This window comes from Mobula birostris, chromosome 25 (genome assembly GCF_030028105.1).
Source record: "Mobula birostris isolate sMobBir1 chromosome 25, sMobBir1.hap1, whole genome shotgun sequence".
Taxonomy (NCBI): domain Eukaryota; kingdom Metazoa; phylum Chordata; class Chondrichthyes; order Myliobatiformes; family Myliobatidae; genus Mobula; species Mobula birostris.
The window spans coordinates 34,493,945-34,985,018 of NC_092394.1; the positions used below are offsets into that span (position 1 = coordinate 34,493,945).

Genomic DNA, 491,074 nt, shown 5'->3' on the forward strand with positions numbered 1-491,074 from the left:
AGCAACTCTTCTGGCCCTCTTCATGATTGCATCAATGGGTTGAGTCCAGGGTAGACCGTCTGAGATGCTGAGGCCTAGGAACTTGTAGCTGCTCTTTTCACCGCTAACTCCTCAATGAGGACTACTGTGTGTTCTCCTGATTTCCCCTTCCCAAAGTTCACAATCAAACCCCCTCTCCCATATCCCTTTGGTCTCTAACTCAATATCTTGGCCATTTTCAATTGAGAAGGAGGATCAAATTCATCAGGGAGGTGTCCTCCAGTGTGAGCTTCCTTTAATCGCTTAATCTCATTTCAGAGAAGTGCAATTTACGTCAGTTCTGACTACTTAATACTCAGATTTATTCAAAGGCATGTGCCATGAAATGTGCAGAGAATGAATTAACATAATGTCAGCTAATGCTATTTTAGCCCATTTGTTGATTTTTGTTAAAGTTTCTTTGACTTGCTGGTCAAAGTTTAAATTCTGTGTTGACATTCAAGGGCACTTCATTTCCCACCACTTTTGCTCTTGGTGGTGATCAGGTCCATTTTGTAGAAATGTATTTCCCTTTGTGTCCTAGGCCACAAATCCTACTTCAAAGACCTATACTGCGTGGTACTACATAAGTGTTCATCATGCAGCTGTAGTATGTTGTATGGCTCTATTCTGTTAGTCCATTTTAGATTTCAGTATGACAACATTTTCTTACCATGCAATCCATAGGAGTGCCTGTAGTGTGTTGCTATCAGTACAAAATATTGAAGGAATTGTAAGGTAATCTAAGAGCTTTAAAGGATGTGCAATACAAAGCATCAGGTTTTAGTGACATAGTGCAACACACAATGCTAACATCTCAGGTCTGCCAACATTTGCCCTTTTTTTTTAACAGAAGTTCCAATGGCTGTCGTGGAGGTGAGAGCAACATCTTAAATTATTCTGGATGATCGCTGGGGGATTAAACTCCAAGTACTAAGCACAATCCAGCATCCCTGTAATAAAACCAACAAATTCTGTCAGCATCTCAGCCATTAAGCCATGCAGTACAGTAACAGGCCCTTCCGGCCATCACATCCATACACCATCCATAAAGCTCTTACACACTAATCCCATTTGCCTGTGTTAGCAGTGTATCCCTCTATGCTTTGCCTATTTAAGTGTCTGAATCCCTTCTAAACATAGCTGTTACATCCAATTCCACTATGTCCTCTGGGACCAGATATATTTAGCCCTGTTGGATTGCACTGTTAAATAGTTTTTTCCCTTGTAGTTAAACGTTCTAATGTTTGTCTGTATTTTATATAACAAGTTATATATTTGTAATTGTGTTTTTTAGTGGCTGCAGTTGCGGGTAGCACATTACCTGAATAGAGGCTATATTATTAGCTAATACAAACAATGGAACTTGGATGCAATCTCTGTTATCATCAATTTGGAACAAGACTAAACAATACTGGTTCTGTCTCTTCATCTTTTTGTCTCTGTACCTCTCTCTCTCTCTCTCTTTCTCTCTCCTTCTCACCCTCATGCTCATCTTCTCTCTCCTCATTTCATTCCTGTGATGCTTAATAAACCATCATAAGCAACAAGTTTTAGGCCTCATTCTTGATTTCCAAAGAACCTCAGCTCAAAAACATCATGATCCAACAAACCTCAGATTCCTAGTTGAACTTTTTTCTCTCATTGTAAACATGTAGCCCTTATTTCACATCTCTACCATGGATAAAGAATGTTTAACTATCTAACCTATCCATGTCTCAGTACTTTGGTCAGGCTACCCCTCAGCCTCGCTCATTCTAGAGAAAACTAGCTCAATCTATTCAGTCTTTCCCCATAATTAAAGTTCATCAATCCAAGCACCATCTGTCTAATTGAGTGGTGATCGAAACCGCATACAATATACTCCATCAGATATGAAATGAGGACTGTCCTTTATTCCTTTACCTGACCTGCTGAGTTTTTATAGCATTTTTTGCTTTTAATTTCAGATTCTCAGCATGCGCAATTTTTTTGATATCTAGCATCCTTGAAGTTTCAGAAACTCTTTGCTGCATTCTCTTCTGTCTATTTATAAATTTCCTATATGGTTCATTCAATAAAGAAAGCAGAGGCCATTAGAGACTGCTAGGCATAAATACTCTCTCACTTTACTACTATTATCTGTTCTCCTATGCATAATGGAACTGAGAAAGTCAAAGAATGCAAAGGAAGAATAAAGAAGTATTCAAGGATTTTGCAAACAACAGGAATTCTGCAGATGCTGGAAATTCAAGCAACACACATAAAAGTTGCTGGTGAACGCAGCAGGCCAGGCAGCATCTCTAGGAAGAGGTACAGTCGACGTTTCAGGCGGAGACCCTTCGTCAGGACTAACTGAAGGAAGAGTGAGTAAGAGATTTGAAAGTTGGAGGGGGAGGGGGAGATCCAAAATGATAGGAGAAGACAGGAGGGGGAGGGATGGAGCCAAGAGCTGGAAAGCTGATTGGCAAAAGGGATACGAGAGGATCATGGGACAGGAGGTCCGGGAAGAAAGACAAGGGGGTGGGGACCCAGAGGATGGGCAAGGGGTATATTCAGAGGGACAGATGGAGAAAAAGGAGAGTGAGAGAAAGAATGTGTGTATAAAAATAAGTAACAGATGGGGTACGAGGGGGAGGTGGGGCATTAGTGGAAGTTAGAGAAGTCGATGTTCATGCCATCAGGTTGGAGGCTACCCAGACGGAATATAAGGTGTTGTTCCTCCAACCTGAGTGTGGTTTCATCTTTACAGTAGAGGAGGCCGTGGATAGACATGTCAGAATGGGAATTGGATGTGGAATTAAAATGTGTGGCCACTGGGAGATCCTGCTTTCTCTGGCGGACAGAATGTAGGTGTTCAGCAAAGCAGTCTCCCAGTCTGCGTCGGGTCTCGCCAATATATAGAAGGCCACAAGGATTTTGGGTTAATTTAGAACACAAGAGCATAGAAATTTGCACCACATTTCAGTCCCTTTGGCCACAATGTTGTGCTAACCATGTAACCTACTCTAGAAACTGCCTAGAATTACCCTACCACATAGCCCTTTATTTATCTAAGCTCCATGGACCTATTTAAGAGTCTATTGTATCCATCTCCACCACGGTCACCAGCTGTGCATTCCATGCACCCACCACCCCCTGTGTGAAAAACTTACCTCTGACTTCCCCTTTGTACTTACCTTAAAACTATGCCCCCTTGAATTAGTCATTTCAGCCCTGGGCAAAAGCCTCTGGCTATCCACACGATCAATGCCTTTCATCATTACGTTCACCTCTATCAGGCCACCTCACATCCTCAGTTGCTCCAAGGAGAAGAGGCCAAGTTGCAGTATGTGGCAAAAGAACAGACATAGTGAGCTGAATGAGTTCCATTTGAGCAATAATCTTATTAAATCTGATTTTATAACAAAGCAGCTGCAGTAGTGCATTGAAATTTCTGATGTGCGAGAGACTACAGATGCTACAAAAAAGCTGCAGGGAGGAGCTGAGCAGATTAGGCAGTGTCTGTGGTGGGAAATGGAAATGGAAATTCAACATTCAGGTCGAGACTCTTCATCTGGCTTGAAAGATAAAGGGTGATAGCCAGTGTAAATAGGTGAAGGGAGGGATAGAGCAACAACTGGCAAGTGATAGGTGGATAGAGGTGAGGAAGGGTGTAGATCAATGAAAGAGGAAAGAGTAGAAATAGCACAAAGGGCAACCGATGACGGAATACGAAGGCGGAGCATGGAGGGTTGAGTGAGTGATGGACAGACGGAATGGGTGGAGGAAGGGAAAGAAACGTGGCGACTGAGATGTGGGTTTTGGAGGAACTGGGCAGATCAAGAGGAGAGAGAAAAAGGACAGAGGTGGAGCAGGTTACCTGAAATCGGAGAGGTCAATGCTCCCGCCATCGGGTTGTAGACGTATGCGTAAGGGTGCGTCCAAGTCCGACAAGTAACTGATTGCAGTCTAGAGCTTGTTACAGCTTTTTATTCAGGTGAACATCAGGTAATACAATTTGGCAGATCCGCCTTTGCTCAGGTTTCTAACTTTGAACCATCTCACATGAAGATTTTATGTATTTTTAGACAATAAAGGCATCCGTTAGTCTCGTAAGACCATGGATCTGTGCCTGGAAAGTCTTCCCTCTCCAGGGCACAGGCCTGGGCAGGGTTGTATGAAAGACCGGCAGTTGCCCATGCTGCAAGTCTCCCCTCTCCATGACACCAATGTTGTCCAAGGGAAGGGGAAGGGCCGGTACAGCTTGGCACTAGTGTCGTCACAGAGCACTGTGTGATTAAGTGCCTTGCTTAAGGACACAACATGCTGCCTCGGCTGAGGCTCGAACTCACGACCTTCAGGTTACTAGTCGAATCCCTTAACCACTTGGCCACGTGGTCTTATTAGACAATAAGACCATAAGGTATTGGAGTAGATTTAGGCCATTTGGCCCATCGAGTCTGCTCCACCATTTCATTATGGCTGATCTATTTTCTCTCTCAGGCTAAATCTCCTGTCTTCTCCCCATATCCCTTCATGCCCTGATTAATCGAGAATCTATCAACCTCTGCCTTAAGTATACCCAATGACTTCACTTTCACAGCCACCCGTGGGAATGAATTCCTCAGTTTCACCACTCTGACTAAAGAAATTTCTCCTCATCTCCATTCTAAAAGGACCTCTCTCTATTCAGAGGTTGTGTCCTCTGGTCTTAGACTCTCCCACATGAAGAAACATCCTTTCCACATCTACTCTATTGAAGTCCTTTACTGGCTCTTTTCTGAGTGCATCTGACACTCATTTATCTTTCAGGCTGTTTAATTAGTATAAGAAAACCTATGTCATCAATAAACTGATCATTGCCATGTGGTCAGTTTAAGTAGATTTAAGGTAACAAGGAAAGGTTCTTCATCTTAGCCGGTCCCTTAGAATTGAAGATGGCTTGTTTCCATTTCAATTCTGTGGAGTTTAGAGGTGGCTGATGAAGTCAATATGATAACCACAGATTCCTCCACAGATGAAGCAACACGTCTTGGTGGAATGTGTGGAAGTTAGTTTGTGATGTGGTGCACTCTTACCGCTATTTACACTGAGCTTCTTGATACTCCCAATGCATGGACTTAAATCATTCAGGAACATGGATCATGGTTTTTAGGGATTCACAGAAGTCAGTGGGGTCTCTAGCATTTTTTAAAGAGGATTTGAGAATATCCTTGAATAATTTCCTTTTCCAACTGGTCATTTCTTGTTGTGACAAAGCTTTCAATAGAATATTGAACGTACACTCAGTGGCCAGTTTATTAGGTACACATGCACACTTGCTTGTTAATCAAATATCCAATCAGCCAATCATGTGGAAGCAACTTGATGCATTAAAACATGCAGATTTTGACCTTGGAATGATTATTGGTGCCAGTTAGGGTGGTTTGCGTGTCTCAAAAACCGCTGATCTCTTGGGATTTTCATGCAGAACGGTCTCTGGAGAGAAAGCTGCAAAAACAACAAAAAAAACTTCTTGTGAGCAGCAGTTCTGTGCTAATGAGAGAGGTCAGAGGAGAATGATTCAAACTGACAGTAAAGCAACTGTTACTCAAATAGCAACAGAGCTGCGTAGAAGAACATTTCTGAATGCACAGCACATTAAAACTTGAAGTGGCTGGACTACAGGAGCAGTAGAGCATAAACATATACTGAGTGAAGAACAGTACAGCAGAGTACAGATCCTTCCACCCACTATGCTGTGCCTACTTTTTAACCTACTCCAAGATCAGGCTAACACCTCCCTCCCATGTACCCTCCATTTTTCTTCCATCCACGTGCCTATATAAGAGCCTCTTAAATACCCCTAATGTAACGTGTACTCCTTTACCACCCCTGACACTTACCACTCCAATCTCCTTAAAATTACCCCATGAAATTGAAGGATTTTGGAGAATAAAAGATATTGGTATTACATTTCCAGTACTTTGAGGTGTCTCATTTAGTAGCTCACACAGATATCATGAATCAGTGTTGCTCACAGACCATTTGCAGTTTTAGTCTTTAAACACTTTTGCTTTTTCATCCAAAGGTAATGATGAATTTCCTCCTGGATATCTGTTTTCACTGAAGTATGGAAGTGGACCACGTTGCCCAGGGTCTTTATAATGGGAGGGTGTAGTTATATGGCAGAAGGGTATGGGGAGAGGAATGTTGGTACAGGGCCTTTGTTTTTAGTTAATGCCCATCGTTTCATTAACTCTGGTGAATAAATGAGCAATAACTCGATATTGTCCTTGTATATGCAAGTATCAGTAATGAGCTACTTTTTGATTCATTACTTTGGGCTGATATTGGGTCTGGAGCAAAGGTGCTGAATGTTGTGACTGTGAACAAAGTCACTGGGATACACTGAAGCTGATGATAAAGAAATATTTATTCAGCACAACAAGAAGGTATCATTGGAGATACTCTTGGTAGAGGCTCCCAAACCCAGTATTACATGATATTTTTAAAGGCCAAAGATCAAAGGTAGTGGCAGGACAATTCTATGGTTACAAAGTATTTACAATGCTTCCTTTGAACTACATATAATTTTCAAACATCTAGATCTTTTCACCAACATTCCAGACAGTCCAAATTCATGACTTTGGGCTGCATTCATGAATATGCAGACTTCTCAGTCAATGGGATGTTTCTTGGTTTGCAATTGACCCTAGTCTGCAGCTCCAAGAATACCATTATTCTGAGTTGCTTTTTAAACTCAATCTATAATTCACATTCAGGTCTGAAGACAGGTTGGCATTGAAATTAATATTTGCTGTATACCAGTATTCCAGAATATGCCCGAACACTGACATTGGTTCTGGAGTGAAGGCAACAAAGATTAAAGTTTCCTAGGCTCTATGGATTAGCTGTTTTCATGCAAAAATCTTGTTGGAGATGAGGTGCGGCACTGTGTTGAGAAAACCAAGAAACGTGTTTGGGGTGATGGCACAATGAGAGTGGGTATGCTGTCAATAACTTGGTTAAGATTGTGCTCTGCATGGCATTACAAAGGAGATGAAAAATTTCTATGAGTGTTATATTTGAGAAGGATGCTCCCCAGACCCTCTTGAATTATGGAGTAAAAGGGTTCAAAACAACCTAGAATAGTGGCTGGTGATATTTTCTCAGTTATTCTTGGGGTTGATGCACGATATTCTACATGTTGGGTCTCTGGATTGACAGAATCCGCTCTGAGGTTTGGGAGCAGCTCTTTGACCACCGAAAGAATCAGTTGAGGGATGTGATGACCAGTGACCTTCCTTGTGGCAGGCAGCAGGAAAGACCCAGCGAATAGCCGATCGGGCATTGTCTCCTTTCGAGTCATAGAAACACTGAGAGATATACAGCATGGAAGCAGGCCTTTTGGCGGAATGAATCCAGGCTGATCATCAACCTCAGATTTATACTATCCCTACATTAATGCTATTCTACCTACAGTATATTCTATCAACTCCCATCTCACATCCCAGTTTCTATCATTCAACAACACCACCTACACACTAGGGGGCAATTTGGCATGGTACTGACTTGCAATTATTTGGGATATTGGACAAAACTGAAGCACCTGGAGGAAACCTACGTGGACACAGTGACAATGTTCAAACTCCACACAGGCAGCTCTCGAGGTCAGGATTCAACCAGGGTCTCTGGCACAGCCTGGCATCAGCTTTAGTAACAATACCGAGGTGCAACATACTTTCTTGAAGCAGGTCAGTTACAGTGTCTCTGAGGCTACCATCTACTTTTCAGATGTGGGAAGTGATATTTGCAAATTTGTGACCAAAATTGCTCTCTTCTAAGTTTATGTCTTGAATGTTTACTATGAATACAGTCAGGGGGGCTAATGTCAAGGGCAGAGTCAGGGTTGAACATTTCTATGAAGTGTTTCTTCTGGTGACTGTCATTCAGACCTTTCCTCCATTTTTGGCTGTCTGTAAGGTGGCCCCTTTGTTTTTTTTGGGTCATATATGGTCCGGGTTGTACTGAAAGATATGTGGATGTCATGGTTGTCAGTGAGTTGCTGGACCTAAGGCCCTTGTTCCATTTATTATCTGTCTGTGTTTCACAAATGTTCTGTTGGATCTCGGTCTTTGAGCTGTTTGTTTTTCCTTGAGACATGGTGGAGTTTCCAATCCAATCATATTTGGAGAAAATTAGCTCCTGGATCTCCTGGCCATTCCCATCAATCCAGTTCAGATGTTTTCTGGTAGCAAAGCCAAGAATCTTTTTGGAGGGTCTTCGGGATAATTCAGAACCCATGTCCACTGTGACTCTTCTGAGGGGAAGAAAAGTTTGGCACAGAGGCAGTCCCTACAGAGTCTTTAGCAGGTTATTCATATTTTCATCATTAATTTTCTTGTGGTATAGGTTCTGTTTCTATGGTTTGTAACGCCTTTGGCAATAGACCAAAGTCAGTGTGGTACCTTGTGCAATGCAACAAATTAGGAATTAAAAGACAATGGAAATAACAGAAGGGAAAGATCAATTAGGTCGATGGCAGACGGCAAAAATTCAGAGTTTGAAGGGCGCTCACCAGTCGTCACAAAAAAAATTTGGTTATGACAAGACAATGCTTCAAATCTATTGTCCGGAGGAAGGCTTTTTTAGATTCTTCTGCCATTAGCCTTTCCTTGAGTTAAGCTGAGGTCTAGGAATTTCTCCTGAGTGTCCTGTTCAATATCTATGTTTTCTGTTCATTGCTCCTTGAGGAACCATGGCAAGTTGGCTTTTGCACGTTTTCCATTACAACTGTTGGCACCTTTGATGAGTTCAATCCGCCGTCAAACGCTTTTAAACGCTGTAGATGGCACGTTGATCAAAAACAGTCACTGTTCCTCCTTCCATGTATGGTAGTGGACTTGCTGAACGTTTCAAGTATTTTGCCCTTTGTTTCAAATTTCCAGGGCCTGCAGGGTTTTTTTTAAATTTAAAGTTCTATTTTTCCCTTTATGGTTCCACTCCGGATTTTATTTTACAGCCCGTTCAGAATCCGTTCCGTCTTTTCCTCCATACCATCCATACCTCGCAGCAGAATTCGCTGAGCTGGAGACGGAGCTTCAAACCAGCTGCATCCATCCTTCCCGTAGAACTGTCTCCACACTATGGGTGACAGATCCGCTTGCCTTCAAGGAGAGTACCATGACCTGCTTCCCTACCTCTCCCTCCCTTACTCTCAGATCTGAGACCGCCGAGGGGAAGAAGCGTATTGACACGCATTCTGGAACCAAGTCCTCACCCACCCGAGACTGATGTAGCCCAGAAGACACACATGCCGCGGATTTATTTTCTGGAAACTGAACGAGAGGGTATTTGAAAGTCGAGAGTGCCTCTGCTGCAGTACAGCCGGTATCTCGCCAGCTTGCGTAGGTCAAGTCAATTTCCTTCCATTTGTCATTTACAGTATCGATCCGGTCAACTTGGGAAATGTTCTAATCGGAAGCGGTCTAATATTTTTTTCTAGCCGAGATTCCTGGGACATTAACTAATAGTAACCTGTGCGGTTCTTGATCCCTCACTTTGCTGTTACCGAAATGTTCTTGAATGCACCAGCCGCTCTGCCAGCACTTGAAACAGTCTCTATTTTTTTTGATGGGCGGCAGTGTTAAACAAGACACGATCCCGTGTGGTAATATTAACCACCTGTAAATCTGTGTATAAAGTCACTTGCAGAAATTCCAGCTCACCGATTGCGATCTTCTGTTTAGCGGACCCTGCTCTTAGGCGGATGGACAGGTTGCCAAGTTGGGAGCCCAATGTCTACGACAAGCCATGAGATCTCACAGTCTTGCGATTCCTCGGGTTTAATCAACTGCCTTGCGCCCTTCAAACTCTGAATTTTTGCCAGCTGCCATCGACGTGATTGATTTCGCGGCAGTTCCCGGAGTTACTTCTCGTCCGCGCTCGGGAGTATTGATGGCTTCCCTTCGCAGGGTGAAGGGGCTCCTGATTCTCAACCTTGTGGCCGTGGTGGGCTTCTTGCTCTTCCTGGCGAGGTGCAGGGTTCCCTTGAAGGGGTGGGAGTCGGTGCAGGCAGCGCAGAGCCGAGCCGAGTCCAGCAACCTGACATACCGAGGCGCGCCTCCTGTCCAACAGGCAGTGCTGAAGAGGCTGTCACTCCTGGAGGACATCGTCTACCGTCAACTAAATGGTAAGGGACCCTCCGGCAAATGCTCACACCTTCCACAGCGGCTCCTCCGTCACGCATTCAATACCCAACACTTTAGTCCTTTTTGAAAACTCGCAGACGCAGCAAGGTGGCTACTGTGGCTCGGGGATAACACTTTTGTCTCTTTAAAGCCCAATTCCTAAACTGGGATACGATTGGTGATTTTTTTTCGTAGGCAGTACCTTGTAATGGAGGGAGTTCCAGGTCCGAAGAGTGGGAGGTGGGCGCACGGGAGTTCTTTTTATGGCATACTACCACAGATAGCTGGTTGACTCAGACCGAGGGCCATTGGTAAAGAGGTCCAATGGCAGCTGGAGACTACATTGCAATTCAAAGAGATGTACCGCTTTTCTGAAGAGATGTTAAGATCCAGCTCCCTCTTAGGTAGATGGGGATAATCCTCAAAGTCTATCGCTGGCTGGGAACGCTATATTGCCATGACTATGTTACTGTTTCGGGGAACTTGATGTACAATTTGTGGGTTGTGTTTTGGATCGAAGAGTTACCTGTAGGCAAATAAGCTTTCATTGATTCCAAGGGATCATTGTTCCTCACTTCAGGTAAAACTAACCCGATGCATTCTATTGAAGTCAGGGTCTCCCGAAATGGCACGGGATGCACCAGACTAAGCTTTTGGCAGGGTCTGCATACCAGACCTTAATCTCCTGAATGATGTTTAATTTGGACTCAGCCTTGTGGTAATTCCATGGCCAGATTATTTTATTGAAGAACCCATAGGATGGGTCATTCCAGAGGTTCAGTGTGTGCCATTTCTGTGAGCTGGAACATGAGGATATGAAGGAGTCAGGCATTCAGCCCCTCATGCCTGCTTCACCATTCATAAGGTCATGCCTGCTCTTTGATGCCAGGGACACTATGCTAACCGTTTATCGCTTTAGTCCCTTAATATCCAACAATTTATTATCTCCCTCTTTAATATACTCATCAGCAGAACCTTTGCAGTCCATTTGACCAAACCATTCCATAGACTCACTGCCTTCTAGTTGAAGAAATTTCATCTCTGCACTGATGGCTAGTCTGTTAATATGAGACTCTAACTCATGGTTCTCGACATTCCAGCAAAAGAAAACATCATTCCTCAAACTGCACTGTGAAGTCTCATAAGAGATTTGCATGTTACAGTGAGATCAGCTCTCATTCTTGTATAATCTTGATGGTACAGATTTAGATTCCTTGAAGGATGTTCATGGGACAAATGCTCCAACCTGGGATCATTATGATAAACCCTTTCTTGCACTTCCTCTATTCTAAGTATATTCTCCCTGAGGGAGGGAGACTAGACTTGCACACAGTATTCCAGATCAAATAGCCTTCAGGATATCTCGTATCCTCTTGCAATTAAGTATTTTTTCGTGTCTTCCATGAAGACAGACACAAATTATATATGTTTTCTTGTTCCACTACAGTATGTAATTTCCCCTGTCTCAGTCTATAAGGGATTTACATTAAATGGAGATAATCTATTTCATTTCTACGTGTATTCGTTCACTTTTATGTTACTTGCCAGCTTATTCTTGTATTTTACTTTTACTTTATTCATGTCTTGGTTATTCATTCATGAATGCTGATATTTTCCTAGTCTATAGGTTTACTACTCCATTTGGCAACAGTATAAGTCTTGTATTTATTTTCTCTTGAAAGCTGTGGTTATACCACTTTTCCTGTTGAGTTTTTGTGCTTTGAAGAAACAATGTTTTGATGTTCACTATGTATTAATTACTCATACTTGAGGTTTTGCTCATACACACTACCATACAATCTATCCTACTATCATAGCCAGTAACCACTCTAATTGCATTGTTCAAGTTTTTTAAATATTTTTTTCAGATTGTGCTAAATCACCCTCAGTCTTTATGTAAAACTCTGTCATATTATGATCACTCTTCTCTGCACTACCAGTTTACTAATTAACTCTTTCTGATGGCATAATAGAAAGTCTAAGGTAAATTGTTCCTGAGTAATTCTTCAATCCACCATCTCTTATACACTCCATACATTTACCATCTATGCTGTAATAACAAATTGTTTTGCAATTGTAGATTAAGGAGTTCCATAATTATTGTACTAGTTCTGTTACCTGTGCTTCTAATTTCCCAAGTTAAACTATGCTCAATTTGGCACTACCATTAGGAGCCTGCAGACAATGTCTACCAACTTTATCTGTCTCTTGCTGCATTTTAATGCTACTAAAAATGATTCTGCCTCTTCATTTTCCGAGGTCTTCCCCCTCCTTTGTATTTTTCTCCAGTCTTCATTATTGCGGCAACCATTTCTACTTGTAGTATTTCCTATCTGTTCTATATACTAAGTATCCCAACCTTGGTCTCTCTGCAAGTACAACCCTGCAATAGTTATTTGATCAAGGTCGTCCATCTATTTCTGTGATTAATTCATCTACAGTATATTGCTGAGAGTGCTGCATGCATTCTGATAAAGTACCTTCAATGTTGCCTTTTTGTCATTTTCCCTGTTCTGACTCCAATTGGAGCTAAATTTTGAGAGCCACAGAGGTATATAGCACAGAAACACTCTCTTCATCCCATCTCATCCACTCCAACCATAACGTCTGTCGACACTAATCCAATGTTCCTGCATTAGACCCATATTCTCCTACTCATTTTCTATCTAAATACCCTTCTCTGTTACGTTTGTTTGCGCCGTCTCTTCCTGACAGGTTTTGCTTATCATTCCCTATTTTGTTACCCTGTATAATTGCAATATATTTTCTCTTCAACTTTCTAACTTCACTGCACACTACCCATCCCTCCTTCCCCAACTCATGGGTCCTGAATGAAGACCAAGCCTCAGGGGGTGGAACCTGCTTCCAGAATCAGTGACAATGTCTACCAAAGTAGCAAGGCATTCAGAGGTATTAATGCATAGTTTAGGTTAATTTAAATAATTTTAACAAATCAAAAATACTTTGAATAAATAAAAACAAAACAAATTTAGTTAAATATACACTGAACCCTATGAAAATTATACAATGAAATAAAGAAAAATAAAGATAGGTAGCAGACACCAAAGGCCCCTTAACTACCAGATTTTTTGAATTACTCTTTTCCATTAAATAATCATCTTCTTCAGCATCCCCTCCAGATCAAGGATAACTTGCTTCTATTCTGGTATTACGGTTTCTGAGGTGGCTAATGAGCCAGTCTGGGAAGTGCAGAAGGCAGATGATGTGGACAAGATGAGTGAGTAGCTTTGGAAATGGTGTTATCCTTCTGCTGCTGCACAGGTCCCTGTGTACTCCCAATTCATGGCCTCAGTGTTCTCAATATCATTGTGAATGTGCTCGAGGGTCCCAGAAATCAGTGGGGATTTCAGCATATTTTTGAAATTTTATCTCTGCTGTGATCTCTTGTGATAGAGTTTGTAATAGCATGTCTGCTTTGGGAGTCTGGTTTTGGGCATGTGATTGATGTATCCAAGCCAACATAGGTGATCAAGAACTATTAGGGCCTTAATGTAGGCAATTCCGGCTTGGAAGAGGACACTGAAGTGAATTAGCATATCCTAATTGTGACTATTTTGCCGAAACAGTGAGAGTGGTATTTTACCTATTATTTAGAAGGTCTGCTGTAGTTTGCACAGGTCTAAGGAAGGTCCAGAAAGATATAGACCACTTCTAACTGACAGACATGAGCTCTGAGTTCATGTTCTTTAAATACCCATTTTCCTCAATTGATTAAAGCTTGTGCTGGTGGTGAATTTCACTTTCAAGTCTGCCTTTGCAGAAAGCTGGTTCTTAAAGATATATACTCAGTAGCTGCTTGCATTAGTTATCTCCTGGACCTAATAATGTGGCCGCAGACTCTATGTTCATGATCTTCTGCTGGTGTAGCCCATCACTTCAAGGTTTGATGTGCTGTGCTTTCAGAGATGCTCTTCTGCACACCACTGTTGTGATGCATGGTTACTTGAGCTACTGTCACCTTCCTGTCAGCTTGCACCAGTCTGCCAATTCTCATCTGACCTCTCTCATGAACAAGGTGTTTTTGCACATAGAACTGCCACTTACTGGATGTGCTTTTTTTCCTTCTTTTTTGCATCATTCTCTGTAAACTCCAGAGAGTGTTATGTGTGAAAATCCCCAATCAGCAGTTTCTTAGATACTCAAACTACCCTGTCTGGCATCAATAATCGTTCCACAGTCAAAGTCACTTAGATCACAGCCCTTTCCCATTCGGATGTTTGATCTGAACAACAAATGAACCTCTTGACCATGTCTGCATGCTTTTATGCATTGAGTTGCTGCCACGTGCTTGTCTGATTAGACAGTTGCGTTAATGAGCAGATGTACAGGTGTACCCAAAAAAAGTATCCACTGAGTTTATGAAGTGGTCTGTGTTTTTCAGGATTTCACTGTGCATCTTCCACTTGCTCTGCACTTAGATCCTTTATCTCATTCTCTAGGCCATATTCAGCTGATCACAGGGAGTGCCATTGTAAAATTGGAAGTTGAATGTTGGCAACTTATTTCAAAGTTCAAAGAAAAATTTATTATCAAAATACATATATGTCACTATATACAACCCTGATTCATTTTCTTGCAGGCATATGCAACAAATCCAATAACCATAGTAGAATCAATGAAGGACTGCACCAACAGAGTGGGCAACCAGAGTGCAGAATACAACAAACCTTGCAAATACACTGTTATGTACCCCGTAACTGGGTTGCCAAACCAGCAGAAATGAAACACCCATTGGAGTCTGGATTACTAGGAACTAATAAAGTTTTATTAAAGAAACAAATAATACAATGCTCTAATCGTAAGGATGTAAATGTAACAGGTTAGCAATGATAATACACACCTATACACAGAACTAGGGTAATAGGAATCAACCAAGCTCTATTGCAGTCTAGGAGTAAAGTGATCAGTCTTACAGTGACGCAGCGTTCATTTCAGCTTAGTGCAGTTCGCAGTAATTGCTGTTGTACCGTTGGAGAGATGGGGGGGGGATGCAATTTGGTTCAGGCAGACCTTTGATGTCTTCGCAGTTGGTTTCGGGCAGACCCTTTTTGATGTCTTCTATCCCGCTGTGGTCACCGACTGTGACCCCTCCATTCCGGATACGATCGTTCTTCCGCGGTGAACCCGGCACCCAGGCAAGGGCGGACACACACACCAGGTTCCCACCGATCGTACCTTTACACCCTGTGAGCCTATGGTCAGTTCCCGCGAACCGGACCTCCAAACTCCACACTTCTGGGGGCACACTGCTCTTTCCAGGGTCTCGTTGTCTCGTGGTGTCCCGTGCCTTAGCGAACCTACTGTTTTGATCCCCCTGCTGGGGTATCACCTGTCCATTAAACTTCAAACAGTTCAGGTTCAAAGCAATCGGTCTTTCAATATTCTGAATTGTGTTTCTTTCCTGTTAATCCCTCTCTCCTCTCTTATTAGCATTTTGAATGTTTCTCCATTGTCTCTCTTATCTCTCTCATTTAGCATCAATCGTCCAATAGCTTTGTTTGGTGTCACAACACAAAGAAAGAAAAAGAAGAAATTAAAATAATAATAATCATCCCCACAATCTGAGCAGACTAGATGTTGACAAGGAGCTTCGAATGCCTGGCTCACAGTTGGAGACCTTTTGAATTGAATTGACTTTATTTCTTACATCCTTCACATACACGAGGAGTAAAAATCTTTACATTACGTCTCTGTCTGAATGTGCAATTTATAGTAATTTGTAACAAATATTATGTACAACAGGACACCATATAGCATAGAAGTACAATTGTACTAGTGTGAATTAATCAGTCTGAAAGGCTGGTGGAGGAAGCTTTAATGCTGTGGTACCGTTTCCCGGATGGTATCAGCTGGAAACAGTTTGTGGTTGGCATGACTCGGGTCCCCAGTGATCCTTTGGACCCTTTTTACGCACCTGTCTCTGTAAACGTCCTGAATAGTGGGAAGTTCACATCTACAGATGCGCTGGGCTGTCCGCACCACTCTCTGCAGAGTCCTGCGATTGAGGGAAGTACAGTTCCCATACCAGGCAGTGATACAGCCAGTCAGGACTCTCTCAATTGTGCCCCTGTAGAAAGTCCTTAGGATTTGGGGACTCATGCCAAACTTCTTCAACCATCTGAGGTGAAAGAGGCGCTGTTGTGCTTTTTTCACCACACTGCTGGTATGTACAGACCACATGAGATCCTTGGTGATGTGTATGCTGAGGAACTTAAAGCTGTTCACCCTCTCAACCCCAGATCTATTGATGTCAATAGGGCCTGTCTCCATTCCTCGAGTCATCCACAACCAGCTCCTTTGTTTTTGCAACATTGAGGAGAGGTTGTTTTCTTGACACCACTGTGTCTGAGTGATGACTGCTTCTCTGAATCAGTGGCAATACAGGACAAGTTGGTTAATATAAAAATGATTTTAAAAAATGTAATAAAAGACCAACAAATTCAAGGCCATAAATGCAGAAGATACGAAGAGAAAATAGAAACTAGAATCCAACTCATTACAGCGTCCTGCAACAATTTAACTCAATTTGATTACTTACACAGGCACAATCAAGTGGCAAACATCATTCACCAAAATCTTGCTTTAAAATACAAACTCATGAAAGACATCATACCTTACTAAAAATGCAATCCTGATCCAGCTTTAGAATCAGAGTCCTACAAATAATACAGTATATTGACTGATCCATTATTATACATAAGACAATCTATAGTAACTCTCCAGATATAATGTTACAGGATAAACAAGCAAGAACAACTTACTTAATAGATATAGCTATTCCAAACACACATTACATACAGAAATCAGTGAGTGAAAACACCAGAAATACATTGAATTAAAAGAGGAAATTGAAAGATTATAGAACATGAACAGGGTTATACATTGTCCCAATAATAATACCTACAGAGTCACTACACAACACTACTTAGCAATATTTATGTAAATTTCCAGAAAGCCACAATACTAAATACTACTAGAATAATAAACTCTACTCAACATTTTGGTTAAAATCAATACCTGGAAGCCCAAGTAAAATTTATTTGTCATATACGCACAAGATCCCTTTTCACCACTAGAATAGTCTGAAAATTCCTAGGAATTGAGAAACGAGTGTTCTTGGCTATGCCTGTACCTCAGGCTTTACCAGCTTGAACTGAGAAAAAAAAATATTGAAAATAATAATAATAATAAATAAATAAGCAAAAATATCAATAACATAAGATGAAGAGTCCTTGAAAGATAGTGCATAGGTTCAGGAGCCTGTTGGTTGAGAGGCTGTACCTAAAACTGGTGGTGTGAGTCCTGAGACTCCTGTATCCAGTGAGAAGAGAGCATGACCTGGGTATTGAGCTTCCCTGATTATGGATGCTTTCCTGTGACAACACTCAGGGTAGATGTGCTCAATGGTGGACTGGGTTGTATCCACTAATTATGTAGGCTTTTCCACACTTGGACATTGGTTCCACACCAGGCTGTGATGCAGTCCGTCAATATATTCTCCACCTCACATCTATAGAGGTTAATCAAAGTTATAGATGTCATGCCAAATCTTTGCAAACTTCTAAGGAAGTAGATGTGTTGCCGAGTTTTCTCTGCAACTGCACTTATGTGCTGAGCACAGGACAGGTCTTCTGAAATGCTAACATTGAGGAATTTAAAAAGTTGCTCACCCTCTCTACCTTTGATACTCCAGTGAGGAGTTGCTCATGGACTTCCGGTTTCCTCCTCCTGAAGTCAATAATCATCTCCATGGTCTTGCTGACATTGACTAAGAGGTTGCTGATGTGGCACGACTCAGCCAGATTTTCAATCTCCCTCCTATAAACTGATTCATCCCCACCTTTGATTTGGCTTATGACAGTGGTGTCATCAGAAAACTTAAATATGGCACTGGAGCTCTGCTTAACTGCAGTCATAAGTGTTTATTTGAGGTGACAGACTGGCAGGCACTCTGAGCCACATGGAGAGGATATTGATGGGCTCACAGAGTGCATCACTGATTACATCAACTTCTGTGTGGACTGCAATGTTCGGACAAGAGCTGTCCTTTGTTATTCAAATAACAAGCCATGGGTAACAAAGGATATTAAGGACACCCTGAACGCTAAAAAGAGGGCGTTTAGAGATGGAAATAGGGAGGAGCTGAGGGCAATACAGAGGGACCTGAAAGCCAGGATCAGGGAGGCTAAAGACAGGTACAGGAGGAAGCTTGAGTGGAAACTCCAGCAGAACAACATGAGAGAGGTCTGGAGGGGGATAAGGACCATCACTGGGTTCCGGCAAACTAGCAACAGAGGACCTGAAGGCAGTGTGGACAGGGCCAATGAACTTAACCTGTTCTTTAACAGATTTGACATTGTGGCCCCTGCCCATCCCCCACATGAGTCATCTGTTGTCGCCCCCTAACCAGCACATATTTCACTCTCCCCTCCTACCCCTCCTCACAGTCCCCCACCCTGCTGTCATGACTATACCCCTTCCCCACACAAAACCACCACAGTGAGCTTCACAGCTGAACAGGTGAGAAGGCAGCTGAAACGTCTCAACCCAAGCAAGGCTGCAGGACCGGATGGTGTCAGTACCAGGGTGCTCAAAGCCTGTGCCCCTCAGCTACGTGGAGTACTTCGCCATGTATTCAACCTGAGCCTGAGGCTCTGGAGGGTTCCTGTACTGTGGAAGATGTCCTGCCTCGTCCCTGTGCCGAAGACGCTGCGCCCCAGCGGCCTCAATGACTACAGACCAGTAGCATTGACCTCCCACATCATGAAGGCCCTGGAGAGACTTGTTCTGGAGCTGCTCCGGCCTATGGTCAGGCCACACTTAGATCCCCTCCAGTTCGCCTACCAGCCCCGACTAGGAGTTGAGGATGCCACCGTCTACCTACTGAACCGTGTCTACACCCACCTGGACAAGCCAGCGAGCACCTTGAGGGTCATGTTTTTTGACTTCTCCAGTGCGTTCAACACCATCCGCTTTGCTCTGCTGGGGGAGAAACTGACAGTGATGCAGGTGGATGCTTTCCTGGTGTCATGGATTCTTGATTACCTGACTGGCAGACCACAGTATGTGTGCTTGCAACCCTGTGTGTCCGACAGAGTGATCAGCAGCACTGGGGCTCCACAGAGGACTGTCTTGTCTCCCTTTCTCTTCACCTTTACACCTTGGACTTCAACTACTGCACAGAGTCTTGTCATCTTCAGAAGTTTTCTGATGACTCTGCCATAGTTGGATGCATCAGCAAGGGAGATGAGGCTGAGTACAGGGCTATGGTAGGAAACTTTGTCACATGGTGTGAGCAGAATTATCTGCAGCTTAATGTGAAAAAGACTGAGGAGCTGGTGGTAGACCTGAGGAGAGCTAAAGTACCGGCGACCCCTGTTTCCATCCAGGGGGTCAGGATGAATATGGTGGAGGATTACAAATACCTGGGGATACGAATTGACAATAAACTGGACTGGTCAAAGAACACTGAGGCTGTCTACATGAAGGGTCAGAGCCGTCTCTATTTCCTGAGGAGACTGAGGTCATTTAACATCTGCCGGACGATGCTGAGGATGTTCTACGAGTCCGTGGTGGCCAGTGCTATCATGTTTGCTGTTGTGTGCTGGGTCAGCAGGCTGAGGGCAGCAGACACCAACAGAATCAACAAACTCATTCGTAAGGCCAGTGATGTTGTGGGGATGGAACTGGACTCTGACGGTGGTGCCTGAAAAGAGGATGCTATCCAAGTTGCATGCCATCTTGGACAATGTCTCCCATCCACTATATAACGTACTGGTTGGGCACAGGAGTACATTCAGCTAGAGACTCATTCCGAGATGCAACACAGAGCGTCATAGGAAGTCATTCCTGCCTGTGGCCATCAAACTTTACAACTCCTCCCTTGAAGGGTCAGACACCCTGAGCCAATAGGCTGGTCCTGGACTTATTTCCTGGCATAATTTACATACTACTATTTAACTATTTATTGTGTTATTACTATTTATTATTTATGGTGCAACTGTAACGAAAACCAATTTCCCCTGGGATCAATAAAGTATGACTATGACTATGAATTTTACTAAAGCAGATAGAGCAGGGGCTAAGCACACAGCCTTGTGATGCACCTATACTGATGGAAATTTTGGTGAAGATGTTGCCAATATGAACTAACTGGGTCTGCAGTTGAGGAAATCAAGGATCAAATTGCACAGTGAGTTATTGAGGCCAAGGTCTGGAAGTTTATTGATTAGCCTTGAGGGACGTTAGTATTGAATGCTGAGCTGTAGTCGATAAAGAGCATCCTGATGAATGCAATTTTTTATTTATGTGTGAGGCTGAATCCTGAGGTCATGAAGAATTGAGAGAGGCGGGATGGATTAGAGAAATGGAAGAGGACGCCAAGATGTTTTCAGTGGTTAATGATGTAGGACATATTTATTAATATCAGGTAGCATCTATAGTAATTCAGAGCCATTTAAAAATAATATAATTTCATTATATAATGTAATTATGGGGATAATACAGGGCAAGGAGAGCATTCTTTATGCATTTGCTTCAGGGTGAGGATACCATTGGCAGAGCTGGCATTTATTGTCCATCTCTAATTCCTTCTTATCTAAGTAGGGAGTTAAAAGTAAACCACTTCGGTGAGTCTGGCGTCACATGTCAACCAGTCTAGGTAAAAACAGCAGATTTCATCCCCGATGGTCATTATTTAACCAGAAGAGATTTCTCAACAATCCAGTAACCTTATAGTTGCAACCACTGGCACTAACTTTTATTTTAAACACCATATTTATTTAATTGCTACTGTTTAAATTCCCCAGCTGCTATGGTGGGATTGAGGTATGTTCAGTGCTTAAAAACTGAATTCAGATAATCTGAATGATTACCTCGAAGTGGAGGAGACAGCATCACCTTCAACAAAACAGGCATGTTCATGGAACTCCTGCAGTACTTTCCCATGGGAAAATAAACTGTGTGCAGCCTCACCAGGGAGCGACTGGCGTTGTTTTAATATTAGCAGTTATTCTGTGCCCACAGAAAGGATGTTGGTGGCATATCACTGGTGTTCACTTGGAAAGGATTTGTAACACAGTGCACTTGAATTCTTTTGAGTTAAACTGTTAGTTTTATAGAACTGTGAGCATAGATTCAGTAATAACGCTCTAGCAAGTGGGATTGTGTTATTAGAAATTCTACCTTCAGGTGAGTTACTAAACTGAAAGCCTAGTAACTGGAGATCCCTCCTGTAGGTAGATACAAAAGATTCCATAGCACTATTGTGGAAAATGCAGGACAGTTATCCTTGTGGCTTGATCAAATAGCATAATCTATAAAATTGGTTGCTTATTTTGTCTGTGCTGCCTTGTTCAAGGCAAATGGTTGCCTCTATTTCTGTGTTAACTTGCATCTTATAACCTGCAGAGCATTTTCAGAGATCCTAAGGTCTAAAGGGTTCTGCATAACTATTTTATTTTTTTGTCCAGAAGTAATTGGCATTGTATCATAGGAAAGTGAAAAGACTGTCAATCCTAAACTTTAAAAAAATCGTAGTTTTCCCTACCCTACCCTACCATATATGGGTTTGATTTTGTGTAAGTCAGTATTAAAATTAGATTTAAGGCTAATCAGGGGGGTAGGTCTTCAGTGGCTACAGCAATACCCAACACAAAAAGATGGTTTGTTGGACAGAATCATGTCAAACTTAGACTTCACAACTTGAGTTCCAGAATGCATCTTTCTTGAAAAAATATGTTTAGCTGTTTCAATAATGCTTTTTTGTTCCATAATAATGAGGAGAGGCTGCCAATAGGGCAAAATTGCAGTCAACAGGATGAGTTTAGATTAGATTAGATTAGATTAGTTTAGATTATGAGGACACTCAGTCCTCGTTTATTGTCATTTAGAAATGCATGCATTAAAAAATGATACATTGTTCCTCCAGAAAGATATCACAGGAACACAGGACAAACCAAGACTAAAACTGACAAAACCACATAATTATAACATATAGCTACAACAGTGCAAAGCAATACCGTAATTTGATAAAGAACAGACCACAGGCACAGTAAAAAAAAGTCTCAAGTCCAGATAGCCCCATCATCTCACGCAGATGGTAGAAGGGAGAAACTCTCCCTGCCATGAACCTCCAAGCGCTGCAAACTTGCCGATGCATTGGAAGCACTCGACCGCAGCCAACCCTGAGTCCGTCCGAAAACTTCGAGCCTCCGACCAGCCCTCTGACACCGAGCACCAAGCACCATCCTCTGCCGAGCGCTTCGACCCCGCTCCGGCCGCCGAGCAACAAGCAAAGCCGAGGACTCAGGGCCTTCCCCTCCGGAGATTCTGCATCACACAGTAGCAGCGGCAGTCAGGCATTTCAGAAGTTTCACCAGATGTTCCTCCGTGCTCTCACGTCTGTCTCCATCAAATCAGGATTGTGCACGACACCCGACTTGACAGGTAACAGATAACAGAGTTGCAATGTAAAGGGAGACAAAATCAAAAAGGGTGAATACAGGACTGAAGGTGTTATATTTGAATGCACACAGTATACAGAATAAGGTAGATGAACTTGTAACACAGTTACAGATTGGCATATATAATGTTGTAGACATTGAATCACGACTGAAAGAAGATTATAGTTGGGAGCTTAATGTCCAAGGATACATATCGGATCGAAGGACAGGCAAGAAGGCAAAGGGGACGGCGTGTCTCTGTTGGTAAAAAATGAAATCAAATAGTAATTAGAAAGAGGTGACATAGGGTCGAAAGGTGATGAATCATTGTGGATAGAGCTAAGGAACTGCAAGGGTAAAAAGACACTGATGGCAGATATATACAGACCCTCAAAATGTATTAAGGACGTGGCCTACAAATTACAATGGGAGACAGAAACTGCATGCCAGAAGGGTAATGTTACAGTAGTCATGGGGATTTCAGTATGCAGGTATATTGGGAAAATCAGGTTGGTGCTGGATTCCAAGGGGGTGGGGGTGGGATTTCGAGAATGCCTACAAGATGGCTTACAGTTGGGCCCACTAGCGGATCAGCTATTTTGCATTAGGTGTTGTGCAATGTACCAGAATTGATGAGAGTGCTTAAGGTAAAAGAAACCTTGCCCAAGTGATCATAATGTGATCGAATTCACCCTGAAATTTGAGAAGGAGGAGCTAAAGTCAGATGTATCAGTATTACAGTGGAGTAAAGGGAATTACAGAGGTATGAGGGAGGAGTTGGCCAGAATTGATTGGAAAAGAACACTGGCAGGGATGATGGCAGAGCAGCAATGGCTGGAATTTCTGGAGGCAATTCAGAAGGCACAGGATACATACATCCCAAAGAGAAAGAAGTATTTTAAAGGCAAGATTGCACAACCATGGCTAACTAGAGCAGTCAAAGCCAATATAAAAGCAATAAGACATAGGAGCAGAATTAGGTCATTCGGCCCATCAGTTCTACTCCACCATTCCATCATGACTGATCCCGGATCCCACTCAACCCCATACACCTGCTTTCTTGCCATATAATTTGATCCCCTGACTGAACAGGAAACTATCAACTTCTGCTTTAAATATACCCACAGAATTGGCCTCCACTGCAGTCTGTGGCAGGGCATTCCACAGATTCACTACTCTCTGGCTAAAAATATTCCTCCTTACCTCTGTTCCAAAAGGTCACCCTCAATTTTGAGGCCCTCTAGTTCTGGATACCACCCCCCCCCCATCTTCTCCACATCCACCCTATCTAGTCCTTTCAACATTTGGTAGGTTTCAATGAAATTCCCCCACATTCTTTTAAATTTCAGTGAGTACAGGCCGAAAGCTGCCAAACATGCCTCATATGTTAACCCCTTCATTCCCGGAATCATCATCATGAACCTCCTCTGGACTCCCTCCAATGACAACTCATCCTTTCTCAGATATGGGGCCCAAAACTTCTGACAATGCTCTAAATGTGGCCTGACTAATGTCTTATAAAGGCTCAGCATTGCCTCATTGCTTGTACGTTCTATTCCCCTTGAAATGTGTCATGGGTGCATTTGCCTTCTTTACCGCTGACTCAGCCTGTAATTAACCTTTTGGGATTTTTGCACAAGGACTCCTAAGACCCTCTGCACCTCTGGTGTTTGAACCTTCTCCCTATTTAGATAATTGTCTGCACTATTGTGTAGACTGTGATACAATAGCGTCTTTTAAGAGACTCTTAGATAGGGACATGGAGCTTAGAAAAATAGAGGGCTATGTGGTAGGGAAATTCTAGGCAGCTTCCAGAGTAGCTGGCATGGTTGGCATAACATTGTGGGCTGAAGGGCCTGTAATGAGCTCTAGATTTCAATGTTTCTATGTTTCTATTGTTCCTTTTACCAAAATGCATTATCGTACATCTTCCAACACTATATTCCATCTGCCACTTTTTTTGCTCATTCTTCCAATTTGTCTAAGTCCTGCTGCAATTCTATTGCTTCCTCAGCACAACCTACCCCTCCACTTACCTTCGTATTTTCTGCAAACTTTGCCACAAAGTCGTCAATTCCATTATCCAAATCATTGACAAACAATGTGAAAAGCAGCAGTCCCAATACTGATCCCTAAGGAACACCACTAGTCACTAGCAGCCAACCAGAAAAGGCTCCCTTTATTCCCACTTGCTTCCTCCTGCCTTGTCAGCCATTCCTCTATCAATGCTATGATCTTTTCTGTAACACCATAGGGTTTTATCTTGTTAAACAGGCTCTTGTGTCGCACCTTATCAAGTGTATTCCGAAAATCCAATAAATGACATCCACTGCCTCTCCTTTGTCCACCTTGCTTGTTACTTCCTCAAAGAACTCTAACAGATTTGTCAGGCAAGATTTCCTTTGACAGAAACCATGCTGACTTTAACTTATTTTATCATTAGTCTCCAAGTACCCCCAAAACCTCATCCTTAATAATGGACTCCAACACTTTCCCAACCACTGAGGTTAGGCTAACTGGCCTATAAGCTCCTTCTTTTGCCTTCCTCCCTTCTTAAAGAGTGAAGTGACATTTGCAATCTTCCAGTCCTCTGGGACCATGCCAGAATCAAGTGATTCTTGAAAGATCATGACCAATGCATCCATTAACTCTTCAGCAATCTCTCTCAAGACTCTGGAATGTAGACATTTGGTTCATGTGACTTATCCACCTTAAGACCTTTCAGTTTGCCTAGCATTTTTACCCTTGTAATAGCAATGGTCCTCGCGTCTGCTCCCTGACATTCATGGACCTCCGTCACACCACTAGTGTCTTGCACAGTAAAGTGAGCCAAAGAGAGGGCAAATTACAGTGAAGTTAGAGGATTGTGAAGCTTTAAAAAACCAACAGAAGGTAACTAGGAAAGTCATTAAGAAGGTAAAGATGGAATATAGAAGTAAGCCAGCCAATAATATTAAAGAGGATACCAAAAAGTTCTTCAGATACATAAAATGTAAAAAAGAAGTGAGAATGGATACCAGACCTCTGGAAAATGATGCAGGAGGGGTAGTAATGTGGGACAAGGAAATGGCAGAGAAACTGAAGAAGTATTTTGCATCAGTCTTCACTGTGGAAAACACTAGCAGTATGGTGGAAGTTCCAGGTGTCAGGGGTCATGCAGTGTGTGAGGTTACTATTACTAGAGAGCAGGTTCTTGGGAAGCTGAAAGCTCTGAAGGTAGATAAGTCACCTGGAAGAGATGGTGTTTACCCCAGGGTTCTGAAGGATGTGGCTGAAGATATTGTGAAGGCATTAGTAATGATCTTTCAAGAATCACTTGAAATAGTTCTGTAAGACTGCAACTGCAAATGTCACTCCAAGAAGGGAGAAAGTCAGATGAAAGGAAACTATAGGCCCGTTAGTTTGACCTCAGCAGCTGGAAAGACCTTGCAGTTGATTATTAAGGATGATAGCTCAGGGTACTTGGAGGCACATGATAAAATAGGGCATGGTTTCCTCAAGACAAAATCTTTTCTGACAAATCTGTTGGAATTCTTTGAAGAAAAAACAAGCAGGATGGACAAAGGAGCATCGGATGGTGTTGTGTACTTGGAAGGCCTTCCTCAGTCTACCTCTCTCTCTTATCGTTGTTTCTCTTCTCTTTATCCCCCCCCCTTTCTACTGGTTCTTTCCTTCCTCCACCTCAGTCCTGATATAAAGATTTTGAGTAGAAACATCAACAATTCCTTTCTTTCCACAGACGCTGCTTGACCTGAAGAGTCCCTCAAACAGATCATTTTTAATTTACACTTTGGGGATCATCAAAATCATTATTAATTAAAAGCTCAACCTTACTGGCCATATAAGTGCAATAATTATTACCATCAGAGGTTTAAATTCCAAAGCAACTAGTTCAATATCTGACTCCCCAAAAACTCCATTCTAGAGGGGGCTGTTGGTAAGCTGCAATGTTTAAGTCAGAACTGTAGCAGTGTACTTGTCTAGCTAAATATATCTGCAACAACATTCAGGAGCTTAACACCATCCAACTCAAATGCACAGCAACAACTCACCTAGACCTCTCCAGAAGTACTTCTTTAATCTATGACTCTGACTATCTGCACCTATAAGAGTATTGGGTGCAGCTGCACACCATCAAGTCACACACAAGATTTTGCAATTTCTGCAACATTGCCACATCAAAGTCTTATCACATTAAGCTAGGCACCATTTTACATGGACCTTCAAAGACCAGCTGTAGTGATTTGAAAAATCCGTGAACACCTTCTGAAGAACAGTTACAGACATTGCCCATTTTAACAATCACTATTTCCCATTAGGATAAATTTCAGATTTAGCTTTAATATTTGGATGTCTGGTAAATCTAAATTTGCAGTCAAATATTCTATCTATGAGTTCACCTTGAATTTATACTTAGAATGTTCCAATTATTATTTTCAAATATAAAACCTGAGATAAACAAAAAAATGCTCTGCACTTATCCAAGTGGATACATCGATTTTGTTTAGATTCAATTAGCGAATGAACCAGAAAATAGGCAGTGGTATACAGCTTTGCAAATTCAGCAGTCTATTTTCCAAGTTAATATAAATCATATTCGAGCATAACAATTCTAATAAATAAAGTTTATGTTTTATGTATCAAGTCACAATAATACTGTGCTAAAGTTGAAGTTATCATCAAAAACAATGAACTCGACTTTTTGGAGAAAAGACATCAGTCTTTTCTGGAGGCATATAGAAACACTTGCAGTTTTTGAAAGATTCAGGAGGCATATTCTACATGACTTTAGCGAGGTCTTTGACATGGTCCTGCATGGTAGACTGGTCCAGAAGTTTAAATCACATGGAATCCAGAATGAGCTACCCAATTAGATACAAAATTGGCTTTGTAGAAGGAGTTAGAGGATTGTAGTGGACTTTTTTTTTTCAGATTGGAGGTCAGTGACCAATGGTGTGTTTCAGGGATTGATGTTGGGTCTGCTGTTGTTTGTCATATACATTAACGATTTGGATAGAATGTACAATAGATGGCATACGAATCATACTAAAATTGGTGGTGCAGTGGAAAGTGAAGAACGTTATCTAAAATATAGCAGGATCTCTGAAAAAATAGATAAAGGAATGGTAGATGGAACTTAACTCAGATAAGTGTGAAGTGATGCATTTTGGGTAGTTAAGACAAGACATACACAAGGAATTAGAGGGCTTGCGGAGTGTTATAAAACAGAGAACTTAGTGTACAAGTACATAGTTTCCTGAAAATGGTGGCATCAACAGGATCGTTAAAACAAACATATGGCATGTTTGCCTTCATCATTTGGAATATTGAGAACAAGAGTTGGGATCCAATGAAGGAGAGAGCATACAACAAAACAAAAATTAGTAGGAAGATTGAGGATTGGGAAGCTTTTAAAAACCAACAGAGGGCAACTAAAAGAATCATTAGAAGGGAAAAGATGGAATATGAAAGCAAGCTAGCAAACAATATCGAAGTACATCGTAAAAGCCTTTTCAAGTGTGTAAAAAGTAAAAGAGAGAAGAGAGCGGATATAGGACCATTGGAAAATGAGGCAGGAGAAATAATGATGGGAGACAAAGAGGTAGCAGATGAATAAAGTGAGTATTTTGAATCTGACTTCGCTGTGGATATGCCACATGTTGTAGTGTGTGAAGGAAGAGAAGTGAATGCAGTTACCATTACAAGGGAGAAGGTGCTCAAAAAGCTGAAAGACCTAAGGACACTGAGTCACCCAGACCAGATGAATGGCACCCTAGGGCTCTGAAAGAAAGATTGTGGAAGGATTAGCAATGATCTTTCAAAAATCACTGGACTCTGACATGGTGCCAGAGGACTAGAAAATTGTGAATGTCAGTCCACTCTTTAAGAAAGGAGGAAGGCAGTAGAAAGGAATTTATAGTTAACCTGACATCAGTGGATGGGAAGATGTTGGAGTCAATTGTTAAGGATGAGGTTATGGTGACACAGGACAAGATAGGACAAAGTCAACATGGTTCCTTAAGGGAAAATCTTTCCTGACCGACCTGTTTGAATTCTTTAAGGAGATTACAAGTAGGATAGATAAAGGGGGTGTAGTAGATGTTTTATATTTGGCCATTCAGAAAGCCTTTGACAAGATGCCGCACATGAGGCTGCTTACCAAGTTAAGAGTACATGTTATTACAGGAAAGTTACTAACGTGGTTAGAGCATTGGCTGATTGGTAGCAGGCAGCAAGTGGGAACAAAAAGACCCTTGTCTGGTTGTCTGCCAGTGATTATTGGTGTTCTGCAGGGGTCAGTGTTGGGACTGCTTCTTTTTATGCTGTATGTCAACGATCTAGATGATGGAATAGACAGCTTTGTTGCCAAGATTGCAGATAATGTGAAGATTGGTGGGAGGGGGCAGGTAGTAATGAGGAAACAGGTAGGCTGCAGAACGACTTAGACAGATTAGGAGAATGGGCAAGAGAATGACAAATGAAAATACAATGTTCGAATATGCATGGTCATGGTATTTGGTAGTAGAAATAAATATGCAGACTATTTCCTAAACAGGAAGAAAATCCAAATATCTGAGATGAAAACGTACTTGGGAGTCCTTGTGCAGAACAGCCTAAAAGTTAACTTGCAGGTTGAGTCAGTGACAAGGAAGGAAAATGCAATGTTAGCATTCATTTCAAGAGGTCTTGAATACAAGAGCAGGGATGTGATGCTGAGTCTTTATAAGGCACTGGTGAGGCCTCACTTTGAGTATTCTGTACAGTTTTGGGCTTCTTATCAAAGATAAGATGTGCCGGTGTTGGCAAGGGTCCAGAGGAGGTTCACAAGGATGATTCTGGGAATGAAAAGGAATGGGTAATGTTTGATGGCTCTGGGTCTGTACTCACTGGAATTTAGAAGGATGAGGGGGGGATCTCATTAAAACCTTTCGAATTTTAAAAGGCCTAGACAGAGTAGATGTGGAAAGGCTATTTCCCATGGTGGAGGCGGGGGGGACTATGACAAAAGGTTCCAGTCTCAGGATAGAGGGGTGTCCACTTAAAACCAAGATGTGGTGAAGTTGCTTTAGCCAGAGGGTGGTGAATTTGTGGAATTTGTTACCACAGGCAGCAGTGGAGGCCAGGTTGTTGTGTTTATTTAAGGCAGAGGTTGACAGGTTCTTGATTGGACATGGCATCAAAGGCTACGTGGAGAAGGCTGTGGAATGGGGTTGAGGAGGGGAGAAAAGGATCAGCCATGATTGAATGATAGAGCAGACTCAATGGGCCAAATGGCCTAATTTTGCTCCTATACCTTATGATCTTATGGCTACAGATGGTAGCGAGTCAAAGGTTTTTGAGAAAAATTTGTTCTGACCCTGAAGAGTGACAGCATGCATACCTGAAAATCCTGTAGATCTGTATGGAGGAGCAGGTCATCTTCAGATTGGGAAAAGCTGTGGGAAAACTATACAGTCCCTGAAACATTAATAGAGAGTTAGGGGGCTGAGAATGGGAATGTGAATTTATCCTGTTCTATCTGAGAATCTGTTCACTTGATGCTCAAATGTAGAGACAGATGCTGCTGTAGATGTAAGAGAGGCTAACAGAACCCAGATCAACTGAAGTTTAAATTCAGCAGCCGTGTGTGCACTGTTACATCAGAAATCATAAACATTTTAACACAATTACCTTGCTCCACTAGCTGTGAAATTGTGGGCTATTCCATCTGCTGGGTGAATCTGGAACACAGTCATCTTGCTTAGGATTGGTCTGGGATTTGATCCCTGTAAATTGGGTGCCCAGATCAGAAATATTAGTAATGGTTGTGCTGTCCAACATTAGGCTGTTAGCTCTTTTGTCCTTCCCCTACTGCTGCCTTGGACAGTTGTTGAAACTGAATTGACTTAATCAGCTATCAAAGGCACTCTCAAAACTTGCTGAGACTGGGAATATTTTGTGGATGATATTGAAGATTTTCCAAACAGGTTTCTTCAGTGTATTTTTTATTGTTATCCTTGTTGGAAAAATCATCCCTGTGACATTCCCATTTATTTTCAGTTCTCTCCAGCGATTGATTTTTGTTTGGTCCAGGAGTTATGCACAGAATGTTATTTACCTATTCCAGAAATCTTCAGCAATCTCAAATGGGGCAATACATTTCACAGTACAATATGGGAAGTCTCTTACAAAATTGGATCATTGGAAGCCTTATATACAAACTCTTCAATCATAAAGCAACATTTCTTAATGAAGGGTCTTGGCCTGAAACATCAGCTATTTATTCCCCTTCAGAGATGCTGCCTGACTTGCTGCGTTTCTCCAGCATCTTGTGCATGTTGTTAAACATGTGGAGCTCCCCAGTCCTTCATATTTTAATTAATGTAGGAGAATTTACTGGTTGGGTGGGTGGGAGTAGAGGGGCGAGGTGTTAGCAGAATCCCTTCTGTCCCTTTTCTCTCTGTCATTTTCTCCATAGTTTGCACCCTCTCTTTATTTTGCTTTTACTGCCTGATACCGTTGAATTTAATATTTTCATTGATACTCCCTCATTCAGTCTTTGTCCTGGTCATTACAGAATGTTCAGAGTGATTTATTTAGCAACCAAATACAGTGGATTCTGGTTAATTGGGACCAGTATATTTTGGCTCAATTAATCAGCTGCCCCAATTAGCCAAAGTTTCATTGAAATAGTTAAAAAGATGTTTAACTGAGTAGCAATTAGTTCCTAATTGTTATCCATGGATGATTTCAATCCAGGTACCTGTATGCTGCCACGTTCTTTCGATTGACTGCAAAATGAACAAAATCAGTGCAGACCCTGAGTGTAGATAATGGACTGCCTTCATACAATACTGTTGATGATTGCATTCTCCAAATCTTCATTTTCATTGTAAGATTCACGATGATTGTTGATACCTTTAAATTCTTTGTAGGTCTTAACTTGTTGAAGTAGTGAAATCATTTCATTTTCACTCCTGGCCGTTTCTGGCATCTCTAAGCCTGAATGCTTGAAACTGCATTGAGCAAAACAGCTCGGAATGGTCTTACTGCTTATTTCTTGCCAACTATCAGTGACAAAAAAAAAATCACTGCTTCTTGAACACAAGCACATGCAACTGATACTATTTGAAAAATGTTTGCTCGAAGCACAGTGTAGTATCTAATGGCCACCCAAGTGCATGAGACTGACACTAGTTAGAAACTGCTCAGCAACGGTCTCCTGTCTCGATTAAGTGGCATAGTGTCCCAAATAAATTAAGGGAATCCCAGCTATTTTCTCAATTAATTTTTGTTCTTTCAGAGTGGCCCAAATAAGCGGCTGCCTGATAAACTGATGGCCCAATTAACCAGAACCAATTGTAGATTTTTCCCTGTTCAGTCAAGGACCTGTGGAGTGACCTGCACAAAATTCGTAGTTTCAGTCTAAAATCCCATAACAAGTCTTTGGAGAATTACAAATGTAATGAGAAGCACCATTCATCCTCAAGATCAAGCTACTGATGGTAATGTTGGCTTGTTCATGAGCTTCACAAAAAGTAGACCCATCTCCATTTGAAATTCCATGCACCCCCACTGGAATGAATCCAACACTTTAGGAGTTTTGACATTTAACAGGTTAAAAAGCTTTATTTTAGTTAAATCCCTTACAACAAGAACAAGTAGTAATTATTTCATGCTTTTTGTTTTTGTTTCCTGCACGTACTTGCTCCACAACTTTGCTTAATGACAAGCTCGACCAACATCATGAATGCCATTACTGGCTGATATAAATTATACAAAAAAAACTAAGGTCAAACTAGCAGAACGTTCTCTTTTGATACTTTTTTTATTATTGGGAGATACAGTACTTGGCATCTGTTCAGTTTCTCTTTTTTCCCCATGGCATTTGCAATTCAGCAAAGTGACTGTATTGAATTTGTGTCTCACTGCTTAGCCATAATGTGTATTGGAGCTTGAAGTTGCATCATTATTTGGCATCCACAGTCATAAAATTATGTTTTTAATTCTTTTTATTGTTTAGATGAGCAATTGCATTATTTTATAGCATTTTAGAAATACGAACTTAATTTCTATGGAACTAATTTACTTATTTTTGGAAATATTTAATGTTAATTTGTTTATAAAATAAATGATCATCTAAGATTTTTAATGTTATTTTGAAAGCTTACATTCTTGAAAGGTGGAGGAAATATTAGCATAATGACCATGTGTTCATACCTTTAATACAAAAAAGGTTGATTTTTGAATTAGACACTCTGATTCTGAGGAAATCAGTTGTTCAGTGCCACCAGAAAGATATGTTGATGCTGGTTAAAATTTTTCAAATGCATTTCATAGTTTGAAAATTAAATAGGGGTTAGGCAATTATGCAATATGTTGATTTATGAAATCAATCCGATCGCGATTAGAAGCCAATTGGAATTCACAAAACAGACTCATTTCCTGAGTGAGTCTGAGACGTATCACTCCTATTAATGACGAACTTGTAAAACCTGGAATTACATTGATTGGAATAGTCTGTGTGGGAGTACCATCCAACAAATGACTTTTTAAAAAAATCACTTTGTTTATTAAGAACGATTTTGTGTTGTGTAGTGTAAATTGAACCATAAACTCCATAGGGGATACTAAATTATTCAGTTGTTTAAAGCATGTGGTTTAGTTAATTTAAAATCATCATTATTGCCTATTCGATGTTGTTTTTGCTGTTGACCATGTGTCGTCTCTGACTAGGTTGGCACTTTATTTTAGTTATTCTCCCAGCATACCCTTGTGTGATGCTCTTTGAATGAGGATTGATTGTACTGACAGATCAACAGAATGACAGTGCATTTTTGGAAAGCCTTAATGCATTAAATGTTCTGGTTCAAATTCAGCTCTCTGTAGAAACTTTTAATTGATTACAGGAATAGTTTCTGGAAGTTAGCCAGATTATTTCACATCTACCCAGTGCTAATTGGATGTAATATTGATAGTTATTTGGAATGCTGGTTCTGTGGACATTACAAGTGGATACCAAAATGATATCTGACATCCTTGGCCAAATTGTTGTCAGAATCATATTGGATGCTCCCTTTATCAAAGACAAACATATGTTATCTCTATGGCTGAAGCATTTGCAATGGGTTGTGAGGTTAATTCAAACTGGCTGAACTCATTTTGACTTTAATATTTTTTGTCCATTGCTTCAGACAGTAACAGTGAGGCAGAGCTGGGAACTTGTCATCCAATGTCACCACTTAACCAATAAGAGTAGCACGCTGTGAAATGAAAAGAGGAAGCACGAAGGAGAGAATGAATCAGAGTGTGCAAATTCATCCAAGAACTGATGAAGATAGAGACTTAAAGGGAAAGAAAAATATTTCAATCAAAAAAGAATTAAGATACAAATCAAAAAGGAAACAAGACAGAGTTAAAATATTAACATTTAACAATCTCCTGAAGCAATTCATAGCCCAAAAGAATAGGCAGTGCACTTTTTTAAAGCTTTCTGGACAAAATGTTTGATTAAGTATGATTCATAATTATCACACTATATATTGACATTAAGTGATGAGTTTAAAGCACAATTCATAAGCAAATGCTCTGACATTCATGAATGTCAAGTTGGCAAGTGCTGTGGACAAGAACCGATGAGGATAAGGCTAGAGGCCCACCGGATCAGCGAATCCCCCAGATCAGTGTCTCCCGGGATCTGATGTCCAGATGAGCAGGAAAAACAAGGGCTAATGACCCCCTAGGTATGCGAGTTTGTGAGCCAGTGTTTGAAGCATGTTGCTTGGGGTCCTGACCTTGTCAAGTCCTGGGGTTGATACTGAAGATCGAAGCCCGAAGGTCAATCAGAAGTCCAGACATTGAAGCTCCGGGTCAACGAGTCTGAAGTCCACTGGGAAAGTCGGAGGTCTGTGAGTCTGTGAGAACAATGCAGGCTGGAGGCCCCGAGGCCTATCCTGAGGTGAAGGACTGTCTGTGTGTGTGTGTGTGTGTGTGTGTGTGTGTGTGTGTGTGTGTGTGTGTGTGTGTGTGTGTGTATGTGAATGGGTGTGTTGGTGGGAAAAAGTGAGGAAAAAGGCTTGTTTTGCTGTTGTTATGTTGTTTGATGTGCTCTATTTTGTTGTGTTCTGTGTTGTTCTGCCCTGTCTTGAGAGCATGTTATGTTGACAACGTATGTTTTAATATCTCAATTTACATGTGACAAATAAAGTTAATCTTTATTTCATAACATAATGAAATGGGTTCCATTAAAATTATCTTTTTAACATGCCTCCATGATAAAGAAAGTGAGGAAGTCTGAAGTATTAAGTTTTGTCACTTCAAAACATTAAACTTACTCAAAGGAAAATGAGAGCCGAGAGCTGTGAGTCTTAGATGGTTCTTTACATCAAGCGAGGTGTGCACATGTCACATTGTAGCATCATGACGTATGTAATTCATGTATTTTGCAAATAACTCAGAATTTCTCAATGCTTCGTTAAGCCCATCACTGAAGTAACAATGCTCACACAACTTCTTAAATTCAACCGTGTACACTGAAATGGATTGCCCTTCTTTTTGATTTCGCTTATCAAACCTAAAGCGTTCTGCAATCAACATTGGATTTTATTCTAAATGTTCCTGCATTACTTTCACAATATCAACAAAGCTCACTTTGGCTGGTTTGATTGGAGCAGTTAAACTTCGAAGCAAACTGTATGCCTTTAAACCCAATGTACTCAGCAAAATCAGTGCTCATTTCTCCTTGGCTACTTCTACAGATGTACCGTGGAGAGCATTCTAACTGGCTGCAGCACCGTCTGATATGGGGGTTGGGGGGTGGTGGTGTGTGAATTACATAAGATCAACATAAGCTGCAGAAAGTTGTAAACTCAGTCAGCTCATGGGCACTAGTTTTCCCAGCATCCAGGACATCTTCAAGGAGTGATGCCTCAAAAAGGTGGCATCCATCATTAAGGACCTCCATAATCCAGGGCATGCCCTCTTCTCATTGCTACCATTGGGGATGAGGTATGGGAGCTGAAGGCACACCCATTCAATGACTCAGGAGTAGTTTCTTCCTGTCTGCCATCAAATTTTGAATGGACATTAAATCTATGAACCACGTATGTTACATATAAACCATAATGAATTCTTTAAACAAAGAATACTTAATCAACAACATATTTACAATATTACTTATATTACTGAAATATTAAATACACCACATTAAGTATTAGGAAAGGAAGGGAAAATTCTTGTTATAGTTTCATAATTCTTGTTATGGTTTGATCCTTTAAAAAGCCAATACTGATGCTATAAACAATACTGCTGCCTAGATTATTCCTGAAGTACTTTTTTGAGTGATTGTTAAACATTTTCTGTATATTAACTTCTTTCAGAAAGACTTCAGCATAAGACTGATTTGAATCTTTCTGCAATATAGTAGACTTAAAACTGAAATGCTTAGTATGGTTCTGGTCTTCATTCAGTTAATGAGAAAAATAGAGGAGATTTTTGCTATTGGACCAACATCAGGATAACCTGTTTAAAATGATAATGAAGGTACTCGAATGAATTTCATTTTTGGTCCTCAATTAATGTTGACAGGTGACCTCCATTCTCCCTAATGAAGATTTCTCATTGATATTCACTGGAGAGAATAATGTGGAAACTGAAGAGTTAAGGGAATGGGACATTGATATTATGGAGAAATTCTGTATTAGGAAGGAGGAAGTGCTCAAAATACTGAAACAGATGAGGGTTGATAAGTCCTCAGAGTCAAATCGGATCTATTCTAGGTCGCTAAAGACCACAAAGGAAGCTCTGATGGAGGTTTTGTATTTTTTTTCACTCATGAGTGAGATACAAGAAGACTGAGGATAACTAATATTGACCTTGAACGCAACCAACAATCAGGATAAGTCTGGGTTTAATAAGTAAGGAGATTGCTGGAGAAGATTCTGAGAGATGAGATTTAAGTTCGCTTAAAAGACTGAGACTAATTAGAAGGAGTTAACATGTTTCTGTTTTGGGGAGATCATATCTCACAAATCTGTGTTTTTTCTTTGAGGAAGTAAGCAAAGAAATTGCTGAAGATGGGGTAGTAGCTGATGTCAATCTGGACTTTAGTTTGGTTTTTGTCAAAGGAAGACTGGTCCAGAAGGTTAAGGCATGAGGAATCCAAGGTGTGTGGGATCACAATCTGGCTGTGTGATAGAAAGAAGAGGGTAGTGGTGGAAGGATGATTTTCTGACTAGAAATATGTAGCAAGTCGTGTACCATAGTGATCAGTGCTGGAACCTTTGTTATTTATACTATATATATATTTAAATGATTTAGATGAGAACGCAGGGGGTAAGTTTGCAGACAGCATGAAAATTTGTGGAGACATAGATAGAGAAGAAGCTTGTTTAAAGATATGATGGAACATAGATCAGTTAGAAAGCTGGGTAGCGTGCTCACAGACTAAATTTAATCCAGACAAATACGAGGGGTGATTGATAAGTTAGTGGCCTAAGGTAGAAGGAGATGAGTTATTAACTTCAAACTTTCTGCATTATCGCTCAAAGAGTTGAACTGCATGTGCATGTAACCAGAGCGTCTTGGACCTCCAGGTGGTCTACAGCAGGGGTGATTGATAAGTTTGTGGCCTTAGGTAGAAGGAGATGTGTCATACGGCTATCGTTACATGCACGTGCAGATAAACTCATTGAGTGAAACTGCAGAAAGTTTGACGTTTCTCCTCATCTCCTTCTACTTTAGGCTATGAACTTATCAATGACCCCTGCTGTGGACTATTGCTGGAGGTCCAAGGCGCCGACTTCTACAAAGAAGGGATCCGTATGCTGCACGACTGCTGGACTAAGTGTGTAAATGTAGCAAAAAATAAATGTGCTATGTTTTCTAAAATTGACTACTTTGACCTTAGGCCATGATCTTATCAATCACCCCTCATATGAGGAAATGCACTTTTGGAAGTCAAACTCTGTTGGGACACAGAATAAATTATAGACACCTTACGAGTGTTGATTCTACTGTGAGATCTTGGAATGTAAGTCCATAGCTCCCGGAAAGTGGTGACACAGGTGGATGGTACACTTGACTTCGTTGATCGAGTTATTGAGTTAGGACATCATCTTTCAGTTGTACACAATATTGGTTAGGCCTTGCTTGGTATATTGTGTACAGTTCTAGTCTCTGAATACCAGGAAGGATGTGTCACCAATCGAGAATGCAGAAAAGACTCACCTGGATGTGGCCTAGAATGTAGGGCTGTTGTTATAATATTGGACAGGCTGAGTTATTTTCTCACTGGAAAATAAGAGGCTGACAGATGACCTTAGAGAGGTTTCAAGATTGTAAGGATCACAGATAGGATGAATAGTTGGAATTTTTATTCCTAGGGCAGCAGCATGGGTGGGGAAGGGGGATCTAAAATCTAATGGCACAGGTTTATATTGACAGAGGAGAAATTTGAAGGAGACCTAAAGGGTGATTTTTTCATGCAAAGGTGAATATTTGGAATGAGCTGCTGGTGGAGGCAGATACAATCACAGCATTTAAAAGACATTTGGGCAGGAAAGGAGAGGGAAACTGGCCTTTTGCGGGCAAATGGGATCAGTGCAGATGAGTATCCTGGCTGGCATAGAGAAGGAAGACTGTAAGGACCTATTTCTATGCTGCATGTTTCTATGATTCCAATATCTATTTGGGCACCACGGAAGAATATCTGAATTCTGACAAGAGATGGTCAGAATGCAAAGCATTTGGGCATTTGCCCTTGAGTCAACCAAGAACAGACCAGCAGGCAACTTGAAGAATTTTGCTCTTGAATCCAACAGACAGATGGTGTATTTTTTCCTGTAACGATTTGCAGTTTTATATTATCCAAATACAATTGAAGCTCTGTTTAAACATATCACAAGACCCTTAATGTGATCTAACAACTGCATTTTAAAGTTTGTACACATGACTACCACTTTGCTTTTAGCTTCCATTAAAATGAAACTCATCTTTATAGAGTACACTGTTGTGACAGGTCCAGTGTCTGACTATTTTTCTAAATCCTTTCAGCATTTTGCTGTTTGTAAATCTATTGTTCTTCAGACCTAAATTAAAATAAACTGTTCTGACAGTGAAGATTGAAGAACACGAAGTTCTTATTCTGAAAATCTAAATTTGAAATAGCTTGAAAGCAAAGTTAAATAACGAAATTGGTAGTGCATAAAATATTATTTCTCCCTGTTGTCACAATGGACCAGCCCACTCAGTATCAGGCAGATTAAAGAAATCAGTGTGGAACAAACCAGATAAAGAGACAGGTCATTTGGCCCACTCGATGTATACCTATTTCTAATCGTGCAACCATTCTTTTTCTTTTGTCCTTCCTCTGGATTCCCCAAAAACAATCACAGCAATATAATTTACTACTGTTTCCATGCCCAACATGCATTACCTATTGATGCTTGCTTGAAGTTTTAATGCAGTTATAGAGAAGGCATGTCAGCGGCTATATTTCTTCAGGAGTTTGAGGAGATTTGGTGTGTCGCCTAAAACACTTGAAAACTTCTACAGATGTACTGTGGAGAGCATTCTGACAGGATACATCACCATCTGGTATGGGGGTGGGGGCTACCGCACAGGATCGAAAGAAGCTACAGAAAGTTGTAAAATTAGTCAGTTCTATCACGGGTACTAACCTCTGTAGTATCCAACACATCTTCAAGGAGCGATGCCTCAGAAAGCTGGCATCCATTATTAAGGACCCCAATACCCAGGACATGCCCTCTTCTCATTGTTACCATCAGGAAGGAGATGCAGGAGCCTGAAGACACACACTCAGCTATTCAGGAACAGCTTCTTCCCCTCTGCCATCCGATTCCTAAATGGACATTGAACACATGAACACTACCTCATTTCTTAAAAATTATTTCTGCTTCTGTACTACTATTTTTAATTTAGCTTTTATATATATATTTACTGTAATTCTTTTTTTCTATATTATCATGTGTTGCATTTCACTGCTGCCACTAAGTTAACAAATTTCATGACACATGCCAATGACACTAAACCTGATTCTGATTCTGAATTGGAAGAAGTAATGAATATTATGACAATATATACCAGATATGACTAACATTGATAATCTGTAATAGCCCATGAATATAGTATTAATTATATGTTTTGGATTATTGATAGTCTTTTGTTACTATTAATGACACGTAAATATACAATAACTTTTGGGTACTAAAATAGACTGCTGGATACTTCAATTAACAAAATTATATCTCTGCATGATTTTATTTCTACAAAGCTTCAGTGCTTATTTCTATATTGTGTGTGAAAATCCGGCCAATTACACCTCTCTCCAGCAAATAAGTGATTCACTACGACTAAAAATTATCATTTCACAATGATTAACTGAAGCTTTATGCAACTGAATCTACATAGAGGTGTTTAAGAGGCTCTTAGATGGGCACATGAATATGGATGAAATGGAGAGATACGGACCATGTGCAGGCAGAAGGGATTAGTTTAAGTAGGTGCCATTAGCTTAATTAGTTTGACACATAATCATAGGCCGAAGGGCCTGTTCCTGTGTTCTCCTGTTTTATGTTCTTTTCTGTCAACTATGAACAAACCAAGATTCATTTTTAGTAAGAAACTATTTGTCAACTAAATGCACATTCAATTAAACATAGCATATTGAATTGAAATTATATTTTTGAGAGGAATGGGATATCTTAATGCCCCAGATGCTTGCAGCTGCACTACTTCAGAAGATTGGGTGCTTGATTATGGTAAGGAGGTAAATTTTAGCCATAGTGTCTTGCAGATACACAGCATGAGAATAGCTCATTGCTTTCCTAATCTGCACTGACCATCAACCACCGATTTACAGTAATCCTACACTAATCTCAGGCGGACGGACACCACATGTACATCAATCCTCCAGTTAGGGTTGGGGTTAAGCGTAAGGTTGGGGGATGATGTACATGTGGTGTCCGTCCACCTAGCTCAGGTGTGAGGTTGGATTGCTTGAATGGCAGAGCTGATTCGGTGAGATCAAGAACGGCTTCAAGTGTGGCGCTGTGCTGGGGCCCGGGTCCTAGAGTGAGGCGTTACCCGCTGCTTGGACAATTTCAATGCCGGCCCAGATAGACCAATAAGCTCGAGGGTCGGGCTGACTTTGCCCACTCTCCTGCCATGTTCGTTACTCTCTCCGGCGACTGTCGTCTCTGTGAGTTTTGCAGCGTTTTTGCCCTGCTAATATGTTGAACTGAGATGGCTAATATGAGTAGGCCTTGGCCATCTCTGGCTGCTCCAGGCAAATCTAAGAACACAATCTGGTACGGAAAAATGTCGTTGCTTCTATTGTTTGCATGATGCGTGTGTTTTTTCCCTCTTTTATAGTCTTTTTTTAAATGGGTTCTTTGGGTTTCTTGATTGGTGGCTGCCTGTAAACAAACAAATCTCAGGGAGTATAATTTAGACATTGCAACACTCACAACACGCTGGAGGATCTCAGCAGGTCGGGCAGCATCCATGGAAACGATGAGTCGACGTTTCGGGCCGGAACCCTATGTCAGGACTGAAGAGGGAAGGGGCAGAGGCCCTATAAAGAAGGTGGGGGGAGGGTGGGAAGGAGAAGGCTGGTAGGTTCCAGGTGAAAAACCAGTAAGGGGAAAGATAAAGGGGTGGGGGAGGGGAAGCAGGGAGGTGATAGGCAGGAAAGGTGAAGAAGGAATAGGGGAAAACACAATGGGTAGTAGAAGGAGGCGGACCCATGAGGGAGGTGATAGGCAGCTGGGGGAGGGGGCAGAGTGACATAGGGATAGAGGAAGGGAGAAGGAGGGAATTACCAGATGTTGGTAATGTTCATACCAAGGGGCTGGAGACTACCTAGACGGTATATGAGGTGTTGCTCCTCCAACCTGAGTTTAGCCTCATCATGACAGTAGAGGAGGCCATGTATGGACATATCTGAATGGGAATGGGAAAATTAGTCTTCTCCTTTCCACACTCCCCCTACCGTCCTGACGAAGGGTTCTGGCCCGAAACGTTGACTCATCGTTTCCACGGATGCTGCCCGGCCTGCTGAGTTCCTCCAGCTAGTTGTGAGTGTTGCTTTGACCCCAGCATCTGCAGAGTATTTTGTGTTTATAATTTAGACATTCTTTGACAATAAATAAATGTTCTTGAATCTCGTATTGCCCCCCAGACTGCAGTGCTTACGCATATACTAGGGGCAATTTACAGTGGCTGATTAGCCAGTAACAAGAGTGGATGGCGAGTGGGTGTTCAGTGCTATCTGCCTGTGCTTGACCAGTCTCCTTCCCCCTCCCTCTTGCTTGCTGCTGCCAGAAGAAGGTGCAGGAGTCTTGGGTCATGGGCAAGGTTTGACCAGCACAGTTTGTGGATTGGATTCATTTTTAAAAGACTCTGTGGTTCATGTTACATGCATTTCTGTTTTTTGGTTACACTTTTTAGTTGCTATTTTGCACAATTTTGATCGGGCCACTTCGACGCAGACTGTCTCTGCGGCCTACGGTCAACGAAGGGGCACAGCACTGAATTGAACTGAACTGAGCTGCACTGAACTGTCCTAGACTGTTTCAAGGACTCTGCGGTTTGATGTTTAATCTTCTGTGTCTTTTGATTGTTTTTTGCCATTTGTGCAATTTTTTTTTGCGCGTTGGATGTTTAATGTTTGCTTTGAACGGGTTCCATGGTGTTTCTTTGTTTTGTGGCTGCCTGTGGGAAGACAAACCTCAGAGTTGTAAACTGCACGCACACTTTAATAATAAATGTAATGTACTTTGAATCTTTGAATATCTTTGAAATTAGGAGGAAACCCATGCAGTCACCAGAAGAACTTATAAACTCCACAAAGACAACACCCAAGTGCAGGAATGGGCTTATGTCTCTGAGCTCTGAGTCAGTGGCTCCACCATGTACCACTGTGTGACCAATCCATTCTGGAGGGTGCTCATGGCCCCATGCACATCACAGCTGTATTGAGCAGAAAGCCAGCATCATTGTTAGATGACCCAATTTTCATGTGTTTCAGCTTTTCCAAAAAAAAACTGACCTGAGGAAGCTTGGTCCACCATATTGTGCAACCTCAGTATTACCTGCATTGGAATAAATGTCGATTGTGTATTTATTTCCCAGAAACTTCCCGAATTTGTTTTAATATTTTTTCAAATTAAACTACATCTTGAACGAGCATCATTGCCAGAGCTTTAAAGAGTCCCTGGAAAAACATTTGTTGCCTATTTTATAGCTCAAACTACAGATTCAATTTCTAAACTCCCAATACACCTACAGTGATCAAAGAAAACAAATCGACTATGTCTTGAATTTAAGTTTTATCTTCCTTTAATGTTATCTTTTGCTTAAAGGCTGCGCCCTTCCCTGAGTCAGAAGTTGGGGTTAAAATCTTACTTCAGATATTTGAGCAAATTATGTGAAATGGCACTATGTTGCAGTAAATTTTTTTTAATCAAAGTACATATATGTCATCATATACAACCCTGAGATTCATTTTATTGTAAGCATACTCAATAATTTTACAGAAAAAATAACAGAATCTGCAGAATCAATGAAAGACCACCCAGCTTGGGCGTTCAACCAGAATGCAGAAGACAACAGACTGTGCAAGTACAAACAGAATGAAATAATAAAAAAAAGCAAAAAATAATGAGAACATGAGATGAAGAGTCCTGAAAGTGAGTCCATTGTTTATGGGAACATTTCAATGGTGGGGTGAGTGAAGTTATCCCCTCTGGTTCAAGACCCTGCTGGTTGAGGGATATTAACTGTTCCTGAACCTATTGGTGAGATTCCAGAGGCTCCTGTACCTTATTCCTGATGGCATCAGTGAGAACAGAGCATGTCTTGGGTGGTGGGCATCCCTGATAATGGATGCTGCTTTCCTGCAACAGCGTTTCACTTAGATGTGCTTCAGAAGGGACATCAAAAATAAAATGCAGCCTCCTTCTAAGATGGACCACCATAGATACCTCCTGCATTGTTCCATCATTAACAATCAGAATTGTGAGGCCACACTTTAGCTACATTGAGACCAGGTCAAAGTTTGATTTTGGTTGGATTGAAAATGATTGGCCTGGAAAATAACTTAATTGTAACCAAACATTTCACTCCTTTGCACTTTTTAACATGTTGAACAGAATTTCAAGGTTTGTATTTCTGTTAAAGCAACAAGCAATGAAGAACTACTTCCCTCTTCTCACCAAGATATTGGGCATTATAGCAGACCTGCTGTGGTGTGTTACCAAGACAGTGAATTATATGATAAGTTGCAAGAGACTGGTACGATTTTTATTGCAGTTAATTTACTTTTGGAATTATTTTAAGAACATAAGTGAAATGAGCCATTTCAAATGAGAAACAACTGCACATCTTCAAAGCTTCCAATGATAGAGCATGCTACAGTGTTGTGGAACAGCAGAGGTGCTGGAATATGATAAAACTGAAGAATTCCCACTGCTCTGCCACTGTGAAATCATCATCTTTATTTTACTTTCTTCCCTTTAAAATTAGGTCATTTTGGACGTAAAGAAAAGAGCTAAGTTTGTGAGAAAGAAGCTTTCATTTTCAGTAACAATGTTATTTTCAATAGATTATCCATCAATTTGGCAAAAAAAAACCCATTTTTGTTAGAAATTCATCTTTGGTTGGCAATCATGTAAAGGTAAGTGGTAGACTTGGCTTTGAGAAGGATGCAGTGAGGGTTCAGGGGGACATCAACAGGCTAAGTACATGGCTGACAAGAAAGATGGAATATCACATCAAGAAGAAAAGGGAAATAATTTGGGGGAAATAAAATAGTGAGAGATTGAAAAATGTTCCTTGAGGTTCCTTGAGACACCTTGTGGTGTCCTTGTATACCAATCAATGAAAATTTTTAGAACATGGAGGAATACAGCACAGAACAAGTTATTTGGCCCAGAGTGTTGTGCCAAACCAGCTGAGAAGCAAGTCAAAAATACCCAAACACTAATCCCTCCCACCTACACCTAGTCCATAGCCTTCCATCTTCTCTATATCCATGTGCCTATCCAAACGTCTCTTAAAAGCCTCTAATGTATTTGCCTCTACCACCATACCAGACAGCGCATTCCAAGCATACATCACTCTCTGAGTAAAACACTTAACCCTCACAACCCCCTCACAGCCTTAGCAAGTAATTTGATAGGAGAGGTTGAGTAGACTGGTTTATAGTCTCTAGCCTTTGGAAGAATAAACAGAGATCTCACTGAAGTATGCAACAATTCTCGTGGGGCCTGTCAAGGTAGTTGCAGCTATTTCATCTTGGTGTCTTGGTCACAAACACAAAATAAGGAGTTTGCTGTTCAGAACAAGTGAGAAGAAATTTCTTCATCTGAAGGACAGTTTATGTTAAAATTTATCTGCCCAAAACACTGTGAACTTTCAATCAGTGGGCACATTCAAGAAAGAAATTGATATATTTTTGGATGTTCAGGTAAGCAAGGGATATCGAGACAGTACAGCAAAGGACCGAAGTAAATGATCAGAAACAATCTTATTCAATAACAGGGCAGCCCCAGGATCCACGTGGCTGCCTCCTGCCCCCACATCTTATGTCTTTATATTGCATTAAATAGTAAATTCAGCTATGTTGTTGCGTGAATGAAGTCACCAGAGAAAATTGCTGGTGGATTAAAAGCAGCTTCTTTGCTCGACAAAACAACGTACAGCAGGCTTCGTATGGAGACGCTTTCGGTTCAAAGGCCTCACCGGCCCAACATGGGACTCGGTATTTTATGTGCCAAACATCAAAATACAGCTCATTATTTAAAAAGTATGGACAATGCTTTCTTTGAAACCACATACAACCTTCACACCTCCCGATTTGCATCCAAACCACAGACATCCAAATGAATTTGAATCAGCATTATCTGAACTGGGCTTTTAGGACCCCATTGTTCAGATCTGCGCTCCAAATTAAATCCACAACACACTTTTAGATGTGAAAGCTGGTAGCCAAAGTCAGTTGCTAAATGTACATGTCCTAAACCCAAAAACCACTCTAACAAGCTAGTTCTACTCTCCCTCCAAATTTCATTCCATTGAAGTCAATAAAAGGTGTTGGCAGTTTTTTTTTACAACTAGCACAGCTGGTGTGTTATTGGGCCTGATCATGCAACCAATGAAATAACTATTTACATTAATTTCTGGTTGGAAGGCGGCTGGATTGATAGCTACAGTGTCTCTGACTGTCAGACCTCCTGCTTGCTGAGAGTTTAATTCCCAGTCTGCGGGACAACAGTCAGACTCCCCTTTGCAGCTGTCCCAGGTTGACAGAGATCGTTCAGCGCATCCAGCTCATTGGCTGGCAAGAAGCCTCTGACTGAGCGAAGCACCGTGACGAAATAGTGTTTGTGGCTTGGATTGAATTTGTTGAGGTGGGGTACGAGTGTCTGGAATGGGAGAGGATCTGGGTTGAAATCTGGGTCTAGATGGTTGAGGGATGACTATACCACTGAATCTTAGTCTCATAGGGTTAGAGGTGAATGGGTATTGATGCATTTTAAGAGGACGAAGTAGTCCGCAAGATCACTCTGTAAGTATTCTTTGATTATATTCTTTCTCCCAAGCGACTGGCATGGAAAGTTTTGATGACACTTCTCAGCTATATTTATCACGAGTGGGGGTGGTTGAATGATAAAAAAACACTGATATGAAATGTTACCAAGACTTTTGCTGACAGTCACCTGGGAGAATCAAGCATTACACATTGTCAGTTGAGAATGGCAAGATCTTTCTCTGATAGCAGTGGATATCTTAGGTTATGTGTGTTTTTCTCCTTTACATTTGAAGGAACTCTGTAATGTCATTTGGATTGTGATCCAAATAAACATTGAGCATTGGATGTGCACAGAAGTACCAAATACAGCTTTTAGCGTCTTCTATATTTTAAGTTTTGCATCAAGGACCACTGGTTGGCTGTATAGATCTTCATGAATATTTTGGTGCTGCAGTACTGGATGTGGGAGAAACGGAAAGCATTCTATATTATAAGCATGAAACTGCAGATGTTAGCAGTCTGGAGCAGCACACAAAGGAGATGGAAGAATTCTCCGGGTCAGGCAGTATCTGTGAAGGGAAATGAACTGTGAATGTTGCAGGACTAGATCCCTCATCAGTCCTCTATCAATAACGGGTCATTTCATGAACTCTCAGTGATTCAAGGAAATGACCTGGAGAAATAATAGCACTCTCCATCTTCAATGAAACCAAAGCAGGTTTTCTGTCCTCTTAGTTGCTGTTAATGAGATGAAGAGAATCTGCTTCATTTTATTTTCATTAAAAAGACCAATCTGATGTTTCAATGAGGGTTGAGTGATTGTTCCACTAGCTAAAGTTAATGAACACTTGTTAATGAATCAAATCTACTCCTTTCTCTTCAGAATTTAACACTTTTTGTGAAAGGGAAAACAATCATTTTATAAACCTCATTGATGACATATCAATAGATAATTTAGGATGTTAAGTATCGTGCACAGTCTCTGACCAAGTCAAAAGAGTAGTTAAGCTGCATTGAGAAATAAAGTTAGAAGATTATAACTTTTGCTTTGTGAATGTCTTCTGGGCATTTTTCCAGGCGAGATACAGATCACCCATCTCCACCCATGCTGTCCTTACGTTGCTCAAAAGTTCAAAATTATATCACTTTTCTTGGACGTCCATTGTCATTATCCATAGCTAAGAGTAAACCAGTGTAGGCTGGAAATAAGTGCCTGACACAATTGATACAAGTGGATTAAATTGACAACATTATCTGAAAAATAGTGACATTAAATGAGGTAATTCACATTCCAGGTTTTCTTCAGGATATTTATTTTGCTCTGTTGATCAGAATTTTTAAGAATGAACTGCAAGCTTCTAATACTTATAACTTAAGCTGTTTGGGCTTCCTGATCATGTGTGCAATTGAACAGCGATCGCATGACTGAGATTGAAATGAAGGAGTGAATGGAAAGTCAATTTTTGCTAAAGTGCAGATGGTTTCACCAGAAGAAATGTTGCAGTTATTGAAGAAATTGTCTTTCCATTTGCTCTTGTATTTGTCACAAACAGAGGTTAAATTTAGAACATAGAACATAGAACAGTACAGTACAGGAACAGGCTCTTTGCCCCACAATGTTTCGCAATATAATTAGTAATCAAATGGCTATCAAAACTAATCTTATTTATTCATTCATTCATTCATCTATCTATTTATTGAGATACATTGCAGAATAGGCCCTTCTGGCCTTTCAAGCCATATTGCCCAACAGTCCCCTGATTTAACCTGAGTCTAATCATGGGACAACTTAAAATGACCAATCAACCTACCAATCGGCACATCTCTGGACTGTGGGAGGAAATCAGAGTGCCTGGAGGAAATGCACACAGTCATGGGGAGGACATACGGACTCCTTACAGACAGTGGTGGGAATTGAACCTGGATCACTGTTACTGTAAAACATCGTGCTAACCACTATGCTACCGTGCTGCCCATTTCCTTCCATTTTCCTCACATTCATGTCCCTAGCTAAACATCACTTAAAAGCCTTTAATGTTTCTGTCTCTACCACCATCCCAGATAGTTTATTCCAGGCGCCCATGACTCTGTGTAAAAAAAACTTGTCCTTCACATCACCTTTTAAATTACCCAGTCTCGCCTTAAGTGCATGCCATCTGATATTTGGCATTTCCACTCTTGGAAAAAGATCCTGTCTGTTCACTCTGTCTCTGTCTCTCATAATCTTACAACTCTATCAGATTTCCTCTCGGCCTTTGCCGCTTCAGAGAAAACAACCCAAGTTTGTCCAGTCTCTCGTTATAGCACATGCCCTGTAATCCAGGCAGCATCCTGGTAAACCTCTTCTGCATCCTCTCCGAAGCCTCAACATCCTTCCTATAGTGGGGTGACCAGAACTGTATACAATACTCCAGATTCTTCCTAAGTAGAGTTTTATAAAGCTGCAACATAACCTCCTGCCTCTTGAACTCAATGCCTCGACTAATAAAGGCAAGAAGTGCCTTCTTAACTGCCCTATCAACCTGTGTCGTGACTTTTAGGGAGCTATAAACTTGGGCCTCAAGATCCCCCTCCTCATCAATGCTGTTAAGGATCTTGCCCTTAACAGTGTACTGTCTCTTTACATTTCTTTCCCCTGCAGATGCTGCCTGACCTGTTAAATTCCTCCAGCGGATTGTTTGTCAGCCCTTTATCGTCAGCCAGAGACTAGGTGCACAAGGCTGCCTGGGGGGGTGGGGGGATGCGAGGGAGACAAAGGTCTGTGCATTTTTGTGCCTTCTGTCCTAGAGCCAGCTTCTTTCTTGAGGTCACTTGCCACACCGTGCCCTGAGCCTGTGGAATAATCACTGAGCCAAACATTATTTTCGTAGTTTCATTCTCCGACTTACATTTACAAGTTTCAGAGCAGCGTATGCACCACGGAATATGTATAAACAGCTCCACTGGCTGCTGTGTTCCTTTCTTTTCTGTGATAGTTCAGTCCTGCTTTTGGATCCAAGAGCCCTCACTTAGGTTGCTTTGAGCTAAAATGAGAGTTGAAACCATTACCTTACACTGGCAAAATGGCAGATGCGTTGATGTGTATCAGAATTGGAAATGACTGGCCTCATGAAACAACTGGTACCTCAGCAATAAGCGATCAATGATGCAATTTACTCTGTGGTAAATTTAAATCAGAATCATGAAAAAAAGCATCACATGATCCGTTTTCTTGGAAATGTCATCTGAATGCTTTGTCCTTGGATGCATGAATTCATAACTATATAACATTTTTGCGAGCTTTGGTCATATTTTAAGACTTATGCCTTTATACTAAGTGGGAACCTTCAGAAGTGGCAAAATATCTGTCACACTTGGGTTTCAGATGAAGTGGCCTTGCAACAAATGCCAGTCCTTAGTCACATTCATGGTTAGAGTCATAGAGTCATAGAACAGTCCAGTGCAGAACCAGGCCCTTCAGCCCATCTAGTCTGTGCTGAACCATTTAAGCTGCCAACTCCCACTGACCTGCACAGGGACCATAGCCCTCCATACCCCTGCCATCCATGTACCTATCCAAACTTCTCTTAAACATTGAAATCAAGCTTGCATGCACCACTTGCGCTGGCAGCTCGTTCCACACTCTCACCACCCTCTCAGTGAAGATGTTTCCCCTCATGTTCCCCCTTAACCTGTCAACTTTCTAGTGTTAGTCCCATCCAACCTCAGTGGAAAAAATCTGCTTTTGCATTTATCCTTTCTTGGAGTTTTCATTGGAGCAAACACAAATATCTCGAGTTGAAATTAGTGAATGGGGATGTCAGTCTTCAGCAATGCAGCACATATCTTGACCATTTCCATATGACCTGTGTGAACCGAGAAAGACATGCCATTTGAGGAAAGTGGTCATACCAATGAGTAGGATAGATAGGAACAGCCCACAGAGAGAGAAGTCAAAACTAAAGGACACAGAATTGTGAAAAAAGGAAGCTGTTTGAAACACAATGAATATTTAGTATCTGACATGCATGACTTGACAGTGTGGTGAAGGCAATCAATTTTAGCAAGCGATACTTGACAGAAAAATTGGAAGGTGACAGGAAAGGCTGTAAGAATGGGACTGACTGCATTACTCATGCTTTGTGCCATTTTCCAGTTCTGTGATACTATCAGTGTAAGATAGGAAAATGAAAGATGTTGTAGCAGTAGGGTGTGGGAGAGCAGCAAATTACTGAACACTATGTAAAAATCACAACAATAATCATTGCACACAACCAGTTCCAGGGCCCAATATCACTAAATCATTTATTACAAAACCTGACCTTGACAATTTAGGGCTGTAAAATCATATTTTACAAGCCGCACATAGTTGAAACAGTTAACAAAAAGAGATCTGGGTGCAGTGATAATGACATAGTCTATTAATTTCAAGTTTAATAAGAAAGGTAATAATGCATTTTAAAGTATTTTAGTTCATATTAGATAATTGATGACAGGGTACTTCTGGTCAGTCCCTGTGGGGACTGAACTCCTGCTTTAAAGAGAAACCTCCCAGTGTAGTAGAAATGAAAGAGAATACAGATTTACAAGAAGCAAATGAATGCTTGTCAGATTTGCCGTTGCATGGGGAAGACACTCGTGCACCAGGAACTGAATTATAACAGAATAATTCACAAGGGAAGTGACTAACCTGCTTTTTAACAACTATAGCTCAAAAGTATTATGATTAGAGTCCTGCTGTTAGAAATTAGTTTCAGCATGTTTCTGGCATAGAATTATGTTATTATGGAAGCATGTTCAGAAAAATTAAGCCTTTCACATGACCGGCTTCTTCCCATGGAGGTATGGATGCTTTCCAGTGGGTCCATTTTCTTCTCTTCCCTGTTACGCCGCTGGCATTTAGGGCAGCTGTTTTTGCTGTTTCCATTACAATTTTTTTTGACCATTCAGGGTTGATAGCCTTGAAATTAATACTTGAACCTGGAGGACCGGTGCACCACTCTTAGTCTGACCTCTACTCTTTGACCTGTTTGGCATGGGTGACCCTACCAAGAGGCAAAGTACAAGGCCCTGACACCAGCCAATATAGCCCCTCTGGGTCATTGAGGCACGCAAGCCTCCAAACCCTATGACACGGTTGTGGTCCTCTTGGAGGAGTAGGACCATTCGGCCCAACCGTTTTCCCTCTAGCAGCAACTCTCAGAAGGGCAAGCTCAAGGAGGAAATGGGAGAGCAACCAGCAGCCTGGGTAGTGTTTAAAGCTAGGACAACATTCATGCTCCACATTGTACAGAGATGGATTTAAAGTTGTTTCTGGTGGATTCCTCCAGTGGTACTATCAATAACCTAACATATTTCTGGACAAGACTTCTGATAAACATGAAGTGAGGTCTTCGTGAGAGTTATGGTTCCCTCAGCCATGAATCCACTTTGTAATTATAAAATGGGACAGAAGGTTTTGATTCTCTCTCCTGGACAATCTAAATATGGTTGTCAAAGTAAATTTTGTTCAACTCCAGGTGGAAGAATTCCATGTTATTAACTCACGTACAGGTCAAATTAAATCGGAAATGACAGAAATCTTCTCGTGAGAATGCTCAAAATTAAAATCAAATGAGTAGCACAGGTGAAATCTGGATTCAGTGTCAATAAAGATGCTTTTATTTTATCAAACATACTAATGCCAGGAATATAGTTGCTCTAGCCACGAAATTGGGATGGGTTCAACTTGTAGTGAGCTTTCATCCATCATGTATGTATTTTTTATGCTTGTTTCATTTTTTTTTCTAAAGCGATATTAGAACGCCTGAAACATGCAAGAAGGAATGAATAGATTAGTTGTACTTAATGCACTATTTTCAAAATGGTCTCATGCTTCATTGATCCCACTTCAGGATTGTCGAAGTCCCTTGGGCTCATTGAAGGATTTGGCGGCCGAGGTCAGGGAGGATTGCCTGCTACACTTACAAGTGAAGAGGAAAGAGAAGCCGCAGGGGCATATGAAAAATATGGATACAATACTTACCTGAGTAATAAGATTTCCCTGGATCGATCCATTCCAGACTATCGACCTAGTAGGTAAGTGACTTCGCTTCAATCATGTGCAAAATGCTAATAATAATTTTGTCATTAACTCTTTTTGGCTTGAGTTGTTAACAATATTTAGCATGTTTTCTTAGTTATTAATAATATTCACAAATTTATTAATGGATATTCACAATTTAATCTTTGATGTGTCTTCCTGGGAAATATTCAGTGAAGGCATGGTGCACATTCTGTAGATTTTATTTTGATGTGGTTACTTTGTAGGCGTGGATCCCCTTGTTGATTTATAAATATATTCTATTTGGAGTTCTGCTTGTATTCTGATGTTTTACATTCTAGTGGCCTTTCCAAATATGAGTGTCAAATTAAATTTTGTTCAACTCCTGTGGAAGAATTTCATGTTATCAACTCACATTCAGTTCAAGTTAAATCGGAATTGACGGAAATCTTCTCATGAGAATGCTCAAAATTAAAATTAAATGAATATCTTCACTCCTTATGGGCTATAAGAGTCTTAATTGAAAATAAATGTGAGCCTCTTTTACTTGGTACTTACACACGTTTCCCTCGTATAGGTTGAAAATGATGTGGTGGTATGTTGTTACCTCAGTTCTAAGTATTGCATGTATTACTTATGAGTGAATATTTTTTATAATACTGTATTACTTATAATGCATCTTGGTGTTGGACTTGAGGAATATCTGCGTAGAAATTCTTCTGTATCCATTAGGAGATATTAAAATGACATGGATGAGAGTCACTAGCAACCATTTTAATTTTAGTGCACTGCACTTAGCTTCCAGTTGTGACCAAGTTTCAAATTCATTTTAACAGCGATGCAAGCTTTTTGCAGAAAGAAGTCAGAATGATGTTTCACCTTGCTGTGAGCTGTGGGAGCAAATTCATAGTGCCCTGAGAATGCCCAGTATGGGTACTCCCCCTAGGGCAAATGGGTTAAGCTCGATGCTTTAAAAGGGTGGGTGTCATGTCACATGGCTCTGAGGGACTTTGTTACTTTGGAATTGCAAGCGCAACTTATGACAAGAAATGTTTGATCAAATCTTGTGAATGAATTGAAATGACCTGGAAATGGTTCTAGTCATGCTTCAGTCTGGAATAAAAGAATACTGACAAAAAAAAAGTATTCAGGTAATTTTGGAATGGGATAAACAGTGCTAGGAAGTTCCCAGGAACAGAAGTGGAGTCATTAGCCAGTAGAAATATTTGGAGAATGCAAGGCCTTCACCTTTACTGATGGTAAGCTGGAAAGTTTATCTTGCTTATCCAGTGCTGAACTCTTGATGAAAAGGCTGACAGTTTCAAGGTGGCAAGGAGTCAAAAGAAGTTTATAGGGCAGTGCGGTGGCATGCTAGTGGAGCTCCTATCTCCCTCCACCAGAGACCCAGGTTCTATCCTGTCCTCCAGTGCTGTCAGCGTGGAGTTTGCATGTTCCCCCTGTGAGTATTCTTCTGCATCCAGAAACATCAGGTTAGTAAGTTAATTAGCCACTGTTAATTGGCCATTTCCCTCGAGTGGAGGTGAATGGTGGAATGGGGGATTTGAGTAGAATATGGAGAGAAAAAAAATATAAAACGGGGATTAACTTTGGATTAATGAACAAGGATGATTGTTGGTCACCAAGGACTCAGTGGGACAAACGGCCTGTTTCTATGTTGTATGTCTCTATGACTATGGCTCCAGATTGAGATTGTTACCCTCAGCAAATCTGTGAAAACGGACACAAGTGTCAATGAGCAACATATACCTGTAGATGGGAAATCAGAGGGGCTAAGGAGTAATCCTTTCACAGGCCAGAGGGAACAGAGGAGATGAGGAAGATTTGCCCTCCAGGATTCTTTGGCTATTGCTAGACAAGGAAGAATGGAATCAAGTTATTATAATCCCAGCTACTGGAGAAGCTGGAGAGATATTGAGGGAAAGTGACATGGTTAATTGGATCCAAAGCTGCAAATAGATTGAGGGGTGAAAGATGTACCTTTGTCTCAATCACATAAGATATCAATAGTGTCTTGTGTTAGAACCATTTTGATACCAGAGCAGAGAGCCTGATGTGAGATATTCAAATATGGAGTAACAGTAACATCTATAATTTTTATGCAATTTTTCCAGATTGTCAGTGATTTTTGTGAAGGATAATTTTGCTTATTGATGATGGTTGATGAGCTTCCTGTGGAACACATGAACGAAGACGGGATTGATCTCCACAAGGATGCCAGTTCATTAAGTAACTTGCAAACATTCCCTCAGCATTCACAAACAACTTATGGAGTACTGACTAAGGTGCTATAACCTGCCATTGATCCATAATCTAGAGCAGACTCATTGGGGTAAAACTAACGGTCATGTAAAAACAAGAGCCAAAATGTGGTTTTGCATGTTAACTGTGCACAATACTAGAATAGTACATGAATTAAAAAGGAATATGTACCAATTGCTGTTCAGTACAGATCAGAATCAGGTTTAATATCACTGGTATATGTCGTGAAATTTGTTGCCTTTGTAACAACAGTACCATGCAATATAAAATACTGTAATAGAAAAAATGTGAATTACATTAAGTATATATACTGCAAATATATATATATATATATATATATATATATAATAGTTAAATTAAATAATTAGTGCAAAAATAGGATCAAAAAGTAGTGAGGTAGTGTTCATGGGTTCAATGTCCAATGAGAAATCTGATGACAGAAGGGAAGAAGCTGTTTCTTTGTAGGATATAAAGCTCTTTAAACCGAAGTGTTTAACAATAACTATTGATGAAATTCATGAGATGGCTTGGGGTGAACTGATGTGAAAGGTATTGTGGATATTTAATAGGTACATCTAATATCATGAAATATATATATATCCTGAAGTTCTTTTACTTTACAAACATCCATGAAAACAGAGGAGTGCTGCAAAGAATGATTGACAGTTAAACGTTAGAAAGCCAAAGTGCCCCCACCCCCAGCTGCCCCCTCCCATGCACAAGCAGCAGCAAGGCAACATCGCTCCCCCGCAACCCCAACAGCAGAAAGGATCAGCGCCATCCACCGAGCACTCAAGCGGTGCGGCAAAGCATCAACAAAGACACAGGGTTGCAGTACCCCAAAGACTACTCATTCACCCGGCATTCAACATACCACAGGTTCTCTCTCTCCCGAATAAGGGAAAAAGAGGTGTCCCTGCTTAACAGCAAGAGGGGAGACATAACAAACAACTCGCCGATTTACAATGTTAAAAATCTATTGCTTCGTTTTTACCGAGCTCTGTGCCCAGAGAGTCGGCTCCAGAAGGGCGCAGATCTCTGGACAGACAATCCACGGCAGCTAACCCACTGCTCCCAATGTTCTGTGTTCTCCAGCGACTCCTCAGTCAGGGGCACCGGCCTGGAATCAGCATATCTCCAGAGCCTTGAAGATCCGGGACCTTGAAGGCATGCTAGTCTTCCAGGCTGCGTCCTTGGGTTATGAAAAAGCGACTGGTCATGAGGACCAGACAGCGGGTCCCATTCCCGCAAAGAACCGGTCAGAGTGTAAACCCAGGTCAGGGTCTTCAAAAGAACCTTGAAAAGGGAAAAAAGAAATATCAAAGATAGAAATAGAGCTACTTCCAAAGGTGCAAGCAAAGGAGTTGCCGTTTAGTGCCATCTTGACTTTGCTCTGCCCCTCCAAATTCTATTATTATGTGAATACTCCCGGACAATCTCTCCCCACAGCAACTTGTCTGTCAATACTTACATTTTCATTTAGTTTGATTTTAGTTTGAATGATTGTTTCCTGTTGCTTCCTGTCATTTTCTATAGTTATTCTAAACATGTTGATATTTATCTCTGCTTGGTATACTTCATTCCCTTCATTGAGATCCAGCATTCCTTTCTGGTGTCGAAATGGGAAGATGCGCGCACGTTTAAGTGATTTTCTTACTCTTTGCAATTATTATCCCAGTCTACATTGTTCCCCATTATCTCTGCTGAGCTATTGCATCTTTCTGTAATTTGCTTCTTCCCATTATCTGGGGTGCCATGGTTACGTCGCAGATAGCACAATGCTATTACAGCTCAGGGCACTGGAGTTTGCAGTTCAATTATCGTGCAGTCTGTAAGGAGTTTGTATATTCTCCCCTTAACCATGATGGTTTCTGCTGGGTGCTCTGGTTGCCTCCCACAATCGAAGATGTACTTTCTCGTCCATTAATTGGTCATTGTAAATTGTCCTGTGATCAGGGTACTGTGAAATAGGTGGATTGCTGAGCAGTGCGGCTTGTTGGGTTGGAAGGATTTGTTTCAACCGTATTGTTTAATAAATATTTCAGTATTTGTCTTTAATTTTCTGTCCTTTAAAGTAATATAACATCACAAGGTGCTTCTCAGGAGACAGAACACACAAAGCACATAAATGGATATTAGGAAAGAGAGATACATTAGAGAGAAGTGAGGCAGCAAAACTTAGGAAGGGACTTGCAAAGATTTGGTTTCTGAAGACAGAGCTGCCAGTGGTGAAGTAATGAAAATAGAGGATACACAAGGGGCCAGTATTACTAAAGTAGATAGATATCAGAAGCCTTCAGTGCTGGATGAAGTCACACATGCTCTTCTTTCATGATACAAAGGTTATAATGCTTATCTATAGGCCCTGAGATAGATCACTTCAGTTCAACCACTTCAGTGATACAGACGACTTATCTGATGTAACCTGGTTGTAATAAGTGTTTTTGATTAATAATTCGTTGTTTTTTTTCAAATCTAAGGAATTCTCACTTTTTCAGATTTAGCACACAACTACCTTCTGTCAGGCTGGGTTTAGCCTCCAAACTGCTGAATATCTGCTGTAATCATCACAGTTCCTGGTTGTGGACAAGAATGATAGTTGTTGTGTAAAGCTGTTAAGTTGCTTTTAAGAGCCAACAACACGATTTCCATTACTTCATGAAACCAATAGAAAATCAGCTGAATTAGAAGGACTGTGGTTGCTTTTACAGCCATCAACTTTGAAGGTACTAAGCCACTGAAAACACTCATAGTTTGGAACAAGTAGGGATGGATTATTATTGGGGGTTTTTTTTGCAGAATTTGGCAGTGTTCTTTTTTTGGCGCTAGCCTCAAATTTCCATCTTTATTGAATTCAGTGTATGGAATTTAAAGCTACACCTTTGGGGGTTGGTTTTCCAGGATCTGAACAATTCAGCTGGTTAACGCTTGGGGCCTGCTGTTGGCTGATCTTTGTTATACTGAGCAAACAGACCTCCTGATCCAAATGCTGATTCTGGTGCTAGAGATCAAGAAACCTGTACTGCTCAGGGCATAAACTGAACATCCCACAGTCAAGTCTTGATTATCAAGGGTAAGAAGGAAAAGTATCTCAAAGTATATTGCAAAAACACGAATAACATGGATGTATTGTAAATTGTTGCACAATGTTTTCATTATTGTTGATTATTTATATTTTAAAAAATGCGCAATGTTCATTTGATTCACCCATTGCCTTTCCTTTTGAAATAGTTCTTCATGAATACAACATCCTGCTGCTGTGTATAATTAAATGGTGGAACCACATCGGTGAGGGCCGCACTGCGAGAAACAGTGTGCTGCTGAATCTGGGCTTGTTCTTTTGCTCTGCAGTGAAGTGTGTCCACGTACAGGATCATTGCCAGAAAGCAGCTCGCATCTTGGGTCACGGCAATCACACACCTCCTCATTTTCCCCATCGATGCTTTCAACTCAATCTGTTTGTGACGCAGCTTTTATTATGAGAATCTCTTACTTTTTCCAAGCCCCAGCTAACATACATTTGTAGCAGTCCAGATCAATAATTCTATTCAATGCCCTGCAATCACTATCTGGTCTGTTATGCACCATTAGGACAGCAATTACAGGCAAACCTTTTGATCGTAGGACTCTTGGACATGAAGAACAGATTTGCCAAAATGGCTCTTTACTAATTACAATGTCTGTCCATGCTGATTTCTGTGGAAATAATCCACAGGCATATCTGCGGTTTCATTTCCTTCAGATGTCCATGATTATCTTGCATTACTTTCGCTCAAGACAAGTTTTATCCTCTCTTCACTACAATGGTGACCTGGAGCATGTTGGTCAGTCTCGAATGTCTAGGTCCTCACTCAGCAAGCATTTTCAACAAAATCCGGTTTCATTTGTGTTGTAAAACCATTTTGTTTATAGAATATAGTGTCACAGACATTACAGCACAGATATGGCCCTTTGGACAGTTATTTTGCCTAGTTCCATCTGGACTACAGCCACTGGAGCATAGCCCTCCACTTCCCTCCCATCCATGTACTCATCCAAACTTTTCTCAAATGTTGCGGTCGAACCCACATTCGCTACTTCTACTGGCAACTCGATCCACATTTGCACCACCTTCCGAGGGAAGAAATTCCCCCTCAGGTTCCATTTAAGTATTTCACCTTTCACTACTCTCTGGGAAAAGCAGTTTCTCCTCATCTCCATCCTAAATCAATTCTATCAAAACTTGAGGCTATGTCCCCTAGTTTGAGTCTCACCTACCAGAGGAAACAACTTTATTGCCTCAGTCTTAACTATGCCTTTCATAATTTTACATGTTTCGATAAGATCCCCTCCCTTTCTTCTGAATTCCACCGAGTCTAGTCCTAGGTGACACAATCTCTCCTCATAGCCTTAAATTCTTTACCTGTAGGATTTGGATGAGTATGCTGCAGTTGTTACTGACTTCATTAAAACCTGTGTGGATGAGTGTGTGCCTACAAGGACTTACTGTACATTTCCAAACCAGAAGCCGTGGATGAACCAGGAGGTACGTCACCTGCTGAAGGCTAGATCTGTGGCATTCAAGTCTGACGACTCAGGCCTGTACCAGAAATCCAGGTATGATTTGCGAAGGGCTATTTCAAGGGCGAAGAGGCAGTTTCAAATGATGTTGGAGGCGACATCAGATGCACAGCAACTCTAGCAGGGTTTGCAAGACATTACTTTCTACAAAGTGAAACCCAATAGCATGAATGGCAGTGATGCTTCACTACCAGATGAATTCAATGCCTTCTATGCCCACCGTGAAAGGGAGAACAGAACTACAGTTGTGAGGATCCCTGCTGCACCTGATGACCCTGTGATCTTTGTGTCAGAGGCCAACGTTAGCCTGTCTTTAAAGAGAGTGAACCCTCGCAAGGTGGAAGGTCCAGATAGAGTACCTGGTAAGGCTCTGAAAACCTGTGCCAACCAACTAGCAGGAGTACTCAAGGACATTTTCAAACTCTCACTGCTACGGGCGGAAGTTCCCACTTGCTTCAAAAAGGCAACAATTATACCGGTGTGTAAGAAGAATAATGTGAGCTGCCTTAATGACTATCATCCGGTAGCACTCACATCTACGGTGATGAAATGCTTTGAGAGGTTGGTCATGACTAGACTGAACTCCTGTCTCAGCAAGGACCTGGACCCATTGCAATTTGCCTGTCACCACAATAGGTCAATGGCAGACACAATCTCAATGGTTCTCCACACAGCTTTAGACCACCTGGGCAACACAAACACCTATGTCAGGATGCTGTTCATCGACTATAGCTCAGCATTTAATACCATCATTCCCACAATCCTGATTGAGAAGTTGCAGAGCCTGGGCCTCTGTACCTCCCTTTGCAATTGGATCCTCAACTTCCTAATCGAAAGACCACAATCTGTGCAGATTGGTGATAACATGTCCTCCTCAATGATGATCAACACTGGTGCACCTCAGGAGTGTGTGCTTAGCCCACTGCTCTACTATCTCTATACCCATGACTGTGTGGCTAGGCATAGCTCAAATACCATCTATAAATTTGCTGACGATACAACCATTGTTGGCAGAATCTCAGGTGGTAATGAGAGGTTGTACAGGATTGAGATATGCCAACTAGTGGAATGGTGCCTCAGCAACGACCCGGCACTCAACATCAGAAGGGTAAGACGAAGGAACATATACCAATCCTCATAGAGGGATCAGAAGTGGAGAGAGTGAGCAGCTTCAAGCTCCTGGGTGTCAGGATCTCTGAGGACCTAACCTGGTCCCAACATATCGATGTAGTTATAAAGGAGGCAAGACAGCGGCTATACTTCATTAAGAGTTTGAAGAGATTTGGCTTGTCAACAAATACACTCAAAAACTTTTATAAATGTACCATAGACAGCATTCTGACAGGCTGCATCACTGTCTGGTTTGGGTGGGGGTGGGGTGGGGTGGGGGGGGGGAGGTGGTGGGCTACTGCACAGGACCAAAAGAAGCTGCAGACGGTTGTAAATCCAGTCAGCTCCATCTTGGGTACTAGCCTGCAAAGTACCCAGGACATCTTCAGGATGTGGTATCTCAGAAAGGCAGTGTCCATTACTAAGGACCCCCAGCACCCAGGGTATACCGTTTCTCACTGTTATCATCAGGTAGGAGGTACAGAAGCCTGAAGGCACACACTCAGCGATTCAGGAACAGCTTCTTCCCCTCCGCCATCTGATTCCTAAATGGACATTGAACCCTTGGATACTACCTCACCTTTTTAAAATATACGTACAGTATTTCTGTTTTTTGCAAGATTTTTAATCTAGTCAATATATGTATACTGTAATTGATTTACTTATTTGTTATTATTGTATTAGGTTAATTTATTTTTTCTCTTCTATATTATGTATTGCATTGAACTGCTGCTTCTAAGTTAACAAATTTCACGTCACATACCGGTGATAATAAACCTGATTCTGATTCTGATGCACCTGGTGAGCCTCCTCTGCACCTTCTCCAAAGCCAATATATCTTTGGGTGTCCCACACAGAATTATATTTAGCTGAAGTTCGCCACCCATATCGCAGCCACCACCCTGCGACCAGACATTGTCCTAGCGTCTGAGTCTACTAAGCAAGTGGTGCTGCTGGAGCTGACAGTCCCATGGGAAGATAGCTTGGAGGAGGCCTTTGAAAGGAAGCTCTCCAAGTACGCAGGACTGGTCAGCAACTGTCAGCAGGCTGGATGGAGAGCGAGGTGTCTCCCAGTGGAGGTTGGTTGTAGGGGATTCGTAACCCGTTCCTTAGATAGAGCCTTCAGCATTTTGGGCATCGAAGGAGAGAGGAAGAGGAGAGCCATCCGCAGTACCACCAATGCGGCAGAGAGGGCCTCAAGATGGCTGTGGCTTAAAAGAGGGGAGCCATGGAGTCATAAGTAGCTAGCCATCTGGACACAATCTGGGGTCTGATCAGCCCCGGCTGGGTCACCTGGAGGAGGTTGTATGATGTTGAAAGACCCAAAACACCCGATGATTCCAGGAACATCACTGAAACATCATTGCAACTCTGATAAAGAAGAAGAGGGAGTTGTATGACGTGTATAGGAAGCAGAGAGTAAATAAGGTGCTTGAGGAGTATAAGAAGTGCAAGAAAATACTTAAGAAAGAAATCAGGAGGGCTAAAAGAAGACATGAGGTTGCCTTGGCAGTCAAAGTGAAGGATAATCCAAAGAGCTTTTACAGGTATATTAAGAGCAAAAGGATTGTAAGGGATAAAATTGGTCCTCATGAAGATCAGAGTGGTCGGCTATGTGCGGAACCAAAGGAAATGGGGGAGATCTTAAATAGGTTTTTTGCATCTGTGTTTACTAAGGAAACTGGCATGAAGTCTATGGAATTAAGGGAAACAAGTAGTGAGATCATGGAAACTGTACAGATCGAAAAGGAGGAGGTTCTTGCTGCCTTGAGGAAAATTAAAGTGGATAAATCCCCGGGACCTGACAGGGTGTTCCCTCGGACCTTGAAGGAGACTAGTGTTGAAATTGCAGGGGCCCTGGCAGAAATACTTAAAATGTCGCTGTCTACAGGTGAGGTGCCGGAGGATTGGAAAGTGACTCATGTTGTTCCGTTGTTTAAAAAAGGTTCGAAAAGTAATCCGGGAAATTATAGGCCAGTAAGTTTAATACTGATAGTAGGTAAGTTATTGGAGGGAGTACTAAGAGACAGAATCTACAAGCATTTGGATAGACTGGGACTTATTAGGGAGAGTCAACATGGCTTTGTGCGTGGTGGGTCATGTTTGACCAATCTATTGGAGTTTTTCGAGGAGGTTACCAGGAAAGTGGATGAAGCGAAGGCAGTGGATATTGTCTACATGGACTTCAGTAAGGCCTTTGACAAAGTCCCGCATGGGAGGTTAGTTAGGAAAATTCAGTCGCTAGGTATACATGGAGAGGTGGTAAATTGGATTAGACATTGGCTCGATGGAAGAAGCTAGAGAGTGGTGGTAGAGAATTGCTTCTCTGAGAGGAGGCCTGTGACTAGTGGTGTGCCACAGGGATCAGTGCTGGGTCCATTGTTATTTGTCATCTATATCAATGATCTTGATGATAATGTGGTAAATTGGATCAGCAAGTTTGCTGATGATACAAAGATTGGAGGTGTAGTAGACAGTGAGGAAGGTTTTCAGAGCCTGCAGAGGGACTTGGACCAGCTGGAAAAATGGGCTAAAAAATGGCAGATGGAGATTAATACTGACAAGTGTGAGGTATTGCACGTTGGAAGGACAAACCAACGTAGAACATACAGGGTTAATAGTAAGGCACTGAGGTGTGCAGTGGAACAGAGGGATCTGGGAATACAGATACAAAATTCCCTAAAAGTGTCGTCACAGGTAGATAGGGTCGTAAAGAGAGCTTTTGGTACATTGGCCTTTATTAATCAAAGTATTGAGTATAAGAGCTGGAATGTTATGATGAGGTTGTATAAGGCATTGGTGAGGCCGAATCTGGAGTATTGTGTTCAGTTTTGGTCACCAAATTACAAGAAGGATATAAATAAGGTTTAAAGAGTGCAGAGAAGGTTTACAAGGATGTTGCCGGGACTTGAGGAACTCAGTTACAGAGAAAGGTTGAATAGGTTGGGACTTTATTCCCTGGAGCGTAGAAGAATGAGGGGAGATTTGATAGAGGTATATAAAATTATGATGGGTATAGATAGAGTGAATGCAAGCAGGCTTTTTCCACTGAGGCAAGGGGAGAAAAAAACCAGAGGACATGGGTTTAGGGTGAGGGGGGAAAAGTTTAAAGGGAACATTAGGGGGGGCTCCTTCACACAGAGAGTGGTGGGAGTATGGAATGAGCTGCCAGACGAGGTGGTAAATGCGGGTTCTTTTTTAACATTTAAGAATAAATTGGACAGATACATGGATGGGAGGTGTATGGAGGGATATGGTCCGTGTGCAGGTCAGTGGGACTAGGCAGAAAATGGTTCGGCACAGCCAAGAAGGGCCACAAGGCCTGTTTCTGTGCTGTAGTTTCTATGGTTTCTATGAAGATGTGTCCAGAAGCATCAATAGATGTATGTACACAGCTCATCAGAGGCTACAGGTTGTCAATCTAAAAGATCGATGCAATTAAATATAAATAATTCACACACAAGATTAAACATTTTAGTGTAAAGATTAAATCTATTCAGCACATTTTTTCATATTAAAATTATTGCTGTGGGGTAATTTTACATATATTATATACAGCATGTCAACAATCATATTTGGGTGAAAGATGCCCCTGGCAATCTATCAAACATTTCACCTGAACAAAGCTGACACTTGCTGTGTGTCAATCACTCACCTCACAACATCACAAATCACATATTGTTTGTACCCATCCATATCACCATCCTGGACCCAGGATTTTCTGTATTCCTCTGCTGTAACATACAAGTGCAAGGGACTGTTTTTTTTGTTTTTGAGGATTGTCTGGCTGGACATCAGCAAAATCTAGTCCAACATACCTTTTTCCAAAATTCACATGCTTTTGGGTTAGATTCCCTTTGAGCATTACATCCATCGGCATGTTTAGTGCACCATACATAATATATAGAATCAGATTTATTGACATTGACATACTGTACATCATGAACTTTGTTGTTTTGCAGCAGCAGTATAGTGCAATACATAAAACATGCTATAAATTCTAAGAAATAATTAAGTAGTGCAAAAAGAGGACACATAGTGAGGAAGGGTTCATGGGTGCAATGTCCATTCAGAAATCTGCTGGTGGAGGAGAAAAAGCTATCCAAAATATTAAATGTGTGTCTTCAAGCTCATGGTACCTTTACTCTAATGGTAGTAATGAGAAGAGGGAATTTTATATAGAACTTCAACATGACTGCAATTAAAATCAATTATGAATGTCTTTGGGAGGATAATGGTTTATTTAAGTAATTGTTTTAATAAAATATGTAATATTTTTGAAGAGTCTTTGATCGTTCCAGCAGTTATTGCAGTGTGTTCTCCCAATGTGGTATTATTGACCCAAAAGCTTTCTAAGATGTAGTCAGAAGTAACCTTCAAGCCACAATAAAAAATGTCGAAAGCAGACGATTTTGCTCTAAACTTTTCATTCATTTGCACAAAGGGCAACCAATCAATGCCACAATGTTATTTTGACATAAAAGCACAAGATCCCTTTTTATCTGTGACGAGCAGAGCACAAAAGCATGAAGGTCAATGGAATACTAATGGGAAGGTAAATGCACATCATCCAGAACCCGAGCTAGCTTATGCTTCAGTATTTAATGACACAACCTTTGGAAACCTGCCACTAATTCCAACAAACCAACTCACTTAGATCAGGGACGCCACGGTAGCATAGTGGTTAGCGCGACACTGTTACAGCTCTGGGTGTCGGAGTTCGAACTTCAATTCTGACTTCGTCTATAAAAGCTTGTTCTCTCACAAAGTGCCTGGGTTTCCTCTGGGTGCTTCAGTTTTCTCCCACAGTCCAAAGACGTACTGGTTAGTAGGTTAATTGATCATTGTAAGTTGTCCTGTGATTAGGTTAGGGGTAAATCAGTGGGTTGCTGTGCAGTGCAGCCTACTGGGCCAGAAGGGCCTGTTCTGCACAGTATCTCCAAATAATTAAATAAATATTTCAGAAAAGACATAAGCATTCTCAGTAGCACCAATTTAAGAGTACTTCTAAACTTATCTGGGTAAAATTCAATGAGGCCACTTAGTCCAAAAAGTCTGTTCTGCTGATTACCCTCCATATTGGTAACTAGTTTGCCCATCTGGGCCCTACCTCGCTCAACCTATCGTCATAAGACATGTTATTTAAACCAGGCATCATCCTGGTAAATCTCCTCTGCACCCTCTGTAAAGCTTCCACATCCTACTTATAATGAGGTGACCAGAACTAAACACAATATTGCAAGTGTGGTCTAAGCAGAGTTTTATAGTACTGCAACTTTACCTCATGATTCCTGAACCCAGTCCCCCACTAATGAAGGCCAACACACCATGTGTTTTCTTAACCTTGTTATCAACTTGCATGGCAATTCTGAGGGATCTATGGATGTGTTCCTCCACACTGATATGAATCCTGCCATTACCTCTGTGCTCTGCCATCACATTTGATCTTCCAAAGTGATTCACCTCACTCTGTTTCAGGATTAAACTCCATCTGCCACTTCTCAGCCCAACAGTGTATCCTGTCAATGTTCCTTTCTAACCTGCAGCTACCTTCTACACTATACACAGCACCATCAACCTTTCTGTCATCTGCAAACTTACTAACCACCCTTCCACTTCCTCACTCAGGTCATTTTGAATAACCCCAGAGAACAGGGATCCCAGAACAGATCCCCATGGAATACTAGTAGTCACTAACCTTCATACAATGCATCTACTGCTACCTCAAGTGGGAAAGCCAATCCTGAATCTACACAGCCAAGTCTCTCTGGATCCCATGACTCCTGCCACGGTGAACCTGGTCAGACTAAAATCCATGTACACCACATCCACTGCTCTATTTGTTTTGTTACTTCTTTGGAGAATTCATTCAGGTTCATGAGGCGTGACTAACTCCTCACAAAACTATTCTGACTATCCCTAATCAGACTATGGTTTTCCAAATGTTGTAAATCCTGTCTTGAAAAATCCCCTCCACGAGTTTACCCCCACAGATGTAAGACTCACTGGTTTATAATTCCATGATTATCCCTATTACCTTTCTTGAACAAAGGAATAACATTTGCCACTCTCCAAACTTCTGATACTACTTCTGTGGCCAGTGAGGATACAAAGATCATTGCCAAAGGTGCATCAATCTCTTCCCTTTCTTCCCATAGTAACCTGGGGTCCTGGGGACTTATACCCTAACGTTTTTCAGAAGTTGCAGCATGTCTTCTTTCTTAGCCATTACTTGTTCCACTTCCATACCTTCTCCAACTCCAGGCACAGGTTTTCAGTTTTAATGCTGATTTGTCCTACACTTATTCTAGTCCTCCCCCGATATTCATGTACATAAAAAGTACCTTGAGGTTTTCCTTAATCTTACTTTGCAAAGCTGTCTCATTACCTCTTGTAGCTCTCTTAAGTCCTTTACTGGCTACCTTATAGCTCTTTAAAGACCTGCCAAAACCTTACTTCCTGAACCATAAATATGCTTCCTCCTTCCTCTTAACTAGATGTTCTACTTTTCTTGTCAACCATGGTACCTTCTCCCTACTATCCTTTCCCCACTTCAATGGGGCAAACATATCCAAAACCCTATACAAGTGCTCCCTTACCAACCTCCACATTTCCATTATAAATTTCTCTGAGTACATCTGTTCCCAATTAACCATAAGACCAGAAGACAAAGGAGCAGAAGTCGGCCATTCGGCCCATTGAGTCTGCTCCACCATTTTATCATGAGGTGATCCATTCTCCCATTTAGTCCCACTCCCCCACCTTCTCACCATAACCTTTGATGCCCTGGCTACTCAGATACTATCAATCTCTGCCTTACATGCACCCAATGACTTGGACTCCACTGCCGCCCGTGGCAACAAATTCCATAGATTCACCAGCTTCTGGTTAAAAAAGTTTCTTCGCATCTCTGTTCTGAATGGGCACCCTTCAATCCTTAAGTCAAGCCCTCTTGTACTAGACTCTCCCATCATGGGAAACAACTTTGCCACATCCACTCTGTCCATGCCTTTCAACATTCGAAATGTTTCTATGACGTTTCTATTTCTATTTCTATTAACATTCCCAAGTTCCTGCCCAATAGCATCATAATCACCCCTCTCCCACTTAAATACTTTCCCATACTCTTTGCCACTATCCTTGTCCAAGGCTATGCTGAAGTCAGGAAGTTATGGTCACTGTCTCCAAAATGCTCACCCCACTGACAGATCAGTTACCTGACCAGGTTCATTGCCTGGGTCCAGCATGACCTCTCCTCTAGTCGACCTGCCTACACCACGTGTCGGGTATCCTTTCTAACAATTTCTGCCATTTGCACTAAGGAGGTGCCAAGTAATATTTGGGAACTTGAAGTTACCTATGACATATTGTTTTAGCAAATTTACAAAATCTGCCTCCCAAAATATAGCACTATGATTTTAACATAAAATATATTTTGAACAGTTGTATTTTTATTTTTATACCAGCTAAGTTCAAGTGAGTATGCTCTGCAATTTCTTTTTAACTTTCCAGTCACATGGAGACCAGTACTGTGGACAGCACTTTAATTTAATTCCCGTTGATATATTATGATGGTTTATAATTGCATTTTGACTTTAATGTTGAATTTCATTTGTGAAAAAATCCAGAAATGCCTTTAGCTTTATATACAATCTCGTCAACTTGAGGGGATGACTTTAAAATCACTGAACATAGATCTCAATTTTGAAATCTGTGCTAGCTCCATCTAATTATTTGTTCTTTGCCCAGATACATAGTTGTTTCGTCTTCTTGAATACAGATAACAAAAAAAATTCTTGTATTTAGTATTCCAGACACCAGTTTGTTAGCTGCTGTGGGGTATGATTTACACATTGCTGTAGATATTTCATAAGTTTGAATGAAAATTAATTATATTCATTTGGATCAGCTCAAGGAAAATATTCACCCAAACTATTGAGGAATTCACAGGATTAGATACAATGCTGATTTTACACCACACACAATTTTATTCTGTTGAGGTAATTTTATAGTACAAGCATCATTCTGACAGATTCAATATGTTCTATTGATTGACTAGTTTGCTATTATGCTTTATATCTCTGATGAAGGGTATAAGATGAAAAACTCTATTGCTAAGGTTTAGCTAATGAAGTTCAGAGTTCAAAAGTTCAAAATACATTTATTAACAAAGTATGTATATAGATTAGATTAATGAGGACACGCAGTCCTCTTTTTATTGTCATTTAGTAATGCATGCATTAAGAAATGATACAATGTTCCTCCAGAATAATATCACAGAAACACAAGACAAACTGACTGAAAAACTGACTAAAACCGCATAATTATAACATATAGTTACAACAGTGCAAAGCAATACCGTAATTTGATGAAGAACAGACCATGGGCACGGTAAAAAAAAGTCTCAAAGTCTCTCGAAAGTCCCATCGTCTCATGCAGACGGTAGAAGGAAGAAAAAAAAACTCTTCCTGCCATGAGCTTCCAGCGCCGCAAACTTGCCGATGCAGCATCCTGGAAGCACTCAACCACAGCCGACTCTTGAGTCCGTCTGAAAACTTCAAGCCTCCGACTAGCCCTCCGACACCGAGCACCGAGCACCATCTCCGCCGAGCGCTTCGACTCCAGCCCCGGCAACAGGCAATAGGCAAGCCCAAGGATTTGGGGCCTTCGCCTCCGGAGATCTTCACTCGCACTGTAGCAGCGGCAGTGAAGCATATATAATACAATCTTGAGGTTGGTCTCCTCGCAGAGAGCCACAAAACAAAGAAATCCAAAGAAACCAATAAAAAAGAAGACCCAGAGAGAGGGAAAACAAACAAATGGTGCAAACAATAAAAATAAGCAAATAGCATTCAGAACAAATGTGAGTCTAACAACTAGGTGTTGTAGATCTGAAAGCCCCAATATCTATAACCCCTGGCAAGACAATGTCATATTCTTACCTTGGTATCTCTTGACAAAGGTTGGTTGAGTTTTCCTCTCAGAGTTGAACCACTGAACATTTGTTACATTGAATGATATATGCAGAATATAGTAAGCCCATTTATGATGTTGCCATAGTTGAATTGCCATTGACAAATGTGCTTTGCACATAGAGGATGGCCACAAAAGTGCCAGAATTAAAAAAAAAGTGCTGAAAAGGCTTAAAAGGTCAGGCAGAATTGATGGAAAAAGATACGGATAATGTTTCAGGCCAAGGAGTTTCCTTTGATGCTGCCTTAGCTGCTTATTTTTTCCCCAGCATTTTCTGTTATTCTTTTTGATTTCCAGCACCTACAGTTTTTGTTTTATTTTCACAGTACCAAAGGCCAGCCTACATCTATTAAACTTCACAATAACTTGTTAAGTGAAGTTTATAATGTGTGTTCGAATAATTAAAATTAAATTCATGTTCTATTAATTTGGGCTGAAGTCCAATGAGTTAAGAACAAGAAGAGATATATCAAAGTGTTAAAAAGATGTCAATAAAATAATTACAAAAAAAAGTCTTTTTCTGATGGAACAATAGTGAAGGAAGGGATATATAATGTGCAAAGTCAGCTATTCAGGAAGATCAGAAAATATATTTTCACATGAAGACAACTAGATGTCCAGAATTTATATCAACAGGTTCTGCTTAGGTACAGCTATTTTTTAAATATGTCACAATGTGGTTAATGACTGCTCTGTTCTTGGTGAGTAAGATTTGTTGATGAGGGAAGGTCTACAATATAGCTTTATATGTAAAGAATTAAGTAAATTGGATAATGGGATGTGCTACATCTGCAATATGTGGGAGCAGATGGAAACCTTGATAACCCTTGGTAACTATATTGCATTAAGCCTCTTAGCTTGTAGAACATAAATTTAGAATTGATAAACTGGAGTCTGAGAATTAGAGATTGTATTACACCGAGTTATCTCAATACTTTGTTCTGGGTGGATGTGATACTCCTTAGATTATGTGCTGGAGAACTGTCAAGGGATGTGACCAAAGATTAGACAGGTATGGAGTTTCAGAAAGTAGTTTTGGAAGAGCCTGATCCACTGCATTTGTCGACCAAGTCGACAAGTCTTGTGCCATATGAGTCTGTGTGGATGGTAGCAGAGCACTGAATACAGTAAGCCATTCAAAATGTGGAGTGAAAATGAATGTGAGAATGATAGGGGATAGTACTGTGATGGTGGCAGCATGTAAATAAGCATCAAGTTATAGGGTAGGAGGACAGACGAAAGATGGAGACTGGGCTGCATTTGAATTAGCCTAACAAATTGTACAGCAAGAATTATAAATTAAATAGAGATAGTGGGTAGGAAGGATCTGTTGAGGAGACACTGGGAAATTAAGAAGGCAAGAACGAGGCAAGAGTGCAAATTGGGTCAGCAGGGAAAACTGAAAAAACAGAAAATTGAAAGCTTGCTATCTAACTACCTTAGTAATGCATTAGTAATGACATCGATGGATTAATAGCATAATTAAAAATAAATATGTATGATCTAATAGCTATTACAGAGGCACAATTGCAAAATGACATGTTAGGAATTAAGTAACTAGGATAACTAATGTTCAGAAGGGATAGGTAAATTGATAGGGAAAAGAGATGGCTCTGATTAAATATATGGACTAGACTAGGAAAATGTGCAAAGGATCAAAAAGTTAGAATCAATAAGGATGAAGCTGAAAACATTGGTGGAGGTTGTGCATACACTGGTGACAGTCAGGATACAGTACAAGCAAAGGAATTTGAGATGCTTACAACAATGGTAGTGTAATAATTATGAAGGATTTTAATCTAGATATAGAATGGTAAACTAAATAAACCAAAATAGTGTGGAGATCCTTTAGATGGTTTCCTGGATCTGGATGTGGGACTGGGTTAATTAACAATCTAGTAACAATGAGCTTTTAAGGAAAATTAATAGTAATGTGCTAGCATTTTCCATAAAAATTGAAAGTAGTTTAATTATTTGGGAAACCAGGGTTTAGAATCCATTCCAAGATTGTAGGTGTGAGCTTTTTGTGGACAGTTAGAAAAAATATGGCAGTAGACAAGCAGGGATATTTATAATAAAGAAATAATCTCTTGTTTATAGAAGACACGTATTCCCCTTAAGGCTCAAAATCCAACAGGAAAAAGCAAAAGGTGGACAATGTTGCCAAGAAGTGAAGTGAGATTGAGGATTGGGGATATTTCAGAATTCAGTTAAAGAGAACCAAGATATTGATGAGGAATGGGAAAGCAGAATATTAGAGTCTTGTCATGAGTAATATAAAAACAGACTATAAACTTCTCCAGGTATGTAAAAGGGAAAACAACAGCAAAGATGACATAAGTCCCTAATAGACTGACACAGGAGATAATGTTTCAGAGAATAATTACATGGCAGGGAAATTAAACAAAAAAATGTCACCTACATGCAAGAAGGCATAGAAAAGTGGAATAATCTTATGGAAATGAGTAATTGAAATAAATGAATATTGGTGCAAATATTGTACTGGAGAAATTAATGGCACTAAAATACCCAAATTTTTTTGACCTACATCTGAAGGTCTTAAAGAGATGAGCATGGAAAAAGTGAATGAACTCATTAGCATCATCCTAAGTATAAATTTGAGAGTAGTTTCCGTGTGCTGGGAAGTTGAAATGAAGTTCCATTCTTTAAGAAAAGATGGGACAAAAAAAATCATGGACCTACAGACTTGTTAGCTTGACGCTAGTAGATGGGAAAATGTTAGAATCTGTCACAACCATGGACACTGCCACAAAATCTGGTCGCTCTTGCAGAAGGGCAGCTGAAAGAAGATGGCAATCATGTACATTAGAATGCCCACATTATGGTTTCTTTGCAATCAAATTTAACTCCCTTTTGTTTCTGCTTGTCAAGTCTTGATTGAAGCGCAGTGATGACAATGCTCCCTGCTTACCATATGTTCACGATCTGGGAAAGAATATTAGAGATTCAGATAAACAGTGTTAAGGAGTGGTATTTACAGTATTTAGTTCTAAGCTACTACTTTCAAGCCACAGTGACAGCGTTAGTTTTTAGTTTGTTTGAGAGTTTTTAGTTCGCGGCTCTGTGGGCCTGGCGTTTATTATTTTCCTTTGCTCTGTAGTTCCTATTAAAACTCAGTTCACTCCGTGTCTGTGCCTGTTCTTCTGCACTTGGGCTATCACTGAACTCCCGTCAGAATCTATTATAAAGAAAGTGTCGATGTGGCATTTCAGAACTAATATTTGGACAAGGCAGGGCGAACGAGGATTCGTAAAAAGAGATTTTCTTTAAGAAATCTGAGGTGTTAGCAGAATAGATGGGAGGTTGTTGTCTATGGTATATCTGGACTTCTGGAAGGTCTTTTCTAATGAGCCATAAGAGGTCATTTAGCATTAATTATTAGAATAGGGAGCAATTGAATGAGAAACTGGTCATTTTGGGGTTGTAAGGATCTAGTGGGTGCCGGAGTGATCAACTGTTCACAATCCATATCAGTGACCTGAATTTCATGATAACACAAATTTTAATTTTTAAATTTCCTGATAGCACCAAGTGTGGGCTTGAGGACAGGAATGAGAATCTTCAAGCAGATATGGGCAGGCAGGTAAAATACAGAACTATGGAGAATATTATAAATGGTGAGAAATAAGTTTCTTAAGCTTAAAAGTAAAGCAACTGTCAGACAATGTGTTGATTTGAGTGCAGGTAGTTCAGCTCACATTTTTCCATAACGTGATTTGGTTATGCATTATATGTGCTGCACTGTTTATATCAAATCATCATCAGGATAAATTGTCTAAGTCTGTATTTTGAAGGGAGCTGCAGTGAGTTCTGCTGCAACACAATTTTCTATAATGTGATGTTTCTCAGGAATGTAGCTTTCACGTTGTAGCTGAACTACCTGTACAGTATTAACTGTAGTTATACAAGGCCCATGTGAACCTAGAATATTGTGTACAGGTCTGGTCGTTCGGCTTCAGCTGAGAAATTCTTGCACAACTGGGAGTTTTTCAAATATTCATCAGATTGATTCCCGTGATGGGGCATTTGTTCAGCATACTGAGCCTGTATGCCCTTCGAGCATAGACGACTGAAGGGTGGTCTCATTGAAGCAGACAAAATTCTGTGGGGCTTGGCATGGTAAATACAGCAATAATGTTTGAGCTGGGAGGGACCTTTGGAACCACGGAGTCATGTTCTCAAACCAAAGGGTCAACAGGAATGAGAAGAGAAGAAAAACCACCACTTAAGTGGCAGTGAATCTTTGGACTTCTCTTCCCAAGAGAGTTATGGAGTCTCAGAATGATGATTTTAATGTATGCAGGGAATTGGTGCAAAGGCTGATCAACCATGTTCTTGTGAAGTTGGTACAAGAGGCTGTATAGATAACTCCTTTTTCTCTTTTCTATCTGCATTGGTTATTGCCTGCAGCTTTCTCTTTACTGGAGCTGTGCGCTTGATCTATGCTTTTACTTGGAGGTGACTCTTTGCAGATTGCTTTAAGTTTCTGAATCATGACTCCCATACCTTCATCCTCTGCTTTGAAGTCAGTCTTGGATCTGAATGAGACTTTCACTTCCTTTAAGCTACTTCTTTTTGTATTTACTGACACCTCCTCACAATTGAACAGTTATTACATGGGGATTTAGTGTTCTTAAAAGAGTATAGGATTCAGTCCAATTTTGCAGTTTTGAGTATCTTGTTTTCTGCCCCAATGAATTTATCCTGATCCATCATTCAGTGCTGGCTGGAAGCATTTTAATATTATTACTGTGTTGCTTCTACTCATTAATATAATTAGCTGGTGACAGCTAACATTAATTAGCAAGCTGCTTACTGTGAGGATTAAGATTTCCTTAATTATGCTCAGAAGAAGTTATTTATGGTTGAGTGTCAAAGTCATGTATCTTTCTGGGACCAATTATTCCCTGGCTACGAAACCCTTTTATTAGTTTAGTACTTTTCATGATTTTATCCTGTTCCAAATTGCATTCCAACCACAGGAATGCCTTTAAATTGCACATGCTGTTGTTCAGTCAGAAAACATCTTGCACGCAGTAAGATTCTTCAAGCACCAAGTTTCACTGAATGTCATAAGACCATAGGATATTGGAGCAGATTTAGGTCATTTGGTCCACTGAGTCTGCTCTGGCATTTTATCATGACTGATTTGTTATCTCTTTCAACCCCATCCTTCTGGTCCCTGTAAACTTTGACACCCTTATTAATCAAAAGACCTATCAGCCATCCGTGGCAATGAATCCCACAGGTTCTCCGCCTGCTGGCTAAAGAAACTCCTCCTCATCTCTGTTCTATAGGGGCACCCTTCTATTCTGAGGCTGTGCCCTCTGGTCCCGGACCCGCCAGTACAGGAAACACCCTCTCCACATCCACTGTATTTCAATATCTGATGGAACTGAGTTTCAGAGGTCTATTGCAATGTAAAGTTTGAATACATTGGGCATTTAGTGTTACCAAACATGAGCAGTTCTGCCTCAGCATTGTTGTTTACTCTTTCTCTTTATAAGCTTTTTCTCTTTTTCACCACTGTGTATAACCACTCCTTTATATGGTGTGAACTCCTGCTGCCAGCAGCAGTAAACAAAAGCTTTTATTGAATTAAGAATTTATCCTAAAAATGTATTCAAACAAATTTCATTTAGCAGGCATTTTCATCCCAATTAGAGCTGCTATGTGTTAGTTCATGGTTGCTATGCAATTTACTTTGAGTTTGATTCAATTTCTAACAATAATTTTTTAAAACTAGCTAGTTTTAAAAAAACACACAGAAACGAAGAGAGTTGATAAGATGGAGAAATTCACTGTGGCGTTCCTAGCAAGGCCAGAAGATATTGAAAAAATACAGGAGGTTAGTTGGCATCTGTGGAGAGAGCAAACAAGGTTTGTTTTGTCAATCTCAGTGCAGAACTTCATGCTTTAAAGAACTGAGTAGGAAATATGAGGGAATGAAGCATTTTAAAAGTCTTGAGGGCAGATTTATAAAATGAGTATTAAGCTAAAATCTGAAACTCCTAGGCCTAGAGTTCAGACAAAAGGGTGTCATGGAGTAAGATGAAACCTTTGTTATGCTTTGGTGCAACAGATCAGAGGCACAATTAGTGGTGAGCCACTGGTACTTAAGGGACGAGCCAGCAACCATTTTTCCCGAATGTCAGCAGAATTCAAAAGCTTCTCATGGAAGAATGGACACATGAAAACACACAGCTTAACAAAAGTTCACAGAAGCTTTTTAAAGACTGTAGAATGTGAAAGGAAAGGAAGATCCAGTCATTCTGAATTTCAATCATACCAGGAAATGGATCAAAGTCAGCCGTTGTCCCAGATAATAGATTATTTGCCATATTTTCCCTAAGGTTTAGCATAAATGTAAAATTCATATTCATAAACTTACGAGCACTTCTTGGACACTTTTCAAAGTGCTAAAGAAATAATTCAGCACTTGCCTATTTGCTTCAATCTTACTTGTCCTTCCTCAAAAAATGTGTGTGCAACAGAATGGAGAAGGCTGTATGGCTCTTAGTCGACTAGAAATTACTAGGGGAAAGCACAGATGCAAATTAAGTTCGTCTGATTATCTAAAATACCAGTGCTATTGTAATGCAAAATTATGGGATGCCTTGCCCATTTCTAAAGAGCAGTTCGTCTGTTAGTGCTCCCTGAAGCGGTATAGTAAGTGACATTTAACTGCATGTATTTGAACCAAAGGATCTTTTGAGTTTTCGGACTTCCAGGCAAACTTACAGTTTCCAGATCACTTCTTCCTGTGCTTTGCTTAAAGTATTTCTACTTATCCATTTCCAGTTTCAGAAATGAGGGAACAGTTGGAGGACAGAAAAGCAGTGTACTGTGCTGCATAGCGAGGGGAAGAGAGAGGATTTTATACTTAGTATTGGGGACAAGGGATCTAAGATGCACCGATGTGATGAATTGATTAATAGAAACAACACAAGAAAGAAAGCTATTATAAAACAGACAAAAATAAGAAGGGATAAAGAGCTAAAATCTATGGCTGGAGGTTACAGAAATAATAATCTCTTGATTCTCAGACCCTGTTCACTCGACCCCAAGGCCCCAGTCTCCTGAACTCAAGTGCCAAATCAGCTGACCCCCAAGCTCTTGACTGTCAAGGTATAAACTCTTGACAAAATGGAATTAATTAATGATTTTCTAGTGAAAGTACTTATTGATAGCAGCAATTAAAACATGATTAAGTTTTACACTCTTCGAGCAAGAGAAGAATGTCTCCAAGACTAGCATTTTAAACATAAGGGCAGTTGTGATATGGCATTTTGGATTATGTGATTGTTCAATTGAGATACAGTGGCAAGTATTTAAAAAGATCTTTCAGAATACACAAGATAAATACATTCCAAAGAGAAAAAATTCCAAGGGGAATTAGAGATAATATCAGTCAAGGATAGCATCCACTCCAAGATAAGTCTTTAATTGCAGAAAAATTGGTGACAGGTCAGAATAAACTGAAATAAAATACAGCAGTGATTGCTGAAAAGATTAATAGGGAAGGTGAAAAATAAAGTACAAGATAAAGCTAGCCAGAAATATAAAAAGAGACTGCGGGAGTTTAGGTATTTTTTAAAAAAGGAAAGTTATCAAGTTGAACATTGATCCTTGGGAAAATAAGTCTGGGGAATCAAAATTCCTTAGATTTGAGCAAGTTTTTAAATTAGAAAACAGTAAACATTATTTCTTCATTCAATGAGAGAAGGGGAGAGGGAGAGGAAACGAATGAACACAGGGAGTACAGCCCAGGTAGGTTTACATATGTTGCAGTACAATGTGGGGTAATCAGGAAAACAAACGTAGTTTTGAAAATGGAAACTAATTTTTGACTAATTAAGTGAGTTCTTTAAGGAGAAACAAGAGAAAAAACTGCAGATGCTGGAAGTCCAGGCAACGCACACAAAATGCTGGAGAAACTCTGCAGGCCAGGTAGCATCTATGGTTACCTGGTCCATTTCTGACACCTCCCTCCCCTTTCTGGATCTCTCTGTTTCTATCACTGGAGACAGCTTATTCACTGATGTCTATTATAAATCCATGGACTCTCACAGCTACCTGGCCTATACTTCTTACTACTCTGTTACTTGTAAAAAATGCCATCCACTTCTCCCAATTCCTTCGTCTCCTCTGCGTCTGCTCTCAGGATGAGGCCTTTCATTCCAGAATGAAGGAGATGTCCTCGTTCCTCAAAGAAAGGAGCTTTCCTTCCTCCACCATCAATGCTGCCCTCAACCACATCTCTTCCATTTTGCACACGTCTGCCCTCACCCCATCCTCCCACCACACCACCAGGGATAGGGTTCCTCTTGTCCTCACCTACCACCCCACCAGCCTCCATGTCCAGCAAATAATTCTCCAGAACTTCTGCCATCACCAGTGGGATCCCACCACCAAGCACACCTTTCCCTCCCCCCTCACTCTCTGCTTTCGGCAGGGATCACTCCCTAAGCGACTCCCTTGTCCTTTCGTTGCTCCCCACTGATCACCCTCCTGGCACTTAAAGTTGCAAGTGAAACAAGTGCTACACCTGCCCCTACTCCTCCTCCCTCACTACCATTCAGGGCTCCCAACAGTCCTTCCAGGTGAAGTAACACTTCATCAGTAAGTCTGTTTGGGTTATATACTGGTCCGGTGCTCCCGGTGTGGCCTCCTGTATATCGGTGAGACCTGATGTAGATTGGGAGACTGCTTCACTGAGCACTTGCTTTCCATCCACCAGAAAAAAGTGGGATCTCCTAGTAGCCACCCATTTTAATTCCACTCCCCATTCCCATTCCTATATGTCGGTCCATGGCCTTCTCTACTGTTGCGATGAGGCCACACTCAGGTTGGAGAAGCAGCGTCTTATATTCTGTCTGGGTAGCCTCTGACCTGATGGCATAAATATCAATTTTTCGAACTCTGGCAATGCTCCCCTCCCCCTACACCATTCCCATTTCCCTCTCTCACCTTATCTCTTTACCTGTCCATCACCTCCCTCTGGTTCTCCTCCCCCTTTTCTTCCTTCCATGGCATTCTATCCCCTTCTATCAGATTCCCCCTTCTCCCACCCTGTATTTCTTTCACCAATCAACTTCCCAGCTCTTTACTTCACCCCTCCACCCTTCCCAGTTTCACCAATCAACTTCCTGGCTCTCTACTTCACCCCTCCCCTCTCCCAGTTTCACCAATCAACTTCCTGGCTCTTTTCTTTATCCCTCCCCTCCCCCCACCTTCGTACTCTGATTCTTCACCTTTTTTTCTCCAGTCCAGTCCAGGAGAAGGGTGTCGGCCTGAACCGTTGACTATACTCTTTTCAACAGATACGTCTTTAAGGAGAAAACTGGTGTTAGGTTATTCCTTTATTCAAAAGAGAGAGACAGAGAAATTGAGTGAGGGAAAGAATGATCTCACCTGAAACTGCAATATCTCCTCTTTAGTCAAACAGGTACAACAGCGTGTACACTTTAGAGGAGATTGAGGTATGCAAAGCTCCCCGCCCCCATTCTTACGCACCATCGAGAACGTCCTGTCTGGTTACGTCATTGTGTGGTATAAAAGCTACAAGACATCTGACCGCAAGACCCTACAGAGCATAGTAAAATCCACTGTGAGCTTCAAGAGGGTCTCCCTCCCCAGTGTTCATGATACTTACCGTGAGCATTTTATATGAAGAGCCTGAAATGTTGTTGAGGATCCCTACCACCTATCCCACAATCTCACTGACCTACAACTATCAGGAAGGAGGCACAGGAGCAATAGGACTAGAACTGCCAGATAAGCTAATAGCTTCTTCCCCCGTGTTGTGAGACTAATGAATATACTGCCACCACCGAGGTCTCGTCACCAAGACAGCGAGCTGTTTACCATACTGTTTACTATTTACTGTTTACTTAAGCTGTGCATTACATGCAATTTAAATTATACTGTATTTTATTTACTTATTTGTGATAATGTTTAGTTTTTTTTTGTACTATGTGTAATATATGTCTTGTGGGTGCACTGTGGTCCAGAGGAACGTTGTTTCATTTGGTTGTATACATGTACAGGCAGATGACAATGAACTTGAACTTGAAAAGGCTATAATGTAGATGTAGAAGGTATTTAGGAAATCTAATAGAATTTTTTTTTGGTATTACAGGGGTAATTGAACAAAAAAGGATGGTCATTATGATTCAGTTATATGGACCATAGATGAGACTTCATCAGTAATAATTCACACATTTTTAGTCTCTCTGTTTTTATGAAGGATGTAAACACATTGGAAGAGGCTCAGAGGAGGTTTATTAGATTGACACCTGGAATGGGATGTTGTAATATGGAGAAAGGTTGGAAAGGTTAGTCTGGACTTTATACTTTATTGTCGCCAAACAATTGATACTAGAGCGTACAATCATCTCAGCGATATTTGATTCTGCTCTTCGTGCTCCCTGGGGTACAAATTGATAATAAATATTAAAGATTTAAATTATAAATCATAAATAGAAAATAGAAAAGGGAAAGTAAGGTAGTGCAAAAAAACTGAGAGGCAGGTCCGGATATTTGGAGGGGCAGGATAGTGAAGCAGGACTTGACTGAAAGCGCAAGATTCCAAGGGAATCAGATGGATGTGGAGTGGATGTTTCATTTTGTGGAAGAATTCAGATGTAGGATAGATTGCTACATCACTCATTTAGCAACTTGCATTCTCTTGAAGGGTTGCGAATCTTTGTAGCTCCCCTCCCTTAAGGGAATGGGAGCAGAAAGCTTGAATATTTTTAAGGCAGAAGTAAATAGATAGTTATAAGCAAGGTGAAGAGGGGACTAGGGAGGGAGGCGTGAAGAGTTACTATGGGCAAAGAGGAATGGGGAGATGTGTTTGAGCGTGAAGCACAGAATCAAATATCGCTATGATGATTGTATGTTCTAGTATCAATTGTCTGGCGACAATAAAGTAGGAAGTACAAAGTATTAGCCACTATGTTATTAAATAATGGAGAAGGCTTGAGAGGCTTAACTGGATTATCTCCTGCTCCTCATTCATTCATGTTTTCATTTCCTTGTGACCTATGGAAGTATTGGTAGCCAGCCACAGCAACAACTGGGCTGCACGAAAGAAAGCTGGTAAAGGATGAACTCTTGTCGGAGGCCACACCAGCGTTCCAGCTGTATGGACTGATAATTACATTCTTCAAGTTATTAGACCAGCATAAGAGGAAGCCATGATTTTTCAAGCAACCTATCACAGATAGTTTCAGTAGTGTGATCAGTTAGTCAGGGTCCATGAATTTGCCAATAGATCTGACAGTCTCTTCTTTATCAGGAATATCATTGTACTGGTGCATGATTGGAGATGTCTGACTCCCGGAAAGCATCTATGTTTTCTTGCAAAAATGTTTCTAAATCCATCACTCACACTAAATTCCAATCAGCTATTGATAACAAATACAGGAGCAAGGTACGCAAGGCTTTATGCCTATGCTCATCACTTGTGTGTAGGTGGACCCTGCCATTTGTACCTTGGGATGCTCTTCCTGATCTGGGGTTTACATGACAGGCTGCCTGACAGATCGACATCTGTTTTGAAAATAATCAAGTTCAGGTGCAAATATAGGGTATCTTAGGCTAAAGTTTTTGCACTGCTGGATTCTGCAGCACTTTCAACTCCTTCCTTTGTCTAAGGAGAGAATATGGAATCTTTGGCAGGAGGCAGCTTTATTACAATGCACATTTTTTTTGGATCGGGACTACAGAGCGTCGTGGGAGCTGAATTCTGAAGGAAGGCAGTTTTTAAAAAAACTTCTTCGAGTGCAAAAAGGACGAGACTGCGCAGGCGCGTGACATCAACAGGACCATGTAGAGAGTTTAAAAAGGCAGGTTGCTGCCAACGGCTCTCTTTTGGATTGGGACTACAGAGCGTCGTGGGAGCTGAATTCTGAAGGAAGGCAGTTTTTTAAAAAACTTCTTCGAGTGCAAGAAGGATGAGACTGTGCAGGCACGTGACGTCAACAGGACCGCGCGGAGAGTTTAAAAAGGAGACCACCCTATACAGTGGCAGCTGTCGGAGCAGGCAGCGGAATGAGTGGTAGCAGAGTGTAGGGCTTTGGCTTCAACGGGCTTCGGCGGTAAACAGGAAGAGGCGAGAGCAAAGCACCAACTCTTTTTTTTCTCCTCCCCCCCCCTTCGTTAATTGGCCCGGACAGACAGGAACAGCAGGTCTCACACAGCTAACGGTACGAGCTAACGGCTTAAAAAGTTCATTTGTTTGGTGAGGTAAGTGGGTGAGTAGACTTATTTTTCCTGTTTCGTTCCTGTAGAATTAGCTAGCATGCCTGCAGGGTTAGTACTTTGTTCAGGGTGTCAGTTGTGGGAATCCTGGGAGACCTCCAGCCTCCCTGATGGCCACATCTGCACCAGGTGCACCAAGCTGCAGCTCCTCAGAGACCGTGTTAGGGATCTGGAGCTGCATCTTGATGACCTACTGCTTATTAGGGAAAGTGAAGAGGCGATAGACAGGACCTACAGGGAGGTAGTCATCCCTAGGCTACAGGGGTCAGAAGACTGGGTCACTGTCAAGAGAGGGAAGGGAAATGCCCGGATAGTGGAGAGCACACCTGTGGCTGTCCCCCTCAGCAACAAATATCTTGTTCTGGATGCTGTTGAGGGGGATGGCCTGACAGGGGACACCCACAGTGACCGGGTCTCTGGCACTGATCCTGGCGCTGTTGTGCAGGAGAGAAGGAGGGAGAAGAGAAATGCGGTAATCGTAGGGGATTCCATAGTCAGGGGAACGGACAGGAGATTTTGTGAGTATGATAGAGATACCTGCATGGTGTGTTGCCTCCCAGGTGCCAGGGTACGGGATGTCTCGGATCGGGTCCTGAATATTCTGAAGGGGGAGGGTGAGCAGCCAGTTGTCTTGGTACATGTTGGTACCAATGACATAGATACGACAAAGGAGGAGGTCCTGAAGAGAGATTTCCAGGAGTTAGGAAGGAAACTGAGAAGCAGGACCTCCAGGGTAGTAATCTCGGGATTGCTACCTGTGCCACGTGCTAGTGAGGGCAAGAATAGTAGGATCAGGCAGATGAATGCATGGCTGAGAGACTGGTATAGGCGGCAGGGCTTCAGATTCTTGGATAATTGGGATCTCTTCTGGGGGAAGTATGACTTGTTCAAAATGGACAGGATACACCTGAACACGAAGGGGATCAATATCCTGGTGGGAAAGTTTAATAGAGCTGTTAGGGAGGGTTTAAACTAGTTTGGCAGGGGGATGGGAACCGGAATGACAGAGTGGAGGAAGGGGAAAACAGAAATAAATCTAAGATAGTGAGCAGTAAAGATGTCAGGAAAGACAGGCAGGTGATGGGGCAAATTTGTAGCCATTGGGATGAGTTGCAGTGCAATAAAGTTGCAGTGAAATCAAAGTGAAAAGTATCAAATACTGGTCTTAAGGTGTTATACTTAAATGCACACAGCATAAGGAATAAGGTGGGTGATCTTATTGTACAGCTAAACAGATTGGCAGGTATGATATTGTGGCCATCACTGAGACCTGGCTAAAGGATGCATGTCTCTGGGAGCTGAACGTCCAAGGATACACGGTGTATCGGAAGGATAGGAAGGTAGGCAGAGGGGGAGGTGTGGCTTTATTGGTAAGAAATGATATTAAATCATTAGAAAGAAGTGATATAGGATTGGAAGGTGCAGAATCTTTATGGGTTGAGCTAAGGAATAGCAGGGGTAAAAGGACCCTGATGGCAGTTATTTATAGGCCCCCAAACAGCTGCAGGGATGTGGACTACAAATTACAACTGGAAATAGAAAAGGCTTGTCAGAAGGGCAGTGTTATGATAATTATGGGGGATTTTAACGTGCGAGTGGATTGGGAAAATCAGGTCGGCACTGGATCTCAAGAGAGAGAATTTGTAGAATGTCTGCGAGATGGCTGTTTAGAACAACTTGTTGTTGAGCCCACTAGGGGATCGGCTGTACTGGATTGGGTATTATGTAATGAACCGGAGGTGATTAGAGAGATTGAGGTGAAGGAACCCTTAGGAGGCAGTGATCATAACATGATTGAGTTCACTGTCAAATTTGAAAAAGAGAAGCCGAAATCTGACGTGTCGGTATTTCAGTGGAGTAAAGGAAATTACAGTGGCATGCGAGAGGAACTGGCCAAAGTTGACTGGAAAGGGGCACTGGCGGGAAAGACAGCAGAGCAGCAGTGGCTGGAGTTTATGCGAGAAGTGAGGAAGGTGCAAGAGAGGTATATTCCAAAAAAGAAGAAATTTTCGAGTGGAAAAAGGATGCAACCGTGGTTGTCAAGGGAAGTCAAAGCCAAAGTTAAAGCAAAGGAGAGGGCATACAAGGAAGCAAAAATTAGTGGGAAGACAGAGGATTGGGAAGTTTTTAAAACCTTACAAAAGGAAACCAAGAAGGTCATTAAGAGGGAAAAGATTAACTATGAAAGGAAGCTAGCAAATAATATCAAAGAGGATACTAAAAGCTTTTTCAAGTATATAAAGAGTAAAAGTCGGGTGAGAGTAGATATAGGACTGATAGAAAATGATGCTGGAGAAATTGTAATGGGAGATAAGGAGATGGCAGAGGAACTGAATGAGTATTTTGCATCAGTCTTCACTGAGGAAGACATCAGCAGTATACCGGACACTCAAGGGTGGCAGGGGAGAGAAGTGTGCGCAGTCACAATTACGACAGAGCAAGTACTCAGGAAGCTGAATATTCTAAAGGTAGATAAATCTCCCGGACCAGATGGAATGCACCGGCTTGTTCTGAAGGAAGTAGCTGTGGAGATTGCGGAGGCATTAGCGATGATCTTTCAAAAGTCGATAGATTCTGGCATGGTTCCGGAAGACTGGAAGATTGCAAATGTCACTCTGCTATTTAAGAAGGGGGCAAGGAAGCGAAAAGGAAATTATAGACCTATTAACTTGACATCGGTGGTTGGGAAGTTGTTGGAGTCGATTGTCAAGGATGAGGTTACAGAGTACCTGGAGACATATGACAAGATTGGCAGAACTCAGCATGGATTCCTTAAAGGAAAATCCTGCCTGACAAACCTATTACAATTTTTTGAGGAAGTTATCAGTATGCTAGACAAGGGAGATGCAGTGGATGTTGTATATTTGGATTTTCAGAAGGCCTTTGACAAGGTGCCACACATGAGGCTACTTAACAAGATAAGAGCCCATGGAATTACGGGAAAGTTACATACGTGGATAGAGCATTGGCTGATTGGCAGGAAACAGAAAGTGGGAATAAAGGGATCCTATTCTGGTTGGCTGCCGGTTACCAGTGGTGTTCCACAGAGGTCCGTGTTGGGGCCGCTTCTTTTTACATTGTACATCAATGATTTGGATTATGGAATAGATGGCTTTGTGGCTAAGTTTGCTGACGATACGAAGATAGGTGGAGGGGCTGGTAGTGCTGAGGAAACGGAGAGTCTGCAGAGAGACTTGGATAGATTGGAAGAATGGGCAGAGAAGTGGCAAATGAAGTACAATGTTGGAAAGGGTATGGTTATGCATTTTGGCAGAAAAAATAAATGGGCAGACTATTATTTAAATGGGGAAAGAATTCAAAGTTCGGAGATGCAATGGGACTTGGGAGCCCTTGTACAGGATACCCTTAAAGTTAACCTCCAGGTTGAGTCAGTAGTGAAGAAGATGAATGCAATGTTGGCATTCATTTCTAGAGGAATAGAGTATAGGAGCAGGGATGTGATGTTGAGGCTCTATAAGGCGCTGGTGAGACCTCACTTGGAGTACTGTGGGCAGTTTTGGTCTCCTTATTTAAGAAAGGATGTGCTGATGTTGGAGAAGGTACAGAGAAGATTCACTAGAATGATTCCGGGATTGAGAGGGTTAACATATGAGGAACGTTTGTCCGCTCTTGGACTGTATTCCTTGGAGTTTAGAAGAATGAAGGGAGACCTCATAGAAACATTTCGAATGTTGAAGGGCATGGACAGAGTGGATGTGGCAAAGTTGTTTCCCATGATGGGGGAGTCTAGTACGAGAGGGCGTGACTTAAGGATTGAAGGGTGCCCATTCAGAACAGAAATGCGAAGAAATTTTTTTAGTCAGAGGGTGGTGAATCTATGGAACTTGTTGCCGTGGGCAGCAATGGAGGCCAAGTCATTAGGTGTATTTAAGGCAGAGATTGATAGGTATCTGAGTAGCCAGGGCATCAAAGGTTATGGTGAGAAGGCAGGGGTGTGGAATTAAATGGGAGAATGGATCAGCTCATGATAAAATGGCGGAGCAGACTCGATGGGCCGAATGGCCGACTTCTGCTCCTTTGTCTTATGGTCTAACTACAATGTCAATATGAATTCTGTCAACATGAAATATTTGGTACTGCTAATATCATTTAACATTATACAAGAAAGCAAAGTGCCATCAGTAAATGGACATATTTTAATGAGGAAAGAAAGAATGGTTCCCTTTTCTGTATGGCTAAACTTGTAAGTTGCATGTTTTCTGAGGGCCCGGTGGGAAGATGAGTATAGAGAGCCCATCTACTTGATACAAGGAAAATGGTAGCACCCTAACTGATAGCATGGACCCTTTTTACCATTTACACGCAGGGCATCAACAACTTGACCAGAAGTTTTCTACTATGGCCACCATTAGCTAAGTAGGACGTGTGGTCGTCCTGTAGGCAAGATACAAGCTTGTGATCCTTGCAGTATCCATCTGATTTGCTAGCCATACATTTTTCATTCACTACATTGCACATATCAAGCCCTTCTTTTAAAATGATGCTGCAGCCTCTTAGAGTTATCAATAAATAGTTCTCACTCTTTTAAGGGTCTCACCTTCATCGTTCAATTAGACCTTGATCTTATTGTTGATAACAGTCTAATAATCAGAGATGTTGTGATGTTGCTCCAGTTCTATATCAATGAGCATTGCACTCACTACAAATAAAACCAAATAAAACTCTCTCCACCAGCATGTTAGAGAGGGTGCAGCTTCAACGTGTTACCGTGAGAAAAAAAATACAACAAATAACCTAAGTTATAAAAGTTTAAAAAGTAAGAAACTAGATGGAGCAACTGTAACAGGCTGCATGCACGACCCGCGCATGCACACACGTGTTGACAACAGGGATTAGACCTGGGATCAGAGGGGACGGAGAGTTGGTAGCTTAAGAGGAGGTGGGAGGGTTGGGATATTCAGCGAAGGTAGGGTGGGGGGAAGATGGGGACTCTGATGACGCAATAGGTGATGGGGTAGCTAATAGTGACGACAGTGGAATTTTGTTGCCAAATTGTAGAAGACCTAAGTGTAAATTAAAAAAGGGTCCATGCCATTAGTTACGCTGCTGCCAGTTTCCCTGTACCAAGTAGGTAGGCTTTCTATGCTCATCTTCCCAGTAGGCCAGAAAAACCATCAACTTCCAAGTTTAGTCATACAGCAAAGGGGACTGTTCATTCTTTCCTCATTAAAATATGTCCACCGAACAGTGCCACTTACTGAGAGCACTTTTCTTTCTTGAGTAATGTTAAATGATATTTGTGGTACCAAATACTTCATGTCGACAGAGGGACCACGTGTGCAGTGGAATAAAGCTGTCTCTGACCAAAGATATGGAATAATAATCCTTTCATTCTCCTTTACACTTATGTACTGAAGAATGGCAATAAACAGCCTTGAATCTTCAATCTTGAATCTTGATGATGATGTTTTCCTGAGGGAAAACAAGGCAGAGATCTGTGATTCCAGTAACCTATTGGAGAAAAAAATTGCTTGCCTACTGTGCTACCTGAATGTCACAGCATACAGATGTGAAGGCCACAGCCCGACCTTCTAATGCAGAGAGTGTTAGATGCCTTTGTTACAGAAGAAGCTGTGATAGTTCTTGGTTGCCGCATAATGGCTGGGGACAAAAGTGCATGAATGGAGGTGGCCATCAGATTCTTGCTGAAAGAATGTTTTTCCAAATTGTACAAAACCTTGAGCCAATTTTGACATTTCACACTTTTCTAAGACAATCCACTCGTAGAACAAATACCAGCACTGTCTCTAGTCATAACGCACTCTGGTAAAAGGGTCAGATTAACTTTACAGTTGCCGTTATCCACCAATGGGTATAACTTAATGGGTACAACTAATCAACTGTGAACTTAGAATTCACTGATAGTTCAAATGAATAAGCGCATTCCCATTCTAATATATCTTTCCATTGCCTCCTCCACTATCATGATGAGACCACACTTAGGTTGGAGGAACAACACCTTATGTTCCGTCTGGGAAGTCTCCAATCTGATGGCATGAACATTAATTCCTCGAACTTCCGGTAATGCCCCACCCTTCAACATTCCCCATCCCCTTTTCTCTCTCTCATTTTATCTCCTTGCCTGCTCATTGCCTCCCTCTGGTGCTCCTCCCCCTTTTTTTTCTTCCATGGCCTTCTATCCTCTTCTATCAGACTCCCCCTTCTCCAGCTCTGTATCTCTTTCACCAATCAACTTCCTAGCTCTTTATTTCAACCCCCCCCCCCTCAGGTTTCACTTATCATCTTGTGGTTCTCTCTCCCCTCCTCCCACCTTTTATATCTATTCCTCATCCTTTTCTCTCCAGTCCTGCCGAAGGGTCTCGGCCTGAAATATCGACTGTACTTTTTTCCATAGATGCTGCCTGGCCTGCTAAGTTCCTCCAGCAGTTTATGTGTGATGCCTGGATTTCTAGCATCTGCAGATTTTCTCTTATTTGTGGCAAAATTGGTGTGCTGCCTTCACTGAAATGAATACATGTCAGTTAACTAGGCATTGAGATCCCAACATGCATTTTATGAGGCTATTATAATCTTAATGCTTGTACGATACAATGCATGGAATGTGACAGACCTAGGAATGTGCTGAAAACATCTTTCCCCTCAATGAGTAACTAGCAGCAAAATTGGTAGGAGATGGAGATTAGAAATTTTCCATTTCATTTGGAGCCATGAGACACAGTTTTTAAGCTGTGAGTTTCAGACACATTTTATAGTTCCACTTGATTCTCAACAGCAACAGCTGATGGAGTTAATAAGCAATGTACAAAAAAAATGCTTCGGAAACTCAGCAGGTCAGGCAACAATAAGAAGGGGATAAACAGTCAATGTTTTGGGCTGAGACTCTTCATTGGGATTGAAAAGAAAGAGAGCAGAAACCAGAATAGGAATGCCGGAGGGAGAGGGGGTAAATTTAAGCCGGCAGGTGATAGGTGAGATCAGATGAGAAGGAAGGTGGGTGAGTGGATGAAGAGGAATGAATTAAGAAACTAGGAGGTGATAAGTGGAAAAGCTAACGTGAAGGAGAAAGAAAACCAGAGGAAGGGTCTTGGCCCAAAACATTGACTGTTTATTGCCCTCATAGATACTGCCTGACTTGCTGAGTTCCCCTAGCGCGTTTGCTCAAGATTTTCAGCATCTGCAGAATCTCCCGTGTCTTGAAATTCATGAAGTCAATTTGAGTGACTACTGATAAAGGTGTCAAGACAGCTGAGAGCCCCCTTCTCCTGGCCAGATCTGAACTTTGTGGGCAGAGGTGGGCACCTGGGACAAGGATTAAATCAACTAGGGTCCCAGTAAAAAGATGGTAGAAGACTTGCAACACACATAAAAGTTGCTGGTGAACGCAGCAGGCCAGGCAGCATCTCTAGGAAGAGGTGCAGTCGACGTTTCAGGCTGAGGCCCTTCGTCTCAGGGGCGTCGTCACAGGACAGGTCTCAGAAGTGTGATCTGATGTGTTGGTGTGTGCAGAGGACACTATCACTGTAGATTGGATTATGGGATTGAACCTCTAGCAATTTTGCAAATAGGGTTGTACTTTCAATGTACGTTTGAAAAAACCTTCATCTTTGCATTTAGGTCAGATTTACCAATGAAAATTTGCTGGTTAGTTTCCCATTGATGCCTTCAGACTTTAGTGCTATGCAGAAGTGTCACTGTGTACAGCATGATTATTAACACCGTTGCTGCATGTTCATTTGCCTTCTGGAGCGTGTCATGTGTAGAGAAGTTTGTGATTCAAATTTTCTTGCTGCACGATAGGGAAGTGCTTTGCATTTGGCAATCAATTTCATGCTTTTATCTGTGGTACACAAAATACTTGTGTTAAATGGTTCTAGATCAAAGGCTTTACACCAAGGTCACTTTGACCTTAAGCCAGCAATTATTTCCTCCGGATGGTGTTGCGCTGTTTAAACACGGTGCAGTTGATGTTGATACGGCTGCCACCAGCTTCCTTTGAAAGTGTCTTCAATACCATCAGCCCTCTGCATTGTGGAGGTCAATAAAAAGCTTGATTGTGAACAATGAAAGTGCTCACTTTGCATAGATTAGCTTTTGTACACTGGCATTTTGATGAGCCATGTTTGATTCCTAACTTTAGTTAATGAACAAAGACTAGTTATTTTTACCATAGTATTTTTTCACTGCTTTGTTCACAGTGTCAATTTGGCACATCAGTGTCAGCTTATTAACATTAATTTTGTTAATTTTACATCATTTAGAATATTTTGTAGAATGCTGTATAAACAAATCATTGTTAAGGTTGAGGTTGTGATCGCTACCAGCATGGAGTTTCTTCTAAACATGGGGCACAGATATCCACAGACCACAATTCTACCCGTTCTTCACTTAGTCGTGGATGATTCAGGGTCATTGAGGTGCCATTAACTGAAGCAGGACCACCAGGTATCTGCACCGCTGTGTGTTCCTCGTGGCCAGCCCGCCAGCCTCGAGCAATTGTAACATTCAATATCTGAGGACCAAAGGGTGAGGAGATCTGGAATCCTTCTGCTGGGGTGGGAATCCTCCATCTGAACTTTGTAGTTTTGCACTATTTTTTCTTCTTTGAAATATCTGAAATCTCCCCACCGTCCTCACTTTCTCTTCATGTTTCTACTTCGATCTGCACTGCCCCACCATATTTCCAGATTGGTATCTACAGATATAAGCCTTTCTCTGTTTCTTATCTAGCCTCCCTGGAGTAAGGCACAGGATTATTTCATATTTAAAATTTGGAATAATTGTAATAAACCTTAAAGACAGACCAGCTGTACAAATTACCCAAGGGAGTTATACTGAATGCTGGGAGCTCTCTATGGTGCACATTCTCATATTTTAACATGTTGAGAATGTGTTGTTAAGTCGCTAGCTAGTTGAAGGATGATAAATAGCAGCTGAAAGCTCTTGACTGCCTTTGATTGATGAAATTTCTTTTAATCAGGAATTCCTTTTGCAGTGGTTACCCTGAATATTTCCTATCCTTCACTTTTTTTTAAAAAAGAAAGCTCTCAGTATATTGCAATGCCTAAACTGTAATGGATGGGAGAGCACATGGATATGATCTTTATTCAAACCTCCAATTAGAATCAGCTTTATCATGATGTGAAATCTGTTGTTTTACTGTAGCAGTACATTTCAGACATAAAATTAACATAAATTGCAAAATAAATATTGAAAATAGTTAAGACTAGAAGAGATAGGAGCAGAATTAGGCCATTTGGCCCTTAGAGTCTGCTCTGCCATTTCATCATGGCTGCTCAGTTTTCCTCTCAGCCCCAATCTCTTGCCTTCTCCCCATGTCCCTTCATGCCCTGACTAATCAAGAATCTATCACCCTCTGCCATGACCAGGCCTCCACAGCCACCTGTGGCTACGGATTCCACAGATTCGCCACTCTCTGGCTAAAGAAGTTCCTCCTCATCCCCATGTTAAATGGCCAGCCCTCTAATCTGAGGCTGTGTCCTCTGGGCATGTACTCCTGCACCATAGGAAATGTCCTTTCCACATCCACTCCATTGAGTGGGTTCGTGGGTTCATTGACCATTCAGACATTTGATGGCGGAGGGAAAGAAGCTGTTTCTGAGTGCTGGTCTTTAGGCCCAAAACATCAGTTTCAGGGAGGGGTCAAGGAGCCTGATGCTGAGTACCCTTTTAAGCTTATTCATAATAGGCTTATTCCCCTCCATCGATGCTACCTGACCTGCTGAGTAACTCCAGCATTTTTTGTGGGTTGCTCTAGATTTCCTGCATCTTCAGATTCTCTGTAGTATATTTTATATATATATATATATATATATATATTAAAAAAATAGATGAACATTCAACATTTCAACAATGAACCTATGGATCCCTGCTGATCTTATTGGTGAATTTATTACAAATATGATAAGAGGCGTTGTACGGAATCATGCTGTGAATAAGCCTACATTCAGATTTTAAGGAATTAAGGGCATTGTTAAGCTGTCTGATAACTTTTGCTTTCGGTGTTCTTGCTGCGTTGAAAACTCGTTATTTAGTTTATAGTACTTACTTTGTAATTATTTGAGAATTACTCTTGCCTTTTGCAGATGGATTGGTTCCTTTGTTGAACCTGCTTGTATTATTTCCAGACTAACCTTTAGAGACGTTGACAGAAGAGAATTAATATGAGTGATGGACAGATTTGATGAGGCCACTCACCACCTGTGGAGCCTTACGTTGCTGTATGTAGATTATATCATTTATTGCCTTAAATTATCTTTATGCAAGACCATGCTGAACATACGGAGCATCTGACTTCCTACCCTGCTGTTCCTAATGTCTCACAGGACTACACAACATAATTAAGTTTTGCATTTCATATTCACTCTTGCATAAATATTAGTTTTGTTTCAACTCCAGCAGAATTTTTCTTTGCTTAATCAACAACCGCAATTTACATTTATATATCACTATTAAAGAAGAGGAATATTCTATGGAGCTTCACATCATAAGCAAACACAAAGTGACAACAAACTCACCTGGAAAGAATGCTTGGTATGAGAAGATAATTCAATAGTATCTTACCTGAGTAGACTGAAGAGAAGAGAAAATTATAATAGCTCGTTAACCTATCATTTTTAGAGACAGTAAATCAGCCCATTCTTTCATTAATAGCTTTGTTGGGTTTTCTTTGATGCAACTAAAGTAAAAATATTTCAAGCTTGTTATAACTCTTCCTGTGTCAAGTCTTACACCATCTTTTGGTTCATCTATAGCACACCCTTCTTCTAGTTGATTCCCCACTATTCAAATCTCAGTGTTAAAATTCATACTCTTCTTTAGCTCCTACAAGGTCTTATCTTTCCAGCTTTTACAGCCTCTACATCTCTTCCAGCCTAAAGCCCTTCCTGCACTCTTCTTTGCCCCCTTAATCCACTGCACACATTATCTAACCAGGCACGTTATAGAAGCCCTTTATCATTTATTGTTATTAGGAATGCAAGTAGCCAATGTTATCTCTGTTGATCAGCAATTTCAGAAACTAATAGCATAAAATCAGAAAATGCTGGGATTGCTCAATGGGTCATAAAGAGAAGTCAATGGTTTTTTTTATCAAAGTGTCACAAATGGCAAATGACATTATCATGGTCACAGACATCAGAATGGAAACATTTAAACCATTATTATAGAAACGTGGGTGAATTTTTGTTTTGTTTTTCTGCTGGAGCTGCTCAAAATTAGGCCATATTTTCAATTGGTTGTTGGGATTTTATAATTATCCTTGCAAGGATGGTTTTATAATCACCTTTGCAAGCCTCCAGCTAGCCCTTGAGTGATCAATGCTGCTGCGGAGGACTGGACAAAGACTTCTGACAATGGCATCCTTCATTTACTGAAACAAAATGGGACCTGGTCAAAAACAGACTGCCATCCTACTAAGGTGTATTAGCCTTAACAAGGATACAAATGTACCCCATTAGGATGAATAAGTATCACAACCAGGTTGCATAGATTAAATGTTTTCCATTTCTGAATATTTCTTCTCTAGTTTAAGAGTTTAGGACAAGACACTTCTGTGAGTGTATTCCACTTTATCAAAGAGTATTTGAATGCATCCTGGAATCTTTTCTTCTGACCTCCAAGCAGAGCTTGGAATGAAGTGTCCGTTGCAGGAGTTTGGTGTTAGACATGTGAGTGACATGACCTTTCCAATTGAGCTGTCTGAGTGTACCTAGGGCCTTGCTCCTGGGGATGTTGGTTTGGGAGAGAGTACTGACATCAGTTTACTTACTCGTCCAATGAATTTGGATGATTTTTCAGAAACAGTTTTAGGGTACAGTACTGTGCAAAAGTCTTAGGCACATATGTATAGCTAGGGGGTACCTAAGACTTCTGCAACATGGAGTGGAGAGGTGGGGGTAAAGGATGTTGGGAATGGTGAGGGTGGACTGCCACAGGAGTGGTGTGGGACAAGTGGTAGGAAAACAGTGCCAGGGGTAGGGGTGACACGGGGGCAGACACACCCAGCCCCGAGACACCAGGCAAGGTCATTTGATTCCAAAGAACTGGTTTATTGATCATTACACAATGTTTCTCTGTGTTTCCTGCTCCCTCCCCTCTCCTTTCCTTTTCCTCAATCATGATTCCCCTGTTCCTACCCCCTTCCCATTCACAAAAGAGACCGATATATGAATCAGCTATAACGTCATTCACATATACAATGAAATATGCAGAAAAATTTCTTTCTTGGTGAAATTGTGGAATTTGTTGCCATGTGCAGCCGTGGAGGCCAGGTTGCTGGGTGTATTTAATACAGAGATTTATAGGTTCTGGATTGGACACAGCATCATAGGTTAGTGGAAGAAGGCTGGGAGTGGGGCTGAGAAGGGGAAAAAAGGATCAACCGTGATTGAATGGCAGAGTAGACTAAATGGGCCAAATGGCCTAATTCTGCTCCTATATCTTATGGCCTTATGGTCTAACAAAATAGAAGCAAAGTCTATTTGAATGCAAAGTGATCATTTCTCATGATGTTGATAAACTGTAGTGGGTATTAGGGTTTCGGTGTTGGCTTCAGTGAATGTGTTTATGATGACTTTGGGCTTGACCTATGAACATGTGCAAATGCCTGCACTACCTACTGTAACTTGACTAGTGAAGTTCAGATGGAGACAATATATATTGAACCGTTTCTCTTCAGTTCTGTAGAAGAGTTCCATTCCAGTGGGTAGCTTAATGGAGGCAAGAAGAAACATTGCTGCAAGATTGAAGAGAGTGCTGGGTTAATGATGCGGCCTTGCTGACACCAGTCTGCACTGACTCTATCATGGACTCATTAAAACAAGATTGCATCCTCCCTGCGGTCAAGAAGCAAATGTAAAATGAAAACACATATCTGCAGACAGCTAATCTCAAAGAAGGTGCTCCACAGTCCTTAATGTTTCCTGCTTTTAGATAAATAAATGAAAGCATTATACTTTAATGTGTTTGGAGTATAATATAAAATATCAATGATAAAGTGGACATACTTATACATTGAGAAAGTAAGTATTTGTTTGTTGGTATACCTTCAAATGTACAGGTAGGTGTTGTTAGGAGATATTCTGGAGATATGGAATATAGCAAGTATTAATTTCAACAGCAACCAGTCTTCAGATCTGAATGTGAATTGTAGATTGAATTTAAAATGCAGTTTAGAACAATGGTCTTCTTGGATCTACAGATTGGGGTAGATTGCAAACCAGGAACCACCCCATTGACTGGAGATGTCTGCATATGCATGAATGCAGCTCTGAGACAGTGATGATTAACACTCATTTTGGGTGTGTTGGTGTGAAGATCTAGGTGTTTGCAAATTATGTGTAACTCAAAGGAAACATTATGAATACAATGTAACTGTAGAAATCTGTCCTGCTGTTACTTCTGATCTTTAGCATATAAAAATGTGTAATGTTATGTTGGGGAACCTCTCTCCAGAGTGACTTTGAGTACTTGTGTGTGCCGAATAAAGACTGTTATACTACCAGCTGTGAGTTTCTCCAGTGGCTTTTGTTGGCAGTCACTACAGGTGCTATTAGAAAAATAAATTAAAAAGCAAGATTGGGAAAACTTAGCAAAGGAAACCAACAATATTGCGTTTCACTTGTTCCCAGATCACACATGAGAGGGCACAGTTATTATTTCATTGGCCTCCATTGCAAATTATCAATGGGTGAATTCCATTTATTCCAGAGAGGAGCACCATTGCCTTAAAAACCTCTGAAGCTACATTGTGGAAAGATGCAATTCTTTCTTGCTCAGGCTGTTTCTATTTAAGGATTTTCTTAAGGGTTGCTGATAGTCTTTTGAGAACTGCTGTGCCATATAAACCATTTTGCTCTTTTGTTCCCATTAGGCATACTGCATGGGAGCATAATAAATCAGGCAACTTCCCTTTTTAGAGAATTTCCTCTGATAGTTCTGCAGTTTTGCATAGCGGTTAAAGAGGAATCATATCATCAGCAGAGGCATTGCACCAATGTTAATTTGTTTCTTGAAAGTACATCATAATAAATGATTAGGAGCTATTGTAGAAACATGAAAGACAATCAAAAATAATTTGCTGGGGAATTTTTCTCTAGGCTGTAGGGAACTCAGGTAAATCCCTTCTGATTGTCAGTCTGTCGGTCATACAACTCTTTATTAGAATTGTCTCATTTCATGTATTTTTTTTCCATTGTAGTGAGCAGGCATTTCTATCTTTTCTTTATGACACAGAATGAAGGGTCCAGAGGAGGTTCACAAGGATGATTCCAGGAATGAAAGGGTTTTCATACGAGGAACGTTTGATGGCTCTGGATCTGTACTCACTGGAATTCAGGAGGATGGGGGGGGATCTCATTGAAACCTTTCGAATGTTGAAAGGCCTAGACAGAGGAGATGTGGAAAGGATGTTTCCCATGGTGGGAGAGTCTAGGACAAGAGGGCACAGTCTCGGGATAGACGGGCGCCCTTTCAAAACAGAGATATGGAAAAATATGAAAAAGGGTGGTGAATTTGTGGAATTTGTTGCCATATGCAGCTGTACAGGCCAGGTTTTTGGGTGTACTTAAGGCAGAGATTGATATGTTCTTGATTGGACATGGCATCAAAGGCTACAGGGAGAAGGCTGGGAACTGGGCTAGAGGAAGAGGAAAAAAAGGATCAGCCATGTTTGAATGGTGGAGCAGATTTAATGGGCCAGATGGCCAAATTCTGCTCCTATGTCTTATGCTCTTATGGTCTTACGGAAGCCATTTCAACCTTTTGAGTCAGTGCTGGGTCTAAGAGCAATCTCATTCCCACATGAATTTTCCCTGTAACCTAAATTCAGATGGATTGGGGCTACAATATAATCACAGAAAAAGAAAAAAAACACTTTATTTGCTTTATAACCTGCAGGACGTGCTGGTGTCATGCTGGCTTCTGCAAAATGTGGAGGCAAAACTTAAGCACTACTATAAGCATAATTCAATTTATACACAATTTAATTTAAGTGGTCAGATTTATGTATACCACCGAGTCCTACTGGCATTATTTCTCAGTTATAAGAAGAGTGATTGAGATGAAATGAATAGTCAGTTGGAAAACAGCTGAGAGAATGAACTGAAATACTTAGAATTTCCTGAAAGAGAGAAAAATGGGTTTAACATTTGCAAGAAGCACTTATTTTAATGTTGGTTCCCATTGTGGCAAGAAATTTAAGAATGAAATTTCAAAGGTTTTTCTCACTAAAAGTTTGGCTTGAAGGTACATATTAAAATTAATTTTCACTCATAGAATTTGATACTTGAAATATTTAATGATTTTATATATTTATTATTTTGTCTTCCATTAGGTTTATGTATTGGCTTAAATTCAAAATGTGATCTGAAAATGTGGTGCTTCAAGACTAGGAACAATGATATTGGGGATATAGGGCGCTACTAAGAATGATCTAATGCAAAAATTGTCAGGAGTAAGAAGATGGGAAATTACAGAAATGTTTAAGGCGTGATTTCTTGCTATTTCTAAGTCAGGTGCCTATTGCAAATCCATTATAAACTGCCAGCATTGTTACTCCACATTCCTAATTGAGTGGAAAAATTAGAATAACATGCATTATTGTGTCCAGAGTGACAATTTGGGTAAGGATGTCAGATTTCCTTCCCTGAAGACATCAATGAATCATATTGCTTTTAAGTGACAGCCAAAAGATTTTCACGGTGGTCATTACCAATACTAATTTGATTTTATGAATTCCAGACTCTCGTCACTGCATATTTAAATATTCCAGATGCCATGGTGCAGGCTCATATAACTGGATGTTCTTTAGATGTTACCCCAGTGTCAGTGGATGTCCTTTAGATGCTAGTCCAGTAATTTAATCACTACACTATTGGCAATTACCATTAGAACTTCCTGATGTTGATTTTACTTTCGGCAGAAATCTGTTTTCTGTTACCTTTCTCTTGTAGCAAACTATTTTTTACATGTTTCATAATAATACTTTGTCATTACTATGACTGAATATATTGGAGCAATGAGTTCAGTGGTAAATGTAAATTGGTGACACATTCCTGATCTTGAAGTCTCTGGAATTTGCAATGTTAATCCAATGTTATTAATGCATAAAAACTGAAGATGCTGAAAATGCTCGGTAGGTCAGGAAATATCAGCAGGGATAAAGTCAAGAGCTCTGATGAAGAAGAAATTGTAATGATCAGAAGCATTAGAACTCAAGTTAGTTCTAACCATCTTTAAAATTGGACATGTTTGAAATTATACACAGTTACAGTTTTTCTTTTGATTGCAGTGAATGAAAGAGCAAATTAGAAAATGCTTTAAGGGCCTTCAACCTGAAACATTAACTACAGTTCTTTTCCACACCTGTGGCTGACCTGTATCTCATATTTCCAGCTTTTGCTTTTCTAATTTTCATTGATAAGGTTGTGTCAGAAGTGAAATCTATATTGGATGTAATTTATTTTGTGCTTTCCTCGAGCTAAAGTTAGCCCCATTTAATTTGGGAGTAACCAGAACTGACCTACCAATGTGCTGGGTCCCAGGAAAGCATCTGTTGCATATTAATTTCTAATATGGATCAATTTTAATTTAAAACCTTTTATAAACCTGATTTGCAATACATGATATCCTCAGAGTTTTGTGCTACTGCTGATGTCATTGTACATAGTATAAGCAAGGGTGAAAGAAACATTTCCATGGCACAGGTTTTCAATTTGTAACCTTTTTGTAACTGATCATTATAGCTGTGCTTCATGGGGAGAAAGAAGTCATTAAACAGGGATTTAAAAAATTCCCAGAATAGTAAAGTGCATTGCTTGCAACGATGGGTTCAAATTTATGCTTGACACTTTTAGGTTTTCTAATTTGAAATTGGCTCTAAGATTAAACTGTGCTTGGAATTAGTATTTGACTGTTGTAAGTGTCAACTGTAGCTTGATATGTAATCCTTTTTATCTATAAATCATATGGTTGAGGGTTCAAATCTCATACTAGTGTTAGCAGACAATTTGAGCCCCACCCTTCAGTATACTCTTGAGTGAGTGCTGTACTCTCAGAGGTGATGTCATTTAGGTGAGATGCTAAATTGACACATCAAGGCTCCTCCCATGAGGATATTACTGTGAAGAAGCATTGACAATTTATCTTGGTCTACCAGCCAATATTTATTCATCAGCCAACATCACTAGAGCAGATGAGCAGTTCATTATCAGAGAGTAGGAATCTGTTGTGTGCAAAATGACTCTTGTACTTCCTATACTACAACAGTGACTATATTCAAGATGGCTAGAAAAAGTTTTGCAACAATCTGAAGCTGTGAAGTGTTCCACATAAGTGATCTCCTTTATTTTCTCTAACACAGTCTTCAAATAAAAAATGTGCATATATTGCGCTGGTGGAACGGGAATCTGAGAAGATAAACCTGCAATCCTTTACATCACAGAAATGGTTTACTCCTATAGTTTAGATGATTAAGCATTTACCAGAGTTAAAATGGGGACACATCCATTAATTGCACAGATAAGTGCAAATTTAAAAATGCCACCCCAATTTGACATGTTTTTACAAAGCTTAGCTCAAGTCTATCTTTTGTGACTTTTGTCAAATATTGGATGTTTACAATACTTCAGAAATACTTGCTGAACGTTTTGCACAGATTATTAAAGAAAGCATTCAATGTGCATGGTGTATTTGTGCCCGCATTGCTTGCTGCCTTTCACCTGTGAATCCAGTGAGAGCATATTAAAAGCAACTGCTAATCTGCACCAAACTGTCCATCACTTGGAATTATATTCAGAATTAAATGAAACATCCTGACTAATTAAAATATCACACTGCTCCTGGAATTTTAATATAAAGGGCTGAGTCAAGCTGGATGTCAGTGCTGAATGAAGTGACTTTCTGGACTCCAGAGGCCTTTGGTGAGGCTTAATGAGGCATCAATGATGACTACACCTCAAGTTGTGTATTTCTGAAAGCCTGTCTGCAGGATTCTCTGGCAGCTTTTGACAGGATTTAAAATTGAGAAAATTATTAAAATTTGGTACTTAGTTACATGAGAACAGAAAATGCAAGGAGGTCCTTCCAGAAATACATGCTACATCTAGCACGATATGTACCATTGGCAAAATTGACATCCTCTTTCAAGCGAAACCATCAGTCTCCTCTTCCTTGAAGGTGGGCTCCCAAAAGTAACCAAACAAAGATATCTAGAGGTCTGAAAACCGGCTCTACCACATATAAAAAAGACTGCGTATGCTGGAAATTTGGAGCAACACACAAGGCACTGGAGGGATTTAGTGGGTTGGCAGCTTCTATGAGTGAAATGGACAGTTGGCATCCTGATGAAGGGTTTTGACCCAAAATACCAACTGTCTAATTCCATCTATAGATGCTGCCTAACCTGCAGAGTTCCTTCACCGCTTTATGTGTTGTTACTACCGTATGGTGTACTGGTGAAGTCTTTGCCAATGTAAGTCTTCAACTATTTTTAAGTAGTTTCAATAATTCAAGTATTTCAATTACTTATGATCTATTCTGGCAATGAAAACCATGGAATATGCTCATCTTTATTGAATGTAATGAAACTATGTTTAAATATAATTAGTTCTCTCACCTGAGAACTGATTTCCACAATCATTGTAAATGGATATAGATATTTACTTTATACTTTATTGTCGCCAAACAATTGGTACTAGAACATACAATCATCATAGTGATATTTGATTCTGTGCTTCCTGCTCCCTAGATCACAAATCGATAGTAAATATTAAAAATTTAAATTATAAATCATAAATAGAAAATAGAAAAATGGAAAGTAAGGTAGTGCAAAAAACCGAGATGCAGGTCCGGATATCTGGAGGGTATGGCCCAGATCTGGGTCAGGATCCGTTCAGCAGTCTTATCACAGTTGGAAAGAAGCTGTTCCCAAATCTGGCCGTATGAGTCTTCAAGCTCCTGAGCCTTCTCCTGTAGGGAAAAGGGACGAAAAGTGTGTTGGCTGGGTGGGTCGTGTATTTAAGCTGGTTATGAGGATGGCTCTAGGAACAGACAAACCAATTCTCATAAATACTGGGGCATCAATGACATGATTGAAGCATTTGCAATCATCATCTGTCAAAAGAGCCAAAAAGATTATCCATCTGTCTTTTCCTGCCATTTGTTGCTTTCACAAAAGCTTTTTTTCAGCCAATGTGATTCATTGTATATCACATTATGGAAACATTGAAGGCAAAGTTATTGTTATCAATTGACAATTCTTGCTGGAAACTCACATTCTAAGCCAGTTATGTCTCTAGCCAAACTGTTCCAGAAAACTCAAGTACTCAGAACCAATTAACAAAATAGAAATTCAGGGATAGATTAAGATTTATGGGTGTCCTGCCCAAAAGTGAACTTGAGGAATCCCCACTGAAAATGTGAATGTACTGATAACTGTTAATATAAAGAGCATTATATTTTTACTCAGTCCCCTGATAAATAAAGTTCAAAAGTTTAAATTACCTGCTCAATTTTGCCACCAGAATTGAATAAAACAATTGCCATCGGAAAATGAGATGATTGATTTTCCTCTTCAGTGCTCTGTTCACATTGTACTTGCACAATGCAAATTATGATAAGTACAGGTTGTGCCCATATTGTTGGTAATTGTTGCAACCCTAGTGAAATAATAAGCCTATATGATACATGTCATTCTTTTTAAAACACCCATCGTCAAGCAAACCTGCTCCATGGTAAATCCTGTTTGTGATCTAGGGAGCAGGAAGCACAGAATCAAATATCACTATGATGATCAAAGTTGCTGGTGAACGCAGCAGGCCAGGCAGCATCTCTAGGAAGAGGTACGGTCGACGTTTCCGGCCGAGACCCTTCGTCAGGACTAACTGACGAAGTTAGTCCTGACGAAGGGTCTCGGCCTGAAACGTCGACTGCACCTCTCCCTAGAGATGCTGCCTGGCCTGCTGCGTTCACCAGAAACTTTTATGTGTGTTGCTTGAATTTCCAGCATCTGCAGAATTCCTGTTATTTCCATGGTAAATCTCTTTCATTTCTCCATAACTTTGCATAATGATATTCAAAGGATTCAAAGTACATTTATTATCAAAGTATGTATGCAGTAAACAATCCTGAGATTCGTCTTCTTCACAGACAGCCATGAAGAAAAGAAAACCATGGAACCTGTTCAAAAAAAAACCATTAATTTCACTCCCATGTGCAAAAAAACGGCAAATGGCAACAAGAACATCAAACTCCATTGCGCAAAAAAATCGCACAAATGATAACAAGAAAGAACGAGTGAAAACACAGAGAATAAAACACAAAATTGAAAGAGTCCATATTCAGTTCTGCTCAGTGTTCCTTATCTGCAGACCACTCCAATTCAATGTTGCCCAAAGTAGCAAAATAGCAACAAAGAAAGGAATGACCAGGAACTACAGTCCAATCCACAAACCGCAGACCCAGAATTCAATACTGAGGGGGAGAGAGAGACCATTTGAACGCAGGGGCCTTTCCTCAGGAGCAGCGAGCAAGAGGAAGTGAGAAACAGTCAGACGCAGACACCTTCCTCTGGCAGCAGTGAGTGAGAGGCTGGCAGATGGCGCTGAACACTCACTCATCTCAGTGTCTTCCTCAACACTCTAATCAGCGAGAAATGGATATAAGCAAAACATGAAACTGATTCAAGAAAAATCTCAGCAGAACATTTATTTTGTCTTTTCAATTAAAGTAAATTTATTATCAAAGTATATATGTCACCATGTACCGTACAATTCTGAGATTAATAATCAGTTTGTTCCAAGCTTGGAGAGTATTATGTGCTCTGACGTCAGTCTGTTTATTGCTTCACTCCTCATTCAGCTGCCATCAGAAACAAGATATTGAACAATGCCATAAAGTTGCTTTCCATTGTTTCATCTTGGAAGCAGAACTCACTATAGTGTCATGCATTTGCTTCATATCCTGGACGGATTTTGTACTGAACTGTATTGTAGTTTTGATACAGGGCTCTTTTTGTGGAATCTGCTCGACTGCTCCATCTTGTGTTTGATAGAATTTGAATATGAAGTATGACTTTTCTTTTGCTTACTATGGAAAGCTTCTTTGTGGCAAAATGTTCATATGGAGCAAAAAGTGTATCGTGACTGAAAGACACAAAAATGGTGGGATTTTTTTAAAGTGCAATTGTAAACAATAGCCAGATCAGAAATGCTGATCAAGTCAACTAGTTCCCAAAGAGAACTCTGGTAGGCCAATCAGGCGGTTCACTGCTGCTCAGAGAACAGGCACAAGGGTCGCTAGCCCCGGTACCCCAGAAACACACCTGAGCAGTGCGGCGGAGGTATGTGCTGAGCATGACCTGATCTGAAAGCATCATGTTGACTCATAACAGATCGTGTTCACGGTGGAGCAGCCTGGTCAAGGATGGGGTAATCAGCACTGATGGACAAATTATACCTCCACTACCCCAATTTGAACAGATATTAACGTTAGTGGCAACACAAGAAACAAAGCTAGTACTTCAGTCATGTCACTTTAGACTGTTGTGTTATCTGAACAAATTGGTGGTATTATCATAGGCTCTTGATTGGATCTTTTGTATGATAAGATGAAGAATTGACCACACAATCTAGCTCATTATGTAAGAGATGAGTCACAAATATTTGGCTACTGGATTGAAATAGAACTGGAAGAATATTATTGAGAAAGTCATAACTTAACCTTATATACAACTTGTACGGGAGATATTAAGGTGGAGTGATAGGACAGAGACCAAGAAAGACTGTGAAAGAGAAGACTAAATTAAAGACCACAGAAGAAAATAACATGTGCTTTACATCAGTTATCTCAGGCTTGAAGCATTAAAATTTTAAATATGGTTTCACAATATTTTCCAGTGTTTGTCTTACGATATTATAATTTTATATAATCTCATTTGTAATGTTCTAATCTATACTTCAATCTGAATGTTTTTGGAAATGAATAGTTTAAAATTAGTGCTTAGTACTTCCTGCTTTGAAGTCCATGAGAATTATTCAGTGTGACATTCAGGGTGCTTTTCTATTACCTTTCCCACTTAAAGAGTGCCATACCTAGCCTTCACACCAAACCCTGGTTAAGTGCATCATTCGGCTAATTGCCATGCCATCACACAAGCACCAATGCCTTTGAACAGAAAATCCTACAAAAGGTTGCGAATTTGAACCAGTACGTCACAGGTAATGCCCTCCCAACCACTGAGCACATCTACATGAAACGCTGTCATGGGAAAGCAGCATCCATCATCTGAGATTCCTGCCACCCAGGTCATGCTCTCTTCTTGCTGTTGCTATCAGATAGAAGGTACAAGAGACTCAGGAACTGCACCACCAGGTGCAAGAACAGTTACTACTCCTCAACCATCTGGCACTTGAATAAAAGTGGATAACTACACACATTTGCCCATTATTGAAATGTTCCTACAACCAATTATCTCATTTCAAGGACTCTTTATCTCATTATCTCATACTCTCATTATTTATTGCTATTTATTTTTATTTGCATTTGCACAGTTTGTTGCCTTCTGCACTCTGGTTGACCTTTCATTGATCCCGTTATAGTTACTATTCTATAGATTTGCTAAGTATGCCCACAGAAAAATGAATCTCAGGGTTGTATATGGTGAGATATATGTACTTTGATAATAAAATTTACTCTGTACTTTGAACTTTGTTACTTTGATATACCATATGGCACAATTCCATAAACATTCACCCCTATCCCTCCCATCTTTTGATTCATTCTACCTCTAGTTAGACAGCATCTATGTTACTGCATGGTAGGGATTTCCCTGAGAAGGGAAAATCCAAACCATGGAGATTGGTTTGGGGAAAATATGTATCATTCTTTCTTGAAGTATTTTGAAGCTTCAAAACATGTCACAAACTGATCTTTCGTTAAGTCTCTTTCCCTCCTTCAGCCTCACCATTGCTGTTTCCCACTCCACCTTAATATCTCCCATGCAAGAGTAAATTATAACTTTTTCTCAATAATATACTTCTAGTTCTATTTCAATCCAGTAACCTAAAGTTTATGACTCATCTCGTACATGGATTTATAATGAATTTGTATTCAGGTTCAACTTCAGCAAACCTGCTGTTAAGATTAACTATAAGAAATACCAAGAATGTGAATCATCTGTATTGAGTAATGATGCCCTTCAAAACCTGCAAATTGGAATACTACATTTTAGATAACAATGTTCTGCAGTAAAGATTTTGAGAAAGATTCCAGGTTATGAAATGCAAATTCCCCCTGCTTGTATGTAACACCTATAGAGACCTGGTATGCTAGTCACTGTGTGGGTGACACTATCAAAAAAATCAAGGGGCCTAATTTATATTACTTTTCTCCTCAGGTGCAAAGAATTAAGCTACCCCAAGAATCTTCCACAGATTTCCCTTATCTTCATCTTTGTGAATGAAGCTCTGTCAGTCATCCTCCGCTCTGTGCACAGTGCAGTGAATCACACTCCAGCTCATCTATTAAAAGAAATTATCCTTGTAGATGACAACAGTGATGATGGTAAGGTAATCATCAAAACATGTAGCAACAAGCTTCATTCATTATGGCCCTGACATTGTTTCTGCTTTTGATGTTATGTGAAAGCTTTTGTGGAACTGTTTGTCCATGTTTCATGTTCATTCCCACTTAGGGATAAAGTCTCTAATTGTTGAGATTCGGTGTGATGGCTTCCATGAAATTGCAGCTAAATTGCTCTCAACAGTGTGATTTAATAAGAGTAAGATGGCAGAGAAGAATTACAAATGAAGAGAATGATAGTGATAAAATGACAATTGGGGAAGTGGAGGTACAGTATATGTATTTGGCCTTGTGCAGTGTAGTGTATTAGGGAGGCAATGGTTTATGGCAGGCAGTTAGACTAGGTGTGACAATTTTGAGTGGGGAAGGTGGAATGGATAACATCTTGTTTTATTTGATGTTGTTGGCTGTGCTATTCTTGTGTTCCTACAAGTAAAATATATTATTGAGATTGTCTCCCTTCAAAGCCCATGTCAAATCCCTTCAAAGATTGCTTCCTTATGAGGGATCCTGTCTCTTCACCACAATCTTTACCCAATCTTTTCTTTTAACCTCTTATGGGATGTGATGATTGCTGGCAAGGTCAACATTGCTCGTCCAATCTTCATTACTCATTGAAATAATTAGCTTGCAAGACCATATCTGAATTAAATTCAGCCACATCTCATTTAAAGACAACCACATTAATGGGTCCAGAGACACGTATAGATCAGTCAGGGCGGAAGATTTACATCCTTAAAGGGTATTAGTGAATTGGGAGGTAATTACAACCGCCTAGTAGATTCTCTAAAGTCCACATTCATTTAGTTATCTAATTATTTGCCAACCAGCAACGATGAGATTGATGTATCAGCTCTGGATATTAGCACAGTGACTTAACCATTCTGTCAACTGCATCCATTGTACAATCCTTTCAGCCTGTATCCTGGTTAAGGGAGACTTCTGATTCTCCCTGAGTCTGGACTGGTCTATTGCGACACATGCAGCCTATTTCACCATCTAGAAAGGCAAGTCTGTCCACCTCCAAGTAGTTGAATGTTCTCCTCCCAATAAACCTGAATGTTAGCCCAACGGATACAGACACCACATCTGTTTGGCATTTTTGATACAGATTGTGCGTGCTGGGAAGAAATAGAATATAGCCAAGAAAGTAAACCTGACCAGGATTGTGCTGATTTATTGGACACAGGTTTCCTGTGAATTCCGCCGTTTCTATTGATTCTACATCTGAAGAATACCGGTATTAATGGCACTCAAGTAATGCTTACTTTCTCAAGAAATTTGTTGTTAAGGAGTGCAGTTTCTCAATACAATAAAAGTATCAGTTTTGATGCAGGGTCTCAACTCAAAATAACTCAAAATAAGGGCCAGATCCAAAGCATTTAAGTCTGGCAACCAATAAAATTACGAGAAATCCAGGTACAATCTCTGGAAAGCTATCTCACAGGCAAAGTGGCAATTCCAGACTAAACTTGAATCAATGAAGGGTGCTTGACAGCTGTGGCAGGGCCTGAATGCTATCACTTCTTACAGATGAGCTCAATGCCTTATTATGCTCACTTTGACCTTTAAACCATGGAGAACCATCACAATCTCCCAAAGGCCTCAACGACCCTGTGATTTCAGTCTCTGAGGCCAATGTGAGAGCATCCTTTCAGGAATGTGAACCCACAAAAAGCATCCAGCCCAGAAGGGGTACCTGGCCGGGTACTAAAGCCCTGTGCTGATCAATTGGCTGGGGTGTTCATTGAGATCTTTAACCTCTTGCTTTGGTAGTCTGAAGTACCAGCCTGCTTCAAGCAGGCTAAGTGCAGCTCCAGTGCTATTTTTAAATTTGATGACGATGCCACAGTCGCAGAAAAGGAGTATACATCTTCAGAAACTTCCACTACCCAAGTCAGGCTCTCTCCTCGCTGTTGCCATCAGGAGGAAGGTACAGGGGTCTCAGGACTCGCACCACCAGGTTCAGGAAGAGTTATTATCCCTGAACCATCAGGTTCCTGAACTACAAGGGATAACTTCAACTTCACTTGTCCCCATTACTGAATTGTTCCCACACCCTACGAACTCACTTTCAGTGACTCTTCATTTCATGTTCTCAATATTTATTGTTTATTTATTTTTTTATTATTCTTATTTCATTTTTTTTCTTTTTGTACTTGCACAGTTTGTTGTCTTTTGCAAACTGGTTGTCCACTCTGTTGGTCTGGCCTTTCATTGATTCTATTATGGTTATTGAATTCATTGAGTATGCCAGTAAGAAAATTAATCTCAGGGTTTATATGGTGACAAATATGTACTTTGATAATAAATTGAACTTGACTTTGAACTTTGAATATTGAACAACTATTTATCTGCCTCCACAGATGCTGTCTGACCTGTTAAGTTCCTCCACCACTTTATTTTTTGCATCAGATTCCAGCACCTGCAGTCCCTTATGTCTCCTGAATCATAATAATAATGAAATTGAGGAAATTCAAACATTTAAAACAATCCTTTTCTTGATAGCTACTGTTTCATACTATCTTTTTCTGTTTCTAATTACCCTGAACAGAAGAACTCAAGGCTCCACTAGAAGAGTACGTGCACAAGCGATACCCTGGTCTGGTGAAGGTGGTGCGGAATCAAAAACGGGAAGGCTTGATCCGAGCTCGAGTCCAGGGATGGAGAGCTGCAACAGCACACGTCACAGGCTTCTTTGATGCCCATGTGGAGTTTAGTGCGGGCTGGTGAGTGGTTACTAATCAGTGCAGAATTTTAATGAATTCACATCACCCTTTTGTTTACACAGAAACGATATGCTCCTATTTAAATTGATAACTAAAGTTGGGGGATTTTCTTATCACTTGGTGAGTCACATATTCCTGAATGTTAAAGGGTTCAGGGTTTATCATAGCTTATTGTTTCAGTGCCTCTTCCTCATTATAACCAAGGAACTGTGATGTGCAACAGATATCGAAAGTCTGCACTTCACATTGTTAATACTTTGTATCACATTTAACAATGTATGGAGAATAAAAAAATGATTTTGAACAGCATTGTTCATGAATTTGACATAAATTGAAGTTATAAAATGCAATACATAGACCTACACAGTATGGAAACAGGCCCTTCTGCCCGAAGAGTCCCTGCTGACCGGAGTGCCCACACAGCTAATTCAACTTCCTACTTTCAGTCAACATCACTCTTAGCTCCCTCCCTCCATGTACCAACTGCTGAGATACAGAAGCCTGAAGACACACACTCAACAATTCAGAAGCAGCTTCTGTTCCTCTGCCATCAGATTTCTGAATGGTCTATTAATCCACGAACACTACCTTGTTATTCCTTTGTTTTTGCACTATTTATTATTTGATAATCTATCATAATTTTATGTCTTTACACTATACTGCTACTGCAAAACAACAAACTTTGTGTCATAAATGACAGTGATAAAAAACTTCATTCTTACTCAGCCTGCAAAGGGCAGAGGAGACGGTCTGCACCTTTGACAGCAGAGGCTCAAGAGATCTTCACTGCAGATTCCTCTGGTCATCTTCACGTACTGTTACATACACCATCACACAGCAGCTACCCAGACTGTTGACTCCTTCTCCTTGACACCTTACGCAATAACAGTAGTAATGTCATATATTTGAACTTCACCCCTGTTGGAGGAGCCCATGATGGGCTAAAGGACCTGCCATCAACTCGATCAATACTTGGCAACCCTCAGCCGTTGGAGATAGAAACAAAGTCTTGCTTCTGCTTTTTCTTCAAGCTCCCTACTCTTGCAAACAAGCAATTCAGTCTCTGTTTATTCTCATTTTCAAAACTCCCCAGGTTAAATCCAGCTTACAGCTGCTTTGTTGGACTTCGAAGTAGGGATGTTTCATTCTTTTCCTTGTTCTGTTTCTACTGACCTTAATTCTATCTGTGTGTGTTTCGCAGTCCCCTTCACTTTCTTGCACAATAAAGGTATTGGAAAGTGGCTTGAATGGTCTGCTTGTTTTATGCACCGCCTGTTACTATAACTGTAGCAGATATCTTTACAGCAAAGATAAATTTAGAATCAGAATCAGATTTATTACCACTGATATATGATGTGGAATCTGTTTTGCAGCAGCAATATCATGCAAAGACAAAAATATTTATCAAATTTATAGATTAAAATTTATAAATTGTGAAAATATAAATAAATCGTGCAAAAAGAAAGGAATAACAAGGTAGTGCTTATGAGTTGATAGACCGTTTAGAAATATAATGATGGAGGGGAAGAAATTATTCCTGAAACACTGAGTATGGGTCTTCAGGCTCCTGTACCTCCTCCTTGATGGCAGTAATAGTCATAGTCATACCTTATTGATCCCGGGGGAAATTGGTTTTCATTACAGTTGCATCATAAATAATTAAATAGCAATAAAACCATAAATAGTTAAATAGTAATATGTGAATTATGCCAGGAGATAAGTCCAGGACCGGCCTATTGGCTCAGGGTGTCTGACCCTCCAAGGGAAGAGTTGTAAAGTTTGATGGCCACAGGCAGCAATGACTTCCTATGACGCTCTGTGTTGCATCTCGGTGGAATGAGTCTCTGGCTGAATGTACTCCTGTGCCCTACCAATACATTATGTAGTGGATGGGAGACATTGTCCAAGATGGCATGCAACTTAGACAGCATCCTCTTTTCAGACACCACCATCAGAGAGTCCAGTTCCATCCCCACAACATCACTGGCCTTACGAATGAGTTTGTTGATCCTGTTGGTGTTTGCTACCCTCAGCCTGCTGCCCCAGCACACAACAGCAAGCATGATCGCACTGGCCACCACAGACTTGTAGAACATCCTCAACATCGTCCGACAGATGCTAAAGGACCTCAGTCTCCTCAGGAAATAGAGACGGCTTTGACCCTTCTTGTAGACAGCCTCAGTGTTCTTTGACCAGTCCAGTTTATTGTCAATTCGTATCCTCAGGTATTTGTAATCCTCCACCATGTCCACATTGACCCCCTGGATGGAAACAAGGGTCACCGGTGCCTTAGCCCACAAAAATTTACAGAGGAGGGTATGTTCCAGATGGTGAATGTTCTTAATGATGGATGTCACCTTTTTGAGGGACCACCTCTTGAAGATGTCCTGATGGTGCAGAACATCGTGCCCAAAATGGAGATGGCTGAGCTTATAACCCTCTGCAGCTTCCTGCAATCCCGTGCATCAGAGCCCCATAACAGGCTGCGATGCTTCCAGCCAGAATGCACTTCATTGTGCATCTGTAGAAATTTGTAAGAGTCATTGGTGACAGAACACAGATGGTGATCAGTGAAATTAAATATGTAGCCTGTTTGTCAAAAGTAGTTATCCGCAGGGAGGAAAGGCAACTGAGGACACAAGAGCATGAGCAAAGAAATAAAGGCTGTGAATTATAACCAGGTAAGTCAGTGTGACTGTTTGGCAACCACCGATGACTCTGTGGGTAGTAAGTAACCATATACTGCATATATATATACACTTAATTGTAATTATGAAGAAATTGATCCTTACCACTATTGGGTCTAGGTGAATCTATCTACAACAGAATAAACAAGGGTACTGGATCAGAGCTTTGGCATTTTTAAAAATTGCAGCTGCCTGCCTAATGCTCAGAGCACCTTGTTCTCTTACATCAGAGCTCCCTTAGGAACTCATGGTAAAAATAGTTCCACTGCCCCAGCAGTAAATTGGGGTATTGTGCTCCTCTGATAATTGCTTATACAGTAGATATGTTGGCACTTCTATAAAGCATTGCAGTTACGTTTTGTCAAGAGCATCACAGATATCTGTAAATTTTTGTGAGCTATTGAATGTTACAATTGGTGAGTTACCAATGGGAGACATTCAGGTAGGGAGCTTATTACTAGAGTGATAACTTGTCCAGCTTTGAAAGCAAGCAAAGAATAAAGACAAGAAGCTGTCAGGATGCACAAACAGTGCCTTGCCTGCAAGGCAAAAGTCAAGAGTACGAGTGCAGGTACGGTGGGTTGAGTTGCCTCTTTCTGTGCCTTAAATTTCCATGAATCAATGGCTTGAAATTTGTTGAAAGCATGTTACCACCCAAATGCACCACCAGAGTTAAGCTTGGGTTGATGATGCAGGTACGATGAGGTTTTGTGAAGGCACGTGATGTTATGAGGTGAGGGTTGGCATGCGTGGCGATGGAGTGGAAACTCTGTCGTAGAATACAAAAGTTACTAAGGATCTAATCTGTAGCCAGAAGGCTGGATCCGTTGGATCTAAACTTTCATGATCTTTTGCAATTGCTTTCTCGGCAGCAGGATTTGTGTGACATAATTGGACCCCATGGGAAGTTGTGGGTGGTGAGAAGAAACAAGTCTCACAAATAAAATAGCTGGAAAGCAATCTGAAAAGTGGAAAGGACTCTTCCCCAGTGCTGACATGTGGGAAAGCTGATAAGAATTTGGTTCTGAGTGCCCCTCAGTATTGATTTGAATTGATATACTATTGAAATCAAATAAATATCTAAAAGTCAGAAGATTTAAAAAATCATAAATGCAAAAGAATCAACTGAAATCTACAATTTTGATTAATAAAAAGCATTTAGAGTCAACAAATAATTAAACACAATTCAGAAAATTATTTTCTTTCTTTCTCATATCTGTAAAACACTTGTTAAGTAAATGGACCCACAAATCCAATATTAGCAAACCCTGGCTCGGATCTAATGATAGATTCCATAGATTCTATGTGGAGTTCAGCAGCTGTTACGGAGAAATCATTGGCAGAACTTACCCAGCAAGTTTAAGAGTTCTGCATGCATGTTGGAATCCTGAACTGGCAGGAACTTAGCATAGGAAAGCAAATTCTTATAGTTTATTGTGCGATTTCCAATATTTCTAGCAGGTACCAACACTGTAATTCCATGAATGTCAGTTTTCAATAACATTGGTAATTGGTTCACTATTGTCACGTGGACTGCAATACAGAGGAAAGCTTTTGATCGCATGCCATCTGGTCAGATAAAGACATTGAGGTGAGGTCGTTCAGAAAGATAAAGAAGAACGGAATGCAGAATCAGGTCCAACAGTTACAGAGAAAATTCAATGCATGTAGATAAATAAAGTGCAATGGCCATGGCAACCAGAGCAACATACACAAAATGCTGGAGGAATTCAGCAGGTCAGGCAACATCCTCAGAAGTGAACAACCAGTCAATTTTTCACTTGAACCCTTCTTCAGGACTGTAAATTAATCTGCTGGGGTCATCTATTGTACCCGGTGCTCCCAATACCGCCTCCTCTACGTGGTGAGACACGTCGTAAACCGGGGTACGTCTTTATCGAGCACCACTGCTCCATGCGCCGAAAGCAGAACTTCCTGGTGCCCCAACATTTTAATTCAGATGACCATTCCTATTCCATCATGTCAGTCCATATCCTCCTCTTGTGTCATGATGAGACCACACTCAGGGTGGAGGAGCAACACTTCATATTCTGTCTTGGCAGCCTCTAACCTGATGGCATGAATGTCAATTTCTCGTTCTGGTAAAACAATTTTCCCACATCTCCCTCCAATAATTTCCCGTTCTGACCTTTTCACACTAGCTTATCACTTCCCCTTTGGTCCCTTCCTCCTTCCCTTTCTCCTGTGGTCCACTGTCCTCTCCTATCAGTTTCCTTCTTCTCCAGCCCTTGACCTTCCCACTACCTGGCCTCACCTTTCACCTTCCAGCTAGCTTCCTTCACCTTCTGCCACTTCTTTTATTCTGGCATCTTCCCCCTTCCTTCTCAGTCCTGAAGAAAGGTCTTGACCGGAAACGTTGACTGTTTATTCATTTCCATAGTTGCTACCTGAGCTGCTGAGTTCCTCCGCCATTTTGTGTGGGTTGCTTTGGATTTCCAGCATCGACAGAATTTCTTTTGCTTATCATTGGCAACTAGAATTTGACTCTTGAAATATCTGGAGAAGCTTAACCATAAAGATGGATTTAGAAGGGATTCCTAAGGTGGAAGAGGATTGAATGAAATGAAGAGCCTTTGGAGTTGAAACTTAATACCCGAATAGCTGAAATCACAGTCACCAGTAGTAAATCAGAAGTAATTAGTAGGATGAATGGCAGGGAAAGAAAAGTACACCTAAAAGCACATATTCGGATAAAAGTAGTCTTAGCTGAGTTTTTGCTTAGATAAAAGAGAAAAGAAATAGCTACAGTACAGCACAAAAGTCTTAGACACACACACTCACACACACTATATATATATCTATAGCTAGCTATATATATTTTAGCCAGGTACCTAAGACTATGTTGGTTAAAATAGGAAGGTAGTTGGGAAACAGAAGTATAAGTACATAGCTTTGTATTAACTCAGTGGTATTGTGTTATTTGGTAACTGGAAAGGCATAATATACAGTACTGTGCAAAAGTCTTAGGCATCCTAGCTATATAAATGTACCTAAGACTTTTGCACAATACTGTAGGTTGGGGAGGAACTTGAATACAAACGCTGAAACTTCAAATCTGAAGCATTGACGGAAAGGTCTGTGAGCTCAACAGTGAAGAAAGGTAGGGAACTGGTGAAGAAAAGTATACTGCCCAAATTTACAGGACGGATGGTGTGACAGGAAGAAAATAACAGGCAAGGGATCTGGATGAGCTGAGGTGGTGGTGGACACAGGTGTTGCTACAGAGTTGAGAGGTGTCAACCTTGGTGATGGCGATAGAGATGGAGATGGAGAAGATATACAGTCACAAATTCACTTCTTTGTCAATGTGTGCCAAAATTTTAAAGAGTCTTGTCAGTTTCAGATTCTGGTAAGGGAATGAGAATGGATAGAGTTACAAGGAGCAAAATAATACTGAGAACAGTAAAGAGTTCTTGAAAATGAATCTGTAGGTTGTAGAATCAGATCAGAGCAGTGTGGTGAATGAAGTTATCCACACTGGTTTTGGAGTCTGATGTTTGTAGGGTAATAAGTGCTCCTGAACTTGATGTTATGGATCCTAAGACGTCTGTATGTTTTAACCAATGGTAGGAGCGAGAAAAAGGCATAACCTTCAATGGTAGGGGTCTTTAATGACGATGCCGCTTTCTTGTGGCAGCACTCCATTTAAATGTACTCAATTGTGTGGAAGGCTTTGGATGTTCTAGATTAGGCTGTAACCACCATTCTGTAGCCCTTTCCTTTCCCGAGCATTGGTGCTTCCATACCAGGCCTTGATGAAACCATCTGGGATCATTTAGAGAATGTATCTGTAGGGCATCTTGACAGCATAGCTGTTAGTGCAACACCTTAAAGCACCAACTGTACGATCAAGCTTCTTTAAGAAGTTTGTATATTTTCCCCATGATGTGTGGGTTTCCTCCCACATTCCAAAACATACGAGTTAGGGTTAGTGAGTTGAGGGTATGCTATGTTGGTGCAATAAACATGGCAAATCTTGTGGGCTGCCCCCAGCACAACCTCGTCGCAAGCTGAATATTTTGCTGTACGTTTTGACGTTTCAATGTATGTACATGTAACAAATTAAGCTACCCTTCATCTTTGTTCATTTAATACTGGACCTCAGAGGAACATTAGGGAAAATCAGAGACTAGGGAGGTCATAAATGCGGTGCTAAACCAATGACAAAAGCTCATATGGGGAAGGAGACATTTTGTTTTTGCAGAAGTTAGAAATAGCAGAGGAATGAGGTAAGTCATTGTAGGTGTCCAGTGATAAACCAGAGTCAAAATTAAAGGCATTCCACGTGTACCACTTACATCCCTCACCTCAAGAAATACTAAATTTAGTTAACAACAAAGAAGCCATATTGGTTAAAATTATCTACCAGCACACAATGAAGATCTTAAGAGTTCAGAGGGATAGAGTGATACTTTTTCCTTCACAAGTGTGTGCTCTTTTCTTGTGAATGTGTCAGGGTCTGAACTGGTTCAAATCTGAGTGCTCACACTCATTAGAAATAGCTAAACTTTATTGTAGGGAATTCAATTTATTGACCATTCCTGAATAAATTTGCAAAAATCACTTGAAGTTTTTACTGTACTCATGTAGAAGATAGAAGGTACATTGTCAAACAAAGTAATTTCATACCAAGGCATTTGTAACTTGATTGTAGAGAAAGGCTTTTACCATGATTGATACACTTTGTAGGTTAATGGTCTGTGCTAAGAGCAATCAGGGTGGGTGCTTTTCAGAACCTTCATCTAAATTGGTCAATTTTGCTTTTCAGTTGACAACATAATACAGGAACTATGACATGATAATTGATGCTTTTCAAAGTATCAAGTTTGTGAATGCTTTGAGATTCAATTTTCACAGAATCTTAGTTTTTTTCCTCCTTGCAAATTTAAGTTCTCTTTATTTGCTGAAAACCACTTAGCAGCATTGGCGCAGATATGGTGTGCTAACAATGATGCTTCCCGGGATTAATTTAATTCCAACCTGAGCAAAGAGCAAAATGAGTGTCTGGTGTATTTTATTGTCTGGAAGACTGTGGTGAATACTTTCTCCTTCCTACAAATATCATTGAGAATTTCACAAATAATCTTTTCTGCTTTCCTGGAGCATAGACACAAAACATAAACATGTAACATCTTCTGAAAAAAAATCTTTGTAAAATCTTTAGAACTTGCTTCACAAAAAAAGGATTGGATTAAAAAAGGCAGAATTTAAATGTCATGTTTACCCAAAAACATACTCAAGCCAAGTAAAATTGTAGAATAACTAATGACTCCAAACTCAAGATAATCTTAAACAGTGCACTTTAGTTCTAATCCTCCTGTTTGATTAGTCTTTTAGAAATTTGGTCTTCTCCCTTTTGTCTTTGGAGACTGCCATGTCTTATTTATTAATCTTACTGGTGCTAGGTCCCATGTGAATCAAATGATGAAAACCTCAATTTCCAATACCTTGGTGGCAGACAAAGTTCTACACATTGAAACTTCCAGAATAGGCAACTGTACTGAAACTTATTATCCACCACTTCTTGTGCTATTTTGCTGGTCTCCTGCTGAAGTAGAACCAAACTTATTTTTGAGCCGTTTTATCTAATGGAACTTTGAACTTGTAATATAACCACAATAGATGGCTTGCCTTTCCATTTTTGCCCATAGGAATCAAATTACTTTAGGCATAAAGAGCTGGGTTGTCCAAAGGTTCAGTCAGAAATTTTATCTTTACCACTATGCTATAAAATGTATTCACCCTTCCTTGGAAGTTTTCACGTTTTATTGTTTTACAACATTGAATCACAATGGATTTAATTTGGCTTTTTTTTGACACTGATCAGCAGAAGAAAACTCTTTTGTGTCAAAGTGAAAACAGATCTCGACAAGGTGATTAAATTAATAACAAATATAAAACACAAAATAATGGATTGCATAAGTAGTCACCCCCCCCCCCCCCCCACAAGCCAGTATTTAATAGATGCACCTTTGGCAGCAATCACAGCCTTGAGTGTGTGTGGCTAGGTCTCTACCAGCTTTGCATATCTGGATACCGCAATTTTTCCCCATTCTTATTTACGAAACTGCTCAAGCTCTGTCAGATTTCATGGAGATCGTGAGTGAACAGGACTTTTCAAGTCCAGTCACAAATTCTCAATTGAATTGAGGAGTGGACTCTGACATGGCCACTCCAGGGCATTAACTTTGTTGTTTTTAAGCCATTTTTATGTAGCTTTGGCTTTATGCTTGGAGTCATGACTTGCTGGAAAACAAATCTTCTCTCAAGTTGCAGTTCTCTTGCAGACTGTATCAGGTTTCCCCGTATTTTGCTGCATTCATTTTATCCACTATGTTCAGCGGCCTTCCAGGACCTGCTGCCGTGAAGCATCCCCACAGCATGATGCAGCCATTACCATGCTTCACGATATGGATGGTGTGTTTTTGATGATGTGTGGTGTTTGGCTTATGCCAAACAGCATTTAGTCTGACGGCCAAAATGCTCAATTTTTGGTTTCATCAGACCATAGAGCCTTATTCCAGCTGATGCCAGAGCCTTCCACGTGACTTCTGGCAAAGTCTAGCTGAGATTTCATGTGAGATTTTTTCAACACTACCTTTTTTTCATTGCCATTCTCCCATAAAACTGTGACTGGTGAAGCACAGTACACACAGTCTCTCCCATCTCAGCCACTGAAGGTTGTGACTACTCCAGAGCTGTCATAGGTCTCTTGATGGCTTCCCTCACGAGTCCCCTTCTTGCACGGTCACTCAGTGGTTGAGGTTGGCCTGCTTTAGGTCATTAGAGCATTACATCTGTGCTCTATTATTTCCATTTCTTGATGATTGACCTATCTGTACTCCAAGGAATATTCAGTGACTTGGAAATTTTCTTGTATCCATCTCCTGATTTGTGCTTTTCAATAACCTTTTCAGGGAGATGCATGGAGTATTCTTTTGTCTTCTTTGTGTAGTTATTGCCAGGATACTGACTTATCAGCAGTTGGACCTCCCAGATACAGGTGTATTTTTATTACAGGTGTATTTTATTGAAACACCTTGACTGCACATGATGACCTCCATTTAACTAATTATGTGACTTCTAAAACCAATTGGCTGCACCAGTGATGATTTGGTGTGTCATATTAAAGGTGGTGAATACTTACACAATCAATTATTTTGTGTTTTATATTTGTAATTAATTTAGATCGCTTTGTTGAGATCTGCTTTCACTTTGACATGAAAGAGTCTTTTTCTGTTGATCAGTGTCAAAAACAAGCCAAATTAAATCTCAATGTTGTAAAAAAATAAAACATGAAAACTTCCCGGGGGGGGGGTGAATACTTTTTATGGGTGCTGTATATTGACTGGGATTGGCTTAGTGATGGGCTAGAAATTATTAACTGCATTCAATATAATTTTTTGAGACAATACATCCATCGACCTACCAGAGAAGATACTGTATGTGACCTTAGGAAATGAAACTGGGCAGGTGGGGGGTAGTGTCTGTGCAAGAACACTTGACTGTGCATGGTGAAACAGAAAACAGTGACCTTAATTCAGTAAGTTTCAGGGTTGTAATGGAAAGAGATATGATTGATCCACAAGTTACGATGCTAAATTAGGGGAAGCCTGATTTCTGTGCCACAGAGAGGACGTGGCAATTAGGAGAGGAAGTTTCTGGGCAAATCAATATCTTACAAGTGAGTCTTTCGAAAGAGAATTAGCAAAAATTCAGGTTAGCATTTACAACTAAGGGTGAAAGGTAAATAAGGCAAGATGAGCGAACCTTGGATAACAAAGTTATTAAAATTTGTGATGTGTGTAAGCAACTACAATGAAGTGTGTGCTTTGAGAAATATAGAGGGTGAAGAAGAGCAAATTAGGATGGCATATAGAGGCCATGAATTCTTCTTGCTCGGTGCAGTTAAAGGGAATCTTAAGTTATTCTATGAGTTTGACAAACTTCTACATTCTTCTATGACTATGAACTTCTATATTACTATATGACTTTGACAAACTTCTATCGATGCACAGTGGAGGATCGCCTAACTTGTTTCATTGAGGCCGGGTATGGCAACACCAATGCCCAGTAACAGAAAAAGGCTGCAGAAAGTAGTGGATGCAGCCCAGTCCAGAACATTCAAAGCCTACCCCATGGTTGGGTACATTTAAAAAGAGTGCTGCCACAAGAAAGTGGCAATGTCTATAAAGACCGCTACCACTGAAGTCCATGTCCTCTTCTCACTATTACCATTAGGTAGGTTCAGGAGCACATTACCCTACAACCCGTCAGGGTCAAGTTAGTCTCACTTTAGTCTCATAAGTCTCACGTTCTCAGTTTTATTTTATTTACATAGTTTGTCTTATTTTTGCTTATTTCACTTCAATGTTTGTCAGTCTTTATCTTTTTACAGTTTTTCATAAAATTCTATTTCTTTTTTCTTGTAAATGTCTGCAAGAAAGTGAATCTCAAGGGAATATATAGTAACATGCATGTAGTTTAATAATAAATTAAGTTTGAGATTTGAGCTTTGAACTTTGAGTATGTTGGAAGTACTGTTCCCTCTAAGCTGTGTACGAGCGAGACTACGCAGTAACTGAAATGTTCCTGCACACATAGCCTCTGTTTTCACGCGGCTGGAATGAAGAAAAACAGGAAAATTTTTATTAAATGCAAAAGGTTTTCTTTGTTGTATTGTATTTCATTATACCCTTCAATTAATAAATAAAATCAGAAGTATGTGAATAACACACACAAAATGCAGGAGGAACTCAGCAAGCCAGGCAGCGTCAATGGAAAAAAATACAGATGACATTTCGGGCTGAAACCCCTTCGGCAGGACCCAGTAAGTATGTGAATTTTCAATTTTCATTCTAAGTAATCATAGCATGCATATTACAAAAAAAATTTAAAGTGCTGAGCAGTTTTCAGGCCATGAAAACATTTCCTGCTCAGAGTAATGATTGGTCCGAGCAAACAAATTATACAGAACGTTGCTTAGAAACAAGAGGGGAGCTTGAGAAAGGATGAGTCCCCTATGATACCAAAGGGGTAGACTCTGTGTGGAGCCAAGGGATGTAGGTGAAGTTCTATGTTGGCAGCCTGGGGTGTGTCACTATTTAGAAGGTGGAGTTGTTAGGTTACAAAGTGTTTAAAGTTCAGGGTTGGTTGAGATCTATCGCCGAGTGCTGTGGGAAACAAGGGAGAAGATTGCTGAGCCATGACAGATTTTTAACTCTTTGATAGCCACGGTCACGGTACCAAGACTGGAGAATATTGAATGCTGGTCCTTTACTTCAGAAAAGAAGTGGGGACAAGCCATGCAACTACAGGTCGGTGAACTTTACATTGGTGGAAGAGAACTTATTGGAGAAAATTCGAAGGGACAGGATTTGTATTCATTTGAAAAGGCAGTAATAGATTAGGGATGATCAGGATGTGGAGAAACTCCCATCTCTTTAATTAAGATGTTTGAGAAGATAACAATGGATGGTGGGGTGGTGGCTCTACCAAAGGAGGTGTAAGGTGCTTCTTCCCTCCGCTAGCCTGCAGGTCACCCTTGGGCTAAGTGTAGCACCTGCTTAGCCTTCTGAATGGGGTTATGTGAAGCCATGGGCTCAGGTGGTGGATGGTCATATGAGCAGCTGCTGCATATCATGTCCTGATTACTAATGGCAGGCAGATAATCTCTGAAGAGTATTAATAATGACTGGAGTCATCTGTCTTGTAAAGACACTACCTAGAAGAAAGCAATAGCAAATCACTTCTGTGGAAAGAATTGCCAAGAATGATCAAGGTATTGGGACTATGATTGTTTATGTTATACAATATGGCACATAATGATAATGATGAAGAATGAAAATTAAAGCAGGGCAGTAAACTGTCAGGACATTAATGAAGCATTTGACAAGGAGTTGCCTGATACGCTGAACCAGAATGCTAAGGCACATGGGATCCAAGGTAGATTGGCTAATTGGATCCAAAATGGGCTGGGTGATGGTAGGCAGAGGATAGTTTTGAAAGGATGTTTTGGGTAATGCTATCTGGAACATTCTATCAGAGGAGCTGCTGGAATCAGATGCAGTCACCATGCTTAAGAGGGACTAAGGCAGACACAAATAAAGAAGACATAGAAGGGTATGGTCCTACTGCTGTTAAATGGGATTAATGTAGATGGGCAAATTGGTCTTCGATGAACATGGTGGACCGAAGAATGTTTTCTTTGTCTAGATTGCTCTATGGTTCCATGAGTCCAGTACTTAGCAGATTAAAGTGTATCAGTGAGAGAGAAACATAGTGAATGTCTTGGGCCAAGATCCCTTCATCAGAACACAAAAGTGAGAAATTATGCATGTTTTCAGTTGCAGCATGGGGGCAGAGGTGGAGACAACAAAGAGAATGTCAATGATGGACTGGAGATCTAAATTGGTATAGCAACATTTCCTTTAAAAGAATGGTTAATAAGCACAGAAGAGAGGGCAAAAAAGCAGCAATGAAACAGTAGGTGCAAATGCATAAATGGAGAAGTAGCTCCCTGAAATTAAATTAAATACAGGTGACGGATAACCCCAGCATTATGAGAGGGACCAGAGTGGATGGGGTTGTGTTCCTAGAAGAGTGATGTGTCATCTGCACAAGTATCAGGAAATACGAGTTTAAAAAATAAATAGTGCGTTTACTTATTTAGTTTTTTCGAGTAAATTCTATAAGAGTGAATTTTATTTATTCTGTATTTCAAATTCATTGTGAATTCTGTAAGGGCAAATTTCCAGTGCTTGAATGGCAGTGACATGGGAGCAATCTGTGTTGAGCCTTGAGGACTGCAATCTGCTCAGATGGAAGATAAGGTGCTATTCCTCATCTTTCACTGTGCTTCATTGAAACAGTATAGGAGATGGAAGCTAGAGAGGTCTGAATAGAAATGGAATAGAAAGTTAAAGTGATATGTATAGTGTTTGGATGGAACTGAAAAGTGATCATTCAATCTGCTATCCTCCAATGTAGATGGGACCAGTTAGTGAGCACCAAATACAATGTCATTACAAGAAAGTGTATGGAACATAGTTTACATAGTTTATTTATGTAACTGAAGAACAGACGAGGAGGAAGTAGCAAGCCATTGTTATAGAAGTAAAATAAAAAAAATGGCCTTGATAATTGGATGTCAGAAGTAAGAAGAGCCAAGCATATTATATGAGCAATTTTTTTTGTTTGCATTTTGTTGGGGAGGTGGTTAAAAAAAAACCATAACAGTTGTGGAAACAGAATTCAGTACCTGGATAATTTAAATTTTGGAAAACATTGATGAGAAGGAAAGAATCATTTGGCATTAAAGGGGAAATTAGACAGGTTTAGATGTCATAGAGATTTCATTTGAGATCAGGGCACGTATTAAAGATTGGAATGACAACTGATGAAAGATGTGATTGAAGCAGGCTAGAGATTCACAAAATAACTAGAGCAGTTCTGCAGGTGAAGATTTATTACATGAATGCACATATTATCTGTGTGATGTTATTCTTTGTTACATTTACCTCACAAATTCTTTCATCAGTTATCCACAAATGAAACCTGTCAGTTTACAGTATACCATGCATAACTGACAAGTACTCAATGCTTTATGTTTGGGTCTATACTTAGTTCACCATTTAACTGCAGTTTTCTGGTATAACATGATGTAGAACGATCAGAAGAAAAATGATTTCCAGTTCGCATGCCCTGCATTGAAATTAATTTGTTGGTGTCTCCAATGTGTACTATGCAATCATTTGACTTTAAAATATTTTACTTCAAGCAGATCTTCAATGGTCTAGTTGGCATCAAGCTGCCGATTTTCCCAAGTTAGCAGTCACAATAAATATGGTATAACCAATCCGATTAAAGTAAACATCAGGCTTGTGGCTGTCAGCCCAGGTAGTGCTGAGGAAGAAAGATTAGGAATATGGAGATGAGATTTGATGCCTAGCAAAATGGAGAAATGCACTGAACAAACATTGATGTTTTCTGACATGTATGAGGAGGGAGAGGGGTTCAGAGCTTCAGCAGAACTCAAGATAGAATTTCAATATAAGGGCAAGGGAGGGACGCCTACAGAATTGGGAGAAGGTTGTTGGACATGGCACTGGAACCTTTATGGAGAACGAACAAAGGGGAGGGATGCTTTATTCTCTCAGGAACACCAGGCATATGCGCAGAAAGTAGGGGGAGCAAAAATGGTAGGAGCCAAGTCCCAAAGTGCTTGATACAGTGCCACTAGGTCAATGATCTTACTTATGTGGTCAAGATCAGTAAATCCATCTTAAACTGCATCTCTGACCAAATGCATCACCAACCTCCATCACTCCTTAATTCCTCAACTGGATCACTCATTTACAAATAATCTCCATCAATCAGGATTCATATCTAATATTCATGAACATCATCTCACCACCATATACCTAACACTGCAAATCTTGCACCACGTCTCAGTATCCACAAGCTGCTAGCTATTCAATATTGCAGCCAGATCAGCAAGATTTCTTTGTGTACACAATCTTTATCGCACTCGCTAGAAGAAAAATTTTCCCGCCACCTTTATAGGAATGGACTTTCTCTTGTCCTCACCTATCACCTAATGAGCCTTCGTGTTCAACACATCATTTTCCACAACATCCGCCATCTTCAACGGGATTCTCCCACCAAACACATCTTTACCTTCCCCACCCACACTCACCACTTTCCACAAGGGTTGCTCCCTTGATGATTCCCATGTCCATTCATCCCTCCCCACATATCTGCCTCCTGACACATACTGCAGCAAGTAAGCAAAATGCTGTACCTGCCCATTTACCTCTTCCTTTACTTCCATTCAGAGCCCCAAACAGTCATTCCAAGTGAGGCAACACTTCATCTGTGAATCTGTTGGGATTGTCTACTGCATCCACTGCCCATGAAGCGGCCTCCTCTACATTGGTGAAACCCGGTGTAAATCAAGGACTGCTTTATCAAGCACCTCTGCTCCGTCCACAAAAAGCTGTACCTGCCCATTTGGCCAACAATTTAATTCCTTCCCCGTTCCCATTCTGACACGTTGGTCCATGGCCTCCTCTTTTGCCATGATGAGGCCACTCTCAAGATGGAGAAGCAACACCTCATATTCTGTCTGGGTAGCCTCCAACCTGATGGCATGGATATTGATTTCTCCTTCTGGAAAAAAAATCATCCCTCCCGCCTCTCTTCTTCTATTCCCCATTCTGTCTTCTTACTTCTTCTCACCTGTCTGTCACCTCAACCTGGTGTCCCTCCTTCTTCCCATTCTCTCATGGTCTTCTCTCCTCTCCTATCAGATTCCTTCTTCTCCAGCCCTTTACCATTCCCAACCACCTAGCTTCACCCATCATCTTCTTCCTCTCTTTCCCATTCCCCGTCTTTTTATTCTGGCACCTTCCCCCTTTCTTTCCGGTCCTGAAGAAGTTTCTCATCCCAAAACATTGTCTGTTTATTCATTTCCATAGATGCTGCCTGACCTGCTGAGTTCCTCCAGCATTTTGTGTGTTGCTCTGAAAAATATCTGATTTTCAAGGAACATGGAAGGTTTTGCACAAATCTTAAAACTTGCTCTTTCCAATATGATGTGGAGGTCAGCTCCATAAACAAATGCCATTTCTCAAGGACGTGTGCAGTCTTCTTCATCAAAGGCCAGCAGCCTTCTACTCATCTTGTGGCAGTCTCTGTGTCCCACTGCATAAAAACTCTAGGACAGTCATAGGGACTTGCATGGTTGATTGACTTCTGTATACAGTATGCCAAGATGTCACTTGTAAATTAATTTATTTTGTCATGTCATTTACTTGTTTACATTATGTCCAAATATAAACTGTGATAGTGAGAAAAGGAATAAGGGAGTGGGACTGTTAGTGATTTGGGAATTGTGTTTATACTTATTGGATTGCATTAGGTGATTTTTGTTTTAACAGACATCATGGGTAGGAGCTCCCTCATGCTCCCTCAACTACTTGCTGTTCTGTTGCTGCAAAAGGCAGTTTCCTTCTGATGGCATGGCAAGCTGCAGCACTTCTGAAACTTACCTTATGGAGTATGGTCTTTCTTTCAAGGGCCCTTCATCACATGCTCACAATACTTGTTGCTTATTTATTATTATTATTTCTTTTTTTCTTTCTTTTTGTATATTCCATTTGTTATATGCACACTGGTTGTTCGCCGCGTTAGTGTGCTCTTTAATTGATTCTATTATTGTATTTATTGAGTATGCCTGCAAGAAAATGAATCTCAGGATTGGATGCGGTGACATACAGTATATATACTTTGATAATAAATTTACTTTGAACTTTGTACACCAAAGCAGTCATGGCAGCCAAGATGTTAATCTGGAATGTCTGCAGGCTGTTCTTTTGACTGCGTTGGAGCCTGACGTTGGTTGTTTAAGGGGTTTGTGCACCAGAGTCATCACTCATCCAGCTGGCGCTTGTCACACACTACCCACATAATGGATCAAATCAAATCAAGTTTAATTATCATTCAAACTGTACATAGATACCGCTGAACGAGACAGTGTTTCTCTGGGGCCAAGGAGCAAAATTTTCCAACTAGCAAGCAAACATTCAAAAATAGCAAGTAACACAATTCAAAATAGTGAGCAAAGAAGTACTTTCACTCAAAAAACACCTAATTCTAGCCCAAGATGCTGAGTGACAATATCTGGCAATCAATGGTACAGTCCCCCAGTCGAACTCAGATGCCACGAAGTAAACACTTCCATGTCTCTTACCTGGTCTGCAGCAGCAGGAAAGCCGGAGGCTTGAGGCCTAGTTTCACTACCACCAAGACCACACAGCTCCCATGTCTCCTGTTCCTCAACAAGAGAAGGGCAATTTACAGTACCACTGTCCAACCGAGTTATGTGATTGCAAGTGAAATGTCGGAGACAATCTCCCACAGTTATACTGCACTGACTTCATTGCTTCTGAGTAGCGGGCAGCAACACAGTCAACAGCCAGGCCAGCTCCTCCATACTTAAACAGGCTCCTCTGATATCTCAACTGGCTCCTCCGATATACCAACCGGCTGGTTCGACACCTCGGCTAGCTCCTTCTCCACCAATATGGCCTCAGCCATCTCTGTCTCCAACATTATGGCTGGCCCTTTCCACACATCAGCTGGATCTGCCACCGACACCAGTCAGGCTAGTCCAATCAACGAGCAGCTCACTGATGGAGTATCCCTGCAGCATTATCTTCGGATCATTAAAAAAAACAAACTTTACAAAGTAAAAAGCACCTTTGTTGACTCCCCCGAGAAGCCATTGTGTTTGCACACGCTGCCATCTTACTGGAAGTGGATGGCAAAAGCAGTGGAATATTGCGGAATGGACGGATCCTGGCAGCTTTCATTGTTACTCATTGTTGTAGGCAAACCAAGTGCCTTATTGTTCCTGTACAGGGCAGAGCTGACATCAAGTGATTGCAGTTTCTGGCATCTGCAGCAAAAGGCAAGCTGCTGGAGGAACTCAGTGGGTCAGCCAATGAGTGTTGACATGCTGTTCCCTCAAAGCAATGGCACTCTGTTACTCGGGGACTCTTGCCATCTCAGTAAAGCTACATGCTCTCTTTGCCTACTTATCTCGATGACAAATAACTTGTCATTAGCTATCCTTGAAAAGAGAGGTTAGTAACCTCCTGAGGGCAGCAAGATATACTTTTCATAGCACTGCTCATACCTCTAGCTCTAACCTGAAAGATACCAGCTGTTTTTATAGTTCATTGCCTTGGTCAGCTTGACAGCCTTCCAGGTAATGGAGCCGTTTGCTGATTTAAGTTTGTTTTGGTTGTGGCAGGTTGCACATTTCAGTGAGGAGATTGATTCCTCAGAATCTTTCCTTTCTGTGGTTCAGGTAGATTTTGTTGAGAACTCTTTTCTCTTTTAAAATAAAAAGTTGCGAATACTAGATATCCAAAATGGAAGAGCCAAAAACACTCAGTGGATCATCAACATCTATGGAAAGAGAAAGTTCTCGAACACTGGAAGGGAGAAGAAGGTGTCCATGACTGAAATTGTTGAACTCAGTATCAGCATCTTCCCTTCCCTTCCCTTTCCTCCCCTCCCTTCATTCTACAGGATCTTCTGTGATTTCCTGGTTCATTTATTCAACTTTAAGACTAGAGGAGACAGCCACAGAGTAGAAGGGCATCCACTTAGAATGGAGGTGAGGAGGAATTTTTTAAGCCAGAGAGTGGTGAATCTGTGAAATTCGTTACCACAGGCAGCTGTGGAGTCCAAGTCACTGGGTGTATTTAAGGCTGAGGATGATAGATTATTGATTAGTCAGGGCATGAAGGGTTACGGGGAGAAGGCAGGAGACTGGAGTTGAGAGGGAAAATGGATTAGCCATAATGGAATGGCAGAGCAGAATTGATGCGCCAAGTGGCTTAATTCTGCTTCTATATCTTCTGGTCTTATGGCCTTTACATGGTACTTTCCCATACAACTGTGGAAGACACAGCACCTAACATTTTACTGTTACACTTCCCATTACCCAGTGACCCAAACAAACCTTTCAAGTGAAGCTGCAATTCACTCACATTTAGAGTCATGGAAACAAAGCATTATAGAGTGGAGAAGGAGACCCCTCAGCTCACTGTGTCCATGACAACCAAGGTGCCCTTCCGAGCTAGTGACATTGATCTACATTTTCCTCATAAATGTTTCAATCTGTGTATGTGTCCAAATGTCTTTTAAACATTGTAATTGTATCTAACTCAACCACTTCTCTGGCACCTTGTTCCATGTGCCCACTGTCCTCTGTGTGAAAAATTTGCCCATCATGTTGCCTTTTAAATCTTTCCCCTGCCTTCTAGTTCTGGATTTCCCTAATCCGGGGAAAAGACTGTGACTTTCCCATTGTGTTAGAACAGTCGATAGCCAGAACCTCAAGTCTGCAAGCCCACCAGGAAGTCAAAGGCCCAGTGTCTGCAAGGCCAGGTCCGCTGGAGGCTGATGACGGCCGGTCCTGGGGTTGGAGGACTGTGTATGTGTGTGGGTGGGTGGGAGGGATGAATGGGGCTTGTTTTACTGTTGTTGTTTTGTTCTACGTTGTTCTGCCAAGCATTGTGGGCATGCTGTTTTGACACCGGGATGTGTGGCAACACTTGTAGGCTGCCCCAGCTCTTCTTGGAGTGTATTGGTTGTTAATGCAAATGACACATTTCACTGTTTCAATGTACATGTGATAAATAAATCTGAATCTTAGATCTTGAACCATCCACCTTATCTATGCCCTTTGTGATTCTATAAACCTCAACAAAGTTACTCTGCGGATTATTTCACTCCATGGGAAGCATTCCTGGCCTATCCAGTCCCTCCTAATGACTCCAGTACCAACACTGTTCTCATGAATCTTTTCTGCATCCTCATTGTCTTAATGGCATCACGCCTATTGTTTGATGAGCTGCACTGCACGCAACACTCCAAACACAGCCACACCAATGTCTTGCACAACTGCAAAATGATATCACATTTCTTTTCAAGCAACACACATAAAAGTTGCTGGTGAATGCAGCAGGCCAGGCAGCATCTCTAGGAAGAGGTGCAGTCAACATTTCAGGCCGAGACCCTTCATCAGGACTAACTGAAGGAAGAGATTCCTAGAGATGCTGCCTGGCCTGCTGCGTTCACCAGCAACTTTTATGTGTGTTGCTTGAATTTCCAGCATCTGCAGAATTCCTGTTGATCGCATTTCTTTTACTCACCCAATCAACAAAGATACGCATGCCATATACCACCTTCACCAATCTGTCTACCTGTATTGCCAATTCCAGGGAACTGCTTATACATTCCCCACATTCTCTCTGTTCTACAACATTCCCTGGATTCTGCCATTCAGTTGGTAAATCTTGCCTTGGTTAAACTTCCCAAAATGCATCTCTTTGCACTCTTCTGAGTTAAACAGCATCTGCCATTCCTTTGCCCACTTTCCCATTTGATCTAGATCCTATTGTAACTTTAGGCAACTTTCTTCTCTATCCATTTTGTCACCAATTTTGATTTATTAATCTTGTCACCTACATTCTCATCCGACTTAGCATACCTCTTATTCTCAGTTCTTACAACTTAATGTATTGTATTCTCTCACCCTGAGCTGACAGTTGTCCATCACCTTAATCATCCATTTCACTCCAAACTCTGAGGACGCTCAAGGAAAAGCACCCCATCTTTTGTCTAGGTGCAATATAACCCTCGGGATTCAATACTCATTTTTAGATAATCAGCTCTTTCTGATTATTTCAGAATCAGCCTATTCTAATATAAAGATAATTAGAGGGAGAATAGTTCTTTTTTCTCCCCCTGGATGTGGTCTGATCTGCAGGATGTTTTCAGCATTCTCCTTTGTCTAAAGCTTCTAGCCTGTGCTATGATTTGAATCTCATAATTCCAATATATTCTTTTGCTTTGTTTTTCTCACTAACCACTTGCATCAAAGTCAGTTACATTCTCTAGGTGGTCAAGATCTCCACCCTATTACTTTCCACCCCTTACCACTGCTGTAACTTCCAGAGTGTTTATTTTCTCTCTTATGCAGTGCTAAATGATAACTCTGATTCTCTGTCGGGTGTGAATCGAATTGGTGAGGTTTTCTGTCACTTTATATATTTTTTTCTGCTTTCCCTATTCTCATTATGCCAGTTGTGCTGTCTACGCAGGGATTAGTCATGTCTCTCTGGATGGATAGGGTAGTGGGGTGGAGATACGTCTCTTCTAAAGGAGGTGTAAGGTGCTCCTTCCTTCAGCTAGCCTGAATGTCACTCTTGGGCAAGGTGTAGCACCTGCTTAGCCTGTGGATCAGGATGACGTGAAGCCAAGGGAGCACATGGTGCATATGACAAGTTTTAGTTATGCGACCACTGATGCCAGGCAGACAATCTTTGAAGGGTATTGATAATGGCTGGGGTCATCCGACTTGCAAAGACACTGCCCAGAAGCAGGCAGTGGCAAAGCACTTCTGCAGACAAATTCTCCAAGAACAATCTCGGCCATCGAAAGACCATGATCGCTCATGTCATACGATAGAGCACATAACAATCAGGAAAAACAATGGAGACAACAGATGTCATTCAGTAGCTGGTGTCCACTTCCTATATAATAAAATAAAACACAAATTGTTCATAGAATGCTTGCAAAACCTGGAACAAATTACTGTTTCAAAAAGTAAACATTGATTTATTTAAGTTGGGCTGTGGAACGGAGTTAGCCTTTCCTATTGTTGGAAAATCATTGACATTATGTTCTGCCTGCTTGGCATACTTAGTATGTGATGCAAATGTTCACATGTTTCAGGCACTATTTTGGAAATCAAAGAGAGTTTATAGCTGGGCACTACTGTTCTAAATCTTAGTGCCCCTCCCCCCCCATTCCCACAATGTCCCACTCCTCAACTCCTTCATTTTCAAACATGCATTTCCAGAAATGCAGATGCTGTGGTATTTTTGATTTACTTGCTTGTGGGAAGTAGATCACATTGAGAGCTGCTGTCCCACAGCACGAGTGACCCAGATTCAATCTCACCTTCTGATGTTGTCTATGTGGAGTCTTCATGTTCTTCTGATAACCACATGGATTTCCCCTGGGTGCTCTGTAGCTTCCTCCCACATCATAAAAGTGTTGGCTTCATAAATTAAGTGGCCACTGTAAATTGTCCCAAATGTGGAGGCATTTGATGGCAATGTGGAGGGAACAAAATAGGATTGGTATAATATCAATATAAATCTGCGAGTTATGATCAGTGCGGAGTGAAGGGCCTGATTCCATGCAGTATGTCTGACTGTAGCTGAAGTGTCAGCCACATTGGTGGGCAACAGAACATTTTCATAGCAAGGGCGAATTTCTGTTAACAAATAAAAATGATCTCATGAAATGTTAAGAACCCATTACTAATGCAGTTTACAAAAATATTTCTTTCGGCAAAATAAATAGCTCAGAAGACTAGTAGTAGCTTCTAATTGAACACCAATCAAAATGAAAGAAGGGAATGTTAAAAAGGAAACCTTGATAAACAGTCACTGATTTCTGTAATAAAGCAAACTAAACCACATAAGTGCTTAATCCAAGGTTATATGTATCAAGTAATCAAGAATAATAGCAGGTTTATGAATTCATAAGGAAATTCTGGTGGAAGCTCATTAAAAAATCGGCAGGCTAGGCAGCATGTTTGGCAAGGGAAACAAAGATGACAGATTAGCCAACTTCTCTTTCATCAGAATTTATAACTTATGTTTTTTGTAACCTGAAATGAACTCTTGAGAAGTAAATTGACTAGAAGATGTTTTTGTTTTGCAAAAATCAGGGCTGAGAATACTGGACGAGAATACTCTTTAGATCCTGCATATTATGTGCTTGGATTTGCTGAAATCACTTGCTGAGAAGATATAAAAGCTGTCTTTGTTTTTTCAGAAATTAATAGGGAATGCCAAACAATTGCATCAACTTCTATGTTTAATGCAATCGTGATTTTAGTGATTAGTTTATTTCATGGCCTTTATCAAAGTTGCCATGGAAACAGAACTGTATTTTTGGAAAAACAGAACTGGAATTTTAAAGCTTCACTTTTGAAAACTACAGAATTTATCCTTTGTATTTATAAGCTTCATAATTAATTCAGTTAAAGGACAATGATCAAGACTACTACTTACCAGCCTTGAATTCTAGGTGGCATAATGTACAGAAATAGGTTATAAAATGAAAAACAGGAAAAAAACTGTGGTGACTTGGGAGCACCATGATGCTGGGTGTTCGGAAAGCTGTCCCTCCAGATGGGAGTTCAGCCAGAGAGCGGTTGGGAAACACAAGAGACTGCAGCTGCTGGAATCTACAACAAAAAAAATCAGAACGTTGAAGGTTCTCAGTGGGCCAGATTGCATCTGTGGAAGGAAATGGACCGTCAACGTTTTGGGTCAAAACCCTACATCTTGAAACATTAACAACTCATTTCCCTTCATAGATGCAGTTTGATCTGCCAGATTCATCCAGTAGTTTGCTAGAAAGCAGCTAGGCTGGTTTGGGTGGGCCAGAGAGATTCATTGAGGCAAAGACATGCAGTGTCGCGCAAAAGTCTTCAGCACCCTAGATTTTTTTATATGGTTTCAGATTGTATGGCTTCCGCACAGCCCTGATCTCAATATCATTGAGGCTGTCTGGGATTACTTGGAGAGACAGAAGCAAATGAGACAGCCAGAGTCTGCAGAAGAAGAGTGGCAAGTTCTCCAAGATGCTTGGAACAAGCTATTGATTTTCTTACAAAACTGCATACAGTATACCTAAGAGAATTGATGCAGTTTTGAAGGCAAAGGATGGTCACACCAAATATTGATTTGATGTAGTTTTTTTAAAACTATTTATTGCTCTTTATGATAATTTTTCTGATATTTAGAAACTTTTAATTTCATTATCTTTGAAAGCATTCATGTTGCTGACTTTTGCAGAGTACTGTACTCTTAACAGAGGAATCGAGAAGTAGAAAATAGGGCAAGGAATTAATCAAATCAGTACCAGTCACAGTTAATGCAAATCTGATATTCTCCAGAAAGCATCTGAAAGCATCTCCCATCCATTGCATTTTCCCTCTCCCTATTTCCTTGTAGCTCCACAACTTAATTTCTCTTACATCTGCTCTCTGATTATTTTGCCACTATCCACAGCAAGAGCCAATTAAACTACCAGCACATTTTTAGGACAAAAGAGTAAACTCAGTGCAATTAGTGGACCCACAGAGACACAAGGAAAGCATGCAGGCTCCACACAGACAATAGTCGAAGTCAGGATCAAACCCAGATCTCTGGAGCTATGAGGTAATTGCACTAGGTACTTGTGGTAAACCATGTATATAGGTTGTAACTGGGTTACCTGTCTGGACATGCCTGGACATGCCCCTCTGCTGACTGCTCCTGTAGCTCCTCCCATAGACCCCTGAATAAAGGCAATTGTGTCACTGCTCCTCCCACAGTCCAGGACAGACATACAGCATGGGCGTGGATCTATTTTACTGTTAATAAAAGCCTTTCAGTATTTACTCCTAGTCTTTTGGAGTAATTGATAGAGCATTAGTACTGTATCGCTATGCTTGTTTATTGTCACTCTTAAATTGAGTTCCAACGTGACAAGAGCATAGAGTTAAAGAAACCAGTGTGGGGAATTTAGCCCAGCAATGCTGGATCACCAATGGATTATGGTTAGGTGCCCCATATCTTTAACCTCATTGAAGTGGTCTTCAGAACAAAGAACTCAATTCTGGTTTCTATTGCATAAATACAGATAATCATGTTGCTAATAAAACATACTTAAATGATATATATGCAGTAATTACATCAATAAAATACAAAATTAAGACCAAGATTAATTTAAGACTAGAATTCTTATTTGAGAGATCGATTGTGACCATGTTTTAATTATTTCACTGCCTCAAAAAATAAATATATATGTTTAGTTTTGCATAAAGCATCTTATACAATATTTCAATATTTGAAAGATGAAATAGTTGATAAAATGTTTACAGCAAGGTGTATTGTGTGATATCATTTATTGCTGACTAATGGCAACAGGAGTTAATGCAGATTTTTCATCCTAAAAGATTTAAAAAAAAAATTTGTTTTGTATTTCCATATATGGTCTTCTTTTGCACATTTGTTGTTTGCCAGTATTTGTATGTGAGTAGTTTTTCATTGATTCTATTGTATTTCTTGGTTCTACTCTGATTGCTTGCAAGAAAATAAGTTTCAAGGTAGTATATAGTGACATACAGTATATGTATTTTAATGATAAATTTACTTTGAACTTTGAGTATGGGATTTTTCCATAAATATTTATTGAGCCAAATTTAATCTGATCAATCTTATGTAGAAATAACAGAAGTTTCACATAGAACCACAGGTACTTTACATCATAACTTTGCCAATGTTCAGGACTCCTGCACAATCAGGATTTCGACAATCAAGTTATTGTATATTGTGCAGGGTGTTGACCAGAGATGATTTTCCATTTTGGTGTTGAATTTCTCACAGAGTCCAAAAAATGGCATTGTTTCTTATCAAGGGTAAGCTTCTGTTTATGTTCAACAGCAGCATATTTATATCCTTGATTTGAATGGAACCTAGATTATTGAATGAAGATGCGCATGTGCGGGGGAGAAGAGTAAGTATCAGCAAAAAGAAAAAGAATTGCACTGGAACTGTGAAATAAAAGCTGAAAATTCTCAAATCATTCATGAATCAATTCACAATAGTGGGCAGAGGAACAGAGCCAACTTTAGAGCTCAGAGACTTTTTAAATGAAAGTTCGTCAACTTGCATGGATGCTGCTGTACTTGCTGAGCATTTCAAACATTTTGTGTTATTGACAAACTTCTACAGAGTATCCTTACTGGTTGTATCACAAGCTGGCATGGAAACATCAATGCCCAAGAGTGGAAAAATCAACAGAAAGTAATAGATACTGCCCAGTCCGTCATAGACAAAGCACTCCCAACACTGAGCACATCTACAAGGAGCACTGCCAAAAGAGAGCAGTATCCATTGTCAAGGATGCCCACTATCCACCATGCTCTCTTCTTGTTGCTGTCATCAGGAAGGAAGTGCAGGAGACTTAGGTCCCACACCAGCAGGTTCAGGTACAGTTATTACCCTTCAACCATCAGGTTTCTGAACCTTAGTGGATAATCTCACTCACCTCAACTCTGGACTGACTCCACATCCCATGGACTAACTTTCAAGGTCTTTAATACCCATGTACTGAGTATCATCTATCGGTCTATCTATTTACTGTATTATAGTTTAATTTATTTTCAGACTTTGTCTTCTTTTGCACATTGGTTGTTTGCAGGTCTTCGTGTGTAATTTTTCATTGACTCTATAGCACTTCTTTGTTCTACTGTGAATGCCTGCAAGAAAATGAATCTCAAGGTAGTATATGCTGACATATACGCTCATTGGCAACTTTATTAGGTACAAGAGGTATCTAATGAAGTGGTCACTGCGTGTATTTCTGGATGTTCACTGTCTTTGCTACTGTAGCACATCCACTTCAAGGTTCAATATGTTGTACATTCAGAGATGCTCTTCTGCACATCACTGTTGTATTGCGTGGTTAATTAAGTCGCAATCACATTCCTGTCAGCTTGAACCAATTTGGCCATTCTCCTCTGACCTTAACAGGGCATTTTTGCCAACAGATCTGGCACTCACTGTTTATTTCTAATTTTTCGCACTATTCTCTGTAAACTCTGGAGTCTGTTGTGTGAAAATCCCAGGAGATCACCAGTTTCTATGATAGTGAAACCAGCCTGTTTGGCACCGACAAATATTCCATTGTCAAGGTCACTGAGATTACATTTCTCCCCCATTCTGATGTTTGGTCTGAACAACAACTGAACTACTTGACCATGCCTGCATGCTCTTGTGCATTGAATTTCTGCCATATGATTGGTTGATTGGTTGATTAGACATTTGCACTAAAGAGCAGGTGTACAGATGTACCTAATGAAGTGGCCACTGAGTGTATGAACTTTAATAAAAAATTTACTTCAGACTTTGAATTTTTATTTAACGGTAACTGTAAAGTTGTTTGCATTTTTCATTAACTTGATTGCCTTTTTGATTGTGTGATTTAATTGATTTGACAATTTTGGAATAGCTGAGCAAGGCCAATCAATGGGCGGCTGCCTTCTGTGTTTGGAACAAGCTCACCCGCCACATAAAAATCAGAATCAGCAGCAGGTTTAATATCACCAGCATATGTCATGAAATTTGTTGTTTTTGTGACAGCAGTACATTGCAATACATAATAATAAAAACTGTGAATTACAGTGAATAGGAGGGGTGATTGATAAGTTTGTGGCCTAATGTAGACGGAGTCAATTTTAGAAAACCTAGCACATTTATTTTTCGACATAGTCCCCTCCTACGTTTACGTCCTTAGTCCAGCGGGCGTGGAGCATACAGTATGGATCCTTTCTTTGAAGAAATTGGCATCTTGGACCTCCAGAAAGTGGTCCACAGCAGGAGTGATTGATAGGCTCGTGGCCTAAGGTAGAAGGAGATGAGTTATACAGCGCTTGTTACGTGCATGTGCCGTTCAACTCTTTGAGTAATTATGCAGAAAGTTTGAAGTTAATAACTCATCTCCTTCTGCCTTAGGCCATGAACCTATCAATTACCCCTGCTGTGGGCCACTTACTGGAGGTCCAAGACAACAACTTCTACAAAGAAGGGATCAGTATGCTCCATGACTGCTGGACTAAGTGTGTAAATGTAAGAGGGGACTATGTTGAAAAATAAGTGTGCTAGGTTTTCTAAAATTGACTCCTTCTACCCTAGGCCACGAACTTATCAATCACCCCCTGTGTGTGCATGTATGTATGTGTGTATGTGTGTCTATCTATCCATATATATATATACATATAAATAAATAGTTAAATTAAATCAATAGTGCAGAAAAAAAAGAGGCAGTGTTCATGGGTTCAATGTCCTTTCAAAACTCTGGTTGCAGAGAAGAAGAAGCTGTTCCTGAATCACGTGTGCCGTCAGGCTCACATACCTCCTTCCTGATGGCAGCAATAAGACAAGGGCATGTCCTCAGTTACTGGGGGGACCTTAATGATGGATGCTGTCTTTTTGAGTCATCGCTCCTTGAAGATGTCCTGGATTCTATAAAGGCTAGTGCCCATGCTGGAGCTGATGAAGAATAGATTTAGCAGATAGAAAGATAGTGAACTTGGGCATTCTGCCACCTAGCAGAAAATCCAGATCACACACAAAATGCTGGGGGAGCTCACCATGCCAGGCTGCGTCTATGGAAAAGACTTCCTGCTGAAGGGTCTCAAAATGTTGACTGTACACTTTTCCATAGGTGCTGCCTTGCCTGCTGACTTCCCAGAATTTTGTGCATGCTGCTTGGATTTCTAGCATCTCTTGTTTTCTCCTGTTTGTGAGAAAATCCAGGTCAATGTTCTTACCTTAAAAGTTTATGGAAAATTTATGATACAAAATAAATATAGTTGGTGTAAGCAGTTTAGACAGGCATTACAAGTCACTGATATAAAACTGTATATTAAATAGATGCTTTGCCCTTATTATTTTTTATGCAGTTTGCATCTGTAGGTCGTTTAAAGAAAATGGAAGAGCAATGGTGAAGTTTCTGAGCAGATCAGAATGACAAAGTATAATGGATACGCCTTTATGTAAAGGTCAAATTTAACACAGAATGAAATATAATACAAACAACTCCCGTGCCCTTTTGTATTCATTAAGATGATTTATTGTATTTTTGGAGAAAAAGCTGTCTTTGGGAGCATCATTGCCCAGTCTCCAGAGAGGTCTTTTACTGTAAGATGCCCTTTATTCTTGGAATGGCACAGTTTGCTTGTGTTGTGCTTTGATACGTTATCGACTTGTGCATTTAGGCGAGCAGGTGGATTTCTAGTGTGGTTAATCGTCATCCAGGGGACATGCTGCGTAAACTGTATTCCCTTCTGTGCATTGTGCACTGCTAAGCTGCACCAGACGACAATGTAAATTACTGTTTGCATTGTTTTTAAAATTGCCAATTCACTGCCGTTACTATTGCCAAGAATGGTGGTCTCAGGGTCTTCTGAAAGTCACTGCTGACTGATTGCATGCACTTTGAATATGATTAGAGTTTGATCTACAGTTCTAGTCCTTGTGATATGAGGTTTGGTTCTCCAACCCCTCCAACCCCTGCTAGGATCCTGTTCGCAGCTACGCTGTGTTGACTTCATGCTGGGTATCTCTGTACAAGGGATGTGAAGAAGACACATTTACAGCCTGTGGATACACATGGCTGGAGTCCAATCTGACATCACTGTGACACTGTTTTACTTGAAAATCCTCCTCTAAGTCACTCACCATCCTGACTTGAAAATCGTTTCTTTATTGTCACTGGGTCAAAATCATGGAATTTCCTCCCTAACAGTACTGCAGCTGCACCTACACCTCAAGAACTGCAGCAGTTCAAGAAGGCAGCTCATCACAACCTTCTCAAGGGCAACTTGGGATGGGCAAAAAATGCTGGCTTAGCTGGCGATCCTCACATCCTCATAAGTGAATAAATTAAAAAAAGATCCTGGAATACAGCAGTTTGTTCCCCTCTGGCAAGAAGTCTCACATTACTTGAACGTGGTGCAGTGTGGCAGAACCTTTGCACGATACGTGGGCCTAAACAGAACTATTTTTGGTGCTTTAAGAAAGTGGATGAAGGGTCTTGGCCCAAAATGTCTTTAGTCCTCTCTGTTTATGCTGCCTGACTTGCTGAAATCCTCTTGCATTTTGTGTGCGTTGCTCTGGTACCTATCCCAAAAAGATCAAGGCTGCAAAATTCCATGTATTTAATTGTATCAATGAGCCAGGATTAGTAATGCCAGTGCTTTCAGCATTGAACCAGTGGGTCCTACACATTTAAATGTCTTCTCATTCAAAAGAAGGATCCTGTATTTAAAATTCTTGGACAATTGAATACGGCCTTTGACGTCTCAACTGGAATAAAGATTGTAGAGTCCTGTAGTGAGGAGGAAGCCATTGGAACTGCTTTCTAGTGTATTGTTTGAGTTGAAGAAACAATCCTGATGCCATAATGTCATCTAAATGTTATTCTACATTTCTATCTTTCATTCTGTTCCTCCTTCAAAACATGTCACGAGAATATGCTGATCGTGGGAAGTTCACGTCTATCTCTGAGAAACTCTAAGCATCAATGGAAAGAAGGGGGCAGCTTTAGGGACATGAAGCAAGTCTGATGTAGTCCATGCTCAAAGCAAATTGGTGAAAGATACAAACTCTCAGCTGCATCTAATCAGTACTCAAAGTTTTAGCTGTCTCCAAGCCAAACTTATTTTTTCCACCGAATATCAAATGGTCTTGGCAGTGTACTCTTATGTTCCCCATTCCAACTTCTGCTTCTTGGAGCTGTTCTGACCAACTGCTGGAAATTTGGAATATCCAGAGCATTAGACCTAAATAAACTAGTTTTAAATAAAGGCATCAAGTGTGGCTCCTTTGTGCCATTGTCAAAGTTAGGCCTAATTGGAAGAGCAGTAGTTTTGGATGTGATTTTATACAGTGCCTCCAACACCCTTGCAAGATTTCCTTTTCACCATTCACAACAGAGAGGAGGGAATCCTTCCTGGTCAACCAGCACCACTAAAACAGTTTGCCTGCTCATTTGTCCCTTGCTGAATGTAAGATTAGCTAGACCCCACATTTTTCAATACATACATACAGCTCACTGTTTATGAAAGTCAAGCACTCTTATGATAAATTCCATTGCAAGATCTTGGAATAAAGCAGTATATTACCTCAATCCCATAACTCTACTGTACTGTATATTTCCAAAACAATAATCTTTCATCCAACTATTCTAGGGCCTTCTGAGAGTTCAAATTGAGTTAGCATTGCCTGGTTTCCCTTTTCTATTCTAAAAATTGGAATTTCAAAAGGATATCTACAGATTTGTCAAACAGATTGTTTATTTTGATGTCACTTGTTTGGTGATAGGATCCCTTTGGAGATGGTGGAAGCTACTGAGGATGATGTATTGGATGTGAAGGATCATGGGGTGGTAGGTAAGCACTAAAGGAACTCTATCACTATTAAGGTGGATGAAAGATGGGGTGAGGGTGGATGTTCAGGAAATGGAGGGAATGCAGTTGAGTGCAGCATCAATGATGGAGGAAGGGAAACCCATTCTTTTAGAAAGCAGGACATCTCTGATGTTGTGGAAAGGAAAGTCGCATCCTGGGTACAGATGGCCTTTTTGATGGGGGATTGAAGTATATAGGGACTGGACATCCATGATGAAAATGAGGCACTCAGAGCAGGGAATTGGAAGTTCCCTCCTGCCATCTGGAAAAAGGCACCGAAGCATTTGGGCTGTCACGACCAGACTATGTAACAGTTTCTTCCCCCAAGCCATCAGACTCCTCAATACCCAGAGCCTGGCTTGACACCAACCTACTATACCCTTTCCTGTGCCTACTGTCTTGTTTATTATTTATTGTAGTGCCTGCACTGTTTTGTGCACTTTATGTAGTCCTGGATAGGACTGTAGTCTAGTGCAGTTTTTGTGTTTTTTTTCTTACGTAGTTCAGTGTAGTTTTTGTATTGTTTCATGTAGCACCATGGTTCTGGAAAACGTTGTCTCATTTTTACTATGTTCTGTACCAGCAGTTATGGCTGAAATGACAAAAGTGACGACTTGACTTGACTTGACTTGACTTGAGATTGAGAGCATGAGAAGTATCTTGGATGTAGTTGGGGAGTGACTGAACCAAGGGGGATAGAATAGAGTCGAGATACAAGGGCATGAGTTCTATAGGGCAGGAGCAGGCGGAGGCAATGGGCCTACCTGGACAGACCAGTTTGTGGTACTTGGGTAGGAGGTATAAGCAAGTAGTGCAGGTTAAAGGAACTATGAATTTGGTAGCAGTGGATGGGAGTTCTCCAGAGTTGGTGAGGGGTTGATGATGGTGTCGGAGACAATTTTCTCATGGTCCAAAGTGGGGTCCTCTTCAAGGGGTAGGTATGAGGAGATACCTGAGAGTTTCATCAGTTGTCGGAAACCAAAGCTGTGCTATTTCACTTGCTCTGCTATATCTGTGAAAATGTATTCATATAACCAAACCTAATAAACTTGCTTGATGATATCCTGATGTCTCAAGTGTAATAAAATGCTTATTAAGGAGATTTGTTATACAGCCTTTTTCCTGAAATATTTTTAATAGATATTCCCACTTTCTTAGTCATGTTAATCTTTCAATGGAATTGGTGGTCCTGTCTTTTCTTTTTGTCTAGAATCAGCCAGTCTGGGTGAGAAAAGGAGGATGGTTCTTTGACAATAGATTATCTCCTTTTCTTCCTGGATATGGTCCCTGGTTTGAATAATCTCCACCCAGAACAGACAGGTACCACAGTCAGAGAAAGGATCGGGAATGAAGTGCTGTGCTTATTTAGCATAAAATATCTTGGGTGAAAGTTGGATTCAGCTGAGGATTAAAATATCAGGAGTCATAAATTAAATGCCATTCTCCCCTCACACTGTCCACCCCATCCACTTCCATATGAATTCCAGATTAAGCCAGAATCCGTGGTCATCACCAGTGTCTCATTAAGTTGAGACCTCCCACCACTCAGATGTTCTGGTGCACGAAACGTCACGAGATAACCTTGACTGCTGCCACTGGCGATCCCCATCAATGTAAAAACCTGGAGTTTCAAGCCCTTCAGCAGTACAGTGAGAGAGGGTTGAGGGACCACCAAATCAGAGCTCATGGACTCAATGACCAAGTAGCAACTTGGTCAGTATGGGCACCTGAGAAGATGATAGATGTTGACAGCCGCAGCAGTAACTACTGATCAGTGGGTTGGACAATCTGTAGCTTCCTCTTTTAAGATGTTGTATTTACGCTGAACATATGCAGTAGATTACAAGGCAATAAAGGAGCTGCATTTTGTTGGAGGGTGAGGTTATTCAGTGGGATTGGTTAGAAGCAGACTTTTGTGGATATTAGGTGTAAGGCCAATCCTCCTGTTCACCTTCAGTAATGGGTTAACAGTGACTTCAATTCAGTGTCCCATTGCAAGCATTGGTGCACTCTGCATCTCAGCAATGGTCATGATTTCAATGCCTCGTAGTCATTTGGCAAGTCTCGCCTTCCTGGATGTAGGAGATGAGGCTGTGGTTTATGACTGAAGTTCCTTACTACCAAGTTTTAGCATTCCACATGGGGTACTAACCACTACTGAGATCATGCTTTAGAGGTTACCTATATACCTTTTAACTACGAGACATAGGCTACTATACAGTAACAGTGGCCATAGTCTGCAATTGCCTGCAAAATCGATTCACTATTTAAAAGGGGCAGAATTAATGCTACACTTGGATATAAAGTTCAATTATAATTATTATCCACCCTGAATCTAACCTGACCATAGCCAATCCAAGCTCATCTGAGCCTAAGTGTCTCCTTTCTGACTTGTCAGAAGTTGTAGAGAGCACTTAGCTGATCTGTAAAATCACAGCTGTTTCCTTAATGTGATGTCTGTGAACAAGGGAAAGTTGACTGACAATTAACAGCAGAAAAAAAAAGAAATACTTGCATAAATATATAATAACTTTCATATCCTGTAAGGATTTAACAGGCAATGATGTAACTTGGAAGGAAGCTCTTGTTGGAATAAATTAAATGCGACATCCAATTTGAGCACCTTAAGTTCGTGGAGATGGTAATATGAAAATAATTGAGTAACCTGTTGTTTATGTTAACTGAGGGACAGATATTGGCCAGACAACTAGGGTTAAGACCTGCTGTTCTTCTGAGAAATCATCATTATTATGTGCCGTGTCATGATGTACGTGATCATGGCCTCATGACCATGATTGTTCTTGGCATAGTTTTCTACAGAAGTGGTTTGCCATTGTCATCTTCTGGGCAGTGTCTTTACAAGATGGGTGACACCAGCCATCATTAATGCACTTCAGATTGTCTGCCTGGCATCTGTGGTCACATAACCGGGATTTGTGATATGCACCAGCTGCTCACATGACCGTCAACCACCTGCTGCTATGGCTTCACGTGACCCTGATCAGGGACTAAGCACCTTGCCCACGAGTGACCTGGCATGCTAGTAGAGGAAGGGAACACCTTACACCTCCTTTGATAGAGATGTATCTCCAACCCACCACCCATCTTTGAAATAATGGAAAGGAACTTTTTATGGGAGTTCAAGCTAGGCATTGGTTTGAAATCTCATTTGAAAATCAACAGCTCTGACATTGCAGTACTCCCTTGAAATTGCCCTGAAAGGGCTTTGAGGCAAAAGTAAGTGTACATTCTCCTAAAATTGTTCAGGTTTGACTCTGTTATTCCACTCAGCGCAGCACTTTGAGTAACATGGCTTGTAAGTTTACCATATTGCCTGTGTTCATGATCAACAGTAATGTGTGTGCAGCATAGTAAGTTCATCTTTCTGCTACTTGGCAAATGGTTCTAGATTAGGTCAGGTATGGAAAAGGTCATAGACATTTAGGCTCAGGATGAGCTTGGATTGGCTATGGTCAGGTTGGATTCAGGGTGGATAATCGTTAGAATTAAATTTTATATCTAAGTGTAGCATTAATTCTGCCCCTTTTAAACAGAGAATCCATCTTGCCGGCAATTGCAGATTGTGGCCACTAACTGTTGTTTCAGGGCAGTCTATGTCTCTCTTTGTCCAAAGGTACATTGGTCACTTCTAAAGTTTTGTAGAATCTAACTTTAAAAATGTTTGTGACCTCCCCCTCCCTGCTGCCCCTCTGGACTTCTAAACTTCCCTCTTGTCTCTGGTCATCATGAAATAGTCCATTTCCTTCTGATGCCATTTATACCTCCAGTGCCCTCTGATAGTCTATAAACATCAAATACCTGCTCTGAAGTGGAAATAATCAAATTCTTCAATCTCCCTCACTTTGAACTTTTTTTTACCGTGCCCATGGCCTGTTCTTCAAGTTACGGTATTGTTTGCACTGTTGTAACTATATGTTATAATTATGTGGCTTTTGTCAGTTTTTCAGTCTTGGTCTGTCTTGTGTTTCTGTGATATCACACCAGAGGAACAGTGTATCATTTCTTAATGCACACATTACTAAATGACAATAAAAGAGGACTGCGTGTCCTCATAATCTAATCTAACGATCACCGTGAAGTGCGAGTGGTGAGAAGCACATTATGCAAAATCTTTAGTCCTGCCCGTGCACTCTTCCAAGTGACTCATACACAGTCCAAGGAGACCCATGCACCATCCAAGCATTACCCATACACAGTCCAAGCATTTCTTATAAACTGTCCAAGGGTGGTCTATGCACAGCCCAAAGATGGTCATACACTGTTTCAAGATGGCCTATGCATTGTTTGGGATTATTGGGACCAATGGAATGTCTGAGCCTCTAGTAGATAGGAATAGGAGGAAGAATAAGGGTCACTCGTCTCTCTCTCACTCCTCCAGATACACCAAATATGAATGAGACAATCATTGTTTCCATTTTTTCCTCCATCTCTCTCAATCCAGCTGTTCCTACCTCATTTTCACCACACCTCATTCTCCAGTCCTTAAGTCCAATCCTCTTCCAATCAGTTTTCTTTTCACGGTTTTATTTCTCCATCTTCTTATCACCCAGATATCTCACTCATCTTCCTCCTCATTCACCCATTAACATGTTCCTCTTCTTTTTTCCCTTATCACCTCACTAAACTCTTGTTCTCCTTATCTATTTCTCTTCCCCGCCTCCTCCTCTGCTCCTACCACATTCAGCCCCAGTTATTCCCACTCTTCTCTAAACATACTTAACCTGGATACTACATTCAGACAACGCCCAGTGTGCAGGATGTTGCAGGCAATTGATGAGTTAATTAAATGCATTACTGGCTGCTTTGTAGAAGTTAATTATGCAGAATATATAGCAAACAAAATTCCTATGAGTTTATTTATAATCAATTAGTTTTTAATTTTTGCGTGGTAATGATAACACAGAGAAATCTTCTCCTGTTATACTGGAGTCATTTTGATGTAAATTGTCTTTAAATTAAATGTGTTGTTGGTCAATGGATGAAGATGCTTTAAAACAGAATCATTCATCATCAAGGTTCAAAATAAATTTATTATCAAAGAACATATATGTCACCATATACAACTCTGAGATTCATTTTCTTTTGGACATGCTCAATAAATCCATAATAGAATAATAACCATAATAGATTGAACAAAAGACTGCACCGGCTTGGGTATTCAACCAGTGTGCAAAAGGTAACAAACTGTGTAAATACAAAAAGAAATAATAATAATAATAATGATAAAGAAGCAATAAATATTGAGAACGTGAGATGAAGAATCATTGAACATGAGTCCATAGATGTGGGTGTTGGGTCTGTACAATTACATATCAAATAAATAAAAGCACACATGTGGGAGATGAGGTTAACTGGTGTATTCACATTGCAGGGAGAGGAGAGAGACAACAGATTAATGCGCATAGGTAAGTTTTCAGTCCATTAGTAGTGCTAAGGGGAATCATTGCTCTAAAGAAATAGATCCATACATTACACTTCCTCCTCCTTTAGATTAATGTAACATAAAACCGTATATGTAACAAAACATTCAACTTCCATTTAACAAACCATGTTCAAATAAACATGCTTTCACAATAACAGTCCATAACTAACTTCACTAAGCTGAAGATTCAGTCTTTTGGGTGGCGCTCTGTTTCTTTCAGGTTTGTGCCTTTGGACCTGTGGAGTGGCATCATGTTTGGCAGGTGTCTTGTCGAAGGTAACTTTCTCTGTTGCAGGTGTTATGTTGCTGTTAGTGACATAATCATCACTGAAAGGTAGGTCCGGTAGCTGTAGTGTGTCCGTCTTGTTGGATGCAGTCGGCTCAGGTGTGTTCTTCAGCTGAGCATCCAGTATCTGGTCCACATAACGTCTCCATGTACCATCTCCAACCTCCACTGTGTACATTAATGGTCCGATTCTTGTAGCTATCGTACTGGGGGTCCACTTGTCTTCTTGGTAATCACATTCTAGAACTTCCTGTCCAACCTTGAAGTAACTTGCTGATTCAATTGGCAACTGGCTGAACTGTTTATTTTGCACTTCCCTCTGTAGATCTAATTTCAGGACATCTATGCAAGATCTCAGATTCCTGCTCATGAATAGCGTTGCTGGTGTTTGATTTGTCATTGCATGGCAGAGTTCTGATACACAGAAAGGAAATTGTCCACCTTGTGCTGCAGAGACATTTCATTTTTGTTCATAGCTTTAATGGACTTCTTGAAGGCTTGGTTAAACCTTCAGCTAGCCCATTCACTGCTGGATGGTGAGGAGTTGACTTGATATGATTGATGCTGTTTTTCTTCATGAACAGCCAGAATTCTTCTGATGTGTATTGTGGTCCGTTGTCACTCACAATTTGTTCAGGTAAGCCAATTCTGGACAACATAGGCCTTAGAGCAAAAACAGCCTTTTCTGAGGTGGTTGACTTCATTGGTATGAACTCCAGCCACTTACACAGAGCATCTGCAGCAATCAGAAACATAGAGTCCATAAGTGGCCCAGCGAAGACTATATGCACTCTTAGCCATGGTGAAGATGACCACTCCCACAGGTGTAACTGTGCCTGTGGGGGTGCATTTTGAACTTTGTGGTACCCCAAACAACTTCTGGCTATCTTCAATCTGTCTATCTATTCCCAGACCCTACATGTAGCTGGGAATAGGTGTCCTTCATGCAGATTCTCTAACATTCTGGCGTGCAGTTAAGCGGGAAGCACAACATGAGATCCACACATCAGAGTTCTTTGACATACTGACAGTTGGTCTTGTCTCACTGAGAACTCTGGAAACATAGGATTACCATGAACTGGCCAATTTTGCATGAGATTTCAAGACTTTTGACAATGTTGGGTCATTCCTTGTTTCTTTTCATATTTCTGCTAAGATCACAGTATGAAGACCTTTCATCTTCAGTTGCCAACAGTGAAAGACGTGATAAGCTGTCAGCATTGCTGTGTTGTTTGGTACCCTTGAACTCTATGTCTTAAAAGTGGAATCCTAAGAAAAGTGCCCAATGTTGCAACCAGATAGCAGACATCACTGGAGTTCCCTTCCTGAAATTGAAAATCGACACAAGGGGCTGGTGATCTGTCACTAGCATAAACTTTTGTCCGTAGAGGTAGTGGTGGAGCTTCTTTATTTCCCATACTAGACTAAGGGCCTCTTGGTTGATCTGAGCGTAGTTGCATTCTGTGCTCATCAGTGATTTTGATGCAAATGCAATCAAGCGTTCAGGTCCATCTTTCATAGTGTGGCAAAATGGATCCAATGCTATAAGGGGACACATTGCATGCCAGTCTGGTAGGCAGAGATGGATTGTAATGGGTGAGCATTTCATCGGATGTTATCAGACTCTTTGTTTCCTTGAATGCTTTTTCACATCTTTCTAATCATTCCCACTTTGCTCTTATCTGTAACGGTACGTTCAATGGATGCAGCACAGTAACAATGTTTTGGAGAAACCAGTGGTATTAGTTTACAAGGCCCAAGTATGGCTTGAGTTGTGACACATTTTCCAGTTTGGGTGCCTGTAGCTCTGCTTCAATCTTCTCTTGTGACTTATGTAAGCCATGCTTGTTAATGACGTGTCCACAATATGAGATCACATCCTTAAAAAACTCATATTTCTCTCTCTTTACGCACAGATCATACTCACTCAGCTTGGTAAGCATTTAACCAAGGTTCTGGAGGTGCTCTTCATCATTCTTGCCACTCACAGCGGTGTCACCAAGGCAACATTGTGTTCCCGGGATATCATGGAGCACTTGGTCCGTTGCACTTTGCCAGATTGCTGGGGCTGATGTGACACCAAAGACGAGACAATTATACTGGAGCTGTCCCTTGTGAGTGTTGATTGTGAGGAAGTTCCTGCTTGACTCCTCAATCTCCATTTGCAGATAGGATTGTGACAAGTCAATCCTTGAAAACCTCTCCCCGCCTGCCAAAGATGCAAATACGTCTTGTATTCATGGCAGGCAATACTGCATAGTACACAGTGCCGGGCTGGAGCTCACTTTGAAGTCCCCATATATACGAACAGCTCCAGCTTCCCTTTCTTGATCAGTGGGACAATGGGTGTGGCCCAATCATTCCATACATCCTGGGAGAGAATGCCAGAGGCCTCCAAGCTCTACAGTTCAGCATCCACTTTAGTACGTAGTGCGTAAGGCTGTAGATGCGCTTTATGGAATCTTTGTGCTGCTGCTTCATCCAGCTCAGTTCGGGCCTTCATGCCTTTGAGTTTACCAATACCCTTCTCTATTACCTTCTCATTAGCATTAAGCATCTGTGCCCGTCTCTGGTTAGTGCTACCATTTGGGCTGCCATTGCCTGTTGATGACACACTGAGAGCTTTGATTGTGTGCCAGTCAAGATGGATTTTTCTCAACCCGAAAAGTGCTGGGCACCCTCTTTTCAATACATACATCTCTAACTACTATGTTTTGCCTCTGTACGTCGCACTTACTTTCAGTTTGCCTTTGGGAGACAGGTTTTCACCTGTGTAGGTCTTTAGTATCACCAAGGTCTTTTCTAAAGGTAGCTTGGAAAACAGTCTGTTGTAGTCAGCCTCTGAAATTATGGACAAAGCTGACACTGCATCCAGCTCCATTTTCAATTTTACACCAGACACATCTATTGCGATCCATATGATTTCACGATCTGCTTCAGTAATGCTATGTAGTTCTAGGCATGACAGCTCACCTTTATCAGACTCTGGCCTGTCTGATTCAACTTTCTCAACTAAGCCATTGTCATGTTATTTTTACTTTTCTAGTTGTGTGTCGCTCACTCTGCACTGTGTTGTTACTCACATGTCCCTTCTCCATACTGATTAACTCTTTCCTTTCGCTGTCTCCCTCCAAAGTCTGTCAACCCGTAACTTAGTGCAGTTGGTGATATTTGCTGACTCATATTCGTACTCATTGCCAATTTGTTGTGTCTGAAAAACTATATATCAAATAAAAGCATGCATATGGAAGATGGGGTTAACTGGTGGATTCACATTGCAGGGAGAGGAGAGAGAGAGAGCAAATCAATTCACATAGGTAAGTTATCAGCCCATACATAGTGCTAAAGTGAGTCACTGCTCTAAAATAAATTGATCCATACATTACAGTGGGAACACTTCAGTGATGGGAAGTGAAGTTGAGTGAAATTATCCCTTTTGGTTCAAGGGCCTGATGGTCGAAGGGTAATCCTGAATCTGATAGTGTGGGTCCTGAGGCTCCTCTATCTTCTTCCTGATGGAAACTATCATTCATTCTAAATTGGAATATTTCATTTTAGTTTATCTGTCAGACTGTTTAAGCTCATGAAGCAGCAAGCAATTTGTTGTCATGGTAATGGATGAATAATTTTTAGGCACAATTATGGTGACTACACATAATTGTGAATGGGTCGGTTATTGAGTTATTTTGATAGTTTACATCTGAAACATTTTCTAACTGTGCAGGCAGGTGAAAGGTTAGAACATTAGAACATGAGAAATAGATGCATTCCTTTCTCATGTCTGACGTGCATTGTTTTTGATATTTTCTTCAAAATCACTTTTTTGATTCCTTAAATTTCTAAACACCTATTGACTACCTTGGGGCACATTTCAGACAAGGTTTCTCACACAGAATGAATCTGGGAATAGGATTCTGATTAAACATTCATTTATTTTATTTGGGACACGATTCAACGGTGAGGCGTAATTTACCCTCCAGAGATCAACTCTCCTTGTGAAATGGGTATATTATATTTCTGTCTAAGCTGGGGTGATGAATCAAACTACTAGGTTTTAGTTCTTTGATTAGTATGAAATGTAGGACGACAGCAGCAAAACAATCACTACTTCCACTGATGCATCACCTACATCACCCTTAACATAGCCGAATTGTCCCAGGCATTTCGTAGCAGCTTCAGCAAAGAAACATTTCTCTGATACATTCCATTGGCCCCGTAAATTTCAAGATGGCAACCATCATTCTAATACCAAAGAAGGCAACAGTAACCTCCCTAAATGACTATTGTCTGGTGGCATTAACATCAATCATTATGAAATGCTTTGAGCGGCTGGTCATGGAGCACATTAAAGCCTTTCATCCAGCTGCATTGGACCCCTTCCAGTTTGCTTACCACTCAACTCAATCCATTGATGATGCATTAGTCTCTGCCCTCCACTCTGTCCTGTCCTACCTGGAAAATCGGGTCTCATATGCCAGCCTGCTGCTTATAGTTCAGTGTTCAACACCATCATACCCCAGAAACTGGTGGGGAAACTGTCCTTGCTGGGTTTCAACAACTTCCTCTGCAATTGGATTCTGGACTTCTTAACAGTAAGGCCACAGTCAGCCTGTGTGGGCAGTAATATCTCTCCTCCCATTACAATGAGCACTGGTGACCCCCAAGACTGTGTGCTTAGCCGCTGCTGTTCTCACTGCTGATGCCTGACTGTGTTGCAGGATCCAACTCAAACCGTATCATCAAGTTTGCGGATGACACAACAGTGGTTGGCCTTATCAAGGACGATGTTGAGACCAAGTATATGGAGGGAGTGAAGTGGCTAGTGGATTGGTGTGAGAAGAACAACTTAAGCCCGAACATGGAGAAGTCCAGAAAATCATTGTGGACTTCAGGAAGCTGCAGGTGAACTGAATACATGGCTCCTTCGTAGGGAGAGTTAAGTGCACCAAGTTCCTTGGAGTTCACATAGCAGATGACCTCACCTGGTCCCTTAATATCACCTCCCTGAATAAGAAAGCACAACAGCGCCTCCTCTTCCTGAGAAGATTGAGGCAAGCAAGGCTTCCCCCACCCCATCTTAACTGTGTTTTACAGGAGCACCATTGAGAGCATCCTGACAAGTTGCATCTCCATCTGGTATGAGAGCAGTCGAGCATCGGACCAGAAGTCCCTACAAAGGACTGTGAGAACAGCTGAGAGGATCATAGGGGTCTCCCTACCCTCCGTCAGGGATATTTATCAGGAACACTTTTGTATGTAGGGCCGTTGGTATTATTAAGGATCCCACCCATCTAGTCAGCATTCTCTCTGACTTTCTACCATCAGGCAGGAAGCTACGATGCACAGAAACAAGATTAGATTATTAGATTATGAGGACACTCAGTCCTCGTTTATTGTCATTTAGTAATGCATGCATTAAGAAATGATAGAATGTTCCTCCAGTATGATATCACAGAAACACAAGACAGACCAAGACTAAAACTGACAAAAGCCACATAATTATAACATATAGTTACAACAGTGCAAAGCAATACCGTGATTTGATAAAGAGCAGACCATGGGCACGGTAAAAAAAAAGTCTCAAAGTCCCGATAGCCCCATCATCTCACGTAGATGATAGAAGGAAGAAAAACTCTCCCTGCCATGAACCTCCAGCGCTGCAAACTTGCCGATGCAGCACCCTGGAAGCACCCGACCACAACTGACTCTGAGTCCATCCGAAAACTTCAAGCCTCCGACCAGCCCTCCGACACCAAGCACCGAGCACCATCTCTGCCGAGCACTTCGACCCCAGTCCCAGCCGCCAAGCAACAGGCAAAGCCGAGGATTCGGGGCCTTCCCCTCTGGAGATTCTGGATCACACAGTAGCAGCGACAGTGAAACAGGCATTTCAGAAGCTTCACCAGATGTTCCTCCGTCTCCATCAAATCAGGATTGTGCACGGCATCCTACTTGCCAGCTTACAGATATTCATTCTGGAGTGGCTGCTGTGCACTGCATCACGCTGCTATCTTCTCTGTATAGTAAGGATGAGAACAGTAAGGATGAGAAATAGTTTCTTCCCCCAGCCCATTAGGCTTCTGAAATCCCTGCTGCATTGTATTTGAAACACCCACTTTAAATATGGTCAGTTACTTGGCCTCCATAGCTATCCACGACAATGAATTCCACAGACTCATTGCCTTGCTCAAGAAATTCCTCCTCATCTCTGTTCTGATTGGCATCCTTGTATTCTGAGGCTGTGCCCCTTAGTTCTAGACTCCCCCACTATAGGAAACATCCTCCCCACGTATGCTGTTTTACCTTTGAGCATGCAATACGCCAATGGAATTACAGGAAATGATTACAGATTTTAAAAAATCAAGAAGCTATTAGAAAGGGCTCTTAAAAAATAACCAACAGTGAATGGAAAAAAAAGGCATATAGAGAAGGGTGGAGTTGTCTCCCCTTCAGTGACATTTCTTTAGAGTTTCTTCTAAAAGTGACTGACTGAGGAAGGTGATGCTTTATTATGGCTGTAGATCATTCTGTAATGACATGGCATTGGCACCAAATCAGCAGAACACAGCTTGACTCTTACACTTGTAAACCTTTTATTTCCATTGTATATTGAAGCTAAGCGGCCTCCAAGAGCCAGAGATATTTCTGAGTTGTTTTCTTCTTGAATTGTGTTTGCCATTGTCAATGATTGGTTTCATATGTTGGTGGTTAGGCAATGTTCTTTAACAGCCCATAGTCCTGTTTGTTAATATCTCCTTTGGTAGCTTTAATGGCTTTGACCAATTAAACATCACAATTGTTCCCCTGGTTGACTTAGAATAACTGGCAATTAAATCTGTGACCACAAACCAAAGAAAACAGAATCAAAAAGAAAAATCCGAATCCAAATGTTATGAAATATAATATCAATGTCCTCTCCTTTTCTTCAGGCCTTCCTCATATTAGACTTATTTATGATGTTTATTTCAATTTTTATGTTTTATCTCCAGAAATTAACTAGATTATTTCTCCCCTTCCATCCTATAAAGTTCAAGCTGAATCACATGTCAAAGGAGTTATGGGCGTTATCAATGTTTCCTTGTTTTGTAATGCAAAAATTCTTGAAGTGGAAAAATTGGATGAAAATGGACTGAATTAAATCCAAATGGACAGGCAGATTGTATAACCAGGATACCAAATAACAGAGACTTCACATTCCTCTGAAGCATCCAGTTCTGAAATCATCAATTCATCAGTGTATGAATGTTGCTGCTTTGAGCCAGCTGTTAATTCAAGAAGACTGTGAACCAATGATTCAAAGACTCTGTTAGCTGTCTTTTGTAATCACACCAAGTAAAGGTAATTTTGCTTGTTTTAATTGGAAGTGTTTTATTTTAAAATTGCAACATGGTTAAAATTTTATGTATAGAACTGCTTTGTCTTCAAAACAAAGCCATCTGGTCAAAAGCATTACATATCTCCCTGCAGGCATGGACTTAATGCTGAATTCAACCCTACAAACAAACTGCAGCTGCTAAAAATCATCTTTTATTTGCTTGTTCTCAATAGTGCTGTCATGCAATTTGAAATTAAAGTCACCCCACATTTGAATAAAAACTTAACCCATTAATTCAGGCAGCAAACAAGCAGGCACCTGAGTAATGGGTAAAAGCAAATTAATGACTGGATACAAACACTATTCCAAATATATCTGACACAGTTAAATATGCACTTAATGCAATAATCTCTCCGAACCTAAATATTTATAGGGCCAACCTCATGAGTGCATAGGGTAATTCTGGCACTACAAATTTGTGTAAAATAGACATATTTTGACCAGTTAATCTTTATACATGTTGCCTCTGCCAAATCTCTTCGGCTTTCTAGTTCTCCAAACATTCCTAACGCTCTCAGTTTTCCCAGCACCTCCTACTTTCCTGGCAGATGACTCATTCCCAACTCCGCCAACATTTTACAATAATCATTTCACTTTCAGAACTCCCAACTAAACATGCGGTTAAAATGTGATAAATAGGAGAAAAAGGAATAGGCAAAATGGCCAGTTGAGCCTGTCCCACCATCCAATAGGTTCATGGCCGATTGATCAAAAAAATACACTTGCATAAAATCTGAAATAGGAATAGAAAATGCTGGAAATAAAACTTTAATCTGAAACATTAACAGTTTCTCTTTCCTTGGCTGCTACCAGACCTGCTGAGTGATTTCACATTTGATGATTTTATTTCAGTACTGACCTGATGTTGGCTTCAACTCCATATTCTCCAAAGGTTCTCCATCACTTTTGACTCCTCGTGTTCCAAATGTCTGTCCAACTTAGCCTCAAATATTTTTAGTGAAAGATGATTCACATTCCTCTGAGTGAGGAATAAAATCTCCTTGGCTTCACCTTAATGTGTGAATTCTTTTTGTATTGAAGTGATTTGTCCACATTCCACTCCATCCTCTATACCGCTGCCTACTTCCTCAGCTTCTCAAAATGTCCTTGAAACCTCTTTGTATCCTCATCAGTACTCTCAATGTCATTCTATTTCATGTCATCAACTTAGGATGTTTCTCGATGCTCTGCATCTTGTTCGTTGACATTTAAAACTGGCAGTGTTCCAGATAAGGAAGCCCTTTGGCCCCTCCAGGGGATGGTGGCCTTTTGACGGAGCAGCATTTGTGGCCCTAACACAATTTACAATTTATATAAATTTAGGATACATGAAAGAGTGCAGTGGGCAAAGATATTAAGGATTTTGGGACTTGTTCTCACAAGTATTCCATAGTAGCAGGAAACGCAGGTCATCAATTATTTTCTTGATCCTGACTAACAAGGAGTGTTATAATCCAGAGACTATATACTTTGTTAATCCCACAGTTCTGAATTATTAGAGAGTGTTTATGAAGGATCGGTGACATTTGGAATATGCATTGCCTCAGGCAAAAATATAACTTCAAGATGAATTAGGTCCAAAGATTTGTGCAGTGGAATTGCTTCAATAGTTTGTAATTGCAGTGGTGTATAGAGATATTTTGACCCCTGTGCTGCAACTGGACAGACTATTGGAGGTGACCAACGTAGGATGTAAATATCTAGCCAATTGACAATAATTTAGCTCAAAATCTAATCTGATGCCCTTGTAGTTAATCAAGCAATGAATTATGCAGCAGATTTATTGTCAGAGCTCTTCAACCTAGAGTTTGTTCAGGTTGGTTGGATTTTCATGCTTCTGATCAGCTGTAATACTTGTTGATAAATTTTAAACAAAAAATAGACAACAGGACTCCCATCAAAAGAGATTAAGCAACAGGTTTTGCTTGCGTTTATACTCCAGCAAAGTTGCATTTGGGTATCCCAAAGAGAAGGCTTGTCTGGCCCGAAGGAAATGTGGATTGCAGCCATGTCGTAATGAGACCAAGGATGGGTCGTGGCCTCATTTTCCTGAAGGCCATCTTTAAAACTACTTGTCTTAACAATAAAGCAATTTATTGCCTGCCAGCTTGTATTACTTCCTCTCCCCCACTTTCCTTTCCAGTCTCAAAATGTCTGATTGTTTATTCTCCTCTGTCGATGCTGCCTGACTTGCTAAGTATGTGTGTTTTTCCTTGTGTAATTTTACTGGATTTATTGAACTCAGCTTCAGAACTTTTAAAGCTTTGAGCTGCTAGATTGGTAAAATAACCACATCACTCATATTCCCTGGGTGCCTCAGTTGCCCAGAATCCTTACTAAGCAGGAGAGACATTGGACATTCAGGGAAGACATTGGACATAACTCTACAACCATTTTTCATCTCTGTATTCATAATATTGGTGGCGCTCTATGTTAATCTCAGTTACAGATATTTACGTTTACTGAGAACTTACTTTCTTTAGTCGATTGATCTCACTTGTGTCCTAGTCAATGAATATTCTTCAAGAAACCATCAAGCAATTTACCAGGTTGTTTAGTATATTCTTTATATATGGTACCTGGCTGTCTGCTGGTTAGCCACAGCACTCTGCAGTGACCACATTACAGTCAATTTATTGGCTATCTGACAATATGTAAAAGGAGCTACATCATTGCAAGTTAATTCTTTGAGTCTACGAGGAAAAGAAGATGACCTGGGGTCTATTAATGTGGCCCAGGTGTAGTGGATCCATGATCACTGGTTTAAAGCCTGCATGATTCATGAGATGGTGATGATCTTGGTGTACAATGTAGAATCTCTAAGAAGTGCACATCAGCAGAAAAATATCCAGTTCCATTGCTCTTATAGTGTTCCTGCTGGTCCTTACTCATGCTTTACAGAGGCAGTATAAATATCTATAGTTATCCACACAGGACAACAGTTGCTTTCATTGAAGCTACATTGGTCATGTTACTAGGGGAAGCTGTACAATTGATACATTTGTCACCCTCCAGCTTCCAACCCTTTGGAGGATGGAGGAGTTGAAGAGTAAATGCTTCTTTCATTTTGTACTGAGGAAGTTTTTGAAGGAATATCCTGGTCTCTATAATACAGCTAAATTTAAGGAAAAGAAATCCAAACATGGGTTTGAGTTCCCTGAAGGACACTAATTACAGGTTTGAAGTAACAGATGGACAACAAAGAGAACTCTGATAATTGGTCAAGTATTTCCTAGATGCACTGACACGCATATGCTTCACCATGTTAGACTTTGTATTACAGCCATATCCCACTATGTGTAGCAGATTGTTTGTGATATTTATAAATGATTTGGGTGAAATCTTTGGATAAATGATAAATAAGTGATTGGATGAAATTTGGATCTGGACCTACTGCTGCAGCAGGTCTACAGTGGACTCAATCTGACTGGCTCTCTGCTTGGCATTGGAACACATAGAGAACAGCAAAATATATGTTGGGCTGTTGTTTATTGATCACAACTTGGCATTCAACACCATCAGCCCCTCACTAAGCTTCAGAAACAGTGCCTGTGTGCCTCTCTCTGCAAATGGATCCTCAACTTTCTTATGGGGAGACCACAGCCAGTGCAGATGAGAAATAGCATTTCCACCTCATTGATAATCAACATAGGCGCACCTCAGGGATATGTCCTCAGCCCTTTCTCTACTCCTTTTACACCAATGACTGTGTGGCCAGGCACAGATCAAGCATCACTGTTTCTGGTAGAACAACGAGTCAGCAAGACCAGGGAATTGATCATGGACTTCAGGAAGAAGATGTTTGAAGAACACACACCAGTCCTCATCAAGCGGCAAATGGTAGAAAAGATGAGCAGTTTCAAGTTCCTGGATATCAACACCTCGGAGGATCTATCATGGGCCCAACACGTTGATACAATCATGAAGAAGGTACCCCAGCAACTCTACTTCATTACAATTTTGCGGAGATTTGGTACGCCACCAAAGACTCTTACAAATTTCTATTGGTGCAGTGGAGAGCATTCTGACTGGTTGCATCACATCTTGGCATGGAGCCCCCAGTGCATAGGATCACTAAAGCCTATGGAGGGTTGTAGATTCACTCAGTTCCGTCAGAGGCACAACCTTCTCTGACATCAAGACATCTTCAACAGGCAGTGGCTCAAGAAGGTGGCATCCATCATTAAAGACCTTCACTATCCAGGACATGCACTCTTTGTGCTACTACCAATATGGAGGAGGTACAGGAGCCTGAAGACCCATACTCAATGTTTTAAGAATAACTTCTATTTCTTTGCCGTCAGATTTCTGAACCATCCACGAACAAATTAACACTACGTCTCTGGTTTACTCTTTTTGCACTATTTATTATTTATTGTAACTTAATGTTTTTTATGTCTTGCACTGTATTGCAGTTGCAAAATGACAAATTTCATAGCCTGCATCAGTGAAAATAAACCTGATTCTGATTTCTATTCTGAAATTTAGGTGGGACAATTAGTGAAATTGTGATAAGTGAGAAGGGTTGTCAAAGGATTCAGGAGAATATAGACCATTTGGAAGTGTGGGCAGGAAAATAATGCATGGGGTTTAATACAGACAAATGTGATGTACAGTGCTTCTGGAGGTAAAGTTTAGGAGTAAAAGTAAATGAGTTAAAAGAGTTAAAGTGGCAGGTCTTAAGGACATTGATGCACACAGAGGTCCTAGGGTGCAAGTCCATAGTTCCTTAAAAAGCGGCAACACAAGTCAATAGGGTGGTAAAGAAGGTATATGGCATACTTGTATCTGCTAGAGTGCACAGTGTAAAAGTCAGAAAGTCACATTTCAGCTATATAAGACTTTAGTCAGACCAGATTTAGAGTTCTGCTCATCCCTTATAGGAAGGATATGAATATTTTGGAAAGGGTGCAGAAGAGTTTATACCAGCATCTAGCATGGATTAGAGAATTTCAATTATAAGGAGAAGTTCGTCAAACTTGGATTTTTTTTCTCCAGAGCATTGAAGGCTGAAGGGTGATCTGATAAAGGTTTCTAGAATTACAGCAGGCATGGACAGGCTAGATAGAATTTTTACAGGATAGAATTGTCAAGTACTAGAGGGCGTACGCTCAAGGTAAGAAGGGGAAATTTTAAGAGGATTTATATGGTAATTTTATTACACAGAAAGTGGTAGGTGACTGAAACATGCTTAAATAAAGCCTCCAGAATATTTTTCAAGGCTTTGCTTACATAGCAATTTTCTAAATCTTCAACAGCAATTTTGCACTTTTAATATGTAGTACCAACTTAATAAGATATTATAAAATGGAAGTCTCCAATGATAAGCCAGTCAGCTGATTATAGAAGAAACTCATGACTGGATTAAATATGGAGCTCTGGGAATCCTATTCCGACAATTGATCCCAAGAGATCACCTTGAAACGTAAGAAAATGAGCAGACTAGGCACTTCAGTGGTAAATGAAGTTTAATGTTTCCAAAAATAAAGTGAGGTGCTTCAATAGGTAAAAGAGAAATGATCGTTTTCCACTTTGAAAAATAAGAAACAAATGGGCTGATGTGCAGAGGACTCAAGGGATATTACTGACTATTAAAAGCATTATCACAGGTCAGCAAAAGTGCTAACAAACCTCTGGAATTTACTTCTAGGAGTATAAAATAAAGAAGTAATGAAGCTGTGTTAAACATATTGGATTTATGGTAAGACTGCATTAACAAATGCTGTGCCCATTGGCAGGCAATGCCATAAGAAAGACATAAAGGCATGAGAAATTAAAAAAAAACTAAAAAAGATTTAAAACATTGCAACAGAACTGGGCAATTGCAAGGACTGGGAAAATTGAAGAAGTATTTTTCTTCAGATCCATACTCAATGAGGAGATGGAGAACTGGAGAGAATGCTTCTTCTCAGAGAATTAAATACAAGGGACCTTTGATACAAGATGGATTGTAATACACCAAAAGACAATTCCTGCTGCTGTCTACAAGAAGTTTGTACATTCTCCCCATGACCACACGTTTCTTCTGGATGCTCCCATTTCCTCCCACAGTCCAAAGACGTACCAGTTAATAGGTTAGTTGGTCTTTGTAAATTGTGCCATGATTAGGCTAGGGGTGAATTGGTGGTTGCTGGGTGGCATGACTCGAAGGGTTGGAAGTGCTTATTCTGTGCTGTACCTCAATAAGTAAACAAACAATAAATAAACAAACAAACAAATAAATAAGCTTCTTTACTTCAATGGTAGGAAACTTACATCCATAGAATATGGTTGAGGTAAATAATATAGATAATTTTGTGAGGGAACTGAAAGAAAAAAATATAAATAAAATAAAATGCTGCAAAATTGAGTTGAATAAGATAATATGTGAAGAGATTCCTTGTAGGAATGGGCTATTTCTGTACAGTTTAATTTATGTACTTCAATAGTACATTTGGGTCACTGGAATCCAGTTATTTAAAAAGTTCCATGTGCCAATATCTGAGATTTCTCACCATAAAGACATAACTGGACAATATATATATTGGCATAACAAAGCATATTTTAAATATATCTATATTGGCATATTAAGCTAGAGTCTTAGTCAGTGTGGATATGATGGTGGATCCTCCACTACTCCAAGAACTGCAGTTTCTGCACTTGGGCCATATAGTTTTATCCTGAGCAACACACACAAAATGCTGGAGAAACTCAACAGGTCTGGCATCAGCTATGGAAATGAATAAGAATTGATAGTTTGGGCTGAGACCTTGCATCAAGACTGCAAAGGAAAGAGGAAGAAGCCAGAATAAGAAAGTGGGAGGAGGGGAAGGAGTACAAGCCGGAAGGTGATAGGTGAAGCCAGGTGAGGGGGGAAGGTAGGTGGTTTGGGGAAGGGGGATGAAGTGAGAAGCTGGGAGCTGATAGGTAGAAAGGATAAAGGGCTGAAGACGATGAAATCAGATAGAAGAGAAGAGTGGGCCATTGGTAAAAGGAAAGGAGGAGGGGCACCAGAGGGAGGTGATAGGCTGTTTCATCCAGCCTGGTCCTGAATGATGTTATCATCTACTGGGAGTCTGGCTGAGTTCCTCCAGCAGTTTGTTTTTTTTTTGCTCAAGATTCTAGTATCTACAGTCTCATGCCTCAGAGTATATGTCATCAGTAACATGAAGACATACAGCAGGGGACAGGTGCTTTGGCACGCAAGGTTTACATCAACCATCAAACAGTAATTCTGCATTTGTCCTATTTTATTCTCCCATATTTCTATCAGGACCCCCTGAATCTGCCATTCGCTGAGAGATGCCAGGGCTATTAACCTACAGTTAGCAAAGTCATCTACAGTAGAATGTGTGTTCTGTTAATATGAAGATTCAGGGAAGGCAGGCAAATTTTTAATTTTAATTTTGAAGCTTGTTCCTTTATGACTTCTCAGAAAAAGACTCTGCCCCGTTTAGGACCCATCCAGAGAACCTCCTTCTATCAACAAAGCTTTCCCCATTTGACTCTGACTTGCCAGCTAGCTCCAACACTTGACTTCTTACAGTGGAATCCCACAAGCTTAACAGTGGCACTTAAATAAGGCTCTGTTGAATGGGTCTGAAAGGTCATCGGGCTGTAGCACTACTATTATAGCAACTTCCATTTGAATTTGAACATCCAAGTTTATAACCCCTACCCACAAGCTTTCGGAGAAATGCCTGATGCTGAACATGTTGAGGTAAGTAAAGCATAAGCAATGGCCTTTCTCCCTTCTTCTGTTAATCAGATAATCTTGGGACATATCGTGTTCAGGTTATGATGGAATTCCGTTTCTGTGAACTGTTCCATTACCTAAGTTGTTTACATAATGCATTGTGGGCTATATGAAAAGTATTTAAATGACATACGTCATTATGCCACCATGTCATTTATGTGTGCGCCTTGCTTAAAGTAAAAATAAAGTTAGACTTACCTTCCTGGCTCTGTTTTTCCCTTACAATCAGTTTTTTATGTTTTTGAGTGACAAAATGGAACAGTGGTGATGAGTAAGTTTCAAACAAACCCAAGGCAACCTGTTGAAGTGCAGTGAGATATTTGAGTTAAAAAATGTGCACCAAGAGGATCAAGTTTAAAAAAGAAACAGAAGAAGGACAAATTCATGGGTTGATAACAGCGAGTACCAAGTGATAATAATCATAAATAAAAAAAACAGAAATGGCTTGCTACACCTTAAGGATAGACATGCACATGAAGATAACTGGACTATGTATGCAGAACAAATTGAGCAGAGTTTTGATGCAAATAAAACAGCCAATGAGAAGCAAGTGCCAATTTTGAATTAGAGGCATACAATTTGCTTAGAAGTTGGACTGCTCCAATCAGACTGTCCAAAATGAGCTTTGCTAATATCAATAAAGTAATGCAGGAACATTTAGAAACAAAACTACTGTTGATTGCAGAACCCTTTAGGTTTTATAAGTGGAATCAAAGGGAAGGGGAGTCCATTTCAGTGTGCATGGCTGAATTGAAAAAGTTGTCTGAGCATTGTCAGTTCAGTGTTAGGTTTAATGATGCACTTAGAAATCTTTTAGTTTGTAGAATCTTACAAGAAAACATTAAAAAAATGGCTCCAATGGAAGCACAATTTACATTTAAAAGAGCAGTTGAAAGAGCTGTATCAATGGCAACAGCAGACAGAGATGCAATTAAGTTGTAGTCAGGAATAAAAGCGAATATGAACAATGTCTAAACAGAAACCTGTATGGTTGAACAAATTGTGTTCCTGTCATAGTCCGGTCTGTAAAGTCCGCATTCTGGTTCACGGGCTGGTCTGTGGACTCTGGACTCCAGGTCTTCCGGCTGTCCCTTGTTTCAGTTGGGCGTAATCATAGGCACCTGATGTTCGTCTTGGGGCTGGGAATATAAGTGGCCCTGGGGTCGAGTGTGGGTGCTGGTTTGTCTTGTCAGTATTCTCCTTGGAGCAACCTGCTGGTGGAAGGCTAGAGCAGCCATTCATGATCTCTAGGCCTGGTTGGAATGGCATTTGTAACAGTGAAATACAACAACCAACAAGCCACATTAGGCTTGTAAGTGTTAAAATCAGGAGGGCCACCACTGTGGGGACATGATTTGCTGAGACAACTACAACTCAGTTGGAGATCCACCCACCATTTATATGCCATATCCCCTGTAATACAGTCAACTGAAAGCAAATTAAAAAAGAAGCAGGATGATGCTGCAGGAGTGTTCAAGGACAGTCTTAGAAAACTCAAATATATCAAGGGTAAAATAGTGTTAAATGAAAACACCAGACACAAGTTTTGCAAAGCCCACCTGGTTCCCTAGTGGTCCCTAAACTCCGGGCTGCGAATCATGCAGGGGTGCAGTGGTAGCCGGAGTGCACCCAGCACATCTTTAAGAGAAAAGCTGAAATAAACAAGCTAATTAATTAGGTGCCGCCCGGCACGTAAATGTCGGCCCAGATCAGAGGCAATTGCCAATTTCACTTGCTCTATGCAATGTTCTCTCCTCTTACCAGGGCGCTGGAGCCTTTAGCTGTTTCATTGTTTGGTCAATTTAAACACCAGCCCAGACAGGCTGAAAAGACAGGGCTGCCAGGATCAAGGTGACATGTTGAATCTACACAAACTTCTAATAAAGTATAGGCACTGCCTTATACCATCCTTGATAAAGTACCCAGTGAGCTAGATGGCAGGAAGGCTGAAGAAGTTCTTCCCAATGTTGAATGGGTTTGTCAGAATCTGTGGTGATTTTAAGGTCACCATCAACCCAGTACTAAAAGTAGATCAATAACTTCTGACCAGGATATAAGATATCGTTGCAAACTTTTCTGGAGGAAACACTTCACAAGACTTACAGAAGTGTGCCGAGAAAATTCAATTAGTACCGGATGCCCTGAAGCCAAATGACATGTCACAGCTGTAGTCCTTTTCAGGATTTGTCGATTACTATAACAGGTTCTTGCCAAACCTGGCTATTACACTCCACTCCTTGAACTCCTTACTACAGATTGGGAAGAAATGACAAAGGACAAAGCAGAGTGAGGTGGCATTCAAAAAGGTAAAGGAATTCATGATGTCAGGCACTGTACTCACACATTATAAGACTGTAAGACTATAAGACACAGGACCAGAATTAGGCCATCTGGCCCATTGAGTCCGCTCTGCCATTCAATCATGGCTGATCCTTTTTTCTACCTCCTCCTCAACCCGAGTTCCCAGCCTTCTCCCTGTAACCTTTGGTGTCATGTCCAATCAAGAACCTATCAATCACTGCCTTAAATACACCCAACGGCCTGGCCTTCCCAGCTGCATGTATCAACAAATTCCACAAGTTCACCACCTTGTAGCTAAAGAAATTTCTCCACATCTCTGTTTTGAAAGGGCGTCCTCCTAACCTGAGGCTATGCCCTCTTGTCCTAGACTCCCCCACTATGGGAACATCCTTACCACATCTACTCTGTCTAGGTCTTTCCACATACGAAAGGTTTCAATGAGATCCCCCCTCCCTTCTGAATTCCAGTGAGTACAGACCCAGAACCATCAAACATCCCCCGTATGATAACCCTTTAATTCCTGGAATCATCCTTGTGAACCTCCTCTGAGCCCTCTCCAATGCCAGCATTATTTTTGTAAGATAAAGGGCCCAAAACTGCTCACAATACTCAATGTGAGGCCTCACCAGTGCCTTATAAAGCCTCAGCATCGCATCCCTGCTCTTGTATTCTAGATCTCTTGAAATGAATGCTAACATGGCATTTGTCTTCCTCACTACTGACCCAACCTGCAAGTTAACCTTCAGGATGTTCTACACAAAGACTCCCAAGTCCCTCTGCAACTCAGATTCCTGGATTTTCTCCCCGTTTAGAAAATAGTCTGCATGTTTATTTCTACTACCAAAGTGCATGGCAATGCATTTTCCAACATTGTATTTCATTTGCCACTTTCTTGCCCATTCTCCTAATCTGTCTAACTCCGTCTGCATCCTACCTGTTTCCTCAACACTACATGCCCCTCCACCAATCTTTATATCATCTGCAAACTTGGCAACAAAGCCATCTTTTTCATCATCTAATTTATTTATATACACCATAAAAAGAAGTGGTCCTAACACCGACCCCTGCGGAACACCACTGATCACTGGCAGCCAACCAGGAAAGGATCCTTTTATTCCCACTTGCTGCCTCCTACCAATCAGCCAATGCTCTAACCACGTTAGTAACTTTCCTGTAGTACCATGGGCTCTTAACTTGGTAAGCAGTCTCATGTGTGGCACTTTGTCAAAGGCAATGGAAATTATGATCCATATCGTCCAGTGAAACTTGCCATTCACTGTTCGGCTTGCCAACATGTCCAGAAGAAAGGTGTCCAAATCTGTCAGAACTACTTCCTGCAGTCCCAGAATCAATTCCTACAACCATTATGGAGGGGGACCCAGAACCTGAGATTGTTTCACAGCCACAAGTCTCACCTACCAAACAGAGTGATCCCCCTTGTCAGAAGAGTATTATTATTTTCCCATAAGAGTAAGAAAGCCTCCACAGCAATTAAATCTTTAGGTCTAAATGGGATAATTTAAAATTTACTATGTTGAGGATGTCAATATCGTAGTTGTATTATATAGTACACTGTATATATGTATATGAGTTGAAATGTTTTCTATATTGAGTTGGAGTTTATAGCTGAGCAGGGAGGAGTGTTGTATATTTAATATTTTAATAATATTTGAAAGACACGACTAACAAATTTTATGATACCATGATTTTGTGAATTTGCTCTCACTGGAATAATTATATTTCCATGAGAGCATCCCAATCCCAATTATCAAGTACTGCAACTCTGGAAAGATTTTTAAGTCACCTAAAATTCACTTGAATAAATGAGACACAAAGGAAAAACTCCACTGGTTTGGAAAATGAACTGTTGATTTGAATTAGAATTTGAATTAGATCTCTCTGGCTCCAATTCTTGACAGTAACTAGTTTATAAGGGCCTTGTTTAAATCTAACTTTTGTTTTCTTTTTAGGGTCGAACCAATCCTGGCAAGGATTAAAGAAGACAGAAAGCGAATAATTCTTCCTTCCATTGACAACATCAAGCACAAAACATTTGAGGTGCAACGCTATGAGAATAGTGCCCATGGTTACAGCTGGGAGCTCTGGTGCATGTACATTAGTCCTCTCAAAGAATGGTGGGATAGAGCCGACCCTACATTGCCAATCAGGTCAGTTGTCTTGTTAGTTTTATTTAAGTCAGTGTCCTTTCAGACAAATGATAAATCATTTTAAGATGTGAAATATTGTCATTGATCATTGGGAATTGTTTGTGGCTGTATATAAATATCATTGATAGAACCAACCAGTAACTAAGCTATTGAAAGGGAAGGATACGCATCCTAATACACTGAGCTGAAAAATATAATATGACGATAAAGGGGGGAAACACTAAGGGCCTAGATATTATTAAGAGGGATAACACATGTAGTGTTTGCAGCATGCAATTGAAATAAAGTATAATGTCATTCAATGGTTTCATCTCACCGTTTGTAGAATTTAATTCAGTTTTGAGCCCATGCAAAGAGGTCTCTAGGCATATAGCTATAGCATCCGTCATCCTGTAATAAGATTTAATTTTACCTCTGAAATGACTAAAAAACAAGGCTAAACTGGACTATGAGAGCCTTTTACAATGAATGCTTGTACCTGAAACTTTGAGGAGTCTCAACACAGAAGACAATGTTCACCAACAGACTGCGCTTCTTGATGTCCACCAATGATTTCTTCTATTCTTGAGGGGTGGCAGTTCCATAGATTCTCATGTTAATGTCCACATCACTACCAATGAGACCAGCCAAGCATCGGAGAAACATGGTACCCCACCCACAACTATTCTGCACTCTACTAATTAGAAGACTTACTCTAACATTAGTGTAGTACTGAGGTAAGATAGCACTATATGTAGTTACAGAGGATGACAGTGTATTTGTGCACAGTTCATTCCCCTCTGACCCATTCTTTTAGTGGTATTTCCTTGTGGAGTACAGCTCTAGTTTAAAATCTTCTCTGTGCAAATGAATCCCAGTGGATTTATTTAGGCTGAAGCGTAGAGGAAGATGATGGAGGTCACCTGCACAGCTGAGTATCCTTAATAAGCTTAGTGTCTGAACTGGCTGGAGGAGACTCTTAAACATGTTATGAACGAATGGATCAGAGACCCAAGTCACCTCAGGAGCAAGGTATCAAGAAATTTGCCAGGTATGGCCACTTCCATTGCGGTTATACCACTGGTTTTACTTTAGTCAACTGTAGATATCAACATGATTGTCTGTCAGTGTTTTTAGAACAGCTTTCAAGCACTCCTGTTCCTGAAGAGTTCCATAAGACATAGGAGCAGAATTAGGCCATTTGGCCCTTTAAGTATGCTCTGGCAATTGATCTTGGCGGATTTATTTTCCTTCTCAGCCCTATTCTTCCTGTTTCCCTCTACCTGTTTTGGGAGAGACTCCCCCTGTTTTTCTCTCCCCAGAACATCACCATCCAACATTTCAGGAGCTGGAGGAGGATGAGGGAAGGGGGTGGGGGGAGAAAGAGGCAGACATAGTGTTTCATTGTGCCTAGCACTGTCAACATTGTAGCAGGAACTAGCACAACAAGGAATGAGCAAAATAAGTTAAAAAGATGTGTCTTGGGGAGATACGCTCAGCACCAGTGGGCTTCCCTCTGGAACCAGGCTCAGGACATCTGGTGTGGGGGCTTATTGGAAGGAGACCCTGTGCATCTGAACTGGCCTTTGAGGCTCAGATGAAGACCAGGATTAAGATACTTGCATGACACGGATGAAGGAGTCATTTGCGCTTCATGAACTAGAGTAGCACTTCTGTTCAAATTGGATGAAAGAAATAACGTATGAAGCAAAATAATCAATTTCCAGAGAATATAATGCAGCACAAATTAATATACAGCTAGAAAGATATAGATGAATTAGGGACAATCAACATGGATTTTTAATGCCCAAGTTACATCTGTCAAGCTCAATACAGCTCTTGAGTTATGGACTGTATAAATAAAGATGATCCCTTGAATTTTACTCTGCACATTTTCAGAAGGTGTTCGATAACATGAGGCTAAATGTTCAATATTTAATGACTAAAAGTAATGAAGTTATATAGAAAAGAAAAGAGTAAAAAGTGTTTAATAAGAGTGATAACAGAAGGATCATGATGTCCAAGTCCATAGCTTCCTGAAAATGGCTGCACAGGTAGATAAGGTGGTAAAGAAGTCTTGAAGAAGAGTCTTGGCCTGAATCGTCAACTGTTCATTCATTTCCATAGATGCTGCCTGACCTACAGAGTTCCTCTTTTGTGGGTGTTGATGTGGTATGCTTGTCTTTATTAGTCAAGGTGTTAAGTGCAAGAACTGGGAAGTTATGTTGAAAGTTTATAAAACTCTGGTTAGGTTACATCTGTAGTATTGCATTCGATTCTTGCTGTCCCATTACAGGAAGGATTTGGGGGCTTTGGAGAAGTGCAGAAGAGGCTTACCAGTACGCTGTCTGGATTAGAGGGCATAATGCTATAAAGAGAAGTTGAGCAAACTTGTGTTGTTTTCTCCGGAATGGTGGAGATTGAGGGGTGAACTGTTAGAAGTTTAAAGGATCATGAGATGTATACTGTACACACAATAGATGGCTAATACTAGTCTAAGTGTCAAATACATGTATTTAAGGTGAAAGGAGGGAGAAGAGTCAGTTTGAAGGAAATATGTGGGGCAACGCCTTTACACAGAGAGTTGTGCGTGCCTGGAATGTGCTACCTGGAGTTGTAGTGAAGGCCAATACAACACGAGCATTTAAGCAGCTAGACACATTAATGTGCAGAGAATGGAGTGAAATGGATATGGTGTAGGCAGAAGGGATTAGTTTAGTTAGTCATTTAATTACTAATTAGTACTGCACAACAATGTGGGCCGAAGGACCTGTTCATGTGCTGTACTGTTCTATGATGACCTTTAATGCTGCATGGAAAACTATTGAAAGCTCATTGACTACAACCTTGTCCAATTTATTCTTAGTTCACTTTTCCCTCAAAACTCAGAGGATAAAATCTTCAGGAGCAATTCTTCAATCAAAGTGTTTCTGAACTTTGATGGAGCTTCATAACAATGCCTACACTGTTATTGTCCAGAAAGATTATCAAATGTATGCAGATACATCAGTACCAGATTTCACGAATGTGCTTGGATAAAATAGGCATTTCCAGTGTTTCAATGGGTATTGTAAATTATCTGCAGAGCCGTTGAGCATGAAGGAACAAATGAACTGAGGGAAGTTCCAGACAGATTATAAGAATAGTTGATCTGTCTGATGGATTAGAAAGTCAGAGCCTTTCAATTTCATAAATATATGGTTTCCAAAGACAGGAAGTCTTCTGTCAATAGAAATTACCTATGATAATCCTTAAAGGTAATGTTAATTAAACTCCAAAGATTTCAGTTTTATGAACATTATTTTATAAACCCCACATCTCACTGCATTGGAAAGAGGCCAGGCTTATTTATTATTGATCTTGTTTTCTGTTGTGTTAATGCTGGTTGCCAAGTTACAAGTGTCTCCTTGTAACTGTACAGTGCCATTTTGTATACTCAAAGCATAGCTAACAAGAAACTGATTAAGCAACACACATCAAAGTTGCTGGTGAACGCAGCAGGCCAAGCAGCATCTGTAGGAAGAGGCGCAGTCGACGTTTCAGGCCGAGACCCTTCGTCAGGACTAACTAAAGGAAGAGTGAGTAAGGGATTTGAAAGTTGGAGGGGGAGGGGGAGATCCAAAATGATAGGAGAAGACAGGAGGGGGAGGGATGGAGCCAAGAGCTGGACAGGTGATAGGCAAAAGGGGATACGAGAGGATCATGGGACAGGAGGTCCGGGAAGAAAGACAAGGGGGGGGGGGGATCCAGAGGATGGGCAAGAGGCATATTCAGAGGGACAGAGGGAGAAAAAGGAGAGTGAGAGAAAGAATGTGTGCATAAAAATAAGTAACAGATGGGGTACGAGGGGGGAGGTGGGGCCTTAGCGGAAGTTAGAGAAGTCGATGTTCATGCCATCAGGTTGGAGGCTACCCAGACGGAATATAAGGTGTTGTTCCTCCAACCTGAGTGTGGCTTCATCTTTACAGTAGAGGAGGCCGTGGATAGACATGTCAGAATGGGAATGGGATGTGGAATTAAAATGTGTGGCCACTGGGAGATCCTGCTTTCTCTGGCGGACAGAGCGTAGATGTTCAGCAAAGTGGTCTCCCAGTCTGTGTCGGGTCTCGCCAATATATAAAAGGCCACATCGGGAGCACTGGACGCAGTATATCACCCCAGTCGACTCACAGGTGAAGTGTTGCCTCACCTGGAAGGACTGTTTGGGGCCCTGAATGGTGGTAAGGGAGGAAGTGTAAGGGCATGTGTAGCACTTGTTCCGCTTACACGGATAAGTGCCAGGAGGGAGATCAGTGGGGAGGGATGGGGGGGACGAATGGACAAGGGAGTTGTGTAGGGAGCGATCCGGTGGAATGCGGGGGGGGGGGGGGGAGGGAAAGATGTGCTTAGTGGTGGGATCCCGTTGGAGGTGGCGGAAGTTACGGAGAATAATATGTTGGACCCGGAGGCTGGTAGGGTGGTAGGTGAGGACCAGGGGAACCCTATTCCTAGTGGGGTGGCGGGAGGATGGAGTGAGAGCAGATGTACGTGAAATGGGGGAGATGCGTTTAAGAGCAGAGTTGATAGTGGAGGAAGGGAAACCCCTTTCTTTAAAAAAGGAAGACATCTCCCTCGTCCTAGAATGAAAAGCCTCATCCTGAGAGCAGATGCGGCGGAGACGGAGGAATCACAGCCATATATCACAGCCATATATCCTTTCTTGGAACGTGCCTCCGTCGTCAACTTACTCCAGTTGGCCTTAGGATTCGTTTCCAAGCCTCTCAATTTGGACCTTCTGAGGATCCCAGGTACTCACATTTTATTGACTCTGCCTCTCGCCGCTTCTCCCGTCAAACTCTGAAGGCGACTCTCTCCGCCATGAGGAGGTACTTGGTGTCCCTATCCCAGACCCTTCCACACCTTCGGGACACTTTCTTCGCCGTCTGTAATGGTCCTACCCGTTATTTCATCCTCCGTCGGATTCACACCTGCAATCGTCGTTTTTTTGACTTTGTCATGTTAGGCAAAGATCGCAAGATCCTACATCTGCAGACCCCAGACCTTGCTGGCCCCGACGCTAGCAGGCATGAACTTCAGAGTGCAGCCTCTGCCATTGATCTCGCCGGCTCCAACACCTCAGGGCATATTCAAAACCCGGACTCCAGCAACGACCATGGATACCTTCACAGCGATTGCACAACCACCAACTGCAACTCCAACCTTGAACTCCAGGCCGGGTCTTTATGTGCTGCTGTTGTGACTCACGTCTCCCATTCCCCCACCACCACTCCGCAGCCCCGTCTTCCTCAGATCCCACCGTCAACTCTTGGGCCCTCAGAGGCTCCATCTTCCTCTCACCCCAACCCTCCCCTCTCCATTGACACCCCCAGCCACCCCCATCCCCCCTCTGATCCGAGCTCTCATCCGTGCTGGGTCTTTACCATCCCCTCCGACCTTCAACTGTCTGAGGCAGAACGTTCTGTTCTCAGTAAGGGCCTCACCTTTGTCCCCCTTAGCCCACACCTCAGCGAGTTCCGTCTTCGCCACGATGCGGAACTTTTCTTCCGCTGTCTCCGTCTCTGAGCTTACTTCTTCGGCAAGGACTCCTCTACCCCCACCGATGACCCCTTCTCCCGTCTTCAACCCTCCTCTTCTTCATGGACACCCCGCTCTGGTTTTCTGCCTGCTCTGGATCTCTTTATTGCTAACTGCCGACGGGACATCAACCGTCTCGACTTCACCGCACCTTGTCCCCATTCCAACCTCACTCCTTCGGAACGCTCTGCTCTCCACTCCCTCCGCACTAATCCTAACCTTATTATTAAACCCGCCGATAAGGGGGGTGCTGTTGTAGTCTGGCGTACTGACCTCTACCTTGCCGAGGCACAGCGACAACTCGCGGATACATCCTCTTATTTACCCCTCGATCGTGACCCCACTAAGGAGCACCAGGCCATTGTCTCCCACACCATCACCGACTTTATCCGCTCAGGGGATCTTCCATCCACTGCTACCAACCTTATAGTTCCCACACCCCGCACTTCCCGTTTCTACCTCCTACCCAAGATCCACAAACCTGCCTGTCCTGGCCGACCTATTGTCTCAGCTTGTGCCTGCCCCACCGAACTCATTTCTGCATACCTCGACACGGTTTTATCACTCCTTGTTCAATCCCTTCCGACCTATGTTCGTGACACTTCTCACGCTCTTAAACTTTTCGATGATTTTAAGTTCCCTGGCCCCCATCGCTTTATTTTCACCATGGATGTCCAGTCCTTATATACTTCCATCCCCCATCAGGAAGGTCTCAAAGCTCTACGCTTCTTTTTGGATTCCAGACCTAATCAGTTCCCCTCTACCACCACTCTGCTCCGTCTAGCGGAATTAGTCCTTACTCTTAATAATTTCTCCTTTGGCTCCTCCCACTTCCTCCAAACTAAAGGTGTAGCTATGGGCACCCGTATGGGTCCTAGCTATGCCTGCCTTTTTGTTGGGTTTGTGGAACAATCTATGTTCCGTAACTATTCTGGTATCTGTCCCCCACTTTTCCTTTGCTACGTCGACAACTGCATTGGCGCTGCTTCCTGCATGCATGCAGAACTCGTTGACTTTATTAACTTTGCCTCCAACTTTCAGCCTGCCCTCAAGTTTACCTGGTCCATTTCTGACACCTCCCTCCCCTTTCTAGATCTTTCTGTCTCTGTCTCTGGAGACAGCTTATCCACTGATGTCTACTATAAGCCTACTGACTCTCACAGCTATCTGGACTATTCCTCTTCTCACCCTATCTCTTGCAAAAACGCCATCCCCTTCTCGCAATTCGTCCGTCTCCGCCGCATCTGCTCTCAGGATGAGGCTTTTCATTCTAGGACGAGGGAGATGTCTTCCTTTTTTAAAGAAAGGGGTTTCCCTTCCTCCACTATCAACTCTGCTCTTAAACGCATCTCCCCCATTTCACGTACATCTGCTCTCACTCCATCCTCCCGCCATCCCACTAGGAATAGGGTTCCCCTGGTCCTCACCTACCACCCCACCAACCTCTGGGTCCAACATATTATTCTCCGTAACTTCCGCCACCTCCAACGGGATCCCACCACTAAGCACATCTTTCCCTCCCCCCCTCTCTCTGCATTCCACAGGGATCGCTCCCTACACAACTCCCTTGTCCATTCGTCCCTCCCATCCTTCCCCACTGATCTCCCTCCTGGCACTTATCCGTGTAAGCGGAACAAGTGCTACACGTGCCCTTACACTTCCTCCCTTACCACCATTCAGGGCCCCAAACAGTCCTTCCAGGTGAGGCAACACTTCACCTGTGAGTCGACTGGGGTGATATATTGCGTCCAGTGCTCCCGATGTGGCCTTTTATATATTGGCGAGACCTGACACTGACTGGGAGACCACTTTGCTGAACATCTACGCTCTGTCCGCCAGAGGAAGCAGGATCTCCCAGTGGCCACACATTTTAATTCCACATCCCATTCCCATTCTGACATGTCTATCCACGGCCTCCTCTACTGTAAAGATGAAGCCACACTCAGGTTGGAGGAACAACACCTTATATTCCGTCTGGGTAGCCTCCTACCTGATGGCATGAACATCGACTTCTCTAACTTCCGCTAGGCCCCACCTCCCCCTCGTACCCCATCTGTTACTTATTTTTATGCACACATTCTTTCTCTCACTCTCCTTTTTCTCCCTCTGTCCCTCTGAATATGCCTCTTGCCCATCCTCTGGGTCCCCCCCCCCCCTTGTCTTTCTTCCCGGACCTCCTGTCCCATGATCCTCTCGTATCCCCTTTTGCCTATCACCTGTCCAGCTCTTGGCTCCATCCCTCCCCCTCCTGTCTTCTCCTATCATTTTGGATCTCCCCCTCCCCCTCCAACTTTCAAATCCCTTACTCACTCTTCCTTTAGTTAGTCCTGACAAAGGGTCTCGGCCTGAAACGTCGACTGCACCTCTTCCTACAGATGCTGCTTGGCCTGCTGCGTTCACCAGCAACTTTGATGTGTGTTGCTTGAATTTCCAGCATCTGCAGAATTCCTGTTGTTTGCCAAGAAACTGATTAATCTGTTTGCTGTTGTATTTTGACAGTGGTGTCAGTATTGCAAAATTTCAACCATGTAGTTTAGAACTTACAATCACTTCTTTGGACAGGTTATAAAGAAACTTGCACTTAGAATGGAGTTTGAAGATTTGCTTCACTTGATTGTTTTACTCTATACTCTCTGCCCAGGCAGCTTGCAGCCTAATGATCAAAAATGTTGACGTTCCCCTGAAAAACCCACTCTACCCTCAGGAAAGGGCAGTGAATTACCTAGAGGTAGCATCACTTTTGGAGTGTACCAGTATGTAGTAGCTGTGCACTGCAAGATCCCACAAACCACAGTGGGATAAGCTAAGTGGTAGCGTAGATTAAGGAAGTAGTGTGTATGCCAGGAGATTAGCCAGGGAAGTGCTCATGCATACACTGAGAACACGTTAAGTGCAGGGAGAACACAAACTATGTATGGTTCTCATTTTGCTTCTTGGCCACTCCATGATTAGTAATACAGTTTTCACTTATTCTCTACGATCTGGTCCCTGAACATTTCCAGCTTCTTATATTTATTTAAACTAAAGATCTGCCCGAAGTCATTATAGTGGAAATCATTTGGCCGCTTCTACTTTTTCCTTTCCTGATCTCAATTATTCCCCAACTCACATAAATGAGGCATAATAAGCTGCAGGTGCTGGAATCAATATGCAGTCTGCTGGAGGAATTTATTGGATCTGGTGGAGGAAAGGAATTGCTGAAATTTATCCATGTATTATCCACTTGCCTCTCTCTTCCAACTCCACCCTTTCCCTCCACCTCCCCTGCCTAGCTCAACTTTCACAATTCCTCAAACCACCAATCACCTTGAGCTCCCCGTTCCTCTTTACACTGGCCCTCTCCTCTCTCCACTCAGACCTGATGCTGGGTTTCAACCCAAAATGTTGACAATTCCTTTCCTCCACACCCCCACAGATTTTATTTGGCCTAGAGGTCTCCTCCAGCAGATCATATGCAACGTATTAGTACTTTGCAGAGTCAAATGGGAGCTGCATTTCATCTTAAAATGGGATACTGGTATAAAGGTACCGATTAAGTAACTAAGATGGAGGCAGTTAAACTTTTGATAGCTGAGGCGAACCAACATTGAAGAGCAGGTGAACTCAGCAATGATCAGCCATAATCATTTTATTCACAGCACGGGAGAAAAGAGCCAGTTGGCCAACATCTGCCCCCATTTTCTTGTGTTCTTCAAATTCCCCAAAGACAGTAGTCTGGATTCTCGTGGCTGCTCAGAGAGCTTGCAGAACGTATTGGCACTGTGCATTTAACAGTGTTCCAGTAACTAGCTCATATTTTCCAGTTGTTTGTTGGCTTAAGAGTTAAACAAAAATCTTACATTGTTCTATTTACTCTAAATGCTCTTGGTATTGGTATTGGTTTATTATTGTCACTTGCATCAAGAGACAATGTAAAGCTTGTCTTGCACACTGTACATACAGATCTAATCATTATGCTTGAAAAAGGGTAAAATATTAACAATACAGAATAATGTGAAAAGCTACCAAATATGCGAAGAAACACACACAAAATGCCGCAGAAACTCAGCAGGCCAGGCAGCATTTATGGAAAAGAGTACAGGCGACATTTTGAGCTGAGACCCTTCGTCAGGACTGGAAAAAAAGATGAGGAGTCAGACTAAGAATTTAGGGGGAGGAGAGGAAGAAATACAAGGTGATAGATGAAATTGGGAGGCGGGGGAGGAGAGGGATGAAGTAAAGAGCAGGGAATTTGATTAGTGGAAGAGATACAGGGCTGGAAATGGGGGAATCTGATAGGAAAGGGTATGATCATGGAAGAAAAGGAGTGGGCAGCAGCACCAGAGGGAAGTGATGGGCAGGTAAAGAGATAAGGCGAGAAAGGGAAATGGGAATGGAGAATGGTGAAAGGGGGGGAGGGGGTGGCACTTTGTTGTAAGTTTGAGGCATTGATGTTCATGCCATCAGGTTGGAGGCTACCAAAACGGAATATAAGGTGTTGCTCATCCAACCTGAGTGTGGCCTCATTGCGACAGTAGAGGAGACCATGGACTGTCATATCGGAATGGGAATGGGAAGTGGAATTAAAATGGGTGGCCACTGGGAGATCCTGCTTTTTCTGGCGGATGGAGCGTAGGTGCTTGGTGAAGCAGTCTCCCAATCTGCATTGGGTCTCCCTGATATACAGGATGCCCCTATAAGTGAAGAGCAGGTAAACAATAAAGTACAAAATAAGGTAGACTGTGAGGCCAAGAGACCATGTTATCGAACAAAAGGTCCACACCATATGTGAGGGTGAGCAGCCAGAAGTCATGGACATATTGGCACCAGTGCCATAGGTAGGCAAGGTGAGGAGGTCCTGAAGAGAGATTTTAGGGAGTTAGGTAGAAAGGTGAGAGGCATGACCTTCAGGATAGTAATCTCTGGATTGCTGGCTATGCCACATGCCAGTGAAGGTAAGAGTAGGATAATTTGGCAGGTGAATGTGTGGCTGAGGAACTGGTGTGGGGGGTGGCAGGGGTTCAGACTTATGGATCAGTGGAATCTCTTCTGGGGAAGATATGACCTGTACAAAAGGGACGGGTTACAACTGAACCCGAAGGGGTCCAATACCCTTGCGGGCAGGTTGGCTAGAGTTGATCGGGTGGGTTTAAACACATTCGGCAGGGGCATGGGAACTGGAGTGATAGTGCTGAAGATGAGATTGTTAGTTGATTTATGAACAGAAGCTATGTGTAGTGAGACTTCTAGCAAAGAGAGGCTGATGATATAGTAAAATTGCAGTCAACTGGATGAGTTGCAATGTAAAAGGTGGACAAAATCGGAAAAGGTGAACACAGGACTAAAGGTGTTGTATTTGAATGTGCGCAGTATATAGAATAAGGTCGATGAACTTGTAACACAAATGTAAGGGTAACAAGACCTTGATAGGAGTTGTATACAGACCACCAAACGGTAGTAAAGAAGTGGTCTACAAGTTACAACAGGAGATAGAAAATGCATGCCAAAATAGTAATGTTACAATAGTCACGGGGGATTTCAATTTGCAGGTAGATTGGGGAAATTGGGTTGAATGGGGATTCCAAGAGGGCGATTTTCTAGAATGCCTATGAAATGGCTTTTTAGAGCAGCTTGTGGTCGAGCCCACTAGGGGATCAGCTGTTTTGGATTGGGTGTTGTGCAATGAACTGGAATTGATTATAGAGCTTAAGCAACAAGAACCCTTAGGGAAAAGTGATCATAATATGATTGAATTCAGTCTGAAATTTGAGTAGGGAAAGCTAAAGTCAGGTGTATCAGTAATAGAGTGGAGTAAAGGGAATTACAGAGGCATGAGAGAGGAGGTGGCCAGAATTCATTGGAAAAGTACACTGGCAGTGTTGGTGGCAGAGCAGCAGTGGCTGGATTTTTCTGGAAGCAAATCGGAATGCACAGGATATATACTTTTGGTCAAGATGACGGCTGCATACGATGCTCCTTTGGTCGACATTAGGCCTTGAAAGGCCATGACAAAATGGATGTGGAGAGGATGTTTCCTATGTTGGGAGAGTCTAAGACCAGAGGACACAGCCTCAAAGTAGAGGGGTGTCCTTTTAGAACAGAGATGAGGGTGAATTGCTTTTATCAGAGAGTGGTGAATTGGTGGAATTTGCTGCCACAGGAGCCTGTGGACCCAAGTCTTTATGCATATTTAAGGCAGAGCTTGATAGATTCTGATTGGTCAGGGCATGAAGGGGTACAGGAGGAAGGCAGGAGAGTGGGCCAGATTGAAAAAATGGGTCCGCCATGGTGAAATGGTGGAGCAGACTCAATGGGCCAAATGGCCTAATTCTGCTCCTATATCTTATGGTCTTAAAAGTTTGATAACAGTGGGATAGAGCCTGTCTTGTGCCTTGTGGTACTTGCTTTCAGGCTTTTGTATATTTTGCACTGAAGTCATAATTGTGCAAATAACTTTGCCATGTTGCCTGGTTTGATGCAATCCAATTAATACAAACCCATGGTTTTAATGTTTGGCTCTTGTATTTGAAATCTCTTAGTCTGTGGAGCAGCCTGTGCTTTTAACTTCAACTTGCTACTTGCTATTTACAAAAAAAACCTGAAGGTTAATTGCAAACTTCAAAGCTTCTTGTAAGCTCATCAAGCTTGCAGTTACAGTCAGAACTGAAGTTGGGGTTTCGTTTACATTAATATCTGCAAAATTCACACAACTCCAGAATACTATTTAACACTGAATAGATATTGTATTCCATTTTGTGAATTTAATAAATTCAGTTACCCAAGCATTTAACTTAGTGGCAAATTTACCTTCGAGCTGGATAAGGTATATGATTACATATTCATCCATTTGCAGTGCACAATAGCAAAATTACTGGCAACTTGCTATTTAAAGGCAGACTGTATCTTTTTAAGGAGAGATGCAGTGTGACGAGAAGAGAAGGTGGGATCATAAGACCATAAGATGCAGGAGCAGAATTAGGCCGTTAGGATCACTGAGCCTGTTCTGCTATTCCATCATGGCTGAAAATTTTATCATCCTTCTCAACTCCATTCTGCTGCCGTACTCCTGTAACCTTTGATGCCCTCACTAATTAGGAACCTACCTCTGCTTTAAATATACCCAACTACCTGGCCTCCACAGTCATCTGTGGCAATGAATTCCACAGATTCACTACTCTCTGGCTGAAGAAATTCCTCCTCATCTCCGTTCTAAATGAATGTCCCTCTTTTCTAATGCTGTGCCTTCTGGTCCTAAACTCCCCCACTATTAGAAACATCCTCTCCACATTTATTCAATTTAGGGCTTCCAGTATTCGATTGGTTTCAGTAAGATTCCCCTCTCCTTCTTCTAACCTTCCAGCGAGTACAGGGCCAAAGCTATCAAACACTCCTCATATGTTAACCCTTTAATTCCTGGGATTATTCTTGTGAACCTCCACTATACTCTTTTCAATGTCAGCATGTCTTTCTTAGATAAGGGTCCAAAATTGCACACAGTACTCCAAGTGGGGTCTGACCAATGCCTTAGCATTACATCCTTGCTTGTATGTTCTAGTCCTCTTGAAATGAATGCTAGCATTGCATTTTTCCTTCATGTGATTCTTTGAGAAATGGCTGAAGATGTGAGCCTGTGAATACTATGGTTTTCTATCAATGCACTGGCTGAAAGTAATTAAGCATGTGGTCATCTTGTGCCTGTAGATAGGCAAGAGTTTCTTCAGATAGATGCTCAAGTAGCAATGTAAATACAAATCACAATAGAATTTGGTTCCAGGATTTTACTGTAAGGATAAAGATATAGGAAGAAAGACCTTGCCATCTCATATATATCTAATTATGGTCAGAACGTACATCAAATAATAATATATCAGCATTTGTAGGCTACTACATCATCCACCTCTGAATAGGTTCTGTCAATCAGTACCCAATTCTTTCATTCATAGGTTTCACCACACAATTAATCACTTAATGCTAAATTATTTTTTGAATGCTTGGCTGCAAGCTCTTAGCTTATGCACGCTAGGAGTTATATGAAAAAAATTAACAGCATCCATATTTAATGCACAAAGTTCACTGGTGGTCCCACCTCTTTAAATAGAATGTAGTGCAAATCAGCAGGAAGAAGCAACAATCTGGAGAGGGACAGATACCATTGAATATTTGAACATCCATGGAAGAAACTGGTCCTCCGTGGAGATGTTGAACTGATGATGGTGGTATCTGGATATCTAGTCCTACTTCTTTCCTTGCACCTTTCATCCTATGGTTGTCCAACTCCTAGGATGTAAAATCTGTAAGTGCATTCTTCCTACTTTTTCTTATCTCATCGCAATAAAATTCTTGTCTTTTCCTGTTCTGAATACACAATAAATAGAATTTTCACCCACAGCCATTGGCCGAGAGAGTATTGTAGTTTAGCATTTAGTGGATCTGAACATGGTGGGACTCCAGGCAGGCATAGAGAGAAGATAGAGTGGGAAGTACAAATGGTACAGTTGCTAGCTCTACTTCTTTGAAATCTACTGAGAACATTGACAGCCAGGTATAGCAGACGGCTCCACACAATCAAATACTCATGATGTGTACATTTCCAAAGAATATGGAGTTCATCATCAACTTTTCAAGGCTTTTCTCAGAGCCCGGAGCCTATCCCTTTAATGTCAGCTCTGCAGCAGATTCCATCATGATGCAGCATCCATTGAAGAAAATATCAGCTTCCATTACTACCTCCACAAACAATTTACCATTGATTAATATTGTATTGGGACAGAGAAGATGAGGACAAAGGCAATGCATCAAGTTATTTTCATGTTCCAAACCCTTCAATGCATATGTTTCACTGCACACTAATATAGTTAATACCAACTCAAGTCTTGTACGCATGGTTATCAGCCATGTATAATGAGTGATTCTGTATATTTGCTTATGTATCAATGCACAATGTTACACAGATCTTGAGTCCATGCATTGACAGCAGCATATGAGGCTGTGTGTAAATAGAGGAAACAGTGCACCACCTCAGAAACTACCCTCTTTGCCAGTCAACACCTGCCCAATGTCAAAAGTTCTATGGTTCACTTATCAGCTTCATTAGTCAATACTGAATTTACTGACTGTGGATGTTAAAAGGCAGAAGACTGCAAGAATACCAAAAGTCTAATAATTATGAGATCGTATAGTCAAAACCATAGGGAGCTTTAATAAATATTATAAATTGCCCTACCTGCTGCTCACAGATTAAATTTCTGATTGGTGCTGATCTTGTCTCTTCCCTCAACTAATTTGGTGATAACAATGCCACTGAATAATGAGGCTACGCTTCAAGATTCCTGCATTTATCCATTGACTAGTACATAAATATTAATGCTTCATTGTTTTGACTGGAACTGAATGCGGTGGAATCATGAGCAGAGATCCCCAATTTTAACTGTATGATGGAAGGAAAGCTTTGAATCAGCTGAAGGTGGTTAGACCCAGGATTTAGTTCAGTAGGCAGCCGTCAATCCCAAGGGATCATGGGTTTGTGCCTCTGGTGGACTGTGTCCTCTCCAGGCCGCAAGCCTGGGTGGGAAGATTTGAAGAACCTGCTGTTGCCCATGCAGCGGGTTCCCCCTCTCCATGTCACTGATGTAGTCCAGAGGAAGGGCAAGTGTTGATACAGCTTGGCACCAGTGTCGATGCGGCTTGGCACCAGTGTCATCGCAGAGGTTGACAGAGTGAAGTTGTAAACAACATCAAACTGCCTTAGGGACCCTGGCTCCGGATTTCTTCCTCGAGGTTTACTCCTGAAGCCTTTCCCATGGGTGGGTATGGCCGCAAGGCAGCGGAGGTTTAAAATCAGAGTTTTCCGCCTCCTAGGCGGGCTGCCGTCCAAGGCTGACGAGCCCCATCTGTCTGAAGCAACTGGTTTTGAGGCGCCAGTGGTCCGCCTTTGTCCCTTCTCTTGTTGGTAGAAACAGTTCCACCAGGCCTAGTAGCTAAGTCACATGTGAAGGCCAAGAGTTGGACTTGGTTGTCAAAGGCTGTTCGAGTCGCACGCCATTTGGAGCACTTTAAACTCCCACTACCCAGGATTGTTTCATTAATATTCAGGCTTCTAACAATCAGAATCATGTTCCCTTGTGTAAAGTCTGAATCCAACTACTGGAGCATTAACTTTTCAAGGAAGTTTCTCATAAACAGATGTCGCTACATCCTAAAATTACCACCACTACATAGTTTCTGAAGATAATTCTGTAATAAGATTTTTTTTGCTGAAATCCACTTATTAATCCCATTGTACCGGAGGAGCACACAGCTGTTCTATATCCAGTAGCTGGAGAGCTGTTTGATAAGCTTCATTATAAGCACTTTGTTTACAGCATTTTATGTGATATTCTTTTCAGCTTATGTTTTGATACATGTGATAAAGCTTATCTATATTGTACAACATCCCAGTGTCAGTCTCCTGAGAACATTTTGATGCTGCAGGTTACACGGGGCCTGCAAAAGTAAGAAGCTTCCTTTAGAATGATCACTAGTTACAAGTATATCAGCAATGCTATGAGTAGATAATCCACACGAGGAAGTTGCACGTTACACTGTTAAACTGGGAATTAAATCTCTCATTTTCATGGTTTTCACTGTGAGTGCTAAAGGGCCTTCTGCTGGCAAACAAAATTGCCTCAAACATGTGACTGTATCTTTGATATTTGGATATAATATGACATTTTTTTAAATTACAAAATAAACAACCCTTATTGAATTAGAGAAAGATCAGATATTTGAATTCCATACTAAATTGAAAGGTTATTGTTAGATTACTAATTTTTTTTACTGTTGAAAATGTTATTTTTATTTTAGCTCCTCTCATAACTATAAATTTAAAATCTAAAATCAATGTCAGTAGTATACATTATATATTGTATCCACACACATTACCAATCATTTAAATGTGCAATGTAATAATGTCTTTCAGATTTTCAGTACAGTGGACAATATCCCATAATTCATACTTTAGTTAGATTGTTACTGTGCCTGTTCAAAGACAGAAGACTACAAGAATGCCAAAAGTCTAATAACTGTGAGAACCTACAGTCACAATAGTAGTCAACTTCAACAAATATTATAAAGGCAACATGTAGATGCCTGATGTGTGTGATAATTGAATCATGTGAGCATGTTCTAAGTGGCAGCTCTCGTGGTCCATCGCTGAGTCTGGCACACAGTCATTGGCATTGAGCTGCATGGGCTTGCTGCATTCTCGATTGTGTCAAGGATATAATTTTGGAGGCTGAGCATACACGGATTTTGCTGGCAATGACCCAGTGACAGGATCTCTGCTAATGAGTGTGACGTTGGCAAATTGAAGCCTGGTGGTAGTCTGTATGATCTGTAACATGGAAGCTATTGGAAATAATCGAGACTGCCATGCTATGTGCTTAAGATGTTCTGCTGTACGTCTGAATGTGGCACTTTAAAGCAAGGTTACAATATTAATGGTAGAAGAACTTAATGATTTTGACTGACTATATTTTATATCTTAATTTTTGATTATTTTACATTGTTTAGTACTCTTTTTTAAAAAAAGACCAGCAACATTTTCATTGATGCTGCTGAGTTCTTCCAGCAACTTGTGTGTGTTGCTTTGGATTTCCAGAACCTGCGGACTTCCTCGTGGTTAACATTTCAGAGATGCTCCTCTTTACTCAAGTCACACTAAGGAATAATTAGGCTTGGGCCACATTAACGTCCAATTTTCCAGAAGCAGCAATGAAGGTGACTCCAAAAGGCACAATAAAGAACATTTACACAGATCATCCATTCTTAATGTCAGCAAATGGACCCCAGGCGATCTCTCACAAGAGGAAGGCTCACAAATCACCTATCTGTGTAATTGAAATGTTTACTACAATTCGAATGTAATGTGTGAGAAGATATTAACAGTTCAGAAGTGAGTGGGCTCAGCAGCTTGATGTACAGCCTACAATCGATTAGCAGAAGGTGGAGGAAGTGCAGATAGATAAATTTTAGAACACAAGACTAAAACCTGCTTAAGATGATTATTATTTGTGTTTTGCCAATGTCTTCATATGTTGATGGGATCAATTTATTTTGTGAGCATAATATATACTTTTTATTGTTTTATCTTTTTGCTGTGATCTAGATTTTTTTTTACCATTTTTAAGAAAATATGCCAACAAGCCTATCTTCGGATTTGGAGGTAGAATTTGGTAGCTATATTTGATAAACCTCCTCCCCTCCCATTCCTCTTCCAGTGCACTTGGCATTAGCTATAACTGACACCAATGATGCAGGAGGCAATTTTTAATTCTGTTGCTAATTATCATGGAGCATTTAACTGGACTAATTACCCTATTACTTCATTGCATGCATGCTTTGGCAGGTAGCCGATATTGCGAATAGCTTTCGTGACTTAAAAACAATCCATTACTGTGTATTGTGTTTACAGTACATGGTAGCAGGGACTGCACTGGAGGATTTGATAGAGGAAATGAAAAGATGTCTCATCCTCCAACTGAAGACTTTTATAATGGTGTAGGACCAGGTGCTTATGACAGGCCTCAGGCATCTGGATGGAAGAGACTTTGTGGTCTTACACACATACAGCCAGTGTTTAGAGTCATAAAGTAACACTGCATGGAAGTAGGCTCTTCAGCCTAACTTATCCATACTGACCATGGTGCTCACTAAATTAGCCCCATTTGCCTGCATTTGTCCCACACCTCTCTAAACCAGGGGTTTCCAGCTTTCTTCATGGCGTGGACCCCTACCATTAACCAAGTGCTCTGTGGACCCTAGGTTGGGAACTCCTGCTCTAAACCCCTTTGGCCAATGTACTTATGTCTTTTGAATGTTATTATTGTACTTGCCTCAGCTACCTTCTATGGCAACTCATTCTGTATATATATGCACTACCCTCTGAAGGAGTTGTCCCACAGATCCCTTTTAAATCTTTAACCTCTCACCTTAAACTTATCCCCTTCCCTTGGAAAAAGATTGTGGTGCTCACCCTGTCTATACCCCTCATGATTTTAGAAACCTCTACAATGTCACTTTCAATATCCTATCCTCCAAGGAATAAAGTCCTAGCCTGCCCAACTATTTTCTATAATTCAGGCTCTCAAGTACAGGCAAAATCCTCATAAATCTTCCCTGCATTCTTCTTAGTTAAATAATGATGTTCCAATAACTGAGCAATCAATACTGAACACAGTTCTGTAAGAGTAGTCCTATCAATGTCTTATACAACATCCCACCTCCTGTACTCAGTTCCCTGACTGATGAAGGCCAGTGGGTCAGACACTTTCTTCACTACCCTCTGTACCTGTGATGCCATTTTCAGCAGACTTTGTACTTGTTCACAGCTGACTTCACGTTGATAGAATTAAAACCTGCGCTGGAAGGAATGGGCTCCAGGCAGCGTATGAAGTCCTATACAAAGTTAGTGCTAGTTTCTTCCATGCAGAGAGCCCCGTCGACAATCTTGCTAATGCACCAAGCATGCTGTTATTCTTTGTCTGCAGGCTATCCAACTGAAGTGCTTACCCACGTTCTGCGCATTAGAACTCCGATAAAGGAAGAGATTCAGACTCTGGAGTACAGCCTTTCCTAAAACAGGGCGATGAGTACTGTACTCTGCCCCAGTGTTTTGCTGCATCAGTACCAACCCCACTTCTGACCTGTCCTCTAAATTAACTGTGATGCCAGTACCAGGCTGTGTCGACTGTACCTCTTCCTAGAGATGCTGCCTGGCCTGCTGCGTTCACCAGCAACTTTGATGTGTGGTGCTTGAATTTCCAGCATCTGCAGAATTCCTCGTGTTCAGGATAATTGAGTTCACTCCTCCCCTCCCTTCAAACCCCTCAATAAATCATAATTCACAGGTTAGAAATTTAGTAATAATATAAGTTTTATATATGTGCCTTATTGAAATATTACTAATGACAAAGATACCTGAATTCGAGAATGGGATTGCGCTGACCCAAAAGGGCATACTTATAAATTTACCTATGATGCCTACAATGTTCCCTCTCATTTGTAAAGACTTGTGTGCTCAAAAATCTTGTGCTGTGCAATTTAATGCTCAGTGACATCAACAAGTGTGCACTGAATAATTTCTTCAATAAAAACAGTATAAATAAACCAGTTCCAAAATCTGCAGGCAAATCATCTTAAATTCCGCATCAACACCATCCACTTCAAAAAATGGAAAAGGAAGTGTGATTGTGTATGATTGTGAAATATACTTAACGTGCCAATGAGGTAGAGGGTGACATCCTTTTGTGTGCAGTTTAACTTCCTTTGTGTGCTAGAAGCAAAAGATGTAGAGGGAACATTGGATACCTACCCAGAATAAACATATAGCAAAGAAAGGGTTAATATATTTTGCAGAGTAGAACCTGGACCAAAATCAAAATAAGTAGAACACTAAATGAAACTGTTAATTCAGCCTGTCATCTGGCTGACATCTGGCAATGCTGTGAACATTTGTCATCCTTTCTTCATCTTCACTGGCACCACATTAATAAGATTGGCAACACATTGCCTATGATGATGAATCCCCTAGATTCATAAAAGACTCTTCAGTCTTTTCAAGGCAGCAGTTTTGCAAGGATAATTTTGAGAAAATGAACTTTAGAATGAAATGAATAACAACAAAAAAATTAGATTGTGTTCAAGAATGCTCCTTGCTTGGGGATCCTGACACAGGCAAGTTTTCTTTAAAGAATACTGTGCATTTCTGACAGTTGTTTCTATAGTACAGGTATCCTGAAAGAGTTTGTGTGAGCAAATATTTTGCACTGACTTCTCTCACAGTTTTCAACAGGCCGTGAGCAGTGGATTTTCTAAGCATCGAAACAGAGAAAGGTGGATGGTGTTAGGGCAAATAGAGCAGCCAGCATGACTAGGTTTACGCAGTCGGCAGTATCAATCCCACTCTGAGTCAAGACATCACTGGGTTAACTCAAATTTGCTAGTGGAAGTACAGTTGGACAAACATACCTTACTAGACAAAGTACTGAGTTTTCCAGCTGAGCATTGATTAATATTTCAAAAGGACCTTAATTGCTAGACTTGGTGGACCCTTCCCACCCCTGCTTCCCAGTGATTAACCCGGAGAGACGCTACCACGGGCTATTTAAATAACAGCACCAAATTATTGCCCTGTTTCCATTCGTGGATGTGAGAGAATTCATTTACACAGCTGCAATTCAAAGGGGACACTTATAAATGAGAGTGCAGAAATATTCCAAAGAAATCCTCTAGTTAAAAGCTTAATTGCTTAAAATCAACAGTCCATTTCACTGCAGCTGTAATTAATGTCATATTCTGTGGCAATAAACCTTTATTGTGATCTGACAGGATAACTTTGCTCTGACTTTTCTAAAGCAGCAGCCATAAAGCATGACATCGTTGAATACGGGACACCCTCTCTGACCCCTTGACAGCGAGTAAGACTGGATCACAGCGATATATAATGACAGTGCTAATTGCTTCACTGAATCTCTCACCTCTGCCTACTGCTCTTCTTGTTCAAGGAAGGTAGCTGGGAGAAAGTCTCTCCTTTTATGATCATATAGGAAGGCAATCTCAGAAAGCTAATTTTGCAAGATTTCTACTGTCATGTTGTAATTTTGGGTGATTCTATAAAATTCTAGAGATACCGTGCAATAAATGTACCAAGAACATGATGTGCATAAACCTTTGGATTAGTCATCGATTTGATGGTAGCAAGTTGTTACATATATTCCTTAGTCTCTCGCTCTTTCCTGTAGTGACAGAAGTATTCATGTTGTACCAACCCATTCAATAAGCATAGCAGTGCATTTACAAGGTCCTGCCTTTTTGTAAACCATTCCTTTGGATCTGTTTTTCCAGGAGATTTTTTTTCAGAAAACACATTGCTTGAAGGAAAATGTCTTCAGTGCTGGTTAGATATAAAGATGTGCATTACATGGATTAGATTTCAGTATCTGGGTAATAAAAGAATTGATGTATTGATGGAATAGCTGCCTCTCTCTTATATTAATACAGAAAGTCAAAGCTTACAGGGTACTGATCCCACTTATCATCCTCCGGCCTCTATCTCACCTTCAGCCTCTCTTCCTCCATCTGCATGACATCCTTCACCCCTTCTTGGTGCACCTGCCACCTACTTGCCCCTGCCTTACCCCTCCACCTCTTTTCTTTATAATGGTCATACTTCCTCTCCTGCTGCAGGCCTTCATCCCGAAATATTAACAATTCCATTCCCCCGCAGATGCTGCTTGACTCTCTGAGTTCTCCCAACAGTTTCATTCTCAATTGTATTACCATGGTGACGAAAGACATGTGCAGCACTTACTGGCCACCATTTTGCTGAGGGCATTAGGACTAATCCAGGATAAAGAACGGGAGATGCTGTGGGTACCTAAAAGTTCAGGCAGCAGCTGTGGAGAGAGAAACTGAGTAAGTGTTTCAATCATCCTTCATCAGAATTAGAAAAGTTCACAGAACTGCAGAATCTCCAGCATTTACCAATGCCTTCCCATTAGCACCGTCGTCTGCAGGAAGATCATTAATTAGTACACAATCAGAATTTGTTGTTAATACTGCCATAATTGAGTTCAGTAGATTGATTATGTGTTCAGCAACAGAGAAAACCCTCATATTTTACCTGCTCCTCCACTGCTTCTAATTCCTAGCCTGTAGATGAGGAAATAAAGTATCTCCAAATTCTGTCACTCTTTTTCAGCACAATCTTATCCTTCTAACAGTTGTGGTTAAAGAGCAGCAAATGGAAGAGCTCTTCCTTCAGTTAGTCCTGACGAAGGGTCTCGGCCCGAAACGTCGACTGTACCTCTTCCTAGAGATGCTGCCTGGCCTGCTGCATTCGCCAGCAAATTTGATGTGTGTTGCTTCAATTATCCTGATTATTGTTCACACTGGCCGTTGTTTCACTGTTCGTTGTAATCATTGTTCACATGAAGTTTGATCTTTGCATTTTTTTTCTCAGTCTGACTTATACTGTTAGAAGTGTTGACGTTTCTTCAAACTTGTTATCAATTGAAGATTTCTTTGCATGGCATCTTGATGCATCAATGGCTTTGAATCCAAGCCCACTACCTCTTTCATAGAACCATAGAACCATAGAATATTACAGCACAGAAACAGGCCTTTCGGCCCTTCTTGGCTGTGCCGAACCATTTTTCTGCCTAGTCCCACTGACCTGCACCTGGACCATATCCCTCCATACTCCTCTCATCCGTGTACCTGTCCAAGTTCTTCTTAAATGTTAAAAGTGAGCCCGCATTTATCACTTCATCTGGCAGCTCATTCCATACACCCACCACTCTCTGTGTGAAGAAGCCCCCCCCTAATGTTCCCTTTAAACTTTTCCTCCTTCACCCTTAACCCATGTCCTCTGGGTTTTTTTCTCCCCTAGCCTCAGTGGGAAAAGCCTGTTTGCATTCACTCTATCTATACCCATCATAATTTTATATACCTTTATCAAATCTCCCCTCATTCTTCTACGCTCCAGGGGATAAAGTTCTAACCTATTCAACCTTTCTCTGTAACTCAGTTTCTCAAGTCCCGGCAACATCCTTGTAAACCTACTCTGCGCTCTTTCAACCTTATTAGATTTAGATTAGATTAGATTATGAGGACACTCAGTCCTTGTTTATTGTCATTTAGAAATGCATGCATTAAAAAATGATACAATGTTCCTCCAGAATGATATCACAAAAAAAGACAGGACAAACCAAGACTAAAACTGATAAAACCACATAATGATAACATATAGTTACAACAATGCAAAGCAATACCATAATTTGATAAAGAGAAGACCATTGGCACAGTAAAAAAAAGTCTCAAAGTCCCAATTAACACATCATCTAATGCAGGCAGCAGAAGAGAGAAACTCTTCCTGCCATGAACCTCCAAGCGCCTACAAATTGCCAATGCATTGGAAGCACCCGACCGCAGCCGACTCTGAGTCCGTCCGAAAACTTTGAGCCTCTGACCAGCCCCTCCGATACAGCCTCTCCAGGCACCATCCTCTGCCGAGCGCTTCGATCGCACCCCGGCCGCTGAGCAACAAGCAAAGCCGAGGACTCGGGCCCTCCTCCTCCGGAGATTCTGGACCATACAGTAGCAGCAGCAGTGAAGCAGGCATTTCAGAAGTTTCACCAGATGTTCCTCCGTGCTCTCACGTCCGTCTCCTTCAAATCAGGATTGTGCACGGAACCCTACTTGACAAATAACAGACAGCACCACCGGAGCTGCGTCACGCCGCCATCTTCTCCTCCCACCTTCCAATAATTTGGTGACCAAAACTGTACACAATACTCCAAATTCGGCCTCACTATTGCCTTATACAACCTTACCATAACATTCCAACTCTTATACTCAATACTTTGATTTATAAAGGCCAATGTACCAAAAACATTCTTTATGACCCTATCTACCTGTGACGCCACTTTTAGGGAATTTTGTATCTGTATTCCCAGATCCCTCTGTCCTACTGCACTCCTCAGTGCCCTACCATTTACCGTGTATGTTCTATCTTGGTTTGTCCTTCACTACTCTCTGTGACTACATCTGGCATTGGACTTCTTACCATGCAGCTTCCCCACACTCATTGGTCTATTGGCCAGACACCACTCTTCCATTCTAGACTTGTGACCAAATAGATCCCTGCTTCTCAATTAATTTTGTTGGAATCATAATCATCTCATGTTCTATTTGAAAGGCCACCATGCTAAGCTTCAGAAAATGCAATTAATCCAGATTTTAGGAATAAGTGGAATCAAAATCAGAGTCGGTTTTAATATCACTGGCATATGTCATGAAATTTGTTAACATTGTGGCAGCCGTACAATGCAAAACATGATAATATAGCAAAAAACTGTGAATTACATTAAGTGTATATATTTAATAGTTACATTAAATAAGTAGTGCAAAAACAGAAATAAAAAGTAGTGAGGTAGTACTCATGAGCTCAATGTTCATTCAGAAATCGGATGGCAGAGGGGAAGAAGCTGTTCCTGAATCGTTGAATGTGTGCCTTCAGGCTTCTGTACCTCCTTCCTGATTGTAGCAATGAGAATTGTTGAGAAGCCTTCAGGCTTCTGTATCTCCTTCCTGGAGGTTAACAATAAGAAGAGGGCATGTCCTGATTGGTGGGGGTCCTTAATGATGGACGCCGCCTTTTTGAGGCACTGTTCCTTGAAGATGTTTTGGGTACTATGGAGACTAGTGCCCATGATGGAGCTGACTAATGTTACATCCCTCTGCAGTTTACTTCCATCCTGTGCAGTAGACCCCCAAACCAGATGGTGATGTAGCCAGTCAGAATGCTCTCCATGGTACATCTGTACAAAATTGCAAGTGTCTTAGATGACATACCAAATCTCCACAAACTCCTAACTCCCATAGCCACTGTCTTGCCCTCTTTACAGCTGCATTAATATGTTGGGACCAGGTTAGGTCCTCAGAGATATTGACACCCAGGAATATCCATTAGCAATCTGAGACATCAATTTCAAGGTGTCCTGCATTATCCACCCAGATTGTGGCAGGAAAATTCATTCCTCAATTCTGTCCAATTCTTGTCCATCCTCTGAATAACCTTATCCAGCCTTACACTTCAGAGCATTTTATCCTGTTCCTCCTTTGTTCTGTTTCAGATTCTAATGCTGAACTCTCCATCACTCCTTCCATTGCTTATTCCTATCTTGACAGCTTTCCTCCGGCACACTTTGTAGCAGATGACCACGATATGCATTGTTAAATTAACTGCACAGTTTCTTATTAAGCAACACACATCAAAGTTGCTGGTGAACGCAGCAGTCCAGGCAGCATCTCTAGGAAGAGGTACAGACGACGTTTCAGGACGAGACCCTTCGTCAGGACTAACTGAAGAAAGAGCTAGTAAGAGATTTAAAAGTGGGAGGGGGAGGGGGAGATCCAAAATGGTAGGAGAAGACAGGAGGGGGAGGGATGGAGCCAAGAGCTGGACAGGTGATTGGCAAAAGGGGTATGAGAGGATCATGGGACAGGAGGCCTAGGGAGAAAGAAAAGGGGGAGGGGGGGAAAACCCAGAGGATGGGCAAGGGGTATAGTCAGGGACAGAGGGAGAAAAAGGAGAGTGAGAGAAAGAATGTATGTATATAAATAACGGATGGTATGGGGGGAGGGGGGGCATTAGCGGAAGTTAGAGAAGTCAATGTTCATGCCATCAGGTTGGAGGCTACCCAGACGGAATATAAGGTGTTGTTCCTCAAACCTGAGTGTGGCTTCATCTTTACAGTAGAGGAGACCGTGGATAGACATGTCAGAATGGGAATGGGATGTGGAATTAAAATGTGTGGCCACTGGGAGATCCTGCTTTCTCTGACAGACAGAGCGTAGGTGTTCAGCAGAATGATCTCCCAGTACTCTTCCTAGAGATGCTGCCTGGCCTGCTGCGTTCACCAGCAACTTTGATGTGTGTTGCTTGAATTTCCAGCATCTGCAGAATTCCTTGTGTTTGAGTTTCTTATTAATATAAGATGATGGTGTGTATGTTTATTTATAAATTGTTTGAGCAGCAGCTATAGAGGCAATGACAGTGAATGCTGGTTCACTGAACAGAGACCTCTGCCCAGTCTGAAAATGATAAAGAATGTTCTGGTGATGACAAGGCAAGTTAGATACAGGCAGGTAAACTCTAGAGCTTAGTTGTTGAAGCCAGTTTTTCTACTGGAGAATCTCCTCTGTCATGTCCTGTGTTAGATACATAGGTTATGACCAAAGAAAAAATGACTGGAGTCGCATACACTTTAGTGCAAGGGTGTTTAGTAGGTGTGTCAAAAATCAAACATACAAAAATGAGTGAAAATGGTGAAAAGGAAAATGCCAATACTTACAAACTGATACCTCCAAGTAAACACGATAATAGCTCCATACTTCTTGTCCAGTGTGAACTCCTTGCAATGCCCATCTCTCTCCCTTACTGAGGGTGAAGAGCTCCATTTTTTAGGCACTAGAGCATGACATTTTTAATTATCAAGAAAGTTAACTTAAAATTACACATGAATTAGATGCACCCCACATTGTAGTTATAATCATATTACAAAATAGAAGTATTTATCTTAAATACAGTAGACAAACAACATATACACATTTACACATCCCCATTACTAAAGAAAGGAAATATTCCACTGTGTATGACAGGAAAGGCACCATAAAGCCAACCCAAGTGTATCAGCTATAAACTAAACTCTGGTGTCTGACTCTGAATATCCGCAGCAAAGCGGAAGGAAAAAAGTGGTGTACCGGCGCGAAGATGTTGACGTGCATACACTCACCGCAATGACAGCAGAATGACAAGGCGATGTTTGCGTGTGACTGAATTTACGTGTGTAAGGAATGTGTTTACTGATCGCTCTCCTTCACATTGCCATCTTCCAGCTTATAGAGCGTTATGGTACAAACGTGCGACTGCTAACCTGAGAAGGTGACTGAGCAGAGAGCCAACTGAAGCGAGTGTTCAAGAGCCACAAGGTAGTGTCGCAACTCTTTAAAACCCCGGTTAGACCATAGTTGGAATATTGTGTTCAGTTCTGGTCACCTCAATATAGGAAGGATGTGGAAGCTTTAGACAGGGTGGAGAAGAAATTTACCAAGACACTTCCTGGATTAGAGAGCATGTCTTAATTGGATAGGTTGATTGGATAGTTTTCTCTTTGGAGAGAAGGAGGATGAGAGGTGACTTGATAGAGGTGTACAAGATGATTAGAGGCATAAATAAAGGCAACCGTTAGTCCTGCAAGACCATGGATCTGCGCCTGGAAAGCCTTCACTCTCCAGGGCACTGGCCTGGGCAAGGTTGTATGGAAGACCAGCAGTTGCCCATGCTGCAAGTCTCCCCTCTCCACGACACCAATGTTGTCCAAGGGAACGGCATTAGGACCCATACAGTTTAGCACCAGTGTCGTCTCAGAGCAATGTGTGATTAAGTGCCTTGCTCAAGGACACAACGCGTTCCCTCGGCTGGGGTTTGAACTCACGACCTTCAGGTCGCTAGTCCAATGCCTTAATCACTTGCCCACGTGAGACATAGATAAAGTGAATAGACAGAGACTTTTTTCTAAGAGTGGAAATGGTTAATATGAGGAGACATAATTTTAAAGTGATTGGAGGAAAGTATGGGGGGGGATGTCAAAGATAAGTTTTTCCGAATGGTGAGTGCATGGACCGGTAACACTCACATCGACAGTGATGAAATGCTTTGAGAGGTTGGTCATTACTGGGCTGAACTCCTGCCTCAGCAAGGACCTGGACCCACTGAAGTTTACCTATCGCCACAACAGGTCAATGGCAGACACAATCTCAATGGCTCTCCACACGGCTTTAGACCACCTGGACAACACAAACGCCTACGTCAGGATGCTGTTCGTTGACTATAGCTCAGCATTTAATACCATCATTCCCACAATCCTGACTGAGAAGTTGCAGAAGCTGGGCCTCAGTAGCTCCCTCTGCAATTGGATCCTCAACTTCCTAACCGGAAGACCACAGTCTGTGCGGATTGGTGATAACATCTCCTCCTCGCTGACGATCAACACTGGTGCACCTCAGGAGTGTGTGCTTAGCCCACTGCTCTACTCTCTATATACACATGACTGTGTGGCTAGGCATAGCTCAAATACCATCTATAAACTTGCTGACGATACAACCATCGGTAGAATCTCAGGTGGTGACGAGAGGGTGTACAGGAGTGAGATATGCCAACTAGTGGAGTGGTGCCACAGCAACAACCTGGCACTCAACGTCAGTAAGACAAAAGAGCTGATTGTGGACCTCAGGAAGGGTAAGATGAAGGAACACATACCAATCCTCAAAGAAGGAATGAGAACTGTAGAGAGTGAGCAGCTTTAAGTTCCTGGGTGTCAAGATCTCTGAGGATCTAACCTGGTCCCAACTTATTGATGTAGTTATAAAGAAGGCAAGACAGCGGCTATACCTTATTAGGAGTTTGAAGAGATTTGGCATGTCAACAAATACACACAAAACGTTCTATAGTTGTACCATGGAGAGCATTCTGACAGGCTGCATCACTGTCTGGTCTGGAGGGGCTACTGCACAGGACTGAAAGAAGCTGCAGAAGGTTGTAAATCTAGTCAGCTCCATCTTAGGTACTAGCCTACAAAGTACCCAGGACACCTTTAGGGAGCGGTGTCTCAGAAAGGCAGCATTCATTATTAAGGACCTCCAGCATCCAGGGCATGCCCTTTTCTCACTGTTACCATCAGCTAGAAGGTACAGAAGCCTGAAGGCACACACTCAATGATTCAGGAACAGCTTCTTCCCCTCTGCCATCCAATTCCTAAATGGACATTGAATCTTTGGACATCACCTCACTTTTTAAAAAATATACAGTATTTCTGTTTTTGCACGTTTTTTAAAATCTATTCAAGATATGTAATTGATTTACTTATTTATTATTATTATTTTTATTTTATTTTATTTTTTTTCTTTCTGCTAGATTATGTATTGCATTGAACTGCCGCTGCTAAGTTAACAAATTTCACGTCAAATTCTGGTGATAATAAATCTGATTCTGATGGAATACACTGCTTGGGATGGTGGTGGAGGTAGATACATTAGGGACATCTAATAAAATCTTAAATAGGCATGTGGATGATTGAAAAATGGAGGCTTATATGGAGGTTGGGGAGGGTTAGAATAGGTTAATAGGTCCGCACAACATTGTGGGCTGAAGGGCCTGTGCTGTGCTGCAATGTGATATGTTCTATGTTCTGACATTTACAATCTTGAGAAGGTGCTTGTGCTGTCTCTCTGTAATATGCGGGGAAGTGCTCAGAACCACCATCAACAGAACTTGAGTTACTTGTTTTCAATGTGTGGACAGGCAAACTCATGATTCCCGAATAAATTAAATTCCAAGAGTTCACATGAGGATTATCAGGCATTGCAGCCTCCAGTTATTCCGCCTTCTGTATAGAGAGATCTAGAAGAATGTGCACAAGAAACTTGTGAAATGTGTACACTTTGTATTTTGCGTTTAAAACATTTCAATCAGACTGGAAATCAAGAATGCTTTTAAATATGATTTTCTATTGGAATTCAGGTTTCCTAAGGATATCCCAAGTATTCCCAGTATAAATGGAAACAAGTTGTTTCTCCTACTTTCAATACCTACAGGTTTATTCAGAATATTAGATGCAAATTTTGTGCCAACTGTTCTGAGCTAATTATTAATTATGGTACTGATTGGATGGTATGGTTACATTATACAGAGAGTAGTGTGAATTTAAATAATTATCCTTTTGATCCAGAATGTCCATGGGAATCTCTGTAAAACACTTCCTTTCCCTTAGGTAGCTGGCTTGGTTTAGAGAAGCTTCTTGTGCTTGAACAATTTCAATCTTGCCCCAAGCTAACTTGCTTTTGCAAAACAAAGCAATTGCTTCGAGCACCATTTCCAAAGAACTTCCTCACTTTGAGTCTGAATAGAGTGTAAGATGAATTCATTATATCAGTACCGTCTGGTGTGTGGAACAAATTAGGTTCTCAATGCTTTGTTCAATACAGTATTTATAATAACGATTATGATAATGGTTGCAAGTTATTATTCTAAAAATTCCAGATTATGCACTGGATTTTCTAACTGTTGGAATGCTTACTGAATAATAACACATGGACAAGCTGGGAGGGGTAATATTTTAGGATGGGGGTAATTAATATAATAAGAAGGTTGCCTATCATCACTCCTTCCGTGGTGATGAGGTTAAACCTGTTTCTTTATCATATTGTGCAATGTTTAAAATTGTGCATAACGGATGAGAGACAACCATGTGTAAAAGAGAACAAAGGATTAAATAATTCCCGAACTGTGGACTAAGTGACAAGGGATCCACTTTGCTGGAGGTTAATCAAAGTAACTCACAAAGGACAGTTCCATGATCTGTGCCCTAAAACCAAAAGGACACAGACAATTGACGCTGTGTATACACTGTTTGATTTGACAATAGAAACAGGGAAAATAATGTAGATTTGTCTTTAATGATGTTTGAATGGGCACTGGCAATGGTATATTGTGGCAGGTAATGCTGCATCATCCTCCCTCTACCTAAAGTGAGGAAGCCTAGTGCAGTATTTAAGTTTCAAGGGTGCATTTAATGTCAGAGAAATGTATACAATATACATCCTGAAATGCTTTTTCTTCGCAAACACCCACGAAAACAGAGGAGTGCCCCCAAAGAATGAATGACAGTTAAATGTTAGAACCCCAAAGTGCCCCCGCTCCCCTCCCTCCCGCGTGTAAGCGGGAACAAGCAACAATTGTCCCTCCCCCCCACCAGCAAAAAAAAAGCATTGGCACCCAGCTTGATGCGACTCATCAAAGTGAGTGGTTATGAACAGCTTCTGATCCTGTTTTGCCACTGATTGAGTGGATTTCTGGGGGAAATGAAATTTTCCATGTCTCTGCTCTGAATGCAAGGAGACTGAAAGGTCACCAGTGGGTTTATGGATTCCTGCTGGAAGTGGTAAGGCTCTTCACCTTCTTATGAAGCTCCCCAGGATCAATGGTTCAATTTAGTATCAGAGAATGTATAGAGTATACAACCTGAAATCCTTACTCTTTGTAGACATCCTCGAAACAGAGAGAGAAAAAAACAAAAGAATGAATGACAGGAAAAGTCAGAAGCCCAAAACCCCACTCCTCCTCTCATGCACAAGCAGAAGCAAAGGCATCAACCTTCCCCCATCTGCTCTACTCTGTTTTGGTGGGTCCACAGGATTGATAAAGCCTGTGGAAAGTACAGACTGTTGGATTGAATGTGTGAAAGGACTGGTAGGCGGCCTTTAAGCCAGGCTACCAGCACATGGTCTAAAAGTTTTCAAATGCTCCTTCTCCATTTTGAATAGCCATAGGCAAGAAGTTCCCAGAAGTCTGTGGGAATGTTACATATCTTCAAGAAGGCTTTGAGCACGTCCTTAAAGCTTCTGTTTTGCCTGCTCGATTATCTCTTCCATGGCAGATCTCAGAATAGACAGACTATTTCAGGAGTCTGGTGTCAGACATGTGAGCAAGAGATCCGTTTAACAGAGCTGACAGAATGTAACCAAGTCTCAATGTTGGGGATGTTGTTCTGGGAGAGGACACCATCACTGATTCACTTATCCTGTGAGCAAATTTGGGGGATTTTGCAGAAACAATAATTTTCTCTATCTTTGCAGTGTTTCAACTGTCTGCAGCAGTAGGTAGTCCAGATCTCAGAAACATATGTGAACACAGGAACCATTGCTGCACATTGGAAAATAAATCTTGTGCCTGGTCTAAGATCATCATTAGATAATCTACAGTATTGTGCAAAAGTCTTAGGCATGTATACTGTATATAGCTAGGGTGTCCAAAACTATTGTAATTTTATGTATTGCACAGTACTGTGGTTGCAAAAAAAATCATATGTGAGTGATGATAAACCTGATTCTGATATGCGTCTCTATTGTGGACTGAGAGTGGGAAGGGGCAGGGAGAGGGGAATCATGGCTGTGAAAAGGGGAAGTGAGAGGGGAGGGAGCGGAAAGCACCAGAGAGACATTCTGTAATGATCAATAAACCAGTTGTTTGGAATCAAATAACCTTCTCTCAGGGCTAACTGTGTCTGCATCCATGCCGCATCCATGCCACACCCACCCCTGGCTCTCCTTCTCTGCCACCAGTCCCATACCCCTCCTGTGGTGTGCCACCCTTACTGCTCACAACATCCTTCGATCCTGCCAGATTTACAAACTTGCTTTCCGCTCCACGTTCGCAAATAGAGCACTGTGCAAAATTCTTAGACACCCTAGCTGTAAGTATGTGCCTAAGACTTTTGCTCAGTATTGTAAACGTTCGTCCTTTTATGATCACAAGACACTGCTGGATGTTAAGAACATCAGATACGCCAGGTCTACGCCACCATTGAGTTTGCTGGATAGCATTGGAAGTGGACTTGCTGTGCACTGTGTTTACAGACTGTTTCAGCCACCTAGGCTGTGCACGATCTAACAAACGGAAGTGATTGGCTTGGACACAAGACCCTGTTGAACACTGGTAGTGTAGAATTGTGAGTCCAGTTCAATGGTTCATCAGCAAGCTTGACTGTGAGGGAGCTGGATTGCCTTGTTTGTTGTGGGGACAAGGCTCTCATCCCTTTGAGTCACCTGCAAAGGAGACACCGGAGCTGGCTCTGTGCCGCTGGATTCCGTACTGGGTTGTGGGCTGGCCCATTTTGTCAGTGAGTTCTTCCAGTGTTCACTCCTGGGAAGTCAAGCTGCATTGCATTCAGAGTTTGCTGGATTACACTAAGCCTAAAGAGTGCCCGGGACATCTTCAGGGAGCGGTGTCTCAGAAAGGCAGCGTCCATTATTAAGGACATCCAGCTCCCAGGGCATGCCCTTTTCTCACTGTTACCATCAGCTAGAAGGTACAGAAGCCTGAAGGCACACACTCAGTGATTCAGGTACAGCTTCTTCCTCTCTGCCATCCGATTCCTAAATGGACATTGAAGCTTTGGACACAGCCTCTCTTTTTTTAATATACAGTATTTCTGTTTTTGCACATTTAAAAAAATCTATTCAATATACATAATTGATTTACTTGTTTATTTATTATTATGTTTTATTTAATTTATTATTATTATTTTTTCACTCTCTCTGCTAGATTAGGAACTGCATTGAACTGCTGCTGCTAAGTTAACAAATTTCACGTCACATGCCGGTGATAATAAACCTGATTCTGATTCTGATCTGTGGTTGCAATTGCACAAAATGAGGAACTGTTGCAGCTTGTTCTTGCAGAAATGTGGCTTCAGGACAGCATCCATGCACCATAAATCTACAGTAAGTGCCACTCAGGCATTTGCATCTTGTGAAAACCAGTGTGGAGACGTTATACCTAGACAAAAAGGTATCTGTCAGGATGGCAGCTATTGAGGTCAGGCAATGTCAGATTGAGAACCCTGATGATCCAGCTAGCCCTTGACCTTGATTATGACCATCCATAAGCCCTTCATTCCTGGGAGGAAGCAAAGTATTTTGTCAGAGTTGCCCTCACTTAAGGTTGCCTGCAGGAATGCAGAATTCTGGCGCAAGCTCAAGAAAGTGATCAAAATTCGCCAGATGCACCTCGAAGGTATACCTGTATATGTGTTGGTAGAAGTGAAGTGCCTGAGGAATATGCAGGACAGTATGGCCCAGGGAGGGCAGGATGGTACATGGGCAACAGCAGAGAATGCCAGCAATGAAGAGAGGCATTGACTGGGGAATGATTTCCGAGAGCTGATGAGCCTGGTATGGATTATGCAGAAGGTAAATATTGAGTGTATGAGTAATATTTAGACTTGGATAATCCATGGAGGATTGACCCAGTCTTCCTGAAAATGCTGAAGCTCAGGCCACCAGGAAGTTTTAGTTCTGGGGATAGCAGTGGGATCGACCTATTCCACTGTGTGTCCAACAGAGTGATCAGCAGCACTGGGGCTCCACAGGGGACTGTCTTGTCTCCCTTTCTCTTCACCATTTACACCTCGGACTTCAACTACTGCACAGAGTCTTGTCATCTTCAGAAGTTTTCGGATGACTCTGCCATAGTTGGATGCATCAGCAAGGGAGATGAGGCTGAGTACAGGGCTACGGTAGGAAACTTTGTCACATGGTGTGAGCAGAATTATCTGCAGCTTAATGTGAAAAAGGCTAAGGAGATGGTGGTAGACCTGAGGAGGGTTAAGGCACCGGTGACCCCTGTTTCCATCCAGGGGGTCAGTGTGGACATGGTGGAGGATTACAAATACTTGGGGATACGAATTGGTGATAAACTGGACTGGTCAAAGAACACTGAGGCTGTCTACAAGAAGGGTCAGAGCCATCTCTATTTCCTGAGGAGACTGAGGCCCTTTAACATCTGCCGGACGATGCTGAAGATGCTCTACGAGTCTGTGGTGGCCAGTGCTATCATGTTTGCTGTTGTGTGCTGGGGCAGCAGGCTGAGGGTGGCAGACACCAACAGAATCAACAAACTCATTCGTAAGGGCAGTGATGTTGTGGGGATGGAACTGGACTCTCTCATGGTGGTGTCTGAAAAGAGGATGCTGTCTAAGTTGCATGCCATCTTGGTCAATGTCTCCCATCCACTACATAATGTACTGGGTGCGCACGGGAGTACATTCAGCCAGAGACTCATTCCACCGAGATGCAGCACTGAGCATCATAGGAAGTCAGTCCTGCCTGTGGCCATCAAACTTTACATCTCCTCCCTTGGAGGGTCAGACATCCTGAGCCAATAGGCTGGTCCTGGACTTATTTCATAGTTTACATATTACTATTTAACTATTTATGGTTCTATTACTATTTATTATTTATGGAGCAACTGTAACGAAAACCAGTTTCCCCCAGGATTAATAAAGTATGACTATGACTATGACTATGAACAGTACCATGGGCCGTTGAGATAGACTGGAGGAGGAGGAGGAGGTAGGGGAGTCGTAAAGTGGCTGTAGTGAATGTAGCTGCTGCGACATCATAGAGAACTTGCTTTGTGTGCTGGCAGCTGGGGCACGGAGCAAGGAACTGCTGGAATAGAGGAGGGTGAAGGAGATGATTTGTTAGAACTATGGTTTCTCGGGCCATCATTGGAGGCAGTGTCCTGAAAAGAGAACAAAGTGTGAGAGTCACTTACAAAGCAGGCAGAATCCACAGCAGAAGGAGAATCCTTCTCCTTCCAATATGGCTGATGACCAGATTATAGAGCCAGTGAGGTCAGACAAACAGCTGACAGCAGCCTCTATTGCCAGTGGTGGTCATCCATGGATGTACACAAAGAGGTTTATTAGGGAACCAGAATCTGAAATGTTAGTGGACACTCGATTGGCAGTGTCAATAACTAATCCACCCTTGCCCATGACTGGAGGGGTGACTTACATTACCAGTGCAGGAGGTGAAACAATGAGGGCGGAGGGAAGTCGGCTCCAGGTACTTGAGATTGAGAGAGTGCAGCTTTCTGTCAATTTTTGCGTGTGCCCAAACAATGAAGGTACTATCCTGAGGATAGAAACACTGAGTAAGGCAGGTGCTATCATAGACACAGGAAAAGGAAAAATAACATGGACAAGAAAGGGACAGGAAATATCTGTGACCCACAGAGAGACAGCAGCCCCAAGCATGGAGGGGAGACAGGACAATGTGTGGGGATCAAGTCTGGATGACCAAGGAGTGGGAGCAAGCATGGTCAGGAGCTGTTGGAAGTCATGCAGCTGCCTGAGGAGTTAGTATTGATTAAAGGAAAGGGGATAGTAAGGAGTAGAAAGAGAATGAGGGGACAGACATCAGTGCGAGGAGGGCAGTGGAAGAACAAGAAGCAGGAGTAATTACTAGTGTACAGGAAGCAATTACAGCTGCCAATTTAGTACGATTACATGGAGCTGTGAAGGACCACTGTAAGAAGGATAACACTTTGAGGAATTGAGCAAAGCAGTAGCGATATTGCAGGTCAGAGAGAACCGGAGGGAGAGAAGACAGTCCTCCCACAGCCAGGTGACTATGTCATGGTAAGAGAACTGGTTGAAAAGACAGGTTTTGCTCACAGATGGATAGAACCGCAGGATGAATGAAGTCTCTGTTGACATATAGTCCCAGCGAGACAGCCAGTGGAAACACTGGATTCAGGTTATACCTTATGACCCACCTTCTTGTCGCCCTTACAGACAGAGCAAGAGATCAGGTGCACCCGGTAACAGTGTCATTGCAGAGAACTCAAGTGATTAACACCAGCCGGCTACATCAGACCTGACCACAGCTGATGGAATTTGGATTTGGATGATGGAATTAATTGCTTTGTTGCAAAGTTTGCAGATGATACGAAGATAGGTGGAGGGGCAGGTAGTTTTGAGGAAGTAAAGAGGCTACAGAAGGGCTTGAACAGATTTGGAGAATGGGACAGATGGAATATAGTCCAATCATAAACAAGAGAAAATCTGCAGATGCTAGAAATCCAAATAACACACACAAAATGCTGAAGGAATTAAGCAGGCCAGTCCTGTTGAAGGGTCTCAACCCAAAACATCAACTGTTCTCTTTTTTCCACAGATGCTGCCCGGCCTGCTGAGTTCCTCCAGCATTTTGTGTGTGTTGCTTTGGACTTCCACTATTTGCAGATCGTCTCTTGTTTGTGGGTGGATTACTACACTGCAGAGTCTCTTCCAGGGATGCTTACCCTGAAGAAGCTTAAATCTTCCCTTCGATGGGAGTTCAGTAAAACCCTCTCTCAGTGCTTCTCCCCCACACCCCTCCCCATGATCTCTGCTGTCCTCTGTCTCTTCGACCATGTGCTCATGCAGTCCCGCTATCACAGCCATGTGTCCTTCCTGGGAACATGTTTCCACCGCCAGCTTGTACCACATGGCTTCCAGATCCGTTTTCAAGTTTCTCAATTTGGACCCTCTAGGACCCCAGGTGCTCACAGTCAAATGACTTCTCCCGCTGCTTCTCCCACCACGTTCTACACACCACGCTTTCCACCATGAGGAGGTACCTGGGGTTTCTTCCCCTGTCACTTCCGCAACTCCGGTATTCTTCCTCCGCTGCCTGTAATAGACCTGTCCACTTCTTTGTACTCTGCCGGATCCACGCTTTTAATGGCTGGTTCTTCGACTTTCTCACATCTTGCACGGATTGGAAGATCACCCGTCTACAGATCACAGACCTGCCTTCTCCATTGCCGGCAGACATGGAAGTCTCCAGACCGCAGCCCCTGCTGCCACCAGCTCTAGCCTTGACTGACAGCACCTCCAGGCTGGGTCTTCGTGCACTGCCGCTGGAACCCCCGTCTCCCCTTCCCCCACCACTACTCTGCGATCCTGTGTTTCTCAGGCCCCACGACCAGCTCTTGAGCTCTCAAAGGCACCATCTTCCTCTCAAAGACACCATCTTCCTCTCATCCCACCTCCTCTAAGCAATTCAACCTTCCGCACTCCTCTGACACTGCCTTCCCCCCCCCCACCGCCCATCCCAGCTCTCATCCATACCGGGTCTTCACCTTCCCCTCTCTGAGGCAGAACGTTCTGTCCTCAGTAAGGGCCTCACCTTTCTCCCCCTGCGCCCGTCACAATGCCGAGCTCTTCTTCTGCCACTTCGTCTCCGTCCCACTTCTTTGGCAAGGACTCTCCACCATGCACCGACAACCCCTTCTACCGTCTTCAGCCATCCTCCTCTTCCTGGACACCCCGCTCTGGTCTTCTGACTGCTCTGAATCTTTTTATTGCCAACTGCCAAGGGAACATCAATGATCTTGACTTCACCACTCCTCTCTCCAATATCAACCTCACTCCTTCCGAACGCATTGCTCTCCACTCCCTCTGCACCAATCCTAACCTCATCATCACAGATAAGGGGGGTGCTGTAGCAGCCTGGCGGACTGACCCCTACCCTGCTGAGGCCCTGCGACAACTATCAGACACCTTCTCTTACTTATCCCTCGAACAGGATTCCATTAAGGAGCACCAGGCCAGTGGCTCCCACACCATCACTGACTTTATTAGCTCTGGGGATCTCCCATCCAGTGCCATCAACCTCACAGTTCCCTCATCCCGCACATCCTGTTTCTACCTCCTACCCAAGATCCACAAATCTGCCTGTGCAGGTAGACCCTTCGTTTCAACTTGTTCCTGCCCCACTGTACCCAACTCTGACTCCTCATCTTTTCCTCTCCAGTCCTGCTGAAGGGTCTTGGCCTGAAACGCCGACTGTACTCTTTTCCATAGATGCTGCCTGGTCTGCTGAGTTCCTCCAGCATTTTGTGTGCGTTGGATGCAATGTAATATCGAGAGTGTATGGTCATGCACTTTGGCAGAGAAATGAAGGGGTTGACAATTTTCTAAATGGAGAGAAAATACAAATATCTGAGGCACAAAGGGACTTGGGTGTCCCTGTGCAGGGTTGTCTAAAGGTTAATATGCTGGTTGAGTCTGTGGTGAGGAAGGCAAATTTGATGTTAGCATTCATTTCAAGAGTATAAAATATAAAGAGAATAGAATATAAAAACAAAGATGTAATGTTGAGTCTTTATAAAGCATTGGTGTGGCCTCAGCTGGTGTATTGTGAACAGTTTTGAGCCCCTTATCTCAGAAAGGATGTGCTGAAACTGGAGAGGGTTCAAAGGAGGTCCACGAAAATGATTGTAGGATTGAACGACTTGTTTTATGAAGAGCGTTTGATGGCTTTGGCCCTGTATTCGCTGGAATTCAGAAGAATGAGGGGTTACCTAACTGAAACTTACCGAATGATGAAAGGCCTCGACAGAGTGGACTTGGAGAGGATGACACTCCTATGGTGGGAGAGTCTAAGACCAGAGGATACAGCCTCAAAATAGAGTGGCATCCCTTCAGAATGGAGATAAGAAGGAATTTCTGTAGCCAGAGAGTGGTGAATAGGTGGAATTTATTGCCATAGGCAGCAGTAGAGGCCAAGACTTTAAGTATATTTAAGGCAGATGTTGATAGATTCTTGATTGGTCAGTGTATGAAAGGATACAGGGAGAAGGCAGGAGATTGGGGCTGAGGCAGAAAAATGGATCAGCCATGATGAAATTGTGGAGCAGATTTGACGGGCTAAATGACTTAATTCTGCTCCTATATCTTATGGTCTTATGGAAGTAGACCCACAGCAAACACAAAGGTAGAGGACACCAAGAGAGCATGACAGGAAAGCTGTGAACAGCACGTTAAGGCATAATGCTAACTGTACTGTGTCATGCAGGCCGTTTGCTGAAGATAAATAATTAGTTGTATAGCTCAGAATAGAAAAAAAATATTGGGGGAAATAGATGGGGAAGAATCTGAGTTACAGTGGAGACATTAGGTTCCACAACTTTGATGTGTGGCAGACCAAGAAAGAAAAGAAATTACACAGTGTCCAATGCTCCCTCTAAGGTGTGCTGCTACTGCACAAAGGAATTTAAACCACGCACAAAATGGTTATAACCATATAACAATTACAGGACGGAAACAGGCCATCTCGGCCCTTCTAGTCCGTGCCGAACTCTTACCTTATCCTAGTCCCACCGACCTGCACTCAGCCCATAACCCTCCATTCCTTTCCTGTCCATATATCTATCCAATTTAACTTTAAACAACAACATAGAACCTGCCTCAACCACTTGTGCTGGAAGCTTATTCCTCACAGCTACACTCTGAGTAAAGAAGAAGTTTCCCCTCATGTTACCCCTAAACTTTTGTCCTCTAACTCTCAACCCATGTCCTCTTGTCTGAATCTTCCCCACTCTCAATGGAAAAAGTCTAACCACGTCAACTCTATCAATCCCCCTCATAATTTTAAACACCTGTATCAACTCCCCCCTCAACCTTCTATGCTCCAAAGAATAAAGACCTAACTTGTTCAACCTTTCTCTGTAACTGAGGAGATGAAACCCAGGCAACATTTTAGTAAACCTCCTCTGTACTCTCTCAATTTTATTGACATCTTTCCTATAATTTTGTGACCAGAACTGTACACAATACTCCAGATTTGGCCTTACCAATGCCTTATACAAATTCAACATTACTTCCCAACTCCTATGCTCAATGCTCTGATTAATAAAGGCCAGCAAACCAAAAGCTTTCTTCACCACCCTATCCACATGAGATTCCATCTTCAGAGAACTATGCACCATTATTCCTAGATCCCTCTGTTATCATATCTATCTCATTGGCATATTAAGTATATTTCACGATCGTACATAATCATATTTCCTTTTCCGGATTCTGTTGTGGACGGTGTTGACAATGTGGAATTTGTGATGAGATGTCTTCAGATCTTAGACTGGCTTATTTTTACCATTTATACTGAAGAAATTATTCAGTGTGCACATGTTGTTGTCACTGGGCAAAAAACTGCACGGCACAAGATTTTTGCGCATACCGGTCATTACAAATTAGAGGGGATATTGTCAGCGTTTGAAGGCAGTCTCCCTAGCTTGAATGGGGAGTGAGTACAAATGAGCTGCTCGTGAGCCTGATACATTTACCTTGTCGGTGTCCCTGATCAGAGAGTAACCACTGATAGGCACTGCTAGGTTTTAGCTATCAGAGAATGAAGGGTTTGTGAAGATAAAGAATGTGATTAAACTGCAATCTGTCAGCAGGGAAGGAGGCAAGGAATATGAATGACAAACCTGTATTTTAAAGACTGTCGGTCAAATTTCTGGAACACTCTCTGCTTAGACACTTGTCAGTAGCTATTAAAGATGATCGCATTGATATTGATGTACATAGGGACATGATAGGGAATTGGGGAGGAGGGTCCAAAGTACAGGGAATTTTTGCTGCCCTGTTTGATTAGATCCTCCTTAAAGTTTGGCCTTACGTACTTAAAGCCGCTGAGAATGTACTGTGCAATCTGCCACTTATGTCTGTTGTCTTCCTTTCCATTTAAAACGGTTACGCCAAGGTTGCAGACTTATTCTTAAATCAGACAGACACACTCGTAATCGTGTCTGCTACTATACAGTTCCTGGATGAGTATGCACGCACCTCACTGGCGTCTTAAATGTTCAGTAACCTCCCTTCACAATTGGTGGCCCTGTCTCACCAAATTAACACCATAATGTCTAGTCTCTCACAATCTTCCTAGATTTCAGGATTGTCTGCAGAATTTCAGATGCAGGAGTGAGAAGGATTGAGAGAAATAGACTTGGAGCTGATAAAGTGCGTCAGATCTTGCCGGACCTCATGCTGTGCAGAGCTGAGATTTGTGAGCTGGATGGTGGGAGACATAAACCTGTCCAAGCAGTGGAATGGAAGCTCAAGAGGAGATAACAGCTACAGTTTAATGCCTGCAAGCACTGTGTCAAGGGAATATCAGAAGGATAGATGCTCAAATTATGAGAAAGAATGCCACATATACAAACAGAATGAAAGCAACTAATCCTTGCAGCCTTGCAGCCAGAAACTGATGTGAGTGAAGGCTACAATATGTATCATCTCCACATTTAATAAGCATCAGCTGCTAGATGAATTTGCATTCTTAAACAGATTGGAAAGTTGGATGGAAATTAACATGTACAGTTAGGTAAGCGTGAGCATCCAGTGTACACCATCCAAGGCAACTTCAAGCAGAAACAGAGAGTGGTGTTTCTGTTCTGACTTCTCTAACTTCCGCTAATGCCCCACCTCCCCCTTGTACCCCATCCGTTATTTATTTTTATACACACATTCTTTCTCTCACTCTCCTTTTTCTCCCTCTGTCCCTCTGACTATACCCCTTGCCCATCCTCTGGGTCCCCCCCCCGCCTTGTCTTTCTCCCCGGGCCTCCTGTCCCATGATCCTCTCATATCCCCTTTGCCAATCACCTGTCCAGCTCTTGGCTCCATCCCTCCCCCTCCTGTCTTCTATCATTTTGGATCTCCCCTCCCACTTTCAAATCTCTTACTAACTCTTCCTTCAGTTAGTCCTGATGAAGGGTCTCGGCCTGAAACGTCGACTGTACCTCTTCCTAGAGATGCTGCCTGGCCTGCTGCGTTCACCAGCAACTTTGATGTGTGTTGCTCGAATTTCCAGCATCTGCAGAATTCCCGTTGTTAGTGTTTCCGTTTGTTGACATTCTCACCCCTTAGTATGTGTGGGACAAACCAGACATGCTGATGATCTGTTTGAATCCTCATGGTCTGAATAAGACTCAGAAGACAAATCCTTGTTGTAGCCAGCAGGCAGGTTAGCAAACCAATAGTGCATGTAAATAGACACCAACATATGCTGAGAACAGTGCGGAAGGAACAGGTGCTGTTTTCTCCCGGTAGGGATTAGTTTTTAGTTTCAAATGCTCCTGCCACGTTTTTTCACCCTGCAACCTTATCCTTCAATCTCTTTGAATTATGGAGGACAGCATGTGTATAAATGTCTCTCCCCAGCAAACTTCATCATGATCATCATGACTCCAGTATTTCTACTATTTTTTAGTGTTTCCTAATTGTACATATGATTCTTTTGTGTTCTATCGCTGAGCAGCAGTGAACCATCTGACTGGCCTATCAGATTTCTCTTTGGGAACTAGTTGACTTGATCAGCATTTCTGATCCGGCTATTGTTCACGATTGCACTTAATAAAAAAAAAGGCATGCCATGTTCAATCTGAAAGAGATGCTGGCCGTGACATCGTGACTGGAGGTGTTCCTGCAGTACAGATATAGAAGGTGTGTACTTTTGAGCATAAGCCCTTTTGAAGTGATTGTGATGAATCTCTACACAAGACTATAGCTGTAGCAGTGCTTCTAGACACATGGTACAGATTGAATACCATCCACGGAGATCTGCTGAGTGATCACACCTTCCTACTGGAACGACTGAATCATCAATATGTGGACCGATGGAGGCAGTAGCTAACTCATTGTTGAAGAAGTCGCAGCAAGGCACAGCACAAGTAACACTGCAAGAATTGTTCATAAATTGGTTTATTATTATCACATGTATTGAAGTATGATGAAAAGCTTATTGCATACCGTCCATACAGACCAACGCGTGACAACAGTGTGATGAGGTAGTGCAATGTAAAACAACAGCAGAATGCAGGATGAAGTGTTACAATGCAGAGAGAGTGCTGTGCAAGTAGAAAGGGCATTGGTGTTTCCATACCGGGCTGTGATGCAGCCAGTCAATACCCTCTACCACACATCTAAGTTTGTCAAAGTTTTAGATGTCATGCCGAGGTTTTGCAAATTCCTAAGGAAATACAGGCACTATCAGGATTTCTTCGTAGTTGCACTTATGTTCTGGGCCCAGGACCAGTCCTACAAAATTAATTTAAAGTTTGTAACCCTCTTTACCTCTGATCCTCCATTCAGGACTGGCTGATGGACCTCTGGATCCCTCCTCCTGAAGTCAATAATCAGCTCATAGGGTAAGAGGCTGTTGTTGTGGCAACATTCAACCCGATTTTCCTATATGCTGATTCGTCACCGCCTTTCATTCAGCCTACGACAGTGGTGTCGTCAGCAACTTGAATATAGCATTGGAGCTGTGTTCAGTCACAGTTATAAATATAAAGCAAGTAGATCAGGGGGCTAAGCACACAGCCTTGTGGTGCATCTGTGCTGATGGAGGTTCTGGAGGAGATGCTGTTGCCAATCCAAACTGACTGGGATCTGCAAGTGAGGAAATCCAGGATCCAATTGCACAGGAAGGTATTGAAGCCAAGCTGTTGAAGCTTATTCATTAGTTTTGAGGGGATGACAGTACTGAATAACAAGCTGTAGTTGATAAAGTGCATCCTGATGGATGGATGATACATACTTGCTGTCCAGTTGGTCCAGGATTGAATGAAGAGCCGGTGAGATGGTATCTGCTGTGAAAGTGTTGCGCCAGTAGAAAATTTGTAGCGGGTCCAAGTCACTTCTCAGGCAGGAATTGATATGTTTCATCACCAGCTTCTCAAAACATTTCATCATAGTGGATGTAAGTGCTACTGGATGACAGTCATTGAGGCAGTTACCATGTTCTTCTCAGGCACTGGTATGAGTGAAGCCTGCCCTAAAGCAGGCGGATACCTCAGACTGCTGAAGCGACAGATTGAAGATCTGAGTGAACACTCCAGCCAGTTGATCAGCAGAGGTCTTTAAGACCTCACCAGGTGTCCCGTCTGGGTAGCACAGTAGAATAGTGGTTAGCACAATGCTTTACAGTACAGGATTCAATTCCCACTGTTGCCTGTAAGGAGTTTGTACGTTCTCCCCATGATCGTGTAGATCTTCCCCGGGTGCTCCAGTTTCCTCCCCGGTCCAAAGACGGGGTGGGTCGGTAGGTTAACTGGTCATTGTAAGTTGTCCCTTGATTATGCTAGAGTTAAACCGGGGTGTTGCTGGGCGCAGCTTGAAGGGCTGGTAGAGCCAATTCCACACTGAATGTCAATAAAATACTGTAAAACTTCGCTCACCTTCAGTTGCCTCATCACTGAAATGTTCCCACAACTTATGGACACATTTTCAAGGGCTCTTCATCTCATGTTCTTGTTATTTATATATTATTATGATCTCTTTCTTTTTGTATTTGCACAGTTTGTTGTCTTTTGCAGACTGATGGGGTCTTTCATTGATTCTATTATGGTTATTACTCTATTATGAGTTTACTCAGTATGCCCATGAGAAAATGAATCTCAGGGTTGCACGTGGTAACGTATATGTACTTTGATAATAACTTTACTTTGCACTTTGAACTAGGGAACCATTCAATAGTCTTATAACAGCAAATAGAAGCTGTCTTTGAACCTAGAGGTTGTGTTTTAGGCTTTTGTATCTACTGCCTGATGGGAGATGGGAGAAGGGAGAATGCCTCAGGTGGATGAGATCTTTGATTATGCTGGCTGCTTTACTGAGGTGGCAACACGTGGAGATAAAGTCCATTAAAGGGATGCTGGCTTCTGTGATGTGCTGAGCTATGTCTACAAATCTCCGCAGTTCCTTGCCGTCATGGGCAAAGAAGTTGCCATATCAAGCCATGATGTATCTGGATAGGATGCTTTCCACGGTGCATCAATAACAATTTCTGAGTTTCCTGAGGAAGTAAAGGGGCTGGTGAGCTTTCTAGGCTGTGGTGTCAATGTGGTTCAACCAGGGCAAGCTGTTGGTCATGATCACTCCTAGGAATTTGAACCTCTTAACCCTCTTGACCTCAGCACCATTGATGTAAACAAGAGCATGTACACTACCCCCTTCCTGACTTTAATGACAAGTTCTTTTGTTTTCCTGCCATTGAGGGCAATGTTGTCATGACACCATGTCACTAGGTTCTTTATCTCTTTCTTGTACTCTGACTCATCAGTATTTAGGATATGGCCCTCGGCCATGCAGTCATCTACAAAATTGTAGATAAAATTAGAGCAGAACCTGGTCACCAAGTCGTGAGTGTACAGGAAGTGGATTGGGGAGCTGAGGACACAGGCTTGTGATGTACTGTTATTGAGAATAATTGCAGCAGAGATGTTTTTGCATTTTCTTACTGGTTGCGTCTTTTGGTTGGAAAGTCAAGGGTCCAGTCACAAAAGGAGGTGTTAAGTACCAGGTCTAGGAGCTCAAAGATCAGCTTGCTTGGAGTTATAATATTGAAGATGGAGCTGCAGTCAATAAACAATACTCTAACATTGATGTCTTTACTGTCCAATATTTCAGCAGTAAGCAAATTGTAGTGGGTTGAGGTTGTATGAGGAACTATGTATGAGAGCAGCCATAGGAGCAATGGAGGCTTTGTCACAGTCTTGTCCAGTACCTCTGTGTTTCAAAAAAACTTTGTAGGGATTGTTTTTCAGAGCTGAAGGAGCAGTTGCCCAGATACCAGAGTGCAGACGTTAATCAAATCTAGAGGAGAGAAAGCTTGTGTATCACTGTATTGGCCAGGAATTATTCAGAATTGAAAGACTTCACTAGAATGTCTGATGTGCTCTGATCTGTGAAGGTCAAGCAATCAAAAGAGTCAGTGCTTGAACATAATAAACCTTGGGTGAGGATAGCAATAGATCTGTTCACAGTTGAGACCATAAAATTCCTAGTGATGGATGATTTGCTTTCCAACCTCTTAGGAATAGACGACCTGAATTCACCTCCACCTGTTAGCTACAAGCTGGAGTTCAGTTTGTCAAATATGGTTTTCCAGGACAGTTTGAAACAGAAAATTTGCTGTAGACAAGTTTGCAAAGTGTGTGGCTACGTGGAAATTTACTTTGACAACACTGTCATCACTGTTCCCATACTCCAGTAGAAATGAGGAGAATGCTATGAAAGTGGCCTAGTTGCTGCTGAAGAAGCACATGATGTGCACACAGCAATGTACCTAAGTCTCTTGGTAATATTAAGACACTTGTGCTAGACTTTAGTACTTACCTAGCCCAGGGGCTAATAGACCGCTGAACTAGAACACGCCGCCAGCAACTAAAAAATTGCTGAAGCCCAAAATTTCCACTGGCATAAGGAGAGTTTATTTTTATTTATCTGGGGCGGGGGGGAGGCATGGTAGCATAGCAGCTAATGTAATGCTATTACAGCACCAGTGACTTGGGTTCAATTCCTGCCACTGTCAGTAAGGAGTTTGTATGTTCTCTCCATGATCGCATGGGTTTCCTCCCAGTTTTCTCCCACATTCCAAAGACCTGCAGGTTAGTAGGTTAATTGGTCACATGGGTGTAATCGGGCAACAGGGGATCATTGTTGAAAAGGGCCTGTTACTATGCTGTATTCCTATAAACGTAAAATAAAAAAAAATGTTAATGACCAAGGCCAGAATTTATTACCTGTCCCTCAGAGTCATTCAGAAAGTATTCACGTACCACCTGATATTGTTCCTGACATTCTGGTGCAGATAATCCTACAAAACCTTGGTAGGAATTTCCAGTTTGTCAACCCAGCAGTGATGGAGGAATGGCAGTATATTTCCGCAAAAGAATAGCGTACAACTCGGAGAGGAATACACACTTGCCGCCTCTGTGATACTTGTTGGCAGTAATCATGAGTTGTTCAAGTAGTTTATGTGGGAAGAAAGCAGCGTGGCATTTTTTGTTGATGATGGGCACTGCAGCTACGGTGCGGGGAATGAATGTTTAGGTTCAGGATGAAATACCCACCAAGTGGGCTGTATTGCACTGGATGAAGGCAAGCTTCTTGACTGTTGTTGGAACTTCACCCCTTTTTGCAAGCTGAGAGTTTCCAGCACATTATTGATTTTGTATCTTGAAAGTGGTGATAAATTGTGAAGAAAAAGCATAGGATTTCAAGAGATCCTGTCTCTGACCTATACTCATAGCTGCAGTATGTATTTAACTGATACAGTTGAGTGCCTGATTTGAAAGATTGAAGCCGGTGATACATTGATAGAGAATGCACTGCAATCTGTTTTGCAGAACCCAAACACCACAGCTCAACCAGGCAAAAAGAGTAACCAACAACAACAACAGAACCTGTAAGAGTAATTCCTAAACTAAAATCGTGTATGGACTTTGTTATGAAGGAAATATGCATATAGTTGTGTTGAAAAATTGTGTTGAAATCTTATGCCAACAGCACAGCAATTTATGTTGAGAAATAATTTAAATTACATGAGCACAAATGCATGTAAATCTATCTGGATTTATTGAATCGCTATGAGTATGGACTGTCCATTGTATTGAATATGGAAATCAGAATGCTCTTAAACAAGTGTACTAGGAAGGATATGAGAGATGTCATGCAAACTCATGATAACAAAGTAGTTGTAAACACATTACATTTCCATGTAGACAGTATTGTGCAAGATGGATGATAACCAAGTTGCAGATTTTAGCTCAAAAATAACCTTTTTTATAAATTGCCCAAAACCTGAAGAATGTGACAATCATACATTATTTAAAGAACAGCAGCTCATGAAAACAGTAAGTCCCAGGTGCAAGTATTATTCAATTATAATTAGGTCCACAGTAACCACTGATTATTATTGAGCAGAGTATGGTCATGTTAAGGCCGTTTCATTTCTTTAAGCTTTTGCATAAAAGCTATCCCTTTTGCCAATCAGTTTTCCAGCTCTTGGCTCCATCCCTCCCCCTCCCGTCTTCTCCTATCATTTCGGAGCTCCCCCTCCCCCTCCCACTTTCTAATCTCTTACTAGCTCTTCCTTCAGTTAGTCCTGACGAAGGGTCTCGGCCCAAAACATCGACTGTACCTCTTCCTAGAGATGCTGCCTGGCCTGCTGCATTCACCAGCAACTTTGATGTGTGTTGCTTGAAATTCCAGTATCTGCAGATTTCCTTGTGCTGCAAAGAAGGATGCAGCTTTGAAATATAGACTCAGTGGCCACTTCATAAGGTACACCTGTGCACCTGCTCATTCGTGCAAATATCTGATCAGCTAATCATGTGGCAGCAACTCAATGCATAAAAGCATATAGACATGGTCAAGAAATTTAGTGTTGTTCCGACCAAACATCAGAATGGGGAAGAAATGTGATCTAAGTGACATTAACTGTGAAAAGACCAGACAAGGTGGTTTGAGTATCTCAGAAACTACTGATCGATGAAATTTTCATGCACAGCAGTCTCTAGAATTCACAGAGAATTGCACGAAAAACAAACAAAAAGATCATTCCATGAGCAGCAATTCTGTGGGCAAAAATGCCTTGTTCATGAGCGAGGTCAGAGGAGAATGGCCAGAATGATTCAAGCTGACAGGACGGGGACAATTATTCAAGTTATTAAAGTTAAGAGCATCACTGAATGCACAACCCATTGTCCCTTGCAGTGGATGGTCTACAGCAGCAGAAGATCATAAAATGCACGCAGTGGCCACTCTATTAGGTACAGCAGTTACCTATTAAAGTGGCCACTCAGTGCAGAGTTTTTCTGGTGGTGTAGGGAGAAAGAAACAATCTGTGTCTAATAATTTGGAAGGGTTAAACGTCGTATATGTAGCTAGACACATATCTATTGCGAATTAAGATTTAACAGTAAAGGAATTAACTACTTATTGAATTGACTTTTATATTAAAAAAATCTATTGACCTTCCTATATTTTTTAGCACTGCATGAGCAAGATAAGACTGCCCATGAATAATTTAGCCACATTGCAAATGTTATGAGAGAATATGACTGAAATAATAAGCATTTTAAAGAACTGAAAATGGAATATAAATTGCTGACAAAATTTGATGTATCGGTGTGATTTGTAATAATCTCACAGATGCACTAAATGCTGTTGTAATTGCCTGCACTCACATTTAACTGTAATGGTACCAAAGTCTGATTATTCACCATTCTCCTAAATGCTTGTCTATGTTTGGACACACGATGGTTATATCATCTGGTTATTAATTGTTTGTGCATATGTGAGCCACACTCTGTCCCTGAAGAACAGAGAGATGGTGCTTTAAAGGATCCTGCAAAATGTAAACCAAGCAACCATCTCCAAATTTTATCATTATTAACAGCATAATGCATAATGTTTGCCAAATTAGCCCATATTATGCATCAAATCCTTATACATTCTGTGCAAAAGGTCCGCCTGCAGTGAATATACAGTACAGTGCAAAAGTCTTAGGCACATATGTATAGCTAGGATGCTGAAGACTTTAGCACAACACTGTAGTGTCAATGTGGAGCTGAGAACGTGTTTGTAAATCTGGCAGGAGCAAAGGATGTTGGGAATGTTGAGGGTGGAGCACCGCGGGACGGGTGTGGGACAGGTGGCAGAAGAGGAGTGTCAGCAGTGGAGAGTGACGTGGGTATAGACACACCCTACCCTAAGACACCAGGCTAGGTTATTTGATTCCAAACACTTGGTTTATTGATCATTACAGAATGTCTCTCTGCTGCTTCCTGTTCACTACACTCTCTCTTCCCCTTTCCCCAACCATGATTCCCCTCTCCCTGCCCCTTCCCCCTCTCAGTCCACAATAGAGACCCATATCAATATAAGGTTTGTCATCACTCTCATTATGTAAAGAATGTTTTTTGGAGCACAGTACAGTGCAATACATAAAATTTCCACAGTGGCGTGCAAAAGTCTTAAGCATCCTTATTATATATACAGTATGTGCTAAGATTTTTTTGCACAGTACTGTAAGATATAAATGAGTTTCTGTTCCATTTACTTTAATGGCTTGTTAAAATATCACTGTATTTCTTGATGAGTGACTTTCCACTTAAAGACATTAGAATGGTGACAATGAGCTGTACCGGAATGAGCTAGATCAGCTGATTAATTGGTGTTGCAACAACGTCAGTAAGACCAAGGAATTGATTGTGGACTTAAGCACAAGTTAGCAGTAAAGTTGAGTCACACAGAAAATAAAAAGCCCAAGGCCCTGGGATAAGTGAATGTTGCGGCAGTCTACAGTTGAACACAGTCCAACTTGTCTTCTGCCGAGTAAATACCAGGGTTCAGCACTGACTCCAGCATGAACACCACACCACATTGCTTCCAGCACTCTGGTGGGGCACTGGACACCTCCCCTTGGGTGGCTGCAAAAAAGGCAATGCCACGGGCTGACGCCTTGTCCTTGCTACGACTGAGCCCACACGGCTCCCCCACCATCCGCCCCGTCGTTCCCCAATAAACCAATGAATTGGACCTGCAGCATTCCACACCATCAATATCCAACAGGGTCTTGTGATCACAAGAACAGCGACAATTTGGGCCAAGACCCTTCATTAGGGCCTGGTAAAGGGTCTCGGTCTGAGATGTCGACTATTTATTCCTCTTTGTGGATGCTGCCTGACCTGCTGAGTTCCTTCAGTACTTTATGCATGTCACTCAAGATTTCCAGCATCTTTAGAAACTCTTGCATCTATAATTGTCGTAAACTGTAATTTGTTGCACCTGGCTGTAACTGATACTGGCTGTAATGAAGGAGCATTAGCACATATAAACACACGAGATTTTGCAGATGATGGAAATCTGGAACAATGCACACAAAATGCTGAAGCTGCTAGTGTATTTTGGGGTTAGCACATATAACAAATAACTTCCACAGCTGACTACAACCACCAGTCTTTAGATGCAAATATGAACTGTGGATTAAATCTGAGATGTAGCTCTAAACAACGAGTTTTTAAGAACCATGAACCACAGTTATTTGGAAGACCAGACAATGCTGATTTAAATTCATTATCTGGGTGTCTGCAGTGTCGGTGCAAAGATGAAGGTGTGAGGGTGGTGTGTAGTAGGAAGGAAGTATTGTAAATATGGAATTATCCTTTGATCTTTAGCATATAAAAAGTCAGGTAGTGTTGGGTCAGGCAGGCCTTTTTCCTTCAAAAAGGGTCTCAAAGTAATGTCTACTCTGTCTCATTTTGCCAAATAAAGAGACTGTTTCTCATCTACCAGTACTTCCCTCTGGTGACTTTGTTCATGTGACAACAAAGGAACTCAATAAGTCAAGCAGCATCTATGGAGGGGAATAAACAGTTAATGTTTTGGGCTGAGACCCTTCATCAGGATTGGAGAGGAACGGGGCAGAAGCTAGAATAAGAAGGTGGGGGTACAAGTTTGCAAGTGATAGGTTAGACCAGGTAGTGGGGAAGGTGGGTGGGTAAGGAGGGATCCCGTAGGTGGAAGAGTTAAAGGGCTGAAGAAGCAGGGATTTCATAGAAGAGGACAGTGAACCATGCAAGAAAGGGTCGGAGGAGCAAAACCAAAGGGAGGTAATAGGCAGGTGAGAAGAGAAGGCGTGACAGGGTAACCAGAGTGGAAAATAGAAAAGTGGAGAAGAGGGGAGTGAAATTACCAGAAGTTAGAGACATCGATGTTCATGTCATCAGGTTCAAGGTTATCCAGATGGAATATAAGGTGTTCCTCCTTCAACCTGAGTTTCATCTCATCATGGCAGTAGAGGAAGCTATTTTCTGAGATGTGTCAGAATGGGAATGGGAATTCGTATTGAAATAGGTAGCTGCTAAGAGAACATCTCGTAAATTCTTCACTCTTCCTCCTCCTCTCTGTTTCCATTACCCATTCTGGTTACCGTCTCACCTTTTCTCTGTCAGGTTCTGTTTTCTTCAGCCCATTACCTCTTCCACTTATCCTCTCCCAACTTCTTACTTCATCCCCCAAACCACCCACCTTCTCCCTCACCTGGTCTCACCTATCACCTGTCACTTGTACTTCTTTCCCTCCCCTACCTTCTTATTTTGGCTTCTGCTCCCTTCCTTTCCAGTCCTTATGAAGGGTCTTGGCCCGAAACATGACTATTTATTCCCCTCCATAGGTGGCTAGGTGGCTGCCTGCTTTGCTGAGTTCTTCCAGTGACATAAGCACATAGTTTGGTTTCATATGCAATCTGGTTTGGGCCTGTTTAGATAAGAGATCAGTTTAGAGGGTACTGACTGAATCGTATTTTGGCTTTGCAGAAAAAGTAGCTACAAAGTATAGAACCAAATATACTGAAAGCCACTAAAATCTACAGACATATGGGTGATTATTCAATCACAGTAGTAAACGTAAAGACATGAAAAAACAGTAATCTGCACCCTAATACAACAGACCCTTTTAAAGATGCTACAAAGTAAAGCTCAGAAGATGTGTGAAATTTGATTAGGCCCTCTTGGGAATCATATAAGTCCCATTTCACTGTTGGTTTCTATGTGTAAGCTACCCTAATGCCATTTTAAACAGGGGTTTAACCAACTTCGCAATTATTTTATGAAGAATCTGACTGGGCATTACTTTGCCATGTTTTAACAAATCAAAAATAGGTGCAATCCAACTACTCAGTGTTAAGTTTCGTTCTAAGGCAGTATTTCCTCAAAATAGATGTTCCTGGGAGGAGCTACTGCACAGGACCGAAAGAAGCTGCAGAAGGTTGTAAATCTAGTCAGCTCCATCTTGGGAACTAGCCTACAAAGTACCTAGGACATCTTTAGGGAGCGGTGTCTCAGAAAGGCAGCGTCCATTATTAAAGACCTCCAACACCCAGGACATGCCCTTTTCTCGGTGTTACCATCAGGTAGGAGATACAGAAGCCTGAAAGCACACACTCAGTGATTCAGGAACAGCTTCTTCCCTTCTCCCATCCAATTCCTAAATGGACATTGAAGCTTTGGACACTACCTCACTTTTTTAATATACAGTATTTCTGTTTTTGCACATTTAAAAAAATCTATTCAATATACGTCATTGATTTACTTGTTTATTATTATGTTTATTTTATTTATTATTATTATTTTTTCTCTCTCTGCTAGATTATGTATTGCATTGAACCGCTGCTGCTAAGTTAACAAATTTCACGTCACGTGCCGGTGATAATAAACCTGATTCTGATTCTGATTCTAAAATTATTAATTTTGCCTTTAATGTGGTGGGTCAGTGATAGGAGAGGAGGAAGGATGGAAGGATCTTCCCAATTACACCTACCCACACCACCTTGTCATTCAAAATAATCTTTTTTCTTACAGTTCACTTTAATTTTTATTGCAATTTTTAACCTTCCCTTCGGGATGAGGACTGATCTTATCTTATACTGTGGATCATGTTATCCTCAGCAGGAAAGTGAAAATATAAATATCATTATCGTTGAATATGATAAGCCTGGAGACTGCTGCACATCTTATAATTGATTAAATGTTAGTTATCTTCATATTAAATTTCCCCTCTTGCATTTTATTAACAAAACTTAATCAATTTAGATTAAATGTAATAAAGCATTTATTAAATATTGCATACAGTATATGAAGTAAATGGTATACACACACACATGCTGGTACATACAATTTCACTGTGGAGTTTTCAAATATTGCTTTATTTCAATTTTTGTGATATATCTAACTCTAAGCTGCAATAATGGAAAATTTAATAAAACAGATATGACTCTCAGGGTAAAATTGTCAAGATTCTAATATCAATGCTGTCACATTCTGAGAATAGACCCATTCTATATTTGACATCAACCTTTAAAGGCACTAAGAATAATTCTATAATAATGAGGCTAAAAATTAACCTGTCATGTGCACCCAACTCCATTTTGCTTACCGTGTCTCCTTTAAAAAGGGAAATTGATCACTGTTTTATTGCTAAATTTGGTGGGGGAAAGAGTGAGAAATAATGGTAAATGGTAAGTTAAACCAGTTTGAACTGTGTTCTGATTCAATGGGGAAGATGATCTGAAGAGTGATATACCATTTAATATAGGCACATGTATTGGAATGAGATCAGCAAAGGGAAGTAAACAACACATTCAGTTTGATTGCAGCAGGTAGAAAGAAGGTGGGGTTCTGGGTTTATTCGGAATGATTGCAGTGAAATCAAAGGTGCAATCTGGATCAGAAAGGGAGACAATGATTCAATTTTGGACTGAAGCAATTTTAGCAAGATAAAGTTGAACTCAAGTGAGTACACAAAACTTCATATATGCTCGGCCCGATTTCTCTTTTTCTTTTACCCATACCTTCCACTGCTGGGAATAGAAAACAAAGTTGAACAGTGTAACACACATCAAAGTTGCTGGTGAACGCAGCAGGCCAGGCAGCATCTGTAGGAAGAGGTGCAGTCGATGTTTCAGGCTGAGACCCTTCGTCAGGACTAACTGAAGGAAGAGCGAGTAAGAGATTTGAGAGTGGGAGGGGGAGGGGGAGATCCAAAATGATAGGAGAAGACAGGAGGGGGAGGGATGGAGCCAAGAGCTGGACAGGTGATTGGCAAAGGGGGATATGAGAGGATCATGGGACAGGAGATCTGGGAAGAAAGACAAGGGGGGGGGACCCAGAGGATGGGCAAGAGGTATATTCAGCGGGACAGAGGGAGAAGAAGGGGAGTGAGAGAAAGAATGTGTGCATAAAAATGAGTAACAGATGGGATCCGTTGGTGCGGGATCCCACCACTAAGCACATCTTTCCCTCCCCCCCCTCTGCATTCCGCAGGGATCGCTCCCTACACAACTCCCTTGTCCATTCGTCCCTCCCATCCCTCCCCACTGATCTTTCTCCTGGCACTTATCCGTGTAAGCGGAACAAGTGCTACACATGCCCTTACACTTCCTCCCTTACCACCATTCAGGGCCCTAAACAGTTCTTCCAGGTGAGGCAACACTTCACCTGTGAGTTGACTGGGGTGATATACTGCGTCCGGTGCTCCCGATGTGGCCTTTTATATATTGGCGAGACCCGACGCAGACTGGGAGACCACTTTGCTGAACATCTACGCTCTGTCCGCCAGAGAAAGCAGGATCTCCCAGTGGCCACACATTTTAATTCCACATCCCATTCCCATTCTGACATGCCCATCCACGGCCTCCTCTACTGTAAAGATGAAGCCACACTCAGGTTGGAGGAACAACACCTTATATTCCATCTGGGTAGCCTCCAACCTGATGGCATGAACATCGACTACTCTAACTTCCGCTAAGGCCCCACCTCCCCCTCGTACCCCATCTGTTACTCATTTTTATGCACACATTCTTTCTCTCACTCTCCTTTTTCTCCCTCTGTCCCTCTGAATATACCTCTTGCCCATCCTCTGGGTTCCCCCCCCCCCTTGTCTTTCTTCCCGGACCTCCTGTCCCATGATCCTCTCGTATCCCCCTTTTGCCAATCACCTGTCCAGCTCTTGACTCCATCCCTCCCCCTCCTGTCTTCTCCTATCATTTTGGATCTCCCCCTCCCCCTCCAACTTTCAAATCCCTTACTCACTCTTCCTTCAGTTGGTCCTGACGAAGGGTCTCGGCCTGAAACGTCGACTGTACCTCTTCCTAGAGATGCTGCCTGGCCTGCTGCGTTCACCAGCAACTTTGATGTGTGTTGCTTGAATTTCCAGCATCTGCAGAATTCCTGTTGTTTAAGTTGAACAGTGTGTTGATTTGAATGGCCTCACTGGCCCAGTGCTAGACCATAGCTGGTGTGCTCATTTCTAGTCACCACACCGCAGGAGGATACCCAGCAAATGGAAACAGAGTAGAAAAGCTTGGGCACACGGGAGGCAACATAGTAAATGAGGAGGGAACTGCTGAGCTGACAAAGTAATACTAAAAGCAAATGACGAGCAAGCAAATTTCTTTCCCTGAGTTTATCAAAGTCACTTTCAGTTGATAGATATGCTCTAAAGATTATCAAAAAGGTAATTGCATTATTGGACAAGCATTTGATTGTTTAAACTGAAATTTAACTCACTGACAAACCAAATGTTAATGACCTGAATATCAGTGCAAGATATTCCATTTATAATGAAATGAAAGGTTTTGAGAAGAAGACTGTTCAGGTAGAAAATAAGCATATATCTTTGAAGAGAAAATAAATTAATTAGTGTTCAAATTGGCATTTAAATTGACACCACGTAAGGGGCTGACACTAGTTTTGCTTCAGCAGTAGCTTTCTATTTTTAGTTAGGAAATGAGTGGAGTTGTTGGAACATTATAGAAAGGGGAGGTGTTGAGACATTATAGGAAGGGGAGGTGTTAGGACCCAGGAAGGGGAGGTGTTAGGACATTATAGGAAGGGCAGGTGTTGGGACATTATAGGAAGGGGAGGTGTTGGGACATTATAGGAAGGGGAGGTACTAGGTCATGAGAGGAAGATGCGTTAAGGGAAGTAACATTGAAGGTTGGAAATGTGATTGGGTGCTGGTGAGGGGTATGGTGGAGACGTGAGCTAGTGTCCAGGGTTGAACAAGTGACTGGGGTTGGAACAACATCAGAGGAGAAGTGTAGGGATTGGGAGCACGACGATGGAGGAGCTTGGCTGGAACAAACAAGGTGGTGCGCACAGCGGCCAGAAGACCAACACCTTGGGCCCAACAGTCGTGGCCATGGAAATGCTGATACAAAACCTTACATCTGAGGACTACTTTTGTTTCTTTAACTTTTCTTTCAAAGTTGCACAAAGTAATTTTTAAGGCAGTGTATTTCACTTAGCTTTCAAAACTTTGTTCAGATGCTTTTGGATAAACATTTGGAATGAGCGTTGCACACAACACACAATTGCAGGTATGCCACTGAGGCTGAAATTCTATTTCAACCTTTAAATCAGATTACCCAGTGTTCTATGCGCTAAAGCATCTAACCATTTCAACTCACAGGTCCAGATATTGGTGTGGGGCTGCACAGTAGCGTAGTGGTTAGCACAATGCTTTACAGTACTGTACCAGAAATCCTGGTTCAATTCCCATTGCTGCATGTAAGGGACTTGTACGTTTTCCCCATGACCATGTGAGCACCCCTCTGGGTGCTCTGGTTTCCTCCCATAGTCCGAAGACTGTGGTTGCAGGGTTAATTAGTCATTGTAAATTGTCCCGTGATTAGGCGAGGATTAAATTGGGGTTTGCTGGGCAGCATGGCTCAAAGGGCTGGAAGGGCCTATTCTGCGCTGTATCTCAATAATTTAACAACCATAGTTATGAACTTATATTTAGCATTTGATATGCTATGCTTTACTTCATCAGATGAAGCATTTGAGTACAGGAACTGCAATGTCATGTTACAGTTGTATAAATCATTGGTTAGGCTACACATAGAGTATTGTATACAATTTGAGTTGACATGCAACAGGAAAGATGTGTTCACACTAGAGAAGCAGAAAAGATTCACAGGAATGTTACTTGGACTGTGGGGGATTGAGTTATAAGGAGCAATCGGAATGCTTTGTTGGGGTGGGTGTGGCTTAGTGATTTTATAAAGGTATAGAAATTATGAGGGCCGTAAATAGGGTAGATAATTGTGGTAATTGTTCCCAAATAGTGGAGTATAAAATTAAAGTTAAAGTTAAAGTCTGCCCCGAACCCTATAGGCTCATCAGACCGGTGCTTATGCCGGTTTCCTTGGCGTGAAGCGACTGAGAGTATGAGACTCCCCCCTCCCCCCGGTTAGGATGCCAGTCTACCATGAGGTTAACCCCCAGCATTTTGCTGGTACACGTTTTCAGCTGGGTGGACATGGAGCAGTGTGTGGTTAAGTGCCTTGCTCAAGGACACAACATGCTGCCTCGGCTGGGGCTCGAGCTCATGACCTTCAGATCGTTAGTCCAACGCCCTAACCACTTGGCCACGCACCACACAATATAAAATTAGAGGCCTAGTTTTAAGGTGAGAGGGGAAAATTTGAAGGGACTCTGAGGTACAAGTTTTTGCTTATGAAACCCCTCTTTACTGGGTGTCTCTAGAGATGCAGCTCGTTAGCCCTCACTGACAGCCACTGGACTCAGCAGTGAGAAAACTACCTTTCTCAAATTCCATACGTGTAGGGTCAGTATGACTTGAGTCCACCAAAACCGGGAGATTGGGATATCTTGACCACCCAAAACCTGATCTGTGTGAATACTACATAAATACTGCCCCCATGCAATTAACCATCGGCAAGAAATAACAGATCATACACTGCATACAATTATAAAGAAATTATATTTATGGATGCCAGCTTTATTGAACAGTTAATAGGAAAAAGAAAAGAAAAAATAAATAAAAAGGGCCCATTAGAGTTAACCCAGTCCAAATGTGCACATAAGTTGGAGCTCATCTTGAAGTTGTCTTTAACTCATGTACTGGACCCATGGTCTGCGTGAAAGCACACACCACCTTCCGAACATCACTTAAAAACAACCTTGAAGAAATTGGCTACTCCATGGGAGTATTGGTCCTTCCTCCTTGAAGCCTTTCATCTGCACCAAGTTCCTTGTGCAATAGGGATGACATCCTCAGTCACCTTCCCTCCTGTCTTCCCCCAGCTCCTGCCAAAAAACCCTCAACCCACACCAGTGTCCCTCACGAAAACCTCCCTGCCTAGCATCCTCTTGAACCTTCTCCCAATTCCACCATCCTGATTGGCTGACACAACTTTCCTAAGTTCAACAACATCGCTCTTTATTCAAACATGCTAAAAGCAGAACAGACTGCTCTTACAGAATTGCTAAAATGAAATACCTACAGCATAGCAGTAAAAATCTTAACCATGGCATAACACATAGAAGATGGCATGTGGAGGTGATAGAAACAGGTGTGGTTACAATGTTTAAAAGACACTTGGATAGGAAAGGTTTAAATGGTCGCATGCAGGCAAATGGGATAAGTATAGATAGGCATCTGGGTGAACATGGATATGTTGGGTTGTCAGGCCTGTTTCCATGCTGAATAAATCTCTGAATCTATTTATGATCTGAGTGTCACACTTTCTGTAAAATAAATATAGTACATGGTCTGCAAATTTTAATATATTTGTTAATTGAAGCAAGCAGTCTTGGTGTACCTGCGATTATAGTATCTTCCAGATTCCAAAGCAGTTTATGAGCCAGCATATCACCATGAATTTCAAAGTAATTTCATGGTGTAGCTGTAGACTGTGCACTAGTAATGAAAAATGAGCAATTGATTTCAGTAAGGAAGCTCCAAATGTGCTGATAAATGTACTTGAGATGATTTTTGTTTTTTGTGGACATTGTACAGTATTACATATTAAAAGCAATACCGAGGAGAGCTGTATTTCGTTGAAGCTCTTGTCCATCTCTTCCCATCAAAGAATAGAAACACTCAGCATTTAAACAGAAATAGAACATAAATGATGAAGCAAGCTTGGCAATTACGAAAGAATGTGCAAAATGGTGAATCCTGAAAAATAAGAATGGGGATGTAGTTAGGTATCAAAACTGAAAATAAAGGATTGTGGACTGTACAGTTCACGGTGAGAGGAATTGTTTTAAAATTGAGTCTACAACAGTTTTATGGAAATAACTATTGCATATTTAGAATTACTCTGCAGAAATGTTGAGGGACAATCTCTTTGAATTGTGATAATGGTGACCTCACAATGATGTGAGAAAGCGAACACCAGCCAAATAACAATGAAAGGCCAGAATCAGGATGGTGACTGACTTTGAAGCAATGTTGTTCAAGAGAAATGCTTTGTACCTGGGCATCTAGGAGGTTAAGCCTATCTTCTTTATTCTTGTTTCATGATATAATTGGGAGAAACACAGACCACATCTGATCATTTTAAAGAGATTCTGAAGCTCTGAATAATGCACCACAGGGATTTGCTTCAGAAACCTCAGAAATTAAGTTTCTTTTTCTTCTCATTTTGTGACTCCTCCATGATACTCTTTTATGGAAAGAAGAAAAATTAAAGTCTGAAATAAGATCAGAAAATGCCAGTAAGATACAATGTCAGGCAGGATCCGTAGAAAGAGAAAAAAAATGTAAACCATTGCATTTTGGCATCCTTCACCAGTTCTGATCAAGGAATCCTGGATCCTTTACCAGTTCTGATCAAGGAATCCTGGACTCTTCACCAGTTCTGATCAAGAATCCTGGACTCTTCACTAGTTCTGATCAAGGAATCCTGGACCCTTCACCAGTTGTGATGAAGGGATCCAGTCCTGAAGTGTTAATTGAATATCTAGCCACAGATGTTGTCTAGTCTGCTGAATGTTTCCAGCATTTTCTAATTTTAATTCAGATTTCCTTTCACATTCATCTTTTGTCTATAGCCAAGGTGAAAACAAAGTCTTAATGATCAGACAGTTCACCTCATAAAAATCGGACCTTCAGCAAAAGGTAATATTTGCATAATAAATTCATAGCCTTCTTGAAATTTGCACAGTGACACATCTTTACCAACATTGTTGTTTTGCCTCAAATTTATCTTCACGTACCTTTGTTACACTACTCTCCAGACGCATTTGAAATGAAATACAGCTAAGTTTCATTTTCTAAAAAAATGATTAATGTCTGTAGCTAGTATTTCTAACTAAGCAATTATTCTTAGTGACAGCACATGTTTTGTGTTCTGGAGTACTCAACCGTGGGCTCCTTCCAGGTGGCAGTAGCTTTGGACAGCTTGGCTTCATTGAGAACCTCTAGGGACTGAGATGGCCCTCTGCTTTCATGCATTTGATCATGAGATGATTCTGCATCTGCTTTTAGCATTTGTCTTGTGAGGGATGCTGAGGTTATTAAAGAGACAGTGCAGAATGGATAAGAGTGCCTAGTTTAAACATAGCCTGAGAATTTCTTAAGAACTACTGCCGGGAAAAAAAGTACATGCCTTTAATGATACATGGCATAGGTCTACAAAGAAGGTCTAGGTCACTGACTGACAAACCATATGAAAAAACAGAAATACAAAGCTATTGGAGATCCTTCGAAATAGGATACTGAAACACGTTTATCCAGAGTCAGGAATGTTCCGCCAGTTTTATTGGAACAGTCAATTTGGCATTAAAGTAGTTATAATTAATATACAAACATTTATACAAAATAATTTTTATCCTTGCTTCAGAATTTTGATAAGATGTTGGCGCTGACTTCTGCTATTACTGCCTTTATTTGTATCTTCAGAAATTTTATTTATTGCTCCACTATGTTCTTCTCTAATTTATGACACTACTTAATAGAAATATGACAACCCTAATTTGATTTGAAACAGCAGTAATTTCTCTTGAGTTACACGCTTTACAATTTGATTAGGTTCCTTGATGGCTTGCAGCTTTTTAATTACCTGAGCCAAGGATAACAGCAGCGTTCTTTGCACTTTAGATTTTCATTGCATATCAGAATCCCCGTGACAGATATTCCTGTGTACCATTCTTTCTATGGGAGAAGAACTGTTTCTTATTTCAATAAATAACAAAGCAGGCAATATTAAATGTGAAAAGAGACACACAGAAGAGCACTTTGGGCAGGTGGCCATTCTATTGATGAAATGCCAACTCTTTGACAGAACTGTCAAATTACTCCTTTTCCTCAGCTCTTAACCAATTGCCCTAACATCCTCCCTTAAGTCACGGAAAGCCCTGTCCAAATTGAACATTGTAATATTAATATTTTCTGAAAAAGGATCTAATGCTTTCCTGGTGTATATGATGAATAAACTCTTCTCGGGCTTCCAGCCAGATACAGGTATCGATTACAACCGACATTTTGATGACAAACTCTGCCATCTTCTTCAGGGATGATGCCTGGGCATGTCTAGTCTGGTGGTATTTATAACCATTTAGTCCATCCCTCCTAATTGGTTGTTCCTCTTCCAATCAGGTTTCTGCTCTCCCACCTTGTTTACAAACAAATTTCAGTTCTTACTTAGAATGAGACCTTCATCATTTTAAAATTCTTTTCCTCTAGTTTTATTTCAATGGTTTCCTTTACCAGGTGGTCCCAGCCCATTGGTGCAGCACAGTAGTTTTGTGCTGTCAAAGTCGATCCTATGGCCATTGGGAATACAGTGTTCTGCTATCTGCTAGATTTCTCTGGGTAACCCAAATGGGTACACCTACTGTGCTCCTTGATACGGGTTTCCACTGTGTGTCCCATCTGGCTGATATACACTGCTCCGCATGCACAGGGATCTTTGTAAATACCAGCTGACCTGAGTCCCAGGTCACCCTTGACCCAAATGAGCTGTGACTTGTGCTTCGTTATGGGTTTGTGGGTGGTATTAATCTGATATTTCTTCAGGATCCCGGTGATTCTTCCAGAAACCATAGAAATATAGGGAAGATAGGTGGTAATGATGGGTTCTTCCTCATTGTTAGGTTTCCTGATTTTTCTGTCAGCCCTTTTAAGGGCCTGATTAATTTCCTTCACCTTATAGCTATTCTGTAGGAACGGTGAGTGTAATCGTCCTATTTCCTTAGGAGTCTCTCTGAGTCTGAGATAGTTTTTTCACGGTAAATCAAAGTAGAAAGAACTGCTCTATGTTAGGAGCTGTGACGGTAGCTATGGGTTGCCGATAGACACCATGTCTGAGGCTATCATCCACTTTCTATTGTATTAGAATGTCCAGGAATGGGAGGCAACCAGTCTTCTCCATCTCCATCATAAATTGAGTGTTTGAATGTATGTTGTTCAGATGTTCCTGGAGCTGTTGGAGTGCCTGGAGTCCATGAGGCCACACTACGAAGGTGTCAAAGCATTGTGAAGTAAGACGATTTCACATGATCATGTATCCATTTGGGTTACCCGGAGAAATCAGCGGTAGCAGAACATTGTGTTAGCAATGGCTTTAGGATTGACTTTGACGACACAAAACTACTGTGCCATGCCAGTGGTTTTTGCGATCACCTGGTAAAGGAAACCACTAAAATAAAACTAGAGGAAGAGAATGTTAAGAAAGACAAAGGTCTTACTCTAAGTAAGAAATACTAACCAATCAGGAGGGACGGACTACGGGGTTATAAATACCATCAGACTAGACATGCCCAGGGATCATTCCTGAAGATGATGGCCGAGTTTGTCATTGAAATGTCATTTATAATCTATACCTGTACCCAGCTGGAAGCCAGAGAAGAGTTTATTCATTAGTATTTTCTCTTTAATTTCTATTATCCCCGTGAGTTTACATGCTCTAGATCAGGGGTTTCCAACCTTTTTTATGTCATGGACTCTAATACCATTAAGTAAAGGGTCCGTGGACCTCAGATTGGGAATCCTTGCTCTGGATAAGCCCAGATGGGTTTGCACAATATCTTTTTTCAGTGCTGTGGTGGAGACATCTTGATTGGGAATATTGTAAATGTATCAGAAATTCCTCTACCTTCCCACCCTTACCACTATGGGTAGGTTTTCTTAGTTTATATAAATCTTACTGAAGTATTCTTATAATTACTTTTATTACAGACAGTTGGTTTCCAGTAAGTTATCTCATCCCTGTTTGTTCATTATATTAAAAAAATCTACCCACATAATAACAGCGATCTTCCCATCTTTTACACAAATCGAACAGATTCAGACCTTAAACAATCTAGTGTATCCTTTTTTATGTAGAATTATTATAATCTCCCAAATCAATGTAAGTTCAATCCTCTCCACTTTGAAATAACCACCATTGTTGAGAATCCATTCCTGTCCTTGCTCGAGCTATTTGAGCCACATTTTTGTTAATGCAACCACATTATAATCCCATGTGGCAGCTTGTGCCTGCAGCTCATCAACCTGGTTAGTTACACTGCAGACGCTGACGTAGATACAACTTAATACCTCCCTTTTTACTTCCGCTATGTTCCTCAATCTGGTCCCAGCAAATTTTTGTCTATTTATAGTTTCGCTAATATTTATACCGCTCTGCCTTGTGATCTTATTTTGCTCTTTTCTGTTATGTTATGGTGCCTTCCTGCAGAATTAGTTTAAACTGTGTCTTTTGTGACGAATTATTTGAAACAGAACAAGGAATGATTATGTGTCTGCGACTTGTTCAAGATTGCTTGGGGTGAATGGGCAGTACAGCAGTGGCTAAATATTGAACTCCATTTTCACATTGACATGATGATTCACAGAATGATAAGGGTCATCAATTTAAAATTTGAACATAAGGATTTAGGGAGAGTGGCTGTATATAAATGGATTTTGGAATACAGTGCCACATTGAATGCTTTAAGCATAGATGATTTTATTTCTTCATTGGAAAACAGATATTTGTCAGAGAATAGGATGCAGACTGGTGGAGGAGAGTATAGGGTAGTTTTATGATTCTATTATTTTGGAGGCTATTTTTCAGCTAACTGCATGATGAGGACAGGCACCAGAAACCCCAAAGCATTAGCATTCATCCAGTTGCAATTTCTGTGTTCCATGCATATTTATTCTCCTACAGTATATCAAGAAGCCAGTATTCAGGACTGTTTTTGAGTTGTCAGCTTTCTCTTGGCATGAATTTTCTTTCTCAGGCTTTTGATCAACTTAAGCTTGTTTACTGGGTTGCTATCTGTTAGCCTGTCTAATTGTCAGATGAATCAGTATGAGTTGAAAGTGATTATATATTATCAATGTAAAACATACAATTCAAAGGTTTATTTTCAGAGATTGCTATAAATTAAGAAATCAATATCTTAATTGGATTGGAGTATATTAGCAATGAGGAAGTGTTGAACAAGTAGACTGGAATATATTGGCATTTATCTATAAGCAGCTTTCAGAAAAAACATGCATTCTTTTCTCTGAGTGCTAAAGAATGAGGGGCAACCTTAGAAAAAGAATCAGGGTTATTATCACTGTCTTATATGGTGTGAAATTTGTTGTTTTGTGACAGCAGTACAGTGCAAATTTATAAAATTACTATAAAGTACAAAATAAATAGTGCAAATATTAAATTAACAAGGCAGTGCTTATAGGTTCATGGGCCATTCAGAAATACGATAGCAGAGGGCAAGAAGACATTCCTAAATTATTGAGGTCTCAGGCTTCTGGATCTCCTCTTTGAGTATGTGCTGGATGGTGAGGGTCCTTATTGATCAATGCCATCTTTTTAAGGCGCCATTTCTTGAGGATGTCTTGATGGTGGGGAAAGTTGTGCCCGTTATGGAACTGGCTGAGTCTACTGCCCTCATTGCCATCGGAGCCTCCATTGTAGGCCGTGACATAACCAATCAGAATGCTCTCTGCCATACATCTACAGAAATTTGCCAGATCTTTAGGGACATTCAAGATCTTCTCAATCTCCCAACAAAGTAGAACTGCTGATGTGCCTGAGAGAAGGATATAAAATATGAGAGGTATAGAGAGGGCAGATAGTCTGCCATGGTGGAAAGGCAGAACATGAGGGGGCATGGATTTAAGATGAGAGGGCAAAGTTTAAATGAGATGTGCAAGACAAGTCTTTCACACAGGGAATGGTAGGTGTCTGGAACACATTGTCAGCGGAGGGATGGAAACAGTTATGATAAGATTGAAAAAGCTTTTAGACAGATGGATAACCATGCTGAGAATAGAGGGATATAGACCATGTGCAGGCAGATGAGATCAGATAGATTGGCATGATTGTCGATGCAGACATTGTGGGTTGAAAGACCTTTTCCTGTGCTTTACTGTTCTACATTCTATGTACAATTTAGTATACTTGATTCTTTTCAACCTGTTTTAGTGATTGTTAGAAATGATTGATGGGAAGTGGCTGAGATTAGATTAGGAAGTTAATAAACTTTAAAGGAATCAGAGTGGTAAAAGGCTAATGAAAGCCCGTGGCGATTAATATTGATCCAAACTAGAGTCAAAATTGAATATTTAAGGCAAATTTATTGTCATGTGTACCAGTACAGTGAGATGCAGGTACAATGAAACACTTGCTCGTGCCGTCATCACTTAGATTCTGACAAGCCATGGAACAAAGAAGCCAAAGGGTGGCATGGTAGTGTAGTGGTTAGCACAACGTTTTACAGTACCAGCGACCCTGGTTCAATTCCCACTGCTGACTGTAAAGAGTTTGTATGTTCTCCCCGTGACTGTAAGCATAGCTTTCCTCTGGGTGCTCCGGTTTTTTCCGACAGTCCAGAGATGTACCAGTTGGTAAGTTTATTGGCCATTGTAAATTGTCCTGTGACTAGGCTAGAATTAAATTGGGGGATAGAATTAAACTGGGGGATTGCTGGGCATTGTGGCTCGAAGGGCTGGGCAGGCCTATTTTACACTGTATCTGAATAAATGAATAAACATAAATCATACCAAATGGTGAAGAGAAAGGCTTGCTATACAAAACATTAACGCAAATAAAAAGACAATCCTAGTTAAGTCCATGATGTGGTCCATAGTGTTTCATTGCTGAGGATGGGTTCGGTTGTGCAGGTTGGCTCAAGAACTTGTGCTTTGTTCCTGAATATGATGACGTGGGACATCAGGCTTCTAATAGTAACAATGAGAATAATATAATGATAGTCATATTTCCTTTTGCAATTGGATCTTTAACCTCCTCATCAGCAGACTTCAATCAGTATGGATCAGTAACAGCATCTCCATCTCACTAACTATCAACTCAGTTGCACTCAATGATGCAAGCTTAGCCCCCTGCTCTACTCTCTTTGCATGCATGCCCATGTGGCTAAGGACAGACACAATATCAGATGCCAATTTCTTTTGGGAGACTCACTTTGGCAGCAGAACTCCATGCAATGGGCACTGCATGGAGTTCTGCTGCCAAAGTGAGTCTCCCAAAAGAAATCATGAAGTACATCTTTAAGATGTTAAAATCCTATCTGAATTTTCCCCACACTTTACCACCACTGGACTGGCAGTAGCACTGAGAAATGGCTGATTACTGTTTGGATGCTCTCTTTACAATAGCTATAGGCTTTTTAAAAAATATATTCTTTATTTTCATCATTTAGCCAGCATTTATTTTCCAATTCTAACTGTCCTTGAAGGTGGTGATAGTGAGCTGCCTTGCAATCCTTCCGGTGAAGGTATTCCGTAATATTGTTGGATCAGGAGTTCCAGGCCTTTGGCCCTGCGATGATGGAGCAGCAAGTGAAGATGGTGAATGACTTCAAGGGGAACCTGTAGGTGGCAGCATTCCCCTCTTACCGCCCTTGTTCTTGAAAAGAGAGCTCAAAGTTCAAAGTAAATTTATTATCAAAGTAAACAACAGGAATTCTGCAGATGCTGGAAATTCAAGCAACACACATCAAAGTTGCTGGTGAACGCAGCAGGCCAGGCAGCATCTCTAGGAAGAGGTACAGTCGACGTTTCAGGCCGAGACCCTTCGTCAGGACTAGGTGTATGTTGCCATATACTAACTTGAGATTAATTTTCTTGCAGGAGTTTATAAGAAAAATAAAGAACTATAATAAAATTTACAAAAAAACTATAAAACAAAGACTGACAGGCAACCAATGTGCAAAAAAGGGGACAAATTGTACAAATAAAAAAATAATACTGAGAGCAAGATTTGTAAAGAGTAAATTGCAGAAGCAGTTCAGAGTTGTAGTGAGTGAAGTTTCCACACCAGTCAGGGACCTAATGGTTGTAGGGTAATAAGTATTCCTGCACCTAAGGCTTCTGCACCTCCTGCCTGATGGTAGCAGCGAGAAGAGGGCACAGTGTGGATGATGGGGGTCTGTAATGACGGCTACTGCTTTCTTGTGGCAGTACTCCTTGTGAATGTGCTCAACGGTGGGGAGAGCTTTGCCAGTGACGGACTGGGCTTTATCCACTACTTACTGTAGTCTTCTCTGTTCCTGGACGTTAGTGTTTCCATATCAGGCCTTGACGAAACCAGTTGGGATACTTTCTACTGTGCACCTGTGGACGTTTGTCCAAGTTTTCAGGTTTCAAATTTAATATTGCCGGCATATGTTGCAAAATTTGTTGTTATGCGGCCGCAGTACGATGCGATACATAATGATAATAAACTGTATATTGCAGTAAGTATAGACCTGTATATATTAAAAAGCAAAATTAAATAAATAATGTACAGAGAGAAAAAAATAGTGAGGTAGTATTCATGGGTTCAATGTCCACTCAAAAATTTGATGGCGGAGAGGAAGAAGCTGTTCCTGAATCATTGAGTGTGTGCCTTCAGGCTCTTGTACCTCCTCCCTGATGGGCATGTCCTGGGTGATGGGGATTCTTGATGTTGGATAATGCCTTTTTGAGGCATTGCCCCTTGAAGATGCCCTGGATGCTGGGAAGGTTAATGCCCACGGTAGTGCTGGCTGAGTCCACAGCTTTCTGCAGCTTATTTTGATCCTGTGTAGTGACTGTCCCCACCCCTCCCACCCCATACCAGACATTCTGCAGCCATTTAGAATGATCTCCACGGTATATCTATAGAAACTTGCGAGTGTCTTTAGTGACATACCAAAACTCCTCAAACTCCAAATGAAATCTAGCTGTTGTTGTGCTGCCTTTGTAACTGCATTGATATGCTGGGCCCAGGATAGATCCTCAAAGGTGTTGACAACAAGGAACTTGAAATTGCACAACTAATCCCTCACCGAGGACTGGTGTGTCCTCATCTTACTCTTTCTGAAGTTCACAATCAATTCATTGGTCCTACTGAAGTTGAGTGCTAGGTGGTTGTTGCGACACCACTCAACCAACTGATAATGCCAAATCCTGCCGAAAGGTGACATGCCAAATCTATGCGAACTTCTATGAAAGTAGAGGTGCTGTTGTGCTTTCTTTGTAATGGTGCTTATGTGCTGGTCCCAGGACAGATCTTTGGACAGGATCACATCAAGGTATTTAAAGCTTCTGGCCCTCTCCATCTCCGATCGCATGATGAGGACTTGCACATGGACCTCCAGCTGCTTCTTCCTGTAGTCAATAATCAGCTCTTTCATGTTGCTGACATTGAATGAGAGATTGTTGTTCTGGCACCACTCATACAGGTTTTTAATCTCCCTCCAAAATGCCAATTTGTCACCACTTTTGATTCAGCAAACAACAGTGGAATTGTGAGCATACTTAAAAATGAAATTGGAGCTGTACTTAGTCACACAATTATACACATATAGTGAGTAAAGCAGGGGGCTCAAGACACAGCCTTTTGGTGATTGTGGAGGAGATGTTGTTGCCAACCTGTACTGACTGGTGTCTGCAAGTGAGGACTTAGAGGATCCAGTTGCACAAGGAGGTATCAAGGTCTAGCTCTCAGAACTCAGTGATTAGATTCGAGGGGATGATAGCATTGAATGCTGAGCTGTAGTCAATGAAGAGCATTCTAATGTATCCATCTTCATTGTCCAGGTTTTGTGATGGTAGGCAAATTGGAGTGGATCCAAGTCACTCTTCAAGCAGGAGTTGGTGGGTTTACAAGTCTCCGTCTGGTTAGGTGAATAGCCTCTCTGCATTTTCTCAATGGTACACATTGCTGCCAGATGGTGTAGATAGTGAATGTTTAAGGTGGAAGGTGGGGTAGCAGTCAAGCAGGGTGCTTTGTTCTGTAAGATATTGAGCTTCTTGAGTGTTGTTGTGCACTCATCCAGGCAAAAGGCTACCATGGGGATGAAGAATCTGAGGTGGTGGCCGCAGGCTGGGATGGAAATAGGATAGTGGAAAATCAAGGGGAGGGGAAGGAAATCAAGTTGGAGAGGGTTTTAATAGCATGTGTCTCCCTTGAACCTTGTAGTGAGTGCTGGGGATAAGTTGATCTGGCTGATAAAGAGGTAGGGTGTGACTGTAGCCTCAACTACATTTGGAAATTCGTAGCATTGTTTCGTTCATTCGCCCATTTCACATTCCATTTTCATTGCTATATCAGGCTGGTCAGATTGTACGAACTATATGAGTCTTTTTTTGTTGAGAAAGATCCATGCAAAGAACAAAGGGTCCACAGCTTAACATCGTGGTGATGAAAATATTGGTAAAACATATGGAATGATTTCAGAATCAGAATCAGAATCAGGTTTATTATCACCAGCATGTGTTGTGAAATTTGTTAACTTAGCAGCAGCAGTTCAATGCAATACATAATATAGAAGAGAAAAAATAAAATAATAATAATATGAAATAAATAAATCAATTACAGTGTACATATATTGAATAGATTAAAATTCGTGCAAAAAAACAGAAATAATATATATTAAAAAAATGAGTTGCTGTTCATGGGTTCAATGTCCATTTAGAAATCAGATGGTAGAGGGGAAGAAGCTGTTCCTGAATCATTGTGTGTGTTCCTTCGGGGCTCTGTACCTCCTACCTGATGGTAACAGTGAGAAAGTGGCATGCCCTGGGTGCTGGGGGTCGTTAATAATGGACATTGCCTTTCTAACACACTGCTCCTCAAATATATACTGGGTACTTCGTAGGCTAGTACCCAAGATGGAGCCAACTAAATTTACAACCTTCTGCAGCTTCTTTCGGTCCTGTGCCATAGCTCCCACCGCGCCCCCCCCACCCTCCGCACATACCAGACAGTGTTGCAGCCTGTCAGAATGCTCTCCACGGTACATCTATAGAAGTTTTGAGTGTATTTGTTGATATACCAAATCTCTTCAAACTCCTAATGAAGTATAGTCACTGTCTTGCCTTCTTTATAACTGCATCGATATGTTGGGACCAGGTTAGATCCTCAGAGATCTTGACACCCAGGAACTTGAAACTGCTCACTCTCTCCACTTCTGATCCCTCTATGAGGATTGGTATGTGTTCCTTTGTCTTACCCTTCCTGAAGTCCACAGTCAGCTCTTTCGTCTTACTGATGGTGAGTGCCAGGTTGTTACTATGACACCACTCCACTAGTTGACATATCTCGCTCCTGTACACCCTCTCATCACCATCTGAGATTCTGCCAACAAAGGTTGTATCATCAGCAAATTTATAGATGGTATTTGAGCTATGCCTAGTCACACAGTCATGGGTATAGAGAGAGTAGAGCAGTGGGTTAAGCACACGCCCCTGAGGTGCACCAGTGTTGACCGTCAGTGAGAAGGAGATGTTATCATTCATCCTCACAGATTGTGGTCTTCCGGTTAGGAAGTCGAGGATCCAATTGCAGAGGGAGGTACAGAGGCCCAGGTTCTGTAACTTCTCAATCAGGATTGTGGGAATGATCTCAAAACTTTATGAACAATAAATAACTTTACGGTGAAGTGATTGATGTTAATTGGTTTGTTATAACAGCGATGTTATTTCATCAGCAGCAATTGAATGAATATAGGAAGCATCAAGAAGCAGTGACTGGGTGAGAATGTCCTTGGGGATAACCTCACTGCAGGAGGAAGTGCTTTGGGTCATGTTCCATGCTTTACTAATGGCTAATTTTCCATCGTCTTGTTCTCTGGTTTACTGAAGGTAATAGAAGAAACCACTGGTAATTTATAAATAAATAGAATAGCCTTGCAGTAGTGTTATAAGTGGCACACTTCTTGAATGCTCATAACACGGACCATAATTCACAATCTTTGATCCAGTTTTGCCATTAAGTAAATAACTTACATTATGCACATTAGTTGTGTCATCATATATACAACTTATGATGGGAGGATGACATGAGAATTATGGTGAACCTCAGCAGAACTGCTCAATCCAGTATTGTTGTTGGTGTGACTTCAGCACCATAGGAATACAAACATTGAAAAGTGTGTCTTAAATCAGGAGAAAAACATTATTTTTGCATTAAAATAGTGAGCCAATTAAGGCAAAGATTTATTCTGTTCAAAAATCCAATCTTTGTGTTAGCAATCATTCTCTCTGGAGATGCCAAAAATGTTTTTATTTTTCCTCTGCCAGGCAATGCTCCAGTCAACACAGTTATTCTCTGGAAATATAATTTACTTTTACTTATTTCCTGTGCATGGTACATTTAACTTACTTAACGGTAGAAATAATCTCCCATTAAAATCAAAGTGCATCTCAACTTGTCTTGAAGCTCTGAATTATACGAGCTTAAAGCAATTTTGTTTTACATTGGGAAGGTGAATGATTCATTATCAAATCACTTCTTTTTCTTTGCCCCCATGTAAAATCTATCTAGCATCTAAATTGAAATTAGACTAAACAGTTTAAACAGAGATTCCAGATGGGGTTATCCTAGAGAATGCAGTAACACTCAAATTTATTATTGATTGCAACTGAGTTAGAATTTCTTCTGCAGGCAAAATACAAAGCCTTCGTGTTAACACAAAACAATCTCAAATTAATGGCTCCACATTCTGATATAAAAACAGAAGATTCATGAAAAATTCAGCATGTCAGGCAGCATCTATGGAGAAACAGAGTTTAGTTTTCAAGGCAAAGACTCTTTGTGGTGTCTTAGTTCCATGCAGCTCACACTTAAATACTGTAGAAAGTCAAATTAGCGGCTCATTCTGCTCCACTTTTGAAATTCAGGCCCACTAATTGAATTTCATTTTAATTCCTAACATTGTTTGGTTCAATCGCCCATTTCACATGCATTTCCATTGCTATATCAGACTGGTCAATTTGTACATTCTGCATGAATTTCTTTTTGTTGAAAGAAATCCACACAAAGGACAAAGGGTCCACAACTTAAAGAAGCAATGATGAAAATATTGGTAAGATATATAGAATGGTCTTATAAATATCTCAAGACTTTAAGAAAAATGAATAACTTTAAGGTGAAGAAATTGATGCTTGGTGGTATATTATAACAGGCATGTTATTCCATCAGCAGCAATTGAATGAATATAGGAAACATCAAGAAGCAGTGACTCTGTGACAGAGTTCTTGGGGATAACTGCACAGCAAGAGGAAGCCCTTTGGGCCATCCTCTCTGCTTCGCTACAGGCTAATTTCCCATAGGCTAGGGTTTGCTTCAAGTGATTATGAAATGCTTTATCCATTGTTGTCATTAATCTAGTATTTATCACTATTTGTGACAAATATTTAGAGTGTCAAGAGACCATTGGTTGCAGGAGGCAGGGATGATTTGGGATGTGTATGTCTTCATCCCTTTCAGAGCAATGGACAGAATGGGCTCAGATGGAATTAAGATTTGATTTGAACAGTATTAGCATGCAAGACTGAAGGGTCAGAAGATAAAAGGGGAGTCAAAATGATCATAGTTCTTTTCTTGGAAAATAATATTTCCTGACACAAAGAAAACAAACAAGGATTAAGACTGTAATAATGTGTGGAACTGTGTTTATGACCGAGCCCAAATTAGCAGTGATAAGCAGTTCACTAGTGAGTGGATTGTGCTTAATTGTATGATGGGAGATTGTTTTAATCAAAATACCCATGCCTTGGACGTGACTGATATAGTGACAGCTAGTCAAACTAGTTGAACAGTTTGTGGATGAGCAAAACTGGATATCCAGATTGTTGGATGAATGCCATTTGCATTGTGAAAACACCGTAGTAACATTATGAATATCTTGTGATCAACACTGGGTTCTAACTATGGGAAAAATTTAAGGATCAACTCCCTTGAAGAATTGCAAATGACTCCTAGAAAATCCTGTGTGATGATCACTCAAACTGAAGAAGGACACTATTGAGAACCTCAAACCCATTTATATGGAGCAGACAGAAACACCGCATAGATGATAGGACTGTCCTTCAAATTACCCAAACTCCCATTCCACCATGCATTACCTGCCCTACCCGTGGAAGAATCTGCAGTTGACACATTGGTCTCAATAAGACCTAAGAATTCTCTAAGCTGTTGTGGAAGGCAGTCATTCTTGATCTCAAAATAGAAGATGAATTGCAGGATATTTAGCTCTAGTTCATGGCTTAGGATTTGGCATTTCTCCCATTTATTTTCCATAAACAGTGGAAATAGACACATTTTACACATGTTGCTCAAAATTTTTGGTTTTATGACAGCCTGTTGTTATTTTAGATCATAGGACATTGGAGCAGATTTAGGCCATTTAGCACATTGAGTCTGCTCCACCAATCCATCATGGCTGATTTATTATGCCTCTCAATCCTATTTTCTTGCTTTCTCCCCATAACCTTTGACACTTATTAATCAAGAACCTATCATTCTGCTTTAAATGTACCCAAAGAACTGACCTGCTCAGCTGTCTATGGCAAAGAATTCCATAGATTCACTACACTCTGGCTAAGGAAATTCATTCTCATTTCTGTTCTAAGACCATAAGACCATGAGATGTAAGAGCAGAATTAGGCCATTTGGACAATCGAGTCTGCTCCGCCATTTCATCATGGCTGATCTATCGTTCCTCTCAGCCACGATCTCCTGCCTTCTCCCCATATCCCTTCATGCCCTGACTAATCAAGAATTTATCAACCTGTTCCTTAAATATACATAAAGACTTGGCCTCCACAGCTGCTTGTGGCAAAGAATTCCACAGATTCACCATTCTATGGCTAAAGAAATTGCTCTTCATCTCTGTTCTAAAAGGACACCCCTCCACTGTATCAAGGCCTTTCACTATTCAATAGGTTTCAATGAGGTCACCCCTCATTCTTCTGAATTCCAGTGAATACAGGCCCAGAGCCATCAAACGCTCTTAATATGACAAGCCTCTCAATCCTGGAATCATTTACGTGAACCTCCATTAAACCATCTCCAGTTTCAGCAAATCCTTTCAAAGGTGAAGGGCCCAAAACTGCTCACAATACTCCAAGAAAGGTCTCACCAGTGCTTTATAAAGTCTCAACATTACATTCTTGATTTTGTATTCTGGTCCTCTTGAATGAATGCTAACATTGCATTTGCTTTCCTCGCTACAGACTCAACCTGCAAATTAACCTCATCCTGCATCAGGACTTCCAAGTCTCTTTGCACCTCAGTTTTCTTTTTTATTTTCTCTTCTTTTAGAAAATAGTCAACCCTTTCATTTCTTCCACTAAAATGCATGATCATACACTTCCCCACACTGTATTCCATCTGCCATTTCTTTGCCCATTCTCCTAATCTGTCTCAATCCTTCTGTAGCCTCTCTACTTCCTCAGAACTACCTCCAGTATCTTCAGATAGTCTGTGAATGTTGCAATAAAGCCATCAATTCCATCATCCAAATCATTGACATATATCATAAAAAGAATTGACCCCAACACAGACCCCTGTGGATTACCACTAGTCACTGGTAGCCAACCAGAAAAAACTCCTTTTATTCGCTCTCTTTGCCTCCTGCCTGTCAACCACTGTTTTATCCATGCTAGGATCTTCCCTGTAATGTCATACTCATAGCTTGTTAAGCAACCTCATGTGTGATATTTTGTCAAAAGCCTTCTGAAAATCCAAGAACACATCATCAACTGATTCTCCATTGTCTATATTGCTGGTTATTTCTTCAAAGAATTGCAACAGATTTGTCAGGCAAGATTTTCCCTTGAGGAAACCATTCTGACTATTGCCTATATTATCATGTGCCTCCAAGTACCCTGAGACCTCATCCTTAATAATTGACTCCAACACCTTCCCAACCGAGGTCAATCTACTGGCTAATGGTTTTCTTTGTTCTGCTTGTCTCCCTTCTTGAAGAGTGGAATGACATTTGCAACTTTCCAGTCTTCCTGAACCATTCCAGAATCTAGTCATTCTTGAAAGTTCATTTCTAATGCCTCCATTATCTCTTCAGTCACATCTTTCAGAACTCTGGGATGTACTCCATCTGGTCCAAGTGACTTATCCATCTTCAGACCTTTCAGTTTCCCAAGAATCTTCTCTCTAGTTATGGTAACTTCACACATTTCATGACCCCTGACACCTGGAACTTCCACCATACTGCTAGTGTCTTCCACAGTGAAGACTGATGCAAGATATTTATTCAGTTCACCTTCCATTTCCTTATCCCCTATTACTATTTCTCTGGCATCGATTTCCAGTGCTCTGATATCCATTTTCACCTCGCTTTTATACTTTATGTATCTGAAGAATGTTTTGGTATCTTCTTTAATATTATTGGCTAGCCTGCTGTCATATTCCATCTTTACCTTGTTAATGACTTTTTCCATTGCCTTCTGTTGGTTTTAAAAGTTTCTCAACCCACTAATTTTTGCTCTATTATATGCCCTCTCTTTGACTTTTATGCTGGCTTTGACTTCTCCTGTTAGCCACAGCTGTGTCATCTTGCCTTCAGAGTACTTCTTCCTCTATGGAATGTATATATCCTGTGCCTTCTGAGTTGCTTCCAGAAATTCCAGCCATTGCCGCTCTGCCAAAAGTGTTCTTTTCCATCAATACTGCCAACTGCTTTCTCATGCTTCTGTAATTTCCTTTACTCCACTGTAATACTGATACATCTGACTTTAGCTTTTTGATGGATGTCCCTCAATTGTAAGGTTGTACCCTCTGGTCCTAGACTCCCCCACTATAGGAAACATCCTCTCCACATCGACTCTATCTAGACCTTTCAATATTCAATAGGTTTCAATGAGATTGCCCCTCATTCTTCTAAATTCCAGCAGGTACAGGCCCAGAACCATCATACGCTCCTCATCTGTTAACTCTTTCATTCTTGTGATCATTCTCATGAACTTCCACTGGACCCTCTCCAATGCCAGCATATCCTTTCTTAGACAGGAGGCCAGAACTGCTCACAATACTCCAAATGCAGTCTGACTAATGCCTTATAAAGCCTCAGCATTATGTCCTTGTTTTGTATTTTAGTCCTCTTCAAATGAATGCTAACATTGCATTTGCCTTCTTTACCATCAAATCAACCTGCAAGTTAACCATTAGGGAATCCTGCATGAGGACTCCCAAGTCCTTTTACATCTCTGATTTTTTAAAAATTTTCTGCCCATTTAGAAATTAGTCCACACTTTTATTCCTTCTGCCAAAGTGTATGGCCATGCACTTCCCCACACTCTAATTCATCTGCCACTTCTTTGCCCATGCCCCCTATCAGTATGAGTCCTTCTGCAGATATCTTGTTTCTTAACAATACCTGCCCCTCTACCTATCTTTGTATCATTTGCAAACTTGGCCACAAAGCCTTCAATTACTTCCTACAGATCATTGATATATAACATAAAAAGAAGCAGTCCTAGGACCAACCACTGTGACACACCACTAGTCACTGGCAGCCAACCAGAAAAGGCCCCTTTATTCCTACTTTTTGCCTCCTGCCGGCCAGCCACTCTTCTACGCATTCTAGTATCTTTCCTGTAATACTTTTATCTTGTTAAGCATCCTCATGTGTGATACCTTGTCAAAGGCCTTCTGAAAATCCAAGTAAACAGCATCCACTGACTCTCCTTTGTCAGTTTGCCTGTTACTTCCTCAAGGAATCCTAACTGATTTGTTAGGCAAGATTTTCCTTGCAGAGCCATACTGACTTTGGTCTTTTTTATCATGTGTCTTCGAGTACCCTGAGACCTTATCCTTAATGATATCTTTTTTCCTAGCACTGACATCAGCCCTAACTGATTTATAATTTCCTTCTTTCTGCCTCCTTTCCTTCTTAACGAGTGGCGTGACATTTGCAATTTTCCAGTCTACTGGAACCATTTCAGAATCTAGTGATTCTTGAAAGATCATTAATAATGCCTCCACAATCTCTTCTCCTAACTCTTTCATAACACTGGGGTGTCATCCATCTGGTTCAGGTGACTTATCTACTTTCAGACTTTTCAGTTTACCAAGCACCTTCTCCTTAGTAATAGCTATGATACTCACTTCTGACCCTTGACACTCCTGCATTTTTGGCATGCAGCTGGTGTCTCTCACAATGCAGACTGATGTCAAGTACTTATGAAATTCACCTTCCATTTCTTTGTCTCCTATTATTACCTCTCCAGCATAATTTTCTAGCGATCTGATATTCATTCTTATGTCTCTTTTATTCTTTATATATTAAAATAAACTTTTTGTTTCCTTTTTATATAAGTGGCTAGTTTGCATTTGTGTTTCATCTTGCTCTCTTTGTGCCTTTTTTAGTTGCCTTCTGTTGGTTTTTAAAAGTTTCCCAGTCCTCTAACTTCCCACTAATTTCTGCAATATTGTATGCCCTCTCTTTCAATTTTTTTTGCTGTCTTTGACTTCCTTTATCTACTATGGATGCCTCATCCTCCGTTTAGAATACTTCTTTAACTTTAAGATGTATCTTTTCCACACCTTCTAAATTTTCCGCAGAAACACAAGCCATTGTTGTTGTGCCATCATCTTGCTAGTGTCTCCCTCCAATCAACTTTGGCCAGCTGCTCTCTCATGCCTCTGTAATTATCTTTACTCCAATGTAATACTGATAGATCCGATTTTAGTTTCACTTTCTCAAACTACAGAGTGCATTATATCATGTTATGCACACAGCCTCCTAAGTGGTTCCTTACCTTAAGCTCCCTAATCAAATCTAGGCCATTACATAACATCCAAACCAGAATTGCCATTCTTCTGGTCGGCTCAACATCAAACTGCTCTGAAGATCCATCTCATAGGCATCCTACAAATACCCTCTCTTGGGATCCAGTACCAACCTGATTTTCCCAATCTACTTGTATATTGAATTACCCCAGGTTTTTAGCAATGTTGCCCCTTCTACATGCCTTTTTTATCTCCCATTATAATTTGTAGCTCACATCCTGGCTATTGTTTGGAGGCCTGTACAAAACTCCCATCAGAGTCTTTTTACCCTCGAAGTTTATTAACTCTGACAGCAAGAATTCTACATCTTCTGATCCTACGTCATCTCTTTCTAAAGATTTGATTTCATTTTTTTACCAAGAGACCCACCTCAGCCCCTCTGCTACCTGCTTGTCATTTAGATACAATGTGTATCCTTGGATGTTAAGCTTCCAACTATGATCTTGCAGCCATGATTCAGGTGCCCACAACATCATATCTGCCAGTCTCTAACTGTGCTACAAGATCATCTACCTTATTCCATATACTGTATGCATTCAAATAGAACACCTTCAGTCCTGTATTTATCACCCTTTTCAAGTTTAACCTCATGTTACATTTTAACTCATCTCACTAACTGTATTTTTGCCCTATCATCTGCTTGTCGTTCCTCACAGTCTCACGACACCCTGTATCTAATTGTATACCAACTGCTCCACCCTCAGATCCCATCCTTCTTCCAAGTTAGTTTAAGCCCTCCACCACAGCTCTAGCAAACCTGCCTGTAAGGGTATTGGTCCCCCCTGGATTCAGGTGTAAGCCACCCCTTTTCTACGGATCGAGCCTTCACCTAAAGACATCTCAATGATCCAGAAATCTGAAACCCTGCCCCCTGCACCAATTCCTCAGCCACGCATTCATCTGCCAAATCGTCATTTTCTTATCCACACTGGCATGTTGCGCAGGCTGCATTCCAGAGGTAACTACCCTGAAGGTCCTGCTTTTCCACTTTCTCTTTAGGACCTTCTCCCTATTCCTACCCATGCCAATTGGTACTATTATGTACCACAACTTCTGGCTTTCACCCTCCCCCTTTAGAATGCTGTGGACCCAAACCAGGGCATCCTTGGCCATGGCACCTGGGAAGCAACATACCATCCTGGTGTCTCCTTCACATCCACAGAATCTGCTTTCTGCTCCTCCAATTATGAAATCCCTTGTCATTACTGCAGTCCCCTTTTCTCTGCTTTCCTTCTGAGCCATAGAGCCAGACAGCGCCAGAGATGATAGTGCTGTGACTTTCTCCTGGCAGATCATCCACCACCCCCCAACAGTATCCAAAATGGTATAGTTATTATTGAGGGGAACGGCCACAGGGGTACTCTGCACTGGCTGCCTATTCCCTTTCCCTCTCCTAACAGTCACCCTGGTATTTGGCTCCTGCAACTTAGGTGTAACTACCTCCTTGTGGCTTGTATCTATCACCTCCTCATTTTCCCATATGAGCTGAAGGTCATCTAGAACTTTACACAATTCAATTTTCTAGCTTTGACATTTAATCTTAATCTATAATTAATCCTGATGAGGGATATGGATAACTCTTGGCAGTTGTACTATTTATTGTCAGTCAATTATAAAAAAGTTGCGGATGCTGAAAAGAGGAGACAGAAGTAGATAATCCGTGATCCAAATTTTTCCCTCTTCTTCCATTCTTTCCACTCTAGCTCCCTTCTTAACTCTTCTCTTCCGCTCTCCTGCCTATCATATCCCACTGGTGCCTCTTCTCCTCTCCTTTCTCCCTCGGTCCACTCTCCCCTCCTATCAGATTCCTCTCCTCCAATCCTTTACCTTTTCCACCTATCACCTCCCAGCTTCTCACTTCATTCCCCCCTCCCCCACCCACTTATCTTCCCCTTCACCTATCACCTTCTAGTTTGTACTCCTCCTCCTCCTCCCCTCCACTTTCTTATTCTGGCTTCTTCCCCTTTCCTTTCCAGTCTCGATGAAGGGCTTCAGTCTAAAATGTCAGACTGTTTATTCCTTTCCATAGACACTCCTAACCTACTGAATTCCTCCAGCATTTTATGTGGTAGTCTGGATTCCGACATCTGCAGAATTGCTTATTTTTCTCAATTTCTCTCTCCACAAATGTTACCTGACCTGATGAGTGTTTCCAGCATTTTCTGTTTATATTTCAGTATTTATTGCCCGCAAGAACGTGACAACATGCCTTCCTGAATTACTGCTGACTGTGTGATAAAGGCACTCCTACAATCTTGTTAAGAGGGCTATTCCAGGATTTTGATCCACCTAATATATTTCAAAGAAAAATGATTGGATCTCATTTGATATATTGTTAAATTTCTTAATTCTGAATTAAACAACTGTGAAACAAAGAGACCTCGGGAAAGTATCTACGGTATATGTAATTATCTGCAGCAAAGGCAAATAAATAGTAGCGCAAATACGAGACAATCTGCAGATGCTGGAAATCCAAGCAACACACACAAAATGCTGGAGGAACTCAGCAGACCAGGCAGCATCTATGGAAAAGAGTAAACAGTCAATGTTTCAGGCTCAGACAGACCCTTCATCAGGACTGGAAGAAAAGGTAAGAAGTTAGATCAAGAAGGTGGGGGAGGGGAGAAAGAAGTACAAGGTGATAGGGTGACAGGTGAAACCAGGAGAGGGGAGGTATGAAGTAAAGGCTGGGAAGCTGATACGTGGAAGATATAATGGGCTGGAGAAGGGAGAATCTGATAAGAGAGGGAGAAGACCATGGAAGAAATGGAAGGGGGAGGAGCACCAGAGGAAGGTGATAGGCAGGTAAGGAGATGAGGTGAAAAAGGGAAACGGGAATGGGAATGGTGAAGGGAGGGGGGACAATTTCTAGATGTTTGAAAAATCAATATTCATGCCATCAGGTTGGAGATTACCCAGATGAACTATAAGATGTTGCTCCTCTAACCTGAGTGTGGCCCCATCGCAGTAGAGGAGACCATGGACTGACTGCTGGAATGGGAATAGGAAGTAGAATTGAAGTGGGTAGCTACTGGGAGATCCCGCTTTTTCTAACGGATAGACTATAGGTGCTTGGCAAAGGGATCTCCCAATCTACATCGGGTCTCAGTGATCTACAAGAAGCCACACCTGGAGCACTGGATGCTGTAGGTGACTCCAAAAGGCTCACAAGTGAAATATTGCCTCACCTGAAAGGACTGTTTTAGACCCTTAGTGGTCATGAGGGAAGCGGTATAGGGGCGGGTATGGCACTTGTTCCAATTGCAAGCATAAGTTCCAGGAGGAAGATCAGTGGGGAGGGAAAAATGGACAAGGGAGTCATGTCAAGAGTAATCCCTGTGGAAAGCAGAAAGTGGGGAGAGGAAACGATGTGCTTGGTGGTGGGAGCCCGTTAGAGATGGTGGAACTTATGGAAAATTATGTGCTGGACATGCAGGCTACTGGAGTGGTAGGTGAGAAGAAGAGGAACCCTATTTCTGGTGAGGTGGCGAAGGACGGGGTAAAGGCAGATGTGCACTAAATGGAAGAGATGCAGGTGAGGGCAGCGTTCCTGCATTCATGCAGAAATTATCGACTTTATGAACTTTGCCTCCAATTCACCCTGCCTTCAAATTTACCTGGTCCACCCCAACAGAAATAGGGTTCCTCTCCACAGAAACAACACCCAATTGTGCACTAATGATGTCACTTCAACTGGTGACAAAACACTTATGAGCTAACCTCTAGGCTCAGTGAACAATCCTATAAACAATTATCCCAATGCTTTCTGTTTGTGTGTTATATTTTAGGTTCACTGTGGAACAAAATCACTTCCAACTGAGTTGTGTTTCACTTGCCTGTCTGGCTTCTTCTTCTTCTTTAAAGTTTAATGGATCATCTAAGCTGCTTGCATCTACTTAAGAATTTCATTCATGAATAATCCTATTTTAATAATTTATCTTATTAGAAAGACAAGACAATGATAATGATATTATCCATTCCTTGAGGTGGTTTTAACATGGCAAAATCAAGTGTTAAATCTGATGGACATGATGTTTACCAACTGCCTCACATCTAATTGAAGTTCACCTTTTGTGATGAGAAGAGGGACTTCTTTTTCTAAATCTAGGATTTAGTCTGGAAGACAATATTGGTTTGCTGAGGGCAACTATAAGCCCTGAAGCAAGCACAATACTGCTGCTTGCTTTTTCCTCTCTATTATCTTCAACATTCAACACTACAACAGATTATCTGAGTCATTGCCACCTCACTGCTGTGGAACCTTGCTATAGACAATCTGGCAGGTTCTCCTGCGAGACTTGTCTGGCAGCTCTTCAAAGGCACTTTATTGGCTTCAAAATACTTTGGGGTACTGTGAGGTTTGAAAGTTGCTTGATAAATCCAACTCTCCCTCCTTTTGTTTATCAAATTGCAGCTGATATATTGTGCCAATATAATTGCACTGATTTTTTTTGATTTATGACATAAAACTCGATCACACAATGGTTTGAAGATCAGTTAAGCATTAAACATCCAAATAAATCTTAGGCACAATGCTTGGCTGATGTTGACAGATGCAAAATGACATGCTTTGGGCATAAACAAATCCTATTTGATTGAACAAAATTTGGAAGGAAATATGGAGTTTGTCCCAAGGCCCCATTGTATTTATTTTTCCATGAAGACTGAAACATTTAACAAATGCTCAGGAGTAGATTCCTCCAGGCAGACCATGACTTACTGCTCATCCAGGCTGTTGCCTAAAAATTAAATGTTAGACAAGTGATACATCTAAAAAGGCAGACATCTCAGACTCAGTGTAAGCTATTATGAAGGTATGTTGTTTTGAGGGAATTATATAATGGACCTACTTAGCTCAAGTAAATACCGTTGCTCTCTGGAGTGCTATACTGTTGCAAACGATTCACTATGAGCACAAAGTGTTTGGAGTTATTGGGACTCTATACTCAGTGGTCACTTGAATAAGTACGGGCGTGGAACCCAGTATGGCTTTCTACTGCAGTAGTCTATTCACTTCAAGGCTCGATGTGTTATGTGATCAGAGATGCTCTTCTGCACACCACTCTTGTAATGTGTGGTTATTTGAGTTACTGTCACTTTCCTGTCAGCTTTCATCAGTCTGACCATTCTCATTAACAAAGCATTTTCGCCCACAGAACTACCACTCATGGGGTATCTCTTGTTTTTTTGCGCCGTTCTCTATCAACTCTTGAGATGGCTGTGCCTGAAAATCCCAGGAGATCAGCAGTTTCTAAGATACTCAAACTATCCTTTCTGGCACCAACAATTGTTTCAAGTCAAAGTCACTTAGAACACATTTCTTCCCCATCCTGATGTTTGGTCAGAACAACAACTAAACCCCTTGTCCATGTCAGCTTGCTTTTATGCATTGAGTTGCTGCCATGTGATTGGCTGATTAGATGTTTGCATTAACGAGCAAATGTACTGGTGTACCTAATAAAGTAGCCACTGAGTGAATTTTAGATTCTAATTGCTGTCAAGTTGTTAGTGACCTAAAGGAGGACAATGGACTTGGACTTCTAGTCAGAAGTAGAAATTAACTTAGGTCCATGAAAACACAAGAATAATGCACAGAAGTTTTATTTGCTGCCATCTTCATGGAAAATCCACATTGAATCCTTATACACTAAATCTCATCTTGGCAATATCTGTCTATTTACAGTACTCACAACATTGGGGGTGGGGCATTTTCCACACTCTGAGATTTCTGCACTGAACTCCAAGGTGAATACATTGCTTTACAAGCCTTTCATTTACTTAGAACCCTAGTGAGACTGCACTTATGTGCACTTTTGGTCTCTATACCAAAAAAAAACAATATTCTTGCCATAGACAGAGTGCAACCAGACTGGTTCTTGCGATGCCAAGTGTGCTTTTTAAGAAAAGATAGATTTGACTTGTCCTCAGTATACATTACAGTTTAAAATAATGAGAAATGATCTCTTCGCAGCTTAGAATATTCATATAGGACTTGGCTGGATGGTTGGGGTGAGACTGATTGACTCATTCAAAGAATCTAGACCAGTGGTGACAGTCTCAGTGTAACGGGTGGACCAGTTATAATAGATATACACAGGAGAAATTCTGCAGATGCTGGAAATCCATAGCAACACACACAAAATGCTGGAGGAACTCAGCAGGTCAGGCAGAATCTATGGAAGTGACTAAACAGTTGACACCTCTTTCCAAGACCCTTCTTCTGGACTTAAAAAGAAGGGGGAAGATGCTAGGATAAAAAAGATGGGGGGAGGGACAGGAACATAGCTAGAAGGTGATAGGTAAAGCCAGGTGGATAGGAAAGGTAAAGAACTGGAGAGGAAGGAATCTGATAGGAGAAGAGAGTGGGCCATTGGAGAAGGGGAAGGTGGAGGGACCCCAGGAAGAGGTGATAGGCATGTGAGAAGAGGTAAAAAGTCAGAGGAGGGAAATAGAAGAAAGTGGGAGGGGGCGGAATACAAACTGTTGTTCCTCCACCCTGAAGGTGGCCTCATCGTGCAAAACAGGAGGCCATGGACCAACATGTCGGAACAGGGAATGGGGATTGGAATTAAAGTGAAACTTATTCATGCAGTTCTTGCTGAATCTTTAGAACTCTCTCTCACTTTGGACTGCGGAAGCTCAGTACTACAGAACAAAGTGGAGCTCTTTGGCTCAACTGGCCCATGTCAGCCATGACTCCCATCTAATGAGGTCCCGTTTGATAAGAGGAAAAGATAGAGTGGACAGCCAATGCCTTTTTCCTAAAATATAAAATATAAGAGAGCATAATTTTAAGGTGATTGGAAGAAAGTAAATAAGGGTTATGTTAGAGGTAGATTTTTTACACAGGGAGTGGAAAGTGCATGGTATGCACTTCTAGGGTTTGTAGTAGAGACAGATACATGAAGGCCATTTAGGAGATTCTTAGAAAGACACATGGATAAAAAAGAAATCTTGGAATAAGTCAAAAGGTTAGCACAACATTGTGAGCTGAACGGTCTGTACTCCGCTGCATTGTTCATGTTCTATGTTTATTTGCCTGCATTTGGTCTACTTCCTCTAATCCTGCTAGGTCCACGCACTTGTCCAATGTTGTTAATGTAACAGCCTCAGCCACTTCCTCTGGTTGCTCATTCCATATACTGGCCACTCTAGGTGTAAAAGTTGCCATTCAGGTATCCCCACTCACCTTAAACCTATGCCCTCTCGTTCTTCATACCCCAACTCTGAGAAAAGGACGGTGTGCATTGTTCATTAGAAAGAGTGTTCCAAAGGTTTCTGAATATTAAGGGAATTAAGGGATAAGATGCTCATGGTGGGAAACAGTGCTGAAGTAGAAGGTCAGGCATAACCTCATTGAACGGTAGAGCAGACTTTAAGCACCAGATGGCCAGCCGCTGCTCCTAGTTCTTATATTTTTTATCCACCCTTCTTAACTCTTCCAAAAAAGCTGGGAATCTATTCTTCCCTGAGGTTTCTTTATATATATATTTAAGCTATTACATGAATGTAACTTACTGTTAGAGAGATACTCAAAAAGGAAATGTGTGTGATGTGATAGGTGACAGGAGAGGTTAAATGGGATGAAAGAAAATGAAGAAAGAAATTTTTGTGGGACAAATAAGCAAACAGAGGGTCAACCTGGAGGGAGTATAAATAAGAGATATAGAGCATAAAATTACCAAAGGAAAATAATGCTCTCTGGAAATTTATCCTTGATTTGTAAAGCTAAATGAAGCATATAGTACCATGCAAAATTCTTAGACACATACTGTATATCAAGATATTTGTACAGTACTGTAGTAATTTTACATATTGTACTCTACTGTTGCAGCAAAAAGAAAACATATTTCATGGCATATATGAGTGATGATAAGCCTGATTCTGATACGGGTCTGTATTGTGGACCAAGAGTGGAAGGGGACAGGGAGAGGGGAATCATGGGTGTAAAAAGGGGAAGGGAGAGGGGAAAGAGTGGGAAGCACCAGAGAGACATTCTGTAATGATCAATAAGCCAAGTGTTTGGAATGAAATGACTTTGCCTGAAGTCTCAGGGGCTGGGTGTGTCTGCACCTGCGCCATCCCCTGGCTCCTGGCACTTCCTCTCTTCCACCTGTTCCACAGCCATCCCACAGTATTCTGGCTTCTTGATTCCCAACATCCGTTGCTCCCACTGGATTTACAAACTCACTCTCCACTCCACAGTAACAAATCTACTATTGAGCAAAAGTCTTAAGTACCCTAGCTATAGTGATATACCTAAGACTTTTGCACAGTACTGTATATTGGCAATAACTTGTATTTTACCTCAAAATTACAGTGCAGAAAGAATTTCAGAAGCAATGTACCATATATATCCATTGTATAACATGCTTAACATTATCCAGCGTGGCAAATTTGTGGAATTTGTTGCCACAGGCGGCTGTGGAGGCCAAGTCATTTGGTACACTTAAGGCAGAGGTTGATAGATTCTTGATTAGTTAGGGCATTGAGGGATACAGAGAGAAGGTTGGAGATTGGGGCTGAGGGGGAAATGGATAAGCCAAGATGAAATGGCGGAGCAGACTCGATTGGCCAAGTAGCCTAATTCTGCTCCTATATCCTATGGTCCTCTGATCTTATCAGTAAGAGTTAATTTTCTAAGCAGTGTTGGAGATGAGAAAAATAAATGTTGACTTATCTGTAATTGAGTTTGGCAATGTTGAGTTCTAAGACTATAATTCCCTGAGTTGGAAGATGAGATGATGTTCCTCATGTTTACTTAATGTTTCACTGGAACAATGTGGGAGGCTGAGGACAGAGAGGTCAGCATGAGAATAAGGCAGAATATTAGTAGTAACAAGCAGTTTGAAGTTCAGGATCAGGCTTGTGGACTGAACAAGTGTTCCACAAATGAATCAGAATTTGGTTTCTACAATCCAGAGGAAACCATATTGTCTGCAGTGAAATATTATATTAAAATGAACAAATTTTTGTTAATTAAATGCTTAACTTGTAAACTGTTTTTGTTGTCTAGAGGTAAAAGGGCAGGTATTCCATCTCCTGGTCGAACAGGAAAATGCTGTGGGAAAGCAGATAGATACAGACTGTCCAGAATGGGGAAGAGGGACAAGATGATATGTGTAGTGAAAGGTAAAATCTGGAGTTGATGCGTGAAAGGCAAGAAGAAAGGGAATCTCCTATGTACGTTTGTACTTGGACTTCAAAGTCCATTCTCTCAAAAATCATGCTTTTTAAATTTCTATTATGCATTGTGATGCAGTGAATTTTACTGAAATTTCCATTGAAACTTCATTGTCTGCAAAGGAGATACCTAAGCTCAAGCTCTTATCTTTTCCTCTTCCCTGGCTGAATCCCATGTTGCTATGAACTTGATAAAAATCACAGCTCTACCCAACAACACTTAGGAGGTGCGACTGTGAAGTACAAGAAACCCTGCTTTTAGTTATATGAATTACGGAGTGCTCATAGACACTGTTGTCAATGGGTATGTGTATCTCCATTTTATAGTATTTGGCAATCAAATATTATTGTCATCAGCTTTGAGAAATTACAATTTTTTAAGGGGAATGCACTTATCACCTGTTTTTTATGTGGGTATTTACATTAATTTAGGACATAACAAAGGTAAAAATCAAACTCTCTTCAAACCAAAATCCCATATTATGAGTAACTGCTGATTAGTTGGTGAAGAATTGCTGTTATTTATCTATTGTCAGCTTAGAATGAACTGGAAGATTTCACAAAGTGATTGACAACCTTAAGAAAACCCATCAGTATATCATAGGCAGGAGAGTCATGAGAAGATCTTTGTGCTCCAAAGCACTTCATACAGATTTTCGTTGACCCTACTGTGTTTGGCTCCTTTTGAAGTACAATCCCGTCTTAGAGGTCAAAATGGATTTAGAAAATAAAACACAAAATGCTGGATATATCTGCAGGTCTGACAGTATCTGGAGACAGAGATAGGGAGTTAATGTTCCTAGCCAACAATCTTCACAATTTTGTTTCTAGGTTTAGAAAATACCAAGAAGCACATTTTAAAGCTTCTTGGGTTTGATGTGAGTGCTTAGATATTGTGGATCTTCCTGATGTATCTGTCTAAAGATTAAAACTGTATGTCATGAATGGAAAACCCACACATAATGCTCTCCTGGTGGAAAACATGTAAATAATCCTTCCTGCCCTGTGGGATGAATCTTAGACTTTGTGTTCAATGTCACATGCTACTAGGGAATATGTTTTCATAAAAGTAGTTTCTTTGAAGCACTTAACATTCTTTTTCAGTGAACACAGTTGAAAATAAGAATACACGAGCCCCTTAAACCTATTCTACCATTCACTTAGATCATGACTGATTTCTCCGTTTTCCTGCCTGTTCCCTTAACTGTTGTTCCTTCACTAGTTCAAAATCTGCCAATCACATTTCTGAATATACTTTCAATGATTCCACCTCCACAGCTCTCTGGAACAGTTCATGAGTCTCTGAAAGAAGTTGAAATGAGGAATTGAGTTTATTGTCAAATGAACAATATTCTTATTAAATGAAATAACAGGCCTGAGTGGATGAGTGGCTTGCTGGTTCCACTAGTTTGCACGTTCCTTGTCATGTACAAAATTTCTCATAATCTTTAAAGGAATTATTCTTCAGATCAGGTCTGTTTATTCCATCTTCTGTCAACAAGCCATAAATGCATTTTGTGTACATGCACATTATGCATAATACATAGAAAGATGACACCAATGTCAGAGTGAATCAGAAAGCCACACAACTGGTCGAATTTTCATGTGGGTGGAGCTTTCACCGAAAATAGGCACAAACTCTTCAAAACATGCATGAAAGGTGATTCATGCATAAGCTTTGCATATAAAGCAAGCCTTTTTTCACAATCTGCTTATGAGGCTTTCTTCATTTGAAGGAGTAGAAGGTAGAGGTAGTAACTATATTGCTGTCAAGAAAAGATCAATGATTGTAAGAGCCCATTTTCAAAAGTAAATCCCGTTTCATTAAGATTCTCCAAACATAGGTGTGATAATCTTGTGATATAATGAATGGTGTATTGTGCCCTGCACTAATGGGTACATCAAATAAGCTAAAACGTAATCTATATATTAATGTGAAACCTTGCTGCCCAGACTCACCCTTCCAACTTGTCCTAATTATCTTCTGTTTTTAGATTATGTTAAGTATTGGCAACATAAATAACTTCTTTTTCTCGCTGATCACAGTTGGATCTGGCCCCAAAGACAACAAATCTCATGATATATGCCAATGATATTAAACCTGATTCTGATTCTATCAGTAAATAACTGAATATTTTTATTAGAGCAGGTCTACTCCTCATCTGTTCTGCCGCATCACACCAACCATCAAAAGCACTTGAAAACTTGCAATCAAGAATAGGTGCATCAGTCAATTTTTTGCTAACCTTAAAACAAGTTACAGATAATTTATTTTATAACGGGCTGTTTTGTGAATTGCAGCCCAATATAGATAGATGTAATTCAGTTGATCTTCTAAAGTGCACTTGCCAAACTTCTGATTTGTCCTTGTCCTTTAGAACATAAGAACATAAGAAATAGGAGCAGGAGTAGGCCATCCGGCCCATCGAGCCTGCCCCACCATTCAATAAGATCATGGCTGATCTGTCCGTAAACTCATCTCCATCTACCTGCCTTTTCCCCATAACCCTTAATTCAACTACTCTGTAAAAATCTATCTAACTGTATCTTAAATATATTTAGTGAAGAAGCCTTAACTGCTTCCCTGGGTAGGGAATTTCACAGATTGACTACTCCCTAGGAAAAACAGTTTCTCCTCATCTCCCCTAAATCTTCTCCCCTGAATCTTGAGGCAATATCCCCTAGTTCCAGTCTCACCTACAAATGGAAACAACTTTTCTACTTCTATCTTATCTATCCCTTTCAAAATTTTGTATGTTTCTATGAGATCCCCTTTCATTCTTCTGAATTCCAGAGAGTATAGTCCCAGGCGACTCAATCTCTCCTCATAGGTTAACCCCTTCATCCCTGGAATCAACCTGGTGACACTCCTCTGCACTGCCTTCAAAGCCAGTATATCCTTCCTCAAATATGGAGACCAGAACTGCACGCAGTACTCCAGGTGCAGCCTCACCAGTACTCTGTATAGTTGCAGCATGACCTCCCTGCTCTTGAATGCAATCCCTCTAGCAATGAAGGCCAATATTCCGTTTGCCTTCTTAATAAACTGTTGTACCTGCAAGCCAACTTTTCATGATTCATGAATAAGCACTCCAAAGTCTCTCTGCACAGCAGCATACTGCACTCTTTCACCATTTAAATAATAATCTTCTTCTATCATTCCTTCCAAAGTGGATAATACCGTAAACTGGCAGTAATTTTGAATGATTATCCTACACCATGCTACCACCTCCCGCTCCTCTGTGCTCCCTCACTCCATAATTCTTTGAATCTGGACACTGAAAGCAGTTTTGACATTGCCAACGTTATTCTGCCTATCTCAGCAGAAACTAAGGCTCAAATACTTGAGGTGTTCCAGTGCTATATGACATGAGGCCAAACTGGGACCTGTATCAACCCACCCAGTTCCTGGAGCAGACCCAGGTTGTTTTTTTAAAAATCAAAACAAGTATTCGTGGACCTGGTCAAGTAGCTTATGAAGATGCAGGTCTTGGTCTCTGATCTATCTGTATAAAGTAGAATGACAGAGTTATAGAAAACTACAGCGCAGAAACAGGCCCCTCAGCCATCTAGTCCATGCCGAACCATTCAGACTGTCTACTCCCATCGACCCGCACCTGGCCCATAGCCCTCCATGCCCTGCCATCTATGTATCTATCCAAACTACTCTTAAATATTGAAATTTCCATACTCTCACAACCATCTGAGTGAAGAAGAACTTAAACTTTTCACCTCTCATGCTTAACCCATGACTTCTGGTTGTAGTCCCACTTAATCCTCAGTGGAAAAAGCCTTCTTGCTTTTACTCTATCTATACATCTCATAATTTTTTTTATATCTCTATCACATCACTCCTCAATCTTCTACATTCTAAGGAATAAAGAACAAATGCATTCAATCTTTCCTTGTAACTCAGATCCTCCAGTCTCGGCAACAAAGTGACAATTTACTTTTTTTTCAACTTCAAGTTCAAGTTTAATGTTATTGTTATTCAATCATATGTCACCAAAGAAAACAACATTCCTCCGGACCAGAGTGCATGACACAGTGCGTATAACAGACACACATAACACATAAAGTAATATTGCCATCAGTAAATTAACAAATAAGGTGCACTTATGACACAAGTTAAAAAGTAAACAGTATAAAGCTACTGACACTTCATGTGTGATGAGACCTGGGTGGCAGGGAGTTCAGTCATCTTATGGCCAGGGGAAAAAGCTGCTTCCCATCCTAACAGTTCTTGTCCGAATGCGACAGTATCTCCTGCCTGATGATCAGGTCTCAAAGAGATTGTTGGACAGATGAGAAGAATCACAGACAATGCTAAGGACCCAGCATAGGTAGCACTCCTGCTAAATATCTCTGATGGATGGAAGAGAGACCCCGATGTTTCTCTCGGGTAGCTGCTGTCATATGCTGTATAAGCAATAGTAGGGGAGATGGCCAAATTGCAATTGAAGAGGCAGGATTGAAGAAAGCTTCCTCATATAGTTAGATCTATAATTAGATTTGAAAATGTTCCAGACTATAGAAGTATGATGGCTGAAAGCTTTGGAACTCATTGTAGGATTGGAAGAGCTAACAACTATCGGCCATGGGGATAACATGTCAGAGCAAGAAGTAAGTGTTGAATCCAAAAGTTGAAGGAATATAGGACTAGTGCCAATCAGTCAGTATCAGTGACGTTAGTACTTCACCCTTAACTCTGAGCTACTTAAAATGGATTTCCACATCTACTTCCCATGGAACTCCCTTTAATATGCTGTTGCCTGTCCTGTCAGCCTGTGCACTGGTTAACCTGCTGCCCTCTTCACAGTAAGCTGATGCTATTGCAAGCACATCATACCTAGTAGGTAAATGAAGTCCAACGATGTAAAGGGTTAAGGGGCCAGGAGTTGACACCTGAAGAACCTGTGTTTGCTTATGGTCAAAGGTGAATTTGAAATGAAAGTATTAAATAGATGGTATTTAAAAACTGCATTCAGCCAATTTTAGGTGTGAAATACCACAAGGAGCATTATACAATCTGTAACTCTGGAAAGAAAGGTTAAAAGGTGCGCTTACAAACCAGTGGCACTAAAGTTATTGAAGACTACGGCTGAAAAGGTGACAACAGAAATGAGTTGAATGGAGCCTGATGCTGAGAATGGGAGCAGAGAGGAGGTGCCAGTTTCAGTGTACATATACTCTATTTAATGGTGTGGTGTCTGAAGCATGTGCAGACTAGAAGTAAGTGTATGCGTGTGTGTGTGTTAGTTATCAACAAAGTTGGCTGCCTGATGGATGGGAAAGATTTTAGAAAAGGCTGTAGTGCAGGAATGGGTATGTTTAGAGTGGACATGGGGAGAGATTACAAGGGCTGAGTGAGTAGGAGTGTGTTAGGGAAGACTCAGAAATCTAACACACAGAGATTGACAGATCCAGGAAGATCGAAGATTAGTATCAGTCATTACTAATAGGTTGTGTAAGGGGTGTTGTTAAGGGGGAATAAGGGTGTCAGTGACGTGGGAGTGCACTGGAATAAGAGTTAATATATTGGACCTATTCCTTTGTCTGTTGCTCCAATGTACTGTAGAGAAGGTATTAGCTTTTGGATTGTGCATTTTTCTGCTTCATTTGACAACCTTCCATGATCCACAGTGAATCTACAAAAGGTGCATGTGTCTGGTAAGATGGTGACACGCTCAGTCACAAGGGCTTCTACAGGGTAAATGGAAGGTATTATTGAATTTTTTTAAATGTATCTTTTACAAACACAAGACCCAACTGGACATTAAGAACTTAAAGTACTGCAGGTCTACCCCATCAATGAGTTACTCGTTGGTGAAGAAGCCGAAAGAACAGGACTTGGTGTAGATTGTGCTACTGCCCGTGTCAGACAGGCATTGGAGAAGTCAGTACTGGAAAGCAGTGCACAGTCTATCGGCAAGTGATTGCAAGACCCTGTTGGACATTGTCAATGTGGAATGCTGTGAGTCCAACTCATTAATTTATTGGCGGATGGCAGGGGATCTGCAAGGCCTCGGTCGTAGCGAGGACTAGGCCACAAGCTGCATTGTCATCTGTTTACAGCCCCCCAGGATAGAGGCATCAGAATTGATGCGCTACACTGAGCGTGGTGTAGCACAATATCCAAGCTGGAGTCAGTACTGCTCCCCCCCCGGTGTTCACTCAGCAGAAGACAAGCCATATTGTATTCGATTGCAGATTGCTGCAACATTCATGGAGTCAGGGTCTTGGACTACATTAGTTTTTCTGTGACTGTATTTTACTGATATCTTATATGTGCTTGCTATCTTATATGTTCTATGTGTGCCTTATGCTGTGGATGACTGTCGGTACTGTGTTCAGCTTGGCCCCTGAGTAAGATCTGACTGTATTCATGGGAATTCATGAACGGTTGAATGATAATTAAACTTGAACTTGTTTATGAAGTGTACACGGACAGAAATAGACACTAATTTACTCTACAGTTAGAAAGGATCTGTGAAGCAGATGATGGATGTTCACTCACATGGGAACCAAAAGAAACCAATACAGGAAAGCAAATATACTCAGTGTACGTGATCAGAGAAATGTAAAGGATTAATCATGCATAAAGCCGTAGTCTGATTAAACATGAATCAAAGAAAGAAACACTTATTGAGTACAAAAAAGATTTAAAGTGGCTAATAGCTATGACAGGAAGCCTGAGGTGATTTTATGCCCCAAAAAGCAAGAACTACAAATTCTGGTAAACACCACCCCCCCCCACCCCCCAATCTAATAATGCTAGACATTGTCAGCAAACTAGATAACATCAGTTTAAATGAAACCAGAATCGATATTTCATGCTGATGACCTTTAGTCAGATGTTTTGATGCCTGGTGCCATAAGGGATTTAATGGACTGAATAGGACAATTAGAAAAGGAGGGAAGCCAACCAGAAGACATGATTCTCAGAGGAAATGCTATCTGAAGACAGAATTATGTAGAGGAAACCTGTAACAGTTATAATGCAGTGTAATTTTAGGATTATTGATGGTATTGTGCTGGTGCATCACCAGGAAGTAGCACTTCACATATATTATATTCAGGGTGCATGGTAGCACGATGGTTAGCACAACACTTTACAGCAACAGCGATTGGATTTCAATTCCTGCCGTTGTCTGTAAGGAGTTTGTACACCTCCCCGTGACCAAGTGGGTTTCATCCAGGTACTCCAGTTTTCTCCCACATTCCAAAGTTGTACGAATTGGGGCTGGCAAATAGTGGGTATACTTTGTTGTCAAAGGAGATATGGCAACTGTTTGCGAGCTACCCTGGCACATCCTTGCACTGTGCTGGCCATCGACGCAAACAATGCATTTTGTGTATGTTTTGATCTACATATGACAAATGAAGCTAATCTTAAATCTTATTTATATGTATTGAGAGAGAGGTTTTAGATACCTGTGCAATTGGAGCAATTTCTTGTGCAAGAGACAATATAAGTTGAATTAGCCTTCAAGTTAATCAGATTTCTACCAGTCCCATTTCAGGGAGAGAAACAGAACAGGAGATTGTTTCAGTGAGCAAAATCAGGGTATCGAGAATGAAAAGTCAGATCTAAAGGCAAGAAAAGTAACAATAAATCAGCGAGTAGTAGTGATCTCAAGTAATGGACTTAATCTGTTGGTGGTGCAAATGTAGTGCATATCTCAAAAACATGGTTAACCAACAGGGATATAGATAAAGTCAAAAGACAAGAGTTTAGAGAAAGGAAATGGAATCTGTTCCCTGGGAAGTGAGGATACATGACAACGTTTTCCAATGAGTCAGAGACTGGCATCCAGTAGATCCCCGCATACTGCATTGCGAGCAAGTGGTTAAGGCATTGGACTAGCGACCTGAAGGTCGTGAGTTCGAATCCCAGCCGAGGCAACGTGTTGTGTCCTTGAGCAAGGCACTTAACCACACATTATTGTGCGACGACACCGGTGCCAAGCTGTATGGGTCCTAATGCCCTTCCCTTGGACAACATCGGTGGCGTGGAGAGGGGAGACTTGCAGCATGGGAAACTGCTGGTCTTCGATACAACCTTGCCCAGGCCTGCGCCCTGGAGAGTGAAGACTTTCCAGGTGCAGATCCATGGTCTCACAAGACTAACGGATGCCTTTAATACTTTAATACTGTACTGAATGAATCAGAGTTGCAATTTTTAAACAGACTTTCACAGCATCTGTGTGAGGTGTTAATAGAAGATAGGTAACTCAAAGAGTTTGCTGTAGATCAGGAGGTCAAAACAATGAGAGACACAATATACCAACAAGAGAAGTATGTTTTATGCAAATGGAATGTCACACTAATCAGAAAGGTGCTAATCAGAAGAGACCCTCACTAACCTTGACATACTCAATTTGCATTACTATCACTAGGGAGTAGAGACCAGGGGCCTGAGGGACTGCACTCAACATTTTAAGAACAGCTTCTTGCCCTCCATCATCAGGTTTCTGGATGGTCTGTGTATACTATCCTATGATTCATCTTTTGCAGTCTTTATTTATTTTGTAACTTAGAGTAAATGTTTATATGTCTCCCACTAAACTGCTGCTGCAAAACAATAAATTACATGACATATATCAATGAAAATAAAGCTAATTATGATGCTGATTCTGATTCTGAGGAATTCCAACCAACCTTATGTAAACTAGAAATGTTCAGATAGTTTAGAGTCTACAGATAAATAGAACTATCAAAAATTAGTGGACGCAGAGCAGTCCACTACAGGCAAAGCTCTCCCACCCATTGAGCACATCTACAAGGAGAGAAGTCCCAGGAAAGCAGCATCTGTCATTAAGGACACTTACCAGCCAGGTCATGCTGTCTTCTCACTGCTGCAATCAGGAACAAGGTCAGGGGCCTCAGGACTCACGCCACCAGGTTCAGGAGCAGTTACTGCCCCCCCAACCATCAGGCTCGCGAACCAGTGGGAGTAACTTCTTGCTGTGGTAACACAGCAGTTAGCACGCCGTGTTACAGCTTAAATTGTCAGAGCTTGGAGTTCAATCCTAGCGTCCTCTGAAAGGAGTCTGTACGTCCCTGTCCCACCCCCCCCCCCCATGTATATGATGGGTTTTCTCCGGGCGCTCCGGTTTCCTCCCAGTGGATCGGTAAATCGGTCATTGTAAAGTGTCCTATGATTGGTTTAGGGTTAAATTGGAGTTGTTGGAGTGACGCTGTTCAAAGGGCTGGAAGGGTCTACTCCATACTGTATTAAAAATAAATTTCACTTGCCCCATCACTGAACTGTTCCAAGAACTTATGGGCTCACTCTCAAGGACTCCATCTCATGTTCTCAATATTTATTGCTTGCTTGCTTGCTTGCTTATTTATCTATTTATTTATCTATTTATTTATCTATTTATCTATTTATTTATTTATTTATTTTTTCTTTACATTTACACAGTTTATTGTCCATCCTGTTGGGTGCAGTCTTTCACTGATTCTATTACATTTTTTAGATTTATAGTGTATACCCACAAAAAAAGAATCTCAGAGTTGTATATAGTGACATACATGTAATTTGAAAAATAGATTTACTTTGAACTTTGTATTTTGAACACTAATGGGTGGAATACTTTGGCACAGGGTATTATAGATGCCGTGAGAGGGAACTAGCACATCATTACACATACATGGAGCTTCCACACTCCTGCCCTTTACTCGACCCAACTTAGTTGTAAGAATGAGTTACATTTATGCAAACTAAGGTAGTTGGTTCAGTGGAAAATAGTGGCATATTTTGGTGGTTGTAACTATAGCATGAGTAAATTTAAGAACGTGTGAATGAATCTGCAAAAAAACAATCTGGTGAACCTTAAAAGGGCTAAATTTAGTGCAAGTGAATTTTAAAAGGGCTACATTTAGTACAATAAAAGGATAGCCTCAAATAAGTAACTTGCTTACTTACTACCTGTTATGCCGCTGGCACTTAGGGTAGCAATGATGGTCTTCCATCTCTGTCCGCCCTTGGCCATCTTCTCTGTTGTGCCCCAAGTGAGGTTCAGGGTCCTCATTTCTGCCTTTGCAGTATGGTCCCAAGTTACCTCTGCCCTTCAGGGACCCAGTGAAGCGCTGTCTTGATGATGAGTTGGCCTCCCTTCTCAACAGGTGCCCAATCCATCTGCAACGTTTCCCCATGATGATTGTGGCCATGACCACTTGACGACACAGAAGGAGTAGGGCGTGGCTGGAGATCTTCCCCGGCCAGAAAGTACAAAGCATCATCTGGAGGCTCCTGGTGTGGAATGGCGACAGCGCGCCAAGGTCACGCGCCAGTATTCTGACCAGTCCAAGAGTGTGGACAGAACACAGCTCTGGTACAGCTTCACTTGGTGGGGACACTGTACTTGGTTGATCCCCATATGTTGCTCATTGATCTGAACACGTTTCTAGCTGTGCTGAGTCTGGGGTGGATGTCATCCTTGGTCTCACCATCTCGATGAATGATGCTGCCCAGGAAGGTGAATCAGCCGGTGTTGGTTAACTCGACGCTATATGCCTTGACTGATAGCTGACATCCAGTCAGATGTTAATTTCCTTTTGTGTCACAGCTACTTTAAAACTATCTACATTGAGGGTCAAGGTAGCTGTTTTTTCCTGGCTCATTCTTAGTCCGACCTGTCTACCAAAGGTACACAGGCACTGAGTTTTCTCTTGCATGTGCTGCTGTGTATGTGATAGCAATGCAAGGCCACCTACAAAGCCAATGAAGTAAGTGCCCTTGAAAATACAGGGTAAAGGCAATCCGAAAACTAGTAACAGTAGGCCTTTAAATGGAAATAGGATTTGAGCAGAGAGCTCAAATGGAAGCACAGATGACACAGGCTAAATTGTCCCCTTAAGTGCCATATTTCCACTGAATACCCACTCTAAACAATAACCAGATTGTGTAGTGTTGAAATGACAGTAAATCTGCCGCTAGTTCCTTGTCACACAAGGGCGTTTGGAGCTGAAAGCAACTGCAATAGTAATTCACGACACTGCCAGACAGTGCAGTAGCCACACTAATTTATGATCAGCCTTTGCTGGCCAGGAGTTACAGATTGGCTTCAAAATGCAGAATTGTCCTCTACTAATGCTTAATATTTAGTGTTGCACAGGCAGGCTAGTTGGATACCATTAAAAACCTATATATAGCATCTTAACGTGAATCCTTTTGGAGCTGGTAATATGTTGGTACTGCTACACTCCTACCCTTCACTGGTCCAGCACATATTCAGACGTAAGTTTGATGTATGCAAATAAATGCCTGGGGTTGAGCACAGATCATTCAATAGGACATAAATTCTTAGAAATTATTAAACTGATAACTGACATCCAGTCAGATGTTAATTTACTGTTGTGTCACAGCTACCTCAAAAGCTATTAACCCCCTAAAAGTGTTCAATACGTGTAACCTTTGTTACTACCATTTTCTGCAATGGCCAGTAGAGTTGCTTTCCTCTTGCAGTGCTTTCTGTTGGAAAATGGCATTGGGTTCATGAGACATTCTGCAGTAAGGAATGGACTTTGTGAGTCAGGAAATTGGGGCCTTCAAATTCTGGGGTGACTAACAGATGGTGGCGAGGCTAGGGATGATGGGATGAGAAAAAGGACAGGATTATCCATGTAGTACTCACCTAATGTCACCCACCATCTCGCTCCTTGACTTCTGTATTTCAGTTTTCAACTATTCTTGTTTGGCTTGGTGGAAAGCTTTATTTGATAATTGCTTTAGTAAGGCATCCTAAAAATTCTTAGTGCGCTAAATGCATTGAGTATCATAAAATATCCTTTGGTGGATATTTGGTGGATTGGTGGATATGGCCTGAATGTGAAATACAAACAGAAAATGCTGGAAACTCTCAAAAGGTCAGGCAGCATATGTGGAAAGAAAACAGATACTTTATACTTTATTGTCGCCAAACAATTGGTACTAGAACGTACAATCATCACAGTGATATTTGATTCTGCGCTTCACACTCCCTGGATTACAAATATTAAATATTAAAAATACTAAAGATAGTTAAAATTAGTAAATATTGAAAATTTAAAATTATAAATCATAAATAGAAAATAGAAAAATGGGAAGTAAGGTAGTGCAAAAAAACCGAGAGGCAGGTCCGGATATTTGGAGGGTACGGCCCAGATCCGTGTTAGGATCAGTTCAGCAGTCTTATCACAGATGGAAAGAAGCTGTTCCCAAATCTGGCCGTACGGGTCTTCAAGCTCCTGAATCTTCTCCCGGAGGGAAGAGGGATGAAAAGTGTGTTGGCTGGGTGAGTTGTGTCCTTGATTATCCTGGCAGCACTGCTCCAACAGCGTGCGGTGTAAAGTGAGTCCACAGATGGAAGATTAGTTTGTGTGATATGCTGTGCCGTGTTCACGACCTTCTGCAGCTTCTTTTGGTCTTGAACAGGACAACTTCCATACCAGGTTGTGGTGCACCCTAGAAGAATGCTTTCTACGGTGCATCTATAAAAATTAGTGAGGGTTTTAGGGAACAGGCCAAATTTCTTTAGTTTTCTTAGGAAGTAAAGGTGCTGGTGGGCCTTCTTGGCAGTGAACTCTGCTTGGTTGGACCAAGTCAGGTCATTTGTGATATTGACCCCGATGAACTTAAAACTTTTGACCTGTTCCACTTGCGCACCACCGATGTGAATTGGGTCGTGCGGTCCGCTATTCCTTCTGAAGTCAACAACCAATTCCTTCGTCTTGCTGATGTTAAGGGATAGGTTATTGTCTTCGCACCATGCCACCAGGTTCTTAATTTCCACTCTGTACTCAAACTCATCATTACCTGAGATACGGCCTACAATTGTTGTGTCATCAGCAAACTTATATATTGAGTTTGATGGAAACTTGGCTACACAATCATGGGTGTACAGTGAGTACAGCAGGGGGCTGAGTACACAGCCTTGTGGGGCACCGGTGCTCAGAGTGATTGTAGAGGAGAGCTTGTCCCCTATTTTTACAGCCTGGGTCCTGTCTGTGAGGAAGTTGAAGATCCAGTTGCAGATCTGAGTGCTAAGGCCTAGGTTCCGGAGCTTAGGAATCAGTTTATTTGGAATGATGGTATTAAAGGCAGAGCTGTAGTCAATGAAAAGGAGCCTTACAACACAAGGAGATCCAGTTTCAGTTCAGAACGCATGAGCTTTCTGAACTGAAACATTAACGCTGTTTCACTTTCCACATACCCTACCTGACCTGCTAAGTGCTTCCAACACTTTCTGTTTTGAATTCAGATTTTCAGCGTCAGCAGATTTATTTTCAGTTTTCAACATGTGGAACAGATAGATTAATGGCAAGCCAATATCAACAGTCATCAATTTTTTTTTCCCCAAATGCCTAATTCTAAGTTGTCCTTCAGTTGATAGCGGCTGAAATAGATGTGTCAAATTTTGAATGATAAATTTACTTACTTTACTTACTGCCCGTTACACTGCTGGTGTTTAGAGCAGCAATCTATCTCTGTCTGTCTGTCTAAGCCATCACACACAGATAAGGAAGGTTGCTGTTTCTGTAACTATTTTTTTTTGGCCAGTTCTGGTTGTTAGCCCTGAGTTGAACCCGCACACCTGGAGGACTGGTGTGCCACTCTTAGTCTGGCCTCTACCCTTTGACCTGATTAACCCAGGTGACCCTGTTGTTGTGGTTCAGTCATTAAGTCGAGGCCGGCTCTTTGTGACCTCAGGGTTTTCACAGCAAGATACGGATGTAGATGGCCAGGCCTTTCTTCTGTGCAGATATTGCGTTGGGACCTGGCTGGGTTTGAACTCAGGACCATCTGCCTTGAGGTCCGGTGCTGGTGCCACTACACCACTAGCCAGCCCATAGGTGACCCTACCAAGAGCCAAAACATAAGGCCCTGACTCTAGCCAACATATTTTTCCAGGTCATTGGGGCACTCAAACCTCCAAATCTTACGGCAAAGTTATTTTCCTTTTGCAGGGAATGATACATCTGGTTGTTAGTAATTTCCAGCATTGCACTTGCACCTTTAAACAATATGCAACATTTGCTCAGATGCAGAGTTGAACAGCTATACGTTATGGGTGTGTTTATGTCTCTCTGTCTTCGTGCAAGCATTCATGTAAAATCAATGTAGAAACATAAATATGAAGCAAACATACAACCTTTCAGCTGTACAGTCAGCCTGTGTTCTTCAGAAGCATAATAAAAACTAATGAGTGTAACTGATTTTTTTCATTTTTCCCTCAAGTTACTCAAATACAATCTGAACAAGAGTTTACTTAGACTAGAACTGTATTGTAAATGCTCAGAGGGAAGGCACATATTTCATATATTAGCTTTCACATTCCTTTCAGATAATCTCAAAGTAGTTTTGTGCTCGAGGGGCTATTTTAAAGTATTGCAAGAAGTGGAAGCATTTTGCAAGCAGTAACCAGCGAAGTGACAATGAAAAGTTAATCTGCTCTGGAAACCACCTTGGATCCCTCTTGGGGGTGGGGGGGTGGGGGATGGCCTAGCAGAGGAAAGTCACAGCAGTCAGGTCTCTGGCACTGCAGCTCAGAAGCGATGGTGGGGGAGGGGAGGAAGAAGAGGAGGTTCTGCAGATGAGAATGAGATTCCCGGATGGTACGTTGCCTCCCAAGTGCCAGGCTCTGGGATATCTTGGATAGAGTCATCAGCATTCTTAAATGGGAGGGTGAGCAGCCAGAGGTTGTGGGCAATGTAGGGATCAATAACATGGGTAGGAAGAGTGATGGGGTTCTGCAAAGTGAGTTCAGAGAGTTAGGTGCTAAGTTAAAGAGCAAGACCTCCAGGGTTGAGGTCTCAGGAATGCTACCCATGCCACATGCTAGTGAGGCTATAAATAGAAAGGTCACACAGTTTAACATGTGGCTAAGGAGTTGGTGTAGTAGGGAAGGTTTCAGATTTTGGATCATTGGGCTCTTTTCAAGGAAGGTGGGACCTGCACAGCAGAGATGGCTTGCAACTGAACTGTAGGGTGACAAATATCCTAGTGGAATGGTTTGCTAGTATTGCGCAGGGGTGGGGGTGGGGGTTTAAACTAGAGTTACAGGGGGAAAGGATCCAGAGTACCAGGAACAGACTGGGGAGTGCTTATGGACACAGGTGATGTTAAGACCTAAGACAAAGGCAGGAATCAAAAGGTTGAGAACGCTGGGACTAATGTTCTGAGTTGTGTATATTTCAATGCAAGAAGTATTGCAGATGAGCTCAGTGCATGGAGCAGCAGGTGGAATTATGATATTGCAGCTTTCGAGTGACTTTGAACTTTTTTTTACTGTGCCCATGGCCTGTTCTTCATCAAGTTATGGTATTGTTTGCACTGTTTTAACTATATGTTAAAATTATGTAGTTTTTGTTAGTTTTTCAGTCTTGGTCTGTCCTGTGTTTCTGTGATATCACACCGGAGGAATATTGTATCATTTCTTAATGCATGCATTACTAAATGACAATTACCAAATGACTGCATGTCCTCATAATTTAAAAAAATTAATGAGACTTTCTTTTGTGGGGAGGGGTGCAGGACTGGCAATTCACTATTCCAGGGTTCCATTGTTTTACACATGAAAGAGTAGAAGGGATTAAAGGGGGAGGGATGTTGTTACTAGTCAGGAAACATGTCATGGCAGTGCTCAGTCAAAAACAGACCGGTGAGACTCATCTAGTGAAGCTTTACGGATGAAACTGAGGAATAAGAAATGTACAACCACATTAATGGGGCTATAAAATAGACCACGCAACAGTCTGCAGGACTTAGAAGAACAAATTTGTAGAGAGATCGCAGACTGTTGGGATAGTAGGTGACTTTAACTTTTGACATATTGACTGGGGCTCCAATACTGTAAAAGGACTAGATGGGATAGATTTGTCAAATGTGTTCAGGAAAATTTTGTTAATCAGTATATGGAAATCCCACCAAGAGAGTGTGCAATATTTGATCTCCTCTTAAAGAATGAGACAGGGCATTAGATATGTAATCTTGCTTTTCAAGAGATATTGAAGCCCTGGTTAAGAAAAAAAAAGAGATGCATAGCAGGTATAGACAGGTCAAAAAATTAGATAATTGGGGAGTCTAAGAAATGGAAGAGAACACTTATGAAAGAAATCAGGAGGGCTAAAAGAAAGCATAAGGTTGCTCCCAAGACAAGGTGGAGGAGAATCCTAATGGCTTCTACAAAGAGCAAAAGGATTGCAAGGGACAAAGTTGGTCCACTGGAAGATCAGTATGGTGATCTATATATGGAGCCAAAAGATATGGGGAGATTTTTAATGGATTTTTTACATCTGTATTTAACTGTGAGATGGACACAAAGAATATAGAAGTGAGGCAATGCAGTATCATGCTCAGGGCCCCAATACAGATTACAGAGGAAGAAGTGTTTGCTGTCTTGAGGCAAATTAGGGTGGACAAATCCCCAGAGCTTGGCAGATGTTCCATCAGACCCCGTGGAAGGCAATGCAGAAACAGTAGGTGCCCTAGCAGAGATTAGATTAGATTAGATTATGAGAACACTCAGTCCTCATTTGTTGTCATTTAGAAATGCATGCATGCATTAAGAAATGATACAATGTTCCTCCAGAGTGATATCACAGGAAAAACAGGACAAACCAAAGACTAACACTGACAGAAGCACATAACTATAACATATAGTTACAGCAGTGCAAAGCAATACCATAATTTGATAAACAGCAGACCATGGGCACGGTAAAAAAAAAAGTCTCAAAGTCCCGATCAACTCCCGAGTCCCCGATAGTAGGCGGCAGAAGGGAGAAACTCCCTGCCATAAACCTCCAGATGCATTAAACTGCCGATACATTGGAAGCACCCCACCACAGCCGACACTAAGTCCATCCGTCCAAAAATTTCGAGCCTCCGACCGGCCCCTCTGATACAGCCTCCTGAGCGCCATCCTCTGCCAAGCGCCTTCAACTTTGCCCTGGCCGCCGAAACAAGTGAAGTCGAGGATTCGGGGCCTTCTTCGGAGATTCCGAACCACACAGTAGCAGCGGCAGCGAAGCGGGAATTTCAGAAGTTTCTCCAGATGTTCCTCCGTATGCTCACGTCTGTCTCCATCAAATCAGAATTGTGCATGGTACCCTACTTGACAAATAACAGACATCACCACCGGAGTGGTGGCGCACGCTGCTTCGCGCCGCCATTTTCTCCTCCTCCCCAGATATTTAAATCATAAATAGAGACTGGTGAGATACCAGATAACTGGAGGAAAGCTAATGCTGTTCTGCTGTTTAAGAAAGGCTCTAAGAATGAACCAGGAAATTATTGACCAGTGAACCGGACATCAGTGGTGGAAAGGTTATTGGTAGTTATTGGTTAAGGGACCAGATATATGAGTATTGGATGGACGGGGACTGATTAGGATAGTTAGCATTGCTTTGTGCATGGGAAGTTGTGTCTAACCAATCTTATAGAGTTTTTTGTGGAAGTTACCAGGAAAGTTGATGAAGGCATGTTGCCGACATGGACTTCAGCAAGACATTTAACAAGGTCCCACATGAGAGGTTGGTCAGGAAGATTCAACTGCTCGGCATCAAGAGGAAGAGGTAAATTGGATTAGACATTGGCTTTGTGGGAGAAGTCAGAGAGTGGTAGTAGGTGGTTGTCTCTCCGAGTGGAGGTTTGTGACTAGTGGAGCGCTGTAGGAATCAGTGCTGGTTCCATTGTTATTTGTTATCTATATCAATGATCTGGATGATAATGTGGTCAACTGGGTCAGCAAATCTGCGGAGTCACCAAGACTGGCAGTGTAGCGGACAGCGAGGCAGACTGTCAAAGCTTGCAATGGGATCTGGACCAGCTGGAAATATGGACTGAAATTGGCAGATGAAATTTTATGCAGACAAGTGTGAGGTGTTGCACTTTGGAAGGACCAACGAGGGTAGGGCACTGAGGAGTGCAGTAGAACAAAGAGATTTGTCAATACAGGTCCATTGTTCATTGAAAGTGGCCTCACAGGTAGATAGGGTCGTAAAGAAAGATTTTGATATATTGGTCTTCATAGATCAAAGTGCTGAGTACAGGAGTTGGGATGTTAAGCTGAAGTTGTATAAGATATTGGTGAGGCCTACTTTAGTGTGCAGTTTTGGTCACCTACCTACAGGAAAGATGTAAATAAGTTTGAAAGAGTACAGAAAAAAATTACAAGGATATTTCTGTGACTGGAGGACTTGAGTTATGAGGAAAGATTGAATAGGTTAGAATTTTATTCCCTCGAATGTAGAAGGTTCAGGGAAGATTTGATAGAGGTATACAAAATTATGAGGGGTATAGATAGGGTAAATGCAAGCAGTCTTTTTCCAGGGAGGTTGTGTGTGACGACAACTAGAGGTCATGGGTTAAGGGTGAAAAGTGAAATGTTTAAAGGGAGCATGAGAGGAAGCTCAAAGGGTGGTGAGAGTATGAAATGAGTGATGGATGCGTTTTCGATTTCAATGTTTAAGAGAAAATTGTATAGGTACGTGGCTGGGCGGGGTATCGAGGACTGTGGTCCAGGAGCAGGTTGATAGCACTAGGTAGCTTAAATGGTTTAGCATGGACTAGATGGCCCTTTACTGTGCTGCAGTTCTCTATGATTCTCTAGCGTTGATTAAGGCAAAGGTTTTGGCCAGAATGTGAGGATAACCGTCCTAAAGTGTCCCGAGATCTTTTGCAAGCACGAGAGGGAGCAGACAAAAACTCTTGTTTAATATTTCATTTGGAAGACAGTGGCTCCTGTGTTTCTGTATTCTATCAGTAAGGCACTAGACAGACAGCCTAGCTTAAACTTATGGAGCACAAATTGAACACAAAAGCTTTTGACTCACAGTCTACAAAAAGGAATTACAAATCACAGACACACAACATAGAAAAAATCCTTCATGTCCTCGAGCCCATGTTGGCCATTAAGCACCACTTCTATTTTCTCCAGATTCTTGTCAACTCCCTCCAGATGGTAGCACTTACTTCAGCATCAGAATCAGAAACAGTTTATTATCACTGACGTACTCTATGCCTTGAAGTACGTTGTTTTGCAGCAGAAGTGCAATGCAGTACTATAAACTACACTAATCAATATATATCTAAATTAAATAAGTAGTGCAAAAAAAGAGCAAAAATACTGAGGTAGTGTCATGGATTTATCGGCCATTCAGAAACCTGATGGCAAAGAGGAAGAGGCAGTTTCTAAAACATTGAGTGGCTTTGGGCTTCTGTACCTCCTCCCTGATGGCAGCAGTGATAAGGGAGTATGTCCTGAGTGGCAGGGGTCTTTGATGATGGATATTGCCTTTTTGGGGCATCATGTTTTGGAGATCTCCTCAGTGCCCATGATGGAGCTGGCTGAGTTTACAATCCTCTGCAGCTTTGACCAATTCTGTGCTTTGGTGCTTCTGTACCAGACAGTGATGTGACCAGTTATAATGCTCTCTATTGCACCTCTGTATAACTTTGCTAGAGCTTTGGTGGCATCGCAAATCTCCCCAGAGTTCTAATGAAATGTAGCTGCTGCTGTGCCTTCTTTGTTTTTGGGTCTGGGATAAATCTTCAGAGATGTTGACATCCAGGAACTTGAAATCGTTCACTTTTTCCATTGCTGACACCTCAATGAGGACTAGTGTGTGTGTATGCGCAAGGGGGAATTTATACCAATCCACATTTCTTCAAGATGTTGGAAGTGACTGAGTGCAATTGCCAACAAGTCGCATTACATCACCTGAAGGAAAATGTCACCATGTTTAGAACTACCTTCCTCGCCCCTGGTCTGCAGAACATTCCACCTAACAGTCCATGCCTTCAGGAGGATGAGAGGAGACATGATAGAGGTATACAAGACATTGAGAGGAATAGATAGAGTGGACAGCCAGCACCACTGCTCAGTACAAGAGGACATGGCTTTAAGGTAAAGGGTGGGAAGTTCAAGGGGGATATCAGGGGAAGGTTTTTTACTCAGAGAGTGGTTGGTGTGTGGAATGCACTGTCTGAGTCAGTGGTGGAGGTAGAGGCACTAGTGAAATTTAAGAGACCGCTAGACAGGTATATGGAGGAATTCAAGGTGGGGGGTTATATGGGAGGTAGGGTTTAAGGGTCGGCACAACATTGTGGGTCGAAGGGCCTGTACTGTGCTGTACTATTCTATGTTCCATGTTCAGCAAACAGTAACACTGTACATTTCTTTCTTTACCCTTCATCTTGGACACCAGTTTCGTCCTCACTTCTTAAATTAACATTTCCAACTCAATCGTCACAATGCTCTATGGATAAGGGGAGTTTCAATATGGTATACCACACTGACTATACAGTAACCCTCACGTCAACTACTGGCATGCACAGAAACCTATTCCACATTACACATTTTCTTATCCTTGATTATTTTGTGTCATCTCCTCATGCCGCTCAACACACAGTCCTGAACTGCCAGACTTACTCCCACTTACAGTACTGTCCCGCAGGTCATGTTGTTATATGCTACATTTCATCAGTGTGTCCTTCCGTAAGACTACGTGATAGGAGCAGAATTAGGCCATTTGGCCCATCAAGTCTGCTCCACCATTTCATCATGACTAATCCATTTCCCTCACAGCCCCAACCTCCTGCCTTCTCCCATATCCCTTCACGCCCTGACTAATCAAGAATCTATCAACCTCTGCCTTAGGGCTTAGCATCCACAGCCACCTGTGGCAACAAATTGCAGTTTCACCACTCTCTGTGGCTAAAGTAATTCCTCATCATCTCCATTCTTAACTGATGTCCCTCACTTATGAAGCTGTGTCCTCTGGTCTTAGTCTCCCCGCCATAGGAAACATCCTCTCCACATCCACCCTATCGAGGCCTTTCAACATTCAATAGGTTTCAATGAGATCCCCCCTTCATCCTTCTAAATTCCAGTGAGTTCAGATCCAGAGCCATCAAACACTTCTCATATGATAAACACAAAATACTCTGCAGATGCTGGGGTCAAATCAACACGCACAACACGCTGGAGTAACTCAGCAGGTTGGGCAGTATCCGTGGAAACGAACAGTCAACGTTTCGGGCCAGAACCCTTCGTCAGGACTGAAGAGGAAGGGGGCAGGGGCCCTATAGAGAAGGTGGGGGGGGGGAGGGTGGGAAGGAGAAGGCTGGTAGGTTCCAGGTGAAAAACCAGTAAGGGGAAAGATCAAGGGCTGGGGGAGGGGATAGGCAGGAAAGGTGAGGAAGGAATAGGGGAAAACACAATGGGTAGTAGAAGGAGGCGGATCAAGAGGGAGGTGATAGGCAGCTGGAGGAGGGGGCAGAGTGAAACTGGGATGGGGGAAGACAGGGGGAGGGAATTACCGAAAGTTGGAGAATTCAAAGTTCATGCCCAGGCGCTGGAGACTACCCAGACAGTCCCTTACTGGTTTTTCACCTGGCACCTACCTGCCTTTTTCTTCCCACCCTCCCCCCACCTTCTTTATAGGGCCCCTGCCCCCTCCCTCTTCAGTTCTGACGAAGGGTCTCGGCCTGAAACATTGACTGTTCATTTCCACGGATACTCAGCGTGTTGTGCAACCCATATAATACGCCTTTCAATTCTGGAATCATCTTGTGAGGGATGAGGCCTTATCCATAGCTGACACAGAGATAAAATGTGTAGGTTATGAAGAGTGCCTCTTTTGTTCTCAGATTCACTTATGTGTTCTTCAAGCAGAAAATTCCATTACTTATTGGCAATACTTGCTGTTGAAGAAGGTGACAGAGTTGGCAGCGTTTTGCGGTCACCAGGCAGCAGTTTGGGAACAAGCACTGTCATCGTGATATCTTATGGATGACATTCAGCTTTTCCGTGATCAATAACTGAAGTTTATTTTAAGCATCAGCCAAACATGAACAACATTGGGAAAAAAGGCAACAGGAGGTTGCGGAGATTGTGGTGTGATATTAAAAATAACTATCCATCCATTGATGTGACTTTGTAATTTGGTGAGACACAGACAGAGCAATTGGCTTAGTGCCAAGACCTGTGCTGTATTTAATCACTGTTTAAGATACACCACTAGTCATTGGAAATGCTCATGCTGCAAACCTTCAATTCCCGAATTAAAACTGACCTGGTTTCCAAGGATATTTAAACTAAAGCTTTTATAATTTAGTGGCCCTTTCTGGAGATCAGATTTCAAAGCCTTGTATGAGCTTAGAACTCTGCATTGATCCATTGAACTGAATCTCTAGTATTGTAGGATACAGTAAAAGAAAAATGGGGGTGATGTATTGCTGTAGTTGTGATTTCACCCAATAGGTAAAGGTGGAGGCGGGCAGGATGAATGGGACAACCAAAATGGCTTTGTCTATCCGCACAGGATATTTTATTTCAGTTGAAACCCTTGGCCAGCACAGAGATAAAAACCACAAAAGCCATCATTGGAACCTCTGTCATACACTACAGTTCAGGTGATAATGATTTTATTCTAAGCTTATTGGTAAAACAGCTGCAGTTTGTGAGAAATCCATATTCAGTACATTGTTCCTATTATGATGAAAGAGACAAGCATAACACACCTTCATCAATCCATGTCAGATCTATGCGATTTAACGCTATCAAAGGTCATTTAATTTCAAGTTTTGTTTCAAGAATTGCAGTAAGCATCTGCCACTTAAAGGCTCCTGTATGATGAATTAGATCAGCTTGGTTCTAAGCAGAAGCTTATGAGGATATTGCAGGATTATTCTGCTACTTTGCTGGTCTTTTTTTAAACTGGTGATGATCTGGGATGAATTAAGTACCAATTTCAGTATTTAAATCATGTCCTTGACATTTTAGAACTTAATTGGTTGAGGCTTACATATCCTGGCCAGTATCAATTGCTAATCCATCTGAAAAGAACCCCAAAGGTAAATGCTTGTTTATTTTTGGAACTGCTGTAAAGTGTCAGCAGATCAGATGTCACCTGTGGGGAGAGAAATTGAGTTTGTGTTCTTAGTTGGAGACCTTTCTGAAACATGTTTGTTGTGTATCAGAATATCTGATGATTAATAGAGTATTATGTTTAAAACTGACTGTCATTTATGTTGTTGCTAATTGAGGAAATGAGCGTAGAATGGCCAGTTTCTCATATACCACTGTAACTCTTTCAGCTGATACCTACCATGAGGGCCTTAACTGGCTTTCAGTGATAATATTCAAAAGTAAATTTATTATCGATGTACATACTATAAATGCTCAGTTGCCATTTTATTAGGTATTTCAGGATGTATATTGTATACATTTCTCTGACATTAAATGTACCTTTGAAACCTTTGAATCTGTACACCTGCATGTTATTGCAAATATCTAATCTGCCAGTCATGTGGTGGCAACTCAATGCATAAAAGTAAGCAGTCACGGTCAAGAAGTTTAGTTGTTGTTCAGACCAAATATCAGAATGGAGAAAAAATGTGAGCTAAGTGTCTGACTGTGGAATGGTTGTTGGTGCCAGATAGGGTGGTTTGAGTATCTCAGAAACTACTGATCTCCTGGGACTTTCATGCATCTCAGTCACTAGAGTTTACAGAGAGTGGAGTGAGAAACAGAAAAGCATCCAGTGAGCAGCAGTTCCGTGGATAAAACTGCCTTCTTAATGAGAGAGGTCAGAGGCAAATGGAAGACTGGTTCAAGCTGACAGGAAAGCGACAGCAACTCAAATAACCATGCGCTACAAGAGAGGTGCACAGAAGAGCATCTCTGAAATAAACAAAATGTCAAACTTAAAGAAGATGGGCTACAGCAGCAGAAGATGATAAATATACACTTAGTGGCTACTTTATTAGATTATGAGGACACGTCCTCTTTTATTGTCATTTAGTAATACATGCATTAAGAAATGAGACACTATTCCTCCGGTGTGATATCACTCAACACAGGACAGACCAAGACTGAAAAAACTAACAAAACCAGATAATTATAACATATAGTTACAACAATGCAACAATACCGTAACTTGATGAAGAACAGGCCATGGCACAGTAAAAAAGTTCAAAGTCTCTTCGAATGTCCCACATCTCATGCAGGCAGGAGAAGGAAGAAAACTCTCCCTGCCATGCCCGACCACAGTCCGACTCTGAGTCGTCCGAAAACTTTGAGCCCTGATCAGCCCTCCGACACCGAGTACCGAGCACCATCTCTATCCGAATGATTCGACCCCAATCTCGGTCGCCAGCAGCAGGCAAAGCTGGGGATTTTGGGGCCTTCTCGCTGGAAGATTCTCGATCGCCCAGTAACAGCGGCAGCGAATCAGCGTTTCAGAAATTTCTCCAGATGTTCCTCTGTGCTTTCACGTCTGCCTCCATCAAATCAGAATTGTCCGCGAACCCTATTTAATGGGTACGATATCATTTTCACTGGAAAGTTGTGCGCGTTTGGCGCGCTGCTATCTTCTCGTCCCACCAGATTAGGTATCAGGGGTACCTAATAAAATGGCCACTGAGTGTATGCCACCAAATAATTATCGCCAGCATGTACTCTGTTGCACCAGAGATCCCAGCACACTAGACCACTACTACACTACGATAAGGAATTCCTGTCATTCCTTTTCTAGACTGCATTTTGGCAAATTGGACCATGTGGCTGTACTCCCACTACCTGCATACAGAAAAAACCTAAAAAGCAAGGCTCCAGAGATCAAGACAATGAAGAGCTGGCTGTGGGAGGCAGAGCAACAGTTATAGGATTGCTTTGAGTCAGTGGACTGCACCGTGTTCAAGCACTCATCTGAGGATCTGAATGACTATTGCAGCAGACTTTATGAAAACACTGCGGATGAGTGTGTCCCCACAAAATCGTTCAGGGTTTTCCCCAATCAGACATTCTGGATGAACAATGAAATCCAGAATTTGCTGAGGGCCAGATCAGAGGCAGTCAAGTTTGGAAATAAAGAATGCTTCAAAAGGTGCAGTTACATTCTCCAGAAAGTCATCTCTTGGGCGAAGTGGAGATTCTGGACTCCACTGGAATCACTGAGGGTTGCTTGATAACTGTTGCAAAGTTTGAATGCCATAATCTCCTACAAAGTTAAATCTAGAGACATAGGGTTCAGCAGAGCTTCACTTCCAGATGAGTTCAATGCTTTCTATGCTCACTTTGACCACCAGAACTGGAGGAACCATCACACACCCCCATGTGTCTCGATGATCCTCTGGTCTCAGTATCTGAAGTTGACATGCTGGCTGCCCTCAAGAGAGTGAATCCAAGGAAAGCATCCTGGCCGAGTACTGAACACCGATGACTTTGAGTGAAAATTCCTACAAATGGTAGTGGATTCAGCCCAGTACATCATGGGGTAAAGCCCTCCCAACCATTGAGCACATCTACATGAAACACCACCGTAGAAAATCACCATCCATCATCAAAGATCCTCACCATCCAGGTCTTGCTCTTTTCTCACTGCTGCCATTAGGTAGAAGGCACAAGTGCCTGAGGACTCGCACCACTGCGTTCCAGAACAGTTACTACCCTCAACCATCAGGCTCCGGAACAAAAGGGGATAACCACACCATTCTGTTTCTGGTGTTCTCACTGATGGTCTCACTTTAAGGATACTTTGTCTTGTTAATTTATGCTCTCAGTATTTATTGCTATTTATTTATATTTGCATTTGCACAGTTTGTTGTTCATTGACCCTGTTTACAATTACTGTTCTATAGATTTGTTAAGTATGCCCGCAGATAAAGAATCTCGGGGTTATACACGATGACAAATATGTACTCTGATAATAAATTTTACTTTGAACTTTTGAACTTCGAAATACTATCTTGAGATTCATTTTCTTGCAGTCATTCACAGAAAAGAGAAATGCAATACACCACTGAAAAACTACCCACAATCAAAGACTGACAAACAACCAATATGGAAAAGAAGACAAACCGTGCAAATAAAAATGAAATAAATAAATAAATAATGCTAAGAACAATAATTGTTAGAGTCCTTGAATGTGAATCTATAGGTTGTGGAATCAATGCCGAGTTGAGGTGAGTGAAGTTATCCACACAAGAACTGCACATTCCATAGATGTCCGTACTAGCTACACCATTGTGACAGTCAGGATGCCAGTGCTGAACAGAGTGATCATGATAAAGATGCCACCAGTCTTCCTTCCACATCATGCAGTTTTGGTTCAAAATCTGTCTCTCAATGACTTTCAGTTAAAGGCAAGAAATCAAAAATATCTCTACGATTCTCTCTGAAGTTGAAGAGGTAAAATAAAAAGGAAGATGATGATACCACATAGATACAAATGTCAGAACAACAGCAACAGTTCAACACAAACCAACAGGGGGATTTTCCATCTATGATATACAGCCAACAGAAGGAGCTCTGTGAATTGAGACAGAATCAGTTGGAGCTCATGCAAACACTCACTGATCACATGGATGTAGTCCAGAGCTCCATTATAAGGCATATGGAGTGAATTATGATCACACAGAAAGAACAAGAACCGAGACCAACAGGTAGGTTCTTGGCAAAAGAATGTGAAAGAAATGAATATGTTGATCAAAGTTCTCAAAAAACCACTAATGTTAATGCAGCAAATGCAAACAAGACATTTATGGAAACAAACAACAGACCAAAAAGGATCATTAAACCACCAAAGAGATGGATTAAAAGTTGAAGAGTGAATGAGGGACTGTATTTGCTCATTACAATTAAAGTTAATACAAACATTTGTGGTGGAAAGCATAATTGTTTCCTGCAAGCTTATAAAGATATATTATTGTGTTTGTTTTCTTTAAAGAGGAAAGATGTGTTATTATGCATGTACATAATAAAGAACTTCAGTTCCAAGTGTGCAATGTAGGTGGTTCACCCAGAGCCATAAGTGGCATTGGGGAGTTGGTTGCATGCACTCACATTGAGCTGATCACATGCGATCATGTGGAACTAGAGCCATTACTGTAAATAAATAAGTGTTAGTGGTTTTTACCCATCCTGATTGTCTTTATTAAGAACAAGTATAACAAAAATGGCAAAGGGCTGAAGAAGAAGGAATCTGATAGGAGAGAAGAATGACCATGGAAGAATGGGAAAGATAAGGGAAGAAAGTAATAGGCTGGTAAGAAGAAGAAAAAGGGTAAGATGGAGGGCAGAATGGGAAATGGAAAAAGAGAGAAGGGAGAAGGTTGGAGAGATTTGAGTGTAAGAGAGCACAGGAGACATGACCATAACCTTGCATCAAATGCAGAAAAGTTACAGGAAGTAAAGCCAAGAGGTTAAGAGTATTATTGTTGAGCATCTCCACTCCATCCACCAAAAGCTGTATTTCTGGGTGGCCAACCATTTTAATTCCTATCCCCATTTCCACTCTGACATGTCGGTCCATGTCCTCCTCTTTTGCCATGATGAGGCCACTCACAGGGTGGAGGGGCCACACCTCATATTTCATTTAGGTAGCCTCCAACCTGATGGCATGAACATTGATTTCTCCTTTCTTCTATTCCCCACACTGCCCTCCTATGACTTCTCCTCATTTGCCTATCACCTCCTCCCAGTGCCCCTCCTTCTTCCCTTTCTTCCATGGTCCACTCGCTTCTCTGATCAGATTCCTCCTTCACCAGCCCTTACCCTTTCCCAGCCACTTATTTTCACCTATCACCTTCTAGCTGGCCTTCCTTCCGCTCTTTCCCCCACCCCTCGCCTTTTTATTCCAGTGACTTCCCCCCTCTTTTCCAGTCCTGAAGAAGGGTTTTGGTCCAAACTGTTGGCTGTTGATTCATTTCCGTAGATGCTGCCTGACCTGCTGATATTCTGCAGCAATTTGTGTGTTGTTAAGAAAGCTATTTTATTCTAGCAAAATATTTAAGGCTAAAAAATGCAAGATATTTCATTTACTGATGTACTGCTGATAATGCAGGGCCGTTTTAATTGGAAAACCTCAAACTGAGAGCTGCAAGCAGAAAACAACACATACAAATACCCAGCATTCTAGTGAGCCAAATACTACCCAAAACAGCCCAGGCAATCCAATTACTTCACAGAAGAAAAGTTTTCATATTAAGAAGGCACGGACTCTGCACGAGTTTGAATAGAAAGGGAAAATTGGAGAAAAGGCATCTTCAGCATGTACTTGACCTGCTGCAATGTTGAAAAGCAGAATGAAAAAAGAATGGTAAAACTGCCTGCTCTCTTCCAAGAGCACTGACACTGCAGGAGATTGCTCAGTCATGGGTGAGAACTGATGCATGTTTAGTGACTTAACAGTTGTCAACAAATGGTTACAATGGTTGCGCTTCACTACACTCACTGATGGCTGAAGATTGGCTCAGCGCATTGCAATCTGAATGGTAAGAGGTTTTCAGAAGGGTTGGTTCAAACTCACAGTTGGGAATACTATTGGGAAGCTAATCAGCATTGTTCTGATTTACCTTTATTGGCTTTAGTGCTTGCATTCCTTTCAATCTGGATGCAAAACCAATCCACTGTGATCAGGGCCCATTCCATATGCATTAAAGAACCAAGCAGATGAGAAATTACATAAATTAGTACCAAATGGAGGCCCAACTGACATAAATCAGAGTAACTAAGCATCCCCAGTTGTGCCTGCAATGGGAATGGACAAAACTGCTCGACTATGGAGTGACTGCACACTTGAAACAGGCAGTTGAATACAGACAGTACCTGTTTCATAGGCTCTGCATGTCAAGATGGCGAGAGGAAAATTTTTCATCAAAATAGACCTGTGTATTCAAAATTTAGTTGTTTAAGAATAGTAGTAGCAATATACTGTATGACAATTAATACTTAGAGACTTGTATTCATGCACACGGCTGCCTTGAAATGTGAAGTTGTCTTTGAATCTATAGAAGACAATATTCAATCATAACTTAATGGGAAGGAAAAAAGTTCAAAGAAACTTCTAAGTAAACATTTTGCACACCACAGTCCTGAGGAGACACTAGACTGCTTAGAGGGAGAGAGACTTTAAAAGAAGCAAGCGAAGGCAGTCGGCACATCTTGCATGCCACAATTCCCAAAAAGATATTGGATTGTGCATAGTTGGGCGGGAGGAGAAGATGGCGGCGCAATGCAGCTCGCAGCGGCCACTCCGGTGGTGATGTCTGTTATCTGTCCAGTAGGGTGCCGTGCACAATCCTGATTTGATGGAGACAGACGTGAGAGCACAGAGGAACATCTGGTGAAACTTCTGAAATGCCTGCTTTGCTGCCGCTGCTACTGTGTGATCCAGATTCTCCAGAGGGGAAGGCCCCAAGTCCTCCGCATTGCTTGTTGCTCGCGGCCGGGGCAGGGTTGAGGTGCTTGGCAGAGGATGGTGCTCGGTGCTCAGTGTCGGAGGGCTGGTTGGAGGCTCGAAGTTTTCGGATGGACTCAGAGTCCGCTGCGGTCGGGTGCTTTCAATGGTGCTGCATCGGCAAGTTGTCGGCGCTTGGAGGTTCATGGCAAGGAGAGTTTCTCCCTTCTGCCGCCTGCATGAGATGATGGGGCTATCGGGACTTTGAGACTTTTTTTTACCGTGCCCATGGTCTGCTCTTTATCAAATTACAGTATTGCTTTGCACTGTTGTAACTATATGTTATAATGATGTGGTTTGTCACTTTTAATCTTGGTTTGTCCACTGTTTCTTGTGATATCATTCTGGAGGAACATTGTATCATTTTTTAATGCATGCATTTCTAAATGACAATAAACGAGGACTGAGTGTCCTCATAATCTAATCTAATTAACCACTTGGCAAGGAACAATAAAAAGAAGTTAGTTTTAAGCGGAGTGGCCATTGTGTAAGTGAGCCAGTGTTGGAGCAGGGAGTAGAAGCATTGGCTCATCGAAGCTGAGAAGAGGCTCAATGATCCAAAGCCTCAACTCTGTAGGCCATAGGTAGATTTTATTTTTTCATTAATTATCTTTATTTCTTTCTTATGGCACATTTAGAGGAGTGGAAATGCCAGACAGGATACTGGAATGTTTGTCTAGCAGGATGTGGGAAGGGACACCTCCAGTGTCTCTAACAACTGCACTTGCAAAGAGGTGCATCCATCTGCAGCTTCCATCAGACCGCGTTAAGGAGTTGTAGCTGGAACTAGATCATTCAGCAAGCTGAGGGGCTGATAGACAGGACATGCGGGGATGTAGTTACTTTACACACAAGCTGCAGGACATAGACAACTGGGTGTTCATTAGGAAGGGGAAAGGAGATAGGCAGCCAGTACAGAATATCCCTATGGCCATTCAACTCAACAACAGGTATACCGCTTTGGTCAGGTCCCTGGCTCTGAACGTGGCTCAGAAGGAAAAGGGGGAGAAAAGGTAGGGGATTCACTGGTTAGGGAAACAAAAAGGAGGATCTGTGGATGAGAATGATGTTCCTGGATGGTATGTTTTCTCCAGGGTGCCAGGGTTAGGGATATCTTGATTGAGTCCACAAGTGGGGAGTGAGCAGCCAGTGGTCATGGTCCACATCAGTACCAATGACTTGGGTAGGAAGGATGACGATATTCTGGAAAGTGATTTCAGGAAGTTAGGTGCTAAGTTAAAGGACAGGACCTCCAGGGTTGTGATCTCAGGACTGCTACTCATGCGACATGCTAGTGAGGCCAGAAATAGGAAGATAATACAATTTAACAAGTGGGGTTAAGGGTTTGGTACAGCGGGGAGGGCTACAGATTTTTGGATCATTGGGCTCTCTTCCAGGGAAGATGAGATCTGCACAGAAGGTATAGTTAGCACCTGAACTGGAAAGGCAGATGAGCTGGGGGCATGGATTAGCATGTGGAGTTATGACATTGTTGCCATTGGTGAGACTTGGTTGCAGGAGGGGCAGGACTAGCAGCTCAGTGTTCTGGGGTTCCATTGCTTTAGACATGATAGAGTGGGGGGATTAAAGAGGGAGGTGGTATTATCAGTCAGGGAAAGTGTCATAACAGTGTTCAGCCAGGACAGACTAGAGAGCTTGAAGCTTTATGAGTGGAATTGAGGAATAAGAAATTACCTTTCTTGGAGCAGCCATTCATTTGAAGTGTACCAGCGTTTAGAGTGGCTTTGGCTCATCAGGCTGAAGTGAGATCAGGTTTGGGTGAGGTACATTGTCTTGGAAATTACTCTCCCTGTCTTTATTTGTTCATTTCTCATCTATTAGGGCATGGCATATTAGTGAGAATGGCTCCAGGGCAGTGTTTTGTACTCTGTGTGGGATGTGGGAAGTCTGGGGAAGGTATGACCTGTACAAAAGGAATCCGTTACACCCAAACTCAAGGGATTCCAATATCCTTGCAGGCTAGAGTTGTTTGGGTGAGTTTAAACTAATTTGGCAGGGGGATGGGAATTGAAGTGACAGTACTGAAGATGAGGTAGTTTGTTTACAAACAGAGGCAAAATGTAGTGAGACTCCTAGCAAGGAGAGGCTGATGATAAGGCGAATAAGGATGAATTGCAACTTAAAAGGTGGACAAAATTGAAAAGGGTGAATACAGGGCTGAAGGTGTTATATATGAATTTACGCAGTGTATGGAACAAGGCAGATGGACTTGTAGCAGAGTTACAGATTGGCATGTATCATGTTGTATGCATCACTGAATCATGGCTGAAAGAAGATTGTAACTGGGAGCTTAATGTCCAAGGATACACATTGTATTGAATAGATTGGCAGGAAGGCAGAGGGGATGGTGTTGCTCTGTTGGTAAAAACTGAGATCAAATCATTAGAAAGGTGACATTGGATTGCAAAGTGTTAAATCATTATGGATAGAGCAAAGGAACTGCAAGGGTAAAACTATCCTGATGGGAGTTATATTCAGACTCCCAAACAGTAGTAAGGATGTGCTCTACAAATTACAGTGGGAGATAGAAAATACATGCCAAAGCGCAATGTTAAAATAGTCATGGGGGATTTGAATATGTAGGTAGATTGGGAAAATCAGGTTGGTGCTGGATTCCAAGAGGGAGAATTTCTAGAATGCCTATGAGATAGCTTTTTAGAGCAGCTCAAATTTGAGCCCACGAGGGGATCAGCTATTCTCGATTGGGTGTTGTGCAATTAACCAGAATTTATTAGAGAGCTGAAGGTAAGAGAGCCCTGAGGGGAAAATAATCATAATATGATCAAATTCACCTTGAATTTTGAGGAAAAGCAGCTAAAGTTAAATGTGTCAGTGTTACAGTGGATTGAAGGGAATTACAGAGGTACGAGAGAGTTGGCCAGAATTGATTGGAAAAGAACACTGGCAGGGATGATGGTAGAGCAGCAGTGGCTGGAATTTCTGGAAGCACAATTCAGGAGGCACAGGATATATACATTCCAAAGAAGAAGTATTCTAAAGGCAAGATCACACAACCGTGGCTAACAAGGGAAGCCAAACCCAACATAAAAGCCAAAGAGAAGGCATATAATAGAACAAAAATTAGTGGGAAGTTAGAGGATTGGGAGCCTTTCAAAACCAACAGAAGGCAGCTTAAAAAGTCATTAAGAAAGTAAAGATGGAATACAAAATTAAGCTAGCCAATATTATTAGAGAGGATACTAGGAGTTTCTTCAGATATATAAGTGTAAAAGAGAGGCAAGAGTGAATATCCAGCCACTGGAAAACAAAGCTGGAGAGGTAGCAATGGGGGACAAGGAAATAGCAGATGAACTGAATAAGCATTTTGCATCTGTCTTCACAGTGGAAGACACTAGCAGTGTGATGGAAGTTTCAGATGTCAGGGGTCATGAAGTGTGTGAAGTTACCATTACAAGGGAGAAGGTCCTTGGGAACCTGAAAGGTCTGAAGTTGGATAAATCATCTGGACCAGATGGTGTACACCCTAGGGTTCTGAATGAGGTGGCTTAAGAGACTGTGGATAAATCAGTAATGATCTTTCGAAAATGACTAGATTCTGGAATGGTTTCAGAAGACTGGAAACTTACAAATGTCACTCCACTCTTCAAGAAGGGAGAAAAGCAGAAGAAAGGAAATTATTGGACAGTTAGTTTGACCTCACTGGTTGGGTAGATATTGGAGTCGATTGTTAAGGATGTGGTTACTTGGAGGCACATGATAAAATAGGACGTAGTCGGCATGATTTCCTCAAGGGAAAATCTTGCCTGACAAACCTGTTGGAATTCTTTAAAGAAATAAGAAGCAGGATAGATGAAGGAGAATTGCTTGGTGTTGTGTACTTGGATTCTTTTTATGATATAGGTTAATAATTTGGATGATGAAATTGTTGGCTTTGTTGCAAAGTTTGTAGACAATATGAAAATAGTTGGAGAAACAGGTAGTTTTGAGGAAGTAAAAAGGCTATAGAAGGACTTAGATGGATTAGGAGAATGAACAAAGAAGTAACTTATGGAATATAGTGTCGGGAAGTGTATGGTCATGCACTTTGGTAGAAGAAATGAAAGATTGACTATCCTCTTTCTTTCTTTTTCAATCTTTTTATTAGTTTCATAGAATATAAACATAACATAGCAATAATACAAAGTTGTTGACAAAACTCCCCATCATGTAGGATACCAATGAATAATACAGGACGAAAAGAAAACGTCTAGACAAAAATCATGAAAAAAAAATAAAATAAAAAAATAAATAAAACCCCCTAAAAAAAACTAATCTAAACAGAATTAATCAACTAAACTAAAAAAAGACCTGGACAATTCTAACAACGTAAAAGTGGAAGAAAAGAAAACCTTAGTGTCGACGACTCCGTTCCTCTCAACCAACACTACAGAGAAGTAAAATAAGTTTGGAAATGGTCAAATTACGTCATATGAAAATGCTGAATAAATGGCCTCCAAGTTTTTTCAAATTTAATGGAAGGGTCATAAACCACACTTCTAATTTTTTCCAAATTTAAACACAACATAGACTATTTTCTAAATGGAGAGAAAATACAAAAAACTGAAACACAAAGGGACTTCGGTGTCCTTGTGCAGGATTAGCTAAGGTTAATTTGCAGGTTAAGTTTGTGGTGAGGATGGCAATTGCGATGTTAGTATTCATTTCAAGAGGACTAGAGTATAAAAGCTAGGATGTAAAGTTGAGACTTTATTATGCACTGGTGAGGCCTCACTTGAAGTACTGTGAGCAGTTTTGGACCCCATATCTTAGAAAGGGTTTGCTGATACTGGAGAGGGTTCAAAGGATGTTCACAAAAATTATTCCAAGTTTGAATGGCTTGTCATATGAAGAACGTTTGATGTCTCTGGGCCTGTATTCACTTGAATTCAGAAGACTGAGGGGTGACTTCATTGAAACCTATCAAATGGTGAAAGGCCTTGATAGAGTGGATGTGGAGAGGAGATTTCTCTGGTGGGAGAGTCCACGGCCAGAGGACACAGCCTCAGAATAGAGGGGCATCTTTTTAGAATGAAGAGGAGGAATTTCTTTAGCCAGAGAGTGGTGAATCTGTGGAAATTTTTTTGTCACAGGCAACTGTGGAGGCCAAGTCTTTATGTATATTTCAGGAACAGGTTGATAGATTCTTGATTGGTCGGGGCATGAAGGGATACCAGGGGAAGGCAGGAGATTGGGGCTGAGAGGAAAATGAATCAGCCACGATAAAATGGTGGAGCAGACTCGTTGGGCCAATGGCCTATTCCAATCCTATGTTTTATGATCTTATGATCTAAGAAAGGTATGACCATGTTAATTGGGCTATATTATAGACCAGCCAACAGTCCGCGGGCATTATAGGACCACATTTGTAGAGAGATTGCAGACTGTTGCAAGAAATATAAGGTTGCGGTGGTAGGTGATTTTAACTTAGCACATATTGACTGGGACTCCAATACTGTAAAAGGTCTAGATGGGATAGAGCTTGTCAAATGTGTTCAGGAACGTTTCCTTAATCAGTACATAGAAGTCACAACTAGAGAGAGTGTAATACTGGATCTCCTATTAAAGAATGAGAATGGGCAGATGACAGAAATTTGTGTAAGGGAACGCTTTGCATCTAGTAATCAAAATGCCATTAGTTTCAAGATAATTATAGAAAACATAGGTCTGGCTCTTGGGATGTGATTCTAAATTGGAGAAAGGCCAATTTTGGTGGTATCAGAAAGGATCTGGCAAGTGAAGGTTGGGACAAGTCAATTACTGGCTAAGTTATATTTGATAAGTGGGAGGCCTTCAAAAGTGAAATTTTGAAAGTACGGAGTTTGTATGTTCCTATCAGAATAAAAGGCAAGGATAACACATTTAGGGAACCTTGGTTTTTGGGAAATATTGAGGCCCTGGTTAAGAAAATGGAAGAGGTGCACAGCAGGTATAAGCAGGCAGGAACAAATGAGGTACTTGAGGAGTGTAAGAAATGCAAGAGAACACGTAAGAAGGGAATCAGGAGGGCTAAAAGAAGACGTGAGGTTGCTCTAGCAGACAAGGTAAAGGAGAATCCGAAGGACTTCACTTCTACAGACATATTAAGTGCAAAAGAAGAGCAAGGGACAAAACTGGTCCTTCTGGAAGATCAAAGTGGTAATCGATGTGTGGAGCCAAAAGAGATAGCGGAAATCTTAAATGGATTTTTTTTTGCATCTGTGTTTACTCTGGAAATGGGCACAGAATCTATTGAAGTGAGGCAATGAGCAGTGAGGTCATGGAACATATACAAAGTTCAAATTACAGTTACTATCAACGTACTTTGTATGCATACATTACACAACCTTGAGCTTCATCTCCTTATAGGCAGCCACAAAACAAGAAACCCAAAAGAACCTATTAAAAAAAAGACAAACGCCCAATGTGCAGAGAGAAGAAAAAAAAATACCGATATCGTGCAAACAATAAAAATATGCAAATCACTTTTAGAATGGAAGTGTGTCCTCAGACACAGAGTCCGGAGTAGCCCAGAGCAGGGACACAGCCTCAGCTCAGTTCAACACATTACAGAGTAAACATCACGAGCCTGGAGCAGGCCCACAGTGAAAACATCACGAGCCTGGAGCAGGCCCACAGTGAACACAGCAGTGAGCAGAACTGGCCCAACCACACCTCTGGTCCTGACATCCAACCTATTGAATCCATCTGGCCCGGTGTTTAAATCATCCAAATATTGAGTAGTTCCTTGATCTAGGACCTGAGCCCTGTTGCTTAGATACTCTCTGGGCCTGGACACCCCCCCCCTCCCCCGCACCCCATCATTGTGTTCCGGCCCATATCTGACCTTTTCATGTCAACCTGGTGCATAAATCGATCAAACCTCGCTCCCTGTTTAGAAGGATGTGCCACAAATCTGCCCCTCCTTGGCTCTGATTTTTCTCTGTTTCACACACTCCAACTCCACCTCGAACATACCCTTGACCTGTCTCTGACTCCATCTCGCCCCTGCACGCTTCGATCCTCAACTCAGCCTTGCCTTTGCACACCTTTTCATTGTTCGCAGTGATCGTTTACCATAATATTTCACAGATAAGGTATTATTAATAAAATATTTAGTTGAATTTCTTGCTTTGGGAACTGCTAGTAAGTTGTCACTTGCCTTCGGCAGCACCATTTTAAACCAGAATTACAGGGAAGGAGGTGTGTGCTCTCTTGAGGCAAATTAGGGTGGATAAATCCCCAGGGCCTTACAATGTGTTCCCTCGGACCCTGTGTGAGGCTAATGCAGAAATTTCAGGGGCACTAACAGAGATACTTAAAATATACTTAGTCACGGGTGAGGTGCTGGAGGATTGGATTATAGTTAATGTTGTTCCATTCTTTAAGAAAGGCACTAAAAATAACCCAGTAAATAATAGGCTAGTGAACCTGACATCAGTGGTGGGAAAGTTGTTGGAAGGTATTCTAAAGGCATGGATATATAAGTATTTGGATAGACATTAACTGATTAGGGATTGTCAACATGGCTTGGTGTGTATTAAGTGGTGTCTAATCAATCTTACAGAGACTTTTGAGGATGTTACCAGGAAAGCTGATGAAGGCAAGGGAGTGACTGTTGTTCTAAATGACTTTAGCAAGGCGTTTGACCAGGTCCAGCATGGGAGGTTGTGAAGCTGGAGACTGGCTGCAGATAATTGTCTCTCTGACTGGAGGCCTGTGACTAATGGTGATATGGATGATTGGTGCTGGGTCCATTGTTGTTTGTCATCTATATCAATGCTTTGGATGATGATGTGGTAAACTCAATCAGCAAATTTGCAGATGACACCAAGATTTGGGCTGTAGTGGACAGCGAGGAAGTCTATCAAAGCCTGCAGTGGGATCTGGTCCAGCTGGAAATATGGGCTGAAAAATGTCAGCTGGAATTTCATGCAGACAAGTGTAAGGTGTTGTACTTCGGGAGGAGCAATCAAGGTAGGTCTTCCACAGTGAATGGTAGGGCATTGCAGAGTACGGTAGGACTAAGTGATCTGGGAATACAGATCCATAGTTCATTGAAAATGGTGTCGCAGGTAGATAGGGTCATAAAGAAAGCTTTTAGTGCATTGGCCTTCATGTTGTATATCAATTTATTGACTACAGGAGTTGGGATGCAATGTTTAAGAGAAAATTTACAAGGATGTCACTGGGAGTTGAGGACCTGAGTTATGAGGAAAGATTGAATAGGTTAGGGCTTTATTCCTTAGAACGTGGGAGATTTGATAAAGATATAGAAAACTATGAGGAGCATAGATAGGGTAAATGTAAGCAGGCTTTTTCCACTGGGGTTGGGTAAGACTCCAACTAGAGGTCATGGGTTAAGGGTGAAACTTCTTCACTCAGAGGGTGGTGAGAGTTTGGAACTAGCTGCCAGCACAAGTGGTAGATGCAGGTCAATTTCAACATTTAAGAGACGTTTGTACAGGTGCATGAATGAGAGGGGTATGGAGGGCTATAGTCTGGTTGCAGGTCAATGGGACTTAGGCAGATTAATGATTCAACACAGACTAGACATGCCTAACAGCCCTATATTAATCTGGAGAGAAATGCCTTCATAATTTCATAATTTTGTGTGTCAACATCATCTCATTAATATGACATTTGGAAATGGAATTTTGGAGTGACAGTGGGAATATGCATTGTACAGAGATAATCTTGTGAAAATAGGACAAATCAAGTATACAGAAGTATTCAAGAAAATACCGCTGTTATGTGATGAGCATTTTCCATAAGCTAATTCAGTGAAGCCATAGCACAAGTTCCAGTTCTGAATCAAGAAATGATAGTTCTCTCAAATCAAGGTGCAGATGAAGTTTCTGTAGCACAGCTTCCTCTGAGAAGATCAAAAATATGTGTAGAAAGTTTGTCTATAAATATTGTAAATTATTTTTGTCTATTTTTCAGGATCTAGAAAGGCCAGTGTTTATTGCCCATCCTTATTTGCCTTGAGAATATGATGAAGAGCTGTTTTCTTGAAGCATTGTAACCATTCTGGTGAAAGTACTTCCACATTGCTGTTGGAGAAGTTTCAATTCTTAGATCCAGTAACAAAGAAGGAATGAGGATACATGTACATTTCCAAGTCAGGGCAGTACATGGCTGGGAGAGAAAAATGCAGGTGGTGGTGGTGGGAAAATATATGAAGTCATGTGCTGCTTGGTTTTTGAGGTAATGGGTTTGGGTAGTGCTTTCAGAGCAACCTGGATGAGAGTATTTTGTAGTTGGTACTCATGGTAGGCACTGTGACAGTCCAGGAAGGAATTAATTTTAATGTGGTACCTGGTGAGAATAAAATGTGCAGTTTTGCCCTGAATTGTGCTATGCTTTATGAGTATTATTGTAATTAGGCAAGCAGAATGTATTCCATCACACTTGTTCCTTGTACATTGTGGAAAGGTTTAGGTTGTTGTGAAATGAGTCAACAGCATCTACTCTGTTCTCATAGCTATAGATCCCATGCACTGATCCATTTATGCTTCTGGTCGGTGGATAATCCCCCAGGATGTAGATGGTGGGTGACTTGACAATAGTAATGCCTGTGAATGTCAATGATGGATGCTTAGACATTGTCCTGTTGAAGATGGACGTTGCTTGTCCTGTCCGTGGTCAAGTGTTACTTGTCATTTGATCCTTGGCAACCCAGGCCTGAATGTTGTGGAGGCCTTGTTAACTATATGGATGGGCTGCCTCATTTGTCGAGAATTTGCTCATGAATTTGATCACTGTGCAGTCTTCAATGAGCATTCTCATTTCTGACTGTATGACGGAAGGAACGTCTTGCATAAATCAGTTGAAAACAGATCTTGCAGGATGCATAGAAACTGAAGAGATACCCTGCATCTAGGATGGTTGACTTACAGCAATTATAACCATCTTCATTTGGCTCCAATCATCAATTATTTCTCCTTGATGTCCGTTCACCTTAGTTTGACAGGCCTTCTTGATGCCACACCCAGTCAAAGCTGTTTATGTATTTTAGCAGACCTCCATATTTCTTTGTGATTCAATATTTTCCTGACACCACATGCCATAAGAATCCATAAATATATTGCAATTATGTGTATTTTTATTTTACAACGAGCAGAGGAAATAAAGCTCTTGATGGAAACTACAACGACTTCTCCCAATAACACAGGGTATTTTTTCCGAAGAACGAAGCAAATGAAGATAGTGACATGTAAATCGTATGCATAAATCACTATGAGCCACTTGTAGCAGTGTGCCACCACAGTTAACTGACATGGAAACTGCCTAATCTTGTTATACTTATGACCGTGAAGCTTAGCACAGCTCCAATGCCTTATTTAAGTTTGCCGACGACACCACTGTTTTTGGCCGGATCAAAGCTGGTGACAAATCAGCATATGGGGGGGGGGGGGGGCGGTGGCAAATCTGGCTGAGTGCTCGCTCAAGTACAAGCTCTCACTCAATGTTAGCAAGACCAAAAAACTGATTACTGACCACAGGAGGAGGAAACCGGAGGTCCATGAGCCAATGCTCATTGGGGGATCAGAGCTGGAGAGGCTCAGCAACTTTTAAGTTTGTTGGTGTTATCATTTCAGAGGAACTGTCCTGGGCCCAGCACATAAGTGCCATTACAAAGAAAGAATGACAGTACCTCTACTTAGAAGTTTATGAAGATTTGACATGTCATGTAAAGCTTTGACAAACTTCGATAGATGTATGGCAGAGAGTATACTGATCGGTTTGCATCATAGACTAGTAAGGAAACCAAATGTCCTTGAATAGAAAAGCCTACAGAAAGTAGTGGATGTAGCCATCATGGAGAAAGCCCTCTCCACCATTGAACACATCTACAAGGAGCACTGCAGCAGGAAAGCAACATCCATCATCAAAGACCCTCAGCATCCAGGCCATGCTCTCTTCTTGCTGCTGTCACCACGAAGGAGGTGCAGGGGCCTCAGGACTCACAGCACCAGGTTCAGGAACAGTTATTACCCCTCAACCATCAGGCTCTTGAACCAGAGAGGATAACTTCACTCAACTTCATTCACCCCAACACTGAACTGTTCTCATAATCTATGGATTCACTCTGAAGGACTCTTCATCTCATGATCTCAATATTTACTGCTTATTTATTATTATTAGTGTTTTTTTTGTATTTGTATGTTTTGTCTTTCCACATTTGTTGTGGGTGGTTTTTGATTGATTCTGTTGTGTTTCTTAGTATTTATTGTGATTGCCCACAAGAAAATGAACCTCAGAGTTGTATATGATGACATATATGTGTTTTGATAATAAATTTTCTTTGAAATTTGAACTTTGTTCTCCTTGGCTGGAAGTACCATTGTCAGTATATGTAGCCCTGAATTGAATAAGAACAGTGGCAACAGAATAGTCAGCTTCCAAATTTGTTTTGCCAGTGTTGTTGGTAGTTACATTGGAAAAAAAACTTAAAGATAATTCTATTGAAGAAAGTAATTTGTGGGAAGTTGCTAAGAAATGGTCCAGTCTGGGTATATCCAGTATTTACAGGTTTGAAGGCACAAGTGTAGAATTTGAGTTTATATTTTTTAAATATTTAAGAATTTCTTTCGAAACCTTACAAAATGGGTATATAAGCTGAAGAATCTATTTTCAATTTAAGGAATATATTTGTTAGGAATTGATTAATATTTAGTAAATAGTGTGTCTGTGAAGGAAAGGACTGAAGAGAAATCAATTAATAATGCAATGAATTAATCAAATCTTTCAATATTATTTTACAAAATGTTTCCAATGAGCCATTTTATTTCTCTTGACCATAGGTTCAATATAAAATTGTTCATATTAAAAAGAAATAATTCTATAATATTCTAATGCCTAAATATATTTTCTGGCATATTGTTCAGTAACATTATCTTCAAACTATCTCCCTCTAGTTGTTATCTACATCCAGCCTCAAAACATAGTTAAGACCATGCATCGTTTAGGCACATATATCATCAATTGCTCATTCTTTACCTGCGTAATTAATTTTCTTCTGAAAAAATTATTTTTCTCTATGACTCTGCTATATTTGATCACTGTTGCATTATTAATTCAGGCATTGAAATATAGGCCCACCATCTTATCTCTGTGTCTCTGTAAGAAGCCTGAGCACTGGGCTCTTTCAGCTTGCAGATCCATCATTGTTCACTGCACAGATTCAGCTGATTCCTAGCATGCACGCGTATGATAAAGAAATGCATCTGATTGAAATTAAAACTGACAATTCACAGGCAATCCATGGCTTGACAGCTTTATTTTCTGATAATAATGTCACTCCTAAATTATTCACTTCAAATAGGTTATTGTTGCTGTTCATTAATATCTGAGGTTCCAACTCTTTGAAGACAAGCTTCTAATTAACCTCTGTCTGTATTCAGTTCACTAGTGATACAGCATGTAAAAACTTGGCTTATAATTCCAGTTTGTTCTGTAAAATATTATTTTATTTTACATCATTTCATAAGCTTATAATATGGGCTTTGTTATCTTATAGTTGCCTTAGTTTTATTTCTGAAAAGAGCTGCAAAATCCCTTGGGATTTACCATTTAGCCATTTTGTGACTAAGTGTGAGGTGACTTGAAGTGCAAATATTTCTGTACTGGAGTCTTCAGGAAGGTCAGGTTAAGGGTACACCTAAGAATCTACAAAGTATTCTTGAAAGTCGATTTCAAAATCAAGGAGCAGATTCCTTACTTTTGTTCAGTTCATATGCTGTATTACAAAACAATTGACCATTAAAATTAAAGAAAAAATTAGTAATTTACATTTTAATGATAGTGTAATTTAACCTAACAAAGAGCAGAAGCAATTTATTGTGGAGATTATTAATGATAGTTGGTTAAAAAACAAGAACCAGTTATTAGAAAGGATGAACATAGATTTGGGGTTTAGTTATTCTGCATCAAAATGTCTCAACATAAGCTTGATTAAATTGAATGAAATCTGAACATCTCAACATGTGGATTAAATGGTTCCAAGCAGAATATTTATTTTCCATCTGTGGTAACAGTTTTTGTTTGCTGATATTTAGTCCCACCAAAGCCTCAGTTACAAACATGAACAGTTACCACCAGCCAACTTAAAATCAGTCCATGAGAAAATACCATCTCTAGTTTATTCCAACCCCTCAGATAGAAAAACTCAATTTTTTCTGGTACTTACAAATTAGAGATTTTCTACGATCTCAATTATATACATTTCCTAATAGTCCTGATAAGAACGTATTAGATGAAATTCTTAATATGAAATCATTTTACAATGGTTCAATATCCAATATTTATGATATGTTGTTGGGAATGAGAAATGATTCATTAGACAAAATCAAAAATCTTTGGGAACAAGATTTACAGACTTCAATTTCTGAAGAAATTTCTAATGAAATTTTTAAATTGGTTAATACTTCATTGTTATCTACTCATCATTCTCTCCTACAATTTAAAGTGGTTCATAGGGCTTATATGACCAAGGAAGAGTTATCTCGTTTTTATAAGGATGTATCTCCCTACTGTGATAGGTGTAACAATGGAGAAACTTCATTTATTCATATGTTTTGGACATGCCCAGTCTTGGAAAATTTTGGAAGGAAGTATTCCAAAATTTTTCTGTGCTCTTTAAAGTGAATTTTAAGCCTAATCCTTTGACTACCCTATTTGGTATTGTTGGAAAGAAAGATATCATCTTGAAGACATCTGATTTGCACATTCTGGCTTTTATCTCTCTTAAAGCTAGGAGGACGTTTTTGTTTAAATAGAAGGATGCTGTTCTGCCTAATCATGCTCAGTGGTTACGGAATGTTACGGCATGTCTAAATTTAGAAAAGATTCGTTGTTCAATTTCTGAATCTAACTAAGATTTTCAAAATTTGTGGGGGCCTTTTTTTAAATTATTTTCATAATCTTTGACTTTTTGTTAAAGTGCAGAAGTTGGTTAATAGCATATTTTATTATCTGATAAGGTTTTTTTTTCTTTTTTTACCCCCAAACAGCTTTGACTTTAGTAGTGGGTATAAATCTTTTTTTTAAATAAAATTGTTTATATTCTAACATATGAATTAATCTAGTCTATATGAATATAAAGTAAGAAGTCATTACTGTGATTCAATGTACTGTATCTGGTATTATTATAGTTTTTCTTTTGTTTTATAATATGTATTCTCTGGGACTCTGTATTCTTCTATATAGAAATCAATAAAAATATCGAAAAAGATAGAAAAACTCCTTAATAATTTTTTGCTTAATTCTTTGCCTCAGGCAGCAAGACTTTTGTCATCTTAATTTAAAAGCCCCTTCTCTTTCTAGAATTTCCCTAGCACATTGCCCTCTTCTTTTCTAATCTCCATGTAACTACCTAAGAGGCTCATTTATCTGTTGCATTTATCGGTCAAGCTGTGGCATTGAGGGAGGTCTATTCCTTGTATGATGTGCAAATGAAGCACTGCCTGCCTCTTGTGGCGGTTAGCACAGATGCTTAGATAACCTGGGCATTAAACAAAGTCAACTGTTCACTAGGTGACCTGTTTATTGGTCATTTGTATCTTTGTTGCTTGAAGGATTTTGTTGGTAGGAACTGTTTAGTTTGGTATTAGAGTTCAAAGCAGCTCACAAATTTTGATAAAGGAGAGAGTTAAAATCCAATTACTCCCATTCCTATTGGGCTTCTCTATGTGCATCACTCAAATGCATAAGAAAAACAAACACAAGGAAGAACCTTACATTATGTATATTTAGAGTGTGATTCATTGTTTATCCGTTATACATATAGCATTTATCCCTTCAGGAATACTAATATCATTTATGGTGTGTGCTAACGTCCTTTAATTTGAAAATAATTTCCTCCTTCTTTAAGTGTCTGGGTTTAACTAACTTAATTTGATTATGTATAATGAGCCAATGCATTAGCTCAATCAGCCCCAGGAACTCTGCATATAATTACACAAACATTTATTATAACATCGCCAGCAATGATTCAGAAATCGGTCCAGAAAGCAACAACCAAAGTTGTGGCTGAGCAATTAATTGCATCAGCGCTGCGGATATGCCTTCAGAACTCTTGGCAGCAGTAGGACAGATGCCATCAATACAGTGCCTATTAAAAGTATTCACCACCTCCCCCCTGGAAGTTTTTGTGTTTTATTGTTGTAGAATATTGAATCACAGTGGATTTAATTTGTCTTTTTCATGTCAAGGTGAAAACTGATCTCTACAAGGTGATCTAAATTAATTACTAATAAAAAACACAAAATTTTACAAGGCTGGTTGGTGGTGTAGTGGCATCAGCACTGGACTTTGAGGGGTGATCCTAAGTTCAAAACTAGCTGGGCAGTTGCAGTATCTGAGCAGAAGAAAGGCCTGGTAAAAAAAGTAGCTGCTTTTACAAGGGTGTTGCCTGGATTGGAGGACGTACCTTATGAGAATAGGTTGAGTGAACTTGGCCTTTTCTCCTTGGAGCGACAGAGGATGAGAGGTGAGCTGATAGAGGTGTATAAGATGATGAGGGGCATTGATCGTGTGGATAGCCAGAGGCTTTTTCCCAGGACTGAAATGGCTAACACAAGGGGCCACAGTTTTAAGGTGCTTGGAAATAGATACCGAGGGGATGTCAGGGGTAAGTTTTTCACACGGTGAGTGGTGGGTGTATGGCATGCACTGCCAGCGGCAGTGGTAGAAGTGGATACAATAGGGTTTTTTAAGAGCCTCTTAGATAGGTACGTGGAGATTAGAAAAATAGAGGGCAATGTGCTTGGGAAATTCTAGGCAGTTTCTAGAGTAGGTTACGTGGTCGGCACAACATTGTGGGCCGAAGGGCCTGTAATGTGCTGTAGATTTCTATATTCTATGTTCTAAAATAACTGATAGCATAATTATTCACCTCCCCCCTTCGGGTCAGTATCTAGTAGATGCACCTTTGGCAGCAATTGCAGCCTTGAGTCTGTGTGGATAGGTCTCTATCAGCTTCGCACATCTGGACACTGGAATTTTCTCCTATTCTTCTTTACAAAATTGCTCAAGCTCTGTCAGATTGCATGGGGATTGTGAGTGAACAGCTCTTTTCAAGTCCAGCCACAAATTCTCAATTGGATTGAGGTCTGGACTGTGACTTGGCCCCTCCAGGACATTAACTTTGTTGTTTTTAAGCCATTCCTGTGTAGCTTTGGCATTATGCTTCGAGCTGTTGCCTGGCTGGAAAATAAATCTTCTCCTAAGTCGCGGTTCTCTTGCAGACTGTATCAGGTTTTCCTCCAGGATTTTCCTGTATTTTGCTGCATTTATTTTACACTCTACCTTCAAAAGCCTTCCAGAGCCTGCTGCAGTGAAGCATCCCCACAGCATGATGCAGCCATCACTAAACTTCACGGTAGGGATGGTGTGTTTTTGGTGAATGTGCGGTGTTTGGCTTATGCCAAACAGAGCATTTAGTTTGATGGCCAAAAAGCTCAATTTTGGCTTCGTTACACCATAGAATCTTCTTCTAGCTGACTTCAGAGTCTTCCACATGCTTTCTGGAAAACTCTAGATGAGATTTTATGTGAGTTTTTTTCAAAGGTGATTTTCTCTTTGCCACTCTCCCATAAAGTTGTGACTGGTGAAGAACTTGGGCAACAGTTGTTGTATGCGTAGTCTCTCCCATCTCAGCCACTGAAGCTTGAAACTCCTCTGGAGTTGTCACAGGTCTCTTGATGGCCTCCCTCACTAGTCCCCTTATTGCACAGTCGCTCAGTTTTTGAGGACGGCCTGCTCTAGGCAGATTTACAGCTGTGTCATTTTCTTTCCATTTCTTAATGTTTGACTTAACTGTACTCCAAGGGATATTCAGAGACTTGTAAGTTTTCTTGTATCCATCTCCTGACTTGTGCTTTTCAGTATTTTTTTTTCCACATAGTTGCTTAGAGTGTTCTTTTGTCTTCATGGTGCAGTTTTTGCCAGGATACTAACTCACCAGCAGTTGGACCTTCCAGATACAGGTGTATTTTTACTACGATCAATTGAAACACCTTGACTGCACATGGTGATCTGCATTTAACTAAAACCAATTGGCTGCACCAGTGATGATTTGCTGTGCCATATTAAGGGGGGGGGGGGTGAATCCTTATTGAATCATTATTTTGTGTTTTATATTTGGAATTAATTTAGATCACCTTGAAGAGATCTGTTTTCACTTTGACATGGAAGAGTCTTTTTCTGCTGATCAGTGTCAAAAAAAAGTCAAATTAAATCCATTGTGATCCAATGTTGGAAAACAATAAAACATGAAGACTTCCAAGATGGGGGAGGTGGGGGGAGAATACTCTTTATAGACTCTGCACAATGAGCCATATGCAAATAGATGATAAAGGTGCGAAGTCGTAATGCAATCACTTATAAAAGGTTTGCATTCCTGGATTAAGTTTCATAAAGTGAAGTTGGAAAGGCTGGACAAAATGAATTGTAGGCATTTTGGTACAATGTGTTCCTGTAGACAGAGAAAAGCACACAATGCAATAGAGGGTAAGTAGGTATAGAATTTGAAAACATTATTCCCCAAAGGATTAGTGGTGTTGTAATGAAACTTCATAAATTGAAGAGCATCTTATAGCAGAGAAGTGTCAGAGCTATTCCCGTGAAGGACTTGGTTTCTGCCACTGAGTATGTTCTTACATAACTCACCATGTGAAGAATTGTTAGATGATTAATAGAGTCTGTGGTCTTCCAGCAATCAATTACTGCATCTTTCACAACCCTATCCACTGCAAAGTTACCATTCAGTATTCAGCTGTTCACCCAGTAACCCCACACCATTAAGCAGGATTTTATGTTCAGCGCTAGTTGTTGTGGTGTAATGTGCAGTATTGTGGTTTCAGTGTTGTTTGTGTTTGTGTCAGAACTTGGGTTCATTCCTGCTAGTTTGAGTGAACTCTTTTGTCACTGATTTTTCTTGATTTGCTCATCCCAAATAAAAGGCACTGGATCAGTAGGGACAATGAATGGACATAGATGTTCGTACCCTTGTGTGCTGGGAATTCACGGTGGTGCCATTATGTTGGCTGAATTAGGTGAATTTTTGTATTTTTTTCTTAATAGAGTGGGGTTCCTGCACTTTCTTCTGAATGTTAGTACTAAAGCAGGCCATGCCTTATTGAGGCCAACAATACTTTATTCCTCTTCATGCCACCTTTTTTGTGAGCTGTAAGGTAGATACCAACACTGTGTAGGAGTTTAATTAAAAATCTCAATGATAAACCACTTAGTGTTGAGGCCAAGAAGTTTCAATTTAGCCTCATCCAACCAGAAGATCTTCATCCATATCTTTACAGAATCTTCTAAGTGATGCTTTACGAAATCTTTACAGACAAAGATATGTTTTTTTAAAGCTGAATGAATGTCATAAATCTACTAATGTGCATCAGTGAGCACATTATTAGATTTACTGTACCATTCCTACTGTAAAGTATGGTGGAGGTAGCATCATGCTATGGGAATGCTTTTCAGCAGCAGGGACTGGAAATCTGGTCAGGATTGATGGGAAGATGAACGTTGCTAACTATAGAGAGATCCTGGATAAAAACCTGTTGGCCTCTGCAAGAAAGCTTAAACTGGGGAGGAAGTTTGTCTTTCAGCAGGACAATGACGCAATGCACACTACTAGAGCAACCGTGGAGTGTCTTGAAATGAAGTCAGAGTCCAGACCTTAACCTGATAGATTGCTGTCTATCAACACTTCGCAACTAAGCTGTCACAGTTTGGCCCAATTTTGCAAAGAAGAATGGGCAAATCTTTCTCCATCTTGTTGTGCAAAGCTAATAGAGATTTATGCAGAAAGACTTCTGGCTGTGAGAGGTGATTCAACTAAATACTGAACAAATGGGGTTGAATACTTTTGAACTGCTGACATCTCAGTTTTTGAATTTTTAGTTGTTCATGCTTTTCAATTTTCCCTGATATTTGGGCTCTACTGTGAAAAAAGGAGCGGTGGTCCACAAACAAAAAATTCTCAGTTAAATTGATTAAAATCCTTGGTTGTAATCCTCATTTATGTGATCAAAGGTTGGGGGCTGAATACTTTTTCCAAGGCACTGTATGTTGATAACAAATTTTGAACAGATTTTAAAGCATGCAAGAACAATGGAATAAATTTAGCTGGCTGGTGTGAAGAAAAGAGAACCATAGATAGAATAAATGTCCTGTTATTACAATGTAACATTCTCTAGCAGCAACTACAATTGAAGTTATTTTAATCCCTGAGTTAAATCAATGATTCCAGAGGCAGAAGCTATCCCATTATCCACAGCACAAGAGAAACTCATATTTAGCAGCTTGTAATTGTCATGTTCTGAAAACATGGAGATTACTGCATGAGGAATCTCGGTAACTGTTCTGTGGCTGCTGAATTCTATCATTCCACATTCGATGTGTTAAAGCTGTGCAAGGCCAGTCTTTGATGTTGCCTTTGATAACGGAGACCAAACACTAACTATAGATTGATATTTTCATGGCCATTGCAGTAAGCGCATTTAGCATTAAAATGAATATCAAGAAGCAGCAGAAGAGACTTGTAAAGTGGAGGTGTATTCCCAAAAGCATGATCACCCATATTCGTATTTCATCTTTGCCAGTCTTTTTATAGGTTCTAATTTCAGCATGAGACAATCTAGATCTTACTGGGTTTTTAGGTACATAAATGACATGTGGTAATAAATCTTTGCCATTTAGACACAGAGGGAGAGAAAATAGCTGCTCTCCGTCTGCATTTAGTGTAATGTCCTAAAGAGATGTAATTTCCTGTGCATAAGCACTCTTAAGTAATTTACTAAGAAGCACCTTTTAAAAATGTAACCTTTGGGATTTTCAACAACTCATTTTGTTTCACTTAAAATTGATAAGTCGCGGAAATTTCTGTCAGCTTCTGACAAAGAAATTTATGTCGTTATTAATGTGCTCTATTTTGCTTCCTGGCTTCCAATAGCTAAAGCTTCAAGTAATAAATCTTCACAGTCAGTATGAGACTTTGTCTCAAATCTTTTTCTTATTTATAATGAATGATTTAATTGACATACAGGCTGATGACCTGATGGTTTGGGCACCTGTTTCAGAGGTCGCATGCTCTATAGTAATTAGACCATTGTAAAAAGATTGATTGGAAAAATCTCATAGTTCCTAAGTGAGTTTGAATGAAAACTCACTGGAAAACATGTTTCATTGTTGTTTGCCTTTTGCACATTCACTCTCAGCAGATCCAATTAGTTCATGGACTTCTTTGCCACTAAGAGTGAGGGCGTTGTTCAAACACTCTTTCTGCTCCCTTCCCTCCCCCTAAATCCACTGGGAGAAACTTCTACCTATCCCCCTTGCCCTGCACTTGCATCTTTGTCTACTTTTTCTCCTACCCCTTAATGTGTGTCTTGCCAATGAGATGCTCCCTTGAACCTATTCCCTTCAAATGTGATGGATCACTGTGCTTCTCTTCCTGACCCCCATGTTGGCTGAAGTGAAAACATTTCCGTTTCCACCAGTCCTGCTTCCCCCATCTTCAAATCTATTTCTATCATCATGTTCAAGAAGTTGAAGTTTAAACTTTCCTCCTTGTAAGCAGCCCAGCCTTTCTTTTCTCTGTAAGGTCTGTGAATGTGATGTGACCATAAAGATTCATACCCCTTTTTCCTGGCATTATACTGGGAAGCATGACATGACTGATGTATATGTCTCACAAATGAAAAATACAATCTTTATGGATTTTATACAATCTGCATTGGGGTGACAGTGATTACAGTTTCAATTTAAAAAAAGCAACATGGAATTACTAGGTATTTGAATTCTTAATTTCCACCCATTTAGTAATTTCAATACCTTTTTACATTGAGATACAGCACAGAATAGGCCTTTCTGCCCTTTGAGCCGTATCAACCCAGCAATCCCCCACATTAATCCTAGCCTAATCATGGGACAATTTACAATGACCAATTAACCCTGCAACCAGTACGTCTTTGGACTGTGTGAGGAAACTGGAGCACCCAGAAGAAACCCACATGGTTACTGGGAAAACGTACAAACTTCTTACAAGCAGCGGCAGGAACTGAACCTGGGTCGCCGGTTCTGTAAAATGTTGTGCCATCCACTATGCTACCTTAAGTATGAAATCTGAATGTCGGACTAAAAGCAATTGCCAACGTGAAATCTTTGGGGATAGTGCTTAGGAGATAACAACCCAGTAGAAAAATTGTCAAAAATGCTTAATTTTTGACAGGGTGCTGGAGATGACAACAATTATACAGTAGGTTACTCTGAATGTGGGGTATGTTCTGAGTTCCCCCTGTTCGAAACACATTGCAGCGTAAGTTATTGAAAGGTCTCTGAAGGGTACATGGTGGATTGTAACTGATTAGTATTGGGTCCGGGTCAGGTTACTTTGATGGAAGAGGGCTCCTTCAGAGCACAAATTTAGAAGTCTGGGCTTCTTCACATGTCACACGTTGTTGGTAGTTGGCATGATTCAGACCGTACTGGTAGTTGGGCAGGGTTACTCTGGAAGGACCAAGTAGGTCCACTAGCCAGGTGGAGCTGGGAAAGCTACCTAGGGAAGGGAGGGGGAATGAGGTTGGTGACTCTTCTCCCTGGTCTTGGACCCTTCATAATTTCGAGCCTAAAGTTTTGCCCTTTCTCAATGACTGTTACGTCTCTTTTCCAGAACTCCTGCTATGATTGGATGCTCGTTTGTGGTGAATAGATTGTTTTTTGGTGAAATCGGGTTGCTGGACCCTGGAATGGATGTTTATGGCGGGGAAAACATTGAACTGGGGATAAAGGTCAGTCATTTTCCTCTTTAAAGTTTGTTGAGATGGAGTGTTAAAAAGACTGCTCATTTTTTACCTTTCTTGCCTGTAGTTTTGTGGTTTCTATATTACTAGAAGAAATGTTATCCAAAGGTAAGAGTAACAAGGCCACAAATCACGCTCTCACATTGAGATTGTATCTTGCTGTTGAAATCAATGTCCCTGTTGGCTTCACACACAAAAATAACAGAACACTGCACCACAGAAGCAGCCATATGGTCCATCAAGTTTGTACTGGCATATTCCTCCATTGGAGCTGTCAAAATTTCCCTGTTCTCTTCAAACAAGGTATGATTTAATTTTGGCTTGCTTCAAACCTAGCAAAGAATATCCCTACTCAAGTCATTCTGGGCCTTAAAGAATGTTTTTTATGATCAGCCTGTTATAATTCTTGTCAGTAAAAGTCGTGTCATTTCATTACTGTCTTGCCAAACAATGAGAACAAGTTAGTAATATTTCTGGAGTCATAAAAGACCACGGATGCTGGAGTATTGGGCAACAAAAAACTGCTGGAAGAACTCAATGCGTAAGGCAGCATCTGTAGAGGAATCAGCTAACTTTTCAGTTGACTGTCCATTTCTCTCCACAGATGCTGCCCAACCTGTTGAGTTCCATCAACATTTTTTTTTTGTAGCTTAGCAATATTTATCTTATCCCAAACCTTCATAATCATGAAGAATTTGTTGGGCCACTGTTGTCCTTTTAACTGCATTATGGGAGTAATTTCACTGAATAGGCTTCAGCCATTCAAGACAGCAATTCAAAGTTCAAAGTTCAACGTAAATTTATTATCAAAGTACATATTGGTCACCATATACAAACCTTGAGATTCATTTTCTTGAGCACATGCTCAGTAAATCCAAAGCCATAATGGAATCTATGAAAGACCTCACTAATAATGTGACAACCAGTATGCAAAAGATAACAAGTCGTGCAAATACAAAAAGAAAGAAAAAAAGGATGTAAATAATAAATAAATAAACAAATAAATAAATATCAAGATCATGAGATGAAATGTCCTTGCAAGTGAGTCCATAGGTTGTGGGAACAGTTTAGTAATGGAGCAGGTGAAATTCCGGAGCCTGATTGTTGAGCAGTGATACCTGTTCCTGAACCTAGGGGTATGAGTCCTGAGGCTCCTGTACCTTTTTCCTGATGGCACCAGTGAGAACAGATTAGGACCTGGGTGGTGGGGCCAGATTAGGACCAATGACGGATGCTGCTTTCCTATGACAGCACTTCGTGGTGACACTGTAATGGACTGAGCCGTATTCACTACTTTTTGTAGGATTTTCCATTCATGGGTATTGATGTTTCCATACGAGGCTGTGATGCAGTCAGTCACTATACCCTCCACTACACGTCTACAGAAGGATGTAGAGGGCTGTCTTTCTTTCTTTGTGATTACACTTATGTGCTGGGCCCAAGACAGGTCCTCTGAAAAGATAACACTGAGGAATTTAAAGTTAGACCATAAGACATAGGAGCAGAATTAGGTCATTTGGCCTATCGAGTCTGCCCCACCACTCAATCATGGTTGATCCTTTTTCTCCCCCTTCTCAGCCCCACTCCCCGGCCTTCTCCCCATAACCTTTGATGCCATGGCCTATCAAGAACCTATTCATCTCTACCTTAAATACACCCAATAACCTAGCCTCCACAGCTGCCTGTGGTAACAAATTCCACAAATTCATCACCCTCTGGCTAAAGAAATTTCTCCATGTCTCTTTTTTAAATGTACACCCCTATATCCTGAGGATGGGCCATCTTGTCCTAGACTCCCCCATCATGGGAAACATCCTTTTCATGTCTACTCTGTCTAGGCCTGTCAACATTCGAAAGGTTTCAATGAGATCCCGCCCCCCCCCCCCACCATCCTTCTAAATTCTATCACATACAGACCTAGAGCTTTCAAACATTCCTCATATGGTAATCCTTTCATTCCCGAAATCATCCTTGTGAACCTCCTCTAAATCCTTTACAAAGTCAACACATTTGTAGATAAGGAGCCCAAAATTGTTCACAATACTCAAGGTGAGGCCTCACCGTGCCTGATAAAGCCTCAGCATCACATCCCTGCTCTTATATTCTAGTCCTTTTGAAATGAATGCTAATACAGTATTGCATTTGCCTTCCTCACCACCAACTCAACCTGCAAGTTGACCTTTACAATCACCAAGGACTTCCAAATTTCTTTGCATTTCAGATTTTTGGATTTTCTCCCCATTTAGAAAATAGTTTGCACATTTATTTCGTCTACCAAAATGCATGACCAAGCTGCTGACTCTCTCAACCTTTGATCGCCCCCAATGTGGACTGGCTTATGAATCTCTGGTTTCCTCCTCCTGAAGTCAAAAATCAGCTCTTTGGTCTTGTTGACGTTGAGTGAGAAGTTGTTGTTATGGCACAACCCAGCCAGATTTTCAGTCTCCCTCCTGTAAGCTGATTTATCACCACCTTTGATTTGGCCTGTGACAGTGGTATCATCAACAATCTTAAATATAGCATTGAAGCTGCACTTTGCCGCACGGTAAGTGTAAAGTGAGTAGAGAAGGGGGATAAGCACACAACCTTGTGGTGCCAATCCAAACCAGCAGGGATCTCCAAGTGAGGAAATCGAGGATCCAATTGCTCAACGAGGTTTCGAGGCCAAAGCCATGAAGCTTATTGATCAGCCCTGAAGCGATTATAGTATTTAATGCTGAGCTGTAGATAGAGAATATCCTGATGTATGCATCTTTGCTGTCCAGATGTTTCAGGGTTGAGGGAAGAGCCAAAGAAATGGCATCTGCTGTGGACCTATTGTGCTGATAGGCAAATCGGAGTGGGTCCAATTCCTGTCAGGCAGGAATTGATATGTTTCATCACCAAACTCTCTTGGTGGATGTAAGTGCTATTGGATGATAGTCATTGAGGCGAGTTACCAGATTCTTCTTAGGCATTGGTAGAATTGAAGCTTGCTTGAAGCAGGATGGTGTCTCGCACTGCTGAAGCAAGAGGTTAAAAATCCCAGTGAACACTTCACTTCAGCCAGTTGATCAGCACAGGTCTTTAGTACTCGACAAGGTGGGCTGGATGCTTTTTTGTGGGTTCACTCTCCTGAAGTTTGCTCTCTCATTGGCCTCAGAGACTGAAATCTCACGATCACTGGGGGCTGTGCGAGTTTGTGATGGTTCTTCCATGTTTTTACGGTCAAACGAATTTAGAACACATCGAGCTTATCTGGAAGCAAAGCCTTGTGGTCACATCTCATTGGATTTCACTTTGTAAGAGTATGGGCAAATAATAAATGTGACAGTGATATCTGCATGCTATGAAATAATTAAAAACTTCCTCTAATGGTCTGCTTAGCTGCACAGCAAAGCCTCTTTGTTCAGCCCAGTTCTACCTTTCAATATATGTTCTCCCACTTGTTCTTATCTGTAACGTGTGGGCATTTGATGATGCATAAGCAGTAGATTACAAAATATATACTGTACGACCTGAATACATTTCTATCTTTCTGTTACTTTTCAATGTTATATAGTTGCCACACTTTCAATTGAATAATAGGCTTGATATAAGGATAATTTTGTTAGCATTCTGCTATATAATTGTGAAGTTACTTCTGAGGGATGTTTAAACTAATCTGGAAAATAATATATTTATCTGATAATACATCACGGTAGGAATGATTGCAGCCATTGATTTTCATGATGCAGTACTTTGGCTGGTGCTGACAGAATCCTGATCAGCTTCATTGCTAAGCAGATGACTTAATCCCTCTAAAATGTAGTGTCAACAATGGGATGTCAGCACTTTGCAGGCTCGAGATGCTAACACAGTCAAGTTTACTTTACAGCAATGGATGAATCCATACACCTTCAACTGGACCATTATGCTATTCTAAGTGGTAAGCCAATTAGGTCATTGTTCTTGATTCTTTGGAACTAGAAAAGCTGAGAGCAATTTTAATAAAAATATGCAAAATTATGAGAAGTCTAGTCAAGATGAAGATGAAAATCAATTTCCATTAATTAATGAACATATTTAAGGTGAAAGCAAAATGATTAGAAGCATATTGGGGGAAAAAATCCTATCACACTGAGTCCTGGGATTGATATCAAACTGTTGCGAATGTCTGGGGGGGTAAAGCCAGAGGTAATTTCTAGAGCTCAGCAAATGTGAAGGTACAAACCTAAAGGTCAAATTCCAAAGTCGGCAGGTCAGTAGGTAGAGGCCTGAAGGAATCATTCCTCCTGGGATGCTTTCCAGTTTATCTCCCAGCTGCAGCCTCTATATGGTAACAGTGGACTGTAAGTAGCAAGAGAGCTGATATTACAGATCTACATGATAAATCATAGCCTCTGGATGTTTTGTGATGACTGGCTGTCAGCACACTGAGTCACCAGTCTACAGCGCCAGTCTTACTGTTCAGATGTTGGGATAAAAAAAAATCAATACAAACTATCTCAGATTAAGGAATCATTTTGTGCAATCAAAATCCATTAATAAGAAACTAAAGTATTCCCAGAAAGAGCAGAGCTCATGATCTACACTGTAATTTGCTGATTAAAGCATCAAAGCCCAATGATGGTGGACAGAAAGCGCCATCAATACATATCTTGGGCTCGTTAATGATGTTTGACCAAGGCAGCAGTCTTTTATTGATCTTCTGGGAAAGCACCAAGTAAATACAACCCTAGCAAACACTCATTTATCTTGACTACCATCTGTGGCATCAAAATGTTCTGAGAAAGATGCACATTTCAGGAGGCAGGTATAGGAATGGACAGGAATAGCTGAGAAAGCAATAGATTGTTATGGGATTGCTGCCCTCATGCTAACCTCCTCCATTTCCCGGGCATCAATACTCACCCATCTTCCTGCCGCCTTAACAGTGAAAGAGTTCATCTCCCTGGTGCCCCTAACTTACCTACTACCCCATGACCCTCAACATCCAATACACCATTCTCTGCAGCTTCCGCCTTCTCCAAAGGGATCCCACCACCAAACCCCTTCTCTGCTTTCTGCAGGGATCTGTGATTCCCCTATTCACTCATCCCTCCCAGCAGCTAAAGAGCTAAACCTGCTCATTCACCTCTCCCTCACCTCCATTCAGGGTCCCAAACATCCTCCCAGGTGATGCAACACTTCACCTGCGTATCTGCTGGGGTCATCTATTGTATCCAGTGATCCCGATGCCGTCTCCTCTACATTGGTTAAGACCTGTTGTCAATTGCGATACTGCTTCATCGATCACCTCTGATCCATCTGACAAAAAATGAACTTTTAATTCCGATTCCCATTCACATTCCGATGTGTCGGTCCATGGCCTCATTTTGTACCGTGATGAAGCCACCCTCATGGTGGAGGAACAACACCTTATATTCCAGGGGTCCCCAACCTTTTTTGCACCGCAGACCGGTTTAATATTGATGATATTCTTGCAGACTGGCCGCCAGGGAGGGGGTGTTCAAGTTCAACAGTGCGTGACAGGGAATGAGGAAAGGTGCAGCTGACTCATATCGTTTCATATTGCCAAATCATATCATTTCCTCGCAGCCCGGTAGCACATCTTTGGCCCGGTGGTTGGGGACCCCTGTTATATTCCATATGGGTAATCTCCAACCCGATGGCATGAATATCGATTACTTCTGGGTAAAAATATTTTCCCTCCCTCTCCCCTCTTCTTCTATTTCCCACTTGGGCCTCCTACCTCCTCTCATCTGCCTATCATCTGCGTCCCGAGTTCTCTCCTCCTTCCCTTTCTCCCATGGTCCACTCTCCTCTCTAATCCTTCCTCTCCAGCCCCTTACCGTTCCCACCCCCTGCTTCACCTATCACCCTCTAGCTATCTTCCGCTCCCCTTTTTAATTCTGGAGCCCTTCCTCTACATTTCCATTCCTGAAGAAAGGCCTCAGCCCAAAACATTGACTGTTTGTTCACTTCAGTAGATGCTGCCTGATCTGCTGAGTTTCTCCAACATTTTGTGTGTGTTGCAGTAGATTATTACTTCTCAGTGCACTTGTGCTATATCTACTTGCCAGCACTTCAGAATCGGGCATGTAAGTTCCAGCTCGTCCCAGGGCTAGACTGACAAATCAAACCTCATCTGCACTGATATCTCCTCACTTAACTACTCTACACACTTTCTCTTCCTTACCTATGTATTGTTTTCCATAAATCTGAAGTCATCAAACTCTGCTGCCTGAGTCCTCACTCAAACTAACTCACCACTTGCCTCTCTGCCTGCTATCGGACAATAGCTTCAGGTGCATCAGGCTTCATTTCTAAACATTTCACTTTTAGAGAGCTTAATATGTAGAAGCAGAATCAAGGCCATTCGGTCCATTGATTCTGCTCTGCCATTCAATCATGGCTGATTTATTATTCCTCTCAACACCACTTTCCTGTCTACTCTGCACTCTCAATGAGCTCAGCTCCTTTCAGAGTTGCTGGAAGACATTTATTTCATTGATCTCCCCAGTCCAATGGATTTATGAAACATTAAATGGAGACACACACACCTCTCACTGATTTCCATCCTATCTCCCTTTCCTTTATTCAATTTTCAACCATATTTTCCCATAGATTCCATCATCTTCAGAACTTTGTCATTCCCACCTATCACCCTCCAGCTTATGACATCATTCCTGCCCTCATCTACCTATCAGTCCCCTAATCTGGACCCACCTACCATCTGCCAGCCCTTGCTGCATCCCTTCCCTCCAACTTTTTATACTGGCTATCTCCCCCGTTCTTTCCCGTCGATATGAAAGGTCACAATCTGAAACAGTGACTGTCCATTTCGCTTCATAGATGCTGCCTGACCCATTCAATTCCTCCAGTATCTTTTCTGTGGCTACAAAGCTTTCAACATCCACTTCTGTAAATGAAACGGATTTATTTGAATGCACACTTCCCGCGATGCTGAGAGTGCATGTATCTAATTTGGGTCAAAAAAAAATGCCTTTATTTGGGGAAATTATCATACTTGGAGCTTTGTAAACTTGCAGCACATCAGTAGGGAACATTGTAATGGAATGGACTCCAAAGATTACAGTCTCATAGCAGCTTTCACAAACTTCGTCAGGGTGAGCCACAACATCTTTTTAAGTGATTAAAAAGTAATAATTCAATTTTAGCCCTTATTATTCTATCAAATCTCTTAATAATCTCCAGTGATGATTAAATCTCCCTTCAACTTTCACTTGTTGTCAAGAGAGCAGTCCTATTTCTTTCAACTTTCTGTACAAATCATTCATCACTGTAAATCTAGTGAACACCTGGGTGGGTTGCGTGGCAGAGCTTGGTGAATGTTGCCTGTGTCCATTGGTGGGACGTTAGGTATCTGGGATGGGGGAAGCTTCTCCCAGCCTGTGAGTGCCTCCCTTTTTTGTTGCAGTAAGGTCAGAGAGATCTGCTGAGAAGCAGTAAAACACAAAGCAGGTAAACCCAGAATCTCAAACAAGAGAAAACCTGCAGATGCTGGAAATCCAAGCAACACACACAAAATGCTAGAGGAACACAGTAGGCCAGGCAGCATCTATGGAGGAGAGTACAGTCGACGTTTCGGGCTAAGACCCTTCAGCAGGTCCCGAACCTGCCACCTTCATCACTAAGGCCGAGATGTCTGTTGGGAATGAGTTGGTTGCCCACTCTTTGCCCTGAGTCAGTAAAACCCAGGAAAAGTCTTGAGATGATTCCTTCTGCTCAGCTAAAATACTGTATTAGAATTTAACTTAGTACCTGCTCCAAAATATGCACACTCCAGGATGTCAAGATATTTATTGGTTTACGATTCCACACGTACAATTTTTAAACAAGCAAATCATTTGCAATGAAAGCCACCGAACTTCCAGATTGTTGAAATACCCACCTGGTTGTTCTACAGGGGAAGAGGTCAGCTGTTAATATATGTGACTCCAGAATGATTAATTTGCTCTCTGAACTAGCCTAGTAAACCACGCATTTCGATGTCAACAAAAAACAACTGTTTGCATGTCATCCAGTGAGATTAGTTCATACACTGTGTCGAGGAGGTAAACACAGAAATCTGGATATAGTGTTGAAGTTCCAAATGCACTATGGAGACAAATAAAAAGTTTCTTATTTAGACCATAAGGTCATTAGACCAAAAGACATAGGAGCAGAATTAGGCCATCTGGTCCATCAAGTCTACTCCGCCATTCAATCGTGGCTGATCCTTTTTTCCCTCCTCCTCAACCACAGTTCCCGGACTTCTCCCTGTAACCTTTCCATGTCCAATCAAGAATCTATCAATCTCTGCCTTAAATACACCCAACGATCTGGCCTCCACAGCTGCATGTGGCAACAAATTCCACAAATTCACCACCTTTCGGCTAAAGAAATTTTTCCACATCTCTGTTTTGAGGCTGAGGCTGTGCCCTCTTGTCCTAGACTCTCTCACTATGGGAAACAGCTTTTCCACATCTACTCTGTCTAGGCATTTCAACATTCGAAATGTTGAAACATTTCAACATTTCAATGAGATCACCCCTCATTCTTCTGAATTCCAGCAAGTACAGACCCAGAGCCATCAAATGTTTCTTGTATGATAACCCTTTCATTCCTGAAATCATCCTTGTGAACCTTTTCTGGACCCTCTCCAATGCCAGCACATCTTTTCTAAGATGAGGGGTCCAAAACTGTTCAACAATACTCAAGGTGAGGCCTCACCATGCCTTATAAAACCTTAGCATCACATCCTTGCTCTTGTATTCTAGACCTCTTGAAATGAATGCTAACATGGCATTAGCCTTCCTCACCACCAACTCAACCTGCACATTAACCTTTAGAGTGTTCTACACAAGGACTCCCAAGTCCTTTTGTATCTCAGATTTTTGGATTTTCTCCCTGTTTAGAAAATAGTCCGCATATTCATTTCTACTGCCAAAGTGCATGACCATGCATTTTCCAACATTGTATTTCATTTGCCATTTTCCTGTCCACTCTCCTAATCTGTCTAAGCCCTTCTGCATCCTACCTGTTTCCTCAACATTACCTGCCCCTCCACCAATTTCCATATCATCTGCAAGCTTGGCAACAAAGCCATCTATTCCATCATCTAAATCATTTATATACAGCATAAAAAGAAGTTGTCCCAACGCCGACCCTTGTGAAACCCTACTAGTCACTGGCAGCCAGCCGGAAAACAATTCTTTTATTCCCACTCGCTGTATGCCACCAATCAGCCAATGCTCCAATAATGTTAGTAACTTTCCTGTAATACTATGGCCTCTTAACTTGGTAAGCAGCCTCATGTGTAGCACTTTGTCAAAGGCCTTCTGGAAGTCCAAATATACAACATCCACTGCATCCCCTTTACCCATCCTACTTGTAATCTCCTCAAAGAATTACAAAAGTTTTGCCAGCCAAGATTTTCCCTGAAGGAAACCATGCTGACTTTGTACTGTCTTGTCCTATGTCACCAAGTACTCCATCACCTCATCCTTAACAATTAACTCTACATCTCCCCATCCACTGAGGTCACGCTAACTGGTCTATAATTTCCTTTCTGCTACCTTCCTCCTTTCTTAAATAGTGGAGTGACATTTGCAATTTTCCAGTCCTCTGGCACCATGCCAGAGTCCAATGATTTTTGAAATAGCATTTCTATTGCCACCACAATCTCTAACGCTACCTCTTTCAGAACCCTAGGGCGCAGTTCATATGGTCCGGGTGAATTAGAGTATGTACCTTTAGGTCTTTCAGCTTATTTAACACCTCTTCTCCTGTAATCGTAACTGCACCCACTTCTCTTCCTTCACACACTGCAACATCAGGCATACTGCTAGTGTCTTCCACAGTGAAGACTGATGAAAAATGCTCATTTAGTTCATCAGCCATCTCCTTGTCCCCCTTTATTATTTCTCCTGCCTTATTTTCTAGAGGTCCTATGTCCACTCTCATTTCTCTTTTATTTTTAACATACTTGAAAAGACTTTTACTCTCCACTTTGATATTATTTGCTAGCTTGCTTTCATAGTTCATCATTTCCCTTCTAATGAATTTTTAGTTGCTCTCTGTGGGTTTTTAAAAACTTCCCAATACTCTATCTTCCCACTAATTTTTGCTTTGTTGTATGCCCTTTCTTTTGCTTTTTCAATAGCTTTGACTTCCCTCGTCAGCCACAGTTGTACTGTTGTACCGTTTGAGTATTTCTTCATTTTTGGAATACATATGTCCTGCAGCTTCCTCATTTTTCCCAGAATGCATGCCATTGCTGCCCTGCTGACATCCCTGCCAGCAGCTCCTTCCAATTTATTTTGGCGAACTCCTCTGTCATACCAATATAATTTCCCTTACTCCACTGAAACACTGTTACATCAGACTTTAGTTTCTCCCTATCAAATTTCAAGTTGAACTCAATCATATTGTGATCACTGGTTCCTAAGGGTTCTTTTACCTTAAGCCCACGAATCACCTCCGTTCATTACATAACACCCAATCCATTATTGCCGATCCCCTAGTAGGCTTAACAACAAAGTGCTCTAAAAAGCTGTCTCTTAGGCATTCAACAAACTCACTCTCTTAAGATCCATTACCAACCTGATTTTCCCAATCGACCTGCATGTTAAGATCTCCCCTGACTACCATAAGATTGCCCTTTGACTTGCCTTTTCTATTTCTTGTTGTAATCTGTGGTCCACCTCCCAGCCACTGTTGGAAGGCCTGTATATAACTGCCATCAATATCCTTTTACCCTTGCAGTTTCTTAACTCAACACCCAAGTTTTCAATGTCTTCCGATCTTATGTCACATCTTTCTACTGATTTGATGCCATTCTTCACCAGTAGAGACACACCACCCCCTCCGCCTACCTTCCTATCCCTCTAATATAATGTGTAACCTTGGACATTCAGCTCTCAACCACAACCATCCTTCAGCCACGATTCAGTGATGGCCACAACATCATACCTGACAATCTGTAATAGTGCAACAAGATTTATGGTTAGTGAAGAGTGATTCTTTCTAAAGATATATATGAAATGTAACAATACAGAACTGCTCAGATGGTAAATGGAACACCAATATTGATACAACTAAATTAAATAGTCATTGCTTCTGTCTAAGGCCGAACTACCTTTTTAAAATCTATTTATCCAATAAGTATATTTTTTTTGCATAGTGGCATGATGACCAAAGAGGTGTAAATTTTGGGGTAAAAAAAATCTTTGATCATGCATAATTGGTGGAGACTGGCTTATTGACAATCATCAATTTTACCCTGTCACACAGTCCTCATTTTACCCTCCATACCCCTGGTGCTCACTGGCCTCTACTGGCTTTTAGTTCACAGTTCCTGTCTGTCCAATCGTTGTTGGCTTTAACATGAGTCTTTGTCTGATTGCATTGCTGTGGAATGTCATGAGACAATTAAATACACTTAAGGTGCAACAGAAAGGCAGCTTGTTGATGTTGTCCCTTGTCTGAGAAGAAGGGAAGCACATATAGGGTTGATCTCATCAGACGCAAGTTCATTTTGTAACACATAAATCTAGAGCAGCATCAACAATGATTTAGGAGAAATCTTGAGCTGTGAATTATTCAAAAGGTTTCTGCAATAATTACGAAAAACCTTTTAGACATTGCATTGAGGTGACACTTTAACCCCTATTTACCCATTATAATATAATGGATTGAAAAGCATTGATTTTTAATCTTTGTCAATTCATCCTAATTAGAAACATAGAAACATAGAAAACCTGCAGCACAATACAGGCCCTTCGGCCCACAATGCTGTGCCGAACATGTACTTACTTTAGAAATTACCTAAGGTTACCCATAGCCCTCTATTTTTCTAAGCTCCATGTACCTATCCAGGAGACTCTTAAAAGATTCTATCATATCTGCCTCTCCCATCGGCACCAGCAGCCTATTCCACGCACTCACAACTCTCTGTGTAAAAAAACTTACCCCTGACATTTCCTCTGTACCTACTTCCAAGCACCTTAAAACTGTGCCCTCTCCTGTTAGCCATTTCAGCCCTGGGAAAAAGCCTCTGACTATCCACACGATCAATGCTTCTCATCATCTTATACACCTCTAACAGGTTACCTCTCATCCTCCGTCACTTCAAGGAGGAAAGGCCAAGATCACTCAACCTATTCTCAGAAGGCAAGCTCCCCAATACAGGCAACATTCTTGTAAGTCTCCTCTGCATCCTTTCTATAGTTTCCACATCCTTCCAGTAGTGAGGTGACCAGAACTGAGCCCAGTACTCCAAGTGGGGCCTGACCAGGGTCCAATAGCTGTAACATTACCTCTCGGCTCATAAACTCAATCCCACGGTTGATGAAGGCCAATGCACCATATGCTGCCTTAACCACAGAGTCAATCTGCGCAGCAGCTTTGAGTGTCCTATGGACTTGGACCCTCTGAATCTACATGCTGCCAAGAGTCTTACCATTAATACTATATTCTGCCATCATATTTGACTTAACAAAATGAACCACCTCGCACTTGTCTGGGTTGAACTCCATCTGCCATTTCTCAGCCCAGTTTTGCATTCTATCGATGTCCCGCTGTAATCTCTGACAGCCCTCCACACTATCCACAACACCCCCAACCTTTGTGTCATCAGCAAATTTAATAACCCATTCTCCACTTCCTCAACCAGGTCATTCATAAAAATCACAAAGAGCAGGGGTCCCAGAACAGATCCCTGAGGCACCCCACTGGTGACCGATCTCCATGCAGAATATGACCCGTCTATAAGCACTCTTTGCCTTCTGTGGGCAAACCAATTCTGTATCCACAGAGCAATTTTCCCTTGGATCCCATGTCTCTTTACTTTCTCAATAAGCCTTGCATGGGGTACCTTATCAAATGCCTTGCTGAAATCCACATACATTACGTCTACTGCTCTACCTTCATCAATGTGTTTAGTCACATACTCAAAAAATTTAATCAGGCTCGTAAGGCACGACCTGCCTTTGAAAAAGCCATGCCGACTATTCCCTATCACATTATGGCTCTCCAAATGTTCATATTCTTTTCCATCAACTTACCAATCAATGAAGTAAGACTCACTGGTCTATAATTTCCTGGGCTATCTCTACTCCCTTTCTTGAATAAGGGAAAAACATATGCAACCCTCCAATCCTCCAGAATCTCTCCCGTCCCCACTGATGATGCAAATATCATTGCCAGAAACTCAGCAATCTCCTCGCTCGCCTCCCACAGTAATCTGGGGTACATCTCATCTGGAATTTCATGAAGGAATGCTCTGAATGCCACCTCTTCTGTTTGATACATAGTGAAAATGGCAGATGGAGTTTCCAGTCTTTTTATTTATGGCTTCAGACCTCTGTTAATGTTTAGATAATTCTGTTAAGCAATTGGCTCAATTTGGCTCGTGATCTCATTTCTACCGACTCTAATTACTGAAAGATGTTCCTACAAACACCCATGCGTCCACTGGGCGAACACTGAAATGCAGGGAGACTATCAAATTCTATATTATTTCCTTCATATCACGGTCAGGTTGAACATGGATTAGCACAAATTGATGCTTGACAGTCAAAGCTTGTAAAGTACTGAAACCCTATGTTTCAATTTATTTCAATTCAATTTCAAATTCAGAATATGGATAGTAATTAAACTATTTTAATAGCTGTTCTGTATTTCCATATACATAATGTTTAATATATTATAAATCCAAATCATGGTGTATTACTATAATTAATTCCAAAATGATAAACGAATACACAATCAGTTTTACTTCACATTAAAAATGGAGAACGTGTAGTCTCAATTGCAGTTGAACAGAAGTTGCCAAAGCAAGAACTGGAAATTATGTGTGCAATTTTGTTTTTTATTGTCAATGTGGTGTTGCATGTCTTGTAAATGCTGCTTTAAAATGTTGTAAAGGATTGTGATACTAAACAGTGACATTTTAAAAAATGGAATGTCAGGCTTACTAGCATAAAAGCATGTTATCCCAATAAAACACTGTGTATGAATTAAAACGCCTGCTGAATTTCTCCCACTTTACTGCATAGCTCAGTCCTCAGCCCTTAAAGGGGCACAGTTGCAACACCATCACTTTTCTGGCTGCTGCAGAGGGTTGCTGATTTGTACATGACTGCATATGGGAAGTGGCAGGACTGGATGGTACTTTGAATGTTTTGGTATTCTCATATTTTTAACAAATAAAGTTTATTTTTGATGTTAAAAAGGGGCAAAGTTTGTACTCGCAATATTAATGCAAGAATCTGAGAGATACTGTGGATCACAGAACCCTTAAGAAAGCATGTAGTGTTAAAACTATGAGCAGAGTGAACACTTACATGGGACAACATTTTTTTGAATGATAGACCACATGCAGCTGAACACAAATATAATTACAAATGCATAATGGCGCTGATGCTTTGCAAAAGCTCAGCTAAGCTAAGAATGTTTTGTTGATGATTTTCAATTGTGCTCAGTATCTGAGGCTTTTCACTTAAGTGTCCAACAATAATCAGCCAGCATTGCTGGACTCCAGTTGCCCTGACACAATTTCTCCGTGACCGCAATGTCCTGCTGAAATGTTTCGTCATGCTCGTCATTGACAGCGCCAAGATTTGCAGGGAAGAAGTCTAAATGGGAATGCAGAAAATGAATCTTTAGTGACATGTTGCAATTCATGGTTTTGTATGTCTGAAGCATGTTTTCAACCAGCTGCACGCAGTTTGGTACTCTGTAGTTGCCAACAACATTTTCAACTACATCCTTGAATGCCTTCCATGTGATTTTCTCCAGTCCCACTAGAAGTTATTTGAATTGCCTGTTATTGATTGTCTGTTTGATTTGTGGACCAACGAAAATGCCTTCCTTAATCTTGACATCAGTTATTCTGGGAAATAACTTCCTCAAATAATGAAATCCTTTACCTTCCTCATTCATTGCTTTGACAAAGATTTTCATAAGCCCAGTTTTATATGAAGAAGAGGCAAAAAAAAATCTTTGTTGGGTCTAAAGTGGCTTATGTGCTACACTTTTCTTCCCTTACAGCTTACAGAGTGGCCAATCCTTTTTAATGTAATGTGAATCTTTGGCACAGTGACAGCAGAATCCATCCTTGCAGTCTTGAACTCAGTAATTCTGCTTTTGCCTTTGATAAGCCCAAGTCTCTGACCAGGTCATTTAACTCAGATTGGGTTATCAAATGAGGCTCACTCAACATAAAAGTTTCAAAATCTGTATCAGTAGCAGTGACAGTTTCCATTCCTGGCTCGTGTATCATAGCATCTTCGTCTGCCTCCTCTGGACTCTACGTCTCTGGTGGCTTTGGTACGGGAAGGCTATCATCATACAGGACAGGTGTTTTGGCTGAAGGGTTGTTAGGGAATCCAGTTGATTTCTTGTTTTTAGCAGAGAAACCAGAAACACAATTGAGGTGGAAGTAGCAATCTGTCATCAGATCCTTCAGCTCTCATCATATCATCGGGATAGCGAATGGCGTTGACTTCGGAGTATCTCTGAGTCAGCTCAAAGATTGACAGCGCATGTTGCGCAACAAATGTGAGGAGCCCAGCCTTTGCCTTGGCCATCAATTTTACACCCAAAGTAGAGCTCATAGGTTTTCTTAATAAGGGGAGTCAAACTCCGGCTTTGAGATTTAAGCAAGAACAACAAAGTATCGTGGCTGTTTCAACATTGATGAGACATTTTTCTATCACATCTACACCTGAAAATACAATTACTTTATTCTGATGAGTACACACAATATGCTCTGTGCATAGAACATGCGCATCAACGTGATTGCAAACCGATATATGTTTAAGCGCAATGCATAGAACAATGTGTGCATGAAGTTTTTATAGCCTTTCTAAAATCTGTCCTGCCATGCAGCATCTGCCCAGCCAAAGCATGCCCAGGCATGTCTGGACAAGATAGAAAACCTTTCAGCTTACATTGTGTGCAACATTTTAATTGACTTGAATTATGAATTGAAAGAACAAATTAAGGTGATTTCAAAAAATGGTGCGTGATAGGGAAATTCAATGGGGATTTTCATTAGCCGCAGCCCAAAATCCATAAGATACAATGGAAAGTAAAATGTTTGTTGCCCAGTGTTATTTGAGCTGGGGTAACACTTCTCACCAAAATTCACCCTTCAGGGGAGATTAGCACCCAAAGGTGTGAATCAGCTGTGAGTGGCATAGAACAGTCATGGGAGTTGTTAGGTGGCATCCGTTAGTCTCACGAGACCATGGATCTGCGCCTGGAAAGTCTGTGTCCTCTCCAGGGCATAGGCCTGGGCAAGGTTGTATCGAAGACTGGCAGCTGCCCACGCAGCAAGTCTCCCCTCTCTGCGACACCGATGTTGTCCAAGGGAAGGGCAAGGGACGATGCAGCTTGGCACCAGTGTCGTTGCAAGAGTTGCCAGAATGAGGTTGAAGGCAACGCCAACTGCCTTAGGGACTCCAGCTCCGGATTTGTCCTCAGGGCTTACTCCCAAAGCATTTCCCATGAGTGGGTATGGCTGCAAGGCAGCTGAGGTTTGAAATCAGAGTTTTCCCTCTCCTAGATGGACTGCCTTCCCAAGCTGACGAGCTCCATCTACCCTATGGGTTGTTAGAACATGAGGAAATGACCATTAGAAAGTTCCTTGTTTTGGTCACAGCTGTGAACAGAGCCAGGTAAGCAATGGTACACTCATAGCTACACCCATAACAGGGAATGAGTGGACAAACACAGGGTTATCAAAGTAAGCATTTCAAGATGTATATCATACATGTTAAATGTACCTTTGCAACCTTTGAAGGATTTCATTCTCTGCAGCATTTTGATTGTACTCAGCAGCCAGTCTATTATCTTCTGTTCTGAACTGACACATTGTGAGAGAATTATGTTATTATGCCTGTACATAATAAAGAACTTCAGGTTCCAGTGTGTAATTTGAGTGGTTCACCCAGAACTGGAAGTGATGTTCGTGAACAGGAGACACAGACATGCTCTTGGTGGGCTGGAGGTCTGGAGTAAAATGTGGCCGAGCTGAAGCCATTCTGTAAATACGCAAATCAAATAGTTCCAGCATTTTCACCCATTCAAGTTTAGATTTGTTAAAGAACAAACATAGCATGGTGTTAGAAGTCAGTGCAATATCTAAGTACGGAGCTTAAATGAATACCGTGAACAACTAAGAAAGAGACGTTAGGTTCCGATGGAAAGAAGCTGCTGGCAAGAGAACATGCTGCCTCAAATTTCACCAAAAAGTTGAGGGGAGAGCCTAAAAAGCCCTTCGATGGATGACCCAGGTCCTCCTGCAAGTATGCAGTATATTGGCAATCTAGCTGATAATTGGAAACACTTCAGACAGCGATACAATATATATATTTAGTGGTGTAGAAGCCGGAGGGAAAATTGAAAGCATCTGTCTCTCTACATGTACTTGGTGAAGATGCTTTGCATATCTACAACAGCTTTCAAATTGATGAGACAGACTTTACATTGGATACTCTGATGACAAAATTTGAGGAGTATTTTGTCACAAGTAAACATGTCACGTTTGAGAAATACAAGTTCTTCCCCTATGACCAGAAGCAAGGTGTTGGCTTTGACCAATACTTAGCTGAGGTTCACACACTGAGTAAGTTCTGTGAGTTTGGAGATCTGATAGACTCATTAATCTGAGAGAAAATAGTTTGTGGAATCCCAGCTTTAGAGAACACCTGCTCCATGAGAAAGATTTAATGCTGGACAAGGCCGTGGATATGTGCAGAGCAGTGGAGGCAACCCAATCACAAGATAAAGAGCTGCACAGGGCAGAAACAATAGTGTATGCTGTAAAACAGAGGGGATGAGCATACGGCATTTCCCAAAGCAACCGCAAACCAAAGAGATAGGCTCATACACTAAATGCAGCAAATGTGGAGGTAGGCACGTCCAAAGAACTGTCCTGCTTATGGAAAGTCCTGCAATAATTGTGGGAAGAGGAATCAGTTCACAAAGTGTTGCAAACCTACCAAGGGAAAGGTGCATACAGTTGCTGAGGAAATGGAGAAAGTCTTTATAGGTTCTCTGCAGACTGGTGCTAGTAAAACAGAATGGATTGTTGCAGTAACCGTGAATGAGACAGTAAATCCGTTCAAGCTCGACTGTTGAGCCCAGGTGTCTATGGATGATTACAAGTCTCTCAAAGTAAAAAGCAAGATGTACCCAGTGAAGTTAAAAGTGACAGACTATACTGGAGAGAATATTCCAGTAAAAAGGAGCTGTATAGTGACCTTCAAGCACAAGGGACAGCATCTAAAAGAACACCTCCTGATTGTTAAGAAGAGAGTACAGCCAATATTAGCTCTGACTACATGTGAAAAGCTCAACTTGGTGGAAAGTCTTCATAATGGCCTCACAGACCAAAGATGATCATGCAACACTCATGGAAGAGTATGTAGATGTCTTTAAGGGGCTTGGATGCTTACCTGATGTAACTCGAGAAACTTGTAACAGCATCCAAGAAAGCTCCAGAGTGGTTATGCAAGGAATGCACAAGAACTCCACCTTTCATAGATATCTGTACCAGCCACACCATCATGACAGTCAGAATGCCAGTACCGAACAGAGAGATCATGATGAAGAAGTCACAAGTCTTCCTTCCACATAATTCAGCTGTGGTTCGAAATCTGTCTCTCATCGACTTTCAGTTAAAAACTGGAAATCAAAAAATTCTCCATGATTCTCTCTGAAGTTGAAGAGGAAAAATAAAAAGGAAGATGGGAAGACCATGCAACCTCCAAGGTCAGAACAATAGCCCCAGTTCCACACAAACCAACCAGAGGAGTTTCCATCTGTGATAATGCTGTCTCTGTGTATTGAGACAGAATCAGTTGGAACTTATGCAGAGATTTACTGATCACATGGATATAGTCCAGGGCTCCATTATGAGGCTTGTGGAGTGAATTACGGTCACGCAACAAGAAGAAGAACAGAGATGAGTAGATAAGATCTTGGCAGAAGGATGTGCAAAAAAGCAACACATCGATCAGAACTCTTAAAAAAACACTGGTATTAACACATCAAGTGAAAGTAAGACATTTGAGGAAACAAATAGCAGTCCAAAAGTGATTATTAAGCCACCATGGAGACATATTGAGAGTGATTGTGTGAATAAGGGAACGTATTCACTTATTACAATTGAAGTTAATGTAACAAACATTGTTGGGAAGCATTATTGTTTCTTGCAGGTTTATGAGGACAAGGTGTTTGTATTCCTTAAAGGGGGAAGATATATTATTATGCATTATAATAAAGAACTTCAGTTACAGTGTGCAGTGTGGGTGGTTCACCAGAACTGGAAGTGACATAGGTGAGCAGGAGACACAGACACATTCTTGCTGGTTGGAGGTCCAGAGTAAAATGTGGTCGAGCTGAAGCCAATGATTGACATGGTTTACAAGGATGATAAAGGTCTGTATTTTGCATTTCCTTTCAACTACAGATTTCACCTACAGATAGATTAAGGTTGGCGGTATGTAATAACTTATTGAATAAAATTTTAATTAATTTCTTGAAGAAAAATGTTTTGTGATACTCTTTACAAGATAGTACAGAAAGTATGATATTGCTAGAAAAATATTTGGTGAGCATGTGTCAAAAAAGAAGAAATAATTTTGTGATGATGGAGTTCTTCTAACTTTCTTTTCTTTAAAATTAAATGGTTGCTGCATTATGTACCAGCTCTATATCTTTAACACCAATGATCTGGGATGTCTTCTTACAAAGACTAGTAAGTTATCTGCTCCACCAATTAATCTTAATGGGAAGCCTATTCAGTTTTCATCAAACAATCTTGAGAGGACAAAGAATGTGCTTGCATTCAATAATTATTTCAATACGACATTATGCTGATTATTTGAAATGTCATTTAATGGAAGAAGAACAAATAGTAATTTCAGATTTTCTGAACTTCTAACACAAGGTCACAAAATTACGCATTTTATCTAAATTGAATTCTGGTTGGATGATTTTATTCATTGACAGATTTCAAAATTGAATTGACCTTTGAAATCGGCTTCTCATTAACATCATGTCCTTTTGCCAGTAAAAATGTACAATTAGCCTGATTACAAGTGCAGCCGTTTCTTCGCACTCTTACCCCATGTTCAACAGAGCAAAATGCATTTACTGAAAAAGTGTTCCCCAGAGTTTAGTGCAGGAAAAAGAAATTGACCAGAATGGACCCCAGATGAACAATAGGAAATACGTAAGAGATAATTCAAATACTGTCTGCAAATTGGACAATCTGCAATTCAGAGTTCTCCCAGGCCTAAAAGTTGAAGGGCCTTAGGATCTGGCAGCTGGAGTGGAGATCACCTAGAGCCTAGAATGGAGAGTTGGAGTCAACCTGGTAAAAGCAGATGAGATGTTTCAGAATATCACAGAAGTGATATCGGGGGAAATCGTGGGAACAATATATAATGAAGATAAACATTTCTAATTCGGTGCATAGAGGGTCATGAATCTATTTTAAGGAAGTAAAGATGAAATGATGGCCAAGTGTGAGAGGGGAGAGGATATAAGTTTATGTTCTAACGTTTGGACATTATAAAAGGTCGTGTTGGACAAGGACTTTTAAGGCTTGTAGTATCCCATTTCTGATTTTGTATGGGATGCTGGTCATTTGTAACTTATATAAATATCTATTACAGTACTGTGCAAAAGTCTTAGGGATATGGTGGAGCAGAGAGTGAGTTTGTAAATCTAGCAGGAGTAAAGGATGTTGGGATTGGCTAGAGTGGAGCACCACAGGAGGGGTATGGGACAGGTAGCAGAGAAGGAGTGCCAGGGCAGGGAGTGGTGTGGGTGGAGACACACCCAGCCCCAAAACACCAGGCAAGGTAATTTGATTCCAAAGATTTGATTTATTGATCATTACAGAATGTCTATTTAATGCTACCCACTCCCGCCCCTCTCCCTTCCCCTTTTCCCAACTATGAGTCCTCTCTCCCTGCCCCCTGCCACTCTTAGTCTACAATAGAGATCATATCAGAATCAGGTTTATCATCACTCATATATGTCATGAAATTTGTGTGTGTTTTTTTGTGTGACCACAGTACAATGCAATACATAAAATTAGTACAGTACTGTGCAAAAGTCCTGGGTACACTTGCTATATATATGTGCTTCAGACTTTTGCACAGTACTGTATGTGTTTATATTACTGTCATATTGGCAGGATAAATAAACCTTTAATGAATTTTGATGAGGCTGTAATACTAATAACTGCCAACATCCCTGAAGAAATGAAGAGTCAATCCTTTAGTGCTTCTGATAATGTTCTCCTTACTGATAAAAATAAATGACTTTTCTCCTTCCATTCAGATGTCAAAAATTGTAAACTCCAGCAGCTCTTGCAGTCTAATTTCCCTCCGGGTCTTCCTTCCCTTTCATTTTCCTCAAACCCCAATCACACTCTTTGGCTTGTAATCACTATCCCTTCTGGTCTTCTCCTCTCTGAACCCAAAAGATCAATCCACAACAGATGCTTCAGTTTTGTTCACCTACATGCCCACCTCACTGAATTCCAGGTTTGACATGACATTGAGCTCTCCTTCTGCTGCTGCCATCTCCATTCCCACTTATTCAGCCAAGATGTTTCACCCCAACTGTGAGCCTTTCTGCTGACCTGCATGGAACTTCCCTGATGCTGGCTATTGAACTCATGCAGAACTCAACAGTTTCATTACTTTTGCTGCCAGCTTCCATCCTGCTCTCACCTTCACATAGTCAACCTCAAACACCTCCCTTCCTTTTCGGGATCTCTTGTCTCCATCTCAGGATACAGTTGAGCTACTAACATCTAAGCGTACCACCTCCCACAGCTATCTCAACTACTCTTTGTCCCACTGTCCGACCTTTAAGGACGCTATGCCATTATCCAAGTTTCTCTGTTTCTGCCTCTTTCCCAGTAATGAGACTTTCTGTACAGGTAGCACTGAAATGTTTTTGTTCTCCTGAACTAAAGCTTTTGTTATTTTCTGTTTTGTTATTAACTATTTTTGTTTTGTTTTGTTATTAACTATTGTTAGCAAAACCATTGTCCGCATCTTATCCATTTCCTGTGCCTCAGCTCTTTCCCTTTTCCTCTGATACAGAACAAAGATGTAGTTCTCCTGATCCTCACCTACCACCCCACCAATCTCTGCATTCAACAGATCATTCATCACAATTTTCATCATCTTCTCCTCTCCCTCCTTTTCAGCTTTTCACAGGGACTTTTCCTTCTGTGACCCTGGTCCCTCTTCCAATCCCACCACTCACCCCCACTTCCTGTCTGTAATTTGCCTTGCAACTGTAGGTGAAACTTATGCTTTCATTTCTCCCCTTCCCACTATCCATGGACCCAAATAGTCTTCCCAGATGAAGCAGCCATTCACTAGCACTTCTTCCAGTCTAGTGTTCTGTATTTGGTGTTCACAGTGTGGTCTTCTCTATACTTCCACTCTGACCTATGATCTGTGGTCTACTGCATTGTCACCCAACAAAACCTTGAGTAGCACAACCTCATCTTCCATCTGGGCACGTTGCATCCTCTGAACTCAGAGCTGGGTCATACAACAGGTAAGTTGACTATGCGATCAGTGTTCCATCTCCAGCAATGGCTGAACTTATTTTTATTCTCTCTCTGAAAGTAGAATATATAAACCATCTAACCTGCTGATCATTCTTCTTCCCATCGAGTGTGGGCTTGACTCCAGAGAACAGTCCTAGCCTAGGATAAATTTGGCTCTCTACAGGTACACTTTGGCATTTCTCAACCACTACTTTAATAGCAGAAACCAGCTCAGAATTGAAATCAACTGCTGATGGACCTATTAGACCTTTTACATCAGACAACTCTTTTCCCTGACTTCACAGAACTGAGAACAACTTGTCTTTAATGTCTTCACCCTCAGCTTCATTTCCCCCTTCTCTAAAAATATTGCTCCATGGTCCTGCCTCTCCAGGGTCTCTTAATGTATCCTCAGTCATACCTCAGCTAGGCTGGACTAATACAACATCCTTATAAAATGCCGTTCAATCAGTGTAACTTTCCCCAACACTTTTACAGAACTCAGCACTTTGAGTAACAGTTCATCAGGGCTTTGGATATACACCCTGCTCATTACATAAGCATTATTTGTGGATCTTCTCTTTAAGTCACACCAAATCTTAATCCCTGTGGCATCCATAATAAAGTACCTTAATCACTTACCCCAACACTAGTTTAAGCACAGACTAAAACACAGAAACTGCTTAATCAATTCTAAAGCAGCAGTCACACAGCATCAGAAAAATCCTGGACGAGCCCCCACAACTGTAACCCTCTCACCTGGCTGGTATACAAACTTGGCTTGTTAGCTAGCTCTGCTAACAGCCACATGACTCAGCGATGAGAAGATCACCCTTCATAAATAACATATCTCTAGGGTCGGTGTGACTTGTGGGTTCGACCAGACAGGAACATCATGATGCTCTGATCAAAGAAACCTCGATTTGAGTGAATGCTATGTAAATACTGCCCAAACATAATACTTGGTTGGCAAGAAATGACTGATCATATACCACATAAAATTATGAAGAAAGTATATTTGCCAATTTCAGCTTTATCAAACAACTATTAAAAGAAAGACAACAAAGAAGAGAAAGAAGAGAAAAAAAACCAAAAGGGCCCATTAGAGTTAAATTAGTCTAAATATGCACATGACCTTTGGAGCTTGTCTCTTCCAATGCTGTAATGAACATTATTCAGGGCGCTGAACCCACGGTCTGTGAGAAAACACCCGCCTTAGTGGGAACTGACCTCAAAGTCCATCTTGAGTAAACTGGCTCACTCTCAGGAGTATGACCCCTCCTCCTTGGAGCCACTCATCTGCACAAATCACTTCTTGTAATAGGGACTCTCCTTCCCATGGCATCCTGTGGCATCTTCCCTTCTGTCCCACTCCGCAGCTCCTACCAAAAGACCCCAAACTAGACTACTGTCTGTCACTCAACTCTCTCCACCCCGCTCGCTCTAGAACCTTCTCCAGATCCCACCATCCTGATTGGCTGACACAACACTCCTAAGTTGAGCAGCAGGGTTTCCTATCTTTAGCCGAAACCAGAACAGTAGGACACACTACTTTTGCAGAAAACTGCTAAAATGAAATACCTACAGCACAGCAGTAGAAATCTTAACAAGGGCAAAACATTACATTGCTGTAAATTACCTTAAGTGTGTGGGTGATCTAATGAAAATGTGGGTAGAATAAAAAAATGGGATCAAGTAGGATTAGAGTCAATGATGGTTGATGTTTGGAGTGTACTTGGTGGGCTGAAGGCCATTTTCCTTGCTGCCTCTTTCCTTGACCACAACAAAGATCCCAAGTCCGATCCAGTGTGGAGCTGGAGCAATAATTTCCCATCAGAATAGTCAGTGGCAGATTTGGTGATAGTCTGAGCGCAGGGAGACTTCAATAACATCTGGGCTCACAGTGAGTATCTGCAAGTCTGGCACTTAATTCATTTGGAAAGGGTGACTATTGCCAGTACTTTACAGATCACAGAAGGGAGACTCAGCTTAATAATTGCCAAAATGTTGCCTTTATCTTTGGGGCAGCTGAATTGTTGACCATTCTTCCTTCTGGCATCAAGGAACTGCATTAAAATCTGTAGCATCCAAGGAGAAAAGCTTGGCTGTGTCATGAAGGGTTAACTAAATGACCGTGGCCTTTGGAATAGGGTCTGCAATAGGCAGAAGTTCTTCACCATAATAAATCCAGAGCTTGATATAGATCGTAGCAAACAATTTTGTTTTTTTATATATCCATTCAATTACTTTTCTTATCCATCATTTATGGGTCAATGTAACATGGGCTTACTGTGTAATGAGCACTTTAGAAAGGAGACCAATCTATTACGCATTTAGGAGATAACGCAATGGCAGGTTTATGTGTGCATCAATAATGCATGCAATAGCTTGTGAGCACGAATGTTAATTAGGTTCTTCAGGACCCATATATTCTTGGTTGTAAAGATTTTACAACAAAACTCTAGGCAAATGAAAGATGTTAGAGCCAAACATAAATTGTGATCTCCATATTTAGAAAAAGTTGCTGTTCAGAATAATTTATAAATCCTACACTTGGGATGTGCCGAGATGGTTCAACTGATATGTGATTCCATAGAATTTAAGCTCCAGGTTAAATAGTTAGGTTCCTACTGGTTTCTAAATGCACTGAAGCCAATAGAAAGAAGGTTGTGTGTGATGGGTATCAATCTGGTACCAACTGCTGTGTTCACACTCACTAAAGTTATCAGCTATCCCTGTGGATTTTACCAAATGCACAGTACAAAGCAGGAATGAAGAATTCCTGAGAACATTTCTGTCATTGTTATTCTAAATGAGCTCCTTGTAGCTTTGGGAAAAATTAGCATTTAATCTAACTTGAGTTTTAATAGATGTTCCATTACATTACTTGCAGAATAAAAGACTGAGTAGAGATCCTGGGGGCTGTGTACATACATCTATTGATGCTTCTGGACACATCTTCAGTGATGTTCCTGGAATCATCGGGTGTTTCGGGTCATTCAACATCATACAACCTCCTCCAGGTGACCCAGCCGGGGCTGATCAGACTCCAGCTTGTGTCTAGATGGCTAGCTACTTATGACTCCATGGCTCCCCTCTTTTGAGCCACAGCCATCTTGAGGCCCTCTCTGCCACATCAGTCGTACTGCGGATGGCTCTCCTCTTCCTCTCTCCCTCGATGTCCAAAATGCTGAAGGCTCTAACTTAAGAACGGGCTATGAATCCCCTACAACCAACCTCCACTGGGAGACACCTCGCTCTCCATCCAGGCTGCTGACAGTTACTGATCAGTCCTGCGTACTTGGAGAGCTTCCTTTCAAAGTCCTCCTCCAAGCTATCTTCCCATGGAACTGTCAGCTCCAGCAGCAGCACTTGCTCAGTAGACTCAGACACTAGGACAATATCTGGTCACAAGGTGGTGGCTGCGATATGGTTGGGGAATTTCAGCTGCCCTTCGAGGTCCACCAACAGCTGCCAGTCCCTTGCAGAGGTCAGAATGCCTGCAGATGTTCTTTTGGCAGGTCTTGGCTGCTCCCCAGCTCTGACAAAGGCAATGGTCTGCTTGGAGGGTCGGGACCGCTTTGCTCACTCAACTCCTACGCTGACGGCTTCAGCGATGGTCTTCAGGACCTGATCATGCCTCCACCTGTACCGTCCCTCACCAAGTGCCCTTGCACAGCCGCTGAGGATGTGCTCCAGGGTTCCTCGCTTGGAGCACAGTGGGCACGCAGATGACTCTGCCTTGCCCCATGTGTGCAGGTTTGATGGGCTTGGAAGCACATCGTACACTGCCTGGATGAGAAATTGGATGCGGTGTGGTTCGGCTTTCCAAAGATCAGCCCAGGTCACTTTCCTCTCAACCGCATTCTCCCAATTTGTCCAAGCTCCCTGTTGCTTCATTCCCACTGCCTTGCAGGCTCTCATCTCCTCTACCACTGCTCTCACCTCCTCCTGAACTAGACGACGCCTTTCCTTCCCTCTGGTGTCCATTTGGGGAGTTGGAAAGGATCCTAGCCCAGCTCGGCCTTGTGTGACCACTCCCACCAGCCTTCTGTGATGCAGCCTCGCCTCTTTCTCCTGAACAGCTTCCTCTGCCCTCCACTTCCTGTCAGTACTTACTTGGATCCCTGCTCTAGCCACCTTTGGGTCACTTGAGTCCCTATACTGTAGCACTTCTCTGGGTCTTTTTACCTTGAATTCTTCCTCCAAGGATTTGAAGGGCAGTTGCAGTTTGTTGTGGTGTCTATAGAGTGCGATGCTGCTCAGGCTCTTTGGCAGCCCCAGCCATCTCCTGAGGTGGTTGCTAACTCTCCTCTAAGGTTTCAACTGTTGAGATCGGAACTGCATTGACGAGGAGGGGCCACAGGATTCTGGAAAGAATGCCATGCTGATACACCCAGACTTTAAACTTCCCAGGTAGGCCAGACTTGTCCACAGCTTTCAGCCAGCCATCCAACTTGGTGCAGGTTGCCTGAATGGATGTTGTGTCCCTTAAAGAGCTGTCAAAAACTTTGCCTAAGCTCTTGACTGGCTTTTCTGTGATGGTTGGGATGGCTGTGCCTGCGATGCTGAACAGGAACTTGTTCTCCACCTTCCCTTTCCTCAGCACCATCGATCTTGATTTGGCAGGTTTGAAACGCATCCGGGCCCACTCCACCAGCTTTTCGAGCCCTTGCAGAATCCTCCGGCAGCCTGGGACTGATTCTATGGTGACTGTGAGGTCATCCATGAATGCCCTGATAGGTGGTTGCCGTTGAGCAGAATTCATTCTGGGCCCTCTGGACTCTCTGGACTCTGGTTCAGCAGACTTAGTGAGCATGTTCATGGCTAGGGAGAACAGTGTCACTGAGTTAGTGCACCCTGTGATGATGCCGACCTCCACCTTGTGCCAGGTTGATGTAATTGCTCCTGAAGAGACCCTCATCCTGAAGTTGCTGTAATAATCAGCGATAAGGTCTCTGATTCTGCTGGGGACGTGATATTTGGTCAGTGTAAGCTGCACCAGCTTGTGAGGAATGGAGCCACATGCATTTGCCAGGTCAAGCTACAACACTGACAGGTTGCCCTTGTTCTCTCTGGCCTCCCTGATGAGCTGTGTCACCACACCGATGTGCTCCAGACAGCCCGGCATCCCTGAAATGCCACCCTTCTGGACTGATGTACCAATATAGGTGTTCTTTGCTAGGTAGGTGCACAACCGGTTGGAATCTGCACTGAAGAAGATCTTCGCCTCGACACACAGCAGGGAGATGATGCAAGACTGATCTATCTGGGTGGCATTTTCCTCCTTCAGGATCCACACCCCTTCAGCCACTGTCCACTGTTCTGGGATCTTCCCCCTTCTCCAGAAGATTCTCAGGATCTTCCACAGACGCAGCAGGAGTTTAGGGCAGTTCTTGTACACTTTGTACGAGGTGTTGCTTGGTCCTGGAGCCGAGCTTGCCCTTGCTTTGCGGACGACCTCTCTGACTTCCTTTAGTTGCAGCTCTGACATGTCGAACTGCACATCCGGTTCAGGTGGGTCTATTAGGATGTCGCACTCTCCGAACTCCTGCTCTCTTTCAGGATCATTATATATCTTCTTCAGATGTTGGTCTATGCCTTCCTGCGAACAGGCCAGTTTCCCACTGCGCTTCTCCCCCAGCAACTCCTTGGTGAACTTGAAGGTGTTGGCGATAAAGGCAGCACGTTTTCGAGCCTTTTCATAACGTTGCCTCAGATGCCACTCTGCCCGGCGGAGGACCCTGATCTTCTTTCGTAGTATGTACATCAGCTGGGCCAAGCCAATGCGCTGCTCTTCTCCTGCCTCCTTGTATTGGGACTTCAGCGCTTTCATTTCCTGCCTGATGTTGTGGATCCTCAATGCTCTTTGGTTCTTCGAGTAAGATGTTTTGGAGCCTTCCTTCTCCTCTTCTCTGAACTGTTCAGCTGCGATACTAACAATAATTGCTGTCATGGCTTGCAGCTTCCTATCAACCCCTCCCTTCGCCGTTGCCTCCAGGGAAGAAGGTCTGAAAGAACTTATAGAAACATTTACAAGAGATCTCCCTTGGATTAAGACCGGATCTTTTGGTATCAATTGCCTTGAAAATGGGTGGCATCCATTTTCTTGTGACAAAACATGGTTCTGTTTACTGTCTGATATTTCCCCACATAAAAATCGGGAAGTCAAAGTCAAGGTTATTGCCATATCCACACCTGCGTGTATGTATAGTGTAATGATAAACATGCAACTGCATCAGAGGTACATACCATCATATTAGTAGCATTCACAAGATAAATTATTTACAATTAAAAAAAGTCCATTTGATTAAAATGATGGAAGTGGTAATAGTGCGGCTAAACTGTAGGAATTAGGGTTGTGCAAGTTGGTTCAAGAATCAAATGGTTTAAGGAAAGTATCTGTTCTTGAACTTGGTGGTGTGGGACTTCTGTCCTTTGTATCTCCTGTACAATGACAGCTGTAAAAAGGTGCACAGCCTGGATGGTGGGAATCTTTGATCTAACATATTGTTGGCCTTGAGACAGTGCCTCCTGAAGAAACTGGATTCCAAAGATGGGAAGTGATGTACCCATGATGTTTTGTGCTGAGGCCATTAATCTCTGCAGCTTTTTATGTTTCTGCACATTCGAGCTTCCATACCAGAACATGGTGCAATCTGTTAGGATACTTTTAACAGTAGAAATTTGTTGGAGTGGTATCTCTAAGATAGCGCCAGCGAACAACACAACCAACAGTGATGTCCTGCAGACAGTTCACAAATCTACTTTTTTCAAATATGACTATACTGCTAAGCTGCATGTGATTTACGTTCTGATGGCGTATTTTGGGACCAAATGAGCAATCTGGTGCTTTGCTGTTTCCGAGGGACTTCAGCGTGGTTGGGAACAGAGTGGACGGCCTGGTGGCCTGGAGGCTTGGATGCAGGGAGCACGCCCACGATGGACTCCATTCTATGATTGAGGAGTCGAGCAAGGTTGAAGTCGATGAGAAAGAAAGTGGGAGGATGGAGAACGAGTGTTCGATACTGTCTGCCTAAGTTTGACCGGTCTTCCTCTCCTTTACGCTAGCTGCTGTTGGAGAAAATGCGGGAGTCTAGGGATCCACGTTGCAAGGATTGAACGGTGAAGCTTGTAGCTGTGGATTTGTTTTTGTGGGATGTTCAGGTTCCCATTGCATTTGTTTCTGGATTCTGATTACACTTTATTTACAGCTTTTTGAGTAGTTCGATCAGGGCGATTGATGCGGACTGGGACACTTCATCGAAGACTAGCTCCACGGCTAGTGGAAATGAACTGAACTAAACCAAATACTCCTGGACTCCTAGTGTTATATTAGTATTCTATGTGTTGTTCACTTGCTTTTTGACATTTGCACAATTTGTTTCTTTTTTTTATGCATGAGGTGTTTGATGTTTTCTTTGAACATATTTAATGGTGTTCCTTTGTTTTGTGGATGCCTGTGGGAAGACAAATTTCAGAGTCGTATTCTGTATGCACACTTTGATAATAAATGTACTTTGAAACACTTGAGTGTTTGATGATAAGCCTCTTTAACTTAGTGAGAAACTAAGAAAGTTGACCATGGTCCAGTTGGAAGTGATTTTCGGATGGGATACAAGTGCTGTAGTCAATAGAATTGCACCCAGTTATTTAGATTTCATGGCACTTTGCTGTGCATCACTTAAAGAGGAATGAGAACCCTTAAAGCAGGTTTTCCCAACCTGGGGCTAAACTGTAGTAATTAGAGTTGTGCAAGTTAACCCAATCTGATTCTGAGAGTGAAGAACTTCAATGCTAGTGTGTTGCATGCAGTCTGATTTCACTATGCAAGATATCCGTCTGGCAAAACTCAAAGAACATTAAAGTATTTGGAACATAGTTTGACCATTCATGTATTGTATTCAGTGCAGCTGGGTCAGCATAGCAGAATGTGAGGAGAGTTTATGTATCTGTGGACTAAAGGTATACCATTTTACTGTCAGGAATTTTAGAATAGAAATTTGTATTAAGGGCCTTTAATTTACAGGCCTTTTATGAAACTAGTCCGTCCACTGTGAAGTCCCTTATAATATACATGTCCAGTGCCTGTACCTTGCTCAGCTGGGAAGTAAGACTATGTAGGTGAGCACAGACATCACCTTGAGATTGTCCTCTTGCTCTTGTTGCAGACCAAGCTCTGTCTGTCTTTCTGTAGACTCGGTTTCTCCTTCATTTTATTATTCCAGTTGTCTTCAAAGTTGTGCTTCACTCACCATCTGCTTGGCTTATGTTGGAAGATGGATCGATGCAAAAATTGAAATCACACTTTCATTAGATCTGCAGCACTATGGTCCTGCTACTTGTAGGATTCTCATATCACATGCAGATGTGGTGTTTGGAGAGCACACTGCGCCAGTAGCCAGGGACCCTGAGGATAGCTCTATTCCCAAGGATCCATTTCTCCAGGCACTGGAGTATGTCCAGCAGTTCAGACTTCCTGAGAATGAAAGGCCATGTGTGCTTTCTGTAGCATGATGTTCTCAATGAGAAATGTCTTCTCATGGCAGATAATGAGCAATACATTGAGGACTCGGATCCTGTCAATGTCCTCACAAGCATGATACACCGCTCATGGTCACACATCATCAAACACGAAGTGGGCAGAAACCTTCCAGTTGTGGTCCATCTCAGAGTTGAAATTTGGTCCCTGTAAAGATTTTAACCACTGACTCAATTTGCCACTGGGAAACAAGCATATTTTTTGCCAGCAAGAATGAGATCTTCCCTGGCCAATTTCCCTGGAGGTGTCTGTGACACTCAGATCCTGACAAGCAATGCCATTTACGTAATAGTGGACAAAAGATGGGGTATGGTTTCGATGTGGGATATGGAGCATGGAATATAACAGGCAAAGTGACTCAGTCCTTGCACACAGCTCACTGCTGGTGTATGAATGCATCATGTGGTATATTTAGGTGAAGACCTCTGACATGAGTCGCAGGCTGGAGAAGCAGGAGACAAATTGCTCCTGCAAAATTTTCCTGCTGAGAGTCCTTTATCTTCTTTTCCTCCTCCTCATCTATCCTTCTGCTCATTCATCCTACCAACTGTACCCCAAGAGGAATGGGATTGAAAGCCAAATATCTGGAACAAAAACATTAAACTCCCAGCTATAGTCTTCTTTCGTCCATAATTCAGTGATGCTTACAACGTCATACATGTTTATCTGTAACAGTGCTATAAGTTCATCTACCTTATTCCGTATACTGCACACATTAAAATATGAACCCTGTATTCCCGTATTCACCCTTCACAATTTGTCCGCCTTTATAATGCTACTCATCCTGTTGACTGTAATTTTGCCCTATCATCAGTCTTTCCTTGGTAGGAGTCTCACTACACATTGCCTCTGTCTATAAACCAACTACTTCATTTTCAACGCTATCACTCTGGTTCCCAAATCCCTGCCAAATTAGTTTAAACCTATCCAAACAACTCTAGCCAAAATGCCTGTAACCTGTCTTGGACCCCCTTGGGTGCATCCCTTTTGCACAGGTCATACCTTCCCCAGAAGAGATCTCAATGATCCATAAGTCTGAACCCCTGCCCCCTGCACCAGTTCCTCAGCCACATAGTCACCTATCAGATCATCCTATTCTAACCCTCACTAGCACGTGGCACAGGCAGCAATCCAGAGATTGCTACCCTGGAGTTCCTGTTTCTCAGCTTTCTCCCTAGCTCCCTCAAATCTCTCTTCAGGACCTTCTCACTTTGCCCACCTATGTCATTGGTGCCAATATGTACCAAGACTTCTAGCTGCTCACTCTCGCCCTTGAGAGTGCCATGGACACGATCCAAGACATCACTGATCCTGGCACTAGGGAAACAACACACCATCTGGATGTCTCTATTTGCACTCATGTAACCTCGTCTCTGTTCCTCTGACTAAGAAATCTCCTATCAACACTGCAGTCCTCTTCACCTCTCTGCTCTTCTGAGACACAGCACCAGACTCAGTACTAGAGACATGGTCACTGGTAGGTTGTCCCATGCAATAGTATCTAAAGTTGTATACTTATTATAGAGGGGAATGGCCACAGGAGTACCCTGCACTGGCTGTGCATTTCCCCTCCTTCCCTTAACAGTCACTCAGTTAACACACATCAAAGTTACTGGTGAATGCAGCAGACCGGGCAGCATCTCTAGAAAGAGGTACAGTCGACATTTCGGGCTGAGACCCTTCGTCAGGACTAACTGAATGAAGAGCTAGTAAGAGATTTGAAAGTGGGAGGGGGAGGGGGAGATCCAAAATGATAGAAGAAGACAGGAGGAGGAGGGATGGAGCCAAGAGCTGGACAGTTGGTTGGCAAAAGGGATATGAGATGATCATGGGACAGGAGACCTAGGGAGAAAGAAAAGGGGAAGGGGGGGAAACCCAGAGGATGGGCAAGGGGTATAGTGAGAGGGACAGAGGGAGAAAAAGGAGAGAGAGAAAAAAAATGTATGTATATAAATAAGTAACAGATGGGGTATGAGGGGGAGGTGGGGCATTAGCTGAAGTTTGAGAAGTCAATGTTCATGCCATCAGGTTGAAGGCTACCCAGACGGAATATAAAGTGTTGTTCCTCCAACCTGAGTGTGGCTTCATCTTTACAGTAGAGGAGGCCGTGGATAGACATATCAGAATGGGAATGGGACGTGGAATTAAAATGTATGGCCACTGGGAGATCCTGCTTTCTCTGGCGGACAGAGCGTAGGTGTTCAGCAAAATGATCTCCCAGTCTGTGTTGGGTCTCGCCAATATATAGAAGGCCACATCGGGAGCACCAGATGCAGTATACCTGTCTCCTGCAACCTAGGGGTGACTACTTCCCTGTAGCGCCTGTCTATTACCTCCTCATTCTCCCGTATATGTCGAAGGTCATTGAGCTGCAGCTCCAGTTCTTCAATACTTTCTCCCTAGAGCTGAAACTTGGTGCATCTGATGCAGATGCATTTATCCGGGAGACTGGACGTCTCCCAGTCTTCCCACATCCCACACAGAGTACACTGCCCTTAGAGCCATTCTCACTAAACTACTTTGCCCTAACAGATGAGGAATGATCAAATGAGAACAGAAAGAGAGTAATTTACAAGATACTTTACCTCAACCAAGCCTGATGAGCGAAAACCACTCTAAAGACTGGCGCACTCCGAAACACTGGCTGCTCTGCTTGCACTTGAGTTATTTTTATCAGTCCTTTCTAATGAATCGCTCTTGCTGATTCATGGCTCCTCAACTCAGTGAAAATGCCACAATACTCTGCCTTTAAAGTCTCAATCGCCGTCCTGATTTAAAAGGTATCTCTTTTTACACACCCCTGAAGTCGATTGTCCAACTTGGAGAAACCCAGTTCGAAGCTCCACTTTTTAAATCCTGAGCACGGACCTGAGAGAAAGGCAGCTCTTTTTATGCTCTGCCTCTTGCTGATTGGTCTCTCTATCTGTTTTGGGAAAAGCACTGGTACTTTAATTAAAGGAGCAGAAACTAATGAACAACTACCCTGTGTATTGCTTGTGATCACTCTAAATCCCACTGGCCGTGTTGGTGATACTGAAATGTTCAGTGTCTATGGTTAACACATGGTAATGCATACTGTAAGTACTATACCTGAGTCACAAGTCTGCCTACACTGCCTACTTCTGATAGCCGATGACCATTATACTAACATGTTTCACTATATGAAAAGAATGACTCAGATATTTGTGCAATAAATTGGATGTCACAATGTGGTACTGGTGCAGTCAAAATATACAGTAGCTGGAATGAGGTTGAATTTTACTGTCAACATATTCATCTTTCAGCATAATGGTGGATGTTTATTCAATATAAAGATTTTTCTTTCACACATATCCAAACACACCAATTTCACTTAGGCGTAGTGATGTATGCATAGTTTGATTAACATAATTTGTTGAATGTGTTTAATTGCCTTTGCATATTTTTAATTTTCTCATGTAATTATAGCTATTTAAATGTCACTACAGCAACTTCATGAATTGCTTGGCAAGTAAATTACTATGATAGATACAAAAAATAAATTAGTAGTGCTAATGTTGAGCTGGAAAAAAAATCTTAGTGATTTAATGTTACAGAATGGGTGGGGAAAAAATTCAAGAAATACTGGATGTGCTATTCAGGTAAGACCATGATCGTGGAGAGAGAAACATATCTCAAGTTTAAAATTGATGTCTTCAGTGGAAATTTTTTCTCAGATTCACCTGACTAGAAATTGATCTTCATTTAGTAGCATGAAGGAAGTTCAATAATGTTCCATCAATGGATTGTCCTTTGTCTCCAAAATTTACTCTATTAAACGAAATGGGGCGAATGGATTCCTGCATGCCTGAAAACAAAAGCGACCGCAGGTGCTGGAATTTGGAGCAATAACCAATCTGTTGGAGGAAGTCAGTGGGTCAAATATTAACTGTGGGGCTTGGGGGAAGGACTTGTCGATGCTTGAGGTTGCAAAGCCTGCATCAGAAATTGGTTCCTATGTGTCTGCTGCTCTTGTCCTTCAGGGATGGGAGAGGTCATAGGATTGAGACCTGCTCTCCAATCTTAACACGTGAATGCAGTACATTTCGTAATGGATTTACATGGTGCTGGATGAGGTGCTAATCAAGAGAGCCACTTTATCTTGAATATTGTGGAGCTTCTTGAATATTGTTGCGATTTCACTCATTCAGACAAGTGCAGAGTATTCAACCATAATCCTGACATGCTTTGTAGATGGTGAAACAAATTTGGGAAGTCAGGTGTTGAGTCAACTCCCACAAGGTATCCAGCCCCTGGTTCTTTATGGATTCTGATGCTAATATGGTTACTTCACAGAGCAAGAAAAAGTGGTTAGTCATTCTCTTGTTTTGTATTTGTACAGCACGTTTTTTTTATATCTCCTCTTTCCTAAATATTATGTCTTGCTGCATGAGGTATGAGCTACTTACTTTTCTAAGAAATTAAGTAATATGAGAAATTCCAACATGTTGGAAAGAAGCTCATAAATAAAATAATTGAAGAAGGCTGTGTCTAGGATACCGACTTGAGACATCAATGATGTCCCAGGGCTGTGATAATTGACCATCAATCACCAACACATGCTTTTGTGCAAGGTTTGACTCCAGTAAATGGAGAATTTTCCCTTTAATTTCTGTTGCCTTCTGTTTTAACCTAGGATTGTTGAGGTTGCTCTCACTTAAATGCTGCTTCAATGTAAAGGACGGTTATCTTACCTTGCCTGCAGTATTTAGTTCTCTGATCGAGATTGAGCCAAAACTGTAGTCAGGTCAAGGGTAGAGTAGTCCTGGCAAACATTACTTGTGCATTGGTGGGCTGCCTTTTCGTTCACAAGCATCACTTAACAACACCATCTATGATGCTTCCAACATTTTGCCAATGATTGAGAGCAGATGGATGTAGAAGGAATTAGTCCTACTTTATGTGAACAGAACTCACCTGGGCAATCTTCCATATTGTCAGGTGGATGCAAATATTGCTTTTACAACAAAGAGGTTTGGCTTAGGGATCTAGTCATCACTTCTGTTGATTGGCCACACAGAGTTCATAGATACATGGCAGAGACATTGGCTTCACAGCTCCAGTAACCCAAGTTCAATCCTGAACTATCATAGAACATAGAACATAGAATAGTACAGCACAGTACAGGCCCTTCGGCCCACAAAGTTGTGCCGACCCTCAAACCCTGCCTCCCATATAACCCCCCACCTTAAGTTCCTCCATATACCTGTCTAGTAGTCTCTTAAACTTCACTAGTGTATCTGCCTCCACCACTGACTCAGGCAGTGCATTCCACGCAACAACCACTCTCTGAGTAAAAAACCTTCCTCTAATATCCCCCTTGGACTTCCCACCCCTTACCTTTAAGCCATGTCCTCTTGTGCTGAGCAGCGGTGCCCTGGGGAAGAAGCACTGACTATCCACTCTATCTATTCCTCTTATTATCTTGTACACCTCTATCATGTCTCCTCTCATCCTCCTTCTCTCCAAAGGGTAAAGCCCTAGCTCCCTTAATCTCTGATCATATTGCATACTCTCTAAACCAGGCAGCATCCTGGTAAATCTCCTCTGTACCCTTTCCAATGCTTCCACATCCTTCCTATAGTGAGGTGACCAGAATTGGACACAGTACTCAAAGTGTGGCCTAACCAGAGTTTTATAGAGCTGCATCATTACATTGCGACTCTTAAAATCTATCCCTCGACTTATGAAAGCTAACACCCCATAAGCTTTCTTAACTACCCTATCCACCTGTGAGGCAACTTTCAGGGATCTGTGGACATGTACCCTCAGATCCCTCTGCTCCTCCACACTACCAGGTATCCTGCCATTTACTTTGTACTCTGCCTTGGAGTTTGTCTTTCCAAAGTGTACCACCTCACATTTCTCTGGGTTGAACTCCATCTGCCACTTCTCAGCCCACTTCTGCATCCTATCAATGTCTCTCTGCAATCTTCAACAATCCTCTGCACTATCTACAACACCACCAACCTTTGTGTCATCTGCAAACTTGCCAACCCACCCTCCTACCCCCACATCCAGGTCATTAATAAAAATCACGAAAAGTAGAGATCCCAGAACAGATCCTTGTGGGACACCACTAGTCACAATCCTCCAATCTGAATGTACTCCCTCCACCACCACCCTCTGCCCTCTGCCTTCTGCAGGCAAGCCAATTCTGAATCCACCTGGCTAAACTTCCCTGGATCCCATGCCTTCTGACTTTCTGAATAAGCCTACTGTGTGGAACCTTGTCAAATGCCTTACTAAAATCCATATAGATCACATCCACTGCACTACCCTCATCTATATACCTGGTCACCTCCTCAAAGAACTCTCTCAGGCTTGTTAGACATGATCTGCCCTTCACAAAGCCATGCTGACTGTCCCTGATCAGACCATGATTCACTAAATGCCCATAGATCCTATCTCTAAGAATCTTTTCCAACAGCTTTCCCACCACAGACATAAGGCTCACTGGTTTATAATTACCCGGACTATCCCCACTGCCTTTTTTGAACAAGGGGACAACATTCACCTCCCTCCAATCCTCCGGTACCATTCCCATAGACAACGAGAACATAAAGATCCTAGCCAGAGGCTCATCAGTCTCTTCCCTTGCCTCGTGGAGCAGCCTGGGGAAAATTCCGTCAGGCCCCGGGGACATATCCGTCCTAATGTATTTTAACAACTCCAACACCTCCTCTCCCTTAATATCAACATGCTCCAGAACATCAACCTCATTCATATTGTCCTCACCATCATCAAGTTCCCTCTCATTGGTGAATACCGAAGAGAAGTATTTATTGAGGATCTCGCTCACTTCCACAGCCTCCAGGCACATCTTCCCACCTTTATCTCTAATCAGTCCTACCTTCACTCCTGTCATCCTTTTGTTCTTCACATAATTGAAGAATGCCTTGGGGTTTTCCTTTACCCTACTCGCCAAGGCCTTCTCATGCCCCCTTCTTGGTCTTCTCAGCCCCTTCTTAAGCTCCTTTCTTGCTTCCCTATAATCCTCAATAGACCCATCTGATCCTTGCTTCCTAAACCTCATGTATGCTGCCTTCTTCCACCCGACTAGATTTTCCACCTCACTGGTCTCCCATGGTTCCTTCACCCTACCATTCTTTATCTTCCTCACCGGGACAAATTTATCCCTAACATCCTGCAAAAGATCTCTAAACATCGACCACATGTCCATAGTATATTTCCCTGCAAAAACATCATCCCAATTCACACCCGCAAGTTCTAGCCTTATAGCCTCATAATTTGCCCTTCCCCAATTAAAAATTTTCCTGTCCTCTCTGATTCTATCCTTTTCCATGATAATGCTAAAGGCCAGGGAGCGGTGGTCACTGTCCCCCAGATGCTCACCCACTGAGAGATCCGTGACCTGATCCAGTTCGTTACCTAGTACTAGACCTAGTATGGCATTCCCCCTAGTCGGCCTGTCCACATACTGTGACAGGAATCCGTCCTGCACACACTTAACAAACTCTGCCCCATCTAAACCCTTGGAACTAATCAGGTGCCAATCAATATTAGGGAAGTTAAAGTCACCCATGATAAACAACCCTGTTATTTTTGCACCTTTCCAAAATCTGCCTCCCAATCTGCTCCTTTGTATCTCTGCTGCTACCAGGGGTGCTATAGAATACCCCCAACAGGGTAACTTTTCTCTTCCTGTTCCTGACTTCCACCCATACTGACTCAAAAGAGGATCCTGCTACATTACCCACCTTTTCTGTAGCTGTAATAGTATCCCTGACCAGTAATGCCACCCTCCTCCCCTTTTTCCCCCTTCTCTATCCCTTTTAAAGCACTGAAATCCAGGAATATTGAGAATCCATTCCTGCCCTGGTGCCAGCCAAGTCTCTGTAATGGCCACGACATCATAATTCCATGTATGTATCCGAGCTCTCAGTTCATCACCTTTGTTCCTGATGCTTCTTGCATTGAGGTACACACAGTTCAGCCTTTCTACCTTACTATCTTTACACCATTTATTCTGTTTCTCTTTCCTCAAAGCCTCTCTATATGTTAGATCATCTCTGTGGAGTTTCATAATTGCCCTGGGAGCAGGTGGGTTTCCTCACACACTCAGAAACATTTGGGTTAGTAAGTTATTTGATCACTTTAAGTTGCTCCCAGTGTATAGCTGAATGGTAGAATTTAGAAGGAGTCAATGGGAAGTTGAAAAAAAATTGGACTCATTTATATACTGCTTGATGGTCAGCAAAGACTTGATGGACCAAAAGGCCCATTTCCATGCTCGATGTCTCTAAGTTAGGAAATTCATTCATGGCAATTAGAGAGAGATAGGATCTGAAATGGAGAAATTTAGCACATTAGAAAAGCTCTATCTTGATCTAATTATCCATTGCTCTTTATTTCAGAACAATTTTAGAGCTTATCTATGACGCTTGAAAGGAGCTTACACAATGACTAAATATACTCACCCCACTTAAACTTTGAGGGTACAGAACATGGATTAGAAAATTAAACTCAGATAATAAAAGAGAGCTGAACATTTGCGACTTGATTGCTTTCGGGTAATGTGTTGGAAGAATACTTTGCATCAGTTATTATTTCATTCATCATGTAATTGCTCAGGAATCAGTAGTTCTTCTGTTATTCCGTTTTGTATCCTCTGTCCTCCCCACAGCTTGAAGATGCCTAATATGGTCAAATATTAAAGGTAGTAATGATAGAACTTACAACAAGTTGAAGTGTCTTAATGAAGCAGAAATGGAATAGAATCAGCAAATTATTGAGTTGTATTAACTTCAACACATTGTATATTGTGAAGTTATTATAAAGAAAGAAAACTATACTATCCATAGGATGAACATGTTCATATTTGTTATGTTTTGTAACTTCAGAAATTAACTGAAAGCCAAACACAAAGCCATGGATAACTCGTGTGTTTCATTTTTACTTTAGCGAGGCACGCACGTATGATGTGGTGACGTGATGACATATACCATTCACGTACTTTTGCATATAAGCCGTAATGAATTATTTTAACAAACAAGGAATGCTTAATCAAACAAGGTATATAGAAGATTACTCAAATATTAACAAAATATTAAATACACAACTATCCTCCCTGCTTAGCTATAAACTTTAATTCTATATAGAATGCATCTCAACTCAAATATGTAATGTATTGCTCTCTAGATAGCTATACATCTTTGAATTGAGGACTCCATGGGTCAGGTTCACTATGGATGTTGTGTCCTGGCTGTCTAGGTACACAAGCCAGGGCAGTACAATATGGAGAGCAAGCTGTTGCGCAGCTAACAAGCTCCCCCGCCCCCATGCATCTGATGAACCCAAAAGGAATGGCAAAGAGTGATACAGTTTGGCAGCAGGAGCTACCAGTCGTTGTTGAACTCAACAAAGGACTGCCTTCGGACTCCAGCTTTGGATTTTTCCCTTGGAGTTTACTCCCAAAGCCTTCCCAATTTCCCAATGTGTGGGCATAGCCACATGGCAGCGAAGGTTTAAGATCAGAGTTTTCCTTCTCCTAGGTGAGCTGCTGACGAGCCCTATCTGTCTGAAGGGATTGGTTTTAAGGAGCCAGTAACCCACCCTCACCCATTCTCCTGTCAGTCAAAACGGTTCTGCCAGGCTTAGTGGCTAAGCCACATGTGAAGGCCAGGAGCTGGACTTGGTTGTCAGAGGGTATTTGAAGCACACGTCATTGGGAGCATTTAATAGGCAGTTGGACAGTGTCCCCATTAACACCCCCGGCTATAGCAACTTTAAGGAGTCATCTATATAAACAGTGTGTATATATAGTAGTTGTATTATACAGTGTACTGTGTTTTGCATAGTAGGAGTTGACTCTAGGACAGCAGAAAGTGGTCCTGACAGCTCTGGACACCTTTCCAGTTTAAGCTTCATGACCTTGGTCTCAATACCTCCTTGTGTAATTAGATCCTTAATTTCCTCACTTGCAGACCCCAGTCAGTTCAGATTGGTGACACCTCTTCTATAATCACCATCAGCACAGGAGCACTCACAAGACAGTGTGCTTAGCCCCCTGCTCTACTCGTTTTACACTTATGACTGTGTGGCTAAGCATAGCTCCAATGACATATTCACGTTTGCTAACGACAACATTGCCTTAGGCTGAATCAAAGGCGGTAATGAATCAGCATATAGGAGGGAGACTGAAAATGTGGCTGATAACAATGTGTAATGTGGGAGAGCAGTTTGAGGATCCATTGAATGAAACAGGACACACAGATTTAAAATTGGATACATTAGGTATTTAAGAAATGAACAGTAAAACGCTAAATCAGGCATCCTGCTAAGCAAGTGTTCATCTAACCTACCCAAAGCCAATACACTGTTCATTCAGCTACTCTTTAAATGAATGGATACTCTGCTAAACCTTCCTGATTTCTAAAACCCAAGAAGTAAGCATGATATGAATGAATACTTAACTAAACAAAGTGCAGCAGTCCCGTCTATGTCTGCAACACACTTTCTCAGTGGTCCTTCAGGACTGGTCGCAAATTCTACCTGAAGTCATGCCCCATGGGTGGCAGGAGAAAAAGAGGGCAAACCCTCTGCACGTGCTATCTTTTATACCCCCAGGGTGCCTGGAACCGGAGACGGCTCTGGTACACCCATAAGCCAACCAATGGGAAAAGAGCATTGCAAACTTTAGATGAACCAATCAGCATGATGGAAGCAGCTTTCGAACAGAGTAAGCATCACCCTCCAGGGAAGACAATGTCAGCAAGACCAAGGAGTTGATTGTTGACTTCAGGAGGAGGAAACAAGAGACCCAGAAGCTAGTCCTCATTGGAGGCTCAGAGGTGGAGTGGGATGGCAACTTTAAATTTATCTGGCCTGACCTGGGCCTAGCACGTAAGTACAATTATGACAAAAGCACAGTGCACTTCTACTTCCTTAAGAGTTTGCGAAGATTTGACATCAAAAACGCTGACAAACTTCTATAGGTGAGTGGTGGAGCGTATATTGACTGGCTGTATTACAGCCTGGTATGGAAACACCAATGCTTTTGAACAGAAAATCCTGTGAAAAGAAGTGGATACTGCGCAGTCCATCAGAGGCAAAGCCCTCCCCAATATTGTGCACATCTACACAGAGCATTGTTGCTGGAAAGCAGCATCCCTCATCAAGAGCTTCCTCCACACAGGACATGCTCTCTTCTCGCTACTGCCATCAGGAAGAAGGTGCAGGAGCTTCAGGAATCACGCCACCACATTCAGGAACGGTTAATACCCCTCAAACATCAGGCTCTTGAACCAAAAAGGATAACTTCACTCAACTCTATTTGTCCCATCACTGAAATGTTCCCACAACCTAGGGATTTATTTTCAATGACTCTTCATCTCAAGTTCTTGATATCTCAATTTTTTGCTCATTTATTATTATTATTATTTCTTTCTTTTTGTATTTGCACAGTTTGTTGTCTTTTGTATACTGGTTGAATGTCCATTTGGTGCAGTCTTTCATTGATTTTATTATGGTTATTATTCTATTATGGATTTATTGAGTATGCCCACAAAAATGAATCTCAGGATTGTGTATCGTGACCTACAGTGGCATGCAAAAGTTTGGGCACCCTGGTCAAAATTTCTGTTACTGTAAGTAGCTCAGCGAGTAAAAGATGACCTGTTTTCCAAAAGGCAAAAAGTTAAAGATGACACATTTCTTTAATATCTTAAGCAAGTTTACTTTTTTATCTCCATCTCTTACAGTTTCAAAATAACAAAAAAGGAAAAGGGCCCAAAGCAAAAGCTTGGGTACTCTGCATGGTCAGTACTTAGTGACACCCCCTCTGGCTAGTATCACAGCTTGAAAACGCTTTCTGTAGCCAGCTAAGAGTCTTTCAATTCTTGTTTAGGGGATTTTTGCCCATTATTCCTCGCAAAAGGCTTCTAGTTCTGTGAGATTCTTGGGCCATCTTGCATGCACTGCTCCTTTGAGGTCTATCCACAGATTCTCGATGATGTTTAGGTCGGCGGACTGTGAGGGCCAAGGCAAAACCTTCAGCTTGCGCCTCTTGAGGTAGTCCATTGTGGATTTTGAGGTGTGTTCGGGATCACTATCCTGTTGTAGATGCCATCCTCTTTTAATCTTCGGCTTTTTTTACAGATGGTGTGATGTTTGCTTCCAGAATTTGCCGTAATTTAATTGAATTCATTCTTCCCTCTACCAGTGAAATGTTCCCCATGCCTCTGGCTGCAACGCAAGCCCAAAGCATGATCGATCCACCCCCGTGCTTAACAGTTGGAGAGGTGTTCTTTTCATGAAATTCTGCACCCTTTTTTCTCCAAACATACCTTTGCCCATTGCGGCCAAAAAGTTCTATTTTAACTTCATCAGTCCACAGGACTTGTTTCCAAAATACATCAGGCTTGTTTAGATGTTCTTTTGCAAACTTCTGACGCTGAATTTTGTGGTGAGGATGCAGGAAAGGTTTTCTTCTGATGACTCTTCCATGAAGGTCATATTTGTGCAGGTGTCACTGCACAGTAGAATAGTGCACCATCACTCCAGAGTCTGCTAAATCTTCCTGAAGGTCTTTTGCATTCAAACAGGGGTTTTGATTTGCCTTTCTAGCAGTCATATGAGCAGTTCTCTCGGAAAGTTGTGCTTGGTCTTCCAGACCTCAACTTGACTTCCACTGTTCCTGTTAACTACCATTTCTTAATTACATTGTGAACTGAGGAAACAGCTACCTGAAAATGCTTTGCTATCTTCTTATAGCCTTTGCTTTGTGGGCATCATTTATTTTAATTTTCAGAGTGCTAGGCAGCTGCTTAGAGGAGCCCATGGCTGCTGATTGTTGGGACAAGGTTTGAGGAGTCAGGGTATTCATAAAGCTTTGAAATTTGCATCACCTGGCCTTTCCTAATGATGACTGTGAACAAGCCATAGCCCTAACAAGCTATTTAAGGTCTGAGACCTTAGTAAAAGTTATCTGAGAGCTCAAATCTCTTGTGGTGCCCAAACGTTTGCATGGTGCTCCTTTCCTTTTTTTCCACTCTAAAATTGTACAAAACAAAAATAATACACTAATCTTGCTTAAAACGTTGAAAAGAATGTTTCATCTTTAACTTTATGACTTTTGGAGATCAGTTCATCTTCTACTCATTTAATTATTCATAGTAACAGAAATTTTGAACAGGGGTGCCCAATCTTTTGCATGCCACTGTATATGTACTTTGATAATGTATTTACTTTAGATTTTGAACTTTGACCTTACTTCTCTAACGATTGGGTCTCCTCTCCTCAACTGATCAATGTGCTGTCTCCAGATGATATCAGATGCAATAAATGAGGGTGGACCAGTACTGACCTTTATTCTTCTAATTACCAACTTTTAATCATCCCTGCCGTCCCTCACCAGGACTGCTTGTCCAGGAATGAAACATCAAACCTCCTTGTTTGAGGAGCCCTCAATTTCAGTCAGCTGTTTGTCCTGCATACTCCTTCTGAGATTCAGTTTGAGGAGATCCAAGTGTGAGTGCAAGGGATAACTCAGGAACAGTTGTTGGTTGTGAAGTGGGCTGCTCTGAGATTTGCAAGGAGGAAGTTGGTGAGCTGATTCAGTGTCAGTGTAGTGTGTTCTGTTGACATTGCATTCTTTAGACCTTGACAAACCTTTCTGCCAAGTCATTTATCGCTAGGTGTTCTGGAGGAGATGTACTATGTCTTATTCCATTCATTTCCAGGAATGACTGAAACTGGTCTGCAACACACTGAGGTCCACTGTCATGGCCTGGAATATCAAACCTTGAAAAAAGACTTCTCAACATTTCAACAGTGTGTGAGGCTGTAGTAGAAGCTATTGGGAACACTTCTGGCCACTTTGTAGTAGCATCCACATCTACCAAGAAATTTGTGCCCATGAATGGTCCAGAAAAATCTACATGAATCCTCTGCCAGGCCAATGCAGGCCATTCCCAGGAATGGAGAAGCGCTGCTCTTGACATCTTCTGCGTGTGTTGGCATCCTGAACAGTGCATGGCAAGCTGCTTGATTTCTTGGTCTATCCCAGATCACCAGACAAAGCTTCATGCTAATGCTTTCATTTTGCCCATGCCTAGGTGACCAGCATGTTGCTCCTCCAACAATTTAGCTCTGAGCTTGAATGGTACAGTAACTCTGAATCCCCATATAAGGTAGCTCCCCGTCAAGGGCAAGTTCATCCCAGCACTGGTAAAAATGGGGGAGTTGGAATTTCTGTTGTACATTTTGCCATTTTTGGTTGCTATGTAGACTGAAACATGTAGGGTTTTTTCTATTTTCCCTTTGTATCATCTCTGCCAGAAAAGGAAGACCTTTGATTTGCATTAGGGAGAATACATCAAGAGGAGTGACATTTTTGGTAAATGTTTCCAGTATTTCCTTCTTCAATGGTAAATGAGACAATCCATCTGTGTTTTTTTCTGATTAGGTATCCTCTTGAATTTGATCTTGTAATTGTGTCCTCCAAGAAATAGAGACCATCTCTGCATTTGAGATGCTACTATTAGTGGGTCACCCTTCTGTAGATTGAAATTGGACACTAGTGGTTGATGATCAGTAATGAGGGTAAACTCTCTCCCACACAGTAACACTATTTATTCAGCCATACAGGATTCTCCTTAGATGTTGCAATTTAGTTCATGCTCTCTTTCATTCCTAACTGCACCTCAGTTGCATCTCTGACTGCAGTTTCTATTGATACAACGATTTCAACTGCTCTTTTAAATGTACTTTGTGCTTCAGTTAAGGGTCATTTTTTTTGAATACTTTCTCTCAGCTCTTCATTAAGCCCATCACTGAACTGACAATGCTCAGACAATTTCTTCATTTCAGTCACGTAAGCTGAAGTTGGCTCCCCTTCCTTTTGATTGTGTGTATGAAACCTATAGTGTTCTGCAATCAACAGCGGTCTTGATTCTAAATGTTCCTGATATAATTCACAATAACAGCAAAGCTTATTTCAGTTGGTTTGGTTGAAGCTGTTAAACTTCCAAGTAAACTAGATGCTCTTCTACCTATTACACTCAGCACTTGTTTCTCATCGGCTAGTCCATTTGCTTTAAAATATTGCTCAATTCACTCAGTATACATCACCCGGTTATCTTTTGGGCAGTCAAATCTGTCTATTTAAAATTTCTACTTTTTAAAAATTTCAATTATTATCACCCGGTACTCATTGCTTTTGAACCTGTGAATTTTGTCTGTTTCCTGCCCCTTTTTCACTTGACTGTCTCTGGCCCTTTCTAAATAAAAAAGACATGCTGCATTTCTTTAAAACTTGACCATTTCTCTCCTCTTGCAAAGAAAGCATGCTGCACTTTTCTTTTTAAAACTGCACTTCAACTAGTAGGAAATCATCTCGGGTTTGTTTAAAACTTACTAGTCACCACAGTTATGTTTTGTAAATCCAGAAATTAATCGAAAGAAAAACACGGAGCTGGGGATAACTCAAGTGCTTTGTTTTTACTTTAGTGAGGCACACACGACATGGTGGCGTGATGATATATGCCATTCATGTACTTTTACATATAACCCACAATGAATTATTTAATCAAACAATATATTTACAATACTACTCAAATACTACAGAAATATTAGATACAACAACATGTGTGTGTTTTTTTCTTTGAATGCTTCAGTGGAGGACCAATATTCATTTGGTTAACTGGGGGAAAGATGGGGAAGAGACAGTTATTTACCAGGTCATTTTCCTAATCAAGGTGTTTCCCCAAATCCAACAACTCTTCTTGACGACCAAGCCAACGTGGAGCAGTAACTGCAAAGAGGAGTATAAAGCAGAGGAGAAAATACAATGGAGGGAGACATTGTAGCTTGATTGCTTAGTACTAGGATTCTCTTGGACAAAATACATACGTGGCAGCCAGTGAAAAATCAGTATTGTAACAAGGGAGCCTAGTTTGTCGATGTTTTAAGTTTGTGAAAAACTGCTGCTATTCCCTGAGGAATGGATGCCAATGATAACTATTATATTCAGTGCCAAGGTTCTCACCTTGATCCCAAATAGCTTCCATCTGAAAACAAATATGAAAGTCTTCTGGTACGTTGCTTAACTGCAGTAAAGTAATTACATGTTTGCAAAGTATGGTACATTCGTGAAAAGGTTCAGGGCATATGTTCAAGGACTTAATTCCTCCTGATAGCTGATGTTTGATTTCCAGAATGAATCAGGCATGGCAAAGGAAGATGAGGAATGTTCCCCAAGAACAGAAACAGAATGGTCATAAGCTACAAATAAAAAGGGAGTGTCAGCAAGTTCAGCAAATCAATCACTGTCTTTATCAGCTGAGAAATAACCCTTGATAAGAGAAACTTAAAATAGGGTGAAAAATTATTTTAATTCCAACTTGCTTTAATTGGATTTTATCTTAAGGAACACAGATACCAATGGATTTCAAAACATATATGTTCACTCATTTAATAAATAATAGCCACTTGGAAAACATGTATACATAATCCTTTAATTGAAAGGCCATTTCATTAATAGGAGAATTACTTTTTTGCCCCGGCAATATTGTGTGTAATTTGCTACATGCAAAATTTCTAGGTGCAATCAGATTTTTTTTACAGCTTAAATACTGTTTGAATTCAAATATTTCAATTGTTTTATACAGCACACATTGTCGAAGAAAACTTAAATTTATTACAGCAACAATTTTGATATAGAAACAATTGCGCAAGCACGTGGACGTCAACGAGTTAGACCAGCGCGAAGAGTTTAAAAGGAGACAGCTATATAGAATGGAGGAGTTTGGCGAGAACAGTTTGAAGCAAGATAGGTCACCTGTGAAGAATAGAAACAGGAAGTATGACTGTGAGGCCGGTGTTCTGTACTGGGAGTCGGATGTGGGAAGTCCGGGAGTCCGCCAGCCTCCCGCATGGCCACACCTGCGCCAGCTACGTTGAGCTGCAGCTCCTTAGGGACCGTGTTGGGAAACTGGAGGTGCAGCTCGATGACCTTCATCTGGTCAGGGAAAGTGAGGAGGTGATAGAGAGGAGCTATAGGCAAGTTGTCACACTAGGGTCTCGGGAGACAGATCAGTGGGTAACAGTCAGGAGAGGAAAGGGCAAGAGTCAGATACTAGAGAGTATGCTTTTGGCGGTCCCCCTTAACAATAAGTACTCCTGTTTGAGTACTGTTGGGTGGGGCCTGGGGGAAGCAACAGTGGTCACGCCTCTGGCACAGAGTCTGACCCTGTGGCTTAGAAAGGTAGGGAAAGGAAGAAGGCAACAATAATAGGGGACTCTATAGTTAGGGGGTCAGACAGGTGATTCTGTGGATGCAGGAAAGAAACACAGATGGTAGTTTGCTTCCCAGGTGCCAGGTTCTGGGAAGTTTCTGATCACGTTTATGATACCCTGAAATGGGAATGTGAACAACCAGAGGTCATGATACATATTGGTACTGATGACATAGGTAGGAAAACGGAGGAGGTCCTGAAAGCAGACTACAAGGAGTCAGGAAGGAAGTTGAGAAGCAGGACTACAAAAGTAGTCCTCTCGGGATTACTGCCTGTACCACGTGACAGTGAGTATAGGAATTGAGTGAGGTGGAGGATAAATGCGTGGCTGAGGGATTGGAGCAGGGGACAGAGATTCAAATTTCTGGATCATTGGGACCTCTTTTGGGGCAGGCATGACCTGTACGAAAAGGATGGGTTGCACTTGAATCCAAGGGGGACCAATATCCTTTCAGAGAGGTTTGCTAAGGCTGTAGGGGAGAGTTTAAACTAGAATTGCTGTGGGGTGGGAACTGAACTGAAGAGGTGGAGGAAGAGGCGTTTGGCTCACAAATAGAGAAAGCTTGGAGACAGTGTGAGAGGGAGGACAGGCAGGTGATAGAGAAGGGACGCGCTCAGACCAATGGTTTGAGATGTGTCTATTTTAATGCAAAAAGCATCAGGAACAAAGCGGATGAGCTTAGAGCATGGATCAGTACTTGGAGCTATGATGTTGTGGCCATACAGAGACTTGGTTGGCTCAGGACGGGAATGGTTACTCCGAGTGCCAGGCTTTAGATGTTTCAGGAAGGACAGGGAGGGAGGCAAAGGAGGTGGAGGTGTGGCACTGCTAAAAGGTAGAGTCACAGTTGCAGTAAAGGAGGAATTTATGGAAGGATTGTCTACCGAGTCTCTGTGGGTGGAAGGTAGAAACAGGAAGGGGTCAATAACTCTTCTGGGTGTTTTTTATAGACCACCCAATGGTAACAGGGACATCGATGAGTAGATAGGGAGACAGACTCTGGAAAGGTATAATAATAAGATGGTTCTCGTGGTGGGAGATTTTAATTTCCCAAATATTGATTGGCATCTCCCTACAGCAAGAGATTTAGATGGGGTGGAGTTTGTTAGGTGTGCTCAGGAAGGGTTCCTGACACAAGATGTAGATAAGCCTACAAGATGAGGGCAGTACTTGATCTAATATTGGAAAATGAACCTCATCAGGTGTCAGGTCACTCACTGGGAGAAGATTTTGGAGATATTGATCACAATTCTATTTCCTTTACCATGGCATTGGAGAGGGATAGGAACAGACCAGTTAGGAAAATGTTTAATTGGAGTAAGGGGAAATATGAAGCTATCAGGCAGGAACTTGGAAGCATAAATTGGGAACAGATGTTCTCAGTGGAATGTACGGCAGAAATGTGGCAAGTGTTCAGGGGATATTTGCATGGGGTTCTGTGGATCCAGAACCGGCTTGTTCACAGAAGGCAAAGAGTGGTTGTAGATGGGTCATATTCTGCATGGAGGTCGGTGACCAGTGGTGTGCCTCAGGGATCTGTTCTGGGACCCCTTCTCTTCATGATCTTTATAACTGACCTGGATGAGGAAGTGGAGGGATGGGTTAGTAAATTTGCTGAAGACACAAAGGTTGGGGGTGTTGTGGATAATGTGGAGGGCTGTCAGAGGTTACAGCAGGGCATTGATAGGATGCAAAACTGGGCTGAGAAGTGGCAGATGGAGTTCAACCCAGATATGTGTGAGGTGGTTCATTTTGGTAGGTCAAATATGATGGCAGAATATAGTATTAATGGTAAGACTCTTGGCAGTGTGAAGGATCAGAGGGATCTTGGGGTCCAAGTCCATAGAACACTCAAAACTGCTGCGCAGGTGGACTCTGTGGTTAAGAAGGCATACAGTGCATTGGCCTTCATCAACCATGGGATTGAATTTAAGATCCGAAAGGTAATGTTACAGCTACAGTATATAGGACCCCGGTCAGACCACACTTGGAGTACTCACTCGGACAACTCGCGGATACCTCCTCTTAGTTACCCCTCGATCGTGACCCCACTAAGGAGAACCAGGCCATTGTCTCCCACACCATCACCGACTTTATCCGCTCAGGGGATCTCCCATCCACTGCTACCAACCTAATAGTTCCCACGCCCCGCACTTCCCGCTTCTACCTCCTACCCAAGATCCACAAACCTGCCTGTCCTGGCAGACCTATTGTCTCAGCCTGCTCCTGCCCCATCGAACTGGTTTCTGCATACCTTGACACGGTTTTATCCCCCCTTGTTCAATTCCTTCCTACCTATGTTCGTGACACTTCTCACGTTCTTAATCTTTTCGATGATTTTAAGTTCCCTGGCCCCCACCGCTTTATTTTCACCATGGATGTCCAGTTCCTATATACTTCCATCCCTCATCAGGAAGATCTCAAAGCTCTTCGCTTCTTTTTGGATTCCAGACCTAATCAGTTCCCCTCTACCACCACTCTGCTCTGTCTAGCGGAATTAGTCCTTACTCTTAATAATTTCTCCTTTGGCTCCTCCCACTTCCTCCAAACTAAAGGTGTAGCTATGGGCACCCGTATGGGTCCTAGCTATGCCTGCCTTTTTGTTGGCTTTGTGGAACAATCTATGTTCTGTGCCTATTCTGGTATCTGTCCCCCACTTTTCCTTCACTACATCGACGACTGCATTGGCGCTGCTTCCTCCACGTATGCTGAGCTCATTGACTTTATTAACTTTGCCTCCAACTTTCACCCTGCCCTCAAGTTTACCTGGTCCATTTCCGACACCTCCCTCCCCTTTCTAGATCTTTCTGTCTCTGTCTCTGGAGACAGCTTATCCACTGATGTCTACTATAAGCCTACTGACTCTCACAGCTATCTGGTCTATTCCTCTTCCCACCCTGTCTCTTGCAAAAATGCCATTCCCTTCTCGCAATTCCTCCGTCTCCACCGCATCTGCTCTCAGGATGAGGCTTTTCATTCTAGGACGAGGGAGATATCCTCCTTTTTTAAAGAAAGGGGCTTCCCTTCCTCCACTATCAACTCTGCTCTTAAACGCATCTCCCCCATTTCACGTACATCTGCTCTCACTCCATCCTCCCTCCACCCCACTAGGAATAGGGTTCCCCTGGTCCTCACCTACCACCCCACCAGCCTCCGGGTCCAACATATTATTCTCCATAACTTCCGCCACCTCCAACGGGATCCCACCACTAAGCAGATCTTTCCCTTCCCCCCTCTCTTTGCTTTCCATAGGGATCGTTCCCTACACGACTCCCTTATCCATTCGTTCCCCCCATCCCTCCCCACTGATCTCCCTCCTGGCACTTATCCTTGTAAGCGGAACAAGTGCTACACATGCCCTTACACTTCCTCCCTTACCACCATTCAGGGCCCCAGACAGTCCTTCCAGGTGAGGGGACACTTCACCTGTGAGTTGGCTGGGGTGATATACTGCGTCCGGTGCTCCCGATGTGGCCTTCTATATATTGGCGAGACCCGACGCAGACTGGGAGACCACTTTGCTGAACCCCTCGCTCTGTCCGCCAGAGAAAGCAGGATCTCCCAGTGGCTGCACATTTCAATTCCACATCCCATTCCCATTCTGACATGTCAATCCACGGCCTCCTCTACTGTAAAGATGAAGCCACACTCGTGTTGGAGGAACAACACCTTATATTCCGTCTGGGTAGCCTCCAACCTGATGGCATGAACATCGACTTCTCTAACTTCCGCTAATGACCCACCTTCCCCTCATACCCCATCCGTTATTTATTTTTATACACATATTCTTTCACTCACTCTCCTTTTTCTCCCTCTGTCACTCTGACTATACCCCTTGCCCATCCTCTGGCTCCATCCCTCCCCCTCCTGTCTTCTCCTATCATTTTGGATCTCCCCCTCCCCCTCCCACTTTCAAATCTCTTACGCACTCTTCCTTCAGTTAGTCCTGACGAAGGGTCTCGGCCTGAAACGTCGACTGTATCTCTTCCTAGAGATGCTGCCTGGCCTGCTGCGTTCACTAGCAACTTTGATGTGTGTTGCTAATAACAGCAGAGTGACTGCAAAGATGGGTTTTTCCCTTTTCGTGGGGAATGAGTAGAGTTCATGTCCAATGTCTCAATATGTCACTTAGCGTTTATTTTAAGGTTTAATATATTCCTATGAAGTGCCTTGGAATTTTCTGCCATTTAAAGCACTACATAAATTTGTTTCTATTTTTGTTGTCATTCAAAACCTCTAACATCTCTGTCGCTCTGTGGCCTTATCATAAGCAATCACCAACATCTTTGCAAGCTTAACTTTACAAACTTAAGGAGGACATCAGGAGGACTGAAAGAAGACATGAGGTTGCTCTAGCAGACAAGGTGAAGGGGAATCCTGAAGGTTTTCAGAGATAGATAGGTTCTTAATTAGCCAGGGCATCAAAGGGTATTGGAAGAAGGCAGGGGAGTGGAGATGACTAGAAGAATTAGATCAGCCATGATGGAATGGAGGTGCAGACCCAATGGGCTGAATGGCCTACTTCTGCTCCTATATCTTATGATCTTATGGTCTTGTATATTAAGAGCAGAAGGATGGCAAGGGACAAAATTGGTCCTCTAGAAAATCAGAGTGGGAATAATGTGGGGGGTCTCAAGAGGGGGGAAATCTTACTTTTCTTTTGCATCTTTATTTACTCGGGAGATGGACATAGAGTGTGAGACTATGCAGCAGCAACGTCATGGACCCTGTGTAGATTACAGAGGAGGATTTGTTTGCTCTCTTGAGGCAAATTAGGGTGGATAAATCCCTAGGGCTTGACAAGGTGTTCCCTTGGTCCCTGTGAGAAGCTGATGCAGAAATTGCAGGGACCCTAGCAGAGATATTTAAAGCATCCTTAGCCAGGGTGAGATGCTGGAGAATTGGAGGATAGCTAATGTTTTTCTGTTGTTTAAGAAAGGCTCTAAGAATAAACCAGGAATTATAGGCCAGTGAGCTTGACATAAGTAGTGGGAATTTTATTGGAAGGTATTCTAAGGGATAGGATAGAGCTAAGTGTTTAGATAGACAGGGACTGATTAGGCAAAATGAATATGGCTTTGTGTATGTCTAACCAATCTTAGAGATTTTTGAGGAAGTTACCAGAGAGTTGAAGGCAAGGCAGTGGATGTTGTCAGCTTGGACTTTAGCAAGGCCTTTGACAAGGTCCTGCATGGGAGTTTGGTCAAAAAGGTTCAGTCACTTGACATTCAAGATGAAGTAATAAATTCTGCTTTGCGGAAGAAGCCAGAAAATGGCTACAGATGGTTGCCTCTCTGACAGGAAACATGGACTATATGTATGCGGCAGGGATCAGTGCTAGGTCCACTGCTGTTTGTCGTCTATATCAACGATCTGGATGATTTTGTGGTAAACTGGATGTGCAAATTTGTGGATGACACCAAGATTGGGGATGTAGTGGACAATGTGGAAGACCATCGAAGCTTGCAGCGGGCCATGGACCAGCTGGAAAAATGGACTGATAAGATGACAGATGTAATTTAATGCAGACAAGTGCGGAGTGTTGCACTTTGGGTGGACCAACGAGGGTAGGTCTTACATGGTGAGAAATAGGGTACTGAAGAGTGTGGTAGAACAGAGGGATCTGGGAATATAGATCCATAATTCCTTGAAGGTGGTGTGACAGATAAATAGGGTAGTAAATACTTTTGGCACATTGGTCTTCATAAATCAATGTATTTTGAGTTCAGGGGTTGGGATGTTATGTTGAAATTGTGTAAGACATTAGTGAGGCCTAATCTAGAGTATTGTGTGCAGTTTTGGTTACCTATCTACTGGAAAGATGTAAATAATATTGAAAGAATGCAAAGAAAGTTTACAAGTTTACAAAGAAAGTTTTTTATTTTATTACTATTTAATTATTTATGGTGCAACTGTAACGAAAACCAATTTCCCCCGGGATCAATAAAGTATGACCATGACTATGACTAAGGATGTTGCCAGAACTTGAGAATGTGCTTGGTGAGACTACAACTACAGGTCATGGGCTGAGAGTGAAAAGTGAAATGTTTAAGGGGAACATGAGGGAGAACTTTTTCACCTAGATGGTGGTGAGGGTGGGGAATGAGCTGCCAGTGCAAGTGGTGGATGCGGGGTTGATTTAAAAAGCTAAAAGAAATCTAGATAGGTTCATGGATGAGAGGGGTATGGAGGGCTGTGGTCTTAGTACAGGTCGATGGGACTATGCAGAATAATAGTTTGGTATAGACTAGATGGGCCGAAGGACCAGTGCCTGTGCTGTAATGTTCTATGACCCTATTATTGGTTCAGTTAATTTTTCTGAGACCATTACGGCTCAGCACAGACTAGTATGGCTGAAGGACCTACTTCTGACTCTGTGATTCTATGACACTAGGCTCCACTGTCCTTTGATTCCTCTGACTCCAGCTTTCATGTATTCCTTCCAAGTTACATTTTGATTAATGGTCATTAATATTTGGTTACCTCATTCCTACTCTCTTGAGCTTACTCTCAAATCTTAACACCTCCCTCCCTATATTAAAAAAATCTCCATAACCCATCAAACTACAGTATTTCAAATTGCTTTTCAGCCATTGTTGGAACCTCTACAGTCTGGATTGCCATTAATTTATCTCACAATTGTCATGAAATGCACCTAGACAACATTAAGAATACCATACTTAATCAAGATTTACTAGACTGATTTCTGCTATGGTAGGCTTGCCTCATGTGGAAGGCCAACTCCAGAGTTTGGTAAAAGAGAGGAAATCTCGTTGCAGCTAGAAAAGTCTTACAGCAGAACTCAGGAAGATTGTGTTTCCTGTCTGCGGAGTCTAGAATCAAGAGTCACAGTTTGCGAATTAAGGGTAGCCATACAGGAGAAGTAATCTCTTCCATTGTGCATTGATAGAATTCTCCATCCCTGAGGGCTGCAGAGCTCAATCATTAAGGTAATTCAATACAGAGTCTGATAAGGTTTCTGATTATGAAGAGCATGAAAGGGCTTAAGGAAAATGGTGCTGTGATGGATTTTGATTACTGAGAGAGCAGGCTGAATGGTTATGCCTGTTTTTATCTCTTGTATAACCAGATGACAGTAATCTTGCTCTCAGTGAAAGAATAAGCCAAGCAAGAAAGAATGGAGGCCTGAGGAAGTCTTTTAATGTTAACATCAGAACTGCACTTGGATTCACAGCATGAGCCTTATGCCAGTGTGTATGTATATGTGAACTAGATGTGCTTGTTACTGAGACTATCCCAATAAGAATATCATGACTGCTAAGAAAAAAAAAGACAATTAAAAAAGGTTGTCTTGTTGTCATAACAACTTTAAGATTACTTTCTAATTTTGTTCTGATCAAATGCTTGATTTATCAAAAGATTTGAAAATGTAGAAGCAATTAACTTAATTTCACAAATGCAGAAGAGAATTAGCTGTCACATAGAAACATGGGTAATATTAAGGAATGTCAGATCCCAGGTACCTTGGCTCCATGTATATGAAAAACAGTTCTATTTAAGTAAATCACAGATTTTTCTGTGTTCTATCAACAGTCCCAAAACAAATTTTCCTCCATACTATCATCAAGTTTAGAAATTTATCATATATGTATCTGAATGCTGAAATGCTGAACTTGCTAATGATCTTGTGACTGTCTAGACCCTGCCAGCAACCCACCCCACCCCCACCCCCACCCCCACCCCACCACTCTTTACATTGGGCTTGCTGGAATTCTCCAGTAGTTAAATGAGGAAATTTAGAGAACCTACTTGTAGTTCCTGTGCCTAATTAGGTTGAATTCAAAGAGCTTCTTCGTGATGTGATTTTCAAATAACAGTAATTTAAACATCATTTTTGAGAGTGTAGTTTTGAATAACAGAGACTTTAAAAGGAATTGGAAGATTTGTCAACTCTGACAGAAGGCAAAGCTGTGAGTGTGGCTTTGTCATTAGTCAGCAGTTTTATTTGTGGGACTAATTCTGGCACATCAATGTGGACCAATTAAATTATTCAAGATCAAAATGCTACGTTGGATCTTATTGATGAGGTCAAGACGCACTTGTCCAACAAGTTCTTTTTTTGCTGAGGGAAGTGTGAAATATATTTGAGCGGCACATGCAGGCAGCAGGTTCAATAGAAAGGCATGAGTGCAAGCAGCAACAAGCTGTAGCCAATAATACAGTGTTTGAGGTATGGAAAAACTTCTCCAAATGGAAGCACTAAGTGATTCATTATCTGACTTCAGCTGATAATCATCGACTCCTACAGAAGGGTTGCTCTTAAATATGTGGGTGTAATGTGAAATATCTGCTGAGAAATATTCCTAGAATGAAAAGATAAATATTAGCTCTATTTGTCATGTACACTCTATATCAAAACATATGGTGAAATGCGAGCTCGTGTTAGTCTGAGCCCAGTAGTCTGAGGCTGTGTTGGGCGCAGTCTGCGAGTTTCACAATGCTTCTAGTGCCAACATGGCATGCCCACAACTTACTGGCCCTAAGCCCAACCGTCACGTCTTTTTGGAATGTGGGAGGGCACAGAAGCACCCGGAGAGAACCTGTATGGTCATGAGGAAAAAGGTACAAATGTCTTACAGACAGTAGCAGGAATAGAGCCCTGATCTTACAGGTGGTGTTGTAAAGCATTACACTAACTGCTCTGTTACCATGCAGTTCATCTTTCAAAATGGTAGTTTGATAAATCCCTGGTGAAGATAGAGGCAAATACACCATTCATTCCCTTTCAATGAATCCAGAAAGAGAAAAGGGACATAGAAAGGCATACAGCAAAACCTGTGAAGGTAGTCTTTCTTAATGATGCATCTCTAGTCCAAAGTAGGGCAGGACCAGAAGGCTGACCAAGAAGATTGAGAAAATCGGGATAATACAGTATATTTCCATTAGTCTTATTAGTTCTCTGCAGGATCCTGAAGTTCATTGACTTCAAATTGTATTTTTACTGACACAATATAAGAAGTAGGACCAGAAGTCAGCGATAGGCCTCACTGCTGCCTGATCTAATATTCACTCAGATAATGATCATCAAAAGGCTGCAGATGGCGGAAATCTGAAATGTCAGAAAATTCTGGAAACACTCAGGAGCTCAGGCTGAGTAGAAAGAAATACAGTGTTCATGTTTCTAGCCAAAGGCTCTTCATCAGGAATGTTCATTCAAATGAAAGGTCCGCAGCGTGAACATTAATTCTGTTTCTTTCCCACCACTACTGCCTGACCTATAGAGTGTTCCCTGTACTTTCTGTTTCTGTTTCAATTAGATCATTCAATCTCTGATCATGGCTTTAACTCTTCTAGTCTGCCTCATACCATTAACTCTTAAGTTTAAATGCTGATTTGACACGCACCTGAATAATTAGACCATAAGATCAAAGGATGTGGTAGCAGAATTAGGATATTCGAACTATTAATTCTGCCCAACCATTTCATCATGGCTGATTTGTTATCACTTTCAACCTCATTCTCCTGCCTTCTCCCTTTAACCTTTGGCACCCTTACTAATCAAGAACCTATCATCCTCTGCTTTAAATACACACAATGACACCTCCATTGTGTTGGTGTCTGTGGCAATGAATTCCACAGACATACTTATATATAGGCATCTGATAGTCTCGTGAGACCATGAATTTGCGCCTTGGAAGATTTCCAGGGCACAGGCCTGGGCAAGGTTGTATGGAAGACCGGCCATGTTGCCCATGCTGCAAGTTGCCCATGCTGCAAGTCTCCCCCGTCCACGCCACCGATGTTGTCCAAGGGAATGGCACCAGGGCCGATACAGCTTGGCACCAGTGTCGTCGCAGAGCAATGTGTGGTTAGGTGCCTTGCTCAAGGACACAACACGCTGCTGAAGCTTGAACGAGCGACCTTCAGATCACTAGACCGACGACTTAACCACTTGGCCACGTGCCAACCCAGACACACTACTCTATGGTTAAAAAAAATTCCTCCTCATCTCCGTTCAAAATTGACATCCCTCTATTCTGAGGCTATTCCCTCTGGTCCTACATTCACCCACTATAGGAAACATCCTCCCCATATCCACTCTATCCAGACATTTCAATATTCAGTAGGTTTCAAAGAGATCTCCCCTCATTCTTCTAAATTCCACAAGTATAGGCCTAGAGCCATCAAACACTTCTCACATGTTAATGCTTTCATTCCTGGAATCACGCTCGTAAACCTCTTCTGGACACTTCCCAATGCCAGCACACTGTTTCTTAGGTAAGGTTCCAAAACTGCTTGCAATACTCTTTTACTCCTTAAGTATTTGGAAAAAAAACTTCTGGTATCCTTTTTTGTACCATTGGTTAATTTACATTCATGTTTCATCTTTTCTCTTACGGCTTCATTAGTTCCCTTCTTTTGGCTTTTAAAGGCTTCCCAATCCTCTAACTTCCCACTAATTGTTGGTACTTTATATGCCCTCTCTTTTCCTTTTATGCTGTATTTGACTTCCCTTGTCAGCCATGGTTGCCCCATCCAACCTTTCAAATACTTCTTCATCTTTTGGTTGTATCTACCCAGCACCTTCTGAATTGCTCCCAAAAACTCCAGCTATTGATGTTCTGCCATCATTCCTGCTCGCATACATTTCCAATCAGCTTTGTCTAGCTCCTCTCTCGTGCCTCTGTCCTCCACCATAATACTGATTATTCTGACTTTATCTTCTTCCTCTCAAACTGCAAGGTGAATTCTATCATATTGAGATCACCGCCTACTAAAGGTTCTTTAACTTTTCCTTTGCTCTGAAAGCTCCTGAATCAAATCTGGTTCATCACATAACTCCCAATCCAGAATTGCCTTTCCCTTAGTGGGCTCTTGAGGACAGTGTAAAAATTATCTCTCTTGGGATGCAGCACCAACCTGATTTTCCCAATCTACCTGCATATTGAAATCCCCCATCACTATCGCAACATTGCACCTTTAACAGGCCTTTTCTATCCTCCATTGTAGTTCATATCCCACATCCTGGCTGCTGTATGGAGCCCTGTATATAACTCCTATCAGGGTCTTTTTACCCTTGCAGATTCTACATCTTCTGATCCTATATGACCTCTTTCTAAGGATTTGATTTTATTTTTTTTAACCAACAGAGCCAACCCACCCTCTCTGCCTACCTGCCTGTCCTTTTGATACAATGTGTATTATTGGATGTTACAGTAAGCTCCCAACTATTATCTTCCTTCACCCATGACTCAGTGACGCCCATAGCATTATACCTGCCAACCTCAAGTTGTGCTACAAGATAATTTACCTTATTCCATACACTGCATGCATTATAGTACGTTTGTATAACACCTTCACTCGTGTATTCAAAGGCATTTAATTCAGAGAAATGTATACAATATACATCCTGAAATACTTTTTCTTTGCAACCATCCACGAAAACAGAGGAGTGCCCCCAAAGAAAGAATGACAGTTATATGTAAGAACCCCAAAGCACCCCCCCAGCTCCACCCCCCCATGCATAAGTGGCAGCAAAGCAACAAACCCCCCTCTTCCACCAGCAAAAAAAACTTCGGCACCCACCACCGAGCACTCAAGCGTGCAGCAAAGCATCAGCAAAGACACAGACTTGCAGTACTCCAAAGACTACCCATTCACCCGGTATTCAACATACCACAGGTTCTCTCTCTCTCTCTCCCTAATAAGGGAAAAAGAGGTGTCTCCATTTCACAACGAGAGGGGAGACATAACAAACAACTCACTGATTTACGATGTTAAAAGTCCGTTGTGTTGCTTTTTCCAAGCTCTGTGCCCAAAGAATTTGGGTCTCTGGACACACAAGCAGCAGCCAGCTATCCGCTTTTGATCTTGCTTCTCCCACGACACACCGAATTCCGGCAGAGTCACTGACCTTTGGTCCGCCCGTCTCCAGAACCACAAGGTCCCGGGACTCCGAAGGCAAGCTAATCCCCCAGGCCGCATCCTTGGCATATTGAATAACGGCCAGTCGTGAAACCCCAAGAGCGGGTCCCATTCCTGCTAAGAACTGAAGTCAGCATGTAACCTCAGGTCAGGGTCTTCAAGGAAACCCTGAAAGGGAAAAATCCTCACCCTTTTTTGATTTTACCCCCATGTTACACTTCAACAACTTAGCCTCTTGGGTCCTTCAGTCCTTCAGCGAATTCCAAAGCACAGAGAGAAGATGTTCCTTTTAATCTTTTTGTCAAATGGACAATCACGTTTTCTGAAACTGTGGCCATAATTCTAGATTCCCCCATGAAGGGAAATAACAATAAAGTATATTATCTCAAGCACTCTTCATTTTGCTGGGCCTCATTCCATTGAAGTAATGTCAGTTGATCCATTGAATAGTTAGGGAAGTACGCACAAAAGAGGGATGAGATATGAAATGGAGAACAAATTAAAAAAGCACTATTGGTATGCTTCAGAGTTACAGTGTTGAATGATTAAATACAGGCCGCAAAGCGACTACAGTATGTAAGATGCAGAGAGTGTTTGCAGGGAAGATCAGTTCAACTGAATGCAAAAGAGTATTTAAAGCTAGCTTATAATTGATAAGCTGCTGTCATTGGCTCAGTATATCTGGAGTACAACAGTTAATTTTGTTTGATTAATACTCCTGTAATTATGCAGAAGTAATTATACATTAATACTCCTGTTTGCTTGAAATGCCATTCATGCTTGGTTTAGCAAAATGAACATTCACAATTATTGCAGAAGCTATTCAGTACCAGTCATAAATAGCTGTGTGTTTCTCTGTTGTTCATCAATTAACTTTCCCTGAATGTATGAAGGCACTTCAGTCGAAAGGAACAAAATCTGTACAAAGTGGGTGGAAGGATGTAGAAGCCATAGAAGGGGTGCAGAGGAGATTTAGAAGCATGTTGCCTGGATTGGAGAGCATGCCTTATGAGAATAAGATGAGTGAACTCGGCCTTTTCTCCTTGGAGCGACGGAGGATGAGAGTTGACCGGACAGAGGTGTATAAAATGATGAGAAGGATTGATCGTGTGGATAGTCAGAGGCTTTTTCCCAGGGCTGAAATGGTTGCCACAAGAGGACACAGGTTTAAGGTGCTGGGGAGTGGGTACAGAGGAGATGACAGGGGTAAGTTTTTTTACTCAGAAAATGATGAGTGCGTGGAATGGGCTGTCGGCAACGGTGGTGGAGGCGGATACGATAGGGTCTTTTAACAGACATTTAGATGGGTACTTGGAGCTTAGTAAAATAGAGGGCTATGGGTAAGCCTAGTAATTTCTAAGGTAGGGACATGTTCGGCACAACTTTGTGGGCCGAAGGGCCTGTATTGTGCTGCAGGTTTTCTATGTTTTATGTTCTATGTTTACAGAGGCAGTATATGAGGTATGGAGATTAGACTTGCTAAATGATTAAAGCGTGGAAGCTATTAATTATCTAATCTCCATATAAATTTTATAATAACCCCTGGCTCAAAGGACTACCTGAAAAATTAGATCAGCATGGTCCAAAACACACAGAATAATTTGCTTTAACATTTACAGCATATCAACCAATATCCAGATTTGTTACATACAAAATCTTTGTGGGAGTTGAGTTTCTTGTTTGCCACAGTAGCAGCTGATTTTCAGCAGAAAGAGTGAACTTCAGTGTCATCACCTCACTGCTGTGCAGTAGTATTGTCTGAAAAAAGCAGGGACATGAGTATGGCTTCCCGTTAAATTCCCCAGCCCCTCTTGACAGTGTATCAATGTGACTGATTAAAAATATAGGCTCAAAGTCTTTTCCATTTGTATTTTCTTAATCTGAATCTTTTTTCATCAAACAAACCATGGTGGGCCAATCATGCCAACAGTGCGTGCTATCCTTTAAAATCAACTGTTTTCCTGATAAAGTGTTTACTGAGCATAGTTATTCTATTTCCCGAGGGCTTTTGTTTGCAATGAGGTGATACAAATCACTTTCCCTAAAATTATCAAGCAAATGCTTTGTTCTCTTTCTGAACATGATTTATTTTAGTTTGAGGCATCTGTTTTCAGAGGTGATCTTTGGCCTTCAAAATCCTTGGAAGGCTGCTTACTCATCAACTAAGTAACTGGGACTAGGATCAGGTTTGGGCACTGGCCAGGGAATTCTATTTTCAACATTACTTTTAATCTCAGTTCAGTGCTAAATCCTTCTGAGACTCATCAACTAATCAAGTAAAGCTGAGAAAGGATTTCTGTCAGTGAAACAGGTTTTCAATCTCTTATACCTTGTGTCAGGATCTGCCAAGATGAATACATGTGTTAGGTTGATAAATTGCTTCCTTAACTCCGCTGTCCACCATTTTTACAAAGATTTTAACACTTCAATTTCAATGGATTCTTTCCTCTGTGTTGAATTTGTAGAGTCTTTCAGCCTCGCAGTTTTCAGTCGGTTATCTGAATGTCCAGCAGGACATTCAAAGTGGATGTAAGGAGAGAGTGGTGTCAGGATAGGGAACCTCTAGGCCAGAACGTTATCAGCTTTTCTCCACATTATCTCAATGAGTTTTGATTTTCCCAAGCTCTCTCTCTCTTACAGTTTATTCTCCACTCCAATATTGAACAAAAGCTAATCTATATGAATTTGATCAGACCTTTTTGTGTGCTAAAACCTTACTTTAATTGTAAAAGGATTCAGTAGGATATCGAACAGTTTGTTAGAGAAATGACAGCTGGAGCATTATCTGAACAAGTGTGAGGCGTTGGACTGTGGAATGTCAAATTTAAGATGAAAGTCTACTGTAAAAGTCAGGACTCTCATGTACCGAGGGATCTTGAGGTACAAGGTCAGAGTTTCCTGAGAGTGGCAAAGAAAGCAGCTTCTTCTGTCAGGATTTGGGTATAAAAGTCGGGAAATTACATTGCAGCTGTATAAAACTTTGGTTACACCACAGTGGAAGTACTCTGCAATTCCAGTCGCTGCATTACAGAAAGAATGTGGAAGCTTTGGAGAAGGTTCATCAGGTTGTTGCCTACATTAGAGACTATTTGTTATAAGAAAAGATTCACCAAACTTGGGTTTGCTTCCAATGGAGCATCGGAGGGTGAGGGATAATTTGATAGAAGTACAGTGGATGCAGGTTAATTGGGCCATTGGTTAATCAGAGCAGCTTTCTATTTGGGACAACTCTTAAATAACAAAAAATAATGCAGAAAATAGCCAGGATTCCCTTCTTTTATTTGGGACACTATGCCGCCTAATTGGGGCAGGAGACTGTTGCCAAACAGTTTCTAACTAGCAACAGTCGCATGCACTTGCGTGACCGCTAGACACTGAACCACGTTTAGAGCGATCAGTTTTTAATTCGCATCAGATGCACGTGGTTTTGTTCAAAATGCAGCGGATTTTGTCATTGATAGTTGGCATGAAATATGCATTAAGACAATTCAGAAGTGTTTTGCTCATCACTGTTTTAAACATTTAGGCTTGGAGATGCCAGAAATGAAATAATTTCACTTCATAAAGGTATCAACAATCATCTTGAATGTTACAATAAAAATGAAGATTTGGAGGACGCCATCAGCTAAAGCATTGTTTGAAGGCAGACCATTATCTGCACGAGGTGCCTGCACTGGTTTTGTTCATTTACAGTCAATTACTGTCAATCAGAAGCACACTTGGGGATAACTATAAGAGGAATTATATAGTTTTATAGCACTAGAGGTATTGGTAGCATTCTAATTTATTCTGTTTTTTGTTTAAATACATAAGTTGTTACTCAGTTAAATGGCAGTTTGTATTTTTTATACCTTTTAACTATTTCCATGAATCTTCAGCTAACAGGGACAGCTGCTTAATTGGACCAAAATGTTTTGGTCCCAGTGTGTCCCAATTAAACAGAACCCACTGTATATAAAATTTTGGGAAGCATAGAAACGATAGATAGAGTCTTTTTCCCAGGATGGAAATGTAAAATATAAGGGACCATAGCTTTAATCTGAAAAGAGAAGAAATTTATGTGGCAAGTCCACCTTGCAGGTCAAGGACAAAAAGCTTCCCATCCTGATAGGCTGAATGACTTCTATGCCCAATTTGATGCAATGAGTGATGTGACATCAAAGAAAGCTCCTCTCCCCCTGAGGTACAGGTGCCCTGTCTGGCTGCACCTGCGGTGAGGAGGATCCTAGCCAGGTTAAACCCATGCAAAGCTGCGAGGCCGGACAGTATAGCTGGTTGAGTGCTGAAGGACTGTGCAAGGTCTGTTCCTGTTAGAAGGAAGATGGAAAGATAAGAGAACTTTGGATATGCAGAGAGGTGATGCATTTAGTCAAGAAGAAAAAGGAAAATCAAGTAAAGCTTCAGAAGTTAGGATCAAACGAAATATATAAGGAATATAAAGAAGCCAGAAAAGATCTCAAGAAGGAAATGTGGAAAGACAGGAGAGGTCATAAAAAGTCCTTGGCAAATAAGATTAAGGTGAGTCCCAAGACATTCTATACATACATCAAGAGCTAGGGTAACAAGGGAGAAGGTGGGACCACTGAAGGATAAAGGAGGGAACATGTGCTTGGATGCAGAGGATGCAAGGAGAAGGTTATGAATGACCTGGAGGTTAGTGCTGAATGTATAAATAAGTAAGGGTGTTTAGAGGTCAAAGAGGAGGAAGTGTTGGGCCTCCTAATGAATATTATGTCCCCAGGTCCTGATGCAATTTACCTCAGGTTATTGAAGGAGGCAAGAGATGAGATTGCTGGCCCTTGACCAGTATCTTTGTGTCCTCTCTCACCACAGGTGAGGTCCCGAAGGACTGGCAAGTGGCTAATATTGGACCTCTATTTAAGAAGGGAACAAGGGAAAATCCTGGGAGTTATAGACCGGTGAGTCTCACATCAGTTGTAGGGAAAATGCTTTAGAAAATTCTTAGAGATAGGATATATGTGTATTTGGACGTTCATGGCCTAATTAAGAAGAGCTAGCATAGCTTTGTCTGTGGTATGTCGTACCTTACCAAGTCGAATGAGTTTTTTGACAAGGTGACGAGAAATATTGATGAGGGTAGGGCAGTGGATGTTGTCTACTAGGATTTTAGTAAGACATTTGACAAATTCCCTCATGGGAGGCTAATCCAGAAGATTAAGATGCTTGGGGTCTGTGGCAAATTGGCTGTTTGGATTCAGAACTGGCTTGCACATAGAAGAGAGGGAGAAGTGGTTGAAAGGACTTATTTAAGCTGGAGGTCTGTAATTAGTGGAGTTCTGCAGGGACTTGTGCTGGGTCCTTTGCTGTTTCTGATGTATATAAAAGAACTGGATGAAAATGTAAATGGGTGGGTTAGTAAATTTGCAAGTGATACCAAAATTGGTGGAGTTATGAATAGTGCAGAAAACTGACAAAGAATACAAGCGTGATATTGATCAGTTGCAGATATGGGCAGAGAAATAGCAGATGGAGTTTAACCCAGATAAATATAAGCTGTCGCACCTTGAGAGGGCAAATGCAAAGAGGGAGTACACTGTTAAGGGCAAGATCTCTAACAGTGTCGCTGAGCAGAGAGATCTTGGTATCCAAGTTCATAGCTCCATGAAAGTGACCACACAAGGAGATATGGTGGTTAAGAAGGCTTATTAAATGCTTCCTTTTACTTGTGGAGGCTTTGAGTCAAAAGTCAAGAGGTTATGTTGCTATTTTATGCAAATCTGTTTAGGCCACATCTGGAGTACTTCAGTCAGTTCTGGTCGCCTCGCTATATTGGCACATTGAGGCTTTAGAGAGGGTGCAGAAGACGTTTACCAGGATGCTGGCTGTTTTGGAGGGCATAAGAGGCTAAATAAACAGGTTGATTTTTTTTGGAGCGGCAACGGCTGAGGGGAGATCTGATATAGGTTTATAAGATTATGAGAGGCACAGATAGTGTGGACAGAGAGTATCTCTGGGGTTTGAGCTGTCTAATACCTTAGGGCATGCATTGAAGGTGTGAACGCATAGGTTCAAGGGGTAAGTTTTTACTCAGAAAGTTGTGGATGCCTAGAATGTGCTGCCTGGTATGGTGGTAGAGGCAAATATATTAGAGACTTCTAAGAGATGTTTGGATAAGAACATGGATGTAAGGAAGATGGAGGGATATGGACATGGTATAGGCAGGAGGCATTAGTGTATGGTGTATGTGATTTGCTTTTTAGCTGGCTTGGCACAACATTGTGGGCTGATTGGCCTGTTCCTGTGTTGTACCATTCTAAGTTCAGTGTTCTTAAAGGATTCTTTAATATCTCTGTAACAGTCCACTGACCCTGCGGTTTCAAGGCAGCCATCATTGTTCCACTGGCCAAAAGAGCAACAGAAACTGGAAAGGGTCCAGAGGAGGTTCGCAAGAATGAGTCCCACAATGAAAGGGTTAACATGTGAAGAGCATTTGATAACCCTGGGCCTGTACTCACTAGAGTTTAGAAGAATGAGGGGGGATCTAATTGAAAACTATCGAGTTTTGAAAGGTCTGGATAGAGAGGATGTGGGGAGGATGTTTCTTATATTAGGTGAGTGTAGGACAAGAGAGCACAACCTCAGAATAGAGGGACATCCATTTAGAACAGAGATGAGGAGGAATATCTTTAGCCAGAGGGTAGTGAATCTGTGGAATTCATTGCCACTGATAGCTGTGGAGGCCATGTCATTGAGTATTTTTAAAGTGGAGGTTGATAGTTCTGGATTAGGCAGGATATCAAAGTTATGGAGAGAAGGCAGGAGAATAGGATTGAGAGGGATAAGAAATCAATCCATGGCAGAGCGGACTCAGTAGACCGAATGGTCTAATTCTGCTCTTCTGGTTTAACGGTTACTGCCCTAGTGGCACTGACCTCAACAAGCATGAAGTGCTTTGAGTGACTGGTAATGGATTGTACAAACTCCTTCGTTCCAGCTACAGAGGACCTTTTCCAATTCACCTTCTGCTCAAATCAGTGTACTGATGATGTCATCGCCTTGGCCTTCCAATCCATCTTGTCACAACTGGAAAACGATGCCTCATTTGCCAGGTTGTTTTTCAACGACTTCAACTCGGTGCTTAACTCGATCGTCCCTCAGAGGCTGGTGGGTAAACTGTCCTCCTTGGAACTCAACACATCCCTGTGCTACTGGATCTTGGAATTCTTGACAGAAAGACCCTAGTCAGTCCAAGATTGCAGCAGCATCTCAAGCTCCATTCTGCTGAGCACTGGTGCCCCCAGGGGCTGTTCACTCAGCCCACTGCTGTTGACACTGCTGACTTGCAACTGCACTGCCAGGTGCAGCTCAAACCACACCATCGAGTTCGCTGATGATACAACTGTGGCTGACCTCATTAACAACAATGATAGAGAGAGGAGGTAAAGAGGCTTTACCTTTACAACAACCTGAGTCACAACATGGACCAGGAAGGTGCAGGTCAACCATTATCCAATTCATGTCAATGGTTCCATCATGGAAAGAGTGAAGAGCACAGAGTTCCTTGGTGTGCCCATAATGGATGATCTAACCTGGACCCACAACACTTCCTCATTAGCCAAGAAGGCACAGCAACATCTACACTTACTGAGGAGACTGAGAGGTGCAAGACTCCCTGGCCCCATTCTAACAATTTTCTACAGGAACACTATCCAGAGTGTTCTGTATAGTGTGTGGTATCGAACTTGGTAGGCATCTGACCCGACAGGGGATAGTAAAAAGCTCCTGGAGGATCTCTGGGGTCTACCTCCCCCCGTTATTAGTGGCACTTACAGAAGTGTTTTATATGAAGGGCATTATTGAGGATCCCTACCACCCATTCCACAATCTCTTTGACCCACTATAGTCACGAAAGAGATACTGGAGAATCCGAACTGCCAGACTGCATACAGTTGCTTCTCTCGGGCTGTGAAACTAATGAATACCCTGCATCACTGAGGTCTCGTCACTCGGGCTGCATTCTGAATACTGTTTTCTCTTCACCTGTGCTGCACACTACATGCACTTTGAATTATATTTCATTAACATATGTGTGGTAATATTTTGTTTTGCAGTGTTTGCTACGTGTGATGAGTGTTTTGTGGGTGTACTGTGGTTTGGGGTTTCGTTTTGTTGTATACATGTACAGTCAGATGACAATAAGTGTGACCTTGAACTTGTGGTGTTTTGGACAGAGTGTAGGTGCTTGGAATGCATTGCCAGGGGAGGTAGTGGGAGAAGAAACAATGATAACATTTCAGAGACATTTAGATAGGCATGTGAACAGGCAGATATCTGCGGAATGAAGATCACATGCAGGCTGACGTATAGTTTAAATTTCTGCAACTGGCTCAGGCCACCACAGCTATAAAAACCTGGTTCGAGGACGTACATAGTTCCTCAGCTTCCATGCTGTTGATTTTTTTCCCTGTCTCAAATGAACAGCCTGAAGCTCTATAGGAACAGCAATATGCCAGTGGGGAGCAGCTTGATGTCTTCACTGAAGAGAACAATGCCATTTGTGAGCAGACCGCTGCTCTCTATGGACTCAGGAATGATAGCCAAAGATAGCTGGCTGTGTCCCAAGAGGGAGCGGAAGCTGCAAGTGAGCAGAAAGCTCTCCTGGATGAGCAGAGAAGTGGCACACAGTAACCCATCTCTCCTTCACAGTGTCAGAGACGCACTTTTCCCACTCACATACCTCTTTGTGAGCATAGTCCTGCTCAGGATGTGCAGGAAGCTGACTCTGAGGAAGAGAGTGAAGGTAGTAGGGACCAAGACTTTGATGACCTCATTCAGCCTATGGATCTTGTGGTTCAAATGATTGTAATATGGCCACAGAGGGGTTGCCAGCTGTGTGGGTTTCAGGATTTTAATATCCCTTCCTGAAGTCACCTCCCACTATCATTTCTCAAGCATATGCACGTCAGCGTCCCACAATCATTCCAGACTGTTCCTTCATTGCCTGGGATCAACAGGCTGAACCAGGCAAATGTTTCATATGGGTAATTATGGGTAATTCAAGTGCAAGGAACAGCTCCCATTAGCAAGACCCTGGCCACAGAGTGGATATTGTGGCATAACATTAGGCCTTTGAAACACTACCTACAGGATTGTTAACTGGGAAAGCTGCAAGTTATTCAACTTGATAGACAAGCATTATAATCTGGACTTCTCCATGCATTGTCACCTTGTCGTGGTGGAGAAGCTTGTGTGGCCTGTGATCCCGAGAGCAATGCTGTCTGGAGCTATGCACCTGGTAGGGTCACCCATGGCGGTAAGGTCGAGGGTGAGGTCCCTGACGAAGAACAAATCAACCAAGACCTCAATGGTGGCACAGGCAGACGAAGTTACTTCAAACTCAACGGCTGTGAAGGCGGATGAAGGCTGCAACAAATCCATCAGCTCCAATCGTCGTGGTTTCCATGCCATTGGAATCAGTTGGTTAATTTGTGAAGTATCGTGTGCTTCTTGGAGTGCAACATCAAGTACACGTTAAACAAATACACGCATAGGTGTCTTCGCTCTGTGGGCCAATTCTTCAGAACGAAGACCATCATCCTCGGCCTCGAGGGCTAGCCACGATGATGAATCTGGAGTCAAGAGACTCCAGATGCTGGAAGGTGTAGCAGCAAACAATTTACCAGAGAAACTCAACAGATCAAATGGTATCCTTTGGGGAGTGGAAGGAATTGTCGATGTTCAGGCCAGATAGGGAGAAAGGGAGGGATGGAATTGGGAGACATGGTAAATGGAGGCAGTCTAAAAACAAAGCCACATAAAGGAAGGGGAAGGTAAGGGTGGAGACAGATAGGAGGGTGACAGGCAGGAAAAAAAGGCTATCATTGCTGGAATTAGATAACTAAGGAAGGTGATAATGGGACCATTAGAAAGTTTTTGGTGTATGCATTACTTTATTCTGTTTATAAATGATTCTTAAAATGCCAGCAAAATTTGAATATACCTCATAATCCTCATAATGTTCTTGCACCCTATTGACTACCTGCACTGCACTTTGTAACTGTAACAGTTAATTTTTTTGCATTTTATTTTGATTTCCCTGGATGTACTGATGCAATGAAATAATCTGTAACGGTGGCATACAAATAAAGTTTTTCATTGTACCTCAGTTCATCTGACAATAATAAATCAATGTACCAATTTTCCAAGATATTCCCAGTTAGGACAAATATTATCCTTAAATGTGCATTTCTAAGTAACACTGTGGCAACAGCTGATGACACAATATACCTTCTGTAGAAAGGTTCATCTTGTGTTCTGCTGTCCCCAAGAAAATTCCAGGACATGACTGCGAACATGAACTGTCCCAAACAGGAGACCAGAGATGGGGTGCTGGGACATGATTGATTCCACTTCTCACCAACTGAAGCATCAAGGAAGATTGAAACATTGAGGCAAATACGGAGGAGCCAGGTCAGCGGCCTCTCTTAGCGGGTTTGGCTAGGGTTCGAGTGGCCGTGTTGGGCCAGACATTACTCCTCATGGTAGGCCGCGTTGGGCTGGAAGTCATACCCCAAGGAAGGTTGTATTGGGCTGGTAGTCACTCCCCAGGGGAGGCCGCATCTAGCTGGAGGTCAAAAGGCTGCATCTCAGTGAATGAAGGCCCATGGTTGAACTGAGTTCTAGCCTTTGGCTCTCCTCAATGTTGACGGAGGATGGTCTTCAGATTCTAAGGCATATGTGATTATTATTGGTATGGACTGTAGTTTATATCAATTTTTCTGTGTTTGTCTTCTTGTTGATTGGCGGGTGATTGCTATGTTACTTTTTTGGCTGAGGGAGGGGTTGGGTGTATAGTGTTTTTGTTGTTGCTTTTCTTGCGTGGGAGGAGCTTGGGGATAGGGGTTTGATTTTTAGCTGCCGTGTTCACGAGGACAATCTGTTAGTTTTTGTGTGAAGGAGCAGTTGAGGGGTTTGGGGTTTTCGAGTTTAGTTCCTTTTTCTTTCTCGTGCAGGGGGGGGCCTCAATGACTTCCATCATTTCCGGGTATTTTTTGGCTATCTGGAGAAGACAAATCTCAGACTTTGATAATAAAATGAGCCTTTGAACCTTTGGTCATGTAATGCATGTCATATCAACATGCTTCATAGAATCGTTGACTACTGGAAGGTCAAGGATGTTTTCCCTTTCAAAATGATAGCCTCACTAGAGTACTACATGTGATCGTAAAACAATTTAACTGATGCCAGAATCATAGCATTTTTATGACAGTGATTTCCAATTTGGAGTTGGTTCTGATGTAGGGAATGTTCCTTTCCTCCTGGTCTCCGTTTATAATGTTATTGAAGGCATCTGTTGAGGAAGGGACATATGAGAGGCTGAGAAATATGGGCAAGGTAGCATATTGAAATGAAACACCTGGCTGATGGTACCACTCTCTACCATCTCCCTCTTTTCCTATGGAGTTCTTGAAAGCAGGATCTTCCAGTGCACCTACGCTCTGTCCGCCAGAGAAAGCAAGATCTCCCAGTGGCCACACATTTTAATTCCACATCCCATTCCCATTCTGACATGTCTATCCATGGCCTCCTCTACTGTCAAGATGAGGCCACACTCAGGTTCTCAGGTTGGAGGAACAACACCTTGTATTCCGTCTGGGTAGCCTCCAACCTGATGGCATGAACATTGACTTCTCTAACTTCCGCTAATGCCCCACCTCCCCCTCGTACCCCATTCGTTATTTATTTATATACACACATTCTTTTTCTCCCTCTCTCCTTTTTCTCCCTCTGTCCCTCTGACTACACCCCTTGCCCATCCTCTGGGTTTTCCCCCCCTCCCCCTTTTCTCCATGGGCCTCCTGTCCCATGATCCTCTCATATCCCTTTTGCCAATCAACTGTCCAGCTCTTAGCTCTATCCCTCCACCCCACACCCCATCTTCTCCTATCATTTTGGATCTCCCCCTCCCCCTCCCATTTTCAAATCTCTTACTAGCTCTTCCTTCAGTTAGTCCTGATGAAGGGTCTCGGCCCGAAACGTCGACTGCACCTCTTCCTAGAGATGCTGCCTGGCCTGCTGTGTTCACCAGCAGCTTTGATGTGTGTTGCTTGAATTTCCAGCATCTGCAGAATTCCTCGTGTTTGAGTTCTTGAAATGATCTGTTGGTATAGTGGCTTAAATATAACCTTATTTGGAGTGCCAAAAGGGATTTTTCATTGCAGCATTGAGTATAGATTTCATTGCCTTGGAATGTTAGCTCTTTACTGTAAGCTAATCTGATCAGTATATTGAAATATAATGTGCGTCACTCTCAGCTGCATTTGTTGCATTGGTCAATGTCCATCACCAGGTCACATGCTTAGAGTATGGTCCACTGTTTACATCTGATGAACCTCAGATGAAAGTGAGATCCGTGCAGAGGCAAGAGTGTTTATAACAAGGCTAGACACCCTCTTGTACCTGTGCAATATTACCCAAGTGGAGGACTAGTTTGTAACTCTAGAAAAGGGGGGAGGGTGGAGGTGGGATCTAGCACTCATGGAAGGTTGACCTGAGAAACACTGAGGGTATTTTCAGAAGAGCCTCATGTTAATGAAAGACATCCAGGGCAGAGGAAATGTGAAATTCATTGTGGAGCCTGTAGATCCTAAAAAGCATGTGACCCTGAAAAGTTTCTTCTGCCTTCATACTATCTTCAATCTAACTGGAGAATCAATCTACCCAGTCAGGTCTTGTGTGAAATGTTAAAAATTATGGTACTTCCATTTATAATCATACATCAGACCCCACATTCTCTTCTGCTAATTAAAATGGTAAATCATATGAAAGACTCAAGTTTTGCATTGTTTGATCTAGTTTTCTACTAAAGCCAATTCAGCCAAAATTGAAAACTAGTGTAAAAAATCAAAATGTTTACCGGTAAATAATATTATGAGTTAGTTTGTGACCTTTAGCTCTGCTTTAAGAAATACTGTTGTATGAGATATACCCTTCCATATCTTGGTTGTGCCCCAACTAAAACAGAGAAAGGAAAAAGGAAAGCAAGTAAGTTCCATCTTTGACTTTCATCCTTGCCGATTAATCTAAGCTTTCCTGAGACAGAGATCCAACTATCAGCCTAATCACTGCTTTGATAATACCATTCATCAACTTCAGTCCTTTAAGTTATCAAACCTACTTATTTTATTAAATCTTCAAGAAGCACAGACATCAAATCATCTCAGGCAAGGAAACTTGGCAGCACATTCATTCAACTCTTTTTCACCAGCAGAGAACAAACTATAAATACTTCATTTGATGCCTATATATATCTGTATATATATGCACATGATCGATTATTGTTCGTCAGCACTTCTTAGTCAATATGTGAATTCTCCTTTATACATTATGCTTAAAGATTTAAGATTTCTGCCGTGTGTACCCTGGCTGCATACTAAGATGCATGCTTGTCCATTATTCCTCAGTTTTATGTGTGCAGTCAATTTTCACCAGATGCACGCATAAGGTATGGATTCAGAACTTGCTTAGAGCAGCTTTCTGTTCACACTTACTGCTCACATAAACAAAAACTTAAACTAATGTCTGCAATCAAAATTTGCTCAATGGTAAGGCTGAGATTGTATAATGCAGTAAGACAGTGGGAAAGAGACAATGGAACATGACCCATCAAAGGATCACAGTAAAAGCTTTCATTTTTGGAATGCTTCTGAGTGTCCATGATCCTCGGGATTAAAAAGAGTAAGTTTTATTAAATAAATTTAACATTTAAACCAATCATTCATTTGAAGTACAAAACACTTTAAAATTACAATCATTAAGCACAATTTAAAAATGCTAAAGATTATTTTCTGCTGTGGTCTTCTCCAGATGAATGGGCTCCTTGAATGTGCAGGTCTGCAGTATAAGTTCTGTGATATTCAGGGGCCTTTGCTGTTCTGCTGGACTCTGCGTAGACTCTAACATAAGAACACCACCAAGAATCCAGGGGCAGAGATTGTGCAGCAAGGTTGGGACCTGGATGTTCTTGTGGAGTTATGGAGAATGTAGAACTGTTTGGATTGCTCTTGTACGGAATCAGCATAGATTTGATGGGTTGAATGGTCAACTTTGGTGCTGTATCTTTCCCTTAATGATCTGATGCATTAATTATCAGAAAAAGATAGGGAGTGGGAACAGGGCTTCAGTTCATTTTTATCTTCATGCTGCTCACATTGTGTGTCTGAACTCTTTTTTGTAGCTGAGCTTTCCAATGCATTGAGTCTTCTGCTGGCTTTTTCTGTAACATCAAAGTAGCCTTGCTTCATCCTGATCCTGTTCCATCATTGACAGAGACCTTGGTGGCATCACATCTATTTTCCAAACCTGTGATCGCACTTTGTTTCCTGCTGAACAAAGCAGGAAGTGTTTTCCCCTGTTCCTTATCCTCTGTCCCACCAGCCTGCACATTCAATGGATCAACTCTGACTTTATCCATCAGCTCCAAAAAGATTCCACCTGGTGCTCCCTCTCCTCTTTCAGTATCTTAAATGGATTGCATCCCTTTGCAATGCACTAATCTACTATTCTATTATCCTCCAATTACTCCCATCTTGCAAAAATATCCCATGCAGTAGCAAGGGATGCAATGCATCTTCTCTTCCTACCACTTGTACTTCTTTCAATCTAACATACTGCGTTTAGTGAACACTGTCCTCTCTACTGGAGAAACAAATGCAGATTGAGTGATAGCTATGTGGAGAACCTGCAGCAAGTCTGTAGGAGTGACCCTGGGATTCCAATTATCCACTACTTTAATTCCCCATCTCACTTGCACTATAACCTGTCACCTGTTTATTTATAAAGCCCTAAATATCCCCCTTATCCCCCTTATATCACAGACCTTCTTAACCCCTTATTCTACTTCCAGGTCCCTCAGGTCGGCTGACCTGGGGCTCCTGGCTGTCCCGCGATCTAAACTTAAGCTCGGGTGTGACTGTGCCTTTGCTATTGTAGACCCTAGACTGTGGAACAGCATTCCGCTCCCTATCAAATCTGCCTCCTCCATCGACTCTTTTAAATCCAGGCTCAAATCTTACTTTTATTCACTAGCGTTTGAATCCTCCTGTTGTGGTTGATTTTTGGCTTGTGCCTAGGCCCTTGTGTTGTTTCTTTTGTGCCTATAAGCTGTTTGCCTTGTTGGTTATGTCTGTTTCTCGTATTTGTAATTTTAGCTATTCTGCTTTGATCTGTACAGCACTTTGGTCAATGTGGGTTGTTTTTAAATGTGCTATATAAATAAACTTGACTTGACTTGACCTGCAATGCTACAATGAGCTCCAACACCAACATGATGTACAACACCACTTTTTCCAATCAAGGTACAATTCAGCCTTCCAGACTCGATATCAAGCTTTGCAGATTTAGGTAACATGCTCTGCTTTTCTCTGTGTAATTTAATCTGTCAATGATTTTGGCCCAGTTTTTCAGCATGGAACAGGTCTCACTGGCCCAACGAGCCACACCTCCCAGCAACCCACCTACTTAACACTAGCCTAATCACTTGGCAATTTACGACCAATTAACCTACTAAACAGTACATCTTTGGGCTGTGGGAAGAAGCCAGATCACCTAGAGTAAACCTACATAGTCACAGGGAGAAAGTACAAACTCCTTACAGATGATGTCAGAATTGAACTCCGAACTTCAGAATGCCCTGAGCTGTAATAGCATCTTGCTAACCGCAATGCTACCAAATTACACACACAAAGATTCCTAACCTGCTTCAACTACCACACTAAACCTATCAAGGATATTCCCTTGTTTCTTCTACCTTCTTTGCAACTGCTTGCTTTCTTTTATTTCCCGTTCTGGTGAAAGCCTTTGGATTGGAAATGCTAACTCTGTTGCTTTTTCCACAGCTACTGCATTACCTACTGAATATATACAGCATTTTCTGTTTTCATTTCAAATTCCTTGTATTTACACTTTTGATTTGTGGAATCATAGTAATGCAGTACACTATTATATTTGAAGAGAGATTCAGCTATTCAAGAGGCATCTCAAATCGTTCAACTTGTAACTGTAAACAGCCACAAGTAAACCAGAAATATTAGAAGGAACATCTCTGGAGAGAAGATATAGTAAGTGTTTCAGTTCAATGGATTTCACTGTCCCCTGCTCTATTCATAGTCACACTTTATTGATCCCGGGGGAAATTGGTTTTCGTTACAGTTGCACCATAAATAATAAATAGTAATAAAACCATAAGTAATTAAATAGTAATATGTAAATTATGCCAGGAAATAAGTCCAGGACCAGCCTATTGGCTCAGGGTGTCTGACCCTCCAAGGGAGGAGTTGTAAAGTTTGATGGCCACGGGCAGGAATGACTTCCTATGACGCTCTGTGTTGCATCTCGGCGGAATGAGTCTCTGGCTGAATGTACTCCTGTGCCCACCCAGTACATTATGTAGTGGATAGGAGACATTGTCCAAGATGGCATGCAACTTGGACAGCATCCTCTTTTCAGAGACCACCGTCAGAGAGTCCAGTTCCATCCCCACAACATCACTGGCCTTACAAATGAGTTTGTTGATTCTGTTGGTGTCTGCTACCCTCAGCCTGCTGCCTCAGCACACAACAGCAAACATGATCGCACTGGCCACCACAGACTCGTAGAACATCCTCAGCATCATCCGGCAGATGTTAAAGGACTTCAGTCTCCTCAGGATATAGAGACGGCTCTGACCCTTCTTGTAGACAGCCTCAGTGGTCTTTGACCAGTCCAGTTTACTGTCAATTCATATCCCCAGGTGTTTGTAATCCTCCACCATGTCCACACTGACCCCCTGGATGGAAACAGGGGTCACTTCATATCCTTGATTGAATGGCTAAGTACAGTTCTAATGACACATTTAAGTTTACTGTTGTTGCTTGAATCGAAGTGGGTGATGAATTGACATATAGGAGGGAGATGGTAGCACAACAGCAACCTTTCATTAAATGTCAGAAAAACCGAAGTGTTAATTATTGACAACAGGAGGAAGAAGCCAAGGCCCATGAGACAGTCCTTATTAGGGGATTGGAGGTAGAGAGGGTCAATAACTTTAGGTTAATTGGTATTATCATATCAGAGGATCTGTCCTGGGACTAGCATATAAATGCCATCACAAAGAAGGTACATCAGTGCCTCTACTTTTTTAGAAGTTTGCATAGATTTGATAGATATTTTGATAGATACTGCTTTACATTCCTTTGGACCACATCTGCGGGGCTGAGAGGGGGATCTTGATGTCTGGGCAGCCCAGGATCTCCATATTCATCGCCCAGGTCTGCGCCCCGGAGAACTGGACGCATCCATTGTCTACTGTAACATGACTGGCAACAATGAATATCAATTGAGTCAGATTATTTAAAAACAACCAAACATTTATTAAACACGGATAAACAATAGAAAATAAACGAAAACCTTAACCGGAAGTTAACCGCTATGCGGTCTTTCAACAAATCGTCACTCGGTACTGGTTCTTAAAGTGATAAATGCGAAGACAGTTCTTAAAGCGGTAAAGTCAAATACAGTTCTTAAAATGGTAAATTCGAAAGTCCAACAGATTTATACATTCAATTGGGAGAGACTTCTCTGGAGAAGGATTTCTTCATAGACGCGACTTTCCTGTTGGTTCTGTCCAAAGGATTCACGATGAAGGAAATAAACAGCTTAAAAACAACTGACCTTAATTTCTAGAGAGCAAATCCTGCATGAACTACCTTTCTCTTTTGGCAGGAGTTATCCATGATGCAGGTTGCTACTTCTTCAACGAAGACTCAATAAGGTTGATCCTTTGCTAAACTGCCCAACGATACCAACTTCTCTTGATCCTTCAGGTCCTGTACTTCGATAAATTCTTCACTGTCCAATACTACTGAAAAGGTACATTGACAAACCTGGCAGAAATTGCCAGTCCAGCACTATTGTACCTTACAATAGATCGTAACACTCCGTTTTAAAAATGAAACTGCGTCATAAAACAAATACACAACGGAACGGAGACACTGATGAATGTTCTAGCTGGAAAACTAATTGCGTCACTAGAGGTCTTCCCTTTTATTCCTGTGGTGAACATGTCATCACGTGACCTCACATCAGTAGGAAAATTACATCAGGTGACCTTCAAAAGACCATTACATCATTCTCACAAGAAAGTCACAAGATCTCCTTGAGGTATGTAATACTACTTAGACAGATGGAGCCATTACATTACATTGCATAGATTTGGCATGCCTTCAAAAAGTCTGACAAACTTCTATGGACGCACAGTGGAGAGTATCCTGACTGTTTGCATCATGGCCTAGTATGGAAACACCAATGTCCAGGAACAGAAAAGTCTACAGAATGCTGTGAATATACCCCAGTCCATCACAGAAAAAGCCCTACCCAACACTGAGCACATTTACAAAGAGCTGTGCCCCAAAGAAGCAGCATCCATAATCAACGACCCCCTTCATCCAAGCCATGCACTCTTGTTGCTACTACTATCAGCAAGGAGGTACAGGAGTCTTGCGTCCCACTCCAGCAGGTTCAGGAACAGTTATTACTCTGCAGCCATCAGGCTCCTGAACCAGCATAGATGACTCGATTCACCTCAATTCTGAACAGATTCTATGACCTACAAACTCACTTTCAAGCACTCTGCAATTCATGTTCTTGGTATCATTGTTCATTTCATTTGCACAATTTGTCTTCTTTTGCACATTGGTTGTTTGTCAGTCTTTGTTTATGTATAGTTTTCATAAATTGTATTGTACTTCCTTGTTCTACTGAATGTCTGCAAGAAAATGAATCCCAAGGTAGCATATGCTAACATATACATACTTTGATAATAAGTTTACTTTGACTTTGCTTTAGAACTTAGAAAGTATGAATTGAAAATAAGTTTAAAGTTTCAAAATAAAATGACAGGGTAGAGAGCACAGAGGTATTCTTTTGGTTGAGAGAGCGGAAGAGATAGAGAGACAAAAGAAATAAATGTGATGAGAGGAGTTGTGGCTTTAATTCCCAGATGATACATTGTATCCAACACTTCAAGCAGTTGCATTTCCTTTTCTTTCTTTTGTGATTTCAAACCTCATTCATCTCCTCTTGTTTACACCAGCACCACATACATCTCTAGTTATTCACTGGCTCTTACCACCCTCTTTCAGCTGGAATTCAATCTCTGCTGGTTATCACTCTATCACTACTCTACTCTTTCATTCTCTCATTCCTTGCCCATTTCCATTCTTTTCATGATCCAAATCTAGATTTAAATCTCTCTCTACAGATGCAGCCTAGCCCACTGAGTATTTCTAGCATTTGCAGTTGGTTTTTCCTCCTTAGAACTCAAAATAAGTTATTACTCCTCAGCCTTTTGGGTGGATTTAGATTAAATATCCACTTTAAGCTCTGCCTCAATTTATATTCCATGGTTTTCAATGTAAAATAAATTTGATGGCAAATCCAATATCACCAGTTGTGCACTCTTTAAAATCACCTGCAATGTCCATTAAAAACTAATGATTTTGAATGTTCATCTGCTGCAAAATAAAACCAGTAAGCAATTGATTTGTGGATTGACCTACACTCTTAGCTTTCAAGATCGACACAGACAACAGGAAATCAGGTGTTGCATCTGTACTGTTTACTCAACCACACTCTGATGTTTGGGCTCGAATTGGCAGTGGACAAAATGGAAATTGTACCCCTTCGATTTGAACTTTAGTTGCCGTCCAGCAACCAGAGTATGACTGAGCGGAGTGTGAATATGAGTCCGTTAATAAAAATGGATCCATGTGACTCTCTCCCAGATGCTGCTCCGTCAACATGTTATCAAGAGCAGATGTTGTCTTATTTTTGTTACAAAGGAGCTTGGCTATCCATCTGTCACCACATGTACCAGATATGCTTTATTAAGGGCTGGCCTATCAGAAATGTGGAGGCTGAAGTTGCACTTCATAGACACGTCAGTCCATTAATGAGGATAATATGCACTGCCAGTGATTCTTCAGAACTGAGAGTCTCAACTTCCTCCAAGCAAGGCAGAAAAGTTTCCTTAGTACTGCGTCAAAAAAAAACAGGAGAATTCTTCCCAGTATCATGGACAATTTTCGTCCCTTAATTAATATTCATTAAAAGCAGTTAATCTGACCGTTATAGTCAATTTTCTGTGTTCACTTTGGTTGTGCTCCTTGAAAATGAGATTTTTCATTCAAACACCATGCAAAGTCATGAATGCCAGTATATAAATCCAATTGCCTTGATGCAGACTATGTTCTGTGAGGACAGTTGCTGCTTGGGGCAGAGCAAGCAAGTTCTTTTGCCATCATCAATATCTGCCTCACAGAGAGGGAAGGCTGGTTGCTATCTTTTCAAAGCCTGAGAGAATATTTGTTCTGCAGTTCCAACTACTTACAACAAAATGCCTTTAAATGAAAATATACCTTTAAAATGTTCCTAGCAGACTTTTCTCTAACAAACTTATGCCGTAAGCTATTTGAATCAGTTGATTCAACAAAAAATTATGATGTGGGCAACTTTGCCCTGGCATGCAGCCATACCCTGCACAGGCTTGGCTATGAGTGCAACATCAAAGCTTATATCTTATTTGTCTGAGGTATGCAGCTATCAAAACTATTAAGTATGCAATATATCTATCTGAGAGAAAATATTTTAGAAGCTTAAGAATTATTGGTCAGCATACGATATTGTGAAAGTGTTCAGCTGGAGCTTTGTAAAAAACTGGTGAGATCAGGACTGGTGTAAATGAAAATGTGCAAAGCATTGCTTGGGATCTGTGGGCATTTTCTGAATTTGTACGAATAATCAATGGTCTCCGCTTGGTGGGGAGGCTGGAAAGGAGAATGAAGTGCTCGCTGTATCATCCTGTAGAATACAAAGGACCATTTTGACATGAGGTAGTGCATACTCATAACTTATCTCTGTTGAATCCTGTAATTTTGTTTCAAATTAACTGTTCCTTTCAACCATCTGTGCATCTTATGGTTAGTTAATCTTTCTTTGAGACGGTGCCCTAAGGAGTTCTTCTGAACTTTATAAGCTTCTGCATTTGTGTTTTAAGCAACGTCCCTCTGGTTTTGGGAGATGTTCCTCGCATATAAACAGCTGGTGATTCCTGTTTGAAGGAAGCTGCATCTTCAACAGAGTGTATAAAGCACATTCAAGGGTTCTCTGTACTGGAAGCATATGAAATATCTGGTGTGCATTTTCAGAGTTGTAACCAGGCCACATGAAGGGATTATTTCCTATGGGTACAACAGAGCTGTGTTAGGCAGGAGCATTTGAACTCATGACTTCCTTGACTGGCCCTTGGGAAGGAGGTGCAGAGCTCTAGGGTCACTGAGTAAAATGAAGGAAGCCTAAAGAAAATGCTAAGAACTCAGCAGGTCAGGCAGTGTCTGTGGAAAAAGATGCTAACGTTTAGGTCAGAGACCCCTTGTCAGAGCTTCATTCACTGGCTCTTCAACGTGCATTTATTTTGGCAAGAAAATGATTGCAAATGAAAACTGAAAGTGACAGACTGGTGACAGACAGGGTCACTCTAGTGGATAAATAGTGGTGTTCTGAAAAGTTAATCTGCATTTGGGTTCCTCACAGTAGAGGAGACCATATAGTGAATGTTATATGCAGGACTCTTAAATCGCAAGAAGTACTAGTGAATAACTGCTTTACCTGGAAGGAATGTTTGCATTTTTTGTTAGTGGGGAGTGAAGGGGTCAAAGCTCTGGTGTGGTTGAGTGTGAGGGTGACATGCGAGGGGGAGTGGAAGCTGCTGAAGTTGGAATGGTTAACTGGAGATCAGTTTGAAAGGGGGTAGAACAGTAGCCCAGTGGTTAGCACAAAGCTTTACAGTAGCAGCGACTGGGTTGAATTCTGACTGTTGTCAGTAAGGAGTTTGCACATTCTCCGGTTTCCTCTAGGTGCTCTCGTTTCTTCCCACAGTCCGGTTGGTGGGTTAATTACTCAATGTAAATTGTCAAGTAATTAGCCTAGGGTTATGTCAGGGGTGGTTGGACAGTGTGGCTCAAAGGGCAGGAAGGGCCTATTTTGTCCTGTATCTCAGTAAATAGATAAAATGCTGGGTGCTGAAAGTTGAAAATGTATTTGCTGCTGGCATCATATTGAAGGTTGTTAAAATTAGAGAGAATGAGATGATAAATGTAGAGGCTGGAGGCGAGGAAGACTGAAACACGAGGAGCTCTATACTTGTTCTGGATAGGAGGAGAGAAGATGAAAGCAAAAGTACAGGAAATGGAGCAATCTCACAACACCCATATCAAGCATGTCAGAGGGAATTCATAGTTAATGAATAGGCAGCACTTTAGAAGCATTGGTGCGGAAAGCGATGTTATCAGAAAAGATACAACAGGACCAAAGCAAAAAAGATTGAGAGAATAAAATAGTCTTTACTGAACTCTAGGAGTTGTAGGTGAGATAGTTTGGAAGTTTGTGGACTTTAATGAATATTGATAGCTAATTTAGCTCTGGAGTTGGAACTGGAGAAATCGAGAAAGGGAAGAGCAGAATTAAAGACACAACAGGTGAAACTGAGAGTGGGGCGGTCATTAGCATTAAAAGTGATGAACTATGCAAGTTCCATACAAAATCAGGGGACGACATTAACATACTGGGAAAAGAAGTGAGAGAGGAAGACTTCACATACCATGATGGGGCAGGTATAGCTAGCTCCAATTTGGGTCCCCGCACCACACATTTTATTTGGGAAAAATGAATGGAGTTTAAGGAGAATGTGTTAAATGTTTTCAGCTAGTCAAAGGTGGGTGGTGATAGAGGAGAACTATTTACGGAAGGAGTAAGGAGCCATCAGGCCATTCTGGTGTGAGATGTGGTTGACTGTCTGTGGTGAAAATGAGTCATTTGAGACCAGAAAATGGGAAGTCAGAGTGGTGGAGGGTATCAGAGATGGGATAGGATAAAAGGCAAGAGACTGGACGAGGGTTTAAAGCATAGAGTCAAGGTAAGAAGAAATAATGGCATGAATAAATTAGCAAACACATCTAAAAAATAGTCACACCTGTAAGCTATTGAAATAATTCCCCGCTGCAGATTATAAATAATTTAGTTGACATTTTAATCATTAAAATTTCAGCCCCAACTCCTGAATGTGTACTAAGAACACATAAATAAATTAAAACCAACATGTTGTTTGCACCAAATAATACATTTTGTTAGTTTGTATTATTTATGTTTCAACTATTGTTACTAACTTGGAAGTGGAAACAACGGGTAAATTTTAATATTTATTAAGCTCTTGTTATCCTCTGATAGATGCATTCTCCTCCATATGTTCTCTGCTCTCTACTAGCTTACAGTATACTCATTTTGAAATAACAGCAAGCAACTTTCATAAGCTAGAAAACCAAGTATTTGATTTTAAATAACTCTATACTCTACTGTATATAAAATAGTGGATGTGGAACTGAATAAGAAAAGGCAACTGTACTCTTCTCAATGCAATATCCGTAAGTGCTCCAGTGTTGTTTGAAGTATAAATTGGGTCAAAGTTTATCAATGATTGTCTCAAAACAAAATGACAAATTAAGTCATGCGCTTTCAGGAATTGTAAGTTGGTGAAGAAATTTAGAGATTTGTGGAATGCACTGTTTTTCATAACTTCAACATTAACATATGTATACAAAGACTTCTGGGTAACGATATATTCTAAGAACTTTGCAAAGCAAAATTTAACAGCTGCAACGAAAGAAGTGATGGACACCAAAAAAAAAATTGGCCAAAGAGGTGACTATTCAAGTAGCTTGAAGGAGATCTCTCTCTGTCTTTCTCTTTCTCTCTCTCTCTCCCCTCCTCCCTCTCTCCCTCTCCCTCCCTCTCTCTCCCTCTCCCTCACTCCCTCTCTCTCCCTCCCCCTCCCTCTCTCCCTCTCTCTCCCTCTCCATCCCTCTCCCTCCCTCTCCTTCTCTCCCTCTCTAATCCCAGTGAGTGATTTACCACCAGAGCAATTGCGTTTGGGTCTGATTGAGAAAAAGTTAAAGGAACTCAAATAATCTGAAAGGTTAGAACGCTGCATGAGCTGGGGAAGAGTTAAGCCATTGAGGGATCTAAAAACAAGGATGAGAAACTTAAATCTGAAGAAGTACTTGTCTTGCTGTGAATTTAGGTCAGTGAAGATTTTGGTGGGTGAGTGGTGTTTGATGCAAGTTAAAATGTGCAGGAGAGTTAGTAAAGTTTAGTAAAGTAGCTTGGAAGGGGTTCTGCAGGATATATAGAATACTCAGGCAGATCTTGGTGTAGGTTCAGATCATGCTATCAAGAGTAGCACATGAAAATCATGATCGTATCCTTGTGAAATTCCAGTTGTAGTGGTCCAGGAATGGGAAGGATAGTCATTGGAGGTAATTTCCTGGATATGAATAAGAAGATAAGGACCAACTTATAAGAAGACTAAGCGACCGACTGGACAACAGTGGAGAGGCACTGGAGGAAGCTAGTGTGATCTGGTTGAAAAACACAAATCATAGATTACCTTCATCAAATTTATATAGGATGTTAGGAGTACACACTATGACATGGGCATATGGCTCACGAAAGGATTCAAACACTGAGTCAAATTCAGTGGTTATATAGGATGTTGCTGGGTGTTCCAAAATACTTACCGCCAATTAGTTATTTTCTGGTGTGTAGTCACTGTGTAATGTGAGCAGCCAGTTGTGTACAAGAAGCTTCCTTAAGCAGCAATGTGATAACTTCTAAACAACATATCAGGTAGTTGCTCTGGGCAGTCTCAGGTGAATGACTTTAGCAGCAGCTGTTAGGATAACTCATGATTGCTTCACCATGTCTGAATAAGCTGTTTTTCTGAGAGACAAGAAGATTAAGTGGTGACAGAGCAAAACGCAGGAAAACAAGAGCGGAGTGTTGTGCCACAAAGTGTTAAGGAATGGCAGCACTGTGTTGAAACTGCAAGAGAGCTGCTTGGTGCAAAACGTGACAATGGCAACTTACAAATCTGGGGCACCTGAGAAACAGTTTATTCCTAGAATGCACATGAAGCAAGTTTCCTGGCAGTATGCTGTGGATGCCAGGTCTGGTGCATACACTAGGAATAAAGATAAAGGAAATTTAATAGTTCAATAGTTCCATTTAATATCAGAGAAATGTATGCAATATACTTCCTGAAATTCTTTTTCTTCACAGATATCCACGAAAGCAGAAGAGTGCCCCAAAGAATGAGTGACAGTTAAAACGTTAGAACCCCAAAGTCCCCCAGACTCCCCCCCCACACGCAGACAGCAGCAAAGTAACATCCCTCCCCCAACCCCACCCACAACCACAAAAAAGCATCAGCACGCTCCATTCATCAGGCAAGCAATAGCAAGGTCCCCAATAAAGACCATGAACTGTAGTACAACAAAAACTAATCATTCACCCAACAATTCAACAAGCTACAGGCTCTCTCTCTCTCCCTAATAAAGGGAAAAAGAGGTATCCCCATTCACAGCAAGAGGGGACACATAACAAAACAACTCGCTGATTCACGGTGTTAAAAGTCTGTTGCAACGCTTTTTCCTGATTTTTTGAAAATCGGAAAGGAGGGGGTGAGAGGGAGAGGGGGGGAGATCTATTCTCTGAGTACCGAGCCTCTGACAACTGATTGGCAGTCCCAGATGTTCCATTTTCCCTACAACACATCAGTGGTGGCACTGGCTTAGAATCAGCCCATCCACAGGGCCATGAAACCACAGAACCCCAAAGGCATGCTCAGCTTCTAGGCCGAGTCCTTGGGATATCAAAATACGGCCCATCCTGAGCCCTCAAGAGTGGGTTCCACCACTGCAAAGAACCGAAGTCTGAGTGTACCTCCGGGTTAGGGTCTCCAACAGAGCCCCATACACCCTGAAAAGGTAGAAGAAAGACATCAAAGATAGAAACTAAGCTGTTTTCATAGATGAACATGAAGGAGTCACCATTGAGCGCCATCGTAAAGGACAATGCACTTACAAAGTGATGGTTAATCTAACCAGTCTTCAGAAATGGCAGTAATGTAGCTGGAAATCAGAATGGAGCAGTGCGAAAAACAAGATAGTCTATTGGTCTACCCAGAATGATTCTTAAGACCAATAGAGGCTACCATGTGGCAGAGAATTTTTAACCAGTTTTGTCATGGTAAGGAAATATGTTTCCTAGAAATTCATCTCCAGTTAGTCAGGCTAACACATTGTGGTCATATCAGCACATTATACTCTGTACTTCCTCAAAATCAATGAAATGAATTTCAGTAACACAACGCATTAACATGATTATATTATGGACAGAGTGGTATTGATCAGAAATGATCTTTTACATTGAAAGTTGTACTGATTTATTGATAATAACGTAGAATTTCAACTTGATCTAGTTACATATTTTAAACCAAATAAAAGATTCAAATTGGAAATAAAAGCAGTCAGAACAGGGAAAGAGAGCAAGCAAGTTAGTTTTAGGTTGCCGAAACATGGCATAGGGGTGAAGATGGCTCATTGGTGGCGTTATTGTTTCCAGGTAATTGGGTCCGGGTTCAGTCCCTGGTCCAGAGACATGATTACATAACCTGCATTGGTGATTATTTCCATAGTGAGGGAGGGTTACACAGTTGAAGCTGTGGGGGCCAAATATTATTTTGAGATGGAAATTATTCTGACTTGGACTTCATGACTATAAGAACTGCTTGAACCTCAGCTGTATAGAAAACATCAATTACTGAGTTGAACCTCATTTGTTCAACGCTTTCGATGACTTTAGGGACAATCCGACGAGATGAAAATGATGCACTGATCATATCTAAAGGAATGGAGTGCAACAGAAACCTTCTGAAGAGCATTCAAAGGCATTACAAACTACCCAATGCCTTTGTTAAGACTGTAGTTGCAGAAGGTTAATTAGGGACAGTCTGGGATGTGAGGAAATGCAAAAATTTGGAAGTGCTATTTGTCTTCTCGATGATAGGTGTTGATGACGTGCCTGAGATGCACTTTTTCATGACAGGGGTCTTAATAATGATGCTTTCTGAAGTGGCACTTTCTGATGAATTGGAAACCTCAAATGATTCTGCTAAGCCATAGTTTGATTCTGACCACCATTCGGAGAATAATTACCTCCCAGATGAACCTCTTTGTGATTATTGGCTTTCTGGCTTCACTTTACCTCAGTGCATGACTACCCATTTCAACTCTCTAAAGATCAGTTGCATGACCATTGAATGCTGTTTCCCAGCATTATAGAGGGGTATTCAATAATACCAGCACTAAGCCAAATTTTAGAAGAAGAAATGGAGTTTGTGGAGAGCTATGCTGCAGTTAAAAAAAAAAGTGGAGGAACTAGGGAGTGGATTTTATTTTTACTTGTGATGTGGGTACACTGGCAAGACCAGCATTTATTGCTCGTCTCTAATCGGCTTTGATCAGGTAGTGTGAGGCACGACCTTGAACTGTTGCGATCGTCCGGCTTAAGATGCTATAGCCGTGATGCTGGGCCATCAATTCCAAGACCCAGCGTCAATGAAGGAGTGGCAGCCTTTGTAACTCAGAATAACATCTAACGTGCAGGTTACAATGTTCCTCTGCTCCTGCTGCCATCCTTCTTGATGCGGGCTTGGAAAACGCTATCAGAGTCTATAGGTATCTGGTTTAGCATTCAGGGAGCTTTCCAGGAATGAACATCCTAATGAAATCCACATTAAAATAGGACTTTAAAACATTATAGACACAGAGATGTATTATTGACAATGCTGCCATGCTGGGAACCTCTTCGCTCCCTTGGCACAAACTCTTACCTTTCACTGGTGCCCCTGCAGCAGTAAGTGGCCAGTGGCTCAGTGTGAGAGACTGTCTGTGAAAGCTGGTGTTAGGCGGCCTTGGACAAGACATGCAGCAATGACTGATCATGTTGGCATACCATTGAGAGAGACAATAAGCTCTGATAGTCCCTTAACACTTGGATTATCCACTATTTATCGCACTAGTGGCCCGCAGCTGACCAGCATGAGGGGCCACACATTTCAGCACTGAGCACTGAGTTGCTTGCACCAGAACACCCCAGACCAACCCTCAGGATTGGAGACACGAGCAAATACAGATGCTGGATTGCAGGGTTTTGAAAATTCCTTTCCTCACATAGATGCTGCCTGACCCGTTGAGTTCTTTCAGCTGATTGATCATTAGCCCTGACTGATTCTTTGCTGTGCGAGTACCAGTGAAAGGCAACGGCCTGTCTCAGGTTCCTTAAGAAGTAGCGGGCAATTCCCAGCTGAAGTGGAAGCCTTTTTAAAAGAAGAGAGGGGGTGTACACCTGTTGCTATTCGTGCAGGAAGACAAAAACTCTCAACAAAAGCAACTCAAAACAAGTGAACCTCGACAAGTAATTGTAGTGCATTTTGCAGATGTCATACACAGCAGACTCAATGTGCTGGCAGAAAAGGAGTAAACATTTAGAATGGTAGATGGAATGAAAGTTTCTAGCTTCTCTCTCCTGGATGGTGTTGAATTCCACAGCATGATTAATGAAAGCACAGTCATTAACATCAGACAGTGTTCCACAAATAGTCAAAGTCACGGGTGAATTGTATGAGGGTTGTTAGTGGAGGGAATGAGTACAGACCTACAGCAGGTTTACTTTGATGAAAGGGATTAAAGACAAAAATATTAAATCTTGAATGCTTGTTGATGGAGAAATTACCAAGCAAGAAAAGAGAGTAAGGTAATGGACAAGTGGCATGGTATACATTCTGGACAGGGTTTTTGGTATTGTAAGGGGGTTTCGACTTTTATGTTACTGCGGAGGCTAATTAAAATGGCCTCTTTGTTATGTTAATCTGGGGAATGCGGCTTTGTTGTGTTAAACACTGAGAAAGTTTGCGCTAGCAGCATGTTTTGGTTTAGAGTGTGATAAGAAATATGTTGTTAACCAATTGGGATAGTTGTTACGTTTTTGGTGTATTTGAAGATACTGTATGCGCGGGGTTTTGGGGCAGAAGGCGGGAGAGCGAGACAGAGGATGGACGAGGTGCTGTGAGTCCGCTAACGGGGTTGGACCCCGAGGAGGGCGTTCGGCGAGGAGACGGAGACGGACACGTGTGGAGCGTCTGGTCGACCACCGTTGGTGGTCCCAGGCGGCCGGTCGAGGTGGTCCGAGGGGGTCGCAGGGTGAAGAAGGTCCTTGAGCTCCAACTGTTTTGTGCACGAAGAGATTGAACTTTGATAAGTGTGGCGCCTTTTATTTTCCTTTTATATTTTATTCTTTCTTAATTATATAGTTCCAGTAATATCTATAAACTGTAAATCATTTAATCGTATCTGGTGTATTGTCTGTTATTTGGGCGGGGTGGGGTACCTCACACAGCATCCACACAAACTAATTACCCAGTTTGCTGGGGCCGAGGCTGTTTCCCTAGACGACAGCGAGCCGAACGGCCCTGAGGGTGGCCGGGGGGGGCTACAGTATGTATTGGGAGCAGTGTGGGAATATACAAAAAAGTGCTAAAATGTGCATTTTCAGAGGTGTAGGATATCTGAATAAGAGTTTCAGGAGAGAATGGAGGTCAATTACATTTTGAGTAGATACTTTCAGATCTTCTCGGTATTCCCTGGGAGGAGAGGCAATATGGGCGAAGATCCAAAACTGACAGCATCTTTACAATGCTGAGCAAACTTGTGGGCCTAAAGATAGATAAGTCCCCTGGCCCTGATGGAATACTTCCCAGGGTACTGAAAGAAATGGAAGAAATTATAGTAGAAGCTTTGGTGATAACTTACCAAAATTCCCTGGACTCTGGGCAGGTCCCGGTGGTTTGGAAGATGACAAGTGTCACGCCACTGTTCAAAGAAGGATGAAGGCAAAAGGCAGGTAACTATAGGCTAGTTAGTTCAACATCTGTAGTTGGGAAAATGCTTGAAGCTATCACTAAAGAAGAAATAGCGAGGCATCTGGAAAGAAATGGATCCATCAGGCGGACTCAGCAAAGGCAGGTCCTGTTTGACAAAGTTACTGGAGTTCTTTGAGGATATAACTTTAGATTCTGGATTGGAGGGTGGCTAATATAACCCCGCTTTTTAAAAAAGGAGGGAGAGAGAAACCAGGGAATTATAGACCGGTGAGCCTGACATCGGTGGTGGAGAAACTGCTGGAGTCAGTTATCAAAGATGTGATAACAGCACATTTGGAAAGCGGTGAAATCATCGGACAAAGTCAGCATGGATTTGTGAAAGGAAAATCATGCCTGACGAATCTCATGGAATTTTTTGAGGATGTAACTCATTGCGTGGATAGGGGAGAACTAGTGGATGTGGTATATTTGGATTTTCAAAAGGCTTTTGACAAGGTCCCACACAGGAGATTAGTGTGCAAACTTAAAGCACACGGTATTGGGGGTATGGTATTGATGTGGATAGAGAATTGGTTGGCAGACAGGAAGCAAAGAGTGGGAATAAACAGGACCTTTTCAGAATGGCAGGCAGTGACTTGTGGGGTACCGCAAGGCTCAGTGCTGGGACCCCACTTGTTTACAATATATATTAATGATTTAGATGAGGGAATTAAATGCAGCATCTCCAAGTTTGCGGATGACACGAAGCTGGGTGGCAGTGTTAGCTGTGAGGAGGATGCTAAGAGGATGCAGGGTGGCTTGGATAGGTTAGGTGAGTGGGCAAATTCATGGCAGATGCAATTTAATGTGGATAAATGTGAGGTTATCCACTTTGGTGGCAAGAACAGGAAAACAGATTGTTATCTGAATGGTGGCCAATTAGGAAAAGGGAAGGTGCAACGAGACCTGGGTGTCATTATACACCAGTCATTGAAAGTTGGCATGCAGGTGCAGCAGGCGGTGAAAAAGGCGAATGGTATGCTGGCATTCATAGCAAGAGGATTCGAGTACAGGGGCAGGGAGGTTCTACTGCAGTTGTACAAGGCCTTAGTGAGACCACACCTGGAGTATTGTGTGCAGTTTTGCTCCCCTAATCTGAGGAAAGACATTCTTGCCATAGAGGGGGTACAAAGAAGGTTCACCAGATTGATTCCTGGGATGGCAGGACTTTCATATGATGAAAGACTGGATCGACTAGGCTTATACTCTCTGGAACTTAGAAGATTGAGGGGGGATCTGATTGAAACGTATAAAATTCTAAAGGGATTGGACAGGCTAGATGCAGGAAGATTGTTCCCGATGTTGGGGAAGTCCAGAATGAGGGGTCACAGTTTGAGGATAAAGGGGAAGCCTTTTAGGACCGAGATGAGGAAAAACTTCTTCACACAGAGAGTGGTGAATCTGTGGAATTCTCTGCCACAAGAAACAGTTGAGGCCAGTTCATTGGCTATATTTAAGAGGGAGTTAGATAAGGCCCTTGTGGCTAAAGGGATCAGGGGGTATGGAGAGAAGGCAGGCATAGGGTTCTGAGTTGGATGATCAGCCATGATTGTAATGAATGGCGGTGCAGGCTCGAAGGGCCGAAAGGCCTACTCCTGCACCTATTTTCTATGTTTCTATGTTTCTATGTTTCAGACCTTACTCATTTTCATATCCATACCATTGAACTCCCAGGGAATTTGTTGTGATTGAACATCACTGCAAACTCCCTGTCTTCTAGCATACGTCTTTGATTTATAATTTCTCTTTTGAAGTACTTGGAATTAAGCTATAACTTGCTGAAGTTCAAATCAAAATACAGATTGAGTACAGTGATTTTGTGCAATATATCTTCTGTTTAGGCTGCGCACTGTGGAGCCCCAGAGGCTGTATCTTCCATTTAAACATATCATCACACTACATTCCATTCAATATCTTTGGAATTGCTAATGCTGATGGATAGGCTCTGTATTTCTCTACCCTGGCTGAAAACCCCTTTCCAGATCTCCATAGCCGTGAAAATTAGGCAACGCAAACCACCAAAAAGAGACATAAGTATAAACCGCACTCAAAATCTTGGGTTTGCAAGTCTGAGCCTTAGGTCTTTAAGCAATAAAAGTGTTTGAATGATTTACAAATCATTCATCTTCTAATTTTAATTTGACATGTCAACTGTCAGGGCATTAGAAGACTGCTCAGAACCCAGACTAAATAGACTAACTTGCTGATAGCTATGTCTCTACATCTGATTAATTGTCATTTCTGATTTCAGAAGCACTTGGACTGAATAAGAACTCTGGGATTATAATTAGCTCATTTACTTTGGCAAAATCTTCAAGCTGATAGACAGTCAAGAATTTATGTTGTCATATAGTGTGTTTTATCTTTACAGTCTAGAACAGAAACCAATTTCCTGCCCGTAACTTTGAAAACAGCTTGACCTCGAAATTCTGTCACATAGCACTAAAAACCAGAGTATTACTGAGAAATGGTGTTTAAACATAATTGGGTGTTTACTTATCTCTTCCAAGGCTTGAGATTTTGCTTTTACGTCCTTGCGTATGACACACTAAGGCAGGGTTTCCCAACATCTTTTATGTCATGGAGCCTTATCATTTACTGAGTGGTCAGTGGACACCAGGTTGGGAACCCCCACACTAAGGCATGAGGCACCCAGACACAAACAGCAGCATCTGACAATCTAAAAATAAGTCTGGATGCCACTTCTCTGAACATTACTCACACTTATAAGGCCCATGCATTGCAAGGACCTCTCCTGTCAGTGTAGACCTGACCATGAATGTGAGGTTGACTTAAATGCTTAAAGGAAACCTGCCCGAGGCAGTTGCGGCCCATACTTTGTTGGCAGCTGTTGCGGGTAGGTGCCCTTTGAGCTAAAGATGACCTTGTTGTAGGACTCCATTCATCACTTCAATGCCATCAATCACAAATTTGACTTCCCCCATTACCTCATCCTCCCAGACCTGCCCACCCTTACAACATCTTTTCTGCTCTGACCTGACATGCATGGCGCTGATTTACCTCACCCCCAACTGATGGTCCCACCTTCAGCCCATCTCAGGCCTCCCTTTGTTGTGAACCTAATCCTTGTCCATCTATCCTTGATTTACCTGTCAATGTCAGGACATGGCCATTAAATTCTCAAGGCCTTACCTAATACACACGATGCCCCTACCCTCATGTATCTTAGAATTTAGCTATAGTGGATTCTCAGGCATCCTCCGAATACAGTGCACTTACTTTCCTTGTGCCAATGCTTCCTGTTCTTTGTTTCTGACCAGAATTTACTTGTGCAAAACTATTAATATATCTTGTGAGCTGATTATCCTCCAAGAGGACCTCAACCTTATCATAGGGTTTGGTGGCTTGTGTGCCCCAATGAGCTGGAGAGCTATGTTGGATAGAGTCAGGGCTTTGGTAGGGTCACCCATGCCAAACAGAGCAAAAGCCAGACTAAGAGTGGGCCACCAGTCCTCCAGGTTCGGGGGTTCAGCTCAGGGTTAACAAACCTGACTGGCCAAAAAACAATTGCTACAGAAACATCAATGAAGAATTGTTCTATACAGACAGAGATGGAGGTCCTTCATTGCTGTACTAAACGCCAGTGGCATAACAGGCAGTAAGCAAGAGTTGATTATGTTTCTCTGGTCTTGTACATATTATCAAAAAGTGTTCTGCAGAGATTAATGTTATAGCTTACCTATTTATCACAACATAGGAGAAGGCCACTCAGCCCATCAAGTCTCACTCCTATCAGAAGAGCAGGTCCATTCCCTCTCCTCACTTCTCTATACCCCTGCAACTTACTCCTTCTCACATGCTCAGCAAATCCCCTTTGACTCCAGCAGCCGGCTAACCTACTGGCACTTAACTGAGATGTTGGAGGAAACGGGAGCATCTGGTGTAAACCCATGAGGCGGTGGGGAAAGCACACCGACTTCTCACAGGGGGTCAGCAATGAATCTGGGTCTCTGAAACTGCTAGGCAGCAATGTTAACTACTGTACTTCCATGATGCCCAAACTATCAAAAAGATTTTGCGGCAGATTTATTTTCGGATGCAGAGAAGGCAGGGTAGAGGATAAGAGAAGGGAGAAAAATTGACAGAAATTATGGTGAAACAAGGCAAAAGAGAATGGTACTAGGACATTGAAGAAATAAAAGATTTTCTGATCAGGCTGTACATGGGAAGGCGAGAAACATTTTCTAAGTTGCGTGCTGTTCAGTCCAGAAAATGCAGAGTCAAACAGTAAGGTGCTATCCCTGGAATTTATTGTGAATTTTAATGTCCGACAACAAGTTTGAGGAGCCATGTAGCAAGCTCAAGCTTATGCCAGTGTATTGATCAGATGAGTTCCACAAAGCAATAACTTCATGATCTATATTTGATCTCCTTCTTTGTAGAGACCACATTGTGTACTGTGGATACAATTTACTAAATTGCAGGGAATTTATGTAAAATATGTCCTGATGAAGGGTCTCAGCCTGAAACGTCGACTGAATTCTTTTCCATAGATGCGGCCTGGCCTTCTGAGTTCCTCCAGTATTTTGTGTACGTTGTATGTAAACTATGTTTGGATCCCTGGAAGGTGGGGAGAGAGATGTTAAGAGGGTAGGTGTTACTTCTCTGGCTGCACAAGAATGATGATGGGAGAGTGTGTTGGGGCGCACTAGATTGTTTGCACAGGTATTGATTATGTTGGAGATCAGTGCTGTGGAATGATGCAAAATGATTATTGGAATCCTGACTACTAGGATGAAAGATGAAGACAAGGCAGGAAAGTGAAGGAAGGGAAGGGATGAGACCATGAGTTATGTTAATTGAATAGATATGGTTGTTGGATCTGCCTGCCAAAGCAGAGGAAGGCCCCATGATCGTATATTTGAAATACCCAAATGGAAGTTTGTAACAAGGTTGAATGGATTGGGCTTCTTCAAGAACCTTGCATCTTCAATCCCGACCATGTTATCCCAGGCATCCCATCTTCGTCCCCAAACATCTTAGCTTCTTAAGCCAACTATTCAATACAAAAGTTGCTGATGTTCAGCCTCAACTCCTCTTCTGTGTATGCTCCGAGTAACTCTCAATTTCTTAATCTTTTAAACATTTAGCTATCTCCATTTTAAACATAGCATGATCTGGCTTCCACCACCTTCAGGGGCAGAAAATTTCAAGAAATTCACATCCCTCTGAGAGAAGAAATTCCTACATATCTTAGTTTTAAATGACCAGCCCATATCTTGTAAGTATGTCCCCTTGTATGTAACTCTCCCACCAATGAAAACACATTTCAACGTACTATATACCCTGATGAATTAAAGGGTAACCATTGACAAATATTTGTAATTTGTCAAAATTTATTTGAAATTCTTACCTTTAAATATTCTTGTGTCACTCCTGATCAGTTTTCTACTATATAAAATTCTTTGTATTATCTTTGTATTTGGAATACAGTAATGAGGAATACACATATTTGGTATTTATTTGACATAGAATTATATTTATTTTGCTTCCTTTTACATTTCCATAATGTTAAAATCATTTAGGTAAGAAGGTGCTCCTATTCACAGTAACTTTTCCATTTTTGGAGAACTGATTTACTGAAGTCAGTGATCTTCAAGAACTTTGCACCAGGTTGAAGAGTTGATAAGTTTTTAATCTTTATTTCCTATTTCATAACTGAACAACTTGTTCTGCTAATATGTTTCTACCTTGCCTAATACATTTTGTTTTCATTGCTAGTTATTTCTCACTGGTAAATATAAGCATTCAAACAGGAAAGGCCGGAAATCAGCCGCAGTTACTTTTTTACTGTTTCTCTTTGGGTCACTTAGCTTGTTCTAAATTAGTACTTGGCTCCCTCTGCTGGTACCCACTGGGACTGTCCACAGTGCAGCACAGACTCTGCTCTTTTCCAGCTTGTTTTGTGAGGGATTGCAAGAAAAGTAAGTACCCCTACCTGTAATGTGCTGTATATTTTGGGCTGGTGTTTAAAGATCTTGACATTTATCTGTCCGTTCGTAAGCATCTCCGTGGCACTTGAACAGTGTACTGGGCAATATCTGTTTTGAAACGCAGTCTTTTGTCTTCCTTGCAGGTCACATGCTGTACGTTTAGAATATTGCTTTGGTCCTTGCTCTGTGCCCAGTAACAAGTTTATGATATGTGTACACATATTAGTTGGTTTTTCCCGATACTTCATACAAGATCCAAAGCCAAGGGTAGTCCCTAGACGATGAAGAGTTAGAATTGCGACATTAAGCATCCAGTGTAATACTTTCGATGGTGTTCTGTACTCATTGTCGCCATGGGATACACATCTCTCAGAGTGCTCAGGGGAGCAAGATAATAAGGACATTAAACTTGTGCTGCAGTGGCACTCTCACTGGCTTGTTCCGTGCCTCTCATCCTCCATAAGTGTATCCCTGCTTCACTCCCACGTCACCTCCGTTGTACCTTCATTCTGCCAACACACCCTGATGTCAGTCCCATCCCATGACATCACTCCTGCTCAATTATGTCACCAATGATCTCACTGACGCCAATTCCAAAACACAAAATAATCTGCAGGCAACACGGTGGAGGAACTCAGCAGGTCGGGCAGCCGTCCCCTTCATCATCAGGTCTGACCACATGAAGGTGTTGGGGATCTGGTTTGGAGGGGCCATGGTGTGCAACAAGAACTGGCAGGAGCAGACTGCCAAGGTGAGACAGAAACTGGGACTGTGGGGAGGGCACTCCCTGTCGATAACGGGCAAGAACCTGGTCTTCAGGTGTGAGGTGCTCTCAGGGCTGCTGTACTTGGCGCAGGTGTGGCCCGTCCTCCGCTCCTGCAGCTCAGAAATCACCCGAGCAGTCTTCAGATTCGTCTGGGGATCCAAGATGGAGTGGGTGAGACGGACCGTCATGCACAAGTCCCTGGACAATGGGGGCACAAACGTCCCCAATGTCGCCCTCACCCTGATGGCCAGCTTCGTGTGTGGCTGCATCAGGCTGTGCGTGGATCCCAGATACGTGGGCACAAAGTACCACTATGTGCCCAGGTTCTACCTGTTGCCCTGGCTGTGAAGGATGGGTCTGGCCCCTTTCCCGCGCAACACCCCTGTCAGCTGGTTGTTGCCTCCATACCTGTCCTTCGTAGAAAAATTCTTCAAGGCCAACGCATTTGACCACAAGGCAATTAGACAGTGGTCGGCACGTAATGTCCTGCAGGCACTGCAGCAGAAGGACATGATGGACACAGTGGGGTGGTTCCCTGAGCAGACCGTCCAGTTCATCTGGCAAAATGCCTCATCGCCAGATCTCACCAACAGGCACAAAGATCTCGCCTGGCTGGCGGTGAGAGGGGCCCTCCCAGTCAGATCCCTCCTGTACGCCCAGAATGTCGTCTTCGCACCCCACTGCCCACGGGAGGACTGTAATGGGGTGGAGTCGGTGGCTCACCTCTTTGCAGACTGTGGGTTCGCAAAGAAGGTGTGGAGGAGAATGGAAGGGACAGTACTAAGATTCATGCCCAGCAGCTGCGTTACTGAGGACTCTGTGATCTACGGGCTGTTCCCGGGGACGCACACGGAGACAAACATCCGGTGCTGCTGGCAGATCATCAATTCGGTGAAAGACGTGCTTTGGTCTGCCCGAAACTTGGTCGTCTGCCAGCACATGGAGATGCCCGTGGCAGAATGCTGCCGACTGGCTCACTCTCGCCTGCAGGAGTACATGCTGAGGGATGCACTCAAGCTTGGTGCGGCCACCGTGAAGGCCCGGTGGGGAAGGACCACAGTTTAAGGTTCATCACCCATGGGAGTGTGAGGGGTCGGGTGGGGAGGAGAATAACCCTCATCAGTGGTGTGGACAGATAATCAACATGGTGCCCCAGGAGTGAGTGGAATTGTTAATTTGGAAAAGGAATTAGAGCCAACGCCTGCCTTTATTGTTGATAATTTTATTGTAAATAAGTCTTAACTCTCGATCAAGGGTTGAGAGTAAACGAACGATTTATTGTAAACATCTTTCATTTGTATATGAACAGAGAGTCAACGCAAAATTTTATTGTAAATAACTTTATTTATTGAATAAGGACTCAGGGTCAACGAATATGTTTTTTATATGTATATAACTTTATTTTGTAATATTTCTGAATAAAGTATTTTTGGAGAAAAAAACATATACCGTCTAGGTAGTCTCCAGACCCTTGGTATGAACATAGAATTCTCTAACTTCCAGTAATTCCCTCCCCCTCTCTTCCCCTATCCCCATGTCACTCTGCCTCCTCCCCCAGCTGCCTACCACCTCCCTCTTGGTTCCGCTTCCTTCTACTACCCATTGTGTTTTCCCCTATTCTTTCTTCACCTTTCCTGCCTATCACCTCCCTGCCTCCCTTCCCCCACCCCTTTATCTTTCCCCTTATTGGTTTTTCAACCGGAACCTACCAGCCTTCTCCTTCCCACCCTCCCCCCACCTTCTTTATAGGGCCTCTGCCCCTTCCCCCTACAGTCCTGACGAAGGGTTCCAGCCCGAAACGTCGACCAATCTTTTCTACGGATGCTGCCCAACCTACTGAGTTCCTCCAGCGTGTTGTGAGTGTTGCTTTGACGCCAATTTGAATCAGCCGCATTTCATGACTTCAGACCCAATTTCATGATATCAGTCCAATTTGTGACATAAGTCAAGTAGGGGACCGTGCACAATTCGGATTTGATGGAGACAGACGTGAGAGCATGGAGGAACATCTGGAAAACTTCTGAAATGCCCACTTCGCTGCCACTCTGTGGTAACCGGAATCTCCGGAGCTGAAGGCCCCGAAATCCTCTGCTTTGCGTGTTTCAGCGGCTGGGGAGAGGTCGAAGGCGCTCAGCAGAGGATGGTGCTCGGGAGGCTGTATCAGAGAGGCTGGTCGGAAGCTCAAGGTTTTCGGACGGATGGACTCAGTGTCGGCTGTGGTCGGCTGCTTCCAAGGCATCGGCAAGTTGACAGTGCCTGGAGGTTTATGGCAGGGAGTTTCTCCCTTTTGCCGCCTACTATCGGGGACTTGGGAGTCGAGCGACTCAGGACTTTGAGACATTTTTTTTACTGTGCCTATGGACTGTTCTTCATCAAATTATGGTATTGCTTTGCACTGCTGTAACTATATTTTATAATTATGTGGTTCTGTCAGTGTTAGTCTTTGGTCTGTCCTGTTTTCTGTGACATCACTCCGGAGAAACATTGTATCATTTCTTAATGCATGCATGCATTTCTAAATGACAATAAAAGAGGACTGAGTGTTCTCATAATTTAAAATTTGATTGGCAATTAGTAAAATCAACAAGCCGATGAGGGAAATTTTAATAAAATGTTAATTATAATAGATCTATGTGTGATTTAATCTGGTGGAAAGAAGTTACAATGAGATGAGATTAGTTGCAAGTTGGAGAGATGGTATGAGTAGGTCCTGATATGACTTCCTTCTTTGCCATAAGGTCTGTGATTTTAATTGTGATCAATGTGAATCAAATTGGCTATTGTTCTTGACATATGCGCTGTGATCAGCATTTGAAGATGAATATTTAGTTAAGTAGAAGTCTGGATAGGAGTTTAAATAGAGGAGTAAATAATTCTATCTCAGTGTGTCTCCTCCAGCCAAAAGTTATTTCAAAGCAAAGTTACAAACATAAGCTTTGAAATTGCTTTTGGTGATAATAGATGATAATTGTTTATAAACACTAATTTGCTAATTACAGCACACATACTGCTTTAAAAAATCATATCCTTGCCTGTAAAGACTTTGAAAAATGACACTTAGAACATATTGTAAAGATGTGGAAGAATGTCTTGTGATCAGATGAGACTAAATTGGATTTTCTTGGACTCAACACTAAGCGTGTGATGTAAATCTGATACTATGCATCAACTAGGTAACACCAACCCTGTTGTAAAGAATGGTAGAGCTCGCATGATACTATAAGGATGCTTTTCCACAACAGTGACTGGAAATCTGGTGAGGATTGATGGGGAGGGGAATGCTGCTAAATACAGAGAGATCCTGTATAAAAACCTGCTAGCCTCTGTCAGAAAGCTTAAACTGGGGAGGAAGCTTGTCTTTCAGCAGTGGCCCATAGTGGCCCAAAGCACACTACTAGAGCAACCATGGAGTGGCTTTAAATGAAGAAAATTGATGTCCTTGAATGGCCCAGTCAGAATCCTGAGCTTAACCTAATCGAACATCTCTGGCAAGGGCTCAAGATTGCTATCCACTGCCACTCCCCAACTAATCTGGCACAGCTTGAGCAATTTTGCAAGGAGGAATGGGCAAATCTTTCTCCATCATGTTGTGCAAAGCTAATAGAGACTTATCCAAAAAGACTGCTGGCTGTAATAGCTGTAGGAATTGGTTCAACTGAGCACTGAGCAAAGGGGGATGAATATGTTTGAAGTTCTGGCATTTCCATTTTTTAATATTTAGTTTTTCGTGCTTTCCATTTTCCCCTGGTTTTTGGGCTGTACTGTGAAAAATGAGCACGTAATTCACGAATAAAAAGTCTCAGTTAAATTGATCAAGATCCCTGGTTGTAATACTCATTTATGTAAATAAAGTGTAGGTGGGTGGGGCTGAGTACTTTTTCAAAGCACTATATGATATTCAAAGGGCATTTCTGAAGCTACTAAAATTGCCACAGATAATATAAAATTAAATAAAATCATAAAAATATTAATTTAAACACATTAAAACACTAAAATAATTCAGGATAAATATAAAATAAATTAGAAATATATCAATTACTTTTCTTGCTCTCTTCACCATTCTATTAAATTACACCAGTCATCTGAGGAAAGGGAAACTGAAATTGTTATTTTCTCAGAATCCATAGCTCTGGAGGAGTGCAAGAAGGCATTTTAATTAATTGCTACCTGATTCCAATTATATTTTGAATCTAGTGTATCGTTTTGGAAGCAGTCAGAACACTTTGCTGCTCGTTGGTTTTCAAGGACTCTGGCACTGCATTATGAAATTCGGTGTGAAATACATTGCAGAATGGGGAAGCAAATGATGGCCAGAGAAAGTGTAGGGAGGCAAAGGGAACTGGTAGGGAATGAGAGGCAGGAAATAGATTTAAAACTGGAAGTAGCAGAATTGGTGGAGTGAAACCAAAGGCAAGAATAGGGAAATTGAGGAGAAAGTGGGGTCTACCAGAAAAGTCATTGGGTGAACTTGAAAAGGGTGCATATGATTTTCGTTCACCCTGGCAGATTTTGTTTCTGGGGTAAGTCTTCCCTATGTGATGTCAACAGTGGTACAACATGAAACATCCACTGGTTTGAAAAACAATTCTTACTTGCTCAACAAAAGCCATCTCTTCCGAAGCCCATTTCCCCCAAAATCATGCCATTTAAAGGGTTAACATTTATGCTCCACTCTTTGTTGACACTTAGAATTGTGACTTCTGACAAACTCATGTACAATATTGTGTTCCTGATGGCTTTGCCTAGGAGGCCAATTGCAATCAACACACATCAAAGTCGCTGGTGAACGCAGCAGTCCAGGCAGCATCTCTAGGAAGAGGTACAGTCGACGTTTCAGGCCCAGTCCTGACGAAGGGTCTCGGCCTGAAACGTCGACTGTACCTCTTCCTAGAGATGCTGCCTGGCCTGCTGCGTTCACCAGCAACTTTGATGTGTATTGCTTGAATTTCCAGCATCTGCAGAATTCCTGTTGTTTGTCAATTGCAATCATTCTCACTTTAGAATCATTCCAGGCTGCTGCTAATAATTTCTGACACACCTCACACCTTGCTGCTCACTGTAGTGAGATCCTTTCTTCATAGTCTCTGTTATCGAAAACTAACTTGTTTTCCAATTTCAATGAAGGGACTTCAACCTGCAATGTTAACTGTGTTTCTCTATTCACAGGTTTCCAGTATTTTCATTCTTTTTGATTGTCATTGTGTAATGTTGCACTGTCTGTTTCAGACCAGCAATTCACAGGGAAACCTAACAAAGCTATTTTGTTATACTCACAAAAGAAATTCCCAGTCATGATGTGACTTTCACAAAGAGCAGAATGGAGAAATTTCTTCATCTCTGTATCTAAAAAGTGCAACTTAGTTGGTTTCCCCAAGGTGGAAAGATAAGACAATGCAACAACAAAGAAGAGAAATAGGAGATTTTTGGATGTTTGAAGAATTTTCTTGTGTATTTATCAATTCAAAGAAGTATAGAAATACGAGAACTCAGTTATGTAGAAGAAATTCTTGCCACGATAATACCATAAGACATAGGAGCAGAATTTGGCGATTTGGCCAATTGCCTCTGCTTTGCCATTCAGTCATGGCTGCTTTATTATCCTTCTCAATCCCATTCTTCTGCTTTCTCCTCATAACCTTTAACGCCTTTTGACGTAATATGAATGTGCTTGAGAGCATGCAAGAAAGGAACAGAATTTTGCAATTGAATATTGAATGCATTGTTATTTAACTATAGCAGATTATTGTTCAACTGTGGATTTTAATGTAATGAAGAACATGCCATCAGAGCTATTACATTATATAACCATTGTCAGATAATAGAGCTGTATACGGATACCGACCTTACTTCATTTATTTCAGTGTTCAATCATTTTGCAGACAGAACCATGATGTACAAAGCAAACACAGTTTCTTCATCTCTGTGTGATAAAGCAGCTTCCATCAACTCTATTACTGAATCTCTCAGAACAGAGTAAACCAACTGCTGTTTGGCCTGAAATAATCAGCTCCTGTATTGACGTGATAATGGGATTGTGCCAAACAAAACCTTTCAACCACTTTGAGACCTCATCAAAGTCAGACACAAGGAAAGCTGTGATGTATAATGCAGAAACAGGAGTCTTGTTCAATGAGTATTTTGTAACTGTTTTTTAGAATGAGAAGAATTTAAAAAGAAATCCACACTACACAATTCAGTAGATAGTAACATTTTTTTTTAAAAGAGGCGAAAAAAATGTTGAACATAGGCTTCAGAGTCTGGCAGTCTCCAGCCAGCGACACTGTAGCATTAGAACATAGTAGAATGGAGAAATCTTATGTCTTATGGTATTATCGTGGCAAGAATTTCTTCTACATAACTGAGTTCTCGTATTTCTATACTTCTTTGAATTGATAAATACACAAGAAAATTCTTCAAACATCCAAAAATCTCCTATTTCTCTTCTTTGTTGTTGCATTGTCTTATCTTTCCACCTTGGGGAAACCAACTAAGTTGCACTTTTTAGATACAGAGATGAAGAAATTTCTCCATAGCATTAGAACATTACAGCACAGTACAGGCCCTTCGGCCCACAATGTTGTGCCGACCCTTAAACCCTACCTCCCATATAACCCCTCACCTTAAATTCCTCCATATACCTGTCTAGCAGTCTCTTAAATTTCACTAGTGTATCTGCCTCCACCACTGACTCAGGCAGTGCATTCCACACACCAACCACTCTCTGAGTAAACAAACCTTCCTCTAATATCCCCCTTGAACTTCCCACCCCTTACCTTAAAGCCATGTCCTCTTGTACTGAGCACAGGTGCCCTGGAGAAGAGGCGCTGGCTGCCCACTCTATCTATTCCTCTTAATATCTTGTATACGCCTATCATGTCTCCAATCATCCTCCTTCTCTCCAAAGAGTAAAGCCCTAGCTCCCTCAATCTCTGATCATAATGCATACTCTCTAAAGCAGGCAGCATCCTGGTAAATCTCCTCTGTACCCTTTCCAATGCTTCCACATCCTTCCTATAGTGAGGTGACCAGAACTGGTCACAGTACTCCAAGTGTGGCCTAACCGGAGTTTTATAGAGCTGCATCATTACCTCACGACTCTTAAACTCTATCCCTCGGCTTACAAAAGCTAACATCCCATAAGCTTTCTTAACTACTCTATCTACCTGTGAGGCAACTTTCAGGGATCTATGGATATGTACCCCAGATCCATCTGCTCCTCCACACTACCAAGTATCCTTCCATTTACTTTGTACTCTGCCTTGGAGTTTGTCCTTCCAAAGTGTACCACCTCACACTTCTCCGGTTTGTACTCCATCTGCCACTTCTCAGCCCAATTCTGCATCCTATCAATGTCTCTCTGCAATCTTCGACAATCCTCTACACTATCTACAACACCACCAACCTTTGTGTCATCTGCAAACTTGCCAACCCATCCTTCTACCCCCACATCCAGGTTGTTAATAAAAATCGCGAAAAGTAGAGGTCCCAGAACAGATCCTTGTGGGACACCACTAGTCACAACCCTCCAATCTGAACCCCCTCCACCACAACCCTCTGCTTTTTGCAGGCCAAACTTCTCTGGATACCATGCCTTCTGCTTTCTGAATAAGTCTATCGTGTGGAACCTTGTCAAATGCCTTACTAAAATCCATGTAGATCACATCCACTGCACTACCCTCATCTATATGCCTGGTCACCTCCTCAAAGAACTCTATCAGGCTTGTTAGACATGATCTGCCCTTCACATGATCTGTCCCAGATCAGACCATGATTCTCTTAATGCCCATAGATCCTATCTGTAAGAATCTTTTCCAACAGCTTTCCCACCACAGATGTAAGGCTCACTGGTCTATAATTACCTGGACTATCCCTACTACCTTTTTTGGGTGTGGCACAAAAGCATAGCAGTTAGCCATGCACCAGTGGTGGATCAATTTCCATCCCTGTCTATAAGGAGTTTGTAGATTCTCCCAGGACAGTATGGATTCTCCAGTTCCAAAGACATACGAGCTAGAATTAGTAAGTTGTAGGCCTGCTATGTTGGCACCAGAAGCATGACGACACTTGTGGGCTTTCCCCAGCTCATCTTCGAGTGTTATTGATGCAAACAAATGCATTTTGTTGTATGTTTCAATTTTTAATCTTCAAAACATTGAAAAAGTTGAGGAGATTGTAAATGCAAAAGCAATAATATTCCAAGGCAATTTTAATTACAAAGGTTTCCTTTGGATTTCAAATTGTAAATGCCTAATCATGTTTTAAGAATAGTTATAAGTAACAAAACTGTTAAGTGCATATTAGTTGGAGGAGGAGAAGATGGCGGCGCGACGCGGCGCGTGCAGCCACTCCGGTGAATGATATTTGTTATGTGTCAAGTAGGGTACCGTGCACAATTCTGATTTGATGGAGTCAGACGTAAGAGTACGGAGGAACATCTGGAGAAACTTCTGAAATGCCCGCTTCGCTGCCGCTGCTACTGTGAGGTCCAGATTCTCTGGAGGAGAAGGCCCCGAATCCTTGGCTTTGTTTGTTTCGGTGGCCAGGGCGAAGTTGAAGGCCCTCTGCAGAGGATGGCACTCGGGAGGCTGTATGGGAGGGCCTGGTCGGAGGCTCGTAGTTTTCGGACGGACAGACTCAGTGTCGGCTGTGGTTGGGTGCTTCCAATGCATCGGCAGTTGTCGGTGCCTGGAAGTTTATGGCAGGGGGTTTCTCCCTTTTGCCGCCTGCTATCGGGGACTCGGGAGTCGATCGGGACTTTGAGACTTTTTTTTACCGTGCCCATGGTCTGCTCTTTATCAAATTATGGTATTGCTTTGCACTGCTGTAACTATCTGTTATAATTATGTGGTTCTGTCAGTGTTAGTCCTTGGTTTGTCCTGTTTTTCTGTGATATCACTCTGAAGGAACATTGTATCATTTCTTAATGCATGCATGCATTTCTAAATGACAATAAACGAGGTCTGTGTGTTCTCATAATCTAATCTAATCTAGTTATGGGGACATAATGGAATTTACCTACAGACCACTAAAGACAATATTTGGACAGAAATGAGGTGGACAAAGAGCTACCATTGCTTTAAGAAGGATTGGTCATGTTTAATTTGTCATTGAACTCTCTAAAGTATATTTGAAGCCAGTAGATGCTGCCTATTCCAGAATCCATTTGACACAGTTACACCCACAAACAAACTCAGTTCTGGGCTCTAGAGTTTTCAATGTGCACTGCCTGTTGTGTTGCATTCAGCTTGTAGATCAAATCACAATTTAACTGCCACTTTAACTTTCACTTTCATAACACAGCTGTTTTCTAAAACAACAGCTTCCCCATCTGACACTTGTTCTGTCCAAAAATCAATGTAGAATCAAGATTTAAGGTTGCTTTGGGTATCACTTTTTGATATTTTTCTACAAACAATTTCATTGTTCTTTAATGAATGCTTTTATTACTCGATCAGCAACTCTGAGGATTTAGATAAGTTCCAAACAAACCTTGTATTCTGACAGGAATAAAACGTGGTAAAAATTCCAATCTTTAATGTAGTTATGTGCCAGTTAGAGTCAATGGTAAGGTGCAGTAATAGGAAGAGAAGTTCTTTTCAGTAATGTACTCACGTATAGAAAAGCATTAAAGCGGGGTATTGAGCAGAGGAAGTCATGTCTTAAATCTTGATGGTGTTTGTTAAGGAGGTGATGAAGATGATTGAAGAGGGTAGTGTAGTGACTGTTGTGAAGCTTTTGACAAGGTCCCTTATTGCAGACCAATCCCAAAGATTAAGGCACATGGGATCTGTAAAGACTTGGTACACTGGATTCAAAAGTAGCCAAAGAAGACAAAGGGTAGTTATAGAGTCATAAATAAGTACAGCACAGAAACAGGCCCTTCAGTCCATCTAGGCTTTGCCAAAACCATTAATCTGCTTAATCCCATCAATCTGCACCAGGACCATAGCCCTCCATACAACTATTATGCATATACCTATCCAAACTTTTCTTAAACATTGAAATCGAGCTCGCAGGCACCACTTGTGCTGGCAGCTTGTTCCACACTATCACAATCCTATGAGTGAAGATGTTTCCCCTCACGTTCCCCTTTTACTCTTAACCTATGACCTCTGGTTGTAGTCCCAGCCAACCTCAGTGGAAAAAGGTTGCTTGCATTTATCTATAAACCTATCTCAAACTCTCATAGTTTTGTACACCTCTGTCAAATTTCCTTTCAATTTTATACATTCTAAAGAATACAGTCCTAACCTATTTAATCTTTCTTTATAACTCAGGACCTGCATACCCAGCAACAGCCTTGTAAATTTCGTCTGTACTCTTTCAACCTTGTTTATATCTTTCCGATAAGTAGGTGACCAAATTTCACACAATACTCCAAATTAGGCCTTCATCCATTTCCCTGTTAACTTCCTTGAACACTCTGTAACTCTTTAAGATTGGATAAACATGACCTATTATGCACAAAGCCATGCTGACTATCTTTAATCAGTCTATGTCTATCCAAATAGTTCTATATCTGCCCCCTTAGAATACCTTCTAATAACTTTCCCACACTGATGTCAGACTCACTGATCTCTAATTACCTGGTTTCTGTTTAGAGTCTTTTTTAAGCAGCAGGACAACATTGGCTCTCCTTCAATCCTCTGGCAGCTCTCCTGTCGCTAAGGATGTTTTAAATATCTCTGCTATGGCCCCAGCAATTCCTGCACTTACTTCCTCTAGGGTCCAAGGGAACACCTCCTCCTCTGTAATCTGTACAGGATCCATGAAGTTGATGCCACTTTGTCTCACATCCATTGACTCTGTATCTGTCTCCCGAGTAAACACAAATACAAAAGTTGCATTTAAAATCTCCCCATCTGCTTTGGTTCCACATGTGGATTACCATTCTGGAATTCCAGAAGACCAATTTTGTCCCTTGCAATCCCTTTGCTTTTAACATAACTGTAGAATCCCTGAGGATTCTCTTTCATTTTGTCTGCTAGAGCAACTTCATGCCTTCTTTTAGCCTTTCTGATTTCTCTCCTAAGCGTTCTCTTGCATTTCTTGTACGCTATAAGCACCTCATTTGTTATGACTTGCCTACACCTGCTATGCACCTCCTTTTTTCTCTTAACCAGGACCTCAGTATCTCTTGAAAACCAAGGTTCCCGACACTTGTTATCTTTACCTTTTATTATGAAAGGCACATATAAACATTGTGCTCTCAAAATTTCATTTTTGAAGGCCTCCCACTTTCCAATACACCTTTGCTAGAAAACAGCCTGTTCCAATCCACACTTGCCAGATCATTTCTGATACCATCAAAATTGGCCTTTCTCCAATTCAGAATCTCAACCCATGGTCCAGACCTAACTTTTTGCATATTTACTTTCAAACTAATGGCATTGTGGTCACTAGATGCAAAGTGTTCCCTGATACATGAGGGGTGATTGATAAGTTCATGGTCAAAGGTAGGAGGAGTCAATTTTAGAAAACCTAGCACATTTATTTTTCAACATGGTCCCCTCCTGCATGTACACACATAGTCCAGCGGTCGTGGAGCATACGGATCCCTTCTTTGTAGAAGTGGTCCACAGCAGGGGTGATTGATAAGTTCATGGCCTAAGGTAGAAGGAGATGAGTTATTAACTTCAAACTTTCTGCATTAACACTCAAAGAGTTGAACTGCATGTGCATGTAACGAGAGCGTCTTGGACCTCCAGGTGGTCCATAGCAGGGGTGATTGATAAGTTTGTGGCCTAAGGTAGAAGGAGATGAGTTATACCACTCCTGTTACATGCGCGTACAGTTCAACTCTTTGAGTGAAAATGCAGAAAGTTTGAAGTTTCTCCTCATCTCCTTCTACCTTAGGCCACAAACTTATCAATCACCCCTGCTGTGGACCACTCCTGGAGGTCCAAGATGCCGACTTCGACAAAGAAGGGATCCGTATGCTCCATGACTGCTGGACTAAGTGTGTAAATGTAGGAAAAATATATGTGCTAGGTTTTCTAAAATTGACTCCTTCTACCTTAGGTCATGAACTTATCAATCACTCCTCGTATATATGTGTGTGTGTATATATATAATACATTCCAGTTAATTGGGACATATGGAGGTCAGTACATTTTTCCCCGATTAGCTGAAGTTTCATGAAAATAGTTTAAAAGATATAAAAAAGATCAACTGCCATTTAACCGAGTAATAAATGATGTATTTCTGTGCACACCCCAGTTCACTGCTTTGACAGGCAGGCTAAACCAGGTGTGGATAGTTGGTGGGCCTCATACCGCAGTGAGATCGGGACATGCCTGACCTAGCATGCGAAGGCAGCTCTGTTGGACTGGGTGCATGAGATCTACAATGAGATCCAACTGCCAGGAAGGCAGGTCTGCAACTCTCCGTGGAGAGCGAAGAGCATGACAAGGCACAAAAGTAGTCATGGTCAGGCAGATGCAATGAGAAATGGCAGGTGAAGTTTAGACAAGGCGAGTGTATTTGGGTGGTCAAATATAAGGGGAAACTATAAAGTAATTGACAGAAGCATTGATATATAGATAGTTCTTGGGGTTCAAATCCATAGCTCTCTGAAAGAGGCAATGGTAGATGAGGAGGTAAAGAAGGAATATGGCATATTTACCTTCATCAGTTGGATTGTTGAATATAAAAGTTGGAACAATATGTTGTAACTGTGTAAAATTTTAGTTGGGCCACGTTTGGAACATTGTGTCCTGTTCTAGTTGCCTCATTACTGAAACGATGTAGAGATCATGGAGAAGCTGCAGGAAAGGTTCACCAGGATGTTACTTGGATTAGAGAGTACTGAGGAGAAGTTAGACAAACTTGCATTGTTTTGTCTGGAGTGTCAGAGCTTGAGAGGTGACCTGTTAGAAGTTTATATAATTATGAGTGGCATAGATAGAGTAGATGGTCAGGGTCTTTTTCCCAGGTTGGAAATGTCAAGTACTAGAGGGTTTAGTTTTAAAGTAAGAGGTGGCAAATTTTAAAGGAAACTTGCAAGGGAAATGTTGCGCTACAGAGTGATAGGAGCGTGGGACATGCTGCGTAAGTGGTGGAAACAGATACATAGTATGAATTAGGGAGCTTTAGATAGGCAGGTTATAAAGGATATAGACCATGTGAAGGCATCTGGGATTAGGTTGGACAGGTTTCAATGTCAGCACAGAAGTCATGGACTGAAGAACCTATTCCTGTGCTGTGTTCTAACATCACAGAGTTGTAAATGTGACTGACAGTCATGTGATTAAAAAAAACAATTTTGGAACAAATAATGTTTGTTTTTGTAAATTGCAAGAAAAAGTGAAAGCAACATTGACTCCTAAAGTAGCACACACAAAATGCTGCAAGGACTCAGCAAGTCAGGCAGCAGCTAGGAAAAAGAGTAGGCAGTCAACATTTTGGGCTGAGATCCTTCTTCAGGACTGGAAAGGAAAGGGAGAAGTCAGAATAAGATGACGGGGGCGGGGGAAGGAGGAAAAAGTACAAGGTGGCAGGTGATGGGTGAAACCAGGAGGGGGGAGGAGTGAAGCAAAGAGTTGGGAAGTTAATTGATGAAAGAGATGGAGAAGAAGGAATTTGATAGGAGAGGACAGAAGACCATGGAAGAGATGGAAGAGGGAGGAGCATCTGAGGGAGGTGATGGGCAGGTAAGGAGATAAGGTGAGAAAGGGAAACAGGAATGGGGAATGGTGAAGGAGAGGAGGAGAGGGGGAGCAATTACCATAAGTTCAAGAAATCGATGTTCATGCCATCAGGTTGGAGGCTACCCAGACAGAATATAAGGTGTTGTTCCTCCAACCTAAGTGTGACTGCATTGCGGCAGTAGAGGAGGCCATGGGCTAACATGTCGGAATGGGAATGGGAAGAAGAATTAAAATGGGTGACCACCGGGAAATCCTGCTTTTTCTGGCAGATAGAGTGAAGGTGCTCTAATTTCTCTGTGTCCGACATGCTCTGTTTATGATACCTGTTTTAGCTTATCCAGGTATATTAAAATTTTATAGTACTGTTACAATTAAATAAATTTTGGCATTGTTGCTTTAAGAGCAGGAAACTGGTCATAATCCTAGATGACTATTCACATTTATTTCATGTGCAATGACCCAATTTTTTGACCAATCCAATCAAACTTATTTCTTGTCCAAATTCTATTGGATGGTGGCTTATACATTGGGCCAAATCCTGGTGGGTACTTCCCTGACTTGTTACACATGGTATCCAGCAACTTGGGCTTACATTATTGTTGACATACATGGAGTGTCAGCCAGCTAACTGTACACATCCAAGGCTGCGAGAGTTGACTGAGGCTTGAGTGGCCAAGATACTCTGACAGCTTCTGATCATTCAGGAGTGTCAGAATTAACAGGACTGTTTGAAATTTAAAAGTTTAACAGTACAAATAAAGAGAATATCTTAAAATGTGAAAATGAAGTGCATCATGACAAGAATTATTGCAGATGATTTCTCAACAGTGACGCCTATTTTTACTTAAGTGCAAACGTCTGCAAAAGTATTGATCTGCTCAATTGGAAGAATTGTCCTTTCTTGTCACAGGTGGAGCCCTGGGGAAAAATGAATCAATAGGTACTCATACACTGGTACTATGCAGTGAAATTTGGAAAGTTGTGAAAAGTAATTTAAACTCGCCTAAAGTATTGATTTTCTAATTGTGCACTGAACAGACCTTTTGATTGGTAATTTGGGGGATAAACATCTGAAGCCAAATCTCAGGGGAATAACACTAAAGGAAATAAGAAGAATTAATTTTGGAAAATAAATAAACAGAAATGGTTCCACAAGAGCATTGCCAGTTGTAGTTTTTCTCTGAATTCTACAACTGAATTCACATTACCAGAGCAAAATTCCTACACTTTGTCGATTTTGGTTCAAAATAGGTCTTAGCTTGACAGGAATGAGTATGAGGCTAATCCAATTCTTCCAGTGATCCCCACTCCCCTGCTTTCACCCCAGACCCTTTGATACTCTGGCTAATCAAGAACCTATCTATCTCTGCCTTAAGTACACCCAATGACTTGGCCTCCACAGCTACTCGTGGCAACAAATTACACAGATTTACCACCCTCTGACTAAAGTAATTTCTCTGCATCTCAATTCTAAAAGGACATCCGTCAATCCTGAAGTCGTGCCCTCTTGTCCTAGAATCCCCCACCATGGGAAATAACTTTGCCATATCTAATCTGTTCAGGCCTTTTAACATTCGAAATGTCTTTATGAGATCCCCCCTCATTCTCCTGAACTCCAGGGAATACAGCCCAAGAGCTGTCAGACGCTCCTCATACGGTAACCCTTTCATTCCCGCTTAAGCCTGCTGAGCAAATGACTTCCCAACTTCCTTACTTCCATTTACAGTATGATCTCAATATACAATCCATAAATCACAACTGGATTTGTACAGGACACTTCCACCTGAGTCTGCTTTTATCACATCTGCTGCTACAACCAGCAGCAGTGAAATCGGCCATTAACATTCGTGTTCAAGCAAAAACAAGAGAAAGCTTACAGATGCTGGAAATCCAAACAACATACTCAAAATGCTAGAGGAATTCAGCAGTCCAGGTAGCATCTATAGAAAAGAGTATAGTTGATGTTTCGGGCCGAGGCCTTTCATCAGGCCTGATTCTATTTTGATACTTCTGAGCTAATACACAAAACTTAGAAAGATGGAATTTATATTTGATCATTTATTGCATGAAAACATCTATAAAATGGATTAAATACTTCCAGTCCAGAAATTGGTCAGAATAATAGCAGTGATTATTTGTGATTATTTGTTCTTTACTTCATACTTTAGGTCTGGCTGTGTGGTGGAAGTATGGAGGTCCTCCCTTGCTCAAGGGTGGCTCACATAGAACGGATGAAAAAACCGTATAATAGTGACATAGGATTCTACACCAAAAGAAATTCACTTCGTGTTGCTGAAGTATGGATGGATGACTACAAATCTCATGTTTATATGGCATGGAATATCCCCATGGATGTAAGTAGACAGCACAAAACAGGATGCATTAATACATGCAAAATAGGAGTAGCTTGTTCACAGCAGTATATTGAGTTAGACTTGTCTTTGAAAGGCTGTTTCTGAAACATAGAAAACCTACAGCACAATACAGGCCCTTCGGCCCACAAAGCTGTGCTGAACATGCCCCTACCTTCGAAATTACTAGGCTTACCTATAGCCCTCTATTTTTCTAAGCTCCGTGTACCTATCCAAAAGTCTCTTAAAAGACCCTATCGTATCCGCCTCCACCACCGTTGCCAGCAGCCCATTCCACGCACTCACCACTCTCTGAATGAAAAACTTACCACTGACGTCTCCTCTGTTCTCTAAGTAAAAAAAACTTACCCCTGACATCTCCTTTGTAAGTCTGGCTGCGTGGTGAGCAAAAGATTCAGATCACAAACCATTGCAAATGATCAAAACTCTGGCATGGATCTTTTGTTTATTTTATGGAAAGGTGCAGCTTTGCTGGAGGTGGCTTTATATTTGTATTAGAATTGTAATGTTTTAAACAGCTTTTGTTGGAAGTTGACATTCAACCACAAATTAATTTTGAAATCTAAAATATTAAAGAGAACCATATTTTTATGGTGGTTGAATCTTTATTCAGATCTCTCAGCAGGACATAAATATTCCATGGCACTACATAAAAATAAGTAGAGGTTGTGACAGTTTCTCATGAATTGTAAAGGTGCTTCAGCTTTTCACTACAAATATCAGTATCTTAGCTGAAATAACAGGAATTATATGTATGGTGGGAGGCTCTGTAAGTTGGGCTCACGAGGGAAGAAAGTTGCATTGGAACACATACAGCCTATGTGAATGAACAAAACTGTGGCAGATGAAAGTGTCATACACAAAATGCTGGAGGAACTCAGCAGACCATGCAGCATCTATGCAAAAGGTTACAGTCGACATCTCGGGCTGTGACCTTTCAGCAGGCTACTTTGAATCCAAGAAGGACAAACTGAATTTTCTGTTTAATCGCTTCATGCCAGGTTCTGAAGTGAAAACAAATTTATTCAAGTGTTCAGATACAGATTAGAAATATCTACACAAAGAAAACAGAATATTCACCTTAATCTGAGAGAGTCTGGTAACAGAGGGTTGAAAGTAATTAATGCAGTAAATAGCTCCAGTCAGACCATATAGTGGTTAGTTTTGAGCTATATGGACTATATTCACTTTGAAGAACGTACAGCATAAACTTAGTGGAATAACAGGTATTAAATGGTTACTTTATGAAAAGGCTTGGGTTCTATTTCTTTGATTTTATAAGACCAAGATTTGATCTACTAAAAAATAAATTCAGTCTGGAGAAATCATATCCTCTGGTTTGAGCAGTGGAAACAATAAATAGGAGTGAAGTAAGGAGTCACTTTTTCACACAAAATATCATATTGATCGAGAACCATGAACCCCAAAGCGTGGTGGTATAATTGGAAGAGAATGGACTATTTCTGTCTTTTTGTTTCCAAAGTAGCAGCAAGCATACTTTGTAGCAGGTGGTAAATTGTTTAATTTTCAATATTGCTGCTGGTGGTAATACTCATATCATGCCTCCAGCTTTTTATATAATGGAATCATCGCTGGTTGGCTGATATTGAACTCATCCATTATCTGAGCACATGTATTGAGTAGCAAGCAGTGCAGCCCAGTATGTCTGTATCCACGATACTAAATCAAACTAATTCCTTTTGCCTCCATGTGATCCATATCCCTCCATTCCCTACATCTTCACGTGTCCTTCAGTGCCAGAATTTGGGGTTTGATTCTGGCCACTGTCCGTAAGTATTTTGTACACTCTCCCCATCACGGTGTTGGCTTTCTCTGGGTCCTCTGGTTTCTTCCCACATATTTATTTTATTTTTTAGAGATACAGCATGGAATAGGCCCCTCCAGCCCAATGAGGCTCACTGTCCAGCAACCCAGCTATTTAACCCTAGCCTAACCACGGGACCATTTACAATGACCAATTACCCTTCTAACCGGTATATTTCTGGACTGTGGGAGGAAACCCATGCATTTATTGCAGGGACATGCAAACTCCTTTTAGACAGTTTCAGAATTGATCTTTGAACTCTGATGCCCCGAGCTGTAATCGCATCATGCTACGCTACCCTGGCACCCCAAAAACGTATGGGTAGTAAATTGCGGGCATGCTACGTTGGCACTTGCAGCTTGCCGCCAGCACATTCTCAGACTGTGTTGGCTGTTGATGCAAACAACGCAATTCAGTGTATGCTTTGATGTTTCAATGTACAATGTATGTGACAAATAATGAAACAAACCAATCGCTTCAAGGTCATTATCGTATCTGCTTCTGCCACCACCCCATTTCAGGCACTTCCCACTCTTCGTAAAATAGCTTGCCTCACACATCCACTTTACTTTCCCCTTCTCACTTTAAAGCTATGCCCTCTAGTACTCTACATATCTGCCCTGGGAAAAAGATACTGGCTGTCTACACTACCTATGCCTCATAATTTTATAAACTTCCATTAAATCTCCACTCAGCCTCCACCACTTCAGAAAGAACAACGCAAGTTTGTCCAGCCTCTCCTTACAACACATGCCCTCGCTTCTAGGCAGCATCCTTGTCAAACTCTCCTGTGCCCTCTCTAATGCTTCCACATGCTTCCTGTAATGGGCCAACCAGAATTACAGGTAGTACTCCGAATGCGACTTAATTCTACTGCATTATGACTCCCTGATTTTTATACTCACTGCTCCCGGTGATGAAGATGAGAATGCTATATGCATTCTTAACCACTCCATCTACTTGCGTTACCACTTTCAGCGTGCTACGGTCCAAGATCCCCCCGTACATCAGTTAATATGATAAATTCCTTCTGAGAGCTTTTTGTTAGAAAGATAGATAGATATTTTATTGATCTCAAAGGAAATTACAGTGTCACAGTAGCAGTACAAATGCACACATATACCAATATTAGAAGAGAAGTAAGAAGGAATAAAAACATAAATTACCTTAAAAATAAGATGTACAAGATTTACAAGTCAAACATTACAAGATTTACAAGTTCACACTGATAAGATGGTAGTGCAAGAATTATCATAACGTTACACAGTAATGGTGCACACTCACACCATCCAAATAAGTGATCATAGTATTGCACAGGGTGTCTGAGATAGCAGGATGTGATAAACAAAGCTAAACAGAGCTTAAAAAAAATTCTGGTAAACAGAGGTTAATAACAGTATTAACAGGAGTGGGTCATCACTTCCTTGGCTATAAGTTGACTCATTGTAAGAGCCCAATGGTCGAACTAAGAATGACTGCATATTCTTTGGAGCAGCAGAGTTGTTTTAGTCTATTACTGAAAATGTTTCTCTGTTCAGCCAATGTGGCATGCAGAGGGTGAGAAACATTGTCCAGAATTTATGAGACCAAAGTCCATTGTACATCTACCCAACCCAAAAAGATGAAATCCATTGGTACATGACAAAGTGCTTTTGAGATTGATAAAAATGTTGGCTAGGTCACTGCTGAAGTATTGTGTGTAGTTCTGATCGCCACACTATAGGAAGGTCATGACTGCGTTAGGGCCAGCAGATGTTATCTCGTATGTTGCCTGGGATGAAACATTTCAAACATTTTTCTTAGTGAAGAAGAAGCTGCAAGGGACCCAATCAAGGTGTACAGAATTATGAGAGTCCTGGATAAGGTGGATGGTAGGAAGGTTTATCCCAAAGCAGAGGCGTTCTAAACCTGGAGCACATGCTTAGGATAAGGAGAAAGAGTTTTGGAGGAGATCTGATGAAAATGTGTTCATCCAAAGAGTCGTTGGAATCCAGAACATTCTGCTGAATAAGTGGTGGAGGGAGGTATTTTCAGAGCATTGTTGTTGTACTTTAAGTCGCTAGGACTTTATGAGAAGTTGAAGTGATTGTGAACATAAGTAAATATTATTCTATAAAAGATTAACATTTTGATAGGCTGCAGTAAGGCAGTTTGAAGTGCACAAGGACTTGCATAATCCTCAGGAGAAGAGTTTGAGATGTTCAGTTGAATGTGACTGAGTAACAGGAGCAATGGGAATGTGAGACTTGGCAGGTAGCAAAAGGATGAGAGAAATACATGAGGGATGAGAACAAAGACTCATTGATGATTGGGGGAAGGCCACACTTAACATGAAATGGCAGATGCAGTTTAATGTGGATAAATGTGAGGTTATCCACTTTGGTGGTAGGAACAGGAAGGCAGATTACTATCTGAATGGTGTCAAGTTAGGAAAAGGGGAAGTACAACAAGATCTAGGTGTCCTTGTTTATAGGTCACTGAAAGTAAACATGCAGGTACAGCAGGCAGTGAAGAAAGCTAATGGCATGTTGGCCTTCATAACAAGGGGAGTTGAGTATAAGAGCAAAGAGGTCCTTCTGCAGTTGTACAGGGCCCTGGTGAGACCACACCTGGAGTATTGTGTACAGTTTTGTTCTCCAAATTTGAGGAAGGACATTCTAGCTATTGAGGGAGTGCAGCGTAGGTTCACGAGGTTAATTCCTGGGGTGGTGGGACTGTCATATGTTGAAAGATTGGAGCGACTGGGCTTGTATACACTGGAATTTAGAAGGATGAGAGGGGATCTGATTGAAACATATAAGATTATTAAGGGATTGGACATGCTAGAGACAGGAAACATGTTCCCGATGTTGGGGGAGTCCAGAACCATAGGCCACAGTTTAAAAATAAGGGGTAGGCCATTTAGAACGGAGTGGAGGAAAAACTTTTTCTCACAGAGGGTTGTGGTTCTGTGGAATGCTCTGCCTCAGAAGACAGTAGAGGCCAATTCTCTGGATTCTTTCAAGAAAGAGTTAGATAGAGCTCTTAAAGATAGCGGAGTCAAGGGATATAGGGAGAAGGCAGGAAAAGGGTACTGATTGTGGATGATCAGCCATGATCACAGTGAATGGCGGTGCTGGCTCGAAGGGCTGAATGGCCCACTCCTGCACCTGTTGTCTATTGTCTATTGAAATCATCATTAGAAAATGTACTGTTCTTTACCTGTTTATTCTGGCTTTACTCCATCTAAAAGGAGAGAAAGTAAATCAACGAGAGGAGCAACAAGGACAGAGAGGTAAAAGGTAGATGTGGTAAAGTGAGCTCAATGATCTTAATTACAGAGAGCAGTTTAGTTAGAATTGATTGATTCAGTTTTCAATGAATTATCAACAGGGTACCAGTCACTTGGAATTTCTAGAAGTGAGGCAACAGGTTGAGAGATACTACACCTAGAGAGCCATGTACCATATTTTTAAGGGCATGCTTGCTCCAGAGGGAGTATATCAGAGATTCTTCAGATCATTTCTTGAGTTGGAAGGTCTGTCATTTGAAAGGGGATGGAGTAAGCTAGGTCTCTGTAATTCTAGAGTTTTGAAACAAACAAAATACTTAGAGGGTTCAGTAGGGAGAATCCAGAGAGAATATTTCTGATGTAAAGGCTCCAGAACTAGGGATGGCAGCTTCAAAATAAGGGATAGGCCACTTAAAATTGAAATAAAGAGGAGTGTTTTCATGAACTTGGGGGGAGGTGTCAAATGGTAGTGAATCTTTGGAATTCTGTGCAAAGTCAAAACAGAATTTAGTAAATATTTGGATGTGAAAGGAATCAATGTTTATAAGGTTAGGGCAGGAATTTGATTTGAGGCCAAAGTTAATCATGATCCTGTTGAATGGTGGAACAGGCTCAAGGGACTGAAAGACTTACCTGTGCTTCTAATTTTTCTGTCCTGTCATGTGTTTCCAGGAGAATTCCACTTCTGTGACAACTTTGTGTCTCAGGTTTGATCACGTCACCTCATTTGCAGGAAATTGAATCACATTGTTCTAGCAGTGATTAATAATTGGTCATTAGTTGCCATTATGTTTATATTAAGGATGCTGGAGGGTTTTGCCCAATGACCTCACATTTTACTTCAGATCTCCAAACACCAACCACATTTCCCTACCCAGTCTCAACTTTGATCTGACTCAATCAGCACCCACTATCCAGCTCTGATTCATTATTGCTGCCCCTCACCTTCCCCACCATCCCTCCAACTACTGACTCTCCGGTCCTCAGTCCTAATCGCACACTTTGTCCCCCAATCTCAATCTTCCAAAACCCCAAACATGATTATCCAAAACCTCTGTCTTTTGAGGTCTGATTGTCTCTATTCTCTAAAGTGCTGATCCCTCTTCTAATCACCAGTTCATTACCCCTCGCCACCCTCAGCAACCTTTACCAATTAAGACTCAATAACACCCACGTCCAACAATCTTCTTAAACTCCTTTTCAATCGGCTTTTAGTCTCTACTGGGGAACCAAAATTTCCAAAATATAAACCAAAACTTTAAATGTCAGTACAGAATGTGTGGTATGTTTGAAGTTGCATTAGTTGCAAATAAAACCTTCGGAGAAGTAGTAGAGAGTACACAGTGACTCCAACTGCTTACATCGTTTAATTCCCTACAAAGATAGTGGTATGATGGTAGATTAATGTGTCTCTTGCCAATTTGACATCTGGAGTTTACAGAAATGACATAAATCAGTCTTTGTCTCTCAGTATAAGCACTGAGTCTGAAGGAGCCTATTTCCAATTGATGATTTGCCAAAAGCTGTGCCAGGAAGTTTTACACCTGGTGGAACAGCTGTTGCCACTTCAATTCTGATAAGGTTTCTTTAAAGTTATTTCATTATTGATGCGGACTTGGCTGTTGTCAGCTCATTTTCTTGTCAACTCAATTTAATCGAACATCAGCTTTGATGAGCTGATGCTTCGAAGGCAAACTAACTGTCTTGGGCTTCATTTGAATATTTTGGACAAATACCAGGCGTACTTCCAGATTCAGCTCTCTACTTCCTAGACTGTGAGTGGATATGACAAGTTCTATTGATAACAGGTACCAGCACTAAGAAGAATGCAAAAAATCCTGCAGAAAGATAGGGTCACGAGCATGTATATTTTAATACATAAAATATTAATGTAATATTTTAGTCATAATATAACAAGATACTCAACTACAAATCTTAAAATGAAATTTTACACAGAATGTTTACTGAGGGCAAATACTTAAAGGATGAGGTAAACGTTACCAAAACCAGTTAGATTTAACTGCATGTTCCATCATGACACCTCCTTTACACATTTACTCATCAAACATAGCAAAAGAAGAATGGGAGAACCTGTCATTTGTCTTATTGTTGTGAAGCAAGGAAGGATGGAAACCTAGTAATATTTGGTTGCAAACCATTATCATTGCGCCATTTCCACCTATTTGACCATATCAACACTGTGTCCATTGTATGGCAGCTCATATGTAGTAAATAGAATCAATTGAAAACAAATTTATAACCCACCTCCCATGATATTTGCACAGTAGATGCCACATAACTGAATTCTCCTAAAGCACAGTGATAGATATTTCTTCAATAGACTCGTATCAAATGGTTTATTGTGGAATCCCAAATAGTACTGATATATCACTCTTGTATGCATCATTCATTCTGCATTCACTAATCAGGATATTACAGATTTATCAATATTTAAACTTGGTTCTTTGGTATGTATTTTTGGGAAATACGAAATGCAGAATAAACAAAATGAATAAATGCCATGTATAAAGTTTCTTTATCTTCTAGAATCCAGGGATTGACATTGGTGATATCTCTGAAAGAGTCGCTTTGAGAAAACATTTGAAATGTAAGAATTTCCAATGGTATCTGGACAATGTGTACCCAGAGATGAGGAGGTACAATAATACAGTGGCATATGGAGAGGTAATAACTGATTTATAAATACTTTGTTTTGCTTTAAATCAAAGTTTTGAATGTGTGTTTACACTGTTGCCTCACTTACCCACTCAGAACAGATTACACAGATTGAGGTTTCAGGCAGCAGGAGGTAAGACTCACCCTTCATATCGCATCTCAAAACCTGAGGAAGGGTCATTTTAAAATTCACAGCAAATTAATGGGGCACTGGTGTAGAAGCATGTCAAAGTGATTTTTATTATGATGGTGAATTCTGAATGAGGTATTTGGGTTAAACGATTCGCTAGATGCCCACTTCTTGAAGGCATTTGTGTGGACAAAGAGGAGTTGTGGCATGAATCCTGATGCTATTACATGTTGCTTTCATACCAAGTTTGTAGCTTGTCACTAAGCTTCTTTTCCTTTCCCTTTCCCTCTTCCCCATTCCCAGTTTTATAACAAATGATGAAAAAGATTCACAATCAGTGTGAATCTTTATTAGAATTGGAGAACACTAAGTCATGGGCATTGCTATTTACTTTGAAGTGTAATCATCCCTTTAAATTTTAGCTGCTAGATGGGTAATCAATCCAAAAGTCACCACTATAGCTACTGACATTAAGCAAATGTGTTGAAAGTTTATGGTGATGATCTGCAGTTTGCTCAGTGTGCTTTGAATTAGGTTTACTAATAACATCCGTAAATTGTTTTAATTACAAAATGAGAGAGCTTTAAATGTGTAATAGTCTCTGCTGCAAGTTTTTGTGAACATACCACTTACAGAGTTTCAAGTTTTCTTCTGTTTCAATTATTTTGTTAACTTCTTAGGTTCGTAACAACAAAGCAAAAGATTTTTGCCTGGATCAGGGTCCACCTGAGAATCACACAGCCATTCTGTATCCTTGTCATGGGATGTCCCCTCAGGTAGGCATTAACGATACAAAACGTCTATTGACAACATTGGATCAGACAATGAATTGGAAGCAGAGGAGGGTATGAATGTAAGCATGCCACTAACAGCAATCAAAATTTATTTACTCACAAAACTCACTTTAAGGAGTGAATGATAAAAACCACAGCAAATTCTCCCGATAAAAATCAGAAGCATTTTGCCAGGAAAACTGCAGAGAGTAGAAGATATATGATTCACATGCAACTATGAAACAAAATCAATCTCACTCTCATTTAGCAATGCAGTTTCCAGATTTGATTGACAACAGAATTACCCAATTATCTCCACTCATCTAGGAATGATGTCATCACTTTATGTCGTTTCAGTTCTATCACTCCAATGATAAATTGGTGGCTGCACTTTCATTCATTTACATTTGACTGAGAGGGCATAATGCTGCAAAATGCCAATAGTTGCGTGCAAAATTGTAAAGCAATCAGTTGTGGTTATGTAACTGTTAAAATATGAGGTTAAATCTGCCATTTTCAAGCAAGAATGAACACTCTTGAAGGAAATTCAGAGACAGGACAAATTAATTTTTTTCCAGATTGCCTCAACTATGGACCTCAGCTCTATCATTTTGGAGACCCCCTCATTTTGAAGCAATCTTAACAAATCCAACTTTCCAAACTGGCATTTAAAGCTAAAGCAAATTGGAAGTGAATTAAAGAACAATGCTGAACATAGAGTTATCTAATTAGCACGTCTACCTGAGGAAAGTGAACTTATTTCTCTGCTATGAGTGAGCCTTGTCTCTTACATTTAGTGATTATCTCCCTGTCCATGTTTCCTTGGAAATTGGTAGTGTCTTCTTCAAGGAAACCATATCTACAGTATATAATGCAAAATTATCAACCCTACCAATACACATGCTTGATGACTGGTAAAGAGTTTTTCTTGAGATATCCACTTCACTTAGACCCAGGGTCTCATAGTTAAGACATATGGTTGCTGTCTCCCAAGCCAGCAATAATTATCTCTGCATCATCCATACCTATTACAAATGTCATCTTTGTTTTGTATGTTCGTATTTGAAACCTGTATCACTAATAAGGTTACTGTCTCTAGGCTAAATCTGAGGAAGAGTTGCAGCAATGGGATTAATAATTTGGAAATGGGGTCTTGGAACTAGGGAGAAAAGATTCTTCTTTCCGCACCTGCACCGTTTGTTGCCATGGTGCTCCTGGGAAAGCATGGAAAATTGAGAGGCAAACACGAGGTGACAACTTGTTTCATAGCCAGTATACCTTCAGACCTTGAACTTGAGTAACCAGAAGTTTCCTCTGAGCGTTAGGAACTGAATTCTATTCTGATAAATTAGCAGGAGATATTACCCTTTTTCTGTATTTCTGCTGAGTATTCACTTATCCAGCATTCTAGGTTTGCTGATCATAAAGATAAGCAGCTCATCATTTTTTGACCTTGGGAGATGTCATGGCTTTGGATCAAAAATATTTCTTCCTTTATTAAAAAAGTTTCTAAAATCCTATTAACTGTCAGTGAGTTTTCTTGCTTAGGAGTGTTAAAAGGCACAGATCTAATATATACAAGCCTCTTCACCGTAGCCTTAGGCTGTGAGTGAAGAAATTGTGGTACCTCCTGCACATTTCAGAGAAGTGATGAACATTATCCCACACAGCAAAGGAAAGTTAGGTGCTAAATATCATGCATAAATGCTGCAATGATTCAAATTACGACTGTTACTTCTCTTAACCTAGTGGAGGCATTGAATTTTTGACCTACTCTGTAGCTTTAAGTACCTGATGGAACTGGTACAGACCACTGTAGCACTTTCTTCTACATTGCCTGGAGCATTCATTTGCTTTTCATTCAAATATTGCTTGTGATTCCTCTATATTTGGACTTTTAAAGTCAATGTGAAATGGGTTTTTAAAACCCAGTACATTCCCTGCAGCAGTGACCTTCCAGTCTAAATTTATTATGTTGTTATAGGTTCACTCAAAGGGATTCGTATGCCAGCACCCAGATGAGCACTTCTGTATCTCTGATCCCTTCCCAACAATGAGAGGGAAATTCTTGATACAGACTAAATTACAATAGTGACTGTTGACATAATTAAAACGTGGTGACATAATTAAAGTGAATTTGGCCAAGAAAAACTCAACAGGTAGTCTGAAGGTTAGCACAGTCCAAAGAAGTCTAGTCATTCGAGAATTATTTTTTGACTTTTCAGTAGTGTCTTCACTTTCTCACAATAAGGTTATCAGTATATAATACAAATCTGACACTGACACTGTAAGTATGTGCCTGTGTGTGTTTAGAATAGCACAAAAACTGTCACAGCTTTCTTCACAACATCTCCAGGCTGTTTTAGAGGTGAGCAACCAAGACTAACTAAAATTCTATTGCTGGAATGGGACAAGAAAAGGCTACCAATACCAATTAAAACTGTTAAGTTGAGCTAATTTAAAATTAAATGAATATCAGTTAACATGCAGTGTAATTGGTACATCAGAGATGCTTCCAATTGTAATTTGTTTTGTGACTCCCTAATTATTTTCTCCTCTTTTGCATTAAACAACTAAAGTCAGTTTTCAATATAAACAGTAGCAAAATAAGGCTTTAAAACATGTTTTGACTTACCCAATCTTGTGAATTAATTTAATGCATTGCTATTTACCTGCTATATTTACACCTCTTCTAATATTCTCTTTTCTTAAATATTCAAATTTTTGAAATCTTCTAAATGGATCTAAGCTTCACGTGTTGGCCTTGCAGCACGAAAGCAGTCACTATGTCCAATGTGTCATTAATGCATGTGCACACATGTAGGCTGAACCGATAACAGCTGCCAATTGAAAGCATATTTCCGTGTTCAAAATGAGCACTTCTGGGATTATGCTACAAAAGGACTGGTCGTAATTTACATGCTGATTTGCCTCCATCTCAGCTAACTTGGAACTCAATAACGCAGCCAGCTCCATGTGTTAGCCAACCTCTTGCAAAAGTTCAGCAAAAAAAGATGCGACTACAGTACTTTGTGAAGTATCATCAATTACTTATTGGCTTGTTGCCAATAGATTTTTACTCACTGCTGGATCATTTCAACTAGAATTTGATATTCTAAACTCAATTTTAAAGTTGCCATATAATACAGGGAATAATAGAGCTGGAGGGGTTTATCAGAAAGCTAATAAAGGCCGGTGCTGAAAATAAAATGTTGAAATACTAAACACCTCAGGCAGCATCTGCAAAGAGAGAAATGGAGTTGGCATTTCAAATTGAAGATCTTTCCGAACTGATAAACAGTTCTGAAACATTAACTCTTTTGCTATTCTCATAGATGATGCCTGACTGAGGTTTCCATAATTTTTCTGTTTTGATTTCTGGAGAAACTTGTACGGTTTTTAAAATTTGCTCCATAAACAAATGCTGGTTGCTTCACTGGTCATTGCATCTGAAGAGCAACTGGCAGGCAGAATGAGCAGCAAGTGCGTAGAGCAGGATGAGCAGCTTGAGAAGGCCCAGTCCATTTAGAACAGGGGTTCCCAATTTGGGGTCCATGGATTCCTTGCATAGTAGTGTTGGTCCATGGCATAAAAGAGTTTGGGAAACCCCTAATTTATGTAACCAGGTGACCATCGGATCTTATTCAGTATTGTTAAAAATATACTTGGGCATCCATCCGGGTAATGCTAGAATAGTTGTCTGTGCCTTTAAGGGAGATGGTGATGTCATTACGCACGCGCAGGATAGTGGGGAGACCATTTTGCTTTCTGCTGAAGACGTGGTAAGGCGTGGGAATTGGGTTCTTCCCAGAGCATGCTGGGCATGGTGAGGTAAGATTTCCACGAGTGAAGGAATCGAAGCTGGGTAGTGTGGCTTATACCAAGTTCATCACCATCCAAGTAGGATTGCCACTACCGTATTTGTACCGTATTAGTTCTGGTATTTTTGTACTGCATACACAATTCCGTTCATACACAAGGGTGTGGATCGAAAGTTAAACTGAGATTGTAACAGCAAGAACTGGTTGTAAATTCGTTCGTTTTGTTTCGCAACCCTCTTCTGGAACTTAAACATCTAAAACAGATAAAGGAATTAAAACCCGAAAAAGTCTTTGTTGTTCTGAGTGTGTACTTTTTCCCCAGGCTACATTTAGAATCACTTCTCCTATCAATGCCTCTGCAAGAAATATATAAGAGATTTTTGTAAAGATGACTTCATTGAAATTTGTTGCATATTTCTGTCGCAGCTCCAAATGTGGGTCTTTGTGAGTATGTTTTGTCAGTGGCTGTTAACACTGTAGTAGCTATGAACTTTTACACAATTGTTTTCCAATGGATAGGAGCCAAAATGCATATCACTGAATGACAAACCTTAATAGCTTCCTGATAAATTCACATTGATTCATTCTACTTAACGATTCAAGTTACATTATGCTCAGCGTTATCATCTTCAGCCTGTAATGGATGTTCAAATCTGATCATTCTTCAGTATCATTTTTGCTGCTGCCCTTCTCAAAAACTACAGACCAGGTGTACAATTCCAAGTCAAGCAGAACATTTACTGCTGGATCTTTTTGTGAATTGTCTCAAAGGGAGCATAAGTCGCCTTGTTCTTTATAAAAATGTTTATATTGATTCTTGCCACTTCCTTCATTTGGAAAGTGTTTTTTTTTCTTGATATATGATGTTAATGGGGAAGATAGTTACAGCTTTTACCAGATTTATTAATGCAAGCAAAGCCTCAGGTTTCTGTTATCATGCTGTTTCTCAGGTCCTGGCTTCAGTGTCAGGCAACAGTGAAATAGTAAAGATTCACTTCAGTGCCCTTGATTATCCTCAACTGGAATGAAACGGAATCAGGTTTAAAATCATTGGCATATGTTGTGAAATTTGTTGTCTTTGTGGCAGCAGTACAATGCAATGCATCATAATAGGGAAAAATCTGTAAATTACATAAGTGTATATATAATAGTTAAGTAAAATAAATAGTGTAAAAATAGGAATAAAAAAGTAGTAAGGTAGTGTGCATGGGTTCAAAGTTCATTCAAAAATCAGATGGCAGTGGAGAAGAAGCTGTTCCTGAATCATTGAGTGTGTGCCTTCAGGCTTCCTGATGGTAGCAATGAGAACAGGGCATGACCTGGGTGATGGGGGTCCTTAATGGTGGACACAGGCATTTTGAGGCATCGCTTCTTGAAGATGCCTTGGATACTATTGAGGCTAGTGCCCATGGTAAAGATGACCAAGTTTACAACTCTCTGCAGCTTATTTCGATCCTGTGCAGTAGCCGCCCCCTCCCCCCACCCCCATACCAGACAGTGATGCGGCTGGACAACATGTCCTCTATGGTACATCTGTAGAAACTGCTGCGTGTTTTTGGTGACATAGCAAAATGTCTTCAAACTCCTAATAAAATATAGACGTTGTTGTGCCTTCTTTGTAACTGCATCAGTATTTTGGGTCCAGATTAGCTCTCCTCAGAGATATTGACATCCAGGAACTTGAAGTTGCTCACTCTTTCCACTTCTGATCCCTCTATGAGGACTGGTGTGTGTTCCCTCATCTGAAGTTCATAATTAGTTATTTGGTCTTACTGAGATCGAGTGCAAGGTTGTTGCTGTGATACCACTCAATTAGATGATATATCTTGCTCCTGTACACAGTTTCACCACCATCTGAAATCCTGCCAACAACAGTTGTATCATCAGCAAATTCATAGACGGTATTTGAACTGTGCCTAGCCATATAGTTATGGGTGTAGAGAGAGCAGAGCTGTGGGCTAAGCACACATCCCCGAGGTGCGCCAGAGCCCATGCGAAACAAATGTTGTTCTTAACTTCTTTATCTTTAAATCGAGAAAATATACACAATAGGACCGAACAATGCTGAAGGGTCTCGGCCCAAAACTTTCACTGTATGAGTTCCTCCAGCATTTTGTGTGTGTTGCTTGTATTTCCAACATCTGCAGATTTACTCATGTTTGTGTCAGAAAACTGATCAATCTGGGTCAAAATTTATAACATTATAAGCAATAGATGGAAATGTTTGCGCTTGTGGGGATGACTAACATTTAGGGGCCTGTGTATATGGTAAACCTTAATAAATTCAATGTGAATCCAGATGCACCTTCACCAAATATGCTGCATTTACAGTTGAGGAACAATAGCATAGATGCATTTAATGGGAAGGCAGATAATCTTAAGAGAAAAAGGAACCAGATAATCAAGTAAACTAAGATAAGGTGGGCTGAGGTGAATTTGGGACTGGAAAACTAGCATAGACCTGTTCCTTTGATCCATCATCTGCACAATTCCAGGGAAAATAATTATTATTGGGGTGACTGCAGTGAATTAAGTGAAAACAAAGCTCATATCTATTTGGTTAAATTTATAGAAAACATATTACTTTCTCAATGCTTCTATTTTCACTGAAATTTAATAACTCTTGTCTTCATCAAACAGATTCACCTTAGGGACTGTTGTAATTGGGCTGGTAAAACAACAGGGCAGTCAATGTTTGTTGTCATCTTGTTCCTCTGTCCCAAGAGGGACATCATCATAATCAGATCCAGGTATGAGGAAGAAACTGGTTATTTTGCAGGCTCTAATTTAAAATAAGCATCAAATAATTAAGGATTGATGTCAAAGATGTTCTAAGCAAGACAGTTCAGAGGCTGGAGGCTTTTCCTGCTCTCTTGCATTTTTCATGTTTTGTTCCTGTTTTCTACTTTGTCAGCACATAAATTTGTTTTCTCTGTCTAATTCTCTTTGAGCATCCTTGATTGGAAGGTTGGAAGTAAAATCAAACGTCTGTAAATGCTTTTTAAGGAAGATGCTGGTCCTTGAGGAAGAAGCTTGCGTTTATATATTGCATCTGTTATTATGCACAAAATGAGGCCATCAGTTTGTGCATAACACTCTCACAAATATCAATGTGACAGTAGCCAGTTATGTTTCAGAGATATTAGTTGTAGAATAAATATTGGCCTGGACATTGCAAAGAACTTCCCTGATCTTCTTCCATGTAGTCCCATGTGTTTTTATTATCTCTCAGGTGTTGGGGTGCTTATACTGGTGTTACTTAACTTCACATCAGAAGGTTGCCACCTCAGAGAGGGCATTAGTTGCTCAGCTTTACAGTGAAGTTACAGCCTAGATTATTCAGTCAAAGCTTTGTGTCCATGAGCTGCTGATTCACAGCCAAGAGTTTTACTGCTGAAAGACAAGTGGCAGTGCAGCAGAAAGTCATGAGATCAGTTTAGGATTATTTTAACAAACATCCTCGTTTCCCCTCGGACATGGGGCAGAAGATACAAAGGCCTAAGAGCCTGTATCACCAGATTTAAGAACCGTTTCTATCCCAGTGTTACCAGAATCTCGAATGGACACCTTTTATGATAAATGGACCCTTGGCCTCAAAATCAACCTTGTAATGATCTTGCACTTTACCACTTACCTGCACTGCACTTTTTCGGTAGCTTTTACACTTTATTCTGCATTGTTATTATTTTACCTTATTCTAACTCAATGCACTGTGTAATGATATGATCTGTATAAACTGCATGCAAGGCAAGCTTTCACTGTATCTCAGTTCATGTGAGAATAACAAATCAATATCAATGCTAATTAGTTGAATGAGCTGCATACAGATCACAGTGAATGACAATAGACAATAGGTGCAGGAGTAGGCCATTCGGCCCTTCGAGCCAGCACCGCCATTCACTGTGATCATGGCTGATCATCCACTATCAGTATCCAGTTCCTGCCTTATCCCCATAACCTTTGATTCCACTATCTTTAAGAGCTCTATCCATCTCTTTTTTGAAAGCATCCAGAGACTTGGCCTCCACAGCCTTCTGGGGCAGAGCATTCCATATATCCACCACTGTCTGGGTGAAAAAGTTTTTCCTCAACTCCATTCTAAATGGCCTACCCCTAATTCTTAAACTGTGGCCTCTGGTTCTGGACTCACTTTCTGGGATGCTACCAATGGTGGCTATCTACCTAAAAACAGGGTGGAACATTTAAATCAATTGCAAATAACATTGAAGACACATCACAATAACATCAGCAAAACTTCCCTGGCAATGAGAATAGCACAGCCGTTTTGCTGCTTCCTCACAGCAGTACTGACCCCAGCTTGACCTTGATCACTACTACCGTGTGGAGTTTGCACACACAGTCCCCTGGGTAGTCTGGTTACCTCTTGAGGGAGATTGAACATTTGGCTGAGTGATGTCATAGCAACACATTCTCACTCAAAGTCAGCAAGACCAAGGAACTGATTGTAGACTTCAGGAGAGGGAAACCAGAGGTCCATGAGCCAGTCCTTATTGGAGGATCAGAGGTGGAGATGGTTAGCAACTTCAAATTCCTGGGTGTTACTATTTCAGAGCATCTGTCCTGGTCCCAACATGTAAGTGCAATTGCAAAGAAAGCATGGCATGCCTCTACCTTCTTCGGAGTCTGTAGAGATTCAGCCTGACATCTAAAAGTTCGACAAATTTCTATAGGTGTGTAGTGGAGAGCGTATTGACTAGCTGCATCACAGCCTGGTATAGAAACACCAATACCTTTGATCTGAAAATCCTACAAAAGTTGGTGGATTCAACCTAGAACAGCCCTCCCAACCACTGAGCACATCTACATCAAATGCTGTCATAGGAAAGCAGCATCCATCATCAGAGATCCTCATCATCCAGGCCGTGCTCGTTTCTCACTGCTGCCATCAGGTAGGTACAGGAGTTACTCTTCTATAAATTTACTGAGAATGCCCACAGGAATATGAATCTCAGGGTATATATGGTAACATATATGTACTTTGATAATAAAATTTACTTTGAACTTTTAACTTCAAGATGATTACTACTTGCCATTTACATTTTATGAACTGAAGACTGACTGCCATATGGCCAGAAGCTAAACAAAGCATATAGTCAGAAGTTTGTCTACATCTGATTGATTTTACAAGTGGCAGCTGCTGTGTTTAGAAAGAGGGTTTGGCCAAACATGAGCATGAGGCCCAGGAATAGAATATCCATCACAACCCAGGCACCCATCCCTGTAGAATCAGGTCCTAGGATTGGAAAAACATGAACCTGGGCTACAGTTATCAGAAGTGAGCACTGTTAGCTCAACAACGTATAAGTAAAGGCATCCGTTAGTCTTGCGAGACCATGGATCTGCGCCTGGAAAGTCTTCACTCTCCAGGGCGCAGTCCTGGGCAAAGTTGTATGGAAGACCAGCAGTTGCCCATGCTGCAAGTCTCCCCTCTCCATGACACCAATGTTGTCCAAGGGAAGGGCATTAGGACCCATACAGCATGGCACCAGTATCATCGCAGAGCAGTGTGTGATTAAGTGCCTTGCTGAAGGACACAACACGTTGCCTCGGCTGGGGCTCAAACTCTCGACCTTCAGGTCGCTAGTCCAATGCCTTAACCACTTGCTCAGCACTGACCACAAAAATAAAATATATACTTGTGTTGGAGTAACACACATAAAAGTTGCTGTCTAGAGATGCTGCCTGGCCTGCTGCATTCACCAGCAACTTTTATGTGTGTTGCTTGAATTTCCAGCATCTGCAGAATTCCTGTTACTTGTGTTGGAATGATCCTTTCAGTGAGGATTTTGGAAGCTATTACAAGCTATCACAACAAGGACAACCTACAAGAAGATCTTAAACATGACAACCTGCAGATGCTAAAAATTCAAACTAAAGCATACAAAATGGGGTCGCACAGTAGCGTAGCAGTTAACACAACACTATCACAGCTTTGGGTGTCAGAGGTCAGAGTTCAGAGTTCAATTCTGGCATCATCTGTAAGGAGTCTCTGTATGTCCTCCCCATCGAACGTGTGAGTTTTCCCAGTGTCTTGGTTTCCTCCTGCAGTCCAAAGACATACAGGGTAGATTAATTGGCCATTGTAGATTGTCCCATGATTAGCTTAGGGTTAAATTGGGAATGCTGGGGTTTGCTGGGGTGGTGTAGCTTGAAGAGTTGTAGGGTTTATTTTGCACTGTACTTAAAAATACATAAATACATAAGCTAGATGAATTCCAAGATCTAAGAAAATGATTAAGCATCTGCATATTTTGGAGTGAGGCCCTTCATCAGGACTGGAAAGGAAGGGGAAAGAAGCCCCCTTTCATAATAAGAATAAAAAGTGTGGGAGGGAGGGGGAAGGAGTAGAAGCTAGAAGGTGATAGGTCTAGCTAGGTGGGTGGGGGCGGGGCTGTGAAGTGCGAAGCTGGGAGGTGATAGGTGGAAAAGTTAGAAGGACTGAAGAAGAAAGAATCTGATAGGAGAGATGCATGGACTATGGGAGAAAGAGAACGAGGAGGGGCATCAGGGGGAGGTGACAGGCAGGTGTGAGCAGATCTGCCCAGAACATCTGCCAGCAGTGAAATGTCAGTCCTTGATCGTCTTTGAGAATGGCAGTAATGTTGTCAGGTGGCAGAAGCTGTCAACGATTAGCATTTAATTACTTTTGGTGAAGGAGGGACTTGGTGAGCCGAAGGTTGCAAGGGAGGGATGGGAGGAACAAGTAGATTAGAAGGTGAAGAAATGGAAGATGGAAGGAGTGTGAGAAGGTGAGGAGAGTGATGGGGAGGCAAATGAAGGAAGGAGAAATAGGACTGGCAAGAATCCCAAATGATTTTAATGTTTTTAAAATGAGAATTGTCATGCCATATAATATTATTACTGTTCCCCGGTTTCAAAATCATTTTCCCCAAAGTGAAACTTGACTTTCAAAGATTGAATCATAAGTCAATCTCTAATTAAATGAATTAGTCACAAAGTCACCTGCAAACATGGTTCCACAGAATTCCAGACTGCACTGAGCATTATTGACTTGCCGCTGACCTGTAAAATAAATTGAAGCTAACTTCGTATTATACTCTGAGCAAGCGGATCCAGGAGTATTTCTCAGTGTGACAAACAATCCCTACCAGCAACGTGCTCTTCAAAAGCACACCCTAACCAGAATGTGCACAGCACATACAAAGCCTTGCAAGTAATCCATCTCATAATTTGTGTGTATGATGCTGGCATCCCTGTTGTAAATCCTGATCATGTGCTTTTTCCCACTGCCCTGTTCCTATATCCCTTTGCAAAGACTTGGAAGAAATCTAAATCTTATAGGAATCTCACATCCCTTTTTATCTTCAAAAACATTTCATGATCCTGAGAATGGACCCCTTACATCTTTCTCTGGCCAATATTTAATATTTTTGACCCACTCTATGTCACTTTAATCTCTTAGATGTTAAAATTCCAGTGAACTTTTATTGAAATGCCTCTAACATTTTAATATACAGAACTGTGCATAAGTCTTAAGCAACCTAGCTCTACTTCTGTTTTTATATAGCTAGGATGCCTAAGACTTATTACATAATTTTATGTGTTGCACTGTACTGCTGCCACAAAAGAAAACAAATTTCGTGACATATGCCAGTGATGATAAAGCTGATTCTGATGTGGGTCTCTATTGTGGACTGAGAGTGGGAAGGTGACCGGAAGAAAGGAATCATGGTTGGGAAAAGAGGAAGGGAGAGGGAAGGGAATGGGAAGCAGCAGAGAAACATTCCGTAATGATCAATAAACCAATTGTTTGGAACCAAGTGACTTTGCCTGGTGTCCCAGGGCTGGCCACTCGCTCGATCTTCCCCCACGCCCCCCCACAGCCCTGGCTCTCCTTCTCAACCATCTATAACACTCCCCTCCCGTAGTGCTCTACCCTCACCATTCTCAACATCCTTTGCTCCTGCCAGATTTACAAACTCGCCTTCAGCTCCATGTTGACAAATAGAGTATTGTGCAAAAGTTTTAGGTACCTTAGCTACATATGTGGCTAAGAACGACTTTTGCACAGTACTATCCTTCATATGATAGAACACTTTCAATACTAGCACCACCAGCATTATAAATTATTTTTCATTTTCTTGCTTTAGAATTTATTACATTATTACAAAAAGTCTAAAATCTTACTTGTCTTTACAAAGAAATAATGCAATTGGTTTGATGTTTATGTTGGTTATTACTTTCACATAGTTTATTTACGCATGTCGTAGTCATAGAGAGGTACAGTACGGAAACAGGCTCTTCAGCCCACCTAGTCCAGGCTGAAACCATTTACAGGTACACACCTACTCCCATCGACCTGCACTGGGACCATAGCCCTCCATATCCCTACTATCCATGTACCCATCCGAAATTATCTTGTGTTGAAATCGAGCTCGCATGCACCACCTATGCTGGCAGCTCATTCCACACTCTCACGACTCTCTTAGTGAAGAAATTTCCCCTCATGTTCTGTTTAAACTTCTCACCTTTCACCCTTAACCCATGACCTCTGGTTGTAATCCAATCCGACCTCAATGGAAAAAAAGCCTATTTGCATTTACCCTATCTACACCCCACATAATTTTGTATTCCTCCATCTAATCTCCTCTCAATCTTCTACATTCTAAAGGATACAGTCCCTATCTATTCAATCTTTCCTTATAACTCAAGTCCTCCAGACCCAGCAACATCTTTCTAAATTTTCTCTGCACTCTTTCAGCCTTCTTTACATCTTACCTGTAGATAGGTGGCTCAAACTGCACACAATACTCCAAATTTGGCTTCACCAACATATTATACATCTCCAACATAACATTCCATCTTCTGTACTCAATAGATTGATTTATGAAGGCCAATGTGCCAAAAGCTTTCTTTACAACCTCATCTACCCGTGACACCAGTTTCAACTAAATATGTACCTGTATTCCCAGATCACTTTGTTCTACCACACTCTGCAGTACCTTACCGTTCACTGTGTAAAACCTACCCTGGTTGGTCCTACTGAAGTACATAAACTTGCACTTGTCTGCATGAAATTCTACCTGCCATTTTCAGCCCAATTTTGCAGCTGATGCAGATCCCTCTACAAGCCATGATAGCCTTCCTCACTGTCCACTACACCCCCAATCCATAAGTACTCATTTGGTTCTACTTGTCCTTACCTGCAATGCATCTCCTTTTTTTCTTAATCAGGGCCTCAATGTCCCTTGAAAACCATGGTTCCCTAAACTTGTTATCTTTACTTTTATTTTGATCGGCACACACAAGCTCTGTACTCTCAAAATTTCATTTTTGAAGGCCTCTCACTTTCCAAGTACACCTTTACCAGAAAACAACCCGTCCCAATGAACACTTGCCGGATCATTTCTGATACCATCAAAATTGGCCTTTCTCCAATTTAGAATGTCAGCCCTCAGACCAGACCTATCCTTTTGCATATTTACTTTGAAACTAATGGTACTGTGGTCACTGATGCAAAGTATTCCCCTACACAACCTTCTGTCACATGCCCTGTCACATTCCCTAATAGCAGATCCAAGATCACATGCTCTTTTGTTGGAACGTCTATGTACCGATGAAGGAAACTTCCCAGAACACATTTGACAAATTCTATCCCATCTATTCCTTTTACAGGGTGGTATTCCCAGTCAATATATGGAAAGTGAAAATCAACTTATATAAAAACCTTATGTTTCTTTCAACTATCTGTGATCTGTTTACAAATTTGTTCCTCTAAATCCCTAGAACCGTTGGGTGGTATCTAAGTGGTCATACCTTTCTTATTTCTCAGTTCCACCCACAATGCCTCACTAGTCGAGTTCTCCTGTCTGTCCTGATGAAGTACTGCCATGACATTTTCCCTGACTAGTAACACCACCCCTCCTCCTTTAACTCCTCCCAATCTGTCACATCTAAAACAACAGAACCCCAGAGTATTGAACTGCCAGTCATGCCCCTCCTGTCCCTCCTGTAAACAAGTCTTACTAAGGGCTACAACATCATAATTCCAGGTGTTGGTCCATGACCTGAGCTCATCTGTCTTTCCTACAATATTTCTTACATTGGAATATTTGCAGCTCAGGTCACTAGTTCCTGACTTTATCTAAGGTCTTACCAACATCTACGTCCACAACATCTCCACGATTGATCTGTCACTCTGGGTCCCATCCCCCTGCAACTCTAGTTTAAACACCACTGTGCAGCATGAACAAACCACTAGGATATTAGTTCCCCTCCTGTTCAGGTGCAAACCGTCCCTTCTGTACGGGTCCCACCTTCCCTGGAAGAGAGGCCAGTGATCCAAAAATCTTATGTCATCTCTCCTACACCAACTCCATAGCCACGCGTATGATCTTCCTAGTTCTGGCCTCACTAGCACATGGCATAGGTGGCAATCCTGAGATCACAACCTTGGAGGTTCTGCCCTTTAACTTAGCAGCTAATTACCTGAACTCCTTATGCAGAACCTCATCACTCATCCTACCATTGTCATTGGTATCTACATGGACCATGACCTAGGGCTGTTTACCGTCCCACTTAAGAATGCTGAGGATTCAATCTGAGATGTCCCCAACCCTGTTTAATGTATTTTTATGAGGAAGTCACCTATTTAAAAGCTAACCAGGGCCTTTTGATTTAAAGAATGTTTTTGGACATGATCTCCCAAATAGCCATTTGCATCCTTGCCTCTAAATGGCAATTCAACAGCTTATTTATTACGTCTTCATAGAGCTACTTAAATATAATTCTTGTTGTACAGGTAGACATTCAAAAATATCATAGAATGAACATCTTAAAAGTTTATTTTATAGCTTTATTTTATACACTTAGCTTTCTCCTCTATCAAGTTTTCAAACAGGTTTCAAACTGCTACATATGTATTGAATTCTAATACATGAATTCATTTATGAATACATGAACTTAACTCAAGTTCATAGTCAAATCTGAAAATTTGGATTCATCCATAATCTAAGGGTTGAATTATATTGTGGAGTTATCACAAGTGGTGTTTGTTCTCTGGAAAGATGTGAATCCGTCTGGTGGCTCCCTGGCATTTAACCCAGCCTTAGTCAATACAGGGCATTTCAATACTTGTGCAACTGAGGAAGCTGATTTTTTTTTCTATTTACCTTTCAAGGCGAAACTTAGTGATCATGCCAATATTAATTGCATGTCTCATTTTGAATGTGCTCCGGAATGATACAAATCTTATATCTTGCTTTTTGGTGGATGCTTTGGGAGATTTTAGGAATTTCTTCCATGAGTGATAGAATAGGTAATTAAGTTGTATCTCAATTACAGATAAGGCATCCAGGCAGAAACCACAATCAGAATCTCCTCATCATTTATGTCAGGCTCTGACAAATGAACATAACAAAGTGATTGCAATTTAGCTGAGATTCCCATGAGCTTCCTAACAACTTTATTAGTGAATGAAGTTTTACATTCTTCTGAGTAAAGCTACAGGGCCATACATAATACAAAATAGAAAACTACTACACAGTACTTCGGCCCACCATGTTGTGCCAACCTTTTGATATACTCTAAGATCTCCTATGAATACTCGAATGTACTCCTATGTAACCTTCCATTTTTCTTTCATCCATGTGTCTATCTAATAGCTTCTTAAGTGCTCCTAATGTATCCGCCATCACTCCTGGCAGGGTGTTCCATGGGTCCACCACTCTTTGTGTAAAAAAACTTACCTTGACACCTCCCCTGTACTTTGCCCCAATCACTTTAAAATTATGCCCCCTTGTATCAGCCATTTCCACTCTGGGAAAAAGTCTTTGGCTATCCACTCGATCTCTGCCTTTTATCATCTTGTACACCTCTATCAAGTCTCCTCTCATTCTCATTGTCTGAATATGTTCTAATTTGCAAGCCAAACAATGAAGAATTTCACTTCCAAGACCTCAACCTTGGCTCAGATGCTGAATCTTGCTTCAGACTTCAAATGTGGTAGGTGCAGTGCAGCACAAAGGGAGTCTTACAAATATTCAAAGCGGTATCTGTTGCATAAGATGTTAAACAGAAGCTCTCAGATCATTATGAATGACTTCAATTAGAGGAATTTCCCCATCAATATTTAGCTAATTATAATAATAATGATATTAATTTACCAGCTTGAGCTGAGAAAAAGATATATATTTATTAATTTACTGTCTCGAATGAAAATAGGGTATAAGAGCAGAGACAAGCCAATGAATTGACAAACATCTACATGGACGATTTTAAATTATGCACGTCTTCATCAGTAAAACTAAAGTAATTAATTCAAATAGTAGAACTATTTTCTAAAGGCATAAAGAGAAACTTTGGACTAGATATGCGCAGAACATTAAACATCAAGAAATGCAAGAGAGCTGGTAGCATATAAAAGAGAGCAGCAAGATACAGTATAATTGATGGATGAATATGAAATATATATCTGTAAGCAGTTCGGATGTTAACAAGCAAAGAAACTAGATCATAGTGCAAAAAAAAGGGAAGTTTTTGACAGAATTTACTTCAAGGCTTAAGAAATTTTTGCCAAACAGAGCTCAATAGTTAAAATATAACAAAAGCAATTAACACTTTCGCTATACCCATACTAATGTATTCTTTCAGCACAATATCTTAGTCCGAGACCGATGTGTAAAAATTACAAAGAAAAATAAGAACTGAAGTGACAAATTTAGAAAACATTATGTAGACTTGAACATACTTGGATTAACACTACCTAGGACAGAAAGAAGAGGAATAACAGACATAAAAAATTTATACAACAGTCAGATAAAACTTCTAAGGATATATTTTCATCAAAGAAAACAGGATTCAGCATTCTACTCAAGTATATGCAATTCTGATAAAAAGTACATACCATTAAACTTATATGAAAGCACAACCCAGAAAAATGAAGGCGTTATCACTATAGAAGAAAAAACTTAACTAGTGGAAGACACCCCCACCATCTGGGAAGACTAGATATTAACAAGGAAACATTGAATGCCTGGCTCACAATTGGAGATCTCTTCCCAGAAACAGAAAATTTCCTTGTGGCAATGCAGGACATCTGGTTAATACAAATATTATCAAAGATACATCATAAAGACCACAAATTCAAGACAATAAATACAGAAAATGCCAGAAACAATCCAACACATTAGATCCTGTAGCAGTTTAACTCAATCTGATTATTTATAAAGGCACAATCCAGTGGCAAATATCATTCAATAAAATCTTGCATTAAAATACAAGCTCATAAAAGACCTTGCTATAAATACAAGCCTAATTCAGTTTTAGAGTCAGATTCCTACAAATTATAATACAACTGATCCATTATCACAGAGAGGGCAATCTATAATATCTGTCCTGATATAATATTACAGGATAAACATGTAAGAACAACTTACTTAATAGATAAAGCCATTCCAAATACACATAACATACAGTGAAAAACACCAGAAATATGCTGAATTAAAAAAAGAAATTGAAAGACTACAGAACATGAACAGGATATACATTGTCCCAATAGTAATATCTACAACTGGTATCATCCCAAAGTCACTGCACAATAGCATTGAACAACTAGGCCTACAGAGCAATATTTATATAAATCTCCAGAAAGCCACAATACTAAACACCACGAGAATAGTTCAGAAGTTCCTACCAATTGAGAAATGAGTGTGCTTGGCTATGGCTGTATCTCAGCTTTTACAAGATTGAGGTGAGAAAAAAATAGTATTATTAATATTTTCTGATAATTTAGCTAATTAATAATTTCAATTTTGTCTGAAATATTCAGCATATTTACCAACATTACCTGTTTGATGCTGTGTTGGGAGCTTGCTTTGCACAAATCAGCCACAGCATTTCCATCTTTGCAATTAGGATCACAATTTAAAAGTAATTAATTGGCTGCAGTGCAGCATGGACTTTGGATGCTGAAAGGTGTTACAGTAACATAAGATAATCAACAAAATTGCTGCAGTGACATTGCAAATGCCCCGTTAGGTACAGAGGGCTTTTAGGGAGGATTCAGGATTTCATTTGTGGACCCATGAGCTGGAACCAAAGTTAACTAAATTCCTAATTACTTTTTGCTAACTAATGGAAGCTACTGATACAATGAAGGAAGCCATGAACGCCACCAGAGACAGAGGACCTTTGTTTCTGCCCTAAATGCCAGCAGTGTAACAGGCAAAAGAAGAAGAAGAAGAACTAACATTAATTTTTTTGAAACTGGGCAATGACTGACCAGAAGGAGACATTTACCACACAGACACATGCTGTGCTCTTTCTTTGCATCACAGGAGTAGCCCCTATTCCCTTGGCCTTTCCATCTTCAACCATCAGCATCAATGATCTGTATAAAGTTGGAATCCTGTGGCTTCTCATAGAAGCATCAAAGTGATGCTATCGGTGAAAGGGCTGAACTCTATAAGAATAAGTCTTGCTGAACAAGACTAAAGTGAAATGTTCATGACTTAGCAGCAGCAAGCTGTGTTGCCGGCACAGCAGAGGAAACAGTGAAGAAATAGGCAATAGCATGGCAGAGCAAGGGCATGGAAGCTGTCTGTAACCGTTTCTCTTCCATGTGCTCCAGACACTACTTAAAGAGAAGTAGAAAGACAGACAGTTACCACAGCGGTACAATTTTGTTAAAGAAAGTAGCCTGTTTTCCCCAGAAGCCTAAACCTTCATTCGCATCTTCTATTCAAACAGCACACAGAGAAAGCCAACAGGGTATTGATTCCAATCGTGCCTTGTCAACAGGAATAGAAAATTAGACCACGTAAGAAGCACATATTTCTCATCAATAGTCACTCAAGATTGGCATTTAATGTGGCATAATTTAATAGAAACCTACCTTTTCATTATTCATCAGTATTTTCTCCAAGTATGTGTGCTAGAAGCCAAGATTAACATAATAAAAAAAAGCTGTTATAGTGACTTAGTAATTACAGTATCTAGCCAGTTCTCCAGAGATCAGGACTAAAAATGTTATTTATTGAGATACAGCACAGAATCAGCCCTTCAAGCCACGCCACCCAGCAATCTTCCAATTTAACCCTAACCTAACCACAGGACAATTTACAATGACCAATTAACCTACCAAATGGCACATCTTTTGGACTGTGGGAAGAAACTGGATCACCCAGAGGAAACCCATGTGGTCATGGGGAGAAGGTACAAACCCTTACAGGCAGTGGCGGGAATTGAACCCAGGTCGCCTGTACTGTAAAGCATTGTGCTAATCACTGTGCTACAGTATTGCCCATGATCAGATGCCATGTTTTAAAATCTCTCCACAACAGTTGAGGAATTCAAATCTAGATCTGACGAAAGGTTTTCAACCTGCAGTATTAACTCTGTTTCTTTCTGCGCAGATACTGCCTGACCAGCTGAGTACTTCCAGCACTTCCTTTTTTTTTATTTCGGATTTACAACATCCGGGATTTTATTGGTTGCCTTACAATTCATTTCAATCTGTCATTAAAATGTTGTATTAGTCTTAGTCTTTATTAAAACTACACGACTACCTTAAAAGCCCATATGGTTCTCTGATCCCTTGAAGGAATGAATTCAACCTGCACGTGACTCCAGACGCGCAGCTTTGCATTTGATGCCTAACTCTCGTTTGCAATGGTTTATCATTGTCACTCAGATTGAGGACAAAATTCACAACAGGTAATAACTCCAAGTCTTTGCAGAGATGTTCCTCAATAAAAATTAACTGGCATCTAACAGATAATGGAAGGTTTCAGTACATGTGAGAATGGAGAATCAGCTCTCACCAGTTAGAAACTAAATTAACCCAGAGTAGAAATAAAACTAAAGCTGGAGACAAACCCTTAGAACTGTGATCTACCAGAATCAATATTGATTTAATGTTAATGAAGAGACACCTAGGCAGCAATGGAATACCTATTACAAAATGCAAAGTATTGTTGTTGGTGTATTATTGTCGCATATGCTAAGATACAGAGAAAAATTCATCCTTTATACTGTTCATACACAATCAATGTAAAGAATGTGTGGCTGGGGATGAAGTGATTTTTCAACTTCTCCACACCCAAACTGTCTTAAGCACAACGTTAGAACTTAATGAGTATGAAATAAACATTAACTCAGAATAGGCTCATTCGGGTCAAAGGTCAGGTAACTAATTTCACAATCGGTTCATTGACTATTTAATTCAATGCCACAAGATACTGGAGGAACTCAGTGGGTCAGGCAGCATCTATGCTGGGAAATGAACAGTTGACAGAATCTCTTGTGTGTTGACTCTATGGTTTCAGTGAGGTTCATTTTTTTCAGCAAGTCTGTTTTTAACCAAAATCAGCTCTACCGGGGCCACTAGGAACAGAAATGCTTCTTCCTGCAACAATAGTCTATATCCAATAGTCTATTTCCATAATTGGTTTGTTCCACAATGTTCGTCTCCTCAGGTACATCTATTCTTTCTGACCTTGATCCCATTTGTATCAAACACGGTCCCACTGCAAAGGCCACCACACAACAGTCCCTAAATTCAGAAACAAACCTCCCTGCCACTGACTGCCATCAATCCCCCATTTGCAAGCTCTTCTGGCCCAGCCTCCAATCAGCTCTCTTTGCACTCAGCTGGCTATGGCTTTTATAACCATATAACAATTATAGCATGGAAACAGGCCATCTCGGCCCTTCTAGTCCGTGCTGAACTCTTACTCTCACCTAGTCCCACTGACCTGCACTCAGCCCATAACCCTCCATTCCTTTCCTGTCCATGTAGCTGTCCAATTTAACTTTAAATAACAACATTGAACCTGCCTCAACCACTTCTGCTGGAAGCTCATTCCACACAGCTACCACTCTCTGAGTAAAGAAGTTCCCCCTCATGTTACCCCTAAACTTTTGCCCTTTAACTCTCAACTCATGTCCTTTTGTCTGAAACCCCCCCACTCTCAATGGAAAAAGCCTATCCACGTCAACTCTATCTATCCCCTTCATAATTTTAAATATCTCTATCAAGTCCCCCCTCAACCTTCTACATTCCAAAGAATAAAGACCCAACTTGTTCAACCTTTCTCTGTAACTTAGGTGATGAAACCCAGGTAACATTCTAGTAAATCTTCTCTGTACTCTCTCTATTTTGTTGACATCTTTCCTATAATTCGGTGACCAAAACTGTACACAATACTCCAAATTTGGCCTCACCGATGCCTTGTACAATTTCAACATTTCATCCCAACTCCTATACTCAATGCTCTGATTTATAAAGGCCAGCATACCAAAAGCTTTCTTCACCACCCTATCCACATGAGATGTACTGAGCTTCTCTGCAGTCTGACAGGCTCCTTGCAAAACAGTCTGGCCGCAGGCAGGAGACCTGCATTAAAAAAAAAATCTACAATATGTTCCAAGAAACCACTTTTCCAGGTTTCCTGACTTGAGACAGCTGGCACAATCTCTTCCTGCCTCTCTGCTAATATCTCTCTTAAAGTATAACTGTACATTGATGAGACTTATGTTACGTACCCCGTAACTGGGTTGCCAAACCAGCAGAAATGGACCTCTCAGTTGGAGTCTGGATTACTGGAACTAAGAAAGTTTTATTAAAGAAATAAACAACACAGTACTCTAATCGTAAGGATATAAATGCAACAGGTCAGCAATGAATAAACACACATGTATACAGAACTAGGATAATAGGATCAATCAAGCTCTATCGTCGTCTAGGGGTAAATGACCAGTTTCAAAGTGACAGAGTTCAGTTTAGTTCAGTTTGCAGTAATCGCTGTAGCCGTGGGAGAGAGAGAGAGAGAGAGCGAATGAATATTCAAATCGGATTCCAAACAGACCTTCGATATTCCTCACAGTCAGCTTTCGGGCGAGCCCTTTGTAATGTCTTCCGAGGTCACCGACTGTGACCCCTCTGTTTCAGATACGATCGTTCCTCTGCAGTGAACCTGACACCCAGGCAAGGGCGGACACACACCAGGTTCCCGCCGATCGTACCTTTCCACCCTGTGCGTCTATGGCTTGGTCCCGCGACAGCCCTCCAAAACTCCCACCGACTTGTGGGAGGCACACCGTTTCCAGGGTCTCATTACCTCGTGGTGTCGTGTGTGTCCTGCCTTAGCGAACCTGTCCCTTTTTATCCCCCTGCTGGAGTATCGCCTGTCCACCACACTTCAAACAGTTCAGGGTTCAAAAAGGAGCCGATCTTGACAGTTCTCAGACTGGTGTCTCCTTCCGTTAAACTCTCTCGTCTCTTCATTAACATTTCCAAATGCTGCTCCATTGTCTTCCTTATCTCTCTTTCTCCTGAAGACAGGTGGCAGATCAACTGCTGATCCCACTGGTGCCAGCACAGGACAGTTAACATCTTAGTCCATGTGTACTTTTTGTAACCCTCTTTCGTCACACTTTCAAAATGCAAGTGATCAATAAATGCACTTCATTATCATCAATAATTTCTCTTAAATATAGGATTTTAAAATTTACCGATGGCATTCTTCCTGTGAAATTGTCTTCCTGATTTCCGAATAATTATAGAGTAAGTTCGTCCTTGAAACTAGAGATGTTGACTTTGAGAATAGCCAGGATCGGTTTAATTCACTTCTAATTAGGCTATACTTTATCTTGTAGTGTTCTGTAACAGTGTAGAGATCTTACTAAGAGAGAGAATAGCAATAGTTGCCTTATCAGCTTCGCCACAAGAGTACACTGTTGTATGGAGAAGGCTATCAAATTGTTTTCTGGAAGATTTGAATGCAGAATGTGTATCGGGATCACAGGTCCAGCAAGTGAGACAGGAAATGCACTGACTTCAAGTAGGTATATTAATCATTTATTTACAAACAGTAAAAATTCGACCAAACATTCCCATTCCTCAAGTTACAGACACAACAAAGTTGAATACTCAATAAACATACTCAATAAGCATACTTAAGTTAAAAGTGCGCGCAGAGCATATCTTCCCAATGATCATGTCTTAAACAAAGAAAGAAGAGAGCAAGCATCTTCCATGTGATATTTTATACACCCAGAATAATTGAAACTGGACACCAGGCAGTTATCAATGGGAAAACCAGCTGCAGCTTCTAAACTAACTAATCACAATGGAAGTAACTTTTGACAGTCAGAATAAGGCATGTCCCCCCAGGACAGAATGTCATTTAGATCTATAATTGATTTGAGAAGTGTACCTTGATTGTTTGCCTGCAGGAAACAATACAATACATTCTGCTGTGTTGAGGTCCACATACAAGGAAGGCCTTCAGTTAAATCTTAATCCCACGTTACTTCAGAAAATATTCATGGTTAAAAAGAAAGATTTGATTTTATGTAGCCCTTGTCATGGACATTCCAAATGGTGTCACGATAGTGAAGTGGACAACACAATGCTGTTACTGTGCTCATAACCTGGACTGAATTCCCACCCTGTCTGTGAGAAGTTTGTGCATTCTTCCCAAGACTGTATGGTTTCCTCAGGGTAACCCTGTTTCATCCCACTTTCCAAAGAGTTATGAGAGTTATGAGTGAGTAGGTTAATTGTTCACATGGGCCTAATCAGGCAGCGCAGTCTCATTGGGCTCATGCTTGCAGGGGCAGGTGGGTGGATAGGTTGTGAGGTGATGTTCTTCATCTGCCATTCATGTTGAGCTTCCATGGGATATTGATGAATGGAGTCAAGGTTCCTAGCATAAGTCTGAATGCTTTTCCTCCATTTTGAGCATCATTGGCTTTGACAATAGACAATAGATGCAGGAGTAGGCCATTCGGCCCTTCGAGCCAGCACCACCATTCACTGTGATCATGACTGATCATTCACAATCAATATCCAGTTCCTGCCTTATCCCCATAACCTTTGATTCCGCTATCTTTAAGAGCTCTAGCCACCTCTTTCTTGAAAACATCCAGAGACTTGGCCTCCACAGCCTTCTGGGGCAGAGCGTTCCATAAATCCACCACTCTCTTTGTGAAAAAGTTTTTCCTCAACTCCCTTCTAAATGGCCTACCCCTTATTCTTAAACTGTGGCCTCTGGTTCTAGACTCACCCATCAGCGGGAACATGCTTTCTGCCTCTAGCGTGTCCAATCCCTTAATAATCTTATATGTTTCAATAAGATCCCCTCTCAGCCTTCTAAATTCCAGAGTATACAAGCCCAGTCGCTCCAATCTTTCGACATATGACAGTCCCGCCATCCCGGGAATTAACCTTGTGAACCTACACTGCACTCCCTCAATAGCAAGAATGTCCTTCCTCAAATTTGGAGACCAAAACTGCACACAGTACTCCAGGTGTGGTCTCACCAGGGCCCTGTACAGCTGCAGAAGGACCTCTTTGCTCTTATACTCAATTCCCTTTGTTATGAGGGCCAGCATGCCATTAGCTTTCTTCACTATCTGCTGTACTTGCATGCTTGCTTTCAGTGACTGATGTACAAGAACACCTAGATCTCATTGTACCTCCCCTTTTCCTAACTTGACTCCATTTAGATAATAATCTGCCTTCCTGTTGTTACCACCAAAGTGGATAACCTCACATTTATCCACATTAAACTGCATCTGCCATGCATCCGCCCACTCACCCAGCCTGTCCAAGTCACCCTGCGTTCTCATAACATCCTCCTCACATTTCACACTGCCACCCAGCTTTGTGTCATCGGCAAATTTGCTAATGTTACTTTTAATTCCCTCATCTAAATCATTAATATATATTGTAAACAGCTGCGGTCCCAGCACTGAACCCTGCGGTACCCCACTGGTCACCGCCTGCCATTCCGAAAGGGACCCGTTAATCACTACTCTTTGTTTTCTGTCAGCCAGCCAATTTTCAATCCATGTCAGTACTCTGACCCCAATACCATGTGCCCTAATTTTTCCCACTAATCTCCTATGTGGGACTTTATCAAAGGCTTTCTGAAAGTCCAGGTACACTACATCCACTGGCTCTCCCTTGTCCATTTTCATAGTTACATCCTCAAAAAATTCCAGAAGATTAGTCAAGCAAGATTTCCCCTTCACAAATCCATGCTGACTCGGACCTATCCTGTTACTGCTATCCAAATGTGTCGTAATTTCATCTTTTATAATTGACTCCAGCATCTTTCCCACCACCGACGTCAGGCTTTGGGTGAGGATGTGGCACTTTTCTAAGGGGTCTTTGAGAACATCCTTGAATCATTTGCCCTGTCCACTAGCTGATCTCATACTATAGCGAAGCATGTTTTGGAAGGCTGGCATCAGGCAAGTGAACAATGTTGTCTAATGGAGCCAGCTGAACGTAATCAAGGCTTTGACATTGAGCAATACACTCAAAATGGTAAAGGAATTCACCCGGTCAGGCTGCATCCATGGAGGGGAATACACAGTTGGCATTTCAGACTAAGACCCTTCATTAGGCTAGGAAAGGAGAGCACATAGAAGCCAGAGTAGGAAGATGGTGTTGAGGGGGAGAAATGCTAGTATGCTTATCCTTCCAGTAGATCTGGAGGATTTTGCAAAGACAGAATTGATGGGAGAGACAGTGGTGCAGCTGATAGAACTCTTCTTCATAGCTCCAGCACCTGGGATCAATCCTGACTCCTGGTGCTGTCTAAGCAGGATTCGCAGATTCTCCCCATGAGGTGTGGACTTTTCTAGAGTGCTCTAGCTTTCTCCCATGGTCATGCAAGTTGGTCAGTTAATTGGCCACTGTAAATTGCCCACGGTGTGTAGGTGAGTCGTCAAATCTGGGGGGTGGAGTGCGGGGGGAAGGTTGATAGGGATGGGGGAGCAAAAAAATCTGGGATTATTGCAGAATTAATATGAGTTGTTGCCTCATGGCCTGCCTGGTCTCAGTGGTTCAAAGGATTTGTATAACACTATGGATTTATAACTTTGTAATATTGGTAGTGAATCTCTACTACCTAGAGATACCTGCATAGAGAGAGACAGTGAAACATTGTTCTCCGATTTATCTGTGATGTGAATGATGTTATGTACACAATCTCAATATCTAATAATGAATAGTCAGTTTAGTATGGCTTAATTGTAAACATGTAATTGTAGTGTAGGAAACAAAAGTTCTACAGGTTGTTGGCTAGACTGCTTGTGGAGCTCTCTGTTCCATTTTTGTTCCACATTATCAAAACAGTCCCTTAACTCAGTGGGAATCAAAAAGAATATTTCCTGAGGATGCATTTTGTCTGTGAGCAGAAGTGATAAGCCCGTATTGCCTACAGAACTGATATGACAAAGCAATCGTAAATTGATGGCGTAATTGTTGCAACACAGAGGGAGATCATGTACCCATTATATACGTTAGATACATGTCAGCTCTCAGCAGAACAACTCCTTCTCTCCGTCACCATTACCCATTCATGTTTCTCTCTCACACTTTCTCTTCTTACCTGCTCCTCTGGTGCTCATCCCCCTCCCCTTTCTTCCATGGTCTTCTACCCTGTCCTATCAGATTCCCCCTTCTCAAGCTCTTGTCTCTTTCACCAATCAAAGTCCTATCTCTTTAATTCACTTCTCCCCCTCTCCTGGTTTCACCAATCACCTGCCACCTTGTTCTTCTTCCTCTCCTCCTCCTACCTTCTTATTTTGACTTCTTCCCTCTTCCTTTCCAGTCCTCATAGAGGGTCTCAGCCTTCATGGACAGGAAGGGAGGCAAAAGAGGTGGGGCATGGCACTATTGTTCAGAGATAGCGTCACGGCTGCAGAAAAGGAGGAAGTCATGGAGGGATTGTCTATGGGGTCTCTGGGGTTGAAGTTAGGAACAGGAAGGGGTCAATAACTCTACTGTGTAACAGGGATATTGAGGAGCAGATAGGGAGACAGATTGTGGAAAGGTGTAATAATAACAGGGTGTCGTGGTGGGAGATTTTAATTTCCCAAATATCGATTGGCATCTCCCTAGAGCAAGGGGTTTAAATGGGGTGGAGTTTGTTAGATGTGCTCAGGAAGGTTTCTTAGGCCGACAAGAGGCTGTACTTGATCTGGTATTGGGAAATGAACCTGGTCAGGTGTTATATCTCTCAGTGGGAGAGCATTTTGGAGATAGTGATCACAATTCTATCTCCTTTACCATAGCATTGGAGGGGGATAAAAACAGACAAGTTAGGAAAGTGTTTAAATGGAGTAAGGGGAAAAATGAGGCTATCAGGCAGGAACTTGGAAGCATAAATTGGGAACAGATGTTCTCAGGGAAACTACAGAAGAAATGTGGCAAATGTTCCGGGGATATTTGCGTGGCATTCTGCATAGGTATGTCCCAATGAGACAGGGAATGGATGGTAAGGTACAGGAACCTTGGAGTACAAAGGCTGTTGTAAATCTAGTCAGGAAGAAAAGAAGAGCTTACAAAAGGTTCAAAAAACTAGGTAACGATAGAGATCTAGAAGATTATAAAGCGAGCAGGAAGGAGTTTAAGAATGAAATTAGGAGAGCCAGTAGGGGCCATCAGAAGGCCTTGGCGGACAGGATTAAGGAAAACCCCAAGGCATTCTACAAGTATGTGAAGAGCAAGAGGATAAGATGTAAGAGAATAAGACCAGTCAAGTGTGACAGTGGAAAAGTGTGTATGGAACCGGAGGAGATAGCAGAGGTACTTAATGAATAATTTGCTTCAGTATTCACTACGGAAAAGGATCTTGGCAATTGTCGAGATGACTTACAGCGACTGAGAAGTTTGAGCATGTAGGTATTAAGGAAAAGGATATGCTGGAGCTTTTGGAAAGCATAAAGTTAGATAAGTCACCAGGACTAGACAAGATGTACCCCAGTCTACTGTGGGAGGTGAGGGAGGAGATTGCTGAGCCTCTGGCAATGATCGTTGCATCATCAATGGGGACGGGAGAGGGTCCAGAGGATTGGAGGGTTGCGGATGTTGTTCCATTATTCAATAAAGGGAATAGAGATAGCCCAGGAAATTATAGACCAGTGACTTAATTCAGTTGGTAAGTTGATGGAGAAGATCCTGAGAGGCAGGATTTATGAACATTTGGAGAGGCATAATATTATTAGGAATAGTCAGCATGGCTTTGTCAAAGGCAGGTCATGCCTTACAAGCCTGATTGAATTTTTTGAGGATGTGCCTAAACACATTGATGAAGGTAGAGCAGTAGATGTAGTGTTTATAGATTTCAGCAAGGCATTTGATAAGGTACCCCATGCAAGGCTTATTGAGAAAGTAAGGAGGCATGGGATCCAAGGGGACATTGCTTTGTGGATCCAGAACTAGCTTGCCCACAGAAGGCAAAGAGTGGTTGTAGATGGGTCATATTCTGCATGGAGGTTGGTGACCAGTGGTGTGCCTCAGGGATCTGTTCTGGGACCCCTACTCTTTGTGATTTTTATAAATGACCTGGATGAGGAAGTGGAGGGATGGGTTAGTAAATTTGCTGATGACACAAAGGTTGGGGGTGTTGATAGTGTGGAGGGCTGTCAGAGGTTACAGCGGGACATTGATAGGATGCAAAACTGGGCTGAGAAGTGGCAGATGGATTTCAACCCAGATATGTGTGGTGGCTCATTTTGGTAGGTCAAATATGATGGCAGAATATAGTATTAATGGTAAGACTCTTGGCAGTGTGGAGGATCAGAGGGATCTTGGGGTCCAAGTCCATAGAACACTCAAAACTGCTGCGCGGGTGGACTCTGTGGTTAAGAAGGCACACAGTGCATTGGCCTTCATCAACCATGGGATTGAATTTAAGATCCGAGAGGTAATGTTACAGCTACAGTATATAGGACCCTGGTCAGACCACACTTGGAGTACTGTGTTCAGTTTTGGTCACCTCACTACTGGAAGGAAGTGGAAACTGTAGAAAGTGTGCAGAGGAGATTTACAAGGATCTGGCCTGGATTGGGGAGCATGCCTTATGAGAATAGGTTGAGCAAAATCTGCCTATTCTCCTTGGAGCAGCGGAGGGTGAGAGGTGACCTGATCGAGGTGTATAAGATGATGAGAGACATTGATTGTGTGGATAATCAAAGACTTTTTCCCAGGGCTGAAATGACTAACATGAGAATGCACAGTTTTAAGGTGCTTGGAAGTAGGTACAGAGGAGATGTTGGGTAAGTTTTTACGCAGAGAGCGGTGAGTGCGTGGAATGGGCTGCCAGCTATGGAGGTGGAGGCAGATATGATAGGGTCTTTTAAAAGAATCCTGGATAAGTACATGGAGCTTAGGAAAATAGAGGGCTATGGTTAACCCTTGGTAATTTCTAAGTTAAGGATATGTTCGGCACAGCTTGTGGGCCAAAAGGCTTGTATTGTGCTGTAGGTTTTCTAAGTTTCTATGAAACATTGATTGTTTACTCTTTTCCATAGATGCTGTCTGACCTGCTGAGTTTTTCCAGCATTTTGTGTTTGTTGCTTTCTCCCTTCTTCTATTTCGCTGCTGCCCTATGTAATATATTCTCTCTCCTATATCCATGGTTGGTGAGAGTTGGTGGGAGGTGGAATTTGCAAACTCCAGAAAGACGGGATCAAATCCCAGGCACAGGGATCCATCAGCAATATGCGTTGTGCCAGGATAACCAATCCTCACTATATTTTATGAAGAAATCTCTTGAAACAAAATGTTCATAAATGTAAGACTCAAAACATTCAGAAAGAACCCATAGTGCATAATTCACAAATATCATAAAGATTTCAAAGAAGAAGAATCATTTTAGATTTTAAGTTTCAAGTGATGCACATAAAAAAAACAGAAAATGGAACTTGCTTATCAGGTAACTAAATGTTCTTGTGGTAAGGAACGCAGAGAAAATTTGTCTGGATTTCCCGCAGTGTAAGATGCTCCACTGGTGCCCTCTAATGTTAAATCAGGTACACTGCAGGACTCAACAGATGGATTCTTAAACTGATTGCGTGTGTGGTATTGAAAATTTAACTGAGTATTGATTACAATGTTTCTATTAGCTATCACATTGAAATATTTTATAAATTATTTTTGTTTTTAATTGTAATATTGAAGAAAATTCTGTTATGGATCCACTCCAAAAAGACATATCTTTGTTGGCAGTGGCTTGCAGAAAGAATCAGACAGATGTAATGGAGAAAAGTTTCTCAGTTAATAATTCTCACTGATTATTTTTGATTAGTGTTACAGAGAGTTACAATCCCATACTTGCAATTTATTAGCTCTATCGCCTCGTGGAAGTCAACTTTAGGGATTTAATTGATTCTCTATTCAATTGATAGTTCAGGGTTTGGGACCACCCACCTTCCCTTTTCTCCACCCCCAACCCCCACCCCCAGATCAAAGACAGTGAAGTTCTTGGTTCTCAGAAATGTGGGCACAATTTTAAATGCTTGACAGCTTGAAAACAGTGTCTTTCAGCCTAGAGATCAAGGGTTATCTGTACTCTGAAAGTTATTTAGCTGGAGTGTGGAGTGCACGTGAATATTGCGAACAGCAGCTGATGAGCTACCACTGTTTATAAGCTCTGAAAAGTTTGGGAAAATAAACCTAATAAATGACCTTATGTTAGGCAATGCTTAGAACAGAAATTAAATATTTTACCAAATAATGTATGGGAAAATATAACACACTGTAAAAAAATACTGATCATCTATAAATAGATTGTTCTAGAGCTTCTATTCCCCATCCCCATCTATAAATCAATTGCACCACCCATTTGTGTTGAAGTGAGCTGATATCTGACTTTGGTCTCATTTGAACAGAAGCAACAATGCAACCTGCTGGTCAGACTCTGACTGCAACATTAGGCCAGCCAAAAGATGGATTTCTAAGTCAGAGTGGAACAGTTCAGGTGGCAGCAGAATTCAGTATTGAAAGTCTCTTGTTCACTGTGTACGATGTGTCTTTAAAAGGTTGGTTTTCTCTCACAAGATTGGGAATAATTACACCTATTTGTATCTGGTTCTTGCTTTGAGAGGTCCTACAGTAACAGAACAATGATTACGTCCATTAGACAGAAGCTTCAGGCCTACGTTAGTCCATTGTCAGTGAGGCATTCACGCCAGCCCAGGCGATTGCAATGGTGAGTATTTGACACACACGTAGAAAGGAAAAGCATCTTCAGAGTCTGACTGTGTTCTTCAGGGAAAGGCAATGTAACACAATCATCCATTTTGCTAAACAACAAAGTTGGATGAGATAAAATAGTAATGTACTAATGCAATAGTAATGTACCTGAAGCAATCAATGAACTAAAATGTAAATCTGAAATTGTTGTAACTTCATCAAATGAAGGAAGAAGCAGTGAGACCTTTGGTTCCAGGAAGACTATTAAGAGACTTGCTTACTGTCATTTCATGGGTGCAATACACATAGTCAAGGAACAACACCTTATATTCCATCTGGGTAGCCTCCAACCTGAAGGCATGAACATTGACTTCTCAAACTTCCGCTAATGCCCCACCTACCCCTCGTACCCCATCCGTTATTTATTTATATACACATATTCTTTCTCTCTCTCTCCTTTTTCTCCCTCTGTCCCTCTGACTATACCCTTTGCCCATCCTCTGGGTTCCCCCCCCCCTTTTCCTTCTCCCTGGGCCTCCTGTCCCATGATCCTCTCATATCCCTTTTGCCAATCACCTCTCCAGCTCTTGGCTCCATCCCTCCCCCTCCTGTCTTCTCCTATCATTTTGGATCTCCCCCTCCCCCTCCCACTTTCAAATCCCTTACTGGCTCTTCCTTCAGTTAGTCCTGACGAAGGGTCTCGGCCCGAAACGTCGACTGTGCCTCTTCCTAGAGATGCTGCCTGGCCTGCTGCGTTCACCAGCAACTTTGATGTGGTAGTCGCGATTTAAATTTATTCCACATATTTGCTAGAGCATGGATGAGCAAACTTTGATCAATGGTTTTCACTAATCAAATCAGCTTGGCAGCTCATCTAGGAGAAGGAGAACTCTGATCTCAAGACTCCACTGCCTTATGGATATAGCCACTCATGAGGAAGGTTTTTGAAGTAAACCCTGAGAAAAAAATTCAGAGATGGAGTCCCTAAAGCAGTCCTACGTTGAGTTCAACACTGACTGGCAACTGCTGTGACACCACTGGTGCCAGACCGTATCGGTGTCTGCCGTTCCTTTGGATTCAACCGCCTCGTGGGGAGAGGGAGCCTTATGCATGGACAACAGCTTGCTCTTCATATGGTATTACCCTGGTTTGCGTAGGACAGCTAGAATGCAGCATCCATGGTCGACCTTGGACCAACAGAGGGTCTTAATGGAAATCAGAAACTGGTCAAAACTTTTGATGAGGTTTCGTTACCCAGATGCTGGGCTGTCTGCCACATTTTGCCAGTGAATACTAGTACCCAAGTCAACACCAGCTTGTTCACCCAGGCTTGATCTTCTCCTCAATCCTTGTGTGGGATTCCATTAAAGATCACTGGAGACCAATCGGTTGGCGGAGCAAGGTTTATTCTGTATTTGCTGCTCTACTAGCTGAAACAGAGGTCAGTGGCAGTACCCCTATATGCTGGTCCCGTTGGATCAGATAATACCACATACCTTGCTATTTCACACAACAGTTCACCGACACTGGCATAGAGAGATCTGGGGACATTTATGTCTGATATATTTAAAAAGGAATGGAAGTTGCTTCAAAATGTTAAAAGGATTTATTCAGCTACTTTTGGTGAACGCCCTCGAGAGGATGCAGAAAATGGTTTCTGGGGTGAGGGATTTCAGCTACAGGCTGGGGCTGTTGAGCAGATCTGTTAGAGATGTACAAAATCATGGTTGGTTTTGAAGTAATGCGTAGCAAAATGCTGATTCAAATAGTAGATACTTCAAAATCACCAATTTAAAATTTTGGACAAAATTCAGGATGTGAAATTCACGGCCTATAGAGGTGACAGAAACACAGTCAGGGAATAAGATGGAAACAGGTGAGAGAATATTTTGCTGGGGTATCAGGAAAGTGGAGGGGAAATGGACTGAAGTAGTTACTCTTTTAGTAATTGGTATAAACATTTGATAGGCCGAGTGACCTCTGTCTGTGCTGTATATCTCCATGATCCATATTATGCTGCTAGTAAGCAGTAGTAATATTGAAATGTTATCTTACAACTACAATATCTATTGCATGCTTCTCTTTTTCAGCTGGTCAGGTATACAAAAGAAAGACATATAAATCTCGGATCCCTGGGATCTATTATCCAGCTGCCTGATACACAATGCCTGGTGGATAACAAGAAAAGTCAACATCCTCAGCTTCTAGATTGTGAAAAAGTGAAAAATGTTTACCAGAAGTCTTGGCGTTTTGTCCAGGTTAGTGGTAACCTACCTACCCGTGCAGGGATTTTCTCCCTTATTTACTGTAGCTTTTCACAACAGGGAGCCTCACCTCCAGCGCCTGATCATTAATATTACTTCAAAGCCATTACTCCATTCAGACCAATTTTCTAAATGCCTGCTTTGAGACATGTCCCAAACCCAGAGCCAGGTGTTGGAAAATTATGGGCAATATCCCACGGTATTCATAAATAGAGCTTACAGATGTGATTTGTTTGATATGGGATATTTGAAAGATTTCATTGCAAAATTACAAAGATGTTGCTGGGGAATTGAAGACATAAGTTATAGGGAAAGGTAAAGTAAATTAGGACTTTATTCCCTGGAGCATAGGATAATGAGGGAAGATTTGATAGACTAAGACAAAATTGTAATGCATATAGAAACGGTAAGTACAAGCAGGCTTTTTCTACTAAGGTTGGGTGAGACTAGAACTAGAGTTCATAGGTTAAGGGTGAAAGGTGAAATGTTTAAGAGGAAGATGGGGGGGAACTTCTTCACTCAAGAGGGTGGTGCAAGTGTGGAACAAGTTTTCAGTGAAAGTGTTGGATGTGGGTTCGATTGCAACACTTAAGAGAAGTTCAGATAAGTACGTGAGTGGGAGGGGTATGGGGGGGTCAATGAGATAGTTGCAGGCCAATGGGCCTGTTTTTGTGCTGTAGTGCTCTATAACTCTATGACAATAGAAATATTTAGCAGATCATTTTAATCATTGACCTGCTATAAGGCAGTACTCCACAGTCTCTTGTCATTATGTCTGTTTTAAATTCATGCTGAATTTATTATCTAATAAAATGGAAAACTGAACATACCCAGAATGAGGGAAAAAGTAGACTGTGAAGATAAAATAGCAAAAGGTTGGAAAAATTCACGGTAAAATAAATAAATTGTGTCTGAATAAGGGTAATGCAAATATATACTTAAAGAATTTGGAGTATTTAAGTGATAAGCCTCAGGTTTTGCCTTTTAAACCTTAAACTCCTTAAAGGATGTAATTAATTCATGGATTTTCAGTTGATATTTTCTTGAGCATAGGATTACTTATTGCTCATGGAAGTGGTCTTTGTGTCCTCTGAGTGAACCTTAAATTTGCAATAACTCGTCAAGTAATAGATATGTGATCAAGGATGGTAAAAACAGCCCGTCCTAACGCCTTCACCAACATTTTGGGAGATTCTTAACCAGACCAGTCTGAAAAAAATCACTAAGCAATTACCATCAACAGATCACTTGCAATACCAGAGGAAACAACACACAGGACCATTGCTTCACCACAATCAAGAATGCCTACTGTGCTATTCCACGCCCTGACTTCAGAAAATCTGATCACCTGGCTGTACGTCTACTCTCTGAGTATCGGCAGAGACCAAAGACTGCAGCATCAGTAGCGAGGACCAAAAAGGTATGGACAGGGGAAGTACAGGAGCGCCAACAGGACTGCTTTGAATCGGTGAACTGGGTTGTATTCAGGGATTCATCTTCGAACCTGGATGAGTATACTACAGTTGTTACCGACTTCATTAAAACCTGTGTGGATGAGTGTGTGCCTACAAAGACTTACTGTACAGTCCCAAACCAAAAGCTGTGGATGAACCAGGAGGTATGTCACCTGCTGAAGGCTAGATCTGTGGCATTCAAGTCCGGCAACCCAGGCCTGTACCAGAAAACCAGGTATGATTTGCGGAGGGCTATTTCAAGGGGCGAAAAGACAATTTCGAATGAGGTTGGAGGCGACATCGGATGCTCAGCAACTCTGGCAGGGTTTGCAGGTCATTACTTCCTACAAAGCGAAACCCAATAGTATGAATGGCAGTGATGCTTCACTACCAGATGAACTCAATGCCTTCTATGCACGCTTTGAAAGGGAGAACACAACTACAGCTGTGAAGATCCCTGCTGCACCTGATGACCCTGTGATCTCTGTGTCAGAGGCCAATGTTAGGCTGTCTTTAAAGAGAGTGAGTCCTCACAAGGCAGAAGGTCCCAATGGAGTACCTGGTAAGGCTCTGAAAACCTGTGCTAACCAACTGGCGAGAGTACTCAAGGATATTTTCAACCTCTCACTGCTACAGGTGGAAGTTCCCACTTGCTTCAAAAAGGCAACAATTATACCAGTGACTAAGAAGAATAATGCAAACATGAGGAATTCTGCAGATGCTGGAAATTCAAGCAACACACATCAAAGTTGCTGGTGAACGCAGCAGGTCAGGCAGCATCTCTAGGAAGAGGTACAGTCGATGTTTCAGGCCGAGACCCTTCGTCCTGACGAAGGTTCTCAGCCTGAAACCTCGACTGTATCTCTTCCTAGAGATGCTGCCTGACCTGCTGCGTTCACCAGCAACTTTGATGTGTGTTACTAAGAAGAATAATGTGAGCTGCCTAAATGACTATCACCCAGTAGCACTCATATCGACAGTGATGAAATGCTTTGAGAGGTTGGTCATGACTAGTCTGAACTCCTGCCTCAGCAAGGACCTGGACCATTGCAATTTGCCTATTGCCATAATAGGTCAACAGCAGACGCAATCTCGATGGCTCTCCACATGGATTTAGACCACCTGGACAACACAAACAGCTATGTCAGAATGCTGTTCATCGACTATAGCTCAGCATTTAATACCATCATTCCCACAATCCTGATTAAGAAGTTACAGAACCTGGGTCTCTGTACCTCCCTCTGCAACTGGATCCTCGACTTCCTAACTGGAAGACCACAATCTGTGTGGATGGGTGATAACATATCCTCCTCACTGACAATCAACACTGGTGCACCTCAGGGGTGTGTGCTTAGCCCACTGCTCTACTCCTTCTATACCCATGACTGTGTGGCTAGGCATAGCTCAAATACCATCTATAAATTTGCTGATGATACAGCCATTGTTGGTAGAATCTCAAATGGAGATGAGAGGGTGTACAGGAGTGAGATACACCAACTAGTGGAGTGGTGTCACAGCAACAATCTTGCACTCAACGTCAGTAAGATGAAAAAGCTGATTGTGGACTTCAGGAAGGGTAAGACAAAGGAACACATAGAGGGATCAGAAGTGGAGAGAGTGAGCAGCTTCAATTTCCTAGGTGTCAAGATCTCTGACAGACCATGGCAACCCAAATTGTTTACAATCGACAGCCTGTCATAAAATAAGTTAACTCATTGAATGCTGAATATAATGTCATAATGTCATGTTGTCCCTGATTATGTCTGTTTGAACTCCCGCAGGTAGTCAGGTATGGTACAAAATAGCCTTGAAATTAAGATCTCATGATAAATCAGCAAGTCCTAACCAGTGAGATTTGTCCCAGGAAGAAGTGGGGAGGAGAGAATTTTGTATATATGAATTGTAGGGAACGTCAGGTTTACAGAAATCAGTTACTCACTTAATATCAAGGAGAGCTTTATTTTGGTTATTAAAATTAATCATGTTTGGCATAAAATTCTCCAGAAGTGGATTGCAACAATACCTTATTATAAAATACCGCTTAATGAATTCTTGACATAACAACCTTATTAAGGTGGGTGATGAGAGAATGGATTACAAATAGATTGACAGAGAATATTGTACTAAAGTTGATATGCACCAGTCATATTACATCCAAAATTTTCAGGGGCAAGGGCAGAGATTCAATTCAGCCCATATCATAGCTCTAAAATTTCCACTGCCTCACGTGGAGAAAATGAACTAACAGACTATGGCTTTTGCCGTTTATTAAACTGATAATCACATTTGAATGAAAGATGAAATTTCTTTCAATGTTGGGAATGCTGTTGACAGTCTCCTTGACAGATGCAGTGGGCTGATGCCTAAAGACATCTGCCTGCCTCGACCTGTGTTACAGGGTGTGACTCTGACAATATAAAAAGCTAATAATTTAGCTTAATTTAGCACCTGCTGTAACAATGAAAGAAAGATTATGTTGAGAAATATTTTGAGTTAAGAGTATCCAGTTTTACTGCAAATGGCAATATTTATGATGGAGGTTATCTTATGTCTCCTCAGAACGGATCAATCCTTAATCTGGAAACTGGTCGCTGTTTGGAGGTGGAAAATAACAAAAGAGCTGAATTTGGGATTGAGCTGGTGTTGCAACAATGCACAGGACAAAAGTGGACAATTAAAAATGTCTTGAAGCAAGCAACCTAATCCTGAGCTAGCACAATCCAAAGGAAACTGGATTTCTTAGTCGCAGAACAAACTAAAAAACTCAGAGCGATATTGCAATAGGCTTGGACATAACAGCAACCGCCAATATATTTGAGTGACTAACACACACTCAAATTGGATTATTTCTTCAGGCTGGACTTTTATTTTATTTTTATTTTCAGATTTTAAAATGAAATCTAATTTTGTTTGAATGTTATATATAATCAAATGTTTGGAAGTATCTATTCAATAAATTAATAGATTATCTGTGTTTAAAATTGATTGGTACACACTGTAAAGTACTTTGTTCAAGGCTAACTATTGATAAGTGAAATAAGTATCACTATTACCTCGCGACAACCATTATCATTTGGGATTTCATGTTGTCACTCAACCCTTAACAGTTGGTCTGAACTTAATCATTGAGATTCCAATGTGCATGAATCTATTATGTGGTAAACTGCTTTCACATTTGACACTACTTATTCAAATACTGGTGCTGATGTACTGTACATAGACGAGAAATGCCATAAATTATATTGAATGGAAATGCTACAACGATGGAGCACAGGTTAGTTTGGAATTGGAACTATGATATTTTATTGAGTCAGGCTTTGATCTAGTTTTACTAAATTGGCTTTCAACGTGACCACCAATGTTATCTTGTTAAATTCACATTATTTCATAATGGAAAGCTCCGATTTTGGATGTAGTGGGCCTCATTATTAGAGTTGCTTTGCAAAGGAAAGGAAAAGAAATGGAAGAAAGAATCAGCTTGAATTACGTGGAGCCTTGATTGACATTGATTGAGAGGGAGAGGAAGACTGCATCCAACAGCACTGACTGTCAGCAGCTGACTGGCACAGGTATCGATTTCCAACTAGCATTGTCAAGAATTTGCTTGTATCAATATCATCTGTATGTTGTTGTAAAAGTGAAATAAAGATGTGGCCAAGAAACTAAACTACACAAAACAGTTGGAAAGGGTCAATTTAGTAATATTGCAGTTATTTGTTTTAGCACTGAACACAACATCACTGACTTGGAGGCTTTGTACGAAACAGAGTGAATTGATTTACCTTTCCTATTACCAGGGCAAAATATAGAGAAGAGACAGAACCTCTTGACTTCAGCCTCTTCTATACAGCACACACTATAAGGCAGGGCTTGAATTGTTGCACCTGAAAAAGCTATGTTAACTCATGTTCAGTTGTGATGTGCTAAAAGCCAGCAGTACAACTCTCTGCTTCACTGCACATTGTTAAAATATTCCAGAGTGAAGGCATCAATAGCCTATCATAAATATGTTCTTAGTACTGTTTAGAACATTTTCAAACTGTTCTGTGGCATTCGAGGTCAGTGTGGGTTGGATTCAGATTCAAAATTAGAATAAGGTTTATTATCACCAGCACATGTCATGAAAGTTGTTAACTTAGCAGCAGCAGTTCCGTAATATGGAAGAAGAAGAAAAGAAAAATAATAAGGCTGTCTAAACTTAAGATGGAAGGTTGGATGCTCCTTTCTTCATCTCATTTGGATTCACATTACTTGCAGATGGAGAAAGAGAAGCAAGTAACAGAGGCTTAAGCACCTTTGGACAGTCATGACCTGAAGCACATTGGTTGGGTGAGGACACCACTGCCCTATCATGTACCGTTAAACAGTACATTTAGGACTGTTTCAGTGTAAAGGAGCAACAGGCTTAAATAATGTGCTGTATGTCAACACATAATTACATTCTGAGGTCAGCCTCGAGTATCCATAGCAGTTGAGGTGAAAGATGCAAAGTCTTATGCTTTGACCTCCTTTTAAGGAGCCATTGGAGAAAGCAGGAACATTCTTCAGTCAGCATTATTATTTCGCATTCCAGGAGTGATACAATATTCCCCAGAACAAGCTATTCCTGCTGCCACTTTGAATACTCTTTCTGCATTATCTTTGTACACAAGTCAAAAATAAAACTCTGCTATCAATATGTCGTGCTTCATGCTGTTGTGCGCCCCTAAAAACAACCAATTGAACAAATTGTTTACCTTGGTGTAATGAAGCAGAAAATGCAGCTGTCAATTGGTACCCTGCAAGCTCTTTCATAAAAATCATTTGTGTTTGGTGTTGCTTAATGGTTTCTAAAGAATATCTGGGCATTGGCAATAAATTATAGCTTTGCCATTGATAAGATATCAATGGGCCTACTTTAGATGGCATTTAGATGGTTTAGCACCCAATCCAAAGCCACAGCATTTTAAAAACAAACAGGGGATAAACATCATAATACAAATCACTAAATTCACAGGAAGAGGATACCTTAGACATAAAAGCTCTGAGACCATTTTAATAGTGGTGACGCAGAATAATATTTATCATCAGAGAGTCATGTGAGACTGTAGACAGAGGAATCTGGAGCAACATATAAAGCACTGGAGAAACAGCAGTGCGGGCAGCACCTATTGAGGTAAATATAGAGTTCATAGTTCAGGTCGAGAACACACAGGAGGAAGAAATTCTATGTCCATTGGGCAGGGTTCATTAGGGAACTGGAGGTGGAGAGGGTCAGTAACTTTAAATTCCTGGGTGTTAACCTATCAGTGGATCTGTCATAGGACCCGTGCGTAAGTGCCATTACAATAGTGCCTCTACTTTCTTAGAAGGTTGCACAGATTTGGCATGTCATCTAAGATGCTGGGAAACTTTTATATATGCACAGTGGAGAGTATCCTGGAAGGTTGCATCACAGCCTTTTACTGAAACACAACAGCCCAAGTATGGAAAAGCCTAAAAAAGTGGTGGGTACAGCCTGGTCCATCTCAGGAAAAGCCTTCCGCACCAATGAGCACATCTACAAAGAGCACTTCCACAAGAAAGCAGCATTTATTTTCACGGACCCTCCACCACCCAGGCCACGCTCCCTTCTCACTGCTACCATTGAGAAGGAGGTACAGGAGCCTTACATCCCATACCACCATGTTCAGAAATAGTTATTACCCTTCAACAATCAGGCTTCTGAATGAGCATGCGTAACTTCACTCACCACAACACTGAAGTAATCACTGAACACAACCACGAGGAAATCTGCAGACACTGGAAATTCAAGCAACACACATAAAAGTTGCTGGTGAACGCAGCAGGCCAGGCAGCATCTCTAGGAAGAGGTACAGTTGACGTTTCGGGCCGAGACCCTTTGTCAGGACTAACTGAAAGAAGAGCTAGTAAGAGATTTGAAAGTGGGAGGGGGAGGGGGAGATCCAAAATGATAGGAGAAGACAAGAGGGGGAGGGATGGAGCCAAGAGCTGGACAGTTGATTGGCAAAAAGGACATGAGAGGATCATGGGACAGGAGGCCTAGAGAGAAAGAAAGGGGGAGGGGGGGAAGCCCAGATATATGAACGCATGGGGTACGAGGGGGAGGTGGGGCACTAATAGAAGTTAGAGAAGTTAATGTTCATGCCATCAGACGGAACATAAGGTGTTGTTCCTCCAACCCGAGTGTGGCTTCATCTTTACAGTAGAGGAGGCCGTGAATAGACATATCAGAATGGGAATCGGACATGGAATTAAAATGTGTGGCCACTGGGCGATCCTGCTTTCTCTGGCGGACAGAGCGTGAACATTGACTTCTCTAACTTCCATTAATGCCCCACCTCCTTCTACACTCCTTGCCCATCCTCTTGGCTCCATCCCTCTCCCTCCTGTCTTCTCCTATCATTTCGGATCTCCCCCTCCCCCTCCCAGTTCCACTTTCAAATCTCTTACTAGCTCTTCTTTCAGTTGGTCCTGACAAAGGGTCTCGGCCCGAAACGTCGACTGTACCTCCTCCTAGAGATGCTGTCTGGCCTACTGCATTCACCAGCAACTGAACACAACCTATGGATTTGCTTTCAAGGGCTCTACAACTCACGTTCTTGGTCTTATGTATTTATGAATATATGTAAGTATGAATATATTTTTATTTTTGCTCAGTCTAAGCTGATAAAACCTGAGGTATGGGCAGAGCCAAGCACACTCATTTCTCAATTGCTAGGAACTTTCGGGCTATTCAAGTGGTGTTTAGTCTCATAGCTTTCTGGAGATTTACATTGATGTGCAGGCCAAACCGTTTAATGCTACTGTGTAGTGACTTTGGGATGATACCAGTTGTAGATATTACTATTGGGACAATATATACCCTGTTCATGTTCCATAGTCTTTCAATTTCCTCTTTTAGTTCAGCATATTTCTAGTGTTTTTCACTTATTGACTTCTGTATGTTATGTTTGTTTGGAATGACTGTATCTATTAACTAAGTTGTCCTTCTTTAGTCATCCTGTAATATTATATCTAGATAATTATTATGGACTGCCTTTTCTATATTAATAGATTGGTCATAATATGATTTGTTGGACTCTGATTCCAAAACTGGATCAGGCTTGTAGTTATAGTAAGGTATGGTGACTTAAAGGTTTATATTTTAAAGCAAGATATTGGTGAATGATGTTTACCACCTGATTATGCCCTTGTAAGTAATCAGATTGAATTTAATTGTTGCAGGATTGTGGGGGTGTCTTCCATTGAGGGTTATGCTCTTCCATTAGTTAAGTTTTTATTCTGTAGTGATAATCTCCTAATTTTATTTTGCGTTGTGATTTCATTCAAGTTTAGTGGTGGGTACTTCTTAATCAAAATCCATATGCTTGCTGAATCTTGGTTTAATTTATGAAAATATATCCTTAGAAATTTTATCTGTTATGTTAATATTTTATCTATTCGTCCTCTTCCTCCTTCTATCCTAGGTAGTGCTAATTGAAGTCCCTTCAAGTGTATGGAGAGTTTTCTAAAATTTGTCATTTCAGTTCTTATTTTTCATTGTAAATTTTCCAGATTGATTTTGGACCAAGACATAATGCCAAAAGAATACTTTAATATAGTTAAGCGAAAGTGTTTATCATCTTTGTAATACTTTTACTAATGAGCTTTGTTCAACAGATTTACTGTTTTCCATGATTTTCTGTTAACCCTGAAGGTGGGTCACTCTTAGCGCCAAGTCGATTTGGAGAGGTTGGGAACAGCTTCTCTGACAGCAAAATCTAGGCTCAGAATGATTCGTCATGGGTGGGTCCCAGGTCCTAATGTGAGGTTCGGACAACTTAAACGCTGGCCCAGATCGTCTGGTGGCTCTTCTCTCCATGATGCTGAGATTGTGAGACTGCCCCTGGCTGCTGTGCTTCATGTCCGTAAACTTTGCCCCGCTAATAAGATGAACTGACCACCGAGGCTTTGGGCCTACTCCAATCTGCTGCGGGAATTTGGTTCTAAGGACTCAATTTGGTTCGGAATGCTGTTGTAGTTGCTGGCTTCTATTGTTTGCGTGATTTGTTTTGTATTTTTTTCTCTCTCTGTGGGCACTGGAGGTTGGTCTTATATTTTTTTTAAAATTGGGTTCTTTCAGGTTCCTTGCTTTGCAACTGCCTGTAAGCAAACGAATCTCAAGGTTGTATTATTTGTGCATTCTTTGATAATAAATGCACTTTGAGCTTTGAAGTTTGAACTTTGAACTTAAGCTTTGAAGTAAATTCTGTCAAAAGTTTTCCCTTTATCACTCTATGATCTACTTTCTTTGCTTGTTGATATTCCAGATATTTCTGTTTCATATTCATCCATCGGTTGTGTTGTATCCTGCTGCTCTGTTTTATATTCTACTAGCTCTATTGCACCTTTCTTTATGTTTAAAGTTCTGCATTTCTAGTCCAAAGCTCATGTTTGTATCCTTACAAAATAGTTGCATTATTTGAATTAATTGCTTTAGCTTCACTGATGAAGGAGCTTAGGATGTTAATTCCTCCATGTATAAAGGGTGTGTCAAGGTATAATTTGTTTGGTTGTCTCTGATTTGCCATTCCTTTGGGTTCATCAGCTGTGTGGAGAAGGGGAGCTTGCTACATGGGCAACAGCTTCCTCTCTGTGTCGTACTGCCCAAGCTTGCATATCTAGACAGCTAGGACACAACATCCATGGTCGACCTTGACCTTACTCACTCTCTGATTTGATCTCCTATTTTCATCCAATTCAGTAAATTAGAGAGTGGGTTTAAAGCTAATCAAAACCATAGTGGGTTTAGAGAGTTGTCCTGGAAAATGTCTCGATTTATCTTGATAACTACGGTTGTTCTGTTCTGGTTGTTAATAGTTAAGATGATTATAGTATGCTAGTGCTTCATCAGGTGTTGTAGGAATTTCACAAGTATTGGGAGTAATTGACATATATTAAGAGCTTCAGATTAAATCACGAGTGTGGGAGAGAATCAAATACTTTTTGGCAGCCAATATAACAACATGAAAGGTATCTGCTTTTCCACTGGGGTTGACTTAGAATTACAGAGTGACAAAATTTATTACATCCCTTAAGCATTCTTTCTGCTCTTCTGTAAGTATATTATAGCTTTCTAGGTGAGTGGTGATTAGTTGTGAGATGTATGGTGTTACTATTTTATATATAGCTTGTAAACAGTAGGACAATATTTTGATGGGTCACATGTGATTTCACTTTTAGGTAAAAAATATGTTTCACTTTCTGTCAAAAATTCGGGAGCTTTTTCAGGATTTTTATGAAAATTGTTGATATGTATTAATAGGTACAGATGAAGGCAAATACATTTTTATGCCGATAATTATGCTTATTATCACTGCTGGTGCTTTTCCAGATGTGGGTATTTTAAACATCTTTAGTATATTCATTGTAACTTCAGGTGTTTGCATGTCTTCAATCATGTGTGTGCATTCTTTTACCTCCCTAATCCAGCTTGTTTCTTGATTGTGCATCACCCTATGTGACCAGATATTAGACCAAAAATTTAGTATCTCTATGTTTGTTGGTAATTATGTGCTAGAGTTAGTGACATTTTGATGCGTCGAATTTAGTTTCAATGTCCGGTATAAACCTTTTTCATTGATCCTAAACAGATAATTCTGCTTTATTCAGCTGACACATTTCATATATCCATTTAGTTTGGCTTTGTATGCATCATGCTTTTGTTTTAGTGTATTTATAAATTCTACAATGCTTTTGTTAGGTTGATTGTATCTTGTGTGGATCTTATATTTCCTTAGCATTTCTTGAAACTTGCACTATTATTATTATTTGCTATTTTGTATTTGCAGTTTGTCTTTTTGCACATTGGTTGCTTGTCAGTCTTTGTGTAGTTTTCATTGATTCTAGAAACATAGAAAACTGACAGCACAATAGAGGCCCTTCGGCCCACGTACCCAGGCTTTACCCATAGCCCTCAATTTTTCTAAGCTCAATGTAGCCATCCAGGAGTCTCTTAAAAGACCCTATCGTTTCCACCTCCACCTCCGCCACCGGCAGTCCATTCCATGCACTCACCACGCTCCATGCAAAAAAAACTTACCCCTGACATCTCCTCTGTACCTACTTCCAAATGCCTTAAAACTATGCCCTCTCGTGCTAGCCATTTCAGCCCTCGGGAAAAGCCTCTGACTATCCACATGATCAATGCCTCTCATTATCTTGCACACCTCTATCAGGTCACCTCTCATCCTCTGTCACTCTAAGGAGAAAAAGCTGAGTTTACTCAACCTATTCTCATAAGGCATGCTCCCCAATCCAGGCAACATCCTTGTAAATATCCTCTGTACCCTTTCTGTGGTTTGCACGTCCTTCCTGTAGTGAGGCGACCAGAATTGAGCGCAGTACTCCAAGTGGGGACTGACCAGGGTCCTGTATAGCTGCAACATTATGTCTCGGCTCTTAAATTCAATCCCACGATTGATGTAGGCCAATGCGCCATATGCCTTCTTAACAACAAAGTCAACCTGCGTAGCAGCTTTGAGTGTCCTATGGACTTGGACCCCAAGTTCCCTCTGATCCTTCACGCTGCCAAGAGTCTTACCATTAATGCTATATTCTGCCATCATATTTGACCATCATATGCTATTGTGTTTCTTTGTTCTACTCAGAATGACTGCAAGGAAACAAATCTCGGAGTAGTATATGGTGATGCATATGTACTTTGATAATAAATTTACTTTGAACTTTGAACTTCAAATCTTCACCTGGACTGGAAAGTAAAAGTAGCAGGACCTAGTGTAAACCCCTCCACATGGTTTTATTCCCCCTTGTTCAATCCCTTCCTACCTATGTTTGTGACACTTCTCACACTCTTAAACTTTTCGATGATTTTAAGTTTCCTGGCCCCCATCACTTTATTTTCACCATGGATGTCCAGTCCTTATATACTTCCATCCCCCATCAGGAAGGTCTCAAAGCTGTCCGCTTGTTTTTTGGATTCCAGACCTAATCAGTTCCCCTCTACCACCACTCTGTTCCGTCTAGCGGAATTAGTCCTTACTCTTAATAATTTCTCCTTTGGCTCCTCCCACTTCCTCCTAACTAAAGGCGTAGCTATGGGCACCCGTATGGGTCCTAGCTATGCCTGCCTTTTTGTTGGCTTTGTGGAACAATCTACGTTCCGTGCCTATTCTGGTATCTGTCCCCCACTTTTCCTTTGCTACATCGACGACTGCATTGGTGCGGCTTCCTGCACCCATGCTGAGCTCGTTGACTTTATTAACTTTGCCTCCAACTTTCACCCTGCTCTCAAGTTTACCTGGTCCATTTCCGACACCTCCCTCCCCTTTCTAGATCTTTCTGTCTCTGTCTCTGGAGACAGCTTATCCACTGATGTCTACTATAAGCCTACTGACTCTCACAGCTATCTGGACTATTCCTCTTCCCACCCTGTCTCTTGCAAAAATGCCACCCCCTTCTCACAATTCCTCTGTCTCCGCCGCATCTGCTCTCAGGATGAGGCTTTTCATTCCAGGACGAGGGAGATGTCCTCCTTTTTTAAAGAAAGGGGCTTCCCTTCCTCCACTATCAACTCTGCTCTCAAACGCATCTCCCCCATTTCACATACATCTGCTCTCACTCCATCCTCCCGCCACCCCACTAGGAATAGGGTTCCCCTGGTGCTCACCTACCACCCCACCAGCCTCCGGGTCCAACATATTATTCTCCGTAACTTCTGCCACCTCCAACGGGATCCCACCACTAAGCACATCTTTCCATCCCCCCCCCCGCTTTCCGCAGGGATCACTCCCTACGTGACTCCCTTGTCCATTCATCCCCCCCATCCCTCCCCACTGATCTCCCTTCTGGCACTTATCCTTGTAAGCGGAACAAGTGCTACACATGCCCTTACACTTCCTCCCTTACCACCATTCAGGGCCCCAGACAGTCCTTCCAGGTGAGGTGATACTTCACCTGTGAGTCGGCTGGGGTGATATACTGCATCCGGTGCTCCCGATGTGGCCTTCTATATATTGGCAAGACCCGACGCAGACTAGGAGACCACTTTGCTGGACACCTATGCTCTGTCCGCCAGAGAAAGCAGGATCTCCCAGTGGCTGCACATTTTAATTCCACATCCCATTCCCATTCTGACATGTCTATCCACGGCCTCCTCTACTGTAAAGATGAAGCCACACTCAGGTTGGAGGAACAACACCTTATATTCCGTCTGGGTAGCCTCCAACCTGATGGCATGAACATCAACTTCTCTAACTTCCGCTAATGCCCCACCTCCCCCTCGTACCCCATCCGTTATTTATTTTTATACACACATTCTTTCTCTCACTCTCCTTTTTCTCCCTCTGTCCCTCTGACTATACCCCTTGCCCATCCTCTGGGTTTCCCCCCCACTTGTCTTTCTCCCCGGACCTCCTGTCCCATGATCCTCTCGTATCCCCTTTACCAATCACCTGTCCAGCTCTTGGCTCCATCCCTCCCCCTCCTGTCTTCTCCTAATCATTTTGGATCACCCCCCTCCCCCTCTCAAATCTCTTACTCACTCTTCCTTCAGTTAGTCCTGACGAAGGGTCTCGGCCTGAAACGTCGACTGTACCTCTTCCTAGATATGCTGCCTGGCCTGCTGCGTTCACCAGCAACTTTGATGTGTGTTGCTTGAATTTCCAGCATCTGCAGAATTCCTGTTGCTTACATAAGCAAATCCTTTACTGAAGACAAAAAATCCAAAGTAAACAAAGTACAATAAAGGCACAAGTGATACAAACTTTATTTAAGACATTGTTCAAAGTCAATTGCTTCTATCAATGAAAAAAATAGACGGGGAACTGTCCGCGAAGAAACACTATTCACACACTACCCTGAGATGCCAGCAGAGGGAGCAGCAGGAACACCTCAGCAACCGAATCAAATGAAACAGAGTGATTTGTGTGGCAGCCTCTGTGCACATGGTAATGTCAGGAGGTAACCTTAACAGGGGAGGGGGCAGGCTTAAGTGCTAGTAGGCACCGCTAGCACCCCAAATCTTCCCTTCAAACAGTCTGATATCATTCTTGTGATACATTGGCTTTGATATGTGCATGGAAACAAAGAGGACAGTGGGCTAGTAGATTTGACTTACCGGGAAACTTTGAAATGTGGGTGATCTGACAGTACAGCATTAAAAGATAGAATTACTTCCCCTGGTCAATATCCAATGGTTGAGAAAGATGTTTGTTCTAGTAACTTTGGTAAGGAACGCGGGGGGTGGGGGGGAGGGTGGGAGTTCAAAGTACTGTAAATTTATTATCTAAGTACAAATATGTCGCCATAGTCATAGTCATACTTTATTGATCCTGGGGGAAATTGGTTTTCGTTACAGTTGCACCATAAATAATAAATAGTAATAAAACCATAAATAGTTAAATAGTAATATGTAAATTATGCCAGGAAATAAGTCCAGGACCAGCCTATTGGCTCAGGGTGTCTGACCCTCCAAGGGACGAGTTGTAAAGTTTGACGGCCACAGGCAGGAATGACTTCCTATGACGCTCTGTGTTGCATCTCGGTGGAATGAGTCTCTGGCTGAATGTACTCCTGTGCCCACCCAGTACATTATGTAGTGGATGGGAGACATTGTCCAAGATGGCATGCAACTTGGACAGCATCCTCTTTTCAGACACCACTGTCAGAGAGTCCAGTTCCATCCCCACAACATCACTGGCCTTACAAATGAGTTTGTTGATTCTGTTGGTGTCTGCTACCCTCAGCCTGCTGCCCCAGCACACAACAGCAAGCATGATAGCACTGGCCACCACAGACTCGTAGAACATCCTCAGCATCGTCCGGCAGATATTAAAGGACCTCAGTCTCCTCAGGAAATAGAGGTGGCTCTGACCCTTCTTGTAGACAGCCTCAGTGTTCTTTGACCAGTCCAGTTTATTGTCAATTCGTATCCCCAGGTATTTGTAATCCTCCACCATGTCCACACTGACCCCCTGGATGGAAACAGGGGTCATCGGTACCTTAGCTCTCTGAGATACAACCCTGAGATTAATTTTCTCGTGGACAGACTCAATGAGTGCAGTATAGAATAATAACCATAACAGAATCAGTGAAAGACCACAACAACCTGGGCACTCAGCCAGTGTGCAAATGACAACAACTGTGCCAAATACAAGAGAAAGGAATAATAAATACATAAATAAATAATAAAAATGAATGAATAAATAAACAGACAAACAAATAAATAAGTAATTAAATAAGCAATAAATATGGAGAACATGAGATGAAGAGTCCTTGAAAGTGAGTCCATATTTTGTGGGAATATGTCAATGATGGGGCAAGTGAAGTTGAGTGAAGTTATCCCCTTTGGTTCAAGAGCCTAATGGGTGAGAGGTAATAACTATTCCTGAATCTGGTGCTGTGAACTCTGAGGTTCCTATACCTTCTTCCTGGTGGCAGCAGTGAGAAGAGAGCATGTTCTGGGTGTTGGGGTCCCTGATGATGGATGCTGCTTTCCTGTGACATCGCTTTGTGTTGATGTGCTCAATGGTGGGGAGGGCTTTACCTGTGATGGACTGGGCTGTATCCACTACTTTTTGTAGGATTTCCCATTTAAGGGCATTGGTGTTTCTATACCAGGCTGTGATGCAACTAGTCAATATACTCTCCACCACATGTCTGTAGAAATTTGTTAAAGCTTCAGATGTAATGTTGAATCTTAGCAAACTCCTAAGAAATTAGAGGTGTTTTCAAAATCTTAACAAATGACTAAGGAATTAGAGGTGCTTCTAAAATCTTAGGACGACTAAGGAATTAGAGGCGCACGGGAATTTTAGCAAGCTCCTAAGGAATTAGAAGCATTGCCGTGTTTTCTTCTTAATTGCACTTACAGGTCCTCTGAACTTGCCCAGTCCAGGAGATTAGAAAGGACCTGGAAAGATCATGGATGTAAAATCACTAACAACATTGGGGAGGAAAGCGGTGAAGAACATTAAACCCATTCCCTGGATTCCTATCAGTCCTGGTTTCATAACAAACCTTTATGGTTATTTTTATCCCAATTTGTTTATCAGCAGAAATAACTTTCACTGCAGGAGCAGTTTAAGTTTAACTACTGGATCAAAGCAGAAGGAGAAAGTGAACAATCAGTACAAATGATTGCACAGGATATATATTGTTCCAGATGTTGTTAATTTTCCAGTATTAATTTATGATGAAGAATGTTACTAGAGTATACCCAGGAGGTAATAGAGTGAATAACTTGAGGACAGATGTTTTTAGCAAAGCAAGAGATGAAAGGTGCTGGATTAAATAAAAGTGTCATACTGGAGAAGGAAAACTCAGATAAACAGCATCGGACAGACTATTTTGTTTTAGAGGTGAGGTTCAGGTGTAGGTGCGAGTCTGTTGATGATGGTGGCGATATGTGTTACCTGTAATTTGTGTAATTACAGATTAATAATAAACTGAAGATATAGTTTGACTAATGCCTGTAACATAGTGGAATACTGAGTAAGTGAAAGCAGAAATAGATAGCTTGGGAAAATGTATTGTAAAGTACAGAGGGTTGCACTAATAGCAGCTTAGGCCATGAACCTGTGTTAAAATGGAAGCAAGGGATATTGGATAGATTGGTCATGTTGTGAGAAAAAGAGATAAGAAACTTTAGGCTTCTAAAGGAACTGCAGCTTTCTAGGGCATGTATATTTTAATCAAATCCAGTTTTTCAGAAAAAGGACTCTTCAAATGTAAACTTGGGCCATAAGAATCAGGCCGGTCAATAGGAGAAGGACTTGGATCTCAAATTGGCTTGGCAGGGGTTGATGGTAGAGGGCTGTTTATGTGACTGGATGCCTATAACTAATTGTTTTCCATGGGGACAACATTATGAAAAATACATAAATGATTTAGATGTAGATGTGGATAGCATGATCAGTGCATTCACAGATGACGTGATGGCAGTGTGGAAGATAGCCTTAGATTACAGGGTGATATTGATGGCAAAATGGGCTGAGCAATGGCAGATGAATTTTAATTCAGATAAATGTGAGGGTGATGCAATTTGGGAGCACAAATGAAACTAGGGCAGGTACCACAAATAGTGGGGTCCCAGCGAATATTAAGGGAGGGGCATCCAAGATCAAAGATCCTTGAAGGTGGCAACACAAGTGGACAGCAGCATTAAGAAGGCATATGGGATGCTGGCCTTCATTATTTGGGCTTTGAATACTAGAGCAGTGAGGTAAAGCTCCAACTTAATAAAACATCGGTTAGAGTTCAGCTGCTTCTGTTGACTATATTATGTAACTCCAAACACTAAACTAATTGGAAGAAAAACAAGAGAGTTGGAGTATAAATCTAATTCCATTCTTTACTTAAACATGAGGAATTCTGCAGATGCTGGAAATTATGCATTAACATTAACTTCTCTAACTTCCGCTAATTCCCCACCTCCCTCTCGTACCCCATCCGTTATTTATTTATATACACACATTCTTTCTCTCTCTCTCTGTCCTTTTTCTCCCTCTGTCCTTCTGACTATACTCCTTGCCCGTCCTCCGGGTTTTTTCCCTCCTCCCCGGGCTTCCTGTCCCATGATCCTCTCATATCTCTTTTGCCAATCACCTGTCCAGCTCTTGGCTCCATCTCTCCCCCTCCTGTCTTCTCCTATCATTTTGGATCTCCCCCTCCCCCTCCCACTTTCAAATCTCTTAATAGCTCTTCCTTCAGTTAGTCCTGACGAAGGGTCTCGGCCTGAAACGTCGACTGTACCTCTTCCTAGAGATGCTGCCTGGCCTGCTGCGTTCACCAGAGCTTTGATGTGTGTTCCATTCTTTACTTTAAGTGAGGCGCACATGTATAATGTGGTAGCATCATGATGTATGCAATTCGCGTATTTTTACATATTGAAACATAATGACTTATATAAGCAACAAAGAATGCCTAATCAAATGATATATATACAAGATTACTCAAATACTCTATTAATGAAATATTAAATACCCAACAGACTACATTATAGAAATGTGAAAGAAAAGGTGCATAGGGGATTGACCAAGAGGTTGCTGGGATGGACTACTTTGGTTATTAGGAGAGACTAGAGAGGGTACATTTTTTTCCCTGTAGCAGAGTTTAAGAAGGGATATATCATACTATTTCTGTTTATCAGAGGTGAATAAAACTAGAAAACATAGATTTAAAGTAAGGGGAAGAGATTTAAAGAGGATTGGAGGTAGAGCTTTTTCACCTAGAGATTGGTGACTACCTGGTAAACACTGTCTGAGAGTGGTGGAAGCTGAGTTGTTGAGCATTTAAAAAATATCTAGATGAGCACTTAAGTCATCTAGGAATAGAAGGCCATGAGCCAAGAGCTGGAATATGGGATTAAAATGGCTGGGTGCTCACTGTCAATATAGACGTGGCAGGCCAAGTGGCCTGTTTTCATGCTGTAAACAACACATTCATGCCACTATGTCAAAGTCACAAAAGACATGTCACATACATATGCCAAGAATTTGGTGCAATATGGTCTATTAAAGTTATACTTAGGTGTTTCAAATTTCAGATATCATATTTGTTAAGGAACTTCTGTTATAATTGTATAAAAGTGGCTCTCAATCTTTCTCTTGCCAAGCTGTTTTTCCCTAAGAATCATTTTAAAATCTAACAGTAGATATAAGATGCATTCTTAACTGCATTCTGCGGTATTCTTGACATGCAAAGTTAATAGATGCTTTGATTATTTAACTTTAATATCCTTTCTGTAGATATGGACATGACTGTAAATTTTGATGTTTATTCCCCATTCCTAATTGTTCTTAAGGAGCAGCCAGTTGAAAGTAAGTCCCATTGGTGGGTCAGGAGTCAATGGTGCAAGACTGGGTAAAGGCAGCAGAATTCCTTAGCAATATATGCAAAAAAACTGGAGGAACTCAGCAGGTCAGGCAGCATACATGGAAATGAAGAAACTGTTGACATTTGGGGCCAAACCCCTTCTTCAGGACTCGAGAGGAAGGGGAAAAACACCAGAATAAAAAGGTGGGGGGAAGGAAAGAAGGATAGCTAGAAGATGTTAGCAGATTTCCTTGCCTGAAGGAATAGAAGCTGCTGGTCTGGTAATTTAACTTTAACCATCACTTGGCAGTGGTCCAGGGCAGATCCATTAGCGTAGAAAAGAAATCAACCCCTCTGGACCTTTTCAGGACTGATTATCTTTCTATCACTATCTATAATTAATGATTCGCTCAACTTTGTCTCTCAGTGGGCCTCTGATATGCCATCTGAATAATATAGATATAGTCGATTTCTGAAAGGTAAGTGCAATTTGCAACCACCAAGTACCAAAACTATCCCAGTCAGAAAGTTTGAAATGATAATGAAGTTTTCTTCTGTCACACCATCGCTCACCTTGCTGAGACCAGCTGGCAACCTGCAGACACCTCTTCTTAATTACCACTTGAGAAGGACTCCACTTCAAAGTGCCAGGTTATTGTCTCCTGCACCATCATCAACCTCATGGACTCTGGAAATCTCCCATCCACTCCCGCTAACCTCATAGCTCCCTTACCCAACACTGCTCGTTTCTACGAGAAAGAGTCTGGATGAAGGGCATTAGCCTGAAACTTGTTTATTCCTTCCTTAGATGCTACCTGACCTGCTGAGTTCCTTCAGCATTTTGTTTGTAACAGCTTGGACTCCAGTTCTCCTGTAAAATTAAGATTTTGAAAAGTATTTGGAAGTAATCACTGATGCCACTGATTAACTTGGTGCCAATTAGTTCTTTAGTTTGACATGAACCCAACTATTAACTCATGCCATTGACCCAGCCACTATCTCCACCTTAGAATGACAGAAATCTTTCAATATGCATCCTGGCAGGTACCCCGGGATATTTCGGAAATCTTTTTCATGGGTGATGGAACACTTAATTAACTTGTTGTAACTCAATTATACTTAAAGCAGTCAGGCAGAAACTGCAATCAAAATCACCTCATTGGTAATGTCCAGTTCTGACAAACAGGGAGAGCAAAATAATTACAAATTAGCTAGGAATCCCACAAGAGAGGCATTTTGCTTCACGAGCATCTCTAAAGTAGTAGCTCATTAGATTCCCTCATGCAAAGAATGTGCGCAGGGTTCACAGTTCTCCTGTGTTTCACAAATTCTGATCTGTGTACAATGACAGCATGAGGAGCAGTAAATTATTTTTGTCCTGAAATTCTAGTAGGCCGCAATGAGTGCTAAATGGTCTTTACAACAGCACTCCAATGACCAGTGACATTTCAGTTATATACCTATTGTTATTAACTTCAAGGGCCCTCCGGGCTTGAATTGGCATTACACGCAAATTGCCTGAGGAACTCAACAAGTCTGCAGCACCTATGGAGGGGAATAAACAGTAGATGTTTCAGCCAAGGCCCTTCATCAGGGGCACAAAAAGTCCTAACTGGCCTGATTTATTCCCCTCCATGACTTGCTGAGTTCCTTCAGCATTTTGTGTGTGTTGCTCCAGACTTCCAGCATCTGCAGACTTTCTTGTTCCTCTATACAGTATAAGTTCATGATTACTTTTGCTGTGTGGAGCAGTTGCTTGAGATGTCGGGCAGCTCTTGTTGAGCCCCACTGTTCAATGATTTGTTGATTGCTCAAAATTCTCTAGCACTCTGAGGTTGGTGGAAGGTCAAGGATCGCCTTGGCTCAGTAGAGCATGAATCTTGTTTCAGGTTTGAGGTCTCATCTTTGCTGAGGTTTAGGAAGCAGTCTTAACTTTCCAGGGTCTCATTGTGATTCATTTAGTCAGGGACAGGATTGTGCAGTGGGAGCCATTTGATGGAAGGCCATTTCAGAGAATGAATTACAGGGCCTTGCTTCAGTCGGCATCAGCGACATCATCTATGGACTGCAGCTCAGTGATTGTGGTTGGCTTGATGGAGTTGAACAGTTTTCAGTCATCCCATGGATTAGCTCATCTCCAGTGGGAAGGTTGATGGAGCTGTGGAGCAGCATTGTGCTGAGAAAGACTGAGCACAGAATTGAAGCAGAGCAATAGCATAGATTTACTTAGATTAGAACCATAGGTTTGAATTTGGTCAAATAGAGGATGTAGACGAAGGGTCTCGACCCGAAACGTCGACCGTACCTCTTCATAGAGATGCTGCCTGGCCTGCTGCGCTCACCAGCAAATTTGATGTGTGTTGCTTGAATTTCCAGCATCTGCAGAATCCCTCGTGTTTACGGATGTAGAATTGAGACAGATTTACAAGGGACAGCCAAGTTGAAGTCCTGCTTAACAGACAGAGTCAAAAGATTTTGAAAGGACAAAAAAAAACACATATACTGCTTGGACTAATGATTCTCCCTGCATTTCTTTGGAGATGTTGCATCTTCAGATATTATGTCATTTTATAGATGAATAGAAACCAACTGTGATTCAGGGAGCAGCTCTTTGTGCTCTGAAAAGAGTTAGCTGAGAAGATCCTGCCAGTGATTTTTCCTGTGGCAACCCTCTGCAGTTACTATCGATAGATTTATTTCCTTTATTGAAGTTGTCATGATTATGATATTTCTGAGACCCCCGATAAAGCCTGATACATAAGAAATGAGGCCATGAATTTGTTTAGAATTGGCTCCAACCCTCTTCCAATACCAAATTAGTATTTAAACTGTTGAGGCACATTTTGGGTTCCCTTTGTATTGTCTGCTAATCTAGTCTCATACTCTCTTTTCCTGTCTTATTACATCTCCCATTTCACATTACAATGGTCATATGGTCATAATTGTTCTTATACAACAACTAGATGGCAGATTGCCACAAACTGCAATTTCAGTTTTGCAAACCATACATCGACAGCGCAAACCCTAACCAGCAAATCAGAGTTTCACATCATGACAATGATATTTCCTCAAATGAAAAAAATGACCTTTGTTATAGATAGTAGAAGGATTATGGAAAGTGTGATTATTCCTTTAATACTGTATAATGTAACAAAATATATGGGCTAATAACTATAAATAAATCTGGTAAAATATTTCTGAATTGAAATAGAAATCTCAGACCTAGAACATCAGATGTGTTAACAACCCTGAACATGAATTAATTCTTCATGAATTTGACTTTGGTTATCTGTGTTGGCCTTATGTTCTACAAAAGAGAAATATACTGCAACAGCATAAGATCTGACAGCATTGTCTGAACTAACATGTCAACCTATAAGCTGCTCTAAATTTAAAAACTGTTGAAACAATATTCAGTTGTACTGCACCAACACAGTAGAGAGATGTAATGTGACATTCTGCCATTTGTCATTCAGAACACCATAATGGGTTTATCACAGACAAGAGATTGCAGATGCCAGGATCTGAAGCAACAAACAAGAAACTATAGCAATTCAACAGGGCAGGCAGCATTTGTGGATGGAAATGGACAGTTGACTCCCAAGACCAGATGAGCATTGGTTGTCCATTTCCCTCCATAAATACTGCCTGATCCATTACTACATCTTCTCAATGGTTGTAAGGAGTTGATTGTAATTGCTTAGTTGGCAGAAAGCAGGCAACGAAAGTGGGCTAGCTTTTTTCCACCTTATTTTGGTAGAATACCATTGGTGAAGACTTCTTTGAAGGTTCCATTCAGGATGATGTGATACTTAAGGATCTAGTCTGAGAAATGAAACAATACCACAATCATACATGTCTGGAAATCACAATATACAATGATTCCAGCACATTGATTGTTTTAACTGTTATGTTCCCATTTTGGTATTCTGATCTTATGTTCCCTTACTAGTTCATGTTTCACCTTCCATCTATCCTATTGTCCTTGGCATTGTATTTTGCGAGAAGCATGTGTATGTATCCTAAACACATGTACAATTATCTTGGAACAGTCTTCTGTGTTAAAAACAGTGCACAAATGCAAATTTTTTATCAACAAAAAATTTGTTGAAGGATGAGATGAATGGTTCTTGAGTGATCTGTTTGTAATTGGCAAAACTTGCACGATATTCAAGGGGAGTACTGATAGACTGTTGGATGAAGCCAGATGGTTGACCATCCTTTCCAATCCAGAAACTCTGCTTGTTCCAACATCAATAATCTTTCCTTAAATGTTATTTCGTTAGTTCTGCTTTGGTTAATTTTTGCCTCACTCCATCTGCTGCTGAAACCCTCCTCCTTACCTTAGCTGTCTCCAGACTTGACCACTCCTGCTTGATCCTTCTCCATATCCTGGGACCATCCACAACTCTATAAACTGTGTCCGAATTCACACCAAGTGAGGACAAACCAAGAAAATGTCTCAAACCTCCTGTTAACATAATTGGGTCATCAGAACAAACATCCTTCTCACATAGGTAAACAGAAATGCACAGAAGACAGAAGCCAAGGGAATGGTTAAGGGCATTTCATATACTAGTTCTGGTTCATAACTATTTTGAAATGTTTATTTTCTGTTGTCCTTTATTCTGACATTGTGGCCAAAGAAGTCCAATGCAATGAATGACTGAGATAGTGAAAGTAGCAGAAATTTGGATGAAGCCCAGATTTACAAAAGATGGACAAAAGGATCCAGCCAGGGACATAGATGGGAGTGAATCATCTCAAATGTTTTGAGGCAAGGGAGGAATAGCCAATGCACAGAAAAATTAAGTAAATTTATCCACAAGGAAAACAAAAAAAAACTGCAAATTTAAAGCTCGAGCTAGTCTAGGAGAAAAATTAAAAGATTAGCCTGGTTCATGGAACATCAGAAGCTGCAGAATGAGTGGTCCCAACATTACTGTCAAAACTAAAGTAGTCATGGCAGGATGAATTGTAATTCAAGGTTTACAATCAGCCTGCTTCAATTTCAGGCCAAGAGTAGGCAAGAGTAGAAAATGGCCTCAGACTTTTTAGTTTAATTGGAGGTCATTTCTGCTCTAGATGCTGGATAAACGGTCAGACAATTCAATTATACTGAGCTAGTGTGGACAACTTCACTCACCACAACTCTGAACTGATTCCACAACCTATAGGCCTCCAAGGACACTACAACACATGTTCTCAGTATTACTTATTTTGTATTTGCACAATTTGTCGACTTATGCACATTGGTTGTTTGCTAGTCTTCGATTTTTTCCATAAATCCATCGTATCTACTTATAAATGCGGGCAAGAAAATAAATCTCGAGGTACTATATGGAAGCATATATAAGTTTATTTTGAGTTTGGCATTAGATAAGTAAATTTAAAAAGTGATCAAAAGGAAGAGTTAGGTATTTGAAAAGTGAAGTGTATTTTCATAAGATATCATGTAGATAAAAAATAGAAGAGTACAAGGTTAGATGCTAAGAGACTAGGGAAATGGTAGTTGAATTTGACTGAGTAAAAATATAATCAGGAAAATTCAGTCCTGTCCAATTTGTACAACAATGTAGGGAAAAGATAGCATGAGCAATCAACTGTGTCAGAAATTGAAAATTGTTCAAAAGCAAAGACAAAAAGAGTTACACACTTTCAAGGACCTCAGAAAGGAAAGGAGAGTTGGAAATGGAAGGGTTCTTTCCCGCAAGAAGCAAAACAACAGACTTGAGGTGAAACTCTAACACCTCAGGATGTTTACCTGAGGGTTGGAAGATAGCTGCGTGGTCTCAAGTTCACTGGGATTGGGACTGAAGTAAGAGGTGGCGTGTTTCACTGACAATTATTGCAAAAAACAGACAAAAGAAAAGAAAACAGTGTAAATTTGGGATGGGGGTAAAGTGGCTCCTTAGATATTTGGCCTAATGGATAGGAGAAATTCAGCGGGTGAAGTATGAATGGTCTCACCGTTAGTGATGAAGCAAGAAAAAGAGGCACAGGCTGGACATTTAACAAGATGGTTTCCTGATTTCAAGAGTCTCCTGAAGCAGAGAGGAGCTTTGGCAGAGTTAGGTCTCTTAATCCTCCGTCATTCAACTCCTATTGCTAATCACTACCCCTGTAGTGACCCTATTGAATATCATCAGTGTGTTGAGGTCCAGTGATGGCAGGATTAAATCATCTCAGATAGCTGTGATAACCAATTAGCTTGTTGACAATCTCAGTCCCATATCAAGAAAGAAAGAAAAACACTCATATTTAATTCCAGAGGTGGAGTAAATTTTACAAAATTTGCCAACAGTAAAATAAGTAATTCTCTGTGTAAAATTTCTTAATAATGTCAGACAATCTTAAAATCAAATGAAGCTTCTGATTATTTTATTAACATAAATAATTTGACAAAACCCTGAGAAATATTATTAAAAACAAAAACAAAAATGAACAAATGCGTAAATGGGTTTGTTTTACAGATTTGCACAATACAGTTGTTGGCATGCTCAGCAGGTTAATCCAAACGACAATTAGGACATTTAGTATGATCTGAGAACAACAGCACATAGAAAGACATTTTGTGTTCTAAGCCTTAATTTATTCAGTTGACAATTGCTTTCCAATCCCCTGGAGCAAATGGGAAATCAACACAGCGAGGCATGCACAGTATGCTGTGAGAGGTTATATTTTCTTAGTAAACCAGATGCAAACGATATATGTTTTCCAGTTTTCTATATTTTTTGGTGGTCAGAATACATTTAGATTAATAAGCTTTTAAAGCAGGACTCACGATGTTTTTCAAATTGCTCTATTTATACTGCAGCTGCAATGAGATCTTCGATGGCTAGAATCAGCATGGACTGACCAGAATCAATGATTGTTACTAGAATTACTTCAGTTCGGGTTATACACAAATGCAGTACACTGATAGCCTACACCTGTTTTGCCTATTCCCCCCACCCTGGCTTGAGTCTCCAGTATATATCATGTCAGCCTTGAGATTGAAAGTGAGCACAGCCAATTCTATCATTTCTAATCTGTTAAACCTGCTCACAGCATTAATACCCCAACCATTTAACAGCAGTCAACAACAGCTGCAACTTCAAAGTAGCCTTCTAAATTAGAAGCTCCGTTATAAACTGATTCTATAATAACTTGTAATAGAGGTAGATTCTGACTTCATTGAAACATTTGCCAGACAACTCATTTTACATCATTCCCATCATCATTAAATGTGCTTCATGTTATTTCACAAATCCACATCAGCAAATTGAAGCCTGTGTCTGCAGCATAAGCTAATTATGCCATAGCTCCTAGCATCCTCAGGCTGCTCCAGGTAGTTGGTAACAAGAGTAAGTTATCTTAGCATGCCCCTACCTTCATTAGTGATTTAGATCACAGAATTATTAACAGTTTTGAATTCCCTTGCTCATAATTATAACAAGTCAGAATTTTGTGTTCCAGCAATATAATGAAAATATTATATTACTATTGTGATCAGCTCTTAAACATAGCTTTAATATTGCCCTTGTTCACTCAGTTTCCCACTAATCTACTCATAGATTCCTTAACAATATCTTTGCTTAGTAAGATTTTCTGTTTGGGGAGAAAAATGCCTTTGCTCTATGGAGGGATTGCTGGATTCACATGCCTTCTCATCTTTAAATGTATAATGCTGAATTTTTTAAAAAATATAATTTTATATGTGTCCTTATGATTTTCCTCCCAGGTTCAAAATATTACTTTTTAGGTCCAGGTTAATCTTGGAGGGTTGTCAATACAAATAAGCAGCATTATATTCCACCCTTTCAAAATCTTCATTGTTTCAAAATCGTCAAGTGTCTGGAGGTACTATACTTAACTTTGCCCCTCAGTCGACACCAGTGCTGGAGCCGAACATAGCACAACATATGAAAGGATTCACTTACCAAAGTCCCTGCATTTGATCAGGAGAGTGAAATCAGAAACTTTCTTAAATTCACAACTCAGAGCATTAAGACAAACACACCTGCACAATTATTGAGTATCAATGACTGCTGGTATCTAGGTCTAAACTGTAGTGTTGGGATTGGGAAGGGTGAGGGAGTTGGGAAGTGGAATCCTCTCAGAATAGCACTGAGCCAATTAAGTCACATCAAGTTTCAGTATTCATTCTAATAAACATTCTAATAAACTATTTTGGCCCTTTAAGGGCCACCTTCACCTCGTTACAGAAACTGCTCTGCACAAGTTTTACCTAACTTGGAGCTGAGGAAATAAAAAAGATAAAGGAAACTGGATCTATAAATGGGGAGGGAGATGACTACTTCTAACATTCTGTAATTTCCACCAAAATCTCACCAGGAGAACACACAGCAATGAAAATTTGTGGAGATTCACTTGTGGTCTTGCACGTCACAAGAGGTAGGACAGGATGGAAACAAGAAAATAGTGAATTTTAACACAAATATATATGAGCATCTTCATCCATTGGTAAAGAACGTGTAGCTCTTACAATCATAAGACTGCAGCATATCCAAATTAATATAAAAATAATTTAAATTTCACATCAAAATTAGAATAAAAAAGCAGTTGCTTTAAGTGCTTTCATTCTGAAAAATGAAGGGTGGTTGGTTTCATTGCTGAAAGTGTTAGAATGGCACATCATGTGATTGGGATGGAACGTATATATTTATATAAGTCAGAATGAATAAATAGTATTCTCTCACATTATTTATTTAGTAAAGCATGCCAAAATTTACTATATATCTAATATTTACAACATTTAAACACTGTTTTGTCCTTTATTTTTCTTTTACTGAAACATAGAAGTACTTTGTAACTATTCTAAAACAGAAGTTCTGAATTATAGCCACCTTTGAGAATGGTGGCGTTTAGTTTGACAGTTCACAATGAAATTCCACCTTCAGTTCACAGTGATGATAGAGGGTTTTTTTTTGCTAACTTTCAACTGTCATAACATCATTTAATGCTACAGCAAAATAGTTTCACTGTATTCTATCCAGTATGTGCATATTCCCAGTATCTGCTTAGCAAATTAATGGTGACTGTGGTAGATCAAGAGCATAGATGTAAAGTTATTCCATTGAAAATTAAACATCACTTTCTGCTGTGTTGAGATGAGAATGAATGGCAGAACTCTGCAGAGTTTATTTACAGGGGTCAAGGTAACATCGCCTTTGCACTGTGCATACTACATGTATTTAAGCTTTCCTGTCTGACCACTGAGTCTCCTTTGTCACCGACTGGAATTCTGTTCAAGGTGACCTATTTAGTGCTCTCCTTCATTTTGAACCACTACAGAGAGAACCTAGGCTGAACCCCTGAAAATGATGAGTTAGCTGATGACTGCAGTAGGAAGGAGCTTCCTGTAGTAACTGTATATTGCAGGGCGAAAGATTAAGTGAGGTCATTAATCCTGAGTTCCACTCACTTCTGGAACATTTGCACTGTGGGCCATGAATACCCAATAAGCCTCATTAACTTGTATCATCAAAGCAGATGCCAATGCTTATGGACCTAATGAGCAAGTTGCTTCAGTGAAGAAAGTGAAGACTACATGAGAATGCCTTTCTTGTTGCTTCCCAACATTTGAATACAAAGAACTGCGAGCTAAAGTTGTATAGCTTTTTAAATCGGGGAACAGTACAGAACTAACTTAGTCATTACATATTATAATTCATATGGGAAAGTTACTTCAAAGAAAGACCATGAAGAATTCTTTGTTGGCTTAACCAGGTTTCCAACAATTTTCCTGTACTGGGCCTATATCAGAGAACCTAGAACAAGTTCAGAAAGTTATGGTACAAGAGAATGCATTATTGGATTCTAATGGAGGCATCAACTTCAAGCAAATAGTCCGCAAACAACTATTTTTCATTCATAGGGCGGAACAGTAGCGTAGTGGTTAGTACAACGCTTTACAGTACCGGCGACCCAGATTCAATTCACACTCCTGTCTGTAAGGGATTTGTAAATGCTCCCAGTGACCATGTGTGTTTCCTTTGGGTGCTCTGGTTTCTTCCCACAGGCCTAAAATGTACCGGTTGGTAGGTGAGTTGGTCATTGTAAATTGTTCCATGATGAGGCTAGGATAGAATTGGGATGGCATGGTTTGACGGGCCAATTCTGCATTGTATCTCAAAAATTACATATATATATATTACGTGAAACATGAAGGCCAAGCCCATTTCTTTATAACAAAGAAGTAAATCTGCTAAGTGACCATAAATGCCTATCTGTCATTTTATTCTTAATGTCCAGTGGGAAATGTAGACATCTACAGGAGATATGAAAAAACGGGAGTTTTGATGCTGGTCATTTTACATGTTTTTCAAAAATCCAACTGAGAACTGCATTAGCTGAACCAGATAATATGTCTTGTGAAGGCTAGAGGAGGAGGCGGGCTTGGGAATAAAAGAAAATTATGACAAGAGGTAGATTTAAACAAAATGGAGATGACATCATTTAACTAAATAATGACCCAATTGATACCATGACTGAAACATGTAATATGTTGAATAAAGCTGAAACAGAAACAGGAGATGTTGTAGATACTTAGCAAATCAGGCACCTCCTGTGGAAATCAACTGAGCGAATCTTTCAGGAGACACATGGGATGCTGCAGTCTACAGCAACACACAAAATGCTGGAGGAACCCAGCAGCTCAGGTAGCATCTATGGAGGGAAATAGGCAATCAATGTTTCATGTCAAAGCCCTTCATTTAATAATTGAGTCGACAGATGCTGCCTGACCTGCTGATTTCCTCCAGCATCTTGTGTGAATCTTTCATTTTTCGCTTTTATTCGTATTTCCAACATTTTCAGTTCTTTACTTCTGCCTTTGGGGTGAAGTTAATTGTTTTTGACATATTTGGTGTGGTAGCAATGCATGCTCCCCTGCAGGCACCTCTCAACAAGGAATATAAGGTGTTTTTGCCTCCAAGGTATCTTACAGTAGGACTGGGATGGTATAAATTATATCTGCCCTTACTTGAACACTAGATGGGGCACTTCACCAAGGCATTGCTTTACATCACTGTGAGCCTTCTGTGAATACAGCGGAGGGTTGGATCTGTGTCTCACAGCTAAAAAGAGTATTTTTGACCTTAGGAAGCGCAGCATAAAATTGAGCCTCTCTCCAGAGCTACATATACAAGGCTCTTAATAATCTATTGATAATCACTGGGTAAAGGATGATGAATAGGTCTCAAGTGTTAAATAACTTTGTGAGTTATACAAAGAAAAAACATTCAGGCATCCATATTTTTGTAGTACATTAAAATATGTTAAATAATAAATCATAGGCCATTTTTCAGATCTGTCATGAATCTTGAGTAATGTTACATACAGGAAAATTCACTGCTTCAAGTTTGATGAATTTTAAATTAACAAAATATGTCACTGACAATAATCTGACTAGCCTAATTCTTAACAAAGTGCAAATCTAGGTTTTCTCAACAATGTTCCCCAATTTAGGAGCAGTCTCAAGAGCTCACAGAGTCTTACTGAGTGACAGGAAGAAGGGTACTTTGGGAGAGGAGGGAAGAAGGAGAAAGGCATTTCTTGAAAATGGTGGGATTAGTGTGGTAGCAGTACATTGTCCCCAGCAGGCTCCTCTCAACCAGGAGTATAAGGGGTTTATGCCTCCGAGGTATCTTGCAGTATGATTGGTGCAATAGTTGAGTTCTTTAAAAGATGAGGAATGAAAAGCTTTGGGATGTGAAGAAGAATCTGCAAGGTAATTGCAAATGGACGAAATGAAAGAAATGCATTCCATTCCAATGAAAGAGAACTGAAGAGTGACGAAAGTCATGCATTAGGACCAGAGAACACTGAACAGCACAGCACTGTTGAAGATTGGGGATCTTTGGACTAGTGAAGCACTTGAAGTACAAGAAGCTGTGGAACAGTGAAGGATGAAGCACAATGGAGTTGCTAAATTACTGTTGCTCTCATGGTTGGTCAAAGTGGAAGAACCAGACATTTCTCCTCTCCAACAGAACCCTGAATCTGCCTTGGATATTCTTAGGAGCCTATTGCCCTATACAAATTAGCCACATCAGTCCTGGATGGAACCAATTGACACAATCCAATGATGTAAATTCAATCCAAAGATGAATAGGTGGAACTAGCAAGCAGGAATGGTAGCTGTTGCATAATCCGGTAAATTAGTATATCAAATAAGCATGAGTACATTCATCCAGCAATGTGTATACCAGTCTTGTTTCATAGGGTAGGAAAAGCCCTAAGATAGTAAGTTTGTCAATCTACAGGGTGGCCTTCTAAGAAACCAAGTAGAGTAATATGTTAAACAGTAGATCAAAATGACAGATTTAATGGATAGGTTAATGTGATGGACACCCTGATTTGGAACTCATGACCATAGTTATACATTGCAACATTGAGCACTTTTCATTTGTGGAGCTGGTGGCCATGTTATCTGTTGTCCGCATGGAGGAATATTCACTGTGTTTTGGAAGAATGAAGACAGAGTCTGTATGGTATTTATTCAGGTTTTGGATGAATTAACGTTTATTTTCTATCACTGACCAGTGGGCTTTTGTCCTTCCTATGGACATTGGCAGCAGAATACCAGGATGGTTATCATGATTTTAAATGTTTTTGTGGTGCTCGAAGAATGGGAGCTTGGTGTCCGTGAATACTATCAATATATATGCTCTGTGAGCCAACTAATGATGATTCCAGTGAACAAGCGTAATAGGCATAGAACATAGTAATGAATGGATCTTCTAAGTACCATGTCTACAAATGAGTATACACATTTATAAAGATACCAAGGCCCAATAATCAATTATTGCTCCAAAAGGTATCACTACCAGGAAATGAGTAAATCAATGATCACTGTTCCATCTAAGCTGCACGGGTGTGAGTGTGCTCAGTAACTGAGATGCTCCCATGCACTTCACCTTTGTTGCCACACAGCTGGAATTTTCTTTTCTATAATTGGGGTGGCATGGTAGCATAGTGGTTAGCACAATGCCTTACAGTACCAACAAGCCAGGTTCAATTCCCTCCACTGCCTGTAAGGAGTTTGTACGTTCTCCCTGTGACCACACGTATTTCCTCTTGGTGGTCCATTTTCCTCCTACAGTCCAAAGACGTATCGATTGGCTGGGTAATTGGTCATTGTAAATTGTTCCATGATTAAGCTAGGGTTAAATTGGGGATTGTTGGGTGGCATGGTTCAAAGGGCTGGAAGGGCTTACTCCATACTGTATCTCCAAAAAATTAATATTTTTGAAATTATACTAACATAATTTGAAATTTATGTTAATATAATTGTGAAATATACTGTAATTAATTATGTTGATGACTATAATCCATAAATTTTCTAAATAATAAACATTCCACAACCTTTAATTTAAAACAGGTTAGAGCAATGTATTTACATTGTCAGTTCTTCAAGTTTCAATTCCATTACAAATTGTAACAATAAACACAGAATGGAAGTCAGTAGCTCATTGGTAATAAACCGCTGGCTTGCAGAATGCCGACACCATCTAGTCAAAGCAGTTTATTTTTGTCATTGTGTCTCTCAGTTGTTTAGACTGCCTGACTTTGGTTACTTGTGTTGTGAATTGTCATTTCTGTTTGTTTGATTATGCATATTACAAAAAAAATTGCCATGAAGTTTTCAAGCCATGTAAACATTTCCTGCTCAGAGTAATGGTTGATCCATGCAGCTGTCAAAAAAAAATATGGGGAATGTTGTCAATGATTGAGTATGGCACAAGATAAATTTAATAGTGATTGATTCTGTACTGGAAATAAATAATTTTACATTTACTGCTTGTTTATTTAGTTAGCTTGAACTAGGGGCACTGTTTTGTTTGCACATGTCACTGATAACAGCACTGATATTAGCAGCAGCACCATAAAGTAAATCAGGTAATACTGATCTTTCTGGAGGCAACTCGAGCTATTGCTAAACACTGGCACTGTTTTAGGCAGTAAAGAAACATACTCTCCTTTGTGAATCAGATGAAACGACACATTTTCGCTCAGTTTTTAGCTCCACCAGGTTCACGATTGCATCAATGGAGGATAGTGGTTGTCCAGTTCTATCCACTGGCAGGCGTCCAAGTCATGACATGAATGATGCCACAAATCATTACTTCAATCTTTGTATCACTCCCAACATTAGTCTACGGTCTCCTCAGCACCAGAAACTTGAATTGTATCTATTGCTT

At 41.4% G+C, this 491,074-nt stretch overlaps 1 protein-coding gene across 1 annotated transcript; it reads left to right on the forward strand.

The window, feature by feature from the left end:
- Positions 1-9,140: 9,140 nt before the first annotated feature.
- galnt17 (polypeptide N-acetylgalactosaminyltransferase 17) lies at positions 9,141-462,639 on the forward strand. Its single transcript, XM_072242791.1, has 11 exons — positions 9,141-10,153; positions 52,022-52,205; positions 104,777-104,943; positions 107,516-107,690; positions 164,127-164,324; positions 302,854-302,971; positions 415,656-415,841; positions 423,503-423,640; positions 424,442-424,537; positions 457,423-457,590; positions 461,610-462,639. Exons 1-11 carry the CDS (start codon positions 9,919-9,921, stop codon positions 461,751-461,753), a joined length of 1,809 nt encoding a protein of 602 aa, XP_072098892.1. The 5' UTR covers positions 9,141-9,918; the 3' UTR covers positions 461,754-462,639.
- Positions 462,640-491,074: the final 28,435 nt, after the last annotated feature.

What these genes read in the sequence shown, in the direction of transcription:
- galnt17 (XM_072242791.1), top strand. Translation starts at nt 9,919, where the DNA reads ATGGCTTCCCTTCGCAGGGTGAAGGGGCTCCTGATTCTCAACCTTGTG. An exon ending in AGATGACAACAGTGATGATG is followed by an intron (nt 104,944 to 107,515) that starts GTAAGGTAATCA and finishes TACCCTGAACAG; the next exon opens with AAGAACTCAAGGCTCCACTA. An exon ending in ATACAGTGGCATATGGAGAG is followed by an intron (nt 423,641 to 424,441) that starts GTAATAACTGAT and finishes TTAACTTCTTAG; the next exon opens with GTTCGTAACAACAAAGCAAA.